The sequence below is a fragment of the Ochlerotatus camptorhynchus genome, unplaced genomic scaffold, assembly GCF_037179485.1.
Source record: "Ochlerotatus camptorhynchus isolate MF236.1 unplaced genomic scaffold, CSIRO-AGI_Acam_v1.1 ptg000323l, whole genome shotgun sequence".
NCBI lineage: Eukaryota > Metazoa > Arthropoda > Insecta > Diptera > Culicidae > Ochlerotatus > Ochlerotatus camptorhynchus.
Window position 1 is genome coordinate 285,611 of NW_027040811.1, and position 576,716 is coordinate 862,326.

General features: G+C 41.6%; 13 protein-coding genes, 1 long non-coding RNA gene and 3 pseudogenes across 24 annotated transcripts; 11 read left to right on the forward strand and 6 right to left on the reverse strand.

Moving 5' to 3' along the window:
- The first annotated feature begins 9,070 nt into the window (after positions 1-9,070).
- On the forward strand, positions 9,071-71,606 carry LOC135707910 (probable maleylacetoacetate isomerase 2). Of its 2 annotated transcripts, XM_065229823.1 has the most exons (4): positions 9,071-9,431; positions 9,889-10,066; positions 70,705-70,823; positions 70,887-71,606. In XM_065229823.1, exons 1-4 carry the CDS (start codon positions 9,408-9,410, stop codon positions 71,223-71,225), a joined length of 660 nt encoding a protein of 219 aa, XP_065085895.1. In that variant the 5' UTR covers positions 9,071-9,407; the 3' UTR covers positions 71,226-71,606. The 2 variants fall into 2 exon arrangements, with proteins under 2 accessions (XP_065085895.1, XP_065085894.1); XM_065229822.1 differs by lacking the exon at positions 9,071-9,431 and having other exon boundaries at positions 9,787-10,066.
- Positions 12,752-13,799, forward strand: LOC135707888 (uncharacterized; annotated as a pseudogene).
- LOC135707927 (uncharacterized) lies at positions 13,939-17,914 on the reverse strand (annotated as a pseudogene).
- On the reverse strand, positions 29,017-29,832 carry LOC135707909 (uncharacterized). The gene has a single exon (XM_065229821.1). It carries the CDS (start codon positions 29,764-29,766, stop codon positions 29,065-29,067), a length of 702 nt encoding a protein of 233 aa, XP_065085893.1. The 5' UTR covers positions 29,767-29,832; the 3' UTR covers positions 29,017-29,064.
- Positions 56,934-57,862, forward strand: LOC135707906 (uncharacterized). Its single transcript, XM_065229816.1, has 2 exons — positions 56,934-57,026; positions 57,115-57,862. The coding sequence occupies exons 1-2, from the start codon at positions 56,988-56,990 to the stop codon at positions 57,826-57,828; spliced, it is 753 nt and encodes a 250-aa protein (XP_065085888.1). The 5' UTR covers positions 56,934-56,987; the 3' UTR covers positions 57,829-57,862.
- On the reverse strand, positions 59,843-60,782 carry LOC135707908 (uncharacterized). Its single transcript, XM_065229820.1, has 2 exons — positions 60,690-60,782; positions 59,843-60,623 (listed from the first exon to the last, which is right to left on the reverse strand). Exons 1-2 carry the CDS (start codon positions 60,729-60,731, stop codon positions 59,934-59,936), a joined length of 732 nt encoding a protein of 243 aa, XP_065085892.1. The 5' UTR covers positions 60,732-60,782; the 3' UTR covers positions 59,843-59,933.
- Positions 60,944-70,453, reverse strand: LOC135707907 (uncharacterized). The gene is made up of 2 exons (XM_065229819.1): positions 70,318-70,453; positions 60,944-61,668 (listed from the first exon to the last, which is right to left on the reverse strand). The coding sequence occupies exons 1-2, from the start codon at positions 70,357-70,359 to the stop codon at positions 60,961-60,963; spliced, it is 750 nt and encodes a 249-aa protein (XP_065085891.1). The 5' UTR covers positions 70,360-70,453; the 3' UTR covers positions 60,944-60,960.
- LOC135707928 (protein enabled homolog) lies at positions 68,147-69,487 on the forward strand (the record flags this gene model as incomplete). Its single annotated transcript, XM_065229852.1, has 3 exons — positions 68,147-68,245; positions 68,850-69,047; positions 69,419-69,487. Coding segments are annotated over 3 exons (366 nt in total), but the record flags the coding sequence as incomplete, so codon positions are not given.
- Positions 71,607-117,841: 46,235 nt separating the features above from the next.
- Positions 117,842-390,979, forward strand: pasilla (RNA-binding protein Nova-1-like protein passilla). Of its 4 annotated transcripts, none has more exons than XM_065229801.1 (6): positions 119,025-119,106; positions 209,714-210,387; positions 352,117-352,320; positions 353,204-353,844; positions 354,292-354,799; positions 388,449-390,979. In XM_065229801.1, exons 2-6 carry the CDS (start codon positions 209,736-209,738, stop codon positions 388,703-388,705), a joined length of 2,262 nt encoding a protein of 753 aa, XP_065085873.1. In that variant the 5' UTR covers positions 119,025-119,106; positions 209,714-209,735; the 3' UTR covers positions 388,706-390,979. The 4 variants fall into 4 exon arrangements, with proteins under 4 accessions (XP_065085875.1, XP_065085873.1, XP_065085874.1 ...); XM_065229802.1 differs by lacking the exons at positions 119,025-119,106; positions 388,449-390,979 and adding exons at positions 197,174-198,316; positions 361,382-361,514; XM_065229800.1 differs by lacking the exon at positions 119,025-119,106 and adding an exon at positions 197,181-198,316.
- Positions 172,981-179,476, forward strand: LOC135707889 (uncharacterized). Its single transcript, XR_010518274.1, has 3 exons — positions 172,981-175,540; positions 175,615-176,703; positions 176,740-179,476. It is a non-coding gene; the product is annotated as an uncharacterized LOC135707889 (long non-coding RNA).
- A 25,856-nt stretch (positions 390,980-416,835) lies between the features above and the next one.
- alpha-Man-IIa (alpha-mannosidase 2) lies at positions 416,836-422,322 on the reverse strand. 3 transcript variants are annotated; one of them, XM_065229798.1, is made up of 7 exons: positions 421,772-422,322; positions 421,081-421,700; positions 419,951-421,018; positions 418,217-419,276; positions 417,742-418,155; positions 417,494-417,676; positions 416,836-417,037 (listed from the first exon to the last, which is right to left on the reverse strand). In XM_065229798.1, exons 1-6 carry the CDS (start codon positions 421,877-421,879, stop codon positions 417,530-417,532), a joined length of 3,417 nt encoding a protein of 1,138 aa, XP_065085870.1. In that variant the 5' UTR covers positions 421,880-422,322; the 3' UTR covers positions 416,836-417,037; positions 417,494-417,529. The 3 variants fall into 3 exon arrangements, with proteins under 3 accessions (XP_065085870.1, XP_065085869.1, XP_065085868.1); XM_065229797.1 differs by having other exon boundaries at positions 416,836-417,356; XM_065229796.1 differs by having other exon boundaries at positions 416,836-417,676.
- Positions 422,323-429,588: 7,266 nt separating this feature from the next.
- Positions 429,589-485,964, forward strand: puf (ubiquitinyl hydrolase 1 puf). The gene is made up of 18 exons (XM_065229790.1): positions 429,589-430,373; positions 441,044-442,981; positions 443,056-443,113; positions 444,999-445,968; positions 446,033-448,302; positions 448,565-450,182; positions 450,280-451,059; positions 451,129-452,165; positions 452,228-452,351; positions 452,553-452,740; positions 464,790-465,060; positions 465,131-465,988; positions 466,058-466,248; positions 466,311-467,193; positions 467,254-467,468; positions 467,531-467,654; positions 484,406-484,613; positions 484,688-485,964. The coding sequence occupies exons 1-18, from the start codon at positions 430,331-430,333 to the stop codon at positions 485,602-485,604; spliced, it is 12,693 nt and encodes a 4,230-aa protein (XP_065085862.1). The 5' UTR covers positions 429,589-430,330; the 3' UTR covers positions 485,605-485,964.
- LOC135707929 (NADH-ubiquinone oxidoreductase chain 2-like) lies at positions 468,093-469,158 on the forward strand (annotated as a pseudogene).
- A 30,529-nt stretch (positions 485,965-516,493) lies between the features above and the next one.
- Ir40a (Ionotropic receptor 40a) lies at positions 516,494-519,130 on the forward strand. Its single transcript, XM_065229804.1, has 6 exons — positions 516,494-517,121; positions 517,180-517,891; positions 517,950-518,090; positions 518,146-518,500; positions 518,564-518,808; positions 518,873-519,130. Exons 1-6 carry the CDS (start codon positions 516,570-516,572, stop codon positions 519,019-519,021), a joined length of 2,154 nt encoding a protein of 717 aa, XP_065085876.1. The 5' UTR covers positions 516,494-516,569; the 3' UTR covers positions 519,022-519,130.
- An 8-nt stretch (positions 519,131-519,138) lies between these two features.
- HSPBAP1 (HSPB1 associated protein 1) lies at positions 519,139-532,459 on the forward strand. Of its 2 annotated transcripts, XM_065229812.1 has the most exons (4): positions 519,139-519,756; positions 519,839-519,963; positions 531,755-531,865; positions 531,922-532,459. In XM_065229812.1, exons 1-4 carry the CDS (start codon positions 519,165-519,167, stop codon positions 532,276-532,278), a joined length of 1,185 nt encoding a protein of 394 aa, XP_065085884.1. In that variant the 5' UTR covers positions 519,139-519,164; the 3' UTR covers positions 532,279-532,459. The 2 variants fall into 2 exon arrangements, with proteins under 2 accessions (XP_065085884.1, XP_065085885.1); XM_065229813.1 differs by lacking the exon at positions 531,755-531,865.
- An 88-nt stretch (positions 532,460-532,547) lies between these two features.
- Positions 532,548-536,436, reverse strand: Psn (presenilin). Of its 4 annotated transcripts, none has more exons than XM_065229809.1 (7): positions 535,971-536,436; positions 535,208-535,913; positions 535,046-535,144; positions 534,748-534,969; positions 533,013-533,207; positions 532,834-532,946; positions 532,548-532,771 (listed from the first exon to the last, which is right to left on the reverse strand). In XM_065229809.1, exons 1-7 carry the CDS (start codon positions 536,118-536,120, stop codon positions 532,616-532,618), a joined length of 1,641 nt encoding a protein of 546 aa, XP_065085881.1. In that variant the 5' UTR covers positions 536,121-536,436; the 3' UTR covers positions 532,548-532,615. The 4 variants fall into 4 exon arrangements, with proteins under 4 accessions (XP_065085881.1, XP_065085879.1, XP_065085878.1 ...); XM_065229807.1 differs by having other exon boundaries at positions 534,694-534,969; XM_065229806.1 differs by having other exon boundaries at positions 533,013-533,210; positions 534,694-534,969.
- Positions 536,437-536,555: 119 nt separating this feature from the next.
- LOC135707895 (proline-, glutamic acid- and leucine-rich protein 1) lies at positions 536,556-568,316 on the forward strand. The gene is made up of 4 exons (XM_065229799.1): positions 536,556-536,783; positions 565,689-565,905; positions 565,974-566,943; positions 567,004-568,316. Exons 1-4 carry the CDS (start codon positions 536,679-536,681, stop codon positions 568,178-568,180), a joined length of 2,469 nt encoding a protein of 822 aa, XP_065085871.1. The 5' UTR covers positions 536,556-536,678; the 3' UTR covers positions 568,181-568,316.
- The last annotated feature ends 8,400 nt before the right edge of the window (positions 568,317-576,716 follow it).

The following is a 576,716-nucleotide window of genomic DNA, read 5'->3' on the forward strand; positions in this document are numbered from 1 at the left end:
ACATTCGATTGCCGTCAATGGATGGCAATCGATGTCCGTCGGTGATTGGCACTAGATTGCGGAACAGAGACCGACGTTAAATAAAGGAATGAAGAAGAAGAAGTTGATCGCCCGATTTTCGAGAAGGTGTTCTGTCAAAAATAGGTCTGGTACAATAGCAGGTTTATTTGAAAATGTTTCCATCGGTCAAATTTAAGTGAAAATTAACCAAATGGAACACAGCCTAAGTTTCATAAAACATGCTGAGCTTCAGGTTCAGTGCGTTTCAATGTCAGTAGGTTTTTAATTTGTGTTCGTGTTGTAGTTTGTGCAACCGCGCAAGTAGGTACTGGAATGTTAAAGCGAAATACTTCAAGTGGTGTTGCCCGTCAGAGAGGATGGGAGGATTCAAAGCTATTGTTACCAATTTAGCGGCGATTAAATGGCTTGTGAAATTGGCGGGTAGGATCTTTAGGATTTGCCATTCTCCGAGCCATTCTCACCGTATTGAACCGTAAATAATTTAATTACCGTAATTGCCACTTTGGTGGGGGTCTTCTGATGGCCTAGTCAGTTAAGGTGCGACATAACATACCAGAGGCGCAGAGTTCGATTTGCGATGCACCTCCCAATTGACAACATAACGAAGAACAAGAACATTGAGAAGCAAAAGTGCCACCCACCAGCACCCGAGCACACTTCACAAGTTGATTCCATGGTTTCGAGTGAAAACTTTTGCCTAAAGGCCCGAAAAGAATGAGAGAGTCTTAAATTGTGCACGGTAAAACCCGCTGGCAGAGGAAATAAATTACTGTTCGACTGCTCTACGATTCCCCGTTAGAATTCGTAGAAGAAAGTGAACCAATAGAAACATTTCCCGTAAGCAACGAAGCGTGTGGCAATGTGGAAAGTTTTGAGTGGAATTGTACTGAAGAAAAGTTTGCAATCAACTGCAGACACGAAGGAATTTGTTATCCGTTTGAAGAATTGACAGCTGGATAGTTTTCGGTTATATATTCTTTGAGGCATGCCAATGCAAATTCAAAATTTCACTCGGATCTCAAAAGCTATTGGAAATCAGAAGTTGTTCCCTCGTGGCGAAATGTAGGAACTATCGAAATCAATTAAGGATTTTATTTTATTTTTTCTACGGGGGAAAAACTTCAAGGGTAGAACAGCTATGGTAAATTTGGTCAAGGCGACGATGGATCGAATGATGTGAATGTGAATCTCGATGAGGGTTGCGGCAAGGTGTTTGCTGTTTAATATCGCAACCGGTGGAAATTAACGAGTTGGCTCACTACTTGACTAGCCTATTGGTCCCAAGTACATCTACATATAGATATCGCCGTGGAACCAGTACTGGCACGCATTTTGTCAAATTTCGATCTGTATTGATAAAAAAAAGCTGTACCGTGGACAACCACTAATCTGAACGACACTGCAGTAGGCTGTGGAAATTTCACGTCTTTGAAAGAGCTGTTCATTTTGTCAAGATAAAAAACTTTGCCGAAGACATCAAGTCTCCAAAGCGTCAGAGAAAGAAGTTAGATTGTGGCGCCATCTTTGCGGAAGAGATTTGAACTATTTGTTTATGTCAATAGATGGTCCTTATTATGATAAGAAACTTTGCGCAAGGCACCAAGTCGCGGAAATGCTTCGTTTCGGAGTTATTAATTCTGCTCCGCTAGGTTGCATTCCTGAACCAGTGTGCAATGTAAGCATCAGACATTTTAAGAAATTGCGCTTGGTGTTTTCTTGCCTGCTGTCCTCTATCGCCATATTGTCATTATGAAAATGCCATTAGCCTTGAAATAAAATCCAATAAATTTCAATAAAATAATGGCCACACTAGATATCCGAAATGATTTCCAGTGTGCATTGGTATGAATTTATTTATTAAGATCTATTTCCTGTAAAATTAAGATGATTCCATCAAATTAATTTGATTTCTGAAACAATATTTTTTGTTATCTTGAGTTATTTTGGAGGCGCCTTTATTTAACGCTCATATTATCCCAATATACACGATAAAATATGAAGCGCATATGTTTTGGAACTTCTAAAAAGTCACATATTTTCTTTAAGATTTTCACTAATGTCGCCATAAAACAAAATTGATTACATGGTGATCTTGACACCAACACTCAAACCTATTTTTACCGCTAAAAATTTCCATATGGAGAAAAAAAAAGTTTCAGCAGAACAGAACAACAACAAGCTAATTTATGGCGGTTGCTTTGAAGCAAATATAAATTAAATTAGATTTATAGCTGATTTTCACAAAAGCGTAATAAGACTGCTTGAATACAACATTACTCTTAAAGAGGCTATGAGAACCTTTTGTAGAATATGAGGCTTTCTGACAAAAGGTGATGTGTTGTGATTCTCAAACATGCTTTATAAACCTTATCAAGAGTGGTCCACTAAGCTGGAAGACGATCTTATAGCGGTTATCAAAAGGTTGTGCTGGAGCTATTAATTTTATTGACGGTTTTATAAAATTGATCTAAACAACCACTAACAGAGTGCAATAAAACAAGAAATGCTACTTGGGTGAGTAGATAGAGAGAAGATTGATGACGATTCTGAAGATTTTCTGCAAAAAGATGATGCGCGATGCAAGTAGATGCGAGAAATGAAAGAAGATTTTTCGAAGATCGATTCGCTAGTGTGAGATTTGTTGAGGATCTAGAAGTGAGATTTAGATGTGTCGCCCCCCTCGCACTAAATTCATATTAACGGGGTTCATTTTTAATTTGAAGTTATAGTAACCCTATGAGCATAAGAAAATCGTGCTTCTGGTAGCTTTATATGCTTTTTTTTATTCTGTTTTCCGTTTCACAAAGTTCTATTTCGGTTTACTCCGTTCTATGAGCTAATTGACGGTTGAACGAACCATAGAGGTAACTTTAAGCGAAGACAACACCGGCGCTGCACATGAGTGAAGGTGGAAGCAACGCATAGAAAAATGAGAAAATACACAAACCCTTCATCTGAGGATGTAATCTTTGCTATCAAATTCGTTCGAAGCATTTACCTTTGAGGGGCAGATGACGCGATTGTACCTGTCTCATAGCGTTTGTAAGAGAAAATGGAAGAGCTGCCAGTCTTCTTGATTTGTTGTCTTCGCTTTAAGACTAGTAGGTCCTGAAGAAACGTGCTCAACTTTTTGGCTCAGCTCTGCTTCTATCTTCGATCCCAAGCTAATCGATGCACCCCTCGAAACATTGGAAAATCCACGAACCCCTTATTTTATCTGTCAAACTTTCATAGACGTCTTTGACGTTTGTGAAATGCACAAGTATTAGTGCAGAACTCGGGGTAAATTATAAGTATTAGTGCAAGAAAACCTTTGAATTGAAGTTCTGCACTAATACTTGTGCAATTCATAAGCGACAGTGAAGTCTATATGCGCATCCATTTTCAGCTTAAGACTACAATAGGGAGCTGCACCGTCGGGTTAACCTTACTTTTTTAACAGCTGGCAGTGGTTTGTTTACATGGACTTAGAAAAAAAATTAAAAAATGTATTAAATGTTTTTTTTTTTTAGATTTTTTGAAGAGGAATATTTTTTAAACGAACATAGTCGGATATCATATCTTTTAGTTATTTTATTTAAAACGTCAAATCCCCTTGAATCGACTAACAAGCAAAGGTAAACAAACCACCACTGGATGTCAAACTAATGAATGCGAGTTCATCGCGTTCATTCGTGACATCAGCATCCTTATAGGATGCTGCACGCTGACTTCACGAATGGCATTCATCAGTTTGACATCCAGTGGTGAATCCTGATGAATGTGGACGGCTTGGTGGAATACCTGTATAATGAGAGAGAGAAGGATTAATAATGTCCATTTAATTCCACTACCTTATTTGCTTATCCTTGACAGATACGCGTTTTTCGTCTACAATGTGCAAACTTCTTCAGTGTCTTGTACTAATACTCGACTAACTTGTACTAATAAGTCGAGTTTTAGTACAAGACACTGAAGAATTCTGCACTAGGGTGTTTCATTCTGGAAAAAGATTGATATTTTTGATAGACAACCCCCTACTTCAGTTCGTAACACAAAATCAAAAATCTGTGCAAAGAATCAGCTAAATTGGTCAACGTTATCAGGTCGCGCCAACGATTTCAATTTTGTTCGGGATTTTCGTCAAATTAATATGGGAGAAAATGATGACCCATTAAAATCATTCTAACTTTTTTCTTAATAAACCGATTTGCATGAAATTAAAATAGGTTATACTTAAACCGCATGTAATGACGGTAAGAGTCTGAAGGAACCGGAAATCAAGGAGAGGGCTATACCAACAATCAATACGAAACTAACTATTTTAAATTGGCTCACTACTTGACTAGCCTATTGGTCCCAAGCAAATCGATTAACGTACCCTATTCTTGTCAAAATTCTAGTACTACACAATGTTTATTTTGATTCGCTATGAAAATTTGACAGATAGAATGAGGGGTTATTGGATTTTCCTATGTTTCGAGGGGTGAATCGATTAGCTTGGGACCGAAGATAGTACCAGAGCTGAGCCAAAAAGTAGAGCTCGTTTCTTCGGGACCTACTAGTCTTAGAGTTACCTCTATGATGATACTCTATGCCCAGGGAAGTCGAGAAAATTTCCAACCTGAAAGATTCCCTCCCTCTACCGGACCGGGAATTGAACCCGCCGCCTCCGGCTTGGTAATACCATAGAGGTAACTCTAAGACCACTGGGTCCCGAAGAAAATCATTATTATTTTTGGCTCATTCAGTACCAGAACAACGGTCCCAAGCAGTCCCAAGCTATTTCACTCACCCCTGCATGTTCTGCATGAATCCACACACCCCTGATGTTATCTGTCAAACTTTCATAGCGAATCAAAACAAACACAGTGTAGTAATAGAATTTCAACTAGAATAGGGTACGTTAATCGTTTGCTTGGGACCAATAGGCTACTAAAGTGGTGAGCCAATTTAAAATCGTTTGTTTCGTATTGATTGTTGGTAATACCGTGCCTTTACTGACTAGGCTATGAGGCCCCGTTGAGCACGTTATTTCGGGACCTTCTAGTCTTAGAGTTACCTCTATGGCTATGCTATAGATACTATGGCTGGTTTTCCTCATTGGGATACGAGCTAAGCACACACTTAGAAAAATTGATGTAAATTTAGGTGCTCTGACACTGACATATACGAGCGTCAATTTTGATATAAAATTGAATCATAATAGACGTGAAATTCAGCAGCTGAACGATCAATCAAACGTACTTTGGAACTTTTCAGTCTCTTAATTTTACATGACATGTTTGTTTACGTCTCATCCTTTATGTCAAAGATGGATTCCGTCACGTGTAAGATTACGTATTTGTAAGTGTGCAGGATAGTTCCATGATGGGCTGAAAAAAATCGAAAACCCTTAAGATGTTGCGAGAATTTAAGGAAGTACAGAGACCTTCTGAGAATTTATGAAAAGATTGTTGAGATTGTCGCGAATTTAGTGTTTCGATTTAAATGTTATGAATGCCAGGGAAGGATTCAAATATTAGTGCCAACACCGCCCACCACCCACTAGACAGCACGCAACCACTCCACGAAGTACCGCTACTCACAGCCAGATGCCGCTGACAGCAGGATTGGGAGACCATCGAGAGGCTGTGAAGCTGTCATGGGGTGAAATTGGGCTGAAGGAAAATGGATCAACGATCGAGAGCGCAAGGAAATCACCTGCCATCGTTGCTAGCAGATTGCCTGGCAAAAGTCAAAAGTGGTAGTCGAAAACCAAGCTAAACAAACCCAAAACGAATGTGATATACATCATAGTGAAAGATCGTTATTCGAAATAAAGTTATTAGTCTGCACGAGTCTTGAGGCGTGAAACTCGATCAGTAGTGAAGGAGGAGCCAACCTACTGAAATATCCAGGACCCTGTAGTTTACCGTTAACATTTATCTACGGGGGCGGTCAGACCCCGTAGTGTTCGCTGTGTACGACCTACTGCGGTCAAACCCCAAAGTTATCGTGTAAATACAACCGTATTCCGATCCATCCTAGAACCAGCCGCGTTCACTAGTCCGTGTTCATCGCCATTGTGGATCTGCCTTGACCGTCGAGGACTCGTTATACAGTTCGCGAATGGCTCGGCAAACGGTATCGTGGGAGCACCCGTAGGAGGAGAGGAGAGTGAAGTGTTAAGAGGTGAATCGGCTGGGCAACCCACAGTCGAAACCGAGGGACGAAGGACAGAAGCAAAAGAAAGGAGAAAGTGAAGGTGAAGGTGTAGCGGAACGGAGGAGAAGGGGGCCCCTATCGACAACGGAAGACGAAGGAAGAACTAGTGAAGGCTAAGGTAGGAGATAGCCGATAAAAAAGTGGGAAAGTTAGGGAAATAAAAGAGACTTGTGTGAAAGTTCATCGGGGTGTGTTAAGAGTATTTGAGTGTTTCCTTGGTCGCGATCAAGGAATCAAAAATATCTCCAGATGACAAAATGACAAGCGATCAACGAACCGAATAATAACGCTATGTCAGAAGTGAAAAGCAATAATGATATAATCTTCTTCGTTCTTTTTCATGACAAGCAGCCCGTGCGACGCAACTAACTCGGGGCGGTAGAAGGAAACGAGCAAATTTTTGGCAAGCTGCTTCACGAAGTAAAGCCGAAGATGATAGACGTGTGTTAATGGGAATTTTTTTGTTATGTCTTTTCTCGATTCATATCAAGCTGTGTCCTCATCCGTGTATATTGCAACAAAGCAGGCAAGCAATATATCATTATCCTTCCACCACTCGGATCGAGCTATGTTATAGAGCGAGTTTGTCATGGTAGTCGTAGCAACCGTTTTGTCTGTATCGTTGGTTGCTTTATGTGTTTGGATTCGCTGGCGCGATAGTCACACATGTATGCCGACCCTGAGGCAGTGTAGAGGGCGGTCTCATTAATGCTGGGCAGGGAGTACCCCACCTGTTACAATCTTCAAGTACTTTATGTCTGCACAGTAATGTTTTCTAGGCTTTGTCTTGTTTGATTATTTAATCAGAGACTTTATCGACCGTTTAACTCGACGGTTGTTTGACGATTAACCTGATCGGTGTATGGAGCCTAGAAACACAAACGAAGTGACAGACGACTAACTGGTGAAGAAATCCATTTAAATAATGTGGTTCACTGTAATAGAATTTTCTTGGAAGCTTGTGCCATCATCCACCAGATGGGTTAGTTTTTTTGTTTTGATTTGAACAAAGTTTATTTTGTGTACAATGATTCTTTGACAGTGTGCAAAGAGTGCGTATCATTTTGTCATTTTTTTATGCATTTCAGTTTTGAGTAGAGTGAAAGAGATAGAACCAAAACATTCTAGTACATTTGGTGAAAATGCTAGTTCAATCTAGTAGTAGTGTTGCCATGTGGTACACTGAAAAAATACAATAGCAGGTTAGTCACCAAAGTTTTCGAGCTGCTCCGTCTGTCACTTCGTTTGTGCTAGAAAGACGTTCTTTGGGTCACTGTCCTTTGACTATTGGTCAGTGACCCAGGCCATTCGTTTTCCATCGCCAGTCATCGTGTCCGTTATGCCGTTCACAATGGCCTTTTTGTCACCACCTCTCATGGCCGCCTAACATGCTGTTACTCCATCTGGTGGTGGGTTTTGTAGGCTTTGGTGGGTGGATATTACCAACAATCAATACGAAACTAACGATTTTAAATTGGCTCACTACTTGACTAGCCTATTGGTCCCAAGCAAATCGATTTACGTACCCCATTCTAGTCGAAATTCTAGTACTACACAATGTTTGTTTTGATTCGCTATGAAAGTTTGACAGATAAAATGAGGGGTTAGTGGTTTTCCCTATGTTTCGAGGGGTGAATCGATTAGCTTGGGACCGAAGAGAGTACCAGAGCTGAGCCAAAAAGTTGAGCACGTTATTTCGAGACCTTCTAGTCTTAGAGTTACCTCTATGGTAATACTATAGGCTGCTCTACTCTGACCTACCAGGGAGATTTACTAACGGAGAAAAACTGCAAACATATACGAAAACTACCAGCCATGATTTTTCAACATATTAACGAGTACTCAACACTATATTCTAAAAATTACACGACACTGAGACGCTAACACTCACATCGAGCAGAACCGAGATCTTCAATAGAATTGAGAGCTTTAGGAAAGCATCGAGATCAGAGAATCAAAGGGAATTCCCGGCAACTTCTGCAAACTCCGAGAGAATTTCTGGAAAGTGATACAAATTATATGAACATCCGGAAAACGTGAGAGTATTTTAAGAGATTTCAGAGAACTTAAAAAAATGCGAAAATTTAGCTAAGTTTATTAGAGAACATCAACGAAGTTCCATTAATAAAAAAAAAATGCGAGAAACTTCTAATAAATTTAGATATTTTTAGATATTTTCATGATATTCAGTGAAGTTCCGAGTACTTCGAGGACGATCAGATAGATTCAGAGTAATCCCATTAATTTAAGCAAATTCCGTGGAATTGTGCGGTATTTCAAGAATTCTATGATTTATCCAAAAACGTCAGAAGCGTCAGGGAATTATGAAAAGATATCAGAAAATTTGCCGGATAATTAAACAAATTTAGAGAACTGCAGGTCAGCGGGTTCTTAAAAAAAAACTGATAAGTTCAGGAGAGAACTTTAAAGAAATACAGTCATCGTTTAGGCAGTATTAATAACACCAGAAAAGTCTAGACTATTGAAGAAGTTTTAATTTAGTGTCGATAATTTAATGGAAGTTTCATGAACTTTAGAAAAATCTTGAGAACTTCAGTGAAAACCTTCATTGAGTCGACACCCTGTAAACTTGTAAATGCAAATATAGAGGTAAATATGAAGTGCGAAATGCTCTATTTTGTAGACAACAGTAGGGACAGCTGATGGTCAATAAGCGCAGAAACCATTTCCATCGGCTCATTCAAATCAAAACTGGCGACGTGAACGGTGATCCCTACGTAGCAAATACCCCTCGTAAGCTTGACAACCGCGCACCATTTGTTTACATGTCCTTGCGCATGCGCTCACCAGTGCTGCCATCGCCATCACCAACAGCAGATCCTTTATTGCCGTATGTCAAACGAAAGTAAAAGCGTAAACAAACGCCAGTCGCACACAAAAAACCCGACCCACCACCAGCACTTTTCTCACTCTCGGCAGCAGTAGTTCCCTTCTTTGTATTCTTCACTGTCATTTCTGCCATTTTCCTCACCACAGACAATCCTGTTTAGAAAAACAACAATCCTGTTTTGTAGCATCATCCTATCCGATCATCCGAAACTACGTCCACTAATTCAGAGTGTCCAACTCACTCGTTGAAGCGAAAAACCCGAACGCAATCAACAGGGACTCCATCTTTTCCTTTCTCCACAGTGGAACGATACGGCAGCAAAATTAATTACTCAAAGTTCCACAATGCGATGTCGCTGTCGGCGATGTCGAAGGTAAGTACTTTCACTGGAAACTGAACTTAATCTACCTCAACGCGGAGTTGGTAAACAAACTTGACCTTGACTGAAGCCGGTGGTCTCCACACAACAACCTCCTGCTTCCACTTTGGAGACTTTCCAACTGGATTAAGTTTGTTTGCCCCGGCGAGGTAGGCAGCAAGCAGAGCAGCTAACGCTCTCACTGCTACACCCGCGCACCCGTCAAAGATAAGCACAAAAAGTAAACAGGTTATCTTGAATATGCGACCGGTGAAACCTGTCCATGTCTCGTAGCAAACAAATTTGAATAGTCATTAGATCACCCGAAAAAAAAAACAAAACAAGTTTGCTTGGTAAAGATTGTGGAAGTTTTTCCTGCCAGTTCCGAACCGACTAGCACCGTGGCAAGATGTCTAACGTTTCCGATAATGTTTCTTTTCCCCTCGCGGAAACCATCTCCGCCGACACCCAGCCGATCCTGTACTCGTACTGGCGGAGTTCCTGCTCGTGGCGGGTGCGGATAGCGCTGAACCTGAAGGAGATTCCGTACGACATCAAGCCGATCAGTCTGATCAAATCGGGCGGCGAGCAGCACTGCAACGAGTACCGCGAAGTCAACCCGATGGAGCAGGTGCCGTCGCTGCAGATCGGTGAGTACCGAGCTTATTTATTTTGCCGGGGATTGTGAGTGGGAAGGTTCCTGACCGTGTTTAGTTTAGTGTTTTGCAAGGATCGAAAAGGTCGTGTCTCAAATGGTCAAACGAAACAGAACTATTTAAAAATAAATGCACTAAACTGACACTGATCAACCACCTAGTAGGCCTTGTCTAGTTCTTCATAAGAGGTTAAATTTTGGGATCGGATTTGTTTTGTAAAGCTAGATTGCTATCGTTACCCACGACTAGGGCTACCATACGTACTCTTTTTTGGCTCTTAAAAATCGTATACTCTTTTTGAAAATTTTAAGTTCATGTCTATTGATGTACTCCTTTTGCAGTTTATTCTATATTGTATTGTTTTCTCTGAAAATATCAAGAAGCGATTTGTTGCACTTGGTGTGGTACTCAATATCATAATTTGCAATGTTTCTCATGTTTTTGATTACAACAACAATATTTAGGTTAAATGATGGCTTCGGCATCCATTGACTGTTTTGGGCAACCAAAATTTAAACGTTAATTTTGCTGTATTTTCTCGCTAACACACTTCACTGATTGTGAATAAACGACTTCTTGGTCTTTCAGCTTCAATCTCATTAAATTTTTCCGACTGAGCACCCTAGTTATGTCAGGTTTTTCGTAAAATGAAATATCCGCACTACGAAATACGGATGGTTTCGAGTTGCCGATAATAGAACAACTAGTTAATAGTACGTTCAAACTACAGAGTTATAACTTGTTATAGTACTATCTTGATGGTGGTTTCTGTGTTACAATTATTTGACAACCGTTATAATATGTTATAACTCTGTAGTCTGAACGTACTATAACATGCATTTTAAATGGAAAGGTTGCCGAAGAAAAATAAGCTGCCGACAACAGTCACACTCACCTGAAAAGTTTGGAGCGTTGTAAAAACGCTTTAAACCCATTTTGGATAATTCTGTCGATTGGAATGGATAGAATAGCAAGGAGCAGATAAATGTAAACAAACAAACACGTCATATGTGAGCGTAGCGCTGAGAAATGCTATTAAAGTGCGGACGCAACGCTGCTTTGATTGACGAGTATATGTAAACTATCATAACCAGTTAACTATAGAATTTTGTCGTCCTCTGAAGAATTGTTTATTTTATTAAGATTGCACCGAAGACAACAAGTCTCTAGTAGAGCCACTTTTCTCATATTCGGGCATTTTTTTTCTATAGGAAAACCTGGGAAAACATGAGACAAATTTACTCATCGCTGAGTTGCTGCTTTTTATATGATTTATGAGTTAAATAAACTCAAATTTGGTTCGCAATCATTCGCCGTGTTCTGTCTTTCAGATACACGGCCACTGATAATAACCCAGAAAGAGTGTCACTTCTACTCAGAGGTATGGAGAAATTTATAAAAACTGCAGGAACTCACACCGAAAATAGTTTTCATGTAGCTTCCATTGGAAACGCAAATGATTTTCATCCACAAACAAAATTAATGGAATTCATTCGAATTTCACATAACAATTATGTGATCACGTTAATTTTATATGATTTTTCATATGAATTTCAACGGCCTCATAATATTCATGTGATTTTGTGGTGGGATTTTTAGCTATGTGATCACATGAAAGCTATGTAAAATTCACATGGTTTTCATCCATTAGATATGTGATAAATTTTTTGAGTGCAGCGTAGAAGCGTACTCTCGCTCTGAGTTATTCTCAGTGGCGGTGTATAGGGTTACCATATCAATAAATTGTAAAGGAGGATATTTCACTTAAGTTTTGGGCACTAACACAAAATTTACGACTCGCAAAAGGTTCAATTGCGATTGTTCATAACTTGTAGCCGTCATCAACTCGATTACAATCATAATTCCCTCGTTGGGGTTTTTCTTGATCACGTGATTTTCAATTGGGAATTCGCCCAGGGCGCCTTGAATAGGCGTTGGCGTTGGCGTTGACGGCATCGCCGAAAAATCGTCTCTTCTAGCAAAGATTGACAGTTTCTTATGTTAATTTTCAGTGGAGTGAAAATATACGATAGTACGAAGTCCGCCATGTTTCACGCAGATTTTGACATTTGCTTATGATTTTACCATTGCAGAGCTACAGAGTCGCCGTCAACGCCAATTCTTCGTTGCCTAGCGCAATTATATTGAGTTCGCACCACTAAACCGTAGTCGCGACTTTGACCTGCGATGCGAAGTTTTCTTGCGAACCAACTGTGAGTGCAGATTGTCGGGTGAGAATCGAAAAACAACTAAACAAAGTCAATGTTTGGCTCGGTTTGAACGCTTGAACGTAATTGTTAACCGGCGCCGGTGGTGTAGTGGTAAGCGTGACTGCTTTCTAACACCCCGATGGGTCTGGGTTCAATCCCAGCCGAGGTCGGTGGGATTTTTCTGAGGCATAAAAATCTCTGGTCACGTCTTCCTTCGGAAGGGAAGTAAAGCCGTTGGTCCCGGCCCATGATGTGTGTTGAATGGGTGCGATATTCTACGCAGGTGTGGAAAGCTGCCTTCCTGCACATTCGATTGCCGTCAATGGATGGCAATCGATGTCCGTCGGTGATTGGCACTAGATTGCGGAACAGAGACCGACGTTAAATAAAGGAATGAAGAAGAAGAAGAACGTAATTGTGATTGTTTAAATTTATAAATATTTGAGTTTCTGACCATTTCTTTACAAACATGAATAACGTAATCTCCTGCAACGTTCGTCGAAAGCATGCAGCATCGAACACAGTTTATCACGCGTTGTACGGATATTATTTCCTGGGAATATCGAGAAAGGACTTATCTGTTATTTATGGAAAGGCCCTATCTACTATCTGTGAGTGGATTGCAAAGTACGAGAAAAACGGATATTTCTCCCGGAAGCAACGTGCTCAAGTATATAAGAAGTTTGGATCAGTGGATCATCGATTTATACCGAAAAGATCCCGTGCTGTTTCTAGATGAAGCCAAGCAGAAGTTCCAACTCCACTTTCATCAGTCAATCAATGTTTCATCTATCTGTATCATTTTACACGAAGCAGGGTTTTCATGGAAAACCATAGCGCGTCGAGCGATACAGATACGCGACGATGAAATCATCCGTTTTTGTAAGGAAATGCTAGCAATACCATGAGATGTCTACAATCTGGTGTTCTTAGATGAGGTCGCGTTCGATAACCGTGACATGCTAAGAAAGAAAGGGTATGGAGTCATCGGAAAAAAAGTAATTTATCGTGGAGAATTTTGTCGGAGACCAAGAGTATCTTTTCTTTGCTTTTTGGGGTTGAACGGTATAGTTGAAAGCTTTTGGACGGATGGGACCTTCAATAGGGCTAATTTTTTTGATTGCTCCAAAAAATTAGCCTTAAACAATCGTCAAGTACAACAGTATCCACGATTCCATTCTGTATGGATCATGGATGGAGCTAGAATCCATTGTGATCCTAATATCATTCGGAATCTCCGGTCCATAGGAATTATCCCTATTTTTCTTCCTCCCTATTGCCCCTTTTTTAACCCTATAGAAATTGTTTTTGGATTGATGAAAAAGTACTTGACAAGATGCCATAAGGAAAATGGTCCAATTTTGAGTGACGTTTGTACAACCGTTAATCATTCTAAACGATTTCCAACCAAAAAGATTTTTGAGCATTGTGGTTATTTTTCTGGAGGGACCTTCCTTCCTGAAAAAGGTCTAAGCCAAGACCCAAAGAGCATGGATTTCAATATTTGTCCAGTTTAACTATGTGCATTGGAATCGATTTATTATCAATGTATTTTATTCTCTTTGTACTTTCAAATGGCTGATAAAAATAAACAAGGTAAAAACATTTAATAAAACAAGTTCACAGGTTATTTCTGTCAGCGATGAAATCGAATTCTCATGCATGGTCTACGTCGTCACAATCAGTCACCCGAGACGATAGATTGTGGCTCAGTTCGGCTTCTTCTGGTTGCAGAGCCGATTACATAGCATCGAATAATCCAGATCCAGCTGCTCCTCTCATTCTCATTGCGCTCAGCCTGTTGGAAACACCTTGGAGTCCCTTTCAAGTTCTGCTGTTTCCTTTGTCCACCCATCGTTCACTACGTTTGCCACGACCATTCTGCGGTGCATGGCTTGCAATCTTGCTGGCTCTGAGACAGCGGCCCATCTGAAGTACTTTGCCAGCTCTAGTGGAGGGGAACTAGCTTGTTTGAGCTGGTCCTGTTCGTGTGCTGGAGCAGAATTTATTAAGTTCGCCCATAGCAGCCAGGAACTGTAGTGCCCTTCGATGTCTTGATGAGTTGAGCGTAATTCCTTAGCAAGTGCTGAATCATCGCGTGTGGAATGTGCTCCTGAGCGATCTGGATTTTGAGGGGAAATCAGGGTACGTTGTAGCTTTTGATGCTGTGCATTTGTCTCCACGTTCAATGAGTATACGTAGATGAAAATCTTAACAGTCCTTTCACGCCATGTTCGAAGCACCCGTGGGGTGATACTGGATACCGCGTACAACTTCTTCTTGGTTTGATCCTGTAGCACTATAAACTGGTCGATGTCTTCAAACCCAGATTGCTCTTCTTCGCTCCACACTAGAAACACTGGAATAAGAGACCAGCGGTGAAAAAAAACATGAATTTGGCAACAAGATAAACATCAAAGCAATCCTGGCATTACTTGCATTTGTAACTGCTTGCGAGTGACTTCGCCAATGCACCGACGAGCGAGTTCATGAGTGATTGTTAAACGATTTTAATACTCCTCCCTAATTGAAGCATACCATTTGTAAACATTGCAGATTGGAACCGCTTTTGACAGTTCAATTGGAATCATAACAGTGTCTCCGCTGGTCTCTTATTCCAGTGTTTCTACTCCACACTAGTGTTTCGTCATTGAAGACAACTTTGCGATGGACATGATGTTTTGCTTTATCTTTGGTACAGATCTGTCCGGGGCGTAGCTGACTCCGAAATAATTTTCGACAATATGTGCTCTTAATGCAAAACACGTAGTCGGTTGGAACACCATCCTGTATGAATGATTCTTCATCGGTATCTTTGTCTGCTGTTTGGGCAGCTGCTGACGTTCCCGGGTGATTTCCATTCTCCTTGATTTGGCTTTGGTACTGATCGAATTGACTCTCATCCAGCACTTCAGGATCAAGCGAAAGATTACCCAAAGGATCAGAGCAACATTCGTCCAAGTATTCCTCGTTTGTGAATGACCTAAAAAATGATTTTTTATTAGTCTTTATATATTTTAACACCAAAATTTCAATATTACCCATCCTACAATCACAGCAACAACAACCAGTACAGCAAAGGACAAAATTATTTTAAATAAACTCAACAACGAATAACAACAACACGGCAAAAGTAGACCACCCATTTTTGAGAACATTGCAGGAGTTTTTATTTTTTTATTATTATAAAAACTCAAAAAGAGTTAATTTGTTTCTTATTTCAACATAAAATGCAAATTTTTCCATCAGAACGATTAAAAAATTAAAAAGTTACTTAAGAATAGTTAATTAAAAATGCTCAAAATGAATTTACTTATAAACGAGTAATAAAATTGCCAAAATGATCTCGAAATGATTAAATTATTTTTTTTTGTGTTTTGAAAACAGCGCAAGAGGAATATCATTCAAAACCAGTTGCGCTCGCATTTTGATTTTTATCTCAATGGGCAATATGTACTTTATTGGGCATCTTTTAAATGCATCCACCTAGTGCTTGGTAACATCGCTGAAGAACCGGAACATTTTCGTCGCTTTCTTCAGTGTCACCACAAACGAAGTGACAGACGACTAACTGGCGAAGAAATCAATTAAAATAATGTGGTTCGCTGTAATAGAATTTTCTTAGAAGCTTGTGCCATCAGCCACCAGATGGGCTAGTTTTTTTTTGTTTTGATTTGAACATAGTTGATTTTGTGTGCAATATGATCTTTGACAGTGTGCAAAGAGTGTATCATTTTGTCATTTTTTTATGCATTTCAGTTTGGAGTAGAGTGAAAGAGATAGAACCAAAACATTCCAGTTCATTTAGTGTTGCCATATGTGGTACAATCCATTAGTAGTGTTGTCATGTGGTACAATCCAGTAGTAGTGGTGTTGCCATGTGGTACACTGAAAAATTGCAATAGCAGGTGCGTCACCAAAGTTTTCGAGCCGCTCCGTCTGTCACTTCGTTTGGGGTGTCACCGTTTTCACATCCGCCAATACAGTCAACTTTTGCTCGTTGAGCTATTGGCTCTTTTCATGCACCATCAATGTAGAGTGCGCTAACCGATTTTGAGAGGAAATGTCATCCCATCCATTTGTTTACATCATAATGACGATTTTCAAAACTCAAAATAATGTACATTTTATTGGCGTTGACGGCGACTCTGTAGCTCTTTACTCCTATGAGAAAATCCATAAGCAAACGTCAGACTGTGCGTGAAACATGGCAGACTTTGTACTATCCTTTCACTCCACCGAAAATTCCCATAAGAAACTATCTAAATTTGCTGGAAAAGCAAATTTTTCGACGGTGCCGTCAACGCCAATTGAACAACTTGTAAATTTCCATCGGGAGTGGTCTTATTTTTTGTTTATCTACAGATCTGAACAGATTTACAGCTGAAATAACCACACATTAAAAATCCGGAAGATCATAACCGCTGGGACAATTTTATAAATCTTAATTTTTCTCATCAAAAATATATGGAAACACCAGCCGGATCACTGCAAACCCGATGCAGAAAACAAAATATTCCACTTGGATGATGATTTCAAGCACCTGGAAGCATCAGGAAAGGTGAACATATTTTCCTCTTCCTATGCTTCACGGTGAAAATTTCCACCCTCATCACTCTTTCGAGGGTTCCCCCATTCATCGCCAGAGGCTGAAATAATCGCTTAGTTTCTAAATTGGATTCGCCTATACCACTTAGTGAAAGGCTTTCGCAAGGGGCAAGACAGCTCCTAATCATGAGCAATTTCTGAGTTGCTTTTAATGCACCTCGAGTAACTCACATTGCTCAGTGAGAAAGACCACTGTCATTTGCTTTCTCACTTTTCGCATCACAGCAACATATGAAGGTGCACCTTCTTGCAAAGCCATCACCAACTGTGAACGTGAATGGAACCTATTGCCATAGAGGTAACTCTAAGACTAGAAGGTACCGAAGAAACGTGCTCAACTTTTTGGCTCAGCTCTGGTACTATCTTTGGTCCCAAGCTAATCGATTCACCCCTCGAAACATAGGAAAATCCACGAACCCCTCATTTTATCTGTCAAACTTTCATAGCGAATCAAAACAAACATCGTGTAGTACTAAAATTTCGACTAGAATGGGGTACGTTATTCGTTTGCTTGGGACCAATAGGCTAGTCAAGTAGTGAGCTAATTTAAAATCATTAGTTTCGTATTGATTGTTGCTATTGCTGCCTAGATGCCTTTCACTTACCAAGGGCGAATGCTTGTCCGACTTGATATGGTGGAAAAACTCGATCTGCCTGACCAAATACTCAAAATCCGGCAAATTACGTACCCCGCACGTACTACAATACTTGTCGAAACAACCTCGTTCCCATGGTTTGGCAAACTACGAACCGAACTATGAATTACCACTGTGTCATTCTACTGACGGTGCTTCTGCTGTGCCTTCCGGATGATCGTGATACGGCCCCGTTTCTGCGATACACCACCGTGATTTTGCTGCGGCCGTCGACGACAGTCTCCTTTAAAGTAGAACATCCCTACATACGTGTGTTCTTCGGTTTCTTGTTGGCTAAGTCCATAACGGCCCAGATGTAGACTTTGTTGTTTGCCTGACGATATCGAGTGGTGGTTGATAGCGATCTTATGAACATGATCACGTCTCATGATGATGCTGTACTTGGTCTTAACATGACCATGGGAATGCAAAGAGAAAGTCGACGAAGATAATCTGTCAGCTTGATTTGTCATTCGTCTTCCTGACCGGTTTCCACTTCGATTTCGTCCGGTTGATCGTTGATGGGTTTGAAGTCCGGACGAGGATCGCACTCACTGGAAACATTGGCAACGGTTACTTCAACGTCCTCCTCCTCTTCGGCTTTGGAAATAGTTGAAATTCCAGATGTTTAGTAGAATAGCTCTTTGGATAGCTTGTTTGATCAGCGATGATCCGTTTGAAGTGACCACTGAGACTGGCTGCTGAGGAAGAAGAACAACTACTGAAAGCTGGTTGGAACTACAAGTTCTTGCTGGTAGTAGGCAGGCACCGGCACAGTTTCTTCCATAATATTCAAGCTATTAGAAACCCTCAGGATACACTTGGACTTACTTTGTTTACAAACAAAACTGACGTCAAATATGAGACGCATATTCTTAAAGGGAGTAAACGGAATAAGTAGAGATGAACGTCGATTAAATATTGAGGTACATGTCGGGACCGGACCGAGGTTTCCAGCCTCGGCCACGGCAACACGAATTAGCGATGCAGCTCCCACGGGTGCGGCTGCTTCTATTGCTGCTGCTGCTGGTGGTCCGTCATCTCCAAAATTCGTTACAAGAATTACTTCAACGAGCTTAGGTACTTCATATTTATACCTGCTAACCTATCAAAATTCTCTAACCAATGAGATTCTGTTTACATGCAAACTATCACGCTTCACGCTCACTTGATTCTACTCATTATTTATTCAACACTAACTCTATCTACTACAGTACACTGAGTTACTCGCTGCAAAAAAAAAACAACTCAGAGTAATCCTGTCTCACCCCTTGGGCTTTCGTTAGTTGGGCTGAGCTGTCAAGCTGAAAATTTGTTGAGGTATACACCGATTGTTTATTATCATCACTATCCTTTAGCAACTATCCAAATTGTTCATACATGAGCCCCTCGAAAAGGAAACAGCTCTGACAGAAATAACGTTTGACTTCGATTTAGGTGGGCTACAGCCCAACTAACGGGAGCCCAACTAAAACGTAGCCCACTTAAACTTGGACTTAAACATAGCCCAACGAGCGAAACTTTACTGTATAAGAAACTTAACCGATTCGTCCCGTTTCTTCTCCTCCAGTTCGTACATGACATTGGCTACCTTACAGCGGTTGCCTTCTTGAGGAGATCCTTCGGTCGGGCCAGTTCTTCCGGTATCAGTTTGTCCAGCTAGAGGTACCCCCGATCGCAGTCTTGGTTCTCGTCTTGGTTCGGATTCCACTGCTTGTTGTGTTGTTTTTTCGTCTTCAAAGAAAACATTTAAACAGTCAGATTAACCGGGTTGCCAAGAATGCCATTATTCACAAGAAAACAAAGTCAATCTAAGGACTGGCACTCTCGACACTGCCCGCCGGCACAACTGCGGCACACTGAGAAAAAAGTAGGCACAAAATAAGTGTATAGAGTCAACATAGTTCAGTACACCAAAACTTATAAATACTTAGATTTAGGCTCAATTTTTCATGAAAATACCTCCAAAGAACCTGGTAGCACAAATTGGTATTCTGGGTACAATTATCTATACGCCCTTTTAATAGAGCAGTGCACGGTCCCTAACCTCACTTTTTGGTTTCAATCATTTTGTCTCTGAGTAAAACAGATGGCAACGAATGGGAGCCACAGCAAACCACCCAAAACTGTCAAAATTTACGGGTGAAAGAAGCAAATCTTCGTGCACTGATCCATAGAAACCAAGGGATCGATTCAACTAAAGAGCCTGAATTTATGAATCGCGACATCTTATACATTTGACAGGTCTTCTGCTCGATTGGAATGACTTTTCCTATGACTTTGATAGACAATCGATTGTTCCAATTTTGAAATGTCGCCTCTTTATGAATTTAGGCTCTTTAGATTCAACCACTGGTGGTGAATAAGAGAACGTCAAAATGAGTGTTGTGAGCAGATAATATTTGCCGTGAGACATTGAAAGCGCAACACATTTTCACTTTTCCCTATAAATTGATTCATTTGTGATGCTCGAAAACTTGATCTATAGTTGAAAAATTTAATTCTGTATCATTTTTGAAAGGATTCTGCTAGTGTTCAGGAATATTTGTGTTGAGAAAAATGCAAAATTCCAATAGTGCCTTAGTGGTTATGATCTTCCGGATTTCTTGTGTGTGAATAGTTTAGCTGCAAATCAGCTCAGATGTGTGGAAAATCATAAAATAAGGCAATTACTGATGGAAATTGGCAAGATGTTCAATGAAAAATGCTTTAATTTGCTTTGTGAAAAATCCGTGTAAACGAACGGTTTGGTTGACGTTTCCTCTCGAACTCGCGTGGTGCATTAAAAAGGCCTATACACGGCGAATGAGAACGACTCAAATTTGAGTTTAGTTCACTCATAATCGCCAAAAGTGCAGGAACTCAGCGATGAGTAAAATTTGTCTCATGGTTTCCTGTGGAAAACCTAAAAAATCTGCCGGAAAATGAGGAAATTGACGAAAATTTTATTCAGTCTCGGAGTAGTACCAATAGACTGAGTGAATCCAATCTTTACTTTTCTCAAATTCAGGAATTTTTTCCTGGAAAAACCTGGGAAAACATGAGGCAAATTAACTCATCGCTGAGTTCCTGCACTTTTGGCGATTATGAGTGAAGTAAACTCAAATTTGAGTCATTCTCATTAGCCGTGTATGTAATTATATTCTGCGTGTAGCATACACGCTAACTTCTGCTTACTCACCAGGTGAGTCGATCGTACTCACTTTCGTCCGATGCATCGAGTTGTCAAAAATTGAGTAAACGAGAAATGTCAAACTGAGTAAAAGCCACTCAGTCAGCAAAATCCTAGACTTGGAAAAAATGCCAGTAATGTCGGAGGAAACCTCATAGAAAATGTAGCTCAAAACCGACTGAAATGCCTTCAGGTAAGTACGAATTGCTTAGGGAAACGGTGTTGAACCGTTTTTTGCTCCGGTAGAATGAATCCGGAGCAGGCAATTTCCATTTCCTTGAATAAAAATCAAAACAAAAACTCTCCCTGCAACTGAAAATACCGGCGAGTGGATTTGACTCAGTCTACGTGAGAACGTAGTTTACTCAAAAGTGAGTCAACATAAGGCTACTCAATTTTGAGTAGCCATACTTGCCGCTGAGATGAGTACATTCGACTCAATTTTGAGTTGACCAGAATAAGCGTGTAGATCCCAAGTAGGCAGAATCTTTATTCTTCTCAAAATGATTTCATTTGATGACTCTTCTTTGGGTGAAAGTAAAATGTAGGCATTACTTGCGTATCGTCCGTTTATTATTTTTCTAGGATAGGTACTAATAGCGAATTCGTTTATTATTCAGTTCCAACCTGGATCGGGTATCAGGATTGGGTCTGCTTGTTTTCTGACAAACGTCAGTTTGCTCGTTTGTTTTTAAAACCTAGCTCAGGTTGAGGTTCGCACTGACAAAAAGTTCGGTTTCGCACTGGGTTGGAACTGGTTCCAACCCCGATAATAAACGAATTCGCTATAAGGGAGCATCCATAAATGACGTAGCATATTTTTGATCAATTTTAGACCCCTCCTCCCCCCCTCGTAGCGTATTTGGCTATATCCAATACATGGCCGGTCACAAATTCTGAAACCCCCACCTCCCCCCTCAAATGCTACGTCATTTATGCATGTTCCCTAAGATACTAACCTAAAAATGTATAGAACTCCATCTGACAATAGAATTTGACAGCAGTTTGTTATGTATGCGCAATGATAGCGGAAGCGGAACGGCAGCGGATAATCTCGATCTGAGTAAGCCTACTTGTAGGATTGAAAACTAGTTAGAACCAAATCGACTTCGATTAGGCATCTTGATATAATTTGTAACAACTGTCAAACTTTCCGTTTTCGTTCCGCTTTTGGGGCTTTGGGATAATCTCCATTGTAAACGAATGTTTTTGTTGTTTCACAATGCTTTCCATGAAACAAAATGTTGCAAAGATAAGAACAACGCCCTCTGGTGCATATCTTTCTCGCGTTGCAACACACCATCAGACTCGTACGCCTGCCTTATCACACCAAGTCATCTACAAGTCTGACACATTCGATAACCGCAAAACATCAGTGTTAAAACATCAATCAACAGCTGAAAGCGACCCCTGCTGACGTCATCGAGCATCGAGCAGTCCATGAGCAATCGAAGAAAGCAAAACTCAAAGTTCAACGCCTGCTACCATTCCGAATCGCGCCATCTAGCCGCCCACCGACCGTCGTCAGCGATAAGCATCGCCGTCACCATAGCACCGCCTATTTAATCAGTCGCCTACTATTTTAGGTGCGTCTGGAGAAAGGGGTCAGCCCAGTACGGAACTAGCAGCGGGTGGTGAGTCGTGTTTGTTTATTTAATTGTTGCGTGCCTGCTGCTCGGAAGTCATGAGGCTTTCATTGGCGACGTTGATCACGTTTTACGTGGCAGTGGCTGCTTCGGCTCTGCTTGAGCAACAACAGGAACAGCTGAACGTTCTGGGGCGATCGATGCTAACGACGGCCAAGGAGATGCAGGTGATTGAAGAGGAAGTGATGGAGGGTTTGAGCGAGGAGCTGGTGAAACTGTTTGTGGAAGTGAATTCGGTGGTAGTGGAGATCCATCGAAAAACCGGGGAGTTTATCAAGGAGTACAACATGACGGATGAGTACTGTATCGAGGTGGTGGGGTACATGCACTGGGCACGGGCATTGGAAGCTATGGAAGCGGTGCAGGCGTGCGCGGAAGAGGTTGTCAGTGGAATCGATGGAACTCGGTTAACGGAGAAATTGGCGCAGACCAGGGAGAAGGGCTTAGAAGTGATGATGGTGGTTCTGAGGGAGTTGGCGAAGAATGATGATGTGAAGGAAGTCGAGTGGGGGGTCGGTAAGGAGCTGGAACGAGTCAAGATGCAGTGGTCACTGATGATTGTAGCTTTGAAAGCAGGATTAACCGAGTTAACGAAGTTCCGGCAAACAGCAATCTCGCAAACCAAGACCTGTACTGCTGAAGCTGTCGAACAATACGAATTTCACATGGGGTTTTTGCGCTACTATGTAGGCAAAAACGAGCACTGCAGAGCATGAATAAAAGAGCGACGGTTCAACAGGAAGTTTTATTGATTCCAAAAGCGTTATTGATCTGAAAACTCCAAGCAATATTGCAAATCATTCTCCACATACTCTAACCTGAAAGTGACATCTTCCATCACTTCCTCCAAGCAGATGTGCAATTCCTCAGCGATCCACTCGGCCGTATCAGCATGACCTTCAATTTCGTCCTTGAGTACCTTTCGGTAGTTACCCCACAGATATTCCAACCAATCGAAATCCTGTTGCAGAAACTCCAGCTGCTGATCTTCTTCCCCAGCATGTAGTCCAAAGGATTCCAGAACCCGTCCACGGCCGTCCGTACCGGCTCTCATGATGTAGTGTGCATGAGAGTAGAAGTGATACTGCGCATCGGCTGAAATCTCCTGCTTCGTATACGAGGCACAATAGCCAATATCCCAGGTGATGAACCACGCGAACAACTCCATCAACTGGTATGAAAAATCGAAGCATCCCTGGAGGTCGGGGTTTCCGTTCAACCATTCTTCGACCTGAATCGACACATTCTTGTTGTAGAAGGCTTCCCGAGCTTCGAACGAATAATTCCCCAGTAGCCGCAGCATCTTCTGATTCATCGCCACAATGGCATCGCTGTTCTCTGCTCTCAGCACTTGAACTTCGAAATCGATATCCGCTCCCAGGGCGTTGAAACTGATCCGGAAGTCTTCCAGGGTGGATGCTTCCAGGAGCGAAGCTCCCAGAATCAAAAGTAGAATAGCAGCTAGCAAGTGGTTCATTCCGTATGGGTTTGAATGCCGAATTCAACTAGATCCAAATTGGATCGACAGGTCCTATCTTATATCTTATCCAGAGCACGACGATGGGCAATAAATATTCACGCAAGACTAATCTACCAAACGAGGAAACCTGATAAGATAGAAGGGTGTTGCTCAATCGCAACGGATTGGACGTTTCACAATCCGGTGGAGAACTGACCGAGCAAGATGCAGTCGTTTCTCTTTGTTGCCACATTTACTGTGGTGGCGATGGCAGTGGTAGTTTACGGAGCTGGCATTGAGTTCTACCAGGAGCAGATTGAACAGCTGAGTAAAAATGCAACGGCTCAGTTACAGTTGAAACGGGAAACGCACCGGTTGGACGTGTCCAATCTGACGGGGAAGACGCTGGAGAAGATCGGTGAGTTCACCGTACAAGGCAGGCGAAGGACTGCGGAGGCACTCGAGTACATCGATTCGTTTAACGGCGAATTGAGCGAGGAGCAGAAGGTTTGTCTCGGAGAAGCGTACGAAGCACAGAGGAAGTACGCCCAGGTGTTGGACGATGACCTGTCGCACTGTGCAACGGAGGTGTACAATGAAACTTCAGTAGATGCCTTGGAGCAGTTCCGGGATGTTGCGGGATCAGTGCAGCTAGCTGCGCTGCTGCTGCTGAATCAACCGATGGTTGCGTTTGAAGTGGAGGAATCATCGGAAAGTAGAGAGCGCTATCTAAGGGAGGAGTTGGAGCTTTGGGGTATGATATGGGAACTGTATTCGTCGCTTTTGGAGAGTAAATTGACCGAACAGCGGTCCGATCATCAGAATGCAATTCAGTTCGTGGAGATGTGCTTGGAGCAGGCAGTGTTTTTCTTCAGTTACACTATAGAGTACGTCAAAGTCAGTCTAGAGGAATGTTTCGCTAGGTAAATAAAGAAAACCCTGCATGAGTAACCGAATCGCTATATTTTTAGTTGTCTAAGCATGTGTCGTATGCAAATCCCAGTAGATTGTACATGGTAACCAAAAAGTAGAATTGCAGTTCTTCGATACAGGGATGCATAGTTCCAACCACGGATTCCCGCAAAGCGGCGTGGCTGTCGAATTCCCGTTCAAACTCCTCGGTCGAACTGTACACCTCTTCATTGAAGTGATCCAGTTCAGCATCCAATCGACCTTCGATCTCATCCGGTTCCTTCACGGGATCAACCTCCGCTAAGGCATCGACGGCCGTCCGTAGCATCGTGCTGGATTCGCGATGCAGTGTCCACGACAGAGGATGGAACCTGATTTCCACGTCCTCCTTCAAGAAGACGTACATTTGGCTAACGCACATCTGCAGCCACAGTTCGGAACGCTCAATCTCGTCATACAGCGAAGCCTCGATCGTATCGATACAGTCATGATTCGCGTCCGTATCGTTACGCAACATAGTCATCTGACGCAGAACGTCCTTGTTGATCGTCTGCAGCTCGTACGTGGCCCTACCAACGTACTGCAGAACATCACCCTCGATGAAACTTCGATGCAGATCGCTATTTTCCCGATAGGCGTTGCTCAACAATTGCAACATTTCACGATTCAGATCCTCAAACTGCCGCTGGTAGATGTTGAGAAAGCCTTCACCGTAGACTACAGCAGCAAAGGAGAGCGCTGCAACGAACGTAACCGAGATGCACTTGAACATATTGGCACTACCTTCCGATGGGAACTAAAAACCATTGCCCTCCCCAGCGTTTGAAGGACTTCATTTCGGACAAGCGATAAGATTAGCTAATCAACCTTGTGCAGTTTATCTATTCGCTTCAAGACAATTACTCTCCGCGTAGTACATAATATTGTCGATGTTTTGTGGCAGAATTTCGACCATTCCATCAGAGCACTCGTAGATTTTTGTAACGACCTCGGCTCTAAGATCTTCATGTTGATCCAAGTCCTGCTCCAGGTCCATTTGCCCGATGATCCACATCTCGGTGAAGTGGTCCATCTCCGCGTCCAAACGGCCTTCAAGTTCGTCCGGATAAACGAGGGGGTTCCACTCCGCTAATGCATCCAACGTAGTCCGCACGATGTAGGTTGACTCCCGCTGAAGGTTGGCAGCCAATGGATAGAACCGAGCTTCTGCGTCCCACTGAATGGATTGATACAGATCACCGACGCACAACTGCAAGAACTGCTCTGCTTTCACAAATAGCGAATCCAACGAAGTTTTCACCGAATCCATACACTCCTGATCCGCTCCGGACTGTGCCCTGAGAGAGGCTAGCTTCAGGTTTGATTCGTAGCGAATTCTCCGCAAATCTACGGTCCCATTGGCGATTTCCACTAGGATGTCCCGACGCAGAAGTATGTTATGAACTCGATTGGTCTCCCGTGCCACCGTCAAGCCCCACGTGATTCTGTTGCTTAAATCGGCGAACCGTGCCTGGTACGACGGTAGGAAACTACCACCTCCACACGCCACTAGACTCAGCAATACAACGACCAACAGCATCTTCCGGCAGTGACTGAATGTGAACCAGTTTCAGCCAATAGCCCTGGCACTCGATTTGAAAACAACAATTTCCCACCAGATAAGATAATGCCTAGCCAGGACTCGAACCATGGCTCAGGATTGCGTTACTCCGTAGTCGTGACTTCGCAATTGGTGGCTTATCTTATCACGTTTGACGTAGGTTGCAATCGCTGCGACCAAGATCTATCGTCTAGCACTATGCGTCTGCATCAGTCTGAACTCATCAACCGAAGCACGATGTTGCGGAAATTTTTGCTCTTCACGATAGTTATTTTGGTCTTCGCAACGAGGTCCACCTTCGCCAACGAGGACTACAGTTTCCTGGAGCGCTTCCAGACAAACTTCTCTTCCATCTCCAATGAAGTGGAATTCGAATTGCAGCAGAAGCGTGAATTCAATGGGCTGCTGATTCGGGAGTTTAACCGGGAGATCCTGATGGAGTTCGCGATCATGATTCCACGAATGCGGCTGGCTCATGACGAGTTCATACAGTACGTGAAAAACCGCGATGCAGTCGATGACGAATGTCGTGACTATGTGCTATTCCTAGCAGATCTATACATGTTCTTCCAGGAGTACGACATCCAGGATTGTGCCTACCTGACACATACTCAACTGCGGGAGGACTCGCTGTATCGGTTCCTACCGTACGAGCACGAATTTTCCCGGGAAAACTCACGGGCAACGTTCCAGGTGATCCAGACCTTGGGACGTAATCGTATTACCGATGTTGACGCCATTCAGTACGAACTGCAGGACGAGCTAGACTACTATCTAGGACTGCGGGAGTTCTATAAGCAGTTGTTGAACGACGAACTGACAAAGCACGGCGAGGATGCACATGTCACGATCAACATACTAGAAGCCTGTATCGATTATGCATTTTACTGGCAGGACGACGATCATGAATACCTGCGAGGCTATCTGGACAGTGATTGCTTGTTTTAAGTTGTTGAAGTTGGGTTTTTTTGATCAATAAACAAACACACTTCGGAGATAAGGGTTATCTGTTAACGGGAGATATCACAGCACGAGATCTGCGTTCGATCATGGTAATTTCGGATCAATAATTATTTACACCTGAAGATGATAAGGGTTATCGCGTCTCGCGGCTTTCAGTCAGTCATGTTTTGGAAGCTATCGATAACTGTCGGATTGGTCGTGCTCGGCGCCTCTTGCTCCGCCGACCCTCTGCGGTTTTGGGAGCTCAACGAGCAATTCGCAAACCTGAGTGCTGATTCGACGGTACTGGTTCAGAGTAAATGGCGTGAGAATGGTCTGTTGAACGGTCTGCTCAACGAGCAGATCGTGATCCGTATGGGTGAAATGGTGTATCAAATACGGGAAATGGATCAAGAAGCCTACCGGGAGCTGCAGGAAGCCACAGACATTGACAATGACTGTCGAGAGTACCTGGAGTGGTACTATGCGCTTGCCCTAGGGCTTCAAAACTCGGATATCCAGCTGTGTGCAATCTACGCCTATAGTGAACTGTTTGCGGACACTATCAAACGATTCCGGCCCAGGGCTAAGTACTTAAAGTTGACGAATACTCGAGTACTGAGTCAGGTTCTGAGGAGTCTTGGTAGTAGCGGATCATCGGATATCGAAACGAACTTGGAGATGGAGCTACGGGACTACAAAGATCGACTAGCCGAGCAGACTGTTTTACTTCAAGATGACTTGGACCTGCATGACGAAGTCCTGCAGGAAACCATCGACGATTTGGAGGGCTGTAGAGACTGGAACTTGCTATTTCAAACGCATGACCTTCAGTATATTAGAGATAACATCGAACGTAACTGTCAATAAAGCTTCGTAACTCTAAGATTCTTGAGCACAATAAATATCTACGTTATCCACCGCCGCCTGCATCAGTGCCAAATGCCAATAGATGGCGTAGCTGTACCACCAGTCCATCTCTCCGTGGACCAACTCCTCTAATGGCTTAATGGCTTCGATTTCCCGCGACAGGATCTCTTGGTATTCATCCCAATGTGCCTCGTAGCTCGACAGCTCATCCTCCAGCTTGTCAACCACTTCGTCCAAGTGGTCCACGAACCGAACTACTCCCAATGTCTGCACCGTTTGGGACAGAGCTCCAGTATTCTTCCGGTTCACGGTACGTACCTTCGGCTGAAACCGGTACGTCGCATCAAACGACATGTAGTAGTCCATATCGTAGGCACAGTACATGATGTCCATAGCGCCAAGTTGCACGTAGAAGTCAAACGTATCCTGAACGTCCTGCCGGCAGTCGTCATTGAGGAGTTCATTCGCCTCAATCGCTGCCCTTGCATCGTTCGTGATGTGCCGCATATCTATGGTCAGATTGCCAATCTCCCGAACAATCCAATCGATCAGCTGCAACCGAGCCTGGTCGTTTTGTTGACTGAACGCATGGATTTCCGGTTGAACCCGTTGACTATGTTGGACGAAGCGTTCCTGAAAATCCATCAGAACCGAAGGCTGACCCCAGCAGGTCCACGCGGTGATAACAAGAAGGGATAGAACTATCGGCAACATTGTTAACTGATGATGGCTGCAAGTAAACTAACCATTACAAATTCGGATGGTTTTCCGATGCTTGGACTTCCTTATCTCGAGGGGGTTGTAAATCAACGCCGAACACAATGGGACCGGTTTAACCGAACCGTTTTGCGTAAGCGCAGATAACTGAATCGACTTATCGTACGCTCGGCTGAGCGGTTCCTAATTATTTATTAGTGCAACATTACATAAACTGAACCCTAAGCCTTATTCCAATCTCCACAGTAGTACTCGATGTCCTCGATGGCCCAATTCATGAAAATATGGTGCCAATCGATCGCGTAGGTCTGCCATGAGTACATCTCGTTTTGAACATCTTCGGCAAACGGTTCCATCGCCTTCAGCTCATCCCGAAGCAGTCCCTGATATCCGTCCCACAGGTTACGGTAGTAGTCGAGCTCTTCATGCAGTTCGCTCGTCGTGTCGCCCATGTTGTCCAGGAACTGGTTCCGTCCTAATGATTGCACCGTTTGGTAGACCGCTCGACTGTTCTCTCGCTGCATGAACCCGATCCGTGGATTGAACCGATAGGTCGCATCGTACCGCATGTAGTAGTCCATGTCCTCAGCGCAGTACATGATGTCCAGCTCGCCAATCCACACGTAGTAATCGAACAGATCCCTCAAATCCACCAGGCACTCCTCGTTCACATCTTCGTGGTTCTCGATGTACGTCCAGGTCTCGTCGGTAATCCGACGCATCTCCAGCGTCAAGTTTCCAATCTCCCGAACGATCCAGTGGCTCAGATCCAGCCGAACTTCATTGTTCTCCTGGCGGAACTCCTGCAGCTGTGGTTCCACCTCGCGGCTATGATCGGCAAACTGTTGCTGTAGTTCCGGGAACGGTGAAATGGCCAGGGAACTGCCCACCAACAAACCCAGTAAGAGGAGGTTTCGGAGCATGATCTCTTGAAGTATTCGTCTGCTTTGTAGCACACTTTGCGCAGCACTGAAAGTGGCTGGAAGCTGACTAGGGGTTGTCCACGAATTATTACGTCAACTACTGTGGGATGCAATAAATCTCTCTTCGATAAGGTTTTTGATTGTGCTAAATTTGGCGCCGCTTATCGGTGGTTCCCGTTCGGGGGTTTACTACTAAACCGTACGCGTACATATGTAATCACCAAAATAGTTGCCCATTCAATTCAATCACATAAAGGAACTGCATTGCGCCGTAATAAATTCAGTCCTTTACCGACCTTCCTAAAAAAAAATGCTACGGGTCGCTGTATTCTTTGTGGTGTCGTTCGCCCTTGGTTCGTCGACCGGCTCGCCGCTGGTGGACTAACAGGAGCAATTTGGCGAGCTTAGCCGTAGCATCGAACTGCAGTTGCACGATTACCGTGCCGAAAATGGTGACATCCGCGGCAAAGTGAACCTCCGGATGTTGGACGCCATCGGTAACCTGACAGTCGAGATGAGAAACATAACCTGGGACACCTGGGCACGGATTGAGACCCACGAGCTAGCGAATCCAGAGTGTTTGGAACGTATTCGGCTGGCATTTGACGACTCCGTGCGGTTCGGAGAGCATGACATTAAAAGCTTGGCGTATGATTTGGCATGGTACATGTGGGCGGATTCGGTGCGTCGGTTCACACCAGTGGTGTTGCTTGCTCAATGGTATAACAGCCGAACGGTCCATCAGACGGTGATGACGCTGGGAAGGAATCAGTTCGTGGACAACATGGCCGATACGGTGTACGAACTGCAGGATGAGCTGGACTACTATCTGAATCTATGGGAGGCGAACCAGGAGCGACTGCAGCAGGAGATTGCCGATGTCCAATATTTGGTGGACAATGTGGAGTACAGTATTGGGTGGTGGCTTGAGTTCACCGTGCGGTGGTATCTCGTGTTTATGCAACTCCGACTGGATAGTGTGTACTTGTTGTGCGTGCCGGAGAGTGACGCGAAGAACGCAAGGTCCCCAGATGATGATGTTATGATGGCAAAAGTTCTGGAATTCAGAAGCAGGGAGTTGCGGAAGCTCCCGATCTAGGATGAATGACTCCGTGCTCATCGTCTTGCTGTAGAATAAAACTATTAGGCATAGTGACACGGTTGTTTAATATCATCGTCAAAAAATCGTTTTTTTTTCAAAGCTACCCAAATTTCAGTAGGATTCACCCAGATCAGTCGAACCTGAATGAACCCACATATGGGTAAACTAAGTTGGGAGTGACAAGTTGACAAATGAACAACAACGATTCTACTCAAATTTGGGTAGTTTTGAAATAGCGTGTAGACGATTATGAGATGAAACGTCAACCAAACCGTTTGTTTACCTACACGGTTAGAAAAAAGTACCCAAAATTAAGTTCTTTTCACTCATCTCGGCACTATAGTGCAGGAACCCAAAAGTAGGTAAAGCGGGTCAAAGTAATTTTCATTTACTTGTGTGCAGTTCGTATGGAATTTTCCACTGGCTTTTTAACCAAAAGTAAGTTAGTTGTACCCAACAGTAGGTAAATATGATTATACTCAACGTTGGGTTCCCACACTTTACTACCCCTGTTGGGTGGTTTTGCTCCTCCGTTTTTGACAACATTAGAAGGAGAAAAGGAGACAAACTAGTCAAAAGTATGTAAAAGTGAACTGGCCGTTGGGTACTTTTTTCTTACCGTGTAAAAATGCCGATGTTTAAAACTCAAATTAACCCATATGTTATGGCTCCTTTTGCAAATTTCCATCGGGAGTGGTCTTATTTTACTATTGTCCACATATCTGAACTGATGTATATCTTATGGTGGTAAGCTCCAACTCGGATTAACTTTTAATACCGTCCCTGTTTGCATGATCTGCAAAGTGTTTGCTTAGAGTCGTGTTGAATAACTCTGATGTCGACGTAAAAGCAACCGGACATTCTTAATCGGGATTTAATCCGAGGATAATACCGGTTGGAGCTTACCACCATTAGAGAAATAATTATAATATACACGCTTATTCTGGTCGACTCAAAATTGAGTCGAATGTACTCATCTCAGCGGCAAGTATGGCTACTCAAAATTGAGTAGCCTTATGTTGACTCACTTTTGAGTAAACTACGTTCTCACGTAGACTGAGTCAAATCCACTCGCCGGTATTTTCAGTTGCAGGGAGGGTTTTTATTTTGGTTTTCATTCAAGGAAATGAAAATTGCCTGCTCCGGATTCCTTCTACCGGAGCAAAAAACGGTTCAACACCGTTTCCCTAAGCAATTCGTACTTACCTGAAGGCATTCCAGCCGGTTTTGAGTAACATTTTCTATGAACTTTCCTCCGACATGACTGGCATTTTTTCCAAGTCCAGGATTTTGCTGACTGAGTGGCTTTTACTCAGTTTGACATTTCTCGTTTACTCAATTTTTGACAACTCGATACATCGGACGAAAGTGAGTACGATCGACTCACCTGGTGAGTAAGCAGAAGTTAGCGTGTAGAGCTCATTCCAAAGGAAACTTTGAATCACTGAAACTGCGCCTCTTTCATTTATGACAGGCAACGCACAGTGGGCAAAAATTGACAAAACCGCGACTAAATTGAATATCTCGGCTGCCAAACGGTTTCAGTCACATATTATACATATTCTCAAAGGAAAAATTCTGCTGAATCGATTGGTGGTGGTCTAATTGACCGGAGACTTTTGCGTACCGAGATAGAGGGCCGGGATCAACCCGAATTCCTGGTAAAGTAGGAAATGTCACTATTTATCGACATAATTTTGCACTTTACTTGACGTATTTTACTCGAAATTGATAGTACTAAGTATATATGGTGTAAAGACACCAAATACGCCCTCAGGTAAACTCTACTGGCCTAAAGAAGGATCCGGAACGACCGATAAAGTGGCCACATTATAAAAATTGTTCTAGAACCATGTGATTTTTTCTATGTTGTTCAGAATCAAGAGATCAAAGCGTATTTAATATGGAAACTATATTTTGGGGTATAGTGGCCATATTCTGGTTCTCCAGATAATCTGGATTGACCGATAAAGTGGCCACATTATAAAAACTGTCCTTGAACCTTACGATTTTTTATGTTTGTTCAGAATCATGAGATCAAAGCGAATTTTATATGGAAACTAAATTTTGGGGTATAGTGGCCATATTATGATTTCCCGGATAATCTGGATTGACCGATAAAGTAACTCCGTTCAGTGGGACATCCGCTCTGCAGCCAAAAAATCAGTACCAGGACATCCAGCCCTCACTCACCTGGAAGGGAAGTGGGAAGCCAGACGAATTGCAGACCGCCTTGAACAACATTTCAAATTTTTATAATGTGACCACTTTATCGGTCAATCCAGATTATCCGGAGAACCAGAATATGGCCACTATACCTCAAAATATAGTTTCCATATAAAATACGCTTTGATCTCTTGATTCTGAACAACATAGAAAAAATCGCAAGGCTCTAGGATCATTTTTATAATGTGGCCCCTTTATCGGTCGTTCCGGGTCCTCCTTTAGGCCAGTAGCGTTTACCTGAGGGCGTATTTGATGTCTTTATACCATATATACTTAGTACTATCTATTTTCAGTAATATACGTTAAGTAAAGTGTAAAATTATGACGATAGATAGTGGAATTTCCTACTTTACTGGGAATTCGAATTGATCCCGGCCCTCTATCTCGGTACGCTCCGGCCAACGAGACCACCGCCAATCGATTCAGCAGAATTTTTCCTTTGAGAATATGTATAACAAGTTCACTGAAACCGTTTGGCAGCCGAGATATTCAATTTAGTCCCGGTTTTGTCAATTTTTGTCCAGTGTGCAACGGGTGAACTAATTCACAGCAAGCGTGCGCATTTTACCCGTCAATAGTCCATCCTATCCAATGACATTTATATAAGGTCTGGGCCAACAGGCAGCTTGCTGGTGTTAGAAGCAAAAATGTTGTAAACATTGCTGAACATCTGCGAACACATAGAAATACGTCACTGCCGTCACAGCTGTTTCGTGTAAAAAGATACACATTGCAATAAAATACGAACACCACTAAACATTTGCACATTTCACTAACACCAATAAGCCCTTTGGCCCAGACCTTATATAAATGTCATTGCATCCTATGCGCACGAGTATTGATGGTCCGAAAGTGAGGATAACAATAACAAACTAACACGGCGAATGAGAACGACTCAATTTTGAGTTTAGTTCACTCATAATCGCCAAAAGTGCAGGAACTCAGCGATGAGTTGATTTGCCTCATGTTTTCCCAGGTTTTTCCAGGATTTTCCAGGGAAAAATTCCCGAATTTGAGAAAAGTAAAGATTGGATTCACTCAGTCTATTGGTACTACTCCGAGACTGAATAAAATTTTCGTCAATTTCCTCATTTCCCGGCAGATTTCTTAAGTTTTCCACAGGAAACCATGAGACAAATGTTACTCATCGCTGAGTTCCTGCACTTTTGGCGATTATGAGTGAACTAAACTCAAATTTGAGTCGTTCTCATTCGCCGTGAAAATTTGTGACTGAATTGAAAGTGAGGACAACAAACTTCGCACTTGAAAGATTACGCAATAGACGAGTGCACTGATGGATTTGAGTTCACTCACTCGACAAAAAGTGACACAACAGCGGGGCCCTGTTTACTAAAAATGAACACAAATGTGCCAAAAGGGGGGTTATGAAAGCTCTCTACCTAAGAAATCGACAGTGAGCATGCATAAGGGCCTATACGCGATGATCGATTCTCTTCGTCGATTTTCTCTTTTGTTAATAGCTCGCTAGATTTAACGTTTCTCGGTGCGTTTGCTGTTGCTTTTGATAACCAATACAACCTGTTTCTACTCTAAATTGAACAAATTCTAGAAAATTGTTTCGCTTAGCTGTAGCAATGCAAAGAGAAAATCGATGCATGCTCTCTGTCGAAATGGTCTCGGAAGTATGCTCAGCACTTCTTTATAGAATAAAACCTCGCATAACATTTGAAAAGGGCCTATCCTCGTTGATCGATTCTCTTCATCGACTTTCTCTTTGGTTTACCACGGCAACATAACCGAATTTCTCGCAAAGCTCGCAACACACTCAATGGGAAATTCATTTGCAGTCGGGTTATTCGCGAAAGAGAAAATCGATCTACAATGCTAGGCCCTTTTCTCGTGTTGCACAACGATTAGGTCACTGTAGCAGACTTGTTTACTATGTCTACACTCAATCCTTCGATTGCTCGCAATATCCGCAAGCTCCAGGTCTTATCAGCTCCCTCGAGGATTAATCGATAACTCATATTACCGCATCTCTCCACCGGTACTGCCCTATCGGGATTATCAAGCTCCTCGCCTGAGCTATCGACAGTTTAAACCCACCCGAATGCTTCGCTTTCGGCAATCATCCTGTAGCAAATTCCATAAATAATCTGTTCTACACCCAAACCAGTTCAGTCCGTCTTCGACCTTCAGCCGCAAAATGTTGAGAATCGGTATTCTCGTACTGGCCCCATTCGTCCTCGGTGCGCTGTTCGTCTCGCCGATAGTGGACTTCCAGGAGGAATTCAGCGAACTCAGCCGAAGTATTGAACCGCAGCTACGTGACTACCGAGCGGAGAACAGCCAAGTTCGCAGCAACCAACTGATCCACCGGATGCTGGATGGCCTCGGAAATCTGACCATAGAGATGCGGAACATCACCTGGGACTACTGGGCACGGATAGAATCCCACGAGCTAGCAACTCCGGAGTGTTTGGAGCGTATTCGGGTGGATTTTGACTACTACGTGAGGTTCGGTGGATTGGATATTCAAAACCAAGCATACGACTTGGATCTATACATGAGAAGCGACGCCATCAACCGTTTCAATCCGGTGGCTTCGTATGCTCAACGGGAGAACAGCCGGTCCATCTCCCAAACCGTGCAGACTCTGGGAAGGAATCAATTCTTGGACAACATGGGCGATACGGTGTACGAGCTGCAGAGCGAGTTGGAATACTACCAGAATCTTTGGGAGGGATTTCAAGAGCAGCTTCGGCAGGAAATTGAAGATATTGCGTATATGGTGGAAAGTGTGGAGTTCAGGATCGACTATTGGTACGAATTCACCGTGAGGTGGCATCATGTCTTCATGGGCATCCAGTTGGACAGGATGGAATACGATTGCTACCCATGGAGCAGTTCACGGAGTTCAAACGCTTTGATCATTGACCAAATGAAGGCCAAAATGGTGGAATTTAGGCAACGGGTGACAGTTCGCTAGGATGTGTATTGGGATTTATTGGGATACGCTAGACAATAAATCAGTTGGGATGATACAATGCTCCTGGGTAGATTATGGAAAGAACATCCACGTTCGTCACAGGCTTATCTTATACGTTCCAAAAAAAATATGCACAACTATGAGTCAGTTCAGTGCTCGCCAACGGTGACATCCAGATTCGTAGATAACTCGGGTGACGTTCCTTTTGATCAATAAATACTCGCCTAGACACGTCTAGCTCTTCGGGTGAGTTATCGACGATAACAATGTACCCGTATGCTCCGCTTTTTAATAGCCCTGACCCAGATACGGACTTAAGATCTTCTTGGCTTCGTTGGATTCCCATATTAACTGAATTCTGTAAATCTGATCAATTGCGTTGGGGAGGCTGGTCCCATACTACTCTGCTTATGCAACGATAAGGGACCATGCAATAATTACGTAAGGATATAAAGGGAAATGTTCTAACTTTTCATGGAACTGTTGTCAAACTTCTTCCAGAACAGCTTCTTTCTTCTATATCTGGATGTTTTTTCAGCTTCGTTCAGAAGCAAGTTCAAACATTCCCCGGAAACTCCCGAACACTTCTGTTGGATGTAAATTTTCCGTTCTTTCGTCTTCCGATGGTAAATACCGATTTTTCAAAACCTTTGCTACCACTAAGCTTGAAACAATCCCACAACGCTAGCTGGAAAAGAAAATCCCCCAAAAAACTTTCACTGGTTTCTCCCGGTCGGGCTTATCAAGCACTTCAGCTGAGTTATCGACGCTCGAAACCTACCCGAATGCGTCGCCTTGCGCAATCATCCCGTAGCAAATACCATAAATAATCTGGTCTGCACCCGGAGTCAGTTCAGTCGGTCTTCGACCTTCAGCCGCAAAATGTTGCGAATCGGTATTCTCGTACTGGCCCCATTCGTCCTCGGTGCGCTGTCCGTCTCGCCGATAGTGGATTTCCAGGAGCAATTCAGCGAACTCAGCCGAAGTATTGAACCGCAGCTACGTGACTACCGAGCGGAGAACAACCAAATTCGCAACAACCAACTGGTCCACCGGATGCTGGATGGCCTCGGAAATCTGACCATAGAGATGCGGAACATCACCTGGGACTACTGGGCACGGATCGAATCCCACGAGCTAGCAAATCCGGAGTGTTTGGAGCGCATTCGGGTGGATTTTGACTACTACGTGTGGTTCGGTGGATTGGACATTCAGTCAATGGCGATTGATCTGGATTCGTACCTGGTAAGCGATACTTTGCTTCGGTTTAATCCAGTGGTCTCGCAAGCACAACGGGAGAACAGCCGAACAATCTACCAGACGGTGCAGACGCTGGGAAGGAATCAGTTTTTGGACAATATGGCCGATACGGTGGACGAACTCCAGGATGAGCTGGACTACTATCAAAATCTATGGGAGGCGAACCAGGAACGACTGCAGCAGGAGTTTTCCGATGTTGATTTCTTTGTGACAGGTGTGGAGGATAGTATTGAGTGGTGGCATGAGTTCACCGTGAGATGGCATCACGTGTTTATGGGATACCGATTGGATAGTGTGTACTATGAGTGCGATCCGGAGAATAATACGAATAATGCAAGGTCTCCGCTGTTTGATAAAATGATCGCTAAAATGGTGGAATCTAGAAACAGGAAGATTGCGAGAACTCAATAGGAAGAATGCTCCTCCTAATAAAAATACCTCTATATTCAATCTTTTACTTTCCCGCACTATCTGCAAGCTTTAAGTATTATCAGTTTCGCTAAGGGGGACGGCCTCAACCTACGAATCCTATTCGTCGATAACTCATATAACCATATCTCTCCGCTGGTACATCCCCGTCAGGCTTATCGGGCACCACAGTTGAGTTATCGACACTTACAGTCCACTTGAATGCTTCGCTTTCGCGTTTCGTAAACTTCTATAAGTAGTCTGGTCTGCACCCGAACTGAGTACAGTCCGTCTTCGACCTTTAGCCACAAAATGTTGCGAATCGGTATTCTCGTACTGGCACCATTCGTCCTCGGTGCGCTGTCCGTCTCGCCGATAGTGGACTTCCAGGAGCAATTCAGCGAACTCAGCCGAAGTATTGAACCGCAGCTACGTGACTACCGAGCGGAGAACAACCAAATTCGCAACAACCAACTGGTCCACCGGATGCTGGATGCCCTCGGAAATCTGACCATAGAGATGCGGAACATCACCTGGGACTACTGGGCACGGATAGAATCTCACGAGCTAGCAAATCCGGAGTGTTTGGAGCGCATTCGGGTGAATTTTGACTACTACATCTGGTACGGAAGCCGGGATATTAAGTCAATGGCGTATGATCTGAATTGGTTCCTGATAAGCGATACTTTGCTTCGATTTAATCCAATGGTCTCGCAAGTACAACGGGAGAACACCCGAACAATCTACCAGACGGTGCAGACGCTGGGAAGGAATCAGTTTTTGGACAATATGGCCGATACGGTTGACGAACTCCAGGATGAGTTGGACTACTATCAGAATGTCTGGGAGGTTAACCAGGAACGACTGCAGCAGGAGTTTTCCGATGTTGATGTTTTTGTGGCACGAATGGAGGATAGTATTGAGTGGTGGCATGAGTCCGCTGTGAGATGGTATCACGTGTTAATGGGATACCAAGTGGATAGTGTGTACTATGAGTGTGATCCGGAGAATGATACGAATAATTCAAGGTCTCCGCCGTATGATAAAATCATAGCAAAAATGGTGGAATCTAGAAACCGGAGGATTTCGAGAACTCAATAGGAAGAATGCTCCTCCTAATAAAAATACCTATATATTCAATCCTTCATTTTCCCGCATTATCTGTAAGCTTCAAATGTTATCAGTTTCGCTAAGGGGGACGGCCTCAACCTACGAAACCTATTAGTCGATAACTCATATAACGGTATCTCTCCGCCGGTACATCCCCGTCAGGCTTATCGGGCGCCTCAGTTGAGTTATCGACACTTACAGCCCACCTGAATGCTTCGCTTTCGCGTTTCGTAAACTTTCATAAATAATCTACTCTGCACCCGAAGTCAGTTCAGTCCTCCATCGACCTTCAGCCGCAAAATGTTGCGAATCGGTATTCTCGTACTGGCACCATTCGTCCTCGGTGCGTTTTCCACCTCGCCAATACTGGACTTCCAGGAGCAATTCAGCGAACTCAGCCGAAGCATCGAACCGCAGCTGCGCGATTACCGAGCCGAAAATGCAGACATCCGTGGTAAAGTGATCCACCGGATGCTGGACGCCCTCGGAAATCTAACCGTCGAGATGCGAAACATCACCTGGGACTACTGGGCACGGATCGAATCCCACGAGCTAGCAAATCCGGAGTGTTTGGAGCGTATTCGAGTGGAGTTTGACTACTACGTCTGGTACGGAGGCCGGGATATTCAGTCCATGGCTTATGATCTGGATTGGGATTTGAGGAAAGATGCGGTGAACCGATTTAATCCAGTGATCTCGCAAGTTCAACGGGAGAACAACCGAGCTATCTATCAGACGTTGCAGACGCTGGGACGGAATCAGTTTTTGGATAATATGGCCGATACGGTGTATGAACTGCAGGACGAGCTAGGATACTTCCAGGATCTATGGGAGGAGAACCAACAGCGACTGCTGCAGGAGATTGCTGATGTTGATTATTTGGTGCAAAGAGTGGATTACAACATCGAATGGTGGCATGAGTTCACCGTGAGATGGCATCATGTCTTTATGGGATACCCATTGGACAGTGTGTACTATGAGTGTGGACTGGAGGATGGCATGGAGAACGCTAGGTCTTCGCCGTATGATAAAATGAGTGCAAAAATGCTGGAATTCAGAAGTAAGCAGGTTGCGTAAGATCTATGTAGAAATAATCCAATCAAAATGGACGTTGAAATAAATTCTCGCAGTATCCATAAGGTTCAAATGTTATCACTTTCGTTTAGGAGGGTGGTCTCAAACTACGAAACCAGCTTACGATTGGATCTTTCCAACAAGTACCGCCCTGTCGGGTTTATCAAGCACTTCACCTGAGTTACCGACACCCGAATGCTTCGCTTTTCCTTCATCGTAAACTGGCACCTTCCTGGAAAATACTGGCATCGTTCATCCTCGTTGCTGGTGGACATCCAGGAGCAATTCAGCGAACTCAGACGAAGGTCGCAGCAGCCAACTGACGATCCACCGGATGTTGCACGACCTCGGAAATCTTACCATCGAGATGCTGAACATCACCTGACACGGATGGAATCGCACGAGAAAGTCACTCCGGATTGTTTGGAATGTATTCAACCGGACTACTACGTGTGGTTCGCTAAATTGGATATTCAATACCAAGCGGACGAAATGGACTATTACATGAGACGCGGTGCGGTTGATCGTTTCAATCCGTTGGCTTCGTACGCCCAACGAGAGAATAACCGAGCAATTAGCAGATGGTCAAGACCCTGGCCAGGCCAGGTAAAAACCCTCTCCGTAGATAACTTAGGTGACCTCACTCATTGACCAATCATACACACCTAGATACGTCGAACACTTCAGGGGAGTTATCGACGTTTGAATCGTACCCGTATGCTTCACTTTTCGAAAATCCTAACTTATTTTCCGGTGAACTGTCACCTCATCTGTCCATCCCGGTCTTACTTCAACACCCGGCCAATGAGAATAACTCAAAGAGATTCACTTCTACTGAGAGGTATGGAGAAATTTCAAAAAACTGCTCGAACTCAGTGCTAGTACCTGCAGTTATTAGAAATTTATCATACAACTGAGTAGAAGTGACTCTCTTTCTCTCTCTTTCTGTCTGAGTTTTCTCATTGGCCGCGCATGCTTTAACCTACTCATACCTCGGATACTGGCAAAGTTGCCAGTCATGCAAATCCACGCCAAAGAGCTAAAAAATAAACGAATTTCAGATTTTCCCTATCAGAATTCCATGAGACTTCGCATAATTGTTCGTTAGGGGCAATGAAACAAGTTTGTGCTTGGTTTGCGGCCATTTTGACTCTACTGTGTTACCTGACTTATAACGAATATACGTTGTATACGAGTACCCCGAATACAACGTATGACTCGTCTAATTTTGCATAGCATTTGCAATGTAAAATTAGACGAACTATACGTTGTATTCGGAGTACTCGTATACACCGTATATTTGTTATAAGTCAGGTAACACAGTAGCCCGAAAACGGTTCATCTAATACTCCTTTTTAATAAAAACTAAGCGATCGATTTAGCCTCTGGTGGTGAATAGGAGAACGTCAAAAACAGTGTTGTGAGCAGAATATGTGTTGCCGTGAAACATAGGAAGCAGAAAACTTTTTCACTTTTCCTGATAAATTTATTCATCTGAGATGCTCCAAAACTTGATCTACAGTTGAAAAACATAATTGTGTATCATTTCTGCAAGGATCCTGCTGATGTTCCTTCCGGATTTCTTGTGTGTGAATAGGCTCCTGTAGAGTGCGCTAGGCGATTTTGAGAGGAAATGTCAATCAAACAGTTTGTTTACATCAAAATTACGATTTTCAAAACTCTAAATAATGTATATTGTATTGCACATCTGGCCAATTCCCATCTTATTTTACGCTTATCTACAGTTCTGAACTGATTTACAGCTCAAACCTAATCTACATTAAAAATCCGGAAGATCATAACCGCTGGAACAGTTTTATAAATCTTCAATTTCTCAACAACACTGCAAAATCGAAATAGAAAACAAAATATTCCACGTGGATGACGATTTCAAACACCTACGATGGATAAATTAATCAGGGAAAGTGCAAATATTTTCATTCATTGCGGAAATTTCCGCCCTCATAACTCTTTTGAGGGTTCCCCTAGTCCTTGAAAAATTAGGCGATTGTCAAAATGGCCGAATTCCAGCACAAACTTAGTTCATTGCCTCTAGTGAACAATTATGTGAGGCTGACATGAGGTTTCTCCACCTAGCGTGGAGAGATGCGAACATTTCAAGCTGAACATTGCATTAGGTCCTAAGTAACATTGACAGATTATCTTCGTCGACTTTCTCTTTGCATCTCCACGGCCATGTAAAGACATTCCCAGGTATTTTCAGCACACAGATATCTAGCATCTAACACATCAAGAAACGGGTCTATGCTCAAGTTATTAACGAAAGAGAAAGTCGACGAAGAGAATGGATCATTGTTACTGAGAACCTACTGCAATGTTCAGCTTGATTTCTATACAGAGCTGGAAAAAAGCCTATCTACTTTCATCGATTCTCTTCATCGACTTTCTCTTTTGATAACCACGGCTATGCAAACAGTTTTCGTGCTAATTTTGCCACATAGATTGATTAAAGGAGAATTTTTTCTATCGTCCATATCATCAAATACAACAGGGAATGTTGTTGCAGCTGAGTTATTAACGAAAGAGAAAGTCGGTGAAGAGAATCGATCAAAGCAGATAGGCCCTTTTCCAGCTCTGTATAGATTTGAGCTATCGACAATTAGGTTTCGTAGTTTGAGACCGCCCTCTTCCACGAAAGTGATAAGATTAGCACCTTACAGATTATGCGGGAATTTGACGGATGTAGTCTAGACCAGAGACGATGTTTTATAATAGCGAATTCGTAAACCGTGCGAAACCGAACTTTTTGTCAGTGCGAACCTCAACCTGAGCTAGGTTTTAAAAACAAACGAGCAAACTGACGTTTGTCAGAAAACAAACAGACCCAATCTTGATACCCGATCCAGGTTGGAACTGAATAATAAACGAATTCGCTATAAGAGACGCGCGGAGAGAATAAAAGTAAATCTGGTTTCACGGCCAACTAAGTTATTTTGTCTGCAAGGTTTGACAACCCGCAATTTTGTTTTTATTTCGAGTCACTTTGAAATTTGAGCAACTGTCGTCTGCTTCAGCGTAACGGTAGAACGAAAACCTTTTTGATTGTATAGTCATTATTTGAAAAATTCGATTGAAATTCACGGCATCCTTCGGTAAAAATGTACCGAGTAAAACGTGACAAAATGTCAGTTTCTTCTGGTTTCCCAAAGGCGATGTGTCAGAGAAAAGTAGTTACAATTCTGTCGGTTTCCTCTCGGTCAAAGTGTGCCGGAAAGCTCTCGATTATGTAGTGTAATTAATCTCCCATATTGATAATTGAATTGTCGTTTAGAAGCAAGTCGATTTAAAACCGATTTATTATATTTCAGCAACATTTCCAATTACGATTTGAATTTATACGTGGCATCGAATAGCGGAGATATAGGAATTTGCAAACAAAATGCGCTTCTGTTCGCTCGATAGAAATAGAAAAAAAAACACGTTTATTGGAAAGTAGCACATATAGACTAAAAATAAGACTGAGCAAATTCTGAAGATACACTAGTCAACACTCCCCCTTAACTAGGAATTTGAGAGATTCCGAAAACTACTTTCAGTTGTCCAGGGACCGCCTTTGTCAGCGCGTCTGCTTTCTGGTCACCCGAACGAATGTACTTCAGCTGCATAGTGTGGTTCTCCAGCTGCTCTCTGACAAAATGATGTCGCACGTCGATGTGCTTACTTCTTGGCCCCGATATCCCGATATCCTTCTCTGCTAGGCATATCGCGCTACAAATGTCGCAGTGAATGACAATTGGCTCCTTCACACGGAAACCACGCCACCGCAGTGCCTCTTGTGATGCCGCTGACAATACCATATATTCGGCTTCCATCGTAGAAAGCGCAACAGTCGGCTGTTTCCAGCTGCTCCAGAACACCGATCCATCTCCAAACTGGAACAAATATCCTGTGACCGAGCGTCTCGAGTCAGGGTCGTTTCCCCAGTCCGCATCACCAAACCCTTCTAGCACCGCGTTAGCCATCTTCTGAAAAGTCAATCCGAACGATTTGGTACCCTGGAGGTACCGTAGAATGCGCTTAGCCGCGATCCAATGAGCTTCACCCGGGTTACTGCAAAAACTGCTAACTGTACGAGTGCACTGAGACAAGAACAGCAGTCCTCCCACTAGCTCACGGTATGGAACATTCTTGCATCCTTGCCTTCTCCTGTTCGGTACTGCCACCCTTCCTGGTGATCCGCATTCCAAGCACTTGTCGGGCCTCGCCCAAATCCTTCATGCGGAACTTGCTGACAGTTAACCTTTAACTGCATTGAGCCACTCCGGATCATTCGAGAACAATAACAAATCGTCCACGTAAACTACAACTATGATGATTCGCTTCCCATCCGACTTAAACTACACGCAAGGGTCATAACTGGATCGTTTGAAGCCAATTTTCTTCAGTTCCGTGTCCAACTTCACGTTCCATACACCCCTCAGGTTGTTCCATGAAGATCTCTTCACCGGACAGTTCCCCTTGTAAAAAAGCAGTGACTGCATCCATCTGATGAATCTGTGTTATTCGACATCAGTGCCTCGAACACAGCCTCCATAGCAAGCTGCCACAACTGCTTCTCATCGGAATAAATCGCTTCTTGGAAAATCTGCGGTTCCTTCGATGATTCCTGAGACACAAACAATCTTTTAGGAATGACACTGTAAGTCATATCCGAGGGGGGCGACACATCTAAATCTCAATTCTAGATGCTCAAAAAATCTCACACTAGCGAATCAATCTTCGAAAAATCATCTTTCATTTCTCGCATCTGCTTGCATCGTGCTTCATCTTTTTGCAGGAAATCTTCAAAATCGACATAAATCTTCCTTCTATCTACTCAGCGTGCGTGCAGCTAGCCACAGCAAAACACAGTCTTTTCTGTATCGTAGATAGAGTCGCCCCCCTCGGTCATATCATAATTTTGATACTTGCCTGGGATATTGCGCTCCCGTTAACTACGCCTGAACTCGAGAGGATCTACAGATTGTGAAGGGAGCGCGACGGATTCTACTGAGGATGATTCTAGAGATTCAGTTGCACTGACATACAACGGCCCGAGGCCATCGTCGTTGTCGGCTTCTGCAACATCTTCCGGCTCACTGCTATCTCCATCGCTGGCTTCTGAAACATCTTCCGGCTCACTATCTTTGTCGCTGGCATCTGAAGTTTCTGCCATTTTATCAACTCCCTCTGCGCCTGAACCGTCACCAAAAAACATTTGCTTCGTCATCGTTCGGCTTCCCGGGAACACTGCCTCCGGAGACTCCACCGAACGCTGTTCCTCCTCGCTGAGAAAAACTGCATCAACTCTTATCCAGGCCTGCATCCAGCACCAAACAACGAGCTTTCTCTACGACTGTCCTGTTCATGCGCTCCGCTAGCCCATTCTGCTCCGGATTATATGGCACTGTCATTTCGTGACGAATGCCGCAGCTGCTCAAGAACCGTTTCATACCAGTGGTTACACATTCGGTGCCATTATCGGTACGAAGTCCTTTGATCCTTTTCCCGGTCTGATTCTCCATTAGAGCTTTGTACTCTTTGAAGCATTCGAGTACCTCTGTTTTCGACTGAAGGAAATACACGACCAACTTCCGGCTGACAGAAAATATCTACTTCCGCCGATCGATACCTCCTCCATCGGACCGCACTTCGTTGTTGAACGGCTGTCGAAAGGGTTTTTCCCTTCCAAGCAAGTGACACAAGCAGGAATCTTGGCATTACCGAAATCAACTCCATCTGCCAACCTTCGTAGCTTCATCAAACTTTGCTCGTTTGGATGGCCCATAGAGTTCTCTTCCACCGTCAGTATTAGCAACCGGTGTAAACTAACGATTTTAAATTGACTCACTACTTGACTAGCCTATTAGTCCCTAGCAAATCGATTAACGTACCCCATTCTAGTCGAAATTCTACTACTACACAATGTTTGTTTTGATTCGCTATGAAGGTTTGACAGATAAAATGAAGGGTTAGTTTATTTTCCTATGTTTCGAGGGGTGAATCGATTAGCTTGGGACCGAAGAGAGTACCAGAGCTGAGCCAAAAGTTGAGCACGTTATTTCGAGACCTTCTAGTCCTAGAATTACCTCTATGTTACTACTGCACATGTGCGATGTAGCTCCTGAATCGAAGAACCAGTCCAATTCAAGGGTGGTCATCGCTGCGTTCCTTTTTTCCGAATTTCTCCTTCTTGTCCTTCGGTTCATTCGGTCCTTTCTGCTGACACTCCGAAGCGAAGTGACCAAATTTTTTGCACCTGTAGCACTGGACCTTGGATTTGTCAGTCTTCGTCATGCGACCAGCCTCATTTTTCTTGCTGTAGAATGCTTCTCCCTTGCTACCTCCCGCCGTAACACCACTGATTTTCACATCCTGAAGGATTTTTGCCTTCACTTCACTCCGCCGTAATACGCGTTCCCAATGCTTCCAAGCCCATAATCATCGGCTCGTACGTCTCTGGCAACCCCATCAACAGCAAACACGCTAGCCATGTGTCATCCACCGCAAAACCAACTTCGGTCAATTTGTGGCTTGTCGTCATGAGCTCGTTGACATATTCCTCCACCGACGAACACTCCGTCAATCGAATGCTTGTTAACTTACACAGCAATCCTATTTTTCGCGTCATTCCATCATCCCGAAGAGCATTCTGCAGATTCTTCCAAGCTTGCTTCGCCGTTTTGGCACTCTGCACCAGGCTGTAATTAATCGACTCTATGCTGAGACATATCGTGCCAAATCCTCGCTGTGAAACCATAGAGGTAACTCTAAGACCACTGGGTCCCGAAGAAAATCATTATTATTTTTGGCTCACTCAGTACCAGAACAACGGTCCCAAGCAGTCCCAAGCTATTTCACTCACCCCTGCATGTTCTGCATGAATCCACACACCCCTGATTTTATCTGTCAAACTTTCATAGCGAATCAAAACAAACATAGTGTAGTAATAGAATTTCAACTAGAATAGGGTACGTTAATCGTTTGCTTGGGACCAATAGGCTACTAAAGTGGTGAGCCAATTTAAAATCGTTAGTTTCGTATTGATTGTTGGTGAAACTGCGTTCCATGTGCCTTCCCGGATCATCAGCATCCTGGTGGCAAACGCCCACGTCGAATAGTTCTCCCGGTCACGCAACCTATCCACTGCTGGCAGCGCAATACACTCCCTCCAACTGCACCGATTCTTGCTTCCGCCTGGCTCCCGGCTGAGCCTCCACCGTTGCCTCCACCCGGTTCGTTCGATAGGAATAGAAAAAAAAAAACACGTTTATTAGAAAGTAGCAAATATAGACTAAAAATAGGACTGAGCAAATTCTGAAGTTACACTAGTCAACAGGAAAACTATTGGCTCCGGAAGCACTTCTTGTTTTTGTAGTTGTTGCGGATTCCAACAAGGGAACAGATCAGTGTCAACATTTCAAAGGGGCGTAATTGCATTTGTAAACAATGGCTTTAGCCGTCGATTTCTCGCAAATAAAAGCTCACTCATGAGAATTAATGCCACCAACATGTAGACGAATGTTTCCTCCACTAGTTAGCAATGTTAATTTGGAAGGATGAGCTTTTATTTGCGAGAAATCGACGGCTAAAGTCATTGTTTACAAAAGCAATTACGCCCCTTTGAAATGTTGGCACTGAGATAATGAAATTTATGATGATGATAAAGATTATCATAGGCCTGATTTGATTAATGATTTATACTTTTCATATGTAAGCTTATTTATAATTATTTAAATCGCAAGAATTAAATTTCAATCTCAATACTCCCAATGGTTTTCCTCGTGAAGCGCTCGTGTTTATTTGCATTGCTCGATTGGAACTGCGTTTGACGGTTTGATTGGAACTTTTGGCTTCAGTCTTCGCGCGTCTCTTATTTAACATCGTCCCTGGTCTAGACTAAAGAGCCTGAATTTATAAAGAGACGACATGTCAATATTGGAACAATCAATTATCTGTCAAAGTCATTAGAAAAGTCATTCCAATCGAGCAGAATAACTGTCAAATGGATAAGATGTCGCCTCTTTATAAATTCAGGCCCTTTAGTCTAGACATATTAAACAAGCATCTTTCAGTGGCCTACTCATTTTATTCCGCAGCGAAGTGCTTATTACAGAGGTCTGGCAACCCTGACCAAATCTGTAGCATTTGTCAGTAGCCAACATCTCGGGCCTTATTGATGAATCTACGTTACGGTCGGCCAGCAGAGCACGACCAACGAAGCGGACAAACACTAGCGAGCGAATCGGAATGGATTTTCGGTAGGAAAGTAATAGTACACTCGCGAGAAATCAAATTACATTAGTCATTTATTGAAGAGAAAAAAACGTTTATAATGTGCGCGGTTGGGAAACTTTTATTCGACTAAAAGAATACACTTTATCTTCTTTATGGGTTGTCAGATCGAGGGGTGGGATGAAATGTGGCGTGATATCCAAAAAGGGCGTAACCATTGTTTCTCCACACTCCTCCTCAATGTAGCGCGTTTTTCGATTGCTCCATCACACCGAGCATTTCACGGAAACGCTTGAGCTTCAATGGTCCAAGAGGTTTTGTTAATGCATCTGCGATTGATTGAAAACAATTTGAATGAAGAAAAGAGACCTACTGCTGTCATGATTACCTGGGTTTTGTCAAATAAGGTAAATATTTACATTGCTTGTACCAAAGAATGAGCTGGATTACCGAGGTGAAGCTAGAAGTCGGTTAAGTTGTGTGAGTGAAACCACTGTATGAAACAAGCCATTAGCAACATCTGTGATGCAATCAAGCTACCGGATGTTTATTCAACAAATCCTACGCTTGAAGAATGATCAGCACAGCGACAGGGCTAACTTTTCTCAGGCTCCTCAGGTTTGTGTTCATTCGGGCTTCCTACTCCGTCATCACTATCACTATCATCACTATCTAGAGGGTCAAAATCATCTTCAAGGACTTCGATCGAATACTGGCCTGAATCGTCTTCGACACTGACGTTGAAATTGATTTGATTCGCAGCGCCCTGGTACCAACCAGTGGCAACTAACGACGGAAGCACATGTTCATTAACTTTGAATTACACATACATGCACGATCCATGAAATTACTTAGCCGGAAACTACTCGTAGTCAGTGGCGTCGCGTAACCTCACTTTTTACCTGTTCAACGACTTATTTAGGGTCATGCTTACATTCAAATCAGTTTCAAAAGGTACAGGATCTTCTAGTTTCACTGATTTGTATCAATTGGAAGCCATTTCTTTTAATTTTTTTAAGTTTTGAGAGGTGTTGAACAGGTAGATTGAGGTTAGGACGACGCCACTGCTCGTAGTTTACATCAAAATCAGGAAATTCATCTTGCGTACTTACGTTTCCTTGCATTAATTCATCACTGGTTACCGAATTTGTATACTTGTTACAATCCTCACATCGATATAATTTTAAATAATCAAGAGAAGTCATTTCAAATCAACTGAATTCGCAACATCCAAACACATAATCTATATCAAAACCCCACGAGGAAGAGGAGACAACTGGCTTCTTACTCTTACCTAGGGTTACCATATGGTATCCTAAAGGAGGACATGTCCTCCTTTTTCAACATTTTGTCACATGTCCTCCTTTTGCCTCAAAATATCCTCCTTTTTAATCCTTGAATATTTTCAAGCAAAATTTTAATAAATAAATTTTTCATTTTATTTTGACGCAACCTCATCCTATTTGAAAGGTTTTGAAGTTATTAAACTGACGTTTTCATGCAAAACAGTTCATTAGTTCATTTCCAGGTATGTACAGAACCGGTCATATTATAAAGGGTCTAGTATAGGAAAGGAGCGGACTGGCTGGTTTTGAGCCAAACGAACTGTCAAAGCCAGAGCCAACCGAGCATCGCCTATGTTGATTCCATTGGCAGTTTCGCCAGAAACATCCCAGGCAGAGGTTGCCAAGGCAGTTTGTTTTGAATCTGCTCCTCTCTTAAAGGACTCATTGTAAAGTGTTTGTCTGTCCACAAAAAGTTCAAAGAGCTGTAATTTTTTAGTATGTGCATTTAAATTGCTGAGATTTGGGCTGTTGGTTGATCAAATATTCAAAATTTACCGGTATTTTTTAGAGTGATGATGAGTTGACTCTACATGAAGTATGAGTAATTTCAGTAAAACGAGTCTTGTTTGAACACCGTTTAAAAAATTGTAATTTCTTGAAGCACAATCAATTCTTAATTTCAATTCAACTTAATAAGTTCATACCGTTAAATTTTTATTATTCAACCAACCAGCAGTAACAATTTCAGAATTTTCAATACCAATATTAAAAAGTTGCAGTCCATTGAACTTGTTTAGAGGGACAAAATTCCAGCATTAGTACCCTAATATGACCGGTACTGTATAATTAAATTTGAAGGCTAGGTAGTAGGGTAGAGCACTACTTCGTCGTAATTGTCCATTTCCGTTCTATCGAGCAGAAAGCATCAGTATAATCAATGATTTCACCGTGCACAAATCAGTAATACGATTGTACTGATGCGTTAGTTCACAAGCTACAAAACAAAGCCTATTAGAGCGTATTGGGTGAATATTTACACTCATTGTTCTCAAAACAACAGAAGCGCTCCTAGCAAACTCGCTTTTTCTACCTTCATCCGTAGGACGAAGAAAATCCAATGGCGTTTCAATGCGTTTGGACGAAATTGAAATTCGTAGGACGAATATGGAATCAAGAAGCAGTGCTAGATTTTTAACAATATCTCAACAATGTGTGGCTCTTTATCAAATTCAACGGTACTTTGGAAAGGGGAATAAATGTAGAAGTCATCTTTGATAGAAACATTTCATTTTTTTTTGTTAAAACCCCGTTGAAGAAAGAGAGGTAACGCGTGGGTTGTGCTTAGTAGGATGAGATTAGATCAAAAACCCTAGTATCCGTTAGAAAGGATTACTGCTTTTTAATTGGACGTAACCCAATAGACAAACTACCAATTACCGAAAGGGAACGTCATTAATTTTAAAATTTATTCGGTTTAAACGAAAAACCTACTTTTGAATTTCCAAAAATTTATGACGTCCCCTTTTTCCTTTAAAGAATAATGATTATAATCGAATTGATGACGACTACACTACACTACACCTTTTGAAAATCATAAATTTTGAATAAGTGCATATGTTTTCAAAACTTTCGATAAAAACTCGTTGTCCTCCTCCATTGATGATACAAAATACATACTATGTCCTTCCTTTTCTCTATAATTGAAATGAAATGTCTTCCTTTTCAATTTTTTGAAATGGTAACCCTACTCTTACCTATCTCTATCTCTATCTCTATCTTACGCACTTCAAATCGGCCAACCGTATTGTCTCATCTTCCTCTTAGATCGAAACAACAATGAAAACCCATTTGGCATTCACGACGGCACTGTCAGCCAACGTTTCTTCACGAAAAATTGACAGTTTGATATGGGATTTTTCTGTACACGGTAAGAAAAATTCCCACTGGTCAGTTCGCTTTTACCTACTTTTGGCTTGTTTGTTTCCTTTTCCCCTTCTAAGTAAAGTGTGGGAGCCCCGTTGAGTATAATCATATTTACCTACTTTTGGGTACAACTTACTTACTTTTGGGTAGAAAGCGAGTGGAAAATTCCATATGAATTGCACACAAATGAATGAAAACTATGTTGACTACCCGCATAAACAATAACCATAAGAAGCGCCTAACCGCCAATTCGGGATATCATCCCAACTTTATGTGGTATGCTCATACTATCTATTATATTGTTAGTGTATGGTACCCGTTTATTAGGGTACTACTTACACAGACATAGAAATTACACTGTTGTACCATAGAGGTAACTCTAAGATTAGAAGGTCCCGAAGAAACGTGCTCAGCTTTTTGACTCAGCTCTGGGGACTCTCTTCGGTCCCAAGCTAATCGATTCACCCCTCGAAACATAGGAAAAGCCACTAACCCCTCATTTTATCTGTCAAACTTTCATAGCGAATCAAAACAAACATTGCGTAGTACTAGAATTTTGACTAGAATGGGATACGTTAATCGTTAACTTGGGACCAATAGGCTAGTCAAGTAGTGAGCCAATTTAAAATCGGTAGTTTCCATCGGTTGGTTGTACCAACAATCAATACGAAACTGGTTGTACCATAGAGGTAACTCTAAGACTAGAAGGTCCCGAAATAACGTGCTCATCTTTTTGGCTCAGCTCTGGTACTCTCTTCGGTCCCAAGCTAATCGATTCACCCCTCGAAACATAGGAAAAACCAATAATCCCTCATTTTATCTGTCAAACTTTCATAGCTAATCAAAACAAACATTGCGTAGTACTAGAATTTCTACTAGAATGGGGTAAGTTAATCGATTTGCTTGGGACCAATAGGCTACTAAAGTGGTGAGCCAATTTAAAATCGTTAGTTTCGTATTGATTGTTGGTTATACCAACAATCAATACGAAACTAACGATTTTAAATTGGCTCACCATTTTAGTAGCCTATTGGTCCCAAGCAAACGATTAACGTACCCTATTCTAGTTGAAATTCTATTACTACACTATGTTTGTTTTGATTCGCTATGAAAGTTTGACAGATAACATCAGGGGTGTGTGGATTCATGCAGAACATGCAGGGGTGAGTGAAATAGCTTGGGACTGCTTGGGACCGTTGTTCTGGTACTGAGTGAACCAAAAATAATAATGATTTTCTTCGGGACCCAGTGGTCTTAGAGTTACCTCTATGGTTATACCATAGAGGTAACTCTAAGACTACTGGGTCCCGAAGAAAATCATTATTATTTTTGGCTCACTCAGTACCAGAACAACGGTCCCAAGCAGTCCCAAGCTATTTCACTCACCCCTGCATGTTCTGCATGAATCCACACACCCCTGATGTTATCTGTCAAACTTTCATAGCGAATCAAAACAAACATAATGTAGTAATAGAATTTCAACTAGAATAGGGTACGTTAATCGTTTGCTTGGGACCAATAGGCTACTAAAGTGGTGAGCCAATTTAAAATCGTTAGTTTCGTATTGATTGTTGGTTGTACTTCTTTAAGCTAGTACCTCAAATTGTACCTCTTTGCTAAAAAAAAATGTTTATTTTTAATTTGAACTTCTAGTAACCCTACGACCATCTGAAAAGCGAGTTTCTGGTTGCCTTATTTGCTGTTGTGTTCTCTATTACATGTGCTCGATAATGTTTGAGCAATTTTTAGTTTGCACGGCGTGCAAAATGGCGTTGACGGCACCGTCGAAAAATTTGGTCTTCCAGCAAATATAGACAGTTTCTTATGGGAATTTTCGGTGGATTGAAAGGATAGTACAAAGTCCGCCATGTTTCACGCACAGTCTGACGTTTGCTTATGGATTTTCTCATAGGAGTAAAGAGCTACAGAGTCGCCGTCAACGCCAATTAGTGGGTTATGTGGGTTCAATCCCAGCCGAGGTCGTTGGGATTTTTCAGAGGCAAAAAATCTCTGTTCACGTCTTCCTCCCTGGCCATTCCATTCGGATGGACCGATGGATTTGAGTTCACTCACTCGAGAAAAGGTGCGGGTAATGTTTACCAATTATCAACACTACCCTAATAAAAATGTTATGGTTATTTTGCTTAACGAAGTGTTGGGGGTATCATCCAAACCATTTGTGAATTTTTTTGACTATTTGGTTTATCGTTATTTTATGGTATTTGTTTATTAGGGTAAGGAACACTCGTCCATAGACGACAGCACCGATGGATTTGAGTTCATGCACTGATGTAAATTTGACAGGAGACTCATGACATGGACGAGTGCACCGATGGATTTGAGTTCACTCACTCGAGAAAAAGTGACACAAGCTGCGGGCAATGTTTACTAATCATGAACACTTAATGTTCATGAATAATGAATAATGAACATTTAGTACTCATGATTAGTAAACATTGCCCGCAGCTTGTGTCACTTTTTCTCGAGTGAGTGAACTCAAATTCATCGGTGCACTCGTCCATTTAGTGTTCATTTTTAGTAAGCATTGCCCCGCTCTCCTGTCAAACTTCCATCAGTGCATGAACTCAAATTCGTCCATGGACGAGTGCACGGATGGCTTTGGGTTCACTCACACGGGAAAAGTGGCACAAGCTGCGGGCAATGTTTACTAATCATGAACACTAAATGGTCATGAATATTGAACAATGAACATTTATAGTGTTCATGGTTAGTAAACATTGCCCGCAGCATGTCTCACTTTTTATCGAGTGCATGCACTCGTCCATGGATGGCAATCGATATTCGGTGGTGATTAGCACGCGATTGCAGAACAGAGACCGACCTTCAGTAAAGGAAAGAAGAAGTAGAAACGAAAACTCGCCTCCGTTAAGCCATAACCATTATCTTTATTGTCTACGGAAATTTTTTTTTTCCAGCTACAATTACACGCACCAGTCTCGCCTCACTGCTTCTTCACGCTGGCATCATCTTCGTTGCAGTACCACTCCAGGTAACTCACCACGTAGAACATGTCACTCTCATGCCAGTAGACCGTCTTGTCCAGGCACTCTCCCAATTCCAACAGGATCGGGTGTTCCTCGTTGAATCTCGCCAATTCTTCATTGATCGTCTCCTGGTAGGTGTTGTACATCCAGTTGAAGTCGTAATAGGATTCCTCTAGCATCTGGTTCACATTGTCCATCTCCAGGAGCTTACTATAGGTGGCGATAGCTTCCAGAGAGCTGTGCGTAATTCGGGACAGCTCCCGGTTTACAAAGTTCGCATACCGGAAGAAGCTGTCTGTCGTGAGCGGAGTCAGCTTATTGTGGGCGTTCCTCACACAGCTCTGCATATCAGTGGCCGAAATTTGCGTGTAGATCTCAAACAGGTCATGAACCAGGTTCAGACAGTCCTGGTTGTCGACTTCCGCCTTCTGAATGTCGTTCCAAGCAGCTGCATTCACCCGACGGAGTTCCACCGTTCCATTGGACAAGATCGGCAGGAGTAGCTGGTTGAAGTGGAGCGTTTTGTTAGAATTGTATCCACGCTTCACCTGCATGGTCTCCTCACCGATAGCACTGTAGTTGCTGAACCATTCCTGGTACAAGACGAAGGACGGAGCGGCAGCTGCAAGGAGTACGCTGAACGCAGCCAAGGTGGCTGCGGCTAGAGATATCTTTAGGAGCATCTTCCCGGTTCACTGTGCTCTCGTTGAGTTATCAAACGAAACTGAACAAAAACGAAGTTGACACGCGATTATAACGCGCAGGTTTTCTACGTGTGTAGATTAATGGGGGGTCATCTAGTCGGAAAATAGTCATCATCTTCCGATTAGATAGTGTTTCGATTCAATCGACCGTAGAGGCACCGACATGAATCTGACCATAGATCACTGCGTGAAACCTAATCCATATATCGCGTTACTTTTCAAATAGACCAATCTACATGGATGGAGTCTCGTCATCGACTCTCGTTTTCGGTAATATCTTGGTTGCATTCATATTTCGGGCTAATTTTTCTACACAATCTGTTAACAGAAAGTATTATTAAGCGTATTGGACGATAAAAATAGAGAGTCGATGAAGAGAATCGATCAATGTAGATTGGTCTATTTGAAAAGTGACGCGAGAAATCTTCCCGTCCCCTTTCCTCACCGGTGAAATATGACAGTTATGCTGGGTTTGTTTTGGCTCCCGTTCGTTGCTATCTCTTTTACTCTCATGGCAAAATGTGAGGTTAGCTTTTTCGTGCGGTGCTCTATATAAATTATCAAGAAATTTCTGCTCAAATCACACTACGGACATGCTGGGTGATGCGGAGACGGACCTCAAAATCGAACCAATTTTGAGCTGCCAAATGGAACCATTTTTGTACTCTCCCGGTATGAAGAAACGAATACAATTTCTGACACTCCATGCATATTACTGGGATTCATTTTCAATTTGCACTTCTAGTAATCATATCAGCATCAGAAAAGCATATTTCTGGTAAGCGTATTTACTGTTTTGTTTTGATTATGCTTTCCGTTTTGCAATGTTCCATTTTGATTTCCTCCATTCCATATACTGAATGACGTTTGAGCAATTTTTAGTTTGCCCGGTGTGCAAATTAGAGGGGTTCAAATTAAAAAGTATCCTTATCAAAATCGGTCGCAGTTCATCAATATGAAAAATGTTCACGTTCACCTCGAACTTTCTATTTATGAAGCGATGTTGTGAACATGTAAGCCAAATTATTTTTCCAAAGCATCAACATCATTCCTCTAAACATTTTCATCCGAAAATGGTGGAATATGATTCTCCCTTTTCTTTCATGAATTTACGAACGTAATCAAACAATGAAAAAGTCATGATTGGGCTTCACCGGAGACAACATATCAAGAAGACTGGCAACTCTACTATTTTCTCATACGACCGCTATGAAACCGGCACAATCGCGTCACAAGAGTACAACCTCAGAAGAATGGTTTGTGTATTTGCTCACTTCTCTATGCGTTACTTCCACCTTCACTTTAGCGCAGCGCTACTGTATCTGTCGCTTGCATTCTGGCAGAGATGCCAGTCTTCTTGATTTGATGTTTTGGGCTTCACTCAAAATGCAATTGGCGATGAAAATAATTATTTCAGCGCAGCCAACATTGGAAAAAAAAACATCACTCCGCATCACCCAGCTGACCGCGGAAAACGTTTAGCCAAGCCACGAACACGTGTGCTAAATGTATGCGTTGGATCGTGTCTGATCTATTCTGGACCAAATATTGTTATATAAATAAAAAATACCCTATGGTTTTGACAGCTCGAATTTGAATCGGCCCCAATAGATTTTCGAGCAAAAGATAAGTTTAAGTTTCATATCGGTTTGTCGGCGATAACAGAGCTGAAATTGGATCATCTACCGGTGAGTAGTTAAACTACACAACGAAGATAACACACATCAGGTGGATAATCTGGGTTGTTCCGCTTAAAAAAAACGCACCTGTTTAGAGTCCATTACCAGGTTCCGCAATCTCCTCGAGTCTACGCTCACGTAATCTAATCTTGCGGGGTTGGCGAAATTTCCTGTCTCCTCTGAGGGAGAATGTATATAAGTAACCGGCAGCCCGGTAGGCGATTCGCTATTCAGTTCAATTCTAGTCACCAATCGCACCATGAAACTCGTCGCCTTGCTCCTAGTAGCTGCCGTATCGGTAAGTTTATCAGCTCTTCCTGTGCCGCGCAGGTGTTCATGCAATAACGCGTTGATAAATCAATAAATCTCGCACACGTATCTCGCAGGTGGCCGTCAACGCCGCCCCGGCCTCGTCCCCGGCCAAGAAGAACACCGTGGGTGACTTGATCGCCGTGGTTAAGGAATATGCTCCCAAGTTCGAAGAGCTCAGCCTGGAAAAGGATCAGCTGCTCCAGTTTGCCCGTACCGGCCTGTTCGCCACCTACCGCGACATGAACGAAGATCTCCTGGTCAGCTTGGGCAACGCTCGCAACGCGGTCGAATACGGCTTCGATGAGGTTCGCACGTACATCGCCGCTAAGCTGCTCGACGGAGGCGATGAGGACTGTCTGCTGGATCTAGTTTCCCAGATCGTTGCCGAACAACGTGTTCTGGCCTCCGCAATGAGCCTGTGCTCTTCGTTCACCACCGTCGCCAAGGACGACCTATCGTACTCGTTCCACGAAATGTTGGATCTGCTACAGCGTCTATCGACCGCTCTGAGCGAGTACGTCCTGTGGTCCTTCTCCACCCACAACTCCGTCAGCGATCCGGAGGATCACGCCGAATATCTACGCCGCACCTACCAGGAATCGGCTGACATGTGGGACCAGCAGGTTCTCCCACTGGTTCAGTTCCAGCTCGATGCCATGGAGTACAACAAGCCGCTGATCATCGCCGAGAACCAGAGCTGCCTGGACAAGCTGGTCGAACAGGTGGACACCTTCGAGGAGTACATCCGTGAGCAGATGTACTACTGTACGGCTCCGCTGAAGGCCTAAGGAGGAGTGCCGTGCTCAGCAGAATGGGTTAAATTTCAGTTTTTAGAATAATGTAGGAGAAGTAAAGTGATGACTAATACTGATTTTGAGCGATTGTTTGAGTGTGTCCGAGCGACCGATGACCCAACGACCCGCACAGTGAGGTTAGATACCCTGACTGTGGATGACCGTTTGGGTTACGAAGTTTCTGATATGGGTTTTTTTTAATACGAAGTCGGGCATTCCTGAGTAGCTTGCCAAAAGGGGTTGGTGAGTGTCTATGAACGTTTGCCAACGCAGAGGGAGGGGGGTCTAAAATCTCTATACATCTGTCTTCTAACGTCCCGTAGACTCAAAAAAACGCTTAATGGAAAGTCCTACTTCCATGACAAATCCTAAGCATCTCTAGGCTAAGTCCTTTATTCCTCCGATGCCTGGAGCCTTTGAGATATGCAAAGTGGGCCACTACAACATGTGTAGATGACTCCATGAACAATCCGTGGAAAAGTTCAGAGAATCTCGATAACAGCTCCAGTGAACTACAGTAAGCTATAGGATTTCCCTGTTGATTCGGATATCTGACAAAGAATTCAGAGGCATTCTTGCGAAGGAAAGTTGAACAGACTCACCCTTGAAATCCCGTTTGACAGATTGACGTCAAACTTCTTACGGCCTTTGCGGAGAACCCCCAAATGCGTCCGGTAGGTTCTTGAACCTGTACCGTCGAAGTCCTCTAGACATGTAAGCTCCATCTGCCTCTGAGCTTGCAAGGACCAATTGAAGTCCTCCAATCAACGGTCCCAGCTGATATCCACTTCCGACATTGAAGGGTTTCGATTTAACTTTAGAAATTTCATGGCTGCGTTTAGAAAGATCACCACGCCTTCCTTTGAAGTGCTTAGATTAAAGACGAGGACGATGAAAACGTCGAATATTGTAAGCTGTTCAATCCAAAATAACTACGCAAAAGAAGTCGTAAAAAAATTGTGGATTCCATACTAAATGGCGTATTGTTGTATGTTGTCCGGGGTAATTCCACGGGACTTCTGTGGAAGTTCACAGAAGCTCCTGAAGGTTGATCACAACATATGGCAGAAAGTTTAAAAGAGTTCCGTTAGATGAAAACCACAACACATTTGTGGGAAGTCTATTAGCTTCTAGAGAACTTTATGGAAAAGAGCACAGGACTCCTGTTCACATGACTTCACGGGGTGTACTCCAGGCCATGACCTATGAAGAAGTCTCTTAAGGGGAGCTCCAAACGACTTCAGTGGGAAGCTCACAGGCCTGCGATATCGGAAGAAATACATTTAGGGCTTCTGAGATAAACTCACAGGACTTCTGGAAAGCCCATGGTAAGTCCAAAGGACTTATCAACTTCAAGATTCGTGAGAGACAAATACAAAACCTCAGGTGACATTCAGGAGCTTTGAGGGAAGTTCACAAGAATTAGTTATGGTGAAAGTCCACCAAATTTCTGGTGAAAGGCCTCGTGAACCTCGAAAAACTCCTGAAACTCGTGCTCTCTAGCATTTTTTTTGGGTATTTTCAAAACTTCAAAATCAATAGAAATTCTTTGAATTTCAAGAAATTCTGCACTGCCGTAGGAAAATCCAGGAATTTTTGGATTTTTAAACGTTTAGACCAGTTGAAAAATCGCTGCAGGAGGATTCAAGCGATAGCTACTGAGAAAGTCAGAAATCCGTTCCTGAACTATCAGGCGTTCCAAAGGTAGTTCTGACCCATTAAATCTACCAAACCATACATCTGGGCAATCCCAATAAGTTACGCAACGACCCGTCAAACAAACAACGAACCCTCAGCTGATTTTGGATAGCCCCCGTAGTACTGCACCCTGACCAGTCTTACCGGCTAATCTTATCTCCGATTAGGGCCATTAGCACCCATGTACAACAACACATTGTTCTCGAAATACCTTCCCGCGATAAGATACGGTTTAACAACCTTCGAATGACCAATATCGAATTTGTACCACCGCGATAAGCCGCGATCCGATTTCATAACGCAACTCCGCTTATCGAAAACAACCTACGGCCACGTATGAACATCCAATTTATTATCACTCTCTACTAGAAATTCTACACTCCCCAGCACCTCCCCACTGTTCAGCCGAGACACTGTCCCAGTCGCTGGTTGATGTTCCGGTCGACCTCCGTCATCTGCACCTGGATGCGATCCAGGCAGGCACGGTTCTCCTCCACCAGATCCGGACGGTTCATCTCCAGATTGTCCAGATCTTCCTGCGCTTCCGGACGGGCAACGTTATCCCAGAAGTCCACCTGATTCTGGAAGTTACGCTCCAGCCAGTCGATGTGACCCTCCGGATCGATGAACGAGTTGTGATTGGCGAACGAAAACAGTGTGTATTCGGCGGCGGCGGACGAGATTCGTTGCAGCAGGCTGACCAAGTCACGGAACTCGTCGGCCAGTCCTTCCTTGATGGCGATCTTATCAGCGGCACAAAGGCTCATTTCATACGCAGCGCGAATCCGCTCGGCAACGATCTCCTCCACCAGTCCCAGCATGCAGTCCTCGTTGGCATTCGGATACAAGATCATATCGGCGATGATCTTCCTTGTGTTGTCGAAGTGATGGTCGATGTCACTCCACGCATCAGCCAAATTTTTCGTAGTTGCTTCGTTCAGCAACTTCAGCTCGGCACGGGTGATGATGCGGGCCAGGTTCACGAATTCGTCCTTTTCCGTGTGCAACTTGTCAAACTTGACGCGGAACTCCTCGGTAATATCAGCCAGCTCCGTCATACTGCTGCGCGATGGCTTGGCATTTGCCAAGACCTAGAAAACAATCCGTAGATTAGAACCGAGGTCGATTTCTCAAACCTTCACGAACTGAACACCTACCAACAGCCCACAGGTGATCACCGTCAACGACAACAATTTCATTTTTGCTTTCTAACCACGCCTAGATTCACTGCAATAATGAAGTTCACGGGCGACCTCGAGTGCCCTTATATAATTTCGTAACGGACCCCCCTTCGAACCAACCAAATATTATTCAATCGTCCCGCTATCACTCGCAGATTAGATTACACCCCCAGAAAAAGAGAAAACAACCACTCCGGAGCTATTCTGGGAACATGGTCTTTTATTATTCAATTCTCCAAAAAGATAACTAACATGCCAGAGCATCGGTCAGCAGCTGCTCCATGTTGAACATGTAGTTCCGTCCGATGTCATCGATCTCCTTGAACACGGCGCGACGAACCGTGTTGATGATATCCTGAAAGCCTTCCAGCTCGTAGTCCAAGCTATTGATCACCCGGTCGACCATATTCGCGTTGGCCATGTACTTGAAGGCCAAATCGGCCAGCGCCAGCTGCAATCCCGTGACGGCATTGTCCCGGGACAGCATATCAACAACGGTCCACTGCAGCTCGGTCGAGCTCTGCTGGAAGTCCTTCACGATCGGGTAGAAGTAGATCCTGGTGATGGTCGACAGATCGCCGTAGGCCTTCTCAGCCGCGATGCTCAGATCCCGGGCAGCCTGCGTGGCTCGGCGGATCGCTTCGTCATTATTCTCCACGATGCAGGGGTTCTGCGTGTCGCCGATGTCCAGCGCGTGCTCCAGGATGGCATCCTTGACGTGCTGCTTCATGTGCTGGATGTCGGTGATGACGAATCCGTACCGGGAGATGAACTGGGCGTTGAGGTTCTTCAGGTCACGGGAATGGTTCATACGGTAGATGCGTAGCTTGTAGTCGACGTCGTAGTGCAGCTGGTTGAACAGCCGGTCGAACTCGGTCAGCACGGCCAGCTCGTCTTCGATGTCGGTGGGCCCCGGGGCAGCTTGCGGGTTTGCAATCGGGCCCGATAGGACGATCTGGAATTTTTTTTTTTTGTTTTGGGAAGATAGAGGAAAGTTTTTCAGTGTTGATTTATGTTTGTGGCGGAACGAGATTGGTTTGACGTCATGGCTTGTGCAATAAGGGGCACAAGCGGATTATGAGACCAAATGCATCCGATAGACATTTATAACAGTTGATAAGTGCTGAGATAACGAGTACTGTTAGGCTGCTAGACCGGTTCAATGATAATAGCTTGTCAGTATGTATGTAATCGCTAAAGGATCTTAGATAGTCTTGGATGTAAGTTAACAAGGCCCCTTGAACGAATCCAGAAGACCCCGATGATTGAGGGTTTCAAAGGCCTCCAGAGGTTGCTGATGGTAAATAATACGTTCAAAGGACTCTGAACCTTAGAACAACTTGGAGTATTTCTTTGAACTTGTCCAAATATGACCAAGGCCTACCCCTGAATCGCCTCTATTAAAACTAAGTCCACTGAAACCATCGTCAAGTTTCAGCAGCAAGTCCAGAGTTGTACTCCATGGGCATGTTCAGTGGATCTTCAATAGATTAATTAATTTAGCTTTATTTAGGAGGCTTTCAGCCTTAGGCTGGTTCGCCTTCGACCAATCTTCAATAGACCCTTGGGGGAAATGGGGGACTTTTCTGAGGTTATCGATGCTTCTCTGAAGTTATTAAAGTTTTCTTAAAGTTTTCTAATAATTCCTAAGGTTCTCTAAACTTGCCTAAAGTATTCGATACTTCCCAGAATTTAGAAGTTCCACGCCTATTTTCTAAAGTTAATTGAAGTCCTTTGATCTTCCCTTAAGGTCCCAAAATTTTCCTAATGTTTCCGAAACTTGCTTCCTAACAAAAAATTGAGCAGACTAAAAGCTGTGTAAATACAGGCTAAAATAGCAGTTGTTCAGTTAGTTAACGTATTGCAGCTAAAATTGTTGGGTTCTAAGACAAGACAAGACCAAAGACCTGATATTTTTGGTGCTTCCCTGAAGTTCTCTTATTTTTCCAGAAGTGCTTGAATCTTCCTCACTGTTCCGGAAATTTTCCTGATATTATCTTTAAGAGCCCACAATTTTCGGAATATTCCTAAAATTTGCGGAATTTCCCATAATTCCTTGAAATTTTTTGATAGTTTTTTTTATAATTTTCCTGAAGTTGATAGGAGTGCTCTTAAATTCTTTGATATTACTCGAAGAACTCGGAACTTTTCTGTAGAGAAAGAAACTGCCTTAAAATTTCTAAAGTTTTCTCCTTGGACTTCCCTCAAGATCTTGGAACTTCTGGAAAGTTATCGGATCTACGCTGCAGTTCCCAACATATTATAAAAGTAATCGAAACTGCCATGAAGTTATTTGAACTTCCCTAAAAATGATACCGCATTTTCCCGAGGTTCATGAATCATTCCGGAACATTCCTCAATGTTCCTGAAACTCTCATGAATTGCTCTGAAATTATTTGAAAGTCCTGATACTTCATTGAAGTTCTGAATGGAAATCTGAAATAGTTGGAAATGTCCGAACATCTTTAAACGTTACAGAAGTTGTCCGGACTTCCCGGGGAACTTCCTGAAGAATATCTAAACTTTTCTGTATATTTCTGGACTTCCCGGAACTTCTTACAGGATATCTAAATATTCCTGAAAATCTTGGAATTATCCTGAATTTTTCGGAACTTGCGCTTACAGATCATTGAACTCCCCAAAAAGTCTGGACATTCCTCGAAATATCCCTGAAGGTATTGCCACTGCCCTTAATACCTCAGAGCTTCCCGGAAGATCTCTAAACCCAGCTTCCCTGAGCTCGTTGGAACTTATTTAAATGTAATGGTGGTGACGACTGGGACGGCTTTCTCAGTCTTAAACACTGCAACAACTACGATGTAATCTTCCCGACGTTTTGGCCATGGGTTGGGACCTTTTCAAGGGCAAATATTGTCTGTCGTTATCATTAATAATTTAGTCGTTGTTGTGGTCGATTTCACATATTTTGGTTTCATTTAATGATATTAAATTTCATGAATTGCTCTGAAATTATTTGAAATGAAACGTCACTGAAGTTCTCCAGACTAATAGGAACTTTCTGAGTTTTTCTGTATTTTTCTGGACTTTGCCAAAATTTTCGGAACTTCTTGCAGGATATCTTAATATTTCTGAAAATCTTGGAACTGTCCTGAATTTTTTGGAACCAGCCCTTACAGATCTATGAGCTTCTCCAAAAGTCTGGACATTCCTCGGAATATCCCTGAAGTTATTGGAACAGCCCTTAAGACTTGGGAGCTTCCCGGAAGATCTCTAAACCCAGCTTCCCCGAGCTCCTTGGAACTGCTTTAACATTTATTTTACAATTCTCTTCAAGTTCTCTGGACATCTCCGAAGTTTTCTACACTTCCTGGGAGCTCTTAGATCTTTATAAAAGTTGCTGCAGTTTTCCTTATGCTAATGGAACTGTCTTGAGGTACTTGAAGCTGCCCAGAAGAGTTCGAAACTTTTGCAGAGGTCTGTTCAAGAAACTTCCCAGAAATTTTCGGAACATCCATTCATTTTTCGGAACCTTTTTCGAATTCCTTAAATTTTCGTGAAGTAAATAACTGTCCTGAAACTCTCTCATCTTTTCTGAATTTCTCAGATTTCTCCGGATAATCGTCCTGGAATTACCCGGACATTACTGTACCTGTTCTAAATATCTCTTAACTTCCCCGGAATTTTCGGAATTTCTTGAAGATTACCGCTGAGCACTTCAACGCCAAATTCACATTTTTACAAAAATGTGGCCATTTTGGATGTTCTGACGACAGTCGAAAGGCAGAAAGTTGAAAGACAGAAGTTCGAAAGACAGAAGGTCGAAAGACAGAAAGTCGAAAAACAGATAGTCGAAAGACAGAAAATTGAAAGACAGAAAGTCGAAAGACAGAAAGTCGAAAGCAGAATTCGAAAGACAGAATGTCGAAAGACAGAATGTCGAAAGACAGAATGTCGAAAGACAGAATGTCGAAAGACAGAATGTCGAAAGACAGAATGTCGAAAGACAGAATGTCGAAAGACAGAATGTCGAAAGACAGAATGTCGAAAGACAGAATGTCGAAAGACAGAATGTCGAAAGACAGAATGTCGAAAGACAGAATGTCGAAAGACAGAATGTCGTAAGACAGAATGTCGAAAGACAGAATGTCGAAAGACAGAATGTCGAAAGACAGAATGTCGAAAGACAGAATGTCGAAAGACATAAAGTTGATAGGCAGAATATTGAACGACAGAAAGTTGAAAGACAGAATATCAAACGACAGAAAGTCAAAAGACAACAAGTCGAAATACAGCAAGTAAAAAGACAGAAGGTCAGAAGCCAGAAAGCCGAAAGTCGAGAGACAGAATGTCGAAAGACAGAAAGTCGAAAGACAGAAAGCCGAAAGACAGAAAGTCGTGAGACAGAAAGTCGAAAGACAGAAAGTCGAAAGACAGAAAGTCGAAAGACAGAAAGTCGAAAGACAGAAAGTCGAAAGACAGAAAGTCGAAAGACAGAAAGTCGAAAGACAGAAAGTCGAAAGACAGAAAGTCGAAAGACAGAAAATAGAAAGACAGAAAGTCGAACGACAGAAAATAGAAAGACAGAAAGTCGATAAACAGAGAGTCGAAAGACAGAAAGTTGAAAAACAGAAAGACGAAAGACAGAAAATCAAAAGACAGAAAGTCGAAAAACAGAAAATAGAAAGACAGAAAATAGAAAGACAGAAAATAGAAAGACAGAAAGTCGATAAACAGAGAGTCGAAAGACAGAAAGTTGAACAACAGAAAAACGAAAGACAGAAAGACGAAAGACAGAAAGTCGAAAGACAGAAAGACAGAAAGTCGAAAGACAGAAAGTCGAAAGACAGAAAGTCGAAAGACAGAAAGTCGAACGATAGAAGGTCGAGAAACAGAGAGTTGAAAGACAGCAAGTCGAAAGACAGAAAGTCGAAAGACAGAAAGTCGAACGACAGAAAGTCGAAAGACAGAAAGTCGAAAGACAGAAAGTCGAAAAACAGATAGCCGAAAGACAGAAAATTGAAAGACAGAAAGTCGAAAGACAGAAAGTCGAAAGCAGAAATCGAAAGACAGAATGTCGAAAGACAGAATGTCGAAAGACAGAATGTCGAAAGACAGAATGTCGAAAGACAGAATGTCGAAAGACAGAATGTCGAAAGACAGAATGTCGAAAGACAGAATGTCGAAAGACAGAATGTCGAAAGACAGAATGTCGAAAGACAGAATGTCGAAAGACAGAATGTCGAAAGACAGAATGTCGAAAGACAGAATGTCGAAAGACAGAATGTCGAAAGACAGAATGTCGAAAGACAGAATGTCGAAAGACAGAATGTCGAAAGACAGAATGTCGAAAGACAGAATGTCGAAAGACAGAATGTCGAAAGACAGAATGTCGAAAGACAGAATGTCGAAAGACAGAATGTCGAAAGACAGAATGTCGAAAGACAGAATGTCGAAAGACAGAATGTCGAAAGACAGAATGTCGAAAGACAGAATGTCGAAAGACAGAATGTCGAAAGACAGAATGTCGAAAGACAGAATGTCGAAAGACAGAATGTCGAAAGACAGAATGTCGAAAGACAGAATGTCGAAAGACAGAATGTCGAAAGACAGAATGTCGAAAGACAGAATGTCGAAAGACAGAATGTCGAAAGACAGAATGTCGAAAGACAGAATGTCGAAAGACAGAATGTCGAAAGACAGAATGTCGAAAGACAGAATGTCGAAAGACATAAAGTTGATAGGCAGAATATTGAACGACAGAAAGTTGAAAGACAGAATATCAAACGACAGAAAGTCGAAAGACAACAAGTCGAAATACAGCAAGTAAAAAGACAGAAGGTCAGAAGTCAGAAAGCCGAAAGTCGAGAGACAGAATGTCGAAAGACAGAAAGTCGAAAGACAGAAAGCCGAAATACAGAAAGTCGAGAGACAGAAAGTCGAAAGACAGAAAGTCGAAAGACAGAAAGTCGAAAGATAGAAAATAGAAAGACAGAAAGTCGAAAGACAGAAAATAGAAAGACAGAAAGTCGATAAACAGAGAGTCGAAAGACAGAAAGACGAAAAACAGAAAGACGAAAGACAGAAAATCAAAAGGTAGAAAGTCGAAAAACAGAAAATAGAAAGACAGAAAAAAGAAAGACAGAAAGTCGAAAGACAGAAAATAGAAAGACAGAAAGTCGATAAACAGAGAGTCGAAAGACAGAAAGTTGAACAACAGAAAGACGAAAGACAGAAAGACGAAAGACAGAAAGTCGAAAGACAGAAAGTCGAACGATAGAAGGTCGAGAAACAGAAAATCGAAAGACAAAAAATCGAAAGACAGAAAGTCGAAAGCAGAAATCGAAAGACAGAATGTCGAAAGACAGAATGTCGAAAGACAGAAAATAGAAAGACAGAAAGTCGAAAAACAGAAAGTTGAAAGATAGAAAGTCGAAAAATAGAAAGTCGAAAAACAGAAAGTCGAAAAACAGAAAGTCGAAAGACAGAAAGTCGAAAAACAGAAATTCGAGAGACAGAAAGTCGAAAGACAGAAAATCAAAAGACAGAAAGTCCAAAGACAGAAAGTCGAAAGACAGAAAGTCGAAAGACATAAAGTTGAAAGACAGAAAGTTGAAAAACAGAAAGACGAAAGACAGAAAGGCGAAAGACAGAAAGTCGAACGATAGAAGGTCGAGAAACAGAGAGTCGAAAGACAGAAAGTCTAAAAGACAGAAAGTCTAAAGACAGAAAGTCGAAAGACAGAATGTCGAAAGACAGAAAGTCGAAAGACATAAAGTTGAAAGACAGAAAGTTGAAAAACAAAAAGACGAAAGACAGAAAGGCGAAAGACAGAAAGTCGAACGATAGAAGGTCGAAAAACAGAGAGTCGAAAGACAGAAAGTCGAAAGACAGAAAGTCTAAAAGACAGAAAGTCTAAAGACAGAAAGTCGAAAGACAGAATGTCGAAAGACAGAATGTCAAAAGACAGAAAGTCGAAAGATAGAAGGTCGAGAAACAGAGAGTTGAAAGACAGAAAGTCGAAAGAGAGAAAGTCTAAAAGACAGAAAGTCTAAAGACAGAAAGTCGAAAGACAGAATGTCGAAAGACAGAATGTCAAAAGACAGAAAGTCGAAAGATAGAAGGTCGAGAAACAGAGAGTTGAAAGACAGAAAGTCGAAAGACAGAAAGTCGAAAGACAGAAAGTCGAAAGACAGAAAATAGAAAGACAGAAAGTCGAAAGACAGAAAATAGAAAGACAGAAAGTCGATAAACAGAGAGTCGAAAGACAGAAAGTTGAAAAACAGAAAGACGAAAGACAGAAAATCAAAAGACAGAAAGTCGAAAAACAGAAAATAGAAAGACAGAAAATAGAAAGACAGAAAGTCGAAAGACAGAAAGTCGAAAGACAGAAAGTCGAAAGACAGAAAGTCGAAAGACAGAAAGTCGAAAGACAGAAAGTCGAAAGACAGAAAGTCGAAAGACAGAAAGTCGAAAGACAGAAAGTCGAAAGACAGAAAGTCGAAAGACAGAAAGTCGAAAGACAGAAAGTCGAAAGACAGAAAATAGAAAGACAGAAAGTCGATAAACAGAGAGTCGATAGACAGAAAGTTGAACAACAGAAAGACGAAAGACAGAAAGACGAAAGACAGAAAGTCGAAAGATAGAAAGTCGAACGATAGAAGGTCGAGAAACAGAGAGTTGAAAGACAGAAAGTCGAAAGACAGAAAGTCGAAAGACAGAAAGTCGAAAGACAGAAAGTCGAAAGACAGAAAGTCGAAAGACAGAAAGTCGAAAGACAGAAAGTCGAAAGACAGAAAGTCGAAAGACAGAAGTCGAAAGACAGAAAGTCGAAAAACAGATAGTCGAAAGACAGAAAATTGAAAGACAGAAAGTCGAAAGACAGAAGGTCAGAAGACAGAAAGTTGAAAGACAGAAGGTCAGAAGCCAGAAAGACAGAAAGTCGAAAGACAGAACGTCGAAAGACAAAATGTCGAAAGACAGCAAGTCGGAAAACAGAAAGTAGAAAGACAGAAAGTCGAAAGACAGCAAGTCGAAAGACAGCAAGTCGAAAGACAGCAAGTCGAAAGACAGCAAGTCGAAAGACAGCAAGTCGAAAGACAGCAAGTCGAAAGACAGCAAGTCGAAAGACAGCAAGTCGAAAGACAGCAAGTCGAAAGACAGCAATTCGAAAGACAGCAAGTCGAAAGACAGCAAGTCGAAAGACAGCAAGTCGAAAGACAGCAAGTCGAAAGACAGCAAGTCGAAAGACAGCAAGTCGAAAGACAGCAAGTCGAAAGACAGCAAGTCGAAAGACAGCAAGTCGAAAGACAGCAAGTCGAAAGACAGCAAGTCGAAAGACAGCAAGTCGAAAGACAGCAAGTCGAAAGACAGCAAGTCGAAAGACAGCAAGTCGAAAGACAGCAAGTCGAAAGACAGCAAGTCGAAAGACAGCATTTTGAAAGACAAAGTCGAAAGACAGATGGTTGTCAGACAGAAGGTCGAAAGACAGATAGTCGGAAATCAGAAAGTCGAATGACAGAAAGTCGAAAGACAGAAAGTCGAAAGACAAAAATTCGAAAGACAGAAATTCGAAAGACAGAAAGTCGAAAGACAGAAAGTCGAAAGACAGAAAGTCGAAAGACAGAAAGTCGAAAGGCAGAAAGTCGAAAGACAGAATCGACGCAAAAATGATTCCGTTGCACCTCGTTTTGTTAGAAAGAGAAGGTATAATAATGCTATCTCTTTTTTCTCTTCTCCGATGGCAGATACGCTTCGTCTGCTGCCAGCCGCTATGGAAGTTTTGGTTGCGTTCGGGTGGAAAGCACAAATCATGAAACTCAAACTCACCACCGTTTGGAGAGATTTGCAGTTGGTGAGTTTTGTTAGCTTGACATTCCGAGCTGCGATATCACAGCTTGCAATATCAACCGCTGTTGCTTGCTTGTTGATTTTTGTCTAAGAAATTCCTGCCAAATTCCCATTTTGGACCACAGACATTTTAAAATTGTACATTCAATATGGCATATGGCTCTTTGGATTATTATCTAGGGCACGTTCGGGATGTCCTTGGAACAGTAATCAATTATCAAAATTATATGATTGTATTCGTGAACCGTACTTGTCACCGGTAGGGAGGATTTTAGCTACATTTACTTAATCCTTGAGTACGGGTTACTCAGTTTATGAGTAACCTCCGTTTTGGTTAAAATTGGTGAAATTTTCGAGGGGGCGACAAATCTAAATCTCAATTAACAACTTCATTCGAGCAGCTAAAATGACGTTTACTACCACTCGAACTTTGAAATTAAACATTATTTTGAAATTTTTTCTTCTAGAACCACGTCGAATGCATCTACTTGCATCGCGCATCATATTTTTGCAGGGAATCTTAAGAATTGTCATCAATCTTCTTTCTATATCTACTCAGTGCACTCAGCGTGCGCGCAGCTAATTACATCAGAACATTCCTGCATCGCAGATAGAATCACCCCCTCGAAAATTTCATTCGATTTTGAATTCGTCTCAGTGACTGTGCATCTTCTGAACTGTAAACCAGCTTTCAAATTGATATCACGTCTAGAACACTTAGAATTCTTCGATGACCGAGACTAAGTAGAAAAACTTGCCCGAGACACAACGCAAAAAAAACACCTTCCAAACCTACCTGTCCGCAAGCCAGCAGGCCTAAAATCACTAACTTCATCATCTTATCACTCTTCTAACGCGCTTCTTTCACTATCTACCAATCGAAACGTCCACTCGTCACTAGTTCCGGACGACTTATGTCCAGTCGGTCGGCTCTTCGGCCCCAAGTCAATGCAAACCGCTCCGGATCGGAACTTGACCAATTAAAAGTCGATTGAAGCCCTGCCGCCGTCCATTATCGCCATAAAACAATTCGATATTTACTCCTCGACCTACACGCTTTTTCGGATCATCTTCCTCCGAGTGTCTGATAAGCGCTTTCATAGCGCGATGATAGTGATTGTATTACGATGAATCGGCGCTGAGCTCTAATAACTAACGTATTTTGTTTATATGATCTTTTCAGATGGGCATACCTTGGTAGAATCGCTAGCAATTTTGCACTATCTGGAGGAGACGCGTCCCCAGCGTCCCCTGCTACCGCAGGACGTCCTGAAACGTGCCAAGGTTCGCGAGATTTGCGAGGTAAGAGTATCACTTCCTTCCCTTAAAATATCACTGAATCCGGCAACTCTTTCTCTTCGGTAGGTCATCGCCTCCGGCATCCAGCCGCTGCAGAACCTGATCGTGCTGATCCACGTCGGCGAGGAGAAGAAGAAGGAATGGGCCCAACACTGGATCACCCGTGGATTCCGGGCCATCGAGAAACTGCTGTCCACGTCGGCCGGCAAGTTCTGCGTCGGCGATGAAATCACCCTGGCCGATTGCTGTCTCGTACCGCAGGTGTTCAACGCCCGGCGCTTCCACGTCGATCTGCGTCCGTATCCGATCATCTTGCGCATCGATCGGGAACTAGAGGGCCATCCGGCGTTCCGCGCGGCGCATCCTTCGAATCAACCGGACTGCCCGCCGGAAGCGGCCAAGTAGGAGGGCACTGTGCCCATCGAGAAACTCGGAAATGAGAGCAAAACAATATAGAGTTGTCTAGGTCTCAAACAAACGTTCAAATGATATACACAAAACAACACGCATAAATTACCTACCTATTAACGCTGGTTATTTACAAGTAAAACAGACAAAAAATTAGTGTTCGCTTAATGGAGATTCTAAAATTTTTAACCTAACCTAACCTAACAACGCAAAGATTGAGGGAGAGGAAAAGTAACGAATCATGTATACAAAATCGAACCAGAGACAACTAGACAAAGCGACAACAAATTCTTCGTGGGTGGAACTTTTCAAAAAAGGACGCCCACCCAAAACTAAGTTTTACTCATTTCAAAATGGCGGAAAATGATCTGTTTTTTTTTTTCTCTAACAAAAACACCAGATGACTCTAATCGTAACGATCATCTATAAAAACATACGATTTTATTGCATTCATATTATTATTAACTTACCACATGATGTGTACTTTAGGATATTAAGTGAAAGGTATTTGTGTCTAATTGTATTGTGTTTCCGTGCTTGGGTGAATTTTTAAATTGAACCCACCACTACCCCTATAGGTGTCGTGGCGGTGTTGGCTTTTCTATTATATGCACGGCCAATGAGAGTAGCTCAGTAACTGAGTCGAATTTGGCTAAAAAAAAATGCTAAAAGTGGGGTTGCTCAGTGAGTGAGTAACATTTTCCTCTGTTTTCCCCCATGACTATGATGGAGATCGACGAAAATTACTAAGTCTACACGGCCAAGGAGGTCATTCCAAATTTGCTCATAGAGCGTAAAAAGTGCAGGAACTCAACGGTGAGTAAATTTGCCTCATGTTTTCCTGTGGAAAATCTAGAAAATCTGCCGGAAAATGAAGAAAATTGACGGGAATTTTACTCAGTCTAGGAGAAGTGAAAATAGGCTGAGTGAATCCAATCTTTACTTTTCCCATATTCGGGAAGTTTTTCCTGGACAAACCTGGAAAAACACGAGGTAAATTTACTCATCGGTGAGTTCCTGTACCTATACATTTTTGAGTAAACTGAACGCAAATTTGGGTTGATCTCATTGGCCGTTTAGGAGTATACTAATAGATTGAATGAAATATCTCTCTTGAAAATAAGTTTTCCTGGAAAATCGAGTCACTTTTGGCACTTTTGAGTCGAACTCAATTTTGGACTACTTTCATCGGCCGTGGGAACTAAGTTTTTCCTTTCGCATGCAAATGCTTTCACCCGTGAATATTATATTCCATTGTGTCATTGTATTCTGTTTGGATAAAGGAACAAGAAAAAAGCAACCGTCAAAATCAACTTCTTCGAAAGCCTTGGATAATGGTGGATACACCAGTTTTGCGGTAAGGAGATATTCTTTAAACCTTGCTTCTAGCAGTGAGAAAATGTCTACATTTTGTTCTTTTTCGTAATAGTATGTAATAGTGACATTATGAAGAAATAATGTATCGGACCAATAGCACCATTATTGTTATTTTTAATTAAAATGGAATTACCCCATACAAGTGACTACTGTCAGAAGCAGCATGAAACACCGTTTCAGCGTTTCTTCTGACCAAAACTGTACACACATCAAAGTAGGTCACGAAGATTTTTGCAAACCAGCCGCACTCCAACTTGCATGCAACAGCGGTTGTCAAATTCTCACCACCAGGTGTCTCCGTCGTATCAATCACGCGCGGTGTTTCGTTTAATATTCCGCATACAAGCACGTGCTAAGTACGGATAGGTATCTCATTCCATTTTAAAATTCAAATGCATGCATTTTATGCGATTAATGGGAGGGGTGGGGGAGGGGGAGCCGTTCGTTCGAAAAGCGAGGCAATTTTTATAACACGATAGATACAGATGCGAGCCGAACAACCAACTGAACTGACTGAGGTCTATTAATTGAAAGCGAGGTTACCATGTCGACCTATGCCGACTAATCTAGCAGGCAGAGCCAGCCTGCCAGCCGGTCGATCGGTCATTTGGAGGATTTACATAACAACAATGTGAAGTTTTTCGGCTTTCTCGGATCGTAGCAGTGCTCGTTGGAATAGTTGGAAGGCTTAGGGGTGGATGGAAGGAGGAGGAAGGGGCCAACATCCGTAAAATTGCTGCTCGGGAAGCCAATGTCAAGGTTACTTCGTGTTGAGTGTGGCAACACAGAACAAGGGGGGTTGTTGTTGTTTCAGTCGCTGATGATGATGATGATGACGGTGCATGGTGTTTACGAGTGAAGACGAGTGATGAACAAAGTGATTGCAGTAATATAGCCATAATAAACACCAATCGACAGTGGTATCGTATGCGTGTTTGCGTTCTGTTGATATTTGACAAGCCGACTGACTTTTGTTTGAATGTGCGTGTTTAAAAGCGGAATAGTTCAATTGAAACAATGACAAATTAATTACCAAGTTCTATTTTTCACATGCAGAAAGTTTGCTTGACCATGGTAGTTTACTGCAATTGAACGCTTAATTTTGAATTTTAGCTTAGTTAAGATACGTCTACAGGGTGAGCCAGAGTAACTGGCAGTGATTTCTTACCTTTGTAATAAGGTGATCCATGAGACGTTTTTCAGTTGACCTAACAGCCAAAAAGCTGTGAGTGTGTGAGTGATCAGTTTCTGCCTATATCTAGATTAACATTTCAAAAGGTCCTATCTGCATGATCGATTCTCTTCATCGACTTTCTCTTTCGTCAATAACTCAGATGCAAAACCTTTCCCTGTTGTATTTGACGTTTTGGACGCTAGATAAGAACCTCCTTTATCAAACTATGTGGTAGAATTAGCTAAAACTAAACCGTTATTTAGAGAAGAAGCAAAAGTAACAGAACTGGATCCTTTGAGGTGTCAGATACTAAGACCTGTCTTGTTTATTTTACTCTTCGATCAGACCTTCGTCTGCTTAGTCGTTTATCACATCATCTTGCATGTATTCGTTGGCGTTCAACGGAATCGACCGTTGCTATACACGCTAAATATAAACAGCTAATTACACGATACCTTCGAACAACTAATTTTACTACACGCTGATTTCTAACACCTCAGCCCTTCTCCTTTTGGAAGTTTAGCATACAAACTATTTTCAGAGTTTATAAATTCATGTTTCAGATCATTCAAATAGACAAACTCAACTTCAATTAAACTTAAAATTCAACAAGTAAATATTAAACTATGATTCGAAGTCACACACTGTGAAGAGGAGCTTTTCATCGAACAACATCCCGAGATAGGTACAGTACAAGATGAAGCTGGTTTCAGTTTGGGCGATTGCCGATGGAGGAACATGATCGCTTGTGTTTTGGAGGCATTGATTGTGATTTTCCACGTGGTGGCAAAATCAGCAAAGGCGTTAAGGCACCGTTGAAGTTTGTTCGTTATTTCGCGAGGCATCCTTCCTTTGACGGCTATTGCGGTATCATCTGCGAACAGGAAAAACACGCAACCGTCTCCGAGGGGAGGAAGTGTAAGGGGGCCAGCAGACTGCTTTGCGGGACTCCTGCTGGGATGGAAAACGTGTCTGAAAGACAACCATTCAACGATAACTTAAACGACATTTGCTGGAGGTAGTTACGGGTGATTTTAACCAGATGTAATGGGAAGTTGAAGTTACAAAGCTTGTACACAAGTCCGTCATGCCAAACATTGTCAAATGCCTTTTCGACGTCTAGCAAGGCCATGGCTGATGACTTGGATACAGCTTTGTTACTTCGGATGTTATTCATCACCCGTACCCAAACTGTTCCGGAAGGAGAATGTTATTTTCCTAGACAAACTTGAGCAAACGATTGAGAATGAGTTTCTCGAACAATTTGCTCAGCGCTGAAAGGAGGCTGATTGATCTGTAGCTTGAAGTCAATGTTGGATCCTTACCGGGTTTGCGGATTGGTATGATTTTTGCTACCTTCCAGACGCTTGGAAAGTAGTGCAGTTGCAAGCATCTGTTGAAGATAGCGGCTAGAAGGGAGTCTCTGCCAGATCAAGTTGAATATACCGTCAAACCCTGGAGCCTTCATGTTCTTGGTGCATTTCAGCGCTGAGCAAATCTGTTGTACTGTAATCGTATCCACCGGAGGCACGGAACAAGAGGAGGCATCTAGATTTTAAACGCATTGCGCAACCTGATCATCGAGCTGACTTTGGATAGTCGAGCCAAACAAATAATTATATGATTTGAGTAGTAGCTACACTGAAGATCCGAGAGATGTCGCCCCTTCAGTGGTAGGAAAATCATTTTTGCAGTATTTAGAATATCATAAAATCCACGATTTGTGCCTAAACATGCTTTCACAGAAGGAAACAAATAAACGAGTGTTTACCTTATCACCATAGTAATGTACTCGTGCAATTTTTGCATCTAAAACTGCCCATAAAGACGATAATGAATAAAAACTGAAAATTTTCATGCATTTCCAAATGGTTTCCTACCATTCCCATAAATTCGAAGTGACTGGCCCTCTGGATGTGGATGATGTCAAAAACAACAAAACATGATTAAATGCGATGAAGCGACATGCTTGCCGATCGCATTTGCTTTCTCCTGTGGGGTGATTAAAAGCCGATCGTCATCATTTTCGACTCTGAGAGGTGGAACGGGTTTGTGATGATTTTTCAGGACCTTGGCTACCTTCCAGAATGGTCTGGAGCGGTCGTTCAGATTCTGGACAACACGAACGAAACTTTCGTTTCGGAGTGCGTCCATTCTGGAAGCAATCTGCCTGTTCAGATCGGCCATTTCACGTTTTTTGCCCAGGTCTCCAGTCCTCTGAAACTGGCGTCTACGCACATTTCGCAACCGAATCAATAATTGGGTGTGGAAATCAATAGTAACAAACTTACCCCTCACAGGAACTTGTCTAACGCATGTCAGCAACTTGTCTAACGCAAAAAAAAAAACACCACACTCAAAAAATTCCACACGTCATCACCATGTGTCTCACACTTAATTTTGCGCTCATTGTGAAACACATCCATTTCATATGTGAATCTTATGCTATAAATCATGCCTGAACACTATAAATTTGAATTGTGACACACTTGGATTCTATGTGCCTCATATGGTGATATCAATAGCTATACACATCATAGTTCAATATTCTACAATGAAACAACAAATATAAAAACAAAACTGCCAGAGGCCAGAGCTTTCACATATCTTTTTAATGGGTCTGATTTGGGATTCGATCATGGACTGTTGGGGTGTGCTGCTGCCGGAGTCTTCGTTCGATCTCACTGTGCCACGGTTGTTCTCATATATGAGGCGGGTTGATAGGATAAAGTCACAACTCTTGTTATCGATGTTTACCTTTCTGAGCAAGCAATTCACATCGCATTGAAATGCAAAACACTTTAAATCCATCTGTTTTGAACAGTAGTGTGATTCAATGTGCAATACACTTGAATAAATAGTGAAAGATTTTCAACGTTTCAATGTTTGAAACACTGGAAATTAACGTGTATAACACATTGAACCAAGGTGAAATTTTTTTTTTTTTTTTTTTTTTTTCCTTGTCGGGTATTTTCATCACTGCGACCATTTTTCTGATCTATTGTGATATATTCCCCATTTTTTTTTCTTTAGCTATATCAAGATGCCGTATCACTATTATTAGGAGTGATCGCCATCGTTTGACTAATAGCATTATCCCAGCACGGCATTATACTTCGAATAAAGTGCACTGCCGTACTGGGAGTTGTTCTCCAAATGTCAAAGGGTTCTATCAGCCCCTTGTCGAAGAACTTACGCCTTTTATTGAAAATTGCCGGACAGTGGCATAGCAAATGTTCCGAGTCTTCCTTTTCTATGCCACAGAAGCGACACACATCATCTTGAAGTTTTCCAATCAGCTTCAAGTGATAACGGCTCGGACAATGACCTGTTATAAGACCTGCATATATACTAAGATCTTTCTTAGAAAGTTCCAGGATTTTGTGGGTCACAGAAATGTTTGGATTAATAAATCGCTTCGACTGCCTAGCAATGGAAGTGTTCTTCCAGTTTTCCTCCACTTTTGAAGATTCCCACGCTTTTAGCTCCATTCTAAGAGATGCAGCCGATAAGCCACAAAAGGGCTCTGGCCCGATGAACTTATGAGAAGATCCGAGTCTTGCTAGTGCATCAGCTCTTTCATTTCCCTCAATCCCGCAATGACCAGGAACCCAATATAAGTTGACTTGATTATGACAAGACAATTTTTGAAGTGATTGAACACACTCCCAGACAAGTTTTGATGTACATGTCGCCGACTTTAAAGCATTTAGAGCAGCTTGACTGTCGGACATGACGCATATATTTGAACTCTTATAGTTTCTACGCAAACATATAACGGAACACTCTAAAATTGCTTGGATTTCAGCTTGGAACACAGTTGGCCATCTGCCCATAGGAACCGATATTTCTATCCCTGGGCCAGTTACTCCTGCTCCCACTTGATTGTTCAATCTTGAACCATCTGTATAAAAAACAATCGATCCTGGACGAAGAACCGGGCCACCAAATTGCCATGAATTACGCCCAGGGTCAACTACTCGAAAAAGTCGATTGAAGTTGTATCTTTTCTCCATCCAGTCTTCGTTGTTCCTTACTAGAGAGTTGATACTAACAGTTTTTAGAATCGTAAGATGTCCTCTAAGGTCTCCTTCAAAGAGTTTCACTGACCTTGTAATCCTTAGAGCACACTTTTCGGCTTCTAATTGTACAAATTGATGCAATGGTAGCATATAAAGCAAAGCATCCAAGGCCTTCGATGGTGTACTTCTCATTGCACCTGTTATTGAGAGAGTTGCTAACCTTTGGAGTTTTTCTAACTTTCTCTGAACAACACTCTCTTTTGTTTTTGGCCACCAGACCAATGCACCATAAGTAATCCTGGGTTTCACAATTGCCGAGTAAATCCAATGGATCATTTTCGGTTTCAGTCCCCACTGTTTACCGAATGTTCTTTTGCATATCCATAGAGCATTAGTAGCTTTGTTTATTGCCTGCTCTAGGTGCATATTCCAATTAAGTTTACTATCGAGGATTACTCCAAGATATTTGACAGCATTAGAAAGATCCACAAGTGTGCCTTTCAATCTTATGTTGTCTAATGAAAATTTCTTCCTTCGGGTAAATGGCACGATAGTAGTTTTAGAAGGATTTATGTTTAATCCTTCCCTATCACACCACGATGAGACAAAATTGAAAGCAATTTGCATTCTGTTACCGATAATACAATCATATTTGCCACGTACAATTATGACTATATCATCTGCGAAGCCAATTATTTCGAAGCCATTGGCTATTAAATTTTTGAGAAGATCATCAACTATTAAAGACCACAATAGAGGTGATAACACGCCTCCTTGCGGGCATCCTTTGGTTGCTCTTACACTGATTAGTGAGCTTCCAAGGTTTGCTGATATTTCTCTTTTTGATAACATTTCATTGATCCAATTTACAATGCTTTGATCGAAACCATGTTTCATCATAGCTGTAGTCATTGAATCGTGAGATGAATTATCGAATGCACCTTCAATGTCAAGGAATGCAGCAAGTGAAATTTCTTTTGCTTCAAAAGAACTTTCTAGTTTTGTAACAACCGTATGGAGTGCTGTTACTGATGACTTACCTTCCTGGTATGCAAATTGATATTTGCTCAGAGGATTTGTGGCTAAATATGATGACTTTATGTGTTCATCTATTATTTTTTCCATTATTTTTAGCAAAATAGACGATAAACTTATTGGCCTGAAGGATTTTGGTGAAGTTTTATCCTTTTTATTAGCCTTGGGAATAAAAATAACCCGCACTTGTCGCCACACTGCCGGTATATAGCTTAATATTAAGCTTGTTCGAAATATCTTTGTTAGAATAGGCATTACAACCGCTTTTCCCTTCTGTAGTAGTACAGGAAAAATTCCATCCCTACCTGGTGACTTGAAAGGTTCAAAGGAGTCAATCGCCCATTCAACTTTTCTTTCAGTAAAGATTTTGTTGGCCAAAGTGCAAGCATCAACTCTTGTTCTGTCTAACTCAGTCGTTTCATTCAATATTTCATGAATATCCGTCCTGGTTTCATCGATACCAATTGCTGTTGTCGTCACGTTTTGGTCTTCGTTTGAATTAATAATAGAACATGGAAAATGCGTTCTCATCATCAACTCTAACGTTTCATTTGTAGAAGTAGTAAAAGAGCCATCCTCTTTTTTCAAAGTGCCCAGACCATTGGAATGATCTTTAGCGAGTATTTTCTGCAACCTAGCAGTTGCTGGAGTATTTTCAATGTTCTCACATGTATGCCTCCAGTGTATCCTCTTTGATCTCCGTATTTCCTTATTATAGGCGGTGAGGGATTCCTTATATTGTTCCCACTGTTGTGTTCGTTTAGCCCTATTGAAAAGCTTCCGGGCTTTTTTACGAAGTTTCTGTAGCCTGTTGTTCCACCAAGGTACATCCCTGTTTGTAGAGCGTTCCTTTTCGATGCAACTCTCATAAAAGGCATGTTGGATCAAATTTGAAAGTTGTTTAGAACTATTCTCAAGTTCTTCACAAGTGTTTAAGTTAATTGCTATCGTGTCTCTTCCTGCCATTAGCTCTGAATTATATAGCTCCCAGTCTGTTTTCCTAGGATCTCTAAAAGTTTGTGTGAGCTGTTGACCAGCCTCATATTCAAATAATATTTGCTTGTGATCAGACAAAGATATTTCGTCTGACACATGCCAATTTTTGATTTTGTCTGAGATTATTGGACTACACAAAGTCAGATCAAGAACTTCTTGTCTAATTGCATTTATAAATGTTGGAGCATCTCCTCTGTTACATATATCTATATCATTGTTGGAAATATAATCTAAAAGGTACTCACCTCTGGTATTGATGTCCGTGCTAGCCCATATTGTGTGATGAGCATTTGCATCACATCCAATTATAAATGCCTTATTTTGTTTCTTGCAGTATGAAACAAACGCCGCTACTTCTGGTGGAGGTACATCTCCCAGGTCTCCTGGAAAGTATGCTGAAGCAATATATATTTCCGTTTTCCCGTGAGTTGTTGGAACCTCCATCAGGACCGCAACAATGTCTCTTTTTATAAATTCTGTAATAGGAACTAAATTTACTCTTCCATTTACTAAAATTGCAGCTCTTGGAGCTAATTGCCCTTCATCGTAAATTAACTTACAAGATTTTGTAGGAACTCCTAATATCCTACTTTTATTTGTCCATGGCTCCTGGATAAGGGCAATGTCCAGTTTTCTCTCTGTGAACCTTTTACAAAGTACAGCAGTTGCTCCCTTTGCATGGTGAAGGTTCACTTGAACAAATTTGATTTTATTGTTGTTGAAGTTGTTGTTGTTCACCGCTCGCATAGGGATTTAGTTCTTCCCCAACATTGGTTTTGCGGTTCCCCTTATTTGGATTGTTTTCTGCTTGGATCCTAGTAATTTTGTATCCTGGCTTCAATCCTTGTTTTTGTGGTGTATTCTTTTCTTTGAAATAAGGTGAAATACACTTAACGTAAATTTGATTGTGCATTTAAAAAATCAAGTGTTTAATCACTTCGATCAAACGTGTGGAATTTTTTGAGTGCAGGTCGATGGCATCTACGATATCGAGCGGTGGATTTTCATCGATGTTGCTGTCCACCATTCGTCCGTAATGCACCCAGTTGACATGGTGGTAGCAACAATCAATACGAAACTAACGATTTTAAATTGGCTCACCACTTTAGTAGCCTATTGGTCCCAAGCAAACGATTAACGTACCCTATTCTAGTTGAAATTCTATTACTACACTATGTTTGTTTTGATTCGCTATGAAAGTTTGACAGATAACATCAGGGGTGTGTGGATTCATGTAGAACATGCAGGGGTGAGTGAAATAGCTTGGGACTGCTTGGGACCGTTGTTCTGGTACTGAGTGAGCCAAAAATAATAATGATTTTCTTCGGGACCCAGTGGTCTTAGAGTTACCTCTATGGTGGTAGTCTTTACGCAGGCAGCTTCTAGCAGGAACCTCGTTGACAACAACTTCAGTCACCACCGGTCGGAGCTGAGATCGTTGTGCGTCTCCGGCTTGGATAGTCCGATGTTCGACAGGGAAAAGTCCAGGGTGGAGGGATTTCCCGCCGGAGAGATGAAAGTTGGTTCGTCCGGAAACTGCACAGTGTACAATCCATGTAGTGCGTGGTCCAAGGGGTGGTCACTCTACACACTTATTTTGCGCCAACATTTTTCTCAGTGTGCCTCAGTGTGCCGCAGCTGTACGGGCAGTGCCAAGAAGTCATTGAACTGACTTTTATTTGCTTGTGAATAATGCCTTGCTTGGCAACCCGGTATTTTAACAGCTCTTGTTTTTGTTTTGTTTTTCAATGTTTTCAAAAACGACACGGATTCTCGTTGGGACTATACACTGGGTGCATCCGTCTCCAAGGATGCCTGCAACGGACGAGCTCCGTTGCTACACGATCCTTCCATCTTCGACGGAAGGCCGACCCCGCACAACAAACGTTCAATCATTAGTCAACCAGCCCTTCTGGGAGCCGGCGATAACAACACAGCCAACACCGATAAGCTGTTCAATCTGTTCTGCCTGTATGGAAATGTTGTCAGGATAAAGTTCCTGAAGACCAACGAGGGTACCGCCATGGTCCAGATGGGAAACACCATCGTTATTGAACCAGTCGAACGCAGCATCCAGCACTTGAACAACATGGAATGAATGGAAATGATAGTAGCAAAATTCAAATTGCATTTTTCAAGCAGAACTACTTGTCAGAGTCCACCAACCCGTACCAGACAATTCTATCAGCTTCAAGGTCTACAGCGCCTCCAAGAACAATCGCTTCCCAGGCCAGCAAAAATCGCATTCTCCACTTCTTCAATACCCCACTCGTATGCCGTCCGAGGATCTGCTACTGACTATATTCACCACCAAGGACTGCCACCCGTCGCAAGTGCGAATGTTCCCGCTGAAATCGGAAAGTTCCTCCACCGGATTGGTCGAGTTCTCAAGCAACCCAGGCGAACGCCATCATGAAGTGCAACCACAGCGCGGTCGATCACAAATGAAGTTGTGCTTCTCCTCCTCCAAGAAGATGAACGGTGCGTGGAGCAACGAGAACATCGAAAACACGTTAGCTTTGAAAGAGCGGAAGTTTGTTTTTCTGAGAACAGAAAGGATTTTCCTTTTTCTGTGTAGTTAATTTTATAATTCGTAACTATAGGTAATTTCTTATTGTGTTGTAAGTGCAAAAAGTCAAGAGAGTAAAAATAATTTGTTGCACTATTTGAGATTTTGCCAAGACGGTCCTCCAACATACGTTGAACGATGGAATGGTTGGTGTAGCAGCCACCGCCATGGATGTATTCGAGCAGTTTGAATGGTCGGATGGTATAGTTTTTGTTTGGTTGTTGACTTTCCGATTAAATCTCAAGCACCGCTTGTCGAGACCGGACCGAGATTTCCAGCGTCAACCACGGCTATACGAATTAGCTATGCAACTCCCGCGGCTGCTTCCAATGCTGCTGCTGATCCTTCTGCTGGTCCGTCTCCTCTAAAATTCGCCAAAAACGACGGACCAGCATCAGCATTGGAAGCAGCCGCAGCCGTGGGAGCTGCATCGCTAGTTCGTGTAGCCATGGCCGGAAACCTCGGTCAGATCAAGATATCGCTGTTAGCTGTTCTTCGTCTGGGAGAAAATGTGGATGCGACTGCCGTCACGGGTGTAACGATTTTGAGAATCCATGGCGAGACTTGGTGGAGATTGACGGTTGTTTTGAAAATAATTTGATTATATTGTGGCAACATCAATAACAAATTTTGACACATGCACACTGCAAGCAGGGTTGCTTCCACTCACTTGCTATAAAAAATTGTCTTTCCGAATTATGAAAACATTAGATGTGATAATGATAATTAGTACTTGTAAGTTACAAGAAGAGGTCGTGAAGTATGTGTTTGACACATTAAACCTGTCAATATTGCTTTCAGTGCGTCACAATCAGCGATTTAACGATTCGTGAGCGCTCAGTCAGAGTGAACGCTCGCGAATCATAAAATGACCGATTGTGACGCTCTGAAAGTGAAATTGACAGGTTTTATGAGTCACACACATCCTTTATACCCTTTTCTTGTTACTTACAAGTACAGCATATCATTATATCAGTGCTAACATTTGAAAACGGCACAAAAGCCATTTGTAAACAAATGGTTTGTGGGCCCTTTACTCACTACTTGAAGTACACCCACGCGACACAACAGCAACATCGGGTAGGGGAAATTTCCCCCTTCCTGACGATGCTGTTGGTTTGCGTGGGCGTTCTTCTGGTAGCGAGTAAAGGGCCCACAAACCATTTGTTTACAAATGGCTTTTGCGCCGTTTTCAAATGTTAGCACTGATATCATCTTATGACCTCATAATTTAGAAAACCATTGTTTTATAGCAAGTGAGTGGAAGCAACCCTGACTGCAAGCGCAGAAAAAGTTCAGTGTTGCCAGTTACTATAAAGATCATACAAATTGTAACCATGGGTGCCAAACAGCACCAATGACTTCGCCCGGGTGTGCCCAAGTTTGATTTTGGCACACTGTGTAGAGTGACCAACCCCTTGGCGTGGTCGAACAATAGACATCCGTTCCGGTTTGACAGATAAAAGGAGGGGTTCGTAGATTTCCCTATGTTTCGAGCGGTACATCGATTAGCTTGAGACCGAAGAGAGTACCAGAGCTGAGCCAAAAAGTTGAGCAGATTTTTGGTCAATGCTGTTGCAGCTGATAAAGACACTACCATGTTTCTTGAGTGATATTGATATGGATTCGGCTGGAAAACGTCTGTAGCTGACGCTGACACTAGTATCAACCGGTGGAAACTAACGATTTAAAATTGGCTCACTACTTGACTAGCCTATTGGTCCCAAGCAAATCGATTAACGCACCCCATTCTAGTCGAAATTCTAGTACTACACATTGTTTGTTTTGATTCGCTATGAAAGTTTGACAGATGAAATGAGGGGTTCGTGGATTTTCCTATGTTTCAAGGGGTGCATCGATTAACTTGGGACCGAAGATAGTACCATAGCTGAGCCAAAAAGTTGAGCACGTTTCTTCGGAACCTACTAGTCTTAGAGTTACCTCTATGCTACTATTCTTGATGATGTTTTGCATTGTTTGCATATCTCCAAGTTAATCATTTAGATACACTTGTTGGAATACGGTAACTATTCGCTCCAGATGGTTTTGCTTGCTTGCTGGCTTGCACCAATCAAATAGTTGTGATGGTTGCAATGCACAAAACAACTACAAAAATGGTCCTTGAATCTGCTTCCAGGACTGCGTGCACTGTAATTTCTACTGTTTCCGAATAATTTACAGAAACTATTTTTCCTACACTCACAAATCTAAATTTTCATGGGATGCCCTATAGTCAAAATGTCATGATTATTTTATTTTATTTATTCCTTCGTCTTCGATATACTCGTTCAGACTGCAACTTAATCTAAATTTCTAATTCTAGTACTAAACACATTTTTGCTAATGTTAAAGTCAAACTGATCATAAACAGTGTTGAAAGCACGTATACAGGTACTCAGAGGGTTGTTATGTCCATAGCTTGTTCTGTGATGAGGTACGTAAAGCGCAGCGTGAGTTCGAAGTGAACGAGATGGAGCGTTGAAGTTGACAAGCTGACGCAGCGCAGGGCAGTCGATGCGATCCGTAAGAATGTCGAAGATGAAGATACGCTGCAATTTCAGGCGTCTGGCAGACAGCGTATCCAAGTCAAGTAATAAGCAGCGTGAGGTATATGGAGGCAGGTGTGTTTCATTGTTCCATGGTAGGTGGCGGAGAGCAAACCGAACGAAGTATTTCTGAACTCGTTCTAATTTGCTGGCTAGTGTAGATTGATACGGTGTCCAAACAGGTGCGGCGTATTCAAGTATGCTTCGTACCAATGAGCAAAATAACGCCTTCAAAGCATAAGCGTCGGTGATGAAGGCTGCATGGCGTCGAATGTATCCTAGGACAGCAAAGGCCTTTGCAGCTGTTGTAGAGATTTGTTCGTTGAATCTCAGTTTGCTGTCCAATATAACACCTAAGTCACGAATAGAATCTACACGTTCCAGGGTAGAGGGCCCGATCTTATAGCTGTATTTCAACACAGTGCGGCAACGTGTGAATGAAATCGCTTTACATTTTTTTATGTTAACGTTCATCCCGTTCTCTTCGCACCATTTCAACAATTCGTCAATGTCGTTTTGTATGGCAGCACAGTCCAAGACCGATGCAATTACCCTGAATAGTTTAAAATCGTCTGCGAAGAAAGATTTGCCAGACGATAAGCGGAGACCAAGGTCATTGATGTACAGAATGAAAATAAGTGGTCCTAGCACACTTCCTTGAGGTACTCCAGAGGTTACGTCGAAAACTGATGACTCTTCAGTCTCGATTTGAACAAAAGCTTTGCGATTTGTTAGATAAGATTTGAGCCACTCAATGATCCAAATCGGGAAGCCCATGTGCAGAAGTTTCTCAGTGATATGGATGTGTGGTACGGTGTCAAATGCTTTAGAGAAGTCCACGTAGACTGAGTCAACCTGGCTACGAGCCTCGACTTCGTGGAACAGAGTGTTTGTGTAGCACATCAAATTGGTCGTTGTTGATCGCCGTTCCACGAAACCATGCTGGAACTCGCATATTAACGGTCTAGATGCATTGTACAAAAACTGGTGCACCAGTTTCTCGAAAACCTTACCGAGGCAGCAAAGTATCGAAATGCCTCTGTAATTTTCTACTCGATTTAGATTGCCAGTTTTGTGGATTGGCACCATTTTAGCAGTTTTCCACATGGTTGGAAATTCGCCTTTTGATAGCGATTGGTTAAATATCAAGGTTACGGGCGTCACTAGTTTTAATGCACAAGCTTTGATAATGGAAGGAGGCAATCCGTCTACACCTGCTCCCTTCGAAACATCCAGGTCGTTCAATAATTTCAGTACCTCCTCTGGAGAGATACATACAGTAGGCAGGTTCACGTCGTACGATGGCACTCGCTGGAAACTTCCGGGAAGAGGAATCCGTGGAGAAGTACTGAACACACTTTTGAGAAAGTCAGCGAATAGAGTTGCAGATTCACTAGGTGTTGCAGCTGTCACTCCTTCATATTCGACATTGCAGGGAATGCGTTTGTTTGCTTTGCTGTCCCTGACGAACTTCCAGAACGATGCGGGGTTCTGCTTCAAGTTTGACTGGAGATTATTGACGTATGCTTCATAGGTCGATGCAAGGAGTTCGTTGTAGCTGCTTTCGATGTTACGGAGGTTGTTCTTGTTCTCGTCTGATCTCACACTGAAAAAACGATTACGAGCCTTACGAAGCCTGTTGCGTTGTTGACGTAATTCCCCTGTCCACCAGGGTTTTCTGTTTACCGCGTTGGAAGTGCAGTGACGGCGAGGAACAACCTTGTCAAAGATCCTGTGCAGTTTATCATAGAAAACGGACACAGTTTCGTCTATCGAGGGTCGATTCAACAGTGAGAGCCAATCAACAGCCGAAAGTTCGTTATTCACTAGGTTTACGTCACATCTTCTGAAGTCAAGATAGGTTACACCCATTTGAGCGCTGGCGTGATTCCTCGTAGTGTAATGAGTATCGAGTCGTAGGAGAAATGGCTTGTGATGGGGGTCAATTTTCAGGAGCGGAACTGGAGGGTCAATTAGCTCAATATAGTCCGGAGCGTTAGCGAATGCAAGATCGAGAGTCCTGCCATTGACGTTCACTAAAGAGTTGATCTGAACCAAACCCCATGCAAATATCGGCTCGGTAAGCGCAAGTTCTTGTTCTGTTGAGGCGTTTGATGGTAAATGACCATTGATATCGCCATCGAAGCGCCAGCAGAGTCCGGGAAGATTATAGTCGCCTAACGCTAGAACAACGTCATCGTCTTGAAGTTTATCGCAAACCTTTCGGATTGCGTCGGCGTGAGCAGAGTACATTTCAGGACTGGAATTTGGTCGAAGGTATATTCCAAAGACGTATACCGAACGGTTTTTTAGTTGTAACCGCACAACGGTCTGCTCAAGCTGCTCACAGTCGGCCACTGATACTGCGCAGCACTGATGACTCGTTTTGACGGCGATTAGTACACCACCACCCCTCGATAGTTGGCTCGTAAGTTCACTACGATCGCATCTGAAAATTGCATAATTTGACGACAGTTCTCCATCCTTTATGTCTTGTCGCAGCCAAGTCTCTGTTAGCACGATAACATCGTAGTCGCAGCTCGATAGAAGCAATCGCAGCTCGTTCGTTTTGGTACGCAGGCCTCTTACGTTTTGGTAGTAGATGGATGTAAACTGATCGGTTGAATGGGCATCGTCGTCAATACTAGCAATCACGTCATTGTCACATGCTGCACGTTCGCTGAAACTCGGAGAACCATTATGCAGGGAACAAGTTGAGAGAAGTGGATACTTGCCTGACAGTGCAGGCTGGAGGACCCCTTCACCTGACCCAAACACAGGGCCGGGACGACTGCTGAACGATGGCTGGATGTGCTCGACTGTGATGGGGGGCTCGGGGTCCTCCAATGTACTGAAAAGTAGGCGTCCCGGATGTTGTTTGGTAACATTGGAGCTCGTTATCACGGCTCTTGGGAGTGTTGGATGATGACAGTTGTCCGCTAGGCTCGCATTGCTGCGTTGTGCTGAACTGGAGGTATTGAAGCTGCGGGATTGAAGATTTTCAACGTACGAATTGTTCATGTCGGAATGGTACTTGCCTGAGAGGGCAGCTTGGAAGACCCCGCCTCCAGAGCTGAACACCTTCAATTATCTAGCGTAAGAAGGTGGATACGAAGGGGCGGAAAGGAAATCAGCATGCAAGCGTTGGATTGGAAAACAGTAGGACCATAGAGGTAACTCTAAGACCAGAAGGTCCCGAAGCATAACTTTTTGGCTCAGTTCTGGTACTCTCTTCGGTGCCAAGCTAATCGATGCACCAATCGAAACATAGGAAAATCCACGAACCCCTCATTTTATCTGTCAAACTTTCATAGTGAATCAAAACAAACATTGTGTAGTACTAGAATTTCGACTAGAATGGGGTATGTTAATCGATTTGCTTGGGATCAATAGGCTAGTCAAGTAGTGAGCCAATTTTAAATCGTTAGTTTCCGGTGGTAGGACATCGCAGCAGAGGTAGACCCAGTGGCTCGTAGCAGCTCCAGCAATTCGCCAAAATGCAGATGATTTCAAACGCAAGCCTGCAAAATTTACTACATATGCTTCAAAAGACCAGTCAAAATTTAACTCGCAAGGATTTGGACACCAGCCTCAACGATTGCAAGATGGATAACATTAAATGTTGCATTCTATATTTTCAATTTTATTCCGTTACTTATCAAAGAGCTGTAACAGTTCAAACGATCCTCATTATCTGGAATAACATATAACATTTACAAGCACTGCTCATCCATAGTTCAGAATTTATCGCCTTATGATACAGCATTTCAATTCAATAGGCACTTCTGAACAGTGGAACCAATCAGTCTTCTATCGACCATATAAGCGATCATCATGATCGTAATCGTCAACATCATCACCATAATTGACAATGCTTTAGGGTAATATCCAAGCCGATTGCAACCAGCAGCAGCAGCAGCAGCCCCCGTCACGACGCAGTCCGGTGTGTAATTATATTCCACCTTTATGGCCACCAATCACGCCATTATCGTAAAAAATAGCAAATTTCGTCCTCTAACCCTACCCCACCCATTCCTGTCGTCGACAATCATAAACAAGTCTCATCACCCATTTGGAACAAAACAAACTCACCGTTCGTCATCAGCTCCTCCATCTTAGCAGGCGAGCGAGAGATGACAGGTGTAATTCTACACCGACTACCCGGCGCATACTTAGGTAGGAGAAATATTCAAAAGAAACACACGTTCGGTGTGCGTCATCCTGAAATCAATCGCACTCGATCCTCATGCTGAATTGTGCTGCAACCTCAAAGTGGTGATAAGCAGAGAAAACCCGAAGCCAAAATGAGACTTTTGAAAATACGGTGAAATGAAGGTGCCGCTTATCTTATCTACCGAGTGACTTGCAGTGTTTTCTTCTATGGCCGAGCATTATTATCAGACACGGGTGAACCGTTCAGAGATATAGGCCCACGCTGGCTTACTGTCAGTGGGTAATAAATTGTTCAATAACGCACCACTTCCACTGGGTCCGGGGCCGCCTTATCATCCCGTGTCATACAGAGAGGAGACGTTGGTGGTTAATGTGCATTTATGGAAACTGATAAGGGATTTTCAAAATATGCCGTTTTGGTCTGGCTGGATGGACCGGAGGGGGTTTGCTTTGACAGTTGAGGTTTTAATTTTAAGCGTAGAGTATTATAACAGAAGGGTTTGTGGGCGATAACCAATCGCTGTAAGCCGGTTGACATATGTTTCTTTTGAGGTTAGGGAGTGCCTTTTGGATTGATAAATGTGTGTTCTACTGCATGGGAATGGAATTTTGAATTACAACCTACGTTGAATTTGCTGTTAATATTTATCTTGTGCTCATTTGCATCTCTACTGATATGGATAGCGAGGGCATGAGAATCCCTAATTCATTCAAAAACCTGTTTCAACAATACATCAAGAACAAGGAGAAATCCCATACCTTACGTGCAATTAAGCCAGCCGGTAGAATGCAAAACCGCACACACAAAACTTCTAGGTAAATACCCGTACAGTATTCAAATGCACATCTCCCATATTATCGAAGGTTGTACCCAACAACGCTGTGTTTACACATAACCTACTCTATCGTTTTCATCGGGGCTCCTCAAAACCAATGCGAACTCACCACTCATTCCGTGATGAGCGTTTCCTCGTGTTCTGACACGAACCTTTTTCGCCTTCGCCATTGACTTGTTAATGATTGCACTGCTGCCGGCGCGTTTTATTGCAGTCATGATCAAGCTCAAGCCATCGTCGTAGAGATGAATGATGGCGGCGATCGAAGCAGTCCGCGCCGCAGCCATGGGAGATCACCGGAGATAGATTGTTAATAGATGTATAGTTAGCGGTTGGGGATTCGGTGAGCTGCTCGAGACGGGGGAATGATATGCATGCGAGCAAGATCCGATGAGTGATCTCAAGGTCACGGAGAACCTGTAACCAGGGTTGCTGCCACTCACTTTGCTTTAAAATAAAGTTTTTCTTTAAATTATGAAATCATTAGATCAGATGCTCTCAATCTACGGTTTTATAATTCGTGAGCGCTCACTCTGAGTAACCGCTCACAAATCACCGAAAGCGAAAGTGACAGGTTTTATGTGTCAAAAACATACTGTACGTCCTCTTTTGGTTACTTACAAGTACGAAAGATTATAACATCTAATGATTTCATAATTCCAAACACACATTTTATACAGCGAACTGAAGGGAAGCAACCCTGCCTGTAACTAACCCGAACGAAGCTCTAGCGAGTGGGCTTTTGCACAGTTAATTGATATTCTCGTTGCCGAAGCGAATACGGTTTAGGTTACGGAATTTTCGATCTAAGCGATCGGGCGGGCAGAGGAAATGGGCGATTTTCGTTTTCATAGGTTGCTTGGATGCTTGGTCGAGATCATAAAAGCCAGTCAGTGGGCGCTAAAAGGGCGGAAATGTTTAACCGACACGCGAAGGGTACTTGGCGATAAGAAATTTCCCATACAAATTTAATTTCCATTGAAACTGATGTTCTCTACGGTGGAAACATTCCTAGCTAGCATTCAGGGGCGCGCATCAGCTTCCATCGAGCCCCCACTTCCGAGCCCACTTACCATGATTGCTGTTTTGAATAGTTCAAAAATTCACGCCTCCTGTCCTGCAATTTGACAGCGAGAATGGTGCTTCCGCACCCCGTAATTGCCGAACCAATAAATCGATTCACCTCGTATAATTTATCCACCCGTTCCCAATTAGAATACCAGAACCACAACAAGAACAACAACAACAACAACAATGACGAGGATGGCAGCGGCAATGGCAGCAGCTGCACGTCGATCAACCGCCGCCCGCCGCCCCCAATCCGAACCGAAAGAGAAAGCCCACACGAGTTCGACCTACAAACATCGGCAGTTCATTTTTTATATTAATAAAACATGCCATCAGGGCCGACCAAATTGACACCCGGATCAACTGACGTTTGTTTTTTTTTTTTTTTTGGGGTTTTCCTTTTTATCCTTCTTCCGTGTCTCCTTCAATGGTGATGGGCAATATGGAAAATGCAAATGCATGCAAAATAGGGGAGAGTGGTTGCAATGGCTCTCAAACTGGTTCCCCTCCCCCGGCGCACACACACACACACGCCCCCTCCGAACTCCGAATGATGCACTGTGGGAAAAATGTTTTTTTGATAATCCTCAATAAAACTGCATCTGGTTGTAACTCGCTGATTGTTGCTACGAAACTGTCCTGATTTTTTTCCTTCAGTGGCCCACAATCAAAGGCACACCATATTCCGGAATGGGGGCGATTTGACCTTCAGGGACCGGTGGTGTTTGTCGAGTCGAACCGAGAATCGAACAGAGACCCAACTGCCCACTCCCTAGTTGGTCGTTTCTTGTGGCAGATTGGTCCACCTGTCTTGTCTGTGTTTTGTGTAAGGAGATAAGTATTTGAGAGAATTTCGTCTGGGGGTGTACAATAGTTTTCCCATAGCAGAAATGTCGTCAACGAAACCGAAAATATGTCGGTGCTGGTGGGACACAAACGGGAGTGTCGATGAATGCTTTATAGTTTATACCGAGGAGTCGCGTGTCTGTTGCTAATCAAAATGGTGAAGCCTCATTCATGCCTGCCAGGCCCAATTTGTGCATAGTTGATGCTGGCGGGGATGATGAGAATTGTTTTGGTGGTAACCTGATTGCGGTGACAGTTGGCAGGAATCACAGTGGGTGAATGGGAAGTGTCATACTGTACTGATTGCTTCAATGGTGTCAAAAATATGGTGTAATATTACTTGCCAAAAAGGACAAAATTATCAGTGCATGAACTGACATTACGCTGCTTGTACTGCATTTGTTTATTTTTGTGGCCATAAACAATTGCATGAGATTTTCGACATGATTGAAGCATAGAGGTAACTCTAAGACTAGAAGGTCCCGAAATAACGTGCTCAACTTTTTGGCTCAGCTCTAGTACTCTCTTCGGTCCCAAGCTAATCTTTTTTTTTTTTTTTCTTTATTAAAGAGATTTTTAGCCATAGGCTAGTTCATCTCTTAACGTCCCAAGCTAATCTATTCACCCCTCGAAATTTAGGAAAATCCACTAACCCCTCATTTTATTTGTCAAACTTTCATAGCGAATCAAAACAAGCATTGTGTAGTAGTAGAATTTCCACTAGCATGGGGTAAGTTAATCGTTTGCTAGGGACCAATAGGCTTGTCAAGTAGTGAGCCAATTTAAAATCGTTAGTTTCGTATTGATTGTTGATTGAAGTGCATCCTCTTGGATGTAATTTTAAATCTTTTTTTGCTGTGTACTCCACGTACTGTGCTAATAGCATCATAGTCAGCCTCTAGTTTGCTTTAAAAATATGCTTTTAATTAAGAATGACATGAGACATTGATCAACAGTTTATTTAATGAATCAGTTACCTCATAATTTCCGTAGACCACTTTTCACTGTTAATTTGATAAACAACAAGCAGAGAAGATTCGTGAATTTTGCGGAACGAAATCAACAACATGTCGTCATAAACAAAACATTTGGCAGGGCTTCCAGATTCTTCTAAAAGTTCAAGTGTCAAAAGTGTGCCACAAATTGTGGTACACGGTAAGAAAATAAACTCGACCAACGGCCAGTTCACTTTTACCTAATTTTGACTAGTGTGTCTCCTTTTCTTCTTCTCATGTTGTCAACAATGGAGGAGCAAAACCACCCAAAAGGGGAAGTAAAGTGTGGGAACCCAACGTTGAGTATAATCATAGAGGTAACTCTAAGACTAGTAGCAACAATCAATACGAAACTAACGATTTTAAATTGGCTCACTACTTGACTAGCCTATTGGTCCCAAGCAAATCGATTAACGTATCCCATTCTAGTCGAAATTCTAGTACTGCACAATGTTTGTTTTGATTCGCTATGAAAGTTTGACAGATGAAATGAGGAGTTAGTGGTATTTCCTATGTTTCGAGGGGTGAATCGATTAGCTTGGCACCGAAGAGAGTACCAGAGCTGAGTCAAAAAGTTGAGCACGTTTCTTCGGGACCTTCTAGTCTTAGAGTTACCTCTATGCTAGTAGGTCCCGAAGAAAAGTGCTCAACTTTTTGGCTCAGCTCTGGTACTATCTTCGGTCCAAAGCTAATTGATTCACCCCTCGAAACATAGGAATATCCAATAACCCCTCATTTTATCTGTCAAACTTTCAGAGCGAATCAAAACAAACATTGTGTAGTACTAGAATTTTGACAAGAATGGGATACGTTAATCGATTTGCTTGGGACCAATAGGCTAGTCAAATAGTGAGCCAATTTAAAATCGTTAGTTTCGGATTGATAGTTGGTATAATCACAGGCAAACAGACACAACTCTCGCAAGATGTTCATCGAACAAGCATTTAACGGTCAATTTAAAAGTATCATAGTTGGTAGTACCGGCACCTGTGGCGCACATAGTCAATTCCCTTGCGTTTGACGTTTACACACTACCGCCATATGTTCAGCGTACTACCCACCAAAGTTTACTGAACAGGTGGCGGTAATGTTTTAGAGACGATGTTTTACAGTGAGAAATATTCAATGAGTTATGTCTATGTCTGTTTGTCTGTGGTATAATCATATTTACAAACTGTTGGGTACTACCAGTACTACTGACTTACTTTTGGGTAGAAAATTTCATACGAATTGCACGAAAGTAAATGAAAATTACTTTGACCCGATTTACCTACTTTTGGGCTACTTTAGTGCCGATACGAGTTAAAAGAACTTACATTTGGGTACTTTTTTCTTACCGTGTATGAATTGAAAATGGATTTTCCGTTGTTGTGAAACATATTCAGCAACGATATAAGACATTGGCCTGATTTTTTTTTTTTTTTCAAGTTTAATCGTAAAGCTCCATGCTGAATTCATGAAAAAAGATATTTTTCTTTATGGTCCAATTGTGCTTTTTTAGTTTCAGCATTAGCAAAAACTACAAGATCTTTCGTTTCTGCTAAACTCAGCTTCGGGTTTGATTTCTTCTTGAATCTCTCCGACAAATCGAAATATTTGCTGCGGCATGAGGTCCTGACGGTGATTAATTTATTTAATTTATTTTTTATTTAATTTGTTTTTCTTCATCGGACTTAACGTGTCTAAATGAATGGGGAAAAGCCTAGAAAAGGCGTAAAAACCCCATATCTTTTCGAAATACATGAATCACAATAATACAATACAATTACAACGAACATCAATCAAGTCTATAGCATAAAAAAGTTATCCTCCTATGGCATAGAGTTGTCCGTGAATCAGGTAGAAGTCCTTGTCATGCAGTTGAACCGGAAACAAAAAATAACTAAAACTCGTTGAAACGCCTAGACATGAACCGTATTGGGTCATACAAGCTGTAGTTCGCAGCACGAGGTCCAAGATGCAGGAAACTCCTCAACCGAAGAACTCGTTCGGGTGCGTAGATTTCGAATTCAGCCAAGATTCCTTGAGAGTCGATATCACGAATAAGTACTTTCGCTGCGAACACGGCCTGACTAATCGTCCGCCTATGTTGTAGTGTTTCAAGACCCAGCAGTTGACAACGATCTTCGTACGGCGGAAGGTTCACAGTCCAAGGAAGGTGACGAAAGGCATACCGAACAAATTTCCTTTGAACATATTCAATCCTCGCTATCCAAACTGCTTGATACGGGCACCATACTACCGAGCTGAATTCCAAGATCGATCGCACTAGAGAGCAGTATATAGGCAGGATCGCGAAACTCGTCAGCGATCTTGAAAATGAACCCGAGTTGCCTGTTAGCTGTTAGCACCACTCTTCGAAAGTATCGATTAGATGCTGAAGCCACAAGCAATCGGCGAAGCTACGAACAATCACATAGATCTTCACATCATCCGCGTAGAACGATCGGCAACCAGTTGGGAGGATCAGTCCGGCCTCATTCACAAAAATCGAAAATAGCAATGGTCCCAAGTTGCTACCTTGAGGAACGCCGGAGCTGTTTGTAAAATAGTTCGATTGCTCTGATCCGATTCTAAAGTTCCCGATTGGTCAGATAGGACTTGAACCAACGAGTTAAACCCTAGGATACACCGAGTTTTTCAAGTTTAGCTAGCAGTATGGAGTGGTCAACCCGGTCTAATGCAACCTTAAGATCTGTATATACAACGTCCACCTGCGCTCCAGCTTCCATACTCCGAAGACATAAAGAAATGAACGGAGCTAGGTTTGTTGAAACTGATCTCTTGGGATAAAAACCGTGTTGGTCAGGAGAAATGTAATTTCTGCAGTTAGAGAATAATGCGTCGTTGATGATGATTTCTCTTGTCTCCTTTCTTGTAGATCGGGAACATGAATGACGATTTTCAACGCGAAGGGAACTCCCCCTGCTGTAATGAAATATTGAACAGCTTCGAAAGCGGTGTTGTAAGCTCTGAACAGCATCGCTTCAGGATGCTTGAGGGGATCCCGTCAGGGCCAGCAGCATTAGAAAATTTCAGCTTCTTGATGGCGGATTCGACGAGGCCTACTGTAACCGAGGTAATCGAAAAATTGAAAGCATCACTGGGAGTGTCCCTCACCGCTTCAGCAACTTGGGACAACGAAGCCGTAGTGTCATTGAAAATGCTTTTGAAATGTTCTGTCAGAAGATCACCCAGGTGAATTTCGACTGGTACTCCCTCCTCGTTTCGTTTGGTATTCACGAATGACCAGAACTGCTTTGGATTAAGCCGTAAATTAGCCTGCACACGCCTTGTGTAGCTCTTGTAATGAATGCGGCTATATGGGCGATATGCGTTGCTCGCTGTTGAAAATAATCGTTTGGTGAATGGGTTACGAGTACGACAGTATTTACGGAGGGCCTTCGATCTCAGACGCTTCAAAGTCTGTAGTCGAGCATTGGACCATGCGGGTTTGGGAGAGGGTCTCCTCAATGGGACAGAATCAGTTATTGCGCGGCCAACGACCTCAGCGAAGTAGTTGATGGCTTCATCAATAGATGAACACGTGTCAAGGAACTTCCAATCTGCCTGGGCAAGCGAGTGGCTCAGCGCAACGAAATCTGCTCTACGAAAGTCGAGCTCATGTACATCAACAGGGGGGTTATCGTAGCGAACAGGAACAGATAGGTTGATGGAAACTTCCAACGCAGGATGATTGGTGTCGATGCCAATCAAAGGCTCTGGGGCTTCTAGGATAGAACATTCCAATTCTGCAGCTTCGTTCGCCAGAACGAGATCAAGCAGCCGAGAGTTGCTATTCAGTATCGAGTTGATTTGTGTTAAGCCATGCAAGTTGAAACCATCAAGGAGAGCACAGCAGGATGCAGGCATGTTCGAGCGAAGAACATCAATGCTAGGAAGATCGTTTGCAGGAACGTTCCATGAGAGCCCAGACTGATTGTAGTCACCAAATACCAGTGCTAGGTCGTTTTGTTCTAGAGGTAGATACATAGCGCCAATACTTATTGATCTACGAGGCGTCGTTATTTTGACCCACAGCTGCTCTAGAGACGTGCAAACTGGAGCAGGATCGATGCAGGAGCTTAGGCGTTTGAATACCGCAATCAAGATGCCTCCCCCACGCGATTTGGTACTATTCTGGTGATACCGAAATACCGTGAATAGACTGCCAAATAGTTGATATGAATTAATGCGGTCATCGAGCCAGGTTTCCTTAAGAACTATGACATCGTAGTCAGAGTCAACGGCAGTCAGGAAAAAATCATCAATCTTTGTTCGCAGGCCACGAACGTTCTGGTAATACACCAACAGGCGATCGAACGAAGTCGGTTGGAGGTCTGCAGAATGATCGATCAGCCGAAACGAGCATGGTGGTACTCAGGAACACAAAGACGGATCAGGAGAAGAACTGTTTTCAACTAACGCATACTTGCCTGATGTAGAAGGTTGGAAGACCCCTTCACCATTCTCAACCACAGGGCCAGAACGACTACGATGACTGGAATCAGCAAGTGTGACTGGGTTGAGTGGCTCAGGGGCTTCCTTGAGGCAGCAGGCAGCGCGTTCTGGTCTGGGATGTTCCCAAACGTGGCGACCAAGATACAGTGGTACTAACCGGTGGAAACTAACGATTTTACATTGGCTAGTCTATTGTCAGAACCTTTAGAGTCACTCGAAATGGTTTAAAAAAAAATCGAACGATCAGGACCAACGCCAAGGCTTACGTCCCTTAAACAGTGTAACCGTTGGTTCCTTAATGTTACTTGTTGGCTCCTCCACAAGAAATCCTATGTAAATTAACCTACCTGCCAGTGAGTATCTAAAGCCTAAACCAATTCCAGTAATGAAACGGGCAGCCGTACTGGCGGTTGATCCCATAGCTGTCATAGTATATACATGAGCCTTTCATTAGTCTGTAAACTAAGTAGAAAGGTCATTCCACACACTAATCTTGGGTCATCTTTTTTGTCAGTGTGCCGGTCATAGAGCAAGCTGCGATTGTTTGTAAAATACCCATCCCGGCAACCCGGTATTTCTGACACCTTGAACGTTTTGGTTTGAAATCGCAAGGTAGACCAGAAACCTAGCCTTTCGTGATGTGAAAAGCAACGGTCTATCAGTGGCCGGAAAGAATTGGAACCGGTGGGGAGCATTGTTGGAGACAGACAATAGAGAATGATTCAGACTTCTTTAGTTTCTTTTGTGTGAGTTGCAGCATTATTTGAATTAAGGGTGCTAATGGGGTCTGATTAACTGCCTCTTTCTCTTGAGCCTACTGTAGAACCTTTCTTTCGTAGTTAGATCTATAAGTGAACTGGTGGTCTGAGTGCCTCTGGTATTTTCAATTAGAACTAAGAGAAGAGGTGACAATAGGGGGCGAAAATGAACCACTTTTATGTCAAACGTGAACCAGTTCCTGATTGGCCGATTTCATGTGCTTAAGATAGAGATAGAAATGGATAAAGATAGAGATAGTGATATAAATAAAAAAGGAAGAAGCCAATTGTCACCTCTTCCTCTTAGAATTAGAGACTTTTTGACATGTAATCATATTTCTGTCTAATCTGTTTCCCTCTTGCTCGCACTCGTTCGCTTTAAATGGTACAGTAGTGTGCGGCGATTAAACGTCAAACAGCTCTAGAGGATGTTCCTAAATATACAGTCAAACCGAGGGGGGCGACACATCTAAATCTCAATTCTAGATGCTCAACAAATCTCACACTAGCGAATCAATCTTCGAAAAATCATCTTTCATTTCTCGCATCTACTTGCATCGTGCTTCATCTTTTTGCAGGAACTCTTCAAAATCGACATAAATCTTCCTTCTATCTACTCAGCGTGCGTGCAGCTAGCCACAGCAAAACACAATCTTTTCTGCATCGTAGATAGAGTCGTCCCCCTCCAGTCAAATAGCACGTAATTTTGTGAACCTGGGACTTGTGAACGACTTCAATGACAGCTGTCCAGTGTCCAACCGTGCTCCCATTTTATTTACAACAATACAATGCCTACGAGATTGTGCCGAAGGTGTGCCGATGGATGTGCCCAGCTGTGTCGAATCTAATTTTGGCGCTATGTGCTGAGTGACTTACCCCTTGCTGTAGACACTGTTTCCACAGACAAACAGACATAACTCTCGCAAGTTGTTCATCGAACAAGCATTTAACGGTCAATTTAAAAGTATCATAGTTGGTAGTACCGCACCCTGTGGTGCGCATAGTCAATTTCCTTGCGTTTGACGTTTGCACACTACCGCCATCTGTTCAGTGTACTACCCACCACAGTGTACTCAACAGATGGCGGTAATGTTTTAGCGACGATGTTTTACAGTGAGAAATATTCAATGTGTTATGTCTGTTTGTCTGTGCTGTTTCCGTAAACCCCACACGAACCATTATTTATTGTCAACGGTTTGAGCTAGTACACCAACCTGCCAAAGGTATTTAGTCGACATAGATAGACGAACCCTGTCCGGAAGTGTTGCCAACCTCTTCGAAGTGACATTCTGTCAAACTTCGGGTTTTCAAGTGCGGACCAAGAAATCTCGCTAAATATAGGAGATTGGTGACTATTAAGAAAACCTGAGTTCGCGTTAAGGGGTTACGCAAGACCGAAAAAAAGCGAAAGTTTGGATTTTTTTTTCTCGAAAACGACGCAACATATTGAAAATCGGTTTTCTGCCGTTTATTGAACACACATTAAATGGTACATTTATCAGTCGATGCTGTAAAAACGAGGTCCTGGTGCCCCGCACGGCTGCTCCCCATGGACGATGTTCTAAAAAACGCTTTTTGCGGTGACAACTGCGGTTTGTGATGTAATCATCTGAAATAAAAAAAAACATGCCAAATCGTTAAGCATGTGTTAAACTAGTCCTTGATCGTTCGGTTTTTTTTTTAATTTTTTTGACAAAATGGCGGTCTTGCAAAGTTGAAGTGCCAATTTTGGATCCTTAAAATTTGTCTTTGATCGGCTGTAAAAAATCGAAATTAAATGATAGACGAAATCCGAACGATCGTGGACTGCACAAAATAGTACTGAACAGAAATCAAAACGAATCGGACGAATCGAATGTATACATTTCGAGAAATTTTTGGCACCGGTTTTGAAAATATGATTCCGAGATAATCGCGTTTAAAGTTTCAAGTTGGGTTTAGTCCACTATAAGTCCACACTCTTGTACGTCGCATAACTTTCACAATTTTCATCGGAACAACTTGATCTTTTGTGGAAATATTCTTGACTGTATATACTTTCGATTAGGACAATAAAAAAAATCGATTTTTTGAAAGTTTGCAAGTAGGCGTAACCCCTTAAGTGTCCGGAAAAGTTATAAAATGTTTTATTTTTGCAAGCCGTAAATTTATGGTAGTGTTCTGTTAAGGAAATAATTGTTATATAGTGAAGATAATAGAAGCGGAAACAAAAACTATTGCTATTAGCACGGTTATCCGTGGATAAAGAATAAGAAAAGGTCCGTGTTCGAACAATTCTGAGGCCATATCATCACCTTGGCACTCCGGAGCGTACAGTAAGCCATTACGCAATAGTGTGAGATCAGCCAGAAGACGGCCAACCGCACCGCCATTGCCGCAACGCCATCTTGATGCGTGATCTGGTCCAGCACGTGCCACACGAATTCCCCGATTTCGAGATTGAGACCGTTAGACTGGTCAATCCCGGATCGCTTGCCTGTTGGAAGCGACGATCGACGGCCAGAGCGTGGTCTATCCCGGACCGCTCGTCCAGTGACATCGCCAACCGTCTGCCGGAGCGTGGCCTATCCCAACCGCCTTTCCTTTGGCAACACCATCGCTGTCCAGTACTTCGCCGAGACCACCACCGTTCAACTTCCAAGACGTCCGATCAGTTACCGGCCAAGAACCCGCCGATAGTAGTTGGAGGGCCCTCCCACCGTGTTCGTCCACAACCACCATCCGTCAAAGCTAGCCACCGTAGAAAGTTTTCGTCGTCATCACCACCTGCATCAAAAGCGCAAGTAAACATGTCCCTATCTCTCTCTTTCTCCCTTCTGGAGGAATAAAACGCTAAGCATGTAAAACGATTCAGGGTAGTTGGCATTTCTTTAAACGGAGCATTCCCAGATAATTCTATTGATTTCTATATTCGTACCCACAAAGGGGTATCCAGGGTTCGCTCTTTATGTCCTCTTGAGGTTTCCTTTCACCTTGGTTATGGCTATTGGTTGGTTTTCTGTCTGACAGCATAGATTATCTATCGACAAGAGTTCTAAAGAGCTCCTGCACAGGTGAGTGATTAGTGTGAACAAAGTACGCAAAAGTGTTTACAGAATAAGCGACCCAGCGCTCGGTATAATTCCTTACCCACAAAGATCCTTCAGAGTAGCTAGGGAGTAACAACAGATTCGTTCGAAAGATAAAGTATTAGGATTAACACGCAAAATTTGATTGTACAGCTATAAAACAAGTGTACACACAATATTTTTTTTTCGCCGGTATTCCAACAGCTGAGCAGTTCTGCAATTTATTTTGCTGAGATTCAGTGAAGTCTGAAACGTGCAAAAATTAGTCAACTTCAAATTGGTGTATTTCTGTTAAAAATGCATAAAAAAAACCTAAAATGTTGCATTTGGAATTTGAGTGTATATACAATGGTTGCTATGATGAATTTTCACCGTTTGCTCTCCAGTTTTCAAAAAGTCCAAGCAAAAGGAGCAGCGTGTCAAAATTTTGCTCGCGCAGCAAGAGAATCTGACGTTCTCACACGCCAAATTGGCAAAATTGCTGGATGTGGCCAAATCAACCGTGACAAACGTTTTAAAAGTGTTCGGGGAGCGTCTGTCGACCGCCAGGAAGTCTGGAAGCGGCGGTGATCGTAATCCGGGCGTGGCAACGACGACGAAGAAGGTGGCGGTGAAATATAAGCGGAATCCTAATCTCTCCATCCGGAACGTCGCTGGCAAGCTCAATTTCTCCCATACTACTGTGCAGCGGGCCAAGAAACGAGCTGGGTGGTCGGCGTTTAAGAAGGTGAATGTGGCAAACCGAGATTACAAACAAAACACGTCGGCAATGCAGCGGTCCCGAAAGCTGTATACGAATCTGCTCACAAAGTTCGACTGTGTCGTAATGGGCGACGAAACTTATGTGAAGACGGATTTCAAGCAGCTTCCGGGACAGGAATTTTATACCGCATCAGGAAAAGGGAAGGTGGCTGAAATTTTCAAAACCATCAAACTATCGAAGTTCCTAAAAAATTCTCGTCTGGCAGGCCATATGCACGTGTGGTCTAAAAAGCGGCATTACAGGAACCATCAATCAAGAGATCTACATCCAGGAGTGCCTGGAAAAGCAGCTGCTACCATCCCTAAATCAGCCCCGTAACGTGGGTAGATCACCTTTTCGTGATACGTTACGGGATGTAAGATCTACCACCAATTCCTAGTCCTGACTACTTCAAACTAGGGGAACAGGATTTTTCAGTAATCCAAGGAACACATCTTAGTCCTTGTTACTTTTTATGCCTTGTTGATAGTGACAAGACTCGGCCTTGTCTACCGAGGATGATCTTGAAACAAGGAAAAAAATGAGTTAGTTGTCTTCATCTATGTGATTCCTAATCTTCTATTCGTTGTTCCCTAGTTTGAAGTGGTTAAGACTAGGGTTCTGATGCATGGTCATTATCGGTGTCATACCTTAATTTTGTTGCTAAGGAATCCAATTTTGACTGACAAAGGGGAGCGCCTTTGGAGGGTTTTTCAACACTCCGAAGAGTATAAATAGCGGAACCTTTCAATTAGAGTCGGATCCTTGCGATAAATGCAAGAGTGGCAACTGTAAAAAAAAATCGAATACTTCATCATTTCTCAATAGTGATGGAGTAATACGTCATGCGCTAAACTAAGGACACGGGATATACTACAATAGATCAATTTACTGGTTGCATTAGTGTTTGGTCTCGAACAGAGGAAAAAAAAATTCCTAAAGCAACATAATAGACCTGTGCTGTTGTGGCCGGACTTGGCAAGCTGCCACTATGGAAAAAAAAGGTAATCGAGTGGTACGATGCGAACAACGTGGTTGTGGTGCCCAAAGACCACAACCCTTCCAACAGCCCAGAACTCCGCCCTATCGAACGGGATTGGACCTTGGTCAAACGGAATCTCAAAAAACTAATAAATCCATGGAAAACGAGCAGCAGTTCAAGCCTAACTGGCGTTCGGTGGCAACTAAGGTCGATGAGACCACTGTGCAAATTTTAATGGAAGAGGTTAAGCGGAAGGCACGGCAGTTCGGATTTGGCAAACCAAAAGAATAAACGAACATTTTTTCCTTTATTAAGATTTTTGTGATATGAATTTTGACTGAAAGAAACGATTTTTTTTTGCGAAACAATTTTTGCGCGTTCCAGTCTTTAAAACAATTTCCGATACTCAGCTAACAAACAGATATTTTGCAGAGATATAAGCAAAAGTAAATGCCGAGGTAATCGGCTGTTGGAGATTTAACCAAGCTAGATTAAGTGTGTATTTTTAAACGCTATCCAAATTTACTTATACCTATGAAAAATAAACGAATAATCACAAATCAGGCATAACATTTGATAACGGCACAAAAGCATTAGTAAACAAACTTTCTAAGGCCCTTTACACGCGAACCAAAGTACGCCCACGCAAACCAATAACGCTTTCGGCCAGGTGACAGTTGCCCCTATCCGATGATGTTGTTGGTTTGCGTGGGCGTACTTTGGTTTGCGTGTAAAGGGCCTTAGAAAGTTTGTTCACTAAAGCTTTTGTGCCGTTATCAAATGTTATGCCTGAAATGATTGTAAACACCCTCACCAAAGAAAACTTAAACATAAAAATAAATGGGTCTGAGGGAAAGCATCAAAAGAATATTCGAGCGATTGACTTGATATTGATCAGTTTCTTACTTGATAACCATTTTAAATCTTATTCCAAACATTACAAAATATCGACTCAATCAAGCAATTGGGAACAAATAATGAGAAAGTCACGAACGAGTTCTCACATTTGCTCTCGAAAAAGGTGCCAATTCGTGAGCGGAGTTCAGAGGATGTAAACAAAGGCAAGAAAATGAATATTTTTCACGCATAATACCTTGAAAATTTAAAGTGAAATATTATTTAAAAAGTTACGTCTGTTTGTCTGTGATCAAACACAATTGTTCGTATTTAAGATGGTGAATTTTTATATGAACATCTATAAACACAAAAAAAAACACCATTCAAACTTGGATTTATAATCCAATAATTGACGCTGGAAACTTTAAACGCCTTATGATCATCACTAGGGAGAAGAAGGAAAACCATTCTCACCTTCATTAATGGCCCATTATTTATCATCTACAGCGTGGCAACTCGTGCAAGTGCGGGCAAATATTTGACCCAAATTACTTTCAAACGATTTCTCGCTCTTTCCGCCCAGCCAGAACACACTGACTGTTCCCCTACTTAGCGATTTGATGAAAAATTAACCTGACTCAACCAAAAACCGCCGCCGCCGTGCCATAGTGCGTGCATTTAGATTTTACGAGTAATTTGTATCAACAACGCTCCGGGTTTTTTTTTTCGTTCTTTCTACCATCCCATCTCCGAGCACATTTTCGAGTGCGAATTGATTCACGTGTGCTGCCGACAACTCACTGCGGAAAAATTGAAAATTGTCTTCACGCACGGCGGCATTCCTCTCATCCATCCTCAAGTCACCTCAGCTGACTGAGCCCCGACTGAGGTGAGAGAGGAAAACATCTAAAAATAAAGGCAATTTTTGAATTCTTAAGCGTTTGAGTGTTTCGCGTTACAAAAAAAAAATTACAGCAATTATTACGCCTTTTTAATTACACAACATTGATCGACGAATATGTCGTGATCATTACAGCAAAAGTAAATCAACGATTTGTTTACATTGCTCTCGATGAAACCTGCCCCAAAACCACAATCCGGCGCTCGGCAGTAGTTCCACACCACACGCTCAACTCAAGTCTTTGAGCCATCCGAGTAGGATTCGACAACTCCGGTGGGTAGCTATACGTAGTTACGCAACGCACGTGTACAACTCCCACCGACATACAAGTCGCAGCCTACTACGCTACACCGCCGACCGCCATAACTTCACATCCCAGAAGTGGGAGCAAAACAAAGATCACTGCTGATCCGAACATGTAAATAAAAATAAAATATTGTGCACAACGCATTTTCCCCTTACCGACGATGGGACCGACTCAACAATGAGTTGGATTCGACTTAAATTTGCGGAAAGCGAGTTGAATTTTCCGGGGGGAAAATCTCGAAATTGGTATACTCCAAGACTGAGTCAAGATTTTGTCGATTTTCCTCACATTCGAGCAGAAAACCACTTTCGCAAAAATTGAGTCGAATCCAGATCCGATTTTGAGTCGGTCTGATCGTCCGTGTAGTAGCCATGCTGATGCTCATGCTTCTCTGATCATTAAAATAACACATGCTAAACGTGTGTGTGTGAATATATCAATATGCATGGTGTCACAGTGTCAGTGTTTTCCGTACCACCCAATTGAAGCCCGAATTAATGTGTGACAATTTGCTTTGCTCCATCATCATATTATTGGCCTATTGATAAATAGTGCCAGTAGACTCAAATTCGAGAGTGTTGGCTCTTGGAAGATGGAACGAACGCAAGAACCATGCTGTGTTTGCATCGGTATTGGCTGGTTGGTTGGTTGGTTGGTGGGATCCATTTCAAGTGATGATGATCGCCCGCATGAATCGCACAGCATGCTAGGCTGGTAGAAGACAGCGAGAGAACGAGAAGTTGTGGTGGGTATTTGGGTATCTCCCATTATTGTGTGACAAGAGAGCTTCCTGCTGAGTGCGTGAGTGTAGTGTCTTTTTGTAGTCAACTCAACATGGGTGCCATCATCATATGTGTATAGAGATCGGGGAGAGAGCGAGAGCGAAATTGACGACAAGAGGTAGTAGGGGTGTCATATTTTCATTTTGAGGCATCCGGAAAGTAACTCACTTTCTTCTTGCAGGTATGTACTGTTTATGTTGACACGTCATTGTCAAATATGGAACTATGTGTTTTTTTGTCGGAGGCAAGGTGGTCCTGTGTATTTTCGCAACAGAATCGTTCAAAATTAACTTAGGGGAAATGACGGCTTCGGCATGACAGACTATTTTCGGCAACACAAATTGAAACACTATTTTCACTGGATTTTCTTACGAAAACACTTCGCTGAATGCATGCAAACGATTCTTTATGCTTTCAGCTTCAATTTGACTATATTTTTACCACTGAGAAAAAGCAATCTAGCAAGGTTTTCTTGAAATGCAACACACGCACTACAAATTGTAGCTGATTTCGAGTTGCCGATAATAGAACAGCAGATTTACATGCAGTTCAAATGGAACGGTTGCCGAAGAAAAACTGGTTGCCGACAATACTCGCTCTCACTAGAGAAGATTGGAGCTTTGTAAAAGCGTTTCAAAACAGTTTTTGACAATTCTTTTGACTGAAATTGTTAGAGCAGGTGGCAGCAAAAGATTGTAAACAAACCAATACTGCATATGTGTGCGTTCCTTAGAGAAAAATGCTATAGAAAGAAGGTCGCTGCTTAGGTTGCCGAGAATACGTACATTCCCCTATTATAAAAATATATAAATAAAATAAATAACCTTTGCGTTTTCAAATCAATTCTTGATGAATTCGAAGGTAGGGTACGTGAGTCAATCTTGGCATTAGTTAGGCTGTGAACCAACTACCGAGTGTCTTTATTTCTTTATTTGGAGGGAAAGCCCACACAAGTGGGCGCAAAACCTCATCATTTCAGTACTTAGGCTCTGAACCATTTGGTGGATTATTTTAACTTTTGGTTAAAATTTGACAGATGAAAAGTTATCGATTAACCCTGCTATCCGAGCATGGTTATTTCTGACTGACAAGAAGTTAAATTTTGACAACCGTGGCTCGAAAACCGGTCGATCGACAGCACGGGGATTTTCGAACATAGAAAATAACTTTCGAAATGTCACTTTTAACCACGAGTTAAATTTAACTCGGCAAATGGTTCACAGCCTTACAGATAACATGAAATCCTACATATACATTTGCTGATACCAATACAGTTGATTGTCGGACAGATGACGGGTTCTTAACTGATTGCTGTGGGACCTTATCAGAGATTGCTTTCCAGGCAACCAGACGTTGTGCATGGCCTTGCCTATACGTTCAAGCACTTCTCCTGCTTCCCAGTGTCACTTGTTGTTTCGGAACACTTTGGCCCAGACAAGGTCCTGATGAGACTAGCTCTTTGGTATCGCACCATGCTTCCGGTTGAACTGCTCTTCTTGCTTGGAGTTTTCCAGTGACTGGTTCATGATGCTTCGGATACTGCTTTCGAACTCGACGTTGGCAATGATGAATTCCTCTTCCGGACGAACATGGCGATTGATCAGGCGAGACAGGATATCTGCGGATCCGAAAGCTTCCGTCGAGGCATAATGGATGTCAAAATCATATAAAATTAATGTCAACGCCCACCTCTGCAGTCGATTGGCGGTATATGTGGGGATGCCCTTTTTCGACCCAAATATGGCAAGCAAAGGTTTGTGGTCGGTCTCGAGCACGAAACGCCGCCCGAAAATCATTCGCTGAAATTTGGTCACGGCGAATATCAGAGCCAAACCCTTCTTCTCGATTTGGCTATAATTACTCTCCGCTGCTGTCAAGCTGCGCGAAGCATGTCAAATAGCTTTCACAGTGCCATCCGGGAGCTTGTGAGCGATCCGGGCACCCAGTCCGATTGAGGAAGCGTCCGCCGACACAACTATTTCCAAGTTTGGATTATAGTGCGTCAACAGAAGTGGGGACTGGAGGATTTCTCGGAAGCGGTCGAACGATCTTTGGCAAGCTGGTGACCACTCGAATTTTACACCAGTCTTCAGTAGCTGATCCATAGGGTGTCGAAGGGTGCGCATCTCTGGAACGTATTTGCCATAATAATTTACAGCTCCAAGGTACGCCCGCAGCGTGGTAACGTCGTTCGGTGTTGGCATACTGACGATCGGTGCAATCTTGTCTGGATCCGGACGAATCCCGTCACTATCGAGTATTTGTCCGAGGTACTTCACTTGCCGCATGTAAAAGCTGCATTTTTCGATGCGGACCGTGAAGCCGAATTCTTGCAGCCGTTGCAAGGTGAGGTGAAGATTACGTTGATGTTCCTCTTGCGTTCGACCACCCCCTACGATGTCGTTCAAATACCCAACGGTACAAGTGAGACCGGCAAGCATCGTATCCACTAGCTGTTGGAATGCACCTGGAGCGGATTTGATGCCGGGCGATAAGCGGGTGAAATGAAAGAGGCCCTTGTGGGTGTTTATGGTGAGCAATTGTTGGCTTTCTGGATCCACCTCGACCTGTAAGTAGGCATCGGAAAGGTCGATGTGACTGAACACCCGACAACTGGACATTCTGGCGAAGATGTCTTCGGGCAGCGGTAGGGGGTACTGATTTGGCTCCAGCACATTGTTGAGCCCGGTTGAAAAATCAGCACAGATTCGGACGGTTCCATTGGACTTCCGAAACACTACGATCGGGGCTGCCCACTCAGCGAAATCCACCTTCTTCAAGATGCCTAGGGGCTCCAACCGACAGATTTCATCATCTACCACACCTTCCATGCAGTAGGCTACGGGACGCTTTGTTCTAATAACTGGCTTCAGGTTTCCTTTCAGTACCAGCTTGACAGGAGCCTTCGTGCAGAGGCCAACCTTGCTGCTGAATACTTCCGGGAATTTGGCTTGCAGAGTAGCCAGCGACTGATTTGGTTAAGCGCTGACCTGATTACAAAACGATGCGATACGTTGGTTCCATAACCCAAACAAATCCATCCAGTCGATGCCTAAAATATCAAGACTGACGTTAGGAGCGGCAACGAAGCACTTACCCTCTTTGGTGACGTTGTTGAGAGAAATGCTGCACCACATCTCGGCAACCAGCTTGAGTGGATGTCCGGAAGCCGTTCGTGCGGTGCACACCGTTGGTTTCGTTTTCGGCTGACCCATTTTGATCCACGATCGGTGCGAAATTATGGATGTATCGGATCCTGTGTCCAATTGTAATCGAAGAGGAACGTTGTTGACCTGGAGCTCGACGCATTTTCTACCCTGGCGGTCTTCGTCGAGGGTCGCATCTTCTTCGATGCAGTGTGTGTCGATGCGTTAGACGAAGCCCTCGATTGGAAACAAGCACAATAGCCCTCGCGGTGCCCAACCTTACCGCACTCGTTGCATTTGCGGTCGCGGAATCGACAATCCTTATTGTAATGCATCCCTCACACGACCAGCAGGGAGTCTTCGGTTGCTCACGTTGATGGGGATGGAACGAATTCGATACTGCTGACTGATGTCTCGACTTCGGCCACTTATTGTAAGCAACGGCATTCACCACGGACGACGGATTCTCGACTAGGACGGTGTCCTGCTTTAGGTTGACGAGGCTGTTACACTGCTCCACGACTTGCTGTAGCGTAAGATCGACGGCTTCATTCAACTTGTTGATTAGCCGCATTCGGATTTCAGCATCCTGCTTTCCCTTTAGACCGCAGACGTAAATAAGGCATTTAAATTGCTCTTCAGTCAATTCCGAAAGCTTGAAATCGACGCAAGCCTTATTAACCTTGCATGAGTATGCCAGGTAATCATCACTGTCCTCCTTTGCGAGTTGAAGGCAATTGAATCGGCGGCGAAAAGCAGATACTGTGGCTCCGAATAGAGACTTTAACTTTTCGACGGTCTCTTTGAAACAGAACTCAAGAGAGAGCCTCGGGAGTATGAAAATATTATAGCGCTCGTGATTGGGTGGGCTTAGCTTTCGCAGAAGCAGTCGCACTTTTGTCACGTCATCGAGCTTTCTAGCGTCTTTATCAAAGAGATCGACGTATCTAGAAAACCATGCGTTGAACGTGTGACCATTGTCCTTGTCATACACGAACTCCGCCATGTTACTCGATAACGAGTCCAGCACTCTTTCATCGGGGGAGAGATTCCTGATGGCAACTTGGATGGCGGCCAGCTGTTGTGCCATTTGCGCCATCAACATCTGCTGATTCGTGAGGATCTGCATCACCTGATCCTGAATGTTCGGTGGTTGTGGCTTCTGTCCGGCACCTGCATTCGGCGGCACACCATTGTTCTGCGCCATCACGGTGTTTAGGAGGACACGACTTTTACTGGAGCTTTACGAAACGGTCGCGCACGATTGTTTTCGCGAAAACTTCCACCTCCTCGTCGCCAACTGTTGCGATATTGAGTGAGGGAGAAAAACGCACGATTCACGGTACAAATTAAAAACTATTTTTATTAGTTAAAAGGCTAGTACATAATGCGTGTAAATCGCGGCTATCGCAACCTTCTAATCTTCATGACAGCTCATCACCGATTCATCCGTGGTTGCATCTGTCAGGCTGACGGCTGCCAGCTGACGAGCCCTTGTGGTGAAATCGGTGGGGGATACCCAACAATGGCATGATGCCAAATCGGTCCAGAACAAAGGGTTTTCTTTGTGGTTTTTGAAGAAAGGGTAGCAATCGCTTCTGCAGGCACTCTTTCTGGTAAATCTCCTTGTTGATTGTGCTTGTAGTGATGAAAGATTTACTAACCTAACGATTTTAAATTGGCTCACTTCTTGACTAGCCTATTAGCATAGAGGTAACTCTAAGACTAGAAGGTCCCGAAATAACGTGCTCAACTTTTTGGCGCAGCTCTGGTACTCTCTTCGGTACCAAGCTAATCGATTCACCCCTCGAAAAATAGGAAAATCCACTAACCCCTCATTTTATCTGTCAAACTTTCATAGCGAATCAAAACAAACATTGTGTAGTAGTAGAATTTCTACTAGCATGGGGTACGTTAATCGTTTGCGTGGGACCAATAGGCTAGTCAAGTAGTGAGCCAATTTAAAAACGTTAGTTTCGTATTGATTGTTGCTATTAGTCCCAAGCAAATCGTTTAACGTATCCCATTTTAGTCGAAATTCTAGTACTACACTATGTTTGTTTTGATTTGCTATGAAGTTTTACAGATAAAATGAGGGTTTAGTGGATTTTCCTATGTTTCCAGAGCGGAGCCAAAAAGTTGAGCACGTTTCTTCGGGACCTTCTAGTCTTGTAGTTCCCTCTAAGGATTTATTCTTTCAGCTACACGTGCAAATTGCTTGCCAAATAAGGTATTTTTTGGGAAATTTCGATGCCTTCTTCGTTCTGAAATACACAGCTGTAGCAGTTTTGGCCATGCCAGAATAGAAATCCAGCCTAAAACTTCGTCAAATATTCGCAGTACAAACGTCGAGCCCGTGATTTTGATGCCAAATTCTGTTTGTTGCTGCGATTTGGAAGTGTTTTTAATTAATACGACTTCAGCCCCAAAAGCTGCTTTGATTTTTGGACAAAACCAGGTGTCTTTCCTATTGTACAAGCCACCATTCAAAAAGAGAGATTCGGGGTTTTCTTCAATATCCTCTTCACCTGAGAGAATCAGCACGTCTAATGTTTTTATCACTTCTCGGTTTCCTTTCGACCGTCAAACGTTCTGAAAATGATTTGAGCACAAATCCAATTTTGTTTGCGTGCCCGTATTGACAAGTCAGGATTTGCATTACGTTCGTTCAAAATCCACCGGATTAATGTGGATACAGACCTTACACACACATATGCTCGAGCATCAAATGTCATTTTTCTGTTTATGTTTGCGGAATCCGATTCGCTGCAGCTGTTCCGACCGCAACTAGCAGAAAATGTTTTACGCAGGGGGTAAGTCACCAAGTCAAGACCATTGTTGGTTCATCATATTAACCAATCATTAACGTAAATTCACAAAATCAATGCGATACATTTGCAGGATTACATATACGATCTGCGGTCGTTGGAGAATTACACCTTATTGGATAAAAACGGCAAACACCAAGGAATCACAGAGTGGCGCAAGATTCGTGAGCTGATCGATAAAGTGATGAAAACCTGGCGGAAAGGACAATTTGGATGTGACAGATGGAATGCAGTATGGTATGGTTACCTCTATGGTATGGTGGCGGTGGAGGAAGTTCCAGCGAGTACGGTGGTTACTAGGATAGCAAATCAGCCAATCTGGGCATCAGCTTGTCGGCCCACTGCAACACCGACCCCGAAGATATCATCAGCAGCGTTCAGCGAGAAACAGCAATCTAGCAACAAAATTCTGAAAGACCTGTTCAGAACCTGTCCGCCAAGGACGATTTCGACGACTGCAATTCACGGCAGTGTTGGAAATATATCAAGAAATCAAATCTCACCAATGCCCAAGATCACGCTTGACCAGGCATGGAAAATCATTTACATTCATTTCATGCATTCATTTACATTCATTTGCCTCTTACTTTTTTCATCAACAGCATTCCGCAAAATGATGTATGGAACTTTTGTAGGTTTTGTTATTAACTACAACTGTTGTCTGACACTCAAATCTGTATCTCTTATGCATCACGAATTAAAGCGGGCAGAACTTGTTACTGTTTTTCAGTGAATGTAAAATACATTCACTGAAAAACAGTAGTGGATTCTGTTCGCTCTGACTCGTCATGCATAAGAGATACGGATTTGAGTTGTCTACAAAAGTTGTAGATAATAACAAAACCTACAAAAGCTTCATACATCATTTTGCGGAATTCTGTTGATGAGAAAAGTTAGGGGCAAATGAATGTAAATGAATGCACGAAATGAATGTAAATGATTTTCCATGCCTGCGCTTGACTATCGTCGACAAAAACCAACAAGCAAACAACTGCGGTTGATTTTGCAAGCTGTGATATCACAGCTCAGAATATCAAGCTAACATCACCAGCTGCAAATCCCAACAAACCGTGGTGAGATTGAGTTTCATGATTTTTGCTTTACACCTGAACGCAATCGAAACTTTCAAAATGGCTGGCAGCAGTGACTTCACTTCTGCCATCGGTGAAAGTAAAAAGAAACAGCAAACTATACTTTCTCTTTCTAAAGTGGACCCTACACGGTTGCTTTTATTGACAATAATCGTATTGTCAATACATTCTATATTGACGTCAATACATCGAGATTGACAATATTTCTGAATTCACATCATCAATATTATTGTCAATAGTTCCCCTTCGCGTCAATATATTGATGCGTGTGAGGTTTGCTTAAGAAAACGATGTGCAACGGAATCATTTTGGTGTCGAGTCAACTCTCAGTATTATTTTTGAACGTTGTGAATAGTCTCGCAATATCAAAGGAGCTTGTAAAATCAATATCAAGCATGATATTTTGTTGCAATATCACGCGTGATATTGAGAGCGTATGAGAGCGGCAAAATATCATTTGATTGATGATTTTGCCAACACTGATTCACGGGAACGCCAAATCCACGATTCCGACGCATTCGGTAGCATCAAGGGCGGTCAAGAGTTTGGAGATTTCTAATCTCATTTAGGAAATCCGATAACGAATCCCGCTGGCGTTGACATAGCCAATTTTGTGGCGTTCAGTTTGGCACCGGTACCAGCAGCTGCCGCTACTCCAGTCGGAGTAAATCAATGTGTCACATCAGCTACCACCGGGATGAGCTTGATGGGATTCAGTGTTGGTGTGTGGACTGTGTCTTCTACCTTTGATTTAGTATTTGTTTGCATTAAAAGTACATCGTTAATGTATGATTTGTACTCTTTCGAAACGATTGTATGGCTTTTTCACGAATTCTGTTTCCTCGAATAGAACGTTTCATCGAAATCTGTGACTACTTGCCCGGACCGGGAGGCAAACTCGGATTAACAGGGTCTCCAAGGTATGAAAGGTATAATTGCTTGAACTGTAGAAGAACTCTTCAGAAGGTCAATCATAATCAATTTATGTCGGCTTGATTACAAACCTACCGGTTTCCAAGCGCTTGTTTTTAATGTGTGCGAAACTAAGTATAATCCCTCTGCCCTGGCTTTCGGGGATGAACAATCCTATGGCTAAAAATCTCTAAATAAAGTTGAAAAGACAAACAGTCCCGGTTTTTTTTTTGTAATTTGAATCTAAATTATAAAAACACCCACACTCACAGTGACACCATAGTGGAAAATGTGTGCATTTGCACTTGTCCCATTTCAGTATCCTACCATGAAGAAAAATCGAAGCACTCTGTTGAAGTGCACTTGAGATCTGTTGGAACTGCTCCAGAGTGTTCCGAAGAGCAGCTAGATTCGATTTGAAACAAGTTGGATGGGCTGCTGGAATCTCTACCGGGTCCGAAGACTCCGGAGCAGCTGCACTCGATAGAATGAACAAAGTATGCTGGACTAGATGCAGGACTTTCTGGAATAGTTGATCGAACGAATTGATGGGAAATTTCCGAGAAGTATGCCGGAAGTGAATGATAGAATTTGTAGCATTTTGGCACTTGATTCCAATCACATTTTCAATCGCAATCAACCCCAGGTAACCAGCCGAGCCAAGCGCGCCCTTTTCGAAGTTATCTCTGAATCTAAATTTCGAAAATACAACAAACTCCTTTGTAAGCGGCAGCTAGCTGAGCGGATCGTCTGCGAACGCACAACAACTGGCAAAACCCGTCGATTTCGCTCGCCCCGTCCAGTCCAGTCCACAATCACCACACCACGAACGTCGGTCGGATCTTTAGGCTGTGTTCCATTTGGCGAATTTTCACTTACAATTGACACTTTGAAAATAAATTATAATGTTCGAAAATCCCCCTGTTGTTGATCATCCGATTTTCAAAATAAGTCTGGTACAACAGCAGTTTTTTTTTTTTTGAAAATTTTCCATCTGTCATATTTAAGTGAAAATTCACCAAATGGAACACAGCCTTAATAAACAACAAACAAATGTAAATATCAGACGTAAACAATCCTGGCAAGGGTGCCAAAATAAAAGAAAATTTGTCTTTTCATGTGGCAGAAGGGCGTTTGAGTGTTTCAATGTGTGTATTTGCTGTGCTAAAGTGGGTGTTGACACAAAGTGGCAGAGTGACTGGTTTACGGCTTGTTCCCAATCAGAAATACCACAATGAACTTTTCCGCAACACCCTGTTTCCCCTATTTCATGTTTCATGTTTTTCAAGAATCTTGTTGGGATGGATTATTTAATTATGCTCCTGATTATACTGCTCTTCTGGATGAACTTCTCGTCGGACGTACTATGAACATCTTCTGAACATCAGAACCTCTCGTCAGTAGCTCTCTAAACTTCTCGTCAGAACTTCAGATAACTTAAATTATGGTCTGTAAACTTCTCGGAAAATCTCTGAGCTTCTCGTCGGAAGTTTTCTGAGCTTCTCGACATAATTTCTATGAAGCACTGGTCAGAAATTGTCTTAACTTCTTGTCGGTAGTTCTCTGAACTGATCGTCGAACTTCAGGAAACTTTGATGAAGTTCTGTGAACTTCAGGGAAGTTCTGTAAATTTTTTAAGTACTCTGATCTTTAGGGATGTGCTGTAAACTTTTCGTCGGAGGTTCTGTGAACATTTGTTCGGAAATTATGCGTCCTGTGTACTTTTCGTTGAATGTTCTGTGAACATCAGAAAATTCCGCTGAGCTTCAGAGAGCTTCCTTTTAAGATCAGAGAAGTTCCCTTGAAGTTATCAGATCATTCATAAACTGCGTAGGAACTCTTTAAAGCTCATTAGGAGTAGTTCTGCGATCATCAAGGAGGTATTGGTGACTCTAAAGTAGCTCAGTGCACTGCTGAGCTGTTTTATGATATTCAGAGAAATTCTTAAAACGCCATAAATGTCTGAGAAGTTCTCCGAATTTTTCAAACTTTTAGTTTAGTTTTTATATTTTCAAATATCATGTCTTTGGTTGAGTTGACATATTACTTCATCAGGACAGCGAATCTCACACCACGCAGAATAGGCCTGAAATTAAATTCTCTCAGCCTTAAAGAGCCTCTCTAAAGTTTGCAGGAAATTGGTTAGAGTACTTGAAAGTTTGTAAAACTACATCTGAAGTAAAGCAGACATCATCAGAACACAAAGTTCTTTTCTTAGGGCAGCAGAGCTTAGCTGAAGTTATCTGAACTTCTATCTGAACTCCTACGATATTTGCAGAACATTTTTGAGATGTTTACTGTAATTTAGAGAGCTCTACTGAAGCTATTTGAAGTTCGTTTAGCTCAACTGAGTTTTCCAAAACTTCTATGACATTTGTCATTTTTTTCTCCTAATTGCAGATTGGTGAATAAAGAGAAGCTGTAGAATATGATGGACTTTATGTGAAATGGATTTAACGATTGGACTTATGAAGGAAGTAGGTTTTGAACTCGTTTGCAACTCGGTATTCAGAGGAAATTTGGTGAATAGTTTGGGAAGGTTGGAAAGTACGACCTTGTGGGTGAATATAAAGATGTCGTAAAATATGATGCTTTCGGCGCATGGCGTTGAACATTGTTATCCAGTACACAACGAAAGACTGCACGCAAGCAATGACCTGCAGCCCACATGAGCGTCCATTCACCGAAGAAAGAGGAAGAAGCTGCACCGCTACTGATCGGATTCAGCTGCTCGTCGTGAGCCACTATGGGCCATCTATGCCAAGTGCGTCACCCTCGTTCCAAACAACATACAGCCTACCAGCTTCATCCGTGTTGAACACCCTAGTAGCTCAGTATTACCAACAATCAATACGAAACTAACGATTTTAAATTGACTCACTACTTGACTAGCCTATTGGTCCCAAGCAAATCGACTAACGTACCCCATTCTAGGATAAATTCCAGTACTACACTATGTTTGTTTTGATTCGCTATGAAAGTTTGACAGATAAAATGAGGGGTTCGTGGAATTTTCTATGTTTCGAGGGGTGAATCGATTAGCTTGGGACCGAAGATAGTACCAGAGCTGTGCCAAAAAGTTGGGCTCGTTTCTTCGGAACTTTCAGGAGCTCCATTAATTATGGTTGTTTAAGAGTTAATTTTTATTGAATGATAACTCGCCTTGCTGCCAGCCACATCACCCCAAAGCTCTTTGATAATGTACCCAGCAACCAAAAGTTTGTGGTCAAATGCGCAACAGTATTGAAGTGGTACATAATAATTCTCGCAATGACCGAATACCACCTGACCTTGTCAATAACCCTTGTAAATTTAATAATTATATTATAATTATAATTTCAAATTATTTCCATAACCCATTGGGACAGCATTCCGTGCATTAAAATGTTGACCATCAAATCTCTCACCGCAGCCCATAATGTCCCAATCAGCAACCGACCACTCACACTACAGCGAACCGTTTCTCTCTCCTACAAGCTCAGCCTTGGCCAGATGTGTGGGAAACCACCAGCATGAAGCGCGCATAATTTTTCATTCAACACATCGCACCCACCCTAAATATAGCCATGTAGGTACTCCACCACTTGTATATACACTCCGTCACTCACCCAAACTGATCGCCGGAGAGTGAGGGGCAAATTCCTTTGCAGTGTGGCACTCACTCTCGCACTGATCCATTCGACCGTTCCTCCATTCTCATTCTGTTGGCTGCTGCCCGCGACGAGACCAATACACTCTACCCGCCCAAAGCCTACTGCGTGAGCGTGAGTGACAATTTATTGCTACGCTTATTCCCGTCATTGAAACACGCACGAAATACCTTTTCGCCCCATTAGCCTACTGCTGTTGATCGTATCGGATCGCGATCGCGTGTGATTTTTTTTTCTTCAATCCATTGAAAATTTCCCCCATTGAATCAGATTAAGGTGATTCTGAAAGTGAGTTTTTGAATAGAATGGGAATCAATGTTTGAAGAATGACAATAATCATCGCTGCCCCAATCATCGGAATCAAAGTGTATACATGGTGATGGTTCTGTAGCTGTGGTGGTTGAATGAGGCATGCAGAGAGAGAGAGAGCAGCAGAAAACGTGTTTTGCGCCTCAAAGTAGTGTTCGGCAGGGTTCGGGAACGTGTGCTCGGTCGGTGTGAGTGACTCCCCGTTTGGTCGGTGCTGTTGGTTGAATGGTCGTCGGTTCGCTCGCTCCGGACCAGTCAGTGCTCACAACGCTGCTGCTTCACAACAACATAACACATCACTCTGTACTAGCCCTCTACAGTAGTACACGTTTGTCCGCGAGCGCCAACACCATCCCAAAAAGGAAGGAAGGAAAGAAAGCGAAAAGTGTCTCTTGGTCAGTCGAATCGGATCGGACGAACGGCGATCACAAAAGGGAAAACAGAAAGACGGGAGAAGAGACTCTCGAACTCGCGCTCGCTTCTTTTTTTTCTCCGCTGAATGTGTGAATGCTTGTTTAGTGGTGCACTTGCGCAATAGGTGTCGCGTCTCGCTCTCGCTCATATGTGTGATAAAGTTTGAAGTACACGGGAATTAAGAGGCCAAAAAAAGGTGAAGAGAGTGTGTCCTCTGCGCGAGCGAAAAGTGGTGGATTTTTGTGTGATTTCGTAGCTGGCCGTGGAAGAATTCTGTCCCCGTACGCCTGCTGTGGTAGACCTCCCCGAGGAAAAAAGTGCGCTAGCAGGGGTGAACCTTTGCGAAAAGTTGAGTAACCCGTGGTTCCAAGGTGGTCGAATGTGGTTCCGTCGGAAATGGTGATCAAGTGAGTGCGAAATTGATGCAGTTTGAAACTTTGTGCGAAAATTTCTGTGAAATCAATCAACCTTCCTGCACGGGAATTAGTCGTCACGGGCTAAACGTCAAAAAAGAAAAGTGAGAGTCGAGACGAAATCTCGAGCTGACCATCATCAAAGGGAGCGAGAGAATCTCCTCGTCCGTCGTGTGTTTGGTCGTTTGGTGAATTCGCCGCGAGAGAGCGCGCACGCAGTGTGGAACAGTGAGAGTGGTGACCATCATCGCAACAGCAGTTCTCGTCTCTATCGCGTTCCGAGACCCTCGAAATTTCCCAAGACCAGTATCGGTAGGCTCATCCCGGTAGGAGAGGAGAAAGTCCCAGTGCCCTACGGTGGCTCTTAGAAGAGAAGAAGCATTCGTCGCAAATTTCGCGGTACCAGCCGTTGGTCCAAAACATAGCACCATACCCGCAGAGTTGTTCTATTTCACCCCGTACCGGAATCCCCCGAAAGCCGTCAAAGTGTATTCCCACGTAGATTGTCTTCAAAGCATGGCTGCTGATGCCGCGATGGATACGACCTGTCCTAGTCCCGAACTAGGGGATTCCCGCAAGCGACCCCTCGACGACGGAACCGACGATGGTACTTCCAAGCGCTCACACTTCAGCACCAACGGTAAGTCGTCACGAAATAGAGAATCCCAACCTTCCCCCCACTCCACCCCATTCATTCACTCACTTCAAGGTTAGGTCCATCAGCCATCGCACATCTTGTTCCAACTTTTGATTTTCCCATATCACACACCGCATAATCGCATCCTCATCAACCGAAAACCCTCGTTCGGGACGACGGAGGAGTATCGGCACAACACCACCACAACGCTATACTACTGACTACTGACCGAAATCAATCAATCAATTCCCCTCGTTCTAATTGTTCCAAAATACCCCTCGGTTCAGCCCTTATCACATCACCTAGCAGCGCCTCAACGCCGCCGCCGCTCACTACGATCCAACCAATCAGCGGGCGACGACGGCAGTGGCGGTGGTGGTGGTGAGACGTGCAATGTTATCGCTCTCGCTGTCGTTCGTATTTATTATTTTTTTTTTTTTTTTTGGTTATCAGTCATGACACCAACACAACTGCATTCGAACAAAAAAAAATAAATTCAATTCATCCGAAAATCGTTCACAAAAAGACGGTCGGAGTTAAAAACTCATCCATCATGCGTTCGTCATTGTATCTATCTACCCTATATCACAATCACGCACAATCAGCATTCAGCAGTTTGACGGACATCGACGGGTGGTAAGAACGGCGCGACGATGGCAAACCGGCGTTCATCCCTACCCAGCATCACCCATCATATTTATATCATCAGCTGATAGTGCTTTAATCACAAACAGATCGAAAAAAAAATTCACAATATTTTTTTTCACCGTGGATTGTGTGATTTTTCCCATGCATGCATGTATTCTCGCTCTCACTGTCTCATTCGCGGAGCGAAAAGCTGCTTCCCTGCTCTCTATACACTGCTGTCACCATTTGGTTCTCTCGTTTTGAAAAATGTTGATTATTTCCAACCCTGACTTGGAGGTGTAAAATGCGGGCGAGTTTTTCGTGTTTATTTAAGGATGGTTCCGATTTTTTTCAGTGAAATTGATGCTGGCAAAACGTTAAGGCAACCCCAGACCGTACAGAATAGATTTTAGAATGTGTGTGTGTTGATTATCGAGAAATTTACGTTTGGTTGTTTCGCCTCTTTAATTTGCTGGCCTAGAGTTGTATCATTTCTGACAGTACTCAGTTGTAACAATCATTCTTCCAGCAAATAGTTTTCATTTGTCGGTGTGAAAATCAGCCAAAATGATTGCAGAAAAATCACCCGCGACGCAGTAGATTATTTGTCTTACCCGTTCTGCAGCTGAATTCAAATGAGCTTTTGTAAGCTGTCAAGCAATGTGGTGTGTCAGTTCCGGAAGTTTCTGCCACTTCAGAAACTCGAGTCGCTTCTTCTGGAGTCCCAGCAGTTTCAGGAGCTGCAGAAGTTTTGAGAGTTGCTGGAGTTCCAGAAGTTTCTGTCGCTCCAGAAGCTGTTATTACTTCTTCTGTAGCTCCAGCAGTTTCAGGAGCTGCGGAAGCTTTTAAAGTTGCTGAAGATCCAGAAGTTTCGTAAGTTTCTGCCTCTCCAGAAGCTGTTATCGCTTCTTCTTGAGTTCCAGCAGTTTCAGAAGCTGCAGAAGTTTTGAGAGTTGCTGGAGATCCAGAAGTTTCGGAAGTCTCTGCCACTCCAGATTTTTTTTTAATTCTTTATTTAAAAGATTTTTAGCCGAAGGCTAGTTCATCTCTAGCCACTCCAGAAGCTGTTATCGCTTCTTCTGGAGTTCCAGAAGTTTCGGAAGCTGTAATCGCTTCTTCTTGACTTCTTGCAGTTTCAGGAGCTGCTGAAATTTTGAGAGTTGCTGAAGATCCAGAAGTTTAGGAAGTTTTTGCCACTTCAGAAGCTCTAATCGCTTCTTCTGGAGTTCCAGCAGTTTCAGGAGCTGTTGAAGTTTTGAGAGTTGCTGGAGATGCAGGAGCTCATGAAGTTTCTACCGCTCCAGAAGCTGTTATCGCTTCTTCTGTAGCTCCAGCAGTTTTAAGAACTGCAGAAATTTTGAGAGTTGCAGGAGATCCAGAAGTTTCCGAAGTTTCTGTTGCTCCAGTTATCCCTTCTTCTGGAGCTCCAGCAGTTTCAGGAGCTGCAGAAGTTTTGAGAATTGCTGGACATCCAGGAGCTCCGAAAGTCTCTGCCGCTCCAGAAGCTGTTATCGCTTCCTCTGGAGTTCCAGCAGTTTCAAAAGCTGCAGAAGTTTTGAGAGTTGCTGAAGATTCAGGAGTTTCGAAAGTTTCTGCCACTCCAGAAGCTGTAATCGCTTCTTCTTGAGTTCTTCCAGTTTCAGGAGTTGCAGAAGTTTTGATAGTTGCTGGAGATCCATGAGCTCAGGAAGTTTCTGCCACTCCAGAAGCTGTTATCGCTTCTTCTTGAGTTCTTCCAGTTTCAGGAGTTGCAGAAGTTTTGATAGTTGCTGGAGATCCATGAGCTCAGGAAGTTTCTGCCACTCCAGAAGCTGTTATCGCTTCTTCTGGAGTTCTTGAAGTTTTAGAAGCTGCAGAAATTTTGAGAGTTGCTGGAGATCCAGGAGCTCCGGAAGTTTCTGCCGCTACAGAAGCTGTTATCACTTCTTCTTGAGTTCCAGCAGTTTCAAAAGTTGCAGAAGTTTTGAGAGTTACTGGAGATCCAGGAGCTCTGGAAGTTTCTGCCACTTCAGAAGCTCTAATCGGTTCTTCTGGAGTTCCAGCAGTTTAAGGAGCTGCAGAAGTTTTGAGAGTTGCTGGAGATCCAGAAGTTTAGGAAATTTTTGCCACTTCAGAAGCTCGAATCGCTTCTTTTGGAGTTCCAGCAGTTTCAAAAGCTGCAGAAGTTTTGAGAGTTGCTGAAGATTCAGGAGCTCCGGAAGTTTTTGCCGCTCCAGAAGCTGTTATCACTTCTTCTTGAGTTCCAGCAGTTTCAAAAGTTGCAGAAGTTTTGAGAGTTACTGGAGATCCAGCAGTTTCGGAAGTTTCTGCCACTTAAGCCCGAAAAGCTTCTTCTGGAGTTCCAGCAGTTTCGGGAGCTGAAGAAGTTTTGAGAGGTGCTGGAGATCCAGAAGTTCCGGAAGTTTCTGCCACTTCAGAAGCTCGAATCGCTTCTTTTGGAGTTCCAGCAGTTTCAAAAGCTGCAGAAGTTTTGAGAGTTGCTGAAGATTCAGGAGCTCCGGAAGTTTTTGCCGCTCCAGAAGCTGTAATCGCTTCTTCTAGAGCTCCGTCAGTTTCAGGAGCTGCAGAAATTTTGAGAGTTGTGGCAGCTGTGTTTTACAAGTTTGTGATATTGATGGAATTCTGGAAGTTTGTAGTAATTAAAGAATTACGGAAGATACTGAAGCTCCAAAAGTTTTCGCCGTTTTAAAAGAATTGAAGACTACTGGGAGCTCTAAAATCGTTATGGAATCCCGGGATTTTTTGCTGGTTCCGGAACAGCTAGAATGTTTTCGGAACTCGAAGAAGTTTCACATCGTGACAGACGGGAAACTTCATGAGCTTTTAGAATTCCGGTTTGGAATATGCGTGAGACAACATGTAGCGAATCAACTATGGTTCTTGGTTAACCGTTTGACAAGCGAAACGACACACACAAACACCAGCATATCTCTACGTTCAGAGACGAACGAGACTTCATGTCTGTCTTCTAGTATCTGCAGCGTCCTCTTTCGATCACTGGTTGTCCTACAGATACGACGCACTTTCCGGCTGCTTTCAGTAGTTGTGTGACAACCCGGGTAGCTTCGAAAAATCGGAAACTCCGGATGCTGCACTGCTGGAGCCATAAAGTCTCGAAACTATTGGACCTTAGGGAACTCGTTACCGATTGTGCTGAATTTGTCGCAGTTCCTGGAAATGATTTTAGCGATTTTAGTGATTAGTGATTTTGATTTTTGAAACTCCTGGCCGTATCAAGAAGTCATCAGTTCCACAGGAGTTTCGAAAGCTGCCGAAAGAACCGGATTTTCGTAAGTTCGAACAAAACTTCGCCTGATTCCAAGAAACGAATACTGTAGCGCCGCGCTTGAACAAAGGTGCAACCAGCGGATAGAGAAAATAAGCAAATCTAGAGCAACATGTGAAAAGGGCCTATGGGTCGAATCTAAACAATGACGACTTTAAACGTTGATTTCTCGTGAGAAATTTACGTTTCAAGCCATTTGTTTAGTCATTTCCTTTCAAATTCGTTCAGAGCTTAACTAGTTATCCGATAGAAGGCGAGATTGCCTTATAAACTCAAAGTGACCAACCGGGAATTCGACGTCACTGGGAAAAGGCATCCCTTAGCTCAGTCGGTAAAGGCGCAGCTACCAAGGCAAGACCATGCTGGAGGTGGCTGGGTTCGATTTCCGGTCCGGTCTAGGAATGTTTCGGGTTGGAAAATGTCTCGACTTCCCTGGGCATAGAGTATGATTGCATTTGCCACACAATTATACGAATGCAAAAGTGGTTCAGGCATCGAAAGCTCGCAATTAATGACTGTGAGAGTGCATCTAGAACACTAAGTTGAGAGCACGCAATAAGCTAATATCTAGATTGAGCTGGAATTAGGGCGTAACAGCTTTTGTAAGCAATGACTTCTCTCGACGATTTCTAGGAATTCATGGTACGCCCACGCAAATCAAGATCACAATCGGATACGGGAAGGCTTCCCCTATCCGATGGTGATCTTGATTTGCGTGGGCGAGCCTTGGCTTTCTAGAAATCATCGAGAGAAGTCTTTGTTTAACAAAGCTGTTACGCCCTAATTCCAGGTCTATCTAGATATTAGCTTATTGCGTGCTCTAAACTTAGTGTTCTAGATAATAGAGCAATAAGCTCGAATTGCGAAGAAGAAGGGAAAAGCCCTTGAATCTTGATGATAAATCGGGAAAATATATATATTTCGGATTCTGGGCCTTAAGAAAAGTGTAAGACCCTTGGATTGGACTAGATTTTTTGGAAGATCTCTTCAAAAACTACAAGGGACAGTCCTATGGGGTTGTACGCAATCGTTACGTAGGACTACGTGGTCTTATATAACAAATGCTATTTGTTAACTGCAGCAGGAGCTTGTGTAGGAAAAGGAATTTGAGCGGGGTTTTCTCTATTTATACTTTTTAGTATGACTATGATTTCCCTGAAAAGAACCTTTTGATATGAATTTTAGTTGGGACATGTTCAGAAATTTAACTCTTTTGGAAAATCTGGGTGGCCCTGAAAATGATTGAGTTGGAGAAGCAGCATGTGAATGTAATTGGTGGATTTGTTAGTTATTTCGACGCTTTTGAATAATGCTTGACATTTACCACTTTTTCAATAGTTTCTTGTTGAAAATCAACAGTCGGAAGCATTGTTATCGATGCGTAGAAATATTTCTGTTCGATTGGTGACAAAGTTATTGAAATTGGTCCAGGGGCAGCTGAGTTGTTAACGTTCAAAATCTTTCATAATTTCGTTACATGTTCCATTTTCGGTTTTCACAAAGTGTACCCCTATATAGAAATCACAGACGTAGTCCTACGTCAAAAAATTTAATTAGGAGAATTTTGAAGAATATTTCAACGATATTTAGAGAAGATTTAAGAATTGATTTCAGATATAACTCCAAGGGTTTTCAGTGAAAAAAAAAATAGAAAAGAATTTAAAGAGAGACTAGAACTTCAAATCAATTGTGAGAGCTCAGAATATAATGTTTAGGTAGTTCCGTGGTAAATTCCATGACGGTTGTGTAGACGATTGTTGGTCTATGTTTAACGAACATTCTCAATCATTTCTAAGAAGAATTTCAAGAGAAATCAGATGAGAATTCAAAAAACAAATCTAAAGGGTATTGAATTCTGAAGAAATTTGAAAAATGATTTCAATTGAATTCTTAAGAAAGTTCCAAAGGAATTCTGCAAAAAATGTCAAGGGAATCGAAGTTTGAGACGACAATTCCAAAGGAATTCTGAGAAACTTTTAAGGGAGGTCAATTTCAAGAACAAGCCGAGAGGAATTTCTAGAGAATTCAAAGGAGAATTCATGTGAATTTTCAGAAGAATTTAGAGGTTATCTTCAAGGTAGTTGGTAGCAGAAATTCAAGACAATTTTTAAATTCAGAATTGCACAGAAATTCTAAACAAAACTCATGGGAGTTTGAAATAGAATTATGGAAGGAAGCTTCCGTGAAGGAATTCCATAATTTTTTTGAAGTGCTCTGCAGAGAATAAAAAATAAATAAACTAAACTGAAAATGCGGTAAAGTGACAGCTAAATCTACTGTCCAACTGTCAGATTTACCTGAACGGATCAAATCTGAATGCGTAGTTGTTGCCATTGTTAACTAACCATCTATCAAAGTAAACGATACTCACTTTTCGCTATTTTGAGCTACATTCACTCAGTTCTTGAGTGCCGTTTATGCTCAGTGCATGAGAGTAATTCCGGCGATTTGATTTAGTTGTAGTTGCCGAGTAAGCTTTGTCGATTGTTAAAGTCACGATGGCCCCCTGCCACTGACTCCCCTAATGGTGCCCGCACTGTGCACACATTTTGAAACACCCTTGCTACTGCCAGCGAAGATTGGGAACCGCTCACCTTAGGGGAGCTATATATCACTTGAAACCGCCCGTCGTTGTCGTGCACTCATTGAATACAAAGGTGTTCTAGCTCTGACGACGACGCTGACTCCCAGCCAGCATACCCGCACCGCAGCCATATGCAATGTAGGAGGTGCTACTAGGTCTGCGGTTTCTTGTTTCGTTTACTCTCCGGCACAGCAAATCGACACTTTGATATGTGTTCATGCAGTATTTAGGTTCGTTTGCGTACATCCGTGGTAGAGCCAGGGCAGTGAGTGTCTACCCGAGCAAAAATAGCAATCAACTTCAAACGGTAATGCTCTTGGGTGGCAGCTGTGGAAACGTAACCGAATGCTCATTTAAAGTAGCCTCTCAGATTTACTGTCCTGCTCGTGTTTGTTTTTCAGTCAGAGGAGCGGAGCGACGGGCAAGCGTCTAGAATGAGCTTCCAAAAGGAGCTTCTTTTAGAAGCGTCTCTTAGGATCTTCTTTAGAATCTTCTTTTAGAAACTCATTCTAGACGCTTGTCCGTTGCTCCGCTCCTCTGACTAAAACAAAAAAGGGGCGGGACAGTAAATCTGAGTAGCTCCGCTTTAAGGAGAATTTCATCGTTTTAATATTGGAAAAACCATTTTCTCGTCCTTGGGTTGGGTGAAATAGATATTTTATTCGACCGAAAAACGACTAAATTCTCAAAGCGTCTCATTTTTTATCCGGGACAACCCCCTGCGCAACAGTCAGAGTGCGGTAAATAAATACTGAATGTAGTGCGATGGAAAATTGCCTGGGATCACGTTTCATTAACCAACCGGTGGGTGTGCGGCATTCAGAAGCTCGTGTAAATGGTTCTGATCGGACAATGTTGATGCGATAGCTTTGAGCAATCAAATCGCAGAAACAGTCAAATGCACTCTAAATTCGCGGACCCCTCGAGCTCCGTTTGCGCTGTCAGCTATTTTCGCAAGCCACCAAGCGCCTCCTTTGTTCGCGGGCACCAATTGGGCAGATTTACGATTTTATTTCTCCCGACTTCTTTTGGAAGGTTCTCCAGACTTCCCCCGGAAGGACGTCCAAAAGTTTCTTCTGATTTCTCCGGCAAGTTTCCTCTAGCTTATCCTGGAAGTGTCTTCCGCCGACTACTTTCGGAAGTTGCTTTCGACTTTTCCCCGAAGGTTCTTCCAATTTCCGGAAGTTTCCTCCATATTACCGGGAAAGCTAGTTTCAACATCGCGTTAGAAGGTGTGATCAGAAGAGCAGGGATAGACACGGGTGGCACGATCTTCAGGAAGTCCATCCAGCTTCTTGGCTTCGCCGATGTCATCGACATCATGGCACGGAACTTTGAGACGATGGCGGAAACGTACATCAGACTGAAGGCTAAAGCTAGGCGGATTGGACTTGCCATCAACGCATCAAAGACAAAATACATGAAAGGAAGAGGTTCTAGGGAAGACAATGTTAGCCTCCCGGCCCGAGTTCAGATCGACGGTGACGAAATCGAGGTGGTTGATGAGTTCGTGTATTTGGGCTCACTGGTGACCGCCGAAAATGATACCAGCAGAGAAATTCAAAGACGCATTATGACAGGGAATCGTGCCTACTTTGGACTCCGGTCGAATAAAATTCGCCGTCGCACGAAGTTGACTGTCTACAAGACGCTGATTAGACCGGTGGTCCTTTTCGGCCACGAGACCTGGACTATGCATGGTGTTTTCGAAAGGAAGGTGTTGCGTACCATCTACGGTGGAAAGCAGATGGATGACGGAACGTGGAGGAGGCGAATGAACCACGAATTGCACCAGCTGCTGGAAGAACCATCCACATTGCAAAAATCGGGCGACTGCGGTGGGCTGGGCACGTCGTAAGAATTCCGCACGACGACCCAGTGAAAATGGTTCTAGAAAGCGACCCAACAGGAACAAGAAGAAGAGGCGCGCAGCGGGTATGGTGGATCGACCAAGTAGAAGGCGAACTGCGGACCCTTCGAAGACTACGAGGCTGCCGAAGTGTGGCCATGGATCGAGTAGAGTGGAGACGACTTCTTCGGACAGCAGAGGACAACAAGGCCTTAGAATAATTGGTAAGGTAAGTGTCCCTTAAGGAGCTTATACAATGGACTCCACTCTCGATCGTCATTGGCTTCTGGTTCGCTTTGAGCGACCCATTCCTCTTCGTCTGGGAATGCTTCCAACTGCGGCTGCCTCCACAAGAACCCGACGACGTAAGCAGTAACTTCCGCCAGCGCCCAACGCGTCGATCACGGGTTCTGGAATCTCTGTACCTTTATGATGCAGGAAGTACGCCTTCATTTTCTGCTCAGTGTTTATGCATCCGGCAACCCCTCGGTCGGCCAGCAATCTTCTGGTTGCTACAGGAAACCACTCTCCTTCTGAATCCAATGGAGGACCTTGTCCTCACTTCTGGTTGGCGTGAGCTGGTTGCGAAATCCGTCCAAAGAAGACAACGGTTGATGGAAATCGAATGGTTGGATTTGATCGTTTGTAGCATTCTTGCGATTCTTGGATTTTAACGTAAGAGGGGCTACTTTTGATCGAGACATCACCAACAAGCACTTCATTTCACCGCCTACCTCTCCACTAACGGCAATAGCTCCGTCCATTGCTTCCACTTGACCAAGCAGGCATCGCCACTCGCAGTCCGTTCGCCATAAGTCCTGAACCACGTACGGTGAAGCATGAGAGCCGTCCCAACGGATCGAACAACCCTATGACACAACTCCCAGTACAACGCGCTTCGTTGATGTCTTATGACCCTTGCAGATCTTCGCGACGTTCAGTCGAGACATGGACTCCAAATTATGCCGAGTACACGCTCATTTCCAGTCTCTTTGTCCTGGTTGAAATGGATCATCTGCACGGGTTCAACATTTTCGAACAGCGCTGGTGACTTCAACAGTCGTTGCTCCAAACATTTCGTCCTGTATGTGGCCATCGGTTAACTATCTGGAAGTTCTAGCTCTCCTTCCTGCCACAGTAGGTGGTTATGAGAAATATGAAATTTCACCAACTTACTTAACGATCCTGCGCACCTCCAGGAGTGCAAAGGGCCTTTGTGAAAGATTTCCATCCTGGGCGATTACTAGCTTTGGCCTTGACCTGTGCCCAAGTCAAATTTCGGTCAACGTTCTTAATTTCACTGTTTAGGCTCCGCCGCCACGAGCCTCTGGGTCTGCCTCTGCTGCGATGTCCTGCTGGATTCCAGTCCAGTGCTTGCTTGCAGATTTCGTTTCCGCTCTGTCGTAGTGTGTGGCCGACCCATCTCCACTTCCGTTCACGAATTTCTGTCTCTATCGGCTTCTGATTACATCGACGATGGAGCTCGGCATTCGAGATCCAGTTGTGAGGCCACCAGGCACGAATTATATACCGCAGGCATCGGTTGATGAAGACCTGCAGCTTTTGAGTGTTCTCCGCTGATACACACCACGTATAACAGCACAGACTTCACGTTCGAGTTAAAAATTCGGATTATGGTGCGTCGACTGATCTGATTAGCTCTCCATACATTTCGCAAACTGGCAAAAGCAGCCCTCGCCTTCTGAATCCGTGCACCTATGTCGCTCTTTGTGCCGCCGTCCGACGCTATCTGGCTGCCAAGATTTTGGAAGCTTTCGACTTTCAACGATTTGGTCTTGTTTTTGTTGATGGTTAGACCTGCTTCAGAGGAGCGTTCCACAAGGTCGTCGAGCTTACTCGCAACATCATCAGCCAAATCGAAGTCGTTGAGATGCTCCATGGTAATAGGCTGCCACAGCAACCCACGGTTCGGTACACGGTCAACGGCTCCAACCATGATCTCGTCGATTACCATGAGGAACAGTAGCGGTGATAATATACATCCTTGCCTCACACCCGCGATTACCCGAATCGGGTCAGACAAAGCTCCGTTGTGCAACAATCTGCATGAGAAAGCCTTGTACTGCGCTTCGATGAGGTTGACGATCTTATCAGGGACTCCCTTGCGTCTCAGAGCGCCCCACAAGTTTTCGTGGTTTAGTCGGTCGTACAAGTACAGGGACTCTTGGAACTCATTGACCTGCTCCAAGATGATGCGGAGCGTGACATTATGATCCACACATGATCTTCCAGCACCGAATCCTGCCTGCTGTGTCGTCGGAGAGTCGCGTCGATCTTCTCCTGTATCCGATTGAGGATAACTGTACACAGAACTTTGAGAACAATACACAGTAACATGATGCCTCGCCAGTTGTCGCATACAGTTGGATCTTCCTTCTTGGGGACTTTTACCAAGTCGCGGTGTCCCAGATACTGACGAATAGTCGATGCAACATTTGTGAGGATAGCATGGGGTCAGCTTTGAGCATCTCTGCTGATATGCGATCGACCCCCGGGGCTTTGTTGGATTTCATACTTCGGATGGCTGCTTCTATCTCCTGCAATGATGGAGTTTCAGCGTTGACGCGAGTAGCGCGCCTCACCCTTGGCGGATCATGCCGAGATGTTGATGGTTGGTTGACCGTTGAAACTTCGATTCAAAGTGCTCAAACCAACGTTTCAACTGGTCGGTGAGCAACTGTCCAGTCGCGTCTTTCACAAGTGGAACCGTAATCCGGAATGTCCAGAACCGGTTCTACGGTGGCCATATCCACGAAAATTCCTGATTGTTTTCAAAGTTTTGCAAATGTCTACGAAGTCCTCTGAAACTGTAAGAAGTATCCCGAATTTCTGAAGTTTTATGAAGTTCCCTAAAATTAGGAATAAATCCGTGAATTTCAACGAAGCTCCCAGAGTTTCTATAAAATTAACTAAATTTCTCTGAAGTTCGCTAACATTCTACACAGTTTCATGAAATTTTACCAAGCTAAACGAACTTCTAGAAAATTTGCCTCTGAAATTCAACAAAGTTCGTAAAGCTTCTACAAGTTAACTAAACTTCTACAAAGTTAGGTTTACATCTTCAAAATTAGCTACACTTCTAGTTAGCTTCCCTGACCTACGTAGTTCTCGAAAGTTCTACGAAATAATGAACACAATCCCCCTCCTCCCCCCCCTCAATCTTGGTCGGAAATTTGAAAAGCAGTGTCGAAAGACATGAGAAGACATTTCGTCCATCTCGTTGAACATTTTTTTCTAAATATACCTGGCATCCCTGGGTGTGAGTCAACTCGGTACCTATAGCAGCACCTCTAGCAGTACACCAACACTCACGAGAGAACTGAGAAAAGAATGAAAGCGAAAATTTTATAAATAATATTCATTCAATTTGGCATAGTTATTTCGAAGAACGGTCGGTTCATCGCGCGGCAATCGGTCGCCTGAGGGGGGGAGCTAGAGACGGCCCCACAGTGATCGGCGAACGAGCAGGAGGCGACCATTATTCAACGTCAAACGAATGGCACAATCTCATGGGTTGCTTTGATGTGATTTCTTTTGTTTTTTTTTCCCCCTGCACGAGCGATTATTTTGGCAATTGTTTTCTTGCTGCCGCTGTGCTATCGTTTTGCACCAGCGATAATTTTAAAGCCGAAATCGTGAGGGGCGGGACAACTTGTCCAAATATTTGTTTGGTATTTTCAATTTCTTGACTGAAGTAAACAAAAGAATCAGTAAACAAGCGCTGTTCTGGACAAAAAGCGCTATGTTTTACATTTATTAGCTTTTGAAAATACTGGAATAGGGCGTGTGAGCCTGTTTTTCGGTCATCTATCTACGCAAATAAAATTCGAAAATTCATTACAAATTTGAGTTAGAGCCTAGTGCCAAAACCTGGACCACTAGTGCCATAACTGGCACGCTTACCCTAGGTTTCGTTGATATTTAGAAATATTCGATGATAATTTCAAACATATCGAAGTTGTCTTGCCCCTTGACCGAAACGAAAGTGCGAAGAAATCGTTGACAACTGAATCATATTATTTCGCTCTCCTTCTATCTCTCCGGTCTCTGTCTCTCTGTCTGGGCCTGCTGGGTTATCTCGGGTTCAGAACGATAAAAGATGGCAAGGTATGAGTAATGCGATGGTTCAACGCGAACATGGGAAATGCGGGGTGCGAGAATACTATCTGATTGACGTTTGAAGCGAAGTCTGACTGACTCACATCGGTTCAAGTGGAATGTTAGTTTAAATAAACAGAGCCGAACATTCTTCTTGTCGGTATTGAAAGATGTACTCGGACGTGTCGTGAACTTTCTCCCATCTCCAGTGCATCATTTGGGTCGTCTTGAAAGTTGGAGCACGTACGTTTCAGTTTGACATGTCACGGCCCCGCTGACGAGCTTTGAGTTTGAGGTTAGAACTTTTTGTGACTAGTTCGACCTAGTTAGATACTGCTGGTTTGTCAGTTGCAACTATCCTGAAGGGGGTTGTCGTTTGTAGGAAAAACCAAAAATAACCAAATTTCCTCTTACCGTACCTCCGGAACCCGGTGACAAATCATGACAACAACATTTCATTAGCTTTATCATCCATTGAACTCAGATCGATGCAGTCAAAAGAGTCCACTTATTGTGAAAGTTCAACGCATTCATACACGTCGCGTTTTTAACGGCACTGATCTCGCCATCCGGAAATCATACAGATCTGAACATTAAATGAGATGCTGCTTTTGAATTGGATTCCGTCAACAGTGTCCCTAAGGTCTGAGGTCAAGTGGTCCAAATTCAAAATTGCCACGTTCTACCGTTAAATAACCACGTGTTTTATCTCTCAGAGAGAGAGGGAAAAATTAAGATACGAGAAGCGCTGGCAGTGTTGCCAATAGTGATCAGTAATCAACAATTAAAATAAAGCTAGCGTTTAGAATCATAAGGGCCTAACTGAGATACTCGATTCTCTTCATCGATTTTCTTTTAGCATTACCACAGTCAGGTCAGGTCCAATACAGTTTAATAGAAGGTTGTAATAACTAGCCACAGCAACATCAAACTCACCGAGCAAGGATAATCCTGATGAGCTATTCTAGATAGAACTGGAATTAGGGCGTAACAGCTTTTGTAAACAATGACTTCTCTCGATGATTTCTCGGAAACCATGGCTCTCTCTGGCAAATCGACCAGTGCTGTAAATTCTCAAAATCAATTGAACGTTTTTGATGAAAATGAGAAAAGCAGCTATCCGCTATCAAAGGGGACCTCCTTCGAATGGGTGGTATCAGTTGCTTAGTCATTCCGGCGAAAAAGCTAAGTCAACCCGACACCAACCTGACTGCTACCCAACCCCAACCCGATGTTGACCCGACATAAATCAAAAAATTGACCCGACAACAACACGACATTGGGTTGACATTGACCTTAAATTTGCCTTACATTGATCCGACATCGGGTCGACTTGTCTGTTCGGGACCATTTTCCTGGGTTTCTTCCATACTCCACTGTTGTATATCAAATGATAGTGAGTGACTCAATTGACAGTGACAATGAGCTTCGAATGAGAAAGGGGCTCTTCAAACTATGGTCACGTGAGAATTCGTTTTCACAGAATTGATTGGATGGTTGTTTTTGGTTCATCTTCAATCGAATGATATGAAAATTAACAGCACTGAAATCAACATCACCATTGAGTAGAGGAAGACTTCTCGTACCCGATGGATGTGTTGGTTTGTGTAGGCGTGCCTTGAATTCCGAGAAATCAACGAGAGAAGGCATTGTTTACAAAGGCTGTTCCGCCCTAATTCCAGCTCTATCTAGTATTGACAAAAGAGAAAATCGATGAAGAGAATACACTATCGTAGTTAGGCCGTTATGATTCTGAACGCTAGAAATACATTCTAAGTGAGATTAGGAATGCCAAAACCACGGGTACGGTGCTTAGTGTGTGATAAGACTTGTTCGTGGGTAGCCTCTTTATTTAAGATTTCTTCGTGAAATTTAAAACCGGAGTCACTGAAGAAGGGCTTGAAAGACACCTTAAACGATCTTACTTACTCACATGAATCCGTAAGGTTCCGGCAATTTGTGTGTTGAAATTTGCTTGTTGTGATGTAAGGATCTCGGTTGCCTAGTAGCAATCTTGGAGCTTCTCTGAGCCATGGAGATTTCAACAAAAATCAACTTATAAGTTTATTCTTCAATTGCTTTCCCAAAATTACCTGGAAAGCCTGCTCAGAATGATCATGGGGTACTTTTTTTTTAAATTATTTTATTTGTACCGGCTCAATCGAATAAACTTTACAGAGCCAGGTTATTTGCGTTATACATTATTAATGTCTTAAATCTAAAGTTAAAGAAATTGAACCGCATACTCGCGATCTTCTCGAGAACTAGTGGATGACAATTTTTTGGATGGAAAGAGGAAGAAGAATATTTGAAATATGACTTATGATCCGAAAATTTCACTATTTCTAAAACACATACCCTTGGAACTCTTTGAAATCCCCTTGAAACTCTTCTAAGGATTCTCCTTAGAATTTTTTTTAAATTTTCTTGAGAATCCGAAATTTTCTCAAATCTTTTAAAACTCTCCACAGGAACTTGCCCAAGAATCGATTTTTAAGGCGATTCTTTGAAGAGTCCAAAGATGGCCGTAATATCTTTTATCACTTCAGTACAAATGAAATAGGAACTCACACTGTTTGCTGCACTTCTTCCTTGTTGTATTAGACTGATGCAAAATTTGACTTTTTCGCTCCACAGTGCTTAAATGGTGTCAAATCGGGTCCTGATTAGCCTCCCAAAGTTACAACTCATTTGGTTAGAAACAGACTTCGCACAAGCCATTTGAAGTTTACATGTAAATTACTATGGGAAATCTCAACTTTTTGTTTATTGCCTTCCAGTCTTCTTCCATATTAAGCTGCAAAACAGTTCGATAGCTATTCTTATAGAAAATTTTCTCAGCTACAACTTTGCTCAACATCGTTTCTATGTAAAACAAGACTGGAAAAAGTTATTAATTATTTAATAGATTGGTAAACTTATGACAAGATCAAGCAGCTGCTCTGTAGGCAACACTGTATTTTGCAGTGTGACATAGTAGCCATGCTTTTTGTGTCCTATTCAACACCCCAGAAACACCACTGTTGCCTGCTGAGCAGTTGATTGAGCATGATCGTAAGACATCAACGCATTGAACCATTGATAACTTTCGATCCTTGCATTTAATCAAAAAGTGGTCCTCAGCATAGTTGTAGCTGGGAAAATTTCCTACAAGTACAAATGAAAGTTTTTGAAGCAGATCGATATGGTGAATTATCAGATAGACATGAACAAAAATCTTGGTTTTACCATAGTAATTCCCATACAAACTTCAAATGGTTTGTGCCATCTCAGTTTCTCACCAAATGGGTTCAAATTTTGAGAGGTTATTCAGGATCCGATTTGGAATCGTTTAAGTATTGTGGAGTGAAAAAGAAAAATTTTGCATCAGTCTATTGTTGTATGTTTCGTATGAAATTGCGAGGTGTAAATGAGAGACCGATTCACCTTAAATCTTCTCTTTTTTTATTCTCAAAATACGATTCCTTTGGTATGTTTTCCTCGGAATGCCCTTGAAGTTCTCTTATGAATCTGAATTTCTTTTAAATCATCTTCAGAAGCCCTTTAAATTCTGTTAATAATTCTATTTGAATTATTTTCAGAATGATACTTGCTGTTCTCCTTCCGATCCCCATGAAATTTCTGCTTGAAGTTTGCCACACAACTCCCTTGGAATAATTCTACGAAATACCTATAAATTCAGGACTTCCACTCTTCTCCGCAGAACTTCCACGGAAACTACCGTGAACGAGATTCGGCAAGTGTTTGCTATTTCGAAGCTCCGTTCGCTAGTTAAGAATTTCGCACGTTCCTGCATGCTGTGCATACAGGACGCAGGTCCGAATATCCCGCCAATAGCCCCGTTACCACCAGCACGACTAGCCATTCAGTCACGTGGCATTGGACTACTTTGGGCCACTGCTAGTGAAAGTTGGGAGATCCAGCGTCAAGAGATGGATTGCACTATTTACGTGCCTCACAGTGCGTGCGGTACACCTGGAGATAGCATTCAGTTTGTCGACGTCTTCTTGTATATGCGGCGCTTTGTTGGACTGCGTGGTTCACCGGTGGAATTCATCAGCGATAACGGGACCAACATCCAGGGAGCTGAACGTCTGCTACGGGAACAGATAAGCCAGGGACTGTCATCAACGTTCACCAATTCAACGACGAGGTTGACCTTCATACCTCTCGGTGCCCCACACATGGGATGAGGGATTACAAACACTGGTCGTGGAAGCGAACAATATCGTAAATTCAAGACCTCTGACCAACCTGCCCCTGGACTCTGCGGAGTCAGAAGCATTGACGCCGAACCATTTTTTAACGGGAAGCTAATCAACCGAATGAAGCACAAGGTCAGCCTCAGCATCATTTGAAGGATATGTGGGATCGAATCAAGCCAAAGCTGAACCGTTTCTAGTATCGCTGGACTGTGGAGTACCTGCCAGTGCGATACAGAGACAACCGAAGTGGTTCGCGGATGTTCGGCCACTACAAGAAGGTGACTTCGTGCAGATAGTCAACGACAGCGAGCGCAACAACTGGATGCGTGGACGGGTAGTTCAGACGTTCTTAGGCACCGACGGCATTCTACGTAGACCAGCGGCAAAGCTTGCTCTACTGGATGTAGGCTCTAGAAGTGCAGATGAGGATGTCGAAGCAGCAGCCGTGGAGTTGGCTGCACTGCCTACCGATCGTAACGGGAGCGCCCATTGCTACGGGTGACCTTCAGCATACATGTCAAACGGACCAACGACGCTTGGGTTCCGGCATTCAACATAATTTTCTATTATTCTATTTTTCGAAGAGAATTGAGCCTGTGTATTGTACTCGCAGTGAATTGGTTGAGAAATAATTAAAATATGCTAGTTTTACGTTTACGGATTGGTTTGAAGTGTAGAGTGAGATGTAGTTTGTTTCGCAAGGAAATGGCGGTCTGTAGATGCTATAAGTAAATCATAATCATAAATTTGGATTGTTGAAGGAAGGAGCTGTTGTAACTGTTGGATAGGATTGAAGCTGGCAAGAATTGTCAGCTGAGTTCCAACTTAGTAGGACAAACTGAATTGTAAGTTCTTACGATTGGTTACTGGTGGATTATATTTGATAAATTCTGGTCCAATTCCAGCTTTGAAGCGCTACTAATTATACGCTCTCGAACCTCAGTCGGCCGTTCTATTCCATTCAACGCAACCAATAAATTTATTTAATCTGCTTTCTCTTCGATTTCAATCGGAAATATTTCCAAAATTCCGGGAATATATCAGGAAATAAATCTAGAAAAACTCTGATAATTGATAATCCACATTTATTAAATCCTTTTATCTTCGATTTCCACCAGGAAAATTTCAAAAATTCTCGGAAAATTGATAATCCACATTTATTAAATCCTTTTTTCTTCGATTTCAACCAGGAAAATTTCCAAAATTCTGGGAATAAGTCGGGGGAAATTCCGTAAAATTGATAATCGACATTTTTAAAATCTTTTGTTCGTCGATTTAAACCAGGAAGATTTCCAAAATTCTGGAAATAAATCGAGGAAAACCCGGAAAATTGATAAACGGCCTTTAATCCATCTTTTTTCATCGATTTCAACCAGGAAAAATTCCCAAATTCCTGAAATAAATCGAGAAAAATCCAGAAAATTTACAATCGACATTTATTGAATCTTTTTTCTTTGATTTCAACCGGGAAGATTTCCAAAATTCCCGAAATAAATCGAGGAAAACCTGGAAAATTGATAAACGACATTTATTAAATCTATTTTCTTCGATTTCAACCAGGAACATTTCCAAAATTCCGGAAATAAATCGAGGAAATCCCGGAAAATTTATAAACCACATTTTCTTCGATTTCAATCAGGAACATTTCCAAAATTCTGTTAATAAATCGAGAAATAGATAAACGGCATTTATTAAATCTTTGTTTCTTCGATTTTAACCAGGAAAATTTCCAAAATTCCAGAAATAATTCGACGAAAATCCGGAAAATTTGCAATGACATTTATTAAATCTTTTTTCCTCGATTTCCGCCAGGAAAATTTCCAAAATTCCGGAAATAAATTGAGAAAAACCCGGGAAATTCATAATCGACATATTTTAATTTTTGTTTTATTCGATTTCAACCAAGAAATCTTCAAAAATTCCGGAAATAAATTGAGAAAAATCCGGGAAATTCCTAATCGACACTTATTAAAAAAGATTTCTCTGATTTTAACCAGGAAAGTTTCCAAAATTCCAGAAATAAATCGAGAAAAACTCGGAAAATTGATAAGCGACATTTTTAAATCTTTTGTTCTTCGATTTAAACCAGGAAGATTTCCAAAATTCTGGTAATAAATCGAGAAAACCCCGGAAAATTGATAAACGACATTTAATCCATCTTTTTTCATCGATTTCAACCAGAAAAAATTCCAAAATTCCAATAATAAATCGAAAAAAAAAATCCGTAAAATTGATAATCAACATTTTTAAAATCTTTTGTTCTTCGATTTAAACCAGGAAGATTTCCAAAATTCTGGTAATAAATCGAGAAAACCCCGGAAAATTGATAAACGACATTTAATCCATCTTTTTTTCATCGATTTCAACCAGAAAAAATTCCAAAATTCCAATAATAAATCAAAAAAAAAATCCGTAAAATTGATAATCGACATTTATCACATCTTCTTTTCTTCGATTTCAACCAGGAAAGTTTCCAAAATTTTGGAAATAAATCGAGAAAAATTTGGAAAATTGATAGTCGCCATTTATTAAATCTCTTTTTCGTCGATTTCAACAATTTATAAACGACATTTGTAAAATATTTTTTTCTTCGATTTCAACCAGAACGATTTCCGAAATTCCGGAAATAAATCGAGAAAAATCCGGAAAATTGATTTTCGGCATTTATTAAATCTTTTTTTCTTCGATTTCAGTGAGGAAAACTTCCAAAATTCCGGAAAAAATCGAGAAAAATCCGAAAAATTAATAATCGATATTCATTAAATCTTTTTTTTTTTATTTCCACCGATTTCCAAAATTCTGGGAATAAATCGGGGGAAAATTCCTTAAAATTGATAATCGAAATTTTTTAAATATTTGTTTCTTCGATTTCCACCAGGAAAATTTCCAAAATTCTGGGAATAAATCAGGGGAAAATTTCGTAAAAATGAAAATCGACAATTTTTAAGTCTTTGTTTCTTCAATTTCAACCAGGAACATTTCCAAAAAACCGGAAATAATTTGAGTAAAATCCGGAAAATTGATAATCGACATTTTAAAATCTTTTTTCCCTCGATTTAAACCAAGAAGATTTCCAAAATTCCCGAAAAAAATCGAGGAAAACCTGGAAAATTAATAAACGACATTTATTAAATCTATTTTCTTCGATTTCAACCAAGAACATTTCCAAAATTCTGGGAATAAATCGAGAAAAATCCGGAGAATTAATAATCGGAATTTATTAAATCTTTTATTCTTCGATTTCAACCAGGAACTTTTCCAAAATTCCGGAAATAAATCGAGGAAATCCCGGAAAATTTATAAACCACATTTTCTTCGATTTCAACCAGGAAAATTTCCAAAATTCTGTTAATAAATCGAGAAATAGATAAACGGCATTTATTAAATCTTTGTTTCTTCGATTTCAACCACGAAAATTTCCAAAATTCCAGAAATAATTCAACGAAAATCCGGAATATTTGCAATCGACATTTATTTTACTCGATTTCCACCAGGAAAATTTCCAAAATTCCGGAAATAAATTGAGAAAAACCCGGGAAATTTATAATCGACTTATATTAATTTTTGTTTTCTTCGATTTAAACCAGGAAGATTTCCAAAATTCCGGAAATAAAGTGTGAAAAATCGGAAAAATTGATAATCGACATTTATTAAATTCTTATTTTTTTTCTTCGGTTTCAACCAGGAAAATTTCCAAAATTCCGGAAATGAATCGAGAAAAACCCGGAAAATTGACAAACGACATTTAATCACTCTTTTTTTTTTCTTCGATTTCAACCAAGAAAATTTCAAAAATTCTAGGAATAAACCGGGCGAAAATTCCGTAGAATTGTTAATCGACATTTTTTAAATCTTTTTTTCTTCAATTTCAACCAGGTACATTTCGAAAATTCCGGAAATAATTTGAAAAAAAAAAATCCGGAAAATTGATAATCGACATTTTTAAATCTTTTTTTCTTCGATTAAACCAGGAAGATTTCCAAAATTCCGGAAATAAATCGAGAAAAAACCGGAAAATTGATAATCGACATTCATTAATTTTTTTTTCTTCGATTTCCACCAGGAAAATTTCCAAAATGCTGGGAATAAATCGGGGGAAAATTCCGAAAAATTGATAATAGACATTTTTTTAATCTTTGTTTTTTTTTCAATTTCAACCAGGAACATTTCCAAAATTCCGGAAATAATTTGAGAAAAATCCAAAAAAGTGATAATCGACATTTTTAAAATCTTTTTTAAACTTCGAGGATAAATGACATTTAATCAACCTTTTTTTCATCGATTTCAACCAGGAAAATTTCCCAAATTCCCGAAATAAATCGAGAAAAATCCAGAAAATTTACAATCGACATTTATTGAATCTTTTTTCTTCGATTTCAACTAGGAAAATTTCCAAAATTCTGGGAATAAATCGGGGGAAAACCGGGAAATAAATAATCGGCATTTATTGAATTCTTTTTTTTTATCTTTGATTTCAACCAGGAAAATTTCCAAAATTCTGGGAATAAATCGAGAAAAATCCGGAGAATTAATAATCGGCATTTATTAAATCTTTTTTTCTTCGATTTCAACCAGGAACATTTCCAAAATTCCGGAAAGAAATCGTGGAAATCCCGGAAAATTTATAAACGACATTTATTAAATCTTTTTTCTTCGGTTTCAACCAGGAAAATTTCCAAATTCTGGGAATAAATCGGGGAACAACCGGGAAATACATTATCGGCATTTATTAAATATTTTTTTTCTTCGATTTCAACCAGGAAGATTTCTAAAATTCCCGAAATAAATCGAGAAAAGTCTTTTTTTCTTCGATTTCAGCGAGGAAAACTTCCAAAATTCCGGAAAGAAATCGAGAAAAATCCGGAAAATTAATAATCGACATTCATTAAATCTTTTTTTTCTTCGATTTCCACCAGAAAAATTTCCAAAATTCTGGGAATAAATCGGGGAAAAATTCCGTAAAATTGATTATCGACATTTTTTTAATCTTTGTTTCTTCAATTTCAATCAGGAACAGTTCCGAAATTCCGGAAATAATTTGAGAAAAAATCCGGAAAATTGATAATCGGCATTTTTAAAATCTTTATTTTTTCGATTTAAACCAGGAAGATTTCCAAAATAGCGGAAATAAATCGAGGAAAACCTGGAAAACTGATAAACGGCATTTAATCAATCTTTTTTGATCGATTTCAACCAGGAAAATTTCCAAAATTCCCGAAATAAATCGAGAAAAATCCGGAAAATATACAATCGACATTTATTAAATCTTTTTTTTTTTCTTCGATTTCCACCAGAAAAATTTCCAAAATTCTGGGAATAAATCGAGAAAAATCCGGAAAATTGATAAACTACATTTATTAAACCCTTGTTTTCTTCGATTTTCACCAGGAAAATTATCGTAATTGCAAAATTCCCGGAATACTAAGTATTGCTTTCGTCTGCTCGACAATTCCTTACTGAGATCTCAGCATAAAATTTTCCGAGACTCACCAACCAAACATCACTTTTGCTGACAGATCGGCAAAATATGTTTTCGGGAGCCGAGATTCGTCTAAACTAGTTACGTGTGTAAATATCTTATTCTGATCAAAATATTACTTACAAACTTACCAAAACGTGGCACAATCATTGCAGCGCGCTGGCCGCAGGTACAACACTATCCTCTTGAAGGCCCGCTTCGAATCCGCTTTTCCAATCCGAGATCCAAGTCATTATCCAATAAATCAAGCAAACCAACCAAGCGATGCATTTCGTGATCGTCGAATTTTGATGATCCCCTCCCAGCCCCTCATCTCCCGTGATGACCTGGGTAAGGCAATTTTCCGTTCTTTTACCTCTCCAACCCTCAAAGGTGAACGGAAGACGTGAGCGAAAGAGCGAAGAACGAGAGCGCCAAGAACTCAGAACTGACAGCTGCGCATTGGTTGCTGTGGTGGTGGTGGTGGCGGTGGCGGCGGCAGCGGCGACCTTGTAATAATATTCGAAAACGCAAACCTACCACTCTCTGCTGATGATTCTGTTGTCAGTGAGGTGGTCGGTTTTTGGTCCAAAAAACTAGAAAATCTAGAATGTAGCGCGCGCGTCCGCGTGAAAGAAGAGCCAAATTGGAAACACAAATACGCGCACACGCACACACACACACACACACAGACGAACATTCCGCAGCACGTGGCCCCTCTCTCTCTCTCTCTATGCGCTTGCTGCGATGTTCTTCGGCGGCGACCGAAAAGTTTCCATTTAGGAATTACCTACGGGTAAAGTGCATCCAAGGTGGCCGGGGAATATTTGGCGAAGCAGAAACAGAAGAAGAAAATGATTTCAGTACGGTAGTCAGTGATGCCAATATTGCAGTTTTAATTGGAATATTGGAGAAAAACCGATGTTTATGTTTTGGTTTTAAATTTTAGAGGAGGAATAATAGGGAATTTTTTTAGAGTGCATTTTTTTCAAATAGTTTTAGATGTTCTCTACAACATTGCCCTAGGTATCAAACCAAGTGGACAGTTTTCTTAAGATAATAAGCTTAACATTTTTCTATGGCCCCTTTTCAAAATTAACGATCGATTTTAAGTGGTTATCTGCAGATGCAAAATGACATTTATGGTCATGAGGAACGTTTCTGAAAATTTTAGGCCAAATCAAAAAATACGAAAATTAATGGATTTGCAAATTTGTCTGGAATCGCTCCATAGTAACATTTGACTTAATTTTGTTACGTTCAAATTGAGGCAAATATTCATACAAAACAAATCTTCTGAAGAAATTTTATGGTTGAAATGAAAAGGTCAGGCTATAGGAAAAAAAAGTTCCACATTGATCAAAATATCAACTGTCTCAATTTTTTGATTTTATCCACGTCAATGGCAGTAGAGGGCTAATTCTTTTGGTAAATTTAGTGATTTTTCTGTAAAAACAAAGTCAACAATTAGTTAGTAGGGTAGAGAACTACTTCGGCCTAATCGCCCATTTTGGGCCTATCGAGCAGAAAACTTCAAATAAATCCATGATTTCAGAGTTAACAAGTCAACTATGCGTTTGGTACGATACTTTAGTTAATAAGCTTCCGAACGAAGTCAATGAGAACGCGTGATATGAAAGTTTGCACCCATTATTCCCAAAAACAAACGAAGCGCTCCGACCGAATCAATTTTTATCTTGTTCCGATAGGCCGAAGTGAATTCATCGGCGTTTCAATGCGTTAGGCCGAGTTTAGAATTCGTAGGCCGAGTTTGGCGTCAAGAAGCAGTGTTAGACTTTTGACAATATCTTAACGATTGGTTTCTCTTTATCAAATCTTATGGTACGTACGGAAAGGTAAATAAATTTGGAAGCCATCAGTAATAATAACATTCCATTTGGTGCTAAACTGCGCTAGATTAAGAAAGACAGAGTGCGGGTTTTGCTTAATAGGCCGGAAATGGGGTAGTTAACCCTAATGCAACATTTTCAAAAATGTAAAACAATTGGCATCCCTGTCAGTAGACATGGTTGTAGCACCGTGGACCGTTAATCTGAACCAGTGCTGCACAATTTCAACAATACACGGTGATACTCAAAATTCTGCTTTGGTCACTCGTTTGAGCTAACAATCATCGTCAAGGCAAACCATGTCAATTGTAGTGGAATTTTTGTCAGTGACGAACATGTGCTGATTTGTTTATTAGCTAAATTTAAAATGAAATTAAATGGCTTGAGGAAAACAATTACATGGAGCCATTAAAGTGAGCAAGCATCTACGGCCTGAACAGCTTGGATAACAATAATGTGTCTCATAATGCAAGAAATTACCCTTTCTGTTACCAGGTGAATCTATGTCATTGACGAAAAAATGAATGAGATTTTGACAAAGATTTTTTTGAGGATCAAGTCTATCATTGACTATGTGAAAAACAATTTTGTCAATATCGCGCAAAAGTCTGTCAATGACAATGACAAATCTCAGCACTGATCTGAACAACACTTCTGAACAACTTTGTGTTGATTCTGCGTTCCGTTTCGCTTTACTCTATTCCATATGCTAGATGACGTTTGAGCAGTTTTTAGTTTGCAGGGCGTTCAGATTAGCGGGGTTCAAACTAAAAACGTGTTCATATTAAGAACGGTCATATTACCGTGGGTCCACTGTATAGGAGAATGCGACAGCGTTGCCAGATATACCGATTTTTTAAGTTGATACCGATGTACAGAAGGTTCCACAGGCGATTGATTTTGGGATTTCATACCGAGTTTTACTGATTTTTTTTACGTTGGACTACGTCTGTGATTTCTATATGGGGGTACACTTTGTGAAAACCGAAAATGGAACATGTAACAAAATTATGAAAGATTTTGAACGTCAATAACTCAGCTGCCCCTGGACTAATTTCAATAATTTTATCACCAATCGATCAGAAATATTTCGACGCATTTGTCAAATTTAAGACTATCATTTTTTTTAATTTCAAAATGTAACTATTGAAAATTATTACTGATTTCCGGCGAAAAGCGATTTCCCTAACACAGATTTCAAAGTTGAATTCCATCCGGTCTCACCAAACGGTGTTTATTCAAACACCGCGTGGTGAGTGGTGGTGTTCTCCAGTACACAACGCCTGCAGCCGCAGCCTGTAAGCAGCGAGCTGCAGCCGACATGAGCATCCATAGAAGGAGGAAGAAGCCGCACCGCTATTGATCGGAATCAGTAGCTCTTAGTGAGCCATTGTGGGCCATCTATGTCAAGAGCGTCATACTAAAGAGTATAAACAGAGAGAACCCCGCTCAAAGTCCTATTCCTATACAAAACACAAGCTCCTGCTGCAGTTAACAAATAAGATTTATTATATAAGGCCACGTAGTCCTACGTCACCATTGCGTACAACCCCATAGGGCTGTCCCTTGTAGTTTTTATAATCAAAATGAGTATTGCCTGCCCGCGCTCAACTGTGAGAGAATTCTATCTTTTTGAACATCTCAAATTTTTCTAAGATGCTCTAAAAATGTCTTATGCTTGATGTCATTTTGACTAGTGTTTCAATTTCCTCGCCGCTTTTGAATAACTTGGAAGTTTCTTCCACTTTACCCCGTAGCTACTGGAAAGTTATTTCGACTTCCCTCGGAAGCTTCTTCCGTCTTCTCTCACCAGTTCATGTTCTTCCGGAATTTTAAGAAATATTCATCCGGAATTTTTCCCCAAATTCTCCTAGCAGTTTCCTTCGACTGCCCCGTAAACCTTCTTGCTTAGGAAGTTTCTTCCAACTTCTCCAGGAAGTTCCTTTAAACATCTACCGGAAGTATTAATCGAATTCTCCCAGAAGCTTCTTTCGTCTTCCTCTGGAAGTTTCTCCATAATTAGAAGATTTTTCTGAGCTTCTTCTGGCTACGCCTTGAATTTTCTTCTGATATCTGAAACCTTTCTGGCTTCCCCCTGATGATCTCATAAATTTTCCTAAAAAGTTTCTCAAGTTTTGTTTGCTTCCTTCAGAGAATTCAAACATTCCCCGGAAATTTCTTCTTCGACTTCTCGTGGAATGTAAATTGTCCGTTCCGAAAATCTGGCAACGCTGGAATGAGCGCAAAACGAACGGACGACGATGGGAAAGGCTTAGCACGAATAGAAGAAGAAGCAGAAGGTAGTTCAGTCGGGTCGTAAGTTGAGCTGGCGCTTGTGGCTGCCGCGTGCTGTGATGGCATAACACTGCGACCACGTAAGGTACCACGGGTAGAGAGATAGAAGAAAGAGTGTACATCCTTGAGGTAGGAACTCTATTCGCACTGAATAGCTCAGCTCATCTCTCCAGATAGCAGTTGTGTAGTGGTAGTCGCTTTTCAGTTTTCGCTAGTTCTATCATCTTGCAGAGAAGTAGTAGGCCATTAAGTACTCGTTTGCTCCAATTCTCTCGGCTGCCGCTGCCCCCCTCTGAGGGTGTCTCTTGTCATTATCTGTCGCTTGAAATGTGTACACGCTAGCTTGAATGTACCCATTAATGAGTAAAATTTTAACCAGTGTTTCCCATTATTAATATTTAATGGGTAACAGGTTACTCAATTAAATGAGTCTACCCATTAATGAGTTACGCCACTTTTCTTCAAAGTGGGTAAAATTCTACTCCTTAATAAGTACTTTCAAGTTAGCGTACAGCGTTAGTTATAAGAGGCAGTGTAATGCACGTTTGTAGGAGGAATGTGAAATTTATTTCAATTAGCTCTGGTACCATGAGGAAATGTTGATTAGTGAAACAATGCATAGGCGTTCTTTGAAGAGTTATTAATATATATTTTCCAGCAGATTTTTTAATGTGACCACAATTTCTGCCCTCCATCAATGGGTCACTTTTCTTCCGAAACTATTAACCAAATGCCATTTTTTTTCCCGGGCCATATGACAGCTCTAATTTGGAAACGATTTGCTTTAATTTCTCCGCCTCATCACCGGTTTGTTTGTCCACGGCAATTCATGCACGTGCACCCGGGAAGAAGTCACCGTAGACGAGATAACGGGTTTTACGGCTTCGGTTCCACTACCTGAATGTCTAATTAGCAAAGGGTGCCGGCCTGCGCTGGCTGTCATTACGAATGTCGAAATCAATGCTTCGAATCCAGGTCGTCTGTCACCGAAAATAGGCTTTTTTTTCCGTAATAATTTATTCATTTTCGATTCGATTCCTCCACCAGTAGACTTCCGTTCCCATGCGGCTGAGAGGGGTCATGAATACATTACCCTTAGGAACGTGGCGGTGAAATAAAACAGCTTTACACGCATTACCATTGGCGACCGGCCGAATTTGACCCCTGCTACCTCCAGAACACCCGAACCGGGTGCGTCCGAAAAGTGATTTATAATTCCGACACACAAACCCACCGGCCGAGTCATAGTTGCTGCCCGGGGCGGGGGTACATTTACGCCTAAATCGCTGCCAGACACGCAAACCATCAGAGGGCGATCGCAGTAGTCGGTTGCCACGTGGCGAGAGGAGGAGCGGCAGGGAAACCTGCATTAACTGGGATCGCAGTAGCCCGGAGCTTTGCTGCGACAATAGGACAGATTTTTTTTCGGGGCAAGGTTAGCTGGAGTTCGATTGTATTGTTATACGACTGGATTGATTTAGACGCCTTCATAAATCGAGAATCTAAAAACAAATTTTCCGTCCTTGTTTTGAGGGTCTTGTTATCTTTGGAATCCTGGTGTCCGGAATTCACTGCTCATCAGAACCTTGAATCCCTCCAAAGTAATCTGAGTAAATCTCTGAAGGTCGCAAAAGCTCCTTAAAATGTGCTTAAGATCTCCGAACATTCTCAGAGCGTTAACAGCTTCACAGCGAAAAGCTGAGGAATTCAGCAAAATCTATCTAAATTTGGCGATATTAAAAGAAGTCTACAAGAACAAAATCCCTCAAGACTCAGGTCATGCGTATTGCACAATTTGTGGGCAAAAGCAAAGTGGGGGTAGAAGGAAGGCAGAATAACTCGTGGAAGCCAATTCAAAGAGACATATAGTACTTTGGTGTTATATTGTTATTCATTGGAAACGGGACTAAAAATGCACAATATGAATAACCTTAAGCTGGAGGGGCCTTGTCTAGTGAATATAAAAAATCTTCAAAGGAGTTCCGGAGAAACTCACCGAATTTTGAATAAATTCATCGAAATTTTTCGAATTGAGGATAAATTAATTGAATTTCAAGAAAATTCATCGAATTTAAAAAAAAATATATTGAATTTCTGGTAAATTTATAGATTTTAAGAGCAATTTGAGCAGTTCCAGGCCAAATAGGAAAAATAAATCAATTTTTGACTCGACCTTCTTCGATTTGCATGAAACGTTCCATATTTGTTTGTTATGGACAATCATTCACATGTGTTCCAAATTTCGGCCTTTTTGAATCTTGCATTTTTTTTTTCAAAAGTCTGCATTTTGAAGAAGATTAAAAAAAAACAAAAATATTGAACAAGGACATTTTTTGTTATTTATATTTTTAACATTCCTAAGGATTTTTTTCTCAAAATTACAACTACAAAACTACCGTGTTTATTTTCCCAGAAACACTTGATTTACACAACTTTGTCTCAGACGTCATTTCGATTGGTAGTGACGTGTTTTCATGTTTTGATTTATTGAATAATGTCGAAAAGGCCATTTTGAGTAAAACTGCAAGATCCAAAATGATCGAATGATTGTCCAAAACAAACAAATATACTAAGTTTCATGCACATTGAAGAAGGTCGAGTCTGATCGATTCGTCATCTGGCTGACCATTCATCGAATTCCAAAGAAATGCATCGAACTTTAAACAAGTTCATAGAATTTTAAACAAAATCATCGAAAATTCAGTGAATTTCTGAGCCATTAATTGAAATTCTGAAATTCAGACAAATTAAGTGAATTTCATAACAAAATTCTGCGAATTGCAAAGAAATCCATCCAACAAGAGCGTGAAATCCATCGAATTTCAGAAAAGCATTGAGTAAATTTCACAGAAATTCGGAAACAGCGAAATTAGGGAAGCTCTGATAAATTTATCGAAATTTTGATGATGATGATAGTGGTCTACCACTCATTGTAGCACGCAATCTAGTTCGATAGCTGTGGGCTCTCCTCACTGTTGAACTTGACCAAGCTTAATAACCTCTAAATGTCATCAGCAAATCACTGTTCGCCTATTCATTTCGTTGGGGCAGTTGAGAATCTCCTTGCAACAACTTGATTAGCCAATTGGTCAGAAAACAAGCCATCCAACAGGTAGATGCCCCAATGAATGGGGAGAAGAGCCCGCCCTTGATCCATGAAATGTTAGCAACAGAGAGTTGAAATATTCACTCTCCCCATCCGAATCGCTTGGGTGCCCTGATGGTCCCTTCTTATCCCGAATTTTTCATATTTAGGAGTATGTAATACAATCATCAGATAATCAGAAGCATAACGTCTACAAAAATAGGCGAGTTGATTGAAATCTGGCGAAAATAAATAAGGGCTAAATTGATTCTTATCATAGAAGCGTAGATGCATAGGTGAAGGATAGTCGATTATCAAATTATCGAAATTTTTTATCAAAACTCCATCACAGAACTTCTTCGGTGATTTTACCATAGAGGTAACTCTAAGACTAGTAGGTCCCGAAGAAACGAGCTCTACTTTTTGGCTCAGCTCTGGTACTATCGTCGGTCCCAAGCTAATCGATTCACCGCTCGAAACATACGAAATTCCACTAACCCCTCAGTTTATCTGTCAAACTTTCATAGCGAAAAAAAAACAAACATTGTGTAATACTAGAATTTTGAGTAGAATGGGGTACGTTAATCGATTTGCTTGGGACCAATAGGCTAGTCAAGTTAGTGACCCAATTTCAAATCGATAGCTTCATATTGATTGTTGATTTTATGCAATTGAAGAAAAGAAAAGAAAATTCAACGAAATTAATCAAAATTAAAAAAAAAATCAATGGGATGGGCTCTAATATTTTTCTCAATTCCAAAGAAGATCAATTAATTTTTAAAAAAGCAGCGAATTTCAGAAAAAAAAGAAAATAAGATAAATTCAACAGTCAGTCTCAACAAAATTATCTGATCATCTCAGAGATTATCTAATATTTTAACCCAATGCGTAAAAAGTTTAGTGAATTTCTGATAAATTTGCCGAACTTCTGAAAAAAATCCACCTTATTTCTGAGAAATTCACCGATTTACGAGAAATTCACCGAATTGCGAAGGAATTCATCGAATTCAGGAGAAATTCAACGAAATGTGGAGAAAATTGCCGAATTGTGGAGAAATTTGCCGAATTGTGGAGAAAATTGCTGAATTGTGGAGGCATTCAACGAATAGCGGAGAAATTCACAAAATTACGGATAAATTCAGTAAAATGTGAAGAAGTTCACTGCAATTTGTAGAAATTTACTGAATTTAGCAGAAATTTTGCTGCATTTCGCAGACATTTCGCAGACATTCTCCGAATTTTAGCCAAAAATTCACCAAATTTCGAAGAAATTAACCGAATTTCGGTTTGTAGGAATTTCACGAGGAGATGAACTACCGATGAACTAACTTTAGCGAACTTCGCAAAAATTTACCCAAGAAAAGAGAAATTCAAAAAAATTTCGCAAAAAAAAATTCACTTATCGCAGAGATTTATCGAATTTCGTAGAAATTTCGTCAAATTTCACATTCATTTCGCCGAATATTGCAGACATTCAAATCCATTTCACCGAATTTCACAGAAAATTCATCGAATGTTCAATACACTCACCGAATTTCGCAGAAGGGGGCGACCCCGGCGTAGTGGTTAGCATCCATACCTCTCACGCCAAAGTCACAAGTTCAAATCTCACCCCCGGACAAGTCACGAATGACCCAAGAGCGTTAAAGTGACTATAAAAAAAGAAAAAAAAAAAAAAGAATTTCGCAGAAATTCACCTAATTTCGCAGAAATTCACCTAATTTCGCAGAAATTCACCTAATTTCGCAGAAATTCACCGACTTTCGTAGAAATTCACCGAATTTCGTAGAAATTAATCAAATTCCGCAGGAATACAGCAAATTTTGCAGAAATTCACTGAACTACGCAGGAATTCACAGAATTTCGCGACGAAATGAACTAGCCAATGAGCTTAAAATCTCGCTAATAAAGCTTTAAAAAATGCCGAATTTTACAGAAAAAAATCTCCGAATTTTGCTGAACAAAATCAGCGAACTTCGCAACAAAAAATAACCCAAATTTCACAGAATAAATTCACTGAATTTCGCATAAAAAAAAAACATTCACCGAATTTCGAAAAAAAAAATCATTGAATTTCGCAGAAAAAAAAATCGCTACATCTTTCAGATAAAAATATCACTGAAAATCACTGAATTTCGCAGAAAAAAATCAGCAAATTTTCCAAAAAAAAACACCGAATTTTGTAGAACAAAATTCAATTCACTCAATTTCGCAGAAATAAAATCACTGAATTTCGCAGAAATAAATTCACTGAATTTCGCAGTATTTTTTTTACCAAATTTCTTTTTTTTTAATTTCGCATAAAAATCACTAAATTTCGCCGAAAAAAAAACTTGCAAATTTCGGAAAAACATTCACCGAATTTCGTAGAAAAAAAAAATCATTAAATTTCGCAGAAAAAAATATCACTGAATTTCGTGGAAAAAAATTCACTGAATTTCACTGAAAATATTCAATGAAGTTCGCAGAAACAAATTCAGCGAATTTAAAAAAAAACACCGAACATTGTTGAAAAAAATTCACTGAATTTTGCTGAAAAAAATAACCCGCATTTCGCAGAAATTAATCCACTGAATTTCGCAGAAATTTTTTACCAATTTTTTAAAAAAAAATTTTTTTTTCAGATGTATAAAAAATCACCAAATTTTTCAGAAAAAAAATCACTGATTTAGTTTTGCAGAAAAAAATCACTGAATTTCGCCGAAAAATTTCACTGAATTTTGCAAAAAAAAAATTGAAAATTTCGGAATAACATTTTGCAGCAAAAAAATCACTGAATTTTGCAGAACAAAATTTACCAAATTTCGCAAAAAACAATTCACCCAATTACGCAGAAGAATTTCAGCAAATTCCGTAAAAACATTCACCGAAATTCGCAGGAAAAATTCACCGAATTTCGTAGAAAAAAATTGAAAATATTCGTTAAATTTTGCAGAAAAAAATATCACTGAATTTCGCGGAAAAAAATCACTGAACTTCGCAGAAAAAAATAAATTAATTTCGCAGAAACAAATTCAGCAGATGTCGTGAATTAAAATCACCAAATTTTGTTGAAAAAAAATCACCGGATTTTGCAGAAAAAAATAACCCGAATTTCGCAAAAATAAATTCACTAAATTGCGCAGAAAAGTTTTTTCCAAATTTTGCCGAAAAAAATTCAACAAATGTCGCATAAAAAATCACCAAATTTCGCAGACACAAAATCCTGAATTTCGCTGAAAAAAATCACTGAATTTTGCAGAAAAAGATCAACGAAGTACGCAGAAAAAAAATACCAATTTCACAGAAAAAAGTCACAAAATTTGGCAGAAATGAATTCACTGAATTTTCCAGAAAAAAAATAATGCAGCATTTTTCGGAACTTTTTTTTCCAAATTTCTTGGAAAAAAAATTCACTGAATTTCGCAGAAAAAAATCACTAAATTTTGCAGAAATTAAATTTTGGGAAAAAAAAACAGTCACCTAATTTCGCAGAAAAAAATTCACCCCATTTCACAGAAAAAATTCATTGTATTCACAGAAAAAAAATCCAGCGAATTTCGGAAAACACATTCACAGAATTTCGCAGGAAAAAATTCAACGAATTTCGTAGAAAAAAAATTATTAAATTTTGCAGAACAAAAATATCACTGAATTTCACGGAAAAAAAAAATCACTGAATTTCGCAGAAAAAAATCAATTAATTTCGCAGAAACAAATTCAAACACTTTCCAAAAAAAACACCGAATTTTGTTGAAAATAATTCACTGAATTTCGCAGAAAAAAATAACCCGAACTTCACAGAGATTAATCCACTGAATTCTCGGATTTTTTTTTAAATTTCGAATAAAAATCATCAAATTTTGCAGAGAAAAATTCACTGAGCTAGTTTTGCAGAGGAAAAACATGCACTGAATTTCGCAGGAAAAAAAATCACCCAATTTCGTAGAAAAAATTCACTGAATTTTCCAGAAAAAAATTCACTGAACTTCGCAGAAAAAATTCAATTAATTTCGCAGAAACTAATTCAAAACATTTCGCAAAAATAAAATTCACCGATTTTTTTAGAAAAAAAAATGCACCGAATTTTGCAAAAAAAAATAACCCGCAATTTGGAGAAATAAATTCACTGAATTGCGCAGAGAAGTTTTTACCAAATTTCGCAGAAAAAATTCACTGAATTTTGCAGAAAAAAAATCACTGGATTTCACGGAAAAAACTTATCTGAAATTCGCAGAAAAAAATCACTGAATTTCGCCGAAAAAATTCACGGAATTTTGCAAAAAAAAATTAAGCGAACTCCTCAGAAAAAAATTACCAAATTTCGCAGAAAAAAAGTCACAAAATTTGTCGAAAATAAATTCATTGAATTTTCCAGAAAAAAAATAGCATGTTTCGGAATTTTGTTTTTCAAATTTCTCAGAAAAAAATCACTGAATTTCGTTGAAAAAAAATAGAAAATTTCGGAAAAACATTTACCGAATTTCCCTCGAAAAAGTTACCGAATTTCGCAGAAACAAATTCAACGAAATACGCAGAAATTTTTTGACTAAATTTCGCAGCAAAAATTCGCTGAATTTCGCAGAAAAAAATTTTGCGGAAAAATTTCAACGAACTCCGCAGAAAAAAATTTACCAAATTTCGCAGAAAAAAGTCACAAAATTTGGCAGAAATAAATTCACTGAATTTTCCAGCAAAAAATTAAGCATATTTCGGATTTTTTTTTTCAAATTTCTCAGAAAAAAAAATCATTGATTTTCTCAGAAAAAAATTAGAAAATTTCGGATAAACATTCACCGAATTTCGCAGAAACAAATTCAACGCATTACGCAGAATTTTTTTTACCAAATTTCGCAGAAAAAGTTCGCTGAATTTCGCAGAAAAATATCGTCGAATTTCGCAAAAAAAAAATTACCAGATTTCGCAGGAAAAAAATTAATGAATTTTGCCCACAAAAAATTCAGTGAATTTCGGAAAAACATTAACCGAATTTTGCAAAAATATTTAAAAAAATTCGCTGAAAAAATATGCTGAATTTCACAGAAATAAATTCAACAAATTACGCAGTATTTTTTTTCCAAATTTCGCAGAAAAAAATACACTGCATTTCGCATAAAAATTTCAGTGAATTTCGGAAAAACATTCACCGAATTTTTTCGGAAACGAAATCACCGATTTTCGCAGAAAAAAAATTCACCGAATTTTGCAGAAAAAAAATCACTTTATTTCACTTTTATTGCAGAAAAATTCACTGATTTGCGCAGAAACAAAGTCAGCAAATTTAGCAAAAATAAAATTCACCGAATTTTGTAGAAAAAAAATTCACCGAATTTCGCAGAAAAAAATTGCCCGATTTTCGCAGAAATAAATTCACTGATTTCGCAGAAAAAAATTTACCAAATTTCGCAGAAAAAAAATTCAACAAATATCGCATAAAAAAATCACCAAATTTCGCAGAATTTCGCCGAAAAAAAACCACTGAATTTTGCATAAAAAAATTCACTGTATTCCGCAGATTTTTTTTTTAAATTAAGAAAAAACATTCACCGAATTTCGCACGAAAAAGTCACCGAATTTCCCAGAAACAAATTCGACGAATTACGCAGAAATAATTGTACCAAATTTCGCAGAAAAAGTTCGCAGTTTTTTTATTCCAAATTTCGCTGAATTTTGCAGAAAAAAATTAATGAATTTCGCAGAAAAAAAATTACGAAATTTCACAGGAAAAAAATCACTGAATTTTGCAGAAAAAAAATCAGCGAATTTCGAATTTCGGAAAAACATTCCCCGAATTTCGCAAAAATATTACCCAAATTGCGCTGAAAAAAATATGCCGAATTTCGCAGAAATAAATTTAACATATTACACCGATTGTTTTAACAAGATTTCGTAGAAGTAAATACACTGAATTTCGCATAAAAATTTCAATGCATTTCAAAAAAACATTCACCGAATTTTAAAGAAAAGAAATCACCAATTTTCATAGGAAAAAAATCACCGAATTTCGCAGAAACAAATTCAGCAAATCTTACAAAAATAAAATTCTCCGAATTTTGTAGGAAAAAATTACCCGATTTTCACATAAAAAAATCACCAAATTTCGCAGGAAAAAAAATCACTGAATTTTGCAGAAAAAAATACCAAATTTCGCAGAAAAAAAGTCACAAAATTTGGCAGAAAAAAAAACATTGAATTCCGCAGAATTTTTTTTGAAAATTTCGGACAAAAATTCACCGCATTTCGCACGAAAAAGTCACTGAATTCCGCAGAAACAAATCCAACGAATTACGCCGAAAATAATTAACCAAATTTCGCAGAAAGTTGTATGAATTTTGCAGAAAAAAATTCAGCGAATTTTGAGAAAAAAAAAACATATGCCGAATTTTGCAGATTTTTTTTTTCAAATTTAGCTGAATTTCGCAGAAAAAACTTCAACTTCGCAGAAAAAAATTACCAAATTTCTCAGAAAAAAAATCACTGAATTTTACAGAAAACATTCAGCGAATTTCGGAAAAACATTCACCGGATTTCGCAAAAATATCACCAAATTTCGCTGAAAAATAATTATCAAATTTCGCAGAAGAAAATCCCAAAATTTCGCAAAAAAAGAATCGCCACATTTTGGAGACAAATTTCACTGAATTTTGCAAAAAAATAATATCGCTGAATTTCGCGGGAAAAAAATCACTGAATTTCGCAGAAACAAATTTAGCAAATTTAAAAAAAAACACCGGTTTTGTAAAAAAAAATCATCGCATTTTGCAAAAATAAATTTACTGAATTTCACGGAAAAAACACTGAATTTTGCAGAAAAAAAATCAGCGAATTTAAGAAAAACATTCACCAAATTTTGCAAAAAAATTATTCACCGAATTTCGCAGAAAAAAATTCACCACATTTCGCAGAAAAATAACCATCATATTTCGCAGACAAAATTCACCACGTTTCGCGGAAAAAAATCACCGAATTTTGAAAAAAAAAATCAACAAATTTCGCAAAAAAAAATTACTAAATGTCGCACAAAAAACTCACTGATTTTGCAGGAAAAAATATCACTGAATTTCGCGGAAAAACATTCACCGAATTTCGCAGAAAAAAAAAGACACTGAAAAAAAAATTGCCAAATTTCGCTGAAAAAATCAACTGAATTTCGCAGAAAAAGAATCACTGAATTGTGCAGAAAAAAATATCACTGAAGTTCGGGGAAAAAAATTGCAGAAACAAATTTTGCAAATTTCGCAAAAAATAAATCTCCGAATTTCATAGCAAACAATAACCCAAATTTCGCAGAAATAAATTCACTGAATTTCGCAGAAAAAAATCAGCGAATTTCGGCAAAACATTCACCAAATTTTGCAGCAAAAAAAAATTCACCGAATTCCTCAGAAAAAAAATTTACCACATTTCGCAAAAAAAAAACTACCACATTTCGCAGAAAATATTCACCACTTTTCGCGGAAAAAAATCACTGAATTTCTCAGAAAAAAAAAAATTCACCAATTTTTGCACAAATACTCACTGATTTTGCAGGAAAAATATCGCTGAATTTCCCGGAAAAACATTCACCGAATTTCGAAGAAGAAAAAAATGCCAAATCTCGCTGAAAAAAATTAACTGAATTTCGCAGAAAATAATTCAGCGAATTTCGGAAAAACATTCACCGAATTTCGAAAACTTTGCTTGCATAATTGTATGTTATGGGCACACAGCAAAAAAATTATTTTGATATCTCATCAAAGTGGGTGCACTCCAATCGTGTCAAAAATATGGTGTAATATTACTTTCCAAAATGGACAAAATTATCATTAATACAGTTCATGAACTGACATTACGCTGCTTTTCCTGCATTTGTTAATTTTTTTGGCCATAAAAATTACATGAGATTTTCGACATGATTGAAGTGTATCCTCTTGGATGTAATATTAAAATATTTTTTTTGCTGTGCAACGATTCACATTTTTGCTCAAATTCGTCCATTTAGGATCTTTTGGATCTGGCGTCGAACGATATCAGCGTTTTGTAGGTTTTGATATTGGTCCGGATTTCGGTGCCCTGACATAAAATCGCAAACTACCCCGGCTGGTGTTCTTCCTCGGCTTCCTGGACTGGAATTTCCATCTTGCCCTTCGTTTGCAATTACTCAATTCCATTATAATTCGATCTAAGAACATAATCTCGGCGGCCCACAAAGACCCCCGCCGTGCCAATAACCGAAAATAGCCCATCAATAACCCAATTAGGAGAAGTTGCGGAGCCTCGCCCGACCGACCGACCTGGCCGTTATTGTCGCCAAAAGCGCCAAGTCCTAATTTTAAAATTATTATCCTCTTTCCCTTTTTACGGCGGCCGCCTTTCCGTCGCTCCATAGGCTCTCACCTAGTTCACAGTGTTTTTGTTATTGTTGTTGTTTGTTTGTGTGCGCAGCGCAGTATGGTATTAGAGGTGCCGCAACGGCAATATCAATGACGAATCCTTGTCACTCCTTGACCGCATTGGCAGCATACCAACCATCAGCAATGGCAATAGCAATAGCAGCGCCACCTTCCACCTGATGTGACAATCGGGTTGGCGACGGGCGACGGCGGCGGCGGTTGCTAATTTCTGTGATTGTATTGTTCGGAGTGATTAAAAATAGAGTTTCGTTGTCAGCTGTTCCTTTCCTCCTCCTCCTCCTTCGTTCGACGCAGCATTCTTCCGTGCTGCTTTCTTTCACCTTTCTTTTTGACGTCGTCCTGCACTGCTCGTGCGCTTGCTGCTGCTGCTGCTGCTGCTGATGCACAATTATATTATGCATTCGGTCGGGCCGCAATCGGATTTGTTTTATCGATTGACCTTGCACCAATACGAATAAACAAACATTGGCATGCTTTTGTTGTTCTTTATTTTTTGGTTTCCTCTCTATCTCTCTCTCTCTCTGTGTGAGATTATAGCAATCATAATATTGGCCTGCTGAGTCGGATTCGTCGGAACTGTCATATTGCGAATAATTGCTATTAGTTTTGTTTTCGGTGTCAGTGTGAGTGTCGAATTTGAATTTTTAATTGGCCGCGTTTTTTTCGTTTTTAGGTTATGTTCCGTCATGTTTTCATGGTCGTAACCGACAAACTTTGCTGGCGCTGCTACACTGGGCAAAATCGGAATGCTCAAAGTCAAATTTATTGAGCTGGGATTTGCATGTGTCATCATTATTATCATTTTCCGACACGGCGTAGTGCTGAGCTGCCCCGAATCCGTGCACGTGAATTCCTGCGGCGAGCGGCGTCTGACGTCACCGAATCTGAATCCCCTCGCCGAGGGTAATAAAGAATGAAAATAAACACTTTTTTACGGCTCCTCCATGTTGGCTCCCAGCGCACGCAGTCCATCGCGTGATGCTTTTGGGGAGGGGGTTTTGTATAAGGGAGTGCGTTGGAGAACGTTCGAATAGCCCGGAATTTCGAACGTAAACAGAGTGCAGTTCAAACGCTGAATAAATCCGGTGACCTTCGCACGGAGACGACGACGATTAGGACTAATGAATGCAGATTCTGACACCGATTGGTCAGGGCAGTAAAGAATGGACGAATAGGAGTTTTGTTTTTCGCCCTGCCACGGCGGCCTAGATTTTCTTTTTTTTTCTTGAGGAAGAGTTTCCAATAAAGTTGCCAAGATATGCACTAACGATGTCGAATGGAGATTTTATCGGGGATTGTGATGTGGTAATTAAAGTTGCCGGTGGAGTTTTTCCTTCGCTCTGTGTTCGGGTTTATCACGCAAATTTGCATCTAGGGTTTGAGGTTATGGCGTATCCTATTTTGCTTTCCTATGGCATTTGTTCTGTTGGACTTAGTGCGTTCTTAAGGAAAATTGTAGCTGATTTCAATAGCAATAGAATAATTCTGTAGCTGAGGTAAATTCCAACTAATAAAGATAATGCTTCTAATAAATTCTGGACTCAAGATGCCTGCCCTGCCACCAGCGGAATGGAAGTCCTGTTCAACCAGAGCGAATTCACAGCAAAAGGAGTAATTAGACCTAGTGTAACCAAAGTTGGTGAGATTTCTAAGAATTTGGAATGAAGGTAAATATTCGAAATTACGAGAAACTAGATTTCAAATAAATTAGGGGTTTTGCAGCATTTTAAAGCATAAATTTGATGATAATTTCCAAAATACTGTCGGGGAATAATTTCAAGCGAATACAGAGGAAAATGTCATACGATAAATGTTTAGGAAAGTGAAATCTGAGGAACTCCAGACTCTAGATGAAACGTAAGGAGAACTCTGGGGTAGTTTTTCTGAGTAGAATTCCAAGGGAATCCTGAGTAGGATTTAATGTAAATTTACAAGAGAACTCTGGGGAGCATTTCGAGACAATTCTGAATAAAACTGCAAAGTAATTTTGATGAGACTTCCGTAAGGAGAACTTAAAGTGAATTCTAAGGAGAACTCCAAGGTACTTGTAAGTAGAATTCCAAGTGAAGAACGAGATCCAAAGGAATTCCGAAAAGAATTCAATTCAAATTCTGAGAATAGTTTCAAAAGCACTCTTTGGAGTATTTCAATCCAATTTTGATGAAAGTTTCAAGGAAATTTCCAACGTAGTTTTGAAAAAGTGAAATCTGAGAAACTCCAGACTCCAGATGAAACGTAAAGAGAACTCCAGGGTAGTTTTTCTGAGTAGAATTCCAAGGGAATCCTGAGTAGGATTTAATGTAAATTTACAAGAGAACTCTGTGGAGTATTTCCAGGCAATTCCAAAGACAATTTTGACTAAAACTGCAAAGTAATTTTGAGGAGAATTCCGTAAGAAGAAGTTAAAGTGAATTCCAAGGAGAACTTCAAGGTACTTGTAAGTAGAATTCCAAGTGAAGAACGAGATCCAAAGGGAACTCCGAAAAGAATTCTATTCAAATTCTGAGAATAATTTCAAAAGCACTCTTAGGAGTATTTCAATCCAGTTTTGAGGAAAGTTTCAAGGAAATTTACAACGTAGTTTTGAGATAAATTGGAAAGGAATGCCAATGAGAGTTTCATGGTTGTTCCTGTAATCATCTTTATCAAAAAAGAGTTCATATGAAATTTTTAGAGCCATTTCAAGGTATTCAAGGAACCACTTCAAGAGAACTTTTGGCAGGATATAGCGGGAATACGGAAGATTATTCCATCAAAATTTTAGAAGAATACTAAGTAATGAATACAAAGCAATTCCATGTCGAATAGCAAAAAAAAAGTTTGGCTCGGCCTTCTCCGATTTACATGTTAAAGTCAAAGTTGTAGAGAAAAATTACGCCTTTCAAGGAAAAATATACACTGTAAAACATCAAATAATCAAACAAACGCACCCCAAGTGCAACCTTGCAAACTTGCTTTTTCTTCTGATTTCGGACGACGTTTATATTTTCGCCATTTCCAAACGCGGAGCCCCAGCACCAAGGACCAAAAATAACTAGATAGAACTCTTCTTCCGAGTGCCGTGATAAAGCAGCAAACCAAAGAACAAAGCGACTAACGCCGCGCGACAGCAAAATGAAGAAAAATCCGCTAGGCAGCCCAAGTAACATTGCAAGTTTTATAGAGGTTTTAAAGCATTCTACAAGCCTAAATCATGGTCTACAGAATCCTAATCAAACCAAAATTGTTCCCTAGAAGCCGCTCGAACTGAATTCTTACCTCATATTTATTCATAATATTAATCAAATAATTGAAGCACCATTTTGACAAACCCTCTATTTAACACATTCACTACAGCGGAAACTGATATTCGATTGGTTTTTATAGAAGCCAAAAAGCACGCGGAAACACCAAAAATTTATGACAGCGAAGAGCGAAAGCAAAAACCGACTGTTCGCGGGCATAGCCTGCTGCGTGGTGCCACTTGAAGAAATTTTCTAAAGCCACAAACCCATCATGCTTCTTGAAAATAAAACCAATGGTTTAAGGATCCCATCAATTTGTTTTTGAAAAATAAGTACGAATTGAATAAGCATGAGCACGGTCCAATTCAAACCTAAATCTCCGCACTCGGCACTCTTTTGTCTACCTGGATCGTGAATTGGTGTTTAGGTCGCAAAATTGAAGCACAGAGATATTTGCTTCATTTCTTGCAACAATAGAAACTTCTGACTAGAGAGGGTCTAATATAAGAGCGGAGCGGATTCAAAACAAACTGCCTTGGCAACCTATGCCTAGGTGATTTCTAGCAACACTGGTAATGCAATCAAGATAGGCGCTGTTCTATTGGCTTTGGCTTTGACAGTTCGTTTGGCTTAAAACCAGCCAGTCCACTCCTCTCTTATACTACCCATAATCGCATATCAGTCCCATCTTTGCTTGATTTCCTATCCATATGGGACTGATATGCGATTATGGGCAGTATACTAGACCCTCTCTACTTCTGACTAGCCTGCTATTTTGCAAAAATATCTTGTTATTTGATCTATTGAACAAGATATCCATCAGAATCATTCCTTATCAATCTGAAGTCTTGAGAAATGATCCAGATAACAATATGAAGAACTGTGGATTGGGTTTCAAATCTATAAGCGTTAGTTTAGACAAATTCAGGATAGTTCTTTGATGTGCTGAAATTAAATCGAGAACCCTTAATCTCTCGGAACATTCAGTACAGAAACCTTCAGAAAAACTTCAGGAACTTCACAGAAAAGGTGTTCACGAGAATTTTTTTTTTTAATTAGAAACAAGATCTTCATTTGAATTGAGAGCTTTAGAGAAACTCCGAAAACATCAAAATTTTAAGGAAATTGCAGAAACCTTAAAGAAGTTTCAAGAAAATTTTCGGGAATTTCCGGAAACTTCGGTTTGCTCAGAGAAAATTTCTGGAACGCAATAAAAAATATATGGACATCCGGAAAATGTGAGAGTATTTCAAAGGTGTTAACTATATCATGAAAATTTCAAGATCTAAAAAGAATCGAAAATTGAGCTAAGTTGATTACAGAACATCAACGAAGTTCCATGAATAAAAAAAAAACCGATATTTTCAAGAAATTCCAGAGAACTTCCAATAAATTTAGATATTTTTAGATTGTCTCATTATATTCAGTGAAGCTCCGAATATTTCGAGGACGATGAGATAACATCAGAAAAATCCCATTAACTTAAGGAAATTTGCAGTGACTTACAAGGAGTTCCTTGGATTTATGGGTTGCTCCGAAAATTTTATGATTGATCTGAAAACTTAAGAAGATTCAGGGAATTATAAATATATATCAGAAAATTTACCTATTTAATATATAAAGAAAACTTCAGGGCTGGACTTTCCAGGGAAAATACGTGATTTAAGGCAAAGTTCTGTGAGCGCTTATAAGCTTAAGGAAAATTGTAGAACCTAAAGGCAATTCAATCAATTCCACTAAAATGGTGGGTTCTTTAAAAAAAAATACTAAGAAATTGAGAAATATTTTGGCCAGTTTTAAAAACATCAGGAAACTCTAGACTGTGGAAGAAGTCATGAATTAGTTTCGATAATTCGAACTTCAGATACAGCTTGAGAACTTCAGTGAAAATCGTAGAACTATATTGATTATTTCGTTGCGGGAGCTTAAATAAGTTCCTGAATTTTTTTAAAAACTTCATAAAAGTCTAAAATTTTTGAGCATTTCAAATAGTAAAGTAACTAAAGTTTAGTAAAGCTCCAAAAACAAGGTGAATTTCAGGGGAGTTCAATTCCATTAGTTTCACTAAATTAGCGGGAAATTTCAAGAAGTTCCCTGATTTTCAGAGAACTTTAGAGATGTTAAGAAAATTATTAAGGCTTTCACATTAGTCCAGAAGTTCACGGAAGCTTAAATATTTTTAGAACAGTTCAATTAAATTCAGGGTAGTACAACAAGCTTCATGAGAACTGCAAACACTGCAAGTTTCGAGAAATTCAAGAAAGAACAGATATCCTCAGAGCAGCGAAATTACATAGATTTTAAAAATGTTTCGAGAAATCCAGTGAATTGTTAAAACTTTAGAGAAGATTCCTGATCGTTAGGAAAATTGGGGGAACTTTAGGGAGTCCGAAAAAGTTTAGAGATGTTGAAAACATTGATGAGAAGTATTGTGAGCCTCAGGCTAGTTTCTCAAACTACAAAAGAACTTCAAGGCAGTTAAGTTAACCTCAGGAATATTTTGGGGAACTTTCAAGTTGTTCTGAAGACCTCAGAATAGTCCATTGCATGCTCAACGAAGATTAATCACGAAAATTAACTTAAAGTTCTCCTAATCTTACGGTCGTCTTCTTGCGAGACTCTCATGGAATTATTTCAGAAATTTACCTGGAATGCTTCTCTGAATTCTCTAAAAAAGCATCACAATTAATATAGTTAAAAAAAAACTTCTCGCAATTCCATTGAAATATTCCTCACAATTGCGTTGAAACTATCCTCCGAATTCAATTTTCTTTTAATTTTCTTAGGATTGGCCTTGAAATTCTCCTGAGTAAGAAATCTTATGGAAAGATTTTTCATTGAATTCATTTCAGATTTCCATTTTAATCTCACTCCTTCTCTTGGAAATCTGCTCACATTGAAAGTCTCCAAAGAATTTCAAAAATATTCATTTCTATTTTCCTAATTTCTTTGAAGATCTTCTGGCGTTATTCTCAGATTTAATTGTAATCTTTTAATCACCACATAAGTAAAAAAGATTACGAGAATTTATGCTCCAATTTCGTTGTCTTTCACAAACTTCATGTAATTATCCTCAGAATGGCCTCGGAATTTTCCGCTAAAGTTCCCAAGTAGCATTGCAAGTTTTATAAAGGTTTTAAAGCGTTCTACAAGTCCAATTCATGGTCTACATAACCCTCATAAAACCAAAATTGTTACTTGGGTTCAGAGGAGAAGAAATTCCATTTACAAATTTATATTGAATTCAATTTTGGACTTCACATAAAATCTAAAATTCTTCAGAACTACCATGAAAGCAATTTGAACTTGATATTTTTCTCATAATTTTTTTTCATAAGAACTTCCGTGGAATGAGGCCCTAAGAAATTATAATAAAATTCTGTGAGCCTTAAAACTTAGCAAGGAATTTGACTCAGTTACTAATTTATAAAATTTGTTGGAAATATGCATATTCTAGAACCATAAAGGGGCTATAAAGTTCAATGGGTGAATGAAAATAACTAGGAATATTAAATGTTTTTATTTTAAAAGGCATTATTTTCTTTGGCATATCCTTAGTAACAAAATTATATAAGTAAGTAAGTAAATATGAGTAAGATTCCCTGAGACTTCCAGGTATTTTCAGGAAAAATAAAATTCCCTGAGAATTTCCGGTTTTTTAGGTTTAGGCATAAAATTTATATTGAAGCTTTCGCTTTAAAGGCTTCTATTGTACATATTTAAGTGATTATGCGATTCTTATTGAATACGTCTTAAAACACCAAACATTTATTTGGAATGCCATTAGAATGACTAATTTTCTTCCCTTAGGTCACTTATAGTCACTTTTTTACAACTATAAGTCACTATCTGGCAGTGATGCAAAATATCATGACACTCACTCGACACTCGTCAACGCATCAATCGATTTTCGCTGACAGAACGTGTTGTCACGCAGTGAGAGGTAGAATCATTTCAAACAACAATCACCAGGAATGGTCGCTGTTCACAGGCTCTAGCACTCGCTGCTGATGAGAAAAAGCGAGACGACAGAAGAAAATGAAAACATTGCCTACGCATTCCAGCTTCGTCTCGGCACGCGCGACTGTGTGAGTTACAAACAAAGCTGGCAAAATTAGACGCAAGCTGTTGGGCTCACTCACCAACACACTCACATAAGCAATCAAAGTAGCAACTGCTTCAAAACGAGCACAGATGAGTGCCGTGATTGTCGGGAATGACCAGATCAGTGATGGATCACCACCGAAGACGACATTCACCAGTTGCTTTTTACTTCTTTCGTCAACTTGATGGATGGCTTATTGGTCATGGAGAGTGCTTCGACAAGCGTTACTACCATCAGCTGTTTGACGATCGTGATTGTGATGGGTCGCAACTCTGCTATTTGGTTTTGACAGCATTGATCGCTACCAGCCCTGAATTGGAGATCTGCAGAATAATACCAGATCAACGAGAAGACTTGACCGATTAACTGAAGTTCTCTGAAAAAATTCCTGATCAACCTGATATCTTGACAAAATATCCAGAAGGCTTTCTGCAGTTCTTTGATCAATTGAAGGTTTTAGGAATAATTCCGGATCAACCTGTTTTCTGAAAATATCTGAGATTTCAATTACTAGACAGTTGGAGACCTCCAGAATAAAACCTGATCGACCTCAAGTCTCAGAATATTAATAATATTCATCCTGAAGTCTTGAAAAATAACCAGAGATCCTCATCAATATCTTCGATCACTTGAAAGTCTTTGGAATAATTTCTGAGTTAGCTGGTATCATATGAGAAACTATGGTGATTTGAATTGATGGATAGCAAGATATCTCCAGAATACCTTTCTATAATAGAGTGGTATCGTAGAGGTAACTCTAAGACTAGAAGGTTCCGAAGAAACGTGCTCAACTTTTTGGCTCAGCTCTGGTACTCTCTTCGGTCCCAAGCTAATCGATTCACCCCTCGAAACAAAGAAAAATCCACTAACCCCTCATTTTATCTGTCAAACTTTCATAGCGAATCAAAACAAACATTGTGTAGTACTAGAATTTCGACTAGAATGGGGTACGTTAATCGTTTGCTTGGGACCAATAGGCTAGTCAAGTAGTGAGCCAATTTAAAATCGTTAGTTTCGTATTGATTGTTGGTGGTATCATATGAGAATATATGACGAGTGATTTTATTTGTTGGACAGTTGTGTTAATCTTCAAAATAATTCAAATTTTGTGTTATCAAAAAATGCAACTGTCACTCTCTTCTTTGCTTCAGAGACCTCCCAACAAACATTGAATGTTGAACAAGAGCTTATTCAGGCAAAAATAAGCATTTTCAGCTAAAAACTGGCCTTTTCAGCTGTTAATCAACTCAAATTGTATGTTGGGTAAGTTAAGTTTTGTATGGGAATTGTTTTATCCCACAGCAATCATGGCGGAGAGGTTCACTTGTTTTAAAAAAACATGTTTTATTTAAAGAATTTCCATGAAAAACCCTTTTCGTATTTTTATGAGGTCCTACATTTGACCAAGTTCTACTAATTATGAAATCCAAAATGTGTGCATAGGACCGAAATAATAGGTTGATCAAACTGTATTATAAATCAATATAAAAAATGCACGAGCAGTTCACTAAACAGCTTAACGTAGTCTACGTCAACCTTGCGGTCAACCAGTGGAAACTAACGATTTAAAATTGGCTCACTACTTGACAAGCCTATTGGTCCCAAGCAAATCGATTAACGTATCCCATTCTAGTCGAAATTCTAGTACTACACTATGTTTGTTTTGATTCGCTATGAAAGTTTGACAGATGAAATGAGGGGTTCGTAGATTTTCCCATACTTCGAGGGGAGCATCGATTAGGTCGGGACCGAAGATAGTACCAGAGCTGAGCCAAAAAGTTGAGCACGTTTCTTCGGGACCTTCTAGTCTTAGAGTTACCTCTATGTTGCGGTCGTGTCTTGTGCACAACCCCATCGTTTTTCTTCTGGTGAACGCTTCGATCACAAAATTAAACGGTCTGAAACAAGTCGCAAACCAATTTTGAAAACCCTACCAAACTAACCTTCAAAACGCAAAAATGGCTGCAAATCCACCAAAAATTGGTTTGGCCCAAATCTCATTCAATCCACGAAACTGGGCTGAAAACGCCGAAATAGCCCTAAAATTGATAATGAAGCCAAACATAACCTTGAAAACAAAAGAAAAAAATTAATTTGAAAGTTTTTCGTCCACCTAATGGAACCGCCCATAGAAACGCCAAAATGGCTTAAAAACCATCAAAAATGGCCCTTTTAATCAACCGATCAGCACTCGTGTTTTTTTTCAGTTATCGTGAGCAGTGTTGGGAAAATATCAAAAAATCAAATCTCACCAATGCCCAAGATCACGCTTGATTTTCGTAGACTAAAATCAACAAGCAAACAACTGCGGTTGAGTTTGCAAGCTGTGATATTGCAGCTCGGAATATCAAGCTAACAAAACTCACCAGCTGCAAATCCCACCAAACTATGGTGAGTTTGAGTTTAACGAGTTTTGCTTCACACCCGAACGCAACCGAAACTTCCATAACGGCTGGCAGCAGTCCCCCTTCGTGTTTGCCATCGGTGAAGAGTAAAAAGAGATAGCAAACTAGACTTTCTCTTTCTAAGAAAACGATGTGCAACGGAATCATTTTTGCGTCGAGTCAACTCTCAGCTTGATTTTTGCACACGTTGTGAATAGTCTCGCAATATCGAAGGTGCTTGTAAAATCAATCTCAAGCAAGCGCAGCGTTGCCAGTATTCTAGATTTTTGGTCGTCTTGCCAGACCACGTATGTTTCCAGATTTTTGAAATACATATGTTTCCAGATTTTTTAAACATGTTGCTTTTAAAAATATCACTGCAATTGATTTACCCTCTAGCAAAAAAAAAATTAAATCCAAACTTGCTACTTCAATTATTAAAGGCCATCAACGTGCGACATTATTGGAAGTTTAAGGTAATTCTGAAAATAGTTCACAGTGAAGTGTGAGGCGAATTCCTTGTGAAATCAAAGGAGAACTTCAAGCTAAACCCATCCAACTTTGTGTGAAGTGCCCCGAAGTGTTGTGGGTTCGATTCGCGCTCCAGCCGGTGCAAATTTTGGCAACTTGAAAATTTCCCTACTGGTCTACTGGGTGTGTGGTGTGTTGTCCGTTGTCTAGTGTTAAATATTCAACTCTGGTTGAAGACGGTGTCAATTGTCTTGTCAACTCTGATGACAAGTGCATGGAGATTTTGTGTGAATATAGGAAATACAATCCGGAAGAGGAATCAAAGAAAATTTGTATGATGAAACTTAAGGAGTATGCGAATTCTGTCCAATGTTTCTATGGAGATTCATTTTAATAAAATTTTAAGACATTTTACCGGAATTATGCGCAATTTCTGGAAGACTTTCAAGGCCATTTTGGCAAAGTACTTGAGTACTTAGGAAATACTGAAGAGGATTTCAAAACAATTTAGTTCAAGGGGAATTATCGGATAAGTCTGAGAAGAGTGTGACGGTCATTCTGAAGAGTGCACCAAGGAAATTATTAAGAATATTTTAAAAATTTCATAGGGAAAAATGGGCACACAATTAGGCCAATTCTTGGGAATTATTACCAGTTGGATGGAATTGTGGAATAAGAAAATAAGTATGATGAAATTCTAGGATCAGTCCAATGGAACACGAAAAAAAAGGTGAAGATATCCTGTGAAGAGTTCCAAGAAAATTCAGACTAACAAAAAATTTCATGATCTGGGATCCAGAAAAAATAGAAATTCCGGATTTTATATTCATTTCAAGATCCTGAAACTTCAAAAATTACGCTATCAGACTTTCATTTTATCTTTGGCATAAAATTATTGCTAATGGTCATGCGAATAGTGGAGTTAACCGTAGTTTAGGTAAACTTTGTGTGAGTACCACGATGTTAGGCATTGATTCCGACTTCAGCCAGGTGAAATTTGCTTCAAAATAAAATTGCCTATTGGTTGTTCTATGATGTTAAGAATTAAATTGTAAATCTGATCAACCTCAGGGTAATATTAGAATTATTTATAAATAAATTAGTTAAAAACTCCATCCCATCAAATTTGTTTAATTCTTTGCTTCTCATTCTTTTTAAAAAAAAAGTTACAGTTTAAAAAACAATTCAGTATTTTACCCACATTTAATTCAAGTTTTGAACTGCTGCGTAATGGATATTTAAACTTTTTGGGCACACTGCGTCAATACTTTTCAACTTTTGGATGATTTAGCAATGCTAACAAGTTATTTGCTTTATATAATTTATTCAAACATGCAATTCATAACCATTCTAGTACTTTAAATAAATTCCAGATGATCATACTGACCGATTTTCACGAGAGATTGACACATCACTTTGATTTCAATAGCATTATGCTAAAAACAGGATTTTTTGAGGCATTCCAGATTTTTCCAGATTTTATATTTTAACTGGTACAGATTTTTCTGAAAATGACCTGGTAACGCTGTCCAAGCGTATGAGAGCGGAAAAATATCATTTGATTAATGATTTTGCCAACACTGATCGTGAGAACGTCATCTGCGATTAGCCGGCCCTTATACAGTGGTGACCCGATTTTGTCAGCCCCCGATTTTGTCTACCCCCGATTTTGTCAGCTTTTTGACCCGATTTTGTCAGCCTATATGATTCAATTAGTTTTGGTTGAGGGGGACTGTTTTGTACAGTCGTATTCGTATTTTATTGATTGTCTAGCTCAATAATGACATTTTTCGAGAATTAAATGTGCAGTGGTGGCAAAATCAAAGCAGGGGAAGGGGGGTTGAGGGGCTAGTTGAAAATTATGTACGTTATGCATGTGTTTTTTGTTTTCTTTTTTTAATAGTAAGGTTTAGGAAAGCTTCAAGAAGCCTAGCCTGTAGTGAAGTTGGCACGGTGTGGTATCCACTAGTTGCCTATTACAGCTCCACTAAAACCCATTCCTTACTCTCTCCTCTGCCTGGATCCCCCCGGGACCACTGTGAAGCGACTACTTCGGGGGGTGGCTGTGCTCATGCACTTGTCGTACTCTCAGCGCTAGCTGGCGTTGCTAGATCGCTGCTCTTCTCTCCATTTACGCTGCAGCTCTGACATAATCTGCGTGACTGCCCTGCTGACGGCATTCCAAGAGTCCTCCTCTCGACACATTTCATCGACGACATTCTCCACGGTAAGGACGGGCATCTCCGTTCGCACTGCCTCGAACCTTGGACAGTCGAAGACCACATGCTCCGGCGTTTCATCGACGTTGCCACACTCCGGACAAAGGGGTGACGCTGCGTGTCCGAACCGATGCAGGTATTTCCTGAAGCAGCCGTGGCCAGACAGGAACTGCGTTAGGTGGAAATTGACTTCTCCGTGTTTTCTGTTCACCGAGGTCGAAAGAATCGGTATTTGTCTTTGTGTCCATTTACCGTTCTCCGTCGTGTTCCACTCCTGTTGCCACTTAGCCAATGACTCCACTCTCACAACTTTCCGTACTCTTCCGGCTTCTCTCCGCCTGTAGCACTCGCTGTCCTCCGCCAGGGTGATGCCGATTTTGATCATACCGGCGATAACGCATACTGCTTCCGACGAGATGGTTCTGTACGCACTCACGACTCGCATGGCTATGAGCCGGAACGTACTGCTCAGTTTCCTTTGGTTCTGCTTCGTTTCCAGCGCTGGAACCCAGGCTGGACCTCCACATCTCAGTATCGATGATGACACGCTGGCCAGAAGACGCCTCTTGCTACTGCTGGGACCAGCGTTGTTTGGCATGATTCTAGCTATCGCGTTGATGGCCTTCGAAGCCTTCTCATAGGCATATTCGACGTGGCTGTTGAAGTTTAGCCGGTCATCGATCATCACTCTCAGGTATGTTAACACACGCTTCGAGGCTATGGTGTGCTCCCCGACGGTGATTTCTGCCCGCTGTACCGCTTTACAGTTACTGACCAATAACATTTCCGTTTTGTGGTGGGCTATTTGCAGCTTCGCTCCTTGCATCCAGTTACCAATCATGTCGATTGCCTCGGTTGACAACACTTCCACCTCTTCCAGCGTCTCGCCTGTTACCGTCAAGACGACGTCGTCCGCAAAGCCAACGATCTCAACTCCTTTGGGCAGTTTCAGCGTTAGCACGCCGTTGTACATCCCATTCCAGAGCGTTGGACCAAGGATGGAGCCTTGTGGAACTCCCGCTGTGATCCTAATCGATCTCAGTCCCATGTCTGTCTCGTAGACCAGAACCCGGTTCTGGAAATAACTCCTCAGGATCCTGTACAAGTAGTCAGGGACCCTCATTCTATGCAGTGCTTCGGCGATGGCCTCCCAGCTGGCGCTGTTGAACGCATTCTTGACGTCGATCGTTATCATGGCGCAATATCGATCTCCTCTCCGCTTCTGTTTAGACGCCTTCTCAGCTCTCTCGACCACTGTCCGAATTGCATCAACCGTCGATCTCCCTTTCCGGAATCCGAACTGCCTCTCCGACAATCCGTTCTCACTCTCCGTGTATTTCGTCAGCCTGTTTTGGATGATTCTCTCCAAGAGTTTTCCGAGTGTATCCAGCAGGCATATAGGCCTGTACGATGCTGGATCCCCCGGCGGTTTTCCTGGTTTCGGCAGCAACACTAGCTTCTGTATCTTCCACCTGTCAGGGAAGTGACCCTCATTCAGGCATTTCTGCAGCACCATCCTGAACATGTCCGGGATGACTGGATCGCCGCTTTCAACGCTACTTTGGGGATTCCATCTGGACCGGGAGCTTTCTTCACCTTCAATCCTTTCGCCACTGCTACGAGTTCCTCGTTGGTGACTTCGATGTTATCTCTCTCTCCTTCTCTGTACGGTGTAGGTGGCCAGGTTGTTGGGTCGTGCTTTGGGAAAAGTCCTTCCATGATGACTTTCAGCTTCTCTGGGCACATTTCAGCGGGCATCTTTGGACCTCTGATCTTCGCCATCACGACTCGGTATGCGTCGCCCCAGGGTTTGGCATCAGCGTCTCGACACAGTTCGACTTGCTCTGCTTAATCTCTCGTTTAAGTGCGGCCCTGGCCGCTCGAAACACTTCTCTTCGTTCCTCTCTGTCTGCTTCCGTTCTTGCTCTCTAAACACGTCTTCTGGCTCTGAGACAACTAGCGCGGAGAGTGCTAAGTGCCTCGTTCCACCAGTAGACTGGACGCCGTCTGTTATTTGGCTCCAGTTTCCTCGGCATGGTCGTGTCACATGCTCTCACTAACGTTTCTGACAGCTCGTCCGCATTTAGATCACACGAAGTGCCTCAACGACAGTGGAGAGCAGAACCATTTATTTTGTGAACAATTCCTCGAATTTCGTGGCTCGAAATGTTGGTAGCGTAGTTTGGGACGATTTTCGCCCATGAGATGAAATGGTCAATTGATTATGTAACCATATTCAATAACTTTATGAAAAAAAATTGTGTGTGTGTGTGTGTGTGTGTGTGTGTGTGTGTGTGTGTGTGTGTGTGTGTGTGTGTGTGTGTGTGTGTGTGTGTGTGTGTGTGTGTGTGTGTGTGTGTCAAAATCTCTACAAATTTCATTCAGAGAATTTTAATATGGGGTCCATGGGACATATGCAAGTCTTTATTATGCACTATGTATTATTATTGTTGTCCTTACTGAAAATGCTTAGCAACATATGCATTGAGTGGCCATTTAATTCTTACCTAAGTTCATTTAGCCCCCCCCCCCCCTCCACACCATCAATGTAAGAATGTCTTTCTTTATATGACACTTACGGAAAGTTTGAAATTCCAGCTCCCCCCCCCCCCCCTAAATGGGCTCGTATATATTGAATGATTCCTAAAACATAAATCTTGCATTATCAAACAGCATTTAAAGATATTATGTTAAAAAAATTAAGCGAAAAAAAATGTCCCGATTTTGTCAGTGTCCCGTTTTTGTCAGCCTTAAATTCATCAGGGGGCTGACAAAAACGGGGCATTACTGTATTTGACATTGACGATGGATGTCAAAATGACGTTTCACGTTTTATTCGAATAATCGATTCTTCGATCATCACCCATCGTTTCAAACATGTTCTGCATTCTCATTGGAGGAAAAATGACAGCATAGGGATCAAAACAAACTTGATTAGTTCTTCTTCTTCTTCATTCTTTTATCTAACGTCGGTCTCTGTTCCGCAATCTAGTGACAATCACCGACGGACATCGATTGCCATACATTGACGGCAATCTAATGTGCAGGAAGGCAGTTTCCACACCTGCGTAGGATATCGCACCCATTCAAACACACATGGGCCGGGACCAACGGCTTTACTTCCCTTCCGAAGGAAGACGTGACCAGAGATTTTTATGCCTCAGAAAAATCCCGCCGAACCCAGACCCATTGGGGTGAGAAAACAGTCACGCTTACCACTACACCACCGGCACCGGCTAATCGATTAGTTATCAATAGCGGAATTAAAAAAATGTGACATCTATGATTTTTGGTGTTATTGTTTTGATACAGGAAAGGGCAAAATGTCAACTCTACCGAGGGGGCAGCATAAGCACAAAAACGCCTTGCATGCGGGTGTATTCATTGGATGAAAGAGGACACTAAAACACACGGCCAACCAGAACGACTCAGCGACTGAATTCAATTGACTTAGAGCATTTTCTTTCCATACGAAATTTACTCATATTTGGAAGAACCTGCAGTTAATCATTAGCTATGAGTTCCTGCAGGTTTTCCCAAATATGAGTAAATTTCGTAGTCAATTGAATTCAGTCGCTGAGTCATTCTGGTTGGTCGCACAGAAGATTCTTGCGACAGTTTCATCTTTGCATTCTTCTTTGATTTTTTAAATTAAAAAATACTACTATACATCACCTGAAAGAGGATGTTGTTGGTCCACCTAACAAACGCTTCCATTTCAAAACGGAACGAAACTTCAAAACAATAATGAAAGAATTACCAGACCTTAAAACCACCCATATAAACGCCAAAATGGCCTTGAAAACCTCCAAAATAAGCCCTATAATTGCCAACAATCTCCTTAGAAACGGCTATCTGGTTCGAAAAAAACGCCCTTGAATCCGCCAAAATGGGCTCAAAACGCTTAAATAGCCCTTAAATTCGATGAGAAAAACGTCAAAAAAATGGCAATCGCAGTTTTTTCCTCAACCCCCTCGAAAAAAAAAACGCTCCGCTCCGACCCAAATTGGCACCAATTCCGCTCACACATCCATAAAGTGTGATTTCTAACCTCGAAAGATTTCACCATCGCGAAGCAATCCAATAAACACACGGCTTGACTCGGTCGCTAATGCAGCAGCAGCAGCAGCAGCAGCCATCATCGAGTACCGAATTTGTGGGGCTGCAATCTCTGAGACTGCAGCCACCGACCGACCGACTGACTGACTGGAAGAATCTCTTTCTATCTCTGTCTGACAACGACGACGGCAACGACGGAGTGTCGTTACCTAATCAAGTTGTCTTGTCGTGATTTTCATCGTCCGCCGCGCTTTTTTTTTTGCTGGTGGTGTGCGTGCGTGGCGGATCGCTTGCTAAATGGAGCCAATTGAAAACAATTGGATGGCTTCCATGTTGATGTTGTTGTCACACTCTGCCCATATGAGTGCGACAGGAAACAATTCATTCCAGCGGAGGAGCGCAGTCGTTATCAGAACGAGCTCAACTGGGGCAAACATGGTAGGTGATTGGGAGCGAGATAATACAAGTATTTAATTTTATGACCGTATCGAAGAAAAAAAAGAAATAGAAGCAATCACAAACAATCAAGTAGGCTGGATGGGTGAACCCGAGCAGAAGAAATTAAAAAAAAAAGTTTGACATTTTTATGATGCGCCAAAATTTACAACCCGGAGATGTGATGGCAAAGTTGCTTGACATCCAGGTGCAGCCGGTCAACCTTCGGACCGGGTTTACCCCAAGCGACAGTGCGATGATGTTTATGGAGTGTTGTTTTTATTTTTTCCCCATTCAGAAGCTGATACCCAGCGTCGTCGTCGTCGTCGTCGTTGGCTGTGTGGTGACTATGTGGTTTTTTTGCTGCTCATACACAAACTCGTACGAGAGTTAGCAAATAGTATAGGAATACAGAGAGTACGCTATTAAAGCCGACGAAGCCAATAGATGACGGTACACGGCGATGATGATTGCGCTGATTAGAAAAGAGTAGCGACTCACGCGCGCGTGTGACTGTGTGTGTGTGTGTGTCAATGTGCGGTGCAAATAGATAGTCCAACTGGAGTGACTTTTTGTTTGTTGTTGCTTTTTAATGATGGGCCATTCTAACGAACGAACGAACGAAAAAATACTAGAAGAGAGAAAATAGATAGTCTTTTGCAATGGCCTCGTAAAGTGGAACGATGCGGGTGAAATTGTATGACCAATTTGGACGCTTTAAAGGGGGGAGGGAAATGCGGTAGGTGCATACCATCCTTCGGACCATCAATGGATGTGATACCGCAGATCATCCGTCAGAAGGAATCGATTCGTGATATTTTCCCTTCAAAAGAATTAACCTCGTTTCCGAAGGAACGAAACCATAATGCAATTAGTTCTGCTTTTACGGAGCCGTGAATTATGAATTAGGCCATCTTTTCCTATAGTACCATTACCCTTCCATTTCGGAAAGAGCCTAACCTCTGTAACCAGTATTCCACCACCATGGTTGGCAGGTATGGCGGTGGGTGGTAATCCAATAAATTGGCTTCTGTAATTAAAAGTAGTGGTGGCAACTGCTGTATGCTGCTGGTAGAGCTACGTTCTAGGGCGGCGGCATTCTGATGGCTGTGGTGGCCAAGTTGACTGACTGACAGACAGGTGTGATGTATTAGGAAGGTGTTGCCTGACGACTGCGGGTAGCCCCGGTAACCTCAATGAGATTATTATGGGCTTTGCCGGATGTTCGCTTCAGCCGCGTTGTTTCGTTGGAACACGAGCGAAGGGTTAAGCAAGGAGATGGCTCGAAATGGAAATTTATGCCAGCAAAATTGCAGCGAAGAACGCTGCCAATGGGGTCACACTTTCCTACTTCGATAACCATTTGAAGAGTAAATCTCGATTAATTTTTGAATAAGTTCCAATTGTTAATCGTTGTTCAGAAAATCCGCGAGAGGTGAACAAAGCTTTGTGAAATACTGATGCTAACAATGTTTTACTTACTATCTTTTACGAGGGTACATGTCCCTAACCTCGGTCTAATAAGCAGCCTTAAATTACATTGTATGTCATCATCTTATTTGATAACTGAGCTGCAAACGATATTTCACTGTCAAATGATCTATTTTGACTATACTGGGGGTGACGAAATCGAAAATGAGGCATGTAACGAAAACGGAGGAAGTTTTCAATCGCATATTTCTCAAAACTATAAATGAGAAATATAGCATGCAATATGTCATTCGACTGATAATTTATCCAGCATTTTTTTGGTGTGATCAAATTTGCTGTCAGTTTAATCCAGGATATTTTGTTAATTTTTTTTTTATTTGTGCATCGTTAATCATTAAAAAACAACTTATCATTACTTAATTAGGCTGCATCAAAAATTTACGAACGTTTGAGTTTACTCCAGCCATGAGAGTCAGTGCAGACCTTTCTGCAACCGAACTCCGGGCAGTTAGGTGGATTCGCCTCCTTCGGTACAACATGGACTCCATTCACTGCATTTCGTCAAATATTCGCGATACAACTTACGAACACGTGTTTTGGCCGTCACATTCTGCTTATCATTGCGGTTCGGCACAGTTTTCACCTTGAATGACTTCAATCGATGCTTCGATGCACGAACGTTGGCGAAATTTCAATTTTACGAGTAACAGTACGTATACCGAAAGATCTGGCCTCCTCCGTAATATTTGTTTCACCTTCACGTCGTTCTGGTGGTTCCTCAAATCCGGTTTTGTTCCGCTTCCCGTCTTCCTAGCTGTTGCCAAACGAGTATCGAACGATTTAGAAACTCTGTATACAGTGCTTGCAGAAAAAGCAAGCTTTTTGGCAAGTTTTCTGATCGAGCGATCCTTTTTTTCTTTGCGTTCGCACACAATTGCTTTTCGGGCTTACCCTTCCTTTGACGCCTTTTTCGACTAAGCTCTTCTAATGTAAACAAAGGTTGTTGTATTTTCAGACATACGTCCACCACTTTGTGAAATGTTTCACTCGTTGATGAGATATTTCAGGAGATTGGGGTTTAGGGGTGTCCAGATTTTGCCGCGAACAATCCTTAGTACAAATAGTGAAAATAGTTACACGATTAAGAAATTTAACAGACGAAATAGGAATATTTCTCGAACTAATCAGAAGAGCGGACGGGTGGGATGAATCTATATTCTCTCGCACGGACATCACTTTCCAGCTCGTGCGCAATTTCGCCTTCCACAGCGCTTTCAGCGTCGATCTGATCGGAGCTCATTGCGGTGAAAACGCCCGTATAGAGGAAGAGGAAGAGTAGCGGATCTTCACACTGCACCGGGCCGGATGGGATTTGTGTTGGTAAGAGAAAGAGGCAACTATAGTTAGTTTGTACTCTCTCATACCATCGCAAATACCGTCCGACCCGGGCACTGCACGGTGTAGTGAGAAGAGTTCTTCGTCGTTCCAAATTGCTTCTGCCAAATCGCATCCACCATTAGTCCCCGCCCGACATGGGAGCAAGTCGGAGCTCGGGGATAACACTTAACAGAGAAAGAGGAAGAGTAACGGAAATCTCCATCCATACACACCGTCTGTCAAATCGCTTCCACTTGTTCAGCCAGACAGTCGAGCCATAGAGGTAACTCTAAGACCAGAAGGTCCCGAAGAAATGTGCTTAACATACTATCGTCGGTCCCAAGCTAAGCGATGCACCCCTCGAAACAAAAGAAAATCCACGAACCCCTCATTTTGTCTGTCAAACGTTCATAGCGAATCAAAACAAACATAGTGTAGTACTAGAATTTCGACTAGAATGGGATACCTTAAACGATTTGCATGGGACCAATAGGCTAGTCAAGTAGTGATCCAATTTAAAATCGTTAGTTTCCACCGGTTGGTCCAGCTGGTCGAAGCTATGCGGCATCACTCAGGGTGACCAGTGAATCGGGAAAAAGCCGGGAATTCGAAGTCACCGGAAAACCCCGTGAATATCGATGACAAATCGGGAAAGAATGTACTTCGTTCTTTCCTCAAGAAAAATGAGATTTTGAATCGTGGACAAAATTTCAAGTCCTTTGGACTGGATTAGATTTTCGGAATACAGTCACTGAAGAACTATTACTTTGCTACTTTGAGTAGATTATAGAATGAATTCCAGAGATGAACGTTAAGAGAGTTTTGACTAATGTGATTTCAGCAAGAGGTAAGACACACAGCACATTGTGCCGAAATTAGCTTCGGCACAGTTTGGGCACATCCATCGGCATGTCATATTTTGTAACTTTTCAATGATAGATCTTACTTCGTCCAAATTAGTCCCCCAGGAATGATCAAACATATTTTCGCGTGAGAAAATATTCAGATAATCCCGGGCAACTTGATTCTGAATAGGACTAGTAAGGCTCAAATTAAAATTTTGGGAACTCTCGAATGCTTAGCAAGTTTCTGAAATTTTTCCGGATTTGTGATCCAAAGTTTCATGGCAGGATCGCGTGTTCTTTGATATTGCCGCCTACGGACATTTTTCAGACGGATCAAGAGCTGAAGATCGTCGTCTATTATAATTGAATCGAATTTAACCTCGCATTTTAGTACTGAGGCAGCTCTTGCTTCAACTGCAGAAGTAGCCAGAGATTCAAGAGCATTATCAATATCAGAAGCCTGTCTTTAGACTCTGCGAATAAATGTCTTTGCTCACCTTCAGAAGACTATTGATGGAAGCCTCTACACATAGCTTTCACTTACTGTTGTTAAAAAAATTTCGATGAGCAATGTCGGATGTTGCTGTGCGTCTTAAGAACATTTCCTGATTGTCTCCAGTGAACTTACGTCAGATTCTCGAAGGAACTTCCCCTGCTAACTTGTGGAAGCCTCCACACTTGGATTTCATTAAGTGCTGTCGAAATATTTTCATTCAACAATATCAGATCTTGCTGTGGGTGTCTTAGTAGGGGTTTCTGATCTCCTCCAGAATCCTGTTTTAGGTTCTTCCGAGAATTGTCTCTGCTCCCCTTCGGAAGACTAGCTGTGGAAGCCTCCACACATAGCTTTCACTTACTGTTGCTAACAAAATTTCGATGAACAATATCGGACCTTGCTGTGCGTCTTAAGAACATTTCCTGATTGTCTCCACTTACGTCAGACTCTTGAAGGAACTTCCCCTGCTAACTTCCCGAAAAGTACTTGTGGAAGCCTCAAACTTAGATTTCATTAAGTGCTGCTGAAATATGTGCATTGAACATTATCTGATCTTGCTGTGGGCGCCTTAAAAGGTGATCACCTCCCCCTCGGAAGACTATCTGTGGAAGCCTCCACACATAGCTTTCCCTTATTGCACTTGTGGAAGCCTCCACACGTGGATTTCTTTAAGTACTGTCGAAATATTTGCATTGAACATTATCAGATCTTGTTGTGAGTGTCTTAGTAGGGGTTTCTGATCTCCTCCAGAATCCTGTTTTAGGCTCTTCGGAGAATTTTCTCTGCTCTCTTTCTGGAAGATTATTTGTGGGAGCCTCCACACATAGCATTCATTGAGCGTTTTCGAAATATTGTCGTTAAACAATATCGTGTCGCGCCTTGAACGTGCTAAAGAGGAGAGTTCCTGATCACTTCCAGTGTACTTACTCTAGAGTATTGGAAGACTACTTGTGGAAGCCTCCACAATTAGTTGTCAACCAAAGTTCGATGCGCAATATCGGATCTGGCTGTGCGTCCCTGGAGGGGTTCCTGATCGCCTCCGGAGAACTTACTTCAGACTGTTGGAAGAAATTCCTCCACTCACCTTCGCAAGACTGTTTATAGAAGCCTCCACACACTTAGCTTCCATTGTGTATTCCCAAACTAAGTTCGTTGCACAATTTCTGATCTTGCTGCGCTTCTTAAGAGGGATTCCTTACTTTGGAGCAGTTCCAAATTTTAGATTTTTCCACTCAGAATTTCATGAAACTTCGCGGAATTCGCAAAAACTTGCAGGAAACTGGAATGCTTTGAACAAATACACACTAAACAAAAATTAAAAAGTTTCGTAAAAAAATAAAAAATAAATAAACTGTTTAAAACTTCAATAGAAAGCTTATCAGAAATGCTAACTTTTCTGAAATGGACACTTTGAAATTGACCAAAATCGTAGAACATAAACGTTTAGTAAACATTTTAAATTTTGTTTTCACAAAGTTTTATTTTTTATGCAGAAAACATATTTTTTAGTCAAAAAAATCGGTTTCTCATCACCTAAATATTACGTTTAACAAAATTTAAAAAATAGTACTTAAGTTTGATGTTCTTACGATTTTGATAAATTTTGAAGTGTCCGTTGTGTTTTTCTTTTTTAATTTTCAGACGAAAATTTTTGATTTTATTTTTCAGTGTGTATTTTTTTTTCTGAAAAGACATCCAGTTTCCTACACGCTATTTTGAGGCTACTCAGTGACTGGGTAGATCGCAGTCATTTTTGCATGCCTAGATAACGAAAGCTATCAGCAGCTAGTTGGTTAGGTATACAACTCTAACGAAATAGTTCATTGCTATCAATAAATACAGAATTATCATTTTCATAATGCTTTTCATAAAATTCTTCCTGGACGAAATAATTCATATACAAAAAATTCATGCGACATTCATTCGTTTCTATCGAAATGGGAAAGGTGTACTCAGCTGACAAATGTCAGCTTCTTAGTAACCGTTATCCAGTTTCCTCCACAGGCACGTTTACTCAAATTTTTGTAAAAGCATGTCTACCCATTTTTGGGTAACTTCCCTTCTGGCTGCACTGAGTGATTTTCGACTCAAAAATGAGTAGCCTCAATATTGAATTCCAAAATGGCAGCTTCTGGTTACAGATAAACTGGATAGTAATGTTAAACACCCCCACAATATGGGTATTTGCGGAATGGAGACGATATGTAGAGGCTCAAAATCGATGTCCGACGCAATTTTGGAATCTAAGATGGCAGTCCTGTTTTTAAAAAAAAACTGTCAAATACCCTACAATAGACGGAAAATTGATGGCTGATGCCATTTCGGCATTCCAATTTTCGGCATCTGCATGTCGTCTTTGTTGCGAAAATATCCATACTGTAGAGTATTTAACAGTTTTTCCCACTTTTTTGTTTAAACCGGAAGCCGTCATCTTGGATTTCAAAATAGCCCTGGGCATCTATTTTCAGTCTCAAGACGTCATCCCGATTCCGAAAATATACATATTGAAGGGTATTTAGCAGTATTTCCCACTTTTTCTGAAATTGTAAGCCGCCATCTTGGATTTCAAAATGGCACTGGATATCAATTTTCAGTCTCTAGACGTTATCCCGATTCCCAAAATATACATATTGAAGGGTATTTAGCAGTATTTTCCACTTTTCCTGAAACCGGAAGCCACCATCTTGGATTTCAAAATCGCGCTGGATATCAATGTTCAGTCTCTAGAGGTCATCCCGATTCCGGAAATATACATATTGAAGGGTATTTAGCAGTATTTTCCACTTTTTCTGAAACCGGAAGCCACCATCTTCGATTTCAAGATGGCGCTGGATGTTTATTTTTGTTCTTTAGAGGTCATCCCGATTCTGAAAATATGCATATTGAAGGGTAATTGGAAGTATTTTCCACTTTTTCTGAAACCGGAAGCCGCCATCTTGGATTTCAAAATGTCGCTGGACATCGTTTTGCGGTCTTAAGAGGTCATCCCGATTCCGAAAATAAACATATTGAAGGGTATTAGGCAGTATTTCCCACTTTTTCTGAAATCGTAAGCTGTCACTTCGATTTCAAGATGGCGCTGGACACCTATTTTTGGTCTCTTGAGGTCATCCCGATTCCGAAAATATACATATTGAAGGGTATTAAGCAGTATTTCCCACTTTTCCTGAAACCGGAAGCCACCATCTTGGATTTCAAAATGTCGCTGGACATCGATTTTCGGTCTCAAGACGTCATCGCGATTCCGTAAATATACATATTGAAGGGTATTAAGCAGTATTTCCCACTTTTTCTGAAACCCGAAGCCGCCATCTTGGATTTCAAGATGGCGCTGGACATCGATTTTCGGTCTCTAGACGTCATCCCCATTCCGAAAATATGCATATTGAAGGGTATTAAGCAGTATTTCCCACTCTTTCTGAAATCTTAAGCCGCCATCTTTGGTTTCAAGATGGCGCTGGATATCGATTTTCGGTATCTAGACTTCATCCCGATTCCAAAAATAAACATATTGAAGGGTATTAGGCAGTATTTCCCACTTTTTCTGAAATCGTAAGCTGTCACTTCGATTTCAAGATGGCGCTGGACACCTATTTTTGGTCTCTTGAGGTCATCCCGATTCCGAAAATATACATATTGAAGGGTATTTATCAGTATTCCCCTTTTTCTGAAAACGGAAGCCACCATCTTGGATTTCAAAATGTCGTTGGACATCGATTTTCGTTCTCTAGACGTCATCCCGATTCCGAAAATATGCATATTGAAGCGTATTTGGCAGTATTTCCCACTTTTTCTGAAATCGTAAGCCTTCATCTTTGATTTCAAGATGGCACTGGATATCTATTTTTGGTCTCTAGAGGTCATCCCGATTCCGAAAATATACATATTGAAGGGTATTAGGCAGTATTTCCCACTTTTTCTGAAATCGTAAGCCTTCATCTTTGATTTCAAGATGGCGCTGGATATCAATTTTCAGTCTCTAGACGTCATCCCGATTCCGAAAATATACATATTGAAGGGTATTTAGCAGTATTTCCCACTTTTTTCTGAAACCGGAAGCCGCCATCTTTGATTTCAAAATAGCGTCGGAAATTGATTTATGGATTTTAGACGTCATCCCGATTCCGCAAATATTCATATTGAAGTATTTATATATAAGTATTTCCCACTTTTTCTGAAATCGTAAGCCGTCATCTTTGATTTCAAGATGGCGCTGGATATCTATTTTTGGTCTCTAGAGGTCATCCCGATTCCGAAAATATACATGTTGAAGGGTATTTGGCTGTATTTCCCACTTTTTTTGAAATCGGAAGCCGCCATCTTAGATTTCAAAATGTTGCTGGACATCGATTTTCGGTCTCATGACGTCATCCCGATTCCGAATATAAACATATTGGAGGGTATTTGGCAGTATTTCCCACTTTTTCTGAAACAGAAAGCCGCCATCTTGGAATTCGAAATAGCGTCGGAAATTGATTTACGGATTTTAGACGTCATTCCAATTCCGGAAACACCCATATTGAAGGGTATTTGGTAGTTTTTCCACTTTTTCTGAAATCGGCAGCCGCCATCTTGGTTTTCAATATGACGCTGGTGATCGATTTTCGGTCTCTAGACGTCAGTCCGATTCCAGAAATATCCATATTGAGGGGTATTTGGCAGCATTTCCCACTTTTTCTGAAATCTGACCTCCGTATTAAAATGGATGGTTTCTTGTCGAGATGCTCCTTTATAAATGACCTATAGTACTTTGTCTCAGGAAACAGTATGAGTGACATATGACTAGAATAGATAGTCGCGACTGGATGGATTCTTGATTTTTTCGTGGTGATCTTGTCGTGCGAAAATAAATTTTTGTTTGGCGAGAATTTTCCAGGATGACCATATTTAATGTATCTTGTTCTGTGTCAATTCCGATATCTGATGAGGGCAGACATTTTCACCTTTCCTGATTTGATTTATCCATCACAGGTACTTGAAATCGTTATCCCCGTGGAATATTTTGATTTCTGTATCGATTTTGCAGAGATCCGGCTGGTGTTTCCACATTCTTTTGTTGAGAAAAAAGGAAGATTTACAAAAACCATCACAGCGGTTATGATTATGGCTATTTGAGCTGTAAATCAGTTTAGGTCTGTGGAAAATAGTATAATAAGACCACTCCCGATGGAAATTTGCAAGATATGCATACAAATATGTGTTAATTTGAGATGTAACATTGTAATGTTGATGTAAACAAACGATTTGGTTGACGTTTGCTTGAAACAGCCTATTAAATAAGATTTATTAAAAAATAACTTACACGCCATTTTGAAAAATTAGGGTATGGTCGAAATGGCCGAGTTCCGGCACAAACTTGGTTCATTGCCGCTAGTGAACAATTATGAGAATTTTCATGAAGATAAAATCGATTCGTCAGTTCGCGTGGAACTGCTCTTTAGACTCCTTTGATTTCCTCCGGAAAAGTACTTGTGGAGGCTTCCAAACATGTTATAATTTCTGTAAACAATATCGGATCCTGCTGTGAGCGTCTCAAGCGGGTCTCATCGGGTCAACTTTACCAGCTTTCTGTAATTGATTTCAGCAAGTTAAAAATATTCACTTCAAATGTCTCCACAGTTTATCTTGTGGAGGCATCCTAGTGTCGTTTTCGTTCGCAGCTCTTTAGATTCCTCCTTAACATTTTCTCACCACAGCATCCATTGTTTTCTATTAAAAGACTATCAAGCATTCTCGGAACAGCTTTCCGGACGACGTTGATGAAAGTTACCTGATCACCTCCACAATGCATACAATCTGCGAAAGCTGCTCTGTTCACCTCCATAAGACACTCCTGAACGCCTCCGCAGAGCTTGCGCTGCATGCAAAGAGAGTTGTTATTCTCGCTATTTCCCAATACGACACATTCCTCAACGATCCCGTCCAGAACATTCTACATCAATGACCGAACCATTACAACTGGAAAAATCCCAGGACTCAACCTCCATCAAACCCATAAAAAGCACCTTTGCCAACCTGCTGCTTCACTCGCTCACCCAACCCCATCAAAATTTACGAGCCTCACTGCATATGATTGCTGCACTGATGATTGCCCAAAACATTCCCCTTGAAAACCGGAGACCCGTCAAACATGAAGTAGTATCGCAGTTACGATTTCGTTTTTTTCTTCTTCTCTCGAATTCGTCGTTTCAATGGCAACTTGCAACTGAAACAAAAAAAAAACAGCCCCCAGCTTCACTCCGATCTACCTCAATGTCAATGTGATGTGATTACCCTCACCGACTGACTCTCCGGAATCTCCCGGGCACCACACAACGCTCTCCGCATCTCGGTATGTGCGCGGGATGCTTTTTTTTTTCTTTTGGTCGTTTCGCCGAATTGTCACTGCAGCAAAGAAAAAACGACCACTCGTATCTTGACTTACCCCCCCCCCCCCCCCTCCGCGTTCCCAGGTTTACCGCAACTGAAAGCGAGAGTTCACCTAATGGTCAAATGTGGAAGTTTGCTCGCTCGGTTGGAGTTTTGTTTTCGCAACTTTAAAACGATGATGTAATCGGACGGGGTCGTGATGAACTTCGGCGTGGAGTTTCGGACAGATTGACAGATTTGCTTGACAAATTGACAGGTTGACAGAACGCTAGAGTACTTACCGCATTCACGTGCCGCTGCTGCTACTGCTGCATCACGTAAGGAATTGGAACAGCGGCGGGGGGAAGCCTCCTCCGTTCCAAGAACTTACCTGATTCCTTTGCTGCTGCTGCTGCCGCCACCGTGACGCAATCGCATTATCCTGGTTGGTCACTTGCCAACTCGGCCGCCGGTTAGGTAACGCCAGATTCCCGTTCCTGCTTGCCAAGGTTCTTGGGCTTGCCTGTTTCCGGTTTGCCAGATTCGATTAGCTCCGGTTGTGGAAAGCTATTCAATCTGCCAAACGAAGGGACGCGGAATCGATTTGACACCTTAGGTAAACAGAAAAAAAGCCAGAAAAACTCGTTTCTTGCTGCGATGTTGTTGTTGCTGCTGCTGCTGCTGCAGACCTTGAGTTAATGACGACAGGTTTTCTTTTCGGGAGGCGAAGACATCTTCTTGCCGATGCGGATGACCGTTGTCCAGTGTTGGCTCGCGCGAACGGAGACAAACGCTAAAAGTTTTGATATTTATTTTTATTGCCTACCTCTTCCACTCTGCTGCTGCTGGTTGTTGCTTGGATTGGGTCCGAATGTGTATGCAAATCACCCGGACGCGCGCACGACTACCAGCGCACACTCGCTGTTTATTATTACTGTGCAAGCGAGTGGCGATGAAGAGCGAGCGATTCCCTGGCCGTTTTGTGGCAGTATGTGAGGGCTCCCTGGACGTCAACGGCGACGGAAGGTGGTGGCTGCTGCGTTGTGTAACAATAAGAAAAACACAGAGAGCAGCAGCGAAAAAAAAAAATCACCAGGTTATGACAACTCGGTGAGTGCCACCTGAGCAAACTGTTTGTCTGCATACCATTACATAAAACAGTGAACACGCTTGCTCTCGCACTCTCTTCGCTGCGGCTGCTCGCTCCTCCAGCTGACGGATATGCGACGGCCACCGGGGAGAGTGAGATCCCGCTCTCTGGGATAGGCAGCGCAGTGGCACTCACCGGCCGACACTCAGCAGCAGTGTGTGCGCGCGATGCCTAGGGTTGTTCGTGTCGTCGGCCGTGTCCCACTCTGGGTGTCCGGTGGCGGAGGAGAATCGTTTCCAGTTTTCTACCAGTACAGGGATTCGACACACACGGTTTTAGTGGTGACACACTGGTTTACAGAGTGTCCTGAGCCTGTTGTCCCCGCGTGTGCGTTGAGCTCGCCTCTTGTCGTCTTCTCACACATGTCTTTTTGAAAGCCAAACATCTTCAATCTTCAAACAACTATCGAGACCACCACGTAATTCGCGGTAGCTGGTCAGTGCTGGTTAGTGTTTACCGAATTCATACATCGCCGTTGCCCGTTCTAGTATAATAGTGCCGCGTCACAATCCCTCGGAACGAATTCTACTGCGACAACGCGCCCGAGAGTGGTTCCGTTTTTTCGGTTTTCGGTCGCCACATCAAAACACTGCAGAATTGGAGTGTCCGACCGCCTCGAATCGAGCCGACTACCACACAGTGTAAGCAGACAGAGCGCAACTCCGGACAGTGTCTAGTGTGCCGCCGCAGTGGAATCGGAAAAGTGGTTCCTCCCGAGGAACAGCCGTGTGAGGTCCCGGGAACCAGTGTGTGCCTGCCTAACCGATGTGAGTCGTCTGCGAAAGTTGTCGACGTGGGCAGTTTTTCGCCCGTTTTGCGTGTCACACTCGTCACACGCACCGAAACTCAGTAGGCTGTGGCGCGACAGAAATCGATAACAGAATGTGTAAATTCGTACACGAATCACCCCTCGCGGCCATTGTGCGTGTGTGTTTGTGTGTGTGTGTCGCTCCGCGATAAGCGCAATCACCGCTGTTCTGTTCCGGGTTGTTCCTTTTTTATTTACACCACCAATCACTTTTTAACAAATCGGAAAAAATTGAAAACAGTCGCAAGGGCGCCCCTCCCGGGTCTCCGATCCCCGGGACGCCCCCGCTCTTCCATCCGTTTTCCACTCTCTCGCTCTCACTTGCGTCACAATCGAAACCATCTGTATAATTCATTGATTGCGGCATTTATTTAGTACACACATCACCACACATAACCTACAAAAACGCGGCACCGGAACTCACTCTCATCGTTCGTAGGTTTGCTCGTGTCGCCACCACCGTGAGTGCCACACCTGCAGCCCTGCTTTGGAACCCAGCGCAGAATCCTGGTGCTGTGTGGGAGTCCAGCACCACCCTCGCCAAACTCCCACACAACATCCTACATACATTTTGGGTTTTCTGCCGACGTGTCCTCTGCTCCATTCTTCTCACCCATACAAGTGCGGCACCACCGTCGAGGTCACTCAGAAGTGCTCGAACACGTGCCACACACAGTGTGTTTTCCTCGCCACGGTTACTGTGGCTATAGGGTGTCCCTTCGCACACGTGTCTGCTCTCCCTCGGACGGACCGACCCGGAGAAAGGAGGCCAAACCAAAGTCAGCTGTTTTTTGACGGGATTCGCTTTTGCGGGTGCTCTTTTGCGGACTCCTGCTCTGCTGACATAACAACCGATCCAAGTAGGTCCGGTCAGCTCCTCTAGCACAGAACACGGGGAGAGTGTGCCAACAAGCCAGCAAAAGAGCAAAAGGTCATCGCAGTGCGTGTCCTAGATTGGTTGTTTTACTTATTTTTTGGGTAGAAAAAAAACAAATCGCTTGTGCATGTGCGAGTGTGAGTGTGTTGGCAGTTAATTGATAAGCGCAAGTCATTTAAGAGCGAGCGCGGCGGTCAACGATTGCGTCAACGAGTTTTTGTTGTGCGGTGTGTGTTGGGAAGTTTCGGGCGATAAGAGCAGTAGTCTGTCCGGTTGGGGCCGATAACGGGAAGCTCGATGTCGTTGTCAAACGATGGACGACGGCCAATATTGACGACGATTGACAATGTTGCCGCAACAGCCGAGATTGACGAAGTTTTGACAAGAGCGCGGAGTGGGGTTGCTGGGATCGAGTGGGAATGAGTGAGGCATGTTCACTGCTCAGTTCGTCGCAATGGTCGCAATTGCGCGACTGGTTCGCCTGCTTTGATGCAGTTGCGTCAGTTGGGGTCATTTATCGGGGGAGCATATTGGCACTACAGTTGAAAGCTGGAATAGCCTACGACTAGCGAAAATCGATTTCGAAAATCGACATCATTGTGTGCAACGTATAAGAACGAGAGTAGCATCGTTTTTCGCTAGTGGGTTATTCAAGTTTTCATCTATAGCGACATAACTGATCAGATTTTACCCCTCGGAATTACATGAAATTACGCATAATGGACCTTGAAAAACTGTCAAGACCCTTGAACTGCAGTAGATTCTCAGAATACAGTCACTTTGAAGAACTATGAAAAGAATTATGAGGCGATTTTAGAATGAATTTTAGGGATAATAAGAAGGTAATTCTGGGATAAATTCCAAGGGACTTTGAGAAGAAACTTTAAAATGTTTTGATTAGAATTCCAAGTCAATTGTGTGAGTTTATTGTTAAGAGGATTGCAGTTTAATTTCTAACGAATATTCTTGTAAGTGTTAAGAAGAAGTTTTAGAGAGTTCTGATGAGATTTTCATGGCAATTTCAAGGGTATTGAATTCTGAGAAGTGTTCCCATTTCCTGACCTGTTTATGACTACCTGTGAATCGGGAATAGCAGGTGGCGCTTACCACGAATTCCCGTTTCTCCTTTTTTTCTCGAAATCTTCTTCCAACTTCCTCGGGATTAAAATTTAACTTCTAATTAATTTCCCTCAGTAATTTCTTCCGATGTTCTTCTTGTTTTCTCCTGGAAAGTCTTTACGACCTCATTCCAAAGCTTATCTCACTAGTTTTCTTCTGAAATGTTCAACCGATTTCCCCTGGAAGAATCTCCCGAAGTTTCTCCCGACATCTCCAAGAATTCTTTTTTGCATCACGGGGAAATATCTGTCTTCTGGATTTCTTTCCTAAGTTTCCTCTGGCGTCTCCTAAAAGTTTTTTTCGTTTGTCAAACTGCCACTTAAAACTCTTTTGGCTTACGTTGAAAGTTGTTACGACATTTTCCTAAAGCTTTTTCTGATCCATCCCAGGAGAATTGCTTTCAAATTCTCGCATTTTTCTTTTTCGAATTCACGTGGAAGCTTCTCCAAACTTCTTCGAAAATATTTATAAATCTAAAACCTGAAGGTTTTCTCGAGACTTTCGACTCCACTGGAAGTTGTAACTGACTGATTCTGGAAGTTTATTTCCCTATCCCTCAGAAGATTTTTGCCTGGAACTGTCTCCAAAATTCCTTTAGAAGTCTTTCTTGAAGTGATTTCTAACTTTCCCCAGAAGTTTTTCACCCAGAAATTAGTCCCAAAATCTTTCGAAAGTTTCCTGCAACTCCCCACGGAAGTTTCTACAAAAAGCGTGTTTACCTTTAGAAATTATTTTCTGTCTTTCTCCGGAAGTCTTTACGATTTCTTTTGGTCCCGGAATCCCGCAACTTCAATAACAAAAAAGAGTATTTTTAAGATTTTTAAACTTTTAACCTTATCAAAAATGTTAACTTTTCTAAACAAAATTGAACTCCATAAGTAAGGGTACCAAGAACTTTCTCAGTGCCGGGTACTCTATTCTGAAGTCTGGGATAGGGAAATCACAAATCTAGTGTCCTAAAAATACGTGGCATGTTGAGAGATATCTCATGAGAGAGAATTTTCTCTCTCAAATCTAAATTTTTAAATCGATCTAAGAACTTAGTAGCTGGGAATTTCCCTAGGTTAGTTCTAGGAACTTGCTATGAGATGATTTGAGGACTTTCTAGTGAAGCTTTTGAAAATTTCCGATGAGATATTCCGACATCTTCCTTGGAGAAACTTCAAAAATCTTTCTTAGGGATGTTCTGGGAACTTCCTAGGAGAAGATTTAAGAACATCCTAGTGGAGTGTGTGTAAGTTTCTGGAGGAAGTTCCAGCAACTTTCTAGGAGTCGATCAAAGAACTTCCTAGAGGAAGTTCAGGAAACATGTCCGGCGAAGTTTAGAGAACTTCGAATGAAAAGCTTTGAGAACTTACTAGTGAAGTTTGTGCAACTTCCTAGCAGAAGCTTCGGCATCTTGCTAGAATTAAATCCGAAAATCTTCTAGGAGAAGATTTAAAAACCTCCCAGGTGAAGTTCAGGCAACTTTCCTAGGGAAGCTCTTGACATATCGTATGAGAAGATGTGAGAAGTTCCTAATGAAGTTCAAGCAACTTTATAGGGGAAAATCCGAAAATCTTCTAGGGGTCGATCAACGAACTTCCTACAGGAAGTTAAGGCAACTTCCTTTGGGAAGTTCAATCAACTTCCTTGGGGTAGTTCTGGGAACTTTTTACAAGAAAGATTGAGAACTTACTAGTGAATTCTACTCCAACAGTTTCAGGGTACTCTATTCTGAAGTCTGGGATAGGGAAACCACAAATCGAGTGTCCTAAATACATGGCATGTTGAGAGACTGATCTCGTGAGAGAGAAATTTCTCTCTCAAATTTGTTAGTTCTAGGAACTTGCTATGAGATGATTTGAGGACATTCTAGTGAAGCTTTTGAAAATTCCCGAGGAGATGCTCCGACATCTTCCTTGGAGAAACTCCGAAAATCTTGTAAGAGAAGTTCAGGCAACTTTCTTAGGGATGTTCTGGGAACTTCCTAGGAGAAGATTTGAGAACTTCCTAGTGAAGTGTGTGTAAGTTTCTGGAGGAAGTTCCAGCCACTTTGTAGGAGTCGATCAAAGAGCTTCCTAGAGGAAGTTCAGGAAACATGTTTGGCGAAGTTTAGAGAACTTCGAATGAAAAGCTTTGAGAACTTCCTAGTGAAGTTTGTTCAACTTTCTAGCCGAAGCTGCGGCAACTTGCTAGAAGTAAATCCGAAAATCTTCTAGAAGATTTAAAAACTTCCCAGGTTAAGCTCAGGCAACTTTCGTAGGGAAGCTCTTGAAATATCGTATGAGAAGATGTGAGAAGTTCCTAATGAAGTTCAAGCAACTTTATAGGAGAAATTTCGAAAATCTTCTAGGGGTCGATCAAGGAACTTCCTATAGGAAGTTAAGGCAACTTCCTTTGGGAAGTTCAATCAACTTCCTTGGGGTAGTTCTGGGAACTTTTTACAAGGAAGATTGAGAACTTACTAGTGAATTCTACTCCAACAGTTTCAGGGTACTCTATTCTGAAGTCTGGGATAGGGAAACCACAAATCGAGTGTCCTAAAAATGCATGGCATGTTGAGAGATTGATCTCGTGAGAGAGAATTTTCTCTCTCAAATTTGTTAGTTCTAGGAACTTGCTATGAGATAATTTGCGGACTTTCTAGTGAAGCTTTTGAAAATTCCCGAGGAGATGATCCGACATCTTCCTTGGAGAAAATCCGAAAATCTTGTAAGAGAAGATTAAAGAACTTCCCAGCGGAAGTTCAGACAACTTTCTTAGGGATGTTCTGGGAACTTCCTAGGAGAAGATTTAAGAACATCCTAGTGGAGTGTGTGTAAGTTTCTAGAGGAAGTTCCAGCAACTTTCTAGGAGTCGATCAAAGAACTTCCTAGAGGAAGTTCAGGACACATGTTTGGCGAAGTTTAGGGAACTTCGAATGAAAAGCTTAGAGAACTTCCTAGTGAAGTTTGTTCAACTTTCTAGCCGAAGCTGCGGCAACTTGCTAGAAGTAAATCCAAAAATCTTCTAGAAGATTTAAAAACTTCCCAGGTGAAGCTCAGGCAACTTTCCTAGGGAAGCTCTTGAAATATCGTTTGAGAAGATGTGAGAAGTTCCTAATGAAGTTCAAGCAACTTTATAGGGGAAAATCCGAAAATCTTCTAGGGGTCGACCATGGAACTTCCTGCAGGAAGTTAAGGCAACTTCCTTTGGGAAGTTCAATCAACTTCCTTGGGGCAGTTATGGGAACTTTTTATAAGAAAGATTGAGAACTTACTAGTGCAGTTTGTGCAACTTCCTAGGAGAAACTCCATAAAGCTTCTAGGAGTCGATCAAGGAACTTCCTAGAGGAAGTTCAGGCAACTTCCTAGGGGAAGTGTTGGGAACTTCGTATGAAAAGATTTGGGAACTTGCTTGTGATGTTTGTACAACTTCCTACCAGAAGCTCCGGCAACTTGCTAGAAGTAAATCCGAAAATCTTCTGTCTTCTATGAACTTCCCAGCCCAAGTAACAATTTTGGTTTTATGAGGGTTCTGTAGACCATGATTTAGACTTGTAGAATGCTATAAAACAGCGATAAAACCTGCAATGTTACTTGGGAGGGGAAGTTCAGGTAACTTTCTTAGGGAAGTTCTTGGAAGTTCTATTTCGTGAAAGTTTGTGAACTTACTAGTGCAGTTTGTGCAACTTTATGGAAGAAGTTCCGACAACTGCCTAGAAGGAACTACGGAAATCTTCTAAGAGTCCATTAGAAAACTTCCTACGGAAAGTTCAGGCAACTTCCTTGGAAAAGTTCTCCTAAGAGTCAATTAATAAACTACCTGGAGAAGCTCTGGAAACTTGCTATAAGAAGATTTGAGAAGTTCCCCATGAAGTGCAACTCGGTCAGGGAATTTCCTTGGGGAAATTCCGTCAACTTCCTTGGGGAAATTCCGTCAAATTTCTTGGGACAGTTCTGGGAATTTGTTATTAGAAAGTTTGGGAACTTACTAGTGCAGTTTGCTCAATTTTCTGGAGGAATTTCCGGTGACTGCCGAGGAGAAACTCCGGAAATCTTCTAAGACTCGATTAATAAGCTTCCTACAGGAAGTCGATCAAAGAACTTCCTGGGGGAAGATCCGGTAGCCTTGAGGAAGTTCTGGAAACTCTGGAGAAGTTTTGTGAACTTTCTCATGAAGTTTGTGCAACTTCCTAGAGGAAGTACTGGCAGCTTTCTAGGAGAAACTTCAGAAATATTTTAGGAGTTGATCAAAGAACTTCTCAGAGAAGTTCAAACAACTTCCTTGGGAAAAAACCAGACTACTTGCTTGGGCAGTTCTGAGAATTTGGTATAAGAAAGTTTGGGAACTTACTGGTGGAGTTTGTGCAATTTCCTGGATGAATTTCCGGCAACTGCCTTGGAGAAACTCTGGAAATCTTCCAAGAATGGCAACTTCCTTGGAAAAGTTCTCCTAAGAGTCGATCAAAGTACTTCCTGAGGAAGTTCTGGAAACTTGCTATTAGAAAATTTGAGAAGTTCCTCATGAAGTAAGTGCAACTTCCTAGAGAAAGTTCTGGCAGCTTCCTAGAAGAAAATTCGAAAATCTTCTAGAAGTCGATCATGGAAATTCCTTGGGGTAATTCCGTCAAATTTCTTGAGACAGTTCTAAGAATTTGGTATAAGAAAGTTTGGGAACTTACTAGTGCAGTTTTTGCAATTTCCTGAAGAAATTTCCGGTGACTCTCGAGGAGAAACTCCGGAAATCTTCTAAGACTCGATTATTAAGCTTACTGCAGGCAGTTCAGGCAACTTCCTTGGGAAAGTTCTCCTAAGAGTCGATCAAAGAACTTCGTGAGGGAAGATCCGGTAGCCTCCTGGAGGATGTTCTGGAAACTTACGATGAGAAGTTTTGTGAACTTTCTCATGAAGTTTGTGAAATTTCCTAGAGGAAGTACTGGCAGCTTTCTAAGAGAAACTTCAGAAATATTTTAGGAGTTGATCAAAGAACTTCCCAGGGAAGTTCGAACAACTTCTTTGGGACAAATTAGACTACTTACTTGGGCAGTTCTGGGAATTTTGTATAAGAAAGTTTGGGAACTTACTTGTGGAGTTTGTGCAATTTCCTAATGGAATTTCCGGCAACTGCCTAGGAGAAAATCCGGAAATCTTCCATTAGTCTCAGGGAAGGGAACTTTGTTGGAAAAGTTCAAACAACTTCCTTGGGTAAATTCCGTCAACTTCCTTAGGACAGTTCTGGGAATTTGTTATAAGAAAGTTTGGGAACCTACTAGGGCAGTTTGTGCAATTTCCTGGAGGAATTTCCGGAGAAACTCCGGAAATCTTCTAAGACTCGATTAATAAGCTTCCTACAGGAAGTTCAGGCTACTTCCTTGGGAAAGTTCTCCTACGAGTCGATCAAAAAACTTCGTGGGGGAAGTTCTGGTAGCCTCCTTGAGGAAGTTCTGGAAACTTACGATGAGAAGTTTTGTGAATTCCGAAGGCTCTCCTAGGAAGTTTCACAAACTTCACTAGAAAACTCTCAAATCTTATCATAGCAAGTTCCCAGAACTTTCCCATGGTAGTTGTTTTAACTTCTTCTGGGAAGTTCTTTGATCTAACTCTAGAAAATTTCCGAAGTTTCTCCCAGGAAATTACCGAAACTTCCTCCAGAAATTTGCACAAACTTTACTAGGAAGTTCTAGAAGCATCTCATAGCAAGTTCAAAGTTGTAAGTTGGCTGATCCTAGAGGAAGTTCTGGCAGCTTTTCAGGAGAAACTTCAGAACTATTTTAGGAGTTGATCAAAGAACTTCCTTGGGAAAAATCAGACTACTTACTTGGGCAGTTCTGGGAATTTGGTATAGAAAGTTTGGGTACTTACTAGTGGAGTTTGTGTAATTTCCTGGAGGAATTTCCGGCAACTGCCTAGGAGAAATTCCGGAAACCTTCGAAGAGTTCATTATAAAACTTCCTACGGCAACTTTCTTGGAAAAGTTCTCCTAAGAGTCGATCAAAGTACTTCCTGAGGAAACTCTGAAAACTTGCTATTAGAAGATTTGAGAACTTCCTCATGAAGTAATTGCAACTTTCTAGAGGATGGCAGATTTCTAGAAGAAAATCCGGAAATCTTCCAGGAGTCGATCAGGAAACTATTTTGGGAAACTACAAACTACTTCCTTCGGTAAATTCAGTCAACTTCCTTAGGACAGTTCTGGGAATTTGGTATAAGAAAGTTTGAGAACTTACTAGTGCAATTTTCTGGAGAAATTTCCGGCAACTGTCGAAGAGAAAGTCTGGAAATCTTCTAAGAGTCGACTAATAAGCTTCCTAGAGGAAGGTCAGGCGACTTCCTTGCGAAACTTCTCCTAAGAGTAGATCAAATAACTTCCTGATGGAAGTTCCGGTGACCTCCTTGAGGAAGTTCTGGAAACTTGCTATGTGAAGTTTTGTGAACTTTCTCAAGAAGTTTGTGCAACTTCCTAGAGGAAGTACTGGCACCTTTTTAAGAGAAACTTCAGAAATATTTTAGGAGTTGATCAAAGAACTTCGCAGGGAAGTTCAAACAACTTTCTTGGAGAAAACCAGACTACTTACTTGGGCAGCTCTAAAAATTTGGTATAAGAAAGTTTGACAACTTACTAGTGCAGTTTGTGCAATTTCCGAAAGGAATTTCCGGCAACTGCCGAGGAGAAAATCCGGAAATCTTCCAGGAGTCGATCAAGGAACTTTGTCGGGAAAGTTCAAACAACTTCCTTGGATAAATTATGTCAACTTCATTAGGACAGTTCTGGGAATTTGGTATAAGAAAGTTTGAGAACTTACTAGTGCAGTTTGTGCAATTTCCTGGAGGAATTTCCGGCAACTGTTCAGGCGATTTCCTTGCGAAACTTCTCCTCAGAGTTGAACAAAAAAACTTCCTGGGGGAAGTTCTGGAAACTTGCTATGTGAAGTTTTGTGAACTTTCAGACAACTTCCTTGGGCAGTTCTGGAAACTTGCCATGAGAAAGTTTGAGAATTTACTAGTGCAGTTTGTGCAATTTCCTTGGGAAAGTTCTCCAAGAGTACAGGTCTGGAGACTTGCTATTAGAAGATTTGAGAACTTCCTCATGAAGTTAGCGCAAGTTCCAAGTGGAAGTACTTGCCGCTTTCTAGGAAAAACTCAGAAGATCTTCTAGTAGTCGATCAGGAAACTTACATGGGAAGTTTTGGCAGCTTGGAACTAGCTATGAGATGATTCGACAACTTCCTAGTAAAGTTTGTGCAACTTTCTGGAGGAAGTTCCGGTAATTTCCTGGGAGAAACTCCGGAAATCTTCTAGAGTTAGATCGAAGAACTTTCCAGAAGTAGTGAAAACAACTACCATGGGAAAGTTCTGGGAACTTGCTATGATAAGATTTGAGAGCTTTCAAGTGAAGTTTGTGAAACTTCCTAGGAGAGTCTTCGGAAATCTTTGGTGCGTCGATCAAAGAACTTCCAGGTGAATGTTCAAGCAATTGCCTTGAGAAAGTTCTAAAAAATGCCCAGGGAAAGTTTAAGGAACTTTACGATGTCCCAGAAACATTCAATGGGAATATATAGGGAACATTCAAAGGTTGGTTCTTGGCACTTTCTTGGAATCTTCTAGGAGAAGATCTTAGCGTTTTCTAGTGAAGTCTATATAAATTGCTAGGAGAAATTCTAGAGAAGAAATTTTAGGTACTTTGAGGGTGAAGTTTTGGTCACTTCCTGGAATAAATTCTAGGAGAAAACTCTAGATTTTCCTAGGCAAATTTCGGAAAAATTCCTTGACAGGTCATTGAGAGAATTTAAGGAAATTTCTAGGAGTAGTTCTTGGAACTTCCTCCAGGATCCCTGCCAAGCAACACACATGTTCTATAACCATTTATATAACCTTTGTATGACTGGTTTTGGTTGAATAGCAGTTTACTCAACATAACTCTATGAATTTGTGTTACCTGAGCTATCCCAAGGGATACTTTAGAGATCTTTTAGCGAAAGTTCTGACAATGTTCGAGAAGAAATTCTGGGCACTTTCTTGGAAAAGTCCTAATAACTTCCTTGTGAAGTTTAGGTAACTCTAGTTAGGAAGTCTAGGAATTTTTCTGGAGAGGTTCTATCATCTTCCAAGGGAAATTTCAGCAATATCCTTAAAAAAAAAGGCCGTGCAAGGTCCTAGGGGTGGTTCTGGTATCTTCATTGGGGATATTCTAAAAACTTTCTTGGGAAAGTGCTAGTTACATTTAAAGGGCTGTTTTTGAAACTTTCTAGGTAGAGTTCTTGGAATTTCCTTGAATTCTTGGATGTTTAGTGAAGCTTTCGATATTTTTCTATTGTTCACTGAACATCCCTGAAGTTCTTTGGACTATCCTTAAATGTGTGGTACTTCTTAAAGGAACTGCGCTTAATTTCTCGACATTTACCTGAAGTTCCGGCAATTTCTCTAATTTTCATGAAACCTCAACAAACAATTTTAGTCGAATAAGCCACACATACTCAGCCATCGTTTCAGCATTGTATTAATAACAAACATGTGTAATAATTAAAGTTCAAGAATGATTCAAAACAGTCCCTCAACTTCTCGTCTTAAATCAAAGAAAATGTAATACCTTAAATTCTTTGTTAGTAACTGAGCTTCGTGAAGTGAAACAATTAACGAAGCTGCAGTAATTAATCATTGACAGAATTGACAGTGTTGACAGATTTGATTCTTCCAAAGTCCTTTCCCTTCAACTTCAAATCAAACGAAGACCGGCTCTCCGAATCGCTTTCGGCCCCTTTCCATTGTTACAGTCGCCCAGCGTTTTGCTTCATCTTATGTCACACCACATGCACTAAAGTGGGCGGAAATAATGTGAGCGACCCATTATCTTTCCCTCTCACTCTTCGGCGGCCTGCGGCAGGCAAAAACCACCAGCCCTTCGTTGTTTGTGCAATCACAAAAAAATACTATTCAACCAGAAAAACATCGACGCCACCGCACCAGCACTACTAATTGGTAGACTTTCGCAGAACTTTCTACAGTCCCCCCCCCCCCCCCCACTGCTCTCAAGTGGGCAGGACTTGGCAGGGAACAAAAGCCGATGATGATGCTGCCGACCGAAGGAGGCGCCTGATCACCGCGAGATAAGCACGATTCCTTTCCCCTTGCTATTCTCGCTGGAAGAAGGACCTTTTGTTTTTGTTAGGCCAATAATTGAAGGAAGCAAATACTCACCGCGGAAGAGCCACCAATCAAGCGTGAAAAGTCACGTGCATAACCGACCGACCGACCGACCGCCAGCCGTAATTGGAAATCAATGCAACTAAACAACAAAACTGGAAACGCCATAAAATTGACACTTGTTAAGGTTAGCTGCAGCACCAGACCAGCAGTAGCAACTGTCAGTTGGCTATGAATATGGTAGAAAGCGGGGAGTAGTAGTAGGCGCTGCTGTGCCTCCTCAGCGATTACTACGACTACGACGCATTTGCTTAGTAGGCAGTCCAGTCGGAGTGTAGTCAGTATAGGAGTGCTTTACCCGTCTCGTCGTCATCAAAGCGACAAAAATGTACACGAAAACAATATGTGTGAGTATGGGACAAACTTGTAAAAGCTGCTTGCTTGCGCTCGAGCGGGTCGCTGCTGAGGCTGGTTGGTTTTGTTGAGTGTCAGTTTCAGTCCAATATCGGTCGTGAATAGAAATAGACAAAAACGACACCGTGCGGTGCGTCGTGTGTGATTCCTTCAAGTGGTTGGCGCCTGGAGTAAGAAGAATAAGAAGAACGATAACAGTTCGATATAGTCAATACAGAGCGCGCAGAGGAAATAATTTTCGAGTGACAGACAACCGTGACAAGTTCCCCCTTTTCCCTTGGCGACAAGGGGTGATCCCTTGGCAGAGGCGACCATTTATCGAGTGTGCTTGTGTGTGTATTCGGGTTCGTGTTGTTCGAGCGGGTGTCAGATCGATTGTTTAGAGTGTGACGTTGGCGGCCGCGAGTGCCAGGAGAGCATATGTAAATCGAATCCATTGTTTACTTTTTGGGCACCACTCGGGCTCGGCCGCTTGCGCACTTGACTCTCGCACCGATTTGACACGCTGTCACAATATACGGCGAACCGAAGAGGCAGAAGAACGACGACGACGACGACAACGACGGTGGACTGCATGGAGGCGATGGATTCTGAGCTGCTGGAGCTGTTTCTAAGATGTGAGTCACGAGATATGCGCATATACAATATGGAGTTGACATTTATGACAGAAACCAGTATTGACTACCGAAAGCTACTCTAACTGCGGCGTACAACAAAACTGCTCGCCGCGCATCGACATTTCCTAATCGGTCCGAGAGCATCGGCGTGTAAAATAGATCATTTCTCTCCGGTTCGAAAGCGATAATGACTTCCGCTGGTGGGCCACGTTCATCGGAATGCGCAATTGTTGTCCCATCCAGAACGCTGCGACGCGTCGCAACTCGGTCAGCCATGGTTCCGAAAGTGTTTATAAACCCGCTCGACGCCCTCCTGTTCCTGCACCCAAAAAAAAAAAGCTCCAACACTCGGAACTGGTTCCATTAATTATCATTAGCTGCGATTTCCCCCTCCTTTCACCAATCACCCCTCGTCGCGTGTGCTTCTCCCGGCAGAGTCCGCGCGCGTGTGAGTAGGATATTTATGACCAAAATTTACAACCCAGAAAAAAATATTCGAATTCCTTGGAGAGAGCTCGGGGAGCAGAGCGATTCGAATTTCATCGGTGCCTCTGTGTCCTAATCTGAAACCTCTTCATTTTTTTTTTATTTGAATATTCAAATTAGCCCCCGATGACCAAATCGAAAACCAGTATTGCGCGCTGCGTCGCTTCTTCGCATGTCTTTTTTTTTTTACATATAGAGAGCCAGTCCAGGGTCGTAATCACCATGCGCTCCTCTGACTTCTAAGCTGTCTCGACGTGCTTAGAGCTCGTTCTCTGTCTTTGTCACTTCATGTGACACCCCGGAGTGTGAGAGGGAGAGGGAGAGGGAGTTAGCGCAGCGCGCAAAAGACCAGCTCCAATCGAGGACAACAGCCGAGCCAGGCATTAATCTGGAAAATTTTGAAATTCTTAGTCGTCGATAGGCTTGGCAGTACGGGCATCCATCTGTTGTGCGGTTGAGATTAGTTTTCTAATAAATTAAACATGATGCCAGGGGCCGGAGACGAGCGCGGTGACCCAGAAATGCAATCGATTTCACTGACTGTCTGGCTGGCTGGCGGTGGCACAGGGCACAGGATGCCTTTGATTTGGATTGGGTCATGTGACGGGCTGATTACACAATTGGTTTTGGTTAAATTCTATTTTTGGGAGAGCTGGGAGCACTGCCCTTGACTAGGTTTTTTTTTTCGAAAAGAGGAAACGTCAGACAGTAGGGCCCTGCACTGTACCAAAAGATCTTCATCTATTCACATGAATCATCCGACCATTATCTGCGAATGATCGTTGATGTGTGATGCGAACGGATCTTCAGTTGAAATGCAGTTGCTGCAAGAATGACTGTCATCACGTTATCGAAAATCATTCAAAACGACGATGCAAATAATTTGTCATCGTTCGTCATTTGGTTATCTGAGCTGGCGCACGATACATGGCTAACGGGTGGGGAAAATCGAAGGTAAACAATTACGTGGCAAAGGAATTCTGTTGACTAATGGATGTATTTTTTTATTATCCGTGATCGAATGACAGAATTTAAAAATTGGTTTCTTTAAGGGTATTAAGTTGAATGCATGTTTGTAATCTGCATTAAAAACGGAACCGAAATACAAAATTACATCAATTTTGGTACACTGGAACTATTTTAAATAAATACGTTTAAATTAAATATCGAAAAAAATATCGTTATGCTTGGAAACCGATATTTTTTTCAAGATTAAAGAACCCAATTAAAAAAAAAATAAACACTTTACTAAGACTGACGGCTGGGTATGTCTGGCTTCACTCCCAGCCTAGCTCGTTGGGATTTTTCTGAGGCAAAAAAAACCCTGGTCACATCTTCCTGAACCTTGATTTTGGACCTCTTAACATCTTCCTCGTAGTTGAAGATGCTAATTTTTTTTTGTACCGGTGGTGACGGGGGGAATACCCCTCACCATCCCTCTCCAAGGGGAGTTTGGTAAAGAGAGCTGATCAAACCGATTTGTACCTTCCTAAAAAGTTGTCATTGCTCGCTTTCTACACTCTATACACAATTTTCACACTGCCGTGCTCTAACGGAACTATCAACTCTATACTTTCATTTCCTCATCTATCGTATAAAAATTACCACTTTAGTCTGTTATTTGAAATTAGCATCTTCAACTATGTAAATCGTTGACTTCACGTAGAAGTAATACAAAACATATAGTCAAAGTACATAACTCTGTATGGGAGCTGACCATCAATTACTGTCATTTGTCGAAAGGTACAGTAGCAGTACCTGCCCTACCCGTGTCCCCTCGAGATCGTCAAGTCGACGATGACAGGAGCACATACCGTGGTAGAGGTAACAATAGCTGCAATATCCAAACCTATGACTGGATGCCCTCCTTCAGATAACAACTTGAGTGCGATTAAAATCGATAAAACTGTTTCAAACACATCGTCGGTACATGAGCTTGTCGGTGATCATCTCTTTTTGCCAGTGGTGGCGGGGAGAGATACCCCTCACCATCCCTCTCCAACGGGGGAGTTTGGTAAAGTGAGATGATCAAACCGATTTGTACCTTCCTAAAAAGTTGCCCTTGCTCGCTTTCTACTCTCTACATACAATTTTCACACTGCCGTACTCTAACGGAACTATCAACTCTATACTTTCATCTCCTCAACTGTCGTATAAAAATTACCACTTTAGTCTGTTAGCATCTTCAACTATGCAAATCGTTGACTTCACGCAGATGTTATATAAAACATATAGTCGAAGTATCTTCCTCGTGTCAAAAATACCCAAATGATATGTTGTCAAGAAAATGGCGCCATCTTGAATTTCGGTCCACCATCTTGGATTTAAAAATTGCGGTGAACCTCGATTTCCTCGTATCAAAAATACCCATATTGCATGGTTGCAAATGATAAGCTGTCAAGAAAAGACCGCTACCTTGAAATTCTTGGATTTAAAAACGGCGGTGGACCTTGATTTTTGACCTCTAGACGCCTTCTTAATATCAAAAATACCCATGGTTTCAGATGATAAATCGTCATGGAAGGACCGGAAGGATCTTGATTTTGGACCTCTTAATAGCTTCCTCGTATCAAAAATACCCATATTGTATGGTTTCAAATCATAAACTGTCAAGAAAAGACCGCCATTTTGAATTTCGGTTCACCATTTTGGCTTTCAGCATGGCAGCGGTCCTTTACTTTTGACCTCTAGACGCCTTCCCAATATCAAAAATAGCATATTGTTTGGTTTCAGATGATAAATCGTCAGAAAAGGCCGCCATCTTGAATTTCGGTCCAAAATATTGGATTTCAAAATGGCGGCAAATCAAGATTTTTGACCATTGAACTTCTTCCCCAGACCCAAAATACCCATTTTGCATGGTTTCAGATGATAAATCGCCCAGAAAAGGTCGCCATCTTGAATTTCTGTCCGCCATCTTGGATTTAAAATTTTGGCAAATCACGATTTTTGAACTCTAGACGAGGGGGCGCACATCTAAATCATAATTCAAGATGCTCAAAAAATCTCACACTAGCGAATCAATCTTCGAAAAATCTTCTTTCATTTCTCGCATCTACTTGCATCGCGCGTCATCAAGTAGATGCGAGAAATGAAAGAAGATTTTTCGAAGATTGATTCGCTAGTGTGAGATTTTTTGAGCATCTTGAATTATGATTTAGATGTGCGCCCCCCTCATCTAGAGGTCAAAAATCGTGATCGGTCAAAAAATTTAAATCCAAGATGGCGGACAGAAATTCAAGATGGCGGTCTTTTTGCAGGAAATCTTCAGAATTGTCTTCAATCTTCTTTCTTCTATTCACTTAGCGTGCGCGCAGCTAGCCACAGCAATCTTTCCTGCATCGTAGATAGAGTCGCCCCCCTCGCCTCTAGACTGCTTTCTAATATCAGATGGTTTCATATGATAAAATTACAAGAAATGCCGCCATCTTGAATTTCAGTCCTCCATCTTGGATTTCCGAATACTTCCTTATCAACCTGTCGTCTGGTGAGAACATCTGAGTGAATATCCAACAACATGTACAACGTGTCCTAAACATCTATAGTTCTAGAAATTTTTCTAATTTGCGATTAGGAAGGCTCAATCGCGTTAGCTTTACGGAGCCGATAATTCACTGTTCATTGTTTGTAACAAAATTCACATGCTATGTCTAGTAAGAGTTGGGCCGAATACTCGCGGCTTACCCGAGGTTAGAGGGGTACATTTTTGAAGGATAGAATCCTTGGGGTGGGGTTTCGTTGTCTCGGCCTAACGCATAGAAACCCCATTGTATTCACTTCGGCCTATCGGATGAAGTTACAAATTGATTCCGTCGGAGCGCTTCTTTTGTTTCTGAGAACTAGTAGTCGGTAGCTTTTGAACTAAAGTATCGTAACAAACGCATAATTGACTTGTTAACGCCGCAATCATGGGTTTATTTGATGTTTTCTACTCGCTGTTTCACTGAACTTGTCACATTTTTTGAAAAGTTTCCGCAATTTTCCAGAAGTTTTATTAACTAAATTGAAGTTCTTTGATCATACCTGAACTTCCCGCAATTTACTTAAACATTTCGATGTTCAACTTCTGAAGTACAGAGACTTCCCTGAAGTTTTAGGTGCTTCCCGAAAAATTCAGGAACTTCCCCCATGATCCGGACATTTTCCTGAAGTTTGCGGAACATACCAGAAAGTACTGGAATTTGCCATAAATAATTCCTAAGCACTTTTGGAAAGCTACTGTAATTTTCTTGAAGTTAATGGGAATGCTATGAAGTTCTCTTATCTGTCCCGAAGTACATGGAGGAGCCTTAAAATTAAATCACTAAACCTCTTTTTCCCGCATTTTTTTTTAATTTCTAGAAACACCTGTGAAGTTCACTAAACTTGCCCTAAAATGTTCTCGCAATGTCTTAATGTGCATATCATTTACCTTAAGTTTCAGAATTTTTCCTGAAGCTTTTGGAAATTCCCTGCCTCCCCCTGAAGTTCTTGCAATTGACTAGGAGTTAATGCAACCTGCCTTTTGAGGGTGTCTCGAATTTTTCCTAGAGGTGTTGGCACTGCCCTTAAGATTTTTAAACTTCCTTTAAGTTCTTCGGACTTCGGTGACGTTTCTGAAATATTTCTGAAGTTTTCAAAACTCATCTCGAGGTCTCTGGAGTTCAGCGAAATTTCCTTTACTTCTTAAAGGTTCTTGAAACTTTCTTGAAGTTTTACTGCAGTTATGGATCAATTCAGAAGATAACCTTCCAGATCTTTAAACTTCACCGAATTTCTGGACTTTCCTGATGTTCGTAGAGTTTCCATGGAGTAATTGAAACAAGATCTGCGAGACTTCCTGAAGTGGCTGAAACTTCTTTAAAGTTCCCACAATTTCCCTCAAGTTCTCTGGATTTTTAAAAGTTCTCTGGATATCCCTGAGGTCGGAGGGCGGCCCCGGTGTAGAGGTTAACATCCATACCTCTCACGCCAAAGCCACGAGTTCAAATCTCATTCCCCAACAAGTCACGATCACCCAAGATTGTTAAAGCGACTATGATAAAAAAAAATGTATGTATCCTTGAGGATCTCAAAATTTCTTGAAAGTTACCCTAATTTCCCTAAAGCTAATTGCACCGCTCTTAAGTTCCCATATAGCTTCCTTGAAGTTCACAATGTTTTCCAGAAGTTCTTGGAGCTTGTTCATGAAACTTGCCTGATCTGTTGGAATTTTCTGTTATTCTTCGGAACGAAGGTTCCTGGAATTTTCCTAAAGTATGCAGGACGGCACTGAAGTTTTTTTAATCTAGTTTGTTTATTTGTAGGGCTCAATTGCGTTAGCTTTACGGAGCCGATAATTCATTGTTAGTAACAAAATTCACTTAATTCTCTGTCTAGTAGAAGTTGGGCCGAATACTCACGGCTTACCCGAGGTTAGAGAGGGGTACATTGTCGAAGGATAAGAAAAGGGGAGGAGCTTGGGGGTAGGGTTTCGTTGTCTCATCAGAGCGATGTCGCCAGTATGAACGGTAGTGTGGTTCTAGATTCGTCTGGAGACTCATCGAGACGGAGGACCGACACTGAAGTTCACGCGGTTCTCCTGAAGATGTTCCTGGAATTGTCCTGATGTGAACTGAACTGCCCACTTTGTTTAAATGCGCCGAAGATACTCTAAAGTTAACTGAAATTTAAGAAATTAGTCTGAAGTCCTCCGAGCTTCTCAGCAGTTCTCTGGACTTCCCTAAGATTTTCAGTATTTCATGAGGGTCCGTTCTATTTTCCTGAATACAATGGAAATTCCCTAAGATTCTCGAAATTTCTCGAAGTTCTCGGATCATTCCTGAAGTTCCTGCTATGTTAAGTTGTTATTCATGGTAACTTCCCTGAAGATCTTCAAGAATTTCTGAGGCTTTGATAGCTTCTGTAAAGTTCTTACAATTTGGAACTGCCCTGAAGCTCTATGATGTTGTTTGACGATAACGAATTGTTTTCTGAAATCCATGCAAATACCCACCGGTGGAAACTAACGATTTTAAATTGGCTTACTACTTGACTAGCCTATTGGTCCCAAGCAAATAGATTAACTTACCCCATTCAAGTCGAAATTCTAGTGCTACACTATGTTTGTTTTGATTCGCTATGAAAGTTTGACAGATAACATAAGGGGTTCATGGATTTTCCTATACTTCGAGGGTAGCATCGATTAGCTTGGGACCGAAGAGAGTACCAGAGCTGAGCCAAACAGTTGAACACGTTTCTTCGGGACCTTCTAGTCTTAGAGTTACCTCTATGGAAATACTCTATCCGAACATACCCTTAAGCTGGGTATAGACAGGGCAAGTAAATTGATCAAGTCAGTTGAATTCAACTGACTTGATCGCGAATTGAACGTGTAAACCATGCCATTCAACTGACTTGTTCCACTCACTTGAATTGAAAAAAGTTGAACCAGACTCAACTTTTCAAGCCAATTGAGTTCTACTGAGTTAATCATTTGACTTGCCCAGTCTAAACCCAGCTTTACAGATCATTTAACTTCCCGGAAGTTCTGGAGGTTCTTGAAGTTGTTGAAAGTCTTAGGAAATTTCTTGAAGTTTTCAAAACTTACTGAAGGTTCCCGACATTTTCCTGAAGTTAATGGGTCCTACCAAACAGTTGTTGAAATTTTCTTTAGGCTCTCGGAACTTCCTTAAGTACTCGCATATTTTCTTGATGTGCATGGAGCTACTCCGAATTTAACGTTACTTCCCGAAAGTTATCTAAACTTCTATGAATGTATCTCGACTTCTTTCGTCTGTGTTTTTGGAACGTCTGGTAAGCTCCTGTAGTTTTTCAAAATGTTCTGGAATTTTTTGTAAAGTTCCCACATTTTAGCTAATGGTAATGGAACTGCCCCGAAGTTCTCTCAAGACTACTCGGAAGTGGTCTGACCTTTCATAAAGACGCTAAATGACGAATCGGAAAAACTCGACCTTCTCCGATTGGCATAAAATTTTGCATAATTGTAGTCGACCATTTTGGATGTTGTATTTTTTCAAAATGGCGTCTGTAACTTTTCAATAAATTGTAACATGAAAACGCCACTTCTGATCGAAATGACGTCTGAGATAAAGTTGTAGAGTTAAATAAAGTCTTTCAGGGAAAGATATAGGTGGTATTTTTTTTTTTTAATTTTGAATAAGAATTTAATAAAGTGTCACCACAAATATCTTAATAAATGGAACTTCATTTTTTTACTTAAAGAAAGCTCATTAAAAATTTAAACTTTTGGAAGTTGTTGTTCTACGATTTTTATTAAATGTGTTCATTTTCAGTTTGCATTTTTCATGAGCTATATTTAAACATAAAAAATAAATATTGTAGTTATTCTTTTTTAAATATATTTCAGCTTTTAACACATTTTTAAATTTTTACTCAAAATTACTAAAATTACCGGGTATATTTTCCCAGAAAGACTTTATTTTCCTAAACAATTTTGCCTCAGACGACATTTCGATCGGCAATGACATTTTAGTGCTACAATTTATTGAAAAATGTCAAAGACGCCATTTTGAAAAAATCGTAAAATTCAAGGTGGCCGAATTTTGGCAAAAATGTGAATGATGCCCATAACGCATAATTATGCAAAGTTTCATGCAAATCGGAGAATGCCGATTCGAATTAAAATTAGAATGCTTTCGATCAGTAACGACCTATAATTTCAAATTATTGCTCAAAATTAGACTAAATTTGCTGATCGAAACCATTTAAATTGTCTTATAATAAATCAAACCTTTTAATGGACTCGTTTATGATGAGGTTTTGGAGTGGCATGAGCAATAGCCTTTCCTTTGGCTTGACCATTATGGCGATTATTTCGATTATTTTGGCGATTATCCGGCAATATTTCAGGATTTTAGGCCATTTCGGCGTTTCTAAAACCATTTTTGCATTTAAAAGCCCACTTTGGCATATCGCAGGGCCTTTTTAAAACTTAAAATGGCATTTTGTCATTAATTAATAGTTCATTCAATATATACGTAAACACTTAAGGGGGAGGGGCGGGGGGTTCGTTGAATATTATTAAGTTTTATAATGGGGGAGGGGTTAAATCCCAAAAAAGCACTTACGTAATTATTGGCCCTAAGCCTTTTGGGCGATTCCAGGTCATTTTAAAGTCATTATTTTGCCGATTATTATAACGTTTTCAAGGCATTTTTGGCTTTTTATGGATCATTTGTGCATTTGTAACGCAATTTTTGGTATGTTGTAAAGGTCATTTTATCCTTTACAAGCTATTTTGGCGTTTATATGTCACTTTTGGCCAAGGTCCACTTTGGATTCTAGATCATTTTGACGTAGTTTAGGTCATTTATCACAAGGACATTTTGACATTTGACCATACTCTTCTTAGTAACTACTCAAAAATGAGTAAACGCACATTTTATATCATCATGACACATGCTTCTTAAGGCTCAAACGTAATGTGGGCGGAAGCGGAACGGAAACGGAAAGTTTGACAGTTGCCACAATTTACATCAAGATGCCTAACCGAAGTCGATTTGGTTTTAACTAGAAATACTCAAAGAATGTTTTAAGCCAAATGAACTGTCAAAATCTGAGCCAATCGAACATTCCAATTAGATTTTTTACGAGGATTTCTTATTCTTACTAGAATAAATTTGAGAGTATTGCAATCGAACAGAAATTCAATCACCTTTATGTTTTGTGTGCTTCTCAAATTCAACTAGTTTTTGGAACCAAAAACAATATTCTACCTCTATTGATTAATTGATCTTCGTTGGTTAATGAATGGCAACAAGAAATGTGCAAAATATTGCGATGCAATCAATTATTATTTTGCACGTAAATCGAATCAAAAATAAAAGTCATTCGAAATACTAGCTTCTAGCAAGAGTTTCAAGATAATTTAGGAACAAATCCCTGCTGCCGAATTGTATTTTGTTTTCTCCGCCTATCTCTCCCTCTGAGTATTTCTAGTTTCAACGGGTTTTTCCGCTGCCGTTCCGCTTCCGCTGTCATTGCGATTGGCCCTTTAAAGCCCAATCGTAATGACAGCGGCAGCGGAGAGCCCGATCTGATTAAGCCTACTTGCCGGATTGAAAACTAGTTAGAACCAAATCGACTTCGGTTCGGCATCTTGATGTCATTTGTGACAACTATCAAACTTGCCGTTTCCTTTCCGCTTCCGCCCACATTGCGTTTCATCCCGGTGTCACTCATTTCAAGTAAAAATTAAAAAAAAAATCGTATGTCAATTCCTTCGGTTCTATTACCTCTGTTGTCAGATTGATTGATTTCTAATTCAAAATCAATTGATCACCAACATTTCGCAAGGGCAAAACTGCTATAAGGTTGAATCCAGCCGTGTCTTCGATTTTGACGTTTCGGTTCAGAGACCTATTCTGCATCCAAGGGGCAAATTAACAGGTTGCTTAGATATTTCATTTTCACGTTGGTTCAAAACGCGATTACATTGCCCAATCAACCTGACAAAAGCCTTAACCTGTTAGTTAACATCTTCTCAGAATACATAAATAAAACAAACGCCTGCTAAACGATTAAAACAAAACTCAGCCTGCTATTTTGCAATTCCATATGCGTGACACCCGCGTTTTGTCTTACTGTTCTCTCTGTACTTCTGCCCCCATCCCCTCGTTACGTTCCGAACCGCCCACCGCCACTGGCTCACTCGCTTGCTCGTTCGATTCGAGAGCTTCGTTTTGACATTTGTTTTTTTTTTCGTTCACATTCTTCGTCATCTGGTTTTTGAGTTAGAAAGATTGCGTTTTTTGTGTGTTTCCTCCGGCCGTTTCCCCGACACCGCCGCCACCGGCGGCGCTTAACTAGAGCTATTGCCGCTGCTAGAGCACTGACATTCACACACACACACACATAAACACTCGCATCCCGCGCGCGCATTTTGCCTGTTTGTTGAATGTTATTATTTTCCATTTGCGTTCTTTTCCGCCGCTGGAATTTGCTTATCTCATGAAAAACCGAACTCGCAGTAATGCAGTCGAAAAAAATAACCGTCGAAAACACGCACAGCCTACTGGGGGGGCCAGTGTTGCCATTTGGTTCGCACGCACACTCGTCCCCGCCCTCCGTTCCACACACGCCGCCGCCGCCGAGACAGCCGTCCAATCAATCGCTCGCTCTCTCTCTTATCGCACCACTATCGGAACTCGAATCGTCCATTATTAATGATTTTTCTTCTACCAACTCTTCTCTCCCCCTTTTTCCCTTCTCTTCTTTCTTTCTTGGAAATATTTTTCTAGGATAAAATAAAGTCTGTTTTGAATCCAATAACGAAAACAAACAAACAAAAAAAAAGTTCGGTTTTACCTAAACACGGTTAGCAATGAAGTTTTCCTAGACGAAACGTAAACAAACGACAGTACGAAATCAGTTATTCAAAGCATTCCAAAAGTAAACAAAGCAAAACACAAAAAAAATCAATAGAAGCAAATGGTGACAGTGTGTGAGTGTGTCAATTTTTTACTACCGCCAATACTTCCGTCACCAACGCATCGACAACGGCGACAGCGGCAAACTAACGTCAACAATAGCTGTCCAATTACCTACGATAACAATAGAAGAACGGCAGCGAAACGTCAAACTCGTACTTCATCCGTTCCAATGTAAATAGAACACACATCATCTGATAGCTCTTAATCAAAACATCAACACGGATACGTCCATACGTCAATAATCGCTACAACAGTTACTACTACTACTACTACTGCGAATACCTAGTCAGTTATACTACTAGAAAGCATTTAAATGTCATTCAGTTGTATTACACACACCAAGTTTGAAACCCTAAGCGATATTTAAAAGAAAAGTGCAATTATATAGTGTTTTAACGAAAGAAAATACCAATACAACATCCGATAACTAACGCTCACCGTCATCCTCCTCCTTTCCACTCGTCGCACCCGTGTCAAGGTTCTACCACAAAGGATTTCCAATGTTAAATAGCCAACAGCAAGTCTCGCCAGCAGCCTCACAGCAGCAGCAGCAGCAGCAACATACACCAAATCACAATCGCTCGCCAGATCAGAACAATAGCTACTTCATATTCGACGACCTGAGTTCGGCTCTGGCAGCCGAACGGAACAACAATACCGCTCCCAAGGGCAGCGCCCAAAACCTGGTCCTGACGGCCGGCGGTGGCAACAATAATGATAGCATCATTGCCAAGATCAATCAGATCAACAGCACCCATCATAGCGCTAGCAGTGGTGGCGCCTCGCGAGCAAACGCCGGAACCGCTACCGGGCTGTCCTCGCCGTCGTCCACTACCGGTGGAGCTTCGTCGCAAACTTCCGTCTCATCCGTATCGTCGTCCAGCGGCGGTGGCATCATGTCGCAACAGCAACAGCAACAACACCAAATCATGTCCGCACTGGCAGCACAGCAGCAAAAGTCACCCTTCTACCAACGGTATGGCAACACTGCCGGTACGAACGCCACCAGTGCTGCCAGTCAAGCATTCCAACAGCAGCAGGCTTCGTTTGCGTCGCCGCCGTTCGGCGCGTACGGCCAATCACAGCAGCAGCCTACTACGCTGCTCCAGCAAACTCAGCAAGCGGCTTCCCTCCAGCAGAAGACTGGTTTCGGTGAGTTGTCACTCCTAAACAAAAAACAAAAACAAACTTCTATCTTCCAAGCCAACACACCACTACCACCACCTTCTTCTATTACACCACCAAACCAAAAACGCATGCTTTGTTCGTGTACGTTCGTGTTTGTGTGTACGTGTGTTGCTCTCAGCTGCTTGCCGTGCTTACTCTCTCTTTCTCTCACACCACCACCACCACAACACTACGTCACGCCGCCGAGCCGCTCGTCATCTCATCGCTGGAAACCATCATCTTTCGCGCATCGCATCGCATCAACCATCACCATCCTTCACTTTTGTCAACAACGGGCATCAAAAACAAGAACAACAACCAAAAATCATCCGCTTTCAAACAGAAAAAAAAAACTGTAACCTATTTTCTGGAAAGAAATTCACCACCACCACCACCTTTGTCATACTCACCAATCACTGTTACCATTTGTTTACTTCAAGCATTCATTCCGTTGGTTATCTGTTTTATTCAACCGGTTTGTTTCTTTATTTATTTAAATTTTCGAATCAATTCACACAGCGAGAGCGATGTAAACAATCGAATACTGTACCGAACGCCTGACGATGACTGACATTTTGACATTTCACCATCACCACCCTCTAGGCCCATATTATCACTCACCATTACCACCGAAGCTTTTCGTATCCCGAACATCTGCGCCGAACCTTTCTTTCTCACGCCTCAAACCTGTCCCACCCCCATCATTCAGTAGCTGGGCCTAACCAATAGTTTTGTAGCCTGTGACAGTTCAAGGTTGGCCGAAAATGGCCGCGTCGTGAGTACCATTTGCGCTTGATGATCGTCGTTGAAAGAACAATAGAGAAAAGAGCAAGTGGATGATGACAAAACAGTGCTGCCAGATTTCTTATTAGGAATTTTTTTTTTAGGTTTCAATGCAATTCAGCCCATAATCAATCTACAGAATTTCTACAATGCAGCAATGGCATGACCCCAAGATGACCCTAGAGTGTTTCATGTAGACAGGAATTGGAATTAGCGACAGTAGAATTTAAATATCATTTAAATTACATGAAAAAACGTTTTAACAAAATTTAATGTTAAACAATTTGAACAAAAGTTTTTGAGCTGATGATTTTTATCAATTTGGAAATGTCCATAATTTTAAACATTCGAAAAGGTGGCATTTTTTATGAAATTAAAAAAAAATAACAGTTTTCTTTTTGTATATTTTTTCCAGAAAAACATTATTTTTCTCTACAACTTTGTGTTAGACGTCAAGTCGACCAGAAGTGCCTTTTCAGCCCATTTTTTTTTCTTATTTAAAAGGCGTCATTTCTACAATTTTACAAGATCCAAAATGGCTGCATTTTAGCAAGAATGTGAATCATTGCTCAATGAATTCAGATTGACCAATTCAAATTTAACGAATCAAATTAACCTATCAAATCAATCAAATCAAGTTGGCCAATTCAGATTGAACAAATAAAATTGACCAGTGAAAATAAACCAATTCAGATTGTCCATTTAAAATTGACAAATTCAGTTTGACCAATTCAAATCGATCAATTCATCAAATCAAATCGACCAATAAATAGACAAATCAAATTGACCAATTCAAATTAACCAACTAATATTCACCGATTCAAGTTGACAAATTAAAGTTGACCATTTCAAATTGACCAATTCATATTAATCAATTCAAATTGACCAATTCAGACTGACTAATTCAAATTGTACAAACCAAATTGACCATTTCAAGTCGTTCATTTCTTATTGGCCAAATCAAATTGACGAATAGAAATCGACCAATATAAATTGACCTAATAACATCGGCCAATATAATGAAAAAAATCCAATTGATCAGTTGAAATTGATCAATAAAATTTGACCAATTTAAATTAACCAATTCATATTCACTAATTCAATTTGACCAATTCAAATTCACAAATTCAAGTTGACCAATTCAAATTTACCATCTCTGAATTGACGAATTCAGATTGGCCAATTGAAATCCAACGATGAATATTTAAATCAAATTGACCAGTTCTAATTAAAGCAATTCAAATTTACCAATCCAAATTCACCAATTGAAAAGGATCGATTCAAATTGACCAATAAATTTAACAAATCAAATTGACCATTAAAAAAAAATACATTTCAAATTGACCAATTCAGAGTGGCCAGTTCAAATAGACCAATAAAGTTACCAATTAAAATGGACCAATTCAAATTAACAATTTCAGATTAATCAATCCAAATTGACCAATTGAATTCGACTAATAAATTTAACAAATCAAATAGACCAATTCAAATTAAAGCAATACAAATTGACCAATTCAAATTGACCAATAAATTTAACAAATTTACCAATTCAAATTGATCAATTCAAATTATACCAATTCAAACCGACCATTTCAAATTAACCAACTCAAATTGACCAATTCAGATTGACCAATTTAAAATGAATCAGATTGACCAATTCCAATTGACCAATAAATTTAACAAATCAAATTGACAATTTCAAATTGACCAATTCGCATTGACCAATTCGAATTGACCAATAAATTTAACAAATTAAATTTACCAATTCCAATTGATCAATTCAAATCAGTCATTTACAGATTAACAAATCCAAATTGACCAATTGACTAGTTCAAATTAAAACGATACAAATTGACCAATTCAGATTGACCTATAAATTTAACAAATCAAATTTGCAATTCAAATTGAAGAATTCAAATTAAACCATTTCAAATTAACCAACTCAAATTGACCAATTCAAAATAGACAACTCAAATTGATTGACCAATTCAAAATATCGATTCAGATTGACCAATAAATTTAACAATTCAAATTTACCAATTCAAATTGATCAAATCAAATTTCACCAATTAAAATTGACCAATTCAAAATCATCGATTCAAATTGACCAATAAATTTATCAAATTAAATTTACACCAATTCAAATTGAGCAATTCGAAATCATTCATTTAAATTGATCAATTCAAATTCACCAATAAATTTAACAAATCAAATTGACCATTTTAAAGTTACCAATTCAAATTGACCAATAAATTTAACAAATTAAATTTACCAATTCAAATCCATTTCAGATTAACCAATCTAAATTGACCAATTCAAGACCAACAATTGAAAAGACGGCAACTCCATTTTGTAAACAAACCTTGTAAGGCTATTTTCTCGCGAACCGAAGTCCGGCAAGGCAAAACAACAGAATGAATAGATAGGGGAAATTCTCCTCTACCCGATTGTGGCTTAGGTTTGCGAATGTAGGTTTCGGTTCACGAGAAAATGTTGTTTACTAAATGGAGTTGAGGCCATTTAAATTGTTGGTCTTGACTGAACCAATTCAAATTAAAACAATACAAATTGACCAATTCAGATTGACCAATAAATTTACGAAATCATATTTGGCAATTCAAATTAAACCATTTAAAATTAACCAACTCAAATTGATCAATTCACATTTACAAACTCAAAATGATCGATTCAAATTGACCAATTAAAATCGAACAATAAATTAAACAATTCAAATCTACCAATTCAAATTGATCAAATCAAATTACAAATTACATCAAAATCATCGATTCACATTGACCAATTCAAATTGAGCAATTCAAAATCATTGATTCAAATTGACCCATTCAAATTAATCAATTCAAATTCACCAATAAATTTATCAAATCAAATTGACCACTTCAATTCAAATTGACCAATTCAAATCGACCAATTCAAATTGACCAATTCAAATTGATCAATTCGAATTGACAAATTAAATTTACAAAATCAAATTGATCATTTTAAATGGATCTTTTCAAATAGACCAATTCAGATTGACCAATCAAATTTAGCAATTCAAATTACACCTATTCAAATTACACCAATTCAAATTACACCAATTCAAATTACACCAATTCAAATTACACCAATTCAAATTGACCAATTTAAAATGATCGATTCAAATCGACCAATAGATTTAGCACATCAAATTTAACAATTCAAATTGACCAATTCAGATTGACCAATAAATTTAACAAATCAAATTTACCAATTCAAATTGATCAATTCAAATTGACCTACTAAAATTTATCCATTCACAATCGATTAAAATCGACCAATAAATTTAACAAATCATAATTCAAATTGTCCAATTTGACCATATCCAATCGACCATTCCCAATTGACCAATTCAAACTGACCAATTGTAATTGATCTATTGAAATTGGCCTGTTCAGATTGATCAATTCAAATCGTCCAATAAAATTAAAAAAATCAAATTGACCAATTCACTAGACATTCCAAAAACGCCTGGACTTTTCACGGTGGCTTCAAAATTTCAAAATCCATACAAAATCCTGAAAACGCCAAAAATGGTGCCAAAGTGTCAAAATGGGCTAACGAGAAAAGTGGTTTAAAAATATAAAAATTGACTTTTAAAGCCAGCTATATAAAGAGCCTTTCCAATAACAGTTCAAAAATGTCAAAATGGCCTAGACTTTTCAAATTGTTTTTAAAATTCCAAAATCCAAGAAGACTCCTGAAAACGCAGAAAATGGTACCAAAATGGTCAAAATGGACTAACACATGAAAAAAATTGTCGAAACATGTCAAAATGGACTATCCAGATTAGCTTTATGAAAAGACATTGCAAACATGTTAAAATGGCAATGAATTTTTAAAATTGATTCAAAATTTAAAAATGCAAGAAAAATCCTGGCAATCCCAAAAATGGCGTAAAAAAGCCCAAATGGACTATAAATCGAGAAAAAATGGTCCAAAAATGTCAAAATGGACTTTCCAGACCAGCTTCATAAAAAAAAATTCAAAAAATGCTAGAATGGCCAAGAATTTTCAAACTGGCTTTTAAATTTCTAAAATCCAAGAAAAGTCCGAAAATCGCCAAAAATGGTGCCAAAAACTTCAAAATGGGCTAAAAACCGAAAAAAAATGTCTAATAATGTTATAATGGACTTTTCAAACTAGTTTTATAAAAAGACTTTCTAAAAATGTTGGAACGGGTTGGACTTTTCAAGCTGGCCTTAAAATTCAAAAGACAAGAAAAATCATGAAAACGCGAAAATGTCAAAATAGACTTTCTAAAAAGAAGTTTCAAAAATAATCCAAAAATACCAAAATGGCTTAGATTTTTCAAACTGCCTTTCAATTTCAAAATCTAAGAAAAAAATCCATAAAACGTCAAAAATGACTTTCCAGACTGCTTTATTAAAAACATCCGAACATTTCAAAATGGCCAAATGGCGAAATCCAAAAAATATCCTGAAGACGCCAAACTGGCCTAAAAATCGAGAAAACTTGTCGAACAATGTCAAAATGGACTTTCCAGACCAGCTTTATAAAAAGACATTCCAAAAATTTAAAAAATACCAAGGCTTTTCAAACTGACATTAAAATGTCAAAATCCAAGAAAAATCCCGGAGACGCCAAAAATTGTGCCAAAAAGGTCAGAATGGACTAAAAATCGAGGAAATTGTCTAAAATTGTCAAAATGAACTTTCTAGCATTATAAAAAGACATTCCAGAAATGTTAAATAGCCTGGACCTTTCAAATAAACTTTAAAATTTCAAAATCCAAGAAAAATCCTGTAAACGCCAGAATGGACTAAAAAATCAGAATATCAGAATGGTCAAGACTTTTAAAACTGGCTTTAAAATTCCACGATCCAAGAAAAATCATGAAAACGCTAAAAAATGTGCTACAAATCAAGATAGATGGTTGTTCGTGCAGGCGACTACTACTGCCTCTACCCTTAACATAAAGTAACTACTGTACCTACTCATAGATGTCACCACTTGTCCCCGTATCATTGTCATTGCTTTTGTAGTTTCCTTGTTATGTTACAATAAATAAACGTTTATAGTTCTCATACCTCCGCCATGGCAGGACGGTCAAATAATAGTTCTCGTTTAAATTAATTATCACACAACGTAAAAATCGGGTCCTGTCCGTGCGCGATCAATGGTCTAAAAATGCCAAAATGGACTTTCCAGACCAGCTTTATAAAAAGACATACCAAAACTGTTTAAATGGCCACGATTTTTAAAACTGGCTTTTTCTACGAAACGCTAAAAATCTGACTAATAAAGTTAAAAAAAAATAAAATTCCAAAATCCAAGAAAAATACTGAAAGCGCCAAAAATTGTGCCAAAATGGACAAAATGGTGCCAAAATCGAGAAAAATGGTTCAAAAATGTCCATATAGACTTTCCAGACTCGCTTTATAAAATGACATTAAAAAAATGTCAAAATGGCCTTGACTTTTCAAACTGTTTGCAAATTACTAAACCTAAGAAAATGTCAAAATGGTTTAAAATATTAGAAGAATGGTCCAAAAATTCCAAAATGGGAGAGTCCAGCTTTATAAAACGACATTTCAAAAATGTCAAAATGGCCTTGACTTTTCAAAGTGTTTTTAAAATTCCTAAATCGAGAAGAATGGTCCAAAAATTCCAAAATGAACTTTCCCGACTAGCATTATAAAAAGACATTGTAAAAATTTCAAAATGGCATAGACTTTTCAAATTGGCTCTAAAATGCCAAAATTCAAGAAAAATCCTGAAAACGCCAGGAATGGTGCACAAATGTCAAAATGGACTAAAACTGAGAAAATGGTCTGAAAATGTCAAAATGGACTTTCCCGACTAGGTTTATAAAAAGACATTCATAAAATATCAAAATGGTCTACACTTTTCAAACTGGCGTCCAAATTCCACGATCCAAGAAAAATCCTGAAAACGCTAAAAGTTGTGCACAAATGTGCTACAAATCATGATAGATGGTCTAAAAATGACAAAATGGACTTTCCAGACCAGCTTTATAAAAAGACAGGCCAAATCTGTTAAGATGGCCAAGACTTTTAAAACTGGCTTTTTTAACGAGAAGAACTAGCTAACGCTAAAAACCTGGCTAGTAAAGTAAAAAAAAATCAAAATCCAAGAAAAATTCTGAAAACGCCAAATATTGTGCCAAAAAGAACAAAATGGTGCCAAAATTGAGAAAAATTGTTCAAAAATGTCCAAATGAACTTTCCAGACTGGCTTCATAAAATGACATTTCAAAAATGTCAAAATAGTCTTGACTTTTCAAATTATTTTTAAAATTCTCAAATCTAATAAAAGGTCAAAATAGTCTAAAATACGAGAAAAATGGTCCAAAAATGCTAAAATGGACAAAATATCAAAAATGGCATAAAAATGCCAAAAATGATTAAAAGACCTAAAAGACTAAACAAATTGTATGCCAAAAATGGCCCAAATAGGCCAAAAATAAATAGCCTAGATCTCCAAAATAGCCCAAGAATCAAACAAAAATATACCAAAAATAGTGGCAGCGCTTAATGACGAGATTGAGTCTATCTCTCAGCTTCTGTATAAGTAGCCAGTCTTCTTGATATGCTGTCTTCGATTTTATCTAAACACACAATCTAACTGACTTCAAATTAACAAGAAAAAGATCATTTGAGACTGCCAAACTTGTATTCCCACCAAACTCCAGAATAGAAAGGGCGATTAGAGCTACCAATTGATATCGGAATAGAAGCGATAACGTCGAAACGGGTTTTCCCAGATTGATTGACTTGACTGGTCGTAAACAGGGCTTCAAGTGCTTCGGCTACTCGTCCAACAATAATCGACAAAAGTAGGTACGGAACAACTTTTCCCCGAAAAACCAGACGCCACGCTTCTTTGTTGTTACAACTTCCCCCCACCCCCTCCCCCCCTTCTAAACCGCCATCAAAAAGTCAACACCCGAACGCAAACAAAGACCCATAAGTGTTGCTCCGGCCCGCCGTAAATTGGATGCTGTTCAGAGATTTTCCTCGCCCCTTTTTACAAATCCACAAAACGCACGCACACCAATCCACCGTAGTTGTTCGAAACTATGGTGGGGGAATCCATAAAGAATCAACTCTCAAACGGGAGCCTCGACGGGAGCAGCCGGATTCGCTTTCGAAAAAAGAAAAGAAAAATCCTCGGCGGCCGCAATAAATATGATAATGACGGCGGCGAACGACTGTCACATCATCCGGAAACAAAGAAAGCCCGTGTGTGATCCGCTTCGATTTCTAGCCTTGCTTTACCGACGCCCAAATGGAATATTTATGCGATTTGGGTTGATTTCTTTTTTCGAAAAAAAAAGATGATCTTTTGGCGATGGGTTTGACATTTGCGGGAAAAAAAAAGGTTAAGAGCCTCTAGTTTGTTTACATAACAATCATCCTTTGGCTGCCTCGACACGATGAGAAAGAAGTTGTTGAATTTGGGTTTTTTTGTTCGATTCGGCACTTTTTTTTTAAAGATTTGTTGGGGTGATTTTTAGCCAGTGGCTCGACTTATGAACAACATAAGTGTGACTTATGAATGATTTTCGTCCAACATGAGGTAGCTCTTATATGCCTTATACACGGACCCCGTAATCTCAACGTCCACGGTTCGGTTCCCGTCTGCTTCGATTAATTATTTTTTCGTCAACATTATTTACCAATGAAATGCTTTCTGATTTCTTGTAGCTAAAATTCATACGTGTTTCTAATGGAATTCATAACAAATCGCTGTCAAACTTATTTTGACGGATTTAATTTCATACATTTTTTAGGTTTGTCAGAGGAAACAAACTTTACATGGCGATGCACCCGCTAGTGTGCGTGCGTTAAACGTCACTATTCCCTAAAGTACATCACGTCAAGGTGTCCAAGGAGCTCACCCCATCATTGCACTCACACTAATGCATTTCCTTCATAGAAGTCTATTTACCCTACTCAATTTTTACCTTAGAATTTAATGAACATGAATACCCCACCGACACGATGGTCAGACGCTGATCATTCCGTTTTGTTGACATGTCAAACTGTTGCCCCCCGCCCTCTCGTTTGATGGGTTTGAACTGTAGTAGGCCCAAACAACGGAAAAAAAGCAGCTCATAACTCATGGCTTTGGCGCGTGACCTTTTGGGTGGATGTCATCAGCGAGATCCGGGGGATAATCGTTCCAAGATAAACATATCCATCACTGACAGCACGAACCTGTCTGCGATGGCGGCTACTTATGACGAGGTACCACTTGTTGCCCCCCCACCCAGCAGATGACATCCAATAGCGTCATCTAATCGCGCACGCATACATCTTCTTCAAAGTTGTTGTTGTTGTTGTCATTGGGCCCAATTGAAATCAATCTATTTTTATTGCCCCAACTAATGATCTTTAATTTCATCCTGTCACCCCCCGCCGACCGAGCGCGCTGCTCTTTCGTTTGACGTTTTTGGAGGGCGGAGGTCTATAAGTAAAGCCTATCGAATTCACCACCCAAAATGATGCACAACTAAGATGTGCGACTGTCGGCTGACAGCGATTGTTATTTATGGGCGCCTTCCACCATCTCCTCTAAGTAGGCACTGCCGCGAGGAGTTTGACGTTTACGTTCGATGGTAGCAGGCAGCCATATTGATTGGTTTCGCACACGACTCTGATTAGTGTCTCTTTTTTTTCGAACCTCCGACGCCCCGATGCTAATGTCGATAGACTGACTGATGGACGAGGCGAAAGAGAGGGGGCATCGGAAATTGATTCTTTTCACACAACGGCGACGATGAAACCGCACAAAGTCACGCTCTGACGTCACAGAGTCAGTTTTGCTACACGGCCAATGAGATCGACCCAAATTTGAGCTCAGTTTACTCATAAATCGCAAAAAGTGCTAAGGAACTTAGCGATTTTTTGTCTTGAAATTTGCGAAATTTGTCTTGTGCACGGCGAATGAGAACGACTCAAATTTGAGTTTAGTTCACTCATAATCGCCAAAAGTGCAGGAACTCAGCGATGAGTAAAATTTGTCCCATGGTTTTCTGTGGAAAACCTAAAAAAATTGCCGGAAAATGGGGAAATTGACGAAAATTTTATTCAGTCTCGGAGTAGTATCAATAGACTAAGTGAATCCAATCTTTACTTTTCTCAAATTCGGGAATTTTTCCCTGGAAAATCCTGGAAAAACCTGGGAAAACATGAGGCAAATTAACTCATCGCTGAGTTCCTGCACTTTTGACGATTATGAGTGAACTAAATTCAAATTTGAGTCGTTCTCATTCGCCGTGTGGAATACATCAACAATCTGCTGGAAAAATGAGGAAAAGTCGAAAATGTTACTCAGTCTAGGAGTGGACACAATAGACTGAGTGAATGCAATCTTGACTTTTCTGATATTCGGGATTTTTTTCCTGGAAAAACTCAGCAAAATTTGGGTTGATCTCATTGACCGTGTACATTGTCAGCCAGCGTTGCCAGATATACCGATTTATTGGTATTTGTACTTTCCTCAGAATACCGATTTTTGAGATTTTACACCGGTTATGGCCCTTATTAAGGGTGTCCCTGCACGTTGAAAACGAAGTGAAGTGACCAGTTGTCACTCATGGTGAAGTGATTGCCGTGCAATATCGAACCACCCGTTTCAGGGCTTGCCAGTGTTCGACCGTTGGTTTCTGTTGCAACCGCCCCAAACATGGGGTCTAACGCTCAACATCACGTCCATCAAGGAACCTAGCAGTTCTCGATACGGTTGGTTTGCATCCGCTCCACTTCGTTGAAGTACCAATCCCTTCATGCCTAGGAAGTGTCGTAGCTCTCCACAATCGGACATCTCGAACATCGATGCCAAATCCTTCTTCACATTCTCGATCGACATCAGATTGTGGCCTGTCACCAATAGGTCATCAACGTACCAATAATTTCATCATTGCCATCCAATTTCGTGTAAAGGCAGTAATCGTGTTTTGATCTTGTAAAACCCATGTTCATTCCAGGACTTCGGGAACTGTTTAAACCATACAGCGATTTGAGCAGTCGACAGACTTGACCTGTTTCGCAGCTGCACCATCCGGGACTTCCATGAAGATGGTTTCCTTCAGCCAAACAATCGTGATGGTTGCCAATCGAGCTACAGGTGCATAGGTTTCTTCACAGTCCTGGTCTTGCTTCTAGAGATAGCCCTTCGCCACCAGACGGGCTTGTAGCGCGAATTGGTCTACCGTTCTCATCTTCCTTCTGTTGGAACACCCATTGAACCTCTTTGATCTTACTCTATCCTTGTCGCCAACAATGTCGCAGTAGATTTCTCATTCGAGCAATCTTGAGCTGTCTATCGAGCTGTTTCACTTCTTCGCCCGAAAGCCTTTGCTTCACCACGTCTAGCGTCAGGTCATCGTCACCAAGGTTCTCCAAAGCAGTTATCAACGATTCAGGAAGGGCTCCGAATTCACCTACCTGCATTTTCAGACGCCTAAGCTGCTAACGTACCAGGTTCTAGGTCGTATGGGATTTCTTGTCAAAAGAATTCTCCAACGCTCTCCACATCTGTGTCGCCATTCGCTTTTCACGGACGATCTCCAGGCCATCATCTTCCAGGAAATCAATCAACATAGATTTTGTCTTTTCTCCCAGAAGTTTATCTCGTCTTCCACTGGAAGCTTCTCCATGAGCTTCATCCGGACATTCCGACTTCTATTAGAAGGTTTTTCCGAACTTCTTCTAGTTTCCCCTGGAATTTGCTACTCCTATAATTTTCTTCAAACTTCCTCCAGAAGAGCCTCTTTCTTCTTTTCTGTCGACTGTCCCGAAACCCCTTCTGACTTTCTTCAGAAGTTTCGTCCAAACTACCTCAAGAAGTATCTTCCAGCGTCTCCAGGAAGTTTCTGCCGTGTTCTCCAAGAAGTTCCTTTAAACGTAAACCGGAAGTTTCCATCGAGTTCTCGCAAAAGTTGCTTCCGTCTTCCTCCGGAAGTTTATCCATGAGCTTTTTCCGGCTTCTATTGGAAGGTTTTTCCGAGATTTTTCTAGGAAATTGCTACTCCTAGAATTTTCTTCCCGATACCAAAACCTTTTTGGTGATTTTTCCCGGAAATTTCTTTAAAATTTTCCCCAGGAGTTTTCCAGCATTTTTCACTGAGTTCCCCGGATGTTTTTTTTTTCGACGTTTCTTGGAACTGTTTTCAAACATCGTCCAGAATAGCTTCTTTCTTCTTTTCTGTCAACTGTCCCGAAAACCCTTTGGCTTCCGCCGGAACTACCTCAGGAAGTTTCTTCCAGCGTCCCCAGGGAGTTTATTCCGTCTTCACCAGGAAGTTTATTCCGTCTTCTCCAAAAAGTTACATCCGTCTTCTCCAGAAAGTTCCTTTAATCTTCTACCGGAATCATCTATCGAATTCTCCCTGAAACTTCTTTCGTCTTCCTATGGAAGTTTCTCCACAACCTCGGTCAGGAGGTTTTTTCCGGCATCTATTGGAATATTTTTCCGAGCTTCTTCTAGGTTCTTCTGGAAATGGCTACTCTTGGAATTGTCTCCCGATTTCCGAAAGCTTTCTGGCTTCTTCTGGATGTGTCATCTGATTTTTCCCAGAAGTTTCTTTAAATTAATCCTCAGAAGTTTCTCAGCATTCTTTCTTTAAACTTCCGCCAGAAGAGCTTCTTTCTTCTTTTCTGTCTACTATCCCGAAATCCCTCTGGTTGCCGCCGGAAGATGCTTCTTCCAAACTACTCCAGGAAGTTTCTTACGACTCCCACAGGAATTTCCTTTAAGTTTCTACCGGAAGTTTCCATCGATTTCTCCCAAAAGTTTCGTTCGTCTTCCTCCGAAAGTTTCTCCGTGAGCTTTTTTCGACCTCTATTGAAAGGTTTTTCCGAGGTTCTTCTAGCTTTCCCTGGAAATGGCTACTCCTGGAATTTTCTTCTGATTTCCGAAACCTTTCTGGCGTCCTCTGGATGTGTCATTAGATTTTTCCCGGAAGTATTATTCTTGGAATTTCCCCGGATATTGTTCCGACTTTTCTTGGAAATTTCTTCAAACTTCCTCCAGAAGAGATTCTTTCTTTTTTTTCTGTCGTCAGTCCTGAAAACCCTTTGGCTGTCACCGGAAGATGCTTCTGACTTTCTTCAGAAGTTTCTTCCAAACTGCCCCAGGAAGTTTCTTCCAACTTCTCCAGAAAGTTTCTTCCATCTTCTCCAGGAAGTTCCTTTAAACTTATTCCAGAAGTTTACATAGAATTCTCCCCGAAGTTTCTATCATTTTCCTCCGTAAGTTTCTCTATGAGCTTCTTCCGGAAGTTTTTTTCTGGCTTCTATTGGAAGGTTTTTCCGAGTTTCTTCTAGCTTCTTCTGGAAATGGCTTCTCCTGGAATGTTCTCCCGATTACCGAAACCTTTCTAGTGTCCTCTCGATGTGTTATTCGATTTTCCCGGAAGTTTCTTTAAAATTTTCTCCAGAAATTTTCTTGGAATTTCCTCGGATATTTGTCCGACTTTTCTTGGAACTTTCTTCAGCTCTTCCTCCAGAAGAGCTTCTTTCTTATTTTCTGTCTACTGTTCCGAAAACCCTCTGGCTTCCATCGGAAGATGCTTCCGACTTTCCTCAGAAGTTTATTCCAAACTACCCCAGGAAGTTTCTTCCAGCGTCTCCAGAAAGTTTCTTCCGCCTTCTCAAGGAAGTTCCTTTAAACTTCTATCGGAAGTTTCCATCGATTTCTCCCAAAAGTTTCGTTCATCTACCTCTGGAAGTTTCTCCATGAGATTATTTCGGGAGGTTTTTTTTTTTTGACTTCTATAGGAAGATTTTTCCGAACTTCTTCTAGTTTTCCTTGGAAATGGCAACTCCTGGAATTTTCTTCTGATTTCCGAAACCTTTTGTTGGCGTCGTCTGGATGTGTCATTTGATTTTTCCCGGAAGTTTCTTTAAAATTTTCCCCAGATTTTTTCTTGAAATTTTCCCGGATATTTTTTTCCGATTTTTCCTGGAACTTTCTTCAAACTTGCTCCAGAAGAGCTTCTTTTTTCTTTTATGTCCACTGTCCCGAAAACCCTCTGGCTTCCACCGGAAGATGCTTCTGACTTTCTTCAGAAGTTTCTTCCAAACCACCCCAGGAAGTTTCTTCCTGCGTCTCCAGAAAATTTCTTCCGTCTTCTCCAGGAAGTTCCTTTAAACTTCTACCAGAAGTTTACATCGAATTCTCCCAGAAGTTTCTATCGTCTTCCTCCGGAAGTTTCTCTATGAGCTTCTTCCGGAGGTTTTTTACAGCTTCTATTTGAAGGTTTTTCCGAGTTTCTTCTAGCTTCTCCTGGAAATGGCTTCTTCTGGAATTTTCTCTCGATTTCCGAAACCTTTCTGGCTTCCTCATCCGATTTTCCTTGCACGTTTATTTAAAAAAAATCCACAGAAGTCTCTCTGCATTCTTCTTGGAAGTTCCTCGGATGTTTTTCGGACTTTTCTTGGAACTACAGAATAGCTTCTTCCTTATTTTTCCGAAAGTTTGTTCGGCTTCCTTCAGAAGCTAACTCAAACATTCCCCGGAAATTTCTTCCAATTACCCTGAAAAACTCGTTCTTAATCCAAAAGTTTAAATTTTCGCCTTCAAATAAAAACAGTAATTACCGACCAGCTTGAAATCAATCTGGCAACCACGGCGGACTCTCTGCTCGAGGCATTCCCGGTCGCGTTGCCGTTGCCATGGCGAACAGCCTGCTTTTCACATTCTGCGAAACAACTCGACAAAAACCCGGGGAGAAAAGCGAGTCGTTAAATTTACGTGCTGTTTTTTCGAGTTCAAAGATGGCGCACAGCGTCACAGACGCCCCCAATACTAATTGGGTCGTGGAAGTCTGAATAGAAGAGGATAAGCTCCTATTCTTCCGCTTCTTCGCTCTGAGGGGAAGGGGGGCTGTTTCTTTCTCTCTAAGAGGATACAATACAAGTGAATCGGGGGCGAGTGAGGATGGTAGGTTTGTTAGGGCGCGAGGAGCTTTTCAACTTTCCACTGAAGGAACTGTTGGTCCCGTTTTGGAACAGTTGCCAAAATTAGGAGTTTTTCCGGAGAACGGAAGGTTATTTCACAGATAAAAACACTTCGGAGAAAATCATCCAATGAGAGTAAAAATTTGCAATGCATCCGAAATTGGGTCACAAACAATTGGTTTCAAAACAGGTCGGAATGAGGTCAGCTCAGGATGTAACAAAGCGGCTTATATTTCCCCACACACAATCCTTTTTGCCTTGATTGAATTCCGTCACTTGTAACGCCGCTCGTCCGTCCGTCCGAGGATGACAACGGGAGTCGCAACCATATTACATATGGCATAAAAAGAAGAAGACAGCGTTGGTATGCGCCAAGGCGCGGCGGTGCGGCACAACGGTCGCAATCACGTGTCAAATTCCGGGAGTGAGAAAGAGTGACGAGAGCGAAAGCTAAACACTATTCCCACCTACATTGGGGCCGGATCGGATCGGCGGAATGACAACAGCAAGCGTATGGCAAAAAAGTAGGCCACGAGTTCGAAGGGCACATGCTTGCTGGGACTCGGCTCTTCTTCCTTCTATGTACTACTCGTACGTCGTGCTGCGGGAACATGTGAGTGGGTGGATGGCAAGTGAGTGACCCCCCTCTCAACAGTAGTTGTCGTCAGTGGTTACTGCGATAGATCCGAGAGGGAGAGAACGAGCGAGCGAGCGAAATTCTCTCCCGGCGAAAGGGCGCATGTGCTTTTACTTGATTGCGCCTGCTGTGGAACCCCCGGACCGAATTGAGAACCGGGTGAGAGCCCGTTCTCACTCACGGAAAATCAGCTGCAACATGACAGACAAGCGGAAAGAGTCGCCCTTGAGGGCGAGGGCGGTTCGCTGTGTATGTTTTTATGTAACAAGCGCCCTCTACCACTGCTGCTGCCGAGAGCTGTCACACTGCAATGCACGATGACATTACCGGTGAAGGGGGGGCGGAGGACACATGTCAAAATATGCACTAGAGAAACGTGGAAAGCGGAAACGAGAAAAACTGGAACACTATCAACAACGGAGTAGAGGGCAGCAGCAGTGCAATGCGGGTCTTTCGAACACAAAAATGCGGTAATCCTGTCTTCTCGAATTTTAAGGACACCGGATCCCGGGATTATATAAGGCGGACGACGAGCGGCGACAAATCATAATCATAAATCCTCGGATTTCTCCGGTTTCCCGTTGCGTCCTAATATAGGGGAAGGAAACCGAACGATGGATAATAGGAAAAAAAAAAGCGATGGATAATCAAATTTCCTGATTGAAGAAAAACGAAAAAGAAACGGAAACGGAAGTTTGTCGTAGCCGTCATCGTCGCATAACCAGTACATATATACGTACATATATTGATTGAAGCGTCGCGTTGATTTACAATCACGCATTTAATTAAAGGCCGGACCGCGCAAATACGCCCCTTTAGGGGCGAAAAGGCATTTCGGGGGGAACAAAAATAAATGGGCGAATTAATTGCTCTGAGAGATTAGATTTTTACTGCTTTACTCCGCTTACTTGGATGGGTTTCCTTTTAATGGTTCAATGCACAGTGGTCCAGGAGTGAGAATTAAGGTCCTAACGCAATGTGGGCGGAAGCGGAACGGAAACGGCAAGTTTGACAGTTGTCACAAATGACGTCAATATGCCTAACCGAAGTCGATTTGATTCTAACTAGTTTTCAATTCGACAAGTAGGCTTACTCAGATCGGGTTTTTCCGCTGCCGCTGCCGTTCCGCTTTCGCTGTCATTGCGTTTGGGCCTTTAGAAGGAAATAGATATTTTGACTCAGAAAGTTTACAGATTTAGAAAAATGTAACGAAATCGTAATTCTACTGAGAAAAACACACAATATGACAGATTTAAAAAAAAAAATCCAAGATCCACGATTTGAACAAGCTAAACGAAATCATTATAAATGGTTCTGGAAGGCTCTGGGAATTGGACGAATTTTTAAGCTTTAAACAAATTAAAGAATATTCCACAGAATTCTGACGCGAATAGCTATGGAATTTTGAGGAAAATATAAAAATGATTTTAGTGTTAATTTAAAAAAAGTGCCGAGGAGAATTCCTTCAAAATTCTTGGAAAATTTGTAAGGAGTTCTGACCCAGAGTGTTTAGTAATTTTTCTGAATAAAATTCCTGGTTTTTCCATGACTTCATCTGAAAATTTCCAGCTTTTGAATAACAATTAACCCAAAAAGGCGAATTCCTTGAAATGGTTCTCGTAATTTCTTCTTTGTTCTTTGAGTTCTCTAAAGTTGATTACAGGAACAACTTTGAAATTTTCCGTAGTATGGCTTTGAAATTTACCTCAATACTTCGTTGAAAAGTACTTTGAAACCATCTTCTAATCTTCTTTGAAATACTTCTAAGAGTATACTGTTTGAATCATACTCAGAATATTAATTTAATTCTTTTTCAGAACTCTCTTCTCCTTTTTTTCATCGGAGTTCTACTTAAAAATACTCATCAAAATTACTTCGCAGTTTTAGTCAGAACACTCTTTGAATTCTCTTCGGAATTGCCTTGGAATGCTCCGCAGATATCTCTTTAAATCCTACTCAGGACCAGGATTCCCTTGGAATCCTCCTTACGTTCCACCTAGAGTCTTCTTCTTCTTCTTCTACTTCGCATTGCAAGCTTAATGCTTATCGCATATTAGCTTATTGCGTGCTCTCAAGTTAGTGATCTAGGTGCATTTCCACAGTTATTAATTGAGAGCTTTCGATGCCTGTACCATTTTTGCATTAGTATAATTGTGTGGAAAGTACAATCATACTCTATGCCCGGGAAGTCGAGAGAAATTTTCTAACCCGAAAAAATCCCAGACTGGACCGGGAATCGAACCCAGCCACCTCCAGCATGGTCTTGTTTGTAGCTGCGCCTCTACCGACCGAGCTAAGGGAGGCCCCGAACCTGGAGTCTGGAGTTTCTCAAAACTAATTCGGAAGGAATCCTCAGGTTTCATTTTACTAAAATTTCATCCTCTGATACTTTCCTCTGAATTCAGGCAGTTCAGTGAAATTATTCCTAGAGAAAGTCTCATCAAATTCATTAATTAAAGTTCATAAGCTTTGCAATTTTGTGCAAGGCCCTTAATTTATTTCAAATCTGGGTGCTTGGAATTCATTCTATGTCCGTAGTCTTGAGTATTTATTTTCGATCCAGATTCTAGGAAACCTGTGACTTTGTTACCAGAATTCAAACATAATGCTGAGATGAATTTCTGGAGAGAAGAAATTAAGTTCTGGATTGAATTCATATGTGAAGAACATCAGGTTAATTTTCATGAGAACTCCAAGAGAATTATAAACAGAATTTTAGGAACCGGAATCCAAGTGAATTCCCGAAAAATTTAGAGGAAAATTAAAAAGAAATTTTTAGGAAAATTCCAAGGGATTTCTGGGGAGAATTTCGTAGGAATTCTGAGGAAGGTTTTGATTAGGCTTCTCACAAAATTTTGAAAGGAATTTCAAAGGAAACGATTCCTCATGATAGTTTAATTTTAAGGAAAAAATTCTTCGGAGAGTTTCAAAGGAATTCCATGGTATTACGAGTACAGTTTTCTGAAGATTTTGGAATGCCGATTTTTCTGTTCTTAGTTCATTGTTGCAAACACACCGTGGGATGACTGAAGGTTGAGTTATTAAATAAATTTAACTATAAAATTTCAATATTTTACCCCGGAAGATGAAGAATTTTCCTACAACTTCTCCAGAATTCCCCACCGCTTTATTGTTTGTTTCACATCCTTGATGTGCAGCAGGCATTAATAATGACAAGAAAAATGATAGATGTATCATTTTCCAGGATTCTTTCAAGTACTGGCTGTGTATGTGTAGACTAGACTAGACAACTTCTCCAGAATTCCCCAATCACTTCTGACTTCCACCAGGAGTGTCTTTTAACTATCTCCGGATGTTTCTTTTGATTTCCATTGGAAGATTCTTCAGACATTCGCCGGAAGTTTTTATTTTAATTTTCTCCGGAAGATTCTTTCAACTATTGCTGAAATTTTTTTCCGTGTTTTCCTGGAAATGACTGTCCATGACTTTTTTTTTTAATTTCCTTAATATAATGTTTGTCTGATTTACCATGGAAGTTTCTTTTGACTTCCACCGGAAGCTTCCTGAAATTTCTCCTAGAAGTGTAATCCCAAGTTTTCACAAGTGCTTCTGGCTTTCTACTATAGTTTCTAACGCCATCATCTGGGAGTTTTATCCGGACTTGCCCTGAAAGTTCGTTCTGACTGACACCGGTAAATTCAAATTCGGTAAATAGAAATTTCTTCGCTCTCATTGATGATTTATTCAAAATAAACCTGGCATCCCTGTATCCGACAGAACAAAACTACAATTTCAAGCGAAGTTCCAAGAATTTTAGGAAAATTCCAAGAATTTTAGGGAACCTAACAGAATTCAGGGGCAGATCCAAAAACTTGCAGAAATTTTAAGCAAAAAAGTTTAGAGAACTTCAGGGAAGTTAAGAGATCTTTTGGGCAGTTCCAAGAACTTTTGGAGAATTGCGAGAACAAACAACAACAAACAAATTTAGGACAGCTTCATTAAGTTCAAAAAAATTCCGAAATTTTCAGGAAAGATCCAAAAACATAAAAAAAATACATAGTATCATATGGATAATTGTGGAAACTTAAGGAAAAATTCATGAATTTTAGGGAAGTTTCATTAACTTCAGAAAAATTACGGGATCCTTGAAGAAGTTCCGACAATTTTGGGGCAGTTCAATTTTCTGGATGTTCTCAGTTCTCGTTGAAGATTTATTCAAAATACACCTGGCATTCCTGTATCGGACAGAACAGAACTACAATTTCAAGGGCGGTTCCAAGAACTTTAGGAAAATTGCGGGAATTTCAGGCAACAACAAACAAATTTAGGACAGCTTCATTAGGTTCAAAAAAAATCCCAAATTTTCAGGAAAGATCCGAAAACTTAAAAAAAAAATCACACAGGATTTTTAGGGAAGTTCCATGAGCATCTAGAAAATTGCGGGAACTTGAGGAAAAATTCAAGAATTTTAGGGAATTTTCATTAACTTCAGGACTTCGGGATCCTTCAAGAAGTTCCGACAATTTTAGGGCAGTACAGTTTTCTGGATGTTCTCAAGTCTCGTTGAAGATTTATTCAAAAACTTGCAGAAATTTTAAGCAACAAAACAGAAGTTTAGAGAACTTCAGGGAGGTTTAGAGATCTTTTGGATAGTTCCACACTTGCGACAATTTGAGGGCAGTGCAGTTTTCTGGAAGTTCTCAGTTCTCGCTGAACATTGATTCAAAATACACCTGGCATCCCTGTATCGGACAGAACAGAACAATAATTTCAAGGGAAGTCCCAAGATCTTTAGGAAAATTTCGGGAACGTCAGGGGAGATAAAAAACATCTGGAAAGCTCACCGAACTTAGGGGCAGTTCCAAAAAACATGCATGAATTTTAAACAAAAAAGTTTAGAGAACTTCAGGGAGGTTTAGAGGTCTTTTGGACAGTTCCAAGAACTTCAGGCAAGATCAAACAAATTTTGGACACTTCCATTAAGTTCAGGAAAGTTCCGAAAACTTAAGAAAAATTACACAGGATTTTTGGGGAAGTTCCATGAGCATCTGAAAAATTTCGAGAACTTTTGGGCATTTTCATTAATTTCAGGAGAATTACGGGAACCTTCAAGAAGTTCCACCAATTTCAGGGCAGTCCAGTTTTCCGGAAGTTCTCAGGTAAGCCCAGAAGAAAATTTCGGAATTTTCCGAGAACTTCATGGAAGTGCAGATAATCTCTGGGAAGTTTACACAGCCAACTCTCGATGATTTTTGAAGTCCCTTAAATTTAACAAGGCATGCTTCTTCCCAAACTCCAAACTAAGTCGACTTAATATTATTTTTCACCGGTATTTTTTGATAAATCCCTAGCAGTTCCATCATTCATTGTGAGTCAAAATTTAGCTTAGTTGTGATCTACTAAAAAGATCCACAACAGAATTTAATTAACATAGGCATTGCGAAATTTTGCTCCATTTAGACTCGAGTGATTTTAATTTCGTCGATCTCATATTTCGCTCTCACCGTTCCCACCTTGGAATGTATATCACTTGGTTTCAATGACACTTCTTCTGGTGTTCACCTTTAGCTCCTTTGTTCCAATGCTTCCAGCGCGTAAAGACATCAAGGAGAAGCTGAAATGGTAAGAGTTTCAAAAGCCACTGAAGATTTTGGAAGGTTCAACATTTCGTCGAGAAAGTCTAAATATTCGTGAAAAACACAATAAATGTTTAATTTTTAAATATTTAAAAATATTTGTTAGTACAGACTTCGGATGGTTGAAACGTATTCTGACTCCAAGATTTGCAACAGTTTTCGCTAGTTCTCATCTGTATCAAGTTCAGGATTTCTAAAACAATTGGTGTTCTAATTTCTAAAACAAAAGGTACACACTTCGAAAAAATCATGTAAATTTAGGTGCTCTGAGAGTGACATATACGAGCGTCAATTTTGACATAAATTTGAGTCATAACAGACGCGAAATATAGCTCAATCAAACGTACATTTCGTCGAGCAACGAACATTTCAGTCTCGGAGGACTTAATATTACATGACCTGTTTGTTTACGTCTCATCTTTTATGTCAACGATGGATTCCGTCACGTGTAAAATTAGTTATTTCTAAGTGTGTACATCTTTGTCTTGGCCCTAATTTCGATTACAAGTGACGTTTCCGAGTTATGAATTGTTGTAAAATCTCGAATACGCCATTTTGAAGTTTCATGCGCGATTCAAAATGGCCAAATTTTAGCAAAAACGTCAATCATACACAAACAATTATGTAAGGTTTCATGAAAATCGGAGAAGGTTGAGTCTGAAAGGCTCTGATACACTTTTCAAAAATTTCTGGCCCCATAAACTTGAACTGTTTTCTTGGACTAGGATCTTTAAACTTGTTGCCAATCAAAGTCTCCGAATCTTGAAAAAAAAATCCTAATCTTTGACATGAATTTCTGTGCACGGGATCTTGCACAATTTTCAATGTCTGTATTAACCAAATTATTTCTTTGGAACTTAGATGATAATTTTAAAATGTATTCAAAGCTTTTTTTTATTATTATAGTTACTTTAATATGTTTTAGGTCATTCGTGTTTTGTCTGAAGATGAGATTTGAATTTGTGATACTTTCAAGATTCCTCGCAATATTGTTATCTATAACAGATTCGGAATTTTGTGCAATATTAGAGGAATTCCTCAGAAATATTTTGGTATGCCATTTAGACTCTAGAAAGTATTCTTCCAAATCTCTTTGGATTTTACCTTGAAATTCCATGAAAATTTTCCTCAGAATTCCCTTGAAATTCTTCTCAAAATGACGTTGAGAGAATCTCTTAGAATTGTCATGGAATTCTTTTTGGAGTTCTCATGAAGCTCCCCTAAGAATTGGATTTGTTTTTGGAATTTCACTGAATTCCAATTTTTTTTAGACATAATGCCGCCGAAAAAACTTTGAAACTATCTTCAAGCTAGCTTGAAATTGTGCTAGTGATTTTATTCAATTACAGTCAGAATTAAATTCCTTTGGAATTATTATCGATATTCAATTGGGGCTCTCTGGGGATCAAAGTAGTGTCAGAATCGTATCCATATCATCATTAGGTTTGTCAAAATTCCTTCAGAGTTGCCCTAGAATACCGGTCTCGTTTGTTAGGGAAAACTTTTTAAAAGCACTATTTAAAGCTACTTCATGGAGATGGGAAGAGAAGAAAAAACTTATCTATTTTTCTTCTTTAATTTAAAAAAAATCAAAATTGCAATAGTTATATTGAAAAAAAAAATACCAGCCCCTCGGCTCCGTTTAGTTCCACGAGACATTGAGCCTATGAAATGAATGCCAGGAAAAAATGTCCCATAACAATACTACACACCAGGATTGTTGAGAAACGAAATTTGAACGATGTAGTGATCAATTTCACCCCGTTTTACGGTACACTCAGTTCTCTTGCACCATTTTTTAAAACGGTCATATTTTCCATTGATTTATTTGTGATTTTTTTAAACAACTTGTGTTTCATTTGGTTGCAATTTGGAATCACAAAATCAAGAAAAAAAAAACGCGTATAATCAGAATTGAGTGGACTTCAATTCGTGACGGGTAAGCGATCGCTTAGTAGAACGAATCAATCATTTGCCTCCTAGCTTTAAACTATGTTAGCGTCTAGCGTACTGGGAGGTGTACATTTTCGCAACATATATCACCACATAAATACACGTTCTTGCCTTCTAGTATCGTTTTATAACAATTAGTCTAAATTTGTCGAATATGAGCCAAAAACTGATTTAAGATCTATATCGTTCAGTCTGCAATCTATCATTTTCGGGTTTGCACTCGGTGAGAACGTTTTTCATATTCTGTCACTTTCTCGCCTGATTCGTTCTACTGCTGCCAGTTCTGAGTGTATATGCAGTCATCTGCTTGTTAGAATTAACACTCGTCCAGCTATCGTTCCGCATCCAAGCATGGCTATTGTGCTGCTTTTTTGAGTTAATTAATTTACCCATATCCGCATTCACTTAAAATCATTCAACATGCTATTTTTGTTCAAAACACAAAGTTTTGCAATTGTTTTCATAACTTTTATAGAAACAGTTAAAATATTAATTTAAAGTAAGAGTGAAAATCGCAATACCTTCTGATGCTACTTAAGTTCCCTTAGGGGTCCATAAGTGCCCTCATTGTGACTTCATTTTTATAGTACTTAAAAATTAGCTTAACCTAAAGGATTTTAGGTCACCACAAAACGAATTTCTAGAGAATTTCAAGAAAAATTTCTAAGGAAAATTTCAGAAGAATTTAGAGGAGAACTTCAAGATAATTCTGAACGAAATTTCAAGACAATTTTGAGGTGAATTGCTTGTAAATTGCTAAAGAGAATTGAAGCGAATTTTAAATTGAATTAAGGAAGGAAGCTTCGAATAAAATCGAAGGATGAATTTCATGTTTTTTTTTCAATTAAAACACAAAATTTCTAGACTGTTATAAAAACATTGTGTATGGACTCCCAGAGATAATCTCAAACATACTTCCGGGGAATTCAGAAATAAACTCTGTGAAGGAAAATTATTCCAAAGAAAATGCTTGAGTTCAGTTTACTTCTAAATCGCAAAAAGGGCAGGAACTCAGCAATGAGTAAATTTGACCCATGTTTTGCCAGGTTTTTTTTTAGGAAAACATTCCCGAATATGAGAAAAGAAAAAAAGATTGGGTGTCATAAGTCTATTGGTACTTCTCCTAGACTGAGCAAAATTTTCATCAATTTTCCTCATTTTCCGGCAGATTTTTGAGGTTTTCCACAGGCAAATTTACTCATCGCTGAGTTCCTGCACTTTTTGCGATTTTGAGTATATCGAACTCAAATTTGGGTTGATCTCATTGGCCGTGTAATAAATTCCGGTAGAGTTTTCAGTACATTTTTAAGATAGTGAAAACATAGACAAATTTTGAAGAATTCGAGAGCAGAACTTCAACCTAGGATTTAACCTAGTGATCCCTTTCATGGCATCCGGGAAAATTTCCAAAACTCCGGGAACAAACCTGGAAATTGCTAATCGGAATGCATTGGTCACCACCCTCTAGAATTTAGAAAGTATCCTTCCAAAATTTCCTAGGATTTTATCTCGGATCTCACCATGGGAATTTTCCTCAGAAAACTCTTGAAATTGTTCTCAAAATGGCGTTGGGAGAATCTCTTGGAATTCTCATAAAGCTCTCCAAAGAATTAGATTTTTGTTTTAGATTTTCCCGGAACACTACTCTGGATTTTTTGGAAACAATGTTCAAAAGTTTCGCAAGAAAACCCGTCGAAAATTTCTTGAAACTATCTTTAAACTGGCTTGAAATTCTGCAAAGATTGTATTTAATTATATTCAGAGTTAAACCACTTTTGGAATTGTTATCGATATTGAATTGGAGCTTTCCCTAAGAATACTCTGAGTGAGATGTTCAGCCGTGGGTGGTCATTAGGGGTAGGGTCAGAGCTGCCCTAGATTACGCTGAAATGCTGCTCTTAATTTTTCAAAATATCAAGTTTTTAGTTATTGTTCATAAAATATTGTTGAAAAAATGTAGCTCAGAAACGAAAAAAATGCATCACACAATTTGTGATATGTTGTTTAAAAAAGTTCATATTTTCAAGAAAATATATTACTGCAATAGTGCCCTTTGGTTTCGAGACCATGAAAATCGTAAAAATCGATTATAATCAATGCTTTTCAATGTTCAAAATGTTCACCGCTCCGAAGAAAATAATTACGTTGTGATTTTTCTAAAAATATTGAAATAAGATATTAAAAATCACAGAAGTCATCTATAAAAAATATTTTTTCAGAGACACCCTATCTTAAGTCATACAAACGTCTATATAAAAATTATCATACGCTTTTTCACTGTAGTTTCTTTAAATTTTGTAATCTGCAGCTTTGTAGAAGCTTCCATCATGATCGGAAATGAAAGAGTTTAATTTTTATTTTTGTGATTTTAAGGACCACCCTATTTTCAGCTTTCATCAAAGGAAAGGTGTTATTTTCTTCTTTATTGTAAAGGCGTTCAGCCACTGCCGGGTTCACCTCTTTAAACACCTTATTATATAAAACAACTTCACAGAAGACACTACGCTGGTAAAGTTACAATTGCTGGGTCAAAACAGTTATTCCCTTCTAATTTGCATTCCCGGACCACTGTGCGTATGGTTGACAGTTTCTTACTACGAGCGAGAAAAGGGTTCAATGGGTGGCAATTTCGGTGCACTAGATTATGGGTAATGCTCACTTTTTCAATGCAAATCGAGAGTGTCGTCCATCGGACCGTACTTAAATCTAATGCTATTGCGATGGACCACTAGTTTATTTGAATTTAATTGTTTAATTGTTATATTGTAATAGTTCCCATTGAACAGTTTCAATTTTGCGTGTACACTACAGTCACTCGACTCATGTGAGCGTGTGAGCGTGTGTGTGTGGAAGAAAACCAAGAGGATAATCAAATTAGGAATTCCGGATTTATGTCATTCGTTCGCTTGTGGCTGCGGTCAGTGAAAGTCAGCCAAGCGTTTGCCGTGCCGGCTCTTACTGAAAAAGGGTACGGATGTCCCTCGTGTTCATCTTCGACAGAGGGCAGAGGGTTGTTGGGATTCCGACAAATGAGGAAGGAATATTATGATTGATGCAGAACGTGCTCCGGTCAACGAAAAGGGCTCAACGCACTCTCTTGTTCACGACTTAGACTGTCCAAAGCATACTGATACTCATCAATACACCTTGTTCCGCACATACCTCAATCCTCTATTACTACACTCCACTGCAAGTGATTTTTCCTGAACAAATTTAATCAATTTACTAATCACGAAATTTTCTCTTATTTCTTCACAGGTACGTATCTCACTTTTCCCTCGAAATAGACTAAGATGACTACCCAGAATAAGTATGACTCTGCTTATGTCGCAGCAGAAAGTTGCCGCAGCTTGATTTGTAACGCTTAGATACTTAGGCAGTAGTGAAGATGGAAGAAGATGCGTTGCGTATGATTTGTAAGTACATCGTTTAAAAAAACTTATCCTCCCAAACAGCATTGCAAGTTTTGTCATAGTTTTAAAGCGTTGCCTCTGCCGGATCAAAACTCGTATCTCCGGAACCAGTTGACCGCGTTCTATGGGAAGTTGGTACCTTTCGTTTCGCGGTTGTTTCGGTCAATTTGATGTCGACCTACACCATGACCTTCATTTTCAGATCTCGTCGAGTTGAGTTAATTGGAACTTGGCCTTCGGGGCGTAGGATCGAAACTTGGACACACATTTATAATTTTGGGCAGTATTGTCTTAGGGAAAATTTGGATTCACCATAACTCCCTGAAATTCCTTCAGATTTCCCTTAGAATTGCCAGCAATTCTCCGCACAACCCCTCTTGAATTATGCCTAGAGTTGCTTTAGCATTTTCGTATAAACTCAACTTCGTAATCTTCAATAATTGAATTGTTATTCTCTCGATCTCGTTGTGGTCTGCTTGAACTTAGACATCGCCAATACATTGAACTTTGTCTGCTCATCAACTTTTTCGAGGACACCAACCAGTTGGTTACATAATTTTTGTGACCCGCACCACTGTCGTGAAAAGACTTGACTTGTAGTTATTTAAGTTGTCAAAGTATGTAAAGTATCATAGTATCTTGAAGTTCCTTGCTTAGAGCTCTGGGAGTGCTAGAAATTCAAGAATCTGTATTGAGAGCATGTATGACCGTAATATTCGTAGTATTATCAAGATCAATAACGGTGCCGGCCACGTCCTTATGATCATCCGGGAAGGGAAGGATTGTTAAGTTGATATACGCTGCTGCTGGAGACCGAGAACACCACTGTATCTCCACATCTATCATAGGAAGGAAATTTATGTTAGTAGGAAGGGAAGCGGATCAGCATTTACACTAACAACTCTATTGTATAAAGAAGCTATAGAGGGGAGCGGGGAATTGGATTGAAATTAGATTGGATTGGGATTGAATCCATGATCTTCTGCTCAGTAAGCAAAAACGGTCACCCTAAGGCCACCGAGCTCTTCTCATATCACTGTACACCTTTAATGATCAAGTCGTTGTTATAACCGAGCAAATGATGTGAGCAGGGCTGGTAGTGAGTCACTTTTTAGTGACATGGTCACTTTTTTCAAGCCAGTCACTAAAAAGTCTCTTTTTTTAAGGTCACTTTTTCTTGTAATCAGTCACTATTTTCAACTTTTTTAGCGTGAATTTATTTCAAGATTGATCATTCTTTGCTTTGTGACGTTTAAGCGTCTTTCTTTATCTGCAGGGTGTCTACTCATTTTTCTATATAAAATTTCCAGAGATTTCCAGGTTTTCCCAGAACTTTAACGGATAAATTCCAGGCTTATAATAAGAAAGCTATTTTTAAAATGCGTTCAAAATTTGCTTTTTTTCTGGAAGATCAAAAACAACAGTAATTAACGCAACCGATCTGTGCAACAAGAGTTGTAACACTTAGAGAGTAGTGAAGATGGAAGAAGATGCGTTGCGTATGATTTGTAAGTACAACGTTTAAAACAACTGATCCTCCCAAACAGCATTACAAGTTTTGTCATAGTTTTAAAGCGTTCCCTCTGCCGGATCGAAACTGGTATCTCCGGAACCAGTTGACCGCTATGGGAAGTTAGTACCTTTCAATTCGCAGTTGTTTCGGTCAATTTGGTGTCGACTTACACCATGACCTACATTTTCAGATCTCGTCGAGTTGAGTTGATTGGAACTTGGCCCTCGTGGCGTCGGATCGAAACTTTGATTTCCAAGTGGTCCTTCTTTGTAAAAAGGTTAAACACATTTATAATTTTGGGCAGTGTTGTCTTAGGAAAAATTTGAATTCATAATAACTCCCTGAAATTTCTTCAAATTTGCCTTAGAATTGCCTGCAATTCTCCGCACAAACCCCTCTTGAATTATGCCTAGAGTTGCTTTAGCATTTTCGAATAAACTCAACTTAGTTCGTAATCTTCAAAATCTTCATCCGAGATCTCAGTTGCAATGTAATTGAATTGTTATTCTCTCGATCTCGTTGTGATCTGCTTGAACCTAGACATCGCCAATACATTGAACTTTGTCTGCTCATCAACTTTTCCGAGGGTACCAACGAGTTGGTTATGCCTTCAAAATACCAAATTTTAGTTTACATAATTTTTGTGTCCCGCTCCACTATCGTGTAAAGATTTGACTTGTAGTTAATTAAGTTGTCAAAGTATTGAATGTTTTTGAAGAATCAAAGTATCTTGAAGTTCCTTGCTTAGAGCTCTGGGAGTGCTAGAAATTCAAGAATCTGTATTGAGAGCATTTATGACCATAATATTCGTAGTTGCTACTCCGCGATTGACCAGATCCAGTGAAACTTGCACAACGAACCAAATTAATGAAGCTTGAGTTTATTATCAGTATTATCAATATCAATAACGGTGCCGGCCACGTCGTTATGATCATCCGGAAAGGGAAGGATTGTTAAGTTGATATACGCTGCTGCTGGAGACCGAGAACACCGCTTTATCTCCACATCTATCATAGGAAGGAAATTTATGTTAGTAGGAAGGGAAGCGGATCAGCATTTACACTAACAACTCTATAGTATAAAGTAGCTATAGAGGGGGGCGGGGAATTGGATTGGAATTGGATTGGATTAGAATTGGATTGGATTGGGATTGAATCCATGATCTTCTGCTCAGTAAGCAAAAACGGTCACCCTAAGGCCACCGAGCTCTTCTCATATCACTGTACACCTTTAATGATCAAGTCGTTGTTATAACCGAGCAAATGATGTGAGCAGGGCTGGTAGTGAGTCACTTTTTAGTGACTTGGTCACTTTTCAGTCACTAAAAAGTCTCATTTTTTCAAGGTCAAGTCACTAAAGTCACTTTTTCTTGGAATCAGTCACTATTTTCAACTTTTTTTAGCGTGAATTTATTTCAAGATTGATCATTCTTTGCTTTGTGACGTTTAAGCGTCTTCATCTATCCGCAGGGTGTCTACTATTTTTTCTATATAAAATTTCCAGACTTTTCCAGGTTTTCCCAGAACTTTAACGGATAAATTCCAGGTTATAATAAGAAAGCTATTTTCAAAATGCGTTCAAAATTTGCTTTTTTTCTGTAAGATCAAAAACAACAGTAATTAACCCAAACGTTTTTAAGACATGGCAATCAGTTTTAAAGAAACAACTTTATAATCAAATCCATTGAATGTTGAAGTTTAGCACTCACTTAGTTACTCACTTTAATAAAGTTAAAAAAAAGTGCTTAATTTGAGTAAGTCCAAGATCTAAAAATATTCAATGTCTTGTAGTTTCGTATTCCATGTACAAGTTCAAGATATTGGAAAGTGTCAAAGTGCCTGAAGTAAGGAAAACATTAAATGATTTATTTCAAGTTCGTAATTAACTTTATGAAAGATTGGAGATCTTCATTGCAGTCCCATTAACTTCACAACAATTGCAGGAACTTTGAAGAAGTTCTGAGGAATGAAACGAAATGCTGAGAATTTCTGTGAAGCTCCATAAACAAAATACGGTAACATGAGGGAAGCTAACACACTGAAATTATGGGGAACTTACTGGAAGCTTTAAGATCCTCAAATCGGTTCTTTTGACATCCGAAAATTTTCAGGGACTTTTATGAAGTTCCTAGCATTTCAGAGCACATTACAGGTGTCGAGTGAACTGGAGAAATATAGAAACCTTGAGGGGTATTGTGCAAATTTTTAAAAAGATCTTAGCACCTCAGAAAAACTAGATCTAGAGATCTTTGGGGAACTCCATATCTTAAGAGCAGTTGCCATGACTTTAGTTCAGACTTTTTGGAGCAGTTCAAATATCTATGATCGTAAATTTAGAAAAAAAATTGAGAACCCTTAAGATGTTCCGATAATTTCAAAGAAGTACAGAGACCGTCAAAGAATTTATGAAAACTTCAGAAATATTTCAGGAACTTCACAGAAGTCCAAAAAATTTCATGGAAATTTATCTTCAATCGAATTGAGAGATTTAGGGAAGCTTCGAGAACATCAAGCCAGGCAGCGATAAATATCTTCGAGAAATTCCAGAGAACTTAGAATTTAGATAGTTTCATGATATTCAGCGAATTTCCGAGTAGCTTCGCAATAATCCCATTAACTTAAGAAAATTTGCAGAGACTTAAAAGGAATTCCGTGGAATTATGGGGTATTCGAAGAATTCTATGATTGATCCAAAAACGTTAGGGAATTTTGACCATATATATCAGAAAATTTGCCGGATTATCAAACAAATTTAGAGAACTTTAGGTAAGCATAGTTTAGGGAAAATAAGTGAGCGTTGTTAATGGTTAGAATATTTAAGGAAAATTGTCGAAACTTCAAGGCAAATCAATTTATTTCAGTAAAGTTGCGGGTTCTTAAAATACACTGATCAATCCAGGGCTGTCTAGAGAACTTTAAAGAAATCCAATAATCGGCTAGGTAGTTTTAATAACACCAGGAAAGTCTAGACAATTGTAGAAGTTTTAAATTAGTGTCGATAATTTAATGGAAGTTTCATGAACTTCAGAAGAATCATGAGAACTTCAGTGAAAGTCATAAAACTATATTAATTATTTCGTTCCAATTCCATGAAAATTGTGGGAGCACAAAAGTTCCAGGAAATAGCATAGCATAGCATAGCATATGCGATTGCACAAATCGTAGGTGGATATATAATGATCAGCTCATATATTCCGCAAAAACATAATATGTTGTCGCAAAAAGGATACTTGGGATTAATATCCTTTTCCCATAACAAAAGTTCCAGGAAATTAACAAAAACTTCGAAAATTTCACAGAACGACAGTGGTCTTCAGCAACATTTCTAGAACTTCATAAAAATCTATGGAGCTTAAGGGAAGATCCTCGAACTTCAGGAATTTTTATGAACATTAGCAAAATGCGGGAGCATTTGAAAGAAGTTTAGTAAGCTCCGAAAATTGGATGAATTTCAGGGAGAGGTCAGTTCCATTAGTTTCAGAAAATTAGTGATTAAATTTAGAGCAGTTCCCAGATTTTCAGATAAATTCAAAGACGATAAAAAGGTTATTGAGGTCTTCGCATAAGTTCAAAAGTTCACTGAAGCTTAAACATTCTAAGGACGGTTCAATTAAATTCAGCGCAGTACAACAAGCTTCATGAGAACTGCAAAAACGTTCGAGCAGTTTTGAGAATTTCAGAAAAGAACAGAGAACTTCAGAGCAGCTTCGTTACCATTAGAGAAGTCACATCAAGTTTAAAGAAGTTTAGAGAACTTCAGCGAATTGTTAAACCTTTAGAAGAGATTCATGATCGTTAGAAAAATTAAGGAAACTTTAGGAAGTCCTATAAAGTTCAAGGAAGTTTAAGAATTTGATGAGTAGTATTGTGAGCACCAGACTAGTTTCTCAATCTAAAATAGAACTTCAAGGCAGATTCATTAACTTCAGGAAAAATTGATGAAACTATTCTCCGAACTCAATTTTCTTTTAGTTTTCCTCGTAATTACCTTGAAATTCTCCACAGTAAGACACCCTTTGGAAAGATTATCAGAATATTCATTGAATTCATTTCAGATTTCCTTTTGAATCTCACCCTTGGAATTCTACTCACATTGAAACTCTCCTAAGAAATAATTGTCATTTCTTCTCACAAATTCCATAGATTTCTTCTCATAATTTGTTTGGCTAACTCTCCTGAATTTATTTTCCGAATTCCTTTGAAGATGTCCTGGAGTTATTCTCAGATTTAATTGTAATCCGTCTTTTAGTATTTAAATAAAATTCCAAGGACTTATGCTCCGAATCTGTTTTCTACCTCAAACTTTATGAAATTAACCTTAGAATGCCATTGAAATTTTCCTCTGAAATTCACAGGAGTTGTGCTCCTCAGAAATTCCTAAGAGTTTAAAAAAAAAATTTCTTTTAATTCAATTCAGGATCACTTTTTGGTCACTATTTTTACAACTATAAGTCACTATTTAGTCACTTATTTCTTTAACATGGTCACCTGAAATCACTATTTTTGACAGCAGTGATGGCTACCAGCCCTGAGCCTGGGATTGAACCAATGATCTTCTGATCAGTAAGCGAAAACGGTCGCACTAACGCCACCGGGCCCCTATTGTCACAACAAATCACTGCGACCGCTGATTAAACGGCATTATGAAGCGTTTCGAATGAAATTACATCTCCGAAAGACAGCTATTATTACGAAACCAGACCGAGAGTTCATCATGCTTTACCGGAAATAGAACTTTTTCGCTACGGTTCCGATTGATTTCTGCAAATTTCCGCATTCTGTGCTACAAAAAAAAAATATTAGTGAGACTTCAATAATTCGAAGGAGCAAAAATGCCGCCTGATTGGTCAACTTGTCCATTGTGTCCTATATCAGAAAAAAATTAAATTTTTCATAAGCTTTGAAATATAAGTTTGAAAATCTAAAAAATGCAAATTTTTGCTATTGCATTTTTTATGTTTTTACCATAATTTGTGATTTTTTTTTTAGTTTGTATTTATTGCGTTTTCGTGTAAGGATTTGTTGAGAAACTTTTCAAACCGAAAAATGCCTATACCGCATCGGAAATTGAACTCAGTCGCTTTATACCTGCGCCTTAACCGACTGAGCTAAGGGAGGCAACTGTTGGAACTTTGAAATCATCGGAACACTGTGCTTTAAAAACTCTTGCAAATCCAGAAACTTCGAGAACAACTTCCTCTAGGCTGAACCATGCGTCCCCATTTTCCAATCAAACCTCCACGAAAACGCGCCAATCGGAACTCAGAACATCCTTGTAAATTTCAATTTACACTTTAAAACTTGATACATCCCTTCTGCCCTACCAGTCAGCACACCCCCCCCCCCCTCTGACCGTTTGTAGGTTAAATCCCTCGATTTAATACGAAAACTTTTCCCATAAACTTGTTCTGCTTCCTTCGGGGAGTTCTTTTTGTTTCGCAGAAACTTTAACCTCTACCGCCAGGCTCAGTTCATCCTTCAAAAGAACGGGAGAAAAAAAAAGTGCTCAATACCGGATGATGGAGCAGAGCTATCAAATCGAGCAAGCCTTTATCCATTACCGTCGTCGTCGTCGTCGTCGTCTGAATTAGGGGGATTGTCAGCGAGTCTGAAATCTGAAAAGCCATCGTTCTGCGAAATGTGATTTTAGTACAGTGTTGGTTTCACTCTTTTCTGTTTCGTTCGTTTCCATGCGAATTTTGCCACAATTAAATCCTACTCCAAAAACACATTTAAATTCTATGTCCAAAATGTTCCGTAAAATTACAAAGAATTCCCGTCATTCTATCAAAAAAAAAAAAAGAGTTATGGGCGTTTTCAACCGGAAACAACGTGAAAACTTGTTGCAGTGCATCATTGGACAATTTGACGAATCGTACCCGCCACTTTTGTCTTTCGAAGTTTGGACACTTTGGAGTGGAACATTTGTGCAATTTAACAGCAACGGAACATAATCTAACAATGAAAAGTTACCGTTTTTTTTTGGTTATGGCAATTATCCGTACAATCGAATCAGACCCTTTTGTCTTCGGAAGATTGTCCACTGACTAAGTGGCGGCGATCGATGTGGGCCGACTAGGGGCTGGAAAAGTTTCCTCCTTTCGTACTTTTCCTTTTACCTTTACAATGAGATTAAAAGGCATTTCTGCCGACGACGAGCGAAGCTCGGTTCGAGAAAAAAAAGCTTTGTATTCTCGGGGGAAAAAAAGGGCAGAACGCTCTCAAGGGTGCGCCTTTTGAATAACGTTTCTGCTTCCGGTGGATTGTTTTACTGTTCCATTGTTGCCTTCTTTTGATCTGGGTAGGTTTCCACAAAGAGCAAACACCTTAATCCCTGTCTGCCAGTGCTTCGGAGGATTCTGATTCTGGAGAATTAATTAAAGTTGGATTGGTAAATGTCGAACATAACCTCATTGAATTTACCGGATACCATTCGCTCGTTGAAGTTTTCAGAACAATCCGGAAATTCGCAGAATATTCCATCAATCTTCGTAACTGCTTGAAAGTTCCTGCAATTAATTAATGATCTTCCTCGAAATACTTGCAACATCCCTGAAAATAATAAAACTGCTTTAACGTCTCTAAAGTTCTCTGATATTTGTGAAAACCAAAAATAGAACATGTAACGAAATTATGAAAGATTTTGAATATTAATAATTCAGCTGCCCCTGGACCAATTTCAATACTTTCATCACCAATCGATCAGAAATATTTCTACGCATCAATAGCAATGCTTCAGTTTAATGATTTTCAACAAGAAACTATTGAAAAAGTGATAATGTCAAGAATCGTCCAATGTACAAATAAAAAGTGATAATTTTATCACTTTTTTCATGAAATAAACGTTCTTCCCAAACCCAGTCGTCATAATCGAGTACCACTTGGTTGCAAATCATTCTGTTTTAACCTGAAAAGATATAAAAGAGCGCTGCTGTCTAGCCTCAACTCATTTTTTTCAGGGTCAACAAGCTTATTACAGTCATAAGTTGGAATAGAATTTATCTGTGTCTGTTTTTCCATATTCAAATCCACACGCCCCTAACGACCACACAAAATTCTCTCCAGAGTTGAAATCTTATAACCAAACTTGGAAGCAGGGGTGCAGGTGAATTTGATCGATTATCTTCTTCTTCTTCTTGAGAGCTTTCGATGCCTGTACCTTTTTTGCATTGGTATAATTGTGTGGCAAGTCCAATCATACTTCTATGCCCAGGGAAGTCGAGAAGCTTTCCAACCCGAAAAAATCCTATACTGGACCGGGAATTGAACCCAGCCACCTCCAGCATGGTCTTGCTTTGTAGCTGCGCCTTTACCGATTGAGCTAAGGGAGGCCCGATTCTCTTCATCTTTCGTTAATAATTCGTTAATTGCCCTTTGCTTTCAAGGTATTGACATTGGCAAACGATGCAAACGGAGAGTGTCGCTACTTGATAGCAAACTACCCATGATGGGAGGAGTCTGTGTAGCTTACCGGCGTAGGCAAAAAGAAAGGCAATCCAAATTTCATTTTGTGTTTGTTTCCCAAACACAGACATCATATTGAAATACCATCGTGATTATGCAGTGTAGCATTCTCGGTAAATTACAATTGGTACAGTAAGTGCTTCAGTGTTTACACTCCGCGTTGGATATTCAATATTCGAAGTGAAACAAGTGTTTGTTGAGAAATTCTGTAAAAATCTCCGCGATTATCGGAAGCGCGTGAGAGACCAGGCGGCAGGAAAACCTACGAAACAGACGCGGACCGTTTACTGGTAATCCTAATTTTAGGATTTTTTTCAATAACCGCCCAGTTTCAAAAATTTGAGTAATGAATTGTTCATTTTGGAGTTAACTTTCTAAACCATTTATTTTGTTATTAATATATTAGTGAATGGAGCATCAAAAACAATCTCGTAGTTCTACGTCAACAATGCGGTCGTGCTTTGGACACAACCCTTAACTTTTTTTTTTTTTCAAAAATGACTTTTTTCAAAAATTCATAACTTTTGATCCACTGGGCCGATTTCAAAGACCAAAATATCTAATGAACGGTAATATATCTTTATTTTTAGTTTATGTTTAAATAAACATTGAACAAGAATTTTTGTTCAAGCATTTGAATTTTTTGCTAGTACGATTTATTATGTAATTTCACAGAAAACAATATTCGAGACATTATACAAAAAAGCAAGTTAACAAGCAGTTTAACTTGGCCATAATATGACCAAAAGTTGATGTTCGACGAATTTTGTGTCTTTGGTTTTAAATGCTCCCTAAGTTTGCATTTTTCATGGGCCGTATTTAAAAAATAAATTGTAAATATTGAACTCACACTTTTTGATATATTTCTGTTGTTAACAGTTTTTAACAGTTTTACTCAACATTCACATAAAAAAATTACCGTGTATATTTTTCCCAGAACCTCTTAACCTTAACAAATTTGTTTCAGACGTCATTTCGATCAGAAGTGACGTTTTAATGATACAATTTATTGAAAATGTCTAAAGACGCCATTTTGAGATAAATGCAATATCCAAAATGGCCGAATTTTATGAAAATTATGCAAGTCCTAATTTTTATTTTGTTATCTGATTTGGCTTTTAACTGGTACGAAGTCATTCTGAAAGTTCTTGCAATTCTCCTGAAGTTCTTGGTACTACCCTGAAATAACTGGAACTGTCCTAAAAATCTCTGAACATCTGTAAAATTCCCAAAATTTGTCTAACATTTTCCGGACTTCTCTGGGCTTCCCTGAAATTCCTAGAACTTGTTAAAGTTTCTCGCAATGTTGCTGACGTCCATGTTTCTGTCCTGAATTCATCGAAACTAACGTTCACAGATCTTCAAACTTGCCCGAAAATCTGGACGCCCCTAAAGTTATTGTGACAGCCTTAAAATCTCTGAGCTCTCCTGATAATCGCTAGGCCTATCTTTCCTGAGATTCTTGGAACTTCTTTAAAGTTTTTCCAATTGTCTTTGAACTTAGCTAAAGTTTTCTTGAAGCTCTCTGGATATCCCTGAAGTTCCAAGGACTTCTTAAAAGTTCCTGCAATTTCCCTGAAGGTGATGGAACTGTCTTGAAGTTCTCGAAGCTTCCCAAAATTGTCAAAGCAGTTAGCTTGCAATTCTCCGGAAGTTCTTGGTACTACCCTGAAATAACTGGAACTGTCCTAAAAATCTCTGAACATCTGTAAAGTTCCCAAAATTTGCCTAAAGTTTTCTAAAATTTTCCGGACTTCTCTGGGCTTCCCTGAAATTTCTGGAACTTGTTAAAGTTTCTCAAAATGTTGCTGACGTCCATGGTTCTGTCCTGAATTCATCGAAACTAACGTTCACAGATCTTCAAACTTGCCCGAAAATCTGGACGCCCCTAAAGTTATTGTGACAGCCGTAAGATCTTTGAGCTCTTCTGATAATCGCTAGGCCTATATTCCCTGACATTCTTGGAACTTCTTTAAAGTTTTCCCAATTGTCTTTGAACTTCGCTGAAGTTTTCTTGAAGCTCTCTGGATATCCCTGAAGTTTCAAGGACTTCTTAAAAGTTCTTGCCGTTTCCCTGAAGGTGATGGGACTGTCTTGAAGTTCTCGAAGCTTCCCTAATGTGCCCAAAATTGTCAAGGCAGTTAGCTTGCAATTTTCCTGAAGTTCTTGGTACTACCCTGAAATAACTGGAACTGTCCTAAAAATCTCTGAACAGCTGTAAAATTTCCAAAATTTGTCTAACATTTTCCGGACTTCTCTGGGCTTCCCTGAAATTTCTGGAACTTGTTAAAGTTTCTCAAAATGTTGCTGACGTCCATGGTTCTGTCCTGAATTCATCGAAACTAACGTTCACAGATCTTCAAACTTGCCCGAAAATCTGGACGCCCCTGAAGTTATTGTGACAGCCCTAAGATCTCTGAGCTCTCCTGATAATCGCTAGGCCTATCTTCCCTGAGATTCTTGGAACTTCTTTAAAGTTTTCCCAATTCTCTTTGAACTTCGCTGAAGTTTTCTTGAAGCTCTCTGGATATCCCTGAAGTTCCAGGGACTTCTTAAAAGTCCCTGCAGTTTCCCTGAAGGTGATGGAACTGTCTTGGTACTACCCTGAAATAACTGGAACTGTCCTAAAAATCTCTGAACAGCTGTAAAATTTCCAAAATTTGTCTAACATTTTCCGAACTTCTCTGGGCTTCCCTGAAATTCCTGGAACTTGTTAAAGTTTCTCAAAATATTGCTGACGTCCATGGTTCTGTCCTGAATTCATCGAAACTAACGTTCACAGATCTTCAAACTTGCCCGAAAATCTGGACACCCTTAAAGCTATTGTGACAGCCCTAAGATCTCTGAGCTCTCCTGATAATCGCTAGGCCTATCTTCCCTGAGATTCTTGGAACTTCTTTAAAGTTTTCCCAATTCTCTTTGAACTTCGCTGAAGTTTTCTTGAAGCTCTCTGGATATCCCTGAAGTTCCAAGGACTTTTTAAAAGTTCCTGCCGTTTCCCTGAAGGTGATGGGACTGTCTTGAAGTTCTCGAAGTTTCCCAAAATTGCCAAGGCAGTGAGCTTGCAATTTTTCTGAAGTTCTTGGTACTACCCTGAAATAACTGGAACTGTCCTAAAAATCTCTGAACATCTGTAAAATTCTCAAAATGTGTCTAAAGTTTTCTAAAATTTTCCGAACTTCTCTGGGCTTCTCTGAAATTCCTGGAACTTCTTAAAGTTTCTCAAAATGTTGCTAACGTCCATGGTTCTGTCCTGAATTCATCGAAACTAACGTTCACAGATCTTCAAACTTGCCCGAAAATCTGGACGCCCTAAAGTTATTGTGACAGCTCTCCTGATAATCTCTAGGCCTATATTCCCTGAGATTCTTGGAACTTCTTTAAAGTTTTCCCAATTATCTTTGAACTTCGTTGAAGTTTTCTTGAAGCTCTCTTGATATCCCTGAAGTTCCAAGGACGTCTTAAACGCTCCTGCACTTTCCCTGAAGATTTTGGAACTGTCTTGAAGTTCTCGAAGCTTCCCTAAAGTAACCAAAATTTTAAAGTCGGTTCATGAAACTTGTTTAAGATCCTCGGTATTTCCTTTACTTTCTGAGAACTTCTTCAAAGTTGCTACAATTTGTGTTGACCATCCTGGAGTTCTCACCAGTGCTGCAAAATCTCGACAATACCCGGCGATATTCACTTTGGTCACTCATTTGAGCTAACAATCATCGTCAAGGCAGTTCGCTAAATTTGTTATGAAATTAAGTGACATTAGCAAAATATAATGTGACACAGAATGCACGAAATTTCAGGTATATTCGGCGACTGTGTTAGGGAAACCACTTTTTCCCATGGTACATTATCAAAGAGCTTTGGAGGCGATATGGCTGGCAGCAAGGTGAGCGCACGTTCTATGAAAATTAACTCTTAAACAACAATAATTTATGGTGGTCCTGAAAAGAACCATTCTTTCGTGATGGTTGAGTAATGCTGATCTATAAGGGTGTTCAACACGGATGAGGCTGGCGAGCTGTATGTTGTTTGGAACGAGGATGACGCGCTTGGCATAGATGGCCCACAGCGGGTCACGACGAGCAACTGAATCCGATCAGTAGCGGTGCGGCTTCTTCCTCCTTCTTCGGTCAATCGAGGGCTCTTGAGGGCAGCCTTGATAGCTAGTTTCTTGCGTGGAGCCTTTCGTTGTGTACTGGAGAACAATGTTGAACGCCACGCACCGAAAGCACTGCTGCACGACCGACCGGACACCACCACACGCGGTGATTAAATAGGCACCGTTCGGCGAGACAGGATCGAATTCGATTTTGAAATCTGTGTTAGGGAAAGCGCTTTTTGGCAGGCAATCGGTGATAATTTTGATCACCATTGCAGTGACCTATTGAAATTTGATGGGGCCTCCCTTAGCTCAGTCGGTAAAGGCACAGCGGCAAAACAAGACCATGCTGGAGGTGGCTGGGTTCAATTCCCAGTTCGATCGAGGAATTTTTCGAGCTGGAAAATTTTTCGACCTCCCTGGGTATAGAGTATGATTGCACTTGCCACACAATTATACTAATATAAAAATGGTACAGGCATCGAAAGCTCTCAATTAATAAGTGAGAGAAGTACATTGAGAACACTAAGTTGAGTGCACGCAATAAGCTAATATGCGATAAGCAATAAGCTTTAAATGCGAAGAAGAATAAAAAGAAGAAGAAGTATTTAAATTTGATAAAGTGTAAATTTTAACAGATTCGTAGACAAATTTCCAATCGATTGGCTTGTTTAGAATTAAAATCCATCCGCTATTGACAGAGTTATAAGTGGTCAAAACCTAACCACTTCCCGTAACATGGTTGATTTTGGTTTTTTTTTTAAATTGCACTCCAAATATGTTGCCAACAGACGTAAACCGAAAGACGGAGCTGGATACTAAATTCTTGAGGTACAATTTCAAACGAATTGTGCGAAGAGTTTCAAGGAAATTTCGAGGATAATTACAAAAGCTACCCAAGACGCTTAATTTTGAGGGGAATTTTTAACAGAATTTAAGGGGCGAACTTCAAGACATTTCAGAACAAAAATTTATAAGAACTCTGAAGTGAACGCAAGGGAATTCCTTAGGAGGTGAATTCTTTAAAAAAAAAGTGTATAATTCTTATGATATTTTTTAACCGTTTGCCGAGAATGTCTTCACTGTTACAAAGAAATTTTCAAGGTACTCCCAGAGATATAGCCCTAATTTATTTCAGAAGAATTCTGTAAATAACCCTGTAAAGGTAAATTATTTTGAAAGAAATACTTGCACTTAAATATAATCCTGCTAACACGCAAAATTACGGCAAAATGGCAGTGTTTGAAAAATCATTGGTGAGCAATTTATCAATAGATTGTAAATCTGTTGGTACCGAAAAAATCGTTAAACTCTGAAGTTTAAGGTTGTGCCAATAGATTTAAAATTTGTCAAAAATGGCTGAGCTATGAATTTTCAAACAATGCCAATTTGCCGTTATACCACAATTCTAACATTAAAATTCACACAACAGGCGTCCTTTGCGTAAAAGGAATAACCCTAATTCATGCATTTAGCTGGCATGCAGCACATTTTTGGTTCCGTGACCCCATCGCTGGCACTTACAGCACTGGGTGTGGTTTTGGAAATTTCCTGAAGTGTTCCCCACTTCACTCGAATATTTTTGTAAGGCCTTAGGCTTCTTTCATTAGAAATCCCGTTGCGCGAATCGCCAGGACGGAAGATCATTTTTATTTTGATTACTTGTCAATTCATCTTAGATCTGACTCAGGGATTCACCACCGACACCTGCAAGACAACCTTGAACAGGCGTTCAGTTTTGGTGTCGTAAGTGAATAATTGGTGTTACTGCTCAGAGAAGACGTTTGAATTCGTCCAAGGCTTCAGCCAATACACGGCATTCACCCCGACGGCCAATTTGAAATGAAAACTTGGATTTAACGAAGATCAAAAGTTCCGTGCGGAAATCGGAAGTGGTTATCACAATAGAAGGGACCTTTTCCTTCTGGGCATTGAGCCGGGAATGTTAAATGGAATTTTGTCCGGATGATGGTTCATTCTCATCATCCGTGGGCATATCAAATTGATTGCTCATATAAATTTCATCAGCAGGGGGATCAAGAGATTGCTCCTTTATTTTGCAGTTAGGCGCCAAGATGGCAGAAGAAAGTTTCTCCAAATTGACTTCCAAGCAGAATCCAAAGGATCGAAGAGGATTTTTCCAAATCGATATCCAAGAACGATTACCTCGGGTAGTGTCCTAGCAATGATCGAAGAGGAGTAAGAATCGAATAAAGTTGAACATTTGCAGCTACATATAGAACCAATCAGCGCTTGTGGACGTGATCTTCCTGAAAACAATAGTCGATCTATGCTAACAATGCTGACATCAGTGGGAAGCACGCAGGAACCGTGCGTTGGCAACACTGGTGACTACCAGACTTGGCAGATTAAGATAGAGAGCCTTTATGGCCATTACAACAACGTCTTCTGTATGAAGGTGAAAAAACCTTTCCAATCTGAAAACCCAAGTTTCACGAGGATTAATAGCACATGAATTTGGACATATACTTTGAGTTCCCGATGGTTAAAGATGATGTGCTTTCAAAACTAGCAGTCATTCGAATCCTTAAACACATACAGCAAGCGGAATCCCAGGAGTAAATAAAACACCTTTTTGGCAACTTCCCTTCACTTCTTGTCGTCTTACTCGCTGTGTAATGAGTGCTGTATTTCTTGGACGGTGATATTGGGGTTCTAAGGATGTAACGGGTGAGTTGCTCGGCGTCAGATGAAGCACATGAAAGAGATCTAAAGCTTGATGGATACTTTGGCGAGGGTCGGTTGATCGATTCTACGGTATTTCCAAGTTGATGGGCTTCCGCAAGGTAAAGCTGGTACTAGCTTCACAGATGTCAAACATGGCCCTCAAACGTTTCCACCACATGTCGAAAGTGCCACGGTCCGCTGACGCTTATTAGCGTTTAGCTGCTTTCGCCAGCGACGACAGTTCGAGAAGATGAGTACATCGTCGACATAGATCGCCACGAACAGAATTTTGTTGCCAGTGATCTCGTAGTACACGCAGGGATCGTAATCGGTTGAAACCAGTCCAAACTTCTTCAAAGCAGCGTCCAGCTTTTGGTTTCACACGCGACTTGATTGCTTTAATCCATAGAGCGCCTTGTTGAGCCGGCACACTTTGGACTTGTTGTGGGTGTCTTCGAAATAGGCCGGTTGCTCCATATATATCTCCTCGGATAATTCCCCCTGGAGGAATGCTGTGACCGCATCCATTCAATCGTGCAGTCATAACAAAGAGATGTCGCAGGGAACTGTGACGTACAACAGGGGAGCACGTTTCTTCATAGCCTACCCCCTTGCGCTACGAATTCCCTTTAATTACCAGCCGGGCCTTGTAACGTGCTGGTCTTCCATCCACGTCTAGCTTGGTTTTGTAAACCCATTTACATCGAATAGCTTTCCTGCCTGCCGGGAGATCCGTCAGGACCCAGGTTCCGTTTCTGATGAGAGCCTCATACTCCTCCTGCATCGGGGACTTCCAGGAGTGACAGGGTCGTCAGAAGTAAAATGTGGGGAATCATAACCGGTACAACTGATGTCACGATTGGTACGGCAATACGAAGGCGTCCCCTATCGCAAAGCACCAACCCTTGTTGAATATTCTCAACTGGTCTTCTACTGGAGCACAACGGGGACGCAGAACCTTGGGGTGGTCTAAGGTTTGTCGACCGGATCGTTGATGGCCCCGCCAGTGTAGTCGCCAGTTACGTCGTCGATGGTATGAGATGGACAATCTGAAAACCTCGAAGCGGGTAGACCTTTGCGCTGGATGTCAAATGGTTTGTACTTACCTGGTATGAAGCGCGCCCTACCGCTTCACCTCAACGCCTCGTGTGACTCGGGCGAATATGAAACTGTTTGCGATTGTCGTCAGCGCTATCGTAATCATCTTCAAAGCTGTTATCGTCATCTTGTTCGTGCAGATTCGTACGGTTTCTTCTCAGCACTTCATGGTTGTCGTCTGGCAAAACGAAAAAAAAAGTTAACTGTGGTCGGTCCGCTCTAAGGTTAGCTTATTCTTCCACTTCGCGCTCCGTTGGCTCTTGACCAGGGTGGCCAGACCTACCGATTTTCGGGGTGCCTACCGATTCACAGACGAAAGGTTCAAAACTACCGATTTTTCACTTTTCCTACCGAGAATCACAGATTTTTAGATTATAAATAGAAAAAATGATTTCGACATGTTTAAATCAGAAGAACTTAAGGACAGTGTATTGTTCTGGAGCACAGAGTCATCCCCCCCCCCCGCTCACAAAAGTTTCCAGTATCGGGAAAGCCTTCTTAAGTCGACCTACCGATAACTACCGACAAAAGTTTTGAGAAGCTACCGATAATGAAAAAAATAATCTGGCCACTCTGCTCTTGACATGCTGCTGATTTTCCCTCGTCGATAAACGTCACGTCCCTGGATTTGAATACCTTCTTTGTCGTCTTGCTATTGATGAATCTACACGAAACTGCACCAGTGCCTGCGACACATAGGTTTGAAATCCAAAACCACAAAAGTGATGATGTACTAAAAAATATTCCATACGTCCACGTTCCATAGCAAAACGTCCCTATCATTTTCACATCATTTCCATCTGCTGGCCGACTGTAACGTAGATTCATCTATATAAAGCCTTGCTTTCTTCATCAAAGCCGATCAGAATACATTTTCCGGCCTTCGCATCCCATTTACGACGTTTCTGTTTCGGAATGTGTGACATCGTTGTCATCGTCGATGAACGTTACACGGCGAATGAGAACGACCCAAATTTGAGTTTAGTTCACTCATAATCGCCAAAAGTGCAGGAACTCAGCGATGAGTAAATTTGTCTCATGGTTTCCTGTGGAAAACCTACAAAATCTGCCGGAAAATGAGGAAATTGACGAAAATTTTATTCAGTCTCGGAGTGGTACCAATAGACTGAGTGAATCCAATCTTTACTTTTCTCAAATTCGGGAATTTTTCCCTGGAAAATCCTGGGAAAACATGAGGTAAATTTACTCATCACTGAGTTCCTGCACTTTTGGAGATTATGAGTTGACTAAACTCAAATTTGGGTCATTCTCATTCGCCATGTAGGTAGTAACGACTTCCTCCGAGAGAAACTTACTCTATAGGACCACGTATGTCGGAGTGAACTAGCTCGAGAATTTCGGTAGCCCTGGTACCTTCCTTGCTGAACAGCAATCTGGTTTGCACGCTATTTCAAAACTACCCAAATTTAGATAGAATCCACCCATATCGGTCAAAACTGAACCTACCTCATAAATGGGTCAACTGTGTTGGTAGTGACAAGTTGATAAATGAACAACGTCTATCGGATTCATGTCAATGTTGTTCATTTGTTAACTTGTCACTCCCAACACAGTTTACCCATTTTGGGTAGGTTTAGTTTTTACCGATCTGGGTGGATTTTACCCAAATTTGGGTAGTTTTGAAATAGCGTGTGTCGACCCACAGCGCAAATCTTGCTGATATTATCAAAAAATACTTGGCAACCTTCTCAGCTGTCAAGCTTCAAGCATAGGATTGAGCGATCTTCAGAGAAAGATCTTATATTTGGCTCTAGAATCGATCCACTGATTAAATCGGTACCAAAGAATCGATTTTTTGTAGATCTATCTTATGGTTTTTGTTTGAATTGACCTTTCTGACGTTTATGACTCGCACACTTGCGTAATCCCCTTTTTCAAGTGCTTAGTTTGCTATCCTCATTTTCGCTCTAGCCAAAAATGTTGGACCATCAATACTCTTGCATATAGAATGGACTATACGCGTGTTTACGTTGGTACCCCAAGAAATTCTTACCTTTGTAATATTCAATTAAATGCTGTCGTGACGGTAAGGAGCAATGAGCACAGGAGAGAGGTAGCGAAAACCATCAAATGTTGCTGTATTCGTAAATATCGGAAACGGAAGTGGTGACGTCATTTGCAAGGAGCGCTACTGATGTTGACGCTATGTTCGTTAAATTTACCACGCAGTCTGGGGTGAGAGTAAATCGTTTTGTCGATGTAAATACAATTACAAAATTTAATACCTAGGGGGAATTGATGTAATGTCGGCCTAAATGCCCCTAATTTGGGCCCCCTAATAAAAAAATACCATACAAATTGTATTAGGGCCCATACATAAATTCAGCAATCGACTAAATTTTCTATAGCGACCAAAAAATAGCCATTAGTACCGTCCCAATGACGCGTTCATCTAGATAAAATTTATAAATAACAGATTTTTAGCGATGGGCCCAATCTTGGAACCATAGGCCAACATTGGAACCATTTCCCCTATTAATGTTTTGAAGATCGAAAAGATCGAAAGAAGAGATCGCTCAATCCTAGCAGCGAATGATGCCTGTATTAACTTCTCAACTGTCAAAGTGTTCGACTTGACAGCGGTTTGTTTTTTATTTTCAACCAGTAAAATGCATGTATTAGTGAAGAAAAATATTTTAAAATTTCCGAATTTTAGCATGAATTGTTTGATTGTCCAGGAACAGCGTGGTGAAAGGATGTAGCTCGTGGACAATGCAGAAGTGTGGTTTACATCTCACTGCAGTCTGAAAAATTATCGATAAAATCTACCCAAGGAAACATCGAATAAGTCCACGTGAACAGTACCACTGAACTGTCATCAGATTGAGGTTAACCCTGACGGTGCAAAACCTAATTACCATTGAACTACTCAACTAACGCACAGTGGGACCATTCTGAAAACAGACGGTCAAAACCCTTTTCTGACTTTTCTAGATGTCTTAGCGGTTAGGTATCTTCGGAGAAGTTCATCTTCTTAAATATCCATATACACTTTTATTAAGGTAGTATTACACTTTAAAAAAAAATGTCTGTTATTTATATATGGGGGTACACTTTGTGAAAACCTAAAATGGAACATGTAACGAAATTATGAAAGATTTTAAACGTTAATAACTCAGCTGCCTCTGGATCAATTTCAATAATTTTATCACCAATCGATCAGAAATATTTCTACGCATCAGTTAAATCTAAGACTTCATTTTTTGTTTCAAAAAGTCATGGTTGAAAATTGCAGTGTGCAGCTGTTGCTATGATAATTAAAATTATTACCGATTGCCTGCGAAAAGTGATTTCCCTAACACATATTTCAAAGTTGAATTCCATCCGGTCTCACCAAACGGTGTTTATTCAATCACTGCGTGGTGAGTGGTGGTGTTCTCCAGTACACAACGAAAGGCTGCCTGCAAGCAGCGAGCTGCAGCCCGCATGATCACCCATAGAAAGAGTAAGAAGCCGCACCAGCGCTGCCATTTATACAGATTTATCTGTATTATACAGATTTTTTAATCTTAATACAGACCCGATACAGAATACAGATTTATCACAGATTTTTAAATTACAATACAGATTTATACAGATTTTTATAAAATGCTTGAGAAAAAAAATTCAAAATTTATAAAAACAAAATAACTTTTTTGATTGTATGGGGATTTATAGTATTAATTGAATATTTCCAATATAAGCATGTATGTTAAATACATGAAAAGTGCCCGAGCACATTAAAATGGTACAAATACAAGTACTCGTAAACATTTTACTTGCATTGAAAATGTATTTCGTAAGAAATTGCGGATTTTCTGATATTCTCCATACTGCAAAAATGATTTTACCAGCACTGGTGGGGCGACATCTCTCGACTTTTTGGTGTAACTACCACACAAATGATGTAATTAATTGTATTCATCTATATTAAAAATATTAAATAGTAATGAACTCGTGCACTTTTTTGCATTTAAAACTGCTTATCAGGAAGATAATGAATAGAAACTAAAATCTCCATACATTTTCAAACGGTTTCATATCACTCTTATAAATAAGTACGGACGATATCACAAATGGCACAATTATATCCCGTATGGTTAGTACGATAGCCCGAATAGGTGGTTAAGCACTTTTTATGGTTATTTTGTATGCACTGTATTTGTAAAACAACAAAACATGTTTAATTAAGTAAAAAATCGTCAATACAGAAAATACAGATTTTTTAATAGAGTGGATACAGATTTTTTATAAAACCACCTGGCAGCTCTGAGCCGCACCGCTATTGATCGGAATCAGTAGCTCTTCGTGAGCCGCTGTGGGCCATCTATGTCAAGCGCGTCATACCAAAGAGTATAAACAGAGAGAACCCCGCTCAAATTCCTATTCCTACACAAAACACAAGCTCCTGCTGTAGTTAACAAATAAGATTTATTATATAAGACCACGTAGTCCTACGTCACCATTGCGTACAACCATAGAGGTAACTCTAAGACTAGAAGGTCCCGAAGAAACGTGCTCAACTTTTTGGCTCAGCTCTGGTACTCTCTTCGGTCCCAAGCTAATCGATTCACCCCTCAAAACATAGGAAAATCCACTAACCCCTCATTTTATCTGTCAAACTTTCATAGCGAATCAAAACAAACATTGCGTAGTACTAGAATTTCGACTAGAATGGGATACGTTAATCGATTTGTGTAGTTAAGTAGTGAGCCAATTTAAAATCGTTAGCTTCGAATTGATTGTTGGTACAAGCCCATAGGGCTGTCCCTTGTAGTTTTTTAAACCACATGAAATTTGTTTATGTCTCTTATCAATTTGTGTCAGGACTGCCTTAAAATCTGTCTTTGACTTTTTTGCATCATACATCTTTACTAATCAATGCCACATGTTCTACAAAGTTTTCAATATCAGCAAACTTATTTACTTTTTTGAAAACAACAATGTGTGAATTTCATTTGCTTTGTAAAGCAATTTTAGAAACAAAATTTTGCCAATTTTGCAGTTAAAATGTCTCTGCAAAATGACAGTTTCTGGCAGCCAAAATTAACGTTGTTTGATCAATCATGACATGAAGGGCTAATGTTACCAAAAATCGCCTTCTAGATGCAGAATAATATTTCATGAAACTTCTCCCAAGACACCTCATCGCTTAAACATCGTGAAATGTGAGAAAATGGTTTTGACTGTCTTTTATTTTTTGGGAATGGTCCCACGCTTCGAATGATTCCGAAAGGTTCGATGAATTCGATGCTCGTAAACAACTCGACGCTTGATTTTTCTTTGACCCCCGGGGGAAATTCATCTCAGCCTGTCAGAAACGGTCGGAATCAATTCATCTGTGCCTGGCCGACCCTGCCCTGATGCTGAAATATTGCGTAAACGAGGAGATGCGATAACACTTCTTAAATATTTCATCCGCATTCTTCTTCCTGAATGAATCACATCAACAACAACAACAACAACAAGAACAACAAACGGCATGGTCCGTCAATGGTGGTCAAGCGTTACGCAAAAACGACGCCTACTACGCACTGAACATTTTTTTCGTTCTTCTGTCTGAAGCTTATCAAGCTTTGCCTCCCCCATCTTCATCTCCTCGGTTATAAGTGTTTCGCATATATTTTTACTCCTGTCTCGGAGTTCGCATTTCGCTTTTCCCTTTCAACGGCACCGACGACGAGTCCGGTAGTCTATATTTGCTGTAAAAATAGCTGCCAGGGATTCACGGGGATTTTGCGTGCCCGGCACCACACCTGAGATCAGGTTCCTGGCCTTTGGATGGTTCGCCGTTTTTGCTGCGTCAGAACTTTCGATCTGCGATTGACGCCACGCGGAATTTGACACTTGCTCCGTGTTGTAATACAAAACAAAAACAAAAAAAATCAAATGCATTGCAAAATTATGCAAAAGAACGGTTCGATTGCAATTAACCAATCATAACATGCTTTATTAAGTGATTAACCAAGCGGAAAAGCATAAATTCATTCATTTTGCCACCGAGAAAGAAGAGGCCGGCAGGGTGAACTGTGTTGTTTCATGATGTGGTTGTGTGTTCGCGGCTTGCTCGGCAAAGTGGTGTGTTTTGTTTTTATTACAGTTATTATGTATACTTCTTTGCGGGATTCTTCTTTTTTCCCCCGGTTCTGTCGAGTTTACAGCCATATGCAGATATCGAAAGCAAAACAGAAAGCGAAAATTTTCGCAACTGCAACCGGTGAATGGGAGTTATGTATGTGCAAACACACATACACACGCTTCTAAAATGTGTCCCCCGTCGCCCGTCACCGTCGCCATTTGTTTGACAAACGAGGGACCTCGCGCGATAATTAAATAAGCCATCGCGCACGCAGTAGACCGTTTTGCAGTCGCATTCTTATGGTTCGCAGTGGAGTCGAAGAAAAAAAAACAATCCGCCTGCGCGTCCCACTCTTCCGTTCTTTCTGCTTATTAGTGGTATCGGATGGCGGCTGTGAGTGTGTGAAAAAATAATAAACATCGCCACCAGCACCGACACCGGCACCACTGACCGACCGACCGACCGACCGCCAACCGTAGACGACGGAATGCATGTACCATTAAATGTATTTCGGTTCGCTTGGCCGGAAATGAGCTTACCATACCATCATACACCTAGAAACAATCATAATGATGTGAACTCTGCGAGCGAATACCGACGACGACGACGACGAACGGACGAAAAAGTGGGTTAGTTAGTGACTGTGGGGCATCAGGTCGGTCGGTTGCGGCTAGTCGCAGGATCGATGGAATCGATTTGTTCGAAGAAGCGTACAAACCGATCGGCCGAATAAAGGAGCAGCGTTTGTTGATTTTAGTTTGCAAAAAATATAGGAAATTTGGCAACCAGAAATGAGCTGTGCAAGAGATTTGGCAACACTTCATCAACCTAACTCATTTTGTATCCATCTTGACGGCTAACAGTTTCCGATTTGGAGTGTTTTCTTTTCGTTTCTCAAGACTTCGTTTTGAGTATAATTTAAGTGTTTCATACAGAGTGAATACTTAAAACCGGGTTTTATTACAGTAAATTTTGTTGAAAATATTGATGCTGCATTGTATTTTGTATATTCATCATTCGAAATAAAAAATAAACATATTGATTTTATTTTTTTAAAAAGCAATGAACAACAGTTTTGTGAGACTTAGTCCTCTTCAAGTGATATTTACATGGACAATGTCCGGCTATCAAACCAGTATAGACACTGAGATCTTTCTTTGATAATTCTAGAATTCTGCTAGTCATTGAAATGTTCGGAATTATAAACCGTTTCGACTGCCTACCAATGGAAGTGTTGTTCCAGTTGGTCTCCACTTTCATTTTTTCCTATTTCTTGATTTCCATTTTAAGAGAACAAGCAGAAACTCAACAGAATGGTTCTGATCCTATGAACTGTTGAGATGATCCAACATACGGTCAAATTTTTACGCCAGATTTCCAGTATCACTTACTGAAGCAGAGCAAGTCCTTACCAAAAGCATGAGCATGATTGACCGCCCACGGTTGCTACTCTGTTATTGCCAGGCCAGCTGTAATTGAACAGAGAACCAATAGACAATGCTTGCGACTAGCAATCATCCTCAATGTGTAAAAACTGATGATCTCGAATTAAGCAATACCAGTGCCAGCCGCGCCTGAACGCAGGTCAAGAAAGGAATGGGTAGGAATGTGTTGACGTGACACTCGCTTTGATTGAAGCCGAGGAGTCCTATGCACTTCCACGAGGAATCACAGGGATGTTGGGTAAGAGGGTTGGGTTTGCAGCAGGGTTCGTTTCGGTAAACGATAAGCTGAATTGATGTCCTAACGATCGGATAACGCGAAGGAGCTTGGGATTGAACCCACGGTCTTCTGCTCAGTAAGCAAAAACGTTTGCCACTAGGCAGACGAGCTCCTTTTTAATCATTAACGAATCTTGAATGTAGATGGGCTTGAGATTAGGCTCATGATGTTCTGCTCAGTAAGCAAAAACGGTTGCTCTAAGGCCACCGAGCCTCTCATATCACATTATAGCGTTACTCAAGTTTTTATAACTATTCAAACCCGGTACCGACGACAACGAAAAGTTTTACAAAATACACGATAAACAAGCGATATTTTAATATTTTTAATATGAAAGGATCTGGGACCGCGTTTTTCTCCTCAGTAAGCAAGCCACTGCAACCGACGATCCTTGAAATCCTAAAACTAAAAGCTAAGAAAGAGTACTTAGGCCTTCATTAAGATCCACTTTCACGCGACGTTCAATGTTTCGATTTTCAGACAATCATAACAAGCTATGACCGACGTGACAATTGTTTAAGACCTGGTTAAACAAGCTATTCAAATGAAATTACGTTCTCGAATTTCACTTGGAATGTAATGAACAACAGAAATACGCGATAATTCATATTTTCAGCGGTTGATGTTTAATTTTAAATATACTAACGGTACTGCCTACGACTACGACGGCGACTACGACGGCGATTACGACAGCGACTACGACGGCGCCTACGACAACGACAACAGAGAATTTGTAACTTAGGATAAACACCTTTGCCCGGCACTTCCACTGGTTCTTCATGTCCGCTATCTGTCACTGTTTGCAAAATATAATCTTTGCTATCGAATTCGTTCGAAGCATTTACCTTTGAGCGCCAGATGACGCGATTGTACCTGTCTCATAGCGTTCGTATGAGAAAATGGAAGAGTTGCCAGTCTTCTTGATTTGTTGTCTTCGCTAAAAGTCATGTATGTCGGACTTTAAAAATAAGATGCGTGTGAAAATCTAAACTCAATTAAAAAATTCCCTGGATTTGATTTGAATCCCATAATTACCGTGGTTCAGAATTTTCATGATATTATTGTGAAAACTAATAGAAAACTCTTCTTGCAATACCTTTCTTGTCTCTTCAAAAACCCATTGAAAATCTCCTGCTTTATATTTTTCTTGGGAATTTCCTAGGAATTTCTTTTTAATTTACCTCCTTTTTTAAGTAAATGTCGGAATACGATTGCTTTGGTATTTTTCATGGAATTCCCTTGAATCTGTATTCTTTGAATGCTCGTAAAAATTATCTTAGCCTTCTCACTGAATTAAACTTTCTGCTTTAAAAACTGCTTCCTCTAATTTTGCTAGTAAATATAATTTTCCCAACAAATAACTTTGAAAATTTGTATTTGATCACGTTGAAATCATTGGTCATTTTCGTTTCTTGCTGAAAATTACCAACCGAGAAATATCAAAATGAAAATACACAGGCTAGTCTTTTTTCTAAGAATTACATAGGAATTCCATTCAGAACTTTCCTTCTCCCCGTACATTTCTTTGGAATTCATCTCAGAGTTTCATGGACATTGTCTCAACATTATCTTAGAGTCCTAGTCAGAACACCGTTAGGCTATTTACCAGAATTTTGTAGCTTTTTTTCTCAGAATTTTTCCTAAAATCTTCCAAGTTGCATAGCTTTGAAAACTTTCCAGAACCAAAATATTGATTGTTTTCAATTTGTGATATTGTAAATTTGGGTAAGTTGGGTTTTCGCTCAATACTCCTATGCGACCAGACTACTATGCGTCTCCATCGATTTATAGCGACTAATATGGTCACGACACATGGTAGTCTAATCGCATAGGAGTATTCAGCGAAAACCCAAAACTTGATAATTTCAAAAAAATATAACTCAAAAAAAAAAAAAAAAAAGCACGGTGTGGATATTTTGATATAATGTGTAAAAGCCTAATTTTTCAAGGAAAAATATAAAAAAAACACATCTATCTACAAGCATTGAAAACCATAAAAAAAAAACAAAATGTTTTTCAATACAAAATCTAAATTTTTTATAACATTATATTTTCCTAGTTAAGTTTTTTTAATTACCTTTCATTTGATATTTTGATCTTTGAAATCGATAAAGTGGTTGAAAAGTTATGAATTTTTGAAAAAAACGCCTTTTTGGACCACCCTAGCATGGAAATGGTCACCCTAATGACAAAATAAAAAATACAAGTCTAATATTTTGCAACAAGAAACAAAACTACCAATTACTTACTGACCAACAGATGCATGGAACGTTTTTACGGTAACTAGGCCGAACGCTATTGAACTGAATGCCGCACCTGGTCTGCTTGTCACTTTTTAGGATGGTAACAACACTGAGTGAGGCTATCCAGTAAAACAAACTTACTGACTTAAAGATCCTGCGCACCTCCAGGGGTGCAAAGGGCCTTTGTGAAAGATTTCCATCCTGGGCGATTACTAGCTTTGGCCTTGACCCCTGTGCCCAAGTCAAATTTCGGTCAACGTTCTTAATTTCACTGTTTAGGCTCCGCCGCCACGAGCCTCTAGGTCTGCCTCTGCTGCGATGTCCTGCTTAATTCCAGTCCAGTGCTTGCTTGCAGATTTCGTTTCCGCTCCGTCGTAGTGTGTGGCCGACCCACCTCCACTTCCGTTGACGAATTTCTGTCTCTATCGACTTCTGATGATGGCACAAACGATGAAGCTTGGAATTTGAGATCCAATTGTGGGGCCACCAGGCACGAATTATGTACCGCAGGCATCGGTTGATGAAGACCTGCAGCTTTCGAGTGTTCTCCGCTGATACACACCACGTCTCGCTGGCGTATAACAGCACAGACTTCACGTTCGAGTTAAAAATTCGGATTTTGGTGCGTCGACTGATCTGATTCGCTCTCCATACATTTCACAAACTGGCAAAAGCAGCCCTCGCCTTCTTAATCCGTGCACCTATGTCGCTCTTGGTGCCGCCGTCCGACGCTATCTGGCTGCCAAGATATTGGAAGCTTTCGACTTTCTCCACTGCCTGCCCAGCTACCGTGAAATTGGAACGGTTTTCCGTGTTCACATCCAACGATTTGGTCTTGTTGACGTTGATGGTTAGACCTGCTTCAGAGGAGCGTTCCACAAGGTCGTCGAGCTTACTCTGCTAATAACGCAACATCATCAGCCAAATCGAAGTCGTTGAGATGCTCCATGGTAATAGGCTGCCACAGCAATCCACGGTTCGGTACACGGTCAACGGCTCCAACCATGGTCTCGTCGATTACGATGAGGAACAGTTTCGTGGTTTAGTCGGTCGTACAAGTACAGGGACTCTTGGAACTCATTGACCTGCTCCAAGATGATGCGGAGCGTGACAATATGGTCCACACAGGATATTCCAGCACGGAATCCTGCCTGCTGTCGTCGGAGAGTCGCGTCGAACTTCTCCTGTATCCGATTGAGGATAACTTTACACAGAACTTTGACAACAATACACAGTAACATGATGCCTCGCCAGTTGTCGCATACAGTTAGATCTGCCTTTTTGGGGATTTTTACCAAGTCGCGGTGTCCCAGATATTGACGAATAGTCGATGCAACATTTGTGAGGATAGCATGGGGTCAGCTTTGAGCATCTCTGCTGATATGCGATCGACCCCCGGGGCTTTGTTGGACTTCATACTTCGGATGGCTGCTTCTATCTCCTGCAATGATGGAGCTTCAGTGTTGACGCGAGTAACGCGCCTCACCCTTGGCGGATCATGCCGAGATGTTGATGGTTGGTTGACCGTTGAAACTTCGATTCAAAGTGCTCAAACCAACGTTTCAACTGGTCAGCGGGGCCGGTGAGCAACTGTCCAGTTGCGTCTTTCACAGGCATCCTTGGGTTCATCCTTGCCCCGCTCAGGAGTCGTGAAACATCATAGTTGCTGCGGCTTTCTTCCCTTCATCAGCCAGGGTGTCCACCCACGCTCGCTTGTCCCGTATACAGGAACGCTTAACTTCCCTCTCTAGAGCCGAATACTGCTGACGGGCCTCGTTCTTGGCTCCTCGGGTCCTTGCTCGCTCTATCGCGGCTTTTGCTTCTCTCCGCTCCTCGATCTTCCTCCAGGTTTCATCGGTGATCCAACTCCTTCCTCTGAGTGCGCAGCTCATCCAGGTTGTTCTCGCTTGTTTCAATAAAGGCATTCTTCGCAAAAGCAGTTTTTTCGACGAACGATCTCTTCACTGCTGGGTTCTCCAGTCGGCGTGTGTTGAATCGCCGCCCGAGTCTCTCCTCCCGCCGGTAAACCCGCGCAATGCGTAGGCGGATCTCACCGACCAGGAGAGGATCTAATCTAATATAATCTAATCTAATACAGATGCAGCCAGTACGAGAAAGCATCCTGGAAAATGATTAGGTTAGATGACGTCTAATCATTTTTCTTGTCTAATTGATGTTTACAGCATATCTGAGATATGATATAAACATCAATACGGCCAGGCCTACTGCGTTGTATTTGCCGCAAAGATGATTATTGGAAATCAATGGGAACATTTCTTGAATCTACAGGGGTGGAAGGATGCGTAGACATACCGTACCAAACGCTCCGAGTTACTATGTGTAGTTGTGTGTAATGTGTAAATATTCGTACAATATTGAAGAATCATAAAATAATGCAATGGAAGGATCTGCTTGTCTGTGATCATACCTTCACTATCGCAACTTCGGGTAATCTGCGAAAGTACTTGCATTTTTCTCAGGCACTTTCGATCTAACTGCAATTACTCTCTCATACTCGAAATGTGCCACAACCAAATTGGCACAACGACGCCCTATACGCTCTCTGACCGAAGTGCAGGATTCTCACCGACCAGGAGATGAGTAGTAAAACAAAGTTTCCTTTAAATGTACCAGCGTAAGCTGGCAAGTTGCAAATCAATTCGATAGAGAGAAAAGTGGACTTCAAAAGGTCCGAATAGTGACCACCGTGGCCAAAATGCATCTTGGAGGGATCTCTGTTACTTTATAGTACTCGTCTTAGTGTGAGATGATGTGTCGCATAGAACTGGATTTTGGAAGATCCAGATACTGACCACACTGTGGTCACATTAAGTCCAGAAGGAATTCTGATACTCCATCGCAATCGCCATCGAAAATTAGTGCAAATTGATGTGTCGCATGTCCGTGTTCTGTCAGAGCGAAACATTGTCCTTGGGTCCGGATTTCGGAAGTTCCGGATATTGGCCACTGTGACCAGATTGCATCTAAGAGGGTTCTCTGGTACACCATGACACTCGTCTTTGAAAATTAGCATAAATTAATGCCTCGCATGCCCATGTTCTGTCGGAGCAAAAAGTGGTCTCCGCAACCGGATTTCGTAGATCCGGATAATGGCCGCCGTGGCCAGATTATGTCCAGGAGGGATCTTGGTTACACCATGGTACTCGCAATTGAAAATTAGCGTAAATTGATATGTCGCATACTCATGTTCTGTCGGAGCAAAAAATGGTCCTCGGAAACGGATTTCGGAACATCGTTTTTGGGAAATCATTGTGATCCATCACTCCCCGAAAAAAATACTCCATTTGAATCTGGAATAACGCTCGAACCAGGTGGCCAATTCCAGTTCTTTTGGAACATATCGAAACTTGTAGTGCTTCCGGATCTTGTGAAACCCACTCCGCACAGTATGCCAGAAACACAGATGGGCACATCTGGGCACACTCATTGGCACAGTTTGGCACCCATGGTTAGAAACTTTCATAATCTTTGAAGTTACCGGCAACACTGGTCAAATGTAATAAAATTTAACACAACATTTTGTTTTGGATTTTCCCGAGAATTTTCCTATTCCTATTCGAAACTATTTTAAAATAACCAGTATTAATATATCCTGTATAGAGGCGTCGCGTGCCTCATGTGTTTACCTGTGCACCAAGCTTTGTTCGTTATAGTTTACCACCACATATTAGTTTTTATTTTATTTTTCAATGCTCCATGAATTCGAGGGACATATTCTCCATCACTATATTAATCACTATCTAACGTAACATTTGAAGGGCCTATCATCTTGTATAACCAAACTTGTATGGCCCTTTTTGCATTAAACCGAATTAGAAGGAATTGCAAAACTTAACTAGTTCCAGCTAATATTAGTAATATTGATCGATTCTTTTCGTCGACTTTCTACTTCGTTAATAACTTGGCCACACACCCACGGAATCTGACTACACCAGCTCAGAGAACAAACATTGCTCTGTCAGATGATGTAATTAGTTTGAGTGGGTGTATTGTCATTCGTAAGAAACCGACGATCCAAGTCATTGTTTACGTTTCGAGTTAGACCCTTCTGGCATGTTTCCCCTGAACTCTTTATTCATCAGAACAACACTATCAGAATGAATCAGGGGAAGCTATTACCGAGGTGAAGCAATCGCTTAAGTTGTGTGAGTGAAACCCCTGTACAATACAAGCAATTAGTGACGTCACTAATTGCGTTCACGTTGAATTTTTGGTTTACTAATACAACAATATTTTACGATCTGCTTCACCTCTCTTTGTATCTCATTGGGCGCAACTATCGGTAATTGAGAGATTCACAATCACAACTGACAAGAGATTAAGAGCGGGCTTTTGCGCTCTCTTTCTCCATTACTCTCTTTGTCTGCAATCAGATATCCAAGTGCACAGCGAGAAATGCACACTTTGGGCACCCATACATCACAAATTTTCTTCTAATTTAAACTCACACATTCAAACCGGTCTGCAAGTATGATACACGTCCAAAGCGTACCAGACTGCTGTTTCCGTGTTGCTCCCGTTTGACGCGATCTTCACAAAAATTACCGTAAGAACACCAAAATTTACTTAATTGATGTATTAATTGCTCTAATATCGTCAAGGTGGTTTCAAATCGCAAAAACCTCACCACTACCCTAAAAGCCGGACTTTGATAACAATAGAAGGCCCAGAGTTCTGATTGGTGGTCAAATATCAGAATTGAATAATTATGGAACTGTTCTAATGAATTTCTTATGGAACTCACGTAATTCGTCCAAACATCTATCTCAATCTCAGCTGTTAACTATTTCAGTTTCCTAAATTTTGTCACAATCACATCGCAATCTTAACCATCCCGGAAAATGCAACGAAACATCCAAATTGACTACCCGGTAAAATCCTCACACTCGACTATCACTTTCAATATAAAAAAACAAACCAAACCGTATGGCTCCAACCAACCAGAAGCCTCCACCTCACGCGAAAAAAAAACCTCCCATCCGCGTCCGTCTTCTGCGCTCAAATTATGTAAATTCGCTTGTTTATTGATTGATGATCGTTCGTTCTCTCCCCCACACCGGCGGTGGAGGATTTCATTCAAAAAGCAAAGATTGATAGCTCTCCACCCCACACCACCGCCACCTCTCTTCCTTTTGCTGCCGTCTGCTCGATCGGCTCAGAACACTTTGCCGGAAAGAACTTAATCAGCCAGCACCGTCATCGACAGCAGCCGGAAGATTTTACCGGAACCAGATGGTTCGTTCGATTGCGGTCCGTTGGGTGCCACCCCAGAAGCCTCGAACCACCAGCTGCAGATGAGCTGGATTGATTACGTAAGAGCCGGAGGCGCTCAGGGGGGTTCCCGAGTAAAAATGTTCGCTCGATTTTGGACGTTGGAGGTGGAGGTTTGCGGTGTACGCGTAGCGTCCGGTCATTAACATAAGAAACATTTGTTTTTAAAGCCGTCGTAAAGGCAGGGTTTTCCCGCTCAAGTTGAGTGGCAATTTTTTTATCGGGCTCGACTTGCTGGGGAAAATTGAATTAGAGGCGAGTTCATCCGAACGCTCGTCACAGGTGGGCTGCGCTGCTGTTGCTGCTGCTGCTCTAATTACGACGCATCTTCTTCCTCGGCAAGCAATCTGCCAAATTCCTTCCAGAGTTTGTTTACTTTAGCTGTAATTTATTGCACCCGCTCTCTGCGGCGATATTGGTGCTCATCAATTCTAATTTTTCTCTCTCTTTCTCTCTTTCTCTGTACAGGTAAGTTTATGGCAGATGTTTGTCTATAGGTTTCGATCGGTGTTTGCCATTGAGAACCTCCAAGGTTTGACGTCAGACAGATGATGATGATGATGATTGCATCGAAATTGAACATGGCCGTCATCGGAGGTATGAATTGGCAGATTTATTGATTGCATTCAAGGGGAGAATTCTAGCAGAAAGCTGCATTTTGCAAGCAGTCGATTAAGCAGATTTTGGGGCATTTGATTATAAATTCAAACCTAGTTTTAGTGCTGTCGTCGTATTATGCAAAAATGATAGGAGGGATGCGACGACGACTGCTTTTTTCAATTTGAAATGATGCGTCGAAAATAACTAAATTTGAATTGTTGTAAAATGCTCTAAAGCAAATTTCCTCTTAACACAGATCGAAGGAATTTGTTCGGAATATTCACAGGCTTTGGGAAGCCGAGGGAAAATTTCAATTAAAATATCACTCTGGCGCACACACAACTGAAACGTAAACATTAATAAACGCCCGTAGAGGACGTGTTTTCGCACACAACGTTCTACTGTTGGGAAGGGATGAAAGCCCACATGTGAAAAAGCCCTCTAGTGACAGTCGTTGGGACATTTTTCATCCCTGCAGACTGGACTGGGATGGTCTTTTTATTAGTTAGTTGGTGGCCCTAGCCGGAAGGAGGGACGGAAAGAAAATGTTTTCCCCCTCATACTGCCTACATATAGTACAGAGAAAGATGTGGGAGAGTGAATAATAGCAAAGTCAAGGGTTAACCAGAGATTCGAGATACGACAGGCACAGAGTGCTCAGTCGGTCGGATTAAAATTTATAACAGAAATGCTTCTTAAGAGAAGTGGATTTTGCATTTTCATTTCATTTGAGGTGTCACATGATGGGTTTTATCCGTTTTAGGACGGATTTAGTCACATACAAACCGGATCATGTTCTGGTCATATCCCCGGAACCAGTTTCAGCTATATTCTATAAGCTCTTAGTACCTTTCATCTGGTCGTCGTTGCGTCCAATTCGGTTCAGGGGTTGTCGAGAAACACGACTCAGTTCCCTAAATCCGTGTTTTTCGGATGTTGTTCCGTCCACATCTCCGGAACCAGTTGACCGCTTCTATAACTATTGAAAACTTTCATTTGGTCGTTATTGCGTCCAATTCAGTACAGCGGTTGTCGAGGAACACGAGTTGGTTCCCTTTATCCGTATTTTTTCGGATCTTGTTCCGTCCAAATCTCCGGAACCAGTTGACCGATTCCATGGGACCTTCCATTTAGTGGTAGTTACGTCCAATTCTGGCGAAAATGCTCATTTAATAGATGAATTCTGATGTGATTTAAGGTATCGCATGATGGATTTTGATCCAAGTCCGAATTTGGCCACTTCCCTGGGGGTATCCGGAACATGTGCGGATGTGGACAGCGTGGTCCTGGGAACATCAAATTACATCCAAAAATATTCTATAAGCTCTTAGTACCTTTCATTTGGTGGTTGTTGCGCCCAATTCGGTTCAGTGGTTGTCGAGAAACACAGCTTAGTTCCCTAAATCCGTGTTTTTCGGTTGTCCATATCTCCGGAACCAGTTGACCGATTTTATAAATACCGAAAACTTATATCTGGTCGTCGTTGCGTCCAATTCCGTTCAGTAGTTGCCGAGAAACTGAGGTTCAATTTACCAATAGAGCAGTTCCACGCCCGAAAAACTCGACCTTCTTCGATTGGCATGAAACTTTGCCTAGCTGTTTTTTGAGGGCTAGGATTCATATTTTTGCCAAAATTCGGCCATTTTGGATCTTGTCAAATTTTTAAAATGGCGTCTTTGAAATTTTTCAAGAAATTGTAGCACGGAAACGGCATTTCTGACGTCATAGGGTGACCATTTCCGTGTTAGGGTTTTTTTTTTCAAAAATTCATAATTAGTAACCGCTTGACCCATTTTTACGGTTGACCTCTCAAATGTTTTTTTTTTTCATACGAAATCACATATTTCTGTGTGTTTCATAATTTTACTTAAAACTACATTTAAAAAAATCTTCCATTTGAGGGCTCCACCGTAAAAATCGATCCAGCGGTTCAAAAGTCATAAATTTTTGAAAAAAGGCATTTTTGAAAAAAAAATATTTTTCGGACCACCCTAACACGGAAATGGTCACCCTAATGGCGGAATAAAAAAAAATACGAGTCTAATATTTTTTGATAAGGAAGAACTATACCAATTTTCACGAAATTCTGAGACTCACTATAACTTTTGTTCTATGGAATTGCTGAGGATTTTTCTGAAACGGAGTGACGTTTAGGGACCGGAAATCTTTGTCCGAAATCCAAGATGGCGGCCATCGTGTTCAGAGAAACTGCCAAATACCCCCACAATATGGGTATTTTCGGAATGGGGTCGACACGTTAAGGCCGAAAATCGATGTCCGATGTCGATATTGTAGTCTTGGATTTCTAGGATTCCAAAATGGCGTCGGACGTTAAGCAGGTTACCAAAGGTTACCAGGGTTAAAGTATTGGAGATTCGATCTTGAAGTTCTACAGGTTCAACAAAGTAGTACACATTGTTCCGATCGAATGTTTGATACCGTAGAGCTTCATTGAGCGAGGATACATGGTTTTGTTGACAGAATATTGCTGGTCCTACAAATCATCCTTAAGTTGAGTTCTTCAAGTTCTACAGGCTGAACGGTGTCTTGTATGATGGTCCAGTCAACAAAGTCTTGTATGATGTCCAGATTTATTATATGAATCCATGCAGCTCCATGGGACCTCATCATTTCAAGTGAGATAAGAAGTTGTACTAGCAAAATAAGTTCCACTCTCCAAATTGTCCTGGAGTTCAGATCTTGATGTTCTACAGGTTCAACGAGGTATTTTACGATATCTCGACTAAATGTGTGAACGCAAAAAGCTTCGTCGAGCTCCATATTAACATTCGGGATATGTGGTTGTAATTACAATATATGTTGGTGTCTCCAAACTATCCTGGAGATTGGGTCTTGATGTTTTACGGGTTCAATCAAGTCTAGTATGATGTCCAGATTTATTATACTAATCCATGAAGCTCCTTCGGACCTCATCACATCAAATGAGGAAAGAAATTGTACTTGAAAAATATGTTTCATTCTCCAAATTGTCCTGGAGTTCAGATCTTGAGAGTTTAAAGGTTCAACGAGGTATTGTACGATGTCTCTACTAAATGTTTGAACCCATAAAGCTTCGTGGAGCTCCATATTAACATGTAGAATATGCGGTTGTATTAACAAAATATGTTGGGGTCTCCAAATTATCCTGAAGATTGGGTCTTGATGTTTTACGGGCTCAACAAAGTCTAGTATGATGTCTTATTATACGAATCCATGAAGCTCCGTAGGACCTCCTCACATCAAGTAAGGAAAGAAGTTGTACTTGAAAAATAAGTTCCATTCTCTAAATTGTCCTGGAGTTCAGATCTTTAAGTTTTAAAGGTTCAACGAGGTATTGTACGACGTCTCGACTTAATTTGTGGCCCCAAAAAACTTCGTGGAGCTCCAGATTAACATGCGGGATACGTGGTGGTAATTAAAAATTATGTTGGGGTCCCCAAGTTATCCTGGAGATTGGGACTTGATGTTTTACGGGCTCAACAAAGTCTTGTATGATGTTCAGATTTGTTATGCGAATCCATGAAGCTCCGTGGGACTTCATCACAACAAGTGAGATAAGAAGTTGTTCTAGCAAAATAAGTTCCACTCTCCAAATCGTCCTGGAGTTCAGATCTCGATGTTCTACAGGTTCAACGATGTTCTACAGGTCGACTAAATGTGTGAACCCAAAAGCTTCGTGGAGTCCCGTATTAACATTCGCTATATGTAGTTGTAATGTTAAATATTTTGGGATCTGTAAGTTACGCAGAGGTTTGGATCTTGATGTTCAACAGGCTTTTATGATACCCAGATTTAGTAAACGAATTCATGAACCTCCATGGGACCTCATCACATCATGTGAGATTTGAAGTTATATTGAAAAATATGTTTGCTTCTTCAAACCATGTTGGTGTTCAAATCCTGAATCCAACTACGATATCTCGACGAAAATTGTTAATCTTAAACTTTTGTACGATGTCCTGGGACATAAGTTGAACCATCAACATATCCTAGGTTATCTAAAGTGCCTGAAGTTCAGATCCTGAAGTTCTAAAGGCTCAACGATGTATTGTTCAATGTTCCGTTTTGGCGCCAAAAAAGCCTTAAATCGAAGACATCACATCAAGAAGACTGGCAACATTGCCGGAATCCAAGCGGCACATACAGAGCATTTACCTTTGAGCGGTAGATGGCGTGACTGTGCCTGTATCATAGCGGTCGTATGAGATAATGGAGGAGTTTCCAGACTTCTTGCACACTAAGATTTTGTTTTCGTGTTCGGTAAATTTTACCGAAATCAGAACAGCTGAACGTTCGTCTAAACTTTGACCTTCATTTTAAAGTCCATTGAATTAAAAAATAATTTCAAAACATGTTCAACCTTGTTTAAAGATTTACTTTCAAAGTAACTGAAAAGCAATTAAATTGCATAAATTTTACCGAACAGTTCAGCTGTTCACATTTCGGTAAAAATTACCGAAGTCGGCGATAATTTCTAAGTGTGTGATATGTTGTCTTCGCTTAAATACTCGAAAAAAAGTCCATAAAGCTAACAATCAAGAAACAGCGTTTTCTAGGTCAATTGCGAGTTGCCGCCAAAAAAGTAGTAAAGTCGCAATTTTTTGCCACCAAAAAGCCTTTAACCCAGAGCTGAAGGAACACCCAAACCTTCAAAATCACCATGCTGAAAATGTTGAAGATTTTCCGAGTGCTCACATTTTTGTAACTTCTTGATGCTTCGAGAGCTCCGAAGATTCCGAACTATTTCCAAAATCCGTCAAATCTAGATAAACATTTCAAATTGTCCTATCTACATTGATCGATTCTCTTTATTGACTTTCTCTTTCGTCAATAACTCAGTTGCAAAACCTTACCCTGTTGTATTTGACATTTTGGACGTTAGATAAGAACCTCCTCAAAAATCTGTTTTGCATAGCAGTGGTTATCAAAAGAGAAAGTCGATGAAGAGAATCGTTCAAAGCAGATAGGACCATTTGAAATGTCCAACGTAGACTACGACGGTCTGAAAAACTATACTGCTTTCTGTTCGTGACAAAGTTCCGAACGTCGCAGCACCACCTTCGTCGACTGCTTCGATCGACCTTCCCCTAAACAAAACCAAAATTCTGCCATTATCATCGGAGACGCGCCGTCCGACCCCCTTCCGTCTATTTTCGGTGTTCGATTCCGGCTCAAGGCCAACTCTTTCGAGAACGACGAATGACGAAGCCATCATCATCGGATCCGAGGGGAAGGAAAGTCACGCGATAATAGTTTTCTTCGATTTCGGGCCAGGCCTACTCGGATGTTGCCATTTGTTGACAGCGCTTTGAGCAATATTCGAATTCTTTCGGCGTGTACTGGTGGGTGGGTGGCACTCACACGAAGCGCTGGTGCATGCAAACAAAGGTGTGAAATAAATCACCGTACCGATTGGGGGAATCGGAACTTGCTGCTAACGGTAGCGAGGACAGACGGGGGCTGCCAGGTGAAAACTTCTGGTACTTTAGCGAAGATATTTTTAGACTTTCAGACAGCTGTTGAAGAACAACAGTACTGCCAAAAAAACGGTAACGCTTAAAGATCGTTTGGTGCTCTCTCGAGTCGTCGAGAAGAGTAGAAGGGAAAAGAACTCAGACCCGGGTGGAGGGAGAAAGGGAAATCAAACATCACTGCTGCTGCTGCTGCTGCTGCTGCTCGTTGTTCATAAAATTGCTTCGGAAATCGACTACACATGGCGTGGAACACGGCAATCCCAAGAAAGAGGAGGAGGAGGAGAAGGAGCTAAGTGCGCGAGAAGGTCAATATAAATTAGAGGAGAGCACACGGTAATCATAGTGTAAATCAGTGCTTCACCCAGGAGAGAGCGAGAGCGCTCGACTACATTTCAATTAAACCAATTGAGGGAGGTGAATTGCTTCAAAATTTTATGGGGTTTCAAGAAATGAGTAGCACTCTTGGCGCAATTGGAGAGGGTGATGGAGTGGGAAAGGGTGGCCACCGTGCCGTACCATATCACCAATGATGGCAATCACCTTTGATTGAATGGCGAATGAAACCTTTCAATTAGCCGATTGATCATTTGACAGACCGCTCAATCAATTTAGGAGAGTAGGTACTACACACTAATCAAGAATGGGTTGAAATATTCCTTAAACATGGTACGGGGAAACGCCCCTTTCCAGTGTATGAGTGATGGAGAATCTGCCCCAATTATCGTCAAACATTGCCTTCTTTCTCACTCGGTGGGGCCGATGCAGTAGGCGGTGAGAATGGCCGGGTCCGCTCCGCTCCGGCTATCTAGATCAAAAGTGTGTGACACCTCTCCTTCTCCTCCTCCTCCTCCTCTTTTGTTTGCTTGTTTTGTTGTCCGGTTGTGCAATACACCTCGTCGACGGTGTAGAATTTCAAGCTATGTACGTACTAGAAGCAAACATCTGTGCCACTTTTCCGTCGCTTCCGATCGCCCTCCAACCCCCCAAACCCGTTCGTCTTTCGGACTCTCGGAGTCGGAGGGACATTCCTCTTCTATGTTCCCTTTTTCTTATTTCTCTCGTGCCACTGCACAAATCTTTCTATACGCTCTAAAAATGTTTATTTATGTCCTCGTTTGCGCTGCGCTATGACTGCAGGTCTGCAGCAGCAGCCGACGCCGCACTAGCCGAGTTGACGACGGACTGAATAAATTGTACTTTTATTCAAATTGTAACAATAAGAAGCAAGCAAGCCGTGCAAAGCGAGATGGAGCAAATATGCACCGCCGCTTGACAGCTCTCGAAAACTAGAGTGCCTTGCCTATAAGTAGAGTGACAACATGTCAACATTGGAACAGCCGATTATCTGTCACAACGGCTTGAAAAACGTCGTTCCGATCGGGCAAAAGACCTTCAAATATTCTCCGGAAATGTACTGCCGACTTCTTCCGTTCTTAGAACAAAAGTTTAAATTTTAACCACAGACAAGCAGACATAACTCTTGAAAGAAAATTGCGGCTCAAGAAGAAGTGTTCATCGAAACCGTTTCGACGATTCAGGGACTAGAATCTTCATAAGGGCGAGTGTTAGTTTTGTATCGTAAGCTTTTGTGCTGAACGAAATACGGCAAAACTTTACCCGGCAGAAGGCCGGCTGCCAATATCCAACAAATAAAAGCCCAACCGCAATGACAGCGGAAGCGGAACGACAATGACAGCGGAAAAGCCCGATCTGAGTAAGCCGATTTGTCGGTATAATGAGAGAGAGAAGGATTAGTATTTTCCATTTAATTCCACTACTTTATTTGCTTATCCTTGACAGATACGCGTATTTCGTCTACAATGTGCAGACTTCTTCAGTGTCTTGTACTAATACTCGACTGTATTAGTACAAGACACTGAAGAAGTCTGCACATTGTAGACGAAATACGCGTATCTGTCAAGGATAAGCAAATAAAGTAGTGGAATTAAATGGAAAATACTAATCCTTCTCTCTCTCATTAAACAGGTATTCCACTAAGACGCCCACATTCATCAGGATTCGATTTGTCGGATTGAAAACTGGTTAGAACGAAATTGACGTCGGTTAGGCAACTTGATACCATTTGTGACATCTGTCAAACTTGCCGTTTCTGTTCCGCTTCCGCCCACATTGCGTTTGAGCCTTAAGATTTATTTTAAGGTTTTATGACAAGTTGACTGAAGACAACTTTTACCCGTACCCTAGATCTACTTGCAGGGTATTTGAGGTGGGCGGGTGCGAACATATGAAACATGTGTGAGTAAACAGAGACAGTGCTGTAAATTCTTAAAATCAATTGATGAAAATGAGAAATGCATCTATCCACTATCAAAGGGACCTCCTTCGAAAAGGGTGATATCAGTTGCTTAGTCATTTGACAAAGGCATGGATCATTCTCATTTGAGAAACGCTTGATAGGGGAAATGGCGCTAATGTTGGCCTATGGATCTAAGATTGGGCCCATCGCTAAAAATCTGCTATTTATCCATTTTATCTAGACGAAGATGATATTTTAAGTCGCTATTGTAAATTTAGTCGATTGATGAATTTATGTATGGGCCCAAATTAGGGGCATTTAGGCCGACATTACATCCATTTCCCCTATCATCCAATTGAGTGTAACCTACACATAAACGGAGCTCTGGTCGACATTCCGGCGAAAAAGCTAAGCCAACCCGACACCAACCTGACTTCTACCAAACCCCAACCCGATGTTGAGCCGACATTGACCCGACATAAACACAAAATTGACCCGACAACAACACGACATTGGGTCGACATCGACATTAAATGTGCATTACATTGATCCGACATCGGGTCGACTTGTCTGTTCGGGACCATTTTGCTGGGTTTCTTCCATACTCCACTGTTGTATTGCCGTTTCAGGGAAAATAATCCGACGCAACTGACAGCCACAGCATACTATTAAAGCTGATAATTCTGACGCCAAATCAGGGGAAGGTTATATCTCGAAACGTAAACAATGACTTTGAACATCGATTTATCTTGATTGGCCACACACCCACGGAATCTGACTACACCAGCTCATAGAACAAGCATTGCTCTGTCAAATGATTTAGTTAGTTTGAGTGGGTGTGTTGCCATTCGTAAGAAACCGACGATCCAAGTCATTGTTTACGTTTCGAGTTTGACCCTTCTGACATTTTTCCCCTGAAATGCTAATTTTTCTATGAATTGACAATACATCAAATGATAGTGAGTGACACTCAATTGACAGTGAAGATGAGCTTCGAATGAGAAAGGGGCTCTTCAAATTATGTTTATGTGAGCATTCGTTTTCCCAGAATTGATTGGATGGTTGTATTGGTTCATCTTCAATCGAATGATATGAAAATTAACAGCACTGGCCAGAGGACTATAGAGGACTGTAGAGGACTTCAAGCACAAGGCAGATGTTCTTTGAAAGCAGATGCAGTGAATCTCAAAGACGGATTACAATCCAAAGTTTAGGAGATTTGCAGACAGGTTCAAATACAACGGACTTAGGTGGTCTAATCTAGCAGACGTGCAAGAGTCTAGCCAGGTTTCTGACCTCCTACTCAGGGAGGGCAAACATTTTTCGAAGATGTCCAACAGGCTGAACGCCCATTAGTCCGGATGTGATTAATCCGTAGGGGTCACTAGAGCAAATGAGTCATTTAAGCGAAATTGAAACATCTGTCTCGTTAATTTCTCGGATATTCCATAAACTTCTCGGAACTTCTAAGAACTTCTATTGCGTTCCCAAACATTCTACAATTCTATGAAGACCCCTCGAACATGAACATTAATTTCTCTGAAGTTTCGTGAACTTCTCAGCAATTCCGTGAAATTCATGAAAGTTCAGTAAATTTCACGGAAGTTCTGTAAATTCCAAAAGATCCGTGAATGTCATTGAAGGTCCGTGAACTTGCACATATTTGTTAAATAATGTATAAGGTTCTTTAGAATTTTATGAAGATTCGTGAGTTACTGTGAGTTTCACGCACTTCTCAAAAGATTCCGGATTTCTTCTGAAGTTCATTTAACTTCTTGTATATTCAGTGAACTTTACTAATGATGCGGAAAGCTTCTGTTAATTTTACTAAGAGATGTACCATCCACTTTCAGACATTCCGTGCATTTATCGGAAGTTCAGTTAACGTCTCAGAAGTTTCGAAACCTTCTCAAAAGATTCGGAAGTTCCGTGAGCTTATCGAAATATCCCAGGACGTCCTTGGAGTTCCACATGCTTTTTTTTTTAGTGTGCCAAAAACTGTATATAAGAACTTCATATAAGTTCTGGAAAATTAACAGTAGTTCAAAGCATTATGGCAAACTTAAAAGAAGTTCTTATAACTTCGGAGAAGTCTACGGCACTTCAGAGAAGCTCACATAAATTCAGGGAACTCCCGAGGTAATCGGGAAACTTCAGAGAACATTCACGAAACATCAGAGAAGATTCACGGAACTTCCGAGAAGTTCAAAGAATGTTACAGAAACTCTCGGGATTTCAGAAGAATTTCAAAGAAGATCACAGCGCTTCAGAGAAACTCACGGAACTTGAGAAAGTTTCCTCAGATTTATCTAAAGTTCCGTAAACTTGTCCGTTAACAGAGCTTCCCTGAAGTTCCACGACCTTTTATGAAGCTCTGTGAACTTCTGATTTCTGTGAATTTCCGGAGTAACCTAAGCTTCTCTAACGATCATTGAACTTATATTAAGTTCCGTGAACATTTCTGCAGTTCGGAGAAAGTCGATTCAAAAATTCAATTTCTGTTTCGCTATTTCACCTGGAATAGCTCTATTTTTGTCTCTTTGACAAAACCTGGGCTGCTGCAATTCACTCTAACGTTCAATGGAGACCTCGGTGGACTACCACAAATGCCATCAAGCTAAATTTCAATTACAACTGTGGCGCATTGAGTCGATATTGATCTAAGTTTAATTTTGTATTCTCAAAAGACGCTACATAAGAGTTCCATTGTTTACAACACCGTCTTGCCGACAATGACGACAGGTACACTCGACTGTTTTCATTGAAAGCTTCAAAGCTTCCACCGGAGGAAAATAACAACAGAAACTATTCTACATGTTCCTCCACCCCGTTCTCCCCCTTCGTACCGTGCAGTAAATTCCGTTCCCGACTGCTTCCGTCGTCCTAGATTCACCCACCCCCGAAAAGGACGTCCTCCATTGTTATACAAACACACCTTCAAAACTACATCTCCAATCAACCGGGCACCCCCGGTTTCCATGGAATTCCTTTGTGCACCAGTTTGCTCAGTTACACGACGTTCTTCTTTTTCATCTTTGCTGTTTCCCCTTCGGCACCCCCCTCCGAACATACTGTATCAAAATTTGATACCTATGACGATGATTTATAGTCCCACAACCACACGTAACGGATAACTGGTCCAGTTTCCAGCGCGTGTGTGGCGCAAGAACCAGGAGAACCAGCTAAGCTAAGCGATACGTGCCAAAGCGGGCCGAAAAGGATGAAAGCAGTCGCACTTGAACAAGAGTCCTTGACGCCGCCCTCTATGACTCTTTCCGAAGAGGTGCAGCCTGAATTTTGCTGACTAGACGCGGACTCTAGAGTCTTTTGTCATTCGGTGGAAGAAAGTGGAGCAACCGTTAAGAGCGAGCAGTGCTTTAAAGTCGGTTTTAGGATCGGTATTGTAATTAAAACTGAAGTTAAGATGAGCTCGCGGAAAGATGGCGCCACCGACCGCCGAGGCGTTAACGATGGGTCCCGCCTTTGTGTGCCTTGCGGTTGCGGTTCACGATGATGACGGTGGATGTTTCATTTGCTAGAATCTCAAACGCCAAGAGGAGCAGTAGGCTATGAATATGCATGCGACTAAACGGCCCAAGGTATTTAGCCGTTCTGGTAGCGGTGATGGGTTGGCGACGCGGAAGGAAACGCTTTGCTGTAATTAAGAACCCGCGATTTTCCGAACACGAACGAAGAGGCTTTTTTGTTTTTTTTTTTTCCTTTCATGGAGTGTGCGGCAATTAGTGGTTCATCTCGAGATAGTGCGACAGTTGATTGATGTAACGTGGTGGTGGTTACAGCTTTCGAGAGTCTTACAAAATGAGATCCACTACTGATTGATTGCCACGTTCGTTATTTCTTGCGAGCGTGTCTCGTTGACGGGGGAATTTCGAGTGTGTCTAGCGTGGTTCGCCAAAATATTCTTTTTTTTTTGCGATGCGAGAGAAACGTAGTAGGCGACGCTGCTGTGGTAATGGCGTTCCGCCACCATCGGAGAAATGGGCCACTAGATCAAATTCGCGTACTGACTGGCAACAGACGGCGTCATCGTCGTCGTCGTCGCGTACGCAAAATCAAATTCTATTGCAAGTTGTCAGAGGACAGCTGAAGGGAAGGGCCCCCGAAGGGGGAGAAATGTCAATTCAGTTGCGTGATTTGTGCTTGGCTGGCACACATTGCAATCTCCTCTCTGCGATGCGACGGCAAGGCAGAAATTTTATGGCTTTATTTACTGTCGCCGTCGTGGGTCGTGGGTTGTGGGCCGACCTACCGCTGCCTCCATCTAGCAGCAGATTTACATTCAAATTGAGAAGATGTGCACGATAAGATCCAGTGCTGATAAAATCATTTCTTTAAAATTAAACTCAATTTAGCTGAAAATGAAGACAACCTCAACAGATAGACCAACTACCTGCGTGAATTTGAATTTTGACGTAACGAAATTCTCTTGATCAAGGCAACCTCTGAGTGTCGAATGCAACATTTGTTTTTCTCCATTCGTGGCTGGATGTTCATAATCGCCTCCGTTGTTGTCAATATTAATATTCCGCTTGGTGGGGATGATTTTGAGGATCAAATTCAAAACTATTATTTTAATATTACACAAATATAGCGCTGAAGAACGTGTTGTTCATGCTGAATTGATGATAATATCTAGGTTTTAGGCTCTGGGTCGACAATATTCAAAATTATCATTTTGCTCAAAATGAATTTGATTAATTTGCTTTTGAGGATCGCTTCTGATTTTGACAGGGTTGGATAATCAAGCACTGCACTGGTGAATGTCAATAAATGCGTATTAGTCGATGTATAATAACCTCATTGAAGCACCTGTTTTGGTCTCAAATTTTAATGAAAAATGGATCTGAGCCGTTTTTGAAGAAAATGAGTGAAGAAAATCAAACGTTCAAATGAATCAAATGAAGCAAACATATAATTCGGGTACTGATTAGACAACAGACATCTGCCAGCGATGCCAGGTATATTTGGAAAAAATCTTCAACGTCTTCACGTGTCTTTTCCACTACTACAGAATGACCCGATTTTGTCAACCCCTCCAACGTATCAAACTTTTACCTTTCACTAATTTCACATAACCGTGATTTTCAAACCTTTCTCATTCCTCTTCAAGATCAAATCTTAGATCAAATTTGCAACTAGAGAGGGGGGATTCCAATATTTCTTATTTATAAACCTTAGTGACGAGTGTTCACTCGGCTGTCGACAGAAGCAGACCACTCTCAATGTGTGTCATGCGATCGTCTGTTTACTCGGCAGCAACCATTGATTGTGTGGTCCTCCTCATTGTTCTTCATCAGCAGTTCTTTCAGTCGATGCGTCGTCGACTTTGGAAAGCAACCGTTTCGTGTCGAGTGTGTGAGTGCTGACCACGTTTTGCGTCCATTGCTACAATGGAAGCGCTCTGACCCTCGTTGGCGAATCTGCCATAGAATGAAACCACTGGAAGCGGCTCCCGTTCTGGTGGACAGTGGAAGATAAAATGTTTATTGTGTTGTACCTTTTGACTATAGTTTTAAAATGTTTTGTATAGTGAACAAGAATCCTCGGCTCTGTAAAGTTAATTCGGTTGAGCCTTATCAAATAAATTAATTTAAAAAAAAAGAATTCGCAAATCGGTTTATTTTTAATTTTTTTGATTTGGTTGAAAATTTGCGGAAACGTTCCTTATATGACCGACAATGCCATTTTGCATCTTCATGGTGCCATTTTGAATTCATCCTTATTTTTGGAAAGGGCATATAGAAAAATATCAAGCTTATCTTCAGAAATTTTTTACTCGAAAACTGTTTGTCCGATCGGTTTGATGTCTTCAGCAATATTGCAGATAATAAATGAGACTATTTGAAAAAAATAAGCACTCTAAAAAAAAATACCCAACTTTTTTTTTTAGTTTCAAATAAAATCTTAAACAAGGATTTTTTGATTTTTTTTTATTTGTCGGCATATTTTAGGGGACAAAAAATGCCATCTATTGCACTATAGGTCAACATGGAGAAATGATGGACAAAAAAGTTCTAATGTTTTAAACATCTCATGTTTTTGGAAAAAATATCCAAAACTTGGTCCAATTACTGTTTCGACTTTATAGAATGAAAGTACACCAAATTCACAATAAAAAAACACCCGAGTAAAATTTTGCTAAGTCGCACCGATTTCGAGGTGTAGCGATTTGAAAGTAGATATTTTTAAAATGTTTGTAGTTTTTGGCCATTTTTAAATGTACTTCGCGGTTTTCCAGTTTAGAAAATATTTTCTGATCTTTCCGAAAAAAATATTGTCGGAACTGGAGAATCGCGAAATACATTTAAAAATGGTAAAAAATTACCTACATTTGCTGAATATCTACTTTCAAACTGCTACATCTCGAAAACGGTGCGACTTAGAAAATATTTGCTCGAGTGCTATTTTATCGTTAATTTGGTGTACTTTCATTATATAAGGTCGAAACAGTAATTGGACCAAATTTGGATATTTTTTCAAAAACTTGAGATTTTCAAAACATCAGAACTTTTTTGTCCATCATTTCTCCATCTTGACCTATAGTGAAATAGATGGCATTTTTTGTCCCCTAAAATATGTCAACAAATAAAAAAAATCAAAAAATCCTTTAATGAGAAAAATTGATTTTAAGATTTTATTTGAAATTAAAAAAAAATTGGGTAATTTTTTTTAGAGTGCATATTTTTTTTCAAATAGTCTCATCCATTATCTGCAATATTGCCCAAGACACCAAACCGATCGGGCAAACAGTTTTCGAGTAAAACATTTCTGAAGATAAGCTTGATATTTTTCTATAGGCCCTTTTCAAAAATAAGGCTGGATTCCAATTGACGATATGAAGATGCAAAATGGCATAGTTGGTAATAAGGAACGTTTCTGCAAATTTCCAACCAAATTCAAAAATAAAAAAATAAACCGATTTGCGAATTCGTAGGGAATTGCTCAAAACAGAAATGACGTTAAGGGAACATCCGAAGTTCGGCAAATTTTGCAGAAGTTCAGTGAACTTGGTAGAACTTCGTAGGAGTTTAGCGAACTTTAGATAAATTTAGTGAATTTCAGGAAACTCCGTTAAACTTCAACGAATTTTGTACAATCAGCGAGAATTGTGTAGAAATTCATAAAATTTTGTAGAACTCAGAGAACTTTGTAGAACTTCATCGAACTTTGTAGAAGTTTAGCGAGCTTCAGATACATCTAGTGAATTTTGTAGGAACACGGGAAACTCCGTTAAGGTTTCGGGGATTTTTGAGTAACTTCAGGGAATTTCCTTAAACTTCAGCAAATTTTGTAGAATTTATCGACCTTTGTAGAATTCAGAGAACTTTGTAGAACTTAATTGAACTTGTAGAAGTTTAGCGAGCTTTAGATAAATTTAGTGAATTTGGTAGGAACACGGGAAACTCCGTTGAAGTTCAGGTATTTTTGAGTAACTTCAGGGAATTTCCTTAAACGTCAGAAAATTTTGTAGAATTCAGAGAACTTTGAAGAACTTGATCAAACTTTGTAGAAGTTTAGCGAGCTTTAGATAAATTTAGTGAATTTTGTAGAAACACGAGAAGCTCCGTTGAAGTTCAGGCATTTTTGAGTAACTTCAGGAAATTTTGTAGAATTCAGTGACCTTTGTAGAATTCAGTAAACTTTGTAGAAGTTTAGTGAATATTGTAGAGGTTTTGCGAGCGTAAGATAAATTGTAGGAGCACGGGAAACTCCGTTGAAGTTCATGGATTTTTGAGTAACTGCAGGGAATTTCCTTAAACTTCACCAAATTTTGTAGAATTCAGTGAACTTTGTAGAACTTCATCAAACTTTGTAGAAGTTTAGCGAATATTGTAGAGGTTTTGCGAGCTTAAGTTAAATTGTAGGAACACAGGAACACAAGGATTTTTGAGTAACTTCAGGGAATTTCCTTAAACTTCAGCAAATTTTGTAGAATTCAATGAACTTTGTAGAAATCAATGAACTTTTTAGAATTCAGTGAACTTTAAAGAACTTCACTAAACTTTGTAGGAGTTTAGCGAGCTTTAGGTAAATTTAGTGAATTTTGTAGGACCACGAAAAACTCCGTTGAAGTTCAGGGGTTTTTGAGTAACTTCAGGGAATTTCCTTAAACTTAAGCAAATTTTGTAGAATTTAGTGACCTTTGTAGAATTCAGAGAAGTTTGTAGAACTTTACCAAACTTTGTAGAAGTTTAGCGAACTTTAAATAAATTTAGTGAATTTTGTAGAAACACGGGAAACTCCGTTGAAGTTCATGGATTTTTGAGTAACTGCAGGGAATTTCCTTAAACTTCACCAAATTTTGTAGAATTCAGTGAACTTTGTAGAACTTCATCAAACTTTGTAGAAGTTTAGCGAATATTGTAGAGGTTTTGCGAGCTTAAGATAAATTGTAGGAACACAGAAAACTCCGTTGAAGTTCAGGGATTTTTGAGTAACTTCAGGGAATTTCCTTAAACTTCAGCATATTTTGTAGAATTCAGAGAACTTTGTAGAAGTTTAGCGAGCTTTAGATAAATTTAGTGAATTTGGTAGGAACACGGGAAACTCCGTTGAAGTTCAGGTATTTTTGAGTAACTTCAGGGAATTTCCTTAAACGTCAGAAAATTTTGTAGAATTCAGAGAACTTTGAAGAACTTGATCAAACTTTGTAGAAGTTTAGCGAGCTTTAGATAAATTTAGTGAATTTTGTAGAAACACGAGAAGCTCCGTTTAAGTTCAGGCATTTTTGAGTAACTTCAGGAAATTTTGTAGAATTCAGTGACCTTTGTAGAATTCAGTAAACTTTGTAGAAGTTTAGTGAATATTGTAGAGGTTTTGCGAGCGTAAGATAAATTGTAGGAGCACGGGAAACTCCGTTGAAGTTCATGGATTTTTGAGTAACTGCAGGGAATTTCCTTAAACTTCACCAAATTTTGTAGAATTCAGTGAACTTTGTAGAACTTCATCAAACTTTGTAGAAGTTTAGCGAATATTGTAGAGGTTTTGCGAGCTTAAGATAAATTGTAGGAACACAGGAAACTCCGTTGAAGTTCAAGGATACTTGAGTAACTTCAGGGAATTTCCTTAAACTTCAGCAAATTTTGTAGAATTCAATGAACTTTGTAGAATTCAATGAACTTTTTAGAATTCAGTGAACGTTGAAGAACTTCAGCGAACATTGTAGAAGTTTAAAGAGCTTTAGATAAATTTAGTGAATTTTTAAGCAACACGGGAAACTCCGTTGATGTTCAGAGATTTTTGAGTAAGTTCAGGAAATTTCCTCAAACTTCAGCAAATTTTGTAGAATTTAGTGAACTTTGTAGAACTCAGTGAACTTTGTAGAACTTCATCAAACTTTGTAGAAGTTTAACGAGCTTTAGATAAATTAAGTGGATTTCGTAGAAACACGGGAAACTCCGTTTAAGTTCAGGGAATTTTGAATAACTTCAGGGAATGCCCTTAAACTTCAGCAAATTTTGTAAAATTCAGTAAACTTTGTAGAATTCAGCGAACTTTGTAGAACTTCAGCGAATATTGTAGAGGTTTTGCGAGCTTTAGATAAATTGTAGGAACACGGGAAACTCCGTTGAAGTTCAGGGATTTTTGAGTAACTTCAGGGAATTTCCTTAAACTTCAGCAAATTATGTAGAATTCAGTGAACTTTGTAGAACTTTAGCGAGTTCTAGATAAATTTAGTGAATTTTGTAGGTACACGGGAAACTCCGTTGAAGTTCAGTGATTTTTGAGTAACTTCAGGGAATGCCCTTAAACTTCAGCAAATTTTGTAAAATTCAGTAAACTTTGTAGAATTCAGAGAACTTTGTAGAACTTCAACGAACTTTGTAGAAGTTTAGCGAGCTTTAGATAAATTTAGTGAATTTTGAGAAAAAAAACACGGGAAACTCCGTTGAAGTTCAGGGATTTTTGAATAACTTCAGGGAATTTCCTGAAACTTCAGCAAATTTTGTAGAATTCAGTGAACTTTGTAGAATTCAGAGAACTTTGTAGAACTTCAGCGAATATTGTAGAACGTTAGCGAGCTTTAGATAAATTTAGTGAATTTTGTAGGAACACGGGAAACTCCGTTGAAGTTCAGAGATTTTTTAGTAACTTCAGGAAATTTCCTTATACTTCAGCAAATTTTGTAGAATTTAGTGAACTTTGTAGAACTCAGTGAACTTTGTAGAACTTCATCAAACTTTGTAGAAGTTTAACGAGCTTTAGATAAATTTAGTGTATTTTGAAAAAACACGGGAAACTCCGTTGAAGTTCAGAGATTTTTGAGTAACTTCAGGGAATTTCCTTAAACTTCAGCAAATTTTGTGGTATTTAGCGACCTTTGTAGAATTCAGAGAACTTTGTTAACTTCAGCGAACATTGTAGAAGTTTAGCGAGCTTTAGATAAATTTAGTGAATTTTGTAGAAACACGGGAAACTCCGTTGAAGTTCAGGGATTTTTGAGTAACTTCGCTGAATTTCCTTAAACTTCAGCAAATTTTGTAGAACTCAGTGAACTTTGTAGAACTTCATCAAACTTTGTAGAAGTTTAACGAGCTTTAGATAAATTTAGTGTATTTTGAAAAAACACGGGAAACTCCGTTGAAGTTCAGAGATTTTTGAGTAACTTCAAGGAATTTCCTTAAACTTCAGCAAATTTTGTGGTATTTAGCGACCTTTGTAGAATTCAGAGAACTTTGTTAACTTCAGCGAACATTGTAGAAGTTTAGCGAGCTTTAGATAAATTTAGTGAATTTTGTAGAAACACGGGAAACTCCGTTGAAGTTCAGGGATTTTTGAGTAACTTCGCTGAATTTCCTTAAACTTCAGCAAATTTTGTAGAACTCAGTGAACTTTGTAGAACTTCATCAAACTTTGTAGAAGTTTAACGAGCTTTAGATAAATTTAGTGTATTTTGAAAAAACACGGGAAACTCCGTTGAAGTTCAGAGATTTTTGAGTAACTTCAAGGAATTTCCTTAAACTTCAGCAAATTTAGTAGAATTTAGTTAACTTTGTAGAATTTAGTCAACTTTGTAGAACTTCATTAAACTTTGTAGAAGTTTAGCGAGCTTCAGATAAATTTAGTGAATTTTGTAGGAACACGGAAAACTCTGTTGAAGTTCAGGGATTTTTGAGTAACTTCAGGGAATTTCCTTAAGCTTCAGAAAATTTTGTAGAATTTAGTGACCTTTACAGTAAACTTTGTAGAACATCATCGAATTTTGTAGAAGTTTAGCGAGCTTTAGATAAATTTAATGAATTTTGTAGAAACAAGGGAAACTTCGTTAAGACCCAGCGATTTTTCTCTCACTTCAGGGAACTTCGTTTAACATCAGGGAACTTCGTTACACTTCACGGAGCATCGTAGAAATTCAGGAAAGGGGTAGAAACTCTGGAAACTTCGTAGAGCTTTGGAGAGGTTCGTAGAAATTCAGATTACTTTGAAAAAAGAAAATCAGGAAAGCTCGCGGATGCGGGAACATTGTACCAGTTTAAAGAGCTCCATAGTAGTTAACCTTCCTTTCCTAGTGCTTTTGGGGTCATTTTTGGCCTGGAAACACTGCGTAAATTTTTCCTAGGTTAAGGAAGGTTATGGGAACGTTGTACAATTGAAGAGAATCTCATGTTCAACGACATTCTTTTAATTTCACGGCACTTCGCTGTTCTTGGAGTGGCTTGATAAAATTAAAAGTTCGGGAAACGTCATGAAACTTCGCAGAACGTCACAGTGAAACGTCGAACTTTGTAGCGAATTAGATAGCAGTTCGAGGAACTACGAAAAACTTCGTAGAAGTAATCGTTTAGGGAATTGGATGCTCAACAAATTTCTGATCTTTTTAGAATTTCAAATGTCCAGGAATATTCGTAGGAAAGGTTGAGGATCATCCCGGAAGAATTAAGAGATCATGATTAACAATAATCATGGAACTTGAAGTTATTTTAGGGAACTTCGTATTTTCTAGAAATTAATGGGAATTTTGCCGTAATCATTTTCATTTTGATTATACTTGAACTGACATAACTCCAAGTAGTTTAGTCTATTGATCTTCGATCTGATCCAGGGATTCACCACTGGGTAGGCCTTTCAAGACACGGCATTCACCCCGACGGCCAATTTTGAGTGAAAACATGAATTTAATGAAGTTCAAAAGTTCCGTGTGAAGAGCATGAAAATCGGAAGTGGTTCCCACAATAGAGGGGACCTTTTCCTTCTTGGCATTGAGCCCGGGAATGTTTAATGTAATTTTGCCGGGATAATGGACCATTCTCATCCTGAACTTCCATGAACCTATTCAACGACCCTTACTTTTCCTGAAGATAATTGAACTACTTTGAAGTGCTTTGATTTATGCTGAAGTTCTCGCGATTTCCCTGAAGCTCATGGAACTTTCCTTTAAATCCATCAATTTCGTTGAACTTCTCTGGGTATACCTGAAGTTTTCGTTCTTCTATGAAGCTCTCTCAAGTTCGCTAACATTCCAGCAACTGTTTTGGAGCTTCGCTGAGGACGTCGCAATATTCCTGATTTTTTTTCAAAATTCCTCGAAGCTTCTTGAAAGTTCCTGCCATTGTTCCATGGGACTGCTCTGAAGTTCTCTGATCTTCCTTGCAGTACTCATAACATTTCTGAAAATAATGAATCTGCATAAAACAGTTTTAACTTCTGTGAGGTTCTTTGGATTTCCCTGAAGATGTAGGAAGTACCCCCAAGGGTACTACAATTCCCTTGAAGTTGATTGAACTGCCCTAAGGTTCTTTGATATCTCCTGATGTTTCTTGAAGCTACCCTAAAGCTCTCGCAGTTGTACTGAAGTCATTGATCAGTTTTCCTGAAGCTGATGGAACCGCCTTGATGTTCGCGAAGGTTCCCTGAAGGCTCCGGAGTGTTGGGAGGGTTGAACATTTTCGGCACGAAATTGACCTTATTGTCCGCATGCCACTTCAGCACGTCCTTGGAGTAGTGGCATGAGGCCAAATCCGGCCAGAAGATTGTTGGGACGTTGTGGGCCTTCAGGAGAGGAAGCAGCCGCTTCTGGAGGCACTCTTTTATGTACACCTGTCCGTTCATCGTGTCCTGGGTCACGAAAGGTGCACTCCGCTTCCCGCACGTGCAGATGGCTTGCCAAACCAGGAATTTCTTCGCAAATTTGGACATCTTCTGAGTGCGGACATGCTCCGGAACGCTGAACTTATCCTTGGCCGTGAAAAACAGGTTGCCGGGGATCTGTTTGAAGTCGGCCTTCACATATGTTTCGTCGTCCATGATGCAGCATTCAACTTTCGTCAGCATGTTGAGGTACAACTTCCTGGCACGGGTTTTGGCGGACTTGTTCTGCTTCTCGTCGCGATTAGGGGCCTTTTGTACCTTGAACGTTCGAAGCCCACCCTTAGTTTTGGCCTTCTGGACAAAACTTCGGCTTAGGTGCAGCTTCTTAGCCACATCCCTAACGGAGGCGTTCGGATTTCGGTTGAAGGCCCCAACTACGCGGTTGTGATTTTTGGTGTTGTACGGAATACTTTTTCCTTCACTTCTGGGCTTCCGATCGGTGGTCAACCGTTCCTCGAGCAGCTTAATCACTCGCGACACCGTGGAATTCGCGATTCCCAACGTTTTAGCGATGGAACGATGCGAGAGATCCTTGTTCTCGTGATGAATGCGCAAGATTGTATCACGCACGAGCTGTTCTTTCGACTCCATTTCCGCGAGTTTTGATCACAGGACTTTAACACTTGCAGGATGTAAATAATGCACTATGAACTAAATCCACCCAAATTTTCATTAAATTCTACCCAACGGTTAAAAAGTTAGAGCAATTTCATAGTGTGGCAATTTCATCGTAGACACCCTTTAGTTGTTGGCAAGTCCTTAACAACGCTATTGATTTTAAGTAACAAGTCGATAACAGTTTTCCAACCAATTGTTACACTCCACAAGATCAGTCCAATATAATAATTGTTCTCGTTTCCAAACCACTGCTGTTTATTTACTCTCAAGAGGTTATGGGCGACTCACGGAAGGAAACTGTCCACGGAATAATTCCGTTTTTCGTGACTGGATTTGAGAATTTGTAAGTTCCGTGTGGAGAAGTACTTGAAGTCTGTCGAGCTATTGGATTCCATGACCAAGAACGCACCAATGGCTGCAGCTGAACTGGAAAAGTTCCAGAAATCGAATGTAATAATTTTGTTCATTCACGATGACCTTTTGGACCCGATCCACGACAAGAACTCTGCCAAGGAAATCTGGACCGTGTTGGAGAACGTCTACGCGAAGAAGTCAGTATCTTCGCAAACTCTTGTTCGGAAGCAGCTGTGGCAAGATTCAAGATGATGGAAGGAACGCCGATCAAGGAACACCTCAAGATCTTCGGCTTACTGTGACCCTATGATCCCCTGGTAACTGCGTTGGAGAATCTGGGTGAAGACCAGCTGACTCTAGATGTGGTTCGTGAACGTTTGATGGACCGAATGTTGGTGAAATGAAGTATGAAAACTCGGTGATAGCGATCTGACCATTGAAAGGTGACTTCGACGAGTTGGGCGTCTTCTGTTTCAACGGTTCTGCAAATCTGTGTGCAACTCAAGACGTCAATCTCTGGCATCGTCGATCTGGTCAAGCAAAACATGGTTACAGGTATTTCAAATATAAAACGGGAACTGAAATTTTGCGATGCATCTGTCTTCGGGAAGCAGTTCAACGGAACCCAACCACGTGCTAGCCGTCCATTGGATCCATTCTGACGTATGCGGTCTTTTACCTACTGAAGAAGAAGTCCGAAGTCTTCGAGAAGTTTCGCTGTTACCAAGGCCGTGAATATTGTTCCAACGAACAGAAGCGATACTACGACGGAAAAGGTATCCAAGTTGAGCCCACGGCAGCATAGACACCTCAACAAAATGGGGTAGCAGAAAGGTTTAACCAGACGTTATTAGGGAAGGTTCGTACGATTCTGGTTGAGTCAAAGGTCCAGAAATCCATGTGGGGTAAAGCGGTGTTTGCTGTGGTTTACTTAGTTAACAGGAGTTCAACAGCGCAACCGGTCATAGGAAGATTCCTGCGGAGCTTTGCCTGAAGGAAAAACTCGATAGAGTTTTCGGATGCAAGGCTTTTGCTTGGATACAATCGCAAAAGAGAAAGAAGCTAGACCCCAAGAGCAGAGCTGCAAACCTGCCCGTTATAAAGAGCGTCTAGTAGCCAAGGGTTTTCAACAGAGACATGGATTGGACTACATTGAAACCTACGCTCCAGTAGCAAAAAATGGCTACGATTCGGACTGTCCTGAATGTGGCGGGAAATGTACGTGCTTCAACTTGACGTGAAGACCGCTTTTCTCTATGGGGATCTTCAAGAGAACGTTTACCTGGCTGTTGTTTTGTCCTTGGAACTTCCCCTTAAAGATCTCTATGCTTCCCAAAAGCGCTGAACGTTCCTGAAGTTCTTGGATCTTCGCTGAAGTTTTTCAATCTTCTCTGAATGTTTCGAAGATTTACTACAGTTCTTGGAAGTTTTCGAAGCTGTCCTGAAGTCGGAATTGCTCTAAAGAGTTCTGAGCTGGGCTTCCCTGCATTTAACAGAGCTTCTATGAAGTTCCTGCACTTTGGACAGCAATGGATGGGCTTCACAAATTTCGTAAGAGCGCAGGAAGATCGATATGTCTGCTCAGGGTAAATTTTGATAAAAAGTAATAGATTGTATCCAAGACACGAACATAGATTTGACGTAGGATTACGTGCTCGGTATCAATATTCGACGACTGTGTTAGGGAAACCACATTTTCCCATCACGGAAACGCCTCATTTTCTGATGATAAAATTACGCATTTTCCTGCATAAAACGCACGGATTTTTGGGTTTATTCACCGCCGAAAGCACTGCTGCTTCTGCTGCTGATGACGACCAACCGGACACCACCACATACGGAGATTAAATAAGCACCGTTCGGTGAGACCGGATGGAATTCGATTTTGAAATCTGTGTTAGGGAAAGCGCTTTTTGGCAGGCAATCGGTGATACTTTTGATCACCATTGCAACAGATGGACATTTGCGTAATTTTCAATAGTGACCTATTGAAATTTGGTAAAGTGTTCAGTGTAGCAGATTTGTAGAAAAATTTCCAATCGATTGGCTTGTTTAGAATTAAAATCCATCCACTATTGACAGAGTTATAAGTGGTCAAAACCTAACCACTTTTCGTAACGTGGTCGATTTTGATGTTTTGAGCACTCCCAATATGTTTCCGAAAGACGTAAGTTACCATGAGTAATCGCCGTGACAGGCTTGGTCCTGTAGACTTACCCTGAAAGTCTAGAGGCTTTCACAAAGCGTTACTAGATACTTCCGAAGTTCTCTAGATCTCTGCTCTTGAAGTCTGTCGAACCGGATACGCCCTGAAAAAAAAAATCTTAAGTTGCCCTATAAGATTAACCACTGTGAAGTCAAATTATCAAGTTATTCACCGACATAATGCAATTCATTGAGTTCCATTGAAGTACAAAAAATAGGCATAACTTGCTTCAAATCCGAGTCTTAGCGACAGGCCAGCAAGACCACGCATAGACCGGTGTAATGTTGGATGTGTATACTTTTTTCCCAGAGAAGATCCCCAAGCTCTCGGAGTTCCGCATCTCAAGCCCAAGCCATGGCGACGGAGGCGAACGAAACCACTCGGAAAGGAAACTCCATTCGAGCCGTCATCATTGTTGTTGTTGTTGTTGTTGTTGCCCCATCTCGTTGATCCGAGTACAGAAGCTGAAAAATCCATCAACCACGCGAACCCTGAAGAAAGCGAAAGCGTGTGAAAATCTATCCATTCCACCATGGCAGAGCCAGGCCACAAAACAAAGAGTAAACCATTTCGAATCAAGTAGGCTCTCTGTGTTCTGAGAGCTGTCAAAAGTGTGTTTCCAATGCATGGGGTGTAGTACTAGAGTGCGGGGAGCATCCACTTGACAATTAAGAACAACCCAATTTTGTGTCTGAGTGTTTGAAAAAAAAAATTGAAGAAACTGCCGTTTTCTCAGCTCATTGCTGAGCGCCTACTGTGAATGTGTTGTTGTCTGTGCGAACGCTGTTGTTTACATAAAGCCGTTTTTTTTGCGCTCGTATTCTATTTTATTACGCCTCTCAACGTTTTAAGCCTCAACAAATGGCTCGCAGCAACAACAACAACAACAGAGTGAAGACGAAAGTGAAGCCAAGTGGAAATCGATGATGAAATAGCTCTACACTTGGTTCAATGCGAGTGATTAACGGAACGGCTGTGAGTACAGTCAGTTCTGGACAAATATGGTACCGTGGACTCCCGGTAATCTGAAAACTTTTTAGTTTGAACCCCGCTAATCTGCACGCCTTGAAATTGCTCAAACGTCATTTAGCACACACAATTGGAATGGAGTAAAGTGACATGGAACGATCCAAAACGGAACGCAGAATCAAAACAAAACAGCAAATAAGCTTACCAGAAACTCGCTTTTCTGAAGGTCATAGGGTTACTAGAAGTTCAAATATGCACGAAGTGTCGCACAGATTAACGGGGGCCACGCTTGTCAGTTCTAGACATTATTTTTTCTCTGAAACTGCAATCTACTACTGCAGTTTTTAGTGCAGGGATCTTCGATGATTCTCAATGACGTTTCACATTTATTTTGAAACGTCAAATAGGAACGCTTATCAAGTCCTAAGTGATTCTTTCATCGTGATGCAAGTGACCCATTTGTGTTTCTGTAATTAACAAATTTGATGAGAACAAGTGCAACACGACGACGACGACGACGCCGACGACGAAACACAGAGATTCCATTTCCGGGAGTAAACCGGAAATTCGATCCCGATCCAGGTCAGGAGGAAGCTGCATTTTGCTAAATTTCATTTGAATGCAAGTATTTACCTCTGTACCGTTCAATGCAATCATCGGGCAGGCCAGGTTTGTTAATCGCAGTAGCCATGTTCTGTTTCTCCGAAAAAGAAAAAAAGAAAAACAAACCCATGGCAAGAGTGGATAGTGCGGTCTCTAATTGAAATCACATGTTACGCGCCACCACGAACGAAATCGCGACTCAAAAAAAAAGAAAATAAACACAGTTCCAATTGGACTTTCCGCAAAGTACAGTAATTTGTAACCGCGTGAAATGCCTACCTAGCAGAGGAGAAACGGAGCGGCGAACGAGAATGGAATCGAGGAAACGGGAATCAGCACAAGTATGAACCATTTTGGACACGGGTGACTTGGTGCTGCTCACAATAACCGACTAATAAAGCGAGAAATTACCGGTTGCGTAATTTGTAATTTGCACTTTTGTGTCGCCGCGTCGACGTCGTCATCATCATCTGGGTTTCTGCTGTGTGTTTTCGAGTCCCTTTGAAGATATGCGCACTCATTCCACGAATTATCAAGGGAGTTCGTTGGAGGAGAAAATTAATGTGTGGGTATTTTCTGAGCTAAAATGGGCTGTGCATTTGGTTCTGTGGATCGTCATAGTAGTGTTTTTCGTGAAATAGTATAATTGTATCCGAAATTGGAAATGCACTTATTTTTAACGTTTCAATCCAGCGTATAGAGGAAAACGGATTAAACTCGTTCAATGGAGAAATCGCCCCGTCACTGGCGTGTTTACCTCCATACAATAGGGTGATGACCTCCACAGAATAGGAAAGTTGACCTCCATAGAATGGAGTTATTTCTTCATTTAAGTACGACTGGAACCCATTCTGAAGTGGCAATTGGACTTCAAATCAGAATTTCGCTTGCACTTAGTACAGAACATTACTTAACCTCCAAATGTATTCTGAACTTACCTCCCGAAGATATCTGAATATGTTTCCCGATGCTCCCTATACTTGCCATCGGATGTTCCTTAGAGTTTTGAACTTTCACTAGGAAGTGACTCTGAATTTGCTAACGAAAGTTCCCTCAATTCGCTTCCGGATTTCTCCTGCCTTTAGCTCCAAAAAACCTCTGAGTTTGTCTCCGGTGCGTTCCTGAACATGCCTTCGGAATGCCGTTAAACTTCCCATCTAGAATGCTTCAGAACTTTCTTTCGGATGCAGCGCTGTGAACCTAATCTACTAATAATGCAAATTCCTCTGAAAACTTCCTGAACTTGCTTTTTTCGGTAGGTTCTCTGATCTTACTTGCAGAAAATTCATTGAACATGTCTCCTGAAGATCCCTAAATTTACCTCAAAATGTTCCCTGAACTTAACTCCAAAAGAACTCCGAACTAGTCGCCGGAAGTGCTTTTAAACTTATATTCAAAAGTGTTCCTAAATTTAATAATAGAATTTTCCTCAATAAATACGTTGGAAGATTCCGGTGCTTGGATGCCGAAGGTCACTGATTTTTTTTATCTAGCTCGTTTATTTGGAAGGCTCAATCGCTGTAGCTTTACGGAGCCGATAGTTAATTGTTCTTTGTTTGTAACAAAATTCACTTAATTCTATGTCTAGTAGGAGTGGGGCCGAATACTCGCGGCTTACCCGAGAATAGAGAGGTACATTGTCGAAGGATAGGATCAGGGGAGGTGCTTGCGATGGGGTTTCGTTGTTCCATCAGAGCGTTGTCGCAAGTTTGAATGGTAGTGCGGTTCTAGATTCGCCTGGAGTTCGACCGGCTATGATTACCAGTGGGCGACGATATGGTCACTTAATTTGTCACTAGAAGATTTCTGAATTTATCTCCAAATGAACTTGTTTCCACAAAATCGTTGAAATTTCCTCAACTTGTCCCAGAAGTTCTGTAACCTTGACCTCCGACCATCTGAATTTGACCTTCAGGTCCTCCTCATGTTTTACCTTAGAACTACTTTTAACTTTTAAGCGTCCAAGTAAGCCTTTGAACTTGCTCGCAAAGTTCTCAATTTTCCTAGCAGTTCATTGAGCTTGCTCAAGAGTCCCCGGAACTTCCTCTTGAAGCTTGCACCTGCACCTGAGGTCATCCGGATTCAATTCAAGATCTAGATTTCCTTAATGCTTAAGAAACTTGCTGATCTTGCTTCTGTGGACTTGTCATTTTAGATCACTTCTAGACCAACAATTGAAATAGGCGGAACATCCAAACGTAAACAATGGCTTTAAACACAAAATTCTCCATAGTCAAATCACTCCCACGTAAACTAACAATGCCATTCGATAAAGGAAGTTTCCTCCATCAGATGATTCTATAGGAATTTGCATTTAAAGCCATTGTTTACGTTTGGTTGTTCCACCTATTTCGATTGTTGGTCTAGACTAGTCCTAGAAGTACAGTCGCCTTTTTGAGCAGTTCCACGCCAAATGACGAATCGGTAAAATACGACCTTTTCCGATTTGCATTGTAGCTTTGTATAATTATTTTTTATGGGCAATGATTCACATTTTTTTGCTGAAATTCAGCCACTTTGGATCGGACGAACAAAATGAGTTTGTTTTGATAGCGTGCTTCCTCAAAAGATAGAGCTGATCTAGATAAAATACATTGATCTAGATCAAAACGAATGACATTAAAAGATAGATCTTACTCACCTGAACAACTTTTCGGAAGACACCAAACTTCTATGACTTGAATTTGTGGAGTTATGAGGTTTTGTCCGATAATATGCTTCTAACAAAAGATATAACTTATCTAGATTAAAATTTAGTAATTAGGGTAAGTTCTAACATGGTATCAAAAGAGGGCTCTTATTTATCTGAAAAACTTTGGTGATGATTTTGTTTTAATAGCGTGCTTCCTCAAAAATATAGACCTGATGATCAAAACGAATGATGTCAAATGATAGATCTTATTCACCTGAACAACTTTTCCGAAGACAACAAACCTCTATGACTTGAATTTGAGGAGTTATGAGCTTTTGTCAGATGAGTTGCTTCTACGAAAAGATAGTACTGATCTAGATAAAACTTGGTCATCAAGGTAAGTTCTAATGGTATTAAAAGATAGCTCTTATCTATCTCTAAAACTTTGATGATGATTTTGTTTTAATAGCGTGCTTCCTCAAAAATATAGACCTGATCTAGAACAAAACATTGCGATCTAGATCAAAACGAATGAGATTAAAAGATAGATCTTATTCACCTGAACAACTTTTCGGAAGACACCAAACATCTATGACTTGAATTTGCGGATTTATGAGGTTTTGTCCGATAATATGCTTCTACCAAAAGATATAACTTATCTAGATCAAAATTTAGTAATCAGGGTCAGTTCTAATGGTATCAAAAGAGAGCTCTTATCTATCTCTAAAACTTTGATGATGATTTTGCTTTAATAGCGTGTTTCCTCAAAAATATAGACCTGATCTAGAACAAAACATTGTGATCTAGATCAAAACCAATGATGTCAAAAGATAGATCTTATTCACCTGAACAACTTTGCTCAAGACACCAAATATCTATGGCTTAAATTTTAGGAGTTATGAAGTTTTGTCTGATAAGATGCTTCTAGATCAACATTTGGTAATCAAAGTAAGTTCTAATGGTATCAAAAGATAGCTTATATCTATCTCTAAAACTATGGTGATGATTTTGTTTTAATAGCGTGCTTCCTCAAAAATAAAGACCCGATCTAGAACAAAACATTGTGATCTAGATCAAAACGAATGATGTCAAAAGTTAATTCTTATTCACCTGAACAACTTTACCCAAGACACCCAATAGCGTGCTTCCCCAAAAGATAGAGCTGATCTAGATAAAAATACATTGATCTAAATCAAAACGAATGATGTTAAAAGATAAACCTTATTCACCTAAACAACTTTGCCTTGAACACCAAATCTCTGACTTGAATTTTTGGCGTTATGAGGTTTCGTCCGACAAAATGATTCTACCAAAAGATTTAACTGATCTAGATCAAAATTTGGTTATCAAGGTAAGTTCTGATGGTATCAAAAGATAGCTTTTATCTATTTGCAAAACTTTGGTGAGCGTCTTCCTCACAAGATAGAACATTTTCAAAATGGCGACTTTGAAATAAAAAAAAATGTTGCATGGAAACGGCACTTCTGATCTAAATGACTACTGAGACAAAATTGTAGGGAAAAATATTAAATAATATGATTAAAGTAATTTCAAATAAAAAAAAAATCAAAATTTGAAATGCTTGAAAAAATGTTTAGGCTTCAAATAATTGGAACAGTTTTTAAATAATTTAGAAAATTTCAAAGAAATCATGAATTATCTCTACCAAATTTTGAGAAGAATGGAGCTCTGGAAATAATTCCAAATTATTTCTGAGATTAAGTTCTGAGGAATTCTTGGAATAATTACAAGGAAGTTGTGAGCAGCAATGTAAGAGGGATTGTGAAGAGAACAGCAGGTGAATTTTAAGCAAAATGTCACGAGATAAATAAACAGAATTTAAAGGGTTTTCTGATGATAATTTCAAATTAATACTGAGTGAGATTCAGAAGAGAACTAAAAGGAAGTTCCGAGAAAAATACGAAAGGAATCATGAGGTTAATTAAAAAAATGGTGGAAAATTTCAATTAAATTCTCTAGAAAGATATTCTGAGGATAGTTCGGAAGGGTTTCTGAGTAGAGTTTTGCGAAAGCTCAAAGACTGAAAATTATTAAAAGCTGATTTCTTAGCTGAAGAAGGATATTTTTGCTTGAATAAGCTCAAGCTCCTATTCAACTTGCTTGTTGAAATATGTTAGCGCATTATTGGTTTTTCCCGGTTCTCTCATCAAATGCCCGGATATTTGTCGGTTTTCTCTGTTAATTTTAAAACGATTTGTTCGTGGCATAGATTTGTTTTTTTCGGACACATTGGTATAGTTATCAGACGTACGCAATGTTTCGTACAAGCAACTTTCACACCACTTTATCTGACGAACGTGAAATCAAGTCAGCTTTTGTGGATCTTCTCCACTTCGAAACGAAATCGGGTCTCCTTCACTCAGATTGAGTGCTACTCATTCAAACATAAATAGTTAATTCCATAAATGCGTCTTTTCATAACATCATGGGATGCTTCCATCATAAGATAGACCAAAACTAGATCAATATATAGTGAACTACGTCAAATCTACAAATTAAATCTATTTTAATAACTTTTTACAAGACTTTGCTTTGATAGAATGCTTCTATCAATATGCTAGATCGTATTATATCTGGATAAAAAATGATCTAGATCAAAACTAGTGATGCCTAAAGGTAGCCTTTGTTCACATAAACAACTTTTGCTAAAAGATTTGTTTAGATAAGATACTTCTACCAAAAGATAGAACTGATCTAGATCAAAATTTAGAAATTAAAATTAGTGCTAATGGTATCAAACGATAGCTGTTATCTATTTGGAAAACTTTGTAGAATATTTACGCTATTAAACGTGCTTCCTCAAAAATATAGTCCTGATCTAGAACAAAACATTGTGATCTAGATCAAAACAAATTATGTCAAAAGATAAATCTTATTCACTTGAACAACTTTTCCCAAGACACCAAACCTCTATGACTTGAATTTGAGGAGTTATTAGGTTTTGTACGATAATATGCTTTCACCTAAAGATAGAACTAGATAAAAATTAAGTAATCAAGGTCAATTCTAATGGTATCAAAAGAGAGCTCTTATCTATCTGAAAAACTTTGGTGAAGATTTCTGTTTTAATCGCGTGCTTCCTCAAAAATATAGATCTGATCTAGAACAAATCATTTTGATCTAGATCAAAACAAATGATGCCAAAAGATAGATCTTATTCACCTGAACAACTTTGCCCAGAAGACCAAATATCTATGACTTAAATTTTAGGAGTTATGAGGTTTTGTCTGATAATATGCTTCTACCAAAAGATATAACTTATCCAGATCAAAGTTTAGTAATCAAGGTCAGTTCTATTGGTATCAAAAGAGAGCTCTTATCTATCTGAAAAACTTTGGTGATGATTTTGTTTTAGTAGCGTGCTTTCTCAAAAGATAGAGGTGATTTAGAACAAAACATTGTGATCTAGATCAAAACGAATGATGTCAAAAGAAAGATCTTATTCACCTGAACAACTTTTCGCAAGACAACAAACCTCTATGACTTGAATTTGAGGAGTTATGAGCTTTTGTCCGATAATATGCTTCTACCAAAAGATATAGCTGATCTAGATCAAAATTTAGTAATAAATGTCAGTTCTAATAGTATCAAAAGAGAGATCGTATCGATCTGAAAAAGATTGGCGATGATTTTGTTTTAATAGCGTGCTTCCTCAAAAATATAGACCTGATTTAGAACAAAATATTGTGATCTAGATCAAAACGAATGATGTCAAAAGATAGATCTTATTCACCTGAACAACTTTTCCCAAGACACCAAACCTCTATGACTTGAATTTGAGGAGTTATAAGGTTTTATCTGATAAGATGCTTCTACCAAAAGATATAACTCCTAAAACCTAAACTATATAAAATCCACATTTGGTAATCAAGGTAAGTTGTAATGGTGTCGAAAGATAACTTCTATTTACTTTTTGATGCTTTTGCTCTAATAGCGTCTTCCTCAAAAGATAGAGGTGACATAGATAAAAAAAACATTGATCTAGATCAAAACGAATGACATTTAGAGATAAATCTCATTCACCTAAACAATTTTGCCCAGGACACTAAATCTATATGTCTTGAATTTTACGAGTTGTGAGGTTTTATCGGATAAGATGCTTCTACCAAAAGATTTAACTGATCTAGATCAGAATTTGGTAATTGAGGTATGCTCTAATAGTATCAAAAGATAGTATTTATCTATATCTACTTTTTGCTTTAATATCGTCTTCCTCAAAAGTTAGAGCTTTGATTCTAGATTTAAAGATAGATCTTATTTACATTATTCCAAGACATCAAATCTCTATGACTTGAATTTTAGGATTTATGAGGTTTCGCTACCAACTGATCTAGATTAAAATTTGTTTATCAAGGTAAGTTTTAATGGTATCAAAAGATAGCTTCTATCTATCTGGAAAACTTTGATGATGATTTTGCTTTAATGGCCTCTTCCTCAAAAGATAGAGCAGATCTAGATTAAAATACATTGATCTAGATCAAAACGAATGATGTCAAAAGATAGATCTTATTCTCTTGAACAACTTTTTTGAAGACAAAAAACCTCTATGACTTGAATTTTAGGAGTTATGAGGTGTTGTCAGATAAGTTGCTTCTACCAAATATATAACTGATCTAGATCAACATTTGGTAATCAAAAGAGAGCTCTTATATATTTTAAAAACTTTGGTGAATATTTTGTTTTAATGGCGTGCTTACTCAAAAGATTGACCTGATCTAATTCAAAATATAGTGATCTTGATCAAAACTAATGATGCTCACTGTTTGCAGTGTGAAGTCGAATTTGTCTTAATTTTAAGTTACTAACATCGGCCGTTAGAGTATTTTTTTTTTTCAAACTTTATTAGAGAGATTTTTAGCCGTTGGCTAGTTGTTAGAGTACTTGCCTTGTAGTCCTCTTGAATTTCCTCAAAAGCGCTTGTGATTTTCTGTTGAAACCTTCTCTGCCGAAGGTACTCGCATCTGAGTTCTTCCGGACGGAATTCGAGACCTTCATTTGTTCCTGAGGACCTTCTAGGCCAAGAAGTCTAGTTGTTCCGGAAGTCCCCAGGACATGCCTTAGAAGATCAATGAGTTTGTTTATTTTTAGCTGTCTGAATTTGTTTAAGAGCTACCTGAACTGCATATGAACTTGTTCCTGAATTGCTGTGGATTTGTCCCATACGGTCAATTGCCGTATTTTTTAAGTTGTCAGAGGCCTTGATTGTCAAACAGTCCTCTGAACTTGCCCTTGAAGTCCCTGTTGAATTTAACGACTATTAAAAAGCTATTGACGTTCTCTCTTCAAACCATTTGTGCTGGAAGTTCTCTGCACTCTCCAGTGAGGTCGTCCAGACTCGATTTGAGGCCTAAATTTTTGCTCGGAGTCCTTCAAGAAAGCCTCAGAGCCCGGTCTCATAGTGCTCATGACTTGCTTTGGAAGCTGCGTTTGCCGTTGAAGTTCACTTGACTTCATCCGAAAATCCCCTATACTACATTTCTTCAGTATAAACTCGACTACCGCTCGAAGTCAGCCGGATCTGTTTTGAAGATCCTCATCCGTGTTGGATATTTTTATCTCTGCGACCATTACTTGCTTCTTCCTTGATTTGTTTTCCGTCGATCTTGTTTTCCGTGCTGAGCACCAATGCTACCGACGCCAGAGAGGCAGCTCCCACACCTGGACCCTACCTATCGACCCATCAACTCATGGACCGGGAACCAACGGCTTTACTTCCCTTCCGAAGGAAGGCGTGATCATAAATGTTATGCATCAGAACATACCGGTGGCGCCGACTGGTATTGAACCCAGGCCTGGCTGGGTCGAGAGGTAATCACACTTATCACTACACCACAACTTTGACCATGATAATCCCTGAATTTACATTCAAATGTTCTTAGAAATTTGTATCCATTTGATCTCAGAACAGCAGTCTCAGGAGGTTCCTTAAATTTACCTACTGAAGCGTCCTGAAATAGCCACTAGATGCTCCCTGACTTCTTCTTCTTCTTCTTCTTCTTCTTCTTTGCATTTCAATCTTATTGCTCATTGCGTGCTCTCAACTTAGTGTTCTTAGATGCACTTCCACAGTTATTAATTGAGAGCTTTCGATGCCTGCTACCATTTTTGCATTAGTATAATTGTGTGGCAAGTACAATCACACGCTATGCCCAGGGAAGTCAAGAAATTTTCCAATCCTTAAAAATCCTAGATCGAACCGGGAATCGAACCCAACCACCACCAGCATGGTCTTGCTTTGTAGCTGCGCCTTTTCCCTAAGGGAGCTAAGGGAGGCTCCTAGAGCTAACCTAAAAACTTCCATTCGGAACTGTTTCTGAACTTGCTTGCGGAAACGAGTCTTCAGAAGTTTCATTAATGTATCTCCAGAACATCCTCGACCTTGGCACAGAAAAAAATACTGAATTTACATCTGGCCTTGTCCACGGGTTTTCTTCAAGATTCCCCCCGAAAGATCTCCGAACTTTACTCTAGAAGTTTCTTGAACTTGCCACTGGAAGACGCCTCACAAGATCTCTGAACAAATTTCCAAAGGTCCCTTAAACTTACCTACGAAATTTCCCTGAACGTTGAAATTTTCTCGGGAAGTGCTTTTCAGCTTTCATTCAAATGTGCTCTTGCGCGCAAACAACCTGCAAGATCTGGGAAGTTCTCAGAGCTTGCCTTGGAATAGCTTTGAATTTTTCCTTGACGAGATCCAAAAACATTCTCTCTAAAGATCTCAGAACTTACCTTTCATGTATCGCAAAGCTTTAATTCAGATGATTTCAATACTTGCAATTGAAATCGCACCTCAATTCGAAGATCTTAGAACTTGCTTTGAGAAGCTCTGGACGGTTCAGCACCATGATTACGGCGGATCCCAGAACCGACCGAAGGTTCTCCGATCTTGTCTTACATTCAGAAGATTTCAGAACTGGCCTTTGCAATCTTAGGTCGAAGATCGCTTTGAAGGTTTCCTGAATATGTCTTTGGAAGTTGGGGAGTTGCTTGGACTATCCTTGAATCTACATTGAGAAAAGTCCAGGATGGGGACTTCAGACGGGAGTCTCCTAATTACAGAGCTAATAAGAAGGAGAGGTGAGGTTCCAGAAGAGAACCCCGAGGATACGGAGTTAGGGGATGGGCGGGAGCTCCAGAAGGGAGTCCCCATAGTAACAAAGTTTTAATATTTCGGAGTTGGGTATTTTCCATTAATGCTACCGACGTTACTGTCCTTTTGAATAATCGTGATCAAGTGGTCAAGTTCCGTGTCCTGTTCCTTTGAAATCGTTGTGTTTAATTTTAGAGCCGTCATTCGTCCATTTCCGTGTCCTTGTACGTGTTTTGCATGGTTCGATATCGTCGTTCATCCGTGTCTGAGTCAGTATTTGTTACCGAGGCATAGTTTTGAGTCCATATGTTGGTCCGGATCATTGTCCGGTGTCGTTCCTTGGGTGTTCATAGATCAAATTTGGTTAATCAGACCTGCCTCCTGAAGGAAGCAGAAAAGTGCAGCAATGCTGGATGGGTCACGGGGCCCGTGGTACTGGGAGCATTCGCATAAGAAATGCTCCACTGTAAGTGGAACATTGTACGTATGGCACTGTCGTCTGAATCCGCCTCCGCCTCCGCCTCCCATGTTGTGGGAGACTTTGGTATGGTCGGTTCTCAACCGGGATAGAATGACTTGGAGTCGGTGTTAAGGTGGATCCTCCCATTTCCTGGTATCCCCTTTTACATTCCGGATAAATAAGTCTCGAGATCGCATCCATTGGTTAGTCCAGCCGTTCCATATAGTGATTGTGATCGACCACTTTATGTCTGGTGTAAAAGTTGGACTGTATTCCGGATGCCGCCAGGTGGTCGGCTTCCTCATTACCTCTGATCCCACAGTGTCCGGGGACCCAGACAAAGGTTGTTTCCTTAGGAGCGAACTGCTGGATACCGTGGATCCTGGGGTGTTTAGCTTTTTCAGACTGAAGAGACACTGGTAGAATCGGAGAATATGACGATCGGTTTGTTGGAGGGTAGGGCTACGAGAATGGCGGCTGCTTCAGCAGTGAAAACGCTGCAAGGGTCTAGTAGTCGGTAGAAGGTGCACAGCTCCCGGTCGGAAATTCCAATACCAATTCTACCGCCGCTTCGGGATCCATCGGTGTATCGTACTTGATGATTGTTGTATTTGGTTCGATGTAATTCGGCTACTGTTCTCACTAGTGCAGGGGAGTTGGTTCCCGCCCGGAAGCTGTTCTTTATCGCCGGATCGGTATTATTCAGGAGATCGTTCGCCTCCATGAGGAGTTACTTGTCCCTGTAGTCTTTTTCTGCAAAGCAAATCGCTTTCTTGCAGACAGATGCAACTATGTACTTGTCAAAAGGCAGCCTTCCACTCTCCACACAGGCTGTCAACCTGGAGGTGGATGGGAGGAGACCTGATGTGACCCTAATGGCCTGACAATACACTGAAGCTAGTTTGGAAATCAACCTATCAGCAGCCAGGCAAGGACAAGGATGCCAGGCGTCCATGTCCGATTGTATGCCTTGGCGATGTCTAAAGTGGCTAGCTCCACGTGCTGGTTGGCATCCCTCGCGTCCCGAAGTACTTGATTAAGTGTGGCGAAATAGGATCCAGTTCCATGTCCGGGACGGAAGGCGTGTTGGCGATGGTCAATGTAGCCGTTACTGTTCAAGTAGAGCACGGGTCTACGATTGACCATCCGCTCCAGCACCTTGCTGACACAACATGTCAAAGAGATTGGTCTGAAATCCTTTGGCTCGCGACTCGCAGCTCCCTGCTTAGGAATTGGGACAACTAGACTGTGCCTCCATTCTTCCGGAAAGTATTTCCTAGCCACTCGCTGTTGAGGAGGCTGAGAAGGGTACGTTTGCTTTCCAGTGGCAGATTTTGTAACAGAGGGTATCCCACTTAATCCGGGCCAGCTGATTTGCCGTGAGCCTTGGACAAGGCTAAGTCAAGCTCTCTTGGCCCAAAAGGTTGGTTAATTTCCAGTGGTAGATCGTCGTCCGGGATGTAGAAATTATCCAGCGAATGCGCATTTTTTGTGCGACGAAAATGGCCATCATATCCTTCAAGAGCCGAAAGAGTTGCGAAGTACTCCCCCATAGCATGTGTAATTTTGTCGGAGTCTCTGGTTATTAAACCTTCTATTCGAATAGCCATGCCACGGTACTTTCGCTTACCGCTCAACGCATTGTCTTTACCCCATAGGTCGGAAGCCGTCTGTCCGGCGTTAAAACCGTCGAGGAAATTGTCCCAGCTCAAGCTTTTGGCGGTACGGATGGTCTGTCTACCTGATCACCACGATTGGCAGATCTGTGTCTAACTGAATTGATGTGAAAGGTATCGAGGCTAGCACCCCAATTGCCGCAGAGTGGAAAATGTTTCCGTTCCTCCTAAGGATCCATTGATATTGACCCCCAAGAGCACGATTCATCTTACCGACGCTAGCCCGGTGCGTCTTCTGGATTGCCAGGATGGTGGGCTGGCTGTCTCGCACAAGAATTTTTAGGTCCGAAAGGTTATTATAGAAGCCATTCATGTTCCAAAGAGTAAAATTAACTAAACGTAAAACTTTAACTTTAAATGGTTTTGATTGAAAATCTGTTCTCTTAAACCAATTTTCGTGTTTTAAAAACGTGTGTGGCAATGAACGTGTTGATTTACCAAAAAATAACAAATTTGAAAAGCATCACCTGGAAATTTTCCGGAATAGTTCTGGAGAAACCAGGAAAACTCAGGGAATTTTATTTGGCAAAATTAGTAAACACCCTGTTTGCATAAAATATTTGGAGAGTGTTCATTCCGTGAAGTGACCTATTCTGAGCTGCCTTAACTTGTTTTAAATTGATTGTTTTCACCATCCGAGCGGTAAATACGTTGACATTTGCAAAGATGTTACTTTGTGATTATTTTCCATGTAAGTTCAACAGATAAATAATACAGATAATCCACCCATAAACTCATCGGATTATGTAGTGGAAGGTTAAGCAAAAACGTAACCTTTTTCCTTGTCGTAACATTAATGTATTCCGGAGGGACCGACATCCGAAGATTAGCTTGCTGTTGCCTGCTACCGTCCAGCAGCAGAAGAAAAAAAACGAAGTCATAAACCTGTCACACGTCATCAATCGTAGCAACGAGGGACGATGACGACGACAAAAACCATGGTTACCATTCACTGTCCGATGACCATCATTATCATCAACCCGCGTCATCGCATAAATAGTTCGTATAAGAGGAATCTGTCCGTTTCGCTACTCGTAAAGCAGATTGGGAAGCCCTTAACAGCACAATTCCAGTTGAAGCGACTAATTAACTATTCAAAATTAGCCCCTCTTTTGTTGGCACCGTGTTCCGTCACCGCTGCGCCTTCTTGGATTAAGGATTTGAATGACCCTTTTGAGCTTTGTTGGTCTGATTCGAGCGGACTGCTCGATAATTTTGTCGGATGCAATGTTCGGATGCGTTCGACATGATGATTAGATTTGACGTTTGATTTGTCGAACGAAGTAGGTTTGTGTTTAATTTTCATTCGACTCATTCAGCAAGAGAGGTGAAAACATTAATTTTTCTAAAATTTCACGGATTTGAACCGCTAAAGAATGCTTGATTTGTGTTTTGAAGACATCCGACATGATGACAGTAAGCCGATTTCACTATTCAATATTGTCCTGTGTGTGATTTGACTGATTTTTATTTTCCAGTGTGATTGGCAGAAAGATGTCGCATGGTCAACAAAACAGTGTTTATATCATACGTAGCATGTATTATAAAAGAATAAGCATGCCAAACTGCAGGACTAAGAATGTTTTAGAGCTTCAGAGAGGTTCGGAGATCTACGGAAAAATTTGTTGAACTTCAGGGTAGCTCGTACATCTTGAGAACAGAACTACAAAACTTCAGAAAATTTTACAGAAATTAAATGAAATTGTCAGAAATTTCAAAATTTCAAGCAAGCAAATATTTTCAGATCAATTTGTAAAACTATAAGAGGAATTTTGCAAATCTTCAGAGAAATTCGCACAACTTCAGACAAGTCTAATTGTCTACAGTGAAACGTAAAGAATTTCACAGAAGTTTGGAGATCTACTGAAAAATTATTGAACATCAGAAAAGTTCGTAGATCTTCAAAACAAAGCTACAGAGCCTTGAAAAAAAAAATACAGAACTTCTGAAAAAAATAACAAGTATGGTCATAGATCTTCAGATATATTTGAAGACCTTCAAAAAAATGTGCAGATTTTCTAATACATTTTTAGAATCTCAGAAATTTTAATGGATCTTCAGTGAAATTTGCAGAGCTTCAGGGAAGTTCGGCGATTTTAAATAAAATATTTATACGATTTCAGGGAAATTTGTAGATTTTGAGCATTCAAAACTTCAGGGCTCAACATTTTCTATTTTGGAGAACTTTAGGTAATTTAGAAGATATTCAGGGCAGGCATTTGTAGAACATCAGAAGAGTAGATATTAAGAGAAACCCGTAGGCCTGCAAGGAATTTTGTAGACCTTCATAGACATTCAGTAGTTCAGAAAGCTTCACAGTTTCAGAAAAATGTGAAATCTTCAGAAAAATTCGTAAAATTTCAGAAAAGTACTTCAATTCCAAAAACAAATCTCAGCGAAGTACGAAAGTCCAAAATTTTGCAGAACTCCATGGAAGTTGGAAATAGATTGATCTGAAGAACTTCAAAGAAGTTTGTAGATCTTAAGAGAAGACTGTAGAACTTCAAGAGGTTCGTACATTTTTAGAAAAAAAAAATTGCAAAAGTTTAGCAAAACTCACAGAACTTCGGGAAAGTTCGCCGGTCTTTAGAAGTATTTACATAACTTCAGAGAAATTCTTGAATCTAATCCGAGATACCTAATAGTTTGCAAAACTGTTGTTGTTTCTGAACGGCTAATGGCTTTGTGAAACCATCAGCTGGTTGCTCCATGGTCGGAATGTACATCAGCAGCGTCGTTCCTTGTTGTAGACTATCGTGCACAAAGTGGTAGCGAATGCTAACATGCTTCGTGCGAGGGTTGTATGAGCCATTATTCGCGATGCTGATTGCATATTGGTTGTCACAATTGATAATTACTGGCCGCTGCTCGAATATCTGCGACCGCAAGTTGTTCCACCACATTGCTTCCTGAATTGTTCGAATACTCTGCTTCACAGGATGAAAGAGCAACGGTGGGCTGCTTTTTTACGTTCCACGATATGGCTCCACCTTGTAACGTGAACACGTAACCCGTCGTTGACCTTCGGTTATCTGGATCTCCTCCCCAATCGGCATTGCTAAATCCAACTAGTTGCGATGATCCTCACTTGGAATACTCCAACTTCTTCGTCGATGTTCCTTTCAAGTACCGAATTATCTTCTTGACGGCCTCCCAATGCTGACGTCCCGGATGGGCGCTGAACTCACGAGTCATCTGGGCTACGAAAGACAGACATCCAACAGCTTCTTCGAAAGGAACTTTCTTCATCTCCTCGGCTTCGTTCTGGTTTCTCAGTCCCATGGATTTGTCCAGTCTTAAACTGGGATCAGCTGGCGTTGCTACAGGATACGATTCGGTCATTCCAAAACGCTGAATGATTTCCTCGATGTACGCCTGTTGATCGAGTCAGAACTTTCCTTCTGCTTGATCCTCGTAATCAGGATGCCCAAACAATACTTGGCTTCACCGAGATCATTCATCTTGAATCGTTCGCTCAAATAAGTCTCCAGCTTTCGCTTCAGATTCTGATCGTTGGTAGAGATCAGAAAATCGTCTACGTAAATAGTGACGAACATCAGCTTGTCTCCACGCATCATCCAGTACAGGCAAAAATCTACTGAGGAACGAATCAGTCCGAACTTCTGAAGCACGCCATCCAGCTGCGCATTCCTTCCTCGGCTTGATTGCTTCAAGCCGTAAAGAGCTTTCTTCAAGCGGCATATCTTTCCATTTCGATGGTCTATCCCCTGCGGCTGCAGCATGTAGATCTCCTCATCGTTCAGCTCTCCTTGCAAAAAGGCTGTAACTGCGTCCATATGATCGATGTCCAGATCGTATTTCACCGCCAACGCCATGGGGTAACGAATCGTCGCATACAGTCGTAATCTAGTCCTGGCCTTTGCGAGCATCCTTTCACGACGCGACGAGCTTTGTACCGCTGAATGGTTCCATCAGGTCCACGCTTCGCTTTGAACACCCATTTGTTCCGAATCGCTTTCCGCCCCTCAGGCAGATTCGCAAGCACCCACGTGCTGTTCTCCCTCAGTGACCTCAGCTCATCGTTCATCGTTTGAACCCAATGATCTCTGTCAGGCCGTTACAGAACTTTACCGTTGGTCAAATCAGAAGGTAACTGGGTGGAAATGGAATCACCAGAATATGCTCCAAAGCTAATGTAATCATTGTACTTCTCTGGATAACTGTGCTCCCAATCGCTGCGCCTGAACTCTTGCTGTGAATCAGCTGGTCTATTCAGTTGCGATGGGAGTGCGTTTTCAGCTGCATCCGCAACCTCTTCGATGTCTTCACCTTCACCATCAGAAGAAACTACAACGACTTCGTATTGCTGCTCTTCATTGCTTCCATCAACAGCGCTGATTGGTACCAACAGCTCTTGGAAATTCAACTCCATGAACTCCAATGGCTGTGCATTTTGAACACTTCTTTCCAGATCATCGGACATCGATTGACCAGATAGGCAGCTGTCGAAACTGCTTCCGCCCAAACCGTGCTTTCCCCACCAACGTGTCGTTCATGCGTTCTGCAACACCATTCTGTTCAGGCGTATACGGACACGTGGTTTGATGCCGGATACCTTCACGTTCCAGGACTTCACGGAAGCTTTCGTTGACGTACTCCGTCCCATTGTCTGTACGCAAAATCTTCAGCTTCTTCCCGCTTTGTCTCTCGGCTCTAGCTTTGAATTTCTTGAATGCTTCAAGCGCCTGATTCTGCCTTTTAAGAAAGAACACTTCTACCTTCTTACTGGCATTGTCCACGAAAGTAATAAAGTAGCTACTTCTTCCAAACGATGGCACCTCCACGGGGCCGCACAGGTCGGAGTGCACCAGCTCTAGCAATTCCTTCGCTCTTGAACCATTGGTGAAAAACTAAAATCGTGCCTGTTTGCCCGTGAGACACGACACACCATTGGTAAGTGCTTCATTCTTGAAGTCGAGTCCGCTAGCCACTCCCTTGAGTTTCTTCAAGCTTCCTTCATTCAAATGTCCAAGACGTATATGCCACAACTCGATGCTGATAACCAGAAACGATTTTTTCGGCCGACTGACAACATAGAGACTCATTCCAGACTTCGCACTTGTTCGCCTTGTTTCCTTGCTTACAGATGGTGCTGACCGATAACAGGTTGGTTGCTAAGTCCGGAATTTTCAACACATTAGCAACTTCCATGCTTCCTTCTGCAGTTTCCTCGGAAACCGTTCCCTTTGCAACGGCCTTTATGTTGCTGTTGTTTGACGAGACGACTTTTTACCATTGGGACATTTGGCTGCAAAGTGCGGCCACGTATGCGAGCCTGGTCAATCCGTTGCCCTGGAATGCAGATTGCAGCATCGTCCAAGCTTCCCTCGCAGTTTCCGCATCCTGAACCAGGCTGTTGTTGTAGCTCTCCATACTTAGGCAGATCGTTGCGAGAACCTGCAACTTCACGTCCTCAGGAACATCTTCACCGTTTCCGTCTATGGCAGATCAGCTTCCTTCACGGATCAGAATCATCCCCCCACGTCGTATAGTTCTCTGTTCCTTTTAGCTTTTCAATTGCTTGGCGAAGCTAGAGTAATTTTCCGGTAATTCATTATGGAAGTATTTACTTTTGATTTCTGATAAAATTTTGTTTTGAAATCTGAACTGACAGTTCTGCAGTGCAGTGTGAACACCAACAAAAAGTGTGTCGAAAGTAAAATCGAGTAGATTTTTCTTCGGCGATCAAAATCAGACCAAGAAATCAGATAGTCTAAACGGACCTTTAGGTAGGGTTGCATCCGACATGTTCTGTTTCGATTGAAAATCTGGTTTGCAGCATAACACCCAAACCACGGAGCGATTCCAACTGGGTCAAGATGGTCGTAAAAAATGGTCTGAAAATTGACTAGATTTGGTGTCAGGTTTTTCTCCCATGCGCCGTTTTGGGAGCGGTCCATCCAAGCAAGCCATCACAAGGGTTATCACCATCGAACTAAGGTGCGGAATTGATTTCCTTATTAAGAGGATGATTTATGTGTGGACATTTTTCGGACACGGTCACGTAGTTCGTGAAGGAAATGATGTAACTTATTATTGGCTGAGAAACAAAAAAAAAACGACCGATCGAAGATGGCGACGTGTTGGAAAATAATGAAAAATGATTTTACTACCGACCTTCGGGAAACCCGTAAAGCAATCCTCTAATCTATTAACTCAAGAAGCTCTCTTGAAATCCCACGTTTGGAAGTGGATAGAGGCATTCGAACGGTGGTGCGCGGATGACGAGGAAAAAGACTGCTGAAGGTAAAGTCGATGTTATTGAGAGTCCCGCAAAGCAGGGATGCCAGAATTATCAATCACACTGTCAAACGGGGTCAGCCGATGTCAATTATACAAGGTCTGACCTAGAGAGGGCCTAGTATAAGATAGGAGCGGACAGGCTGGTTTTGAGCCAAACGAACTGTCAAAACCAGAGCCAATCGAGCAGCGTCTATCTTGATTGCATTGGCAGTGTTGCTAGAAATCAACAAGACAGTTTGTTTTGAATCCGCTCCTCTCTTATAATAGACCCTCTCTAGTCTGCCCCAACCGGCTTATTGGTATTAGTGAAATGTATCAATGTTTAGTGGTGTTCGTATTTCATCGCAATGTTTACCTTTTTGCTTGAAATAGCTGTTTTCTGTGATGACACGACTGCTGTTCGAAGTATGGAATGTTGTGCTGCCGTGACATTGTCATATGCTAGCTCAGCAATGTTTACAACATTTTTGCTTCTTACAACAGCAAGCTGTCTGTTGTTCCAGACCTTGTACGATTGAAATCGCCTCCGATATGCGGAAACAGTTCTATCGATTGTTTCACACTCATGTCGCCATCTGACGTAAGCATCTAGTCGATAGGTGGTTGTGGGGGTGGGGACACCCCTTACCATCCCTAATCAACGGATGAGTTTGGTAAAGGTTAAAAATGAGATACTGCTTGGATTGTCATTGCCTATCATTGTTGACCGATTCTCTTCATCGATTTTCTCTTTCGCGAAAAACCCGACTGAAAATGAATTTTCCCTTTAGTGTGTATGTTTTAAGGTCCGTTTAGACTATTTGATTTCTTGGTTTGATTTTGATCTATTCGATTTTACTTTCGACACACTTTTTCCCCGGTAGTTCTGCAGATTTCTTGAAAAACCTGTGTGTTCTTCAGAAGTTCTGCAAATTTCTGTAAAAATCTACAAAGTTCCCTAATCCATGCACATTTAAGATCCTTAAATATCAACAATTATCTCTGATGTTCACTAAATTTCTAATAATCTACTCGAAAGCTTTGTAAGAGTCTCTGTAGATTTTCATGGTTCAATGAATATCTGTAAATATCTCTGAACATCTACACCATTTCCTTAAGTATAAAAAATGTATCTAGAAATTGTTGAGCTTCTCGGAAGTTTAAGGAAGTTCTCTAAAGATCTACTAATTTTTCTGAAGTTGTACAAATATCTCCAAAGATCGGCGAATTTCTCCTAAAATCCAAGAACCTCAATAAAATTCTGAAAATTTATTTAAACATCTGCAGATTTTTCAGTAGATTTGCTATCTACCCTCTGAAATTTTTTGAAGTTCCTTAAATTTCTTAAAAATTCTGTTAAGTTTTCTGATGTACTGTATTTCTGCTCTGAAGTTCTGAAGATTTATCTTAGATTAGCTCTACAAATTACCTCTGTAGATTCACGAATTTCCCTGGAGTTGATCGAGATCGAGATCGGTGAACTTTCCCGAAGTTCTGTTTGTTTTGCTAAATTTTTGCAATTTTTTCTAAAAATGTACGAACTTCCTGAAGTTCTACAGTCTTCTTTTAAGGTCTACAGAACTTCTCTGAAGTTCTTCAGATCAATTTATTTGCAACTTCTATGGAGTTCTGCAAAATTTTGGACTTTCGTACTTCTCTTAGATTTGTTTTTGGAATTGAAGTACTTTTCTGAAATTTTCGAATTTTTCTGAAGATCTCACATATTTCTGCAACTGTGAAGCTTTCTGAATTACTGAATGTTTCTGAAGGTCAACAAAATTCCTTGCAGGTCTACAGATTTCTCTTAATATCTACTCTTCTGAAGTTCTGCAAATGCCTTTCAAGTTCTGTAAAGTTGTCTGAAGCTCCGAAGTTGTAATCACAAGATCTACCTATTACCTTGCGGCTCAATAAATTTCTCAGTAGATCTGCAAACTTATCTGAAGTTTTGTAAATTCCTCTGTAGGCTTTCGGGCTACCCTGAACATCTGAAAATTTCCCTGAAGATATTCTAAATTACCGAAAGTTATCCAAAATAGAAAATAGTTGAGCCTTGACGTTTTGAATGTTTCTCTCTAGATCTTCAAATTTCGCTGAAATTGTATAAATTTTTTTTTAAATCGCCGAATTTCCCTGAAGTTCTGCAAATTTCACTGAAGATCCATTAAAATTCCTGAGATTCTAAAATCTGAACACTTTCTTGATGGTCTTCAAATTTATCTGAAGATCTATGACCATTCTTGTTATTTTTCAGAAGTTCTGTAATTTTTTTCAAAGCTCTGTAGCTTTGTTTTGAAGATCTACGAACTTTTCTGATGTTCAATATTTTTTGTAGTAGATCTCCAAACTTCTGTGAAATTCTTTGCGTTTCACTGTAGATTCTTGGACTTGTCTGAAGTTCTGCGGATTTCCCTTAAGATTTGCAAAATTCCCCTTACAGTTTTACAAATTGATCTGAAAATATTTTAGCTTCCTTGAAGTTTTGAAAATTTCTTTCTTTCTAAATTTTTCTGACAATTTCATTTAATTTCTGTAAAATTTTCTGAAGTTTTGTTGTTCTGTTCTCAAGATCTACGATCTTCCATGAAGCTCAACAAATTTCTCCGTAGATCTCCGAACCTCTCTGAAGCTCTAAAGCATTCTTAGTAGGCTCTCAGACCTGCTGTTTGGCATGCTTATTCTTTTATAATTGATACTACGTATAGACAATACTGTTTTGTTGATCATGCCATGATCAAAGCCATTACGACATCTTTCATATTGAATAACGAAATCGTCTAGGAAATCGGTTTACTGTCATCATGCCGGATGTCTTCAAAACACAAATCAAGCAATCTTTAGCGGTTCAAATCCGTGTAATTTTAGAAAAAATAATGTTTTCACCTCTCTTGCGGCTATTTTGCTGAATGAGTTGAATGAAAATTAAACACAAACCTACTTCGTTCGATAAATCAAACGTCAAATCTAATCATCATGTCGAAAACACACCAATCTCTGGCAATTGTTCCGCTGGTGTGCCGATTGTGCCGGTCATAGAGCAAGCTGCGATTGTTCGTAAAATACCCATCCTGGCAACCCGGTATTTCTGACACCTTGAATGTTTTGATTTGAAATCGCAAGGATAAATCGGATTGAGGATGACGCGGGAAGTGGCGGGTGTGCGAAATGTTGGTGTTTTGGGATGATAACGTGCTGGGAAAAGCAACGGTATATCAGCGGACGAAAAGAGCTGGAATCGGTGGGGAACATTGTTGGAGACCGACTATAGAGGATGATGAATAGTCTTCTGTAGTTTGTTTTGTATGAGTTGCATCATTATTTGAATTAAGGGTGCTAACTGGCTCTGAATAACTGCCTTTTTCTCTAGCCCTCTCTAGAACCTACATTACGTATTTAGATCTATAAGTGAACTGCTGGTCTGAGTTGCTCTGGTATATTCAATTAGAGGATGTTCCTGAATATACAGTCAAACAGCACGTAATGTTGTGAACAACTTCAATTACAGTTATCCAGCAGTGCTCCCATTTTATTTACAACAACTTAATGCCTACAAGATTGTACCTAAGGTGTGTCGAAGGTTTGCCCAAAGTGTGCCCATGGATGTGCCCAAGCTGTATCGAATCTAATTTCGGCACAATGTGCTGAGTGACTTACCCCTTGGCTGCGAGCTTAGCGAGAAATCCGTTTATGTAGCCATGGCAAACCGAATAGAAAGTCGATTAAGAGAATCGATCAACAATGATAGGCCCTTTTCAAATTTTATGCGAGAATTCTTGTGTTATTCTGGATTTTTGTTTTGTTTCGGAAGTTCATCATTGATGACGCTCTCTGAGGCTGCCAGTAAGTTGCCTCTTATAGCTCTGATGCAAAACCAACCACAAACAGTGCTGCTTGTTTGCGTGATTTTCTCATTAGTGGACCCTACACGATTTCTTTTATTGACAATACATTCTATATTGACGTCAATACATCGGTATTGACAATATTTCTGTATTCACATCATCAATATTATTGTCAATAATTCCCCTTCGTGTCAATATATTCAAACCTGAGTGGTGCGAAGACGGACCTCAAAATCGAACCACTTTCGAGCTGTCAAATCGAACCACTTTTTTATCATTGTGGTTCGTTGAAATAGATAGAAGTATTGTTATCGTCCAAAATAAAAAATAAATATTTTTCAGTAATGTTTTTGATCTTTTTAAAAACGTGATTCGAAACGACTCAAACAATTAAAAATAACAGTATTATTGCGTATTTTGGACCAAAGTAGACTCCTGCGCTGAAAAAAACCCCTCCGATTTTTTTTCGCTCAGGAACGACTGTGACTTCGGAGAACGTTCTAAGGAGATTTGTGATAATAGTACAAAAGTTCCAGGAAATTTCAACAGATTTTTCCCGCGACAGAAGAGATTTCAGTGGATATTTTAGTTGCTGCCAGCGAGGTTCTACGGGGGTTCTATAGAGTTTTCATGTTCGAGTTTCACACGATTTGGAGGGAAGTCAAATCGTTGCCATTGGAGGTCCCAGGGAATTTCGACAGCACTTCCACTAAATAGGCTTCGCTTTTCGTCGTGTCCATCTTTATAATTGCAAAAGTGAGCAAAACACTTCATTCTGAATTTTATTCCACTCCGTAAAAACTCCAGCTATGAACAATGTCAACAAACAATCACAAAGTCACGAATCGGCTCTGCACAAAAAGCCGTTTGACACTTCTCTCTACCAACCGACGGTGATGAAACGTTTATTTCAACACTACCAACATGAAGAAAATTTCACTTCGCACCACTCAGATTCAAACGTGTGGGGTTCACCTTTGCGAGACTCTTAGCAGCATCGACTCTGGTTAAACGGCCACAAACAAAGCGAACCGGTCACGATCATTACACAATCGCGACTTAGCTCAGCTAAACGCTTAACAGATAGTAGAGAGAGAGAGAAACCCCGACTAGGCATCGGGCATGGGAGAAATATATGTAGGATCGCGTGTTTGTAGGTCTCCTCTTTTTACGGCCCAACTATGTCTACTCGTTTCTCCGCTTGCTGCGATCTGTCATTGATTTGTTATGGGGCGGAAGCGATTTCTTTTTTATTAAGGGTATCATCTGTTGAATTGACAGCCACATTGAATTTGAATCGATCTACTACCTACAGCTGTCAAAACCGTAGCCACTCGGACGGAAAAATAGCAAATTTTCACTCACCAGCTGTTTCTAGAGCAATCATGATGATCGACGACTGACGAGACAAGAATCGTAAATTTTCCTATACATGCCGTTTAAATTTAATTAACAATCACCCTTCTTTTTCCTCTCTTCCTCCATTGCAGGTAAGCTTCCCCATGTTTGAACTCGTGACAACACTTGCCGTTGTCCGTCGATGATGATGATGATAATGATGTTGATCTGACGGAGACGACGGTAAGAAGTGACGAGTCCGGTGGACTCGTCGAAAAAAAAAAATCAGCAGTGATTTATTTTCGTCCCATCAGAGGTGAAGAAAGAAAAACAATCCCATCCGATCGCGATAGTTGCCGAGAGCCAAAAAAGTTCAAGAATAGCTCTTTTCATTTTTGTCATTCGCATTTTGTTGTGGTCTGCGTACTAGAATAGCAGCAGCCCGTCACCTTGACTCGACCAAACGATCGACTTTCATGTGAGCTAGAATTTTCGGTGACAGTCGGGCCTTTTGTCTTTGACCGATCGCAGTACATATTAGAACAATGACATTCACTCACTCACGTTCAACTTGAACACCCCTAGTGGAGTGAGCGAGCGAGCGAGCAGCTGACTAGTTTACGATGTCACGGTCATCAAGTTTCGTCGATCGAATCTCGACGGACGACCTGCTGATTTCGATTCAAACTTCTCTGCTGCTGCTGTTGTTTGTGTGGTTGCCGTGGTGATTGTGTGTGCAAGTGCAATCCAATGCCTACTTGGACTCGAATCGGAATCGGAGATGATGCACTGTGAGAGGGGCTCAAGCTCGATTCTGAGCGCGCTTGGATAGCAAATCAAGATTTATTTTTATTTTTATGTACACGACTTTTGTCACCTTCTTCGAGGCAAGCGCACATAACTTGATTTGTTGTTGTTGTTGTTGTTCAGGTTGCCGTCGTTGAGTTGAGACTGTTTTTGTCTTTATTTGACGCGCACCACTTGCTTCTGGCTCCGACCACCGCCACACATCAGTGCGCGATGAGGCGTGATTTTTTTGTTAACGAGTTGAACTTTGAGCTAATTGAAATAATTAAGTTGTGCCCTTGTGTGTCCGTTGCACACTGTTTCGTTGGATTGCGCTTCGGTTTAAGTGAATTGCATTTTTTTTTCGTGAGGGTCGAATTGATTTGGTGCCTAAGGGCGCCCCGAGGTCAGCAGTACTCAATTCGATTGCTTGAGTCTTGTGCGTTCCTTTTGATAGGAAGACCTAGCCGAGGTCAATTTGAGCTTTGTAAGATTCTTTTACTGTGCAAGATTACTCATATCTACTAAAAATTGATGTTCTGCGATTATAGTCAATTTTGAAGAGTTCATTTCAGAAAAGCTAGAATGTTTGATAAGCTTTCAAGTAAACATAAGTTCATCAATCTAAAAGATGAACTTTTTTGGAAGGTGGAAGACCTCTGGACTGACCGTGGAGTTCCTCTGGATTGACCCTGGAAGTCCTCTCTAGATATCTCTTAACTTCCCTGAAATTTGCGGAACTCCGGGTAAGTTCCCAAAATTTTTCTGTAGCTATTTAAACTTACCTGAAGATCTCTGGACGTCCATGAAATTATCGGAACTTCCTGAAGGTTCTCGCTATTCCATTGAAGTTAAGGTGATAATCTAAGGAGGCCTTAGCGTGAAACTTCAAAGGCACAAATGTGTGGTCACAAATTGCTGTGCTACTACAAACAGAGAGTAGCAATTTCAAATTTGTATGTTTTGTGGAAGCTGACAAAGCTGAAGCTCTCGAAACTTCTTTAGGGCTCCGGAAAATTTCCTGAATTTAATCGAACTATCCCGAAGTTTTCTGATCTTTCCTGAAATTCTCACAATTCTCCAGAAGTTCTCGGTACTGCCCTGAAGTTCATAGAACGGTCCTAAAGATCTATTAACTTCCCTGAAGTTATCGTAACTGCCCTGAAGATTCTGAACTTCCCTGAAATTCTCGGAACTTTTTTAAAATTCCAGCAAAAATATTGGAAATTAAGCTCTTAGAACTGCCGTGAAGTTTGCAGAACCTTGCAATCTATTAACTTCCCCGTACTTCTTTGAAGTTTTTGGAACTATCCAGAAGTTCTAGAAACTCTGGTAAACTAATCTAAAGATGCATTAGCTTCCTTGAAATTCTCTGAATTTCCTTAAAATTTCCATAATTTTTTTAAAGTTTCCGCAATTTCCCTGATAAATCGCTCTGAGATCTCCTGAAGTTCTTGGAACTTCCCTTAAGTTTCCGAAATATTCCTTAAATCGTTTCAAGAACTTCTCTGAAGCTTTTTAAATTCCCGGAACTTCTCTGAAGGCACTAAGACTATGCTTCGAACCGTCGAACCAACAAACGCCACCAAGCCAGAATCTCCGTCGATCGGAGCTCCAACAGGTCCACTTCTAGCCAGCTGTTCTGTAGCCATTTGAGTTTCGTTTGTCATTTTAAGGCTACCATAAGCCGTTTTTGATATTTTCAGCCTAACTTTGCCGTTTTGAGGTTATTCGGACCTAAGAAAATGTCATTACAATGTTCCAAGTGTTGTCCTCGGAATACCTCTGGGCTGTTTTTTTGATTGGAATTTTTATCTTGGAGTGTTCTCAGGATTCTTCTTACAGTACATTTGAACCTCCCTGAAACTTCTTTGAAATTTTGTTCAGAAATTCTTAGGAAATCCTTTGCAATTCCCGTTAGAACTCAAATGAACAATTTACTCAGAATTCCTTTGAAATTCTCATCAGAATTTCTTAAGATTTTTCCTCAAAGTTCTTTTCATAGTTTTTTAGTGAATCTCCACAGAATTCCTCTGACTTTCTTTTCAAAATTCATCTGACATTTTCCCCGGAACTGCGTCCCAATAAATCCCTCAAGGTTCTATAACTACAAAGGCTGTTGTACACCCCGAATATTAAAAACTACAAGAACTTCCAAGGAACTTTCATAACTTCCTATGGAACTCCTCCAAAATTAAAAATCGCAATAACTCTCAGAACTCAAAGACTTTCTGGGACTTCAAAATAGTACAAAACTTCAACAGATTTCAAAACTTCTACAACTACAAGAATTGTTGATCACCCGGAAGTGCAAGAAATTTAAGGTTCACAGAATCTTAAAACTCATGAGAACTTTGCGTACTTTGAGAACTTTCAAAATATCTCAGAACTCCACAGAACTTCTTGAACTCCAGCAACCCTTGATAAAATTCCGGTACTGTAATTGTACCGATTACCACTCATTGGTGTAATAACTGCAATTTTGAGAATTCTGGTTGTCCAAGGTTTTTGTTTCAAATTCGTTTATTTGCTATTTCGTTGCTGTTGATTCCAAAGTTCCTTTACCGCTAGGCAGATCGGGTCCTTCCGATAGTTAAAGAAAATACGCAGCTAATCCTTACTTCTACTTGGTTCGTTCTATCCAGTCTCCGGGGTCATCATCACGAAATGTATGGCGCATCGACTCTTCGGACTTAAACTTTATGAAAAGAGATTTCTCCCCATCTATCCCATATGTTGCTTCCATCTGGACGGGATCCGCATCCAGAGCCTTCAGAAAATTATCAATTTAGCCTATGATGGGTTTTGCACTTCCATTACCAAAGCTGAGCTCCGACTATATTCTTAATTTCAACGCCGCCATTTATTATCCACAAAACGACCGGGTGGCAGGCATAGAACAATAACCTGATCGAGTAAACAAACTGACGATAGCCCTATAGAAACCGAGAGATAGCTATAACTGCTGCTGTGCCAACAGCTGAAAGCAAATTGGAACTTAGAAGATGAACTTGTCTCAAAAGGTTTTCCATCGGTTAGGTGACTACAGTCTTTGAGTGGATCATTGACCACAGTGGAAACTTCCAGAGTGTCCCCGGGAAACCTGAAGCCGAATAGCTATTGTCAATCTTGTCAGTTGACATGATCTCTAATGGAATTTCCATTAAAATTCTGAAAATTTGGATACGCCCATGACTAGCTTTTGTCGGAAATGGAGATTGACCTCCGGGGCTTCCGGAACGTGTTCCGAAGAATTTGGGTGGCTATTGTCATTCTGATCAATTAGCATGGTCTTTAGTGAATTTTCCATCAATTTATGAAGATTTGTAATGGGCTACACGTCTGATTTTGTTGAAATCATATATTGGACGAAATTCGTAGAACTTTGGTAAATCCGTAAAACTTCCCTGGAATTCGGTTCGCTGAAAACTTTTATGTAGTTTCCTGTTAATTTTCGTGAAGTTCCCGGAGAACTTTTCTTAAGTTCGTAGAAAGCGCTTGATTTTTTCCTAGAAATTGGTTCGTAGAATTTCCCTGTAGCTCGTTGAACTGAAGTTCCCCGAAGCTCGCTGAATTTCCTTGAGCATTTCACTAAACTTCCCTGAAGACTTCTTCGCTGAGTTCTCTGAAAATTGCACATGATACTTCTTTGAAAATCAGTGTTTACTCGGCTGTCGACAAAAGCAGGCCACTCTCGATGTGTGCCACGTGATCGTCTGTTTTCTCGGCAGCAACCATTGTGTGGTCCTCCTCATTGTTCTTCATCAGCAGTTCTTTCGGTCGATGCATCGTCGACTTTGGAAAGCAACCGTTTAGTGATGAGTGTGTGAGAGCTGACCACGTTTTGCGTCCATTTTGGATAGCGGAAGATGAAGTGTTTATTGTGTTGTACCTTTTGAATATAGTTTTAAGATGTATTGTATAGTGACCAAGAATCCTCGGTTCTGTAAAGTAAATTCGTTTGAGCCTTATCAAAAAAATCAATAAACAACAACTTCTTTGAAAACTTCCATGAATTTTCTAAATCTTCCCTGATATTCGTAGAACTTCTCTGAAGCATGTAATCATTCCCTGAAAACTATCCTAAACTTCTATGAGAACTTTCCCAAAGTTTCGTGAGAAAGTCCCCTGAAAACATTCCAAAATTTCCCTGCAAACTGAAGCACGTATGACTTCACAAAAGTTCGAAAAAATTTCCTGAGAACATTCCGAAAGTTCCCTGAGAACTTCCTTGAAGTCCCCCTGAGAACTGGAGCTCATAAAATTTCCCTTAAGTTCATAGGTTCCCTTCCCGTTTTCCATGAAGTATCCTGAGAGTTACCCTCAAATTTGAAGAAGTTTTTAGAAATCACCCTCAAGTTCGTAAAAGTTTCCTGGATTACATACAACTTGCAGCTCGTAAAACTTATCCTGGAATCTGGAGCCTCTTCCGGCGGGAACTGAAATTTCGTAGAGATTTTCAGAAATTCCCTGAGAACATCCCGAAAGTTTCCTGCGAACTGGAGCTTGAAAAACTTCCCTTAAGTTCATAGGTTCCCGTCCCGTCTTCCATGAAGTATCCTGAGAGCTGCCTTCAGGACTCTGGAATCTCCTCCATCAGAATCGTCACGAACCTTCGTTGGAGGCTTCTGAAATCTCCGGAGCATCCTCCGTCAGGCACGTCAGCAAGCTCAGTTTAGATTGTCCGGAATCGTTGTCGAAATTGTCTGGAATCTCCTCCGTCAGAATCGCCTCAAACCTTCATTGAAGGCATCTGAAATTTTCTCCGCAATTGTCCGAAACCTCCTTCGTCGGGAACGTCAGCAGACTTTGGTGAAATTGTCTGGCAACCATGTCGAAATCGCCTGGAATCTCTTCCGTCGGAATCGTCTGGAACCTTGATAAACAACAAACTCACTTGAAATTGTCTTGAATGTATGTCGACATGGTCTGGAATCTCCTCCTTCGTAATCGCCTGGAAACTTCATTTCATCTGAAATCCCTACTGAAATCGTCTGGAACCTCCTTCATAGTGAACGTCGGCAAACTCCGTCGAAATCGCCTGGAATGTATGTCGCAGTCGTCGGGAACCTCCTCCGTCGGAATCTTCTGTATCCTTCATTGACAGCATTTGAAATCTCCACCAAAATCGTTTGGAACCTCCTCCGTCGGAAACGTCAGCAAACTCCGTTGAAATTACCTGGAAACCATATTAAAATCGCCTTGAATCTCCGTCCGTTGGAATCGTCTGGAACCTTCGTCGGTAGCATCTGAAATCTCCATAGAAATCGCCTAAAACCTCGGTCGTCGGGGACGTCATCAGACTGTTAAAATTTCCCGGAAAGCATGTCGAAATCGCCTGGAATCTCTTCCACCGTCTGGGTTCCCGTCCCGTCTTTCATGAAGTATCCTGAGAGCTGCCTTCTAGACTCTGGAATCTCCTCCATCAGAATCGTCACGAACCTTCGTTGGAGGCTTCTGAAATCTCCGGAGCATCCTTCGTCGGGAACGTCAGCAAGCTCAGTTTAAATTGACCGGAATCTATATCAAAATCTCATCCGTCAGAATCGGCCCAAACCTTCATTGAAGGCATTTGAAATCTTCACCGCAATTATCCGAAACCTCCTTCGTCGGGAACGTCATCAGACTTTGGTAAAATTGTCTGGAAACCATGTCGAAATTGCCTGGCATCTCTTCCACCGAAATCGTTTAGAACCTCCTCCGTTTGAAACGTCAGCAAATTCCGTTGAAATCGCCTGGAAACCATGGCTTCGTAGGTTGGAGTCGCTTGGAACCTTATCCATTGAAATCGGCCAGAACCTCCTCTGTCGGGAACGTCATAAAACTCCTCTTAAATCGCCTGGAATCTCCTTCTTTGAAATCGCCTGGAATCTTAATTTTAAGCATCTGAAATCGTTTGGAATCTCCTCCGTCGGAATTGTCTGGAATCTCCTCTTTCGGAATCGCCTGTTAACTTAATTTTCAGCATCTGAAAGCTCTACTGAGTCTGGAACCTCATCCGTCGTGAACGTCAGCAAATCCCGTTGAAATCGTCTGGAAGCTCTTCCGTCGGTATCGTCTGGAACCTTCGTTGGCAGCATCTGAAATACTCCATCGGGAACGTCTGCAACTCCGTTGATTTTGTCTAGAAACTATGTCAAAATCGCCTGGAATCTCCGTCCGTTGGAATCGTCTAGAACCTTCATTGACAGCATCTGAAATATCCATCGAAATCGTCCGTTGGGAACATCAGCAAACTCCGTTGAAATTTTCTTGAAACCATGTTGAGATCGGAATATCCGTACGTTGGAATAGTCTGAAACCTCCTCCGTTGGAATCGTCTGGAACCTTCGTTGGTAGCATCTGAAATGCTCCTCCAGGAACGTCAGCAAACTTCGGTGAAATTGTCTGGAAATCTTGTGGAAATCGCCTGGAATCTCCGTTCGTTGAAATCCCCTGGAACCTCCTCCGTTGGAAACGTCTGGAACCTTCGTTGGCAGCATCTGAAATACTCAGTCGGAAACTGCAGCAAACTTTGTTAAAATTGTCTGGAATCTCCTCCTTTGAAATCGCCTGGAATCTTAATTTTGAGCATCTGCCATCGTTTGGAATCACCTCCGTCGGAATTGTCTGGAATCTCCTCTTTCGGAATCGCCTGTAAACTTCATTTTCAGCATCTGAAATCTCCACTGAGTTTGGAACCTCATTCGTCGTGAACGTCAGCAAATCCCGTTGAAATTGCCTAGAATTTCCGTCCGTTGAAATCGTTTGGAACCTCCTCCGTCGGTATCGTCTGGAACCTTCGTTGGCAGCATCTGAAATACTCCGTCGGGAACGTCGGCAAACTCCGTTGATTTTGTCTAGAAACTATGTCAAAATCGCCTGGAATCTCCGTCCGTTGGAATAGTCTGGAACCTCCGCCTTCGGAATCGTCTGGAACCTCCGCCGTCGGAATCGTCTGGAACCTTCGTTGGCTGCATCTGAAATGCTCCTCCAGGAACGTCAGCAAACTTCGGTAAAATTGTCTGGAAACCTTGTGGAAATCGCCTTTCGTTGAAATCGCTTGGAACCTCCTCCGTCGGTATCGTCTGGAACCTTCGTTGGCAGCCTCTGAAATACTCAGTCGGGAACTTCAGAAAACTTTGTTGAAATTGTCTGGAATCTCCTTCTTTGAAATCGCCCGGAAACCTTCATTTTGAGCATCTGAAATCGTTTGGAATCTCCTCCGTCGGAATTGTCTGGAATCTCCTCTTTCGGAATCGCCTGTAAACTTCATTTTCAGCATCTGAAATCTCCACTGAGTTTGGAACCTTATCCGTCGTTAACGTCAGCAAATCACGTTTAAATCGCCAAGAATGTCCGTCCGTTAAAATCGTCTGGAAGCTCTTCCGTCGGTATCGTCTGGAACCTTCGTTGGCAGCATCTGAAATACTCCGTCGGGAACGTCTGTAACTCCGTTGATTTTGTCTGGAAACTATGTCAAAGTCGCCTGGAATCTCCGTCCGTTGCAATCGTCTGGAACCCTCATTGGCAGCATCTAAAATATCCATCGAAATCGTCCGTTGGGAACATCAGCAAACTCCGTTGAAATAGTCTGGAAATAGTCTGAAAACTACTTTGTTAGAATCGTCTGAAACCTTAATTGGCAGCATCTGAAATGCTCCACCAGGAACGTCAGCAAACTTCGGTGAACTTGTCTGGAAATCTTGTGGAAATCGCCTGGAATCTCCGTTCGTTGAAATCTCTTGGAACCTCCTCCGTTGGAATCGTCTGGAACCTTCGTTGGCAGCATCTGAAATACTCCGTCGGAAACTTCAGAAAACTTTGTTTAAATTGTCTGATATGTTCTTCTTTGGAATCGCCTGGAAACTTCATTTTCAACATCTGAAATCGCCTGGAACCTCATCCATCGTGAACGTCAGCAAACTCCGTTGAAATCGCCCGGAATCTTTGCCGCAGACGTCCGGAACCTCCTCCGTTGTAATCGTTTGGAGCCTTTATTGGTAGCATCTGAAATCTCCACCGAAATTGTCTGGAACCTCTTCCGTCGGGAGCGTCACCAAACTCCGTCGACACTCGCGTCGACATCGCTTGAAATCTTTGTCGTAATTGGCGTTGACGAGAGCTCTGTAACTCTTTACTCCTATGGAGAAATCTCATGTATAACTGTCAGTCTATGTGTGAAACATGGCGGACTTTTTCTTATTCACTCACTCCAACGCAAAACCCCATATGGAACTGTCAAAATGTGTAAGAAGAAACGTCACTTCGGGACTGGTGTCAAGGCGAATCGTCTGGAACCGGCGTTGGCAGCATCTGAAAATATGTTCCCAGCAATTCAAGCTGAACATTGCATTAAGTCCTAAGTAACATTGATCGATTCTCTTCGTCGATTTTCTCTTTCGGTATTAACTTGATAGATGCTAGATAAAAGCTTCTTTTATCGATCTGTGTGCTGAAAATACCTGGGAATGTCTCTACATGGTCGTGGGGATCGAAGAGAATCTGTCAATGTTACTTCGGACTTAATGCAATGTTCAGCTTGAATTATTGTTTATGATGCGCACAGTTTACACACTATTTCAAAACTACCCAAATTTGGGTAGAATCCACCTAGATCAGTCAAAACTGAACCTACCCAAAATGGGTAAACTATGTTGGGAGTGGCAAGTTGACAATTGAATAATGTCGATCGGATTCATGTCAATGCTGTCCATTTGCCAACTTGCCACTCTCAACATTGTTTACCCATTTTTGGGTAGGTTCAGTTTTGACCGATCTGGGATGGATTCTACCCAAATTTTGTCAGTTTTGAAATAGCGTGTAATGAATGCAAGCAAATCAAGCCGAACAATGCATTAGGTCTTAAGTAACATTGACAGATTCTCTTTGTCGATTTTCTCTTTACATCCCCTAGGCCATGACTTATAAGGCAAGTTTTGACAGTTCACAGTTGAGCTGACAGATCTTTTCCATTGGAAATATCTTTGTATATATTTACATCTTGCATTGGAAATTCCTGATTTCTCACACATTAACAGCTTTTCAGTTTAGTCGCTATATTCATAGTCTGGCGGATAGAATCTCGGGTACCAATTGAGCTGTCAAATACCGGAACCAATCGAGCAAATCACGACCAACAACAGAAAAGGGCACATCAGCTATTGCGAACAAAATTTCGAAAACTGTTTTCTCGTGACTCAAGGCTCGCCTACACAAACTAACACCACAGACAAACAGACGTAACTCTTTGAAAAAGTTTTTCTTGAAAACATAGTATCTCAAAACATATGATCTCAGTAACGACATCTCTCGGGCTTCTCGCGGAAAACAAGCTTGCTCGCTAGCTCGCAAACAATATTGCATAAAAGTTCTATAGAATGTATAGAAACGTCAAAGTGATCCGATGCCAGCGCTGCGGCGAGTAGTTCGCGGAACTGATAATATTCAAATCAACCGTTAAATGCATGAACGAAGGTACACAATGAAGTGTTACGTCTGTTGTGGAAAGTTTCCCCTATCCGATGATGCTGGTAATTTACCTTCGGTTGGCGAGAAAAGAATAATCAACGTTTTGTTTATGAAAGTTGATGGTACCTTTTCAATTATTGGTCTACAATATATTGAATTGTTTCCGCTTTTTGATACATCGAAATTCTATCCGCCAGACTATGAATATAGCGACTATACTTTTCAGCTGTCAGGTCAACAACAGTTCTCGCGTCACTTTTCAATAGGTCCTACCTAAATTGATAGATTTTCTTCATCGATTCTCTCTTTCGTTAATAACTAGGCTGTATTCATATTTCGGGCTAATTTTTCTACATAGTCTGTTAAAAGAAAGTATTATTAGGTGTATTGGACGATAAGAACAGCTTGTACATATTTTTGGAACTGAGTTATTAACGAAAGAGATAATCGATGAAGAGAATCGATCAATTGGTCTGTTTGAAAAGTGACGCGAGAGTTCGATAAAAGAAGCTATTAAGGTCCAAACGCAAAGTGGGCGGAAGCGGCACGGAAACGGAAAGTGTGACAGTTGTCACAAATTACATCAAGATGCCAAACCGAAGTCGATTTGGTTCTAACTAGTTTCCAATCCGACAAGTTGGCTTACTCAGATCGGGCTTTCCAGCTGCCGTTTCGCTTCCGCTGTCATTGCGCTTGGGCATTTATCTAGCATCTAGTAGGGGCAAACAAGGCAAGAAACGGTTTTGTAGCCAAATTATTAACAAAAGAGAAAGACGACGAAAGGAATTGATCAATGTTACTTATGACCTAATGCATTGTTCGCCTTCAAATCTGTACAGAACACGGCGAATGAGTACGACCCAAATTTGAGTTTAGTTCACTCATAATCGCCAAAAGTGCAGGAACTCAGCGATGAGTAAATTTGCCTCATTTTTTTCCTGCAGGAAAATTCCTCAACAATCTGCAGGAAAATGAGGAAAATTGACGAAAATTGACGAAAATTTACTCAGTCTAGAAGTAGTACCAATCGACTGAGAATTACAATATTTACTTTTCTCATATTTGGGATTTTTTCCTGGACTCTCTGGAAAATTTACTGAGCAAACTGAACTCAACTTTGGGTCGATCTCATTGGCCGTGTTCTACACTGAAAAATTCTATTACATCTCTTCGTTGAATTACTGTTCGGACTTCTGGGAGTCCACCAGTTTTTGCCCGGGACGGGTCGTGACAATCCAGCTTCTCACTCTTCTTAATGTTTTTGAGGAATGCCCATCGAAAATTAGTGTATGGTGTTGACAACCATAAACAAACAAGAATATCCATGTCTTAAAGCACGCCGTGGACCCTATTTTCCAACTTTCCTATCGCAAATATAAACAATTAACAACGCCATTGACGCCAACATTGATTCAGGCATCACTGCCAGTCAGATTGATGTGATCCCTCTGTCCTTTTGTCTATTGTCAAATCGACCAATCAGCAACTGGCTCGGATTTGACAGAAAATTGGCTCGAAATCGTTACCCGATTGTCAAGTCCCGTCCCAGGTTTTTGCTATCGACTTCCGCAAATTTCGTCAAGTTTTAAAATCGTCAAATTGAAAATTTTCCGTTCAGTTGCCATCCACTGATCGATCGAGACAATGATTATTGATTCACACACCGGACGGTGCTGTCACAGCCGATCAAAACCTCATCTGGACGAAACCATCCAAATCGAATGGAAATGACCTCCGCTTTTGTGGAGACTGGGGAGACACAACTATGCGGTGACGATTCGCACATATGTTCCGCCGAACCACAATTACGAACCCAAGAAATTTGCGGTGCGCAATTACGTGACAAGACTTCAAGACACCGGAGTCAATATAAATTTATTGCGACAATCGGCACAACTCCGACCGTTACGACGACGTGACGGTTGCCGTCACCATCGTCGTCGTCGTCGTCGCATATTGCACATCGATCGGTTAACTGTAGTTCAACTGCGATCCAATGTGTCTGTGTATGTCGTCATCGTTTGCGTAACTTCGATGAAATCTGACAGCCCGTGGTCAAGAAGGATTAATCTCCAAAGGTTCACAGTAGGCCGTCGTGTTTCGTCAAGTTCGGCAATTTTCGTCATCGATCGTAGCAAGCCGGACGATGAAAGCGAAACTCGATTGTTTACGCTTTTTGGGAAGTAAATTAGTGGGCGATATTCGAATAACTTCAACAGATGTGTGTTTACAATTGTTCATTCATTCATAAAAAAACGATTAACCGCTACATGGGCGTGCAAGGGAGGTTGTATGCCTCTAACTCAAATTGCCCCCACTGCTCCGCGCACGCCAATGTGAAATTGCTGTCATTGTTGTTGTTGTTGTTTGTCACTAACGAAACCAACACGGTGCAAACTATATAGGATTTCACCTACTCAGCGTCGTGGAAGTGTGTCACCTACCAACAGCGCACTGTTGTGCAGGGGTGGGCGTTCCTCCAATTTCGGAAACCTGAAGACCCTGACATTCAGCTGATGGGCTGTCGCTTGTGTGCTGGTGGCACAAAGCTTTCACGGGTCGGGTGGTCAGTTATGACGACGACGACGACAGAAAAAGCTTTTTGCACTATAAACAAAACGATTTTCGGCATCAGCAACAACAACAAGTCGATAAAGTAGTGCGCAGGGGTGGCAGGGCGGTACACTTTTCCAGTGATTTACACCTTCCTCTCTGTCTGCGTGGGGTGGGATGGATTGTTTTATCGCTTTTGGACGTTTTTTACGAGTATACTTAGACGAAAAATTTAATCATTCTTGTATAGAAGCTCTTTTGGTGCCGATGGATTCGAAAGTGAATTCAGCGAATTTATTTGAATTTTTAATTTACCAAAACAAACGTTTTTATGAGTCAACAAACCGTGCAAAAGGTGGAGAAGGTGAGGCCAATCTAAACATTCGCGTGTTGACATAATTCTTCGTATAATTTCGTCGTTTTATGTTTTACTGCGGTTAATAGTGTTGTCTCTTTTTCGGTCAATAGGCCGCAAAAACTTGGCCTCTCGCGGCCGGCCATCGAGGAAAAAAAAGCTTATTGATGCAGGTTGCAAAACATTTGAGAGTTGAGGTAATGGGATTGAAATTTTAAAATGCTTCTATTGTATTAAATGTTCAAAATTTCACTTTTTACCCCTCACAGTAACAATCAAATGTACATAATTTGCTTTAAATCTGCATCATCAAGCCTTTTTCCCGATTGCCGCGAGAAGCCAAGTTTTAAAGGCCTATAGCAAATGAGTTAATATTTAATCATGACGGGGAGCCAACGGAGGGGAATGTGAGGTGTTAAAAAGGAAATTATATTTTTAAACTGCGCTCTTTAAATTGTGCGACTGCCACCGAAGTCGGTTAGCCTAGGGTTCATATTTTCGACTGCTTCCTCCCCGGTTTCGCTGGTTGTTTTTGGGAGGAAGGTGCGAATCACTCGCCCGGCACGCTTCAAAGTAGGCCATTATTTCTCTCGTCTTACCTGTGGTGACGTTTGACAGCGGTACACGGTAAATTCAAAACCAGCCAATTTGGGTAGCTTCTAGTCAATTTTTTTCATTCCGCGTTTACCGTGTCTTTCGTCGACTGTCAGTTTTCCGCCCCATGCAATTTTCACTCCATTCTGAGTGATTTCCTTTTGGCGTTTAAATCCCACCTCAAATGATTCTAACCTCAATTCGCACCTGTCCGACTCTGGGTCTTTCGCTGCTGCGAGCTGATGATATCGATCGGAGGAAATATCTCATGTTCGTCGGTCGCGTGTAGGCAGTAGTCGGTGTAGTTATTGCAGCAGCAGTACGGCACCACCACGTGCTGTTACCAAGTGTGTGAATTGTCGGTATGGCAACAGGAAGAGGAAGGTCGGGTCAACGGAGGGAAAGGAACCACCAAAGCAAGTTTATTGAAATATTTTCCAACCGTCCCTACGGAGCACGGCATTGAGAAGGGTCGTTCGTTCCGAGTTGTTCCGTTATAAACATTTTGTTGGAGTGGGTGCAGCGGCGTAGTGAGGATTTACTTGGTGGCAGTATTTTTGGAATGATGCCATTTCCAAATAGGCGTTTTTTTTAAACTTGGCCTATCGCGGCCAGTTTGAAAAAAGGCTTGACAGATTTCAAATTTTTTCACGATGAGGTGTGGGATCAGCGTTGCCAGATATACCGATTGTCAAACTTGATACCAATGTACCGATAAGGTTTCCCAGAATACCGATTTTTGAGTTTTAATACCGATTTTTTAATACTCAAAATCATTACTGCTCGCCCGCGCTGAAACTATTGTGAGAGGCTTTTATCTTTTTAAACATTCAAAGTTTTGAGCCAGCTCTAAAAAACTGTCTTATGATTGATACTCTTTCGACTAATGCTTCAATTTCTTCGCCTTTTTTGGCTACCAAGTGATGGAAAAACAGTTGATGGCGCATCCCGGTAATTCCTGGAAATCGGGAAATACTTTTATTCAATGAATAAATAAATCCATCAAAATGTTAATGCTTGTACTTCCTGAAAGTTCTCTAATCTTCCCTTCGAAGTTTCTTCCAACTTTCCCTAGGAATTTTCGTCACCTTACCTTGTAAGTTAATTTATAATTCCGTCCGGAATTCTATTTTGACTTACCTTAGAAGCTTCTTCTGGCTGCCCTTGAAAGGTTCTTTCGGCTTCTCCCTTACATCACCAATCACGCCTTGTTGTCCGAAGAAGTCGTCTCCACTCTACTCGATCCATGGCCACACGCCGTCAGCCTCGTAATCTACGAAGGGTCCACTATTACTATTACGTCCATTTTAAACTATCGAAGTCATCCATTGAGGAAATTGCTGCCTCTAGAACTTTGAGTAAGAACACATTCTGAAAAACCTTCAGACCAAGCTCACATTGAGAACTTCAAGAAACCGCTTAGACCCGCTAAACGGAGGCCTACAGGTTTCAAGACAAAACTTTCCGATCTCGTAGTCTGCATTGAACAGTTTGCATGCTCCAAAAATCGACCTACTAAAGGTTGTTGAATTTAGCGACTAAGACCCCCATCCATCATCGCTAAACCAATTGCCCAACTGAAATAAAAGCAACACAAATCACAATATTTCTCCATTATAATTGCAAGCTCTACCTACACTGAAACGAAAAGCATCGCTAACGATATAAGGAGTTACTCGCCCAGATGTATACTAATCGCCCTACCTTCAACTACCAAACCATCCCCCCCCCCCACCCATCTCTTCCACATAGCTGCTCGCAATTCTCGCATTCGCGCAATCCACCGAGCCGCATCGAAGCGGAAAACAAGCGGAAAGGTTATCGTCGCTATCCGGGCGAAAGCACGTGGTCCGGAAACGTGTGTGGGCGCCGCAGCCTCGTACCCGTCGTCGGTATAGAGATTGGGAATAGGGGTGAAATAACATTGTGTAAAATCGTCATGCCAGGAACACGCTATAGGAACAGCCAAAGCGCACGATTGGGTAAGGTTCAGCAACATGGGAAGGGAAAAGGATGAACACCGTTTACTCTATTAGATGAATTGTTCGATTTATTTTCGGGGTAAATTTTAGTCACGCCAAATGATGAATAGGATAAATAGCCGTTTTCGTGCTGTGATTTATTGAAAAATATCGAATACGCCAGTTTGAAAAATTTGACGTCAAAATGGGCGAATTCCAGCACAAACATGGTTCATTGTCCCTAGCGAACAGTTATGCAAAGCTGCATACTAACTGGAGAAGATCCTTTCAAAAAACCACTGCACCACCGGCGCTGCTGTAAACAATTTTTTGTCAATTTTGATGTGGTTTTTTGAACTTTTGACCACTTACACACTTAAATTTTTTCGCCGAGATTCCAACAACCGAGCAGTTCTGCAATTTATTTTGCTGATATTCAGTAAAACAATTGCTGAGACTCAGCTAACAAATAACATTTTGCAGAGATATTAGCAAAAGTAAATGCCGACGTAATCGGCTGTTGGAGATTTTACCGAGCTAGATTAAGTGTGTAGACTTTTTGTACCTTTAAGTTGAATTCGACCTTTTGTCCCTTCGACTGTTTGTACCTCTAGGTTCAATTCGACCTTTTTTCACTCAAAGTTCAATTCGAACTTTTGTCTCTTCGCCCTTTTGTCTCTTCGACCTTTCGTCTCTTGACCTTTTCTCCATTCTACCTTTTGTCCCTCTAAGTTGAATTCGACCTTTTGTCCCTCTAATTTAAATTCGACCTTTGGTTCCTCTAAGTTCAATTCGACGTTTTGTCCCTGTAAGTTAAATTCAATCTTTTGTTCTTTCGACCATTTGTCCCTCTAAGTTCAATTCGACCTTCTGTTCATTCGACCGTTTTGTCCCTTCGACCTTTTGTCCCTCTAAGTTCAATTCGAACTTTTATTTATTCAAACTTTTTGTCCCATCGACCATTTATTTCTCTAAGTTAAATTCGACCTTTTGTCTCTCTAAGTTCAATTCGACCTTATGTTCATTCAACCGTTCGTCCCTCTAAGTTCAACTCGACATTTTGTTCCTCTAAGTTCAATTCGACATATTGTCCCTCTAATTTCAATTCGACCTTTTGGCTCTCTGAGTGAAATTCGACCTTTTGTCCCTCTAAGTTCAATTCGACTTTTTTTCACTTTTAGTTCAATTCGAACTTTTGTCTCTTCGACCTTTTCTGCATTCTACCTTTTGTCCCTCTAAGTTGAATTCGACCTTTTGTCCCTTTAAGTTCAATTCGACCTTTTTTTCCCTCTAAGTTCAATTCGAACTTTTGTCTATTCGACCAATTGTCTCTTCGACCTTTTCTCCATTGTACCTGTTGTCCCTCTAAGTTGAATTCGACCTTTTGTCCCTCTAAGTTAAATTCGACCTTTGGTTCCTCTAAGTTCAATTCGACGTTTTGTCCCTCTAAGTTAAATTCAATCTTTTGTTCTTTCGACCATTTGTTCCTCTAAGTTCAATTCGACCTTTTGTTCATTCGACCGTTTTGTCCCTTCGACCTTTTGTCCCTCAAAGTTCAATTCGAATTTTTGTTCAAACCTTTTGTCCCTTCGACCGTTTATTTCTCTAAGTTAAATTCGACCTTTTGTCCCTCTAAGTTCAATTCGAGCATTCAACCGTTTGTCCCTCTAAGTTCAATTCGACACTTTGTTCCCCTAAGTTCAATTCGACATATTGTCCCTCTAATTTTAATTCGACCTTTTGGCTCTCTGAGTGAAATTCGACCTTATGTCCCTTTGACCTTTTGTCTCTTCAACCTTTTGTCTCTTCGACCTTTTATTCATTCTACCTTTTGTCCCTCTAAGTTGAATTCGACCTTTTGTCCCTCTAAGTTAAATTCGACCTTTGGTTCCCTAAGTTTAATTCGACGTTTTGTCCGTCTAAGTTAAATTCAATCTTTTGTTCTTTCGACCATTTGTCCCTCTAAGATCAATTCGACCTTTTGTTCATTCGACCGTTTTGTCCCTTCGACCTTTTGTCCCTCTAAGTTCAATTCGAACTTTTGTTTATTCAAACCTTTTGTCCCTTCGACCGTTTATTTCTCTAAGTTAAATTCGACCTTTTGTCCCTCTAAGTTCAATTCGACCTTTTGTTCATTCAACCGTTTGTCCCTCTAGATTCAATTCGACAGTTTGTTGCTCTAAGTTCAATTCGACATATTGTCCCTCTAATTTCAATTCGACCTTTTGGCTCTCTGAGTGAAATTCGACCTTTTGTCCCTCTAAGTTCAATTCAACCTTTTTTCCCTGTAAGTTCAATTCGAACTTTTGTCTCTTCGACCTTTTGTCTCTTCGATATTTTGTCTCTTCGACCTTTTATCCATTCTACCTGTTGTCCCTCTAAGTTGAATTCGACCTTTTGTCCCTTCTAAGTTAAATTCAACCTTTTGTCCCTCTAAGTTCAATTCGACCTTTTGTCCCTCTAAGTTCAATTCAACCTTTGTTGTTTCGACCTTTTGTCCCTCTAAGTTCAATTCGACCTTTTGTTCATTCAACCTGTTGTCCCTCTAAGTTAAATTTGACCTTTTGTCTCTCTAAGTTCAATTCGACCTTATGTTAATTCAACCGTTCGTCCCTCTAAGTTCAATTCGACATTTTGTTCCTCTAAGTTCAATTCGACATATTGTCCCTCTAATTTCAATTCGACCTTTTGGCTCTCTGAGTGAAATTCGACCTTTTGTCCCTCTAAGTTCAATTCGACTTTTTTTCACTTTTAGTTCAATTCGAACTTTTGTCTCTTCGACCTTTTCTGCATTCTACCTTTTGTCCCTCTAAGTTGAATTCGACCTTTTGTCCCTCTAAGTTCAATTCGACCTTTTTTTCCCTCTAAGTTCAATTCGAACTTTTGTCTATTCGACCAATTGTCTCTTCGACCTTTTCTCCATTGTACCTGTTGTCCCTCTAAGTTGAATTCGACCTTTTGTCCCTCTAAGTTAAATTCGACCTTTGGTTCCTCTAAGTTCAATTCGACGTTTTGTCCCTCTAAGTTAAATTCAATCTTTTGTTCTTTCGACCATTTGTCCCTCTAAGTTCAATTCGACCTTTTGTTCATTCGACCGTTTTGTACCTTCGACCTTTTGTCCCTCAAAGTTCAATTCGAATTTTTGTTCAAACCTTTTGTCCCTTCGACCGTTTATTTCTCTAAGTTAAATTCGACCTTTTGTCCCTCTAAGTTCAATTCGAGCATTCAACCGTTTGTCCCTCTAAGTTCAATTCGACACTTTGTTCCCCTAAGTTCAATTCGACATATTGTCCCTCTAATTTTAATTCGACCTTTTGGCTCTCTGTGTGAAATTCGACCTTATGTCCCTTTGACCTTTTGTCTCTTCAACCTTTTGTCTCTTCGACCTTTTATTCATTCTACCTTTTGTCCCTCTAAGTTGAATTCGACCTTTTGTCCCTCTAAGTTAAATTCGACCTTTGGTTCCCTAAGTTTAATTCGACGTTTTGTCCGTCTAAGTTAAATTCAATCTTTTGTTCTTTCGACCATTTGTCCCTCTAAGATCAATTCGACCTTTTGTTCATTCGACCGTTTTGTCTCTTCGACCTTTTGTCCCTCTAAGTTCAATTCGAACTTTTGTTTATTCAAACCTTTTGTCCCTTCGACCGTTTATTTCTCTAAGTTAAATTCGACCTTTTGTCCCTCTAAGTTCAATTCGACCTTTTGTTCATTCAACCGTTTGTCCCTCTAGGTTCAATTCGACAGTTTGTTGCTCTAAGTTCAATTCGACATATTGTCCCTCTAATTTCAATTCGACCTTTTGGCTCTCTGAGTGAAATTCGACCTTTTGTCCCTCTAAGTTCAATTCAACCTTTTTTCCCTGTAAGTTCAATTCGAACTTTTGTCTCTTCGACCTTTTGTCTCTTCGATATTTTGTCTCTTCGACCTTTTATCCATTCTACCTTTTGTCCCTCTAAGTTGAATTCGACCTTTTGTCCCTTCTAAGTTAAATTCAACCTTTTGTCCCTCTAAGTTCAATTCGACCTTTTGTCCCTCTAAGTTCAATTCAACCTTTGTTGTTTCGACCTTTTGTCCCTCTAAGTTCAATTCAACCTTTTGTTCATTCGACCTTTTTGTCCCTTCGACCATTTGTCGCTCTAAGCTCAATTCGAACTTTTGTTCATTCAAATTTTTTGTCCCTTCGACCTTTTAGTTCTCTAAGTTAAATTCGACCTTGTGTTCCTCTGAGTTCAAATCGTCCTTTAGTTCATTCAACCTGTTGTCCCTCTAAGTTCAATTAGACCTTTTGTCCCTCTAAGTTCAATTCAACCTTTTGTTCTTTCGACCTTTTGTGCCTCTAAGCTCAATTCGACCTTTTGTTCCTCTGAGTTCAATTCGTCGTTTAGTTCATTCAACCTGTTGTCCCTCTAAGTTCAATACGACTTTTTGTACCTCTAAGCTAAATTCGACCTTTTGTCCCTCTAAGTTAAATTCGACCTTTTGTGCCTCTAAGTTCAATTCGACCTTCTGTTCATTCGATATTTTTGTCCATGTGACCTGTTGTTCATTCAACCTTTTTGTCCCTTCGACCTTTTGTCCATACGACCTTTTGTTCATTCAACCTTGTTGTCCCTTTGACCTTTTGTTCCTACGACCTTTCGTCCATTCGACGTTTTGTCCTTCAACTCTTTATCCTTCGACTTTTTGTGCTTCGACCTTTTGCAAATCGACCTTCTGTCCATCGTTGTCATAGATTCCCTGAAGTTAATTGAACTGCCCTAAATATCTCTAAACTTCCGTGATATTTAAGGAACTCCAGGGAAGTTTCCAAAATTTTCCTGCAGACTTCCATGAAATTATCGGAACTTCCTGAAGGTTTCCCACAATTTGATTGAAATTAATGGAACTACTCTAAATTTCTTGAAATTTTCCCTAAATTCCTGGAACTTCCCTCAAGTTCCCGAAAATTTGCAGGTGTTCTTGAAACTGCCCCAAGGCTCCGGAAATTTTCCTGAAGTTCTTGGAACTTCTTTAACGCTCCGGAAATTTTCCTGAATTTAGTGGAACTATCCCGAAGTTTTCTGATCAGTCCATGAAATTCTCACAATTCGTTTAGAAGTTCTGGTACTGTTAAGACCAAATTAATAGACGATTGATTTCTTGCTGAAGACTACCAATTCCAACGTGTCTGAATTTTCCTCCCGTTGCAAAACTTCATCAATGTTCTCCGTTCTCGAAATATAAATCGATTCCTCTGGGTAAATCCAGGTCTAACATCAGACCCAGAGCTTCGGTGGGTGTGTGTATGGTAGTACGCCTGTTTGATTCAACTGCTTCCATGAACAAGAAATTCGATAAGCTCGGGTAGGAGCTGAATGGAGTATTTCTTTTACTAGTCCTGCCCCTTTTAAGCTGGGTTTAGACAGGGCAAGTCAATTGATTCAACTGACTTGAACGCGAATTGAACGTGTAAACCATGCCATTCAACTGACTTGATCAACTCACTTGAATTGTAAAAAAAATTGAACCAGGCTCGACTTTTCAAGCCAATTGAATTCAACTGAGTTGATCATTTGACTTGCCTAGTCTAAACCCAGCTTTACCTTTGCTTCGCTACGCAAGTTCATTTCTGTCGCCGGAGCAAGCAGTGGTGTCGGTACAGGTTTACGCAACTCCCTTACCTTCCTTCGCTTCGAGCGGTTAGAACTAAAAGAGAATGTTGTTATGTCAAAATTCAGATTGATGAAAGTAGTTGCTCTGTCTGTTAAGGTTGTCTTCATTTGAGTGTAGAAGAAATGAATTTTATCAGCACAGTTCAAAACACGATCAAGTTACGATCCAACCGTGTAGAGCATTTTGCAAGATGTTTGCGATCAGCTGATTTTCAAGTCTCGTTTACTTCTTCAAACAGACGTATCTGTTTTTGTAAACAAAGATTCAAACGTCAGTTCGCAACCCTTAGCACTCCCACGTATACTAACACCACAGACAAACAGACATAAAACATTGAATATGTCTCACTGTAAAACATCGTGATTGTGCTGTAAACTTTTCTGATTGTGGTGTTAGTTTTCGTGGGAGTGTAAAGAGTTTGGCGTTTAAATCTTTGTTTACACAAATAGATACGTTCCTTTGAAACAGTAAATGAGAAGTTATGAATGTTACTGTTTTTGGGGCTTGGGTTTAAAACTAGTTTCGACTTTGGAATTTACGCCTGTAAAAAGAGAAAAGTGGGGTAACACGACACTGAAAAGGGGCTAGTTTCTGTAGAATTTCAAGTTTTTTCCTCAAGAAAAAAAAATGACTTTTTGTCCAAGTATTTGCCCATTCTGCCCCAGATTGGACCGCTTGCCCTCGTTAACTTTCTCGGAGAACCAACAAGCACACACTTGAAAAGCTAGCTGCGCACTGGAGTGAATGAGAAGTGAAGGCAGTGCTTTTCACTTCATTTCAAATATTCATTAATCTGTCATTAACTCGTCACAGTAGATGAAATTTATTTTTGAGATGATTTTTATCGAAACCCAGTATAAAATGTGAGCCTGGAAATTTATTGTTGATACCTGAAAACACCTGCGAAACTCATGGAATATTATTTGAACTTTTGAGTTGCCACCCTGGAGTAACTGTTACCCATTATTAAAAACAAGTCAACCCACTTTTACTTCAAAATGGATCAAAATTTTACTCATTAATGAGTAATTTTAAGCTACCGTGCAGGCAGAATAGAGCAGAGGCGCATAACAATATGTATGTCGCAACAAAATATGGTCAATTTTTCGCAAACACACGCCCAGCAGCAGGGAAGCCAGTAGTAGGGCTTGCCGCAATCGATCTGGCACCGTTCCAAATTCCGGCATATTTGCGAGTTTCGTTCTCGTTGTTTTCACCACGCGTCGAAAAAACAAACGGAGGAAAAGTAATCCAATTGGCGAGAAAAAAAAAACTATGCGAATTGAAATTGATCGTTTGAATGCGGAATTATTATGCTGCCATCTATCGGAAGCGCCTCTCGTTAGGCAACCGGCCGTACTTATGCAACTGATTACAATCACGCTTTACAGGTGAAGCCCGAAGGATCTCTCGCTTACTGTAGATTCTAATTATGATTTCGGAATAGGAGAAAAATGTTGATGGCATCTCGCTTGCTTTCGAATTTCTGATTGCGGAGGTAGAAATCTAATTAAAAGTTTCATTACGATTACAGCGAAATGCTTACTATGTTTGTGTGTGTGTTTGTGCGAAAGAGCTGTTTCGCGTGTCGCGTGCTCCGCCGTCAAGGTAATTTGACAAGTTTCGTTTGCTGGTGTTGCATAAATTCCGGCGATTTTCCGAAACGAATGGAACGATAATCGACCGATCGACCGACCGACCGACTTCGGATGATGTTCCAAAAAAAAAAAGACCAGAAGTTCCGGTGAAAAGCCACCGGCAATCGTTGATTTATGAACACGTGCGGATGCGCTTGTTTTGCGCTTTTAAATTTTAATGATCGGTGCCCTCCCCTGTCTGTGCCCGGTCGGTCTGTCGGTCGGTGGTTGGACAGCAAAAATAGGTGAAAGAATTTTTATCGTTAAGCACAGAGTGACAGTTTTATGGCGGTCGTGCTCTACCCATTCGAACCCATGTGTGATTGTATGTTTGTGTGTGTGTACAAACGAATCAGAGCGGATTATGGTCGCCTATTAATTTTGGAAGAATGGATAGTCGTCGTCGTTGTAATTACGAACGGGCTGACAATGGAACTATCGTTTTGTGTTTTGAGCGAGGTCGTATTGTTATTAAATTGATCGTTAACGAGACGTTGACGATTATGGTGTCATTTTTCGAGGCAAGATTTATTGCCAGCTTCAGTGGAAATATATTTCCCACTTCGGATACATGGTAGATTTCGGGAAGCAATATGACTTGGGAATATTATGATTACTACGCTTGGAAAAATATATTAAGTTCAAGACGAAAACCGAAAACACGCATGGGCTATTTTGATCTACCGGACCCGAATCGATCGGAACTATCAGTTCTTGATGTGTGAAACGGGCCTCACCAAATTTTTTACGATGGTGAAAGGAACAAACGTTTTCTATGCAAAGCTGGTTTCGGACGTACTTAATAAATGTCCCCTGTAAAGTGTCATTTTTTGTGAGATAAGTAGTAGGGTGGCCACTGAACTGGGAATCGAAAACAACCGGGAACTTGATTGGCCTTGATTCCTTGATTATAAATATTCTAAGTACGGAATTTTTTACCTTTCCATAGTGCAGAATACCAAAAATTAAATCTGAGATCCAAACAACAGTCTGGTATTTTGAATAGTTTGGATAATCTTAGAACCTTGCAAACTTTTCATGTCACAAAATAGTAAATGTTCATCAAATGAGGATTTTTCTCATATACCTTGCTGTTACAGAGTTGGTAGAAAATGCTATACCAATACCAATACTATGAAGCTTAAGTGCGATAATTCATTAGCTAGAGAAAGTTCTGAAGAGGATAGATTGATAGATTGCCGTTAGAGTACGGCAGTTTGAAAATTGGACAGAAGTTAAAACTGAGCGATGCGACAATTGGGGGCATTGATGCGACAATACAAATCAAATGCGCACTCCTTTACCTAGCTCACTTGATGGGTGATGGGGCTTGAGGTAATTCCTCATATCCATGGGCGATTTTTCAAAATTCTGGGACTAACTTCATTTTCAAAGTTCCGTACAATGTTTCCTGTCCGAGACATGGACATCGCGGGGAACGTTTTCCCGAGAAATTTACCAAAAATTTGGACTTATTTCGGGAAATTAGAAGAATCTATCCGTTGCACGAAACTTCCGGGAGTTTCCAGGGAAATTAATATGGACTTTTGAGGAAGTTCTCCCGTGATAGTAAGATGACACTTTTGAGCACGCAAAAAAAAATCCGGAGGAGTCAGAAGACACTTCCACACGCTGGAAACTTCATCTAGGAACTTTGGAAGAAATTTCTGAATAAAGTTGCAAGAAACTTCCAAGGAAAGTGGGAAGAAACTTCCGGGGAAATCAGATGAACCTCTCGAGAGAAGCCGGAGGAAACTCCCGCGGCAAGACGACAGGCATTTTCAGAGGAAGCTGGAACAGACTTCTAGGTAAAGTCGGATGGAACTTCCGGGTGAACTCGGAAAAAAAAACCCATGGATACACAAGTAACAATTTTGGTTTTATGAGGGTTCTGTAGATCATGATTTAGACTTGTAGAATGCCATAAATCCTCTATAAAGCATGCAATGTTACTAGGGTAAGATGCGTGGATGTTACAGAAATACAAGAATGTAAATAAATGGTTTTCTTTTCTCTATATATAATATATTTAAATCTAATCTATTTGAATCACTTTGCCCAAGATTTTGGTTGCGAAGAATGCTTATATCCAAATATAGAACGAATCTATATTAAAAAAAAGTATTGTAGATCAAAACTAGTGATGCCAAAAGATAGCTTTCATCCACATGAACAAATATGCTCAAGGTTGTGTTTAAATATGATGTCTCTACCAATATACAGAATTGATCTAGATCAAAATTTAGTAATCAAGGTCAGTTATAAACGTATCAAAAGTGAGATTTTATCGATCTGGAAAACTTTGGTGAAGCTTTTGTTTTAATAGCGTGCTTCCTCGAAAAGATAGAGCTGATCTTGGACAAAATATTGTGATCTAGATCAAAACGAATTACGTCAAAAGATAGATCTTATTCACCTGAACAACTGTGCCAAAGACACGAAACCTCTATGACTTTAATTTTAGGAGTTATGAGGTTTTGTCCAATAAGATGCTTCTACCAAAAGATAGAAGTGATCTAGATCACAATTAAGCAATTATGGTCACCTCTAATGGTATCAAAAGATAGCTCTTATCTCTCTGGACAACTTTGGGGAATATTTTATTTTAATAGTGTGCTTCCTCAAAAGATAGAGCTGATATATAACAAAATATAGTGATCTAGATCAAAAAAAATGATGTCAAAAGATAGATCTTATTCACCTGAACAACTTTGCCCAGGGCACCAAATTTCTTTGACATGAATTTTAGGAGTTGTGAGGTTTTGTCCGACAAGATGCTCCTACCAAAATATATACCTAGATCTAGATCAAAATTTAAAAATCAAGTTCGTTTTAATGGTATCAAAAAAGAGCTTTCATCAATCTCGAAACTTTGGCGAAGATTTTGTTTGAATAGCGAGCTTCCTCAAAACATACAGCTGATCTAGATCAGAATGATCTTATTCACCTGAACAACTTTGCTCAAGACACCAAACCTCTATGACTTGAATTTGAGAAGTTATGAGGTTTTATCTGATATGATGCTTCTACCAAAATATAGAACTGATCTAGACCAAAATTTAGTAATCAAGGTCAGTTATGATGGTATCAAAAGAGAGTTATTATTTATCACGAAACTTGATGAAGATTTTGTTTTAAAAGCATGTTTCCTCAAAAGATGGAGCTTATTTAGATTCAAATATAGTGATCTAGATCAAAACAGATTGTGTCAAAAGATAGATCTTATTCACCTGAACAACTTTATCCAGGGCACCAAATTTCTATGACATGAATTTTAGGAGTTGTGAGGTTTTGTCTGATAAAATGCTTCTACCAAAAGATATAACTGATCTAGATCAACATTTGGTAATCAAGGTAAGTTCTAATGGTATCAAAAGAGAGTTTTTATGTATCTCGAAACTTTGGCGAAGATTTTGTTTGAATAGTGAGCTTCCTCAAAATATACAGCTGATCTAGATCAGAATGTAGTGATTTAGATGAAAACGAATGATGTCAAAATCTAGATCTTACTCATGTGAACAACTTTACCCGAGACGCCAAACCTCTATGACTTGAATTTTAGGAGTTATGTGGTTTTGTTCAATGAGATGATTCTTCCTAAAGATAGAACTGATCTAGATCAAAATTTAGTAATCGAATTCAGTTCTGATGGTATTTAAAGAAAGCTATTATCTATCTGTAACAGTTTGTTGAAGCTTTTGTTTTAATTTCCTCAAAAGATATAGCTGATTTAAATCACAAAATATTATGATCTAGATCAAAAGGAATTACATAAAAAAATAGATCTCATTCACCTGAACAACTATGACCAAGACACCAAACCTCTATAGCTTGTATTTTATGAGCTATGAGGTTTTGTCCGATAAGAAGCTTCTCTATAAAAACAGAACTGATCTAGATAAAAATTTAGTAATCAAGGTCTGTTATAAACGTATCAAAAGAGAGATCTTATCTATCTGGAAAACTCTGGTGAAGATTTTGTTTTAATAGCGGGCTTCCTCGAAAAGATAGAGCTGATCTAGAACAATAAATTGTTATCTAGATCAAAACTAATGATGTTAAAAGATATATCTTACTCAACTGAACAACTTTGCCCAAGACACCACACCTCTATGACTTGAATTTTAGGAGTTATCTGGATTTGTCCAATAAGCTGCTTATACCAAAATAGAGAACTGATCTAGACCAAAATTCAGTAATCAAAACTAGTTCTGATGGTATTAAAAGAGAGATCTTATCTATCTGGAAAACTTTGGTGAATATTTTGTTCTAAAAGCGTGCTTCCTCGAAAAGATAGAGCTGATCCACAACAATAAATTGTGATCTAGATCAAAATGAATGATGTTGAAAGATGGAACTTATTCAGCTGAACAACTTTACCCAAGACACCACACCTCAATGACTTGAATTTTAGGAGTTATCAGGATTTGTCCAATTAGATGTTTCTACCAAAATATAGAACTGATCTAGACCAAAATTTAGTAATCAAGGTCTGTTCTGATGGTTTAAAAAGAGAGCCCTTAACTATATGAAAAAATTGAAGAAGGTTTGTTTTTTCTAATAGCGTGCTTCCTCAAAAGATAGAACTTATCCAAAACAAAATATTGTGATCTAGATCAAAACTAATGATGTTAAAAGATCGATCGTATTCAGCTGAACAACTTTTTCCAGGACACCAAACCTCTATGGCTTGAATTTTAGGAGTTCTGAGGTTTTGTCCAATAATATGCTTCTACAAAAAATAGAACTGATCTAAATCAACATTTAGTAATCAAGGTCTGTTATAAACGTATCAAAAGATAGCTCTTATCTATCTGGAAAACTTTGGTGAAGATTTTTTATTAATAGCGTGCTTCCTCAAGAAAAAGAGCTGATGTAGATCCAAGCCTAGTGATCTAGATCAAAACGAATGATGGCAAAAGATAGATCTTACTCATATAAACAACTTTACCCAAGACGCCAAACCTCTATGACTTGAATTTTAGGAGTTATGTGTTTTTGTTCAATGAGATGATTCTTCCTAAAGATAGAACTGATCTAGATCAAAATTTAGTAATCAAATTCAGTTCTGATGGTATTTAAAGAAAGCTATTATCTATCTGTAACAGTTTGTTGAAGCTTTTGTTTTAATTTCCTCAAAAGATAGAGCTGATTTAAATCACAAAAAAATTATGATCTAGATCAAAAGGAATTACATCAAAAAATAGATCTCATTCACCTGAACAACTATGCCCAAGACACCAAACCTCTATAGCTTGTATTTTAGGAGCTATGAGGTTTTGTCCGATAAGATGCTTCTCTATAAAAATAGAACTGATCTAGATCAAAATTTAGTAATCAAGGTCTGTTATAAACGTATCAAAAGAGAGATCTTATCTATTTGGAAAACTCTGGTGAAGATTTTGTTTTAATAGCGTGCTTTCTCAAAAAGATAGAGCTGATCTAGAACAATAAATTGTGATCTAGATCAAAACTTATGATGTTAAAAGATATATCTTACTCAACTGAACAACTTTGCCGAGGACACCACACCTCTATGACTTGAGTTTTAGGAGTTATCTGGATTTGTCCAATAAGCTGCTTATACCAAAATAGATAACTGATCTAGACCAAAATTCAGTAATCAAAATTAGTTCTGATGGTATTAAAAGAGAGATCTTATCTATCTGGAAAACTTTGGTGAATATTTTGTTCTAAAAGCGTGCTTCCTCGAAAAGATAGAGCTGATCCACAACAATAAATTGTGATCTAGATCAAAATGAATGATGTTGAAAGATGGAACTTATTCAGCTGAACAACTTTACGGAAGACACCACACCTCTATGACTTGAATTTTAGGAGTTATCAGGATTTGTCAATAAGATGCTTCTACAAAAATATAGAACTGATCTAGATTAAAATTTAGTAATCCTATAATCAGTTCTTATGGTATCAAAAGAGAGCTGTTTTCTATCTTGAAAACTTTGCTGAAGATTTTGTTCTAATAGCATGCTTTCTCAAAAGACAGAGCTGATCTAGAACAAAAAAATGTGATCTAGATCAAAACGAATGGTGTCAAAATATAGATTTTATTCACCTGAACAACTTTGCCCAGGACACCAAAGCTCTATGACTTGAATTTGAGGAGTAATGAGGTTTTGTCCAATAAGAAGTCCAAAGATAGAACTGATCTAGATCAAAATTTAGTAATTAAGTTCAGTTCTAATGGTACCAAAAAAGAGCTTTTATCTATCTGGAAAACTTTCGTGAAGATTTCGTTTTAATAGCGTTCTTCCTCAAAAATATAGAACCAATCTAGAACAAAATATTATGATCTAGATCAAAATGGATGATGTTAAAATATAGATCGTATTCAGCTGAACAACTTTGCCGATTACACCACACCTCAATGACTTGAATTTTAGGAGTTATCATGATTTGTCCAATTATATGCTTCTACCAAAATATAGAACTGATCTAGACCAAAATTTAGTAATCAATGTCTGTTCTGATGGTATAAAAAGAGAGCCCTTATCTATCTGGAAAACTAAGGTGAAGAATTTGTTCTTAAGCGTGCTTTCTCAAAAGATAGAGCTAATCTCGAATAAAAAATTGCGATCTAGATAAAAACGAATAAATTCAAAAGATAGATTATATTCACCTCAACAACTTTGCGCAGGACACCAAACCTCTATGACTTGAATTTTAGGGGTTATGAGGTTTTGTCCAATAAGAAGTCCAAAGATAGAACTGATCTAGATCTCAATTAAGTAATTATGGTCAGTTCTAATGGTATCAAAAGATAGCTCGTATCTATCTGGACAACTTTGAGGAATATTTTATTTTAATAGTGTGATAGAGCTGATCTAGAACAAAATATTTTGATCTAGATCAAAACGAATGATGTCAAAAGATAGATCTTATTCACCTGAACAACTTTGCCCAGGGCACCAAATTTCTATGACTTTAATGTTAGGATTTGTGAGGTTTTGTCCGATAAGATGCTTCTATCAGAAGATATAACTGATCTAGATCAAAATTAAAAAATCAAGTTCGTTCTAATGGTATCAAAAAAGAGCTCCTATCTATCTTGAAACTTTGGCAAAGATTTTGTTTGAGTAGTGAGCTTCCTCAAAATATACAGCTGATCTAGATCAGAATGTAGTGATCTAAATCAAAACGAATGATGTCAAAATCTAGATCTTATTCATGTGAACAACTTTACCCGAGACACCAAACCTCTATGACTTGAAATTTAAGAGTTATGAGGTTTTGTCCGATAAGATGTTTCTACAAAAAAAACAGAACTGATCTAGATCAAAATTTAGTTATCAAGTTCTGTTATAAACGTATCGAAAGAGAGATCTCATCTATATGGAAAACTTTGGTGAAGATTTTGTTCTAATAGCGTGCTTCCTCGAAAAGATAGAGCTGATCCAGAACAATAAATTGTGATCTAGATCAAAATTAATGATGTTGAAAGATAGAACTTATTCAGCTGAACAACTTTGCCCAAGACACCACATCTCTATGACTTTAATTTTAGGAATTATCAGGATTTGTCAATAAGATGTTTCTACAAAAATATATAACTGATCTAGACGAAAATTTAGTAATCAAGGTCAGCTATGATGGTATCAAAAGAGAGCTCTTTTCTATCTTGAAAACTGTGCTGAAGATTTTGTTCTAATAGCGTGCTTTCTCAAAGACAGCTGATCTAGAACAAAAAATTGTGATCTAGATCAAAACGAATGATGTCAAAATATAGATTTTATTCACCTGAACAACTTTGCTCAGAACTCCAAACCTATATGACTTGAATTTTATGAGTTATGAGGTTTTGTGCAATAAGAAATCCAAAGATAGAACTGATCTAGATCACAATTAAGAATTCTAGGTCAGTTCTGATGATATCAAAAGATAGCTCTCATCTATGGACAACTTTGGGAAATATTTTATTTTAATAGTGTGCTGCCCCGAGAAGATAGAGCTGATCTAGAACAAATTATTTAAATCTAGATCAAAACGAATGATGTCAAAAGATAGATCTTATTCACCTGAACAACTTTGCCCAGGGCACCAAATTTCTATGACTTGAATGTTAGGATTTGTGAGGTTTTGTCCGATAAGATGCTTCTATCAGAAGATATAACTGATCTAGATCAAAATTTAAAAATCAAGTTCGTTCTAATGGTATCCAAAAAGAGCTATCTATCTCGAAACTTTGGCAAAGATTTTGTTTGAATAGTGAGCTTCCTCAAAATATTCAGCTGATCTAGATCAGAATGTAGTGATCTTAATTAAAACGAATGATGTCAAAATCTAGATCTTATTCATGTGAACAACTTTACCCGAGACACCAAACCTCTATGACTTGAAATTTAAGAGTTATGAGGTTTTGTCCGATAAGATGCTTCTAAAAAAAAAACTGATCTAGATTAAAATTTAGTAATCAAGGTCTGTTGTAAACGTATCGAAAGAGAGATTTTGTTTTAATAGCGTGCTTCCTCGAAAAGATAGAGCTGATCTAGACAACATATTGTGATCTAGATTAAAACACATAGTGTCAAAAGATAGATCTTATTCACTTGAACAACTTTGCGCAAGACACCAAACCTCTATAGCTTGAATTTTAGGAGTTATCAGGATTTGTCCAATAAGACGCTTCTACAAAAAACAGTACTGATCTAGATCAAAATTTAGTAATCAAGGTCTGTTATAAACGTATCAAAAGAGAGATCTTATCTATCTGGAAAACTTTGGTGAAGATTTTGTTCTAATAGCGTACTTCCTCAAAAGATAGAGCTGATCTAGAACAATAAATTGTGATCTAGATCAAAACTAAAGATGTCAAAATATAAATTTTATTCACCTGAACAACTTTGCACCGGACACCAAATCTCTGTGACTTGAATTTGAGGAGTGATGAGGTTTTATCCGATATAATGCTTCTACCAATGTATAGAACTGATCTAGACCAAGATTTAGTAATCAAGGTCTGTTCTGATGGTATCAAAAGAGAACTCTTATCGATCTGGAAAAGTTTGTCGAAGGTTTTGTTTTAATAGCGTGCTTCCTCGAAAAGATATAGCTGATCTAGAGCAAAACATTGTGATCTAGATCAAAACGAATGATATTAAAAGATAGATCTTATTCACCTGAACAACTTTGCCAAAGACACCAAACCTCTATGACTTGAATTTTAGGTGTTATGAATTTTTGTATTGCCCGTATGATTTGCCCCACTGTGCCTCGTAGAGTAACGGATGGAATATTGATCAACTATACTGATTTTAGGCAACTCTACAAAACTTGCAGAGGCATCTGTATCGCGCAAGTGAAGAGACTTTTAGTGGACTGAATGGGCAACATTAGAGGATTTGACGAGCAACATTCCACAGAGCATATGGACTTGACACAACTTCTCAATACAATGGGATTTCCGGATCAATTTGACAAGACTGGTGTACAAGACCACAGGGCTTGTAGTATATTGAATAATGTTGAGTTGTCTCTCATATTCTGTGAAGTTGTCCCATGAGTTGCGGAGCAGTTGCTCATCAATACTTGCATTCCATGTTCTGTAGGGCTTCTCCAAGAGTAGACCACAAGGCTTCCATACAACTCCACAGGATAATCTATACAGATTTCAGTCAACTCTACAAGACTTGCAGGCCATCTGTATCGCATAAGTGAAGGGACTTTAAAGGACTCAATGGGCAACATCAGGGAATTTGACGAGCAACACTATGTGACTTGAACGTATGGTCAAGTTTGAAGGACTGGTAAACCAATTCCACGTGGACTTGACACAACTTCACAATGCTTGTGGGATAACATTGTAAGTTTTATCGAGGTCGTAAAGCATTCTACAAGTCTATATCAATGTCTACTGAACTCTCATAAAACCCAAATTGTTGCTTGAAAGGGCTTGTAGTATATCAGATAATTTAAAGTTGCCTTTCGTATTCTGTGATGCTGCCCCATGAGTTGCTGAGGAATTGCTCAACAATAGTTGCATTGCAAGTGCTTTAGGGCTTCTCTAGGAGTTCCAGTTGTTTGACCAGGTGCTGTGGAGTTGCCCAGATTATTCGAAAGAGTTGCTACACGAGTTCGGTGGTTGAACAGACTCAGAAATTCAGCTGCTCAGACAATCTTTCTGCCAGCTCTGTACGGTTGGTTCCCATGTTCTGCGTGGAAGCTCTTCTATGTAGGACGTACAATGATTCTTTACTAAACCCTTAAAAGTAAAGTCTTGTTGAGTTGCTCTGCGCTTCTTGTGACCTAGCTTTTGATTCACATATTCACTGAAGTTGCTCTACAAAACTTGTTAAGTTGATCCTCAAATCTTGTGCGATTTTCCATAAGTTCTGTTCCTACAAACTCCTGAAACGGTGCCTGTAATTCTCAATTTTTCCAATGCTTAGAAAACTCACAAATGTAGAGACGGATTGTCAATTGTAGAAGTAGAGGCGAACACTACTGCGTGTGAACAGTTCCGAATTGCTCTTTCAAAAGAACCGCTTTGATCACTTTACAGGTTGCTGAACAGTGCTCTCGGTTGATCAATTCAACCACGTACCGGAGATCACCATCATCATCGTCAACACATCCCAACGAAAGAGAGCAATAATTTCAACTAAATAACAAAACAAACTTTCCTAACCACAATCTTTCCATCCATTTCAGCAACCGGAACGACCAACACGACCACCACAACCAATGGCGGCAGCGTGGTCGGCGGTTCCGGAGGCGACAACTACCACTTCAAGACACTGGTCCCGTCGGTGGCCGCCGGTGCCATCATCGGCAAGGGCGGCGAAACCATTGCCTCCCTGCAGAAGGATGCCGGCGCACGGGTGAAAATGTCCAAGGCACATGACTTCTATCCCGGTAAGCCCCCATTTGACCCCCAAATCTGCAGTATCTCAGGAATCCTTCAACGTACGGCGAGGACCTCTAGCAATGAAAAGCAATATCCTTAAACTATGCAAAACGGCAAAACAGAAAAAAAAACCAAACGAAATCTTTCTCTACTCTCTCTCTCTATCTATCTGATTACCAACCTACTTTCCTTTATTTTTTGGTTAACTCTTTATGTTCACTAATTAACGAAAACAAAAAACGAACAAACTTTCGTTAACCCCGTTTGTTAACTCTGGAAATGTAACGAATCGAAGATAAAAAAAAAAATCCACAGAATCTAACCACTTTCACTACTACTGCTACCCAACTACTATTACTACTACTACTACTACTACCACCACCAACAGCATCACAATATCCTTTCGGTGACATTTGAAAACAAAAATCCAACCAAACACCGCCGCCGTGTACCGTTTTGTCCATTCGGAGCATCAGAGCATACATTTTCCCATTGTAGCCATTCATTTTTTGTCCATTTCGATGCATTTTTTTAATTTTCGTTGCTAAGACCCGGCAAATTCAACTCGTCCTTTACTTCAGTGTTTTAATATCGTAACTTTTTTCCTTTATTTATTTTTTACATTGCTAAACAAAGATCCGTTTCACCGTTGGCGATCGACAGTAGGCCTTGACGAGCTTTTGGACCTCAAAAGGCAAAGCCTACTGTCGATGACCGGATGACTGTTTCAGCGCGTCATTATCTGTCTATCTATCTCTTTTCCACCCCTCTCTCTCTCTCTCTGTCTGTCTGTCTCTCTTTCCGTCTATCAGCATCTGTATAAAGTTTCACATTCTCAGCTCACCGAATATCTCTTTTTTTCTCTCTCTCATTTTACTTCTCATCCTCAAGGAACATCCGAACGAGTCTGTCTCATTAGCGGCACAGTCGATGGCATATTGACTGTGCTCGATTTTATCATTGATAAGATTCGCGAGAAGCCCGACATGACCAAAGCGCTAACGGACGCGGACGCCAAGCAGGCGGCCGACCGTGACAAGCAGGTCAAGGTGCTGGTACCGAACTCGACGGCCGGCATGATCATCGGCAAGGCCGGCGCCTACATCAAACAGATCAAAGAGGAATCGGGCTCGTACGTGCAGATCTCGCAAAAGCCGAAAGAACTCACCCTCCAGGAGCGGTGCATTACGATCATCGGCGAGAAGGAGAACAACAAGATTGCATGCAAGATGATCCTGGCGAAGATCGTCGAAGATCCCTCATCCGGTTCATGCTTGAACGTATCATACGCAGACATCAACGGACCGGTGGCCAATTTCAACCCCACTGGTTCGCCATTTGCCGCCTCACAGAATCCCACTTTCAGCTCCAGTACCGCATCATTAAACTCCGCACTGGGCGGCACCATGCCCGGGGCTTCCGCGGCCGGTTTACTGGTCAACGGCACCGGACTGAATCTGTCATTAAATCTAGGTGCACCTTCACCACAAACTAATCCTACAGTTACCACACAATTGCTTGAACATATTAAGGTAGAAGTTTCATTTCGATAATTTTTATATATTCTCTCTTCTTTCGTTAAGTTTTTGTTTTCCTTTCCCCAACCTATTTCTCTCTCTCGCCCTCTCTCTCTCTCTTTCTGTTTCTGTCACATTTTTCCGAAGCGATAGTTTTCTTTTGTGTTCACGAGACATCCCAAAAACAGTACCAAAAAAAAAAAAAAAGAATCTCGCTTTACCCCGCTCTCACAATGAACAGAAAATAAAACAATGAGAAACAAAAGAAGACAATTCCCATTGCCTAGTGTTTTTGCGTCTACGCTCAAAAACTCTACGTAACTCTCTATCGATTTCTCTTCCTCTCAGCTACACGAAAAACGATCGAACCGGCCAGCCAGTCCGTACTAATGTTTTCTCTTTCTCTCTCTCTCTCTCTCTCTTTTGTTTTCTGATTCCCTTTTTCGTCTCGCCCAATCGCAGGGTGCCATGAGACAATCCGGCTACTCCGACACGGCTACCAATGAGGTCCACGCGGCGCTGTCCGTCCTCGCCAAATACGGTGTGCTAGGCATCGGCGTAGGGCTCCAGAATGGAACCCATCAGTCGCCACTGAGCTTCCTGGGCGTGTCTGAGCTGCAGCAATCGTCGGCCGCAGCGGCAGCGGCAAACGCCGCCTCCGGAGTGTACGGTGCCGTCGGGCAGATCAATCTGGAATCGTATCTGCACGGTGCTGGCACCGCGACGCCCCGTACCTCGATGGAACGCTACGACGCTACCTTTGATCCGTTCCGGCATCCGGGCACGCAAGCGGCCACACCGATGTCGATCAACAACAATGCCTTCGGACTGACCAGTGCCTCGGCGCTGAATGCGGCGGCCGCCGCGCAGTCGCTCGGTTCGCTCAGCAAGAGCCCCACGCCGGCTGAGATGACCACCAGCAAGGAGAAGAACGTCGAGATCCCCGAAGTGATCGTCGGTGCTATCCTAGGTAAGTCAAACCCCAGCAAAACACTTAATTCTCGTTTTCCGAAAGATCGTCCGTTGACTAACCCCATTACTACGCTGTTACGCGAGCGCGCCATCATCGCCGGTCACCATCTACTGAGCAGCCATTTTGAATAATTTTCGCACCGATGAACTGCATTTTACTAACCCCCGGAGAGTTGATCAGCCAATCGGCAACACAACATAACTACATTTTTTCTTAGAAAGGAAAATCAAACGTTTTGATCGTTCACATTTCGGTCAGTGTCATTCATCACACAGGAGACGTCACACCACCAAAAACACTACCACCGCCATGATCATTGTCATCATCGCATCGTCATCATCGTCATTTTCGTCTCACCCATGACGACGAAAGTCGGAGCCTCCTCTTTCCTCTATACTTGCACACACACACACGAACACACACAATGCATGCTGTTTCATTCTTCACGTGGATCTCCTGGGCTACGAGGATGTGTTTGTGATTCAATAAATCCCAGACGAGCGGTGGGGGTTGAACTCGTTCGGAGGGTTCTGATTGGGTTTAGGTTCGGCTTCGGTCTTTTTGAATAGCCAAAAATAGTAAAAACAAAATGAGTTTCAGACTCGATCTTCTCCGACTTGCATTACACTTTGTATATTGAATACAAATTTTGTATACTGAAAAAACTTCAATTCCAAGAGTTCAATATCAAGGAAGGACTGCCGAAGGACAGGGAGCGCTACTGAAGTTCAGGGAAGTCTTGCCGTAGTTCAGGGAAGTCCTACCGAAGCTCAGAGAAGTGCTGCCGAAGTTCTAAATTCATCAATTCAAGCGATTCAACTGATCCTAGAACTCCGCAGTTTATTCGAAACCATTCATAGACGTCTTATCAGAATGAATTCAGAGTTGTGATTTGATAATAGACGCTGGGCACCACGGGATGGTCCATCGAAAGATCCGGAACATCCGTAAAAGTGATAAATTCATCAATTCAAGTGATTCAACTGATCCTAGAACTCCGCAGTTTTTTCGAAACCATTCATAGACGTCTTATCAGTCTGATCTGAAAATAGACGCTGTGGACCACGGGATGGTTCATCGAAAGATCCGGAACATCCGTAAAAGTGATAAATTTATCAATTTAAGCGATTCAACTGATCCTAAAACTCCGCAGTTTTTTCGAAACCACTCATTGACATCTTATCAGAATGAATTCGGAGTTGTGATCTGAAAATAGACGCTGGGGACCACGGGATGGCCCATCGAAAGATCCGGAACATCCGTAAAAGTGATAAATTCATCAATTCAAGTGATTCAACTGATCCTAGAACTCCGCAGTTTTTTCGAAACCACTCATTGACATCTTATCAGAATGAATTCGGAGTTGTCCACGGGATGGTTCATCGAAAGATCCGGAACATCCGTAAAAGTGGTCAAACTGTGTATGGAACTGATCCTAGAGCTCCGCAGTTTTTTCGAAAACTCTTAAAAGACGTCTTATCAGAATGAACTAGATCATATTTGTGGGCGTAAGTCCAAACCTGGTATGCCATATATCTCAAAAATGGCTAAAGATATCGCCAAACGGACAAAAAATTTGCCCTTTAGGGTAACGAAATCACATGTTTACTTAAAGACGCACTATAGACGTGTTCGAAAATCAGCTTCGTTCGATATATTGGACTTAGGCTTCTGGCGCCACTCTCAAGTCTCATTTTTGGATATGTTGTTCATTTGGCCCTAGTTATCATTTTCCACATGACAAAACGTGTCCCCGAAAGATTTTGAAAAGTAAGCCCCACCCTAATGCAGGGACAACAGGATGGTACTCCGAAAGATCCGGAACACCCGTAAAAGTGGTCAAGTAGTTGAACTGATCCTAGAACTTTCGATACATCTCGTAGGCGTCTTATCAGAATGAATTTGGAGTTGTGATCAGGATATGAATGCAGGGGACCTCGTTATGGTCCACCAAAAGATCCGGAACATCCGTGAATGTGGTAAATCAATGAAACCGGAACAACCTTGATGAAACTAATTCTGGAACTCAGGGCTGTTTTTTTCGAAATTATTCATTGAAGTTTATCAATATGATTTTGGATTTGTGAGCCGAAAATGAACTCTGGGGTCCACAGGATGGTCCTCCGGAAGATCCGGAACATCCGTTAAAGTGGTAAATTCTTGAAACTGAACCTAGAGTTCTGCTTTTTGACGTAACACGACGTCTTTGTGGACTATACTGTTGTGAAAATCAAAGAAAATGTGCGTCGAAATAGTGTTAGGTTTTGAACTCTTCTAACTTTATCATTTATTGATGAAATTAAAATCCAAATACACCAATTGATAGGAAATTCACCTCTTCAACAAGAGCTGTTTTTGCATTAGGCTATCCGAACCTACCTGATATCATCCGATGCTCCGACTGGCGGTTTTCCATTGGTGGAGAGTCATTGACCGGATGATATCGGGCAGGTGTGGGATGAGCTTGAAGTTACGAACGATGTCGTACCGAAGCTCATTTTCGCCTCGGACAACGTAGTAGTGGAGATCGAACAATGGGTCCTTCTCAGGACCCCACATTTTTACAGAAAGAGGCGGTGCTTATGTAAGAAAACGTAGAAAATTTGACTGCAGTCATCGTTTGACTGCCGAGTGCTGTCGAGAGGTGTTCGTTGCGTTGTACACTGAAAATGAAACTAACTCAGCGAGTGAGTAACCTACGCTTTTGGAAATTCTGGCGTACGAATGAGTGACTTACTCTCTCTGAGTGAGATTCGATTTCAGTGTAGTTTGCCATCTCAGCTAGGAAAAAAAAAGTGATTCAGAATGCACAAGGGTCCGATTGGATTCTATGTTTTAACTTGACAGCACGACCAGAAAGCAGGTTTCTGCATTCAGTGAAATTATTCAGATGGATCTTATCTATCACATGATTCACCTCTTAGCTCAGAATTCACTCACCATGCAGCTCCAGTGAGATAAAGGAGTCACTTTTACTCATTCGTATGGAGAACTAAATCATTTCAGAAGGTGCTGAATAACTCTCGAATCAGGGCTGTCATCTGATCACTCAATGCGCGTAATGTACTCATTTTCTGGAACATACAAAGTGAGAATCATGCATACACAAAGTAGTTGACTTGTTTTTCACCCTGCGCAAGTGTAAAGCAGCGGAGCGGAGAAGACAGACCCAGAAATAACGAAAGCTCAATGTGTAGCCATCGCTCCGACGGCTCCGACGCAAAGAGCGCGCCACTCAGTGTAGGGTTGCAAATGGGAAACACAGCAAATGGACAACATTCTTCTTTGTTATGCCTTTCTTCATCTCCAATGCATGCAGTCGTGGTAATCAAATCAAAGAAGACATTAGCGCTTGTTGTATTATATTCGCTCCCTGCGCGCCGCACGGAGTGTACCACTCATTGTGTCGATCGCTTTCTCACAGTTTAGTTGGAAAAGAGTATGCGAAGTAAATGGGAAAACCACACACACTCTTTGTCGAGTGTTGTGAGATGCATGTACAAAGTTACTTTGCTAACGCCCTGTGGTGCTTTCAAGCCCTGTCTCGATTGTTCGGAATCTCTTCGGAAAGTACTGAATCAATTCAGAAATGATCGGAATCGCTTCGGAAAGTACTGATTCATTTCAGACAAGTTATGAATCACATCGGAATGAATGGAATCATTTCAGAAAGGTTCATAATGACTTTGGATAGAACTGAATCAATTCAGATTTTTTTCGGAATCACTCCGGGAAGTACTGAATCACTTCGGGATGGACTGAATCACTTCGGAAATCAAATCAGAATCTTTTAAGGTAGTACTGAATGACTACAGACAATTTTCAAATCTGAAATCAATGAATCACTTCGAAAACATTCGGAATCACTTCGGAAAAAACTGACTCACTTCAGAAATTTTCTAAATCACTTCGGATCGGAAAGTACTGTGAATCGAATTGGAAAAGTTCGGAGTCACTTCAAAAAGAACTAAATCCTTTCAGAAGTGTTTTGAATCTCATCCAAAAGTACTGAATCACTTCTGAAATGATCGGAATCACTTCGGGATGGACTGAATCACTTCAGAACTCAAATCAGAATCATTTAAGATAGTACTGATTGACTACAGAAAATTTCCAAATCACCTCAAAAAGTACTGAATCTCTTCGAAAAAAATCGGAATCACTTCGGAAAAAAACTGACTCACTTCAGAAAAGTTCTAAATCACTTCGGATCGGAAAGTACTGTGAATCACATTGGAAAAGTTCGGAGTCACTTAAAATAGAACTAAATCCCTTCAGAAGCGTTTGGAATCTCATCCATAAGTACTGAATCACTTCAGAAAAGTTCTAAATCACTTCGGAAAGTACTGAATCACTTTTGAGAAAAATTCGAAAACACTTCGAAAAGTACTGAATCAGTTCATAAATGTTCAGAATGGCTTCGGAAAGAACTGAATCACTTCAGAAATATTCGGAATCAATTCGGAAAGCACTTTATCATTTCAGAAACCTTCAGAATCACTTCGAAAAGTACTGATTCACTTCAGAAAAGCTTGGAATCGCTTCGGTTGGAATTGAATCATTTCAGAAATGTTCATAATTACTTCTGAAAGTTCTGAAGCAAAGGTTCTAAATCTCTTAGGAAAGTACTAGATCACTTTTGAAATATTCGGAGTCTGTTAGAAAGAGTAGGGAAATGTTGTAAATCGCTTCGGAAAGTACTCAATCACTGCAGAAATGTTGGGAAATACTTCGAAAAGTACTGAATTATTTCAAAGAAATTCGGAATCACTTCTTAAAGAACTAAATCACTTCAGAAATGTTTGAAATCACTTCAGAAGGAACTGAATAAATTCATAAATCTAGATAGAGCTGGAATTAGGGCGTAGCAACTTTTGTAAACAATGACTTCTCTCGATGATTTCTAGAAAGCCAAGGCTCGCCCACTCAAATCAACGTCACCATCGGGTAGGGGAAGACTTCATCTTCCCGTTGGTTATGTTGGTTTGCGTAAGCGTGCCTTGACTTTCGAGAAATCATCGATAGAAGTCATTGTTTACAAAAGCTTTTACGCCCTAATTCCAGCTCTATCAATGTTCGTAATCACTTCAGAATTGTTCGGAGTCACTTTGGATAGTGCTGATTCATATCACAAAAGCTTGAAATCACCTTAGAGATATTCGGAGTCACTTCGGAAGGAACTAAACCACTTCAGAAAAATTCGAAATCGCTTCAAAAAATACTGAATCACCTCAAAAATGTGCGGAATCTCTTCAGAAACTATTGAATCAGCTAAGAACAGTTCATTTCGTATAGGACTGAATCATCCCAGAAAGGTTCGGAATTACTCCCGCAAGTACTGAATAACTTCTGATAGTGTTGAATCATTTCTGAAAAGTTTGAACTCCCCTCGAACAAGTGTAAATCAGTCTTGGAATATTTCGAATCTCTTTCGAAAAGTTAGGACTCATTTCGGAGCTCATGGAGCATAAAGCTAGCTTTTTTGAAGGCCTTACGGTTGTTTAGTTCACTAGACTTGAAGTGAACTAAATAAAAATTAATAGAAATCGCGTTACTCGAATCGTCAGGATGACATTACATATTAATTTTGATTACTTGTACTGGCTCAACTCCAAGTAATTTTGTCAATTCATCTTTGATATGATCCGGGGATTTACCACTTTCAAGACAACTTTGAACGAACGTTCAGTTTTGGTGTCGTTTGGTGTGTTTAGCATCGCCGTAAGATACTGGAGAAGACATTTGAATCCGTCCAAAGTTTCAGCCAATACAACGGCATTCACCCGGTCGGCCAATTTGAAGTGGAAACTTGAATTTAACGAAATTTAAAAGCTCCGTGTGAAGAGCATGGAAATCGGTAGTGGTTACCACAATAGAAGGGACCTTTTCCTTCTTGGCATTAAAGCGGGAATGTTTACCGGAATTTTGCCTGGATGATTGCTCAAATGCATTTCATCAGAAGGGGATCAAGAGATTGCCCTTTTCTTTTGCGTCGATGTCCAAGCAGGATTACCTTGAGTAGCGTTCAAACAAGGATCGAAGAGGAATAAGAGTCGAACAAGGTAGAAAATTTGCAGGTAATATTGAGCACTGAAAAGTGCTGTTTAAATTTGTTGTAGCTTCAGCAAAAATCAAATAGATCCGCATGGCAAGATCCAGGACTGGGACGAAATTACAAGATTCTGGGAAATCGACTTAATGACCTAATTCAAAGTAAATCCGAACACAAGCATTAGCAAAGAATCGCACTCCATTCTTCCTCTGTAAAATAACCACCCACCCCGGGTTTCTAAATCAATTCTCACCCACGCCACCCACCTACCCACACACACACACGCACAAGCCATCTCCTATCTCTTCAATCGACACCATCCAGCACCTTAATATGCCTGTAAATATACCCGTTTTCTTTTCTGTTCCGAGCTTGTAACTGACCACGACCACCACACATCACCAGAACTCGAATCACCACCCGATCACCACCACCGGAGCCCCACCCCTCCTCCCACCGCCCTTTGTTTTGTTTCGTTTTCAATTACTAGGTCTTATCGCCCAACCTATACCTATTACCATTTGCAGGTAATCCCTACCTACAACACTCCGCCTATTCGCCGTATCTGCATTGTGCGTTTCCGTTCAGTGCCTTAGAAAATATGATCGATCGTCACTACTGAAAAGCAAACAAAAATGCCTAAAACTATAAACAAAACAATACACACCCGTTAATCGGAAACACGTACAAGTTAAACCAATAAATTACCCACATAACCTAGGGAAAATGGCCTCATTTTCCTACTTGCGCACAAGTTGCCGCCCAACTTTTGCCTTAAGAAACAATTCCCAAATAGAAAAGTTACCAACGAAACGATTCTAGTGATTCTAGTTTGCCAGTTTTTTTTTAGTTCAATTAATATTTGTGATAGGACATTTACTAAAAAAAAAAACCCCATTTGAACCAAAATTCTACTACTTGGCCAAGCCAAACCAAAAAACAAAAAAGACAAAAAAACACTCAATGCCATAATTCCACTAATTTGTATTGTTGTATATTTCGTTTTTTTTTAATCTAAACGACAAACAATCAAACCACCTTTCGTTTGATTTGTGTGTTAACTAACTGAAACTGTGAATCGCACCATAAAAGACACTAATTAGAAAAAAGAAAAAAACTCCACTTTTCCAAGAATGAGAGAGAGAGAGAGAGACAGAGATAGGAACACCAAGAATAGCAACGGCATCGAACGCTTAGATAGTACAAAAGGGATAAGCTGTGACATATTCTATTACTCCGCGCGTTCTAAAATTAAAAAAAAAACCAAGGAACCTTTTCCCCATAACTAATCAAAATGAATAACAACAACAACAAACAAAACTAAATCGGTGATGACGATAAGGATGATGATAAACGGCAACGACGTTGATGATGATGATGATGATGATGATGGATGACGACGACGACGACCAGTCCGACGACGATGATGGTGATGATCGTGTTTAGATGTGTGCGTGTGTGCGAGATTGGATTTTTCTTTAGTTCCTGTTTGTGATAACAATCAACAAACAAACAATCGAACGAACGAAGTGCGCGCAAACAGAGCAAGCGACGGCACACACGATGATCGAGAGAGGGACCGAGCCGAATGGCCGCGCTTTCTAGCTAGTTGGTTCACCTCAAGTATATACCACATTTTTTTTCTCTCTCGCTCTAAGTACACTTTTTTTTTGCTATATTTAGTTAAGGAATCGGAATGACTTAACCCCACGAGTTGATAACTCGGCTTGGCTACTAACATTGACATCTGTGAACAAAGAACGTCTGCGAGCACGTGGTGCGCGGTTACTAACACGTCTACTTGCCCGACGATTAGAGTGACACATTCTCCATTTGCAACATTTCAACTGACTTCTAATCGTCTGGCAATTATTGTTCGATATTCCGGTGCGGTGCCGGACACTGACCGGTGCATGTTTGTGGCTTTGTAATAGCATCTATGCACGAATTAACGCCAAACTACCTCTGTACAGTACTACCTACTACTACTAACCCTAAATAATGCAGCACAAAGGAATCAAGACTCCTCCTCGACATTTTGGGCTGGAACATTCTTCATCCGATTCATTTTAATCATTAATACATTTAAGGTTATGGTTCAAATTGAAAAAAACGTCAATGTGAAAAAAAAACGAATCTTCCGTTCCAGTTCTATCCGATAAAAACTAAAGTTATATGATTTTCTTAACTTCGGGGGAAGTTCCCATTTGAAGGAAAAAATCAAATTGCTAATTTATTACCGAGCAACGGAGTGCAGTTTGTCATTGAGGTGAGAAGTTGAACACAAAACCCGTCAAGTTTCCCGACAAACTTTTGTTATGCTGATGTTATGAAAGAATTTCTTCATATTGTTATTCTCAATAAATCTTTTACTTTATTTTAGCTCGCTGAATCTGAATCTGAAATCAAATGTCTTTCAAACGAACGTTTGCGGATCTTAGAATAGTGTCTGAAAAACGGAAAGAAAACTGCCTACCTTTGGGCGTATTTTCAATACATTTGCTACAACCATATAGGAGGCGGCACCATTTCGGCATAATTTTACTTCACTTCAGCACACCACGGCACAGTGGTTCCCCTTAGAACAAAAGTTGGCCAAAACCTCAAAATTGTTGCAAATAGGCAAAAAACAGTTGAAATAAATGTTTATTAGCAGTACGAAGAAAACTTGACAATCAACCCGCATAAACGCGAACCATAAATTGACCTTACCTAAAATGGTTAAAAATTGTTTATAATCCCTGCTAAACTTTAACTGAAATGGTTATGGAACTTTACATGAACGTTTAATGATAAAGTTTCAACCTTATGTATTATGGTTTTTTGGAACTGGACCTTACAAATAATGGGTTGTTAAGAACCATTACCATTCCAAATTCTTGTTTTCTCCATACATTTTCAGAAAGAGAACTATATAAGAACGTTTTTACTTATGATTTGAGAACATTAATGGTAATGGTTATGGTAGTCAGTAAGGTCCATTAATGGTTTTGTATTATCGCTCAACTTTACGTGGAATATATCGTGAATTGGTAATCAGTAAATTACTGGCAACCAATTCGCGATATATTCCACAAAAAGTTGATCGATGTTACAAAACCATTCGTGGACCTTACTGACTACCATAACCATAACCATTAAAGTTCTCAAACCATAAGTGAAAAGGTTCTAATATAGTTCTCTTTCCGAAAATGTATGGAGAAAACAAGAATTTGGAACGGTAATGGTTCTTAACAACCCATTATTTGTAAGGTCCAGTTCCAAAAAACCATAATACATAAGGTTGAAACTTTATGATTAAACGTTCATGTAAAGTTCCATTACCATTTCAGTTAAAGTTTAGCAGGGATTATAAACAATTTTTAACCATTTTAGGTAAGGTCAATTTATGGTTCGCGTTTATGCGGGAAGACGTCACAAAAAGGAGTATAGTAGAACCAAAACCAATGCACAATGGTCCCAAAGCCGTATTTAGGAAGACAAAAATGTTTGCGCCCAAACCGTCAGTTTTAGGTGTATGGTTTCTTAGGGAAAGTTGCTTCATATTTTTTGTTCAATCTTTTTATGTTCGTAAAATTAGGGTGGTCCATAAAATTGGTGAATTTAAAATACAAACTTTTTTATTATTTGAGATAGACCAAAGCAGTGCTCTAAACAGTTGTAGAACATTCAATTCAAAGCAACAGGTTAGGGTGGCCACTAAAATCGGTTTTCTTTGAATATCTTTTCATGCGTTAATTTCTCGTAAAACATTGTTCTTATTAATTAAGAACTTTTGATGACACATATTTTTGCTCAAGCAACTAGTTAAAGGCTATTTTCTTCGAAAAAATGGCTCTTTTCAATTGTCAATATCTCAATATGGGGCAAATCGATTTTCAAACATTAAACTTCATTGAAAACATAAGCATTTAATTTAATTAAAAAAAAGTAATATTTTTCAACAAAAACTAGCCATAACTTTTCAAATAAAAGAGATAACACCTTAGCAAAAATATGCGCCATAAAAGGTTCTTATGTCTAGTATAAAATTTCACGAGAAATGAACGTATAAAAAGATATTTAAAGAATGCCAATTGTCTAGGGGCCACCCTAACCTGCTTGTTTAAAAAAATCATAACTCATGAACCATAAGAGTTAGATATATGGTGCGTGTATGTACGTGTGTGCGTGTTGATGTGCCTTGAAAAAGGCATTTAGAAGCTTGCTACCGTATGCACCGCAGGTTATATAACTTAGAAACGGATATTTTCGAAAGAACACTTTACTTGTTATTCCTAATTTAAACATCTTTCGCAAAAAATCGCAAAACTTATTAAAGCCTATCTGAAAGCTAACTTTTCTAGCTATCTTTTGGTTACTATAAGATAGTGGGCGGATGTGTCCGTCTTATGTTTTGCTTAGTCTAAATGTAAAAAAGTCAATTTTTGCTAAATTTTTATTTGAAACTGTCACTAAAAACAGTGCAGACACTCTTTTTTACCATCCATTTGACGTGAAATAAGCCGAGGAACATTTCTTCTCAAGCAACCAAGTTGATAAACACATAATTTTTTGCTATATTTGAGCAAAACAGTATCAAGAAACAAAACGATTTTTTTCAAAAATTTGTGATATAGCTACACTATAACAGCCATAAAAAAATATTTAATCAACAGAACTGCACAAATCATTCAATTTAAGATACTCTAAACATGTAAAAATAATAAAAAAATATTGAAATAAAAAAATACCAACTTTGATGTTGAGGTTTTGACCGGCCAGGAACCACTGTGCACGGGTGGCCAGCGATTTTTCAATTCCTGATTTTTTTTCCGGTTCAAATCTCAATTTGATTGTTTATAAAGTGCAAATTTTAAAGTAATTTGTGATAAAAATAAAATAAACATTTCTAAGCTCGAGAACTCATATTTATGCCTCGGTTGCCAACATTTCCATCTATTACAGCGTCTTGCCTGTTACCGTAAGACGACGTCGTCCGCAAAGCCAACGATCTTAACCCTCCGTTACTCGCGCTGTTGTACTTTGTACAACACACATGAGTTTTCCATTGCCATTTTGTTACTGAGTTACACTGAAAAAAGTTTTCTCTTAGTTTCTATTAGGAACGCACATAGTATTTTTCCAAAAACAAAAACAATGATTTTTACCTGAATATCACATAGCATTAGAAATTCTATATGAGCAATCATATAGATTTCATTGGACGCATAACGTTCATGTGTTTTAGTGGTGCAATTTTCAATTATGGGATCACATGAAAGTTATGTGAAATTCACATGGATATTTTCCACTGGTTATGTGATTTATTGTACCAATCGATCTGAAACCAACGAGTATTTCTCTAAAAACTTGTTTTGATCTAAACAAGCTAAACTTTTATCACAGTCAACCCCCAAAAAAATGCGGATTATAGGGAAAAAGTAAATGGAAACCGCGAAAACTGTGACCATACTACGTGGGATTTGACTTAATTGATTACAACATGGAATATATCAAGATTCTGACAAGATAGAAAGTTACTGTCTCTGACAAAGTTGTTCAGGAGATCATAGCCTTGTCGCTGGCGGACAGTAGTTCAGAATTTTCTCACTACGTAGCGCTAGTATACATGTGAAATTCTCACATGTGGTTTGTTTCGAGATCCTGACCAGATAGAAAGTTACTGTCTTTCACAAAGTTTTTCAGGAAATCAAAGCCTATTGCATGGTGCTAAATAGTTCAGTATTTGCTCTCTACGCGACGCTAGTATACACGTGAAATTCTCATATAAAATATCTCGAGTTCCCAACCAGATAGAAAGGTACTGTCTTCGGCATAGTTGTTCAGGATGTCAAGACTTTTTCGCAGGTGGACAGTAGTTCAGAGTTTTCTCACTTTGCGGCGCTACTATAGATGTGAAACTCTTGCATATAAAATATCTCTAGATCCTGACCAGATAGAAAGTAAATGTATTCGGCAAAGGTTTTCAGGAAGTCAAGATCATTTTGTTGGCTGACAATAGTTCAGAATTTTCTCACTATGCGGTGCTAGTATGTATGTGCCTTTCTCCCATTTTCAATAGCTCGAGATCTTGATCAGTTGCTGTCTTCGGCAAAGTTGTCAAGACTTTTTAGCTGGTAAACAGTATTTAATAATATTCTCACCACGTGGCGTTAGTATACATTTATTTATTTATTTTTTTATTTATTTATTATCTACAATAATCTGACAAACATGGTCTACATGATTTAAACGTACAAAAACTTAAACAACTATACTAAATTGCGATTACGTAAACGACATTTAAATGTTTCACAGCTAACGTTAAAGTCAAACAAGTGGAAAACAGAGTTAAAAATGTTACACATAGCACATATTGGTTCGTTTTGACCGTAAAATGTCCGGTGAAAAGGAAGACGGAGGAAGTTCGTGGAACGAAGAACTCTCGAGGTCACGTTCAAATTCAACTTAGCCAAAATGTTAGGGGAATCAATTATTCCGCAAAGTAATTTTCCAACAAATACAGCACGCATGTCATCTCTCCTTTTAGCCAGTGTGTCCAATCCTAAAAGCTTGCATCGGTTTTCGTATGGGGGAAGTACCACCGGATCTATCCAGGGAAGAGTTCGAAGCGCAAACCTAATGAACTTCCTCTGTATAGATTCAATCCGTGCTGACCAGATGTCGGTGTAGGGGCTCCAAACTACCGCCGCCGTCTCCAGGATGGAGCGTACAAGCGCATAATAAAGAGATCTCAAACAATACGGGTCACGAAACTCATTTCCAACTCTCATGATGAAACCAAGGTTTTTGTTCGCTTTAGCAATAATACTATTGTAGTGGTTATGGAATGAGAGTCCTGTGACTCCAAGATCCTTCACAACTGTCACACGCTGAACTTGCTGGCAATTTAAGGAATAAAGATATTCTATAGTGCTCTTCTTTCGCCTGAAACTGATTACAGAGCACTTCGGTACGCTGATATTGAGCAAGTTGCAAGCACACCATTCATAAAACGTGTCAATCAATTTCTGCATCTTAATGCAGTCATCAACTGTACGAACCTCAAGATATACTTTAAGGTCATCAGCGTACACGATTTTGCATCCTGGAGGAAGTAATAAGCACACATCGTTGAAATAAAGCGAAAAGAGTAACGGCCCGACGTTGCTGCCCTGAGGGACACCTGATGTACAGTGGAAGACTCGCGACTCAGCGTTTCCCAATTTCACAGAAAGTGAGCGATTTGCTAGGAACGATTCTAACCAGCACACAAAAGCATCGGAAGCACCTAAGCTATACTAAGAGCCAACAATATAGCATGATCAACACGGTCAAATGCTGCTTTGATGTCCGTGTACACCGTATCGACTTGTGTTCCTTTCTCCATGTGTTGCAGACAAAAGGAGCAGAACTCCACTAGATTTGTGTTAATCGACCGTCCAGGGAAGAAGCCGTGCTGATCAGTTGAGATATACTGCGCAACACTACGTTGCAATAAGCCTCCAATTAAAATCTCAAAGAGCTTTGAGCCAGCACAAAGCAAGGTGATGCCACGATAGTTTGTAACATCTGCTCTGTTTCCTTTTTTGAACACGGGAAAGATGAATGACTTCTTCCAGCATTCGGGAAAAGTTTCCTGACGAAGCGACTGATTGATGATCATCTGTAACGGTTTTGATAGCGAAGTAGAACAATTCTTCAGAACAATCGAGGGTATTCCATCTGGACCAGGAGACACTGACGATTTCAACTGTTTCATAGCATCTTCAACTTCGTTTTGTGTGAAGCTAGTTATGGTTATATCACAAACGTTCTCAGGAATGAATTGCAAGGCTTTCTGGACCTCTTGAGCTGATGCCCTGCCAGAGGCGAAAACACCAGAGAACTGCTGAGCGAAGAGGTTACAAATATCTTCAGGTGTGCTGGCTGAATGGTCACCTAGAACCATTTTTGCTGGAAGACCAATTTCTTTACGTTTATCGTTGACGAAAGACCAGAAACGTTTTGGATTTTGTTTCAGCTCATTTTGCTTACGCAAAACATATGTCGAATATAGATGACGGTTATAGTTTCTATACCGGTTGCTGGCTTTAGAAAAGTTGCGTTTGGCGATCACATCTCGCGCACGAGAGTATTTCGTCAAAGCAGCAGAACGCTTGCGTTTAAGCCGTTGAAGCCGTGCATTCGACCAAACTGGCCTAAGCTTTGGTCTGGGTCGAGGGACATATTCACGAAGAAATGATGTCAGTGTTTGGTTGAAAAGTGAAACAGCCACATTCACGTCAGCAACATCCAGAAATGACCAATCTGTGGTCCGTAAAGCATCACTCAAGCCAGCATAATCAGCACGATAGAAGTCGAACTCCCTTTCCTCAGGTATGTCATTGTACCGAACCAGAGGTGGACAGCCAAGGTTGACCAAAACTGGAGGATGGAACGGGTCAGCATCAATAGGAGCTTCAGGTGTTTCAATTACATCACAGTGTTTAACTGCATCGGAATTAGCAAATATCAAGTCCAAGGTTCGGTTCAGGTAATTCACAGTAGGGTTTATCTGTTTCATGTCGAGTAACGCCATTTCATCCACGAGTGAAGCACTTGCAGCAGTAAACGTAGAGCCTACAGAGGCAATGTAATCCTGTCCAGTAGCTGACGGCGTCATGCCATGTACATACATGTACACTTCTCGCATATACTATATCTCCAGATCCTGATCAGATAGAAAGTTGTTCAGGAGGTCAAGGTCTTTTGGCTGGTGGACAGTAGTTCAGAATTTTCTCACTTCATGATGCTAGTATACATGTGAAATTCTCGCATATAAAATATCTAACGTTCTTGACCAAATAGAAAGTTACTGTCTTGAACAAAGTTGTTCAGGAGGTTAAAGCCTAGAGTTTGTGAGAAAATTCCGAACTACTGTTTACCAGCCAAAAGACTTTGACCTCCAGAACAACTTTGTTGTAGACAATAACTTTCTATCTGATTAGGATCTCGAGATATAGCATATACGATAAGTGTACATCTATGCCACGTGGTGAGAAAATTCTTAACTAATGTTTACCAGCCAAAAAGGCTTTGCCTTCCTGAACAACTTTGTCGAAGAGAGTAATTTTCTATCTGGTCAGGATCTCGAAACAAACCACATGTGAGAATTTCACATGTATTCTAGCGCTACGTAGTGAGAAAATTTTGAACTACTGTCCACTAGTGAAATCCATCTTCTCTGAATCTCGAGATATTTTACATGCGAGAATTTCGCGTGTATACTAACGCCACGTAGTGTGAAAATTCTGAACTATTGTGCACCCAGCAATAGACATTGACCTCATGAACAACTTTTTCGAAGACAGTAATTTTCTACCTGTTCAGAATCTCGAACCACCAGCCAAAAAGTCTTGACCTCCTGAAAAAGTTTGCCGAAAACAGTAACTTTCTATCTGCCCAGGATCTCGAGCTATTGTATATGCGAGAACTGCATGTGTATACTAGCACCGAGTAGTGAGAAAATTCTGATCAACTGTCCACCAACGAAAAGATCTTGACTTCCTGAAAAACTTTGCCAAAGACATTTACTCTCTATCTGGTCAGGATCTAATGATGATCACATGCGAGAACTTAATATCCATACGAGCACTACCTAGTTAGAAGATTCTGAACTACTGTTAATCAGCAAAAAGCCTATGATCTCCTGAACAGGTTTGCCTAAGACAGTAACTTTCTATCTGGTCAAGATCTCGAGATATTTTATATGATAATTTCACGTGTATACTAGCGCCGTGTAGTGAGAAAATTCTGAACTACTGTCCACCAGCCAAAAAGTCTTGACCCCCTGAACAAGTTTGCCGAAGACAGTAACTTTCTATCTGCTCAGGATCTCGAGCTATTGTATATGCGAAAATTGCACGTATATACTAGCGCCCCGTAGTGAGAATTTTATGAACTACTCCTCCAACGAAAAGAGCTTGACTTCCTGAAAAACTTTGTCGACGACAGAAACTTTCTATCTAGTCATGATCTCGAGATATATCACATGCGATTTAGCGCTACATATTGATAAAATTCTGAACTACTCTCGACCAGCGAATCGATTATGATCTCTAGAACATTTTTAGACAGTAACTTTCTACCTGGTCAGGATCTCGAGATATTCCATGTTGTAACCAATTAAGTCAAATCCCACGTAGTACGGACACCGTTTACGCGGTTAGCTTGTTTAGTTAAAAACAAGTTTTTAAGGAATAGGGTTAACTACCCCATTTCCGGCCTATTAAGTACAACCCGCACTTAGTCTTTCTTAATCTAGCGCAGTTTAGCACCAAACGGAATGTTATTATTACTGATGGCTTTCAAATTGATTTTCCTTTCCGTACGTACCGTAAGATTTGGTAAAGAGAAACCAATCGTTGAGATATTGTCAAAAGTCTAACACTGCTTCTTGACGCCAAACTCGGCCTACGGATTCTAAACTCGGCCTAACGTATTGAAACGCCATTGAAACGCAAATGAATTCACTTCGGCCTATCGGATGAAGATAAAATATGATTCGGTTGGAGCGCTTCTTTTGTTTTTGGGAGTAATGGGTGCAAACATTCATATCACGCGTTCTCATTGACATGGTTCGATAGCTTATTAACTAAAGTATCGTACCAAACGCTTAATTAACTTGTTAACTCTGAAATCATGGATTTATTTGAAGTTTTCTGCTCGATAGGCCCAAAATGGGCGATTAGGCTGAAGTAGTTCTCTACCCTACCCGTTGGTTTCATATCGATTGGTAGCTCGACTGCAAAATGGCAATGGAAAACTCACACTGTTGTAAAAAGTACAACGCGCGAGTACTCGTAATACAAAAGTTGGCGCGGGTAACGGAGGGTTAACTCGATTGGGTACCTTCAGCGTTAGACCGCCGTTTTAAATCACGTTCCAGAGCGTTGGACCAAGTCTTGTGGAATTCCCACCGTGATCCTAATCGATCTCTGTCCCATATTTGGCTCGTAGATTCTTGACGCCGATCGTTATCACGGCGAAATATCGATCGCCTCTCCACTTCTGTTTCGACGCCTTCTCGGCTCTCTCGTCAACTGTCCGAATTGCATCCACATTTGCTCTTCCTTTTCGAAATCCAAACTGCCTCTCCGATAATCTTTGCTCACTCTCCGTGCATTTCGTCAGGCTGTTTAGGATAATCCTCTCCAAGCAAGCATTTTCCGAGTGTATCCAACAGGCACTGCTGCGAGTTGCTCGTTGGTGACCTCGTCGTTATCTCCTTCTTCGTCTCCGTACAATGTAGGTGGCCAGGTCGCGAGATGTTTTTAAAACAGGTGGGCAGGAACTCACGGTCTCCCAGTGTTGGTGAGTTCTTTGCCGTTAATGTTCACGAAAAGTTCACTATTTTGCCATACAGAAATTCAAAACAAAAATTTTTATCTGCGGATTTGGACTGTTTTTGACCTATTTCGTACGACCGGAAGGTGTATGCTGGTCACAAATGCCGTGCCAAACTGATTTCCTACGCAATTAATCAATATTTGATGTGAATTTCGCTAATAAACACGAGGAGCATTTCTTATAGCAAACTTGCCATAACAAAATGGGCATGGTTCATTTAAGCAAACAAACTAACACTTCTTCCGACTGTGGCACATCTCTTACTCGCCTAGGTCTCGACCCAGCTCCAGTTGACAGTTTGACTTGCTCTGCTTTATCTCTCGTTTATGTGCTCGGAACATTCCTCTACGTTCCTCTCTGTCTGCTTCTGTTCTTGCTCTCTGAGCACGTCTTCTGGCTCTGAGACAACTACCTCGTTGCAGCAGTAAGCTGGAGGCCGTCTGTTATTTAGCTCCAGTTTCCTCGACATGATCGTGTCACATGCTCTCCCTAACGATTATGTCAACTCGTCTTCCACTTATCCTCCACACATCCTCCTACCTCTTCACTTAGGTATATCCTCCACACACTCTCCAATTCATGTTTTCCACCAGCGACGGACTGCAGTCCGCATAAAGTGACGTCGATAATGGATTCCCTGTCATTTCTGCGAAAAGTACTGGTGGTGCCTTTATTGAACAGCCTAATTTCCAGCAGAAGGTGCCCTCTTGCGTTGGTACATCTGTTTTCCCACTCCACTGCCTAAGCATTGAAGTGTCCTCCGATGACTACCGGTCTTCGTCCGATCAGCTCTTCGGTGAATCCAACCACCACACAGTGGGGATTTTTGCAACAAAAAGGCTTGAAATTGTAGCATATGACTTTCTTTGGGAAAAATGTCCAGAAATTTATTCTTCATATTTTGAATTGGCGCACGCTGTGATAAGTGCATGTTTGGAGCCTAATTTGCCTCAAAATCCCATATTTTCTGTAGTTTTATTCCCATTATGATACTTCATTGATTCAAATTTTCAGTACCTTTTATCAGAAGTAGCCAATATGTCTTCTAGTAGTCAGCTTGTGACTTTTAAAAACGATTGAAAACATTTATAGGGGAGCAAGGGGTCAAATAAAAAAGATTTAAAAAAAATCCGAATTTAAACTCAATATTAAAAATGAGAAGCACAAAACACTCAGAAAGTGGATTACAATAGTCTTAAGGACAAAACTGATAAAGCAAGTAACAAGGCTACCGGTGCAGAACAAAGTTTTATACTTAAACTTGGTTAATTTTGGTCTTTTAGACTATTGTAACCTATTTACTGAGTATTTTGCACAGCGCATGTATTTATTTTTTAATATGCCATCAAAATGAGCAAACTTGTATATTTGACACATGGCTTATTTGACGCCTCATTCTCCTATGAATGTTTCCAATAGTTAATCAAAGCTCACTTCCTGGTTCCTAACTGGCATATTTAGAAATTTTAAAAGAGAGATATTGTCTATTTATGCCAATAAACCAGTTCAAATGCTTTGAATTGATAGGGGATTTTGGGGTAAATCAGGTTCTAAACATGTATTTATTTGTTCGTACACAGTATGCAAACAAGCACATTGTATGCTTAGATTCCTATTTACTTCAAGAAAACCTAAACCTGGTGTTAGCATTTCAGCGGCAGAAATCTTTCTAATAAAGTGATTTGTTTTGATATGAGATACCGGGGAAAAATACGCTCAAAACATGCACTTGAATCAGTTTTGTCCTTCAGACTATTTTAATCCACTTTCTTCTTGAAGCTTATTATTCTCTCTAGAAGCTTCGATTTTGAAGTTTCTTATAGAAGTTTATTTAAGAAGCGTTTTCTGGAATCTATTTTCTGGAACCTTCTTCCAAAAGTATCTTTCTTCTATATGGAAAATTTTTCTGAAAACTACTTCTAGAAGCTTTATTCTGGAAGCTTCTTCTAGAAACCTCTGTCTTCTTTCTGGAAGGATCTTCTAAGACTTCTTACTTCTTCCTGGAAGCTTTTTCTAGAAGCTTATTTCATGAAGCTTTTTTCTAGAAGCTTCTTCGACGAACTTCTTCTAGCAGCTTCGTTCTGGAAGCTTGTTTTCTACGTTCCTTCTAGAAGCTTTTTCTGGAAACTCCTTCGAGATTTTTTTGGAAGCTTCTTTGAGATGCTTCATTCTGAAAGCTTATTTTTTTTTCATTTGGAAGCTCCTTCTAGAAGTTTATTTCTGGATGCTTATTTATGTAAGCTTCTTCTTGAAACTTATTAATCTCTCTAGAAGCTTCTTCAAGAAGTTTCGATTTGGAAGTTTCTTATAGAATCGTTTTCTGGAATCTACTTTCTGGAAGCTTTCTCTAGATGCTTCTTTCAAGAAGCTTCTTTTTCTAGAAACATCTTCCAAAAGCATCTTTCTTCTACATGGAAGCTTATTCTAGATGCTTCATTCTGCAAGCTTTTTCTTGTTTGGAATTTTCTTCTTTTTGAAAAGTTCTCGTAAGACTCCTTACTTCTTTCTGGAAGCTTTTTTATAGAAGCTTCTTCGATGAACTTTTTCTAGAAGCATATTCCGGAAACTTCGTTCAGGAAGCTTGTTTTCTATGTTCCTTCTAGAAGATTTTTCTGGAAACTTCTTTTAGATGCTTCATTCTGAAAGCTTATATTTTTTTCATTTGGAGGCTCCTTCTAGAAGTTTATTTCTGGATGCTTATTTATATAAGCTTCTTCTTGAAACTTATTAATCTCTCTAGAAACTTCGATTTGGACGTTTCTTATAGAAGTTTATTCAAGAAGCGTTTTCTGGAATCTTTTTTCTGAAAGCTTCTTTCAAGAAGCTTATTTTACTGGAAACTTCTTCCAAATTTATCTTTCTTCTATATGGAAGCTTTTTCTGAAAGCTGCTTCTAGAAGCTTTATTCTGGAAGCTTCTTCTAGAAACTTCTATCTTGTTTCCGGAAGGTTCTTTTAAGACTTTTTACTTCTTTCTGGAAGCTTTTTCTAGAAGCTTATTTCAGGAAGCGTTTTTTCTACATTCTTCTTCTAGATGCATATTGCTTGCCTTGCAAGCTTCGTTGTGGAAGCTTGTTCTACTTCCTTTTAGAAGCTTTTTTCTGGAGACTTCTTCAAGACGCTTTTTTTAGCTTCTTCTAGAAGCTGCATTCTCAAAGTAAATTTTTTTGGAGGCTCTTTCTAGAAGTTTATTTCTGGATGCTTCTGTCTATAAGCTTCTTATTGAAGCTTATTATTTTCTCTAGATACTTCGTTCTGAAAACTTCTTTTAGAAGCTTCGTTATCAAAGTTTCTTATAGAAGTTTATTCAAGAAGCGTTTTCTGGAATCTACTTCGTGAAAGCTTCTTCTAGATGCTTCTTTCAAGAAGCTTATTTTTCTGGAAACTTCTTCCAAAAGTATCTTTCTTCTGAATGAAGCTTTTTCTCGAAGCTTCATTCTGAAAGCTGCTTCTAGAAACTTCTGTCTTCTTTTCAGGAGGTTCTTTTAAGACTTCTTACTTCTTTCTGGAAGCTTTTTCTATAAGCTTATTTCAGGAAGCTTTTTTCTAGAAACTTCTTCGAGGAACTTCTTATAGAAGTATATTCTAGAAGCTTCGTTCTGGAAGCTTGTTTTCTACGTTCCTTCTAGAAGCTGTTTCTGGAAACTTCTTCAAGACGCTTTTTTTAAGCTTCTTCTACATGCTTCATTCTCAAAGTTATTTTCTTTTGGAGGCTCCTTCTAGAAGTTTGTTTCTGGATGCTTCTATCTATAAGCTTCTTCTTGAAGCTTATTATTTTCTCTAGATACTTCGTTCTGGAAGCTTCTATTAGGTGCTATTTTCTAGAAGCTTCGTAATGTAAGTTTCTTATAGAAGTTTCGTCTAGAAGCTTGTTTCTGAAATCTTCTTCTTGATGCTTCTTTCAATAAGCTGCTTTTTCTGGATACTTCTTCCAATGTAAGCTTTTTCTAGAAGCTTCATTCTGAAAGCAGCCTCTAGAAGCTTCATTCTTCAAGCTTTTTCTAGAAACTCCTGTCTGGAACTTTATTTTTTTTCTGGTAGACTCTTCTAGAATTGTTTTTCTGCAAGGTTTGGCTAAGACTTCTAACTTCTTTCTATGAAGCTTTTTCTAGAAATTTGTCTATAAGCCTCTTCAAGGTATATTTCTTCTATATGGAAGCTCGTTCAAGAAGCATCATTCTGATAGCTGCTTCTAGAAACTTCTTTCTGGAAGGTTGTTTAGGACTTCGTACTTCTTTCTTGAAGCTTTCTAGAAGATTATTTCTGGACGCTTTTTTCTAAAAGCTTCTTCGAGAAGCTTTATTCTGATAGCTGCTTCATTCTGTAAGCTTTTCCTTTTTTGGAATTATCTTCTTTTTGGAAGGTTCTCCTAAGACTGGAAACTTTTTTTCAGAAGCTTCTTCGAGGAACTTCTTCTAGAAGCATATTCCAGAAGCTTCGTTCTGAAAGCTTCTTTTCTACGTTCCGTCTAGAAGCGTTTTTTGGAAACTTATTCAACAAGGTTTTTTTTTGGAATCTTCTACTAGCAGCTTCCTTTTGGAAGCTCTATTCTCCTTTTTTTCTTTTGAAGTCTCCTTCTAGAAGATTATTTCTATATGTTTCTTCTAAGAACTTTTTCCTTGTAGCTTCTTTTACCAGCTTCTTCTTGAAGCTTATTTTTCTCTCTAGATGTTTCGTTCTGGTAGCTTCTTCCAAACATTTCTTTCGAGAAGCTTCAATCTGGAAGTGTCTTATAGAAGTTTCTTCTAGAAGCGTTTTCTGTAATATTCTTTCTGGAAGCTTCTTCTAGATGCTTATTTCAAGGAGCTTCCTGGGAGCTTCTTTCTTCTATATGGAAGCTGCTTCTAGAAGCTTTAACTGGAAGCTTTTCCTAGAAACTTCTATCTGGAATTGTCTTGTTTCCAAAAGGTTCTTCTATGACTTCTTGCTTCTTTCTGGAAGTTTTCTTTTTCTAGAAGCTTATTTCTTGAGCTTTTCTCTAGAAGCTGCTTAAAGGAACATCTTATAGAAGCATATTCTAAAGAAGCTTTTTCCGAAGCTTCTTTCTAGAACTTCATGCTTTTTTTTCTTTTGGAGGCTCCTTCTAGATGTTGATTTTTGGATGCTTTTCCTAGAAACTTCTGTCTGGAGTTTTCTTGTTTCTTGAAGGTTCTTCTAAAGACTGGAACGCACAAAAATTGGTCGACAATAAATCGTGTCTTTCAGTCAAAATTCATATCACAAAAATCTTATTTGCCTAATCCGAAACTGCCGTGCCTTCCGCTTAACCCTTTCCATTAATTTTGCACAATAGTCTCATCGACCTTATTCGCCGCCGATCGCCAGTTAGATTCAAACTGCTGCTCGTTTTCCATGGATTGATTAGTTTTTTTGAGATTCCGTTTGACCAAGGCCCAATACCATTCGATAGGGCGGAGTTCTGGGCTGTTGAGAGGGTTGTGGTCTTTGGGTACCACAATCACCTTATTCGCATCGTACCACTAGATTGCCTTTTTCCCATAGTGGCAGCTCGCCAAGTCCGGCCAGAACAGCACAGGTCTATTATGTTGCTTTAGGAATGGTAGCAGCTGCTTTTCCAGGCACTCCTGGACGTAGATCTCTTGATTGATGATTCCCGTAGTAGTGAAAATGCCGCTTTTTAGACCACACGTGCATATGGCATGCCAGACGCGATATTTTTTCGGGAACATCGAAAGTTTGATGGTTTTGAAAATTTCAGCCACCTTCCCTTTTCCTGATGCGGTATAAAACTGCTGTCCCGGAAGCTGCTTGAAATCTGCCTTCACATAAGTTTCGTCGTCCATGACGTTTGTAATCTCGGTTGCCACCTTCACCTTCTTAAACGTAGTATGGGAGACATTGAGCTTACCAGCGACGTCCCGGATGGAGAGGTAAGGATTCCGTTTATATTTCACCGCCACCTTCTTCATCGTCGCTGCCACGTCCGGATTACGATTGCCGCCACTTCCAGACTTCCTGGCGGTTAAAACGTTTGTCACGGTCGATTTGGCCACATCCAGCAATTTTGCCAACTTGGCGTGTGAGAACGTCGGATTCTCATGCACGCTGCTCCTTTTGCTTGGACATCATTTTGAAAACTGGAGAGCAAACGGTGAAAACTCATCATAGCAACCATTGTGTATACACTCAACTTCCAAATGCAGCATTTTAGTGTTTTTTGGTATGCATTTTTAACAGAAATACACCAATTTGAAGTTGACCAATTTTTGCGCGTTCCAGACTTTAAGGCTTCTTGCTTTTTCTGGAAGTTTTTTCTAGAAGCTTATTTCTGGAGTGTTTCTCTAGAAGGGTGTCCCACATCAAATTGCGCTGTAGAAAATTACCTAGTCGACCGATCCTTTTCATACTTTCAGACAATAAAATATAATCCACCTTACGCTTAACTCCACTCATTAGGTTCTGTACAACAGCTGACTGCAGCCTCTTCTGTACGGAAACCCACTTTTCCTTCATGTCTTTCTCAGATTTGACCTCTTTGGGATGCTTCCGTAGTGCCTGCTTCGTAATAGCCCAGTATTTTTCGATGGGCCATAGTTCCATCGGGTCGTCATTGGGTACGAAAGTGAAATAGTAGCACGAAGCTAGATCCGGCCAGAAGATCTTAGGGTCCTCGTGTTGCTTCAACAGAGGAAACTGACTCTTCTGTAGACACTCCTTGAGGTAGATCTGCCCCGTTTACAGTGCCGGTAGTCACGAACGGCGCAATCCGCTTGCCACATGAGCAGATCGCTTGCCAAATCGTGTATTTCTTGGCAAACTTTGAAAGTTTCTGCTGCCTTACTTCTTCCGGAAGATCAAAATTGTGCTGGGCGGTGAAGAACAGTAGCCCCGGAAGCTGCCGGTAGTCCGCGCCTTGACGTAAGTCTCATCATCCATGATGAGACAATGAGCACAGAACAGAAGGGGAAGTGCAAACAAATCGGTGAATCAAAAAGTGGTTCGTTTTTCTGCTTAACAAGCGATGTGTTGTGGTAGCGTTCCACACGGGATTTCTATGTGCACTCACACTATCATAGCCTGCTGCCTATCTTAACTTCAGGCAGAAGATGCCTTCTACTGCTAGGTGCGCTAGTGTTCGCAAATGACAAATGGAGCCAGTTTCTGATCCGAAGTTCCACTCCTGTGCAATTCTATAAGCTGCTTCTTGAAGCTTATTCTTCTCCCTAGTAGCTTCATTCTGGAAGCCTCTTCTAGACGCTACTTTCTAGAAGGTTCGTTTTGAAAGTTTCTTTTAGAAATGTTTTCTGGAAGCTCCTTCTAGATGCATATTTCAAGAGAATTTTCTTTTCAAAGCTGCTTGGTCTTCATTAGGGTCACTCTCTAAAAAAAAACTATTAGGGTATTCAACATGAGTAGCTTCGCACTGTTTTTTTTTCCAGTGCTTGGGAGCATTTTCCGAAAATTTTACATTCGCCGTTTTCTCGCCTGGAATGCAGATGATCAAATTTCAGGAACGGAACTTTCTGGGGCTTAGAATTTTTTTTCATGAGTTCTACATATACGGAATATAGAAGATTGATGAGTCGGCTTCTAAAACTGTTCACAATTGTCTCCAACCTGCTTATATATCGAATTAAACCACTATTTAGGATCTAATACGAAATAATTCACTAGGGTGGTCCAATTATTCTTCATTAGGGTGGTCCAAAAATTCAAAAATATATGAAAAACCACAACTTTTCATCAGAAATTCCTAAAATCAATTGTAAAAATATCTTGAATTGCGATAATCTGTTTTTTTTTTGGGAATCATGAGTTTTACACAAGAGGAACATTTGCCTGAAAAGATGAAAAAATGCTAAACCACATATTTCCTTATTAGCTACACCAAATCAGATTTCCTGGTACTCTTATAATTTTTTCGATGATCTTCAACTAATTGTAAAATGCACTGCTATTGATCTTCATCCGTTGATAGTTTTGAATTGTATGTTTTAATCAATGCTATACCACGCTCTGCATTATCATTAACTACTTCCAAACATTGAACCCGTCTTTTGGCATTTTTAAACTCGATGGAACTCCACTGCTCCATATCGACATTCAGCAACGACTTCGGAATTTGGAGAGCTTTGAATAAGTTTTCAATACCACTGCTGCCTTGTACAAACGAGTGTAGTTCAATCGTTGAAATATCGTCGGTTTCAACAATGGATCTGGCTGTAATGTTTTTATGAGTATCTGTAAAAAAAAAATCATTAAAAAATTAAATGCAAATGTATCAATTAAAGCATTTACCTGATAGAAGTAAGGCTTCGATGACCTTTTTCTTAACCGGGAGGTCTACATTTTCGTCGAACAGACATAGTCCGACAAGGCTGTTGTCCAAATATTACATTCCTTTATGTACTGCTTTCGCAACGTCTTCATCAACAGTTTCATATTCCTTCAATATTTTTAACAGGTTCAGTACGTTGTTGGGTGCCATCGCAGCACACGGATAAAGAAACCAACTTTTCAAATAAATTTTTACAATGAACACACAAAATCGAACTAGTTGATTTTTAGTTTTATCTGGTAAAGCAAATTCATGCCAAAGAATAAATATTTTCAAAGAATAAATGATTTTGGCCATCCATTTTTCATCGATTTTTCCACCCAAATATAAAATGGCAAGTTGTAGAACCTCTCGGTAATCACCACGGTGGTGTTGCTCTCTAATTTGTTTTTCATAAAACTCCAATAACGCCAATCTTTCTATTTCCGAAATAGCTATTTAAAAAAAATCATCATCCATACCTGAGTGGTATGAAGTCTTTTCCAAAATGTGCCATTTTGATTGGAATTCCTTAAAAATCTCAACATTTGGAGACTTTGACGTTTCAAATTTCAGAATTTTAAAAGCTTTGCCAAGTAGCAGTTCATGTATGTGGTGTCTACAAGGGAGGCCTATAACCTGCCTCTTAAACAATTTGTCCAGGTACTGACACACACCTTTTTTTCGACCGGTGTTTGATGCAGTAGTATCAAAAGATGCAAACATAATTCTGAAATCAAACGATAAAATAGTCAGAATTCTGAGGTGAACATACAAGATTTAAGATCATACCTGTCCGCAAGCCCCCATTCGACGACTGCATTGTACACCGCTTCTGCTTGTTGTGCCCCCGTAGAGTTTTCGATGGGTGGAACAGCCAATAATTTGCTAATGCCTTCGCCTGATACAACTATGGCCAAGCGCTCGGTTTTTGGTAGAGCATTGGATGGTAATATGTTAGGTAGCAGCTTAGAATCCCAATGTACTGTTAAATTTATATCTGGCTTAAACGACGCTTTTAAATCATGTTGCATTTGTAAGCGAATTCCTGCTCTGGCGGTTCTGACAGATTCCTTGTTCAACAATAATGATGAAACATCGTGCCCTAAAGCTTTAACGATCGATGATATTAGAAAGACAGCATTTCGATCACTCACTTTACAGCGGTCCAATGCAGCAGCTACCTCAACTGTAACAACTCGTATCAGTTGCGATTTACGTGTCAAAGCTGGTTTTGAAGAGCCTAGAACGTTCAAAATATATTAATATGGATGGTAATAGGTGTATAATCTAAAAGAAAAAAAAAACATTAGTAAAACATCACAACGTACCTGTTTTTGGAGAAGCTCTTTCGGATGTACTAGGCGAGTACACTGACCCAGCCTGGCTGCCGTTTTGTGATGATGTTTCAATTGAGGTTGCACTACAAATTTGATCCGGTCTTTGGCTTGACCCTTCTTCCTCAAAATCGCTACACGAAATGGTTTCATTGGTAGGGAGAACCTCAGTTTCTTCTTCAAGATGACCATGAACCACCTAAATGGATGGACCACCTAAATGGTAGTTTAATTCGATATATAAGTAGATTGGAGACAATTGTGAACAGCTTTAGAAGCCGACTCATCAATCTTCTATATTCCATATAGAACTCATGAAAAAAATTCTAAGTCCTAGAAAGTCGATTTTTGAAAAAAAAAAATTCGAGATAATACCAAATCTCGACGTTTCATGCATTTTTAAGACATTTGGCATCAAAAAAAATTTTTTGATTTCCGAAATTTCATTGTACCCCCCCTCTTGGGAGATTTTTGAGAGTGAAAAAAGTCAAACTTTGACGCGTTTGCGCCACCCCTAAATCATGTCCGATTGAGCTCAAATTTTGCATAGGGTCCATTTTCGAGGCAATAAACATTTTGTACATGGTTTGTTAGCGAAATTTGATGGTCAAATTTTTCCCATACATTCATTGGCAGTCTACTGTGCAGTGTTGCAATAATTGTGGTTTATTTGAGTTACCTCTGTTATAGTTGCGACAAGACAATTAAGTGTCGTTTGGAGCGAAATGCTTGAGAATTCATGCTTAAAAACCAAAAAGTTCAGCGAAATCTCCAGGCTGACAAAATCGGGAAAGCACTATTGCAAAAAAGGAAGGATTGAATTGAGGAATTGTGTTAGAAATATTGAACTTGATACTAATGAGATCTAGGGAAAATGGTTGGAAATCTCGGAAATCTCCGTAGTCTGCACTAACAAAACTCTTAAAAATGGGATTAAGAAAGAAGCTTGTTTCTGAAATCTTCTTCTTGATGCTTCTTTCAATAAGCTGCTTTTTCTGGATACTTCTTCCAATGTAAGCTTTTTCTAGAAGCTTCATACTGAAAGCAGCCTCTAGAAGCTTCATTCTTCAAGCTTTTTCTAGACACTCCTGTCTGGAACTTTATTTTTTCTGGTAGACTCTTCTAGAATTGTTTTTCTGGAAGGTTTGTCTTCTTGCTGTGAAGCTTTTTCTAGAAGTTTAATTCTGGAAGCATTTGTCTATAAGCCTCTTCAAGGTATATTTCTTCTATATGGAAGCTCGTTCTAGAAGCATCATTCTGATAGCTGCTTCTAGAAACTTCTTCGTACTTCTTTCTTGAAGCTTTCTAGAAGATTATTTCTGGACGCTTTTTTCTAGAAGCTTCTTCAAGAAGCTTTATTCTGATAGCTGCTTCGTTCTGGAAGCTTTTCCTTGTTTGGAATTATCTTCTTTTTTGGAAGGTTCTCCTAAGACTGGAAGCTTTTTTTAGAAGCTTCTTCGAGGAACTTCTTCTAGAAGCTGGAATCGTTCTGAAAGCTTCTTTTCTACGTTCCGTCTAGAAGCTTTTTCTGGAAACTTATTCAACAAGCTTTTTTGGAATCTTCTTCTAGCAGCTTCCTTTTGGAAGCTCTATTCTCCTTTTTTTTTCTTTTGAAGTCTCCTTCTAGAAGTTTATTTCTGGATGCCTCTTCTAAGAACTTTTTTTCTGGTAGCTTCTTTCTACAAGCTTCTTCTTGAAGCTTATTTTTCTCTCTAGATGTTTCGTGCTGGTAGCTTCTTCCAAACGTTTCTTTCAAGAAGCTTCTATCTGGAAGTTTCTTTTAGAAGTTTCTTCTAGAAGCGTTTTCTGTAATCTTCTTTCTGGAAGCTTCTTTTTTCTATATGGAAGCTGCTTCTAGAAGCTTTTCCTAGAAACTTGTATAGAATTTTCTTGTTTCTAGAAGATTCTTCTAAGACTTCTTGCTTCTTTCTGAAAGTTTTTTTTTTTCTAGATTCTTATTTTTGAGCTTTTCTCTAGAAGCTTCTTAAAGGAACATCTTCTAGAAGCATATTCTTGAAGAAGCTTTTTTGGAAGCTTCTTTCTAGAAGCTTCATGTTTTTTTTTCTTTTGGAGGCTCCTTCTAGATGTTGATTTTTTGATGCTTTTTCTATAAACTTCTTTCTGGAAACTTCTTCTTGAAGCTTATTCTTCTCTCTAGAAGCTTCATCTAGATGCTACTTTCTAGAAGCTTCGTTCTGAAAGTTTCTTCTAGAAGCGTTTTCTGCAATCTTCTTTCTGGAAGCTTCTTCTAGATGCTTCTTTCAAGTAGCTTCTGTTTCTGGAAGCTTCTTTCTTCTATATGAATGCTTGTTTTTAGAAGCTTTATGCTGGAAGCTACATTCCGGAAGCTTTTCCTAGAAACTTCTGTCTGGAATTTTCTTGTTTCTAGAAGGTTCTTCTAAGACTTCTTGCTTCTGTCTGGAAGTTTTTTTCTAGAAGCTTATTTCTGGAGTTTTCTCTAGAAGCTACTTAAAGGAACATCTTCTAGAAGCATATTCTTAAAGAAGCTTTTTGGAAGCTTCTTTCTAGAAGCTTCATGCTTTTTTTTTCTTTTGGAGGCTCCTTCTAAATGTTGATTTTTGGATATTTCTTCTATAAACTTCTTTCTATAAGCTTATTCTTCTCTCTAGAAGCTTCATTCTGGAACCTTCTTCTAGAAGCTTCTTTATCTGGAAGCTTCTTTCTTCTATATGGAAGCTGCTTCTAGAAGATTTATGCTGGAAGCTACATTCTGGAAGCTGTTCCTAGAAACTTCAGTCTGGAATTTTCTTGTTTTTGGAAGGTTGTTCTAAGACTTCTTGCTTCTTTCTGGAAGTTTTTTTTTTCCAGAAGCTTATTTCTGGAGCCTTTCCCTAGAAGCTTCTTGAAGGAACATCTTCTAGAAGAATATTCTTAAAGAAGCTTTTTTTCTGGAAGCTTTTTCTGGACGCTAGGAGCTTCGCCTTGAAAGTTTCTTTGAGAAACATTTACTGGAAACTTTTCCTAGAAACTTCAGTCTGGAATTTCTTGTTTTTGGAAGGTTCTTCTAAGGCTTCTTGTTTTTTTCTGGAAGTTTTTTTCTAGAAGCTTATTTCTGGAGTTTTTCTCTAGAAGCTTCTTAAAGGAACATCTTCTTAAACAAGCTTTTTTGGAAGCTTCTGTCTGGAAGCTTCATGCTTTTTTTTCTTTTGGAGGCTCTGTCTAGATGTTAATTTTTGGATGCTTCTTCTATAAACTTCTTCTTGAAGCTTATTCTTCTCTCTAGAAGCTTCGTTCTGGAAGCTTCTTGTAGACACTACTTTCTAGAAGCTTCGTTTTGAAAGTTTCTTTTAGAAATGTTTTCTGGAAGCTTTTCCTAGAAACTTCAGTCTGGAATTTTCTTGTTTCTGGAAGGTTCTTCTAAGACTTCGTGCTTCTTTCTGGATGATTTTTCTAGAAGCTTATTCCTGGAGTTTTCCTCTAGAAGCTTCTTAAAGAAACATCTTCTAGAAGCATATTCTTCTCTTTTTTGGAACCTTCTTTCTAGAAGCTTAATGCTCCAAGCGGAGGCTCCTCCTAGATGTTGATTTTTGGATGCTTCTTCTATAAACTTCTTTCTGGAAACTTTTTTCTATAAGCTTCTTCTTGAAGCTTATTCTTCTCTCTAGAAACTTCATTCTGTAAGCTTCTTCTAGACGCTACTTTCTAAAAGCTTAGTTTTGAAAGTTTCTTCAAGAAGCGTTTTCTGCAATCTTCTTTCTGGAAGCTTCTTCTAGATACTTTTTTCAAGTAGCTTCTTTCTTCTATATTGAAGCTGATTCTAGAAGCTTTATGCTGGAAGATTTTCCTAGAAACTTATGTCTGGATTTTTGTTGTTTTTGGAATGTTCCTCTGAGACTTCTTACTTTTTTTCTGGAAACTTATTTCTGGAGCTTTTCTCTAGATTGAATAGTGGCACAAAGCTAGATCCGGCCAGAAGATCGTAGCGCCCTCGTGTTGCTTCGACGACACCCGTGGCTGTTAGAGGTGCAGCGGTACGCTAACATAACCTTTGCATGGGTACCTGGACACGCAGGTATACCAGGGAATGAGGCTGCTGATAAACTAGCTAACCAGGGTCGTCTTGCTCGACTAGAGGACACTCCGGTGCCCTATAGTGACGCTACCCGCTGGGTGAAGCAGACCTCGCGATACGCATGGAATGTGTCTTGGCATAACAACCGTGATGCATTCCTGCGTCGTATCAAGAACACTACACAAGAGTGGAAGGATGCACCTAATTCTCGAGATCAGAAAGTTCTGACTCGGCTGAGGATTGGTCATACACGGCTCACTCATGGACCTCGATTTAGCGGCAGTGTGGCCTACTGCCAGGGATGCGGTGCTGTATTAGATGTAAATCATCTATTGGTGGAGTGCCCGGCGAGAGCACAATTAAGGGAAGATATGGGTGTCGTTGGTTCAATCCGTGAGGTATTGTTCAACGACAGGAGTACAGAGCAAACTGTACTCAACTTCCTGAGGGCGTTAGACTTATACGATATGATATAAGCATGAGTAAGTTGAAGTGGCATTAGAAAGAAAATGACTGGTAGTCATGCCACTTCATTCGACAAGAGGCAGTCCTAAAGGTCCTGAAGACCAAGGTACACGAGGGAGGACGACCGACCTAACGGGAGACACAATGATGAAACAGCTGCTGTTTAAAACCCGTCTCGAATGAACTAAATTCTCCTCTTGTAGGGGAACAGTTTAAAGAGACGTTAATAGACGTATCCACAGCACGCTTCTGTAGACACTCCTTTAGGTAGATCTGCCCCGTTTACAGTCCCGGTAGTCACGAACGGCGCACTCCGTTTGCAAAACATGAGCAGATCGCTTGCCTAATCATGTATTTCTTGGCACACTTTGAAAGTTTCTGCTGCCTTACTTCCTCCGGAACATCAAACTTGTGCTGGGCGGTGAAGAACAGTAGCCCCGGAAGCTGCCGGTAGTCCGCGCCTTGACGTAAGTCTCATCATCCATGATGAGACAATGAGGCTTCGTCAGCATCTGGGTGTACAGTTTCCGGACCCGTGGACAGATTCAACTTTTTGGCCACATCCCTGACCGCTTTCACGACACGCTTGTGATCCTGATCACCAATAGAACATCCATTCTGACCGCATTTCTCCTTTCAGGTTCGATGCTCAGAGTTTCGTAGTAACGTTTAATCACACGACTCACCGTTGACTGCACGATTCCGAGTTGTTTTCCGATGTCCCGATGAGAGAGTTATACACTCTTAACTACTTCTACCCAAATTTTCAAAAGAAAATACCCAATGGGTAATTTTCTACAGCGTTTTTTTCCCGTGATGCAATTTGATGTGGGACACATTCTTCTCCTTGTTGGAAGCTTCTTTCTAAAACCTGCTCGAAGCGTTTTTTCTTTTTCTTTTGGAGACTCCTTCTAGATGTTGATTTTTGGATGCTTCTTCTATAAACTTCTTTCTATAAGCTTCTTCTTGAAGCTTATTCTTCTCCCTAGTAGCTTCATTCTGGAAACCTCTTCTAGACGCTACTTTCTAGAAGGTTCGTTTTAAAAGTTTCTTTTAGAAACGTTTTCTGGAACCTTCTTCTAGATGCATATTTCAAGAGAATTTTCTTTTAAAAGCTGCTTGGTTTTCATTAGGGCCTCTCTCTAAAAAAAAACGATTGGGGTATTCAACATGAGTAGCTTCGCACTGTTAGGGCCTCCCTTAGCTCAGTCGGTATAGGCGCAGCTACAAAGCAAGACCATGCTGGAGGTGGCTGTGTTCGATTCCCGGTCCGGTCTAGGAATTTTGCGGGTTGGAAAATTTCTCGACTTCCCTGGGCATAGAAGTATGATTGGACTTGCCACACAATTATACCAATGCAAAAATGGTACAGGCATCGAAAGCTCTCAATTAATAATTGTGAAAGTGCATTTTAGAACACTGAGTTGAGAGCACGCAATAAGCTAATATGCGATCAGCAATAAGCTTGAAATGCGAGGAAGAAGAAGAAGAAGCTTCGCACTGTTTTTTTCCAGTGCTCGGGAGCATTTTCCGAAAATTTTACATTCGCCGTTTTCTCGCCTGGAATGCAGATGATCAAATTTCAGGAACGGAATTTGACTCACAAATTTCGTTTAAAATTTACGAATTCATTGAAATTTCCGTAGTCCTACGAGTCAAGACCACTGTTGTGTACCTGGATACAACACCCTTAATTTTGGATTCGACTTGAGTTATACAATTAAGAAAGGGGCGTCATATGCATGATTCGCCAAGGGTGTAGCTCTTTACGTACCTGTCATCATCACGATCTGAAAAGAAAAGAAAAGATTTATCAATAACACTAATTTTATCCAGGATAGAACTTTGACAAGAACGGCCACCGACCATTCGAGGAAGATTCCTTTGAGTAGAAAATGCTTTACTAACGGATTCCCGGTGATATATGCTACACATGGTCTCGAATTAAATACGTCTAGTCTAGTGTTGGTTATACTCGGTAATGGAATTCTAACAAACGGTGATGGGACACGGTAGACCTAAGTTCGATTTAGCAACCCCCCTCCGAAGCTGACTGCTGAATCAAGCCATTTTCTAACGTCCCGAATTTCTTTTCCCCTCGCCCTGCAGGTCCCGCCGGTCGCAGTTTGGTCGAGATCCAGCACCTGTCCGGTGCCAACATCCAGATCTCGAAGAAGGGCATCTTCGCGCCGGGCACCCGGAACCGCATCGTCACCATCACCGGTGCCCCGAACGCCATCAACGTCGCTCACTATCTGATCGAGCAACGGATCCAGGAGGAGGAAGCGAAACGGGCCTGCCAAACGACCACGGCGGCAGCGGCGGCCGCAGCCGGCAAGACCGCAGCCACCATCGTTACGCAGTAAAAGCATACACATCCATACACAAACACACACACACATACACACACTAAGCATGAAACAACACAAACCATTTACTTTAAAACCGATGCGGGATGCGAGTAAACAAAAAAAAAAAAAGAAGAAGGAAAAGAATAACAAACCAATAAGAGAACCTAAAGAAAGAAAGGACACACATACACACTTAGCGAGCAAAGCGAAGCGCGAGGTATGAGAAGCGATATAATAATTATTATTAAAGTAATTGTTATTTTAGTAGGTAAATTGAAAATGGAAAAACAGAAAGTTTTAACTTGAGTTAGTAGACAGAACCTATAGTGCGGAGAAAAGAAAAAAAATACAATGGGGATGAAATGAAGAAACTTCAGAGTAAAGAAGAAGGAAAAATTATATGATAGATAAGTGAGAAACCATATAATTAAAGAAAAAAATAGTTAAAACAAGCGATAAACAGACAAAGAAAAAAACATAAATATAACACTGACACACAAATACACAAACACACACAAACACACACACAGGTTACTTCGTTCAGTGCTGTGTTACCACACCTATCGTACTACACCATTGTTAATTTCAATCAAGCGGAAAATCGTTTCGTAACCATAGCAACGCGATCACAGAGTTTTTATTTTCGAACTTCTCAGTTTAGTTCCATCTTTATTTTTCACTGTGTCTAATTTAAGAGAAGAGATGTTTTTAAGTTTTTTTTTATATACATATTCATATTATTTTTTTTTTATTATGTTTATCTAAAAGAGACGGTGGGCCAGGCCTAAAGATTTGTTTTTAGCTGTTAGCAAAAGGAAGAGAAAAACAAGGGGTATATTTTTCGTGCGAAAAAAAACAAAGAACAATAGCAAACAACAACCATTGGTCGAATGATTTCTGTGTGTCAACTCTCTTGCGGGTAGGACTATTTTAGGAGACAACAACAACAACAACAACAACAACAAAAAATGAAACGAATGAAACGTGCACTTGTATAAAAGTATACATTTTATGTATGTGTTAGGGGAAAAAGCAAACGACGAAACGAATCGTTTTTCGTTTGGATATTTTTTTTTTTCGTTTCTGTTTTGCCATTGTTTACATAAAGTTAGAACACTGATTACACAAACAAACATGCATCCACAAAAGGGCAAACGTTTTACGTTGTTACAGAGGGGAAGAGAATAGGAAGAGATGAAAAATTTAACCATTGTTGAATGTTAGAAAAAAATACACAGACATACATACAAACAAACAAACACATACAGACACACACACACACACACACGCACGCACGTCGTACAGCCGGATTATATTACCAATACCAACGCGCGGGGAAGTGCATATATATATAGGTGAAAGAAGAAGAAATGAAACAATACCGTGTGTGTTGCAAACAAAGTCATATAGGAGTGTAGGAAATTATTTAGGTAATTCGCGAGAAATGAGAAGAAGAAGAAGGGTAATGTTTAACCATTTTTTTTTAAAAACTAGTTAGCGTTTAGTGTTTAGTTTAGCGCAGTGGTATTTTGAAAAGAATTTTAAATTCTTCGTTCTCTTGTTTATTTCCTTAACCAATTTTTGTCATTGGCAACGAGTCAATAGTTATTTTTTTTTCCGTTTCAAAAACTATATTAATCCACTATTAGGAACTGGGAAGGAACTTTCTCCAAGAGGATAAGCAGAACGCGGAACATGTGCAAAATAAAAAATAAATTAAACAAAAAAAAGCTATTACATAACCTCAATTGTTCTCATGTCAACTTGCCCAACGGCGGCGCGATTCGATCGGAGCCGCAAGGTTTAGGCGACGGACGTTACCAACGCGCACGAGGTCAAATTGACGTCAGAAGCGTTAACTTGTTTTCCAATATAAGCTTGCATAGATGCAATCTGTTAATGTTAAAACCAAAAAGACGTTTTCTCCTTTAAAACATGTTATAATTCCTAGTTTATGAGATACATACATAGAAAACATACGCGCATTACATACATACATACACACCCCACACTTCCACATAACCTCTTTTTGTTTATGAAACAGAAACAACACAACGCAGTGTCATCACAACCAACACACACACACACACACACTCACACAAAGAAAGAAGAAAATCTTCATTTTAGTTGTTTTGTTTGTTTTCTACCCGTTCGTCAGCATAGCTACGTGTTATTTATAGCCTATTACATCACCATGAAAAAGAGAAGAAGAAGAAGAAAACCAACACATACACTTACATTAAACATGCACGTACCCGTTATATTTTGTTTTCCTTTCCTAAATAAAAACATACACACACACACGCATACATATAAACGTAAAAAAAAAACAAAAGAAGAAGAAGAAATATTTATAGCCAATTTATCTTTAACAAAATAAAAAACAAAAAAACCTAGTTTTTAGTTTAACGTGCCGACGATTAAAAGAGAACAACAACAACAATAAGTTACACAAGTTTGAAACAGATAAAAAAAAAGTTAAAAAAAAAGAAGGAAAACAACTAGTGATATGTAGGGAACGAAAATTACTAAAACAAAAAAAAAACAAAACTCTAAACGGGGGGAAGAAACTTGTAAAGTTGTTAAACTAGCTAAACAAAATTCTGCGAATGTTACGTACGCACGCACGCACGCTCCCCCCTCTACATTCTACCATTATTATTAAATATTCGTACGTTTAAAACAAACATTGAAACACAACAAAAAAAAAAAGAGAAAGAAGAAGAAGAAGAAGAAGCAAGGTTATAAACATTTTATTTTCATTAGCAAAAGAAAACAAACGAAGAATGGTTGCAGAAGCAAAACAAGAAGAAGGAAGCGGTGAAAAACAAAAAAAACATGAAATGGAGAATATACGGGATTAAAAACGAATGAAAAACCAAAAAAAAAACACATGTTTGGAGCGCTTTTTTGTTTTATTTTTTTGGTGCTTGGTTTCCTTGATTTCCGGTTTTCTTGGTCGCCTTGGTTGGTTTCTGTTCTGCGGTCCGCCGGTTTTTCGTATGATTTGTCTAGTTTGTTCGGATTTTTGTTTTTTGTTTCAGCATTCGATGGTCGCCATCCTGATTCTACCAGGGTTATTCTGCGTGGCGTGTATTCCTCCATTTACGAACCTCATTCGTAAATCGAAACAGACGTAAAAAAATACTATTTGGGATTTACTTCATAAAAAAGTTTTTGAAAATTTTGTCGCATACCCCACAATACGGGTATTTTTGGAATCCGGGTGACGTGTAAGGACCGGAAAACCATGTCTGAGGGCCTTCTGAAGCTCAATATGGCGGCTTCTGGTTAGAGATAAACTGGGAAATACTGCCAAATAACCATCAATTTTGTTATTTTTGGAATCTTGGTGACGTGTTGTACCGGATATCGATGTCTGACGGCATTTTGACATTCAAGATGGCGGCTTCTGGTTGGAAAAATAAATTTGGAAATTCTGTCAAACACCCCACAATATTGGTATTTTTGGAGGGACCGAACATCGATTTCTGAGCCGTTTTGAAATTCAATATGGCGGCTTCCGGTTAGAGTAAAACTTGGAAATGCTGCCAAATTACCCACAATATGGGTATTTTTGAAATCGGGGTAACGTGTAGGAACCGGACATCGATGTCTGAGGCTGTTTTGAAATTCAAGATGGTGGCTTCCGGCTAGAGAAAAACTTGGGAATTCTGTCTAATTCCTCTCAATCCCCCTTATTCTGCGAGTCACGTGACTCTCTGTCACCGGTGAGGTGACAATTGTCACCTCGTGTGAGGTGACTCTCCGTGCAAATCAAATGGAGAGTCACCTCACACGAGGTGACAATTCTCACCTCACCGGTGACAGAGAGTCACGTGACTCGCAGAATAAGGGGGAATATGTGTATTTTTGGAATCATGGTAACGTGTAGAGAGTTGAAACCCATGTCTGACACCTTTTTGAATTCAATATTGGAGTGCAGTTGGAGAAAAACTGGAAAATACTGAAAAATTAGCCACAATATGGGTACTTTTGGAATCTTGGTGACGTGTAGGAACCGGACATAGATCTCTAAGGCCGTTTTGATATCTAAGATGGCGGCTTCCGTTTAAATAAAAACTGGGATATTATGTCAAATACACCACCTTATGAGTATTTTAGGAATCTTGGTGACGTGTAGGGACCGGAAACTAATGCCTTTTTTTTTAATTCAAGATGGCGGCTTCCAGTTACATAAAAATTGAAAAATACTATGAAATACCCCTCAATTAGAGTCGGTGTATAATGAGTCACGCCAAGAGAAAAACAGTTGAACTCGCATCACGGTTTTCGAAAGATTCCCTTTCTTTTCACTTGGCAACAGAGGACTTCTATATCAACTTCAAATGACTTCTAGCGAGAACAAAAAATAGCGGCTGTAGTGAATCATTATATCAGTGATTTTGTCAAATTATTTTATCAAAAAATAATAGTAATTTCCATTACTGATCATTACCAAACGTATCCCATGACAATTTAATGCTCACTGCGTGTTTATGATCATTACTTCAATTTTATTTTATTTGTTACTAGCTGAGTGTGCCCGGTCTTACTCGGGATTCAATATTAGCTTGAGTTTATGCGCCGATTTAAAAAAAAACATGCTATATTGTACGTAGCCCCCCCCCCCTATTATCTAAGGGGCTACCCCCTATGATTATCTCCTTATACCCCCACACTCGCCCCCACATGCCTAATTTGGTTCCATTTGTTTGATTAGTTCTCGAGTTATGCAGAAATTTCTGTTTCATTTGTATGGGAGCCCCCCCTTACAGAAGGGGGAGGGGTCTCGAACCATCATAAGAACCTTCCACAGCCCCAAAAACCCCTGTATACAAATTTTCACGCCAATCGGTTCAGTAGTTTCCGAGTCTACCCAGCTTTCCATGCTCGGTAATGGCGGCCTGTTTGTATGAAAAAATGTATCCTTCACTGTACTATCTGGAGGTTCGGATTTTGATCCCTCCCTTTCTCTCTCCCAGGAACAGAAGAAAATGGAACAACATACGCCCTCCAGTTAGTGTTAAAAAGTACAGTATAGGATACATATATTCATACAAACAGGCCGCCATTACCAAGCATGGAAAGCTGGATAAGGGTCAGACAGACAGACAGAAATTCATTTATATATATATATAGATAGATAGATTGCAATACCTATCGTGGACCTTTCATAGCATCGTAATGTTTGTTTACTTTGCACGATAGGTAGCCGGTTTGACTGTTCAATAGGTAGACTTGGCTTCACTCTTGGCGTGACTCACACCGACTCTACCCTCAATATGGTTTTTTTTTGCAATCGTGGTGATGTGTAGAGACCGGAAATCCATGACTGACGACATTCGGCTTCCGGTTACAGAAAAACAGAAAAATACAGGCAGATTTTTCGTCCATAAACGCCACTCAGTTTCTAAAAATATCCATATTGAGAGGTATTTGACAAAATTTTCAAGTTTTTCTCCAACCGAAAGCCACCATCTTGAATTTCAAAATGGCCTCAGACATCGATTTCCCAACCCTACACGTCACCAAGATTCCAAAAATATTCATACTGTGGGTAATGTGGCAGTCCCCCTTATTCTGCGAGTCACGTGACTCTCTGTCACCGGTGAGGTGACAATTGTCACCTCGTGTGAGGTGACTCTCCGTGCAAATCAAATGGCGAGTCACCTCACACGAGGTGACTATTGTCACCTCACCGGTGAGAGAGAGTCACGTGACTCGCAGAATAGGGGGGAGTAATTTCAAATTTTTCTCGCACCGGAAGCCGCCATATCGAATTCAAAATGGTCTCAGACATCTATTTCCGGACCTTATACGTCACCCCAATTCCAAAAATACCCATATTGAGGAGCCGAAGAAATTATTGGCTCGAAACAATAAAAAAATTAATTGAAACAAATTTAGAAGTAATAAATTACCGAAAATCGCAACCATCCAGTCGACAGCAGCGGAGGTTACGACTCTTGTCACTTAAAATCGTCACTTCAGTACGACTTTTGTCACCGAAATACGACTGTGAGAATAAGGTGAGAGTTCATCGGGTTCATCCTAAGAGTCTTTTCTCACCTCACTCGCCAGTTGGAATCCGGTGACACGAGTGACTCAAGTCACCTCACCTCATTCGCCACGCAGAATAACCCTGCTTGTGTCATTTTAGACGGTCGCCGAAAACGCCTCAAAGTTGCGTGGAATTTCGACTCGTTTTCTTAAACTCGTTCGATGAGCTTATTGAAAACTGAGCTTTAACGTTACTCTATACACGGCGAATGAGAACGACCCAAATTTGAGTTTAGTTCACTCATAATCGCCAAAAGTACAGGAACTCAGCGATGAGTAAATTTGCCTCATGTTTTTCCAGGATTTTCCAGGGAAAAATTCCCGAATTTGAGAAAAATAAAGATTGGATTCACTCAGTCTATTGGTACTACTCCAAGACTGAATAAAATTTCCGTCAATTTCCTCATTTTCCGGCAGATTTTTTCAGGTTTTCCACAGGAAACCACGAGACAAATTTTACTCATCGCTGAGTTCCTGCACTTTTGGCGATTATGAGTGACTCATTCGCCGTGTAGAGACTCTCCCCGTTTCCTGTATACCCTTTTCTTTTGTCGTCCAGAGCCGAAGCGTAATTTCTAACAAAAAAGTTCTGCAATTCTTCGTGCAGAAAGCATATTAAGCTTGGGTGTTTATTTATATTCACGAGAAAATTAAAATTTGGGTCATATGTAGTCATAGTAGTCTGCATTCTAAAAATACAGAAGTTGCAAGAATCTTCCTAAAGAAGCCGGAACAAACACTTTCTGGTAAGCCAATTACCAGGGACAAGTCAAAAGGACCTCTGAAGAAATCGGAAGAATCACCTGTCTGAAAAGTCTGGGACAGCTCGAAAGAAAACTACGGTGGACATTGGAACACATTCTCTGGGCAAGATTGTGAGGAGACTTTTGATTTGAGTAGTTTTATGAATCATTCGGGAACAGTTTGGAAAGAAACTTCCGGAGAAAGTCGGAAGAAACTGCCAGTAGAAGCCAGCAGCACTTTTAGGTGATGTCGGGGAGAACCCAGACGAATCGATGAGCAAAACTTTAACGAAACTCTCGACATATCCGGGGAAACATGAAATGAAGGAGGCGGCTGAGCGAATGAAGAATACGAGTGGAGGACAAGTGCGGATATCCGATTGATAAGGACGGGAAAAAAGGTACAGGCAGCACTGCCATGGATGTTGAAGATTCCCTGCAAAAAGGTGGAGATTTCTTGTAGTTTGAGATTTAGATGTGTCTCACCCCCAGGTCCCAGGTAAAGTTCGTCATTCGTTCAGTACAAAAAGCTTACGGTATGAAACTAAAACTAGCCCTTATGAAGATCCCTGGCACTTTTCTCACAAAATTACTAATTCTTCAACAGCTTTAAACATCCCCGAAAGCCTAGAATTTTCTTGAGCTTCTCTAAAGGTATTCCAACTGCCTTAAAGAACCCTCCGAGCATCACTAAACTTCTCTAGACTTCCCTGAACTTCTCATAAGTTTTTAGAAAATTCCCCCAAATTTCCTAATGTAAGCTGATCTGAAAGAACTTGCACTTTGATCCCCCCCCCCCCCCCCCAAGGGGTGTTCAAATCTGCCCATCCCAATCTGTGCCGAGTACTTTATCTGTGCTGAAAGCTAGGTCTAGCGTTGTGCCGATATGTGTGGCAGTCAAGGTATCAGTCTCAGTAACCCATGTGTTTGGAAACCCTGTATTTATGACTTTTGATATTTTGTGTTTACATTTTCAAGTCAAGGACGGTAAAAAGTTAAGAAACTTAAAACGGATTCGTTTAATATTAAGTTCCAACCTGGATCGGGTATCAAGATTGGGTCTGCTTGTTTTCTGACAAACGTCAGTTTGCTCAACCTAGCTTAGGTTGAGCTTCGCACTGACAAAAAGTACGGTTTCGAACTGGAACTGGTTCCAACCCCGATAATAAACGAATTCGCTATTAATTCTAAGATAATATTCAACGAGCTTGTTACCGGTCATCCACTTCAAGGAAGTGGCACTCGAAGTTTAGCCTCTCCGCGAGAAGGAGAAGGGTCACTGATAGTAAAAGCTGTCCATCCAGGAGAATCATTATCATCATAGAAGACAGTTCTGTACCGTGCGTCATTCTGGCAGACATTTGCCGAAACCAAGTACCCAACCGGCAAGTGGAGATTGGTCATTTACGGTAACAAATTAACTAGTACTGGTCAGAAGAAGGCTCATTATTCTCAAATTCTAACTTTAAATCCGTTTATCCACATCTTCCGTGGAATAATTTTCAAAATTATCCAAATGTCGGTCCAGGATCTCGATACTGGTTGCAGTCGTTTGATGACTACCTCCTTCTTGTATCTGCTTGTTGTTCCTTAATATGTTTTATCGTTGGTCGTGCCGGAATCGCATATTAATCTCCCTGAAACTGCTGCCGGTTCCAATTGCGTTCAATAATACCGCGATTGAGATTGGCTCCGTTACCTCCGGTGTGGTTACTTTCACAATTCTGTTAGCAGCATCTTCCTTAATATGGCTATTGCCGTCGGTGATACGAACAGAGCCGGCGCCTGTGGTGTAGTGGTAATCGTGACTGCCGAGGTCGGTGGGATTTTTCTGAGGCATAAAAATCCCTGATCACGTCTTCCTTAGGAAGGGAAGTAAAGCCGTTCGTCCCGGCCCATGTGTGTGTTGAATGGGTGCGATATCCTACGCAGGTGTGGAAGCTGCCTTCCTGCACATTCGATTGCCGTCAGTGGATGGCAGTCGATGTCCGTCGGTGATTGGCACTAGATGGCGGAACAGAGACCGACGTTAAATAAAGGAATGTAGAAGAAGAAGAAGAAGATACGAACAGTTGCGAAAGAGCGCAGAGACACTGCAAGCTGGTAATACGGGGTCCACTGACTCCATCAGCCTCCACATTCAATCGAATCTGAGTTCAGTCCATAGAATCGGCCATAGGCTTACTGATTGGTGAACCATCAATCGTACCGAGTGGTTGTGCGGGAGAAACAGCTGCAATTGCAGATGCATCTGAAGAATGGTAGGATCGTTCGGCACCGGGCTGTTGTTGACTCCGTACATTAGTGCTGCAATGCCCCTTACCCATACAATTGACTCTCGGTCTTCGATCCTATGGCCGTCGAGTTAATACGTATTCTGGCCTATTTTCCGGGGCGTGTTGACTCCGACTAATTCGTTTGGACTTCCCTGAAACTATGGACATCTCTCAAAAGCCGTAAATGGAAAGGATTTCGTTTCGCGAGCACAGTTTCAGTTTCAGCAGTAACCCCAGCGAAACACATTGGATAGCGGCCAAAAGGATTCTCCGATATCTGAAGGGCACAACATCGAAGAAGCTTATTTTCCGGAAGGATTCGGCGAGGCATATTGGGAAGACGACCTTGAAACCCGTCGGTCTGTCACAGGGTACACGTTTTAGTACTGTGGCGGATCAGTGGCATGGAGTTGTAGACGACAACAAACTGTGGCATTGTCGACTACTGAAGCGGAATATATGGCTCTGTCAGGAAGATGTTTGGTGGCGTGGATTCGTTGGAGAGATGGAGAGAGACAGTCCGAAATCTTCTGTGATAACCATAGTGCGATATGTTTGGCAGATCTGCCTGACTATTCGCCACGAAGCAAACACATCGTCCTGAGGCACCACTTCGTACGAGAGCAACTTGAGAGGAAGGCAATCTCATTACATCACGTCAAATCCGAGCTTCAGAAGGCGGACGTTCTCACCAAGCCCATTCTTCGATGCAATCGGTGTAAATATTTACATTATTTGACAAATCTCAGGTAATCATGACAGCAGTAGGTCTCTTTTCTTCGTTCAAATTGTTTTCAATAATCAAACGTCATGATTACCTGTGTTTTGTCAAATAAGGTAAATACTTACACCGATTGCACCAAAGAATTGCCAAACCCCCAAACGACCGAACCCTGCAGCGCAAAGCTTGTTTGCGTGCTGTCATAGCGAAAGCACAACTTAAAATGAGAGACGCTTTTCTATGCGATCGCACCGTCTACTGCGATCGCCCATTTTGCTAATAAATCAGTACTTTTATTATCAAACCCAGGATCAAACCAATTAATTCCGGTGTTATTATTTAACCTGCTACAGCTCAGCCCAATAGGTTATGGGCCCAGTGTAACGCGGATTTTGTGTACATTTGTGGACAATAGCGAAAACCCGGAACGTGAAGTGTTTTTTCAAGAACGAACAATTTTGCTTCGCGAGTGTAAAACAAAATGGCGGATGCAAAGGTTTCGTTGGAGAAACTGAACGACCAGAACTATTCGATCTGGAAGTTCAAGATGATGGAGCTTCTGCTGCTGAAGGAGGAACTGTTAAAGCTTGTGACGGATCCAAAGCCTGAAGCGGTCAGTGCGGAGTGGCTCGCGAAAGACGGCTTGGCGGTGGACGACGGTTCACATCATTCGAAAGCAGATGGCGAAGGAGATGTGGGACTCGTAGAAGCAGATTCACGAGGCGACGTCTCTATCTTCGACACTTCACATCTTACGAAAGCTGTGCTCCCTGCGGCTATCGGAAGAGGGTGATCTTCCCGAGCACCTGAACGAGATGACGGATTTGGAGAATCGTTTGGAGGTGATTGGGGAAGGTCTGAAAGATCGTGTTTTCATGGCGCTAATTTTGTCGAGCCTTCCGCCATCGTACGGCAGCTTGATTAACGTGATCGAAAACAAGCCGGAGAACGAACTAACGGTGGATTTCCAATGGAGAAGGCAACACCCAGTGGGTACAGGTACTACGGGGCTTATTACATGACGATGGTGGACGACTATAATTGGCCCTTATTACGAGTGTCACTTCACGGTGTTTATTTGTTGAAAGCAAAGTCGGACACTGAACAGAAGATCAGGGAATACTGTGCGTTGGTGAAGAACCAGTTTGGGCGGGCTCCGAAAGTTATTCGAACAGACGGAGGCGGGGAGTATTCTAGTGCATCTTTAAGGAGCTACCTGGTTGAGAACGGTATTATTCTGCAGCAAACGGCACCCTATTCACCGCAGCAGAATGGGAAGGCGGAACGTAAGAACCGGTATGAAGTAGAGATGGTGAGGTGTTTGTTGGCGGAATCGGATCTCGACAAGAAATACTGGGGCGAAGCGATTTGTACTGCAAACTATCTGCAGAATCGTTTGCCAACGTCAGCTGTTGAGAAGACGCCGTACGAACTGTGGCATGGAAAGAAGCCATCTTACGCACATTTGAGAACATTCGGATCGGAAGCCTACGTTCATGTGCCCACGGAGAAGCGGCGGAAGCTGGACAAGAAGGCAACGAAGATGGTCTTCGTTGGATACGCGGAAGGGCGAAAAGCATACCGTTTCCTGGATATGGAAAATGACTGGATCGCTATCATAATTGTTGGAGTTTGGTAGCTTGATCGATTCAACGCGGGTCGAAGAATGTACAGGGGGACAACCAGTGATCCTACAGCCGTCAGGAAAGAAATCGGAGTCGCTCAAGAAGAAACCGTCTGCAGACGGGACGATCGAATGGTGTTAGTATCACTTGGATGGAGTGGCGATCAGAATCCACACACCGAAACGGATTTAGAATCAGATCCTGACGATGATGAAGAAGAAGCGAATTCGAGCTTGGATAGGATATCGCACCCATTCAACACACACATAGGCCGGGACGAACGGCTTTACTTCCCGAAGGAAGACGTGACCAGAGATTTTTATGCCTCAGAAAAATTCCACCGACCTCGGCTGGGATTGAACCCAGACCCATCGGGGTGTTAGAAAGCAGTCACGCTTACCACTAAACCAAAGGCGCCGGCTGAAGGGGAATCGTCATTTAGAGGTTTTCCGCTGGACGAGATTGCTAGGCGTTCAACGTGCTGTCAGTGACCTCACGTCCAAAGAGCTGAAGGAACCAAGCAGTTTTAAGGAAGCGGTCAGCTAAAAGCAACGGACCGAGTGGAAAAGTGCTATGGAAGCTGAAATCGAATCACATGCTGCTAATAGAACGTGAGATCTTGAGAAGTTACCTGAAGGTCGTAAGCCTGTCGAATGCCGATGGGTGTTTAAGCTAAAGCGTAACGCAACTGGCGAGGTTGTGAAGTACAAGGCGCGGTTGGTAGCTCAGGGGTTCAGTCAAAAGTTCGGACAGGACTACGATGAGGTGTGACAAAGTAAACCACGCTGAGGACTCTGCTGGCCGTTGCGAGTAAGCGAAACCTAACCCTGAAGCATTTCGTCGTAGCGACGGCCTATCTGTACCGAGAACTTGAAGAGGAGCTTCGAAGTCCAAGGCAAAGAGACGTTGGTCTGTCGCTTGAGGAGGAGTATCTACGGATTGAAGCAGTCGGCCCGCTGTTGGAACCACCGGCTACATTCCGTCTTAGGAGAACTAGGTTTCGAGCAAGGTACGGCTGATCCATGCTTCTACACGAAGATCGTCAACAGAAAGCGCGATTTATGTGGACGATATTCTGGTTGGCAGTGAAAGCGATGCTGAAATAGAGAAAATCTATAATGCGCTGAGACAGGAATTTGAGATGACTGATCTCGGTGATTTGTACTTTCTGGGTCTGGAGGTTACCAGATCGGAAGGGAAGTATAGCATCTGTCTTGAAGGCTACATCAACGGTGTGGCTGAGCGATTTGGACTTCGTGACGCAAAGGTTGCGAAGACTCCAATGGAAGAAGGATTCACGAAGGCTGGAGGATGTGACGAAATACAGAAGCCTAGTAGGAGCTCTTCTGTACATTGCAGTCTGTGCAAGGCTGGACATTGCAGTAAGTGCTTCAGTATTGGGAAGAAGTGTTAGTGCACCGCGGGAAGAGGATTGGGTAGCAGCCAAGCGTGTGGTCCGATACTTGAAGGCGACGAAACATTGGCGTCTGCAGTACGGAGATCCAGAAGGAAAATTGATGGGGTATTGCGACGCAGACCGGCCCGGTGATTTCAAGACTCGGAAGTCAACGACAGGCATCGGTTTTTCTGTATCTTGGGCAAGTCGTTTGCAGGGCTGCGTGACTTTGTCATCGATGGAGTCCGAGTACGTTGCTCTAAGTGAAGGAAGTCAGGAGGCAGTATGGCTTCGAAAACTGATGGCGGAATTCGGCGAACCTGTGATGGAACCGATGAAAATAATGGAAGACAACCAGAGTTGCATTAAGTTTGTCGGATCGGAAAGAAGCAGTCGTCGATCGAAGCACATCGATGAAAAGATTCTTGAGTTGGTCTACTGTCCGACCGGACAGTGGCGGACGTACTCACCAAACCGTTGGGCAGGATCAAGTTATTGAAATTTTCTTCGATGCTTGGTTTTGATGCTGGCAATCGTTGAGGAGGAGTATTGGGATGGGAGGCAACAATTGCCGAACCCCCAAACGGCCGAACCCTGCAGCGCAAAGCTTGTTTGCGTGCTGTCATAGCGCAATGCGATGCGATCGCACCGTCTACTGTACACCTGTCTGTCTGTACTACTAGTCATAACCAGACGAGCTTCAATTACGGTCTGGAAACCAGAACGGGATCCTGAATAGGGGTGATAAAAAGGTGGATTCGTAGATTTTAACAGATTTTAACAGACATTTGGTTGTCTTTATGCCAGTCTTGCGAAAGCGGGGAATCATCCACCCTAGAAATAGGAATGCACTCTTGAATTGCCGGGATCCAGGAAGGTCGCGACAGTGGTGAAATGATAGCAAATGACTGTCGTACTACGTTTCTACTGTTTCCGCACGTCCTTACCAATGCTTTAATAATTTTAAGTCTGGGAAATAAATTGTTGAATGTATGAGTTCTCTACCAACCTTTCTCCTCAAACTTCATTTCTATTTCTTTGTAACGCCTAAATTTTCTCTTATATCCTTTTCCTTTAAATATTTATGATTAAATTTATGAACTGCCACAAGCGCGAACATTTCGGTTTGTTATTGTAAATAAGTCTTCTCTGAACGGTCACCTTTAACCCATACACACAGAAACACATTTTTTACGAAACTCACTCACACTCACAATTACAGACAAACGAACAAGAATAGAAAATTATTGTAGTGATTAAAACCAAACAAAAGAAAAGAAAAAAAACAGAAACTGTTTATATTCAAATGAAAAAAAAAAGTTGTGATGGTAGACAATTCTATTGCTGTTATTTGTTATGGAAGTATGAAGTAAAACACTCACACACAGACAGAACATAAACATATAGAAAATGAAAAACAAAAGGATTCCAATAACCTGATCGATACTTATGTAGAGAAGAAAAGAAATCTAACCGAAACAATTAAACCACCCCGGTTACCTTTTCCTCGGTTGACAGTTCCGTTGTTCGCCGTCGTTCCCCGCTCCTTGCTTACTTTGATCCAAATTAAAAAAAAAGATTGAACAATCCAAATTTGTTTGTCTCTATGTTTACGTTTTGTTGATTCTCGTGAGTTTCTGAAACGAAAAAAAAAAAACAGCAGAGTATTGTAGAACAAAAATTAGTTAATTTTCAAAAAAAAAAATGGATGGAAATTAAGTACCTATATATATACATGTAGAATAAAACCAATTCATTCATTAAAGAAAAATACAATTAGAAAAAAAGAAAAAAACTATGCATGCGTAATCATTAAAAAAAAGCCCATGACCCAAAATAAAAAAAACATCTAGGTCATTTTATAAATTTTACTCCAAACTTAAAGAAAAAGAAAAATGAAAACAATTAAAACCAAAACTGCAAGCAAGTTAAAATTGTGCAAATCCCGTCTGAATAGTAGGATAAACTGAAACTATTTAATAGCAAAACAAAAGCAGTTATTTCACTATCAACTTTTCCATTTTACTGTCATGCACTCTCACATAGAAAAAAAGAAGAAAACGAAGAAGCAGTTAGAACAAGCGGAGTGATGAAATGTCATACAATTCGATTATATTTACGAGTTTAGATAATACAATAAAAGAAAAAGTAAATAAATCAGATTGTGGAGTAAAGGTATAATTATATCACGACAAATCTAGCGAATCAAATCAAACAAAGTGGGGGAAGAGAAAAGAAGATGGAATAGGACAATGCATTTGCAGCCGCGATACAACAAAAAAAAAGCATGTATTTTTATAGAGCGACTAACAGCCAGAATTCTGATTTAATACACAAATTTCAAATCTTTGTATCCCTCTTTATATGAAAAAAAAAGTAAAACAATGAATGAAATGAAAAATCTTATAACTATATTTATATTTGTAACGAAACAGGTGCAAAACAAATACATAATTTTAATAGTGGACTACTAGATGGGTGCAAAAATGAAAACAAAAACTGACAGCTAAGGAAGTAAACAAAAAAGGATTATCTCCCGTTAACGCAGACACAAATTCAAACACACACACACACGTTGTTTATCTCTACGCCACACTACTGTAAGTACCGCGTATTAATCGTTTCCAAGATTCTAACCTTAAAAGGAGGAGCAGTTACCCGGAGTCCAGATCGAGTGGTAAATGAACATACATAGACAATACTTAGAGCGAAATCAGACTACCCCCCCTCTCTCCTCAATGCGTAAGCAGCAGCATATTTCGTTTGGGAAAATATTCATAACTTTTAAGTAGACTTTCCAAAGCCAGGTTAATCTCGGAATTCGAAGTTCCTTCCATGAGCGTTAGCAAAAGCGAAAAAGGAAGTAAGTAGAGCACACACACATACATACACAAACACAGACACAGTCACACAGTTCTGTTGTTGCGCAGTAAGTAGAGCACACACACATACATACACAAACACAGACACAGTCACACAGTTCTGTTGTTGCGCATGTTCTTTCCAGATCGAATCATTGTAGTCTCTATATTCACGCGATTCAAGCATAAACAAACAAACAAACAAAACACCGTTGATACCACGAATCACTAGTTTTCTACAACTATTTTAACTGAACTGCACCTCTCTAATCGAAGGAAAAGTAAAACTGTTGAAACATATTTCACTGAGACACACACACACAGACACCCACAAACAAATACATAGCGTAATGTTGAAAGAACTGCAAACTTGCACCATCTTCGCAAAAGTTAATTACTAAACAAAACTCTTCCTGTCATCCCTTTTCATGTTGTTTTCTCATTGAAAAAAAAACTAGTAGAAAATTAATAAAAAAAATAAGCAGCAAACCAATAGATAGAGTGAAAATGTTTCGTTTTTTTTTAGGAATGAGAAGTAAAAATGTTGTTTATCTAAATGAGAATTGAAAAACGTACTAACCGGCGATTGTAAATGAGAATGGAAATCAAATTTTTAGCGTTTGTCGCAACAAAAAAGAGACGAAAAAGTATATTCATAGGAAAACAAAACAGAAGAGAATGAAATACTTATAAGTGAACAACACAACACGATAAATTAATCTTAAAACAAAAACAGTTACCGTTCTGATTGATAATTCTTCAAAATACAACAAGAAAAAAAAACAAAAGTAAACAAACCATCCAACCTTTTGTTTTGCTTCATCATCACATTCGCCCACCCCTGCGTATCATTCCCCCTTTGCCCTCACTTTTCATTCATTCGCACTCGCACCAACATCTCCTCACTCACACCCAACTGTCAAAAGTTCGTGCATCCAACCTTCTCCTCCAACCGCCAGCGCCTACTAAGTCGCATTCGAATTTCCACTTGCCATCATACTACTACGTCCCCATCTGCAGCTGTTTCATACACTCTTAAATAAACACACTCAAAGTCTCGTTTTAGATACAAGCAAGCAATTAGAAAAACAATGTTACAAATTTTCAAGCCACAGCAAAAAACGAAAAAAAAAGGAAAATTCTCTGTTTACTACTTGCAGCCAACAAACCAAACAGCAGCAACATTCGATTCGAGCACAGATTCACACTCACACTCTCTTTAAAGTAAAAACAAAGTTGAAAACAAGAAATCGCCCAGAAAAGAAAAACTTAATAAAGTAAATAAAAACTGAAATTCTATCCGTCAGCAAAAGCAAACAAACAAACATTCATATTTATACAACCAATTGCATTACACTGAAAAAAAAAACGCATATTTAACAAAAAAAAAAAGAGGAAGAAGGCAAGCAGCAGGCAAAACCAACAAACGCGGAAGTATTTAGCAGAGCAAACGTGATGAAGCGAAGCCGAAACCATTACAGAAAAAAATAGTTCAATTACTAATAAATTACAAAAAAAAAAAAAACATAACAGCGCGCTAGCCGAATGAGGGAGGACGAAGCGCTGAAGGAGCTGGCCTATTAGCCACCCCATCAGCGGAGGAGATAAATTCTGATTAGTCAATATTTGATGAACAAAAAAAAAAACAACCATAGGGTATAAGAAAGCGAAAGAAGCAGCAGGGATAGGCGACAAAATCGATCGATGGAATGAAGGAAAAAAAAAAACACGGCGGGACAGAGATGCAAGACGTTGGTGAAAGCGAGACGAGATTATATGACGAGTTGACGATGTCGACAGCTAGGTTTAAGGTCGTAAGAAAACAAAACAAAGAAGAAAAAACACACAGACGGACGGAGGACCGTATGGGGAAGTTTGTTAAATAATGTTTAATATTTAAATATCAAAAAGTAAAACTTATATTGAAAAATAAAAAGGTAACAAAAAAGATTCGAAACTGGAAAATTAGCGGGCGTTGTTTTTTTTTCTTCTTCCGTGGGGATGATCCACAAGTCATGACGAATTTACCACACAGCCGATACCCTACGAAGTGCAGTTGTTCTACAAATCTTTTGCGGGGATCGTAAAAGATCCACGTAATTGGTGTCAAGTGTTAAATAGTAGTTGAACTATTATTATTATTATTATTGTGTGGAGGAATCAGTTTCTTGTCTGGTTCGCTGCCACCAGAGTTGCGCTCAAGAATGATGTGCTTTACATCCAACACCATGCCACAACATTCACACACCGGTGGGGCTTCCTTCTTCAGAAGAAACGTGTGGGTTAGTCGCGTATGTCCGATTCTCAGACGTGTAAGCATACGCTGGTCGGCTGAACTTCCTCGTTCTGTCCATCTGTGCGTGTCGAATTTCACCTCCCTCAGCTTCGATTCTGTTGTGCTAAACCACTGCCTATTCCACTGACCACGTATCGCATGTTTCACCGCTTTTATCGCATCCTCGCTTGGGATCGGTACGTCGATGGCTGGTTGTCTTCTAGCCTCATTGGCTAGTTGGTCAGCTTCAGAGTTTCCCCTGATGCCGGCGTGTCCAGGGATCCAGCAGAAACTTTGCTTTGCACGATTCTCTCTACTTCCTGCACCCAAGGGTGCCGGGAAGTTCCAGCCTCCAAAGCCAGTAGGCAGCTTGCGGAGTCCGTGAGAATAACCAACTCATTTTGAACATTAGGGATGGTGGCGGCCATTTTAATAGCGTAGGCCTCCGCAGAGAAAACACTACATTCCTTCGGAAGACTGTAGGTCCTAGATAGCCCTTCGTTGAAGAATGCAGCTCCTACCATGTCTTCACACTTGGAGCCGTCCGTGTAGACGATGGTTGAACTACGAAAGCGGGTCTCCAGTAATTGTCGAATAACGTGCGTGCCACAAGCGATTGCTCTGCCTCACGAGTGAACCGACAGCAGGAAGCGTTGAACCGGTTAATTCTTGGAGGCGATTTGAAGCGCGTGTAATCAGAGGTAGGGTGCTGCTGTTTGGATTCTTTGCGAGCATTCGGATGGCAATGCGTACTGTGGTCTGTGCTGCTAGCAGTTCGAAGGGTAAAGTCCCAGCTCCGGCCATCACCGAGTTAATCGGGCTCGTCACGAATGCTCCGGAAGTGAAGCGAACCATTTTGTTGTAGGCAGGAGCGAGAGTCTGCAAGGTTGCTGGCCCTCCCCAACTAACAAGTCCAATCTCGTAGAGCAGCTTCGCAGTAACTATGGCTGACCCAACTTGCAGCAGAGAAGTCCGATTGCCACGTCGAAGTTTTGCACCAATCATCTGTAAAATCCGTCACCGAGATTCGCATGCTTTCTTATCCATATTGCAGTGAGGTTTGAAAAACAACAACACCAACACCAACACCAACACCAACACCAACACCAACACCAACACCAACACCAACACCAACACCAACACCAACACCAACACCAACACCAACACCAACACCAACACCAACACCAACACCAACACCAACACCAACACCAACACCAACACCAACACCAACACCAACACCAACACCAACACCAACACCAACACCAACACCAACACCAACACCAACACCAACACCAACACCAACACCAACACCAACACCAACACCAACACCAACACCAACACCAACACCAACACCAACACCAACACCAACACCAACACCAACACCAACACCAACACCAACACCAACACCAACACCAACACCAACACCAACACCAACACCAACACCAACACCAACACCAACACCAACACCAACACCAACACCAACACCAACACCAACACCAACACCAACACCAACACCAACACCAACACCAACACCAACACCAACACCAACACCAACACCAACACCAACACCAACACCAACACCAACACCAACACCAACACCAACACCAACACCAACACCAACACCAACACCAACACCAACACCAACACCAACACCAACACCAACACCAACACCAACACCAACACCAACACCAACACCAACACCAACACCAACACCAACACCAACACCAACACCAACACCAACACCAACACCAACACCAACACCAACACCAACACCAACACCAACACCAACACCAACACCAACACCAACACCAACACCAACACCAACACCAACACCAACACCAACACCAACACCAACACCAACACCAACACCAACACCAACACCAACACCAACACCAACACCAACACCAACACCAACACCAACACCAACACCAACACCAACACCAACACCAACACCAACACCAACACCAACACCAACACCAACACCAACACCAACACCAACACCAACACCAACACCAACACCAACACCAACACCAACACCAACACCAACACCAACACCAACACCAACACCAACACCAACACCAACACCAACACCAACACCAACACCAACACCAACACCAACACCAACACCAACACCAACACCAACACCAACACCAACACCAACACCAACACCAACACCAACACCAACACCAACACCAACACCAACACCAACACCAACACCAACACCACCAACACCAACACCAACACCAACACCAACACCAACACCAACACCAACACCAACACCAACACCAACACCAACACCAACACCAACACCAACACCAACACCAACAACAACAACAACAACAACAACAACAACAACAACAACAACAACAACAACAACAACAACAACAACAACAACAACAACAACAACAACAACAACAACAACAACAACAACAACAACAACAACAACAACAACAACAACAACAACAACAACAACAACAACAACAACAACAACAACAACAACAACAACAACAACAACAACAACAACAACAACAACAACAACAACAACAACAACAACAACAACAACAACAACAACAACAACAACAACAACAACAACAACAACAACAACAACAACAACAACAACAACAACAACAACAACAACAACAACAACAACAACAACAACAACAACAACAACAACAACAACAACAACAACAACAACAACAACAACAACAACAACAACAACAACAACAACAACAACAACAACAACAACAACAACAACAACAACAACAACAACAACAACAACAACAACAACAACAACAACAACAACAACAACAACAACAACAACAACAACAACAACAACAACAACAACAACAACAACAACAACAACAACAACAACAACAACAACAACAACAACAACAACAACAACAACAACAACAACAACAACAACAACAACAACAACAACAACAACAACAACAACAACAACAACAACAACAACAACAACAACAACAACAACAACAACAACAACAACAACAACAACAACAACAACAACAACAACAACAACAACAACAACAACAACAACAACAACAACAACAACAACAACAACAACAACAACAACAACAACAACAACAACAACAACAACAACAACAACAACAACAACAACAACAACAACAACAACAACAACAACAACAACAACAACAACAACAACAACAACAACAACAACAACAACAACAACAACAACAACAACAACAACAACAACAACAACAACAACAACAACAACAACAACAACAACAACAACAACAACAACAACAACAACAACAACAACATTATCAGTAAAACGGTTTGCTGGACACCCAGTGAAGAGCTGTCAAACTTTTAACCGTCACAGTCGCAAGTATTTGCATTCGTACACACCACCGAGGAGGAGGAGACAAACAAAACTACCCTCCCCCCTAAATGTGTGACATAATTAATGGACGACCCCTGAAATCGATTTACTGAGTTTATTCAGCAAAATGCTGTCAGCAGACAGATTTTTTTTTGCTGAAAAATCAGTGAAGAAATATTGCTGAAATGTGAGTTCCAGCGATTTAAATTTGATGTGTACATGGAAATGTAATCAAATATTTAATCCAACAATGAGATAGGGGAAAAGTTGGCTTCGGCAATACCTTAATCTATTATCGTCAGGGGGGTAAACAAAGTCCTAGAGCACTCAAATTTGGCCAATAGTTGCTCTGAAACACAATGTATCCACATGCCAAAATTGAGCTCTCAAGGACGTTGTTTACCCCCTGACGATAATAGATTAAGGTATGTCCGAAGCCAACTTTTCCCCTAGATGCCTCTTTCTTAAAAAAAAAAACAACAATCGAGATTTGCTGCTCTTCCAGCAAAGTAATTGATCTTCCGTTTTGCTGGATAATCAGTAAAGTGCTGTCAATTTGGCATTGAACGAAATTGCTGAACTTTCAGCTCGGAAAAATCCAGCAAAATATTGCTGGTTTCCAGCGATAAAAAATAAGTGTGATATATTTCAGCTTGAAATACTGTCGGCCATTTTCCCATGGACACCGAGAAGCTTCATCATTGAGGTGCTCGTCATAGTACTGCACCTCTCCATCACCTCACATCACCTCACATGTATATCACACCTACCGATCGAAGGGCACGTCCTGATGCTCGACCTGTTCAACAAGCTCTGGACCACCGACTCCTATCCAGCATCCTGGAGGGAGAGCCTGGTTATTCCAATCCCGAAGACGAGTGAAAACACGAAGGACACGACGAACTTCCGGCCCATCGCACTCACTTCCTGCATGAGCAAGGTCTTCGAGCGGATGGTTAATCGCAGACTCAGGACATTCCTGGAGACCAACAATCTTCTCGACCATCGACAACACGCCTTTAGGTCAGGATTCGGCACCTCTACCTATTTCGCCACACTGGGAGACGTGCTGAAAGACGCCTTCGACCAGGGACACCACACTGAAATGGTCTCACTAGACATCTCTAAGGCTTTTAACAGGACCTGGACTCCGGCTGTACTTGCCAAACTCGTCAGCTGGGGACTTAACGGACACATGGTCCACTTCGTTCGGAACTTCCTCACTGACCGTATTTTCCATGTTGCTATCGGAAATGCCAAATCCAGGAGCTTTCAGGAGGAAACGGGGGTCCCCCAGGGATCAGTGAGCTCCGTCACACTCTTCCTTATCGCGATGAACGGAATCTTCCGCCAGTTACCAAAGAACATCCGCATCTTTGTGTACGCCGACGATGTCCTCATCGTGGTAACGGGGCCCACCACAACACGCACCCGGAACCTCACGCAAGCCGCGGTCTCAGCCATAGTAAAATGGGCCCAAACTGCCGGTTATCAGCTCTCTGCCAAAAAAAGCATCAGATGCCACGTCTGCCCTTCAAGACACCGGGTCAACGGGACCGCCATTAAGATTGGCGACCAGGCTATCCCCATCAAGAAATCCATTCGTATCCTGGGGGTACTTGTGGACCGCACCCTCTCCTTCGTGCCGCACTTCAACCAGGTCAAAAAAGACTGCCGAAGCAGAGTTAACCTGATCCGGACCATCTCCAGGCCCCATCGCACTAATAATCGGGCAGTTCGCTTCCGGGTAGCGCAAGCTATCATCGATAGCAGGCTGCTGTATGGAACAGAGCTCACGTGTATCAACTCTGAGAAGCAGGTTGAGATCCTCGGTCCAACCTTCAACAGCAGCATCAGGATAATCTCTGGCCTTCTACCTTCCACCCCCGCTGATTCCGCTTGTGTTGAAGCAGGGGTTCTACCCTTTCGGTACCGCATCATTAACGCTACCATCTTCAAAGCTGCATCCTTCGCCGCCAAGACAGCAGGAAACGGCAGAATCTTCCTCCTCGACGAGGGGGACAGAATCCTGCAGACGATCGCCAGCATTGACCTCCCCCCAGTGGCTAGGACCCACTGGCACGGAGAGAAGAACTGGCTCTCTTCCAGCATTCATATTGACTATCACATAAAAAATCGATTTAAAGCAGGAGACAACTCCGCGGCCCTCCGTCGCACAGTAATCGAACGCCTCCGAACCCATTACGCCGAACACACTCACCGGTACACCGATGGTTCCCGATCCAACACGGGCGTTGGCATCGGAGTATCCGGAAGTGGCATACTCGCTAGCAGCAGCTTACCACAACAATGCTCCGTTTACTCGGCCGAAGCGGCCGCAATCTTCCATGCGGCCACGTCACCAGCAAACCAGCCAATCGTAATACTAACTGATTCCTTCAGTGCTATCCAAGAGCTAGCTTCAGCAGTTCCCACCCACCCGTGGATTCAAGCTACCATCGAATACGCCCCGAGCAGCACCATTTTTACATGGATCCCCAGTCATTGCGGAATACCTGCTAATGAAGCAGCAGACCAACTCGCTGGAACTGGACCGGCGGGTCCGAGATTCACGGACAAAGTCCCCCTTCCAGATCTCCGGCGATGGATCAAAACAACCGTACAGAAAGCCTGGGCCGACCAGTGGTTCAGCACTCGAGAACCTTTCATCCGGAAGATCAAAGGAACCACGGAGGCATGGACGGACCTCCCAAACCTCCGGGATCAGAGAGTGCTCTCAAGGCTGAGGACTGGCCACTGTCGGTTTTACTATAACTTCGGCGGCGGAGGTCCCTTCCGCAAAAGCTGTGCCATCTGCCATCTCCCGGCCACCGTTGAACACGTCCTCTGCATCTGTCCTGAATTCCAGGACCTCAGGGAATCCTATGGGATCACCTCCAGCATCCGGAACCTACTCGGAGAGGATTCAGCCGCTGCAGACGCCCTGCTAGTTTTCCTCAGGGAAGCTAACCTATACCATGAGATCTAGGAAAGCCATAGCTGTTATATTCGTTTGTATACTCGTTCATTTGTTTATATGTTTAATTTCTTCTGACTGTCGGGACGGCACCGCACGGGATGAGCCTTTGGACCTCGTCACGGTGTCGTCTCGTTCAGTTTTGTGTTATTCATTTTGAACTTGTTGTCGTCTTCGTGAAGAGCCAGGAGAGCTGTCACCTTACAGCCTCAGCAGCCGGAGGGGCATCACATGGGATGAGTCTTCTGGCCCTCATGAAGGTTTTCCCCCCAGGCATTGTCAGGAGAAACTCATTTTAAGCCTACTATGTCCAACAACTCCGTAGGAGGTTCTCCTTCTGAGACCTCAACAACTGACTAGAGATGAACTAGCCTAAGGCTAAAAATCTCTTAAATAAAGAATTAAAAAAAAAAAAAAACCTCACATGTATTTAGCTTCTCGTAGAACTTCCGTGTGTCGTTTACGCGGTACAGATTTTCCATCGCCTCGCGATCTCGGTCTTCCTGCTGACGCTTCTTCCTTCGGAAAACCTAGTTTTGTCTGTTCCGCGTTTGCCTGTATCGCTCCACATTCAATCTCGTGCGGTGTTGCAGCATTCTCGCCCGTGCTGCATTCTTCTCCTCTACTAGCAGTTTGCATTCGCCGAAGCTGCGCCAGGCTGCTCTTCCGAGGGTAGTGCAGCTTCCAGCTGCTGCGCGTAGTTCTGGGCAACTGCGGCGTCCCATAGTTCCTCAATGTAGGGTCGCGGCGTTCGACTTCGACGGGTGTAATGCACCGTCGAGAGTTTTGAGCGCATGCATACTGCAACTAGGTAGTGGTCCAAATCTATGTTGGCACTGCGGTACGTGCGGACGTTGATAATGTCGGAGATGAAATTCCCGTCGATTAGAACGTGAACGATTTGGTTTTCTGTGTGTTGGTCAGGTGATCTCCAGGTGGCTTTGTGGATATCCTTGCGGGGGGAAAAGGTACTTCGAACTACCATACCCCAAGAGGCTGCAAAGTTCACGCATCGTTGGCCGTTGTCGTTCGATGCGGCATGCAGGCCGCTTGGCCCGATTGGGGTGCAAATATAGCACTTATTACAAAAGCAAGAGTCAAATAATTTTCATTAATTACATTGTGTATATTACTTTAAAATTTGTCTGACTTGTAACTGTTGTCATCAAATAAAATAAAATGCTGAAATACATTCATTTGAAATATTAAACAAATTTTCAATTGGTTTACCCCTCGTTACGATAAACAAATACATTGGTAGCCTTTTTGGCCACAGAGGTGCTTCCATCGCTAAAAATTCGGTTCGTCAGCTAAGCGAAAGAGTGGATCATATTGTTAATAATATATTTTCTCCCGTCCTACCTGAGCGTTCATGTCGCCGATGACGATTTTGACGTCCCGTTGCGAACAGCCGTCGTAAACCTGCTCCAGGTGCGCATAGAACGCTTCTTTCTTGTCGTCGGGTCTCCCTTCGTGTGGGCAGTGCACGTTGATGATGCTGTAGTTGAAGAAACGACCCTTAATCCTTAACTTGCACATCCTCGCGTTGATCGGTTGCCAACCAATCACGCGTTGGCGCATCTTACCAAGCACTACAAAGCCGGTTCCCAGCTCTGGTAGAAAGTAGCCGCTCGATGCCCGCTTTTCCATACCTTTTGTCTCGTCCAGCAACGTTCCTGCAGTGCTACGATTTCGAAGTTGCGTGGTTGAAGTTCGTCATAGATTAACCTATCGCAGCCCGGGAAGCCGAGCGATTTGCAGTTCCATGTTCCGAATTTCCAACCGTAGTCCTTATTTCGTCGCGTAGGTCTGTGACGATTGTTCCGATCCGTACTTCTTTCTTCAGTATTTGTAACTTTATGTTTTTTCAAGGACGGCTTGTTGGGCCTGTACCAACCCCCTGTCTCGCCGGGGGACCATCGCTGGCACTAGGACGGTGATCAGCCACTCCTAACATGGAGAACAGACGCCGTTTTGAGCCGCACCTCCATGGTGAACAGACGCTTGGGTTTGGTGAAGCATTTCCTCTATCACCGTACTATGGTTACCGCGCCAGAGTTCGCGTCGCACCTCTTCACTTTGCTATTGCCGGACTGGCAACATTGCCCAGGCTACGCCACCCAGCCGTGTCCATGTTTTAGCTGGTAGTCTTTTGTTATCATATGACTCGGGGAGGCGTGAAGTGGGAACTTGTGAGGACCAGGGCTAGGTATTCCGCTCCTTCCAGATTGTCAACTCACCATATTATCAGCTATGCAGGTATGGTAAACAAGGCGTGTGAAGAGTTCGAGTTTGAAAAACTGAAAATCGGCTATTTCAAGTGCTTGATTTTAGTCTGCGGTCACAAAGCAATGAGGTACAGAAAGAAGTGAAGCAGATCGTGAAATATGGTTGTTTAGTAATTTAAAAAATTAACGTAAACGCAACTAATTGCTTGTATCGTACAGGGGTTTTACTCACACAACTTAACCGATTGCTTCACCTCGGTAATCCAGCTCATTGGTCTCAAAGCACCACGCTACACAGACATTCGAGCACGTTCCACAAACGAGTGCAACTCCACCACGTGACCGTGATTAGCAACCACGACTCGCCGTTACGTTGCAGGACGTTAGTCAGCACGTCATTGTAAAAACATCGCACTCAGACTGTGTGCGCCATCTACCAGTTTTGGCGGTGTAGTTGGGCTGTGTGCTTGTCCTCGCTGCGCGGCACCGTTGGAGTATCCTGCCACCCACCGAAGAGAGTATGTCGCCGAACTAATAGAAGACCTAGGATTAAGAACCAAACTTATAAAGTGTTCCAGGACGCTAAACAACCCGTAGCATGTTGACGTCAACCAGTTAGAGTAGGCTAGTAAATTTAAAAGAAAACGCAGTGTAAATTTTGAATACAAATGTTCTCTAACAAAAATATAGCCACTTTTCGGCTTTGAATTTAAGATTGTTGTGAAGAATTTTGGAATTGAATGCCCCTTGTTTGGGAAAGTTACATGAGATTGAATGTTGGAAAAACCTACAAACTCGCCCTAGATTACGAGTCTCGGTCGTGTATAAGAAACGCCTCAATAACCTCTCCCTCGGAGAGCGGCGCGTTAGCTGCTGTTGGTTGCGAGGACGAAAGCATTCGTTACAAGGCGAAACAGTAGAAGCGCCGGTAACACTCCAGACGCTCATCGACGATTTCCAACGTCTCGGATAAGAAACCTAGAAATCAACAACGTCCAACGAAGGCTAGTCAATTCCTCGAACTCCTTGCTGACAGAGTGGTTAGATGCACTACGTTCGTGATTGTCCGTTCTCTGATTACCACTGCAAATGATGTGATCGCATTGGCCACAAAGAAGGCTACTGTGGTTGCGCCAAGAAGTCTTCAAGAAACTTTTCCCGTCCATCTCAAGAAAAGAAGCAGTTCCGGAAGACGAAGCTAGGTACCAGAACTAGGGGATTTTCGTGGTGAATCACATTGCAAACAACACCAGAAAGCGTGACCTATATCATCAACGCCGTCGCTGCTTCTCTTCAACTGGATTCCGCAAGCGACATCACGGTAATTGCCAAGGCTACCTGACAACAACTGGAACGACTGAAGCTGACTCCATCATCCATCTGTCACCATCAACGGCGTGGTCAAGCGTGGCCTAAAGTCTTCCCGCAATTCAGCGTGTTGATGTTGTTTGTCTTAAATTCCGCGGTTTAAGGAGTAGAGCCGTAGAGCTGCCCGGCGCGTGCCAGGTGGTCTTCAGTTGAAGTGATTGAAAGCTGCCTTAACTACCAATCCAAAGGATTTCTCAAATTTCCTACTATTCAAACCGGAAGCCTGCCATTTCAATCAATACACAATCGTCTTAAGTATATGGGTGTGCCATCATAATGCGTCTGTGTGTAAGAAATTTATTGTGAACTTATCCCATACCTAATCCCTTAGCAATAATAGTCTACTTCCGCGAACCAAAGGGTAGAAGTTCATCTTCCACGCCACGTCTCCGGAGTAGTAATGTAGCTCCCACCAAAGTCCAATTGCACTCACTGGTATAAATATTCCTCCTACTAGAATAAAGGAAATTCACATGTCCTAAATATTCTTCGATTTCAGAACCTTTCCCTTGTAAGGTAAAAGAAAAAAAAATCTAATTTTGCGTGTAATTGTATCATGCTGTTTGTAGTCCTACACACTAACGGTGCAATCGTAGCTATATATTTTTTTAAACTTCACACGTCCATTGAACTAGAACTCAAATCGAAAATCATTCGCACACTCAACCGTTCAAAATCTTTCACACACATCAAACTTGCACGGAAATGGTTTCCAATGTCACGCGGATCATCAGGTAAAATACCAACATTCGAAGCCGATTCTGATCTCGTCCTACAATAAATTAGTGTTTCTTTTATGAAAAAGAAAATCCGGCGTCCCACCCCACTCTATAAGCGCGTATGTTTCCTCTGACTCCCCTCCTAGTATTGTTTCGCCATAATCAGAAAGCAGCGCAGCATTCAACTTACTTTGCTCTAATACTCCGGCTGCGGGAGTCAGGTGCTTTATCGCTGAATGATGAAGGCCTTCGAGTCCATCGGACAGAAGCTGACATCGTCGGCCACCAGGGGCTCCTGTTTGCGGAGCAGCGTCAGCGCCGAACCGTAGATTTCGTGACCGTCGTCCAGATCGAGAAGCTTTTTGATGTTCAGCTGAAAAGGAAAATTCAGGTTACCAATCCTTCTCAATTAGTAGGTAGTTTTATGCAAAGACTTACATTGCCCTCTCCACTGGCTTCCGATCCACAATCCTCGAAGTTGGTCCTGTGAACCACCAGTCCAATCGAGGACTTCCGGTCTTTCCCGACACGCACGTGCGGGAGATTTCTCATCGCCACCACTTCCATTCCCCGCTCCAGAGGTTCGTGATTGGCACCGAAACTGGGCAACAACCCCGTCCATTCGTTCTCATTGAAGATCAACTTGTCCAGCGGATGCAGCAGTGATCGTAACTCACCGTACCCCGTTGTAGTTAGGAATCCTGCCGGATAGCCTGGATCCAGCTTGGTACAGGATTCTCGGTTTTCCAGCACCAGCCGGAACAGATGTAATACCGGAAGGTTATCGAGCACCCCGTGCCCAAGTCCCCGGTCATCGTCCTGCGAGAGACGACGATCCTGCATGATTTCCATCTGAGGGGAAAAACCAAATATGAAATTCTTCCTAAAATACGCTTTAACACAGGCCACTCACCTCTCCAGGCTTCAACGATGCACCACCCAGCGGCTGGGCGCTCACAATCGTCAACCGCAAACTGTCGTCCTGGATGTACATCGCCGACGGAACCGGATAGTAGTTGGCCTGCAGCGGAAGCTTATCGAACCGCTTCCTCTTGATAATCTGCATCCCGTTCAGATCCGTGTAGAAGAACTCTCCGCTTTCGATGTTCGTCGACAATCGCATCACAATCTCCGTATTCTCCCGATCGCCGATATCCACTAGGTTTCTTATCTCAAGGCCGACATCCTCCCGCAGAATGGTCTGATGCGTGGCAAATGGTAACCCGGCGGTGATACTCGACTCCAGCGGTCCCTTCACCACCAGAACCACCGGTTCGCCCAACTTCATCGTCGTGGCCGGACCGTCCGGATGGAACAGATAGGCACCGCTTTTGCCCGAGTTGAAGCGCATACCATACCGGAGGAAGTCCAAATGCACCGGCACGGTGTTCGAATCGAGGGAAATTGACTTCAGCAGACCATTCGCGTTGAACGAAGCCCCGGGACCTTCGGCAACCTTGAGCGAAATCTTGCGCGGTTCACTAAACTCTGGCAGCTCCGGGTAGCCGTTCAAATTGACCGTGAATGGAGCGCGGGACATGATAGTAATTTTGGCGTACGTTACCCCACTGCTATGATCCACTCGATTCCGTGAATTAATCGTGTAGACAACCAATCCCATGGGGGGCACGGAAGCCTTGAACAGCAACCGGAACTTGGTGGTCGATGACTGCGGAGTGCTGGTTCCATCGGATCGTGCGTGCCATGACCATACGGGTGCGATCTGAGCCGGGACGGTTTGACCGGTTCGGGCGTCCTGGACGGTAACGAAGGGTTTCCCGATGTAGACTTCGACCAGTTCCTGGCGTTGGTAGGGTAGGGAATTGTGCACGACTACGTGCTTGATGGGCAGTTCGTCGCCGATGATGATCGTTGGCCGGAACGTGTCGGCTCCGTCGACGGTTCGCGAATCGTCAATGCTCAGGTAGGAAAAGGTGGGATCCGCCTGGTAGACCGAGGGTTTCGTGAGGAGCCTGTGAGATGGGGATAAGAGATGAGACGGACTGGAGTCAGTTATGGGAATCACAAGATGCAACTAGGTTTTATTTAAAGAAAGAACAGGTCGCTTCAAGCGGTCGTTAAGCTGGGTTTAAACGAAGACAACAAATCAAGAAGACTGGTAACTCTTTCATTTTTTCATACGAACGCTATGAGACAGGTACAATCGCGTCATCTACCGCTCAACACAAAGCTATGTCCACCAACAAAGTCATCTGCATTTGTCTTAGAAGTTCTTCGGGCTTGTCTTCTAGAGTTTCTCTAGAACTTCTAGGCTTGCACCTGCAACTGAACTTGTCTTTCGATATTCCTCAGAATGTGTTCCTGAGCTTTTCAAATTGGTCTATCGTGTTGCATATTAAGACTGGGTTTAAGTCCTCTGGGCTTGCATGTGAAGACTTCAGTCTTCACGATCAGCTAAACTTACCTTTTGAATTTCCAGATATTAATCACGTAGTTCTTTGAACATACTCAAGAGGTCATTGTTTTTACATTACTTGAACAAACTTATCGAGCGTTGAATATTTTTGCCTTCGAGATCCTTTAGTTTATCCGTCTTCCAAATTTGCCAACTAAGTCCTCGGGACTTACATCTGAGGTTCACTGATCTCGCCAATTTGCAATTCCCGCTCTATGTACAATCACTCACCTGTAAACCGCCTGCTGCATCACCAGCTTGCAATTCTCCAAGGCCGTCGCCATCCGAGTGGCATAGTCTACCACCACATGATTCTCGGCCGTTCCCGCAATCCCATCGTGATGCTGAAACAGTGCCAACTGCTGCCTAGCGTATTCCATTTTCTCCTCCAGCGGTTGCCATTCTCTGTCCGGCCAACTATTCCACGCCCAAAGCATCTCCGCCGAGCGGACGTAGTTCAGCAGTATGCGATCCTGGCGCTTGTGATACGGTCGCGAGGTGAAGTACCCGCTCCAGTAGTCTTCGTTCACATCGGCGTAGGTGAAAAAGTCTCCACTCAGCGAGGGGAAATCTTCGACCTTCAACGCCGATCGTATCGAATCGAAATAGTCCTGCAGGGTTCCGAATTTGGCTTCCACGTTCAGCGAAGGTTCGTTGTTGATGTATTCGAACAGTTTTTCGTAGTTGACCCGTTGGGCCTCCCACTCCTTGCTTTGAGTGTATCGGAAGTCATCGCCGAGCGGGATCAGAACGCTTCTCGTCTTGTAGAGAACGGACTTTTTGCGCCACTGATCGACGATCAGTTCGGCTCGCTTGGCAACGTTGTCGTCGGTTATGGGCTGCGGAGGAACTCGCCATGGGCAGTAAACTCCAAAGTGGGGCAACCGTTTGAAATCGAACTGACAGCATACCTTCGGATCTGGGCCACAGGTGTGCGGAATGTCGTATGAGTAAAACGGCATCATGTGGGTTAGCAGGTCCGTTTCGCCGGTGGTGTCCCACAGTTGGCGCCAGCGGAATTCCAACTGCTTTTTTAGGGCGAGATTTTTTTTCACAGTGTAGTGCGTCCGTTGGATGAGCAGATTGTCGATGCCGGACTTTTTCAGAATGTACGGCATGGATGCGGACATGCCGAACGGATCAATTGACCAGGATGACGTGGGGGTCACATTGAGGCGAGTTTTCAGCCACGTTTGACCCTCGGTAAGCTGCAGCAGGATCGAGTACCAGTGAGCGTTGGCTTCGTCCGGCATAACCCATCCGCCGGTCACGAATTCCAACTGATGGTTTTTGATTAACCTGAAAAGCAAGGGTGAGTCCTGAGGATTACATTTAACAAAGCAAGACCAAACAAGCGTTACTTCTTTACGATATCCTTCTGCTCCTGAGCAAGCTTGTCATACCAAGTCGCAAAGTAGGAAATTTCCGCCCATATAAACTTCATACCGGGGTTCTCCTCCAGATGCCTCAGCATGTTGGCAAATATCCCCTTCGTCTGTCGTTCGTAATACTCATCGAAGGTGTAGATCCAGCCGGGATCGTTGTGCGAATGTGGCACAACAAAGACCTTCAACTTGTGGTGTTGATTCCACTCCTTCTCGTCGTACGTCACCCGCCAGCCCTGCTTCCACGGTCCTCCGTCGATGTTATCGAACGGTATCTTGTCATACATGTCCAACATCTGTATGTCCGGCTGGGGGATGATATCCGTCCGGAGGGAACACGTCCCTCCCGTGTCACGGTTCGGACTGATTACCGAATCTTTAATCATTTCACGATTTCCCAGATGCGGAGCTGCCACCGCTGGAACCTTATCCAACCGGGATTCCTCTCCGTACTCGTCCCCGTCCAGGGAATTCGGATGGTGCCCATTCGTTCGAATTGTATCGAACTGCTGCTTCATCGCACCAAACTCCCGCCGGTGTTTGTTCAGTCCCGATTCCAACTGCTTAATTTTGTCCTCCAGCCTCATGAAGCTGGCCTGTTCCAATTGAATAAAATAAATAAATGTAACCCAAATCTTCCTACAACTTAGGTACGACCCATCCTTACCGGTTTCTCCGATTGAATCGAATGGTTCAAAATGACATACAGCAGCAGAAACGCGAAGAGCGTCACTCCGGACAGAATGAGCACAAACTTCCTCCGGATGCGGACCATTTTTGTGCTTATTTCGGGTTGTTGAAAAACTAATATTTGCAGCTCCCCTTATCGTCCTAGCTCCACGCAAGCATTAGACCGTGAAAAAAAAAACTGGTCGTCGTCGTCGTCGTTGTGGTGTATTTTTTCAGTTCAATAGTCAATTCTATATTCCACGCAGTGTGTTTTGTTATCAATCACAGTGCCGAAATTCGAGAAGCACCACTAACACCATTGCAGCACGGATTAATTTCTCTTTTTTCGTCGCAGGTTCTTTTTTGGCACTTGAATATTCCTCGACACTCGCAAAGTTTTCCCCCGGAGAAAATCTCACAAAAACTCAGCCAAATCCATTTCCATGAACGTAGATAAACAACAACCACTACGGATGTATTTTCACGGAAATTTTACCAACTTTCCGGCGGAATATGCATGCGACGGTGGAAGATTATTCGCACGGACTGATGGAGAAAAAAAACACTGCGGAGCTTTCTTTTCTTCTTATTATCCGCGTTCGCGACTGCGCTGCTGCTGAATCGGAGCTGTCAAAACAATGGCTGGCAGCTGATGAACAGAGTCGAACCCCAGGGACGACGCTGAATGTAAACAGAGTTGAAATATTTCAGTTTCAAATGAAATTGACAGTGAGCATTCGCAAGGGCTGATGTCGCATCATCGCTTAAACGGAGAATAATCAACATTAATGAAATTCATCAGAATTTCGCATAACGTTCATGCGATCACATAGATTTAGTATGATTTTTATATGAATATCTTCGGCCTCATAATATGCAAGTGTTTTTGTGGTAAGATTTGCACAGATGGTAAGTTACACTGCCACCTTGTGCCTGTGTTGATTGTGTTTGTTGAGAATGCTATAAATTAGCAATAATTGAAGAACGTTCTCGAATCACCCAAGACGATGCAAAGAAGTAAAAGTTCAAAGTCAAATATAAACAGCTGTTCTGTTTATCATCCCTTCTGCTTAGCCAGGTTCAATGAATACGAGAGCATCGAAAATGACACAAAGTACCAGGTCAAGAGTAATAAGAGAATGCATAAGCGCTATATACGCTCTCGTTTGTACCATAGGATTTACCCAACGGATGCACGCAGCATAAAACAAAGCAATAAAACTCTGCATAGGGAAACTATTCGCTTGCACCAGTTTAGCTTAGGTATAAGCGCAGCGTAGGAGTCAAGTGCATCTATGCATACATACGAGATTATTCTGGAAGGATTGCGTTGGTCCCGAGGGGGGCGACTCTATCTACGCTGCAGGAAAGATTGTTTTGCTGTGGCTAGCTGCTCACAGGGTGAGTAGATAGAAAGACGATTGATGACGATTTTGAAGATTTCCTGCAAAAAGATGATGCGCGATGCAAGTAGATGCGAGAAATGCAAGAAGATTTTATGAAAAATGATTCGCTAGTGTGAGATTTGTTGAGCATCTTAAATTGAGATTTAGATATGGGGCGACCTCGGTTGGTCCCGAAATGCCTCACATGATCTTGAAGGAGAACGATGGATAAGTTTAGATTAGGAATACTCTCTGTCTCTTTCGTTCTAATCAACATTACGTTTGGAAGATCTTAGCAGGAGACAAATCTTTCTAATCTCAAACCCCTATATAAGGCAAATTTTCTACTTAATAAATCGAATGTTTTCGTTAGTCTTAAAACGTCTGTTGATCTGTTAAGATCCGAATTCCTTCCAGCCAGTACCTTCATCAGGTGTTAAACTAAGATTACTGATGATACCAGAATCTCTAATTTAGTGAGAAGTTCAGTCCTCAGTCTACAAACAAAGTCCAAACACCTTATGCTAAAGGCACTCCTTTTCTTTCTATCAAATTCTCAACCACGCTATTGTAAAGGGCCACCCACATTAGATCCGTTTGCGTTGCGTTGACGTAAATTTGACAGTAAGACAATAGATTTAGCTGTCACTTTGCCGCAACGCGTCCGATCCGGATCTAATGTGCGTGGGCCTTAACAGTCTCTTAATTTAGTAGAGTAACTGTCTTAGCGTCTTGAACAGTTTTTTGATAGAATCGAGAAAAAAGACACTCGCTCCAGCAGTTCCGCAGGGCAACGGCGTACCATCCAAACCGTTTGGCGTGGTAAGTAAACCTTCGCGTGATTAAACAAAGCTCGGGATTGCTTGTTTTAACTCCTCTGCCATCCGTGCCGAACAGTGTTTCTTGTGTGTTTTTGCGTGTCGGAAGGTGTTTCTGCATGTCGACCTAGCTTTCAAAACGTGAAGCGAAAATAAATGCGACTCCGGCGTAGTGGTTAACATCCATACCTCTCACGCCAAAGTCACGAGTTCAAATCTCACCCCCGGACAAGTCACGAATGACCAAGGAGTGTTAAAGTGACTATAAATAATTAATTTAAAAAAAAATTGCTCACTAGCAACCATAAAATCCTGCATAAAATCTATATTTGTTTATAAACTAAATAACACTGGGCTCAACACTGTGATACTTCCAAGAGCCAGTATTGGCTAGTTTCATGTGCAATATTCATCTTAGGGCAATCTAGGTTGGGTATGTTTTGAGCCATTATTGATCCTGTTATCGCCAGACGGGAAAATAAAGTTCTCTGAAGTCCTTTATACCCAACAAACAATTTTAGCTGCAGCTTAGCTTATACAGGCAAAAATTAGCTGCATAAGGAAAATTTTGGCTGTATAAGCTAATCTGCAGCTGAAATTGTTTGTTGGGTAGTTGGCTAAACTACTCTGAGTCTCGTTGAAGCACTTTAAGTTTATTGAAATATTCAGAACTTCCCAAGAGTTTGCTGAACTTTTCTGCAGTTCGCTGTATTTCTCGGAAATTTTCATAACTTCTCTAAAGTTCGCAAAATTTCCTGAAGTTTGCTCAACATCTCCGAAGTTCACTGAACTCCCCTGAGGATTGCTGAACTTTGCTAAAGATTGCTAAACTTATCTCAATCCTCTCAATTTTTCTGAAGTTTACTGCCATGAACTTTTCTGAAGATCTCAGAATTTTCCTGACGTTTGAATCTTTTCAGAAGTTCTCACACACAAAAAATTATCGTTAGTAAAATTGAAAAATCCATTGGTAGAATTAAAAGTTTCCGTTGGTTCTTTTTGGTAGAAAGTCTTTAGCTTTCAAAACAAAAGTCAGCTAACTGTTAATTCAAAAGTAGCTCGTTTTTTACTTTTAAAAGTTGAAACTTTCAAATCGAATTGTAGAACTGTCAATATGAAAACCTATTTTTTTAAATAGACTTATGAAAGGATTTAATTTAAAAGATGGGCAGTTTTATCGCAATGATTTATGTTTTCATTTCAAATATGAATTCTTTTTAATTCAGTTGCTTTTTACTTTGAAAGAAATAAAGCATAGAAATATTTAATTTGATATATTTTAGTTTATTTATATGATGCTGACTGAAAGGGCACGGCATTATGGAACTTCAAAGCATGGGAAGCGTATTACGCAAATATACAGTTGGCTGAACAGCTGGTGATGGTGATGGTGGGAGTAGCCTTCCTTTCCGGCAATTCTGACGAGGCTGCTGAAAATCAAAACACATCAATTAGGAAAATCGGAACCAAGCAAACTCTTCGAAAATTTCATCATCTTACCTCCAAATCCCGCAGCTGGAGGATCCTTCCAATCCTTCCACTTCATATCGTCACCACGAATGTCTCCATCTTATTATTTGTATCTTACAGAAGAAAAACAAGCGCACCGGTGGATGAAAATGTGGAAAAGTTCAAGAAACTGCTGCTGCTCATGCTAATTTTCACAGCTGTTTTTGTTTTGTTTGTTTGTTTCGCATGTCCAATTTGGCGGGAAATACAGGTCCAGTACTGTCAAACACATCGCAAGGAAGAGATTTTTTGACAATTTTACAACTTTTATTCTAAAAAATAGACTTTTAAAATTACAAGCCGAAAGTGAAAGAAACACTTTCTAATCAAAAAAATTATTTTACATTTGAAAAATTTCATAGTTGAAACTACGAAATTTGGGAAACTTTTAATTTGATCATGCATTATTCTTAAAGCAACAATTTTTGTTTTTTGTGTGCAGAAAGATTGCTGGCTGATCATCTCTGAAGTTCTCAGAATTCGCTTTAAGTTCTTTTTCAGAGAATTACAGAAATTTTCTGAGAACTTTAGAAATATTCTGATAATTTCAGTGAAAATCAACGAACTTAAGATAAATGCTGAAAACTTTAGAAAATAACAGAAAATATAATGAAAATTCTATGAACTTCAAAGAAGATCAACATGCTTCAGGACAATTCTGAGAACCTTATAGAAAAATAGCGAACTTCAGAAATTTTCTGAAAACTTTAAAGAATACTATAGGAATTCTCAGAGAAAATCAGCATACTTCAGAAAAATTCTGAGAGCTTAAAAAAAATCGGCGAACTTCAAGAAAATTCTGAAAATTTTAGAGATGATCATAAATGTCCAGGAATATTCTAATAACTTCAGAGAAAATCAGAAAACTTCAGGAAAATTCAGAGAACGTTTGAGAAGATCAGCAAACTTCAGAAAAATTCTAAGAACTTCAGAGAAAATCAGGAAAATTATGAGAACTTAAGAGAAGATCAGAAGATTTCAGGAATATTCTGATAAGTTTAGAGAAAATCACCAAACTTAAAACCATTTCTGATAACTTCAGAGAACATCAGCAAACTTTAGAAAAGATCGAAAAACTTAATTAAAATTCAAATTTTATTAATATTCTGAGAACTTTAGAGAAGACCAGGAATCTTTAGATAAAATCAGCAAACTTATGCTCGGCCAGAACAGAGAAGTGTTATCCCTATTCTATTGAGTAGATTATTACAGGATTGTGACTTAATGGATAAGTTTCATTGAATTATAATTGAGTCTGAATCTGAAGGTGGATGTCATTAAGTAATGACGCCTTAATTATGCACACGTCTAAAAAAAACTTGCAGGAATTCAAATTCTCATCCCTGCGTTGATCGTCATCCACATCATCTACCTAAACGAGTGTGTCGAATATCTCTGCCTGGAGGTTCACTCCGATATCAGAAAGTACTCCCTCAATTCTCATGTCATGCATGCTTGATATCCTGGCTCAAACCAGTAAAGTTCCCTCGAATCTACTCAAACGAACACTAGTCGTAATCGACCTAACTGAGCCGAGCGTGATTCGAAGCTTTCTCTGGATCTAAATTTCGCAACCTCTTAACGGAATCCCTTTATGAAGAGCTTTGAGTGTGTTGGTTTATTTCATTTTAATTCCGTTAAAATTGCTTATCTTTTGACAGATACGCGTATTTCGTCTACTACTTGCAGACTCCATCAGTGCCTAGGTGTTGAGTACTTGGCACTGATGAAGTCTGCAAGTAGTAGACGAAATACGTGTATCTGTCAAAAGATAAGAAATTATAACGGAATTGAAAGGAAATAAACCAACACACTCAAAGCTCTTCATCTCGGGTGATTGTTTTTAAATTCGGTTTAAATAGTTAAGGGTATTTTTTACTCCATTGAATTTACCGGTGCGGTCAACTTGAGCCCTGAAATAGAGCAGGACATAGACAACTACGTCAAGCACGTCGTGGGTCCAACGAGTAGCGGGTTTTTGTCTGAGGAAACCTTAGCATATTTTAATACATTGCGTTTTTAATTTCGGTTTTATGCTTTTATATTGAAAAATAAAAAAAATATTGATAACCAAACCACAGACGTAAAGGGGTGAGTGAAATAGCTTGGGACTGCTTGGGACCGTTGTTCTGGTACTGAGTGAGCCAAAAATAATAATGATTTTCTTCGGGACCCAGTGGTCTTATAGTTACCTCTATGGTAGTATCATAGAGGTAACTCTAAGACCACTGGGTCCCGAAGAAAATCATTATTATTTTTGGCTCACTCAGTACCAGAACAACGGTCCCAAGCAGTCCCAAGCTATTTCACTCACCCCTGCATGTTCTGCATGAATCCACACACCCCTGATGTTATCTGTCAAACTTTCATAGCGAATCAAAACAAACATAGTGTAGTAATAGAATTTCAACTAGAATAGGGTACGTTAATCGTTTGCTTGGGACCAATAGGCTACTAAAGTGGTGAGCCAATTTAAAATCGTTAGTTTCGTATTGATTGTTGGTAGTATCATACACAGCAAAAAAAAATGTAATATCGATCAACGTAATTCAAGCTGATGTATGAAATAATGATGTAATAGCAAAAAGCAGATACAATATTACATCAATGGATGTAATTTTGTTCGCAAAATCGATGTACATCGTACAATGTGATATTATACAACCGATGGATTGACCTGGTTGCAGCAGTTTCGATGTAATATTCAACAACTTTTTTTGCTGTGTAGAGGTAACTCTAAGACCACTGGGTCCCGAAGAAAATCATTATTATTTTTGGCTCACTCAGTACCAGAACAACGGTCCCAAGCAGTCCCAAGCTATTTCACTCACCCCTGCATGTTCTGCATGAATCCACACACCCCTGATGTTATCTGTCAAACTTTCATAGCGAATCAAAACAAACATAGTGTAGTAATAGAATTTAAACTAGAATAGGGTACGTTAATCGTTTGCTTGGGACCAATAGGCTACTAAAGTAATGAGCCAATTTAAAATCGTTAGTTTCGTATTGATTGTTGGTAGTATTGTTGGGATTAAATAATCCTCCTGTCCGTTGTTTTATTCCGAAAAATTGGCGCCGATGACACTGTCGAAAAATCGTCTCTTCTTTTACGACTTATGGGTATCTTATGGGAATTTTCGGGTCAGTGAAAGGATAGTACAAACAAATTCCGCCAAGTATCACGCACAGACTGTCGTTTGCTTATTGGATTTTACCATAGGAGTAAAGAGCTATAGTTGTATACAGAGTCACCGTCAACGCCAATAAACAACGACGAAGGGGGATCTGTCGTTTTCAGCGATGTGGAAGTCATGGCTGCCAGTAAACATTGTATGTTGCCCCTTGACGTTTTAACAGCTCGTTCGACATAGAAACACCCTGAAACACCCAAAAACACACAAGAAACACAATCAGCACAGTCACAAGGTGACAGAGTGACTTACCCCCTGGTTTGAGAAGATCAGAAAATGTCAGAAACATTCTAAGAACTTCAGAGAAAATCAGCAAAAATCAGGAAAATTATGAAAACTTAAGAGAAGATCAGAAAATTTCAGGAATATTATGATAACTTCAGAGAACATCAGTAAACTTTAGAAAAGATCGGAAAACATAATTAAAATTCAAATTTTAGTAATATTCTGAGAACTTTAGATAAAATCAGCAAACTCATGCTCGGTCAGAACAGAGAAGTGTTTTCTTTTCTATTGAGCAGATTAGTACAGGTTTGTGACTTCATGGACAAGTTTCATTGAATTCCTGATTGAATTATAATTGAGTGTGAATCTGAAGGTGGATCGTCATCCGCATCCCCATATTTCCCTCTGTGTACCGTTAAGTTTTATGGTTTTTTGAGTCCAACTTTATGCCATAATGACTTATAAAAAATGTTTTTGCACGTGAAATTTCTTTGAAAAATTAGAAAAAATCAAATCATAATTATTTTTTTCGGAACGGTGAACTTCCCCTTAAGGAAGAAGATGGATTCTGAACACCACCGTACCAATCGCACCATCTCCTAACCCCCCGGTCGAAGACGGCGATATGCGGCAACCCCAACTGTCAAACCCGCGACGACGACGAAAACGACCGTCGCGGAGCCGAGTTCACACACAAAAGCGAATACGTCGCGAAAAGTAGCAGCCGAGTAGTGAGAGAAGAGCCACACACAATCCTGCTGAAGCGAAAGATTAGGGCTGAGGAAAAAAAATCCCAACACATTTTTCACCGATTTCCTGTGCTAAAAATCACCCGTCGCTAGTCGCGAAATGTTGGCTACGGTTTTCCCCGTTCGGTTTCGGTTGTCGCACCGTTGAACGTGATCGATTTGGCTGAGAAAAGTGCCCTTCTTTCGTCGTCGGGAGAAAGAACCTCCTGAAGTTTTTTTTTTCTTTTCCACGGGTCGAGAGACAGAAAGAAAGAATACTGCTAGGGCTGACTGCCAGTGCCAGCCAGCCAGCCATCGCCGCAGGAATTTACGGTGGTGTGCGTGTGCAAGTCGCAAGTGTGTGTTTTGTGTGCAACGCTACGAACCCAAGAAGAACAAGAAGGAGGCATCCCACCCCTGCCGCTGCTTGCACTCGATCGGTCGGTTGGGCGAGTGTGCGGAATCCGAAGTTCATATCAACAAGAAGAGAAAAGACTGTTGTGGAATATTTTGGTGGTGTGTTGTCGTCGTTGTCCCTTGTGGGATAAGTTTTTGGAAGTGCCGGTGGGCAGCAGCAGCAGCAGCAGAAGAAGAAAATACAAGCAGCAACAGGAAGCGCAGCCGGAGAAGCAACTTCCCGTGATTTGCTGCCGCTTGAGCCCCCAACAGAAGTCGGAGAGTCAACCCGGTGCGGAAAAATGTGCGATGTTTGCTCGGGGTTTCTGAATCTGCTGGGGTCATGTAAGTGTTGTGTAGCCAATTGTATTGTACATTGTAGAATGTGCGTGTTTAGGTGTGTGCGTTAGCCATCTTTGAAAATTAGGGGTTTTCTTTTACAATAATAATGATGAGGGCTTAGATTTTTTGTCGGATTTCAGTTGAATTAGGATTTTCTTCGTTTGGAACATTAATGTTTTAGCTGATATTGTAAGGAAAAATTAGTTAAATTTAACAATTTCTGCAACTGGTAATAGGTTGGTAGTTTGATCATTTTGTCCACAAGTATTTTCATATTAATAATAGATAATATTATTGCGTATTTTGCATAAGTTAGGCTCAATATTTTTTTAAGAAATATATAGGCATATAACTGATTTTTATGGGTGAGGGTTGAAACTTTGTTAAAAAAAAAAAAAGTTTTTATGAGGTAAAGAATAATCAGGTCGGTTAAGCTTTTATGAACCGCATTTCTTGATAGCTTACAAGAGATTCATTTAGATTCGAACTGCAGAAGAGAAAACTAATCGACAGCATTGTCGGGTGATTTGCCAACGGTCAACCCTTCATATATGTAAAAAATTAATTAATTTAGGCTTATAATCAACTAAGTCTGCGGATGACGCTATTCTCGGAAGACCAATGGACTGAAGTTAGCTCAGGTCCTATAACGCTATTCGTTTCTCAACGAAACCAAGAATGTCTGACAACGACTTGTAGAAGCAAGTGGTTTTCCGGAGGATATATGATGATCGCCATCGCGTCGCAATCCACTGGACTGGACGTGTTTCACTATGATCCATGTGGTGGATCTAGTCTTAAATAACCATTGCTTTGTATGATTCATTAAAAGGATATTTTTTTAGGTTGTCAAATCGAGTTTAGGATTTCATCACGAAATACCACTTTGACGACGGGCAAAAATCCATTGCGAATGCTATAACAGAATTAAACTAAAATGTCATTCTGCGATTAAAGCGAAATTATAGGCTATATGTATTCTCGATGAATAACACCTGATCGGGTCAGGCAATTGAGAAGTCTTACCTTGAAGGGGAGAGACGCCTAAGCGATGGTTGAGATTCGATTTGACCAAGATCAAGCAAATAAGAAATCTTGACTCAAAGGCGAGAGGCTCCTATGCGACGGATAAAGTTCTACATGGGTAGGCCATTGAAAAATCTAATTTAAGCGCGATCTAATCAGTTAAGATCCGATAAATTCAGTCAGGAAGGTAACCTGCATCGAATGAGACACCACAGCATAACAAATGCCAAGAAGTTTGCTGAAGGCATGAAGGTTGGTGAGAAGAATATAAAGGATTGTCGCATCTGTCCGATGGATAAGCAGACTAGGCTACCAATTGGGTCAAACGGAACGTGAGCTGTGGAGATTCTAGAGTTAGTTCACTCAGCTCAGCAGATGGATGTGAACTTTTACGGTGGAAATCGATTCTCTTTAATTTTGAACAATCGTAGAAAAGGTGCCCGCTCTAGGTCTAGACTCCCAAATATCCCTTGGGCAGAGGCACTTTCCATGGCGGTATATTTGATCAACCGATACCTATGCTATTTGGACATCGAGCAACTAGTTGAAGTTCTTGGATGTCGACAAGAGAACTTTTCCAAAGACGACAATGATGAATGTAACGACGAATGTGCTCCCTCTGCGACCAGTTTCAGTTCCACCTCGGTCTAAGATGTTGAAGCGAAATGCACGCTCTGCTAGGAAATCTCAAGGAATTTCATTCAAATTCAGGAAAATATTTCTTAATCACTGAAACTTATTAATAAGTATGACTGACCTCGCTAGTTTCAAACAACTTAATTACTCGGTGTAATTAAAGTTGCAAACTAGCGTCTCTTAATAGCTGTTTCACCCAGAATCTTCAAATATTGTACCCCCAAAGGAATAGGATGAGTGAAATAAATATGTATAGAAAGGTCAACTTCAATGGTAGAAGTGAACAAGGTCGGTTACGTTATAGAATACCTGTATTTTGGCAGATATACGGAACAGCTACTGATCTAGTAAGAATCAAAGATTTTAAATATTGAGCATTAACATTAACTAAACATACAAAAGCTAAACAATCTATAATTAAAGCACACCTCAGTAAAAGTCGTTAGGGAGGTCACATTAAAACTACGTCATTCATGCATTTTGTAAACCTGGTTAGCTCGGAAAAATACGGCTGTGAATTAGCGTTTGGTTAAGCGTTTAATAATTTTCTTACGAAGCTGGGTCTCAACATGGTCAAAGAAAAATAAAATTATAATGGGATTACAAGACAAGTGTTTCATATGCAAGGTGTAGGGCAACTGATTGAATGTCGATCCCTAGCGTGGAATTCGGAAACAGTTAGAGAAGAACTTCTAAGGATAAGAAAATGTCCATTCCAAGGACCTTTTCTCGTATCCTGGAGTAAATCGAGGTAAGAAATGGATCACGGAACTTGCTGAAAACATTATGCGATTAAGCAAGCATTTTTTTGTGGATTGATATCGAGATGGTTGCAGTTTCCTTCACACATCGCTGTCAATCATAGTAACATCCCGGTTACTGCTTGAACTTAGACAACACGTGATATCGACCGCTTTATTCAATTTCAGACTGTACTGGCTCATTCTTCATGGATTAGAAGTCCATGGGCTATTTCATGAAAAAATGTCCAGAAAACACTAGTACACATCTCGCGTAACATTTGAAAAGGGCCTATGTCCAAAATGTAAACAATCCAGAAAATGAATTGTAAATTTTTCCGCCAGTATTTAATTCCTATATAAATAGATTGAAGTATTTTAGGCATTTATATTGCTCACAATAACAATAGTAACTATATCTCAGTACACAACATCCAAAACATGCGAAACGTTTTCAAAAATACATGAAAATCGATAAAAATTTAATATCACAGTAATAAGCCTTTTTGTGAATCTTTAAATGGTTAGGCCCTTTTTGTTAAGCCGTTGTGCTTGTCATCATAAATTGTAGGCCCTTTGCTAAGCCTTTCCTTAACGTCAAATAAATCATCGGCCCTGCCTCAAGCAGTAGGGCTTAGCTTTGATTTGAAATTTTTCAATCATCGGCCCTTCTACGTCGCTAGGCTTATGAATGGAACCTCATCGAACGAAAAAAAATATATGTTAGGCCCGAGGTTAGGCCGTTTTAGCATGAATGATTGGAAAAATTTGGTGGATCGGCCGTTTTTAAAATCAAGTTATTTTTAATGATTTTTATCGATAATGCGGAACATTCCTATACGACTGGTAGCTAATTACCAGTGCTACAGAATGGTATCAAAAATCGGTTTGTTTACATTTTGGACATAGGCCCTTTTCAAATGTTACGCGAGACATCTGAGTAAAGCAATAGCTGATGAGTGTTGCCAAAAACGGATAGGCACTACATCTGGATTTTTTTTAATCTACTGGAAAATCAGATAATATCAGAGAAATTGGTTATCTTCTTTGAGCCGACACCCTGAAAAAGAGATAAAACGTTTATTTTCTCAAAACACCCCTTTCGATTTTTATATTTTTTGTGTAAAGAAAGCTGAAGTACTACCCTGAAATTTGGTAGCTGGTAACTTGCTATATTTTTTTTTTTTGATTTTCAAAATATAACGATATTACATATTTCTTAGTTCAATAATAATTTATTTGGACTCTACGCATATTTTTTGATAAATTGACACATATAAACTTTTTTCAAAAATTTACTGAGTTTTTTTTTGTTTAGGGTACTTTTTTCTCAAAGAACATTTAATTACCTACAACCAGTGCTAAGGTTTGTCACTGTTATTAACCTTCGTCAAAATCTCATTCATTTTTTCGTCAAAGACAAAGATTCACCTGGTATCTAAAAGTGTAATTTCGTGTATTCTGAGTTCCTTGTAATGATTTTTTGAAAAAATAGAATCCATTTTTTGAATACTCCCTTTATAAAAGTTACAAACCATTGGTAGCAGCGAACATATGAGCAATGTTTCATTCAAATCAGAAGGTTTTTTTTTTTAGATTTTTAGTCTTTGACTAGTTCATCTCCGGAAATGATCTATACAAGACGTCGAACATTAAATACTTTCCAAAACCCCAGATTAAAAAAAATAAATAAATATGTAATTGTCTTTTAACTTTTACAAGCTTATGGTCTTTAATGAATGAATTTGATGTGAATTTCCAACGAACTCTAGGGATAATTTCAAGGGAATTCAGAGCAGAATTTCAGAGGAAGAATTGTTAGGAAAACTTGAAGTGAAACCTAAAGATTCCTTTCAAGTTAGTTCTGCTGAACTCAGGGTTGAAAATTCTCTGGGGAGAATCACCCGGGTACGAGAGATATCATTCTCTGAGGTGAATCTATGCTTGTCTCCTCGGAAATTTAAAAAAAAAACATTCAGATTGGACACGATATTCAACTTGAAGCGGCATCTCGTCAATATTCATCGGATGTTCTGGTGTTGCTAGATCGCTGCTCCTCTCTCCATTTTCGCTGCAGCTGCTGACGGCATTCCAAGTGCCTTCCTCTCGACACATCTCCCATCGCACTGCCTCGAACCTTTGACAGTCGAAGATCACATGCTCCTGCGTTTCATCCACGTTGTCCACGCCGAACGAGGGGTGACGCTTCGTGTCCGAACCGATGCAGGTACTTCCTGAAGCAGCCGTGGCCAGACAGGAACTGCGTTAGGTGGTAGTTGATGTCTCCTTGTTTTCTGTTGACCAAGGTCGAAGAGTCCATCTACCATTCTCCGCCGTGTTTCACTCCTGTTGCCGATAGGGATCATTCCGGCGATAACGCATACTGCTGCTTCCGATGACATGGTTCTGTACGCACTCATGACTTGCATGGTCATGAGCCGGAACGTACTGCTCGGTTTCCTTTGGTTCTGCTTTGTTTCCAGCTTCAACTCAGGCTGGACCTCCATACCTCAGTATCGACGACGACACACTGACCAGAAGACACCTCTTGCTACTGCTGGGACCAGCATTGTTCGGCATGATTCTAGCTATCGCGTTGATGGCCTTTGAAGCCTTTTCGACGTAGCTGTTGAAGTTTAGCCGGTCATCGATCATCACTCCCAGGTATTTCAACACACGCTTTGAGGTTATGGCGTGCCATCGACCAATCATGTCGATCGCCTCGGTCGCCAACACTTCCATCTCTTCCAGTGTCTCGTCTGTTACCGTCAAGACGACGTCGTCGTCCGCAAAGCCAACGATCTCAACTTCTTTGGGCAGCTTCGGCGTTAGCACGCCGGTGTACATCCCGTTCCAGAGCGTTGGACCAAGGATGGAGCCTTGTGGAACTCTCGCTGTGATCCTAATCGATCTCTATCCCATGTCTGTCTGTCAACTAAACTGAAGCAACTAAACATTATTATTTTACCAAATTTTAAAATAATTGACTACATACTGTACGTTAATAGAAAAAGTGTGGACGTCAGAAACTGTATTTGCCTGTGAATTGGGAGAACCGGTAGAAAGTGAAAACAAAATATAGATCTTTCGGGTGAGTTTGCTTTTTTCATAGTGCGAGGTGTCTTTTCAACTCATCACCCTGCTTACAGTGGGGAGAATGGCATCCCTGGTTGAACTACAGATTCCTGGTGAAACGTAAGGAGAATTCCAAGGGAATTCCGATTAGGATTCAAATTATATTTCTTACAGAATTCTGAATAAGATTTCAATGTAATTCCAAAGAGAGTTCTGAGAATTCTAAAAAAAAAATGTAAGGGGAACTCCAAGGTATTTGTGAGCAGAATGCCGAGAGAATATAGAGAATCCAAAGGAATTTCTTATTTTTTTGTCCATTAATTTATTTGATAAGGCTCAACCGAATTAACCTTACAGGGCCGAGGATTCTTGTTCACTATACAAAACATCTTAAAGCTATAATCAATAAACACTATCTTCCGCTATCCAAAAAGCCTCTTCCATCAGAATGGGAGCCGCTTCCAACGGTTTCATTGTATGGCAGTATCGCCAACGGGAGGCAGAGCGCTTCCATTGCAGCAATGGACGCAAAACGTGGTCAGTACTCACACATTCATCACGAAACGGTTGCGGCATCTCGTTCCAAAGTCGACGACGCATCGACTGAAAGTACTGCTGATGAAGAACAATGAGGAGGACCACACAATGGTTGCTGCCGAGTAAACAGACGATCGCGTAACACACAGAGTTACCTGCTTCTGTCGACAGCCGAGTGAACACTGAATTTCTTAAATGAAGTCAATGAAAATTCTAAGGTACATCCCAAAGGAAATCTAAGGAATATTGCAAAGGAGTTCTAATGAAATTTCCAAAGAAATTTTCAACGAATTTTTTAGGTAAATTTTAAAGGACTATTTAGGAGAGTTTTAAGGCTAGTTGTGTTATAATTTCTAAAGAAGCAAACTAGATAGAGCTGGAATTAGAACAATGATTTTTCTCGATGATTTCTAGAAAGTCAAAGTTCGCCCACGCAAATCTACATTATCATCGGGTAGGAGAAGACTTCCTCTACCTGATGGTTATATTGGTTTGCGTGGGCGTGCCTTGAATTTTTAGAAATCATCGAGAGAATGCATTGTTTACAACAGTTGTTACGCCCTAATTCCAGTTCTTGTTCCTAGGGAAATCTGAGGAGCATTTCAATGAGCTTACGGGACAAGTGAGGAATTTAGAGGGAATTCTGAAGATTATTACATGGGAAGACAACAGACAATTGACACCATCTTCAACCAGAGGTTGCACAGATTGAACACTTAACACTAGACAAAAACCCCTGCATACAAATTTTCACGCCGATCTGTTCAGTAGTTTCCGAGTTTATAAGGGTCATACAGACCAGAAATTTATTTTTCGTGACAAAGTTATCATATGTCGGCGCAGTGTTCAGAGTTGAAACATTTGTTCAAATCTAGGATAATTTTTTAATAATGTGTTTATTTTTCCAGGCTCATTTGCTGTAGCTTTGCGGAGTCATTATTCATTGTTTAGATAACAAAACGACTTAAAACTAACGCCGGGGGCCGATTACTCGCGGCTATCTCGAGGCTAGGGGTAACAAATTGCAACAAATGGATGGCAGGGTAGGGATTGAGAACACAAGGTTTGGAGAGCAACGTGCTCTTGATCTCGAACTAAGCGACATACTGATGAAAAAGACAAACAAAAGAAAGTCGACGAAGAGAATCTGTCTATGTTACTTTGGACCTAATGCAATGTTCAGCTTGAATTGTATCGTAGGGTAACTGTCTATATTCTCGGCAAACGCTCCTATTTTAGGAAAAGCAGAATAGCTCCCGTGTTTGTAAACTGAACCACGATTTCGGCATTTCAACTGTCTCGTCATCGTATATCGGATCATCTCTTGTGTCGAAAACTAAAATCGCAATTGAGATTCAAGAGATATTGGGTTATGCGGGGAATACATATAGGGGAATTTACGTATTCTCGGCAACCTAAGCAGCGGCCTTCTTTCTATAGCCTTTTTCTCTATGGAACGCACACATATGCAGTATTGGTTTGTTTACAATCTTTTGCTGCCAGCTGCTCTAACAATTTCAGTCGAAAGAATTGTCAAAAACTGTTTTGAAACGCTTTAACAAAGCTCCAATCTTCTCTAGTGAGAGCGAGTATTGTCGGCAACCAGTTTTTCTTCGGCAACCGTTCCATTTGAACTGCATGTAAATCTGCTGTTCTATTATCGGCAACTCGAAATCAGCTACAATTTGTAGTGCGTGTGTTTCATTTCAAGAAAACCTTGCTAGATTGCTTTTTCTCAGTGGTAAAAATATAGTCAAATTGAAGCTGAAAGCATAAAGAATCGTTTGCATGCATTCAGCGAAGTGTTTTCGTAAGAAAATCCAGTGAAAATAGTGTTTCAATTTGGGTTGCCGAAAATAGTCTGTCATGCCGAAGCCGTCAGTTCCTCTATTCAGAGATAGAAATTTCTACGCTATCCATCATGTATGAGTTGCAAGTTGCAAATTTAATGCTATGCTGAATTTTAAGGTAGAGTAAATACATTTTTTACCCAGCTGATTATTTCAAATTTTAATCGATGAACGCGTGATAATTATGCAACCTATAGTTATCACGCGCTCATTGAATAACGTCTCAATTAACATTGATTTAAATTAAAACAAAATGATTTTTTGGTACACTTTCGGCGGTTTTGAAAATCCGGGAATCGGGAATGGGGAGAGATTGAAATGGGGAATATTTTCAATTCATGTTCTCTCAAATAATCTAGCACCATTATCTGATCGAGCAAACTTCCTTTATCGAATGGCAATTTTAGTGTACGTGGTAGTGTTTTGATTCTCGAGAATTTTGTGTTTAAAGCCATTGCTTACGTTGGGTTGTTCGCCTATTTCAATTGTTGGTCCAGAAAGATTTCCGAGCTACTGCACACACGGGGTAGCGAATTGAATGAGTAAACATGTTAAAAGGCAACAGGGGAATACGAACACCAAGGGATAATCCATAAACGGAGTAATTAGTGCTTTTACTAGTTTTTCCCTCGTACATTCTAAGTCAGAAATATAATTTCGTTTATCCACTCATAAAGCACTTAGCGGAAAAAACGATCAAAGATTTTTGTGACTGAGTTTGAGTAACCCAAAAAAACATCAATCTATAAAAATGTTACGTTCTCTGCAAATAGTCCATTGAATGCATTGTTTGTATCGTAATATTGAATAGAAGAACCGTGCATCAATCAAAGGCCGTGCGTGCTTTCTCCGAGTGCATAACGAAGCTCTATATTTACGGTTTCATCGAGTCCATCCCGAAGTTCAAAATCCCGAAGTGAATCACGACTCACTCAAGAACGAACCCCGCATCACTCATCGTGATGCGTGTTTGTGGAAGTCCAGCTTGAGCATCAATCTGAGCTCGAGCTCTTTTGCGCTCTTTGGATTTGACATCATTGCTCTTTATATGTGAGAGATGAACTAGCTCACGATGAATGAGCATCCATCTATACGGTATGATCTGAGTTCGAGGAGTTTAGGCAAGCCTGGCTGGGGGACAGCAAGCTCTGTGAATGTGGACAAGGTTACCAGGACGCGGATCATAATATTTGGTCATGTGCTGAGCATCGTGGAGTCAGATCTGAGTCGAACGATTCCCTTCGGGCTCGGAATATTTTGGCTGGACGCAATCTGGAGTTTATGATACTCATATATATTGGGGCTTATTACGGATGTCACTTAACGGTGAAAACTTGTCACTTGTCGTCACGGTGAAGTGATTCCCATTTGATTTGTATGGCAATCACGGCTCTTATTCTGAGTATCACTTGATTATCACCGTGTAGTGACACCCGTAATAAGGCCCATTTTCTTGAAGAATATTTACCGTAGACTGTAAGTTTGTTTAACCTTTTTTTTAGTTTGTATTTTGTGTATGTGGATTTTTTGGATATCAAGTTGAATAGAAATAAGTTCATGTTTTAGGAATAATGAAATATTTGTATCATAAATCATATTTCCAATCTCCTTCTCCCTCTCCCCATCCATAAACCGGTAAATCTCCACTAACCTCGAGACGACCGCGAGTATTCGGTTCAATTCCTTTAACTTTAGATTTAAGACATCAATAATGTATAACACAAATGATAACTTGGCTCTGTAAAGTTTATTCGATTGATCCTGTACAAATAAATTAATTCACAAAAAAAAATCAAAGACGGAGAATTATGAAAATTGTTCCCAAAGATTTATTTTATTTTATGTGCGGATTGAACATTGAATTCCGGAGTAAATTGTGGTTAGGGCGAAACTAGCCAAATGTAAAAAAAAACTGAGATTTCACAGCAATCAGACGGATGAGGCAAGGATCTACTAGCAAATCAGGACTGATTCGAGATTTGGGTGTAATTGTTTTTGTAAACAAACACTTCAATCGCCAATTTCTTGCGAATAAAAGCTCAATATCGTGTTAGGGGCGATTTAATGAGGGCGTATTCTTAACATATGAAAATGACGAGTTTTCAAGAGAAAATTAACAAAAGAAAATTTTTACACTCAACACAAATAAAAGTGCATCAATTTTACGATCATAAATTTAATTGCTTTGTAAAAAATATTGCTAAACCTTTAATTAAAAATAATTGAAAACGTGCAAACGTGCTCGGTTTTTCTACATTTGTTAACATTTTGCTAGTTTCGCCCTAATCACAATTTGTTCTGGAATTTCAAGATTCTAAAAGGCATTTAATAAATTCATGCAAGGCACATGCTTTTCAGACAGAGATCTTGAAACATTTTCGAAGTTTCAGAGTGTTGAAAATTGTCCCAATGTATATAAGTTCCATTTTTTCACTTTTAGAAATTCCGCCGAATAGATTGTGGTTAATCCGACGCCACTATTCTATTTAATCAAAGACAACAAATCAAGAAGACTGGCAACTCTTCCATTTTCTCATACGAACGTCATCTGCTGCTCAAAGGTAAATGCTTCGAACGAATTTGATAGCAAAGATTACATCCTCAGAAGAAAGGTTTGTGTATTTGCTCATTTTCTATGCGTTGCTTCCACCTTCACTCAAGCGTAGCGCTATTGTATCTGTCGCTTGGATTCTGCCAGTCTTCTTGATATGATGTCTTCGATTTAATTCAACTTTACATGCATTTTTTGTAATTGTTCAAAACATAAAACTGAAGTCTAATCAATTCCCCTCCCCTCTCTCCATTCCAGACGAATCCCGTCTCGCCAACAATGAAACGGAACATCCGGTGTTTCTCGCCAAGCGCGAAATCGAAACCGTCATCGGCTACATCCAGTGCTGGCCGGCGCGGCAGTGCATGTGCTGCTACCGGGATCCGAAGAACTTCGAGCGCTTCAACTTGGTAGTGCAGGCCATCGTCTACTTTACGGTGTATCAGCTGAAGAACATCAAGGCTCTGCTGGACCGTGAGGAGCAGAAGTTAGCGGCTGCAGGACCGTCGTCCTCCTCACCGTCATCATCAGCGTCGCCGTCGTCGTCGTCTTCCTCGTCGACCAGTAGTAAAGATGACGAGAAGGAAGAGCCAGGTTCCGGTAAAGGGCTAGATGAACAGCCTGTTGTTGTTGTTCAGGATGATGCCAAGTCAGAGAAGCAGGAAGGCGAAGAGGAGCAGAAGGAACGGAAGCAGCAGCAGCAACAGCAGTCGGAGGCTGCCACACTAGACGACTGCTGGACGCTGCTAGATGTTGAGAAGCTTTTGCTGCTATCGTCCAAGGCATTTCTGCTCAACTTTCCCCTCTACGTCGCCTACAAGCATGGTGTTCACGCCCGGATGGACGAAATTTCCCCGCAGGAAGCGCAAACTTTGAGCATCTTTTGCGACCTGCACGATAACGAAATCCCGGCATTCCTGCTGAGGAACGTTTCCCTGTTTTGCACCTCCGGTGGATTCGATGCCATGATGAGTAGCTTTGACCACCAGAATCTGCCGGTTCCGATTGCCCATGCCATCACGGCGGCCATTTCCAATCTAAAACTCTGGATCAACTATCGTTCGATCATTCAACTATTTATTCCGATACGAGTGAAAATTTTGCAGTACATGTGTAAGCTATCGGATCAGGATTTGCGATCCCCGGCGACCAAGTCGATGGCAGACTTCATGTGGACGGCGATCAAAGATCCGCTGGATTCGCAAATAACCTTCGACACGGAGGGCCTAGCGCTGGCATTCAAATACTTCACCAGTTCGACGCTGACGATGCGATTGGCAGGAATGGCTCAGATCAACGCCCACATCAACCTGTTCAACGAGATCTGCACCACGGAAACCGTTGCCGAGGTGGAAGTCGTCGGCCAAAAACTGGCCGATTGGTTAACGGAAAACCAGATAATCTCCCATCTCTTTGGACCGAATTTGCACGTGGAAGTCATCAAGCAGAGCCACATCGTGTTGAACTTTCTAGCCGTCGAGAATCAAATAACCGAGGAGCACATTACCCTCATATGGCAAGCAGCTCAGCTGAAACATTGCTCCAAACCTATCTACGACATTCTGCCGTCGCTGGTGAAGAACCTTGCTCCACGTCCCGCGTCTCATCTATACGCGCTTCTTTCCCGTCTCGATCCCAAGGAGCACACCGAACAGTCCATCTACATTGCATCAGCTCTGACCAAGTTAATCTGGGCCCGGGACTGCTCCCGTCTAACACTGATGGACCTGGCGAAAAATAACGTTCTCCGGGAAGCTGCTGCAGTTGCAGCAGCAGCGGCAGCTGCCGTTCGAGAAGCCGACTTACCATCCAGCTCGGAGAATTCCGTCTCCGTCGATGGGAGCAACAGCGAAGACGAACCCCAGGAAGAGGACAGTTCCGATCCGGATCACCCAGTAAGTGCGGTTGCGGCTGCAGCAGCTGCAGCCGTGGCCGCTGCCGCGTCAGCACGAACACATCGAATACCGCCGGGTGCGGTTCCACCCATCGTTGCTGGTCCTTCCTCGTTGTCGTCGGGAGCCGTGGCCGCAGCAGTCGTAGGACAGAAGAACACTGCGGTCAAAGCGGCGGCGGCGGCGATAGCAGCAGCTGCCGTTGCCAGCCTTATGGAGGCAGATGAATCGGACTCCGGAGTGGCGGCACCACCCCCTTGCAAACAAGCGAGACACAAGAACTGCTGTGATGAGACGACCGATGGTGGGTTTCTGTGGATTTGGCGATGCACTGGCGTGACTGCAGCAGTGTTTAATGCATTTGCTTTTCATTTACAGATAGTATTAAGGTAGAACCGGACATCTACGACGTTGACCAGCGGTTGAAGGATAAAATGTAAGTTTTGCAAATCTGATTCACCTTCCCCAGTCTAGTCGTTTTCTAGTCGACTCAATTTCGTCAAAAGTGGATTTACTCAAAAGTGAGTTGATTTTCCGGGCAAAAGCCGTGAAAAACTTGTCTAATGTGAAGAAAATCCATGAAATTTTAACCAGTCTAGGAGTATACTAATAGACTGAGAGAAATCTCTATCGATTTTCCTCATATTTGAGAAGTTTTCCCTGGAGAAGCCAGGAAAATTCATCTCACTTTTGAGTAAATTGAATCAAACCGACTCAGGTTTGAGTCGGTCTGATCGTTCGAAAAGCTTCATGGAACGCTTCTATCAGAAACTGAAAAACTTTTCCCGGAAAGTTAAAAAGCTTCTCCCAGAAGGATGAAATTATTCTCCAGGATGTTTCAAAAGCTTCTGCCATAGGCAAAAAGTTTCTCCCGGAAGTTTGAAAAGCTTCCCCTTTTAGTTTGAAAAGCTTCCTTTAGAAACTTGAAAAACTTTTTTTGAAAGCTTGAAAAGTTTCTCCCGCAAGTTTCTATAGTATATCTTAGAAATTTGGAAAACATTTCCCGGAACTAGAATAGCTTTTCATACAAATTTGAAAAGCTTTTCCTAAAAAATTGAAAAGCTACTAACAGAAACCTAAAAAAGTTCTCCTGAAAAGCTTCTCCCATTAGCATGACATTATTTTACAGGAACTTGAAAAGCCTCTCCCAAGAGCTTGGCATATTTACCTAAAAGCTGGAATAGCTTCTCTCTTAAAAGTGTCTTCAAGAAGGATGACATAATTCTCCAGAAAGTTAAAGCTTCTATCTACCGGAGTTGAAAACTTTCTCCCGGTAGTTTGAAAAGCTTCTCCTGGAAGCTTGAACAGTTTCCATCGTTAGTTTGAACAGTTTACTCATAAACTTTGAATTTCCCGGAACTTGAAAAGCTTTTCCTAGAAACATGAAAAGCTTTCAATATAAACTTGAAAAGCTTCTGTAGGAAGCCTAAAAAAGTTCTCCTGAAAACCAGGATGTTTTAAAAACTTCTGCCATACGCAAAAAGTTTCTCCCGGAAGTTTGAAAAGCTTCCCCTTTTAGTTTGAAAAGCTTCCTTTAGAAACTTGAAAAACTTTTTTTGAAAGCTTGAAAAGTTTCTCCCGCAAGCTTCTACAGTATATCTTAGAAATTTGGAAAACATTTCCCGGTATTAGAAAAGCTTTTCCTGCAAATTAGAAAAGCTTTTCCTAAAAACTTGAAAAGCTTCTAACGGAAACCTAAAAAAGTTCTCCCATTAGCATGACATTATTTTATAGGAAGCTTGAAAAGCTTCTCCTAAGAGCTTGGCATGTTTTACCTAAAAGCTGGAATAGCTTCTCTCTTAAAAGTGTCGTCAAGAAGGATGACATAATTCTCCAGAAAGTTAAAGCTTCTATCTACCGGAATTGAAAAGTTTCTCCCGGAAGTTTAAAAAGCTTCTCCTGGAAGCTTGAACAGTTTCCACCGCAAGTTTGAACAGTTTACTTAGAAACTTTGAATTTCCCGGAAGTTGAAAAGCTTTTCATAGAAACTTGAAAAGCTTCTGTAGGAAGCCTAAAATAGTTCTCCTGAAAAGCTTCTCCCATAAGCTTGAAATGATTTTCCAGGAAGATTGAAAAGCTTCTCCCACAGCTCGAAAAGCTTCTTTTAAGAGCTTGAAATGTTTTACACAAAAACTGGAATAGCAGCTTCTCCTTTAAAAACTTCTCTCGAATCCTTTTGAATAACTACTCCCGGAAATCTGAAAAGCTTCTACGGAAGCTTGAAAATCGTCTTCCGGAAGCTTGGAATGCTTCCCTGGAAACATGAGAAAGCTTCTTCCGGAAGGTTTAATGTCCAGCTAATCAATTAATTCCCCTTGCAGGCGCATTCCACTGATGAGCCGTTCCCTGGCGGCCGCTTCCGGTTTCACCGAGGATGCCGGCACCAGCAGCGAAGAGGACTGCCTGGACATGAGCGAAGCATTTTCCACCATGCGCAAGAAGATGCTCCGGAAGAAGCGGAAGAAAATCAGTGGACTCACCCGGAAGGAACTGCAGGAGATGGCCGAGAGCGTGTCGGATGTGGAGGACAGTGACCTGCTGGCGGCCATGCTCCCGGATAGCGACTGTAGTGATACGAATCTGCAGAGCTCGGTGCTGAGGCATATGGGCGGTCATCATGGCCCAGTTGGTCCGGTAGGGCCAGAACCGGGCACTAGTGGAGGACCACCGGTGGTGGGCGATGACGTGCCACCGTTTATGGGTGCCATGAGTGAAGGACATTTGATCAACTTTTTGAACGCCACCGAGAACGATGGAAGCTGCTCGTCGCCGCTAAGTAACAAATCCGAAAAGAACATGGGTGACTTTGACGACGAGGATTCCCCGTGTGAAGAGGAACTGGTTGAACTGGCAGCTCGAGCACAATGTTTACATCAGCAATTTCCACTGCCGAGGCCACGCTCTCTGGGACCCGGCTCTTTGGTACATGGATCGCCGCAGGCCCGAACGAATACTCCAAATATCACTCTGACGCGGGCACATCACGATCGCTTGTCGAGTTCCGGCGGAAGTATCGGTCCGATGACGCATCCCATGACGCCCAGTGTGTCCAGCAGTGGTACTCCAACGTCCACCGGGGGCAAGGGAAAGATGGGTTCGACGCCAATTGGAGGAAAGACTCCACAGGCACCGTCCAAGGAAATGTTGGCCGCTGCTGCTGCTGCGAGTGCGAGTGGAAGTGCTGGTAGTAGCGGAAGTCTTGGAGCACCTTCGTCACCAAATTACAGGTTCCCCGATGTGTGCCAGCCGGGAAATACTCTGCTGTGGGATTTGTTACAGGATGATAAGATTGTAAGTTCCTTGATTACGAGGCTAATTTTCTTTCGTTATTGATCGCGTTTTTTTTTCTCTCCAGGGTCAATTGGGTGAATGCCTCGCCCTGGAAGCGGAGAAAGTTCTTGGTACCCTTCTGTGCTTTCACACGGATAAGATTATCCGAACGCGGTTCATCGAGGGATGTCTGCAGAACCTGGCGGAGAACCGTAGCGTTGTAACGAGTTTGCGATTGCTGCCGAAGCTGTTCGCATCGTTCCAACAATTCAGGGACGTCACTACTCACCAGGTCGTTCTGTGGGCCGAACGGCACCATCGCATGATGCACCATTTCTTCAACAATCTGAAACACTACACCACCGAGGCAGGGCGGAGCGGTCGGCAGTCCGGCACTCTCGGCATAGTGTTAAATCAGAATGGAATACCGCTGTACTCGCATGTGACGCAAATTCAGGTCCGCTTGCAGTTCCTGTCGTCCGTTTTTAGCGACGTTGGATCGCCGCGAAACTTCAAGTTGACGCTCAGTCAGGTCGATACCGTGTGGGCTTGTCTGGCTAATGATCAGGAGTGCAGTGATTGTCTGTTTGCGTGGCTGCAAGGTCAGGTCAAAGGCGGAGACACTCATGCATTGGGCATCAATGCGATCCAACATTTGTACTTGAAGAGGCTGTCGGAGTTGAAACCGGAAGGGATTTCGATGGTGGCGTTGGGATTGTTCCAACAGTTGTTCACCTTGGGAAGAGAGGAGATCATCAGTCATCCCAGTGAGAGTCAGGAGTCGAGTGACTCGGTTGGAATGGAACATTTGTGGAAGATTGCGTTGCGGGCGTACAATACGGACGTTTCGTTGACGGCAATCCAGTACATCAACACTTACTACATGGAGAAACAGCTGAAGTATGAAAATCAATTTGTAGCCCAGTGTATGAATCACTTGACGCAGGCTGTGGAAGAGCTGAATCGTCAGGGACCGGGGTCGGAGAATGCTTTGATGTGTGTACAGCGGGCATTGATGCTCTTGAACACTCACCTGGAAACATTCCGGAGAAGGTACGCCTACCATTTAAGGCGGTGGGCCTTGGAAGGGAAGGAGGTGGGTATGCACAGTGCATTGCGAAGCGAGGGACCAGGTCCTCCAATTCGAATTGTTCTACAACCGGCAGGAGTGCCGGAAAAATCCGTACTTCATCTGCACGCTACCGATTTGGTGGCCGATCTGAAAGCGGAGATCGCCAAATGGTGGGAAACGATCCAGGGTACAGTGAAATCTGCCCACAACGAAACCACTGCCCGAACTGGAACCGGTGCGGTTCTTGGTCTTCTCCTGAGTGAGGGACCTCTGCGAATAATCACCCAAGGTCAGGAAATTACCGCCGAATACGACGAACGCAGCCTTGCCGATGTCGGATTCAAGGACAACCAAATGGTGTACGTCTCCATGGGAAGTCGTGGAGGTCGTCGCCGGGATCATCACGACCATCCCTCGATGCAACCGCCACCTCCGAAAGACTGCCTTCCGACGCTGCTCCTGCTCAAAAGTCCTTACTTCGAGCAACTGTTCAAACTAATGCAAACCCTAGGTGACATGAAACTGGTCGGCCCAGGAGGTCGAATCCAACCCAACACAAAAGCCCAGCTCCTTTCCCGGAGGGTATGGGACATCCTAGCCATGCTCCCAACGGCTCCGACCTTCTTCAGTACCCTAAAGAACCTCACCTTCAAAGAACCAGATTCGGAACCTTCCATAGACATGGATTGCCCGGACATCCCACAGTACACTCTCAAGGAGATTCTCGAACCGCACAATCTGCAGAAATTCATGTACTCCCTGCACATCGTAGAAAGCCTCTGCAAGTCGAAGTTCATGGGCAGTTGCTGTAGCGGTGGAGGTCCAGGAAGCGCCCCAGTCAATCCCGGCCCCATCGGGGTCCCGATCGCTGCCACTACGTCCGGTATGCCGGGAGGATCCCGCTCAGCCATCGGACCCAGCGCCAGCAGTGCGAAAAGCTTGTCCGTTAAGAATCAGCTGAAGTTGAAGATTTCCACCTCAAAGTCGTTGAAGATGCAGAATCAAAAGCTGGCCAAACAACAGGCACAGATACTGGGAGTTAGCAACAGCAATAGCAGCAGCAGTAGTGTAGGGATGACTTCCCCCGGTAAGAGGTGCGTTTCTCCTTCCGGGGAGAAGCGGATGGATTTGAGTGATGGCGGTGGAGATGGGAAGGGAAGCTCGAGCGAAACGGAGAATAAGGAAAATAAGATTGAGGGGAACGGGTCGGAGAAGGGGGATCAAAAGGATGATGGGAAGGAAGAGGAGAAGGAAGTGTTGGCAGGCGGTGAAGTGGAAAGTCGGTAAGTGTTTGATTTCGTTATTTTTGTGGTTGATGGAGTTCGGCAAGAGATGGCGCCACCGCTGAAAATGTTGAATTGACTTCAAAACTGTTTGGAAATCGAATATTATGAAGCTTTCCTACCGTAGAATTGTTGCAAATATTCGCAATCTATTTTACGGGTGAAATCTAGGATATTAAAAAAAAATCTATCGTGGCGCCATCTTTTGACGAACATTTAAACATTTATCATGATAACCAACAACCGTTTCTTCCCCGCACAGAATTCAACCGGATCACCCACAACTTTCGCCGCCACCGCCCCCAAAGTTACCGAGCAGTCCGGCCAGCGCGTCGCTGGAGTGGAGCGAGCAGTTCATCAAGTGCGGTGGCCTGGCTCACCTTTATCAGATCTTCATTTCCGGTGTACTGCAGAAGCAGTCCATCGCCAAGGATGGGGACGACCTGAACGAGTGGCGTCATGATTGCCTGGCGAGCTTGCTGCGGATACTCTGCCTGCTGGGCATGGAGGAATTCAAACCGGAAAACGAGAATGCCATCATCATTCCGAAACTTAATCGGCACACTCTGGCACTGATGGAGGTTCGACCAACGCTGGAACGGATAGCGGGTATTTTGAATGAGGAATCCCATCCGTTGAGTCCGCACCACTTCAAGACGGGTCTGTTCGGACGGGCTCAGGTCATTCACTATGCGATGAACCTGTTGGTTTGCTATGCCCATTCGTTGGCGGATGTGAGGTCTACGTTGTGGAAGGTTGATGCCAACCTAGCATGGGTTCAGCGATTAATTTTGGATGATCCGGAACCAGCCGTACGAAGAGAGGCCTGCGCAGCACTCTATAGGATGTGTTTGGGTAATGCTCAGACCTACTATGAATTGATGGCTCCGTTGCTGTCCAAATTGGTAGCTCTGTTGCCACTGGCGGAAAAAATGCGACCTCAGAGCCAAGCGTATCATCTATCACCGGACGAAGGTAAAGAACCGTACGGTCCAGCCTGTCGGGACTACTTTTGGTTGTTGTGTCGGTTGGTGGATTCGTTGTCTCCGGAATTGGTGAAGGATTGCGGAGGAGAGCTTAGTCGGAAACCCGGATCGATCGGAATCGAGTCCATGTGCCGGCAGGTTTCCAAGAGCATCCTGGATCGAGATTATCTGGAAAGTCGTCACGGAAGTCCCGATGATGGACTGTTTGGTTTGCTGAATTTGATGGCCAATCTGGTAAAGTTCGACCCGCAGTTCAAGTTCAGCGAAGACGGCCAGGAGTTTATCGGGAAAATCTTCCAATCGTTGTTTGAGCTTCCATCCCCGGACGACCGCGAGAAGCCGAAGTGCAAGAGCCACGGAGCACGCGCTGCAGCCTACGATTTGCTGGTAGAAATGTGTAAAAGTGCTCCGAAAAACTACCTGCTACTCCACGGAAAGCTTATGCTACAGCACCGGGCAGGTCCCCATTCGCCGTATCCCTGGGACTACTGGCCAAGGGACGAAGGTCGATCTGAGTGCGGCTACGTTGGACTAACTAATCTGGGAGCAACCTGCTACATGGCTTCCTGTATCCAGCATCTTTTCATGACTCCCCAAACGAGGGATGCCATCCTGTCGATTTCTCCGGATGGGCCACAGAAGCACAAGGCCACCCTGTACGAACTGCAGCGGATGTTTGCCTACCTGATGGAGTCGGAACGGAAGGCCTACTGTCCGCGGTCATTCTGTCGGGTGTATCAGATGGACCATCAACCGTTGAACACGGGGGAACAGAAGGACATGGCCGAGTTTTTCATCGACCTGGTATCGAAGCTGGAGGAGATGACCCCGGAATTGAAGACCCTGGTGAAGCGAGTGTTCTGCGGAGTCATCAGCAATAATGTCGTGTCATTAGTGAGTTTTGTAGACGAAGCTTAGGCACCAGTCTTGGGTGGGTTTTCCAGAATGAAATAATCGAAATTTGGTTTTTCTCTCTCTCTCCCCATTACAGGATTGTGGTCACGTGAGTCGAACGCTGGAGGAGTTCTATACGGTTCGGTGTCAGGTGGCGGATATGCGTAATCTGCACGAATCTCTGGACGAGGTCACCGTCAAAGATACGCTGGAGGGGGACAACATGTACACGTGTTCCCAGTGCGGCAAGAAGGTCCGCGCCGAGAAGCGAGCGTGTTTCAAGAAACTTCCGCAGATTCTGTGCTTCAACACGATGCGGTACACGTTCAACATGGTGACGATGCTGAAGGAGAAGGTCAACACCCATTTCAGCTTTCCGATGCGGCTGGACATGTCCGGGTACGTGGAGAAGACGCTGATGCCACATCACTACCAGGAGGAGAAGCGGAAGTCCGAACTGAGGCGATCGGCTTCGAGGAATGTTAGCGAATCCAGTGCTTCGGACGGAATGGGTTCGCTGTCTGGTGAAGAGCGAAAAGAGGACAAGGTCAGCTCGAGTGACGGCCAAGAAGTGCAGGGTGTTTCATCTTCGATGGCGAAAAACGAAGCAGCGGAGAAAGCCGAAATCCAGAAGCAACAGCAAACACTGGACGAGGAAGACTCGGAGGATTTCAACGAACATTACGAGTACGATCTGGTCGGGGTGACGGTTCACACGGGAAATGCCGACGGAGGGCATTACTACAGTTTCATCAAGGAGCGCAACGAAGACAGCAATCCGAACCATCAGGAACGGTGGTTCCTGTTCAACGATGCCGAAGTCAAGCTCTTCGATCCGTCGCAGATTGCGGCCGAGTGCTTTGGAGGGGAAATGACGGTAAGTTTCCTCGGGAGAGCGACATGGTCGAACCATCTACTAATGTTCACCTTTTACTTTTCTTTTTAGAGCAAAACCTACGACTCGGTGACGGAAAAGTATCTCGATTTCAGCTTCGAAAAGACCAACTCGGCCTACATGCTGTTCTACGAGTGGCGATCGAACAAGGGTTCCAACATCCAGCGGGATCAAGCCAGCAAGCCATCCACCTGCACTTCGGCGTCATCCTCGTCACCGGGTTCGTCCACTTCGATGGTATCGATTCCGGTTACGGCAACCACCACTAGCAGTAGCAGTGAGCCCCCAGTGACATCGTCGTCCTATGCTGGTAGCGCAACATGCACCAGCGTCGGTAGCAGCAACAACAGCAACACAATTTGCACTAGCACCGACATTCCATCATCAAGCGCTAGCAAAACGGAAGGCGAGTCCGTTTTGGAGGTGCCGAAAAAACTGTCGGAAGAAGCCGCCGATAGTTCAAATGTTCCGCTGCCGTCAAACATCCGCGATGCCGATCAGACTGAGAAACTCATCCAGAAACAACATCCCGGTGAAGTATCATCGGTAGTAGATAACCTAAGTAACCTAAGTAAATGTGATATAGATGTTAAGACTAGCCTACGAAGTGCTGTTGGCGTCGTACCATCACTGGCCACCGTTACGAGTGCTGCCCCATCATCGTCTACACCGTCACCGCTGGCCGCACTGCAAGCCACCTCGCTAAGCATCCTTCCGCCATCGGGTCCACTCCTGGGGCCCTCGATGCTACCATCGCCATCATCTTCATCCTATTCGTCCATTTCGTCGCTCTCCGCACTGACCGCCACCGCCGGAGGAAATGTTGGCATTCCGCTAAGTGCCGTCGTACAACAGCCCACCATCTCCAGTGCCCTGCAACCGTGCTCATCATCGTCCGCCTCGTCATCGGCATCGGTTTCGTCCCTCGGCTCCGGGCCCTCCCTCGGGCTCGGGCTCGGACTCGTCCGAATAGGCCCGCCTCCGAAACGGAAACGAAAAATTCTCAGCAAAGAGCTGGAAGAATGGATCTGGCAGGACAACCGACACTTCCTGCAGGATAGAAACATCTTCGAGCATACCTATTTCAAGTAAGATTCGGTAAATGGTAGTTTTACTGGAAATGTTGAACCTAATCCTACTGTCTTTACAGTTTCATGTGGCAAATATGTGGTCATATTCCGCAAACGCTGTTGGCCCTGCCGGATATCACATGCATTGCCGCGCAGTTGTCGGTGTCGTTCTTCATCGAGACGTTCATACACGCTAAAGAGAAGGTGAGTATTGTTTTCTAATATTGCATCAAATGCGAGGTATGTCATGTCGAAAAAGTTGTGTAATTGTACATCGAAAACGGAGGGAAAACCAGTGCGCCAAAATCTTAGTTCATTGCCTTGATTCTGAAGTCCGTGTTAGGGAAGCAGGCTCCGCCCATCTAACCGCAGTTACTGAATGCCTTTTTGTTCGTTCCAAACCAGCCCACGATGGTCCTCTGGGTGGAGCTCCTTACCAAACAATTCAACGCGAGCCAGGAAGCGTGCGAGTGGTTCCTGAGTCACATGTCCGCGGAACCGTGGTGGCCCGTGCAGGTCCTGATCCAGTGTCCCAATCAAATGGTCCGGCAGATGTTCCAACGGTTGGTGATCCACGTGATACAGCGGTTGAGGTGAGATTTTCAGGCTTTTGTGAGTCAATAAATCAGTGCTAACATTTCACATGGGCGAAATTGCTTTTGTAAACAATGGGTTTTAGCGGTCGATTGCTGGCGAATAAAAGCTCACATATGGTAAGTAACGACAGCCCGACAACGGTAGAGGAATGTTTCCCCTACCAACTGGCATCGTTATTTTGCGATTTTACGACTTTTCCCCTAAACTCAGTTCCCCGAAATCACTTTCCCTGAATGACATTTCCCCGAATGTACCATTTCCCCGAAAATTTTTGTCATACATACAGTAATTTCCGTCCATATGGCTTAGAAGAACTCCTGTAGTTTTAAATAAGGAGATCAAGAAGGATAATTAAATTTATAATTATTTACTATTTAATAGTTTATAAGTTTTGTAAAATTCTAGTTTCTGTTCAAAATCTTGAGAACTTTGATAAGACCATGATCGTGGGAATTGGAGGCCCCAAATATTTTAATTTAAAAATTATAGCAACTATTTTAATCATAGTGGTCAACTGGCTATCAAGACATAGAACAACAGCAAATGATTCAAAGAAGGGCTCATTTATTATAGATTTTCATCGCTGTAAAAATATAATTCTTTCGATAATAATAATATTTAATCCAAAAAGATGTTTCTTTATTTATCTATTGATTTTTTTTAACAAGTTGCAATAAATTTGGGTGCAAATTGAGATCACAAGATCAAAGCTAGAGTCGAAAAAATTCGTTAAAACCAAATTGAATGAATTAAAAAACGTTTTATTAAGAAGTTAAAAAAAAATTACCCCCTCGTAGGCCATTCTTAAGCAGCTTGTCAAAGGTGGGAGAGCTTAATCTCATGCAGTAGGCCTGCATAGGAGACGAAGACACTGGTCCGTAGTGATGGTATCACATATTCTTTTCTTTCATTTCATAGCCCGAGCAGAACGGAATAGCGGAGCGTATGAACCGTTCGCTGGTTGAGAAAGCGATGATCGATTTTGGACTACCGATGAAGTTCTGGACGGAAGCCGTGTCTACCGCAGCATGTCTTGTGCACAGATGTCCTGCTTGTGCACTGGAGCAATCAGACCATAAGCATCTGAGAGTCCAAGTAATGGCACACTGTCCTAAACAAAAGCGGCAGAAATTCGATCCAAAATCCATTGAGGGCATTTTCGTTGGTTATGTCGAAAGTATGAAGGGTTTCAGAGTGTACAACCATATTAAAAACGAGGTTATCATAAGTAAGGAAGAGAAAAAGGCGACTTGTTTGCTCGTCATTTCAGGCAAGTGTTTCACGATTTCTCCGCTTCGTCGACACAAGTGCTGGATGCTACTGTTGGGATGCCACGTTATGTGTTTAGTTTCGATATTCCGCGCATTTCAGAAGACATGGTGATAGCCGCACCACGCAAACTGAAGCTCTCGGTCGCCCCCTGAACTGACACCTCCCTGTGTGCCTGCTCAAAACTGTTCGAGATTATCATAAATGATGCTCTGTTCGCGTGTTGCAAAAATTATATCGATACAGAACAACACGGCTTTCACCCGAAGCGCTCCGTGTCCACGAACCTGGTGCAGTTTACTTCTAACTGTTTGCGATGCATGGATTCACGATGGCAAGTCGATGCTGCGTATATGGATCTAATTTGCAATTTGACACGGTGGATCATAATATCTTGCTTGTCAAGCTGGAGATACTTGGCGTCTCGTCAGCGGCTGTGAATTGGTTCAGATCTTACTTGGTGAATGGCGGTGGCGCGTCGGAATCGGATGTTTTCTCAAACAACTCGGGAGTTCCGTAACCTAGGACCGCTACTGTTTTAGATCTTTTTAAACAACGTCGCCTTTCTGATACCATCAGGATGCCGCGTTTTCTATGCAGACGATACGAAAATCTACAAAATTATTAAAAGTCTCTCGGACTGTTTGGATCTCCAGAATATGTAACATTGCATCGAAAAATGTAGCATTATTTCCTATCACCGAAAAATCGAACAAACCATGTTTGACTATGTTCTCTACGGACGCTGTCTTGCTCGTGTAGAGCACATAACGGATCTCGGCGTTACCTTGGACTGCAGACTCACTTTCAGCATCCACTACAATGACATCATCTCCAGAGCTAATCGACAATTGGGCTTTATTTTCAAAATTGCCGACGAGTTCCGTGACCCGCTATGCCTCAGGTCACTCTACTGTTCGCTTGTGCGATCCTTATCGGAGTCAAGTTTAGTTTTTTGGTGCCCTTTCCATGCTAACTAGATCACGAGAATTGAATCCGTTCAACGCAAGTTTGTGAGATATGCTCTTTGTTTCCTCAACTGGCGTGACCCAACAAACTTGCCATAGTACGAGGAGCGTTGCCGTCTCCTGGGAATCGAACCATTAGAGGTGAGACGGACGGTCGCTCAAGCTATGTTCGCTGGAAAGCTGCTTACGGGTGACATTGACTGTCCAACACTGCTGGCTCAGCTAAATATGTATGCCCCTGAGAGGCCTCTTCGTCAACGCGACTTTCTGTTTTTGGAACCACGGTGCCGAAATTATACACAACACTAGCCAATTCGAGCAATCAGCCGGCAATTTAACATTTTTTTTTATATGTTCGACTTCAATGCATCAGCTGACGTCATCGGTTACTGTTTCGTCATCGGTTACTTGGCCTTTTCCGTACCGTTGACCGTAACTGTTTAGTTTAAGTTTTATTCATTTAGACAATAATTGTCAGTTGAATTTTCCAATATACAAATACAAATAGTAAAGACGTGGTGTTCATCATCGAAGAACGAGCGTTCAATGCGACAGCGAACAGTTTACCGCATCAAACTGTAGAGTCCATGGAGTTGCATTCTTGGTTAGAAATTGACGACCATCCGATGTAGAGGTACATCCCGGTTCCTCAACCTGATCTCGCGCTCTCACCGCAACAAAATAGATCAGCTGATGCGTCAACCTCCAGGCAAGTAAATATACAGATTTTAAGTGATTTAGTTCAATTATTGGTCCTGATGATTTAACAGGCCCCATGTCAAAAATTTTCGGCGAAAGGCATTCTGAGACGACAGACGAATAGATACGCAGAGGTTCTCCAGCGACCAGGTACAGAGCAATAAATGAAGGCCATGTGCGAAGAGATTCAAACGTTGGAGAAGAACGAAACCTGGGTGCTGACGGATTTTCCAATGGGTTGAAAAGAAATTCGCAATAAGTGGGTGTACAATACCAAACGAGGGCTTTATGGTCAGTTGGAACGATTTGAGGCCAGAGCGTAAAATTATTGACCACTTAGGCTGAGTGTGAAAGCACTGCACTATTCAATCCATTGCTCTGTGCAGACCGTTGTACCAAACGGCAAAGGACGAGGCAATGAAAGAGCCAACAAAAACATTCGGTCACTCACGAACAGGCGACTCACACCGCTTGCCTTCGCTCACACAGCTTGTAATTGAGAAAATGTACCCTCAGTTATTCAAAACAAGTACTGACTGAGTTCTCGGCTGTCAGTGACTCGTTTACCTTTCAATCATTCAGACTCTCCCGATGCAGTGAATGATGAGGCATATGGCAGTTCATATTCATATGATAATGACTCATTGAACCTGACTGTTGCGCACTGTTTAAGGCGCGTCTGGTAGTGAAGGGTTCGACGATCCGCGATATCTGATGTCACTGGCGGTCTAACTTAATTTGGACGTGGATCAAATGGACGCAGTAACCGCATTCCCGCAATGAAAGTCGACGGAGGTAGTTATCTACATGGAGTAGCCAAAGGGCTTCATCCAGGATCGGTCAAAGGTTTGTCGATTGAAGAGAGCACTTTGAAACAGTCAAGCCGCGCTTGGAATCTCCAGCTAGACGGAGCATTGTGTGAATTTGGATTGAAGCGATCGGTATTGGATCCCTGGATGATGTTTTTAGCCATCTACGTGGACGATTTTCTTATATTCACCAACGATCAAGAGATGAAGAAGAAATTGAAGACTTTCCTTAACAGCCGCTTCAAGATGAAGGATTTAGGAGAAGCAAAGCTTTACTTAGGTCTAAGGATCACTCGTAAAAGGCAAACTCTGGCTGGATCAGCAACATTACGTGCAAGAAATACACGAGTGATTCAACTTAGCGAACTGCAATCCTGTTCAACTCCAGCAGACAGTAGTACTAAACTCGATAGAACGACGTGTACATCCGATCCTAAAGAAGTTAAAGAGATGTAGGTCATCCCATACAAGGCAGCGGTGGCATCAACAATCAATACGAAACTAACGATTTTAAATTGGCTCACCACTTTAGTAGCCTATTGGTCCCAAGCAAACGATTAACGTACCCTATTCTAGTTGAAATTCTATTACTACACTATATTTGTTTTGATTCGCTATGAAAGTTTGACAGATAACATCAGGGGTGTGTGGATTCATGCAGAACATGCAGGTGTGAGTGAAATAGCTTGGGACTGCTTGGGACCGTTGTTCTGGTACTGAGTGAGCCAAAAATAATAATGATTTTCTTCGGGACCCAGTGGTCTTAGAGTTACCTCTATGGTGTCATCCTTGACGGAAGGCAATACGCAATTGGGTTGTTTAACTTTGAAAAATAAACCAATTTTTAAACATTATCTGATAGAGCTTCGTTTTCTGAGCACAACAATATCTTTATCGATCCCGTAGACATTCATCTCGATTTTTGAATCAAGATTTAAATTTTTGATCGTTGACACTAAATCTATTCGTTGATAGCTCGCTCCCATGCTAAGTCCCAACAAGGGGCGCTAAGATGGTGATTTTTGCTAATGTAATCGTACTTATTTAAAATAGTTCCAGTGTACCAAAATTGATAAAATTTTGGATTTCGGATCCATTTTTAATGCAGATAACGAATATGTTTTCACCTCAATACCCCTAAACAACCCAATTAACGGGTTACACGGATGCTGTTTGGGGATGAAATGCGGATAATCGGAAATCTGCCACCGGCTACGTGTTCAGAAAGATGGGATGATCTATTTCGTGGAACTGCAAGAGCCAGGAAGTTGTGGCTTTGTCGACGTGCGAAGCTGAACACATCGCATTATCCAGGCCGACAGAAGAGGCACTTAGAAGGCAGCAGCTACTGGAGCAGTTCGATGGGTATCATTCAGTACCGATCCGATGTGATAATCAATCGGTAATATGTGTTGACAAGAACCAAGGCTTCAACCCCAAAACGAAGAACATTGGTATTCGATATCATTTTGTTCGAGACGCACTGGACCGAGGCAACGTTACTTTGGATTATGTTTCTATCAAGTAGCAATCGACGGATGGATTTACTAAATCCCTAATCAAGCAGAACCACGCACCGTTCATCGTCTTGAACGAGGAGAAGCACACCTTCATAATAAACGGGAATTTTGTGCCTTTGTGATCGATCGTGTTGTGGTTGAACTTCATGATGGCGTTCACGGACTACGCTCGGGAACACAACCAATCCGAACATTCGCACTTGCGTGGAGGTGAATGCAGTCTGCAGCAGATCCTCGGACATACCGGGTGGGGTATTGAAGAAGTGGAGAATCTTCCTCGGGAAAGGAAGCGATTGTTCTTGGAGGCGCTGTAGTTCTTGAAGCTGATAGAATTGTCCGGCAGGGTGTAGCGGTGGACTCTGACAAGTAGTTCTGCTTGGAAAATGCAATCTGAATTTTGCTACCATCATTTCCGATTGGAATGCTGGATGCTCTTTAGTCTTCAGGAACTTTATCCTGACAACATTTCCTGTACGAACAAATTGAACAGCTTCTCGGTGATGGCTGTGTTGTTATCGAGTCCGTAGACCATCATCACTGCGGCCTATTGCTGTACCGGTTGAATGAAGTTGGCTGGTCCGTTTCGGGTCAGCAGTGCTTCCTTCATCAGTCCGACGTGTGTTCCAGCCGATGTTGGTCTCCATATTTCCGACGGACGAAACTCGGTCGGTGAAAAAATCGGTTCAAATCCGTTTCCTCCACCCAGAAGAGCTAGTTTAGGACCATGGTTGACTAATGATTGACGGTCGTTGTACGGGGTGGGCCTTCTGCCGAAGATGGTAGGATCGTGTAGCAACGAGGCTCGTCCGTTGCAGGCATCCTTGAAGACGGCTGCTTCCAATGTGTAGTCCCAACTGGAGTCCGTGTCGTTTTTGTAAACATTGAGTTTTTCTGGCTTGGCATAGTCGATCTTCTGTGTACAGCAAACGGAGTAGGGGAGAATGGTATACAACGCACCCCCTGGGCAGAACGCACCAGCTGACTTTCATTTGTCTTTTTCATGGCTTTTACGTAACTTTTTTGTTGTCTTATCAAGCAGCACTTCTAGCATAGCATCTGAACTCAAAATCCTGCATGATAAATCCTAGAATTGGATTAAAACTTCCAAGAAAAACTCAAAATAAAATGAAAAAGTGCGTCTTACCCCTGGGGTGCGTTATGTACTGTTCTCCCCTAGATGTCACAGCCAATGGCTCTAGTGGGGGATTCAATGCTGTCAAACTCAACCATAGCTTGAACTCCATTCTTCTTGAATATCTTAATACGTTGCACTTGTCCGTTGGGTGAGCATATGGTGTGTAGAACGTCCACTGTAATAGGATATACTGGATTTATGATGGTGAACAGCAGGATATGGTTGCGCCGGGTTGCTACCTCGCGCTTTCGCCGAGGCTCATCTGTTACGTTGATGTTGTTGTTGGTTCCGGCTATTGAGCGGAATCGTCTCGAACATCTTTTGGCTGGTACAGAGGCGCTTGTTGTGCCTTCCGTCCTGGCCACCACGGAACCGTTTCCGTTAAACGACATGATCATTGAAATTTACAAACAAGCGCTGTTAAAATACTCGGCACTACCGGCACACTCAGGCACACTGAGAAAAAAGTTGACGCAAAATAAGTGTGTAGAGTGACCACCCCTTGAAGCATTCCGTTGTTATGTATTTTCCTTAGCAATCAGTATAGTATTCTGATCTGAAGATTTTCTTCATTAGTAGTTAAACCATCAACTGCAAAGTTTGCTGTTTTTTCTCGAAGCAAAATTGTCAAGTTGACCAATTCCAACTATCAAGCATGGCCGTTCTCTGTGAAAACGTTGCTGCGGAGGGAGTAGCTCTGGAATCATGTTGCACAAGGTACTCCTCCGGCACCAATGACGGACGCTTGGAGGAAAGACGTTGACCACGATTCATTTGATGGTGGATGAGAGCCAATATAGACTAATTCGTGACAAAACGACCGCGATGGACACGTGGCGGAAATTGAGAAGCAGTCCGCACGTCTGGAAAATTCCGGATTTAAAATGAAGGAGTGCCTTGAAGTGGCGCTGATATTGCGGGGACTTCCGGAGTTGTTCAATCCTCTGGCAACGGGTTTGGAAGCGAGGAAAGATTCCAGTTTCGTCGAAAGTTCTTCGTACGGCAGGCGTCGGTGGGTATAAAATCAAGTGCGTGAACAGTCTTAACGAAAAAGTGTCGGTTGCGTTGACCGGTGTAATTTTTGCTCCGGGAATAGAAGGCAATTTAATTTCCGTGATGAAACTCGCAGAAAAAGGTGTTCGTGCGGAATTCGACGTGGATCATTGTCCGTTGGTGTACGACGAGTCGATAATAGCAACGGTAGATCGCGTGGCTGGCGTGTACCGATTGAACGTGGTGGGAAAATCGTTGCTAGTGAGTGATAAGCTGCACAACGCCGACAGTCTGCACGTCAAGAATATAGGTCACAGAGATCCGGATGTGATTGGCGAGATTGAGCGGCGCGGTTTGGCCTCTGGGTTGAAGGTCAAGGATTGTGGAATTCGGTGGACTTGTGAGTGTTGCGTCGAAAGGAAGATGGCGCGGCCATCGTTTCCCCAAGCAGCCACGACAGACGATGATTGATGATCATAGCCGCTATGTGGTCGTCTATTACTTGAAGGAAAAGTCCGAAGTCGCCGACAAGATCCGTAAGTATGCGAGGTTCACTGAAACTCAATTCGGGCGGAAACCGAAGGACATCCGTTCAGATCGCCAATACCATGCACAAGTTTTACGCAGAAGAAGGAATTAAGGCTGAATTCACGGCGTAGCTGAAACAACAAATAGGACGTTAAATGAGCTGGGATTTTGTATGCTGTTGGATGCTGATTTATCTCGTCGTTTTTGGGCAGAGGCTGTGAATACCGTGGCGTATATCCAGAACCGGCTGCCATCACCATACGTGTGGATTCCGCCTTAAAAGAGAGAGAGAGGTTTGAAGGGAAGTCAACCAAAATGACCTTTGTCGGATACGCATTGGACAGCAAAGCCTACGGTCCAGATAGTCATCAGTCGTGACGTACGATTCTTGGAGCTCGATGAACAGGCCAGCACATTGCGGTGCGACTGTTCGATTTAATTTTTCATTTCATTTTGCAGCATTTGGTGGGGCAATGGGAGCGCAAGTCAATCCAAAGCCGAGGATAAAGGACGGGTAATGGCTGAATAGTCTATGCGGACCACTTGAACGCCATGGGAAAAGGAAGGGATTGAAGAGGCCGGATATTGGGGGGTTTTGAGGAAATGACACATAATGATGCTAAATGTAAAGAAACCGGAAATCCATCTCCCACTGATTCATCCTTTCACATATATACCAAATTGATATTTTAAAGCAATAATCAAAATAAACAGACAATACATGAAAAGGCTAGTCGCCAGTTGCTTTAAAGGCTAGTTGCCGCCCTAAGCGGACCCTCCGCATCCTAACTCTTCTGATAATCCACTTAATACTACTAGGCTGTCTAAATTTTCTTATTTAAGTTAGTTTGATGATTATGATATCTCTAGTCTAATTTAATGAATAATTGAAATCTCTAATCTACCTACCATGCTTTATTAAGTACCTGCACTTGTGAATGTAATCCAAAATTTAACGTGTTTCAAGTTGTTTTTGACTTGGACCTATATTTAATATATATTAGTTCGTCCCAGGTGACACCTTCAAGTTACTAAAATGCTTCACTTTGAAGTTAGTTTTCTAGCTGATTTTTAAATTACATAGGGTATATGCTTCAACTACGCTCACACATTTCCACTATGTCGCACCACAAAAATACGTATGGTTATGTCACAATAGAAGCACGCCACAGTGAAAATCCCGAGCCATAGTTCAAACACTTATCCCAAATCAAAATGAAGCACATATAAGATTAGTTACAATACCATGTACAAAAATTGTGTTTAACATTGTTCCCTGAGTAATACCTCAATGAAAACAACAACGAAAGCTTGTCACGCAAGTAGAAGGAGCACTGTTGGGCACTTTCTGAAATATTTCAATAGTATAATTCCCTTGCAAACCCAAATAAATAAAATAAGAGTGATTTGCGGCAAAACCCGCCAGTATCGCACCCAACGTCAGTGCCTATACGTAAGCGTACTACGACGCGGCTTTCAACTAAAGGAGTAACAAGTGTGATACTATCACTTCAGGCTAGAACTTTGGTTCTCTTATGCAATGGTTCATCAGCGAGGGGAAGCTCAGTAATCCTCATCGCATGCTCATGACGCTATTCTGTCACGGCATGAGCCAACGATGCCGGACCTAAACCAATAGTCTCCAACGCTCCACTATGAAGCATAAGATTAGGCCCGCCCACCAACGTCCAGGTTAAAAAAACTAGCCAAGGGGAGGGTGCGGTGCGACTGTTCGATTGCGGACAGAATGCGAGAAAAGGTAAAGAATCTCAAGACGAAGATGACAGAGACAGTACCAATACAGGAGGAGCAAACTGTGGTAATTACAGCTGTTCGTGATGATGTGCGACAGTCACAGAGAGCGAACTTCGAAGTCCCACCAGCGAGGTACAACAACGCGATTTGTCTGGCCGTGAACACGTGCAAAGAGCCAAGAACGAGTGATGCGATTGTGAGCCTGGAAAGCGGCCATGGACGAGGAAATGGCATCCCTTCGTGACAATGAAACATGGATCCTTACCAAGGTAGTCCGACATTGCAACGTGGTTGGCTGCAAGTGGGTGTACAAATGTAAGGAATATTAGTCCGGACGATTGTGCGATACAAGGCCAGGTTGGTCACACAGAGGTTTTCCCAAAAGTACGGTACTGTATACGATCAGATGTTTGCACCGGTGGTGAAGCAAATCAAATTCCGTACCATGCTAACGATAGCGAGGAAGTGGCGAATGGTCGTCAAGCAGATTGAAATCAAGGCCGCGTACCTGTATGGCGTGATGCAGGAGGAGATATTCATGAAGCGTTGAAGGATATGGGATTTCATCGATCATCGGGTGACCCGTCTCTATTTGCGAATTGTGATGGTGTTCACACGTACATATTGATTTACGTGGACGATATCGTTGTCGTGTGTAGAACGGAGCAGGAGTGTCGGAGATTGGTCGGAGCTTTGAGCAAGCACACGATTGCGGAGCTGGGCGACTTGAAGTCAGAAATCGTATGTGCTGAAGACTTTGTCGCAGTTTAACATGGAGAATTGCAAAGTTTCTCGTGTTCCGATGACCAGCGGTTTCGTACAACAAAAGGAGGATAGTGACTCACAACAATACCAAAGTCTGGTCGGAGCCTTGTTGTAATCTCTGTGAATACGCGTCCGCACGTTGCTATCTCGACTTCCTGAAAGGTACGGCAGACCACGAGCTACATCTGGGTGGTGGTAGCAACCTTCAAGTGGAGTGTTTTGTGGACGCAGACTGGGCTGGTGAAGTCCACAACCGGAAGTCCAACACTGGATATATTTTCAAGTTCGGTGGAGGTCGGTGGGGAAGCAGGAGCAGGCATGTCCCTTTCCAGCAATGAAGCGGATAAATGCAGAATGCTTGCAAGAACTGCAGCGGCTGCTTCGATTGATAGACGATTTGGGCGAACATCTGGTGTTGCCCATTGTGGTTAATGGAGATAACCAGAGCTGCATCGCTCTTGCCGCGACGGACAGACCCTCACGATAGTCGAAACATATCAACACTAATATCGAATTCGTTTATTATTCTGTTCCAACCTGAATCGGGTATCAAGATTAGGTCTGCTTATTTTCTCACGAACGTCACTTTGATCGTTTGTTTTTAAAACCTACGCACTGACAAAAAGTTCGGTTTCGCACTGCAGGTGGTATGGTGTCCGTTCGGTACTGTCCTACAGAGCAAATGGAAGCGTGCTGGGCCCATAACCTCTTGGGAGGAATGGAGCAAAGTAAAATCCGGGACAGTAAAATAGCGTCTAGTCCGTTAGAGCGAAAACGAAAGAAGAACGAATTTTATTTAAATAGCTCATGACTAACTTAGACCTACAGTTGTGTTCAATATAATAGCAGCGCATGCCTATTTCCATACAAAATGGCCAACTTTGACATGATGTAACTTTGTCAAATTATGATCAGTTGAGCTGAAACTTTCGCCACAGAACGTTCGCCAAATTTTTGGAAGCACTTGTTGGAAAGTGAGACACTAGGTAAAATTGTTCAAAAGGGTACTTCGCAGAATGTCGTACAAACCAACGCCTAATGAAACTATGGAATATTTGGAGGTACCAGTCTTCGAGTCTTTGATATTTTTCTTCGGATTAATTAATTACAAATAAAATGTACATCCAGCAATTTAAACTAACTAACCTACAAAACAAAACAATTTTTTTAAAGAGACGATTGTTTTGAAACCATTTTTGAGACAACTGTATTTCTAGATAGAGCTGGAATTAGGGCGTAACAGCTTTTGTAAACAATGACTTCTCTCGATGATTTCTCGGAATCCATGGCTCTCCTTGGCAAATCAATATCACCATCGAGTAGAGGAAGACTTCTCCTACCCGATGGATATATTGGTTTGTGTAGGCGTGCCTTGAATTCTGAGAAATCAACGAGAGAAGTCATTGTTTACAAAGGCTGTTACGCCCTAATTCCAGCTATATCTAGATTTGTGGAAATAATAGTTGGGGGAAACAGTACATTTGCAGGAGTGAGCTTTTACTTGCGAGAAATCACCGGTTGCAGTCATTTGTTCACGAAAGCAGATTCACCCTAATGACATGCTGGTAGCAAATTGTCGATAATCATCCGTCGCATATTCGCAGGCAAAGTCACAGCGCGCTCTACCTGAAGGTGGAAACCGACGAGGACGGGAACGAAATCATCGGTAACGTTTCGTGCGTCACGCGGTTTATCAAGTCGCTGATCATGCTCATGGAGCATGGTGCCCGTGCCCATCTGCGCCATCTGTCGGAGTTCTTCGGGTTACTGTACGAATTCTCCCGCATGGGTGAAGAGGAAGCCCTGTTTCTGCTGCGAATCAATGTGATAAGAAGCGTTGCCGACTTCTACCTCGGCCACAAGGCCCAGGATTGCGTAAGTTATATTCGGATGGAAATAAGCTCGTTTTGGATGATTTAAAAACAAATCTTTTTCTTTTTTCTAGATCGACACCAACTCCGACAACGAGGACAACTCGTCCGATGAGGCTCTTACGGTTGACAAAAGCCGACCGGCGTCGTTGGATAAAATGATTGCTCTGGTGGCGTCCCTGGTGGAGCGATCCCGAGGTCCCGACTTGCGGCTGCATTTGTCCGCTCGGGACTACAATGCCATTGCGGGTGGGAAGGGATTTCCGTTTCTCTACCAGCAGATTAAGGACAACATCAATCCGCACCAGACGAGGCATTTGATCCACGCGCTGTGTCGATGTGACGAACGACTGGCTGGCCAGATCATCGCGATGCTATTCACTGCCGTGACGAAGCATACGGAGCTATGTGGACCGTTTTTCAAATTGTTAACACTGCTGACAGAATCCACGGGAGGTCCCTCGGGGTTGCCATGTTTCTCCCAGCTTGTACTGCAGAGGGTTTGGGATGCTGCCGAGTACTGTCCGCAGTCCGCTTTGGATTGGCTGGCGGTGCAGGCTCCTCGGAACAAAATTGCTCACACCTGGATCCTTCAATCGGCCGAAAGCTGGGTCGAAACATTCCTGCTGGCCCATAACAATGCTCGAGTGCGGAATGCCGCCGCCTATCTCCTGGTGTCGTTGGTACCGTCGCAAAATTTCCGCACCAACTTCCGGGCCACTTCTCATCACAAGCTGACGATGCATGCTACCCAGCCGAGGGAAATTTCATGCGAAGCTCAACTCATCCTGCATACCATTCTGAATCTCCTGCTGAGGTTGCTCCGGTCCGCTCGAAACTACACGGACATAAGCGTCCACGGGACGACCAAGCTGACGGCGTACTTCAATCTTATGACGTACTGCTTGGTGTCGAAGACGGAGAAGTTGATGGTGAGTTCCGAGTAAACTTAAGGTTCCGGATTTCGGTGTAATCCAGCTTGTGGTCGTTTTTTTTTTCAGTTGGGTCCACACTTACGAGCTTTGTGGGAGCTGTTCCATCCTCGGTTATCGGAACCTTCGGTTCCAGCGCATCACAACAAACAGGCTCTGCTGGCGTTCTGGTACCAGGCTACGCTGGATTGTCCCGAGAATGCACTGCTCGTCGCAAACTGTCCGGACATCACCAGGAATATTGCATTTAATTACATACTGTAAGTATCCGTTGAATTTCTTTCTACCATTCAGGAGACTCTAACCTTGCTCCAATCAACAGAGCCGATCACGACGACTCGGAGATCGTCACCTACAACCGCGCAATGCTTCCGGTGTACTACGGATTGCTCCGAATGTGCTGTCAACAGAGCCGTTTGCTGACCCGTCAGCTAGCCGCTCATCAAAATCTGCAGTGGGCCTTCAAGAACATCACTCCCCATCCCACGCAGTACCCGCTGGCCGTGGACGAACTGTTCCGGCTTATGACACTCTTCGCACAACGACATCCGGATGCCACGGAAGCGGAACAACGGGAGGTTACCATATTTCGCAGAACCACATTGACAGCCTACCTGAACGGACTGGACGCTCGGGTTTCGTGGGGAACGCTGATAGCTGCCCTACGGATTTTGGTCGATAACGACGATGATCGACTGTTTGTAGTACTGAATGGAGGCATCACGCTTTGTTTCGACGCTCTTCACACGCTGCACTCCATGTATCATGAGGCTACCGCTTGTCACGTGTTTGGTGACCTGCAAGAACTGCTAACCGAAGTCATACTTCTGATCAGCACACTTCGAGCCAGCTGTCGAGAGCAGAAGAAACGCCCCCCACCGGCACTGATGAAAGGGCTTCCGGAAGCTGTGCGGAGGTTGGCAACCCTGCTGAATACCTTCAACCCACCGGAGATGCGAAATCTCGCTCTAGAGGTTCTCAAAGAACTGGTCAAATGTGCCCCTCCGGAGATCATCAGTACGGTACTGGTGCCGCTGCTAACACACTGCCACACTCAGAACGTTGCGCATACCATGGGTCCTCTGGGGTCGTATTTCCCGAGGCGTGGTATGAAGGCGACTTGGCCGCCGGTGTCGAAGAACACTCCTCGTCCTCCGCGGCCCATGGTCCAGATGAACATACCACAGTCGCAAATTTGCGAAAAGGTAGGTTTTGGTGATCAATTATTGGAATTTCGTAACCAACTTTGAATCCATTGTTCACAGGGTTTGGATAAGGACTTTGATCTCGCGCTGGAACTGTTCTACCGTCCATATCACGAATTTCTGGATATCATGTTCCGGGTGGCCGTCACCTCCAGTCAATTCAACGAACCGCTGGTACACCTGTCGTTGCTCATCGGAATCGAGGCCGTGGTGCTACACTTTAATATCTTTGCCAAGTTTTGGGTTGGCATCTACAATAACAAAACAACCAACAGGTGGGTGGCCGGGTGTTGTTGCTCTTTACGGGGCGTTGTTTCACAGTGTATATGTTTTGCAGATACGCGGAGCTGTTGATCAAGAATCCACTGCTGGTGGATTACATCGATGAGATTCTGAGAGACGAGAGACTGTCGCTGAACGATCCGGTGATTGCAAACTTTATCGAAATTTACTATCCTAAGGTGAGTGCGTAATAAATGACGGGTAAATCAAATGGTTGTCCTTTTTTTCCGGTCCGACGAAAAAACTGCTACTCGCGCGCCTCGATACTTGCAGATAGTTGATTAGGTATGCCCACAAAATTCGAAAAAAAAAATGCGTTGTCATGCGATTCATAAAGACAGTCAGAAAAGTACGCTTCAAGTTTCGTAGGATGGGTGAGCACCCATAAAGGCTGAACCTTGCTAATCCCGACTGAAACGAGATTGATCTAGGGGTCGATCCTCAATCGATCTCCAAAGCGACTGCTGGAACCAAATGGTACATGTTGTTTGTGTGTTTTGGGATCAGAATGGTGTGATTCATATGTCGTTTTCGGTTTTTAACCTGGGTCAGAGTCAACCCTGACTCTCAATAAACGAATGAAAATGGATCCGAGTAGGATCTGAGGTCGAGTCAGTATGATGGTGTTAGTGCAATCGTTCGAACTGTCAAAGTCAGAGTAAAGAAATCGACGAAATCGTAACAGCCCATTTTTGTGCAGTGCTTCAGAAGTTCAGTATTTTAAAATTGTAAAACAATAGAAGCGGAAATCGATTTGTCCAACTATCAGCTTGTCCTGAACGAGGAAGGGAATGTGCTACAGCAAGATGGGGGGGGGGAATTGCCTGAAAAATAGGATTACCTTGATAGGGTTAATCATAAAGGTTTAATGCTTTTTTATTATTATATTTAATAGAATTAAACTATTTCCAAAAGCTTCAGAAACTTTTGTGCATCTTACAAGATTAGCTTATTAAGTTATTGAGTTCATACTGTAGTTATATAGGTTAAAATTCTTTTCTTTTTATTTAAAATTAAAATAAAATTAAAAATAATTTTCTTAGTACATTAATTTCAGGTTCTTTAATTGCAATTTCCTAAAATTCTTGAATTCTTGTAGCATAAATAGGATTAGAAGTTAATTTACTTTCATTTATTGCCTTAATAAATGAAGGTAAAATTTTTTAATAACCTCAGAAAGTAGATTAAAATATTTCTTAACTCAAGCTTTTGCTTCATCTGTTTTATTATTTGCCATTATTTTAATAATATTATTTTTAATAAAAATTGAATAGTTAATAATAATTTTAATGATTTATTAATTTAATCAACTATTACTAAAAAGAGGAGGTGCTCTTTTCCATTTTAAATTCCCAGGAGTAATAGAAGGCTTAAGTTCAATTAATAGTTTAATTTAAATAACTTGATAAAAAATAATTTCCTTTATTGTTGATTTCATAAAATGTAATTTGTAATTTGATCTTAATTTCTTTTATTTTATCAATAATTGTTGGAGCCATAGGTGGATTAAATCAAACTTCATTACGTAAATTAATAGCATTTTCTTTAATTACTCATTCAGGTTGAATACTTATAGCTATTATGAGTAATGAATTATTATGATTTACTTTTTTTTTTACTATGCTCCATTTTATCATACATTTTGATAAGTTGTATTCGATTATAATTTTGAAAATTCCCTGAGTATTCCAGGTTTTCCAGGAAAAATAAAATTCCGTGAGGATTCCTAGTTTTTATGTAGTAGGCACCCTGCTTTAGTACCCCAAGGAATTCCGGAACATTTTTCTACCATGTGTACTTTAATGAGTCTATATGCGTGAATCTAAACAAGAATTCCTTTTTTGATGACTTCAGAACATTTCAGCCCAATCTTCAAAATTTGTCTATGCTAATTTTTTTTTTGCTTGTAACCTTGATAAATCGCTCGGAACACTTTGCAGAATATCTTCGGAATGTTCTCAAGTTCATTAGAATCATTCCCCTTCTAAGAGTTCTTTTTAGAATACCACTAAAACTAAAATAATCTTAAAATTTTCAATGGTATTCCTTTGAAATTTTCTTAATAACAGTCGACAAAATTTTCGAATTTTTTAGAATAGCCAAAAAATTCGCAGAAGTTTCCTTTCATAATTCTACTTAAACTTCACATGCAATTCATTTCAGATATGCTTTGAAATTCTGCACAGTACTATCTTGGAATTCTCCTCTGCAATTGCCCTTGGAAACTTCCAATATTTCCCTCCTCTTCAGAATGCCTTGGATTTATCCTCAGAATTCCTTGAAGCTTTCCTCAGAATCCCTTTCTAATTACCCTCGAGTTCATCTGGGGTTTTTCTTAGATCTCACCTCAGAACTTTCTTGAAATTCTTCTCAGAACTCCTTCAGAAATCACTATGAATTGTCTGAACTTATTTGGGATACTCATTAGAATTGAACCTGGAATTTTCCTCGCAATCGTCAAAACGAACTATGACTATTGAGGATGACTATTGCATGTAGAAAAAAGACGAAGGCCAATTATTAGTCGCAAATGGGGAATAAATAGGAAATTTAAAATCGCAGCAGAGTTTATTCTGGAAAATCAGGAAAAATATCGATGCAATGCAAAAATATAATGTTCCGGTATTTATTAATTCCGTCTTATTATTAATTGTTGTACAGATTGACGTGATGAGACATACGCCTCTTCCAACATGTTAATCGTCAGTTTAAACTTGCAGCAGGTACAAATAAGGCACAATAAATTTAAGAAATCTCAGTGTAAAGCTTACTTGCACATTGTATTGGTTCAATTTATGGTTGGTTTTGGGTGGCCTATTTGAATTCGGGATAATATTACAGTCACCCCAGTATTATGGGCCACTTCCATTTGATTAACACGCAGAAATGACTGTAAATCCTTATTTTTTTTCCTTTGTGGGCCATCTGAGGAATCAAGATTACTGAACAAGATCTCGGTGTCGGAGTCATCATCAGACGAACTTGACGATGATGATAATAACATTTCAATAAATTCCATGTTCTGTAACGAAAACGTACGAATTAAATACAATTAAACAATCTTATCACAACACTTACCTCAATTTTTCTATGCTGATTTTCAATCCGTTTAACATTCGATGTTGAAGGAGACCTTAGAGGACATCTTACGATTCTAAAAACTGTTAGTATCAACTCTCTAGTAAGGAACAACGAAGACTGCATGGAGAAAAGATACAACTTCAATCGACTTTTTCGAGTAGTTGACCCTGGGCGTAATTCATGGCAATTTAGTGGCCCGGTTCTTCGTCCAGGATCGATTGTTTTTTATACAGATGGTTCAAGATTGAACAATCAAGTGGGAGCAGGAGTAACTGGCCCAGGGATAGAAATATCGGTTCCTATGGGCAGATGGCCAACTGTCCAAGCTGAAATCCAAGCAATTTTAGAGTGTTCCGTTATATGTTTGCGTAGAAACTATAAGAGTTCAAATATATGCGTCATGTCCGACAGTCAAGCTGCTCTAAATGCTTTAAAGTCGGCGACATGTACATCAAAACTTGTCTGGGAGTGTGTTCAATCACTTCAAAAATTGTCTTGTCATAATCAAGTCAACTTATATTGGGTTCCTGGTCATTGCGGGATTGAGGGAAATGAAAGAGCTGATGCACTAGCAAGACTCGGATTTTCTCATAAGTTCATCGGGCCAGAGCCCTTTTGTGGCTTATCGGCTGCATCTCTTAGAATGGAGCTAAAAGCGTGGGAATCTTCAAAAGTGGAGGAAAACTGGAAGAACACTTCCATTGCTAGGCAGACGAAGCGATTTATTAATCCAAACATTTCTGTGACCCACAAAATCCTGGAACTTTCTAAGAAAGATCTTAGTATATATGCAGGTCTTATAACAGGTCATTGTCCGAGCCGTTATCACTTGAAGCTGATTGGAAAACTTCAAGATGATGTATGTCGCTTCTGTGGCATAGAAAAGGAAGACTCGGAACATTTGCTATGCCACTGTCCGGCAATTTTCAATAAAAGGCGTAAGTTCTTCGACAAGGGGCTGATAGAACCCTTTGACATTTGAAGAACAACTCCCAGTACGGCAGTGCACTTTATTCGAAGTATAATGCCGTGCTGGGATAATGCTATTAGTCAAACGATGGCGATCACTCCTAATAATAGTGATACGGCATCTTGATATAGCTAAAGAAAAAAAAATGGGGAATATATCACAATAGATCAGAAAAATGGTCGCAGTGATGAAAATACCCGACAAGGAAAAAAAACATTCGATTACATTCGCGAATGGTGAATAATGTAAACAACATTTGATTTTGACAGCTAGCGTTTGTGTGTATTGGTGAACCCAGGTTGGATCTCAAAAAATCGACAGAGCGAACCTCTTCAAGTTTGAGTCAGACCCAGGGCGGATCTGGATCCAACCCACTCGAATAAAGAAACGTTTTGACAGCTGTTAGGGCGGATCTAGGGCGGAACTAGTTTCGCACTAGAAATAACCGAAAACGACAATAGTGAGCCCTTAACTTCCGAACTGAGCAGACGCGCCTACTGCACGGTCAATCAGAACGACTCAACGACTGAATTCAATTGACTCAGAGCACAGGTTGTTACATGGCTGTTCTATTTTTGAGTCATTTTGTACTTTGACAAAATTGATAGCAGAATCATTTACCCAGAATCTGGGTGGATTCCACTCATCGGAGCAAAACCAGTTTACTCATTTTTTGACAACTCCCATACAGCATGCAAAAATGAGTGCGATCTACCCAGCCACTGAGTAGCGTCAAAATAGTGTGTAGAAACAAAAAACCTGCATAAACTAACCGAAGCTGAACCGAAATCACCACGTACTCGCATAATCACAACCCACCACTTGTGATCGAGTTGTTATTAAATTAACTAACCCGGCGGTGACGACGACAATGAACACGAAAAAAAATTCAACATGATTGCCGATACCGAACGAGATCTCGAACAAGTCCCATTTCACCGCCGGTATCACTAGTAGTCGGAAATTAAGTATGAAAAGATTGTAAAGAACAAAATGGAACGAACCCATCAAATCTGGTCAAATGAACCTAACAAACTGCCTTGATGTGTTGGAGGAGAAGTTCCAATTGTAGACGGTTCGCTTCACGGGCACCGATATGATGGTAGAGCTTGCATGGAATGTCCCGAACGTAGTCTTGAAATACTTGTTGGCCTTTTGATACAATCCGGATACTGTTGAATTCTCTTCAGGACATTCAAGTCTCTGTTCTTCATCAATATCACTTTACTTTATAAAAATCCGGAAAATGCAAAATCCAAAAGTTGTACGGGAGGAAAATTCTTCGCTTTTGTCAAACAAGCACAGCACGCTTCGATCCATTTTACAGTCGATCTTTAAAATAATATGCGGACTCCAAAAGACACAAATTCGATGATTATGAATCATTAGGTAAACGCGACAAAGATTGCAAGAAGATTAATTAGCTCATTTCATTATTCAGTCTAAATGAGGCTTTTTTTTATTCAGTTCGTTTATTTGGAAGGCTCAATCGCGTTAGCTTTACGGAGCCAATAATTCATTGTTCACTGTTTGTAACAAAATTCAGTTAATTCTATGTCTAGTAGAAGTTGAGTCGAATACTGGCGGCTTACTCGAGGTTAGGAGGGTACATTGTCGAAAGATAGGATCAGGGGAGGAGCTTAGGGGTGGGTTTTCGTTGTCTCATCAGTGCGTTGTCGCCAGTATGAATGGTAGTTCGTTTCTAGATTCGTCTGGAGTTTGACCGGCTATGGTGGGTAACCAGTGGGCGACGATGAGACTCATCGAGACGGTGGGACAAGACAAAAAAAAACTAATAAAGAGAGACAAAAGACAAAGTAATTAAATTCTTATACTAGACATTTGAAGAAACACATAAACCGACTGCATATAGCAGATATCGCGAGTTCCCAACACGTCTCTGATAGGAACATAGGGTTGTCTTCCTTGGGCCTCGAGGGTATTCAAAAGTCGCTCTCTGGCGGCGTCATTATCCGTACATTGCCAATCGTGCACGAGTTTTATTCTATTGAGATGAGCATTTAGCGAGTAGTGGTTGGGCATAAGTCTACTCATCACGCGCCTTTAAACCACGCTCTCGAAGAAACATTAGGAATAATTGAATGTAACCACCGTCCAAGATTTTCAGTGTCCCAATCGGTTTACCAACTCGAAAGGATATTCTGACGCACTAAATGGTAAAATTCATCGTGTGAAATTTGCCTGTGTGCTTGTGTGTGTGTATTTATTCCATCTAACCCCCACTGGCCGGCAGTGTTATTATGGAAGAACTCTCTCTACAATTTCGCATTTATGGTCATTGTAGACAGCGTTAGTCCGGGAGTTAGAAGGTGATAGCTCTATTGCAGATCCAGCAACCCATTTCAGAATGTCTGGAGAGTCACACCCATTCCGAGGTTACTTTCACTCACAATAAGCCCCGCATGTATGCATCACCGTTATCAAATGGATATTGATTATACATACACACTTCCAGGTTCGAAAATTTGTTTAATTTGATATTTTTTTAATATTTTTAAAGCTGCTCTTCCGCTGCTCTTCGTTGATTGCTTCTTTTGGAATCCCTTGGACTTTTTCTCTAACGCTTCGTATTTCATTCCGTGCTTCACCGGCAATTTCCTTCCGTAGATCGTCCTTGGTTGGTTCTAATATGATTCCGCCTTTTCTGGTCGGTTTCATTGAATTGAATTGAATTGCCATAGTGATCTAGGACGAGGCTCACGTCCAAAGTCGCTGGTCCACCGAGCGCTCCGTGTGCGAAAAGAGAATGAAAGAAATACGAAAGGGATCAGTTTCAAGAAGTGACAGTTTCATTAGATTCCCCAACTAACCATACTCAAGCAAAGTAAGAATATACAAGCTATATTGCGGCTATATGGTTACTTGGGTACTTGTTTAAGACGCCTTTTCTTGCCTCAAAAGTTATAGTTTTTAAAGTACTGATCTTCACAACATCAAGTGCACCATTACAGAGCATTAGATTTGATCAAATTATTCGCAGTTCTATTTGTTGCTCCCAGCTGGATGAGGGATAGAGGATGAAACACACACACACATTCTCAAAAATTTCGTAGAGATATTTTACCGGTTAATCGAAATCTTGTTCGATTTCCACTCAGAATTTTTGATTATTTTGTGCTTCACTGAGACTCATAGCATAATTTAAAATTAGACTCCGTAAAGCTAACGTGATTGAGCCTTCCAAATAAACTAACTACATACAAAATCAAGCAATTCAAAAACCCATATAAAAATTTACGACTTAATTAAATTAGTCGGTAATTTGAAGTTAGTGCATGCAAAATAAATTTCTCATGCATCTAATCGAAGACAACATATCAAGAAGACTGGCAACTTTGCCTGAATCCAAGCGACAGTACAGTCGTGCCAGCAATCAATTCGAAACTAACGATTTTAAATTGGCTCACTACTTGACTAGCCTATTGGTCCCAAGCAAATCGATTAACGCACCCCATTCTAGTATAAATTCCAGTACTACACTATGTTTGTTTTGATTCGCTATGAAAGTTTGACAGATAAAATGAGGGGTTCGTGGATTTTCCTATGTTTCGAGGGGTGCATCGATTAGCTTGGGACCGAAGATAGTACCAGAGCTGAGCCAAAAAGTTGAGCACATTTATTCGGAACCTTCTGGTCTTAGAGTTACCTCTATGGTAGTGCTGCGCTCGTGCGAAGGTGGATACAATTCTGTCCATTATTTAATTGTGGTCCTAAAAGTGAAAAATACGTTCCTATCATGAGAAATCACCAGGATGTTGGATAAAAGGGATGGGAATGCAGCAGGATTGTTTTTGGTAAACGATATGCTAAATTGATGTACTAACGATTCAAAAGCGCGAAAAAGCTTGGGTTTGAGCCCACAGCCTTCTGCTCAGTAAGCAAAATCGGTCGTCACTAGGCCACCGAGCTCCTTATATCACAAAACAATTTTGATCAAGTTTACGTCCACCTTGTTGTAACTAGGTTACGATCCCGGCGGCAACCTCATCCACGACAACAACAACTACTCTTGAGAATGATTGTATGTGGATTTCCGATAAACACGGTTTTTCCTAAAACTCAAATATTACTTCTTTTACGTACCCGGAGGACGAATTTCATTACGCTTTATATCATATTATGAAAGACATCCGATTTAAAGTATAACTCTATGATTGAACCTGCTCAGTAAGCAAAATCGGTCGCCACTCATCGTGTGAAAGTTGCTTGTCATAAAATTCACCTTCCTGCGCGCCCACATTTGCGAGAAAGTCCGCCTTCTCATTGCCTGCGATTGAGCAATGTGAGAAGACCCATACAAAGGTAATCATGTATGAAATTTCGACCACACACACATCCTTACCTTTGAAAGGAAATAAGATGAGTGCGTACCTTGCTTCATCGACCGAATATCCTCGATCTAACTGAGACTATCCGAGAAGATGAAGTAATGATCGGTGGGCATATTGGAAATCATCCCCAATGCGAAGTTGATTGCTGCCAGCTCAGCAACAAATACGGAACAAAATGAGGCTTATTCAGCTTTTAAAAAGTTTGTTTAGTTTTTAAACCAGATAAAATGTTTACCGGGTGGTAGTTTCCGTGAATGAAAATGACGATACAGAGCGTATACGAGTGCAAAATGTACTGCTCAACTCTCTTATCTCGTTGAAACCATTTGAATCGAAACTCACTCTTTCCATAGGCAAATCAAAACCGATCAGTTTTTTCCGTGATCTATCTGCTCTCCAATAGTGGCGTACCAACTAGCAATGTTCCTGTATGACATACATATTGAGGCCTATTCTGCGCCGCCAGTGAGGTAACAATAGTCACCGCGAGTGAGGTGACTCTCCATTTGTTTTGAACGGACAGTCACCTCACTCGCGGTGACTTTTGTCACCTCACTAGTGGCAGCGAGTCACCTCACCTCACTCGCGGCGCAGAATAAGTATTGGCGTAGCTAATGGTGGTGCCAAGGAGGCCAGCCCCTCCAGAATTGTCTTGCCTCCTCTAAGATTTTTTGGTGTTTATGTTGTCAAGCTTTGGTGTTGTCAAGCTTGTCAAGTTCGATGTTACTATTTAACAGTGATTAATAAAATTGAACCACAAATAACGATTTTTTAAAGTCCTTTAAATTGACTACTTTTCTGAAGTTCTGGAATAGAAGAAACAATTTTGAGAAATTATATTATATCGTATCGATATTTAATCGATAGCATGTTACGTTAGATTGCATGCAAGTTGTTTTAACCAAGTTTGGGTAGAATGTTGGAAGTGTGTATATGCTGCAGAGGCAAGATTCGACACCTTGGTGACAGATGTCATCATACGACTGGCAGCTTCCGCCAAGCACACACACAGCTGCGTACGGGGCTGTCATCGTGCTCGACAGAAAGCGAGCAAGAGGAGAAAATTTATTTGGTGCTTATTCTCGTGCAAACAAGACGGAAAAAAAACGTGCGCAAACAACAAGGACGAGAGAATCCAGCATAAAAATCAAACTGCTGTTAGGGAGCATTCCGTTGCGCACAACCGGTGTCGACAATTCACACCTCGAGAAACCTATTAAATATACACGTGCGACACGCTTCGCCGTCTTACATCGCCGGATCGTTTGCCTTTCAACCGGGCAGTAACCGCTGAGCGGCACAACCGACATACGATCCTCAATCGCTGCTGACAAGATCTAAGCAGAGTGAAGTGGACGACAGACGAACGGAGGTCAAAGCCGAGATTACACCGGGAACTTGTCGTTTGTGACCTGGCAACACACCAACCGAATCCTCTCAACGCAGCGAGAAACGAGCGAGCCGATCGGACAGAGACAGCGACGTTGGTCGCTAGGAACAAAGCCTTCCAGAGGGAATTCCGATTGCTGCTGTCCGAATCACACGGGGCGAACGTGAGTGAGTTCTACGGGCCGACGGGTGGCATATACAGCTCAGTTTGAGAACCACGCAGTTTGCACCCAGTGTGGGGGTGCAAGCAAAACGGAACGGCTGCCCATACCGACCGCCAAACCAAGATCCGAGGAGCTCAGAAGGAAGCGGCGCACTAGTTCGCGCGCCGGAGAAGACGGTGGTACGGGGATACCATCAGCCATCGATTCCGAGCTGATAGGCTCCTAGATCATACCGCGGTGTTGGGGCAGATGCCACGAAGAATCTGCTAGTCGGACATTCCTGGACAGCAACGAGGAAAGGAGGATCGGAGCCGTGTCAGGCTGTCGCTTGAATCAACCGTGTGGTGCGGTGGCGGTGTTGCAGGCGCGTAGGGAGGACACGATGCAGTACCGTGAGTACGAATACGAAAATGAAGAAGATTATAAAGAAAAGTTGTAGGAAGTTCGGTAGGGCATAAGCTATAGGAGCGCAGGACTGCTCAGTCAAGAAATGTAGTACTGGAGTTAGAATAAAATTTGCATGTGGAACTTATTTGACAGTTGTGGTGCGTTTTGCTGTGTTGGCCGGTCCGACCAAGGTCTTCTCTTCCTAGGCGAGGTCGTGTTTCGCAACAAGCATAATATTTGTTTATTTGTTATGTTTGCATCAACAGACTAGAAATAGTCCCAATGATGTGTTGTAAAAAAGTACAGATTATACAGACTACATATACTACAATTACTACAGTTACAAACGAAAATAACTAGGAAAGCATTGTCAAGTTACTAAAAATTTATAAGTCTTAAATTTTACACTTAGCTGTTGGCATTAAGCGCCTTCGGTCAGCAAAAAAGGCAGAGAATCTTCGGCGAAGCATATTCCGTGTCAAGTGGAAATCGAACATCGACGCTACTCGGTTGAACACTCGCTGCAAGCCGTAAATAGCGCTCCCTAAGCTATAATTAGTTCGAAAAAGTGGAAGTCTCAGCATAAGACTGTTGCGTAGTGATCGAGGTTGAACATTAATGTTCACTTGTTGTAGAATTGCTTCGCAGTCGATTCTTCCTTGCAGAGTATCGGCGACGGTTAAGGCTCTGAAAACATCTCTTCGGATACGTAAGGGCTCGACATTGATCAATTGGCAGCGATTCTCGTAGCTTGGAAGACGAAGTGGGTATCTCCAAGGCAGCTTACGGAACGCGAAGCGAAGAAAACGTCGTTGCACAGATTCAATTCGCTCGGCCCCATTATTGTAGTTCGGGTTCCAGACTGCAGAGCAGTTATTCCACGAGAGAGCAAAAGAGCGATTTCAAGCAGTAAATGTCTGTGAAGTTCTTAGTAATCTTAGTCGACAACATACGATATATGGTGTGAGTATGTCAGCTTTGAGTCTAGAAAACGCCTAAGTCTTTCACGCAATGCACCCGTTCGATACTTGTGCCTAGTAGTTTGTAGTTGAAAATAATCGGTTGTTTCTTGCGTGAGAAAGTAATAACTGTACATTTAGCTGGGTTAACCACCAGTCGGTTTAGACTACACCAGTCAGCAAAGATGTTAATCTGATTTTTGAGAGAACGGCAGTCGGCGAGTGAGGGGATGCGCAGAAAAACTTTCAGATCGTCTGCAAACGATAATCGTGGTTCTGTGAACATGGTGAACGTCGTCGAAGTAAAGGAGAAATACCAATGGTCCCAGATGGCTACCCTGAGGTTTACCGGACTTTGCGCAGAAGCTTGCTGAGCGACAAGTACCCAAAGTTACTGTCAAGTGGCGCTCCGTGAGGTATGAACGAAACCATCTCAAAAGATTTCCACCGATCCCTAGCCTATCAAGCTTAGCGATCGCAACTTCGTGGTTCAGCTTATCGAAGACTGCCGTAAGATCTGTGTAGATAACGTCCGTTTGGGTCCGAGCAATCAAACTGTCTGTGATGTAAGACGTTAGACCCAGCAGGTTCGTAGTTGTGGAACGCCCAGTTATTAATCCGTGTTGATCTGTACTTAGATATTGCTTGCAATGCGCATTTAGGGACTCTATGACAACCAATTCAAAAGGTTTTGATACAGCACTCAGCGACGTGATTCCCCGGTAGTTGTTTACGTCGTTTTTGCTTCCCTTTTTATGAACAGGAAACATATCCGCAGTCTTCCAGCAAGACGGAAAGATGCCGCTGGAAAGAGAGAGCTGGAATATGCGGCGCAGTGGATCTAAAAGACAAGTGATGTTCTTTTTAAGAATAATCGACGGAATACCATCGGGTCCCAGCCTTAGCTGAAGTCTTAAGTTTTGATGCTACTCTAGAAATCGTATCTTTAGTGGCTTCGACCATACTGAGCGTTTGGTTGACCAAAGGAACATTACTGGCCGCGGAAGAAATGATATTAGCGGAGAGTTGCTCGTCTTCAAACACACTAGCAAATTTGGCTGAGAACAGGTTGCAAATGTCTTGTTGATTGCCAGCAGTTTCACCATTAAAAATCATGGAAGTGGGTAAGCCGACTTCCCTGCGTTGCTCATTTACGAAGTTCCAGAAGGATTTCGGGTGTGATTTTAGCCGCCGTTGAATCCTCCTTTGATAGCGTTGAAAACAGAGACGACTTTTAGAGCAACCGTAACGGTCGTTGTCATTTGCGCGACTATTTTAACAGCACACAGCGCTCTCATTTTAGTTTAGTTACTCTTCTCCACACCGGTCGCTGCTATCGCGGTTATCAATTTACTCGCCGTAGTCCGTACCCAACCTGGTCTATACAAGGTGTGGAGATCTAGCCCTGACGTATGTGTTGGTAGAGGGAAAAATGTAAACTTTGCGGGAGACGATGGTGACGACGTCATAACACTCGAAAGGAAATTTGCGAAATAAGAAGTAAAACAAATCCTAGCTATTTTTGCATGATCATTTAGCTTGATTGTATTCTTTTGCAAAGTCGCCGCGACATATTAGCTGGTAATTTTTATTTTATGATAACTCCTTACTTGAAAACAGGCAAAAACTCACAAACAGACTACTTTTTCATGGTATACAGTGTGATAATTCAATAGAATTTTGCATTTATATTATAAATATTTACTTTTTCAGCTTAGAGATGAACTAGCCTACAGAAGTTAAAGTAAAGTTAATGTAAAGTTAATGTAAAGTTAAAGTAAAGTTAAAGTAAAATTAAAGTTAAGTTAAAGTTAAGTTAAAGTTAAGTTAAGTTAAAGTTAAGTTAAAGCTAAGTTAAAGTTAAGTTAAAGTTAAGTTAAAGTTAGGCTAAAGTTAAGTTAAAGTTAAGTTAAAGTTAAGTTTAAGTTAAGTTAAGTTTAAGTTAAGTTAAAGTTAAGTTAAAGCTAAGTTAAAGTTAAGTTAAAGTTAAGTTAAAGTTAAGTTAAAGTTAAGTTAAAGTTAAGTTGAAGTTAAGTTGAAGTTAAGTTAAAGTTAAGTTAAAGTTAAGTCAAAGTTAAGTTAAAGTTAAGTTAAAGTTAAGTTGAAGTTATGTTAAAGTTAAGTTAAAGTTAAGTTGAAGTTATGTTAAAGTTAAGATAAAATAAAGTTAATATCATTTTATATTCTGTTTATACTCACGAGTGCGAGTGTGTGTGCGTGTGTATGCGCCCGTATGTATGTGTTTGTGTACCTATTATAAATCACTACAATCAGCATTAGTTTACCAAAAACGATCCCGGCTGCTGCAAACCTTTCCCCACATCCAACATCCCAGTGATTACTCGTGGAAGCGCAGAGGATTTCTCGGTTTCCTTCACAGCGAGTATCACGTCAACACATTCCTTCCCATTCCCTATTGAACCTGCATTCGGACACGGCCGGCGCTGGTATTGCTAAATATTAGATCTTCAGTTTTTACACTTTGAGGATGAATGTTAGTCCCAAACATCATCTGTTGGTTCTCTGTATAATTGCAGCTGATCTGGTAATAACAGAGTAGCAACCGTGGGCGGTCAATAATGCTAATGCTAATGCTAAATACAGTGTGATAATTCAATAATCAATAAATTATCTCAACATTTAGCGACAGACCATTCATAAATTTTGGTAACATACATACATTCTATAATCCATATTAATTTTCCTATGCAAGCGCCGATCGAAACAAACGCTATGACGTCACTACAAGGGTGATTTAGTGAACGAAAGAAACGAATCGTGCGAAGCGCAATGAAAGCCGAGTGAAAAACGAAGTGCACTAATACATTCAGGCCTACAATTCCACACCTTGTATATACCAGGTTGGTCCGTACCGGTAGTGAACATTTTGACATTTCTACGAATAGCAACCTTTCTCCCGCGCTGCTAAGAGCAACCGTACCAATGAGTAAATAAGGCACATTTACGAACCTCTACCATAACGTTACTTGCGTACCGGGGGTTGCTATTCACGTGGGGGAAATAGCAATCCGCACCTTGGGAAGTAGTGAGTTCATAAATTTAGCAACCCGGTAGCAACGCATCAGACGGTTGCTATTTTGAATAAACGGCAAAAGTTTGTTTTGCCGGTGTGGAAAACGGTAACTTAAATTATGACTCTGATAACAACGACCGGTGTGGAGAGGAGTGATTAAGCCAAAATGGAAACGCTGTGCGTAAGTAAAATACTGCCTCAAATGGCAACGACTGGTACGGTTGCTCTAAATTTGGTAACGCGCTTCTCAGAGCAACCGTAACGGTACGCTGCTAAACTCATTTTAGCAGCCCTCATCATAGCGCAGCTACCGTATCGGAGGTTGCCATACGAGTAACTAAAATAGCAGTCGGCTTCTCGGTGAGAAGCGCGCTACCAAATTTAGCAGCGCGATAGCAGCGCGGGAGAAAAGTTGCTATTCGTAGAAATGTCAAAATGCTCACTACCGGTACGGACAAAGGCGAGTAAATTGATAACCGCGATAGCAGCGACCGGTGTGGAGAAGAGTGACTAAACTAAAATGAGAGCGCTGTGCGCTGTTAAAATAGTCGCGCAAATGACAACGACCGTTACGGTTGCTCTTAACCGCTTATACTCGTGGTTGAGTCTGACATAGTAGCATTTCAGCGGTAGTGTGCGGAGTTTAGTAAATCTTCTGAGAGCAGCCTACTTAGAGCAACCGTAACGGTCGTTGTTATTTGCGCGACTATTTTAACAGCGCACAGCGCTCTCATTTTAGTTTAGTCACTCTTCCCTACACCGGTCGCTGCTATCGCGGTTATCAATTTACTAGCCGTAGTCCGTACCGGTAGTGAGCATTTTTACATTTCTACGAATAGCAACCTTTCTGCAGCGCTGCTATCGCGCTGCTAAATTTGGTAACGCACTTCTCACCGAGAAGCCGACTGCTATTTTAGTTACTCGTATGGCAACCCCCGATACGGTAGCTGCGCTATGATGAGGGCTGCTAAAATGAGTTTAGCAGCGTACCGTTACGGTTGCTCTTAGTTTTTTTTTCAACGAGCGAAGATCTTTCGTCACCCACGGGACGCGAGAGTCGATATGGATGATCTTTTTGGAAACGTGTCTGTCAATGACATATGCCAAGAAAAGGTTTGTGCAGCCATGTTAACGTCTACAGGATCTAAAATATGCTCCCAATCTAGGTTAGACAGCACATGGATGATACTGCGATGGTCAGCTCTACGACAGTCATATGACACATCGTTTGGAGTGCTGGTGAAATCATGGACAATACTATTTTCGATCACGATAACTAAAGCAGGGTGATGATGCACTTCCTTGACTAAAGGTTCGGTGCCGTGGAGAGGAAAGGAGCTGTATCACGAGCACTCACAAAGCAGAGATCCAGGGTGCGGTTGTTTTCATTCAGGACAAAAGAAACCACAATGGGTTGGAGTCCATGCAATGTCCGGCAGGTTAAAATCGCCAAGAACAATAACTTCGTCAGAAGGGCCTGCTTTGTCTGAAGCGCCCAAGACGGATCGACAATGTGCGTCAATAAGCTCCAAGTCACGGGTTCGATCTGGAGGGATGTACACTGTACAGAGAAGCAATTGACGATCACCAAGTTGAATAGCCACCCACACTTGTTCAACCCTGTTCCAGGAATCGTCCTCGATAACTTTCAGCTTGGAATTAACTTAGTGTAGTTCAGTGTTAGAAGTCTAGCATTTTGCATTTAGCATTTTGTAAAACGTAAAACTTCACCGAAGTGTAAGGAATTTTGTAGAAGATCTAAAAATAGGTCAATAAACTACTAAGAACTTCAGGGAGCCTCGCTTAAGTTTAGGGAACTTCGTTGCAGTTTGTCGCAGATCTTACTTCAAACAAGCTCCATGAACTTTTTGGAGCTTTTGGGAACTTCGTTGTGGTGGTTTATGTGTTGCAATTATTTATTTTGAAAGCCTAGCAGTAGCGTTTCCAAAATACTTGAAACTCTGACTGGGAAACGGAGCCGAGGATTGAATTGTTAAGAAGTTTGGTTTGAAGATTATGAAAACTAATTACTGTAAAAATCAACTTAGGTTCACTTGATGGGGTCCCACATATGTTTGGTCCCCATAAACGTAAATACGGCCTTGATTCAGATTATTGAGTCTGTTAGTTGTGCTCACGTCTATCACCGTTTTGGAAATCGAACAGGCTAAAAACACCTCACGTAGTATGATAATCAATATTATAGTTTTTTTTAACCTGTAAATACTACAGACTCGCCCTCAAATTTTGCTCGGATCTGCTGCAGAAGTCAAACAGGTCTGGTTTTGAAAATTCGCCGTGATCCGTGTCCGTGATATTGTGAACCTTCTATAAGTTTTGGGGACACATTCAAAATTTGCTGAACGTGCTTTGTAACGTCTCGTGGCCGAGCAGACAAGCAAACAGATAAACGAAATTGAGCGTGAATCAACATGTTATGCGTAGGTTCCACTAGGTCTACTAAACTAATCCAAGTCCCCCCCCTGAGGTATCTAAGCTCGGTAGTCGGTATTATTCCGTCAGTTTTATTGAACACAAACAATGTTTTTCCTTTCTAATATTAAAAATCCCAATCTCTACCCATGCCACCGTAGGTCAAATCCCGGCTGGTCGTGCCCCGGTTGCTGGAATCGATCTGCCAGCTGCTGCCGGACAAAAGCAATCTCGAGGACATCTGCGGCGATCTGCAGGCGATCCGCATCATCGGCCAGCGGACGGGCATTCCTGCCTCGGTGAAAACGCTACTGCAGAACTCGCTGCACGCGGTCCTGCTCAAGTTCAAGGACGAGATGTACAGTGACGGTAATGTTCAAATAAAGTCGACTCAATTCGGCAGATTTAGCTAATAGAGACATTTTTTTTCTTCAATCGAACAGAGGAGACGCCACCGAAGCGGCGAAAGATGACCATCAACAACAGTTCAGCGCAACAACAACCTCAAGTACAACGACAGCCTATTTTGCGTTCGCCGGTTTCCGAACCGGAGCAGGAACAGGACAACAAGGCTCCGCAGCATCTGATTGTAAACCATTCCAGTGAGGAGGCGGACAGTGAGCGGAAGCAGCCGGAAGAATCGACAGTGGCGAAGCCAGTGAGTGAGGATAAGGAAGAGGAGTCGGCGGTGAGTAAAGTGTGTTCGGAGGCGATGAACTGCTCCGAAGAGCAACAGCTGCAGCAGCAGCAGCAGGAGAAGAAGGAAGATGGCGAAGAACGTATGGAGCAAGATGGGGTGGCAGGAAGCAGTGAGGCTAGCAGTGAAAAGCGAGATGAGAGTGTGAAGCAAGACGAGTCAGGTAGTAGTAGTAGTGCCAGTAGCAGTAGCAAAGCAGTCGAATCGTCGGAGGACAAAGGCAAAAGCAATCCATCCGAAGGGGAGCAATCGAAGCACCAGCAGCAGGGTCTCAGTGAACAGGAACTGTACCAGCGAAATCTAATTAAGGACATCGAAAGTCACATCGAGCTAATATTTGAGTGTTTGGACGACGACGAGGACGATGAGGATGGTGGTGGTGCTGGAGCTTCTTCAAAGGCAGCCGCGTCATCATCGTCGACGACAATGCCTCCGAAGGAGGAATCAGATGAAGGCGTTGAATCCGAAGCCGTAAGTAGAAGCAGTTTAAGCAGTGGAACGACGCCAATTTCGGCGACGGGTTGCCCCAGTCCTAGCAAAATCAAACGGAGGAACCCATCCTGTGAAGAACCTCCAGTGATGATGAAAGAGGTGGCTACTGCACCGGAACAGACGGAAGCGACGGCGAAGGAAGATGAAGGCGACGCGAAGGTTGAATCGTGAGTGCTAGACGTGCGGTAATAGAGATTGAAGGCAAGTGAAGAAAGGAAGGCGGCGTAGGTTTTTAAGAAAGCAAGTCAGAAGGAGAATTTAGGAACAGTCGATTGATTATGCATAGAGTTTCGGCGAACCAAAATTGTGATGTTTTTAAAAGTTAAGAGTTTTTTTTTTGGTACCAAAAATATAGAGTGAGCTGAACGAGGGGGTAAGAAGGGTTGAAGGAGGAATTAGTTTTTTTCTTTCGTGTCTAAATTTATTTGTGAAGCATTATTTTTTCGGCATTCGAAAGTCACCAGTAGTAAGGGTCCTTCTCGTTTAAATACAACATTGTGGGTAGAGAATTTGCGTGAGCGAACGTTGAACGCGGCAGAGTGAGAGAGGAGGGAGGGGGGGTAGGGGGTATGACGCAGGTTTACAATTTTTTTTTACTGTCAAATAGTAGTTTCCGTATTTAAGGGAAAAGGTGCTCGTGTAATTTTAATCACGTTTCTTATCGATACATGCATATTTTTTAAAACGTAATCCAGCTCATTCGCGCGAAAGCATAAAACACATTTAGAGCAAGCCAATTGGTGATCTAGCAACAAAGTGCTGCCGTTTTGTGTTTCTTTCATGTTTTTTTTCCTTAGTTGCTACGTATTATGACTATAAATTATAATTTAAAACTTATTATTATTATGACTATTATATTCTAGATCATTGAGAAGTGAACGCTATTGAAAAAAAAATCGTATTTATTAAACTAGCTAGTCTATGAAAAAATGTCCTTAAGTTTTGTTATACCATCCTATTTGATTGATGTGCAGATCGTAAGAAGAAGAAAAAAAAACAAGCATAAGCAAGCGTAGGGTGATGTTGAAAATAGAAGACAAGTGAAAACAAAAAAGAAAATGGCAAAGAGAAGCTAACATAGTGCGAGAAAGAAAATCCGAATTTGATTTCTGTTGTGTTAAATTTTTCCCTTACCCATCAGTCAATTGACGATCAATGTTTTGTTAACGCTGACAAACAGATGAAGACTCAAAGCTCAACTGTTTCAAACAAATGCAATGTTTCATATGGTGGGGAAAATGTGGTTGAAAATTGCGTTCAAACTTAATCAAATCGAGATGTTTCGGTTTAATCAAGAAGCATTAGTCACCCCAGAAAAGATTTACAAAATGGACGTCCTGAAGAAGACTCATTTAACTGTCAATGCGTACTCAGTAATGGTTAATTTTTTCCGCAATTGCTACGTTTCGATCTTAGTTTCATCGCCCTTTTCAGGGTCCCTTGCGCCATGTTTAAATTTTAAAACACCATTTTTGATTGGTACCTATACTCTCAGAGAAAGTAGTATCGGACAAATGTATATCACCTCGCATTTTTTTTGCTCGCTCCAAAAAAGTTCAAAGAGCTGTAAGTTTTACGGATGTTCAGTTTTCTGAAATCTCGGCTGACGGTTGGTCAAGCATCATTTATTTACTTGTCCGCATCAACAGGCTGAGGCCAATGATGATTTAAGTAACTTATATTAGGTAGGTCAAAGAATAAAAATTAACTGTGTCAGAAAAGAACGATGAGAAGTATCTTCGTAGCAGCTGTCGAGGCAGATGCAAATCGAAGATGCTCGAGACTCGATTGAACACTCGTTGCAGCCCACCTTTTGCACCGATCATGCCATAGTTTGTGCACTGAACTGGCAGTCTCAGCAAATCGTTGTTACGTAGCGCACGATTGCACTGCAGTCAATTCTATCTTGTAAAGTGACTGCGGTGAACAGGGCGCTAGAGGTATCTCTTCTAGTTTGGAGAGACTCCAGATCAATCAGCTGGCAACGACTTTCATAGCTGGGCAGATGAAATGGGTCTCTCCAAGGCAGCTTCCGCAGAGCGAACCGAAGACCAGCACCATTGTTTTAATTTGAAATCCAGACCACAGAACAGTATTCCAGAATGGATCGCAGCAAGCGTACTGTTGTGACTTCAGACAGTTGATTTCGAAGAAATTCTTTGCTATCCTGAAGATAGAGCCCAATGCCCTAGACGCCTTGTCAATGTACGAGATGTGCTGCTTGTAGTTGAGAATGAGAATGCAGAATAACACCCAGATCTTACACATGGTTCACACGTTCGATTGGTCTTTATGGAACCATTTGTCTCTCACTTCAAGCAGCACTTGAGCGAAGACCAGCATGGTTTCACGGCAGGGCGGTCGACTACTTCCAACCTTCTGTGTCTCACCTCGTACATTACGGAGAGTATGACAGACCATATGCTAACAGATGTCATCTACTCTGACCTATCAGCCGCCTTCGACAAGTTGAACCATCCTATAGCGATCGCCAAACTGGATAAGCTACGATGGTTCGCATCCTATCTATCTGATCGTCAGTTGGAAGTTGCAATCGACGACTGTCGATCTCCTTCGTTCCCTGTCACGTCGGGCATTCCGCAAGGTAGCCACCTCGGCCCGTTGATATTTCTTGTGTATTTCAACGACGTCAATTTCGTCCTCGACGGTCCATGACTGTTGTTCGCAGACGACACGAAAATCTATCCCCGAATCTGAGCTATCGCTGACTGCCACCTTCTCCAACTCCAACTCAACGCTTTTGCTAATTAGTGCCAACTGAACCGCATGGTTGCAAATCCAACAAAATGTTCAGTAATCACGTTCTCACGGAAGAAACATCCAATTACATTCAGTTATATCCTAGAAGGCGTTGACGTACATCGTGTGAATCACATTAAGGATCTTAGATTGTCAACTCACACACAGTCAGCATATCTCGTGATCGTGATCGACAAGGTATCCAGAACGCTCGGCTTCATTTTCAGGATAGCTAAAAGTTTCACGGACATCTACCGTTTGAAGTCGCTTTACTGCTCCCTCGTCCGGTCGGTGTAGGAATATTGCTGCCCTGTATGGAATCCCAATTACCAAAACAGTGTACAACGCGTAGAGTCTATTCAACGACGATTCATCTGGTTTGCCCTTCGACGATTGCCTTGGAGGGATCCTCATCGCCTTCCAAGCTAAGAAAGTCGGTGCCAGCTAATTCACCTGGATCCTTTGTGGAGTCGAAGAGATACGACAAGGGCCCTGTTTGTGGCAGACATTCTACAGGGCAGAATCGATTGTCCTTCTATTCTACAACAAATCGACGTTAACGTTCAACCACGAGCACTCCGTAACAACGCAATGCTGAGGATACCTTTTCGTCGTACAAACTATAGTTCGTATGGGCTACAAAGGGTTTTTAATCGTGTTGGTTGCTTCCTTATTTGATTATCACTTGGCATGCGAGACGCTGCGTCAGAGATTCCGTGATATATTTTTAAGAATTAGGAATTAAGTTGGACTTCACGGCCTTTGCAGCTTGTTACTTCTTGACTGTATTGTATTTCCTAGTATTGCTTAATCCATCATTAGGACTAAACCCAGTCTGTTGATGTAGAACCAAATAAACAAATAAACATAAGTTCGTAGTCAAATGTGATTGGTTCTTTCTGATCACTGAACACCAGTGGGGTTAATTAGCATTCTGTTTAAATTTCACCAGCTGATAAAGGCTGCGAACTGACGTTGAAGGAAGTGACAGTCATCAATCGAGCGGATTCGTAGGTAGATTTTTTAAGATTATCTGCATACGATAGTCGTAGGTCTTCGATGACCAAGTTCACCTCATTGAAGTAGAGTAAGGTGACTTCCTTGCGGTACTCCTGGCGTAGCTAGATAGATATCGGACCGGTTGTCACCAATGGCAACCATCAGTTGTCGATCAGTGAGCTATGGACGAAACCATCGCAAGAGGTTGCCGCTGACCCCAAGTCTGTGCAACTTGACAATCGCGATGGCATGGTTTAGCTTATCAAAGGCAGTTGACAAGTCGGTCTTTTTTTTTTTATACAGGGGGGAATCTGCTCACAGACACCTGAGAAGGAACTCAGGGTGTGGGGATGGGAGAATTTCACTCCCGACCCACTAAACCTTACCCTGTGCGCTTGGCCCTTGACCTCCCCGGAACCGCCCGACGGCATTACTTCGTGGGAGGGGCCGCTGTAGCGCTATGGCGCCTCTCTAGCAATACTCTAACGATCTGGTCGGGCAGAAGGTAACTGCTGCTCGACTCGCCACTGTCGTTGTAATACCGAAACTATGTGGGTGACCGCAGTCACCACCGCGCTCCAGTTCTCGGTGGTACCACACATCCTATGAACGATGTTGTCCGGACTGGTATCCGCTCCGCATATCGCTAGCATAGCGCTCGATACTGGCTCGAAACGTGGACAGGCAAACACGACGTGTTCGGCGGTCTCCTCGACACCAGCACATGTGGGGCAGATGGGAGTACTTGTATGTCCGAACCTATGCAGGTAGCTCCTAAAGCAGCCATGGCCTGACAGGAACTGTGTCAGGTGGAAGTTTACTTCCCCATGGCGCCTGTTGACCCAGCTTGATACGGAAGGTATCAAGCGGTAAGTCCACCTCCCCTTTGTGGAGTTTTCCCACTCCAATTGCCATCTCGCGGTCGACACAACTCGCGCGTTGTTGCGCACCCCTCGAACGGTCCTCGCGTCATAGCACGCCACATCCTCCTTAATGATAAGGCTGATTGGCATCATCCCTGCTATGACACAGACGGCCTCTCTCGAGATAGTGCGGTATGCACTGGCCACCCTTAAGCACATTAGCCTGTGTGTACTCTCTAATTTCTGCCTGTGGCAGTCAATATCCAGTACCGTAGCCCACGCAGGGCCGCCGTATCTGAGGATAGATACTACGACCCCAGAGAGGAGCCTGCGCTTACTGGCATTCACTGCCGAGCTGTTTGACATCATACGGGATAATGCCCCCACAGCCATAGACGCTCTCTTGCAGGCGTACTCGACGTGGCAGCCGAAGCTGAGCTTATCGTCGAGCATGACCCCACAGGAGTGGAACTTTGGATCAGAAAGTGGCTCCACTTGTCATTTGCGAACACTAGTGCACCTAGCGGTAGAAGGCATCTTCTTCCTGCAGTTGAGATAGGCAGCATGCTATAATAGTGTGAGTGCACATAGAAAGCCCGTGTGGAACGCTACCACAACACATCGCTTGTTGAGCAGAAAAACGAACACTTTTTGATTCACCGATTTGTTTGCACTTCTCCTTCTGTTCTGTGATGACCCCCAAGAGTTTTAGAGAGCGCACAGACCTAATTGTGCTTCCGCCGACTCCGGGAATTTGGAGCTGGTGTAGCGAGCGGGCTATCGCCCCCCAGCACGCGCTGTTGAACGCGTTCTTCACGTCTAAGGTTAGCACCGCGCAGTAGCGAATGCCCCTTCGTTTCCGATGGACCACCTCTGCCTTCTGGATGGCGTCCACCGTTGATCTGCCCTTTCGGAACCCGTACTGGCTGCTTGACAGGCCGTCTACACCTTCGGTGTAGGCCGACAGCCTGTTGAGGATGACCCTCTCAAGCAGTTTCCCAGTGGTGTCCAGCAAACAGATGGGTCTGTATGCTGACGGGTCCCCAGGGGGTTTTCCTGGCTTCGGAAGCAGCACCAGCTTCTGCCGCTTCCACGCGTCTGGGAAGACGCCTACGTCCAGACAAGTCTGAAAAACAGAACGGAACATGTCTGGATTTTCCGCAACGGCCGCCCTCAGAGCCACAACCGGGATCCCATCTGGGCCCGGGGCCTTACCCACCACCAGCGACCTGGCAATACCGCCAAGTTCACTGTTCGTCACTCTAGACACTTCTCCCTGATCCGCGCCTGGGATCCGCGGCCAGGAGTCTACGTCCCTACGCGGGAACAGGAACCCAACGATCGGAGCCAGTACCGCTGGTGATCTCTCCGGGGGTGCCGTCACGCCGCGGGTCTTTGCCATGACCACTTTGTAAGCATCCCCCCATGGGTTCGTGTTGGCGCTTTGGCATAGGCTGTCAAAGCACGCGCGCTTGCGTCTGGTGATCTCTTTATTGAGGGCTGCCTTAGCCGCTCGGAGAGCGACGCGGCGTTCCTCCCGAGATTCAGTCGTACGAGCTCGTTGCATCCTCCTTCTCGCCTGGAGGCAAGACGCCCTGAGGATAGCAATCGACTCGCTCCACCAGTACACCGGTCTATGGCCATGCCTGGGATAGGCTCTCCTAGGCATGGTTGTATCGCACGCCTTTGTCGGTGCTGCTACCAGTTCTTCCCCCGTCAGATCCGGGGTTATTCGCTCCCGCCTCAGTGCTTCGCCGAAGACCTCCTCCTCGAAGAACGACGTCCGCCAGCCTCGAGCGCAGGAAGAATTTCCTCCTGCCACTCGCCTTTCACCTGGCCCCACACTGTACCGAATCGCCTGATGGTCACTATGAGTGTAACCCTCATCGACCCTCCAGTGTAGGTTGCCCTCCAAACTCGGGCTGCAGTATGTCACGTCGATGACGGATTCTGCACCATTCCTTCTGTAGGTACTGGCCGAGCCGGTGTTGGATAGTACAACGTCCAGCTTGGCCATTGCCTCCAGTAGGATGCATCCTCTCTGGTTAGTGTGGTGGCTACCCCACTCTACCGCCCATGCGTTAAAGTCGCCCGCAATGACCACCGGTCTTAGGCCGACAAAGTCAAGGTCAAGTCGGTCTGTTTGAGTCCTCTCTGCCATGCTTTCCATAAGATACGATGTCAAACACAGCAGATTTGTGGAAGTAGAACGACCGGAAGTGAAGCTGTGTTGATTACCACTTAGATACTACTTACAATGCGGGAGCAGAGGCTCCATGATGACTAACTCGAATAGCTTCGAAACTGCACTCAACGACGTAATTCCACGGTAATTGACCGCATCCCATTTGCTGCCCTTTTTTGTGGACAGGAAACATTATGTGCGAATTTCCAACAAGATGGAAATGTGTCATTGGCCGGCGCCGGTGGTTCAGTGGTAAGCGTGACTGCTTTCTCACCCCCAATGGGTCTGGGTTCAATCTGGTCACGTCTTCCTTCGGAAAGGAATGGGTGCGATATCCTACGCAGGTGTGGAAGCTGGCTTCCTGCACATTCGATTGCCGTCAATGGATGGGAATCGATGTGCGGAATGAAGAATGAATGAAGGAAATGTGCCACTCGACGAAACGCACAAAGAGTGGTGCGTTTAGATAAAGTTACTTTCCTCAATGTGCTCTATAAATGAGAAGCTTTTGAATTAGCTCCCGTTGGCGAATGACGTAGCACTAGACAAATTAAAAAAAATTACAACCGGGATTCGAACAGCAAGTGTAGATAGAGCTGGAATTAGGGTGTAACAGCTTTTGTAAACAATGACTTCTATCGATGATTTCTAGGAACTAAAGGCACGCCCACGCAGACCATAATAACCAGCGGATAGGGAAAGTCTTTCCCTACCCGATGAGGAGGTTGGTTTGCGTGGGCGAGCCTTGAATTTCTAGAAATCATCGATTGAAGTCATTGTTTACAAAAGCTGTTAGGCCCTAATTCCAGCTCTATCTAGAAGTACTCTTGGATTTAAAGGCACGTACCTAACCGGTTAGTTCAGTGACGCTTGCTAGACCACTGTTGGCTCATCGCATCAACGGATTTCAATCAAGCCAAACAGTTTCTCAAAGAGGAAAAAAATGTGGTTTCCTCAGTTTTTTTTAACATTGAGGAGGCCATCCAAACACAGCCGTGCTCAGGTTTAAAGAGGAAAGTCGATGCAAAGCGGAGAAGAGCGCATGGTATTGAAAACTTGAGTTGAGTTGGAATTTCGCTTTTCTCTTTTTCTGCTCTGAGGCGGATCCATCCCTGTGTCAATGGTTGATCATGGCAAACAATCATGCGAATCGGAGAAGGTCGCATCAGATCGATTCGTCATTTGGCGTGGAACTGCTCAAAACACCTTTTTTGATGTGTCCTTTTTGATACTGCAATATCTTGAAGTACAATAAACCAAATGAGCTAAAATAATTGAGCAAAATTTTAGTGTTTTTGATTTTACTATAATCGAAGACAACAATTCAAGTTGCCAGTCTTCTTGATAAGAAAAAAGTTACACCGTTTTAATTCTTCTCACCTTATAATCGAGGAAAAAATGCAAGGTGATATAGGATAAGGTGGGGCAAAATGGGTCAGCTAGTACCAGGCCTGGAAATCATTTACATTCACTTTGTGCATTCATTCACATTCACTTCACTTATTTTTTCATCAACAGAATTCTGTAAAATGATGTATGAAGGTTTTGGAGGTTTTAAAGTAAGTTATAAATTTTGTGAGTAACTCAAATATGCCTGATGAACCACAGTGAATAGAACCAACCATTGCACAACGGTCCCACAAGCGTATTTAGGAAGACAAACATGTTTGCGCCCAAATCGTCAGTTTTAGGTAAATGGTGTCTTCGGGAAAGTTTCTTCATATTTTTTGGCTGACCTTTTTATGTTAGTGAAATAAGGGTGGTTCATAAAATTGGTCAATTGAAAATACAAACTTTTTTTTAGTTATTTGAGATAGACTAATGCAGTGTTCTATAAAGTTGTAGACCAATACATTTGAAGCAACTTTGTTTAAGACATAAAATTTATATCTCTTATGGTTCATGAGTTATGATTATTTTAAACAAGCAAGTTAGGGTGGCTCCTTGAAAATCACATCCCCTAAAACAATCATTCGAAGCAACTTTGCTGAAGACACAAAATGTCTATCTCTAATGGATCTTAAGCTATGATTATTTTAAACAAGCAGGTTAGGATGGTCCCTAAAAAACAGTTTTCTTTGAATATCTTTTCATACGTTCATTTCTCGTAAAAACGTTGTTGGGGACACATTTAGAACTTTTGATTACGCGTATTTTTGCTCAAGCAACCAGGTTGCTATTTTTTCTAAATAGGAAGTTAAAGGCGATTTTGTTAGAAAAAAAAAATACTCTTGTCAATAACTCTAAATAGAGGGTGTTTTTTGTTTAAAGCATTTAATTTATTTAAAAAAAGTCATACTTTTTTAGCAAAAACTAGCCATAAATTTTCAAATCAAAGAGATAACAACTTAGTATGCGTCACAAAAAGTTCTTAAAGTGTCTAGAATAAAGTGTTTACGAGAAATGAACGTATCAAAAGATATTCAAAGAAAACTGTTTTTTAGGGGATCACCCTAACCTGCTTTTTTAAAATAATATAATAGCTTATGAACCATAAGAGATAGAAAATTTGTGTCTTCAGCAAAGTTGCTTCGAATGATTGTTCTACAACTTTCTAGAACACTGCATTGGTCTATCTCAAATTGAAAAAAAAAGTTCGTATTTTCAATTCACCAATTTTATGGACCACCCTAATTTCACTAACATAAAAAGATCGGCCAAAAACAATGAAGAAACTTTCCCCAAGACACCATATCCGGAGAACTCCGAGATTAGGGCGTAATTGCTTTTGTAAACAAACACTTCATTTTACTATTTTAGGTGAATGTTCTTCTATCATTTGGTATAGTTTGTCCACGAGATTGTTCTTTTATTCGCGAGAAATCAACGATTGACATGTTTGTTTACAAAAGCAATTACGCTCAAATCTCAATGTTCTGCGGATATGCCTAAAAGTGATGGTTTGAGCGCAAATTATTTTGTTTTCCTAAATAAGGCTTTGTCACCATTGTGTATTGTGAATGAAAATTAAATTCACTGAAAAACAATAACAAGTTCTGCCCGCTTTAGTTCGTCATGCATAAGAGATACAGAATTGAGTTATTCACAAAAGTTAAAACCAATATCAAAATCCACAGAAGCTTCATGCGTTATTTTATGGAATTATGTTGATGAAAAAAGTTAAAGGCAAATGAATGTAAATGAATACACGAATTGAATGTAGCCTGTAATTTTTCAAAATTAACTAGTTCAATGCAACCTAAATGCGTTTTCAATCCAGCTACAATGAGCCTGGTGATGTTGAATATTAAAAATATAAATAAATTGAGTGGATGACCAATCTTGCCCCACCTTACCCTACTTATGCCCGTTCTGGTTTTTCACGCTGCGAACCAAAGTACAGTAGCATTTCAGGCTGTTGTGTTATGCCAATACGTCCTGGATACTTGATCAACCAGCAGCCAAGTTTTCAAAAAAAATGCATGTACATCCGGAAATGTTACAGCTCTTTAAACTTTTTATGAGAGGAAAAAAAAACTAACGAGGTGATATACTTTTGTCCGGTACTGGTATGTCTAGCATTGTGTAAGCTACGAGCACAACAAAAAACAAAGTCTCAACCTTTCTTTTCAAATCACTTTGGTTGGTACGAAAACAGGAACATACAAAATTGCAAAAAGCTATAAAAAATAACAGGAACTAAAAATTAACTATTTTATAATTTATTACTCTAGGAGTAAGAACCAAAAACCACCCACACCGGAAAACTGGAATCTGTTCAAATGAAATTTGCGGACAGAGATAGTTAATTCAAAATCAAGCTTTCTCCGAACCACACTCTTGAACATAGTATGCCACTGAAGCTGAAATAAAGAGGCGATTTCACCCCCTCTGCGTTTCTGTTTTCTTTTTTTTTAAATGTCTTATAGAGAACAGCCAGGAATGAAACAATTTATGCCACACCATTACGAAATCGAACATATACAGTACACACCCCCTATAATGAAACACACGATTCACACACCCAGATTCACATCTAGACATTCATTGAAATAATTATGAAAAAAAGTATGAAACTCTTTCATGGAAAACGAAGAAGAAGAAGAAGAGGAGGAAAAAAATACAACAAAAGTTAATGTTTTAATTTTCACAAAAAAAAAATGCAAGCTGCCACTAGTCTTTGTGCTTGATAGCGCCGGTTTTGAAGAATTCCTTATCCTTCTTTCAGCTACGAGAAAATCACGAGAACTGTCGTGGGAGATGATTGGCTCGGTCGATCGAGACAGCTACAGAATGAAGCTGTCATTAATTATGAATTGCAATTTTAAACGGTTTTCACCTTTAGCCTATATAAGGGAAAATGGACACGGTTCTCGTTTACAACAAGTGAAGCAATGTGGCCAATCGGTTGCGTATGTTGGTTTCTTCTGCTTGGAGGTGGAGTGCCTGCTATCACCGTTGAAGGTAATTGTGGACTTACAATTTTGGGCTGAAGTCACCGTGTCATGGTTGTGGAAGGTATTCAAAAAATTGTCAGAACATTCGCTACGATGGTTCATAAAACAAGTGATTTATGTGCATACAAAGGCGCGCATCTGAAATGAGCAAACATCCAAAGTGAGATGGATAATTCCAAGCCTCAAATCTGTCTTCAGTGCCAAGAAACCAAACTTCCTTGTGAAGCCGAAGCAGATTGTACACAACATAAAAAGTCGTGAAGAGGAAGCAACATTAGTAAAGTATTCTCTGTGTTCTTCAAGGTCGGTATGTTGTTAATTCTTGCAATCTCTACTACATTTGCATGACATTAGATCACGCAAAAAGAAACTGCCAATCCGATTTGTGAGAAGAATATTTGGAAACTAGTTGATCATTAGACTGATGCAAATTTTGACATTTTCGCTCCACAGTGCTCATACGGTTCAAAATCGGGTTCTGACTAGCCTCCCAAAATTTGAACTCATTCGATAAGAAACTGACTTGGCACAAACCATTTGAAGTTTATATGGAAATTACTATGGGAAAACCAAATGTTTTGTTCGTATCCATCTAAAGGGTGTCCACGATGAAATTGCCACACTATGAAATTGCTCTAACTTTTTAACCGTTGGGTAGAATTTAATGAAAATTTGGGTGGATTTAGTTCATAGTGCATTATTTACATCCTGCAAGTTTTAAAGTCCTGTGATCAAAACTCGTGGAAATGGAGTCGAAAGAACAGCTCGTGCGTGATAAAATCTTGCGCATTCATCACGAGAACAAGGATCTCTCGCATCGTTCCATCGCTAAAACGTTGAGAATCGCGAATTCCACGGTGTCGCGAGTGATTAAGCGGTTCGAGGAACGGTTGACCACCGATTGGAAGCCCAGAAGTGAAGGAAAAAGTATTCCGTACAACACCAAAAATCACAACCGCGTTGTTGGGGCCTTCAACCGAAATCCGAACGCCTCCGTTAGGGATGTGGCTAAGAAGCTGCACCTAAGCCGAAGTTTTGTCCAGAAGGCCAAAACTAAGGCTGGGCTTCGAACGTTCAAGGTACAAAAGGCCCCTAATCGCGACGAGAAGCAGAACAAGTCCGCCAAAACCCGTGCCAGGAAGTTGTACCTCAACATGCTGACGAAAGTTGAATGCTGCATCATGGACGACGAAACATATGTGAAGGCCGACTTCAAACAGATCCCCGGCAACCTGTTTTTCACGGCCAAGGATAAGTTCAGCGTTCCGGAGCATGTCCGCACTCAGAAGATGTCCAAATTTGCGAAGAAATTCCTGGTTTGGCAAGCCATCTGCACGTGCGGGAAGCGGAGTGCACCTTTTGTGACCCAGGACACGATGAACGGACAGGTGTACATAAAAGAGTGCCTCCAGAAGCGGCTGCGGCCTCTCCTGAAGGCCCACAACGTCCCAACAATCTTCTGGCCGGATTTGGCCTCATGCCACTACTTCAAGGACGTGCTGAAGTGGTATGCGGACAATAAGGTCAATTTCGTGCCGAAAATGTTCAACCCTCCCAACACTCCGGAGCTCCGCCCCATCGAGAAGTACTGGGCGATTATGAAGCAGCACCTTCTTAAACGACCTAAGGTAGTGAAGACAGTCGAGGAACTGAAGAAAGTATGGGTTTACATGCAAAAAACGGTTGATTCACAGGTTGTGCAGAATCTTATGGCCGGGGTTAAGGCCAAGGTGCGGGCATTTGCGTATGGACTGTAAATAAAATACGAGTAAAATGGTAAAATGAAGTTTAATAGTTATTTCTCAATCCCTGAAAATTTGATGGCAATCGGATGAAAACTCGAATTTTGCGAATCAATTTTGTGTGTGGCAATTTCATCGTGGACACCCTTTAACAATTTACCATATCGCTCTGCTTTAAAAAATGATAACTGAGCTCGCAGCAAATTTTCTCAGCTACAACATTGTCCAAAACCACTTTTCAATGTAATGTAAGCATCAAAAGTTATCAATAATTCAAGCCACTAATGTCTTATGATTATGCTTAATCAACTGTTCAGCAGGCAACATTGGTGTTTCTGGCGCTTAGAATACATTACAAAACTCATGGCTACTACACCGAAAATAGTTTTCATGTAGCTTCCATTGGAAACACACATGATTTTCATCCATAATCAAAATTAATGGAATTCATCTGAATTTCACATAACATTTATGCGATCACATTAATTTTATATGATTTTTCATATGAATTTCATGGACCTCATAATATTCATGTGATTTTGTGGTGGGATTTGCGGCTATGTGATCACAGGAAAGCTATGTGAAAATCACATGGATTTCATCCATTAGATATGTGATAAATTTTTTGAGTGTATGTCACACTGCAAGAAACAGTGTTGCTCACAAAACAGCTGCTTGATCATGCTATAAGATTATCAATCTCTTAAACAATTAATAACAATTAATCACAAAAACTATATTCTGCTAAGTTGTAGCTGAGAAAATTTTCCATAAGTAGGGGAAATGACGGCTTCGGCATGCCAGACTATTTTCGGCAACCCAAATTGAAACACTATTTTCACTGGATTTTCTTACGAAAACACTTCGCTGAATGCATGCAAACGATTCTTTATGCTTTCAGCTTCAATTTGACTATATTTTTACCACTTAGAAAAAGCAATCTAGCAAGGTTTTCTTGAAATGCAACACACGCACTACAAATTGTAGCTGATTTCGAGTTGCCGATAATAGAACAGCAGATTTACATGCAGTTCAAATAGAACGGTTGCCGAAGAAAAACTGGTTGCCGACAATACTCGCTCTCACTAGAGAAGATTGGAGCTTTGTAAAAGCGTTTCAAAATAGTTTTTGACAATTCTTTCGACTGAAATTGTTAGAGCAGCTGGCAGCAAAAGATTGTAAACAACCCAATACGGCATATGTGTGCGTTCCTTAGAGAAAAAGGCTATAGAAAGAAGGTCGCTGCTTAGGTTGCCGAGAATACGTAAATTCCCCTGTAGCTTTTAAATTTTTAAACAGTGCAATATGGAAAAAGGTAAGAAGACAATGAACAAAAACTTTGGATTTCCCATACTAATTTCCATATAAACTTCAAATGGTTTGTGCCAAGTCAGTTTCTTATCAAAGGAGTTCAAATATTGGGAGACTTATCAGGACCCGATTTGGAACCGTTTGAGCACTGTGGAGCGAAAATGTCAAAATTTGCATCAGTCTATTCCAACATGTTGGAGTTCCCTCCGCGTCTAGCCGTACGGATACCCAATACAGCCAGTTTACTTCAAAGCAACTTGAACGAAGATCGGAATGCGAGGGTTGATATCTTCCATGAACTATAGATGTAAAAACGGGTGCTAAAAGTCATGAAAGGTCATCCCAGCCGCGGACAAATCACGACCTCGTAATATGTCAAAGTGATTATAATAATGAAAAAAAAAAGATGGACAAATGATGAGCTGACCGAAGCCGCTCTTAAGAACTGCAGGATTAATATCAAAGCAGCCATTAAAAGCGCAACTGCAGCTGCCGTTATGGGGTGTTTACATTTGTGCGGATTAGCTAGCGCTAGTGTACTAGCCAACTAGCACGAATTACAGTTGCTTCTGAAATCTCATGCTGGTAGACGCTGATGCGTGGAGAGAGATCGACGAGGAGTGTTAGACGGTTTTAGACTAGAAGAATGCAGCCCGCGTAATGATGCTGCAGCAGGGACCCCTTCAACGGATTAATCGATTTGCTTGGGACCTAGTAGTGAGCCAATTTAAAATCGTTAGTTTCGAATTGATTGTTGGCACCACTGCGGCTGCCGTTATGGGGTGTTTACAATTGTGCGGATTAGCTAGCGGTATACTATAGTGTACTAGCCAACTAGCACGAATTCAAAATTTTCCATAAATCTTTGCTGTTGTTTTGATGCTGATCAAACTTCCTTTGAACATATTCACAACGAGTTTTCTGTATCGATTGTGAATACTTATTACGCGCGATTGTGTATACCTATTCCAATGATGATTGTCATTATTTGATCTACAAAACGTTTTGTACCATTTGTCCCTTTTTCGTTTAAGACGCAAAAGATCCAAATTGTACCAGCTGTTCGAGTTTTTCAAAGAAACAAAATTTTTGCTTAACTAGTTGATTGGTACACGTTTTCAAAGCGTTATTAAGAACAGCTGTATACCGTGCGGGACCGAAATCCGTACAGCACCGAAATCCGTACACCTTGTTGAATTTGTTTATTTATATGCATCATAACAATGTAAATATTATACATGAATACATATTCATGTTCATTCATGCATTAGCTTGATGTTTACGTCAACAATTAAGCAGTATGTCATGTAATTAAAATAAGAAAAATAAAAACCTTATCACGTGTCGGGCATTTCTATCAATCGGTTGCGTTCTTAACGATTTTCTAAGAAAATCTCTCGGATTTACTTCCAGTTGTTAAGCGTATTTAAGTGATTTTTGCAAGTAGTTTCCTGAAGGTCGATCGGAAAGGTGAGTGTTTATCGTTTTATATCTCAATTCTAAGCAATGGATCATTCATATGGTATTTATTTATCAAAATTAGTACTGTACGGATTTCGATCCATATATAACAGCTGATTCTAAATCCGTACACTTGTGCATTCACAATGACGACTCCACTTTATCCAATGTTTTTCAGCAGATCATGGAAGCTAAATACACGCCGGAGGATTTGAAGAAGACTGTGGCAATGATGCGTGCGGGGAAATCTTACCAAGAAGCATCCAGGGATTTTGCCGTTTCATTTACCACCATAAGAGATGCCGTATTGAATCGCTACTCTCTTATTTTATTCGTATTGTAAATGTTAAATTATTAGTATCTTTTAATGAAGAGCGCCAAGAACCAGCCGAAAAGGAAAACAGTGCAGCTCCTCTACACCAACACGCATATACAAATTACAGAGAGCAGACAGAAATGGGCAAGAGAGCATTCCCAACCGTAGCCACCAGCGAGGAATGGCCGGAAATATACATGAAAGTGAACGGGAGAAAATTGATAAAGAGAACGCAAAGAAACAAAGGATTGAGAAACGACAAAAGAAAAAGGTTGAGCGAGAGAGGAAGAAGAGGAATAAGATGAAAAAGAGGAAAGAAAGCTGGAAGCAAGAAAGCATTATAACTTCAAAAGGTAATGGCAACAATGGAGAAGAAGCAGAAGAAAGCTGCGGAAAAGAAGCAATGAAAGATCTGCATTTTTATAATTATTACTCTCTTGACGTTTTAAATTAAATTAAGTTTTAGTCATTAACTTACGTTTATTTTATTTTTCATGCACAAAACGAAAAACTAATCTTTGATGTCAGTTCATTGTCTTTTTATGTTGGTTTCTAAGATGGTTGTAATTTTTTTTTCACTTATCCGCCATTATAGGGCTACCATCTTAGGAACCGCTTATTCTATCGCTTGATGCCAGTGGGTTGGTGGAGCGTTTCCATTATCGGTGTATTAAAGATGTTTCGGCAGTCTTCTATTCAGTTTGCTATTATTGATTCGACAACATTGTCCAAGCTACACCACCCAGTTTAGTCCCGGTAAATAATGTTTTGTAGCGTTGAGCTGGAGTGCCCCCAAGTTCCAAAGTATGGCGCATCTTGCACGTTATCACATGTCAAATTTCAAAGACCTCGAAGTTGTGATCGGAGGTAAACTCTAGTAATAATATTTAACACAAAGAACTGGTATAGACTAAAATTTGGAGGAAATGAATCCTTAAGCATGATATTAGTTAGCATAAAAATCCAGAGCAGTCTGTTGAACGTATCTATATTTTTATCATAGGGGCACTGATCCACTGAACTAAAATTACAATTATATTTTTTCCTTGCCGATAATACATAACACGTTTGCAATCGAAAGGTTGTGTCGCGAATAATTGTCCGAGTAAATATCACATTTTCCCCACGCGGTAATCGGATTCCCTGTGCTGTTCTCGCCTGTTGTGGCCATTTCCTTCCAACAGGTTATGGGCCCAGTGAGGAATTGAGGAACTCGGTCGATTTAACGGAGAAAATTCGCGGAAGAAAGTTCGGTCGTTTGTTTTTTTTTTTTTTTTTTTGTCGTCGTGCGGTTTGTTGCCTGGTGGTGATTTACCGGCGTGATTGAGTGAAAAATGGCGGATCCGGGAAAGTTTGCAATCAGCAAGCTTGGGAACTCCAACTATGCCAGTTGGAAGTTCCAGATGGAGATGTTTTTGATCCGGGAGGATCTTTGGCATGTCGTGGCTGATGCCAAGCCGGAGCCAGTTACTGAAGCCTGGACGAAAGCTGACCGAAAAGCCCGTGCCACATTGGGATTGTGCATTGACGAAAGTCAATATGTGTTAATTAAGGACAGTGACAGTGCGAAGGCGGTATGGGTTGCCTTGAAGGCATACCATGAAAAGTCGACAGCATCGTCGCAGCTATCGCTGCTAAATCGGCTGTGCGATGCAAAGTTAAGTGAAAACGGAAATGTGGAACAACATTTGCTGGAACTAGATGCACTGTTCGAGCGGTTGACAAATGCTGGACTTGAGTTGGCTGAGAAACTGAAGATCGCCATGGTGCTACGGAGCATGCCAGAATCTTATCATTTCTTGGCATCCGCTCTCGAAGCACGACCTGACGCGGACGTTACGATGCAGTTGGTGCGATCAAAGTTGATGGACGAATTTCACAAGCGGCAAGAACTGAGTGGAAAGTTTTCTTCTGGCGAACAAGTGCTCAAAACGCAGAATGTAAACAAAGACAAAGTGTGTTTCTTCTGCAAAAAGCCGGGACATTTTAAAGCTGACTGTCGTAAGTGGCAAAGTGTGAAAGAAAAGAACAGTAGTGGAGGCCCATCCGACAGAAAACCGGGTGGTAGCGGCCAACGTCCGGCGAAGGCTAAGCAAGTGAAAAATCCCGAAGATAACAGTGTGTGTTTCTCCGCTTACGTTGAGAGCGAAGCCATCTGTGCCGTGGCAAAAGTGGATCGGTTGTGGGCAATCGATAGTGGGGCATCTTGCCACATGACCAGCAGTGAAGGATTTTTCAATAAGCTGGAAAAGTCGTGTGTTACGGTAGTGATGGCGGACGGAAATCGCTCGAAATCTGGTGGTGTTGGCTGTGGTTCCGTGAAAGGCATTGACGGAACCGGGGAGCCGGTTGAGATCAATCTGGACAAAGTGTTGTATGTGCCGAACCTCGACGGTGGGTTGTTGTCAGTCAGTAAAATGGCGGACAAAGGTTACAGTGTGCTATTCACGAAGAACAGTGTTGAAGTGCGTGATAAAGCGGAATCAGTCGTGGCCTTGGGAGAGAGGCGCGGTGGACTTTATTTTTTGAGTGAGTCAGAGATTGCAGCGGTCGCAACCCCCCAGTTCCATACAGTGAACTGCCAGCATACATGGCACCGACGATTCGGGCATCGTGACCCTGCAGTGTTCGAGAAGATCCAACAGGAAGATCTCGCTACCGGTTTGATCCTCGTGAACTGTGGTGCCAAGATAGTGTGTGAGCCGTGTATGGAAGGGAAGATGACTCGGTTGCCATACCCCAAACAGTCCGAGCGAAAGACGACGCAGCCGCTCCAGTTAATCCACACGGACGTCTGTGGTCCGATGAGCAACGTGACTCCTGGTGGAAAGAAGTATTTTTTAACCATCATTGATGATTTTAGCAGGTACGTAGTCATGTATTTGCTAAGAGAAAAATCCGAAGCGAAACAATGCATCATGAGCTTCGTGCGGATGGTTCAGAATAAATTTGGGAGAAAGCCACAGATAATCAGGTCTGATCGTGGCGGAGAATTCGTTAACCAGGAGCTTGAGCAATTCTTTCGAGATGAAGGCATCCAGATGCAGCTGACTGCAGGCTACGCACCGCAGCAGAATGGCGTAGCGGAGCGGCGCAATCGCTACCTCCAGGAAATGGCGGTATGCATGCTCCTCGACGCCGGCCTGGACAAGAGATATTGGGGAGAGGCAATCGCTGCTGCTGCGTATATCCAGAACCGCTTGCCCTCAAGATCCGTGACGAAGACACCGATGGAACTTTGGTGCGGAGAGAAACCCGATCTGAGTCATCTAAAGGTGTTCGGATGTGAAGCATTCGTATTCATCCCAGATGCAAAACGAGGGAAGTTAGACAGCCGGGCTAAACGGCTAACATTCGTCGGCTACGCTTGTGGCTCCAAAGCGTATCGTTTCTTGGATAAGCAAACGAGCAAAATCGTCATCAGTAGGGATGCTCGTTTCCTCGAACTCGGACCAGAGCTGCAGGAGGAGTCAAGAAGCAATGCAGAGAAGCAGAAACGCACAGGTCACAAGAAACCGTCTATGACAAGGAACAAAGTTGTAGTGGAGAGCAGTTCGGATCAACTGGTCAGGATTGAGCCAGATTTCGTCGATAATGCAAGTATCGATGAGGAACCGGATTGTGAAGGTTTTTCGGATGAGGATTCTGACGACGACGGACCGCAGAGCGGCGAAGAGCAAGTGAACGACGGGCCGCAGGGCGGTGAAGAGCGAGTGAACAGCAGGCCGCATCGTAAAAATACCGGAGTACTGCCGGTTAAGTATCAAGATTTTGTCGTCGGACTGGTGAAGATGGAAGATCCGGAACCGAAGAACTACAGTGAAGCAGTGAACAGTGCCGGGAAGGACAAGTGGATTGAAGCTATGGACGCTGAATACCAGTCATTATTGTCGATGAGCACCTGGTCGTTGGTTCCGCTACCGGAGAATCGACGAGCAATTGGCTCGAAATGGGTATTCAGGAAGAAGAAGGACTTCGCTGGCCAAGTGGTGCGCCATAAGGCTAGGCTAGTTGCCCAGGGGTGCGAACAGCGTTACGGCAGTGATTTTGGTGAAGTTTTTGCGCCGGTTTCAATGCCGTCGACATTCCGGGTACTTCTGACAATAGCAGGTCACAGAAAGCTTCAAGTACGCCACATCGACGTGAAGAATGCTTACCTGTATGGAAGATTAAGTGAAGAAATTTATATGCGGCAGCCCCCGGGATACGCGGAGCCCGGAAAGGAGGAGTTGGTATGCAGGCTGCACCGTAGTTTGTACGGGCTGAAGCAGGTGGGACGCGTCTGGAATGCAACGGTGAAGGAAGTACTCCTGAGTTCGGGATTCCAGCAATCGGATTCAGATGCTTGCCTTTTTTCGAAGCAGTTAGATAACGGTGAGTGGCTATACCTTCTAATATATGTAGATGACATTGTATTGGTTGGTGGAGATGAGCATCAGCTGAACCTCTTGGAGCAAGATTTGAGCAAACATTTCCAAATCTCGTCGTTGGGACCGATAAGCCATTTTTTGGGTATCAAGGTTGACAAGAGCAACGATGGATTCTATTCCCTCAGCCAGAAAGCGTTCATCAAGGAAATCGCTGAACGCCATGGATTAAACGGAGCCAAGACATCGAGATACCCTCTGGACACAGGGTACATGAAGCAGACAGACTCCGAACCTTTAGTTGATAACGTTCAGTACCACAGCCTTGTTGGTGCGCTGTTGTACCTGGCAACGCAAACAAGGCCGGACATTGCAGCATCGGTGTCCATCCTCAGCCGTTGCACCAGCCACCCTACGCAGCGTGATTGGGTGGAACTGAAGCGCGTGGTTCGTTACTTGGTCGGTACTGAAAACTTGGTTTTACGTCTTGGAGATCAACGAAACGATGAACTGACTCTGATTGGATACAGTGATGCAGACTGGGCAGGAGATACCTCAGACCGCAAGTCTACCAGTGGATTTGTTTTTATGTTGGGAAGCGCCGTGGTCAGCTGGGGTAGTAGAAAGCAGAACTGTGTCACAATGTCTACTATGGAAGCAGAATATGTCGCGCTATCGGAGGCGGCACAGGAGGCAGTGTGGCTACGACGCCTGTTGTCCGAATTAGGTGTTGAACAGCAACAGCCAACGACGATTAACGAAGATAACCGCAGCTGTATCGACTTCGTTTCCCTCGAGCGCCAAAACAAGCGCAGCAAGCACATCGATACTCGACAACATCATGCGAAGGACTTATGTACGAAAGGATTAATTCAACTGGTCTACTGTCCAACTGATAGGATGGTGGCCGATGTTTTCACCAAACCTTTAGGACCGCAGAAGATCAATCAGTATGCAGCGGATCTAGGGCTAGCCAAGCTGATTGAAGGAGAGTTCGTTCAGTAGTTCAGCGAGGAGGAGTGTTGAACGTATCTATATTTTTATCATAGGGGCGCTGATCCACTGAACTAAAATTACAAAGCGCCCTTTTTTGTGTTATTTCTCTTGAAATTTTTTCCTTGCCGATAATACATAACACGTTTGCAATCGAAAGGTTGTGTCGCGAATAATTGTCCGAGTAAATATCACATTTTCCCCACGCGGTAATCGGATTCCCTGTGCTGTTCTCGCCTGTTGTGGCCATTTCCTTCCAACACAGTCACCTTCTTGAATAAAAAGAAATCAGTTACCTTTCCTTTGAATCGATTGAAGCATCAATTAATCTAACGCTGATATTACTAGTTAAAAAAAATAAAAGTAAAAAAATGAACTTGAACTTTTGACGAATGATTCTTATGTAAAATCGTACGCTGAATCCAACAATATAAATATCAATTATTTTAACGCTAAATTAGAGGTAAGAGATTTTTTGTTCGATCAATTGAACATCAATTGTCAGTGAGATTAGTGGTATTGTTATTATTTAATAGTTTTTTTTTTAAGTTTTCCTTAGAAAAATTGAATTTCTGCTAATTTTTTAAGCAATGTAAATAAAAATGTTTATTGTGGTTCTACCATTACTCTCACGGAAAAAAAATGTTGTAATTATCGAAATCAAATTTTATCACGCCGGAGGTATTTGTGGTTTCAGTAAACACGTTTTTTTTTAAAGTGATATTTAATTTTTTAGCTATATCTCAAAAACTATCCTACTGAGATTTTTTGGACTACATTTTTGGATTCAGCGCACGATTTTACATGGGAAATGACCATCAACGTTCAAATATGCTGTAAACTAGTGTATTTAAACGAGTATATCTATTTTGGACTCCTAGCCAAGCAACTTCTAAATAAATACTTTATTCAAGACAGCAACATGTTTTTTTTTCATTGATTTAGATCAATTTACATGCATGTACGGATTTTGATTCATGACTGTACGGATTTTGATTCATCCTCAACACAGTGTACGGATTTCGATTCAAAATTGTACGGATTTTGATTCAATCGTAGAACGCTGTACGGATTTTGATTCAAGAGATGTGCAATTTAAATACTTTTTTCTTATAATTAAAGGTAATTTTAAGACCTGGTGTTTGCAAATAATGGTAAAATAAAGATAAATGTATGGGGAAAAGATGTGATACAGAGCATAATGTGATAGCATTATTTAGTATTGACTGTTAATGGTTCTCTCGTGCTTAGGTGTACGGATTTCGGTCCCGCACGGTATTCATCTAAGTTACCGGTCGTGAATGGAAAATCCACGCTCCTCTCAACAAGATTCGAAACAGCCTGCTGAAAGCTCGTTTCTTCGGGACCTTCTGGTCTTAGAGTTACCTCTATGCTATAACGTTCGCCATTACAAATACAAAAAATGCCACCTGATCTACAACTTTTGAGTCTTGACACTCCTGATACGTGCGTATCATCACAGACAAACAGACGTATCACTTTAAAAAAGTTTTTCTTGAAAACATAGTACCGTGCCGATTCAAATTTCGGACACTTAAAGTCGAATTTCGGACACTTTTAAAAGTTGATTATCTCGGTCGAATATGATCCACAAGTCTTGTAAATTTTAAATTTTTTTGACTAGTGCCCTCCACGATCATCTAACATTATTACTTTGTTTCTAACTGGATGTAATATTTAATTAAAAATGAAAGTGTCCGAAATTTGAATCGGAACGGTATCTGAAAACATAGGACCTCAGTAAAACGCTGTACAGACTGGAGAGTTATAACATGTTATAACGGTCGTCAAATAATTGCAACACAGAAAACACCATCAAGATAGCGCTATAACATGTTATAATTAGGATAATTACGTAGAAATCCCAAGAGCTTCTGGAAGTTTGTGAACTCCAAACGAAAATCGTCAAATATTCCTTCATCCGTGGCGATTTGGAGTCTACTTCTATGCTCGAATCGTGTGATCTATTTTTCCCGCCACTTCAGTTCTGTTTTTTCGGATTCAGCCGCCAACGCAGATGAAGTAGAAAGAGCGGCTTGCAATGTTCCTGAGGGTCTCATCGATTTGCGTACATTTGTGGTTAGCAATATGTATGTCGTTAAAGCTGTTAGGAAGTTGAAGAAATCTGTTTCACCGGGTCCTGATGGTGTACCTGCAATCATTTTTTGCCGCTGTGTTGCTGTTTTAGCTGATCCCCTAGCTCGCATCTTTACCGCTTCGTTGCACCAAGGAGTTTTCCCCGAAATATGGAGACATTCCTTTATGTTCCCTGTCCATAAGAAGGGCGACAAACGTGACGTGACAAATTATCGTGGCATAACAAGCAGCTTCAAAATTATTCGAGATCATTGTGAACGATGCTATCTTCTTTCATGTCAAGAGCTACATTTCAGCAACGCAACACGGATTTATGCCAGGACGCTCAGTTACATCAAATTTGCTGGAGTTCACCTCAACATGTATAAATCACTTGGAAAATAGGGCTCAAGTAGATACCGTTTATACCGATCTGAAAGCGGCATTCGATTGCATCGATCATGGTATTCTTCTTCGGAAAATGTCTCGCCTGGGAATTTCGGATGGTTTGGTTGATTGGCTGAAATCATATCTTTCCAACAGAACACTTCGTGTCAAGCTGGGTTCGTGTACTTCATCACCATTTGCTGCACCTCCGGTGTTCCCCAGGGCAGCAATTTAGGACCATTGCTGTTCACAATCTTCTTCAACGATGTGACGCTCCTCTTGCCGAGTGGTTGTGTGCTCATATACGCCGATGATATCAAACTATACATTGTTGTCAAGAACGTCGAGGATTGCCGTCAGCTCCAAGCAATGTTAGACCAATTTGTTGATTGGTGCCGCTTAAACAAGCTTTCCGTCAGTATATCAAAATGTATGGTCATGACATTTAATCGCACAAGAACGCCAATCGTATTCGATTACTCAATTGATGGATTTGTACTAGAAAGAGTAGAACAAGTAAGCGACCTAGGTGTAATGCTGGACCCTAAACTTACGTTTGACTTACACCGTTCAATGGTAATCACTAAGGCTAATCATCAGCTTGGTTTTATATCAAGAATCTCAAGAGATTTTTCGGATCCGTACTGTTTAAAAGCACTGTACTGCTCACTCGTTCGTCCGATTATCGAGACTGCATCTGTTGTTTGGACTCCCTACCAACTTTCCTGGAACATCAGAATAGAACGTATCCAAAAAACATTCATTCGTCGAGCATTAAGACAACTTCCTTGGAGAGATCCACTAAACTTACCTCCGTATGCTGAGAGATGTCGCTTGCTAAGCATGGACACGTTACAACGACGGCGACAAATTCAACAGGCAACATTCGTCGCGAAGTTATTAAGTGGTGAAATTGACTCTACCCACTTACTCTCTTGCTTGAACTTTCGTGCGCCAAGCAGATTTCTACGCTCAACGTTCCTATTGCGTCAAGACTCACACCGCTCTTCTTTTGGACAACATGAACCTGTTACGAGTATGATTCGCACGTTTTCTACAGTTGAAGAGTTGTTCGAGTTTGGGGAACCTGCTGCTCAATTCCAGAGACGTATTATTAACTCCAGATACATTTAGTATTTGTTATGGCTTCTGGTTCATTAAGACTTATTGTCAGATGGATGTATTAAATAAAAATAAAATAAAATAAAATAACTCTGTAGTCTGAACGTACTATAACGACATCTCTCAGGCTTATCGCGGAAAACAAGCTTGCTCCCTAACTCGCAAACAATATTGCATGAAAGTTCTATAGAATGTATAGAAACGTCAAAGTGATCCGATGCTAGCGCTGCGGCGAGTAGTTCGCGAAACTGATAATATTCAAATCAATCGTTAAATGCGTGAACGAAGATACACAATGAAGAGTTACGTCTGTTTGTCTGTGGTATCACGAAGGGCATTTTCATGCTTCTCAAGTTCCTTGCCCACGGTACTGGATCACAGGACCAGTCACCTAGCCAGATTCAACGTGCAGGACTGCATCGCCAAAAACTTCTGGAGCCACGGTCACTAGCGTGCACAGGAATCTTGTTAAGGAGGGGCAATTTTTTCTTCTATGGTGCATTTAATCTGGGGATGGAGACTACTCCAAAGTGCGTGGTGGATGGTGCTGTCCACCTACCACTAAAACAGTGCTACTGTTCAATTAAGCTAATTTTATTTATTTTTTGCTCCGGTGGTGGTTCATCTTCTACAATGCAAACTGCTTTCAGACAGCCAATGGAAATTGGCAGTTTAATCCCATCGACGATGTTGATGATGATCGGTTCATCAAATGGTTGCGATAGTAGGTCTTTAACCATTTGCTGCAATGTTGTTGCCTTGGTGGTCGGATTCAGCTGAAGTCACGTCAGATGGGGTATGATAGCACAGACAAACCGACATGAATGACCAATAATTCGCATGCACACTGCGTCGACAAGCACAAGGTTCAAACAGTGCGCATAGCAGTGAACAAACAGTATATTGCTCTTGATCAATCCAATCTTCATCAGTGATATTGTGTTGAGTATTTGGCACTGATGAAGTCTGCAAGTAGTAGACGCGTATCTGTCAAAAGATAAGCAATTATAACGGAATTAAAAGGAAATATACCAACACATTCAAAGCCCTTCATAAAAGTATATTGCTGTTTTTGTCCTTGCACCTGGCTTGTACTCCAGCACATTGTGCTGGTATCGTCAAAACATACTGCCATCATTTGCTCCCAAGAAATCTGCTTCGCTGTCAGGACCTCAGGAATTGAGGTTTTGACATTTTTCCACGCTTCCATACTACCAATATGGGTATCACTGCGATTGTGTTTGCCCAGCAACTCGGTCGCTTTCTTCCAATTTCTGAACCCTGTAGGAATCGTTGTAATAATATTTTGCGTCATGTTTTTCTTTACAGGTTAAAAATATAAACCCAGAAAAATATATTCTTCAAGGTCCTGGTATCATCTTTTATTCAGTTACCTTTCTGATATTTTGTGCAGTACGTTTTTGTATATTTTAAAGGCATCGTTACAGTTTATTTTTGACTATTTCAAGGTTTTGTAAGCCTTATATCAACAATCAATACGAAACTAACGATTTTAAATTGACTCACTACTTGACTAGCCTATTAGCATAGAGGTAACTCTAAGACCGCTGGGTCCCGAAGAAAATCATTATTATTTTTGGCTCACTCAGTACCAGAACAACGGTTCCAAGCAGTCCCAAGCTATTTCACTCACCCCTGCATGTTCTGCATGAATCCACACACCCCTGATGTTATCTGTCAAACTTTCATAGCGAATCAAAACAAACATAGTGTAGTATTAGAATTTCAACTAGAATAGGGTACGTTAATCGTTTGCTTGGGACCAATAGGCTACTAAAGTGGTGAGCCAATTTAAAATCGTTAGTTTCGTATTGATTGTTGCTATTAGTCCCAAGCAAACGATTATCGTACCCCATTCTAGTCGAAATTCTAGTACCACGCAATGTTTGTTTTGATTCGCTATGAATGTTTGACAGGTAAAATGAGGGGTTATTGGTTTTTCCTTTGTTTCGAGGGGTGAATCGATTAGCTTGGGACCGAAGAGAGTACCAGAGCTGAGCCAAAAAGTTGAGCACGTTATTTCGGGACCTTCTAGTCTTAGAGTTACCCCTATGCTTATATGTTGTTGTAGTTACACTTTACCATAACCGTTGTGAGTACGTTAAACTTGGTCATTTTCAGCGAAAATCGTAGTTATTTTTTTTTTCAAATTTTGATTAAATGCCAAGGCTAATAAGATCATTAAAAAGGTTTAAAACATATGTAATTATTGGAACAAAAGCGCACAAAACTATTTTGACAAGCGAGTACAGGATTGTTAACGGAATGACGACTTGTGCGAAGGATTGAGCATGTTAACTCTGTCCCAAAGTACCGCCAGTCGGGGTGACAGAAAGTTATGCCGAATATTTAACATGTTTTAAAGATGATATAAAGAACAAACCCGAAGTTATTGCAGCGCACATCAACAGCTGTAACTTTATAACCACGGTATTTTCACGGAAGATATTTTCAGAGAAGATTCTTAGACGAATTTTTAGTACGACAACAATAGACCAAGGTTCAATAGCAAACTAATACCAACTTTTCAATTAGGGAATCCAAAAGCTGTTTTTAAACTTTGTACAGTTGCGAAAAATTCCATCATCAGAATTCCTTGAGGTTCTTTTAGAAATGTTTAGAACTCTATGAGCTCTTTTGAAATTCTTCTCAGAAGTCCACTGGAATTATTTTTGGAACACTTCTTGACTTTTACTCATTACATCTTGGAACTGAAATTCCCCTGAAATTTCAGAAGAATTGCCTCTGTATTCTCCAGAAGTTCTTCCCAGAATGAGCTTGAAATTATCCTACGAATTCCCGTGAAATTTTCCTCAACATCCCTTTTCATTCAAAATTTGATTCTCTCGGTATTATTTTCGAAATTATCTTGGAACTATCTGCAGGATTCACTAGAAATTATTCGCAGAATTTTCTTGGAATATTCCCCAGAAATCCTTTGGAACTGTTCTCAGAATTCAATGTCCTTTACGTTTTTTCAATTTTTTTTAGAACGCTCCTACATGCTTTATTGAAATTCTTCTCAGAAGTCCACTGGAATTATATTTAGAACTCTTCATATTTTTTCTCAGAACACCTTGGAACTGAAATTCCTGTAGAGTCTCAGATATTTTTCCCGGAATGAGCTTGAAATTATCCTTGGAATACGCTTGAAATTTTGCTTAAAATCCCTTTGGAATTTCACTCAAAATTTGATTTTCTCGGTATTCTTTTCGAAATTATCTTGGAACTATCTACAGGATGCACTAGAAATTTTTCACAGAATTTTCTTTGAATTCTTCCCAGATATATTTTGGAACTTTCGTAAAAATTTAATATCCTTGAGGTTCTTCTCGGAATATAGTAGAACTCTTTTTTCTCAGAATACCTTGGAACTGAAATTCCGCTAAAATTTCAGAAGAATTTCCTCTGTATTCTCCAAAAATTCTTCCCAGATGGAGCTGGAAATTATCCTAGGAATTCCCTTGAAATTTTCCTCAAAATCCCTTGGAATTCCATTCAATATTTGATTCTCTCGATATTCTTTTCGAAATTATCTTGCATTCACTCCTGCATTCACTGGAAATTATTTTAGAGAATTTTCATGGAATCATCTGCAGAAATCTTTTCTTTTGGAACTGCCCTCAGAATTTAATATCCTTGAGGTTCTTTCACGAAAACGTTGTAGTTTTTTCTACCAGAAATGTTCAATAAAGCTTGTCCCCCCCGCATAAACGCGAACCATAACATGACCTTAAAGAAAATGGTTAAAAATTGTTTATAATCCCTGCTAAACTTTAACTGAAATGGTTATGGAACTTTACATGAACGTTTGTGTGATAAAGTTTGAACCTTATGTATTAAGGTTTTTTGGAAGTGAACCTTACAAATAATGGGTTGTTAAGAACCATTACCATTCCAAATTCTTGTTTTCATCATACATTTTTGGGAAAGGAATTATATTGAAACCATTTTATTTATGATTTGAGAACTTTAATGGTAATGGTTATGGTAGTCGGTAAGGTTCACAGATGATTTTGTAACATCCATCAACTTTATGTGGAATATATCGCGAATAGGTTGCCTGTAAATTACTGATTACCAATTCGCGATATATTCCACGTAAAGTTGACCGATAATACAAAACCATTAATGAAACTTACTGGCTACCATAACCATTACCATTAAAGTTCTCAAACCATAAATAAAATGGTTCCAATATAATTCCTTTCCCAAAAATGTATGTTGAAAACAAGAATTTGGAATGGTAATGGTTCTTAACAACCCATTTTTTGTAAGGTTCACTTCCAAAAAACCTTAATACATAAGGTTCAAACTTTATCACACAAACGTTCATGTAAAGTTCCATAACCATTTCAGTTAAAGTTTAGCAAGGATTATAAACAATTTTTAACCATTTTCGGTAAGGTAAAGTTATGATTCGCGTTTATGCGGGCCTCCATTCACCAGAACTCTGCAATTTTTACATCAGGAATTTTCAATTCAGCTTGCCCCTCCATGCAGCAGATTGTTGCAAATCTTACACCAGAAATTGTCAATACATACTTGCCCCTAGAAAATTTCAATTGACCAGAACGGTGCGAATTTTCTACTGTTTATGCTCAATAAAAATTGCTTCTCCAATGATTGGTGCAGATTTACTTTTTTCCATTTTCCACCAGACATTTTCAATAACTTGCTTCTCCTATCATCAGAATGTTGCAGGTTTTGCACCAAATAAAGCTTGCCCATATTTTCAGATTTTTCATCATAAATGTTCAGTAAAGCAGCTTCCCTCCAATCATCAGAATGGTGCAAATTTTACACCAGAAATGATTCTTAAAGTTTGTTTCTCTATTCAGCAGAAGGATGCAAATTTAGGACCAAAAATTTTCTGAAAAGCTTGCCCATCCATTCACCAGAACGGTGCAGATTTTCCACCAGAAATTTTCAATATAGCTTAATTTTAAATAAAACTTGTGCCTTCATTTACCAGACCAGTGCAAGTTTTCCACCAGAAGTTTTCTGTCATTTTCATTTATCAGAGCGATGCAAATTTTGTACCAGAAATTTTCAAAAAAGCATGCTCCTCCATTCACCAAAACGGTGCACCAAAAATTGTCAGTGAAGTTTGTTTCACCATGCAGTTTTGTGGTGAAATTTTCGGGCTATGGCTCTTCATGTAATTTTCCACCATAAATTTTCAATGAAGCTTGCATTCATCAGAACGATGCTAATTATGCACCAGAAAAATGAATAAACCTTGCTTCTACATTCACCACGTTGCAAACTTTCCACCAGAAATTTTCAGTTAAATTAGCACCTCCAAATTTTTAGCGAGATTCCGATTATTCATTTTGATTAGTCCCTCCATGTACCACCTTGATTTTTTCGATTTACCACCACGTAGGTGAATTTTTCTAACCTTAAATTTACCCTCTTCTTTTAACCCTCCATGAACACCTTTGAAACAAAAATTTACACTTGAATTTTTTTGACCGAAAAATTTAATTGAAGTTTGTCCCTTCATGCACCTTTGTGGTGCAATGTTCAGGCACCATCTCAAAGACATTGACGCAATAAAAGGTTTTCAGTGCCCTTATATTATGAAATGAAGTTATTTTACCTTCAAATCAAGTTATCAAGATCAAGTTATTTTATATGATAATTTTGTAAATATGGAAAAATCTTATTTATAAAAGGAGGGGCAATTGCACCACCCTGTGCACGCCAGTGGCCACGGTTTATATCTACCAGCATCACTCGTCACCTTCGCCAGGTCATCATAGAACCTAGAGACTGATCTCGCTATTCACATCGTCGAGCAGCACCATGAATTGCCATTTTGAGGGATCCGAAGACCTGTTCTCCAATTCCGGTTAAGGTCAAAACGTTGAGCCGGGTGTATCGTTCACCTTATTTTTTACTTCAACTTAGTTGACGATGACTTTGAAGGCATTTTTCCATCGAAATTAAGTTGTGTCGTCACCAGGCAGAATTTGTCAATGAGCCGAGGGTCTAATTATATACTTTCATGCTTATACACTATATACCTATTGCTATTGCTTCTGACCTTGCAGGAACGGTTTACCATGCCCACTTGGCCCCACTCCCGGATGCCTCCAACCATTCCGGAATGGTGCTCGGTCTGTCGGAAATGATCAACCTCCTAGCTCCGAAAACCCTCGCGATTCTAGTGCTGAACGAAACCAAAATCGACAAGATCGATCGGCTGACCGTGATGATCCACCACTACAACATCCCCACCTGCATCTTCAACAACCTGGACGAATACTTCCGGTACATCGGCAGCAACTTGAAGAAATCGCTGGAAACCACCAGTTTGCTGTTCTGCCACCCGGAGAAAATGCTCGAGGATCTCATCGAACGCCGCCTGGCGCACCGTTTGAGCCTGTACATCTTCTACTGGGGAGTACGGAAGGTACCGACCCAGCTGGATCGGTCACTCCTACGGGAACCCCTTCGGGTGGCAGTCATTACCAATCCTCGGAAGAACATTTTCCGGATATTCTACAACCAGGTCAAGCCGAACAACCGAGGGGAGCTGCTGAGTACAAATTGGTTCGACGGAAACGACATGACATTCCAGAAGGTTCCCCTGCTGCCAACTCCAACTACGGTGTACAAGAACTTTGAGGGGCGCGTGTTTACGATTCCGGTTATTCATGTGAGATTAACGGGGTTGATGTTTGTTTGAACACTATCTTGAGTTGATGATTTTGTAGAAACCACCGTGGCATTTCGTCACCTACAGCAAGTTGAATGAATCGTCCTACAATGATACGGAGACGGACCAGTTGGAGCTAAGCACCAACAGTACGGAAAATGAGGAAACCGTCTTCAAGGTGACTGGCGGAAGGGATCACAATCTGATACAGCTGATCGCTCATCGGATGAACTTCAGCTTCAAGTACATTGATCAAGAGGATCGGATACAGGGAACGGCGATTGGTCCAGCGGAGAATGCCACCTTTACGGGAGCTCTCGGTATGTTACAGCGACGCGAAGTAGATCTGTTCCTAGGCGATGTTGCCGTGACATGGGAACGGATGCAAGCAGTGGAGTTTTCCTTTTTTACTCTAGCCGATTCGGCAGCGTTCGTTACGCACGCTCCGAGGAAGCTCAGCGAAGCGTTGGCTTTGGTAAGACCTTTTCAGGTGACGGTATGGCCACTGGTGCTGCTGACCATCATGATGTCCGGACCGATTCTTTACATGATTATTGCTATGCCTTACCGGTTGGAGGATTGGTCTCGCGGTAGGATGGCACGGACGAGGCGGTTCAAGATCCAGCGGGGTCCTTCGTTCTACCACATGCAGTACATTCAGGAAATGAACCACGGTGCTTTGCCCGGAGGGGCGGAGATAGCAGGGACGCCTCAGCATCCAACGCTGGATCGCTGCATCTGGTACACGATCAACGTTTATCTGAGGCAGTGTATGACTTCCAAAAGGGTATTCGTTGGAAAAGGTTGCTTATGAGAATTTCGTTTCAGCTGCCACCATCCCGTACAATGGTCACGTATCCCGATTCTTTTCGATCCTTCTGTGGCTATGTGCGACGTACGTCCTAGGTGACGTTTACTCTGCTCAACTGACGTCCCAACTAGCCCGACCTGCTCGTGAAGGACCGATAGGTAACTCGGGCGCAGATATATCTACGCTTGCTGAACATTAACCTAACTTCCGCAGATACTCTTGGCAAATTGGAGATCTTCATGCAACGCGATGGCTACCAGCTACTGGTGGAACGGCAAAGTGCCTTCCAAGCGGCTCTGGTCAACAGTACCGGCATCCTGCAGCGGCTGTATCGAATTACCCAACAGCAGTCGCACAACGAATCCTATCTGGTATCATCCGTTGAGGAAGGAATTCGCATCCTGGTAGACAATTCCAAACGGGCCGTGTTTGGAGGTCGCGAGACGCTCTACTTCAACACGAAGCGCTACGGAGCTCATCGCTTTCAGTTGAGCGAGAAGCTATACACGCGGTACTCGGCCGTAGCCGTGCAGTTCGGATCACCGTTTTTGGACAGTTTAAATGAAGTGTAACAGTGTAGAAATCGGTATTGGATGTTTTTTTCTGCAGGGAATTTGTTCTTTTTTTATAGGATCATGCGCCTGTTCGAGGCGGGAATAATCGAGAAAATAACGATCGCCGAGTACGAGCGGATGTTCGGCAGCCATATTGGACAGTTCGATGACGAATCGGTGATGACGACCAAACCGGACAGCGTGGAAGGAGATAGTGGGAAAGCGAAGAAGGCTGCTGAGAGTAACGAGAAGCTGAAGCCCATGAACCTGCGGATGTTGCAGGGGGCCTTCCTGGCGCTGGCATGTGGACATTCGCTGGGTGGTGAGAGTTTGGGTTGTGATTTAAACTGTGTTAATCGAAATTTTCGTACCTTTTTAATTTTCAGCCATCGCTCTTGTGCTGGAAAATAAATCCAAATGCATCCAGTTGACATTCGGGCGGATTAAAATGTGCCTCCATTGGATTGGCCGGATCTTCTGTAAAATCGGGAGGGCGATTTGCCGACTGTGGGCTCGGCTACAGCGAGATGATTGAAACATTTCCCGTTACCATTTGAATTTGCGTGAAATATTTCGCAGTTTTTCTTTGTTTTGGTTTATAGGTTACCTTACTTTGTTTACAAACAAAATCACAGCCGGCGCACGAAAAGAGTAAAAGCACTGTAGTTACACCAAATAATGGACCCAGCTGTAATACGGGATCTAGTGTTGAATGTTCGCGAACCGGTTGTCCTGCGTAATGTTAAGATTCCGTGGTTTTGCATGGATCAGCCATTATCGGAATGGTTGAGCCATTTGGATGATTCGAATCAAAGCGGAGAGGATGGATTTCTACTGGACTGTGGTCCGCGGCGGAACGGTCGAAGACCACAGTGGGAGCGGACTCGAGGGAAGATTCGGAAGACGATGACCGAGTTCTATGAAGAAGCCACGGGTGATGGTGACTATTTCCGAGAAAACTGGGCATCCTACAGCTACCGGTACGTCAATGAACTTCCGGAGCGGTGTCGAAGGGGAGTCAATTTTGAGGGGTTTGGCTTTCCGGATGTCGGGGAGGATGTGTCCTTCTGGATTGGATCCGGTGGAGCGCACACTCCATGCCACTACGACACATATGGGTGCAATATTGTGGTGCAGGTGCACGGTCGGAAGCGATGGTTGCTGTTTCCACCGGAGGCGAAACTGAAGGCTACCCGGGTTCCTTATGAGGAATCCAGTGTGTATTGCGAGGAGAATTTGTACAGTCCGGAGGCGTATTCCAGGGTCATTGGTAGGTGGTGCTGGGGATTGTTTAACATTTGCCCGAATGACTAATGGGTTTGAGTTCGGGCTAACACGGAAAATATTTTCAGGAGTCGAAAGCGAAGCATTCCATGTCGATTTGGAACCCGGTATGGTACTGATCGTCCCTCCCAAGTGGTGGCACTACGTGGAAACGATGGAATTTTCGTTGAACTTCAACACGTGGATACAGTTGGTAAGTTGGTGGTCGGGTTAATAATGATATCGATATCTGTCGCTTCAGTAATATGAATAGTGAATGAAACCTTAGAACATTTGCTGAAAGCGCATATCAAAATTTCTAGATGGTGCTTGTTAGCCTAGGGGATTTTTTTGATTATCGGTTAAATGAACAAAAAAAAAATTAAAAATTCGGGGTGGTTAATTTTTTTGTAAAATTTTTGATGAAGTTCTCGGATTTTCCCGGACATCACGTACTTTGAAAATTAATTACTCATGAACCAAGCATCGTAAAAAAAACGACTTACCTTTTACTGGTGAAAACTTCAGAGTGGTGCCTGACTAGATAGAAGGTTTCCGTCTTTGATAAAGTTGTTCAAATGGACAAGACCTATCCTAAGGTGAAGAGTTTAGTTCATAATTCACTCACCAGGTGGCACTAGTGTGACATTAATTTTTAATTGTTTAACCTAACTTAACATATGAACTAGATAGAAGGTTTCCGACTTCGGCAAAGTTGTTCAGATGAACAAGGCGTATCCTAATGTAAAGAGTTCAGTTCAGAATTCACTCATCAAGTGGCGCTAGTGTGAACCATAAGCAATCGGTATCTAATGCAATCCCTCACCAAAGCCGAATCGATTTTCTCCTGCTAAATGGCATCGTTCGTTGCCTCAGGCACGATTGGATATCCAGCTGTGTAGAGGCAAGTGGCATCCTCCATCGATGGGACACCAGCATTCCGAACCGATTCTCTCCCCCTCTCGTAGTTCCTTTCGCTGAGTGATGTGGCATAGATGATCCGCAGTGGCTCACGACGAGCAACTGAATCCGATCAGAAGCGGTGCGGCTTCTCCCTCCTTCTTCGTTGAGTGGACGCCCATGTGGGCTGCTTGCGGACAGCCTGTGTACTAGATGTTCAACGCCACGCGCAGAAAGCACTGCTGCTGCTGCTGACGACCGATCGGACACCACCACACACGGTGATTGAATAAGCATTGTTCGGCGAGACCGGATGGAATTCGATTTTGAAATCTGTGCTAGGGAAAGCGCTTTTTGCAGACAATCGGTGATAATTTTGGTCACCATTGCAACAGCTGAACATGAGTGTTATTTTCAACAGTTACCTTTCGAAAATTGATAAAGTGTTTATTTTAGCAGATTAGTAGAAAAATTTCCACTCGATTGGCTTGCTTAAAATTGAAATCCATCCGCTATTGACAGAGTTATAAGTGGTCAAAACCTGACCACTGTTCGTTACGCGGTCGATTTGGGTTTTTTGGAATTGCACCCCCAATATGTTGCCGAAAGAATCCTACGTCAACAGTTACAGCCTTTTAAAGTTGCCTGAGGTCAAATTGACCCCAAGGCACAGACAAAAGGTTAACGGGGGCGAGTTATAAAGGCGACGTATAACCATAGAGGTAACTATAAGACCAAAAGGTCCCGAAGAAACGTGATCAACTTTTTGGCTCAGCTCTGGTACTTTCTTCGGTCCCAAGCTAATCGATGCACCCCTCGAATCATAGGAAAATCCACGAATCCCTCATTTTATCTGTCAAACATTCATAGCGAATCAAAACCCTTGTGTAGTACTAGAATTTCGCCTAGAATGGGATACGTTAATTGATTTGCTTGGGACCAATAGGCTAGTCAAGTAGTGAGCCAATTTTAAATCGTTAGTTTGCAACCGGTGGTATAACGACGTTTTGGCAAATGTAGATATACAGGAAGCTCCCATGTACACTGGCACCACCGAGGCCGCCACTTAGTGAGAACATTTTGAAACTATCTACCATATCTACCATACGCTCATTCGCTATGAAAGATAAAATGAGGGGTCGTGAATTTTCCAATGTTTCGAGGGGTGCATCGATTAACGTGGGACTGAAGAGAGTACCAGAGCTGAGCCAAAAAGTTGAGCACGTTTCTTCGGGACCTTCTGGTCCTAGAGATACCTCTATGATACTACCCTTGACCAAAAGGCCGAAACGTCAGGTACGTAGAAAACCAATCGTTTCTATTTACAAGACTGAGAAAACCAACCCAAACAAGGAGATCCAATCAACCAGTCGAAACTGCCATTAGTATTTGGATTTGTCCTCAGAATTTGCATCGAATTCTCCTCATAATTCTCCTGAAATTATAGTCAGAACTCCCTTGGGATTCGTTTAAAATTCAATTGTAACCCTCCGCTCAAATCCTAGGCATTCAATCTAGTGCCAATCACCGACGGAAATCGATTCCAATCCATTGACGGCAATCGAATGTGCAGGAAGGCAGCTTCCACACCTGCGTAGGATATCGCACCCATTCAAACACACATTGGCCGGGACCAACGGCTGTACTTGACCAGAGATTTTTGTGCCTCAGAAAAATCCTACCGACCTCGACTGGGATTGAACCCAGACCCATTGAGACAGCAGTCATGCTGGCTATATTTCTCCAAATTAAATATGGTGTGGATTGTGTGGTGTGGTTGATTTTCTGGCACATACCTTTGACAACGATTGCAGTCCAGCGAGCGCTCGCTGCGGTTCCGGAACGATTCTGTCAATGGCCGGACGATGAAAGGCCGATTTTGTCGGCAAGATGGCGGTACCACCGCTCGCTGAAACTTCGGAACAATTCCGGTAATGGCTTATTATACAAGGTTAGCCTTGTCGGAAAGATGACGGTACCACTGACTAGTCTACCGGTGACTACGCGAGATGGCGGTCGGACTAGCGTGTCTGCCGTACGTCGGCTGAAGTGCGATGGGGGTTGGTTTTAGCTGGTATAGCAGTTTATGCAGATGGTTACTATGCATAGGCGCTTCCTTCTGACGGAGCCGGTCAACGACAACAAGGCCGGACTCTGTCGAACTGGGAAGGGAAATTCTCCTTTACGTTTAGGAGAAGACTACAAACCAAGAAGACTGGCAAGTCTGCCAAAAATCAGGAGACAGTAACGGCAACGCCTCTTCTGAGCAAAAGTGGAACCTGTGTATGGTGGTGTGTGTTAATTCACGAGTGCATTCACACACATAGGTAGGAATAAATAGCTGTCAATTATTGGTTTTTTTATGATTGTCGTTGTGATAACCCGTTTTATTAATGATTAATCAACTAATAATTAGTGCTTTTAATAAGAACGTTTATTTAACGATTATCTGTTCCTCTACGTTTCTCTACAGATGTCATAGTACCGTCCGTCTGCCCAGTGGTTAGCCGTACGGCATATTGACATCCGTAGCTCAGCTTCAGCCCAGTGGCTGTGGCTACTTACGGACTGCCACATCTCCCCTTTTATATAAATTTTAGATAATCCGCTTACAGTACAAAATCTCGAAACTTGTCCGGTACTCGGCGATTGCATCGCTCCCTCTCTGGCAAAACATCCCTCTGCTGGTCTTCTTCCTCAAATCCGTGGAAACCCATTCTGTCTTCATCATCGTCTGAATCTGACTCGATGATCTTCTGAAAAGGTACATCCTGGTCCTGGTTGCTTCCGGTTTCACCCACGTCACTTATCTTCTTCACATGAGAAACGTTACGGTCGAAAACCCGTCCATTATCTTGATCCTCGATTGTGACACGTGCCCCACTGCGATTGAGGACCTTGAACTTCGTTGGGTTAAATGTTGTGGTAAGTTTGTTACCTGGAACGAGATTCTGCATAAGAACTGTATCACCTACCTCAACTGATGATTCCGTAGCCCTTCTTCTCAAATCTTCCCTCTGTTTTTGTTTTGTTTTCAGTACTTGATCACGGTCTGTATATTCGGTGCTAACCGGTGCCGTCTCGATATCCTCCAAGGATGGAATCTTTGATCTGATAGTTCTGCCAAAACACAACTCAGTTGGCGTCTTTCCCGTTGAAGAGTGCGGTGTAGTATAGTACATAATAAGGTAATCCTGCAAATCCTGCTTCCAGTCACGGCCGAGAGCGTGGCTTATTTGTAAGCGCTTCAGCAAGGATCGGTTCTGCCGCTCAACTAAACCATTCTCCTGCGGCCAGTATGGTGTAGAATGGTTCAACGTAATCCCATGGGTGTTGCAGTACAGTTCAAATTCCTTTCCAACAAATTGCTTGGCATTGTCAAGTGTCATGGTACGTGGATATCCGAGTCGAGTGAAAATTCTATCGAGACGTCCAACGGTATCCTTAGCTGTTATTTTAACCATGATTTCTACCTCTTCATATCGACTGAAGTAGTCTACGATGACAAGCAGGTATTCACCCGACGGAAGTGGACCCATAAAATCTATGGCCACATCCACCCATGGTTTTGTGGGCATCATTCTGCGTGACATAGGAACCGGTTTGCTAGGAAGTCCGACTAGTCGACAGCCTTCACAATTCTTGACGTATGACGTGATATCAACATCCATCCGGGGCCACCAGACTCTATCCCGCAGCCTACGCTTCATTAAAGATTCACCGAGGTGACCTTCGTGTGCAAGGTCCAGCATCCTCTTCCGCAACTGTTCCGGCACCACCAGTTTACTTCCACGCACTAACAAATCTCCGACAAGTCCAAGCTCATTCTGGAATGGTTCGAATGCCTTAACTTCCACCCTGGTCCATGATCCAGATCGCATAGCTTCAACTACCAATCGTAATTGTTGATCCCTTTCCACCGCGTTCTCTATTTCTCCAACGTCCACTGCGGCCGATTCCGTTACCGCAAGGATAAGAAACTTATTATCCTTTTCAAACTCCACCGCGTTATCTTCTTCCACCAGCCGAGAGAAAGAATCTGCGACATTGCTTGAACCCTTCCTGTATTTAACTTCGAATGTGAAGGATTGTAAGCGTAAGACCCACCGCTCTATTCTAGCACAAGGCCTCGAAGACGGCGAGAAGATTACCTCCAGAGGTTTATGGTCGGTTTCCAATTCGAATTTCCGACCAATGAGATAAACGGACAACCGCTCCACAGCCCAAACGATTGCCAGCGCTTCACGTTCAGTCTGGCAGTAACGTTTCTCCGTTGCGGTTAAGCTCTTACTAGCGTAGCATATAACCCGAGGATTTTCATCATCACTACCTTCAAACTGTACTAACACAGCGCCCAGGGCTACTGGAGACGCGTCAGTTATTACTCTCGTTCGCAGTGAGTTATCGAAGAAGTGCAGGGTTCGAATATCGCCGATTATTTCCTTCAATCTTTCGAACGACTTTTGATGACTTTCTTGCCAAACAAAATGTTTTCCCGATTGCGTCAACTCTCGTAAAGGAGCCGTTACTGTGGCTAAGTCCGGCAAGAAACGTCCGACGTACGTTACCAGTCCTAAGAAACTGCGAACTTCTTCAGCAGTCTTCGGCGCTCGAAATCTGGTCAGGAATTCTATTTTGCTTGCAGTTGGTCGTATGCCTTCCTCTGAGATAACATGTCCCAGGAATTCAATCTCCGTTGCCTTGAAAACACACTTTCTATGGTTCAAAAGCACCTCTTTTTCTCTTAGAGTTGATAGAACCTGTTGCAATGCCCTGTCATGTTCTTCTTCTGTCTGTCCGAAAATGATGATATCGTCGATATAATTGACTGTATTCTCACAACCTGCTAGAATCTGCTCTAAGGCCTTCTGGAACATTTCCGGCGCGCAGCTGACGCCGAACATCAATCGCTTAAAACGGTATAGTCCCTTGTGAGTGATGAACGTCGTTATATCTCGGCAATCCTCCTCGAGCTCTAGTTGATAGTAGGACTCCTTAATATCAAGCCGACTGAAGAACTTGGCAGCTTTGAGGCGAGGAAGAAAATCTTCGATAGTTGGCATCATGTGGTGTTCTCGTCGTATAGCTTGATTTGCACGTCGCATATCCACGCATAGGCGAAGATCTCCGTTATCCTTCACTATCGTCACTAGCGGTGATACCCACTCGCTGGCTCCAGTGACTGGTTCAATTATATCTGTAGTCAGAAGTGCCGACAATTTGTCTTCAATACGTGAAAGCAGAGCAATAGGTGGGCGTCTGACATGTTGTACAACAGGAGTTATAGTTCTGTCGATAGGAATTCTCAATTTGACATCCTTGATTTTAGGAAAAGGCCTTTTTTCGTCTACAACCTGGTTCAAAGAAGATTGGACACTAGGTAAACCGATCGACAATACTCCTAGCTTGGTAGCAGTCAATCGCCCGAGTAAGGGTTGTGTACCTCCCTGTACTACATAAAAGCGATCGCTCCTTTCAATCCGCTTTCCGGCATCCTCAACAGAAATAACTGCTTCAAACATTCCACCTACTGCTAACGGTTCCGAATCGCGGCCATACGCACGGAAAGTTTGATCGGTTTCTTTCCAAAATTCCTCAACTTTCACTCCATGAGTTTTCATGTACGCCCACGTCCTGTCATCTATAATGTTCTTGGCACTTCCAGAATCAATCAACATTTGGATCATGACGCCTCCTACTTTGACCCAGATAAATTCGTCCCCATTTCCGATACTAAAGATGAAATTTGGCGGTACCGGTTTTTCCTCCTCGCTGTCCTGAACTCGCATGATACCTTGGGATTTCGGTTTCTTTCCCCGCCATTCGATAGGGTTATTCGCGCTTCGCTTCTGAGGAAGTGTGATTGTTCTGCACCGTTTATAGAAATGGCCGATTCTGTTACATTTGTTACACCTTTGATCTTTAGCTGGACACTTCGGATCATTTCCGTAGTGGTTCTTACGCCCACAGCGGCAACATTCACCGGTTGGGTTTTTCGACGAACCTTGAATCTTGCAGACATTAGTGCCATTATCCATCCAATAGCTAGGTGCTGAACGTTCTGTACTCGATGACGCTGTTTTCATCTGCTGTGATTGATATTTCACTGCTTCATACGAACTGACCACTCGAGTTACATCGTCTAGTGTCAAGGACTCCTTTTGCAGCAGTTTCTCCTTTAATTCCGGAGGAGCAAACAGAATTATCTTGTCAACGACAGCGATATTACGACTCTCCTCAAGGGTACTTCCGAAATTGCATTTTCGAGCCACCTCAAGCGAACGCCACAAAAACTTCTCCATAGACTCATCCTCCATTGGCTTCAAATTCCAATAGGAATTCCTTTCGAAAGCTTCGTGCCGTTTGGGCGAAAAATATTCATCAAGTTTCTCGATCGCCGTTTGATACGGATCGATCTTCTTTTCTTTGTCTTCATCAACGTCAGCTCCTGGTATTGAAGAGAAAACTTCCTGCACGTCCGGGCCGGCTCTAGCCAAAAAAATATTTTTCAATCGGGTTTTGTCCTTTTCCCCATTGGCAGCCGCTATGAAACCGAAATTCCGTTTATATTTCTGCCATTCGTCGCGTACGGTACTGTTTGGAATCGATCTGAACTTGAATTGCGGTATGTCCCATTTGTCCATCTTTGATTATTTGATAAAAACGCTAAAATTTAAAATAATTGTTTTTGGTTTTCGTTTGTTAGTAAATACTATTTACGCATTCACCTTTCCAAAATCGACGAATTACGTTTAAACACGGCCAACAATACGATTGACATCCACGAATCCTGTCGGCCGGCCAGTTTCCGTCTGGCGGCTTCTTGCCTTTATCGGTCGTCCTCGACCCGAGAGCTACGTTCCTTTTGACGGTCTTCCTCGACCTGACGGCTTACTGCCTGGTACGGTCTTCTCACTGACCTGACGGCTTTCTGCCTGCTACGGTCTTAATCTGACCTTCGTCGTGCAATGCACCGACCACTACTTGGATGTAGTATTTTCCACTAAATTAGACAAAATGAAAACAAATTCTTATTAGAATTCTTGCCATCCACATTTTTTTTTTTTTCATCACGCATAACATAACCAAGAAGAGTCTTTCCTAGCCCAGCAAAAAAGTTTTTTTTTTTTTCTCCAATATTTCTAAATAAATCTTACCTGTAATTAATTCCAGTTTATATCCGTCGTCGCCAGATGTGATAACCCGTTTTATTAATGATTAATCAACTAATAATTAGTGCTTTTAATAAGAACGTTTATTTAACGATTATCTGTTCCTCTACGTTTCTCTACAGATGTCATAGTACCGTCCGTCTGCCCAGTGGTTAGCCGTACGGCATATTGACATCCGTAGCTCAGCTTCAGCCCAGTGGCTGTGGCTACTTACGGACTGCCACAGTCGTAAAAAGTGAAACGTTTTTTTTCTTTGCTAACAACGAGTAAAATTCCAGCTGAAATTGAACAGATCCGTAAGTAACTTTGTTTTGAAAATTAAAACTATGCTAGATAAACATTTAAAAAGGTCCTATTTGCATTGAACGATTATTTTCATCGACTTTCTCTTCCATTAATAACTCAACTTCAAAAGCATTCCCTGCTGTGTTCAACGTTCTAAGCACAAGATATGAACTGCTGCTATCAAACTGTGTGGCAAAATTAGCACCAAATGCATTTGCGTAGGCGTGGTTATCAAAAGAGAAAGTCGATGAAGAGAATCGATCAAAGCAGATAGGACCATTTGAAATGTTCATCGAGTATGGTAATGATGCCATTCACAATGATGGTGGGACCTTCCTTGATCATTAATTTGCTATCTCAGAATTATCTTCCACTTTTCCTAAGCCCTTCAGTGATGCATTTATGGGCATTCGTATGGTGCATTAGTATTGAAGTATTCCGTCAATTTGAAAACACCGCGCGGCATTTCGATTTTTCTCAAACGCGCAGTTGCACAAAATTTCCCGCGGCCTTTGGTTAAGTTGTGACGCTTGGTAACTTGACACAGTACTCGCTGACCATTTGAATGTAACTGGCCAATCCGACACTGTTGTTATCATTCTCATAGACGGGGTTGGTCGATTCCAAGAATTGTTAAAGCATACAGAGGATCACCCTATCCGGTGGTTTCATGGAAATATATTCTTTATCAATACGTACCGTTTGGGATTGTAGTCCTTCAACCTTTCATTTTCATTTTCTCCAACATTAGATCCTGCTACGCCTTCCGTTGGATCGTGATGTAGGTACCGGTTCTTTCTTCTTTTTGACACCATGACAAGTTTTTCGGTTTGGAGTTGGAAAACCACTGGCTTGCTGGGATTAGGATACAAATTGCCGTGAAATTTTGTAGAGCAAAACAAAAACAACGAGTACCGTGTTATGATTATTCGTTTCGGTGACATTAGGTCACACACACAGTCACTGTTTATGAGCAGTCTCACTAACACTTGTGCTTCAAAGTTCCACCTTTGATTGACATAGGCGCTGTTATCAGTGACGTTTGACATTTGTATGGGAGAAGGAAACAGTTGCTAGGCTTATTGATTTGTAGTCTTCGGTTTAGGTCAAGGCAACTAAAACGCCACCTAGACCGTATCGTGCAATGAATCTGCGGAATTGGTGATTTACACTTCACTTAGATTCACTACGCACACTTGGTATTATGTTAAAATTATGCTTCACAGACACTTCTGGTCTACACGCTCGTCGGAGGTAAAGTGAACGATGCCCGGTCCCTTAAGCATCGGAGAACCCTTCAGTTCATCACCCGTGACTCCGTATCACCATTTTGCCGCAGTCATGCATGCCTTATTCAGCAATCGGCCGTTAAGCATGGCCGTATGTTCTGCCCAGTGGGTTTCACTGCACAGATTTACTTGATTGCTCGATCACATGGCGCACATTTAAAAGATTGTATTGAACCTTTGTAACACAACGGTTACAAGAATTACCTTGGAAGAATTCCATAAATTTCGCGTGAAGATCTCCTCAAAACTAGAATGGAAGTCCAGTTAGAACTCTCTTAGACAATTCTTTAGAATTCCATTTAAGTTCGCCTCAAAATTCTTCAGAAATTCCCAAGGGAATACCACGAAATGCCAGAATCTTGATTATTTTCTTCAAGCCGATGAAGCTAGAAATTTTTCAAAAATCATTATTGTTATCAAATCTGGGATCTTGGAAAACATTTCAACATCCGAAATCGGAATCTTCGTTCCAGAATCTTGAAAATTTCTTCAAACTTGGATTATTTTTTTAAGGTCCAGGATTTGAAAATTTTCTTCAGCCCTATAAAATTTGATATTTTCAGAATCTGAGGAATGTGACTCATGATTTTTAAATATGCTTATATGGGAAATGGATGTAATGTCGGTCTAAATGCCCCTAATTTGGGCCCACATATAAATTCAGCAATCGACTAAATCTTCAATAGCGACCCAACATAAAGGGTGATACGGTCAAAATTTGGTCAATATCAACTTGACGTATTTCTTTCAATTTTGCATTTAAAAAACCTGAACACCCCTCATTTTGAAGGTGTGTGTGTGTAGAATGTTGCTCCTATTTTGATTTTGGAATTCACTCTTCAGTTGTCAAAATGCCGTCCAAGCAAGAAGAGCAGCGTATCAAAATTTTGCTCGCGCATCGCGAAAATCCGAGCTACTCGCACGCAAAGTTGGCAAAATCGCTAAAAGTTGCCAAATCAACCGTTACAAATGTAATTAAAGTGTTTGGGGAACGTTTATCGACAGCCAGGAAGTCTGGATCGGGGGGAAATCGAAAACCGGAAGCCGCTGAGACGACAAAGAGAGTTGCCGGTAGTTTCAAGCGAAACCCTAACCTCTCTCTCCGAGATGCCGCAAATAAGCTGGGTGTATCGTCTACAACCGTGCATCGAGCCAAAAAACGAGCCGGACTATCGACTTACAAGAAGGTAGTGACTCCAAATCGCGATGATAAACAAAATACGACGGCCAAAGCGCGATCCCGGAGGCTGTACACGACGATGCTGACGAAGTTTGACTGCGTGGTAATGGATGACGAAACCTACGTCAAAGCCGACTACAAGCAGCTTCCGGGACAGGAGTTTTATACGGCAAAAGGAAGGGGAAAGGTAGCAGATGTTTTCAAGCACATGAAACTGTCAAAGTTCGCAAAGAAATATCTGGTTTGGCAAGCCATCTGTACCTGTGGCTTGAAAAGCAGTATTTTCATAGCTTCCGGGACTGTCAACCAAGAAATTTACGTGAAAGAGTGTTTGAATAAACGTCTGCTGCCTTTCCTGAAGAAACACGGTTGTTCCGTACTGTTTTGGCCGGATTTGGCATCTTGCCATTACGGTAAAAAGGCCATGGAGTGGTACGCCGCCAACAACGTGCAGGTGGTTCCCAAGGACAAGAACCCTCCCAACACGCCAGAGCTCCGCCCAATTGAGAAATACTGGGCTATTGTCAAGCGGAACCTAAAGAAGACCAAAAAAACTGCTAAGGGCGAGCAGCAGTTCAAGGCAAACTGGCTTTCTGCGGCGAAGAAGGTGGACAAGGTGGCTGTACAAAATCTGATGACAGGGCTCAAGCGTAAGGCCCGGCAATTTGGATTTAGAAAAACGGAAGCCTAACTGAATATTTTTCCTGAATTTTATACTAATTGAACTTGAAAAAGAAATTTAATTTGATTTTTTAAATAAACGATTTCACCGATTTAGACGCGTTTTCCCTTGACCAAATTTTGACCGTATCACCCTTTATCCATTAGTACCGTCCCAATGACGCGTTCATCTACATAAAATTTATAAATAGCAGATTTTTAGCGATGGGCCCAATCTTAGATCCATGGGCCAACATTAGAGCCATTTCCCCTATCTTAACAATCTCACAGTCTTGAAGATTCTTCTATCAATCAAATCACATAAATTTGTCTCGGATCTCAATTATTTCTTGAACCTCCGAAATGATTGGCTATAATTTACAATTATGTAAAGTTTCATGCAAATCGGAGAAGGTCACGTCAAATTTATCGTTTTGTTATTTGGCCTGAAGCTGCTCTTCGAAAAAGTTGGGTTACCTGGATTTAAGGCGGTTATAAAACGCAATTCTCCTTTTCCAGGAGAGCGATACGGAGGAACAAGTCTCTGAATGCTTAACACGACTCATCATACAGGACTATTCAGAGTGTTTGAACCCGAACAATTTGCGCCACGTTCTGAATCCTAATGAGGTAAATTCTCCTTATTCTCCAGTTACATTCCATTGCATATTTTTTTCTACATTAAGCTCCCATCAATCTCCACAACCTCTCGGGAAGAACTGCAGTCAACCCTAGAATACCTGCTCAACCAGCAAGCCTCCGGTAAACGCCAAAGGACAAATTCCACACGCCATCCTTCCAATTACCTCTCGCCGAAAGACTTGCACCACCTGCTGTCAACCAACGAGAACTACGTTACCCCGATTAGGAAGCTCGAAAACTACGAGTTTTTCCAACTTATGACGGAAAACAGCCGGCGCTATGATCCCGGAATGAACCGGCCCAGCGATGACGAAGAGGACAATCAGCGATCCACCCAGGTCATCAACCGTTCGTGCAATCCGGAGTTGATCGGTATGTTGAAAGGTTGTCTCAACAACTGAGAACGGTAGGTTATGGATGTTTCAATACTTGTTTTTATTTTCCGAATGGTTCCCATGGGTAATGAATTGTACAAAAAACAGTTCAACTTCTAGCAGATTAAAAATGATGAAAATGTGTTTCTCTGGAGTTTGATTTTGTTATTTAGATTAATATTTTAGCTTAAGATGAGTGGTTGTATATCATAGAGTTACTATAGTCACTTGCTGTTCAATTGGACACTTCCTGATCTTCGCTCGTTAGAAATAAGTTATTATAGGAATATTATAAGTAATCGCAGAAAACCAACAGATTCAGATTGCTACCACTTGGTTGGCTAAACGATGACGTCAGCGACGACTAAATGAACACCTGCTCGGATGCCAGTGCTTCCGTAAACGGTTTCACAATCACGCTGGTCACGAAGCAGAATATCAGTCCGAAGAAGATTGAGATCGGCAGCGCTGGCAGGGCCTTCCGGAAGACGGCCAACAACAGCAGCGTTAGGCAGAGACCCTGAAAAATCGTTGCGATCACCGAAGGTTCTTGGATGATAAATTCCCACACTGGATACTCACCACCAAAATCGCTACGAAGCAGGCGATCGTCGTGTTCCAGTCACCGTAGCTGGACGCCTTGCCGACCAGCACCGAGTAGAAGATGAAATCGCCGAGACCCAGCTTGATGCCACCTGAAAAAAAAAATAAAGTTCCATCAGTTGTTTGGAAACTACTGCTTTCCAATGTCCTAGACTTACGCTCCTCCGCCTGTTCGTACAAGGGAACCTGCTGGGAGTCGCCGGTTCCGGTGCGCTCTACCCGATCCGCCGTGACGGTGCGATACTCCGGCCGGGTTGGATTCGAGGCGATGTTGGCTTGGACTTCGATCTGCCGTCGGGCCACCCGCTGGTCGGAGTTGTTGGACCATTCTTGCGTGAAACCGCCGGATTGATCTGCTGGAAGGTGGCGGCACCACGATTAGCGTGAATGATTGTAGTTGGATTACACCAACAGATAAGGTGGTGTGTGTGTGTGTGTGCATGGTTGTTTAAGTTTGTGCAGAATAGGAATTTGAAGACTTCCACCGGAAATTTTGACGATGAGCGAAAATCTTGAATTGTGTTTGTCATGTTTTTTGGCTGTTAATATTGCTGCTAGTATCCCTGATTTACACCGGTGTCGATAAGAATTACTAATTGTGAATTGCCGATCAGGGTAATGAACCACCAAAGTACGTTTTGTAATTAGGAATTTTCAACAAGAAATAACTCAACGGATTTTGGAAGTTCTGCGAACCTCCATGAGCCTATCTTGAACGTTGCCAGAACTTTCCCGAAGCGTCCTACACTTCCATGAGATTTCCTAAATTACAATGAGGTTTTCCCGAACTTCTTTATGTTTTCGAAGAGTTGTTGAGGTTCCTTGGGTTTTGTTTTGGATCTCTACATATATTTAAAGCAATGAATTGTCTGTAATTTTATTAGACTTTTCAAGATATCCTTTCGGCTTTAGAAGTTCTCTAGACTTCTTCGGCTTCTCTAAAACTACTCTAAGTTTCCCTGAGATTTTGAACGGCATCTTCGAAGAGACTTTTAAAGAGGGTTTTAAAAATTTCTAAAGGCCTTAGGGGTTCCTTAAGTCTTTCTGATATTACTTAAACTAAAATAAAGTTCCTTGAGCGTATTTCAAGTTCGCTGAATTTGTTTGAAGATTCATATTTAAAATTCAGAAAGTTTATCTAAAATTTGCCAGACTTCCCTTTGAGTTCACAAAAATCTTCTATAATGATGATGATGATAGTGGTCTACCACTCATTCGTGTTACAATGAAACTAGTCCGATAGATGTGGGCTATCCTCACTGTTGAACTTGATCATGCTTAATAACCTCTGATTGTCATCATCCTTGTGCTTCTCTAAATTTTATAGAATTTTTCTGAGGACCACAGATCTTCTTTGAAATTCAGGAAATTTATCAAAAATCTGCAAGACTTTCCTGGAGTGCATCAAACTTCTATGAGGCTCTCTGCACTTCACAGATAAATTCTGAGATAACCAGGCAGATACTCTTGAATTCTCCAAAGTGCTTGGAGTTCATCTCGTGAAATCCCACAGGCGCAATGATGTCTTCCATGATGTACTTTCGGAATCCGTAGAACTTCAAATGATTCAGAACATTTGCATTAACAATACATCATAAGGCAAACCGTCCAGGAGTTCAGATCTTGATGTTCTATAGGCGCACCAAAGTCTTCTACGATGTGATATCAATCAAGCCTACGGCATTCCACGCCATCGTAGACTCGAAAAGTCTAGCTTTGTTCCAAGCAAATTTCAATATGCAGGTTTCATCTCTCCAGTATTAAAATAAGCAAACCAACCACCAATAACCCCACCGCACCCAGAACCCAAAGCGTAAGCAATAAACATAGGCAGCGTACCATGCTCGGCACCACGCGAACCGGATTTTACCCGATACGTAACCAGTGGCGTACCTTCAGCGTTGTTCGTTGCCTCGGGCACCCTCGTCGCCATCGCTGCTGCTGGTTGTGCTCCCACTGCAGCCGCGTGCACCGGAGAAGCCGTAGTCCCGTATCCACCAAGACCAACGCCACCACTGCCGGATCCAGTGCCGATTGTGCGTTCTCCGGTGCTTCGGGTTAGCGCTTCCTCGCTCGGATCCGAGTGCGTTCCCATGTACGAATACATGATGGTTGCTATTATTGGAGTTAAAGGAAAAAAAAAAAAACCTTAGCAGTGGTCGGTGACTGTGACTGTGAAAACGGCACTTACAAGAGTAGATCAACGCCGGGAATATTTGCTCGTTTCTTTCGTGAGCCGTTTCCACCAAGATCCGAAGGGGACCTTTCGGCGTCAGGACTGCTATTAAATCTGCAACAGAAGTACTTTGTGATCAATCGATTCTAGTAGTGTACCTGTGTACCGGAAACTAACCCCAAATGGAAATCACGGCCAACACCACCCAGGTGGTCCATTCGGGTAGGTACTTGATGAAGACCAGTGCCATCAGGGCAGCGATGAAGATCAGATAGCCCTGTTGTAACCGCAGCGGTCCCTGCCAATGGATCGAGATCATTCCCACCACGCCAAAGTTCCACATCAGTAGCAGTGCCGTGGGATAGTCGAACGGAATGTTGTACGCCCGGAGCACTTCCTCCAGGTACAGGTAACTGAACAGAAACAGCAACATCAGCGAGGACATGATCAGCCAACCGTGGATTATCTTGTAGCAACGTTTTTTGTACAGTACAATCAGCAGTATTGTCATGATTACGATCACAGTCATCAGGATCATCGAATTGGCCAGCGCGTTCCAGATTTTCGTTCCCGTGTCGTCCGACAACTCGTGGAACGGTGTGTACACCAAGTACACATCTTTGGTGGAGTAGAAGTTGATCGAGCTGATGGTGGCCACCACGACCACCATGCACAGGGTCACCGGAACGAACAGCTTTATAACGTGCTGCGCACCGTATTTGAGACCTTCCTCCTCCTCTTCTCGCTGCCGTGCTGCGGCAGCAGCCCCCGACGGACCATCTCCTGGGGGACGCGTTGCATTTGCACCCGCCTCGTGACTACTTCCCTGGCCACTTCGACTGTTGGGATCTCGTATCGTTACGTTGGGTACGGAATCGGTTGTCTGCGGATCAATAAAATTCCTCATTCAAGACCAATCATATTCCAGCAATCAACTTACCCCATAGGACGGGTGCGTTCCGGGGCCATCCTGTGGCATCTTTTGCCAGCGCTTCCGCGACGAACCTCGACCATCGGCCGCATCGCCACCGAGACCCGCACCGCTGCCGCTGGCCGACGTCGGATGGTCAATGTTTATGTGTCCATCCATCTTCCGCAACAGAGCAGTTCGTTCCGTTGGCTTTCGCTTCCGTTCCCAACTCTGATGATCCACTGCTCTTGCAATGAATCACTCGCACTACCACCCACCTATAATGAACCTACTACCCTTCTGATGCTCGGTTTTTCACCAAATATTACGCCTTCCCAGCAAATTCACTCAAGCACCACACAACTCCCGAACGCCATACAATCGAAACTCATCACAACAGTCGAAAAAAGCTGCAAAAACACGGAAATAAATGGAAATTCTCTTGTTTTGCGAAAATTTCACTACTGCCTGGCGGAAGAAACTGAAAACAATAAACGCTCTCACTTTCCAGTGCGAGACTGACAGCATATAGCAACATAAACGTCACAACGGTCTCTCACTTTCGAACAGTAGTGTCCGAAAACTTTTTGCACTTCCATGTTGAGATTTGAGTGCCATTTGTTTACAACCCATCATCAGTCGGTGGTAATCGCACGTGCTTTGTGGAATTTTGCCAAATTTGTTGGAATTTTCGCGATTGCGAAAGTATTTTTGAGAGTAAAGTGTTTAGTTCGAGAAATGGAAGGTGTTTCGAAAATATTGGGCGGTGTGCTGGATGCCAAGGAAGGGAACGTGAGAAGGTTGCTTTCGGCGTTGGACGAACATCAAACGCTGTGGGCGGAGGTGAGTTGCATACGGTTGATGGTTGCTCGCTGGGCACAGATAAAGGGGGACAGATGGTTTATTTTTTTAAAGAACAACTGAATTAGGAATTACCAGCGTCGTTGCGCATGATACTTTATCATATCTGTTAAAGTTTTGCGATTAATAATTAATTCTATAGTTACCAATGACGTGATATATTCCATATTAAGTTGACCGATTTTATAAAACCGTACCCAGGGATGCCGGATTCAGGCTTCCAGTGCGCGTATCATCGCTTGTGAGACGCACGAACAATAATCTCGCATTCATGGTCGAGTCGTGCACATGAGATGTATTTTTCTCTATATCACGATCATCCAATACGTCGCATCTCACATGCTCATAAAAGTTGTGCGACACACGACTTGGTAGCGCAATACATTTCCTAAAGGGTGTGTTTCATTGTACTAAATCGCATGCGACGTCTCATGAGACGAAGCTCATGAGATTATCTCACAAGATCTTCTCATGTACGTAGTTGTGCGTTGTGCTTTTAGATTTATATGCGAGAACAGTTTTACTTGGGTATGCTGATGGCACTATCATTTCTGATGCGATATTTCATATCTGATACATGATAAGATATCTGATACATGATCGCGTACAACTAAATAGTGGGTCATGTTTGTGTCCCGATATTATGTTATTTCGATTTATTTTGAGGTCCCCAATGAATGTGCCTAATTTCATGGATTCATGGAAAAATACATGAGAATCAGAATGAAAATAAACTTTTTTTTTTTATCAACAACTTAAACATCAGGTAGGTATATATTGGGAAAACCACGTAAACAAATTTTTTTTCTACTCTAAAAAAAGGTTATGATTCATAAAATAAGCAATATTTTCTTCTTCTTCTTCTTCTTCTTTGGCTTTAACATCCCAATCTCAAATGAAGTTACACCTTCTTTGACCAAGCTCTCTACAAATAAATAAGTAAGTGCTTCCTTATTTATTTGTAGAGAGCTTACTATACCTGTAGGGTAGAACAGGGGATAAATGTACCCCGGGGAAAGCACCCGATTTAGTTTTTCATAGCTATTCCACTCTTAATTCTGGGATTGTTTGTGCAAAAAAACTAGTTTAAGCACTAAAATAGCACTGTGACTTGTCAAATTTATGAATTAAAAATTGCCCCGGTGTGCATGTTGGGCTTTTCCCCCGACCATTTTTGCATGCGTATATTGTGTCGTGTGACAGGTATATGATATGCTGATACTCTATGCCTGGGGAGTCGGGAAATTTTCCAACTCCGAAAAAATCCAAATAAAATTGATCATAGTTCGCCACAATTTGAGTTGTCAGATTGCAGTTTTGTGAAATGGAAGTGGAAAAATGTGCACTCATTGTTTTAAAAGTTTTGTTATTTTCCAACGCTAAAGGTTTTTTGAAGATTAAACCAAAAATTAAGATTCTTTTGGGACCAGTGCAACGAGAAATGAAAGTTCAGTTTAAAATAGGATAAGAGTAAGTTACAGTCGTTTCCCAAACTAATGTTAAATTTTATAGCTTAAGTGATTTTAAATAACGACAAGCGACATTTGAAGATTTACGTTTTCCAAGGATTAAAATATTGCATCAGCTGCCCATAAACTGCGAAGACTCCTTTTTTTGCTGTCCTAAACCATCCCTTGCCTCGCGTAGGTAGTTTTTTCGATACCCCATAGTTTTTAGTTTATTAATAGGTCTATACCGTACTCCGGTAAACAAGCCTTTACCCGTGAGACTAGTCCATAAAAAAGCAAAAATTCTCAGTGAATACACACTTGGAAATTATCGCCGACTTCGGTAATTTTTACCGAAATCTGAACAGCTGAACTGTTCGGTAAAATTTATGCAATTCAATTCAATTGCTTTTCAGCTACTTTGAAACTAAATCTCTACTTAAATGACAAGATTTGATCATTTAAACAAGGTTGAACATGTTTTGAAATTATTTTCAAATTCAATAGCCTTTAAAATGAAGGTCAAAGTTTTACCGAACGTTCAGCTGTTCTGATTTCGGTAAAATTTACCGAACACGAAAACAAAATCTCAGTGAATACCTTGTATCTGCAGCCACTTAAGCAGTATTACACGCTCGTCATTGTGTCCGACTTTGATTAAATTTCCCAGGAGTAAAGAACCTATCACCATCGCGGTAAATAAAAATACGATTATAATGGTGGAAGAGCAGCCGAAAACAACGAAAAATTCATTGAAGAACTTTTTTTCTAACGTGACTCCTTTGACGAGGTATACGCCAGACCTTTACTCCATTGAACCACAGGATTCAAAATCTTTAGAAGCTCCATCATGCTACACACTTAAATTTTTTGCCGAGATGGGCAACACCAAGCAGGTCGGTATTTTATTTTGCTGGATCTCAGCGAAAAACTTGCCGAGATTCAGCAAAATTTATCTTTGTTTGCTCAGATCTCGGAAAAATTCCCGTTTGTTAGCTGAATCTCTGAGATCCAGCGAAATAAAATGCCGAGCTACTCGGTGGTGCCCATCTCGGCGAAAAAATCTAAGTCTGTAGTATCATGCATTTGGTATTTGCCTCATACGATGTGCAATACGTGACGTGATTCGAGTAACTATCAATAAGTACTTGAATTACCGTTTTCATTGCAGCAACCAAGCAACTTAATTCGTTTTTGACTGCTTTCTAGTACAGGAATCTCCCAAACGGTGGATTGTGCAGTTCCCTCAGTCAATCGAGTACATTTTATTGTTTGTAATTAGTTTCAATCATGCTGATACTAGTATCCTACAAAAATCCGCTCAATATGTTGGATGACTGCCGAGACATAGCGGTGGGTGGACTGCACTACTCACCGTGCTATTCAGGGGATTTAATAGATAGGGTTAGGGAACTACTCTCAGACCTGAGTTATATTGCCACAGAGTACCTATGAATGGGAAACAGCCACGGTAGCAAAAATTCTTCAAATGCAGAACTGCCAACAGGATAACACCACCATGATGCCACCATGGATTGGATTGCAAGATAGAATTTATATTTGTTTTAATAGTTAGTCATACGATTATTATATGCACAAAAGAGCACAAGGTTATTCGTCACGAAGGGCCACTGTGATCAACCGGTATTCAAAGAGCCTCTTTCGGTAACATACAATTATATTTGATTCAACGTAGAGAGTTCAAATAGTTATCCCTAAATACTTAAGAATCAGAGTGACAAGCCTGCAAACTATGTACCAATGTTGTGACACAGCACGACTGTTCCTTTTTCCGAGACGCGAGTGCTGTGCACAAAAGCATTAACTATAAGTTTGCAGGTTTGGTACTCTGATAGTTAAATGGGAGTTTGGTAAAACGGATCACTGCAAAGAGCCAATGACCTCTTCTGCCACGCTTAAACAGGGATCTCTAAACCAAATGACGCAATAAAAAAAAAGAAGAGTTGCATCGCTCTCTGTTTCATAACTTTTTAAAAATTAGTTTGGCAAATAGGGATATAGAGTAGAATTTTTTAAATCAAACCTCTGAATACAATCGGTTTTGTTCATCATCATGAGTCTCATATCTTTGTAACTGTTTAAGCCATCCAGTGGTAGGTATTTGGGTTATTTTGAATTATCGTGTTGTTTATACGCAGAATGGAATAAAAATATAAGGGAGGGTGACGTTGGTGCACGCTATGTCTGAAGGCACTTTTTTTTTGCAACATTCATGTACCTCAGTTTTATCTTCATATGAAGTTAGTATTGATCCTAACAATCAAATCTGCGAAGGTTTTAAAATATTTCATCTTGAGTTTTTTGAGAAAAAGTGTTTTGAAGTTTACTTAGCTGTTAACAAAGGCGTATACGGACTATTGATTATACAAAACTGTTACGGATCGAAACAAATTCAGCTGAAAATGATTCAAAAGGGGATTAAAGTTGTCAAAACACTAAGTTTCAATGATACAGTAAGATTTGTTCTTCGGTACCGTCAGATATCGTAACAATGTCAGAATGTTTAAATTAATAAAATAATTAAACAATGGTTTAGTCTCAAAATTTACTATTATTGAGCCATTCCATATGTATATATATATATTTTTTTGTTTTTAAATCCAAGCAAATTTAACTTCACCACCTGCTGAGTACGGGACACAAAATTTTCGGATACCTTCTATCTCCTTTATTGAACTGAACTCCAGTAAAAATCTTTCAACGATCGTCGCTACTAAAGTGGCTTGATTTTTTTTTACAGAGTCGCTTTTTCGAAGCACTACAAGCGAACTCTAAATTTTCTTCATGCAGTTTGTTTTTATTTTTTTCCAGATTTTCTACACGATACCTCCAATAAAAACAAAAACACTCGAAACAGGACGAAAATCAATGCCTACTACGATTACGTGGCTGTCTCAGACTGTCCGTTTCTTTCTCTTTTACTCTTATGTGGGAAGAGAAATTAATTCAGAAGTTGTTCTAGCAAAAAATATTAATTGATTTTGGTCAAAGTCGACATAATCAATACGGATCTTACTTAAGAGTCAAAGAGAACTCTTTAATGCCATTTAGATTAATGCAATCATCATTTGAACCTTGTTTAACTGCATTTGTTCAATTTGCAATAGTTTTGTATCGTCAATAGTCCATATATGCCTTCATAATCGGCTTTGTAAACTTCAAAACACTTTTTCTCAAAAAACCCAAGATGAAATATTTTAAAACCATCACATATATGATTGTTAGAATCAATACTAACATCCTGTCAAGGAAAATCTGAGGTACATGAATGTTGCAAAAAAAGTGCCTTCAGACATAGCGTGTGGTGGTGTATTTGCCTTATTTTTATTGAAAATGAAGCACATATTAAACGCATGGGGCGTTAACTTTAGATTATCAATATCCCAAACAGCTCTCAAAACTCAGTTATATGCATGTATGTATTTTGCCTCTCTGATTCCTGATAAGGCCTTTATTAAAAAAAAAAAACAAAAAAAAAACATTTCATTTGAAGTAAAACATTCAGATCATGACACTCATTCAAAGATACGTTTCATTTTAAGTTTTACTAAAATCAACCTTCTTCAAAAGGTCAGAGTTAAGCCGAATGAGTACACACTTAGATTTTTTGGCCGGTATTTTATTTTGCTGGATCTCAGTGAAATACTTGCCGAGATTCAGCTAACAAATGGGAATTTTGCCGAGATATCAGCTAACAAACAAAATTTTTCCTGAATCTCGGCAAGTTTTTCACTGAAATCCAGCAAAATAAAATACCAAGCTGCTCGGTGGTGCCCATCTGGACAAAAAAAAAATCTAAGTGTGTAGAATATTGTTCAGTGTCTCCTCCTTTAATTGAGCTCTAAAATAAGTTAGCACAATCGGCAGAGCACTGAAAGTGTGTTCAAAACTAGCTTGCGAGCACGGGATCGCAAGGATGGTGGAAACTAAGGAAAACAAACTTGGTTTGTTAGCTTTCGATCCAAATAAGATAAATCGTTCAGCTCGTCGATTACTTCGGATTCCTCTTTATTGTTGGTTGCATCATCCAAGGATTGCAAATATGTATGCCTCAAATGCATCGTTTGCAACATCTCTCTGTTGAGATGTTGATGCTAATGGAGTTCTACCGGAAAGATCTTGTAAATTGGTCCAGGTTTGCATCAAGAAATCCTATTGAATTGACAAAAGAGCATATTAATCGCAATTAACGTATAATCACATTTCACTTACCACACATAATTTGGGATTAATTTGCTTGGATTAGCATTAGCATTAGCATAAGTATCGAAAAAGTTGCACAATATCGTAAGTGGTACGAATTCAAAACTATTAAGAGCAAGACGGATATCTATTACTGGACAGATAGTTAGTAGGAAATAATTACTATCTCCCAGATAAAGACATATCTCGCTCCCATAGTTACTGATTGTCCTGGCCACATCCTAACAACTGGGATAGGAAATGTATGTTAGGCTAACATTTACTTAAGAGAGGAGAGACGACCCCTCATAAATGTAATAAATGTCGGGAATTTAGGCATTATGTTAATAGGGAAGGTAAGCCATAGGATCCACCCAGTCAGTGTTGCTGGCAAATGTAGTTTTTATTTTAATAAATGTTGAAATTGCTGTCTAGAGCTGGAAGATAAAGTATTGCGTTCGAAACGAAATTCCTACACAAAAAATTTTTTTTTGTATGAGAATTTCGTTTCGAACGAAATACAGGATTGGGGTGAAGGTTGCTGACATAAAATTAAGATATAACATAATGAAGTCACCATCGTTGTCACACCCGTAGCTAATTAAAAGGAAGGAATTATGTAGATGTTTTATCATTTTTTATGGATTGAGGGGAAGAGGAGTAAAAATAATTTTACTTCCTCTTCTCCCTGCTTGGATGTGTAAATATTCATTCCCAGGAAATTGAAACTGATTCAGTAACACACGCTTTTTTTCAAATGGTAGCCTTGCTGTTTATTTTATTTTATTTGTCATTTCAAAGCCGTATAGAGACGTCGCATTGAGATGTCTCATTTGGATGTCTCACTGAGACGTCTCATTGAGACGTCTCATATATTTATCTCACTATATTCCACATGCATACATTGCGAGGGAAAAGAGATGAGACAAAAACTTGTGAGGTGCACGACAAAAATATGTGCGTGTGACGTGTCCCTCTCACAATAACAGTGTCGCGTCACCTCAGCTTGTGTTGCTCCTGGCGAGACAAAGAGAAATGTGACAACCAGTTTCACAGCTCACTGTCGCATATATGTGTGCATGAGATTTTCGGAAGCCTGGCCGGATTTGAAGATATATCTGAGGGGGGCGACACATCTAAATCTCAAGTTTAGATGCTCAACAAATCTCACACTAGCGAATCAATCTTCGAAAAATCTTCTTTCATTTGTCGCATCTACTTGCATCGCTCATCATCTTTTTGCAGGAAAGCTTCAGAATCGTCATCAATCTTCTTTCTATCTACTCAGCGTGCGCGCAGCTAGCCACAACAAAACACTATCTTTTTTGCATCGTAGATAGAGTTGGATATATCTACATTTTGAAGACATTTGAAATTCTGTGAAGATTTTGTCGAAGAGAGAGTCGAGAGAATTAAAATGTTAAAAAGTTCAGCATTTTAATATTTCTATTAATTATCCATCTTCAGGATATTCATATAAGATTTTAAATTTCTGGCTTATCTTGAAATCCTTTATAGGATTTCTTTGTGATTTGTTCAATAATTCAATAATAATTTTTCAATAATTTTCTTCAAAATACTCTAAAAATTCTCTACAGATATCTCTTGAAACTCATTATGCGATTCGCTGTGAATTTTCAATAATTCTAGCAGAGTTTACTTGAAATTCTGCTCAGATTTCTTCTTCAGAATTCTCATGGAACTCCACTTTGAGTTTCCTTTAAATGGGAATTGCATTGGAAAAGCTCTTCTAACAATTTCCTAGGAAATGTCTTCAGAATTCCTTTGGAATACACCATAGATTTGTTTTAGAATAATCCTCTTAACTGTCATCGATTCTTCTCATAAATTTCCTAAAGTTCTAGTCAGAACCCCCTTGAAATTCTCTTCAAAATTCTTCTGAAACTCACCTGTAATTCTCCTCACAATTCCTATTCGATATTACATGGCATTCCCTGAGCTTTATCGTAAAAAACCCGTGGAATCTAGTTTCGAATTCCCGTTAAATTGAGTAACAGCCAATTTCGTTAAAGTATATTTTAGTTAGTTTATTCTAAAGTTAATCTTCATGCAGTACATTGAAATAATTAAGATAATCGTTTTGAAATGGACTGAAGCCGAGCCAAATGAAACGAACTGTTGTTTACTTCTTGTATGCAAGTCAGTTGTCTACGCGAGGTTGGCCAAAGCTTATTGCTTACTTGCGTAGCTATCTCCGAAGGGTTTCACTATTCGTGGTTTCGCTTCTCGGATAGAGAAAACCGAATCAGCGTACTCTGGAATTAGAACAGAACAAGATGGGCAGACGGGGCAGACTGAGATCGACGGAAGAAAGAAGGACATACTTTCATTTGATATCTCACGACCGTGACTAACGAAGTCTGTTCGCGACGCGCGTGTCACGTTCATCAGACGAAGCCGAAGGGGCTTCGTCCTTTATTATTATTTTTCGAGAGGAACTCGCAATCCGCGAAGGATCACGCGGCGAACTTTCGGCGTGCGGTTATTCACAGACCAGACCGGAGGAAGGGGTTCGAATGCCTCACGGAGGATCCTAATCGAATTGGTAGGTTTCGACTGGCTTCGAGCTCGTCGTTCCAACAGCAGGAACCGATACCACTTGAAGCGAGATTCGCCTACTTTCGAACAGGATTCCTTAGGACTTGGCTGAGTGCTCTACGGTTGGGATATGGTTGGACGGTAGCTGCCCAGCTCAGATGGGGGCAGTAGCGCGATTCCAACAGATACACCAGCGGTAAACCTGATCAGCCTAGTCGGGGAGTGCCCAAACTCTGAAACGGGTTCCGACCAATAAAGGTGCTCGGCCGGTACTTGCCCAGCTCAGATGGGGGCAGTAGCGTCGATTCCGAGGAAACTCTTATTGGAAACGGATTACCGCGAGAGAGTTTGATAGGCTGGAGGCGAAGAGTGTTATTGAGGTGATATGTAGGAGTAAGGGTGGACCTGGCGACAAGTCCGTACACTTGGATAGGATAGTGAAAACTGAATATATTTTGGTTGTATCAAAACGCTTTTATAGCGTCCCTTAGACCTAAGTTTTGGGCGTCGGTGCCCACGTACGCATGTGCGTCTATCTTCCCGCACAGGGGTTCTAGACGCACTTTCTTCCTAATTCTAGATTTCCCTTGGTCACGCATCCTAGTAGGGGAACGTTTTCATTTTTAACTTTTATGACCCAAGTTCTCGCGCCTCGCTGGTGCATGTAAATTACTTTAAATCAATCCGCACCAGGCTTCCTGTTTACATTGGCCCGCTCCCCAGATCTAGCCTATAGCTTGGATGCGTACGCATGCATCGCTGCCTATCTAGGCCTAAGTGCATTTTTCCATTGATTTTGCTCTCTGCGGTGGAACCGTCGCTAGCTCGGTTTTATTGCCCTTTGTGTTTTTGGAAGGATGCCGAACGCAAGATTGTCCCTTGGGACGATTTCATTGCTTTCTATTAATGCTTCAACTATCCTTCCCAAGACTGGTTCTATTACGATAATTCGTTTATCTTGGCGTTGTTACGCATCTTTTTAGGGAACCAGATTTTATTACCTTTGCGCCAGGCTCGCATTGCCGGGCGCACCGAGCTCCATGCGACCGATTCATTACCATTCCATTCACATAGCACGCGGACTGCCTTGGCATCGAGCGTCTAATACACCGCAGCGCTGCACGCATTGCAGGGCTGCATATGGTTCACCGTGGAGCGAAGAAAGTGGAAAGTAAATGCGTACTGATTCTATATGCGTCAGCCAGATCTGGCGGTGTGGCATGTTTACTTCTCGTTTACGAGGCGTGAGTTAGGGTAGGTTTGGTCTTGACTTTGTGCTTCTTGCACCTCTCTTAGACAAATTTCTTGCTTTCGCTTATTTCCCGTACGAGGGCGGTGACCTATCGTGGGAACTTGAAAATGCATAATGAATTGCGATATTTTACGTTGCATCTGCAACATCCCGGGCCTCGTAATTCTTACTAGATTTACTAATCTAAATCATATGTTAATATTGCAATTTTTCATTATTGGGATGTTACATTGCTCCGAGTGTTTAAATTCCATGTTTTACATTTCAGTGTTTGATCTTGTATGTAGTCATTAATTTTTCTAATATGTTTATAATTTTCCGTACTTTCGTACTGCTTTTACTGATCATGATATATAATTTTCGTAACTCTAATTGAGTTGATTTATATGCCTTTGTACTTCTACGTATTTGTATGCTTGATATATATCTGTTTTGTTTTTATGTTTATATCATGTCTTGATAATTCTTCTATAATTTCTTCTTAGTTTATATATAATGATTCGTTGTATAAATGATGATTACATATTTGTCAAATAATGTCTTCTCTTCTTGAGGTGGTGGGATGTTAGTTTGTTTGATATTTCTAGTTGTTAAGGAAAAACTATAATTTATTTTCTTGTCTTTAATAGATATAAATCCCATCAATATACCTCTTTTCATTTTATGCTAATTATGTACTTATTAATTTAATGTTATTTCAGGTGTCCATCTTCGGGTGGTGCAGCCGAGCGTCGCGCATGCACTTTTCGTCAATGTTGCTGTCTGCTACTACTTGTGAATTCGAGGGTGATCTCACCCTTGGCTTGGCTTGATTTTCTTTCATGTTGAATCGGCTCGGTTTTGAAATGCCGATTCTGGTGCAATGTTGTCTAGTTGATTCGTCATCTCGTTGTTGTCGGCATTCACTACTGGATGTGAATGTTGGTTTCTGGCGGACTGGCTGATACCCAGTCGTCTTGTTATCATATGCGTATTGGCTGACTTCTTAGGCGGGTATCTTCTATCGGGGCATCGTGAGCGCTACATAGGGGTGCGCAGGAGGGTGGGCGCGAGCCACCGTCTGTGGTTCTTCATCGGATAGTGGTGTGTTTTCTGAAGGATTGGTCCCATCTTCAGGCGTCGTTACATCATATGTTCTGGTCGTTGACTTCTTGATGTTCTTCAGAGTGTTCCTATGCGTGAGGAAGGTTGTCATGGAGTCCCACAGCGATGCGATTAGCTGCCATCCGAATCCATAGATGTCATACAATATGCGTCCGTGCATCAAGGTATCTACAAGAAACTTGATTATTCTGCCAATGATATACAGCCCGATGGCTGTAGATGTTATATTACCCAACCAAGATGACAATGACACAAGTTTTTCCCAATACTTGTTTATCATGTTGTCAATTAACTTTTCTGACATTAGGGCTTCGAAATGAAATCCCTGCTTGCTGGGATTTTGTCCAGTTAATATCTTATGTACCACGTTTGTGGCTATGCGACGGTCACCCTGATCGTATATCATGGTTCGCATCTTTTTCAAACTATCAGCGTCGTAAATTCCGCTTTCCATTAAATTTGGAAGAGGTGTGTAAGTCCATTTGGTCACTATGTCCGTGGCCAGTTTTTGTGGGAATGTAGTTTCTCTTATCTTCCCATCAAATGTGTACCATCTGCCTCCAAATTGGAATTTGGCTGGTAACAACGGTGTACATTCAATTTCCGTTCCTCGCATTTGTAGTGTACGTGTGACTGGGGTTAGAAACATTGTGACATTTCCGAACTTCACTGGAAGTTCTTGATAGCACCTTTCTGATGCAAACGGTTGCACGTAGACCGGCTTGCATTCCAATACGTGTAGCACTTCTCCGGCTACTACCGCGGAAAAACCCGTTCTTTTCATTATGCTATTAACGAATTCTGTTGGGTTTATGCGGGCAAGTGTAAGTTTTGTTTCCAAAAGTGCCTTGTCTAATTTACACATTTCAGTCATTACTGTATTGTATACGTCGTCGAGCTTCTGACCGACGTAATTCTCAACTAGAGTTATTTTAGAATTGAAGTATGTGAAAATGTCATGATTTTTTGCACTTGATGGTCTTCTAGCAAATGGAGACTTGAACTCCGCTTCTTCCAATATGAATATTCTCGGGTGGTCTGTGCTATAACCCTTGTATCTGCATATCTTCGCTGTATCTTTGGTGCGAATTGAAAACAAATGCGAATCGGAAATGGAGGTATAAACGGCATGTGGATTTGGTTTATTTCCTTCTATATTTATTGTCTTGTTAACCTTTCCTTCATATATAACTTCGAAATCGGTGTCTTCACACCGTTGGTTTAGGCTCACGTCCCAAGTGGAGTATCCATCTTCTGAGTCTAGGCACTTTCCATGTGAATATGGACATACTAGTCCGTGTCGGAGCATAATTTGATCATTCTCGTTATCGATTGTTGCCATGTAGTTATACAATGCGATTTCATATTCAAAGTATACTAACGCATTGATCCAAGTATACTCCGGTGTTTTATACACGCCACCGCTGCAAGAACTAGCCCATACGCTACCTACGACTAAGGTTTCTCCTCTAGTCGTGTGGTTTCTCTTAAGTTCGAGGAGTCCCGTGCTCAATGTTAAGGGAATAGCTCCCGTGAGTTGAGTGCGTCTACACTCGTCGGGTGTAAACTCCTTTACTATGTAAGAGTATCCGCGCTCATAGTCCGAGGTGTGCGAGTGCATTCCGCAGTGCCTTATTGATCTCTTAATGATCATTTTGCACTGATATACCATTGTGCTTCCCTTAGAGCTTCTTTGAAGTACTTGAATAGGTACTTCAGATATTGAAAGATTCTTTGTAGAAGGGATACAAGACGTTACGTCCAATAGTGAATAACTTGTCATATTCACTTCTGGGCTCGCGCAGTCATACGCGATAAGCCCGGTTGGGTATTGCCCTAACGCTGCCGTTATAAAAAATAATACCATTATTATGGTCATATACCATGGAACATGGATTTTAGTTTTGTTCGTTACATTTCTAGGTTTTTGTTTCGAGTTCATTCTGTCTCTTAGTTCTTTAACCTTATCGATGTCTACTTTACATCGTTTTCCCCAAGAATTAAAGTTCTTTCCTGCGCGTTGATCCATTGTCAAATTAGCGCTTGGTAACTCGCCCTCCACCTTTCTTTTTCTATTTGCGGAGACTGGACCTATATCGCCGTCCTCGTACTCCCGATGGTGGTTTATACGGTGGATTTCCACTGGTTGATTTACCACCTTTCTTTTATGTTTAATTGGTGGTGCCTTCTGCCCTTTGCCCTTATCTTGAAGGGCTGGTTTAGTTTCCCTTCGATTCTTTGTACATACCTTTGGTGCTTCTTGGTGAAGGTTTATGTGTGCCGTAGTTGTTTCGTCCTTAGTCGTCGCTGCGCTCTTTACGTCAAGCACTGCTATTTTCGTGGCAGGTCTTACGTAATTTCCTTGTATCGTTTTAACTTCTGCCGACCTAACTTGTCCGTCGGAACTTGTGTGAACTTTCACAACTCTCCCTTTGAGCCAATTGCCGGGTAGAGTTCCTTTGTCCGTTATGACCACAATGTCGTCGACCTTGATTGGCTCGACTTTCTTGGTCCACTTATTTCTTTTGATTATGGTGGGGAGATATTCTTTTCGCCACCTATCCCAGAAATATTTTGCGTAATGAATAATACGCTTGTAGTGTGCTCTACTTAAACTGTCTGTTGTTAGTGCGGTTGGTGCAGGAGGGTTCTTTGGGTGTGCTCCTAAGAAATGAGAAGGAGTAAGAGGTTCGTCATCTGCTTTGTCTAGCGATACATGGGTTAGTGGTCGTCTATTCAATATGCCTTCGGCTTGTATTAAAGCCGACCTTAATTCGTTTTCTGTTGGCATATGGTGTTGGCGTGCTTTAGCCATTTCGTACAGGCATATCTTTATGTTTCTAATTAACCGCTCCCAAGCTCCGCCGAAATGTGGTGCGGCTGGAGGGTTAAAGTGCCATTTAATGCGCATTTCTGCGGCCTTTCCTTCTCCCATTTCCCTTTCAATTTCCTGAACGGCTGTCTGCATTTCCTTTTCGGCTCCGATAAAGTTCGTACCATTATCGCTGTACAGATGCTTGACCGGGCCTCGTCTGACTTGAAAGTTCCTCAAGCAGACTATAAATGCGTCTGTGTCTAATTTTTCAGCCAAGTCTAAGTAAACGGCTCTTGAGGTTAGGCACGTAAATATAACGCCCCACCTCTTTTCTATTGACCGTTTTACTTGTACTTCTATTGGCCCAAAATAATCTACTCCCGTGTGTGTAAACGCGGGGTTGTATATATCCAGCCTACAATCGGGTAGGCATGACATGAGCGGTTCGCTAGGTGAGACCTTCTCATTCTTACAGTGCTGACAATTTGCCTTGACTGTGTTATGAACTCTTCTTGGATCTATTATCCAATATTTTTCTTTTGCCGCGGCTAAAATAGTTTGATCACCGTGGTGCAGATTTTCTTCATGATAAAATTTCATGATCAGTCTGGTAATTGGGTGTTTGGTGGGTAAGATCATTGGTTCCCGTGTTGATAGCGGTACAATGTCTGTGTTTGCCAAACGTGATTGGACTACCATAACCTCATGATCGTTGATTCGTGGGGTTAGACATCTTAACCTTCCTGATTTAGTGATTTCACCGTGCTTTGTAATGTCATGCATTTCGTCGGTGAAACCTTCCCACTGTGCCTTGCGGACAATAGCATATTCGGCTATTTGCATGTCGTCTTCGCTTATATTTTTATCGAAGTTTCTTTTGTCTTTTATCCAATCGACAAACTTCTTCAAAATGCAGACTTCCTTGAGTAACTTCTCCCAATTAGAGTAACGATACTCGCGGATAAATTTAAAGTCTGATTCGACTTCTTGGTGAAACATTACCGACTCCTTTATTTCTTCGGTCGTTTCTCGCATAAACCTTGATTTTGGCCACATACATTCTTCTTTCCAAATGAATGTTGGACCTGCTAACCATTTAGGTTTTCCCTTGGCTAGCTTGGTTCCTTCGTCTGCTGGATTTTCGTCCGTGGGTACATAACGCCACTGCTCAATTTTTGTTTCTTCTAAGATTTCTCCTATGCGGTGTGCTACAAATTCTTTATACTTTCGGTGGTCAGAATGAATCCAAGACAGCACCGTTTGCGAGTCTGACCAATACGTAATTTTGGAAGGCTTCTTGCGCAGCTCCTTCTTCAACGTTTTGGTGAGCCTTGTGCCTAAAACTGCTGCTAGCAATTCCAACCTCGGAATTGGTAGTTTCTTAATTGGTGCTACTCTTGATTTAGCAGCTAACAGACGAATACTAACAGTCTGACCGTGGCTACCTAATCCTCTGACATAGGTGGCCGCTGCGTACGCGTATTCTGACGCGTCGACGAAAGTATGTAGTTCAAATTTTTGTACCTTTGGAGCTAACATCCATCTAGGTATCTTCACATTTGCTGCTTGTTTTATTATTTCTAAAAATTGTTTCCATTGATTGTAAGAGCGCTCTGAAATTTCTGCGTCCCAATCCGACGTTTCCTTATGCAGCTCTTGGATAAGTATCCTACCATGTATGGTAAGATTAGCGATTAATCCCATTGGGTCATAAACGCTCATAACGAAGGATAATACCTCTCGTTTAGTCGGCTTTCTAATTTCATGGCGTACATCTACTGGTAGCCGATTAAATTTAAGTTGGTACTGAATACAATCTTTACTTGTATCCCAGTACATCCCAAGAACCTTTTCACCTTCGGACTCCTTATCCTCGAAGGTTTTAATCTTGTCCACTTGGACCCTATTCTTCGGAAGTGAAGCTAGCACTTCTTTACTATTAGAAACGAAATTTCTGATAAAGAATTTCGCCTTGTCGTGAATTTCCATAACGTCTTTGATCGTTTGCGTTGCCTCTTGAGGCGTGTCGAAACTATCAATATAATCATCAACGTAATGCTGTTTTATTATTGCCTTTACCGCCTTGGGTTTTGTTTCGGCGTATAGACTGGCGTTGTAGTTCTTAACAGCTTGCGCGCAGGCTGGAGAGCTGGTAGATCCGAAGATCATAACCTGCATGACGTACACGTCAGGCTCTCGGCTGTCGTCACAATCACGATATAAGAAGCATTGCTTCTTCTGGTCCTCTAGACTAATCCCCACCTGACTAAACATTTCCTGCACATCTCCAGCGGATGCGATAGCCCCTTCCCGGAAATTAGTGGTGACGCCAAACAAAGAGGTTGTAGCGTCGGGACCCGCTAACAACGCGTCATTTAGAGAAATGCCCCAAGACTTTGCGGCCGCATCGAACACCAAGCGTGGCTTAGGAGGTGTTTTATTTTTATTTACCACGATAAAGGTTGGGAGATAAAATATCTCTCCAGCCCATTCCTCCTTTTCCTTTGGTGTTAATTTGCGCGCGTAGCCCTTGGTTACATAATCCGCAATCGTGTTGTTTGTCCAGTTCTTCAGTTCTGGATCTTTTTTCAATTTCGCTTCCAAATTTTGGAGCCTCTTATAAGCTTGTATGTAACTCTCTGGTAGATGCGTATCATCCTCTTTCCAGAGTAACCCGACTTCGTATTTTTCCCCTGTATATTTTAGGGTCTTATTTATTATCTCCTTGGCTCTAATTTCATTCTTGGTCTCAGGAAGTTTTTCTGGAATTTTGACTCCAAAGTCCTCCACTGAAAAATATCGTTGCATTAGATCATTCATTTTGTCATCTTCCTGAATGACCATTAAATGTTCTGCTTGTGCGGTATGTTTGATATTACCAAATATCAACCAGCCAAGCTTAGTTTTGATTGCGATGGGTTCATTCACTCCCATCGCTCGTCTTTCTAACGGATATAATAAATGGCTATGATTTAGCCCAATAAGTAATTTTGGCTGTGCATTCTTATAATTCTTTATTGGTAAATTGGCCAAGAACGGATATTTGTCTGCCAAATTATCGTAGTTCACGGTTTGAACCGGTAAGTGAAGATTACTTGCGGTTCTGACGTTTGTCAACGTGAATTCATTATCGGAATTGCCTTTAATTTTTAATTTGACCCTCCTGCTAGTTTTCTCTTCCCTAGACACATTCTGGGTCCATTTTATTTTGAGTGGATCACGTACTCCTTCTAACTCAAGTTCCTCAGCAACCCCTTCATCTATTAAAGTTAAGGAGGATCCTGGGTCTAGGAAGGCGTAGGTTTCCACCTCGCAATTCTTATTTTTAAGTGTTACCGGAATGATCTGGTAAAACACTTGTGCCCTTTGCTCCTCGTGTAAGTTTGAAGTTTCGGGTCGTGGTTCGGTTGGCTCGCCGGAGGCTGTTATCTGTCTTCTTTCCGGTCTGCTACCTTGATTATGAATATCCCTTGGGATATGTAGTAGCCTATAATGGTGCTCGTTGCATCCATTTATGCCACAGTTTCTTTGAAAATTACAGTTTCCTTTGTGTCTGAACAGACACAATGGACATACTCGCAATTTAAGTATTTCCTGTCGTCTGTTTTGTACAGACATTTTTCCAAATTTTTGGCACTCTCTTAGTCTATGTGTTCCGTTACACATATAACAACGTACGTTGTTTTCTGAGTGCACATTGACTCTATTCCTTTTTTCGATCGGAGCTCTATTAGAATTATAGAGCTCACGATGAATGTCGGCCTTAGGCTTTAGCCATTTAGCCAAATCTTTAAGGGAGGGTACTGAATTGCCTTGTTTGGCATTAGATTCTACTACCTCCAACCATTTTATCTGGGTGTCGCAAGACATCTTGCTTACCAGTTCCTCAACTAAGCGAGGATCATTTGAGTACGCCATCTGATTGGAGGCGGTTAAATGCGCTATCAAATTTTCTAGACCATTCGATATCTCGACTATCGCTAAGTGGCCTCCTGTTCTAATACGCTCGAGATCGTCTCGCAGCTCCTTATAGACCCGTTTTGACTGTCCAAATTGTTTTTCGAGTCGTTCCATTATTTGCGGTACGTTTGCTTGATCAAGCATCATGGACTGTACCGCCTTAGCCGCTGGGCCCCCTAGTGCCTTTTGCAGCCGTATCAAATTTTCCAAACTGGTATATTTCCCCTGCTCGGTCGTGGCCTCGAACATTTTCTTAAATGCTGGCCACTCTCGAGCGTTCCCAGAGAACTGGGGCAGACCCATTTCTTGCCGTTTTAAATACATAGCTACGGAATCGTCGTCCGCAGCTGTCTCTTTTCTTACGAGTTCGTTTTCAAGCTTGACTTTATTCAGCTGGATCGCCTGAGCGATGTCCAGCAATACGTCTCGCTTGTCCTTTTCTTCCTTATGTTTAGATTCAAGCTCACGTTTGTAGTGCGCTAGCTCCGTCTCCATAGACGTCGCGTGAATCTCGGAGGATTTCTGTGCCTTTGCACGTGCCTCCAGCTCTAAAGCTATATTTGCTAATTTATTCTTCATCTGAATAAGTTCGTCGGCTTGCGCCTTCTTAATACTTTCATCCATGCGGCATTTCGCACACGACCAAGGTTCTTTTTTATCAGGTAGACAGGTGAGTTCCACGCATCCATAGTGGAACCACCTATCACATTGGTCACAAGCGACCATATCTTGCACCTCGTCCTTACGAGTGCATAGGCGACAATGGCCGAGCACATTGTCTACAAAATTCATTGCTATTTTGTTTGTGTTTCTTTCTTTTTAATGACTTTTCTTTCTTACACCCTTTCTTTCTATCTCACTAGAGATTTTATATCGGTTTTACGTGCACCCTTCTGTTGCTCAAGTGAGCCTGTTTTTCTTATTTTCCGTTTCTCTTTTAACGAGTACGTTGACTCGTTATGCAATAAACGTTTCGGGTTTATGACCCGCCTGGCGGATTTCTTACAGGGAATCGATGGGTTCGTTGACCCGTTTTTATTCTCCTTCCCCTTAGAACTTCGTAGGCTAATTGCCTGTTTAATTTTCCTCGTGATCGTGTTCTCTAACGAGGTGTATTTTGTTTATTTCCTGCTCAGGAGCTGGAACCCTTGGGAACTTGTCCCGAATAGTCACTATTGACTTCCTCTTGCCCCGGATTAAACCGCAGACCTGTGCAGGATTTCCAACTCAGGAGCTGGAAATCCGCTAAAACTATCTCGGATTACACCGCAGATGTTTTACTATGGCATTCACGAACCTTTTGTTCGGAATCCTTCCTGTGAGTCCCTCCTATGTGGACTCCCGACTTTCACGGTGGGTCCCTGATAATTATTCTCGAATTTTTCCTATATAAATTCCGATAATTATCTCCCGTATTCCTGTGGGTTCTGACAAATACCTCCCGAACTTCTTGGGACTGATAAATATCCCCACCAGCCTTCCTTACGAAGGTTGCCCTACCTACTGTCGGGCCCGGCCTACTTATGTAGGCACTGTTTCGAAACTCCCGGCTTACGCCGTTGCAGACGTTTCTTCCTTGGGCGTTCGCGTACCTTCCGTGCGGAACCCCGTCTTACTGGAACCTATCCCGGATTAACACCGTGGACGTTCCTAAACGAATTGTGTTTTTGGGTTTTTAGGCCCCTTATAGTCCGGAGACTGCTGTTATGTTTGGGTTTTTAGGCCCCTTATAGTCCGGAGACTGATTCAATTCACACTTTATCTTAAACACTTCACTTTAGCACTTGATTAGTTGGGTCCTAATTGGCAGGGTGTTATTGATTTGTTACTTATTAATTAGGAAAAGAATAATTACTTACCTGATGACCCTGCCGGTGCTAGAGTCTCCTTATTTCACTTAAGCCCGTAGGCTTTCACTTTACTATTAGACTTTCTTCCGGTGTCGGAACACCTACACTGTGAGTTCTTATAGCACTATTGCTCCTCTCTGGAGCCACCATATGTTCGCGACGCGCGTGTCACGTTCATCAGACGAAGCCGAAGGGGCTTCGTCCTTTATTATTATTTTTCGAGAGGAACTCGCAATCCGCGAAGGATCACGCGGCGAACTTTCGGCGTGCGGTTATTCACAGACCAGACCGGAGGAAGGGGTTCGAATGCCTCACGGAGGATCCTAATCGAATTGGTAGGTTTCGACTGGCTTCGAGCTCGTCGTTCCAACAGCAGGAACCGATACCACTTGAAGCGAGATTCGCCTACTTTCGAACAGGATTCCTTAGGACTTGGCTGAGTGCTCTACGGTTGGGATATGGTTGGACGGTAGCTGCCCAGCTCAGATGGGGGCAGTAGCGCGATTCCAACAGATACACCAGCGGTAAACCTGATCAGCCTAGTCGGGGAGTGCCCAAACTCTGAAACGGGTTCCGACCAATAAAGGTGCTCGGCCGGTACTTGCCCAGCTCAGATGGGGGCAGTAGCGTCGATTCCGAGGAAACTCTTATTGGAAACGGATTACCGCGAGAGAGTTTGATAGGCTGGAGGCGAAGAGTGTTATTGAGGTGATATGTAGGAGTAAGGGTGGACCTGGCGACAAGTCCGTACACTTGGATAGGATAGTGAAAACTGAATATATTTTGGTTGTATCAAAACGCTTTTATAGCGTCCCTTAGACCTAAGTTTTGGGCGTCGGTGCCCACGTACGCATGTGCGTCTATCTTCCCGCACAGGGGTTCTAGACGCACTTTCTTCCTAATTCTAGATTTCCCTTGGTCACGCATCCTAGTAGGGGAACGTTTTCATTTTTAACTTTTATGACCCAAGTTCTCGCGCCTCGCTGGTGCATGTAAATTACTTTAAATCAATCCGCACCAGGCTTCCTGTTTACATTGGCCCGCTCCCCAGATCTAGCCTATAGCTTGGATGCGTACGCATGCATCGCTGCCTATCTAGGCCTAAGTGCATTTTTCCATTGATTTTGCTCTCTGCGGTGGAACCGTCGCTAGCTCGGTTTTATTGCCCTTTGTGTTTTTGGAAGGATGCCGAACGCAAGATTGTCCCTTGGGACGATTTCATTGCTTTCTATTAATGCTTCAACTATCCTTCCCAAGACTGGTTCTATTACGATAATTCGTTTATCTTGGCGTTGTTACGCATCTTTTTAGGGAACCAGATTTTATTACCTTTGCGCCAGGCTCGCATTGCCGGGCGCACCGAGCTCCATGCGACCGATTCATTACCATTCCATTCACATAGCACGCGGACTGCCTTGGCATCGAGCGTCTAATACACCGCAGCGCTGCACGCATTGCAGGGCTGCATATGGTTCACCGTGGAGCGAAGAAAGTGGAAAGTAAATGCGTACTGATTCTATATGCGTCAGCCAGATCTGGCGGTGTGGCATGTTTACTTCTCGTTTACGAGGCGTGAGTTAGGGTAGGTTTGGTCTTGACTTTGTGCTTCTTGCACCTCTCTTAGACAAATTTCTTGCTTTCGCTTATTTCCCGTACGAGGGCGGTGACCTATCGTGGGAACTTGAAAATGCATAATGAATTGCGATATTTTACGTTGCATCTGCAACAAAGTCCGTTGGACTTCCATTTCCGGAAATCATGCCTTGGACCTTTTCTGAGTAGAACAGGGGGTAAGTGTCAACATTTCCAACAAGCGTTCTATTCCCAGCAGCAGAAAGGGTTTCAACATTCAACAAGGCTGGCGTAACATGCTACAAGTGCACGTTGGAGAGGCCGCAATCGTATTGGAGAAAGAACTCGGATCGGGAAGTAATAAAACACGTGTGTACTGAACGTGAACAACAAAAGGAATGACAGTTTTATTCAGCGGAAGTAATACATAAAGAGCCTGAATTTATAAAGAGACGACATCTTATCCATTTGACAGGTCTTCTGCTCGATTGGAATGACTTTTCCTATGACTTTGACGGACAATCGATTGTTCCAATTTTGACATGTCGCCTCTTTATAAATTTAGGCTCTTTAGTAATACAGATGTTAACAAACATATGTATCATGGTTTCTCTCTAGTTGATGAAGTTGTCGCCGCTTGGGGGGCTCAACACTCCTCCTCAACTTCAACAGACTTTACTCCGATAGCCGCCCGAAGTTTCCCTAGCTTCACTGCTGCTAGCGGCTTAGTCAGGATGTCCGCCTCCATACATTCTGTAGGGCAGTATTTGATGGACACGACACCGTTTGCCACAAGATCCTTCACGAAGCAGTATTTGGTGTCAATGTGCTTCGACTTTCGTGAAGCGCGTTCCGTAGCAGTGAGAGCAATGCAGCTCTGGTTATCCTCATGAACTGCAACGGGATACGCCATGGACACAACCAGATCAGCCATTAGCTTGCGCAGCCACTGTAGCTCCTGCAGATAGTCAGCCAAAGCGATATACTCAGCCTCGGTGCTGGATAGCGCCACGCTGGTCTGCTTTCGGCAATACCACTCGATGTGTCCACCAACATTGAACAGAAAGCCATATTTTGGATTTTCGGTCCGTCACTTCACCCGCCCAATCGGCATCTACGAAACATTCCAGCTTCAGTTCCTCGTTAGCACCTAGGTGTAACTCGTGGTTGATTGTCCCCTTCAAATACCGAAGCACCTTTTTGGCCTCGATCCAGTCGGCCTTCCCTGGTTTGGATATACGCCGCCCAAGGACAGGAGTAGCGATTGAAATGTCCGGACGACTGTTTATGGCAACATACAACAACGCACCGATTAGGCTTTGGAATTTATCCTTCTCCGCAGGCTCATCGCTCTCCTCCTGCTGTTGTTGTAGGTAACCACTCGCCATCGGGACCCGTGATGTGTTAGCCTTCTCCATTCCAAATCGTACGAGTGTTTTTGATATGTACGATTTCTGGTTGAGAACATACGCACCGGCTTGTTTTCGGACCTGAATCCCCAAGAAGCACGAAAGTTCTCCCAACTCGGTGATTTTGAAGTTCCGCGCCAACACCTCGACCACTGCTTGGTATTCCTGCTCCGTGTTGCAGGTGATTATGAGATCGTCTACGTATAGTAGCACATACACGTAGCGACCGTTGATCTGCTTCATATAGAGACATGGATCCGCCTTCGACTGTTAGAATCCAATCTCCTTCATAACTGCATCGATCTTTCGGTTCCACACGCGGGCAGCCTGTTTTAGCCTATACAAGCTGCGTTTGAGACGGCATACCCTGTTTGGATCCTCGGTCTCGAACCCAGGAGGCTGTTTCATGAATATCTCCTCCTGTGATTCGCCATAGAGATATGCTGTTTTAATGTCGACGTGCCTTGCCAACATTTTCCGGCTGCTAGCCACTGTGAGAACTGCACGGAAGGTGGTTTGTTTTACCACTGGTGCAAAAACCTGGTCTGCCGAACTTCTGGCAAAACCCTTGAGCGACGAGCCAGGCTTTGAAACGCTTTCCTTGCGCTTGCACACCCATCTTGACCCGATGGCCCTACTACCTGTAGGCAACTCGACGACGTCCCAGGTACCGTTCTCCAGTAATGAAGCCATTTCTTCCGCCATAGCCGCCTTCCACTTATAATTCTCAGAACTAGCCATCGCTTCTGCATAATTTCGCGGTTCACACGCCACCTCTGCAGCTAATCCAATTGTATCTCGATATCTTTCCAGTGGTACTCCGATGTTCGTTCTGGCAGAACGTCGCAAGCCGCAAGGAACTTCACCTAACTCTTCCTGACCTGATTCGTTCTCAACGCCTAGAAAACGACCATCGCCGCCTTCGTCCGAGCCGTCTCACATCCGAAAAACTCTTCTTCCGACTCGATGCTTTGGTTGCGCACGTCATCTCCCAGTTCATCCAAAGGAACCGCGTTATTGGGCGTACTTCCTACCTGTACGAACACCTCTTTGTCCACACCTCGTTTGATTGCCTCCGACTGGTCGCAGGTAGCATCCGGTGGCTTTGCTTCGTTGAACTCCAAAAACTGGAGATGTTCACTACAATCCGGCCGGTACACACATCCAGTAGCCGGTAAGCCTTATGCTCGGAAGAGTATCCGACGAAGGTGAGTTTTTCAGCTTTAACCTCGAACTTCTTTCGTTTCTGATGGGGAATCCAGGCGTACGCAGCACATCCGAAGATCTTCATGCCCTTCAGGTCCGGCTTCCTGCCGAACCAAAGCTCGAACGGAGTTTTGTCAACAGCAGCGGACGGCAACCTATTTTGGATGTAGGCGGCCGTATTCACCGCCTCTGCCCAGAAGCGTTTGGGCAGCCCTGCATCGAGTAGCATACACAAACCCATTTCGTTGAGGGTCCTGTTTCGCCGCTCTGCCACCCCATTCTGTTGGGGAGCATACCCAGCGGTGTACTCAGGCTTTATTCCCTCCTCGGCATAAAATTTACGGATACTGTTACTGATGTACTCACCTCCTCTGTCCGAGCGTATGGTCTTCGGCTTCTTACCTAGCTAGTTCTGGGTGAATCGGACGTAGTCGCGAATCCTACCTTCAACCTCCGATTTTTCCTTGAGAAAATACACCATAGTGTACCTACTATGGTCGTCGATCAACGTTATATAGTACCTACAGCCGCCCGGAGTCTCCGTCATCGGACCGCAGACGTCGCTGTGTACTATATCGAGCACCTCCTTTGACGTTTTCTTAGCTACCTGTGGAAAAGACGGCCTAGCCATCTTCACTGACGCACATTCCAGACACCAGACCCTTACGCACCGCTTCCTTGATGGCTTCCAGATTCTTGTGGCCGAGCTCAAGTGTGAGCTCATCTTCGTCCCGTGCCTCCAACGCTGTTGTGAACGGATTGAACGCGTCCGGGAGGCCACGAAGGATCAGCGCCACTTTCAAGCATTCGGTCATCTCGAAGCCCGAATTCTGGAGACGAGCGTAATGCTTCTCAATGCCGGCAAGATAACTTTCCATATCATCACCCACTCGGTAATTTTGGTTGGTGATTTGCTTGAGCAGCGTCACTTTCTGCCCCAGAGACGTTTTGTTGTGGTGCAGCTTGAGTGCATCCCACGTCTCTTTCGCTGTTGCTTTGTCGCGGATCAAATTGTACTGACTCTTGTCCACCACACTATGATGCGGAGTGTCCAATGAAGGATGCACAAGAAGGCCAATTCGAACAAGCATGCTGCATTTACGATAACCCATTCCTCAACCAGGCGCGAGCCTCGGCACGAGGTGAGTTGGATATTCGATTCAGGTACCACTTCGCACATGTGTCACAGCGGCTTTACATTGGAATATGCGAAGGAGGTTAAGCAGCGAATCTACGAGGCAAACAATGCTGTGTCGATCGAAGGGCTCACGTTGGCAGCGTCAAGATCGAAGCAGATGTCGGCGATGGCACGTGCAATGTTAATTTGTCCAACGAGCTGTGCACTCCCGATCTGGCGATCAACTTGATATCCGTGAGTGAGATTTGCAGCAACAGGTAACACAGTAACGTTCTCGAAAGATGCATACTAGGTGCGATCGGCTTCCAACGATGTGGTGGACTCTATCCACTATGTTTGGCAAATGAACAAATTTTCTGCGTAACCAAGGAAGAAGCAGACAAGGTGTTGTGGCACCGAAGAATGGGGTATTTGAAAATGCCACGTCTCAAGATGGTCAGGTCCATAGCAACATTGATCGATTTCGTTGATGCAGAGGTCCAGGCTTGTATTGCGTGCTTGAAGAGAAAACATTTCCGTCATCCTTTCTAGAAAAGCGGAAATCGTGCAGGAGAAGTGCTCGAGCTGATCCATAGAGATTGATGTGGCCCGATGGAGAATGTGTCCATCGGTGGTGCCGATATTTCCTAACATTTATTGACGACAACAGCCGCAAGATGTTTGTGTATTTTCTGAAGATTTCAAGTCGATGGTGGAAAACCAGACCGGCAAACGGATCAAGCGCATGCGGTCCGATAATGGCACAGAATACGTAAACGGTGAGTTTGAAAAGTTTCTTCGCAGATCCGGGATTCACCACGAGGTTAAGGTGTCCTACAATCCGGAGCAGAACGGTCTAGCTGAGAGAGTGTGAATCGAACGTTCGTTGCACGAGCGCGATGCCTTCTGTTTGATGCGAATCTGGAGAAGCGATTTTGGGCGGATGCTGTTTCAACTGCTGTATTCCTGATCAACCGATTACAGACGAAAGGTTTGCAAGTGACCCCGGAAGAACGGTTCACCGGTGTGCAGTCAGTTCTGGCTGAACTACGTGTGTTCGGAGCGAAAGTGATGTGAAAGCTATCAAAGTGGAATCCGAAATCTGCACCTGGCGTTTTCGTTGGATATTCCGATCGTTCGAAGGGACTTCGGATCTTCAATCCAAGAATGTGATGTCGTCTTTTTGACCCAAGGTAGCGGAGATACTGAACAGAGGTTGGAAGTTGAACCTGTGAATGAAATGATGGAGTGATTGAGTGATGAAATTGTACAGGGTAGTGAAGTTACCGGCTGACCAGCAGTTTTCGCCGAACTCAATGGAAGAGATCAAGAAAACCTTTCAAGACGAAACGGATTACGACAGTGCAAACGACACCATTCTGGTAACCTCGTCTGCACTCCCCTCGCAACAAGAAGAGCGCTGGAACCCAGGAAAGTATCAACATTTTGATATGGCATACAGTGTACTTCCTGAAACGTTTGTTGAATCCCAGGTAACCGACGAGCATGAGAGGGTAATCGAGCCGCAGTCAGTCGGTGAGACAATGGAGGCCGACGATCGTGAGCGTGAGCGAAAGGTTATGGAATCTGAAATGCATTCGTTGACCATCAATAAGACATGGAAGCTAATCGAGCTACCGGTAGGCAGAAAGCCTTTGAAGGCTAAATGGATCTTCAAGCGGAACTTGAATCCGGACGAATCCGTGGAAATATACAAGGCAAGACTTGTTATCAAAGGATTCTCGCAGCTCAAGGGAGTTGATTTCAAAGAGACCTACTCACCGGTGGTAAGATACGCAAGCATCCGCTCTGGTAGCAATACACCAAATGGATGCGGAAACGGCGTTTCTTCAGGAAGAGCTATCCGGCGAAGAAATATACAAGGAGCAACCGGAAGGATTCGTCGACAGGATGGCACCAAAGAAATGTTGTCGTTTGGTGAAGGCGCTGTATAGATTAAAGCTAGCAAGCCGAGTCTGGAATTTGAAGTTGAACGTAGAGCTGAAACGCATGGGTTAGAAGCGATCTAGCAACGATCCGTGCGTGTATTTCAAAATAGAAGGCAACACAATACTTGTAATCGCCGTGCTGTTTTCGACGGATCAAACTTTAATCGATACCGTGAAGAAGCAGTTAATGGCGACGTTTCATATGAAAAAGCTGGGCCAAGCAGGTACTCGGTATGCGAATCACCAGCTGTGACGACGCAGTTATGCTGGATCAAGAAAGGTATGTAGATGATCAACTCGAGTATAAACTGCAATACAGTATCGACGGCCATTATCCGGCCCATTATCATGGCGTTTGACGAAGATGGAATCAACCGAGCAACAGAAGCAACAAATGGAAAGGATTCCGTTTCGCGAATTGGTAGGAGGATTGCAGTTTCTAGCGCACTGCACATGGATGTGGCTTATGCCGTGAACCCCTGCGAAACACAATGGATAGTAGCCAAAAGGATTCTCCGATATATGAAGGGCACAAAATCGAAGCTTATTTTCCGGAAGGATTCAGCAACGCAGATTGGGACAACGACCTTGAAACCCATCGTGCTGTCACAGGGTACACGTTTCAGTACTGTGGCGGATCAGTGGCATGAAGTTGTAGTCGACAATAAACTGAAGCGGAATATATGGCTCTGTCAGGTGCGACACAGGAAGCTGTTTGGTGGCGTGGATTCCTTGGCGAGGTGTTCCAGACAGATGTTTCAGTCCCAATCTTCTGTAACAACCAGAGTGCGATATGTTTGGCGGAGAAGGGGATCGTCTATTCGCCACGAAGCAAACACATCGACCTGAGCACCACTTCGTACGAGAGCAACTTGAGAGGAAGGCAATCTCGTTACATCACGTCAAATCTGAGCTTCAGAAGGCGAACGTTCTCACCAAGCCCATTCCGGGTGACCGTTTCACTGAAGCTGATAAGAATCTAGGAATAAATCAAATTCACGGTTAAGGAGAGGATGTTGTAGTAAGCCTTGAATTTGATAGTCATAACCAGACGTCTTTCAATTACGACTTTAAAGTTCAAACCGATTCCGGTGAAGATTTTCAATGCTGCCAACGTTCCAATGAAATTTTCTGTCGACGAAGGAGGTTCAAGTCGATTTCGGTGGAGATTGTCGATGCTGCCAACGATGGATTTTCTGAATCCTCGGCGAAGCAGGTTCTAGCCGGATCTTTCGTTGGCAGCATCGAAAATCTCCACCGAAATTGAATGGAACCTCCTCCGTAGACATCGTTAAAAAAACTCCGCGGAAATCCACTGGAACTTTCGTAGGCAGTATCGAAAATCTTCACCGAAATCGTCCGGAACCTGCTCCGTCGGGAACGCTAGAAAACTTCTTTACATTGTCTGAAACGTTATAAATCTCAGTCAACTCCAAGAGTGAAAACGGATTTTAACGGATCAGATTGATTGATAAAATTGCAAGGGGTGGTCACTCTACACACTCATTTTGCGCCAACTTTTTTTCTCAGTGTGCCGCAGCTGTGCCGGCAGTGCTGCCAGCTAGGCCAACAGTGCCAGTCATCGAGCTAACTTTGTTTAATTGTGAATAATTACATGTTTGGCAACCCGGTATTTTGATAGCCTAAAACCGAAAATAGCACTGGGAGTTCGTGAACCGAGACACGGATCTTCAGCAGATTTGCGAAACGTTGATGCACCGTTGCAACTTTCTATTCTGTACGATGGAAAGGCCGGTGTGCAGCAGCAACCGCCATGGAGGGAAGTAATCAGGTGAAAAATAACAGCTCAGAATCACGACGAGCAGTTTCAGTTGGAAGGTAATTCTGGGTGCTCCAATGATTTGGTTTGGCCATTGACCTGCCGAAAATTAGTCCACAATGAGTTGTTCGTATTGTACGGAACGGATAGAGCTCAAATAAGAAAATGTGGACGGTTTTGTAGCTCTGGGCAATGGTTTTGATTACGGGGCTGGAGGGTATCCGGAAGATAAGATATTTGCCAAGGATTAGGCCGATTAAAATTCTTGGAGGAACTTTTTTTTAAATCATAACTAGTGCTGCCTGCGGTGCTATTTGTAATGTGGGATTGATTGATTCTTTATTCTGCCTGGAGCTCATGACAGCTCTGACAAGAAATTCTGATAATCCTTTCTGTAGGCAAGAACTCCAGTATTTTGGAAATTTCCTATAGATCTACCGAATAACCACAAGAACTATCAACATTTCAGAAACGTCTAGAAAAATTAAAAAATCCAGTGCGCTTGATTTTAAGAAGAAGTGTTTGGAAACTTTGAAAAGAATATTGAGAAGTTTTGCATTGAATCCTACTGCGAGTTTTTTCATTGTTCTGTTTACTAAATTTCTCAAAACATCTTCTAAGAAACCTGATTTAATTTATTCACGAAAACCCCCCTTCCAACAGCCACAACATGAGATCGAATTCTACTTCTCGAAAATCGTTGCCCTGCTGGGCAGTGCCCTCACCCGGGACCGTGGTCTCATTGCGTTGAGCCACTTCCTTCCGCAGTGCCCGTTGGACGCCCTGGAGGAGAAGCTGCAGTACTACGTCAACGTGTGCTCGAAGATCTGCAACCAGAAGGGTCACGTTGCCAGCATTCCGCTGGCCTACGATGTGCTGAGTATGACTTTGACCTAGGCTAGGGAAAAAAGGGAATGAAATCTGACTTATCTGGGAACCTTCTTGTAGAACAAATTCTGATCAAATCGTTGGAATCGTCCGATCTCAACAAACTGGCTATCAGCAACATTCCGAAACTGATGGACAACATCACGAGGTCCATTGATCCTTCCACGCATGTTGCGGCGCTAGATTTCCTGGAAACAGTCATGCGCCACTATCCGGGTGTTTCCGGTCCGGCCAAAAACCGTATCGAAGACTATCTGTACTCTTTGGTGGACTCGGAAGATCCGCAGGTCGTAGAACGCACCGGGCGTTGCCTACTGCTCTTACAGCAAATCCGAGGCGGTGGCCAGCATGGTACTCTGCACAAGAAAACCTGGGATGAGTACCAGTGCAAACTGGTCGACACGATACACGATTTGCTGGGAAAAGTCTTCGCTCATACACCGGAAACATTTGACGTTGAAGAAAACCTTGAATGTCTCAAACTGCCCAAGCTAGCGACCGACGACGAACCGGTCATTTCAGCTCGAAGGATCGTCAACCGTTTACTGAATTTGATCAGCTATCTAGAAGAAGCGATCGTACTACCATATCCAGTACCAAAGCCGTTCCGGCCGATGAAACTCTTGAATGTGGTTCTTCGTGGTCATTCGGTAAGCTGTCAGACCATGGCAAAAACTACCATTCAAGAGAATCTGGCACTGGGAATGCTGTTGCCACAGGTCCAGGTACAGCTATTGAAGGTTCTTGATGCCTTGGTTTTGGTGCTGAAATCGAATATGCTTCCGTTTGGAAATCTGTTGACGGATCTGTTCGATCAGTGTCTCAAAGGGACGTTGACCACGGGTGCCAAAGGACGCAAGAAGTCCTACATAGCGCTGCGAACGAAGGTTTACGGAAGCATTGGCTTGTGGTGCGAAACGGTCACATATGCCAGTGGTATCGAGGAGATTACGGACGGCTTGCTGGAGCATATCGTGCAGGACGTGGCTCCATTCGAATCGGAAGTGACACTACAGGTTAATGCCAGTCGGTAAGTTGTTTGTCATAAGGACGCATGTGTTCGAAGTTTAAGAAAACTTTTGCTTTACAGTCAAAAATTATCCGCCAAGGCGAAGAAGAAGCTCCAAAAGGAGCAAAATGCCGCTACTTCTCTAGCGAAAACTCACTCTACGGGTTCTTTCGAAAACACCAAGCATCTCCAGTCGGACTATGGTAACGAAGTTCTCTGCTTGGCCGCACTTCGTTGTCTCAGCCAGATTCTTAATGCTGCCGGTTGTTTCATCAAGCCCATCATGCAGAAGCTCATTCAAGAGAAAATCGTTTCGCTGTGCTTTTCGGTATTCTCCCAGCTCAATACGGGTGTCCGTCAGAACCTCTACTTCGACCCGAACTGTCGGAAAGCCCTTCTTTCCGCACTGCACGCCTTGATTGTCAATCCGCATCATCTCTGTCCACCGCCGCTGCAGTACGGGGTAGCCTTGTTCAACGTAGCCGGAGTGCAGGATCCTAACGGAGACGTTCGTGCTAGGGCTTCCGAGCTTAGTCGTTCGGCTGAAACGTTGGTTCACCCTCGCAAGGAAGTCTTCTATTTCCCCGTGGAAGAGAACGCAGTGAAGGACATGTTGGTGGCTAAGAAAAAGCACCCATTGAATAGCACATTCTTCCCGGCGAAACAATCTTATGACGGTAACAGAACTCCGATCAGTTTTGAAAAGGCCAAACAACAACCGGTAGTTAGAAAGGTGACGGAACAAGTGGAAGAGCCTGAGTTGAGTGACGTAGATGAGCCGATCGCTGTGGTTGAGGAGATCACTATAGAAGAAGAGAAGTCTCCTGAAGTCGTTTTTGAGCTGGATGATGTTGACAGTGGAGGCAATTGCAACAACGGTGAACTGCGAAAATCAGTTACGGATAAGACGTTGGAGTCGGAGGCTATCGAAATCGATTCCGATGGCGAGGAGGAAGATGAAGTGGAGGTTGTTGAGCCGGAGCAAACTCCGAAAAAAGCTAGCAAAGCCGTAAAAACTCCGAACAAGTCTACTGAGAAGCCTCCAAAGTCAGACGACGATGTGGAAGTAGTTGAGGAACCTTTGAGCACACCGAAAAGGGCTACGACTCAGAAACGGAAGTCGGAAGCTAAGGAACAACCGGAGGAAACCGAATCCAGTGAGAAGAAGTCGAAACCAATCGTTGAAACGGACGATGTTGATGCTCGCGTAGATGACTTGGTGGCGGAATTCGTCGATGAATTGAACGATGATGTTTAGTAAGTATACCAGTGATTCTATCACCCCTATTCTGTATTCCGTTCGATACGGAATTCCCTTTGTATGGGAAATCCGTGTCGATTGGAATAGAGAATAGGGGCTAATAAAAGTGTTATATGTATTATACTTTCTTAGGTACCACAAAAAGAAATCCCTAATTATCACCCATGCTAGCGATTTTCTGATCGATTTCAAGGATCATCTGCGCTCGCTTCTCCATTATGCATTCAAGATAAACTGGCAAATCTGGAAAAGCTGTCGAATTTTGACACAAGTGCAACTCGGCATTCCCGTACAGTTCGGCTCGGAATTCCCAATCCTTGTAGACGGTATCTTCCGTGTCGGCATTGAAACTCTTCTCATAGTCCATCAATTTCGCATTGAAACGCTTGAAGCTAGCAGCCTCTTCCAGCAGCGCTTCTCGAGTAAGGTCGTCCACATTTATACATTCGTCTGGTAGTTTAGAGAGAGCGGCTTCTTCCAGATCAAGATCACACGTTACAAACCTGTTCTCGTCGGATTGTGCCAACTAAAAATTGCGAGTTGTAGAACGTAGTTAAGCGTAAAAACTGAAGCTACTCACTTTCAAAATTGATGCAATCAGGAAAAGGCGAACAAAGAAAGTAAGCATTGTAGAGCACTTGCTGGAGGATGAGTCACGCAACGCGGTCGGTTTTTGCTCACAACGAATGTGTCCGGATAAGACGAAGGTTTATTTAGCAGTGGTAGGCATTCATTGAACAAACTTTAGATGGTGCTATTTGACATTGTTTTATAGGCAAATCAATTTCAAGATAAGCCTCACCTGTGCTGGTTGATAGCGAGGTAGATATTTAGTTAGCACTGTGAGAGCGGGGATGACGAGTTGTCTTACTGATAATTGAGTACTTAAGGACTGTTGTGAAGGGCAACTGAACCAACCGCGTACACACCGCATGCTGGTTCGATTTAAAAAAAAAAATACTCCTGTGTTTATGCAAGCGTGTACCCCGGTTCGGTTGGATTTAACGGTTGACTATGGAAGGACTGACGATCGAGCGGAATTATCTCTTCGAGAAGATTAAGTGGGAGCTAAACACGGCGAAACGCGTCCAGAGCCGGGGCCCTCCACTTTGTGAGGTTAGGGAACGCGTGCAGAGTGAAATCGAAGATAAAACGCCGTCATTGGAATCAGTTTCATCGGTTTTCAACTACCGGAGTTTGAGGAGTTATATTATGAAGCCAAATGTATCTACTCGCAGATGGAGGAAGGGATTGTTGGCAGTGATAACACGTTTGAGGAACCAACTAGTAGTCTACGGCATGCAGTTTCGACACTGCTGGAAACGCACCGGTTGCTCCTGTTGAACCAAGCTGTAGTTTATATTGAGGAGCAACATCTGCATTGAACACACTATGTCCGTTCTGCTCTCCCATCAAGTGTGACGCCCATGCGGTGGTGTAGAATTCCCATGTACCGTTACTTGAATAAACACGTTTTTAGTCGCTCTGTAAATCGTGGTGTTTTTTGATAGCTTTCTGGCCGAATTCGCGTGTGTAGGTAAGTATCAGGGATTTAGTGAAAATGGAGCGGGAATCAGAAAATGTCCGGATTCCGATGTTTGAAACCACGAACTTCCCATCATGGAAGTTCTGCATGTTGATGATGCTGGAGGAGCGTAATCAGCGTGGCCAGATAATTTTTTCACTATCGGTAGCTTCTCAAAACTTTTATCGGTAGTTATCGGTAGGCCGTCTTAAGAAGGCTTTCCCAATACTTGAAACCTTTGTGAGCGGGGGGGATTCTCGGTAGGAAAAGTGAAAAATCGGTAATTTTTAAACTTTCGTCTGTGAATCGGTAGGCGTCCCGAAAATCGGTAGGACTACCGATAAACGGTAGGTCTGGCCACCCTGAGCAACATATCCATAGTCGATCGTTTGCACTTCACTCATTCAGTCCAGTTGATGTACATTTATGGTTCCAACAGAGACTCGACTAGTGTAGTAGTCAAACAGTTTAGTTTAGTCCGGTTTTGGCTCGCTCAGTCGAGTTGTTCGAGTTGCGCGTTTGTTCGTGTCGTAGTGCCGGTCGCATCGTGTGATGGGAAGACAGCGCTCCCGGAGCAAGCTATCACAAATAGGTACGCTACTCTTCCCACCAATGTTGGGAATGTCCCACCAGTGGAAGTGAAGCGGACGAAGAAAAGGAAGAAGAATCAGGGCCAGTCCGATGGTGCGAGTGGCCGTGACACCATGACGAACGTCAGCGACATCGGTGAATTCGGCGTTATCGTCGAGCATGAAAATTCTGCCGTCCCGAGTGCGGCAAAAGTCAAGCTTCCACTGGTGGTGATTAAAGTGCCACTCAACACGCTCATTGGCGATCTCACATCGCTGGGCGTTGCAGCTGAATTCAAGCTGAGCAGGATCGGCACTAAGGTGATGCTGCGTACCAAAGCGGAGTACGAAGCAACCGCGAAGTACCTGAAGGATTCCAGGGCGGAATACTTCACACATGACATCCCCGGTGAGAAGCCCTTGAAGGTAGTCATCAGGGGCTTACCGAACTTTGACTCCAAGTCGATCGAAGAAGAACTTAAAGACCGTTACAAGCTAGCCCCAATCGCAGTCTTCCGGATGACGAGGAGAGACGAAAACGTAAAAACGTACCCGGATTACTTTTTCCTGGTACATTTCCAGAAGGCAACGGTGACGCTCAATGCGTTGAAGGCCATCCGCTCCATCAACCGCCATCAACTTCATCATTGTTTAATGGGAGCCATACCGTGGCGGCCGTCACAACGTCACCCAGTGTCAGCGTTGCCTGAATTTCGGGCATGGCACCCGAAACTGCTACATCAATCCGCGCTGTGGCAAATGCGCCCAAAATCATGTCGACGAGTCGAAAACGTGCAAATGCCCCTACTGTGGTAGAGCTCATCAAGGGTCCGACAGTGTCCCAAACGCGAGGATTTCAAGCGGATCCGAAAGTAAGCGTCTACAAGAAGCCTACCAGGACGGAATAAGGAAAACTCTCCGGCATTCAGGGTGGAGGACTTCCCGCCTCTTCGTGTTACGCCGCACGGTCAAGCAAATCCACGGGTGCAATCCCGGCCCCCGTATAGAAACGTCTGGTGCCTCAGCTGGACAAAGCTCTCTACCCCCCCCCCCCCCCCCTGGATTCTGGAGACAACCACCAGCACAAAACGACAATCCCGATCTGCGGTTGAGCTGATGAAGATTTTCGTCGAAATGACCAGCGCTCTTCGTCAGTTCCGCAACAAGCCCGAACAGATCCAAGTGCTCGGTAAGTTTATTATTCAGTATGGCGTCTAAACCGTTAACTATAGTCACTTGGAACGCTTGGTCTGTACAAGCCAAAAAGTTCGAGCTAGCTGACTTCCTCCGCAAGCATAGTATCGACGTGGGCATCCTATCTGGTGACAGCTTCTGGTTGCCTGACCACAACATTATTCGGTTTGATCGCACCAGCTCCAGGGGGGTGGTGTTGCGGTCGTTGTCAAGAAAGGAATAAAATACCACACTCTGTCCCATATCCGCACCTCTATCATTGAGGCCCTTGGTGTGGAGGTGGAGTCGTCGACTGGATACGTTCAGTTCATCGCCGTCTACTGCCCTCGACAGTGTGCCACCAGCAGTGGACTAGCGGCTAAATTCAAGAAGGACCTGTCCACCATCACCCGTACCGGTCCCCGCTTCGTAGTTGGAGGAGATCTAAACGCTCGCCATGAGGCCTAGCGGAACTACCAGCAGAACCAGAACGGTCGCCTGCTGTTCGACTACTCACAGCATGGGCTGTACTCCGTTTGGTTTTGGGATGAACCAACATTTATTTCACCGGCGGGCAACCCATCGACGCTAGACCTGTCCCTGACAAATATCGGCTTATCCAAGCCGGTAGCCTTGAACGAACTCAGCTCCGACCACCAACCGGTGGTGGCTGAACTGCACTGTAACGTGACATCATCGACAACCCGCTGCTTGACACCGTAGAGCACATCGACCGAGCGTTGGAGGGACTCCACCAAGCCATAACCGTGGCTGACGAGGCGTGCGTCCGACGAGTTCCTGTGAGGGGTAAGTTTATTGCCATTGATTCCCACACCCAACTCTTGATTCGCCTGAGAAATGTTCGTAGACGCCAGTTTCAGAGGACTGAAGATCTGGGCAAAAAACGTGAAATGGCCGATCTGAACAGGCAGAAATGAAAGTTTCGGGCGTGTTGTCCAGAATCTGGACGTCCGCTCCAGACCATTCTGGAAGGTAGCCAAGGTCCTGAAAACTCATCCCAAACCCATTCCACCTCTCAGAGTCGAAAATGATGACGATCGGCTTTCGCATTTGCTTGGCTCGACTATCCAAAGTGTGCTCGATGATCAGGTTGCGCAATACGTTCAAAACCTAGATGCCTCCCTTGTATCGTGCCTCCGGCGGATATAATTACAGTACAACAAATTTGCTCAGCGCTGAAATGCACCAAGAACATGAAGGCTCCCGGGTTTGACGGTATATTCAACTTGATATTGAAGAGACTCAGCATGAAAGTGCAGTCTCTTCTAACCGCTATCTTCAACAGATGCTTGGAACTGCACTACTTTCCTAGCATCTAGCAAAATAGCAAGATAGCAAAAAACATACCAATCCGCAAACCCGGTAAGGATCCAACATTGCCTTCAAGCTACAGACCATTCAGTCTCCTTTCAACGCTGAGCAAATTATTCGAGAAACTCATTCTCAATCGTTTGCACAAGTTTGTCGAGGAAAATAACATTCTCCTTCCGGAACAGTTTGGATTCAGAAAGGGACACTCCACCAGTCACCAGCTAGTACGAATGACCGCGCCGCTGGATCTAATCATTGACGAGACTGGTGCTCTTAGCCAATCAATGATAACCCAAATGATTGAACTATTCCACAAAAGGTTTGGATGATATCCGGAACACGTCGTTAAGCAAAATAATCATAACAATTTTATTGGGGGAGAGGAAGCCGATAGTGACATCGATGACAGCGAGGTCGAGGACTCCGACGACAACGAGGTCGAGCATTCCTATAACGAGATTGAAAATTCCAAAGCAGTAGGAGGTTCCGATTTTTCCCTAATTGTGTGTGCGGTTGTCTAAACTAGTTCTAGCGATTGCTAGCCTATCCTGGTCTTGTCTTCGAGCTCATGTGTTTGTGTGTGAGGAGATTTGCATGCGTTTTGTTTGCTCATGGTATCATCGATGTCGTCGCTGGTTTACCCTCGGCTTTACCTGTGTTGGCAAAGTAGCATCCCTTTTTCGAAGTGAGGTCGGCAATGTAGCACCCTATTCAACGGTGGTGTGTAGCGAATTGCACCCCGGACAGGTGTGGTGCAGAAATTTCCAATCGACCTTCGAGTTGGTACTGAACTAGCGCCGATTGCCGGTGGCGTAAATATCGACGAGGGGGTCGTCATCGATGAATACAGCACGTGGGTTCACGTGGTTGATATTGGCAGATTTGGCCAACGCTCTGTCGGAGAACAGGGTCACGGTGTCTCCCTTCCGGATTCTTACCCAAACCGGGAACCTTGACACTGAAGCTTGGGGTCTAGAGAGCGCAATCAAATATCATGAGTGCGGTTTGCCGAGCAAAGCCATGTATGCGGTGCAACGGCTGTTCGACACATTACAATAAATCTCCACACAAAAGACATTATTCACCTTACCTTTCTACACACTATGCACACACAATAAGTTGACCGCACGTAACTTATGACCTATCGTTTGTACTCTACAGGCTAACGGAAAGGAACGAGAAATGTCTGTTCGACTGCTACACATACCACGAAAAACACACCTTGACACTAAGTACACTTAAGTACTAACTACTCGCACTCCCGCCTCTTCCACGGTTCAAATCAAAGTGACCGAGTAGAAGTTCCTGATATTCTCAGATAGGCGTGATTTCAACGGTCATCGTGGCCGGAAGTACGTCAAATTACCGAAGTAATTCAACGACTTTTTAAACGACAATTCTCATCATCCTTCTCTGAAGAACATTCAATGCTACATCTCTTTCCTTGTCATGCAATTTCAGTATACTATCTTGCTCCAATCTATTTTCGGTTGCTCTTTTATAAGAGAGAACGGTTCGAATTCGAACCTCGGACTTTAACGACAGATAGCGCATTCGGGTCACATGAAATTTGGAAGGTTCGTCAACTAACACGTCTCGTTTTCTTCCAGAGCGGCGATCTCCTCACGCATTGCCGGAATCCACTGCTTGCGCTCCGGTCCATTGATCGCTTCCTCGTAGCTTTCGGGGTCATCAGACGGCATCTCAGATTGTATCGTTGACGACTGGGGGGAAACAGCTTCACCAGTAAACGAACTATAAGTAACGAAATCAGAATACTTGCCTGGAAATCGGCGCTCCAGGCCGCTGCGCCTAAACCCTTGCTGCTCTTCAGCTGGTCTATCAGATTGCGGCGGGAGCGCAGGCTCGTTTTCGACATCCTCGCTGCCGGCGTCTTCGTATTCAGCATCGCTTGAGTCGCTTCCCGATGTACCGTCCGTATCATCTGATGCTTCAATGGTGTCGTTGTTATCCATGCTTGGTTGTTCGATCGTGTACAGCTCCATGAACTGCACCTGTTGCACACTTTCGACGAGCTCGACCAAGTCCTGCGGTTTGCCTTCCTCAACCACAATCACGTCACGGCTGATCTGGATGTCACGCTTGACCGGATCGTATACCCGATATCCCTTGACATCGGCGGCGTATCCCACGAAAACTGCTTTCTGGAATTTTGCGTCGAACTTCTTCCTTCTGTGCTTCGGTACGTGGACCAGTATCCGAAAATACGCAAATGGCTCAGATCTGGCTTCTTACCGGTCCATGCTTCCTCCGGTGTCATCTCAAGGGACCTCGTTGGACTCCTGTTAACGAGATACGCTGCCGTTGACACCGCCTCGGCCCAAAATTCCTTCGGGAGACGCGAATCGTTCAGCATGCTTCGGGCCTTCTCGATGGGCGTCCGGTTCATTCGTTCCGCTACACCGTTTTGCTGTGGTGTATACGGACAAGTCTTCTGGTGACGCACTCCATCCTTCTCCAAGCTGCTTCTGAACGGCGCATTGACGTATTCGGTCCCATTGTCCGTCCTCAGAACCTTCAGCTTTCGGTCGGTCTGCCATTCAGCCATGGACTTGAACTTCACGTATGCTTCAAATGCTTCACTTTTACGTTCCAGGAAGTAGAGAAAAACTTTTCGACTCGCATCGTCGATGAAAGTCATCACATAACGGCTGCCACCGAGAGATGGAACTTCGATGGGTCCAACCAGGTCCGAGTGAACTAAGTCCAGCAGACCTTCAGCTCGCGACACACTGGAAGGAAAAGGATTACGTGCATGCTTACCCTCGATACAGGCGATGCACTCCGGGATAACGTCGTTTGCCAATTCGATGCCGTCGGCCATCGCCATCAGCTTCCGTAAACTTTGAAGGTTGAGATGCCCTAGTCGTCTGTGCCAGATTCTTGAACTCGTTGTAAGTAAGGATTCCTCGTTCCTTCGGTTGAGCATGTACAGGCCGCCTACCTGTGTGCCCGATGCGAGCACGTTGCCATCGCTTTCGTGTACCTCGCAGTTATCTGCAGTAAACACCACTGTCAATCCTTTTTGACACATCTTGCTGACCGATAGGAGATTAGTGGCCAGTTCCGGAATCTGCAGCACTTCTTGAACTTCGATGAGGCCTTCACTCAGCTCGAGATTGACCAACCCCTTCGCGACCGACTTCATGCTGTCGTTGTTTGCCGTTCCCACAGAACGCGACAATTCTTGCTGCACCACAAAATCGCTGCCACTCCGGGACATGTGACATGTGGCACCAGAATCGAAGTACCACTCCGAGGCGCTTACATTGCCGATCGCGAAAACGCTGCACAAAGCCTTACCAGACGTCCTTGGAGGATTTTGCTTCTGTGGACATTTCGCTGCAAAATGCACACGCTTCTTGCAATTGTGGCATGTGTCGTCCTTCTTTGCAGAACCACAGTTGCCACCTTTACAGAACCACAGTTGCCACCTGGCTTCGATTTTTGGTTTGAGTACAGCGCACCGTCTGCGCTGTCATTCTTGGGTCCGCTCTGCACCTTCACGTCTTGCAAATTTTTTGCCTTTACTGCGTCAGACGTTAACACAGTACCCGATGCCTCAAGTCCCATTATCATGGGTTCGTAATGCTCCGGAAGTCCCATCAGCAACAACGCAGCGAGCCATGAATCATCGACCTTGAATCCGATTCCCGCAAGTTTGTGTGTCGTGGACATCAATTCATCGATGTACGATTCCACGCTACCGCATTTGTCCAACCGGATCGACGTTAGCTTCCTCAGCAACCCGATTTTCCGCGTCAGACCGTTGTCCTGAAAAGCATTCCGCAGCTTCTCCCACGCTTCCTTGGCATCATTCGCGTCCTGGACCAGACTGTAATTTGTCGTCTCCAGGCTCAAGCAGATGGTGGCCAACGCCCGCAAACTAACCTCTCCGACGACTTGCTGACCT

Coding starts and splice junctions, on each gene's coding strand:
- LOC135707910 (XM_065229822.1), top strand. CDS start 9,826: ATGTCTAACGTTTCCGATAATGTTTCTTTTCCCCTCGCGGAAACCATC. Junction 10,067..70,704: donor GGTGCCGTCGCTGCAGATCG/GTGAGTACCGAG, acceptor TGATCTTTTCAG/ATGGGCATACCTTGGTAGAA. Junction 70,824..70,886: donor AGGTTCGCGAGATTTGCGAG/GTAAGAGTATCA, acceptor TCTCTTCGGTAG/GTCATCGCCTCCGGCATCCA.
- pasilla (XM_065229800.1), top strand. Junction 210,388..352,116: donor CCAGCAGAAGACTGGTTTCG/GTGAGTTGTCAC, acceptor CATCCATTTCAG/CAACCGGAACGACCAACACG. Junction 353,845..354,291: donor AATTGCTTGAACATATTAAG/GTAGAAGTTTCA, acceptor GCCCAATCGCAG/GGTGCCATGAGACAATCCGG.
- LOC135707906 (XM_065229816.1), top strand. CDS start 56,988: ATGAAACTCGTCGCCTTGCTCCTAGTAGCTGCCGTATCG. Junction 57,027..57,114: donor TCCTAGTAGCTGCCGTATCG/GTAAGTTTATCA, acceptor CGTATCTCGCAG/GTGGCCGTCAACGCCGCCCC.
- HSPBAP1 (XM_065229812.1), top strand. CDS start 519,165: ATGGACCCAGCTGTAATACGGGATCTAGTGTTGAATGTTCGCGAACCG. Junction 519,757..519,838: donor GGCGTATTCCAGGGTCATTG/GTAGGTGGTGCT, acceptor AAATATTTTCAG/GAGTCGAAAGCGAAGCATTC. Junction 519,964..531,754: donor TCAACACGTGGATACAGTTG/GTAAGTTGGTGG, acceptor CTCCTTTTCCAG/GAGAGCGATACGGAGGAACA.
- LOC135707909 (XM_065229821.1), bottom strand. CDS start 29,766: ATGCTCCGAAACCTCCTCTTACTGGGTTTGTTGGTGGGCAGTTCCCTG.
- Ir40a (XM_065229804.1), top strand. CDS start 516,570: ATGGTGCTCGGTCTGTCGGAAATGATCAACCTCCTAGCTCCGAAAACC. Junction 518,091..518,145: donor TGCTCGTGAAGGACCGATAG/GTAACTCGGGCG, acceptor TAACTTCCGCAG/ATACTCTTGGCAAATTGGAG. Junction 518,501..518,563: donor TTGGACAGTTTAAATGAAGT/GTAACAGTGTAG, acceptor CTTTTTTTATAG/GATCATGCGCCTGTTCGAGG.
- LOC135707907 (XM_065229819.1), bottom strand. CDS start 70,359: ATGATGAAGTTAGTGATTTTAGGCCTGCTGGCTTGCGGACAG. Junction 61,669..70,317: donor GCCTGCTGGCTTGCGGACAG/GTAGGTTTGGAA, acceptor AAAAAATTCCAG/ATCGTCCTATCGGGCCCGAT.
- alpha-Man-IIa (XM_065229798.1), bottom strand. CDS start 421,879: ATGGTCCGCATCCGGAGGAAGTTTGTGCTCATTCTGTCCGGAGTGACG. Junction 421,019..421,080: donor CAGAAGGATATCGTAAAGAA/GTAACGCTTGTT, acceptor CTTGCTTTTCAG/GTTAATCAAAAACCATCAGT. Junction 418,156..418,216: donor CATCGTTGAAGCCTGGAGAG/GTGAGTGGCCTG, acceptor TTTTCCCCTCAG/ATGGAAATCATGCAGGATCG.
- LOC135707908 (XM_065229820.1), bottom strand. CDS start 60,731: ATGAAATTGTTGTCGTTGACGGTGATCACCTGTGGGCTGTTG. Junction 60,624..60,689: donor TGATCACCTGTGGGCTGTTG/GTAGGTGTTCAG, acceptor ATTGTTTTCTAG/GTCTTGGCAAATGCCAAGCC.
- LOC135707895 (XM_065229799.1), top strand. CDS start 536,679: ATGGAAGGTGTTTCGAAAATATTGGGCGGTGTGCTGGATGCCAAGGAA. Junction 536,784..565,688: donor ATCAAACGCTGTGGGCGGAG/GTGAGTTGCATA, acceptor CCCTTCCAACAG/CCACAACATGAGATCGAATT. Junction 565,906..565,973: donor GCTGGCCTACGATGTGCTGA/GTATGACTTTGA, acceptor ACCTTCTTGTAG/AACAAATTCTGATCAAATCG.
- puf (XM_065229790.1), top strand. CDS start 430,331: ATGTGCGATGTTTGCTCGGGGTTTCTGAATCTGCTGGGGTCAT. Junction 430,374..441,043: donor TCTGAATCTGCTGGGGTCAT/GTAAGTGTTGTG, acceptor TCTCCATTCCAG/ACGAATCCCGTCTCGCCAAC. Junction 450,183..450,279: donor GCAATAATGTCGTGTCATTA/GTGAGTTTTGTA, acceptor TCCCCATTACAG/GATTGTGGTCACGTGAGTCG.
- Psn (XM_065229806.1), bottom strand. CDS start 536,120: ATGGATGGACACATAAACATTGACCATCCGACGTCGGCCAGCGGCAGC. Junction 535,914..535,970: donor GAACGCACCCGTCCTATGGG/GTAAGTTGATTG, acceptor ATTGATCCGCAG/ACAACCGATTCCGTACCCAA. Junction 535,145..535,207: donor GGCCGTGATTTCCATTTGGG/GTTAGTTTCCGG, acceptor CTTCTGTTGCAG/ATTTAATAGCAGTCCTGACG.